Genomic DNA, 551,953 nt, shown 5'->3' with positions numbered 1-551,953 from the left:
GGTGTCGCCAGTAAGCAGTAGCTAGCTATTCCTGACCTGTTCTGTGATTGCTGCCTTCCCTGGAAACTGATTGCCCCTGACTCAGCCCAGCAGAACTTTTGAAGACAGAGATTTTAATGTTATTTACATTTTTATTTAAAACTATGAGACTTCTTTACTTGGCTGAAGTGATAGCTTTGACTTAATATATTTGTTTAAAAATGTTTATATATCACTTCCCTGACTGTAAAGAGCAGTCCAAAATCCTATATAAAGTAAAATTCATAACACAAACAATATACAGATATGAAAAATATATCATAGAACACAAAACCAGTAAAATGCATAAGATACAAACCATAAAACAGTGGATTACCAGAAAGGCAAACAAAAGTTAACAAGAGTTCATTGGCTTTGTCATCAATTGTTATGGGAACCAGCCACAGAGACCCACGGCCGGCTCCCTTCACTTACCGGCGCATCGCGACAGCTGGAAACGCCACAGGCACGCCCTCCTCTCCAGCTCTCCCACGCTGCCACCTCAACCCAACCAGGCTGCAGCCGGGATACCGTGCGCCGACCAGGCCGCAGTCAGGTCCCGCGCTGGCCTCCCAGCTAACCCCTGGGCTCCCGGGCGCACGCGCACCATGTGACCCCTTTTCAGGGTCACCCGTGGGAGGGTCCGGACTCCTCTTTCTAGGCCTCAGGCTATTTAAAGCAAGTCCTACTCCTGTTTGTTCCTGGAAGCTTCGCTACTTGTTCCTGAGTTCCTGTTCTGTCTGACGCCGCCTGCCAAGACCCTTGCCTGCCTGACCACGAGATACACCGCCTGCCAAGACCCTTGCCCGCCTGACCACGAGATACGCTGCCTGCCAAGACCCTTGCCCACCTGACCACGAGGTATGCTGCCTGCCAAGACTCTTGCCTGCCTGACCTCGACCAGTTTCCTGAGACCCCACATAAGTGCAGCTGGCCCCGGTACCCGAGGGCTCAACCTGAGGGCTGGTATTGGTGAAGCCCCAGTGGGGTCTCAGGCATCACCGGCCTCGCCAGCTGACGGTGGGCACCTGTGGGGCTCCTTCCCCACTGGTGGGACCAACTCCCTGTCGATCCAAGGATCCACGTTGCTAACAGATAGCCAAGGCCATGGATCCGGCAGAGGCTTCTGCTTTACAGGTGATTCCAGGACTTGCACAGAAAATCCTGGAACAGCAGAAAGTCCTGGAATCCTTGGCAGCATCTATGGAGCGCCTTAACGCTCGTCTGGACTCAGTGGTCTCCACCTCTGCGTAGGTGTGTCCTGCGCCTGGTTCCGCAGCAGCGGCCCCGGCACATCGCCCAGTAATCTTTTTATCAGCTCCACCTCGCTATGCTTTTCACCCGGACGCTGCCGAGGGGAGAAGACGACTTGGAGCGGTGCAGGGCCTGCGCGATCGGCGCCGGAGGCCCGCCGGGGTAAGGCCTACTTAATTTACACTTACCCACGACCGCCTCCGACCCCGACCACGAGGCAGCCCCTGCCTTCCTCCGGGAAGCGCTGTCATCGGCCGACCTTCCTCCGCCTCCGAGGGACACGCTGCCGACGCACAGCCAATCAGGGGACAACCCTGATTAACCCTCTAATTATAAATATAGCAGGCTCCCAGGCGCCGCACGCCGAGCGTCGCGCGCCGAAGGAGCATGCCAAAGGAGCCTGCTCCTTTGTGCGCTCCTTCGTGCACTCCCTTTGTGTACTCCCGTATGCTCCTCTGTCTTCAATGTTCCTCCCCTCAACAACTACCAGCCCCATTATATTCTTCCCAACACTCAACATATGAATCTCAGAAAAGTAATCATCCAACTCTCAAACAACCTAACAACCCCTACCACCATTCACTCCCCACTCAGCAACCAAGCAACAACCTTCTCACACAAAACTCACACAATGGCCTCAGCCCAATACATCCCCAAATTAAGCCATCGCCACAACAACCACCACACTCCTAAATCCACACCCACCACTAGACGCCTCACCAAAATTCACCCCAACCCTAACATACCCTATACCACAATCACACTCATTACTCTACTCCTCATTAATGCACAGTCAATCACCAAAAAAATCCCAATCATCCATGACATACTCACAGACGACCAACCAGACATATTCTGTATAACCGAATCTTGGCTGAAACATTCTGACACAGTCCTACTCAATCAACTGCCCAAAAACACATACAATATTTTCTCCATAACCAGAAACAAAAGAAAGGGAGGTGGCCTACTATTCCTAGCTCACAAAAAACTTAAATTCTCTTCCCACTCCCTAAACTTACCACCCCCTATCGAGACCAACCTATTCAAATCAAAACATCTCCAAATTCTCCTCCTATAGGCACCTCCTGGTTGCCTACAGCACAACCTTTCCCCCCTGATTGAATCCATCACAACCCACATAAACTTACAAGAACCAGCCATAATACTAGGAGACTTTAACCTCCATATCGACACCCACCCTCCATCTCCCACAAGCGAACTGCTCCTATCCACCATGTCTGCCATCGGATTCACCCAAATCATCAACTCACCCACTCAAAAATCAGGACACACCCTGGACTTAATATTCATAAACAACAAAATATCTGCTTTATGGAGCAATTGGTTCAGGAACCGACGAGAGAGGGAGCAATTTTAGATCTAATTCTCAGTGGAGCACAGGACTTGGTGAGAGAGGTAAAGGTGGTGGGGCCACTTGGCAATAGTGATCATAATATGATCAAATTTGATTTAATGACTGGAAAAGGAACAGTGTGCAAATCCAAGGCTCTCGTGCTAAACTTTCAAAAGGGAAACTTTGATAAAATGAGAAAAATTGTTAGAAAAAAACTGAAAGGAGCAGCTACAAAAGTAAAAAATGTCCAAGAGGCGTGGTCATTGTTAAAAAATACCATTCTAGAAGCACAGTCCAGATGTATTCCACACATTAAAAGAATTAGACCACTCTTCCACACTCAGGACTTCAGAACCATTCTACAAGCTATCATTTTTTCTAAGATCGATTACTGTAACTCTATCCTTCTGGGCCTACCTTCCTCCTATACTAGACCCCTCCAGATGTTACAAAACGCTGCGGCAAGATTACTGACAAACTCCAGGAGGAGGGACCATATATCTCCAATCCTAAAAGATCTCCACTGGTTGCCTGTTCACTTTAGAATCCTCTACAAATCTCTTTCCATAATATACAAAACCATCCATCAACACACCCCACTCGACTTACAAGTCCCATTCCAAATTTATAACTCCTCCAGACCAACAAGAGACACACTCAGAGGATCTCTTCAAGTGCCCCCAGCCAAAACTACCAAACACATTACCTTGAGAGATCGGGCCTTTTCAACAGCCGGCCCCCTTCTATGGAACTCCATCCCACCGGACCTTAGACAGGAGCCCAGCCTCCCAACCTTCAGGAAGAGACTTAAGACCTGGCTGTTTAAAAAAGCTTTCCCGGACACCGATTAATTCTATTCAGCCAGATTCTACCACTTCCACATGTAAAAATGTTATTACTAATGTAAATACCTATACCTAATGTTATTCTCTTTCTTTTCTTCTCTCCTCCCAGTTCTATTACCTTGTTATTTGTAACTGCTTCCTTCTACACAAATAGGTTATTGAATTGTTTACTGTACACCCCTGTTATATGTAAACCGGCATGATGTGTTTGCAACATGAATGCCGGTATATAAAAATTTTAAATAAATAATAATAATAATTAAGAAAGGTGGAAAGAAGGCAAAACGATTACCGGCATGGTTAAAAGGGGAGGTGAAAGAAGCTATTTTAGCCAAAAGATCTTCATTCAAAAATTGGAAGAAGGATCCAACAGAAGAAAATAGGATAAAGCATAAACATTGGCAAGTTAAATGTAAGACATTGATACGACAGGCTAAGAGAGAATTTGAAAAGAAGTTGGCTGTAGAGGCAAAAACTCACAGTAAAAACTTTTTTAAATATATCCGAAGCAGAAAGCCTGTGAGGGAGTCAGTTGGACCGTTAGATGATCGAGGGGTTAAAGGGGCACTTAGAGAAGATAAGGCCATCGCGGAAACATTAAATGATTTCTTTGCTTCGGTGTTTACTGAAGAGGATGTTGGGGAGGTACCCGTAATGGAGAAGGTTTTCATGGGTAATGATTCAGATGGACTGAATCAAATCACGGTGAACCTAGAAGATGTGGTAGGCCTGATTGACAAACTGAAGAGTAGTAAATCACCTGGACCGGATGGTATACACCCCAGAGTTCTGAAGGAACTAAAAAATGAAATTTCAGACCTATTAGTAAAAATTTGTAACTTATCATTAAAATCATCCATTGTACCTGAAGACTGGAGGATAGCAAATGTAACCCCAATATTTAAAAAGGGCTCCAGGGGCGATCCGGGAAACTACAGACCGGTTAGCCTGACTTCAGTGCCAGGAAAAATAGTGGAAAGTGTTCTAAACATCAAAATCACAGAACATATAGAAAGACATGGTTTAATGGAACAAAGTCAGCATGGCTTTACCCAGGGCAAGTCTTGCCTCACAAATCTGCTTCACTTTTTTGAAGGAGTTAATAAACATGTGGATAAAGGTGAACCGGTAGATAATAGTATACTTGGATTTTCAGAAAGCGTTTGACAAAGTTCCTCATGAGAGGCTTCTAGGAAAAGTAAAAAGTCATGGGATAGGTGGCGATGTCCTTTCGTGGATTGCAAACTGGCTAAAAGACAGGAAACAGAGAGTAGGATTAAATGGGCAATTTTCTCAGTGGAAGGGAGTGGACAGTGGAGTGCCTCAGGGATCTGTATTGGGACCCTTACTGTTCAATATATTTATAAATGATCTGGAAAGAAATACGACGAGTGAGATAATCAAATTTGCAGATGACACAAAATTGTGCAGAGTAGTTAAATCACAAGCAGATTGTGATAAATTGCAGGAAGACCTTGTGAGACTGGAAAATTGGGCATCCAAATGGCAGATGAAATTTAATGTGGATAAGTGCAAGGTGATGCATATAGGGAAAAATAACCCATGCTATAATTACACGATGTTGGGTTCCATATTAGGTGCTACAACCCAAGAAAGAGATCTAGGTGTCATAGTGGATAACACATTGAAATTGTCGGTTCAGTGTGCTGCGGCAGTCAAAAAAGCAAACAGAATGTTGGGAATTATTAGAAAAGGAATGATGAATAAAACGGAAAATGTCATAATGCCTCTGTATCGCTCCATGGTGAGACCGCACCTTGAATACTGTGTACAATTCTGGTCGCCGCATCTCAAAAAAGATATAATTGCGATGGAGAAGGTACAGAGAAGGGCTACCAAAATGATAAGGGGAATGGAACAACTCCCCTATGAGGAAAGACTAAAGAGGTTAGGACTTTTCAGCTTGGAAAGAGACAGCTGAGGGGGGATATGATAGAGGTGTTTTAAAATCATGAGAGGTCTAGAACGGGTAGATGTGAATCGGTTATTTACTCTTTCGGATAGTAGAAGGACTAGGGGACACTCCATGAAGTTAGCATGGGGCACATTTAAAACTAATCGGAGAAAGTTCTTTTTTACTCAACGCACAATTAAACTCTGGAATTTGTTGCCAGAGAATGTGGTTCGTGCAGTTAGTATAGCTGTGTTTAAAAAAAGGATTGGATAAGTTCTTGGAGGAGAAGTCCATTACCTGCTATTAAGTTCACTTACAGAATAGCCACTGCCATTAGCAATGGTTACATGGAATAGACTTAGTTTTGGGTACTTGCCAGGTTCTTATGGCCTGGATTGGCCACTGTTGGAAACAGGATGCTGGGCTTGATGGACCCTTGGTCTGACCCAGTATGGCATTTTCTTATGTTCTTATGTTCTTATGCAACTGAACCACCATCTACAACCCCCACCCCATGGTCTGACCACAGCCTCATCCAAGCCAAGCTTCAACTCCAATCAAACCCACTACAAACAAACAACCGAATCATCGAATTCACCAAACCATGCTCCAGTGAAGACATTGCCGAACTGTTACCTGAGGCACTAAAAACAATCAAGTTAAATGACGCCAACACAGCCACAAACTCCTGGATATCTATCAACGCAGACATAGCCAATACATTATGCCCCATGATAAAAAAGGAAATAAAACAATCCACAAAGCAAAGAGCACCATGGTACACCCCAGAACTGAAAACCTCAAAGCGAACACTGAGACAGACTGAGAAACAGTGGAGATGAACCCCCACCTCAAACCTGAAAGACAAATACAGAACACTACTACACAACTATACAACTGACCTTAACACAGCAAAGCGCAATTTCCACACTTCAAGAATTCACGATTACCAATTTAACCCAAGGACCCTCTTCGCCTATGTCAAAGACCTTACCAACCCCATCCAAAATGACAATACGCCAAACTCCAGCAACATCTCCAGTGAAAAACTAGCACAATTCTTCAAGGATAAAGTCAACAACATCATTGCCAAGATTCCCCAAACCCACAATGACTCAATTGACACCCCCCCTCCTATCCACTCATGGTCACAATTCACTCCCGTTGCTACCACAGAAATTGAACCTATCATCAGAAAAACCAACCCTGCATCCCACCCCTTAGACCCCATCCCCATCAAAACCCTAAAACTCATCAGAGAGATTATTGTCAAACCAATAACCTACATCATCAACTTATCCCTAGAACAAGGAACCTTCCCAGAAAAACTCAAAAACGCCATCATCAAACCAATCATCAAAAAACCTCAACTCGACAAATCCGACCCAGCAAACTACAGACCAGTCTCCAACCTCCCATTCCTTGCAAAAATCATCGAAAAAACAGTCAACAATCAACTCACAGACCACCTTGAAACCTATAATGTTCTTCAGCCTGCACAGCATGGTTTCAGAAAACTCTTCAGCACTGAAACCCTCCTCCTCTCCCTCACCGATACCATCCTCAAAGGCCGCGACAAAGGCAAATCGTTCCTCCTGATACTTCTTGATATATCAGCCGCCTTCGACACCATCAATCACAGAACACTCCTCACCAGACTTAAAGAAATTGGTCTCCAAGACACCACAATCAAGTGGTTCAAATCCTACCTCTCAAACAGATCTTACATCGTCAAGATGAACTCATCTGAATCCTCACAAGTGCCCCTCACTCATGGAGTCCCACAAGGTTCTTCCCTATCATCAACCCTCTTCAACATATACCTCATCCCACTATGCAAATACCTATCAGAGGCAAACCTCACCTACTTTGTCTATGCAGATGACATACAAATATTACTCCCCATAAACAACTCCATTCAACTCACTATGGAAAAATGGAACAAACTCAGCTCAAACTTATCCCACTTACTATCTCAATTATCACTATGTCTCAACCAAGCCAAAACAGAAATCATTCACATCCACGATGACCGTCCCCCCTATCCACCCATGTGCACCCCATCCGACCACCCAGGAAACTCAATCAACCCGGGAGTGCCACAAATCTCACTCACGCCGTCCACAAGAAACCTAGGCGTAACAATTGACAGCCAACTCAACTTTAAACGACACATCTCCAATACAATCAAAGATGGATTCTTCAAACTGCAGACACTAAAAAAACTCAAACCCCTTCTCCAAGAGCACGATTTCCGAACAGTCCTCCAATCAATTATCTTGTCAAGACTCGACTACTGCAACTCCCTCCTCCTCGGACTACCAGAAATACACATCAAACCCCTCCAAGTTCTACAGAACGCTGCCGCCAGAATCATCTCTAACAACAAAAAATCCCCTCACATCACACCCACGCTCAAAGAACTCCACTGGCTACCCATTACACAAAGAATCCAGAATAAAACCCTCACCCTCATGCACAAAAAAATAAACAACAACAAAATGGACTGGCTAAACAACGGAATACAACCTTACCCCACTCAAAGAACTCTCAGATCCACCAACACTGGACTCCTAGCCGTCCCCAATCTCAAAGCTGCACACCTCAACGTCACCCGCAAACGAGCCATAACAATAGCGGGCCCCACCTTATGGAACACCCTCCCCACCTGTCTCAGAAACGAACCTTCACTGCAAGTCTTCAAAAAACACCTCAAAACATGGCTATTTTTAAAAGCTTTCCCACCCGACACATAACCTGCCCAAATGCACCAACCACTCCATGCCCCCTCCACAAGCATCTCGCCCCACACCTTTCCCTCCCTACACAAGCATCTCACACCACCCTTTCCCTCCCTATCACTACCTTCCTCCCACACATCCCTTTCTCTCCCCTCCCCCCCTCTACACTCCCTGCTCTCCTTACCATAATTTATCCTCATCAACAAGCCATTTATGCACATAGAAACATAGAAATGACGGCAGAAGAAGACCAAACGGCCCATCCAGTCTGCCCAGCAAGCTTCACATTTTTTTCTCATACTTATCTGATTCTCTTAGCTCTTTAGTTCTATTTCCCTTCCACCCCCACCATTAATGTAGAGACCAGTGATGGAGCTGCAACCAAGTGAAATATCAAGCTTGATTAGTTATGGGTAGTAGGGGAAGTAGGGGAAGTAACCGCCGCAATAAGCAAGCTACACCCATGCTTATTTGTTTTACCCAGACTGTGTTATTCAGCCCTTATTGGTTGTTTTTCTTCTCCCCTGCCGTTGAAGCAGGGAGCTATGCTGGATATGCGTGTAGTATCAGTTTTTCTTCTCCCCTGCCGTTGAAGCAGAGAGCTATGCTGGATATGCGTGAAGTATCAGTTTTTCTTCTCCCCTGCGGTTGAAGCAGGATATGCATTGAAAGTGAAGTATCAGGCTTATTTGGTTTGGGGTAGTAACCGCCGTAACAAGCCAGCTACTCCCTGCTTTGTGAGTGCGAATCCTTTTTTCTTCTCCCCTGCCGTTGAAGCAGAGAGCTATGCTGGATATGCGTGAAGTATCAGTTTTTCTTCTCCCCTGCCGTTGAAGCAGAGAGCTATGCGTGAAGTATCAGTTTTTCTTCTCCCCTGCTGTTGAAGCAGGGAGCTATGCTGGATATGCGTGAAGTATCAGTTTTTCTTCTCCCCTGCCGTTGAAGCAGAGAGCTATGCTGGATATGCGTGAAGTATCCGTTTTTCTTCTCCCCTGTCGTTGAAGCAGAGAGCTATGCTGGATATGCGTGAAGTATCAGTTTTTCTTCTCCCCTGCCGTTGAAGCAGAGAGCTATGCTGGATATGCATTGAAAGTGAAGTATCAGGCTTATTTGGTTTGGGGTAGTAACCGCCGTAACAAGCCAGCTACTCCCCACTTTGTGAGTGCGAATCCTTTTTTCCACATTTCCTCTTGCTGTTGTAGCTTAGAGCGATGTTGGAGTCACAGTAACCATGTGTATGTTTATTGAATAAGGGTATTATCTCCAGGCAGTAGCCGTCATTCTGGCGAGCCACCCACTCTTTATTGAGGGCCTCTTGATTTTATGGATCCACAGTGTTTATCCCACGCCCCTTTGAAGTCCTTCACAGTTCTGGTCTTCACCACTTCCTTCGGAAGGGCATTCCAGGTATCCACCACCCTCTCCGTGAAGAAATACTTCCTGACATTGGTTCTGAATCTTCCTCCCTGGAGCTTCAAATCGTGACCCCTGGTTCTGCTGATTTTTTTTCTATGGAAAAGGTTTGTCGTTGTCATTGGATCATTAAAACCTTTCAAGTATCTGAAAGTCTGTATCATATCACCTCTGCTCCTCCTTTCCTCCAGGGTGTACATATTTAGATATGTTTATTTACATATAACATATGTCCATATTTACATATGTTATATACTATAGTCTAATGTTCCATGTACTCCTGTTAGTTCTGTTACAACTTGTTATATTTATTACCGTTATAATGTAAAATATTCTTGTTATATTTATTACCATGTTATAATGTAAAATATTCTTATATCTATTTAATACCATGTTATAATGTAAAATAGGGCTGTTATCACCCTATTCCTTTAGTTATCTGGAAACCGATGTGATATCTCAATCGAATGTCGGTATATAAAATAAATAAATAAATAAATAAATATGCGGGCGTTCCATAGCAGTGCTGTGAGTTCCTCAACCAGTGTAATATGCACTTCTGCCTGCAATCCGCCCTCTTTCTGCATGACCTGACTAACACGGCTTATATTCTGTCGCTGCTTGAAGGGAAAGCCCTGGCCTGGACATCTCCCTTATGGGAGCGCTCGGACTCCCTTCTGCTGAACCTCTCAGGGTTTCTGGAACATTACCAGGCCGTGTTTGAGAGCCCTCGTTGGCAGACCCAAGCCAGTACAGAACTTCTGCACATCCGGCAGGTCGGATGCCCTCTGATGGATTACACTCTGGAATTTCATACGTTGTCCCACAGCCCCACAGGTGCCCACAGCCCCACAGGTGCCCACCGTCGGCTGGCGAGGCCAGTGATGCCTGAGACCCCACTGGGGCTTCACCAATACCAGCCCTCAGGTTGAGCCCTCGGGTACCGGGGCCAGCTGCACTTACGTGGGGTCTCAGGAAACTGGTCGAGGTCAGGCAGGCAAGAGTCTTGGCAGTAGCGAAAGTGTTCTAAACATCAAAATCACAGAAAGTGTTCTAAACATCAAAATCACAGAACATATAGAAAGACATGGTTTAATGGAACAAAGTCAACATGGCTTTACCCAGGGCAAGTCTTGCCTTACAAATCTGCTTCACTTTTTTGAAGAAGTTAATAAACACGTGGATAAAGGTGAACCGGTAGATGAGTATACTTGGATTTTCAGATGGCGTTTGATAAAGTTCCTCATGAGAACTATACCATTGGTGACCAAGAACTCCTGACCGTTAAGCTTGCTTTTAAAGAATGGCACCAATGGCTGGAAGGGGCCCAGCATCATATAACGGTCTACACAGACCACAAAAATTTGGAACACCTGCAACAGGCTCAACGCCTTAATCCTCGCCAGGCCTGCTGGGCACTTTTCTTTACACGTTTTGATTTTGACCTGCGCTATCGCCCAGCATCCAAGAATCAATGCGCAGATGCGCTTTCCCGCTCACTCTATACTGAAGAACAGCCTGAACCTGCAAGACACATAATTTACCCAGCGCGGGTTATTGTTGCGGCGACGCAACCAGTCCCACCGGGAAAGACGGTGGTACCCCGCAGACTCGGAAACCGTGTCTTAACATGGGGGCATCCTGCTTAACATGGCGGCACCCGTTCTGCTGGGCACCCTGGATGTGCGAGAAATCTGGCTCGTCTACAGCAGTTCTATTGATGACCCAGTATACGCCAAGATGTCAACGCCTACGTGACTTCGTGTCCCACTTGTGCCCAACAGAAGTCCCCGACTGGCAAACCCTGGGGTTTGCTGCAACCTCTTCCAGCAGCCATTGAACCCTGGACACATCTGTCAATGGACTTTCTTGTAGACCTACCCCCTTCTGGCAGAAATACTGTCATCTGGATCACCGTAGACCGTTTCTCAAAAATGGCACACTTTGTCGCTCTGCCCAGTCTCCTGTCAGCTCCATGTCTAGCCCAACTGTTTGTACAGCACATTTTTTGACTCCATGGCCTCCCTCAGCACATCACTTCGGATCGTAGCCCTCAGTTTACTGCCAAATATTGGAAAAGTCTTTGCAAAAAGTTTCGTGTCACTCTTGATTTTACCTCGGCGTACCACTCACAAGCAAATGGCCAAGCGGAGCGGACCAATCGAACACTTAAACAATTCCTTCCAATGTACATTAACGCTCGCCAGGACAACTGGGCCGACTTGCTCCCTTGGGCCAAGTTCTCTCACAACTCACACCCCTGCACATCCACAGGAGCATCCCCGTTCCAGATTGTTTATGGCAAGCAGCCACTTCTTCCGTTGCCTTTGCCCTTATTGGTCCCTTCTCCTACGGCCCAGATGATGGCAAAGAAATTGAGAGAATTATGGATTCAAGTACGCAATATGCTCCAAAAGGCAGCCACCTCAGCCAAAAGCTTCACGGACCGCCATCGCCAACCTGCTCCCCAGTACCGTTCAAGACAGAAAGTTTGGCTCAGCACCCTCTTCCTCTGGCTGAGGGTTTCATCTATGCACCTTGCTATATTGGGCCATTCTCCATTCTCCGGCAACTAGGGCCTGTGATTTATCAACTCAGTTTCCCGTCCTCCCTCAGGATTCACAATGCCTTCCACACCTCTCTTCTGAAGCCTTTGGTACTGTCTTGGCCTTTCAGAAAGACCCCCAAAACCTCACAAGTTTCCGCCGAGGAAGAAACCATCTATCAGGTCTGGGAGATTCTCGACCTGCGGAACAAAGGTCATAGATGGGAGTATCTGCTCTCATGGGAAGGCTTTGGTCTGGAGGAGAACTCCTGGGAGCCTTCTGCCAATATCCTTGACAAAAAGTTAATTCAACAATTTTCCTCGAAGATGACGTCACCCACGACGGATATTTAAGGTCTCAGTTAGCAAGGGTTTCACTACCTAAGCTACTCTGCCTCCTCGGACTTACCAGAAGAACCCGCTCCTTGGGGGCCTCGCTCTCTCCTTTGTTTTTCAGGTGAAAGTCTGGAACCGGTACTTGCTCCTCGAGGGCCCTTGGTACTCGCCCCTCGAGGGCCCTTGTTTCCAGACTTGCTTCATATACTCTTCTGCCTGGAAGTCATCACTACCAACTATATCAGCTACATCAGTGAGTTACCATCGTTCTCTCTGAGCCTTCCCTGGAACCAGGTACTCGCTCCTCAAGGGCCTATACATTCCAGCGCCTGGGCTTTATTGGGATATTGTGTGAGTGTTACCATCTGCATACCCTGCCTACTCACTATATCTCAGTTTCTCTACAGCTCAGCCTCTGGGGATCACTGTTCCAGTATCTGAGGGACTACAGCCGAGCCGGGCTTTCCAGCTCACTACTGCTATCTCTGGTAGTTCAATATATTGTTTAATAAAAGAACTAGTGTGTGTCTGTCTCTAAACTCTTAGCCTGACCGGTGGTCCCTCTCGGGATCTTCCCCCGGGGGCATGGTCATCTGCCACCGGCCCAAGGATCCACCCACAACTATAATAGAGACTGCTAACTCCCTAGCAGATTCTGAACAGATTGCTAACTCCTATCTGATTGCTCCTCCCATCAGGCAGCAGATTCCGAACAGTGTGCTGCAGCAGTCAAAAAAGCAAATAGAATGTTAGGAATTATTAGGAAGGGAATGGTTAATAGAACGTAAAATGTCATAATGCCTCTATATCGCTCCATGGTGAGAACACCCCTTGAATACTGTGTACAATTCTGGTCGCCGCATCTCAAAAAAGATATAGTTGCGATGGAGAAGGTACAGAGAAGGGCAACCAAAATGATAAAGGGGATGGAACAGCTCCCCTATGAGGAAAGGCTGAAGAGGTTAGGGCTGTTCAGCTTGGAGAAGAGACGGCTGAGGGGGGATATGATAGAGGTCTTTAAGATCATGAGAGGTCTTGAATGAGTAGATGTGACTCGGTTATTTACACTTTCGAATAATAGAAGGACTAGGGGGCATTCCATGAAGTTAGCAAGTAACACGTTTAAGACTAATCGGAGAAAATTCTTTTTCACCCAACGCACAATAAAGCTCTGGAATTTGTTGCCAGAGAAGGTATTTAGTGCAGTTAGTGTAGCTGGGTTCAAAAAAGGTTTGGATAAGTTCTTGGAGGAGAAGTCCATTAATGGCTATTAATCAATTATACTTAGGGAATAGCCACTGCTATTAATTGCATCAGTAGCATGGGTTCTTCTTAGTGTTTGGGTAATTGCCAGGTTCTTGTGACCTGGTTTTTGGCCTCTGTTGGAAACAGGATGCTGGGCTTGATGGACCCTTGGTCTGTCCCAGCATGGCAATTTCTTATGTTCTTATGTTCCAAAAAAGTAGAGACTCCAGGACTATTCAAGCTATCTATTCCTCCCTCCTGAACTTGGAGCAATCTTTTTGAAGGCAAATAATATAACTTTGACAAAACAGGAATTTTTTCAATTTCAAAGGATAATATCTCCGTAGCATATTTGTTAAATAATTGGATAGCAGACATTAATCTCGATTGAGGAAAGTTCAATAACCTTAAATTAGACGACCTTAGTTCGTTCTCAAGAATTTCAATCTGATTATGTAGCATCAAATTATCTTTGATAAATGAAGTATTGATGGCATGCATAACATTAACTTTCGGGTTTAACCCTGCTACTGCTTGTTCTAGTTTTACAGATCTACTTTCTAAATCTTCAAATGTATTTCTTACTTGTACAGAAAAATCATGCACTTGTACTACAGACCTAGATAGTTTCTTATCAATCTTAGCAGTTAACTTCCATACATCTAATAAAGTTACATTTTCTGGTTCAATTTCATTTCCATCTTGCTCATTTATTTCTTCATCTACTAACATAGGGCACAGTACCAATTTATTATTAGCAGCTGCATTATCCCCTTCTTTGCGGCCGGAGCCACGGACTTGCCTTCCCCCTGCGGCCTGGAGGCCGCCCATCGAGTCTCCTCTTCCCACGCGGCCAGAGCTGCGGACTTTTCCTCCTCTCGCGGCCCGGAGGCCACCCACCTTGCCTTGTTTGCCGCGGCCGAAGCTGCGGACCTCTGCCTGCCACCTTCTATGCGGCACGGAGCCACTGCCGATGTCCTCTTCATCTTCGCGGCCGGAGGCCGCAAGCCCCGGCCTGGATTGGCGGCTGGAGCCACCCTCGGGGCCTCCTGTAGCGGCTGGAGCTGCTGCCATTATCTGGGCCTGCCTCCAGGCCCAGCCCTGCTTCCTCGGCGCTGACGTTGGTGCAGGACTGCTGTCCACGGTCCTGCACAGCCAGCTTCCTGCTTCTCCTAGGCGCGCGGCCGCGCCTCTCTTCTGAATTTAAAGGGCCCACGGCTGGATATGCCCTGGGCCCCACCTAGTGACTGTTTCCTGCTTCAGCCCTATAAAAGGGCTGTCTTTGCATTTCCTCATGGCCTTGCATCGGAGTTACATCAGTTCTGGAGGCTCCTGCCTGCCAGAGCTCCGTCAGGTCTTCTGTCTTCTTCGTGGAGCTCCTCGTCTCGTCTTGTTGTCTCATCATGCCATGTCTTCATTGCCTGAGGCCCCCGTCCAGGTGTCCTGGTGTCTCATCTCCTGATGTCTCACTTCCTGGTGTTCTAGCCCTCCTTGGTGTTCGTTCTTGCTCCGGAGCCTTCTGTTCTGCCGGCCGTGGATCTCCGGGTGACGGGTGGCCATCATGGGAGATACCGGCAGTGACTGGTGTCCTGTGCTCCTGAGCCGTCTTGTCCTGCCAGCTCTTGTGGAGCTCAGGATGACATCTGGCTCCGTCGTCAAAGTTCTGCCTCGGTTGGATTCTTCCCTGCGCTTGTCCCGCTCTCCTCGTGGTCCGTGACCAGCCTATTTGGGCTGTGTAGGGCGCATAGTGGGACAGGGTGGTCCGCAACTAGCCCATTGGGTCCGCCCGTGAAGGTGGGCTGACTAGGGCGCCCTGAGAGAAAGTGCCTTGGTCTACTCACCGAGCTTCTCGTCTCATCTGGACTTCATCAAGTCCCTCGTCTCATCTCTGATGCCGTTGCATCAGCCTTGGTGTCATGTCTTTAACAGCCTTGGTGTCATGTCTTCAACAACCCTGATGTCATGTCTTCAACAGCCCTGGTGTCATGTCTTCAACAGCCTTGGTGTCATGTCTTTGCTTCAACCCTCGTCTGTGATGCCGCCGCATCAACCTTGGTGTCATGTCTTCGTGTCAAGGCCTTCGTCTGCTCTCATCCTCAGGCCGGCCTGCTGCTCCATGTCAATCCAAGCGGCAGGTCCGAAAGGGCTCAGAACGGTCGGAGGACCGTTCTCCTACCAACATCATCATGTTGTTGGCGCTGGGAGCTTGCAGGCCCGGCAGAGGGTAAGACCGTGTCTCTGCCATCCTGGGACACGTTGCCAACTCTCCTTTTGGTCCTGGATCCATCTGGGGTCGGGCTGAGGCCCAAGGGCACACTAAAACACCTGTTAGGTAACAGAATGCAAGGCTTTCAGAGGCCGTTCCGACTGACACAACATATTCGATGGGGGGTGAAGGGCTGATGTGCACGGAGCAGGAGAGAGACCTTGGGGTGATAGTGTCTAACGATCTGAAGTCGGCGAAACAATGCGACAAGGTGATAGCTAAAGCCAGAAGAATGCCGGGCTGCATAGAGAGAGGAATAACGAGTAAGAAAAGGGATGTGATTTTCCCCTTGTACAGGTCCTTGGTGAGGCCTCACCTGGAGTACTGTGTTCAGTTCTGGAGACCATATCTCAGAAGGGACAGAGACAGGATGGAGGCGGTTCAGAGAAGGGCGACCAAAAAGGTGGAGGGTCTTCATCAAATGACTTATGAGGAGAGATTGAAGAATGAGGAGAGACTGAGGAATCTAAATATGTATACACTGGTTAAAAGGGGAGGGGAAAGAAGCTATTTTAGCCAAAAGATCTTCATTCAAAAATTGGAAGAAGGATCCAACAGAAGAAAGTAGGATAATGCATAAGCGTTGGCAAGTTAAATGTAAGACATTGATAAGACAGGCTAAGAGAGAATTTGAAAAGAAGTTGGCTGTAGAGGCAAAAACTCACAATAAAAACTTTTTAAATATATCCAAAGCAGAAAGCCTGTGAGGGAGACAGTTGGACCGTTAGATGATCGAGGGGTTAAAGGGGCACTTAGAGAAGATAAGCCCATCGCGGAAAGATTAAATGATTTCTTTGCTTCGGTGTTTACTAATGAGTATATTGGGGAGATACCCGTTCCGGAAAAGGTTTTCATTGGTAATGATTCAGATGGACTGAACCAAATCACAGTGAACCTAGAAGATGTGGTAGGCCTGATTGATAAACTAAGAGTAGGAAATCACCTGGACTGGATAGTATACACCCCAGAGTTCTAAAGGAACTAAAAAATGAAACTTCAGACCTATTAGTAAAAATTTGTAACCTATCATTAAAATCATCCATTATACCTGAAGACTGGAGGATAGCTAATGTAACCCCAATATTGAAAAGGGGCTCCAGGGGCGATCAGGGAAACTACAGACCAGTTAGCCTGTCTTCAGTGCCAGGAAAAATAGTGGAAAGTGTTCTAAGCATCAAAATCACAGAACATATAGAAAGACGTGGTTTAATGGAACAAAGTCAGCATGGCTTTACCCAGGGCAAGTCTTGCCTCACAAATCTGCTTCACTTTTTTGAAGGAGTTAATAAACATGTGGATAAAGGTGAACCGGTAGATGTAGTGTACTTGGATTTTCAGAAGGCGTTTGATAAAGTTCCTCATGAGAGGCTTCTAGGAAAAGTAAAAAGTCATGGTAAAGGTGGCGATGTCCTTTCGTGGATTACTGTTATGAACGCTGCTGCCCACGGGTTTCCCCGCGAGCAGACTCACCTTCCCACGCTGTTCTTCACCCAACGCGGCAGGACGCCACCGTCAGGCCTCCAACGCGGCTGGAGCCGCGGTCTGTCCTGCCACGTGGCCCGGAGGTTGCCCTGGATCCTCTTCTGCTCCGCGGTCAGAGCCGCAGCCTTCCTGCGGGGCTGGGACCGCCCCCGACGTCATCAGCTTCCTCGCGGCGGTAAGGTCGCATCCCCGGGCTCGAGTGGCGGCTGGAGCCGCTGCCTACGTCGGGCCTGCGTCTCAGGCCAGTCCTGCCTCTTCTGCACGTTGACGTCTGTGCAGGCCGCTGTCTGCGGTCCTGCACAGCTCTCCTGCTTTCTCTAGGTGTGCGGCCGCGCCTCTTCACTGAATTTAAAGGGCCAGGCACAGGAAGTGTGCTTGCCCCACCTTTGATGGGACTTCCTGCTTTAGCCCCATAAAGGGCTGCTCTGTCAGTCTGTTCCTTGTCTTGCATCAGCGGGACTTCTCTCTGGAGGTTCCTGCCTGCCAGAGCCTTGTAAGGTCTTCTGTTCTTCATGGAGCTCCTCGTCTCGTCTGCCTTCTACCACGTCTTCATGTCTTGGTGTTCCGCCTGAGGTCCCGGTCCATGTTTGATGTCTCGTCTTGATCTTCCACCTCCTGATGTGTCTTCCTTCCAGGATGTTCTTCCCTGTGTCTTCGTCTGGTGCTCCTGAGCCTTCCGTTCCTGCAGAACCGTGGTTCCCAGATGGTGTATGCCCGAGATTTGTACGGTCTGCAGGTGGGATTGGTCCCTGCGCTCCGGAGCCTCCGTTCCCACCAGCCTTAGAGGGAGCTTCAGGTGACACCGGCTTCGTCATTGGAGTCCCTCCTTGCCTGGGTCTTTCCTGCGCTGTCCCGTTTTCTTCGTGGTCCGTGACCAGCCTGCAAGGGCTGTGTAGGGCGCGCAGTGGGACAGGGTGGTCCGCGACTCAGTCCCGCGGGTGGGCTGAGTAGGGCGCCCTGAGAGACAGTGCCAATGTCCATGCCTTGTGTTTTGCCTGTTTGGATGTCAAGTTCCTCATCATGCACTTGATGCCGTCGCATCAGCCAAGTGTCTTCATCAAGGATGCCGTCGCATCAGCCAAGTGTCTTCATTAAGGATGCTGTCGCATCAACTAAGTGTTTTGTCAGCGATGCCATCGCATCGACCATAGTCCTGTCTTCGTGTCAAGGCCTCCATCTGCCCTCAACCTCAGGCCAGGCCTGCTGCTCCATGCTGTTCGCAGCAGGTTCTAAAGGGCTCGGAATGGTCGGAGGACCATTCAACTTCCAACATCCTTGGATGCTGGCCTTGGGAGCTTGCAGGCCTGGCAGAGGGTCAGCCCGTTAGCCATGCGAAGCCACAGTCAACCCTCAGCTCGGCCCTGAAGGTCGGAGCCTGGGCTGAGGCCCAAGGGCACACTAAAACACCCCTTTCTTGACAGAATGCAAGGCCTTTAGAGGCCGTCCTACACAACAGAATGTAACAGAATGCAAGGCCATGTGCCCTACGGTGGGTTCAGCGATGGATTTCGCCTTGTTCCTGAATCTTGTCTATATTCTTGGACTGTTATGGGACCGGAAAAGTTTTTTCAGGACTTTATGTTCGTGACCCGCTGGGGTGCCAGTTTTTGCCAATGTTACGACCTGCTGGAGGCGCCAGCTGTCTGGATTTCTTTTTGTATACGACCTGCAGGAGGTGCCTGCTCCAGACCTTTTTATCTTGTTGGCCAGTTTGGGGTTTTACGACCTGCAGGAGGCGCCTGCTTCCCCACTGGTGCTGCTGGTTTTTGTTTTGCCCGCCCTGGGTTCCCTCCCCCAGGTTTTCTTGGTGTTTCATGGTGCTTCATGTCTGGGTCTTGTTTGTTGCTTGTTGTGTCTTGTTCTTTGTTGGTTGCTTGTTTGTCTTGTTCTTTGTTTATTGTTTGTTTGGTTTCCTCTTGTTGTTTTCCGCTTGTGTGTTCCCTGTCCTCGTTCCCGCGTTCCGTTCCCTTGTTTTCCTTCCCTCGCTCTTCGCCCTTCGCTCCTTCGCTTTCCGCTCTCTCACTCTTTGCTCTTTCGCTTTTCAGCTCCCTTGCTCTCTGCTCCTTCGCTCTCTGCTCCCTTGCTCTCTGCTCCTTCGCTCTCTGTTCCCGTGCTCCCTGCTCCCTCTCTCTCTGTTCCCTTGCTCTCCGCTCCCTTGCTCCCTCTTTTGTGTTTTTTGTATTGTTGGTCACACGGTCACCGTTCGCTCGGTCGCTGCTCGCGCGGTCACCGTTCGCTCGGTCGCTGCTCGCGCGGTCACCGTTCGCTCGGTCGCTGCTCGCGCGGTCACCGTTCGCTCGGTCGCTGCTCGCGCGGTCACCGTTCGCTCGGTCGCTGCTCGCCCGGTCACCGTTCGCTCGGTCGCGACTCCCTCGGTCTCATGTTCGCTTGGTCCCGTGTTCCCTCTGTATTGTGTTCCCTCGGTTTCGTCTGCTCTTGGTCTCGTGCTCTTGGTCTCTCGTCGTGTCTCCTGTGTTTTTGTGGTTTCCTGTTGCTTGTTCTGTTCATGCTGTCCCCGGAGTTACCAGCTTCCATTTTTTTTTTTTGGACCCTCGAATTCCTCCATCCGGTATGGACTAATACCCTTATCCTCGAACTGTTGATAGGAGGTTTGAGGAGGGGGGCTTTTGAGGAGGGGGTACTGTTATGAACGCTGCTGCCCGCGGGTTTTCTCGCGAGCAGACTCACCTTCCCACGCTGTTCTTCACCTGACGCGGCAGGACGCCGCCATCGGGCCTCCAACGCAGCTGGAGCCGTGGTCTGTCCTGCCACATGGCCCGGAGGCCGCCCTGGATCATCTTTTGCTCCACGGTCGGAGCCGCGGCCTTCCTGCGGGGCTGGGACCGCCCCAACATCTTCAGCTTCTTTGCGGCGCTAAGGCCGCATCCCCGGGCTCGAGTGGCGGCTAGAGCCACCCCCGGGGCCTCCTGCAGCGGCTGGAGCCGTTGCCTACATCGGGCCTGTGTCTCAGGCAGGGCCTGCCTCTTCTGCGCGTTGACGTCAGTGCAGGCCACTGTCCATGGTCCTGCACAGCTCTCCTGCTTCCTCTAGGCGCGCGGCCGCGCCTCTTCACTGAATTTAAAGGGCCAGGCACAGAAAGTGTGCTTGCCCCACCTTTGATGGGACTTCCTGCTTTAGCCCCATAAAGGGCTGCTCCATCAGTCTGTTCCTTGCCTTATATCAGCGTGACTTCTCTCTGGAGGCTCCTGCCTGCCAGAGCCTTGTAAGGTCTTCTGTTCTTCATGGAGCTCCTCGTCTCGTCTGCCTTCTACCACGTCTTCATGTCTTGGTGTTCCGCCTGAGGTCCCGGTCCATGTTTGATGTCTCGTCTTGATCTTCCACCTCCTGATGTGTTTTCCTTCCAGGATGTTCTTCCCTGTGTCTTCGTCTGGTGCTCCCGAGCCTTCCGTTCCTGCAGAGCCGTGGTTCCCGGATGGTGTATGCCCGAGATTTGTGCGGTCTGCAGGTAGGATTGGTCCCTGCGCTCCGGAGCCTCCGTTCCCACCAGCCTTAGAGGGAGCTTCAGGTGACACCGGCTTCGTCATTGGAGTCCCTCCTTGCCTGGGTCTTTCCTGTGCTGACCCCTTCTCCTCATGGTCCGTGACCAGCCTGCAAGGGCTGTGTAGGGCGCGCAGTGGGACAGGGTGGTCCGCGACTCAGTCCCGCGGGTGGGCTGAGTAGGGCGCCCTGAGAGACAGTGCCAATGTCCATGCCTTGTGTTTTGCCTGTTTGGATGTCAAATTCCTCGTCATGCACGTGATGCCGTCGCATCAGCCAAGTGTCTTCGTCAAGGATGCCATCACATCAGTCAAGTATTTTCGTCAAGGATGCCGTCGCATCAACTAAGTGTTTTGTCAGCGATGCCGTCGCATCAACCATAGTCCTGTCTTCGTGTCAAGGCCTCCATCTGCCCTCAACCTCAGGCCAGGCCTGCTGCTCCATGCTGTTCGCAGCAGGTCCGAAAGGGCTCGGAATGGTCGGAGGACCATTCAACTTCCAACATCCTTGGATGTTGGCCTTGGGAGCTTGCAGGCCTGGCAGAGGGTCAGCCCGTTAGCCATGCGAAGCCACCATCAACCCTCGGCTCGGCCCTGAAGGTCGGGGCCTGAGGCCCAAGGGCACACTAACCCACCAGTAGTGAAACAGAATGCAAGGCCTTCGAGGCCCATTCCTGACAGAATGCAAGGCCTTTCGAGGCCATCCTACTGTAACAATTACAATCTGGCTAAAAGACAGGAAACAGAGAGTAGGATTAAATGGACAATTTTCTCAGTGGAAGGGAGTGGGCAGTGGAGTGCCTCAGGGATCTGTATTGGGACCCTTACTTTTCAATATATTTATAAATGATCTGGAAAGAAATTCGATGAGTGAGGTAATCAAATTTGCAGATGATACAAAATTGTTCAGAGTAGTTAAATCACAAGCAGATTGTGATAAATTGCAGGAAGACCTTGTGAGACTGGAAAATTAGGCATCGAAATGGCAGATGAAATTTAATGTGGATAAGTGCAAGGTGATGCATATAGGGAAAAATAACCCATGCTATAGTTACACAATGTTAGCTTCCACATTAGGTGCTACCACCCAGGAAAGAGATCTAGGCGTCATAGTGGATAACGCATTGAAATCGTTGGTTCAGTGTGCTGCGGCAGTCGAAAAAGCAAACAGAATGTTGGGAATTATTAGAAAGGGAATGGTGAATAAAATGGAAAATGTCATAATGCCTCTGTATCGCTCCATGGTGAGACCCCCACCTTGAATACTGTGTACAATTCTGGTCGCCGCATCTCAAAAAAGATATAATTGCGATGGAGAATGTTCAGAGAAGGGCGACCAAAATGATAAGGGGAATGGAACAGGAAAGACTAAAGAGGTTAGGACTTTTCAGCTTGGAGAAGAGACGGCTGAGGGGGGATATGATAGAGGTGTTTAAAATCATGAGAGGTCTAGAACGGGTAGATGTGAATCGGTTATTTAGTCTTTCAGATAATAGAAAGACTAGGGGGCACTCCATGAAGTTAGCATGTGGCACATTTAAAACTAATCGGAGATAGTTCTTCTTCACTCAACGCACAATTAAACTCTGGAATTTGTTGCCAGAGGACATGGTTAGTTCAGTTAGTATAGCTGTGTTTAAAAAAGGATTGGATAAGTTCTTGGAGGAGAAATCCATTACCTGCTATTAATTAAGTTGACTTAGAAAATACCCACTGCTATTACTAGCAACGATAACATGAAATAGACTTAGTTTTTGGGTACTTGCCAGGTTCTTATGGCCTGGATTGGCCACTGTTAGAAAATGGATGCTGGGCTTGATGGACCCTTGGTCTGACCCAGTATGGCATGTTCTTATGTTCTTATGAAAGGTTTTAATGATCCAAAGTCAATGACAAATATTTTCCATTGGAAAAAATCAGCAGAACCAGGGGTCATAATTTAAAACTCCAGGGAGGAAGACTTAGAACCAATGACAGGAAGTATTTCTTCACGGAGAGGCGCCTGCCTGGAGGTTGCTCCAGGACCCCCGCTGGACCACCAGGGACTTTTGGCAAGTCTGGGGGGGTACTCTATCCATCCATTGCTCCTACCATGTGACAGGGGCCGACCAATGGCACTGGTAGCCCCTGTGTCATAGTGAGGACTATCGGCGCCATTTTGAATACCGGCAGCCTGAGTGCAGGAGATTGCTCCAGGACCCCCGCTGGACCACCAGGAACTTTTGGCAAGTCTTGGGGAGTCAGGAGGGTGGGTGTTTATTCGTTAGTGATACGTTGTATTCGTGGGGGTTCGCCATATGTTTCATGACCCCCACGAATACAACAAATATGGCATATACGTTGCGGATTGCCAATACGTTGCAAACAAATGCAACTATCCTGAATCAGTCAAGCCTGATACTTTACTTTGAATACATATACAGCACAGCTCATGCGTCAGCTGCAGGGGGGAATGAAAAAAAGATGATTTATATTCAAACAACAACCAACAAGGATTAAATTGCACAGGCTGGGCAAACAAATAAGCGTGGGAGTAGCTTGCTTATTGCGGCGGTTACTACCCCTAACTAATTAGGCTTGATACATCACTTTGAATCAGCTCCAGCACTGCTCCCTACATCAATGGCGGGGGTGGAAGGAAATTAGAACCAAAAGGTTACCAATATGGTAACCTTTTGGTTACCTTATTGGTCAGAGTTACCTCAGTGGTCAGAGTAACAGATAAGTATAAGAAAAATAAGTATGAAAGCTTGCTGGGCAGACTGGTTGGGCCAATGGGTCTTCTTCTGCCGTCATTTCTATGTTTCTATGTTAAGTGGACTTTTGAAAACTGCTACACTATATGCCATTGAATTGTTAATAGGTTTTACCCATGTTAACTACAGTTAATGTGGATAAATGACTTTTGAAATTTGCTACAACAGTATGTTACATTCACATGCATAACTCCTTTGAAAATTCACCTGTAATTTTGGAATTTGTTCTAAAATGCTCCAGACATTTCAGATCTGGAAACATCAAAAGTGCTGAACAGATACTGAGACAGGGAAATTTATCTTACTATTATATTATACCTTGTTGTCTCCCCTGGGACTGCTGAAAGTAACTTGGCTCCTTCCCTAGAAACCTGAATCTTATTTGGGAGAAAACTGCACCCATTACTTTTGAATTTGTATCCTCCAAGCTTGCCCCATTGCATTCAGCAACTGCACTTTTTCTTTTATCCTGTTCTCACCTTTCTTTACTTCATTATCTCCATTCCCACATCGCCTCTGTTTCTCCTGTGTCCTGGGTGAGAAACAAGCAATCTTTCACCTCATCGAAAATGGCCAAAGCTACCTTCTAATCCTATTCGACCTATCAGCAGCCTTTGACACCTACAAAAAAACAGCCACCTACCTAAACAAAATAAAGCAACTACTAACCAACATGAAACTCATTCTAAACTTTGATAAGACTGAAATAATCATCCTGGATAGAACGCTCCTCAATTACCACCACTCAACCTAATGAACCAAAAAATGGCTATCTCTCCGGTCAATCATGCACGCAACCTTGGAGTCATAATTGACAAGGAACTTTCCTTCAAGAACCACATCACAACTAAAATCAAAGATGGATATCACAAACTTCTAACACTACATCAATTAAAACCTTTCCTCTCCCCCAACTACTCATCTTCTCCAACCTGGGCTACTGCAACTCCCTACTATTCAACTTACCCCTTAACACCATCTGGCCACTCCAAATCCTACAAAACACAACTGCAAGAATACTCACTGGATCAAAGAAACATGATCACATTACTCGTACACTTATATCACTTCAATGGCTCCCAATAAAATTTAGGATTGAATACAAAATACTGTCCATACTACACAAAATAATATACGAAAAATAAACAAACTGGCTAAGCTCATCCATAAAATTGCATTCTCCAAACAGAAACCTCAGATCATCAAATAAAGGCCTACTAAAGATTCCACCTGCTCGCTCTAAACAACACACCTCAATTCAAAAGAGAGAAATTTCACTAGGAAGCCCTAAACTCTGGAACACCCTCCCAACCGAACTCCGAACACAAGAAAATTTAAAAACTTTCAAAAAAGATCTAAAAACCTGGATGTTTACCAAAGCCTACCAACTCACCCAATGACTCTAAATCACCACTCCCCTCCCATTGACACTAAGCAAAATTGTGGAACCAATGAAAGAAAATAACATAACAATGAACCGAAACATGTATAATCTATCCTACGAAATAAGTTTATAAAATGATAATATCTATGTAAAATTATAATTCTATGTTAACAACCATTTGAATGAACCTTTTGAAAACTCTGTTAAACAACGAAACTTTGTAAACCATTGTGGTGACGAAACCAAACGACGGTATATAAAACTCGGCAAATAAATAAATAAATAAATCTAGCTCCCCGATGTGCTCCATTTTGGGTGCTGCTGCTGGTTATTCTAGTGGGGATTCATAGCCGAAAATTAATGTATGAGCATGTGTAGAACACACAGCTTCTGACATACAAACATTTTAGTATAAAGTAAAGTAGATTTCATTGTAGTGCTGTGCCCTGAGTGCCTCCTGTACCAGCACTCTGATCACACAGCAGTGGCACTTAGTGGTCAAATTTAGGACCCAGCATTGCATAAGAACATAAAACATAACAGGGATCTTTGTTTTCAGTTTTTATTGTGTTTTTCCTGGGAATTTATCAGTGTTTTTTGCAAGAACAAATATATTTATCCAAAAAAACTGAGTCTTTTTTTCCCACTGATTTCTCTCATTTTTGTCTTTGTTGTAATAAACACCAATAAATTACCAAGCAAAAAAAATTAAAACTGAAAATGAACATTCCTAGAAATACCATGCTGGGTCTGCCCAACATCCTGCCTCCGACAGTGACCAATCCAGGTTGAGCTGCAAGTACCTGGCAGCTCCCATAAAGTAGATCTAATTCCATTACTCACTCCCATGGATAGCAATAACTCTCTTTACGCTACCTGGCTAATAATGTGTTATGAACTTCTTCTCCAGACCTTTTTTAAATCCCGCTATGTTCGTTGCCTTGATCATATTCTCTAGCAACAGATACCACAGCTTGACTATGCGCTGAGTGAAAAAGTACTTCCTATAATTTGTTTTAAATCTGCTGGTTGTTAGTTTCATGGAGTGACCACTTGTTTTAGTATTATTTGAAAGGGTAACTGCCAAGCTTTTATTTACCAGTTCCACCCCACTCATGATGTTATAAACTTCTATCACAGCCACTCTCAGCTGTCTCTTTTCCAAGCTGAAGAGCCCTAACATGCATAGCCTCTCATCATAAGAGAAATGTTTCTTCCCCTTTATCATTTTTTCACCCTCCTCTGCACCTTTTCTAGTTCTGTTATGTCTTTTTTGAGATGCACACAATACTCAAGGTGCAGTGCCACTATGGCTCGATACAGAAACATTCTGATATTTTCCATTCCTTTTTGGATCATTCCTGTCATTGTATTTGCTTTTTTGATCCTAGCTAGACACTGAGCCAAGGATTTCAACAAATTGTCTACAAGGACTCTAAGAGGTAGATCTTAAATAAGTACGCCGGATTTTATAGGATATGCGCGTAGCCGCATATCCTATAAAATCCGGCGTACTTATTTAAGATCTCCCGGACGCCGGAGGGAGATGCGGCTACGCGCGCATCTCCCTCCGGTGTCCCTGGACCGGTTTAACACCGCAGATCCGCCATGTTGCCTGATGATGTAGGGCGCGCGCTCCGATTGATGTACCAGCAAGGGCGTGAACCTCGGGGGCGTCCCCCTGAGTTGACGTCATCCGCTTCCAATATAAAAGGTCTCAACATTTGCTAACAGATTGAGTTAGCAAGGACAAGAATACGGACTCGCTACGGATTTGTCCAAGCTACTCTGCCTCCTCGGACTTACCAGGGGTACCCGCTCCTCGGGGGCCTCACTCTCTTTTCTTTATTTCAGATTGCAGATAGGAACCGGTACTCGCTCCTCGAGGGCCCATGTTTCTGGACACTCTGAAGATTCTCTACAGCCTGGAAGCTATCGCAGATACAGACATTTGTGAGTTACCATTGCTCTCTCAGAGCTTTCCCTGGAACCAGGTACTTGCTCCTTGAGGAAGATCCATTATTGCATCACAACTTGAAGTGGGCTTTGGACGTTCCTTTACATCACCACTTCTCTTGAAGATCTTAATGACGTCCACAGCAGTTCTACTCCTGGCTGCTGATATTCATAGCGGTTGCTATGATCGCCATGGCTAGATGGCGCTCTACATCTTTACCGTCTTCACGGACTAATACTGAGAGATATCTGCTACGATTGGTTCACTCGGTGTTATCTTTTCTGCTAGGAGTTAGCAATCTGATATCTTTTCTGCTAGGAGTTAGCAGTCTGTCAGGGTTTGCTCCTCCCAAGGGGAGGTGTTAGCAATCCTGTTGAGCTTTGCTCCCCCAGAGGGGAGGAGCTAGCAGTCTGTTAGCAATTCTTCTAGAGTAGCAATCTGTTATAGGTTAGGACTGCGGAGTAGCAAGCTGTTGTAGGAGATGCTAGGATTAGCAATCTGTTGGCAAACTGTTATGGAGTTGCTCCCCAGATGGGTCAGCAACCTCTCTGTTCTTCCAGAGGAGAGGAGTTAGTATCTGTTATGGATCGCCGCACAGAGTGGCAACCTGATATACGAGAGTTCCCCTGAAGGGAGGTGTTGGCCATCTGTATGGTTCCTGCTAAGAAGTAGCAATTGGTTATGATACAGTTCCTGAGGAAGGAGATGTTAGCAACAGTTGAGGGTAGACTGCAAAGTAGCAGTTTGTTGTACTCAGCTCTTGAAGTGTGAGAGATGAGCACTCTAATGTAGAATGGTGAATCCTTGGGCCAATGGCAGATTACAGCGCCCTCAGGAGGATATCATGAGAGGGACCACCAACTAGGCTGGAGTATGGAGACAGACACAGATAGTTCTTTATTAGACAGGTAGTAGAACCACCAGAGGTGGCAGTAGTGAGCTGATGTGCCCGGCAGGGCTGAAGTCCCTCAGATCCTGGAACTGCTATCTCCGGGTTTGCTGAGCTGTAGAGAGAGACTCATAGATAGGGAGTAGACAGGGTATGCTGGATACATAACCAGAAGTAGATGATACATGTTGTGCTCCGCGGCCGTGGGAACCCACAGCCGCGGACCCCCTACCTCACTCGCGACAGCGACCCGCTGCGGGAATTCCGGGGAAGGACCCCGACGCTAGGCCCTCGCTCCGGCACGGGTTCCCCATGCTGATCGCCGCAGGAGGAGCCACCCCTGCTCCTTCCTCATGGCGTCCAGCAGCATTTCCCCCCTGAAGAAAATCCAAGATGGCCGCCACCATCTTTAGGCGCGAGGCCGCCCCCCTTCCTAGACTTAAGGGACCTGATCCCTTTAACCAGCTGCACCTGTGCCTAATCAGCCTGAGCAGGGGAAGTATAAAGGGAGGCTTCCTCTGCTCATTCCTCGACTTGGCAACGTCCTCCAACATGGTCTAGTCTGCTTGCTTCGGTGAGTTCCTTGAGATTGGATTCTGCGTCCTGTTTTATCTTGGTGTTCCTGGTTCCTGACTTCGAATTGGCTTACGGTGATTCTCTGGTTCCTGACTTCGGATTGGCTTATGGTAATTCTCTGGTTCCTGACTTTGGATTGGCAAGCGGTGATTCTCTGGTGCACGACTTCGGTCTGGTGAGTGACGACCTTCTGGCACTCGACCTAGGACTCCTTCAAGACCATCGTCTCCAAGGGCCCACCTAAGTCCCAGCGGCCCTGGTCCCTACTGGCTCCTCCCGGGGGGGACCGCAGGCTTCCAGGGTGAAGCTCCAGTCAACCCTTGCACCGACGCCTGACCTCTCAAAGGTCCACCTAAGTCCCAGCAGTCTGGGTCCCTACGGGCTCCTCCTGGGGGGATCACAGACTTCCAGACACAGACTTCCAGACTCAGCTCCTCTTCTCATCCCGTCTTCTGTCTCCACCACCGCCTCAGTCTCCAGTGCCAAGGGTTAGCTTGTCCCGTCTTCTGCTCTGCCTCGCCACCCGACAAGAGAACCTACGGATCCTCCGAAAGGTATACCATCCTCCCGTCGGCCAAGGGTTCACAAGCCTGAGCGTAACAATACACTCACATAGATTAATAAGAAGGCTCAGTAACTGGAGAGAGTTAGGCCCTCGAGGAACGAGTACTGGATCCCCTCTTAGCAATCTGAAAACAAGAGGAGAGAGCGGGGCCCCCAAGGAGCAGGTACCCCTGGTAAGTTTCAAGAGGCAGAGCAGCGGAGAATGAAGCAGGTCGAGATGATCCCCACAATCAATCCCTTGCTAACTCGTTTTGTAAGTATAAGCAAAGACCTTTTATGTTGGAAGCGGATGACGTCACTACGGGGGGACGCCCCCGAGGTTCGCGCCCTTGCTGGTACAAACTTCGGAGCGTGCACCCTACATCATCAGGAACATGGCGGATCCACAGCGTCAGGCCAGCCCGGGGACTCCGGGAAGAAACGGTGAGGAGACGCCGCGGCAGCAACTGTCCATCAGACCCGAAGGGAGTCGCCTCAGAGGTAGAGAGGGTGGAGCGAGGGCAAGAGCAGGCACGAATGCAACAGTACCCCCCTTCAAAGGGCGATCTCGTCGGTTACCAGTTTAGGTATCAAGGATGCGCAAGGTGGAACTGTAGAAGCATCTCTATCCAAGAAGTGGGTCTGAGGCTCCCAAATGATGAAATTGGGGCCGAAGCCTTTCCAAACAGAAGGCAATCCAACTCAACCTCTGTACGAACATCTAGAATCTCTAATTTTGAGTTCAACTTCGTAGTTTATACACGATGACAGATGGATGTTGAGATTTTTGCAGAGTGTAAGATGACATCAGCAGCAATGAGATGAGCTGCTGTGGACATCACTGAAGTTTCGGTGGAAGTGGTGATGTAGAAAAATGTCCAAAGTCCACTTCTGGGTAATTCTTCTGCAGAATGCTGGAAGAGAGATGATGGTAATACCAGCAAACGATCAGGCTGATGGATGGAGATATCTTCATCCTCGGAATCAACAGTGCTGTAACCTCCAGCACGACTTCCAAGTGAACCAAACGTAAGGCTGGTAACTTAGAGATATCTTCTTCTTCGGAATCAACAGTGCTGTAGTCCTTCAGCACGACTTCCGAGTAAACTGGTCATAGCAGATATCTCAAAATAGAAGTCCAAGAAGATAGTGAAGATGTAGAGTGCCATCTAGCTATGGCGAACATAGCAACCACTATGAATTAACAGCAGGTATTAGTAGAACTGCTGGGGATGTTGATAAGATCCTCAAAAGAAGTGGTGGTGTAAAGAATCATCCAAAGCCCACTTCAAGTTGTGATGCAATAATGGATCTTCCAATTTGCTGAATGGACTCCTCAGGTCTTCCACAAGACAACTGAGAATAAAGTTGCCTCCTGCCCCTGAGTCCTTCAGGTAAATTTATACTCTGGGCAAAGAATTCCAAATATCTCCTAATCGTTATACAATCATAATAAACACAAGGAGTATTCCACTTTTTTGATATTAATGTGCAAAACTTTATTAATTCTATCTAGACAAAATAAAATACTCACTATCCCATTCAAACACATTCACACACACCTAAAAGCATATTAAAAACATTTCCAGTACATCGTGATTGCAAAAATTTGCTTATTAATTATTAACAATCAGTTTTTCAAATACAACACTTTGTATCTCTTTAATTTACAATGGCTTCATTTCCATTGCTTCAAGACTATTATCTCGTATTTGCCATGATCATTGTTATATTCCAACTGAAGTTTGTCCGACAAAAGATCTTTGTTTCTCCACTCCAGGGGCTTCCCTCAGGGACTTATGTTCCACTTATACGATAATCAAATTTCCAATATAAATTATCAATATTCTCCTCTGGAATAAAAACATGAATATCCTTCAAACCTCTTTTACCCATATATCTAATACTCCCATCCCTCTAGATAGATACATACCTACATTCATCAATGGCGTTTATAACTGCTTTTTCCTCAATTTCATCATTACTTAAATTCCCGAAAAACGTTTTAAATCATGATTCATATACCGGGTATGTCAACACATACCTCCCTACAAAACAGCAAGCACAACATGCCACATAAGCTAAATATTCTTAGCAAATTACATAACATATTTCAGAAATACACAAGCCGCCACCATCTTCACTACTCACGTGAGTCGAACTGGCGTACACACAACGTAACGTCAATCACATGTTACAACGTGGTGACGAGACACTTAACCTCCCAAAGCATTATAAAGACACCAAACACTTATTCAATTAATCGCAAACTATTTATAAAAAGCTTGCCATTCGATAGGTCCGCCACCTGGTTGGTGCTCTCCCATTATGAGACCTTCTTCCTCCAAGGCAGCACCAGGGCTGCCAGTCTGAAGTTGGGACTGCACTACTATGTCCCTGAAGGTCTCATCTATATACCTCTCTGTCTCCCTCAGCTCCTCCAGGTCTGCCACTCTAGCCTCCAGAGATCGGACTCGTTCTCTGAGAACCAGGAGCTCTTTGCATCGCATGCACATGTACAACTTCTCACCGGTGGGTAAAAAATCATACATGTGACACTCTATGCAAAAGACTGGGAAGCCCCCCTCTTGCTGCTGGACTGCTGCCTTCATCTCAATTTTGATCAGTTCCTAGTTAAGTTTTAGGTTGCTATGGGAGTAGCAAGGACCTGCTCTCTAGGTGATGCATTGTCCTTTCGCACTGAGGATATCTCCCCAAGGCCTACTGCCCAGGAGGGAAGGGTTAGGTCGGCCGTCATAGTTGGTGATTCGATTATTAGGAATGTAGATAGCTGGGTGGCGGGTGGGCGTGAGGATCGCCTGGTAACATGCCTACCTGGTGCGAAGGTGGCGGACCTCACGCGTCACCTAGATAGGATTTTAGACAGTGCTGGGGAGGAGCTGGCTGTCGTGGTACACGTGGGCACCAACGACATAGGAAAATGTGGGAGGGAGGTTCTGGAAGCCAAATTTAGGCTCTTAGGTAGAAAAGATTAAATCCAGAACCTCCAGGGTAGCATTCTCTGAAATGCTCCCTGTTCCACGCGCAGGTCACCAGAGGCAGGCAGAGCTCCGGAGTCTCAATGCGTGGATGAGACGATGGTGCAAGGAAGAGGGATTCAGTTTTGTTAGGAACTGGGGAACCTTTTGGGGAAGGGGGAGTCTCTTCCGAAGGGATGGGCTCCACCTTAACCAGGGTGGAACCAGACTGCTGGCGCTAACCTTTAAAAAGGAGATAGAGCAGCTTTTAAACTAGAACAAAGGGGAAAGCCGACAGTCGCTCAGCAGCGCATGGTTCGGAGAGATGTATCTTTAAAGGATACTAATGATGCATTAGAATTAGGGCATCCCGACAGTGAGGTTCCAATAATTAGAAAAGTAGTCCAAGTGCCTGTAACTAAAAACTCACCTGAGCTAAAAAATTCTAACATATCCCTATCAATTAAAAAGCAGAATGAAAATACAAACAAAAAACAAACTTTGAAATGTTTGTATGCTAATGCCAGAAGTCTAAGAAGTAAGATGGGAGAATTAGAATGTATAGCAGTAAATGATGACATAGACTTAATTGGCATCTCAGAGACATGGTGGAAAGAGGATAACCAATGGGACAGTGCTATACCGGGGTACAAATTATATCGCAATGACAGAGAGGAGCAGTCGGGAGGAGGTGTGGCGCTTTATGTCCGGGATGGCATAGAGTGCAACAGGATAAACATCCTGCATGAGACTAAATACAAAATTGAATCTTTATGGGTAGAAATCCCTTGTGTATCAGGGAAGACTACAGTGATAGGGGTATACTACCGTCCACCTGGTCAAGATGGTGAGATGGACAGTGAAATGCTAAGAGAAATTAGGGAAGCTAACCAAATTGGTAGTGCAGTAATAATGGGAGACTTCAATTACCCCAATATAGACTGGGTAAATGTATCATCGGGTCACGCTAGAGAGATAACGTTCCTGGATGGAATAAATGATAGCTTTATGGAGCAATTGGTTCAGGAACCGACGAGAGAGGGAGCAATTTTAGATCTAATTCTCAGTGGAGCACAGGACTTGGTGAGAGAGGTAACGGTGGTGGGGCCGCTTGGCAATAGTGATCATAATATGATCAAATTTGATTTAATGACTGGAAAAGGAACAGTGTGCAAATCCAAGGCTCTCGTGCTAAACTTTCAAAAGGGAAACTTTGATAAAATGAGAAAAATTGTTAGAGAAAAACTGAAAGGAACAGCTACAAAAGTAAAAAATGTCCAAGAGGCGTGGTCATTGTTAAAAAATACCATTCTAGAAGCACAGTCCAGATGTATTCCACACATTAAGAAAGGTGGAAAGAAGGCAAAACGATTACCGGCATGGTTAAAAGGGGAGGTGAAAGAAGCTATTTTAGCCAAAAGATCTTCATCAAAAATTGGAAGAAGGATCCAACAGAAGAAAATAGGATAAAGCATAAACATTGGCAAGTTAAATGTAAGACATTGATAAGACAGGCTAAGAGAGAATTTGAAAAGAAGTTGGCTGTAGAGGCAAAAAACTCACAGTAAAAACTTTTTTAAATATATCCGAAGCAGAAAGCCTGTGAGGGAGTCAGTTGGGTCGTTAGATGATCGAGGGGTTAAAGGGGCACTTAGAGAAGACAAGGCCATCGCGGAAAGATTAAATGATTCTTTGCTTCGGTGTTTACTGAAGAGGATGTTGGGGAGGGTACCCATAATGGAGAAGGTTTTCATGGGTAATGATTCAGATGGACTGAATCAAATCACGGTGAACCTAGAAGATGTGGTAGACCTGATTGACAAACTGAAGAGTAGTAAATCACCTGGACCGGATGGTATACACCCCAGAGTTCTGAAGGAACTAAAAAATGAAATTCAGACCTATTAGTAAAAATTTGTAACTTATCATTAAAATCATCCATTGTACCTGAAGACTGGAGGATAGCAAATGTAACCCCAATATTTAAAAAGGGCTCCAGGGGCGATCCGGGAAACTACAGACCGGTTAGCCTGACTTCAGTGCCAGGAAAAATAGTGGAAAGTGTTCTAAACATCAAAATCACAGAACATATAGAAAGACATGGTTTAATGGAACAAAGTCAGCATGGCTTTACCCAGGGCAAGTCTTGCCTCACAAATCTGCTTCACTTTTTGAAGGAGTTAATAAACATGTGGATAAAGGTGAACCGGTAGATATAGTATACTTGGATTTTCAGAAGGCGTTTGACAAAGTTCCTCATGAGAGGCTTCTAGGAAAAGTAAAAAGTCATGGGATAGGTGGCGATGTCCTTTCGTGGATTGCAAACTGGCTAAAAGACAGGAAACAGAGAGTAGGATTAAATGGGCAATTTTCTCAGTGGAAGGAAGTGGACAGTGGAGTGCCTCAGGGATCTGTATTGGGACCCTTACTGTTCAATATATTTATAAATGATCTGGAAAGAAATACGACGAGTGAGATAATCAAATTTGCAAATGACACAAAATTGTTCAGATTAGTTAAATCACAAGCAGATTGTGATAAATTGCAGGAAGACATTGTGAGACTGGAAAATTGGGCATCCAAATGGCAGATGAAATTTAATGTGGATAAGTGCAAGGTGATGCATATAGGGAAAAATAACCCATGCTATAATTACACGATGTTGTGTTCCATTTTAGGTGCTACAACCCAAGAAAGAGATCTAGGTGTCATAGTGGATAACACATTGAAATTGTCGGTTCAGTGTGCTGCGGCAGTCAAAAAAGCAAACAGAATGTTGGGAATTATTAGAAAAGGAATGATGAATAAAACGGAAAATGTCATAATGCCTCTGTATCGCTCCATGGTGAGACCGCACCTTGAATACTGTGTACAATTCTGGTCGCCGCATCTCAAAAAAGATATAATTGCGATGGAGAAGGTACAGAGAAGAGCTACCAAAATGATAAGGGGAATGGAACAACTCCCCTATGAGGAAAGATTAAAGAGGTTAGGACTTTTCAGCTTGGAGAAGAGACGACTGAGGGGGGATATGATAGAGGTGTTTAAAATCATGAGAGGTCTAGAACGGGTAGATGTGAATCAGTTATTTACTCTTTCGGATAGTAGAAAGACTAGGGGACACTCCATGAAGTTAGCATGGGGCACATTTAAAACTAATCGGAGAAAGTTCTTTTTTACTCAACGCACAATTAAACTCTGGAATTGTTGCCAGAGAATGTGGTTCGTGCAGTTAGTATAGCTGTGTTTAAAAAAGGATTGGATAAGTTCTTGGAGGAGAAGTCCATTACCTGCTATTAAGTTCACTTAGAGAATAGCCACTGCCATTAGCAATGGTTACATGGAATAGACTTAGTTTTTGGGTACTTGCCAGGTTCTTATGGCCTGGATTGGCCACTGTTGGAAACAGGATGCTGGGCTTGATGGACCCTTGGTCTGACCCAGTATGGCATGTTCTTATGTTCTTAGGTCTATTTAATCCATAAGGGCTCATCGTTCTCCATTGAAAGATCAGACGCTGCTCTAATCTCCATAATTTTGCCGATATATCACCTCCATTAGGGGCATATAGACATTTAATCACAATGCATTTCAGATCATTCACAGAATGTTTTTGTTCAAGTTCCATCCAATGATTAACAAGTGGTGCATGTTCCACTTGAGCATTAATTCTACTCCTGTGTTCAATGATACGGACCCGAATCGTCCTAGATGTTTGGCCAATATAGATTAAATTACAAGGGCACACGATTAAGTATACCACTCCTTTAGAGTTACAAGAAAATAACCCTGGTAAACGGTAAGGCGTCTTTAACGATGGATGACAAAATTCCATACACTCAATCATATGGCAACAGACCGAACAAGTTCCACACCTAATTTGTCCAATTTGATTACCCTCCAATCTTTTTAATGAGTGATTTCTTAATTTCTCTTTTAAATTCTGACATTTTTTAACTGCAAAAACTGGTTTATCCGCAAAACCTGGAATAGATGATAATATATGTCAATGTCTGAGAACACTAGATTTAATTCCCGAAATTTTAGAGGAATGAGGGATCGTACAAACCATCCGTTCTAATTTCTCTCTACATTGGGGAATAAGCAGATTATCTCGATTTGCAAACCACGCTCTCTTATACGCCTTTTTAATAACCTTACTTTTATACCCTCTCTCAACAAATCTCTCAAATAACTGCCGAGATTGTATCTCAAATTCCATGTCTGATGTACACAATCTACGATATCGTAGAAATTGTCCAATAGGAATATTATTCCTTAACAATTTAGGATGGAAACTTTGGTAATGCAACAGTGTATTACGATCAGTCTTTTTCCTATAGACGGTAGTAACCAACCTTTGTTTATCAATGTAGACAGTCATATCAAGAAAAGTGACTACCGAAATACTCAGATTTACCGTGAATTTCAAATTAACGTCAGTTCAATTCAACATTGCCAAAAATATTTGTAATTCATTCATACTTCCCTGCCATACAAAAAAAAGGTCATCAATGTACCTTTTCCAGGTCACCACATTGGTAAACCCTCTAGAGCTGTAAACAAATTGTTCCTCAAAGGCTGCTACATACATGCATGCAACACTGGGAGATACTGGAGATCCCATCGGGATACCTTTAACCTGTAAATAATACCGGTAATTATATGTGAAAAAATTACTATTTAACACCATAGATGTAATGTATAATAAGAATTGTAACCTTCCCTCTGATAAATCCATCTCTCTTAGCTCACGTTCTACCATTTGCATGGCAGCCATCTGAGGGACGTTAGTATAAAGCGACACTATTTATTTATTTATTTATTTATTTATTTATTTAAAGTCTCTTATATACCGATGGCCGTTCGCACATCGCATCGGTTCACAATGAACAAAAACCTTTGGGCGGCGCCCTTACATATAACCAAGAAACAATACAAATAACCGGGGGAGAGGGGAATGCAAATTAATAGATCAATAAATAGAGGAGACAATAAAATAAACATACATACAACTATATACAATATACAATGCATCAGTAGTCATAAAAGCACAAGTCATAAATCGTTGGTCATAAGGCATTCTTAGTCGTAGAGCATACTTAGTCATAGGTCGCTGAATCGTAAAGGGGGTGAATTTATGAATTGGGCGCTGTCAAGGGGTAGGCTTGCTGGAACAGCCAGGTTTTTCAATTTTTTTTTAATTTGGGAGTGTAGGACTCCATGCGTAAGTCATGGGGGCAAGGAGTTCCATACAGTGGGGCCGGCGAGAGAGAAGGCTCTGCTTATGGTGGAGGATAGTTTGATAGAATTGATGGGTTGGGTGCATAGGGTTCCTTGCAGGGCAGGGCGGGTGGGTCTGTGGAGGGTGCGAGGGAGGAGGGGGGGGTTGATCCAATTGAGGTGGAGTTTAAACAGACTTTTGTGGATGAGGGAGAGTACTTTATAGAGTATTCTTGAGCGTATTGGGGAGCCAGTGTAATTCGATAAGGGTGGGGGTAATATGGTCTCTTTTTTAGAGTTTGCCATATCCGAGCGGCGGCGTTTTGTAATAGCTGTAACGGCTTGATGTGTGTTGTGGGGATGCCGAGGAGGAGTGAATTGCAGTAGTCTATTTTAGACAATATAATAGACTGGAGCACTGTACGGAAATCTGAGAAATGTAGCAGGGGTCTGAGTTTCTTTATCGTTTGCAGTTTAAAATAGCATTCCTTTATGATAGATTGATGAATGGTTTGAAAGTAAGATGATTATCAATAAGGACACCTAAATTGCGAATGGTTGCGTGGGGAAAGTGGTGGATGAGTATGTAGGGGGGGATGGCTGGGAGTGGTTGCTTATTGGAGATGATTACTAGTTCGGTTTTGTTGGGATTTAGTGCAAAGTGCATATCAGTGAGTAGTTGGTTGATGGGGAGAGAGAGTACGAAGGATTCCCAGTTTCTTAGAGCAGTCTGGAGGGAGTCAGAGAAGGGGAATATGATTTGCACATCGTCAGCATAAATGAAGTGCTTGATGTGGAGTTTGGTGAGGAGGGTGGTAAGGGGGTAACATGTAGATGTTAAAAGGGTGGAGGAGAGGGAAGAACCTTGGGGCACACCTTGTGGGAGGCTGATAGGGTCAGATTCGTTGTTATCCACTAAGACAGTATAAAGCGATTCTGGAGATACGGATTGTATCCAGGCCAGGGCGTTGCCAGTGATTCCAATACTCCTGAGGATGTTGAGGAGGATATCATGATTAACTGTGTCGAACGCAGCAGAGATGTCGAGCATGGCAATCAGATTAAGAGGAACCTGCGTCTGTTCCTCTGATGAGTGTGTCGTGGAGGGAGAGTAATAATGTTTCAGTACTTAATTGCTTCCTGAAACCATGTTGGGTGGATGGGAGAATATTGTTTTGTTCAAGGTGATCGGAAAAGGCGAGCATTCACTAATTTTTCTAGGACTTTGGCTAGGAGGGGTAAGTTGGAAACAGGTCTGTATTAGATAAGGTGGCGGGGTCAAGATTGGGTTTTTTAAGTAGGGGTTTTCACTACTGCTCGCTTGAGAAAATTGGGAACAGTGCCATGCTCGAGGGAGCGTTAAGAATGTTTGATAGTGGTTTGGCGATTACTTTAGGTATAGATAGAAGGAGTTTAGAAGGGATAGTTTCAGAAGGATGGGAAGAGGGTTTCATTTTTTTAGGATGTTTCTACTTCCAAGGAGGAAGAGGAGTCGAAAGAGGAGAGGGAGACTGCAGAGTTGAAAGTAGGAATAGAGAAATTGAAATTATTATGAGAGAATTGTGCTGTGATGGAGGCAACTTTATTTTCAAAGAAATGTGCTAAATCATTGCAGCGGGTTTTTAGAGGAAATAACTGGTTGTTGTGTGAGAGAGGGAGAGGTTAGGTCAGCAACCAAGGAGAAGAGGGCCTTAGGGTTATGTTGGAGGCCATGTATTTTTTGGCATAGTATTCACATTTGGTTTGCAGAATGGAATTTCTATATTCGTGCATGCGTTGGTAATAATTAGTTTTTGGTTTGCAGGGGATTGGTGTTTACGCCCAGGACCTTTCAGCAGCTCTAAGCTGAATTTTAAGGGTTCTTAGGGCAGTTGTGTACCAGGGTTTTCTGTTTGCTACAATATCTGCTGTCACTAGAATCCAATCCTTTTGAACACACGGCCAATTGTTCTGTCTAATGAAATCAGTTGAATCCTTCACATAAGAGCGTATCGGCAGTCACTTTGGGCTGTAACAACCGATCAATGAACTTTGCCAACGGTTCTAAAATTGTACCCATACCCGCAATGATTGGTCTACCGGGGAGGATTCACTAACGCTTTATGCACTTTAGGTAGAATATAAAAATATGCTACTTTAGGATGTGCCACATAAAGATAACGAAATTCTTTCCTAGTAATTATCTTATTTTTAACCATTACTGCCAAACGTTTTTGAATCTCCTGACAAACATGGATATAAGATGTTTCATCCGTCTCAATATTCATCTTCGGATGAATCTAATGAGGAGGTAAATATTCAGTCTCATAAAAATCAGAAGGGATCGCGACATGTAAAATTTTAAGATAATAATACAGGTGTGGTACGTGACCCTATCCAACAATAAGTAGTCCCTTCTTCATCATCAACTTCATCTTCGACTAGTTCTTATTTAGATCAACGATCCCGAGGGCACAAACAAATTCGGGAATCCAGATTCCAGAAAAACAAGTATGCAGGGTCAGGATACAATCTGAGAAAGTAATTAAGGTTGAGGAAACATCTAATGTATTTAATTTATCTTCAAAAAGATTAACTTCTGCGATGATTTCACTTTTGAATAAAGGGTTTTCATTTGTGCCGGTAACCCGTTATGATGCCTTTAATACTCGGGTAGAATTACAAAAGTTTTTCAGACGACTACATTTAAGAGAATTTTTTTGTGAGGATTCGAGACCGTGTGATTCTAATGAACTGTTTAAGGCATCGGATTGGGTTCTACCGGTAGCCCCTGGCCCCCTTTTACAGGCATTTCAAACTCTTGTGTTAAAAGATATGGATGGCATTGATCACACAAAAGAAAGTTTGAAGTATAATCTCACGAAGGAGGAATGGCAGGCGCTTGGTGCACTTCAGAGTGATCAGTCTATTCGAATTACCCCGCAGATAAAGGGGGAGGAATTGTTGTTATGAATGTGGTTGACTACGATAATGAGGTATTACGTCAGTTAAATGACACTCAATTTTATATTGAGACGGATGAAACATCTTATATCCATGTTTGTCAGGAGATTCAAAAACGTTTGACAGTAATGGTTAAAAATAAGATAATTACTAGGAAAGAATTTCGTTATCTTTATGTGGCACATCCTAAAGTAGCATATTTTTATATTCTACCTAAAGTGCATAAAGCGTTAGTCAATCCTCCCGGTAGACCAATCATTGCGGGTATGGGTACAATTTTAGAACCGTTGCAAAGTTCATTGATCGGTTGTTACAGCCCAAAGTGACTGCGATACGCTCTTACGTCGAAGGATTCAACTGATTGTCATTAGACAGTTAGAACAATTGCCGTGTGTTCAAAAGGATTGGATTCTAGTGACAGCAGATATTGTGTCGCTTTATACTAACGTCCCTCAGATGGCTGCCATGCAAATGGTAGAACGTGAGCTAAGAGAGATGGATTTATCAGAGGGAAGGGTTACATATTCTATTAAAAATTACATCTATGCGTGTTGAATAGTAATTTTTTCACATATAATTCCCGGTATGTATTATACAGGTTAAGGTATCCCGATGGGATCTCCAGTATCTCCCAGTGTTGGCTATGCATGTAATGCTAGCAGCCTTGAGGAACAATTTGTTTACAGCTCTAGAGGGTTTACCCAATGTGGTGACCTGGAAAAGGTACATTGATGACCTTTTTTTTGTATGGCAGGGAAGTATGAATGAATTACAAATATTTTTGGCAATGTTGAATTCAACTGACGTTAATTTGAAATTCACGGTAAATCTGAGTACTTCGGTAGTCACTTTTCTTGATATGACTGTCTACATGATAAACAAAGGTTGGTTACTACGTCTATAGGAAAAAGACTGATCGAATACACTGTTGCATTACCAAAGTTTCCATCCTAAATTGTTAAGGAATAATATTCCTATTGGACAATTTCTACGATATCGTAGATTGTGTACATCAGACGTGGAATTTGAGATATAATCTCTGCAGTTATTTGAGAGATTTGTTGAGAGAGGGTATAAAAGTAAGGTTATTAAAAAGGCGTATAAGAGAGCGCGGTTTGCAAATCGAGATAATCTGCTTATTCCCCAATGTAGAGAGAAATTAGAACGGATGGTTTGTACGATCCCTCATTCCTCTAAAATTTCGGGAATTAAATCTAGTGTTCTCAGACATTGACATATATTATCATCTATTCAGGTTTTGCGGATAAACCAGTTTTTGCAGTTAAAAAATGTCAGAATTTAAAAGAGAAATTAAGAAATCACTCGTTAAAAAGAATGGAGGGTAATCAAATTGGACAAATTAGATGTGGAACTTGTTCGGTCTGTTGCCATATGATTGAGTGTACGGAATTTTGTCATCCATCGTTAAAGACGCCTTACCGTTTACCATGGTTATTTTCTTGTAACTCTAAAAGAGTGGTATACTTAATCGTGTGCCCTTGTAATTTAATCTATATTGGCCAAACATCTAGGACGATTCGGGTCCGTATCATTGAACACAGGAGTAGAATTAATGCTCAAGTGGAACATGCACCACTTGTTAATCATTGGATGGAACAAAAACATTCTGTGAATGATCTGAAATGCATTGTGATTAAATGTCTATATGCCCCTAATGGAGGTCATATATCGGCAAAATTATGGAGATTAGAGCAGCATCTGATCTTTCAATGGAGAACGATGAGCCCTTATGGATTAAATGGACCTATCGAATGGCAAGCTTTTTATAAATAGTTTGCGATTAATTGAATAAGTGTTTGGTGTCTATAATGCTTTGGGAGGTTAAGTGTCTCATCACCACGTTGTAACATGTGATTGACGTTACGTTGCGTGTACGCCAGTTCGACTCACGTGAGTAGTGAAGATGGTGGCGGCTTGTGTATTTCTGAAATATGTTATGTAATTTGCTAAGAATATTTAGCTTATGTGGCATGTTGTGCTTGCTGTTTTGTAGGGAGGTATGTGTTGACATACCCGGTATATGAATCATGATTTAAAACGTTTTTCGGGAATTTAAGTAATGATGAAATTGAGGAAAAAGCAGTTATAAACGCCATTGATGAATGTAGGTATGTATCTATCTAGAGGGATGGGAGTATTAGATATATGGGTAAAGAGGGTACATTGAGGTTTGAAGGATATTCATGTTTTTATTCCAGAGGAGAATATTGATAATTTATAATGGAAATTTGATTATCGTATAAGTGGAACATAAGTCCCTGAGTCCTTCAGGGCAGAGGTTTGAACAGTCACTGGTTCAGGCAGGGATCACAAAAACTGAACGAGAGAGTGGAGGAGATATCGCTGTAGAGCCCAAGAACAGTCCTCCCGCGGGACTCAGGCTTGTCTGTTTCCCGGACAAATAGGGCAAGCAGAAACATCATGGCCTGGCTGACCACAGTACATGCACAGGCCGTTCTTCCTCCGAAATCTTCTCTCTTTAGAGGTCAAGTGACCATGGCCAGGTTCCTTCGGTTCTTTTTTCTCCACAGCAGGATGTGCTGGGCCCATTCGTAGTGCACCTCTGTGCCAACTCCCTCCGGGTCTGATGGACGGTTGCTGCCGTCTCCCTCCGGTGTCCCCAGACCGGCTCGACGCTACTACCCAGGAGGGAAGGATTAGGCCAGCCATCATAGTTGGTGATTCGATTATTAGAAATGTAGATAGCAGGGTAGCTGGTGGACGTGAGGACCGCCTGGTAACTTACCTGCCTGGTGCAAAGTTGGCAGACCTCACGCGTCACCTAGATAGGATTATAGACAGTGCTGGGGAGAAGCTGGCTGTCGTGGTACATGTGGGCACCAACGACATAGGAAAATGTGGGAGAGAGGTTCTGGAAGTCAAATTTAGGATTTTAGATAGGAAACTAAAATCCAGATCCTCCAGGGTGACATTCTCTGAAATGCTTCCTGTTCCACGTGCAGGTTCCCAGAGGCAAGCAGTTCTCCAGAGTTTCAATGCATGGATGAGAAGATGGTGTAGGGAAGAGGGATTCAGCTTTGTAAGGAACTGGGGAAACCTTCTGGGAAAGGGGAGACTTTTCCGAAAGGATGGGCTCCACCTTAACCAGAGTGGAACCAAGCTGCTGGCACTAACTTTCAAAAAGGAGATAGAGCAGCTTTTAAAGTAGAACAAGGGGGAAAGCCGACAGTCACTCAGCAGTGCATGGTTCAGAGAAATGTATCCTTGAAGGATACTAATGAAACAGGAGAGTTAGGGCATCCCAACAGAGAGGTTCCATTAAAAGCAAACATATGCCTATATGTAAAAAATCACCAAAGCTAATGATTTCCGAATTATCCCAAACAACTGAAAAGCAGGTTGTTAAAACAAACAAAAAACACACTTTGAAATGTCTGTATGCCAATGCCAGAAGTCTAAGAAGTAAGACAGGAGAGTTAGAGTGTATAGCAGCAAATGATGAGATTGACATAATTGGCATCACAGAAACTTGGTGGAAGGAGGATAACCAATGGGACAGTGCTATATCAGGGTACAAATTATATCGCAATGATAGGGAGGATCAACTTGGCAGGGGTGTGGCACTTTATGTCCGGGAGAGTATAGAGTCCAACAGGATAAAGATCATACAAGAGACTAAAGGCTCAGTAGAATCTATATGGGTAGAAATCCCATGTGTGTTGGGTAAGAGTATAGTGATAAGAGTATACTTCTGTCCACCTGGACAAAATGGTCAGACAGATGATGAAATGCTAAGAGAAATCAGGGAAGCAAACCAATTTGGCAGTGCAATATTAATGGGAGATTTAAATTACCCCAATATTGACTGGGTAAATGTAATATCAGGACTTGCTAGAGACATAAAGTTCCTCGATGTAATAAATAATTGCTTCATGGAGCAATTGGTTCAGGAACCAACAAGAGAGGGAGCTATTTTAGATTTAATTCTTAGTGGAACGCAGGATTTGGTGAGAGAGGTAACGGTGGTGGGGCCACTTGGCAACAGTGATCATAACATGATCAAATTTAAACTAATAACTGGAAGGGGGACAATAAGTAAATCTGCAGCTCTAACACTAAATTTTAAAAAGGGAAACTTTGATAAAATGAGGAAAATAGAAAAAAACTGAAAGGTGCAGCTGCAAAGGTTAAAAGTGTTCAACAGGCTTGGACATTGTTCAAAAATACAATCCTAGAGGCGCAGTCCATATGTATTACACGCATTAAGAAAGGTGGAAGGAAGGCAAAACGATTACCGTCATGGTTAAAAGTGAGGTGAAATAGGCTATTTTAGCCAAAAAAACATCCTTCAAAAATTGGAAGAAGGATCCATCTGTTGCAGTCTGGGAAGCTGCAGTTCGAGAGTGGACCCTTGAGCCGAACCACCCTGGGTAGAGTAGCTCGGGAGGCGGAGCCACAGACACAGATCTTCACCCGGGAACCAGGAACCCCCCAGGAGGAGCCCGTAGGGTCCCAGAACCTTGGGACTTGAGAGTACAGATAAGCTCTTCACCCGGGAACCGGAACCCCCCAGGAGGAGCCCGTAGGGTCCCAGTCCCTTGGGACTTATGCACAGTGTCAGTCTCTATAGAAAGGCCCGGGCAAGGAGTAGGCACAGAGTCCAGCAGCAAGAGCCAATAGGCCAGGGAGCACAGAGCAAGCGGGAGCAGGGTCAGAGTCAGTAATGTCTTGAATGGTAACTTGCAGGGTGCAATATCAGAGCTAGCAGTGAGTAGGCCTGAGCCTGGCAGGAAGTAGAAGGTAACAAGGCCCAAGACAGTCTGGCAGTAGAGAGAACAGTTCCAGCCCAGACCTGCGTAGGACGCTGTCCGGAGGACAGGAGCGCAGCAGCTGCGTCGGAGAAGCCGTGGACTGAGGCAGGCGGCAGGCAACAGCAGAGTCAGGAACGAGCAGAGGTCGGTGGCTGGCGGCAGGCAGAAGCAGAGTCAGGAACGAGCAGAGGTCGGTGGCTGGCGGCAGGCAGAAGCAGAGTCAGGAACGAGCAGAGGTCGGTGGCTGGCGGCAGGCAGAAGCAGAGTCAGGAACGAGCAGAGGTCGGTGGCTGGCGGCAGGCAGAATCAGGAACAAGCAGAGGTCGCTGGCTGAAGCAGTACAACGGAAGTGCAACTAAGAACTACACACTGTAGCGACCCTCATTGCAAGGCAATGAGAGGACTGAAGAACGCTGGTTATATCGGGCTTGGGGCGTGGCGTGGCCAGCTCAGGCGGGGTCAGGCTTCCGGTGAGCGTACGTCCATAACGCGCGTCCCCGCGTATGCGCGGGGCAGCAGCGAGACGGCCCAGCAATGGCGGACGCCCCGAATACTCAGCAGAGCCGCGGAGGCGGCGTTCCCGGCCTCGGAGGTGAGCCCTGATTACAGCCAGTAAGGGGAAAGCGGTGGAGACCGCAACAGTACCCCCCCCTTTACGGCCCCTCTTGAGAGGACCGGGTTTTTCAGGATGAGCTTGGTGAAATTGACGCAGGAGATCCTTATCCAAGATATTCCGGCTGGGCTCCCAGGTGTTATCCTCGTCACCACATCCTTCCCATGCCAACAAGTACTCCCATCGGCGATTATGAAATCGAATGTCCAGGACATCCCGTACCTGGTACGTTGGGTCCTCATCAATGGTGGTGGTAACAGGATCCGGAGGTGCAGGATGATACCGGGAAAGAACCACTGGTTTGAGTAAGGAGGCATGGAAGACGTTGTGTACCTTAAACGAAGAGGGTAACCGAAGTCGGTAAGATACCAGTCCTATTCGCTCAGCCACTCGAAAGGGACCGCAGAACTTCGGTGCGAATCGCCGTGAAGGTAGACGAAGGTGCAAGTTTCGGGTGCTGAGCCAGACTTTGTCTCCTGGCTGGAATGTAGGTGTAGGTCGACGATGGCGATCGGCTGACCGTTTTGCCCTGGCAGTGGCTTGTAGGATCTGTTTTCGTGTTGCGTGCCACAAGGTCTGGAGTTGCTGGGCTGTAACTTGAGCAGCAGGTGAGGCACTGGGAGCCGCTAGTGGAAGTGGTGGTCGTAGAGGTTTTCCATATACGAGATGGAATGGAGATTTGCCCGTGGCAGCATGAACCTGGTTGTTATAGGCGAATTCAGCCCAGGGTAGAAGCTCGGCCCAGTTATCCTGTCCCTCATTAATGAAGGCCCTTAGGTAGGCTTTAAGGGTCCGGTTCATTCTTTCAGTCTGTCCATTGCTTTGTGGATGGAATGCCGTAGAAAAGCTAAGCTTCACTTGAAAACACTTGCAGAGAGCTCTCCAGTAGCGAGCCACAAATTGCGAACCTCTGTCAGAAACAATGTCCTGTGGAAGGCCGTGGAGCCTGAACACATGTTGGGTGAACAGGAGGGCCAACTCTGGTGCAGTGGGAAGCTTGGGTAGAGGAACCATATGGACCATCTTGGAAAAATGGTCGACCGTGACCCATACAACCGTGTGTCCTTGAGAGGGAGGCAGGTCCACGATAAAGTCCGTGGCTATATGGGTCCACGGTTCGGTAGGAACCGGAAGCGGGTGTAACAGGCCAAAAGGAGAACCAGGATTGGGTTTCTGGCGAGCGCAGGTGGGGCAAGAAGCCACATAAGAGGCGACATCTCGCCGAATGGTAGGCCACCAGTAGTACCGGTTAATCAGTTCCAACGTCCTGTCACGTCCGGCATGTCCTCCAACCAAGGAATCATGGGCCCAACGTAGTGCCGTCAACCGGTCCCGGCGAGAGAGCGCCGTGCGGTCCTGCGAGACGGTAGTCAGAGCAGAGAGCCGAATCTTGGAGGGATCCAGTATGAACTGCGGAGAGTCAACCTCCTCTTCGGCACAGGTGGCCCTAGACAGGGCGTCAGCCCGGATATTCTTAGCAGCCGGACGATATTGCACAATGAAATCAAATCGACTGAAGAACAGGGCCCATCGTGCCTGACGGGGGTTCAGTCGTTGAGCCTGAGTCAGAAACTCCAGGTTTTTATGATTCGTGTAAACGGTGGTTGTATGTAAGGAGCCCTCGAGCCACTGCCTCCATTCTTCGAAGGCAAGCTTGATTGCCAGCAGCTCCTTATCCCCAATGGAATAATTGATCTCTGTGGGTGAGAACTTCCGGGAGTAATAAGAACACGGAACGAGTTGCCCAGAGTCGGAGTGCTGGCTGAGAACAGCTCCTACAGCGATGCTGGAAGCATCGACCTCCACGATGAATGGCCGCGCAGGAACTGGGTGGCGGAGACAGACCTCTGAGAGGAAGGCTTCCTTGAGATCAGAGAAGACAGCGATGGCGGTCTCAGGCCAATGCTTGACATCAGCCCCTTTCCGGGTCAAGGCGGTGAGAGGAGCCACACGGTGAGAATATCGAGGAATAAAATGTCTGTAAAAGTTCGCAAACCCCAGGAAGCGCTGGAGGGCTTTAAGACCTGAGGGTTGAGGCCATTTAGTAATGGCGGCTACCTTCTCCGGGTCCATGCGAAAACCGGTAGCAGATACAATATATCCCAAGAAGGGTAGAGAGTCCGCCTCAAACACACATTTCTCCAGCTTGGCATATAGGTGATTCTCCCGTAGAGCCTGAAGGACCTGACAGACATGTTGACGGTGGGAGTTCAAGTCCTTAGAGTAAATAAGGACGTTGTCCAAATAGACAATTACATGGGAGTGAAGCATCTCTCGGAGAACCTCGTTCATGAGGTGCTGGAAGACGGCGGGGGCATTACAAAGGCCAAAGGGCATTACGAGATATTCGTAATGCCCATCACGTGTGTTGAACGCCGTCTTCCATTTGTCTCCCGGTCGGATGCGTACAAGGTTATAAGCCCCTCTCAGGTCCAACTTGGTAAAGATGCGGGCACCTTGAAGACGGTCCAGTAGTTCAGGGATGAGTGGCAGCGGGTAGCAGTTCCGCTTAGTAATAGCGTTGAGACCGCGGTAGTCAATGCATGGTCGTAGTGACCCATCCTTCTTGCCCACAAAAAAGAATATTGCGCCTGCCGGGGAGCGGGACGGACGAATGAATCCTTTGGCTAAGTTCTCAGAGATGTATTGAGACATCGCTTTGGTCTCTGGGAGAGAGAGGGGATACACCCGGCCGCGAGGTGGCGTAGAGCCAGGAACCAGATCAATGGGACAGTCGAAGGGCCTATGTTCCGGAAGAATCTCTGCCATCTCTTTGGAAAAGACGTCCTGATATCCTTGATAAGCTTTGGGCAAAAGGTGTGTAGAGCAGAGATGCAGAGCGCTGGGAGGATGAGGAAGCTTCAAGCACCGGTCAAAACATGCAGGACCCCAACTAACCAGCTGGAAGTCATCCCATTTGATGACGGGTGAGTGTTGGCGAAGCCAGGGCAGTCCCAACACTAAGGGATGCACGGCTCTCTCCAGGACGAGTAGAGAAATCTCCTCAGTGTGAAATAGCCCCGTCTGCAGGGTTACGGGCTTCGTAGAGCAGGAGATATGTCCAGGCAACAAAGTCCCTCGTATCGAGGAGATGCGTAAGGGGGGATTCTTACGCTCGGTGGACAAACCCAATTGGTTCACCAGTTCTGCCACAATGAAGTTACCCTCGGCCCCAGAATCAATAAAGGCCCGAATCTGGACCTCCCCACCGGGGTACTTGAGGGTAACTGGCAGAGTGCAGAGAGGAGCGGATCCGGTAGCGCCTAGGTGTAGCTCCTCGGTATAACCTAGGCACGACCGTTTCCCGGACGCTCGGTGCAAAACGACAGGTAGTGTCCTTTACCACCGCAGTATAGGCAGAGGCCTAACGAGCGCCGACGGCTCCTCTCGTCTGGAGTAAGTGGTGACCTGCCCAGCTGCATGGGTTCGGAGGTTGATTTAACCGCAGGAGAAATCCTCTGCTGAGAAGGCCTGCAGGAGACACGTGACTGACTCCCGCTACTAGACCGAGTCTCTCTATCACGCTGTTGGAGCCGGCGGTCAACCTTGCCTGCAATATCCATTAGGTCATTTAACTCCTCAGGAATCTCTCGCCCCGCCAGTTCATCTTTAATCCGGCCAGCCAGGCCCTCAAGAAAAATCCCCTTTAAACAGTCATTTTGCCAATCCAGCTCCATAGCTAAGGTCCGGAAGTTGATGGTGTACTCGGCCACAGGGCGTGTGCCCTGTCGGAGATGCAGAAGCTCAGAGACTGCAGTAGACTGACGCGCGGGGTCGTCAAAAGCCAGGCGGAACTGGAGGAGGAATTCCTGGAGATTCTGTAGCAGAGGGTCTGAGCGTTCCCACAAAGGTGATGCCCATTCTAGGGCCTTGCCATCCAGTAGAGAAAAAATATATGCCACCTTACTTGCCTCTGTGGGAAACTGGTTGGGTAACAAGGTGAACCGTATTTGATATTGGTTCAGGAACCCATGGCAGGATTTACTGTCTCCCACATACCTGCTGGGAGCTGGCAACTGGGTATTGGGTGCGGCGCCAGATACAGAAGACCCTTGGCGAGTAGAAGCCTCTAGACGGGAGGCCAGTTGATCCACAGTGGCAGCAAGCGTGTCAATGCAGAGTTGCTGCTGTTGCAGGCAGTCAAGAACCTCCTCGGATACCACCTCAACCGTGGAACGACAGGAGGTAGACGGTGACCCTGAGTGTTCAATTAACCCCTGCATGGATTCTAAGACTAGGTCTACGTCCTGTATCTGTTGTCGCATGGAAAGGTGCATCTGCTGCGCCATCTCGGGTAAGGTTATGGTCATGGGTGGCTCCACCAAGTCCATGGCCTTGCAAACTGTTGCAGTCTGGGAAGCTGCAGTTCGAGAGTGGACCCTTGAGCCGAACCACCCTGGGTAGAGTAGCTCGGGAAGCGGAGCCACAGGCACAGATCTTCACCCGGGAACTAGGAACCCCCCAGGAGGAGCCCGTAGGATCATGGAGCCTTGGGACTTAGGAGACACACGTATGGATCTTCACCCGGGAACTGGGAACCCCCCAGGAGGAGCCCGTAGGGTCCCAGAACCTTGGGACTTATGCACAGTGTCAGTCTCTATAGAAAGGCCCGGGCAAGGAGTAGGCACAGAGTCCAGCAGCAAGGGCCAATAGGCCAGGGAGCACAGAGCAAGCGGGAGCAGGGTCAGAGTCAGTAATGTCTTGAATGGTAACTTGCAGGGTGCAATATGAGAGCCAGCAGCGAGTAGGCCTGAGCCTGGCAGGAAGTAGAAGGTAACAAGGCCCAAGACAGTCTGGCAGTAGAGAGAACAGTTCCAGCCCAGACCTGCGTAGGACACTGTCCGGAGGACAGGAGCGCAGCAGCTGCGTCGGAGAAGCCGTGGACTGCGGCAGGCAACAGCAGTCAGGAACAAGCAGAGGTCGGTAGCTGGCGGCAGGCAGAAGCAGAGTCAGGAACGAGCAGAGGTCGGTGGCTGGCGGCAGGCAGAAGCAGAGTCAGGAACGAGCAGAGGTCGCTGGCTGAAGCAGTACAACGGAAGTGCAACTAAGAACTACACACTGTAGCGACCCTCGTTGCAAGGCAATGAGAGGACTGAAGAACGCTGGTTATATCGGGCTTGGGGCGTGGCGTGGCCAGCTCAGGCGCGGTCAGGCTTCCGGTGAGCGTACGTCCATAACGCTGCTGCCCCCACGTGCGCGCGGGGCAGCAGCGAGACGGCCCAGCAATGGCGGACGCCCCGAATACTCAGCAGAGCCGCGGAGGCGGCGTTCCCGGCCTCGGAGGTGAGCCCTGATTACAGCCAGTAAGGTGAAAGCGGTGGAGACCGCAACACCATCTGAAGAAAATAGAATAAAACATAATCATTGTCAAGTTAAGTGTAAAACATTGATAAGACAGGCAAAGAGAAAATTTGAAATGAAGTTGGCCATAGAGGCAAAAACTCATAATAAAAACTTTTTAAAATATATCCGAAGCAAGAAACCTGTGAGGGAGTTGGTTGGACCGTTAGATGAACGTGGGATTAAAGGGGCTCTTAGGAAAGATAAGGTTATTGCAAAGAGACTAAGGGGGTCATTTTCCAAGGAGTTACCGCGCGCGATACGGCCTTAGCGCGTGCGATAAATTCGCAAACCGCGATAAAAGCAGTTATCGCGGCTCGCGAATGCAAATTCTCAATTAAGTATTCAGGGGGCGGAGTTAAGAACATAAGAAAATGTCATACTGGGTCAGACCAAGGGTCCATCAAGCCCAGCATCCTGTTTCCAACAGTGGCCAATCCAGGTCATAAGAACCTGGCAAGTACCCAAAAACTAAGTCTATTCCATGTAACCATTGCTAATGGCAGTGGCTATTCTCTAAGTGAACTTAATAGCAGGTAATGGACTTCTCCTCCAAGAACTTATCCAATCCTTTTTTGAACACAGCTATACTAACTGCACGAACCACATTCTCTGGCAACAAATTCCAGAGTTTAATTGTGCGTTGAGTAAAAAAGAACTTTCTCCGATTAGTTTTAAATGTGCCCCATGCTAACTTCATGGAGTGTCCCCTAGTCTTTCTACTATCCGAAAGAGTAAATAACCAATTCACATCGACCCGTTCTAGACCTCTCATGATTTTAAACACCTCTATCATATCCCCCCTCAGTCGTCTCTTCTCCAAGCTGAAAAGTCCTAACCTCTTTAGTCTTTCCTCATAGGGGAGTTGTTCCATTCCCCTTATCATTTTGGTAGCCCTTCTCTGTACCTTCTCCATCGCAATTATATCTTTTTTGAGATGCGGCGACCAGAATTGTACACAGTATTCAAGGTGCGGTCTCACCATGGAGCGATACAGAGGCATTATGACATTTTCCGTTTTATTCATCATTCCTTTTCTAATAATTCCCAACATTCTGTTTGCTTTTTTGACTGCCGCAGCACACTGAACCGACGATTTCAATGTGTTATCCACTATGACACCTAGATCTCTTTCTTGGGTTGTAGCACCTATTGTGGAACCCAACATTGTGTAATTATAGCATGGGTTATTTTTCCCTATATGCATCACCTTGCACTTATCCACATTAAATTTCATCTGCCATTTGGATGCCCAATTTTCCAGTCTCACAAGGTCTTCCTGCAATTTATCACAATCTGCTTATGATTTAACTACTCTGAACAATTTTGTGTCATCTGCAAATTTGATTATGTCACTCGTCGTATTTCTTTCCAGATCATTTATAAATATATTGAACAGTAAGGGTCCCAATACAGATCCCTGAGGCACTCCACTGGGGTAAATGTAAAGTAGGGAGTAGCTATCGCGTACCGCGAAAGGGCAGCAGTGTTAGCGCGGCTCCTAACGCGGCCAATAACTACACCTCTTTCAAATGCGATACACTGTTTTGCGGCGCATAGCGCGCACCGCGATAGTATCGCAGTGAACGAAAAATGTGGAAAACCAATCCCCACAGACCTACAAAGGTACAGCTGGCCAATAAAAAGGCCTGTTCTTAGTAGGTGTATATGGATGGAAAGTCTGCTGTATTTCCTGACTTCATTGGCAACCTATTTCATCACCATGTGCTTTACCGGAAAAAGCCAACACCCCAGAGACAGTACCTGATTGGACTAAAAGTAACGATCCCCATTGGTTACCGGATGTAGAAAACACACCCAGGATGCTTGTCAACACATTTCTATTGGACAATGAAAAAGTTTAAAAGTTTCTGACATAGAGCGCCGCATCTGAGAAGCAAGCTGAATACCAAGTTGTCACAGACCTGCGTCTCCAGGGAACAACGACTTCCTCTTTTCCTTGTTCCTCTTTTATATTGTCTTTGTCTTATCAATAAATTTGTCTTTTAGATTGCAAAGCTGCCTGAAGTTGTTTTCCTGAAGTCCCGCTAAAAACATTTGGTGGAGGATGCGGGCATCTCATCGCCAGCATCGAGGAAAGTGAGAGCACCGTCGACGATCGGAAGTGGTGACTCCCTAAGGCACTTCAGACAACCACGAAGAAGGCATTTAAAGAAGTGAAAGTAAGTCTTGCCCTCACAGATAAACTGTTCAGGAGTTTTTTTTATTCTTTCTATGACCTAGACTAGCCCTCAACGCGCACTACTGTCTGGCAGCACCTTGTACAGTAACCAATCAGTAAGCCCAAGCTGAATACTGCGACATACCACCTGGGGCTTTTGCCGGGAACACGTACCGGGACGGAGTAGGAACTAGTCAGGTGGACTCCGAAGCGCGGGAAAACGAACCGCGAGGAATAAGAAGCCTTCAGATCGAGTATTCTACGGGAAACATACGTGGAGCTGTCTGGAAAGGTAAGTAAACTTGTCTTATACAAGTGAGTCACAGGTTTTTCCGTTAGTGCACTAATAAGTTCGAAAACAGTTGGCGGATTTGATTGCCGCCTCTGGCCCGTTGTCCCCGGTTGTTTCGGCGGTGCCGCCCCGGAACCTGGTGTATTCCGGGCAAACGGAAAGGAGTAGATAGGCTGTAGTACCCTTGTCTGCAAAATATCGCTCCCCTCCCTGCTGTGAATACCTTCGTGTTTGAAGAAGTACAGCACACCGAAGCGTGGATTCGTCGAGCCCACATACCGAGCGGCATTTGAATCACGGTACGGTGAAAACTACAATTACGGTAAGGTTGGACCACTCTTTCTCATAAGAGAGTGGCTACACGAAATTCATTATTCTTAAAATTATTGTGTCGTAATTTGGTCTACAATATTAAGAGGTCCCGAGATGGTAGTAGAGGCTAGTGAGTCATGTCCCCTGAACAAAGTCATTGCTCTGCATAAACCCAATGAGCAGTTGATTCGTAAGTGCCATTCTAAGTGGATAGAGTGGGCAGAGAAGGATGCTTTCCTCGCATGGCCAGCAGGAGGCTCCTTTGACCCACCCACGCTCATGCAGCTAATAGCCTTTTTCGAAAACAGGTATAGCAAGTCCAGGGCAAAAGACAAAAAGAGGCTAGCGGATCATACACAAGTGTCCAGATGGTTCGCTATGACACGAGCATATTTAGAAGCCATTAATCGTGATAGAGAAGTGTCACCACCCCCATATGATTCACTATATGCTCGAGATTGTTTAGTGCATGGGGAAACAGTGACTGCGGTGGGTAATTTACATTCAGATCCTGCTGCACCTTCAGAAAGAGAAAGAGAACCCCAAATAAGCCCCACAGTTCACACAAGCACGCCCCTACTCAGTACAGTTGAGATTGAAGGAGACCTTTTTGAAGATGCTGTTCCTGTATTTGAGGAGTACAGCATGTGGCTAGTAAATCCAGTAGAAAGCCCAGTAATTGCAGAAAGTCCAGTAGAAAGCCCAGTAATAGATTTGCACAACTCAGCAGACACAGAATTAATCGCTGGAACGCCAGTAGATTCTGCACTGAGTACTGTCCCAGTACCAGAAAATCCATCACCTCCTCATCCACCATCTCCTCCCTCACCTCTTCCTTTGCCTCCTCCTTCACCTCCTCCCACACCACCACCTCCAGTATTGTCACCACCTCCTGAGATTTCTGAATTGTCACCAGCTCCTAAACCTCCTGACCTGTCACCCAATCCTTGTCTCCAATCTATGCCTATTTTGATTGCAAGTAGTGATGAGGATACGGAAAGTAGTGAGGAAACTGAACTAGTCACTGTAACTTCAGCTGCCGCTGGTCCCCCAGCAGCCAAAATTGCCAAATTAGATCGTTCATTTTTTTATGTCACTATTTGGGTTGATTCATTTCACGGATGGACACTTATTTATTTATTTATTTTATTTAACACTTTTTTATACCGACCTTCATAGTGATAACCATATCGGATCGGTTTACATAGAACAAGGATAACTGAAGCAATAAATAAAGTGAATAACAATAAAGGAGAATAAGGTAAAGTTACATTTAACAAGGAGTAGAAACTTGGAAGCTAAATATAGCTGGAAGAAAAAAGGCAGGAAGTATTGTAACATAATAATGATAAAGGATGTGGGTTAAAGCTTAAGGTGCTTTAACCTAAAAGTGCCAGAGTCCATCTTTTGAGTAGATAGCAATCCATTTGTCTGGGAGGGGATAAATTCGTCTCAGTGGGAATAAAGGTGACTAGAGATTGTCTGGAGGGTCAGCAAAGGCTTATTTATTTTATTTATTTAAAAACTTTTATATACCGGTATTAGTATGCATACATCATACCGGTTTACAATGTAACTTTAAAGGTAGAAATTACAATGAACAGGGAGGGCGAACAAGGAGGAGTATACAAAGAGCAGGAGGTGGAGGAATTAAAGCAATAAATAAAACTGCAACGGACTATTTACAGGAATATACAAGGCGTAGGCAAGATACTTGCAGAAGTCGGTGTACTTAATCAGGGTAGGCTTGTCGGAAGAGCCATGTTTTAAGTTTTTTTCTGAACTTGGCGTAACATGGCTCTAGCCTGAGAGTGGTAGGGAGGGCGTTCCATTGTTTAGGGCCTGCAATGGATAGTGCACGGTCCCTAGTAGAGGAGAGGTGGGCTTTTTTCAAAGGGGGAATGGAGAGGGTGCCTTTGTTGACAGTGCGAGTGGGTCGTTCAGTGCGTATAGGACGAAAGGGTTCATCCAACCAATTGGAATTGTGCGAGTGGATGGACTTGTGCACTATGGTTAGAATTTTGAAGAGAATTCGGGATGCGATGGGGAGCCAGTGGAGTTCTTTGAGTATTGGGGTAATGTGATCAGCTTTCCTTGAGTTGGTGATGACCCTGGCGATGGCATTCTGGAGCATTTGTAAGGGCTTGGTGGTGGAGGAGGGTAGGCCAAGGAAGAGGGCATTACAGTAGTCCAGCTTTGAGGAAAGGGTGGCTTGGACGACGGTGCGGAAGTCATGATAGTGGAGGAGGGGTCTGAGTTTCTTCAGGATGTGAAGCTTGAAGAAACCTTCTTTGAGGATGGAGTTGATCTGTTTTTTGAGATTGAGTTGTTGATCTATGATAACCCCAAGGTCTCTTACTGTGGGTTGGGGTGTTGTGACGTTGAAAGCTGGATCGTTGGAGATCGGTGGTTTGGGAGGGAGGTGAGGAGAGATAAGGAGCAGCTCTGTTTTAGAGGAGTTTAGAGCGAGGTGGATGTTGGTGAGGAAGTCATTGATGTTGGCAAGACATGTGTTCCAGAAGGCAAGGGCATCTGAGAGAGAGTTGTGAATGGGAATGACGATTTGAACGTCATCTGCATAGAGGTAGAATTTGAGGCCGAGGTCTGTGAGGAGCTGACATAGAGGTGTGAGATAAATATTGAAAAGGGTGGAGGAGAGGGAGGAGCCTTGTGGGACACCTTGAGACAAGGGATAGAGTGTGGAGTTGGCGTTTCCTATCTTGACGGAGAACTTTCTGTTAGATAAGTAGGATTTAAACCATAGTAGGGCTAGGCCTGAGATGCCTATTTCGGATAGCCGGTTGATGAGGAGGTTATGGTTGATGGTATCAAAGGCAGCTGAGATGTCGAGTAGGGCGAGGAGGTAACAGTTGCCTCGGTCCATGCCTATGAGTAAGTGGTCCGTGAGGGAGAGCAGGAGGGTTTCTGTATTGAGGTATTTACGGAAGCCGTATTGGGCTGGATGCAGAATGTTGTTGCTTTCTAGATATTCTGTAAGTTGGATGTTTACAATCTTTTCCATAATTTTGGATAGGAAGGGCAGGTTAGAGATAGGGCGGAAGTTAGCGGGGTCTTTAGGGTCTAGTGTTGGTTTTTTTAGGAGGGGCTTGACAATAGCTTGTTTAAGAGCATCTGGGACAGAGCCTGAAGAGAGGGAGGAGTTTATGATGTCTGCGATGGGTTTGGATGTAGTGTTTGGGATGGAGAGGAGGGATTTTGTGGGAATGGTGTCTGAAGGGTGGGAAGCTGGTTTGAGTTTTCTGAGAATAGATTCCACTTCTTTAGCGGAAGTCAGGTCAAGGGTTTGGAGGGTGGGTGAAGTGGGGGAAGGTTGGAGGGAGGGGGAAGGGGAAGGTTGGAGTGAGGGGGAAGGGGAGGTGGATGGAGAAGGGTGCTGAAATCTGCGGAGGATGTTGGTGATTTTTGTGAGGAAATACTGGGCGATTTCTTCGCTCTTAGTGGAGGCATCATTCTCAGGGATAGTGGGCTGAGAGGATTTGGTGAGGTTGGCAACATAATTGAAAAGGGCTTTCGGGTTGTACATGTATTGGTGGATCTTAGCTGAAAAGTAGTCTCTTTTTGTTTTGAGGGTGGTTATTCTATATTGGTGAAGGGTAGTTTTGAAACTTGAGGCGAGTTGGGGTGAGGGGGCTTTACGCCAGTTTCTCTCACGCTGCCTGAGGGTATTTTTTAGGGATCTTAGTTCAGTCGTGTACCAGGGTTGATGATTTTTTGTGGGTTGGGTAATGTTGCGTCTGGAGATGGGGCATAGTTTGTCAGCAATTTCAAGAGTCATGCTGAGCCAGGATTTGATGGCAGTCTCTGGACTGGAGCAGTCAAGGCTAGTGGATGTGTTGGAAATGGCAAGAGCCAGTTCATCTCCAGAGCAGGGTTTCCTGAAGGTGAAGGTGGTGTTGTTTGAGGGAGTGGGGGTAGTAGGGAAGTTAAGGGGGAGGAGGGCTTTTATGAGGAAGTGGTCGGACCAAGGTACAGGGGAGCAGGTGGGGGGGTGGGATGGTAGGAAGCAGTGGTTGATGAATATAAGGTCAAGGGAGTGACCAGCTTGGTGCGTGGGGGAGGCAACAATTTGTCTAAGGCCTAGAGCTTGGAGTGCAGTAAGGAATGCCTCACAAGAAGGGGTAAGGGGGGGTGGCATCGACATGGAGGTTGAAGTCTCCTAGTATGATGGAAGGGATTTCAATGTTTATGTTGGCAGATAAGAATTCAATTAAGGGGGAGGGGTCCCGTTCGATGGATCCAGGAGGGGCATAAATGAGACAAATTTGCAGTGAGGGGGGCTTTGAAGAGGCCAATTTCTAGCTTGGAGGGTGATGTGGTGTGGGAGAGTTTGAGATTAAGGTGTTTCTTGAAGGCTAGGAGGATGCCACCTCCTCTTTTCTTGGGTCTTGGAATAGATAGGAATTCGTAGGATTGTGTAGGTAGCTGGTTCAGGAGGACAATGTCTGTTTCTTTGAGCCAGGTTTCCGTGATGGCACAGATGTCTGGCTTGGTGTCAGTGAGGAGGTCATTTAGGATGGGGGTTTTTTTGGAGAGTGATTGGGCGTTGAACAGAATGATGGAGAGGGTAGTGAGTCCAAGGAATTGGTTGAGGGGGGTAGTGAGGAAAGGGAGGAGGGATTTGTAGGGGGGGGGTGGGACGGGGGGGATGGGAATGGGGGCGTCTGTTGTGGGGGAGGTGGATGCGGTTGATGTGTTGTGTGGTCATAGTGGGTGAGTAGGCAAAGGAGAAGGGAGGGAGAGGGGGTAGGTAAAAAGGAAACTGAGAGGATATAGGGTAGTACAAGGCGGGGATTAAGGTATCAAGGAGTTAAACTGAGAGAAGGACACAAAGCTGATTAGGTAGGGTAAGAGGTGTAAATAGTGTACCATGCAGGTCAGACAATGCAGGTTATACAGCTTAGATAACATGCACAAATAACAGAATAGAGCAATTTAAGGTGTCAGGGGGAGTAGTCCAGTGGCTGGGAGGCAGGCTCATGAGCACCTGTGAGAGGTGAGATAGGCACTTTGAGGAGGTGCCCACTCACTCGGAGGTCCTGGAGCTGGATGGGTCTTGGCTGAGAGGCTGGCAAGTGAGCAGCGATACCTCAGGGTCAACAGGGACTGCTGGGTGAGAAGGAGGTCCGTGTAGTACTTTAGGGTCTTCCAGGGTCCTTCAGGGCAGTCCGAAGGGGCTGCCCGAAGGGGCGCTCAAAGGGGCAGGCCCCTTTGTCGCGCTCCTTCGGCGCGTGACGCTAGGCGCGTGACGCTTGGCCTGGTTAGATTTTTAAGCCCACAAATGAGAGTCTGTCCTTTAGAGGGATCCATGACTGCAATTGAACTGAACACTGCTCGGAGCGCCGGAAGCTGTAACCATGCTTCCAAGTCCTCAAAGAAATTAGGATATATGACCTTGAGCCAGGTAGCTTCACTGCTGATATCGCAGTGGCATCATAAACGAAAACAGTGTCAGCGTGAGATAAATGATCTGGTAAGACAATACAATGGTCTGTTCCAAACCAGATTACACCAAGAAATGGCGCAAGCAGAACACACCTGGAAGGAGTGCCTTTCATGGGCCCTGATATTCCGTTACAGGAAACCTGCGTTTTTAGAGCGCATGTCCCCAGATAAAGTGAGTTCACACATATCAGAGAAGGTATCAGCGTATGTAGGACCTTATATTGCCACTCTAGTGAAGCTTGGACAGGACACAGTGTGAACTCAATATGAAATGCTGTTTTAAACAGGACCACATTTAGGATGACCTCCTTACTCTGAGCCTTATTTTTTATAGCTATTGCTTGCATTACTGCAGTATTCATTTTAGGACAAAGAAGCTAAGATAGAAATTTGCTTACATAGGATTTGTTTACATAAGACTAGTAAATCCTTGCCTGTCTTCCCGGTGTCTGTCATGTAAACCGGAGTGATATGTATATTATACAGGAACTTCCGGTATATAAAAACCAAAAATAAATAAATAAATGTTTCTGCAGACCTTGTCTGACTAATTACATGCTTCCCTATCTTCTGTAGTAGGGATAGCAGCCATACACTGGGCTCAGATGTATGGTCAGTTTTTAGCAGATTACAGAACTTTTATAACGCCACCACAGACGAGAATCGCCCTAAAAGTAATGGGCTTGTGGACAGATATAAAGGGTTGCTTAAGATTAGGCTTCCCATGTAATGTATTTACTGGTCTTATGTTTCAAGCTATCGTGATTTAGTTATGTTACCATTTGTGGTATATTTTTTAGTATAAGGATTTTTAGTATAAGTAAGTTAATTCTCAAACGGTACCGTATAGTTTTAAGAGTAAGTTCTTCCTTTCATCTTGTGTGAATGCATTTCTATTAAGGTGATCACCAAGCGCATGCGATATCTTCCTCTTACAACATATTCTTTCCTTTCTGATTTAAACTGTGCGTTGCAAATTTTCCTGTGGTAAAAGAGGGATCAAGGGGGGAACGGGATAGAACTCCCGCCACTATAAATCCCCTTTGCCCTCAACTTTACATGCTGAACTTTTATTGCATTAATAACTTCACATTTCTTTAATACTGAACTGAGGTTACTGACAAGGACATATACTAGTGTTAAAATTTAGAATCTGAGCTACTGAATTATGATTCTGAGAGGAGAATTATGAATTTGAAAGGACATTTTAGCTAAAGAGTTAAACTGTATCTTAACAGAAAAAAAAAAGGGAAGTAAGAGAAGTAGGTGTTGCAAAACAGCAGAGCACTGCTTATCTGTTCTGTCAGTGCTGGCTGTGCGGCGAACGGAAGAAAAAAAAAAGGAGAAAAAGTTACTTAGTTTAAACGTAGCATATTTAAGTTCTAATTATTTTAATTATTTGATATTTAATTATTTGATATTCGAGTTCTAATCATTCTAATTATTTGACATGACACATTGCATGTAAGCTGAGAACATTATTGATTGAATTTATTTAATATTATTGGTTGAAATTTACATGCACAATATTTGCTAATTTAATATTTCAGTTGTATGCTAGTATTTACTTTTCAGGTCTTCAGTTTTCCTGACTTCAAGGAACTTCAGTTTTATTTTCCTTTTTCTACCTTTTGGACAGAATTCTGAACTTTTATTTTTCCAACATTTTTCAAACACATTTTTGATTTTTGATCTACTTTTCTTTTTGATACATTTTTGATACGATTTTTGAGCTCAAATTATTTGTTATCTGTTGTCTGTCCAATGTTGAGAAGACAATAAATGTATATTTGAAGGATGGATGAATATGTGTCAGTCTAGTGTAACATATGTTTAATGTGATGTCTGAGATATTTGTTGTTTGTGATTTAGCTTACCACAGATGACTTTCCTTTAAATGCTTAATTTGATTTTATACTATTTTACCATATCAGGTATCTGAAACCATAACAGAAGCACATATCCCCATTAGGCCGTGATGAATGAAAAGTTGATACTCCTTACTGAAAGCTTGAAAACGACATTTATGGGACTTACTCCATTCTTCCCATCCCTTCTACGGAAGTTTCGCCCTATACACAGAATACATCCTTCACTCATCATTGAACTTTATTACTCTCGCTTGATTATATTTTGCCTTTGTGTTTGTTGTACTTTACCTTAATGCAGTTCTCATGATTGTGTGAATCATATTGCCCTGATCAGGTCAGATCCATTCCCAATTGTCAGTTCTTTACACAAAGATTAACTGTTATGCATTACACCACACTGTGCTTTGTCAAATGTCAATGATAATTGATTACCATACACATCTAGCCCATATGCCATGATTTGGATATCTACATACATTTACATACACCTACACGCTACACACTACTTACCTCAAAACACCAGAGTTTTGCTGCTATTCCCAGCTCTCTCATATCCATTATATGATTAATTGAGATGCTCACTTATCCCTAACTCCCATAGATAACTGGTTTAAATTACTATCTATTATATGACTTCATTATTGCTTTTCACGTTATATTCATCCCCAGTTATTATAACATCTGATTAATTGAGATGCTCACTTATCCCTAACTCCCATAGATAACTGGTTTAAATTACTATCTATTATATGACTTCATTATTGCTTTTCACGTTATATTCATCCCCAGTTATTATAACATCTGCGTGCCAGTGGCAGACCGGCGCAATGTGCTGCAGCGTAGTTTGTCAGTCCATCCTTCACACCGTACTTAGGCAGCTCATGTGAATAGGCTGCACAGACCAGCTATGCCCAAATTGAAGATGACATGCATAGCTAGTAATTCTAAAGGTTTAATGTAGTCCCAAATGTTTATACAGTTATTCTTGGTTACAAGTTAAAGATAGAATTATGATGTTCATTTGATTTCCCAATTATTAAACACCACACATTTTGCATTTGTAGATACCATTGCATTAGTTACAGACATCCATTCCAAAGGGATAATGGATGTTTCCTTCAAAATCCTATTCCTAATTTAGTTTAAAGCATTTGTTTATATTCTCATAACGTTCAAATGCATGGTAGGCTAAGACGTAATGCATTGTCTTTCTGTTGCGTTTTTGTCTAGCATGCATTTGCCTTTGTTTCCGCTGCTTTGGAAGCACTATTGCTTCTGCTATGCCTAAAATGCCAGGACTCAATATCATGGTTAATTCGTCATCTGAAGTACAAGCTCAAGTCACCGCAGTTCGACAACACCTTATGATGAACATGATTGAATCTCCTTCTGAATCTGATGTGTGAGATCTCTTAAAGGATAAGGTTGTATTTCCACAGAATTTGGTTTGATGGGAAACACAGTTTAAAGTGGCTTACATTTCTAAGTGAGTTTGCAATGATTGATTGTGAGAGTGAATGAAGTTTGTTATTTTAATGGCCTAGGACATCATCGGTGAAGACGACAGAAAGCCTCTCATTTACCAGCAGCAATGTTACCTCCTCAGGCTGTTATGCTTAACGATGACGGGTAAGCACCAGGTAGCCGATCATTAGGATTGTGTACCATGGGCAACCTAAGACAGTGGCATTAACCCTGAGTATCATGGTTGAAGCAATAATCAATCATTGAGAGGAATAATTGGAAATATAGGTCACTTATATACTGCTAATAGGAACACACTACAGAAACTTGGATCAACTGGAAAAAGGCCAGAACAATACCTGAATGAAGAGTGAATATGAAATTGAATGACAATAAAGCAAAATACAGAATGTGTGAATGCTTGAGAGATATGTGAGAAGAATGTTTCAGCAACATAAGGAATATGAAAGCCATTTTTAACAGTCTAAAAAGAGGGTAATACAAAAATAATGCTATGACCATTTCAACCCAGGAAATACAATCTCAGCCTTTCATTTGTGAATCGTTCTTCGAACGGTTCAAGGGGGGAATGTATATGGATGGAAAGTCTGCTGTATTTCCTGACTTCATTGGCAACCTATTTCATCACCATGTGCTTTTACCCGAAAAAGCCCAACACCCCAGAGACAGTACCTGATTGGGACTAAAAGTAACGATTCCCCATTGGTTACGGATGTAGAAAACACACCCAGGATGCTTGTCAACACATTTCTATTGGACAATGAAAAAGTTTAAAAGTTTCTGACATAGAGCTCCGCATCTGAGAAGCAAGCTGAATACCAAGTTGTCACAGACCTGCGTCTCCAGGGAACAACGACTTCCTCTTTTCCTTGTTCCTCTTTTATATTGTCTTTGTCTTTCTATCAATAAATTTGTCTTTTAGATTGCAAAGCTGCCTGAAGTTGTTTTCCTGAAGTCCCACTAAAAACATAGGTCTATCTTCACCATACCATCTACACATTCACAGTGTATGGGGCAGGTGCACTCCATGGCTGAGCAGGCCCGACGCAGACGCCGGGATGTCGGTCGACCTCGCCACTGGTACAGGCAGCGGATCTATCTTCCACGAACCTCATTGCTGGGTATGCCAGAGGATATTGTGATCACCAGATATCGCCTCAGCACTCGTGCCATCCTGGAAATATATGAAGACATACGAGGTGCCCTTGAGTCTCGAACCCAGAAGAGCTGTGCCGTCCCCGGCCTGACCAAACTCTTGGCCGCCCTGCACTTCACAGCGAAGTGGCTCCTTCCAATCCATCGGTAGCTGTTGTGGGGTGGGATGTCACAGAGCAACCTTTTCCCGGTGTCTGCACCAGGTTATTGAAGCTGTTATGGACCGCATGCCTCGCTAAATAGTCCCACACAACAGACAGGACCTGATGGACCTCAAGCGTGGGTTTTATGACATTGCCCGCTTTCCGAATGTAATCGGAGCTATTGACTGCACTCATGTGGCTATCGTTCCACCCCGTGAGACGGAGGCAGCCTACCGCAACAGGAAGCAGTTCCACTCCCTCAACGTGCAAGTGGTGTGTGATGCTGGAATGCGGATCCTCTCGGTGATGTCCAGCTTTCCGGGATCAGCGCACGATTCCTTCATACTCAGGCAATCAGCTCTGTTCCGCAAATTTGAAGGTGGCCTGTATGGCGATGGTTGGCTTGTAGGTAAGATAGACATTAACATACATCTAACATATTGGGAATGTGCATCTCTGTAATGCCACACAAATGTGATGTAGATGCCTGTCGGGATGGAGCCATATGTCCCCATCACAACAGACCTGAGTGACTCATTGTGTGACCTTAAGTGGTGGAATGGCTCATGCACCCAACCACTTGCTATTGGCTGCCAAGCAGGAGGTACACAGAAGCCCCTGTATGGCCTGTATGTGCCATGGCTTGTTCACCTCACTGCACTAGTGGACAGCCTACACATATTTGGCGTAGCCATGGCTACTGGCAGTGTCCCAGGTGAGTTTAGACCTGTCATGTAAGGGCAACTCACATCCACAGGTGTTTGTGAGGTCCTTACGTTCCTGAGACTGCGCATGCTCACTTCCTGACATTTGTGCCACAGTGAGGGGCAGCCTGTGTACACCATGTATGTTATTGGGTATGCATACCTACATAAAAGGTGCAGATGAGCAGATATGTCTGTACAGAATGACTGCAGTGCATGATGCATATGATCCGAACACAAGGATGTGATCTGTAAGGACAGTGATGTAACGCACCGACTGCATACACACTGCTGATATATACCTCACTGTCTAGGGGCCCTTCTTGTGCTATACCGCCTAACAGACACACACCAGCTGTGTGGCCAAGCAATCCGGAAGCCACACACATAGGGTGTGGGCCAACTGGAATGGGCTGCCTCGTGCCATCCAGTTCTACTGCATGTATTGAGCACATACACCCATGTGACACAAACATCATAATTTGTAATGGTTTGCCCTTCTCATTGCTACAGGAGACGCAGCCTATGGATGCAGGCCCTGGCTTATGACCCCAATCCTCCAGCCTGCCACGGCGCGACAGCTGGCCTATAATGCGACTTTAAGTGCTACACACTCAGTCATTGAACGTACCTTCGGCCTTTTGAAGAGCCGCTTCCGATGTTTGGACAAGAGTGGGGGAGCGTTACTGTATGCCCCACGCAAGGGTGCTAGGATAATCCTGCTTTGCTGTGTGTTCCATAATGTGGCTCTTCGGCATGGAATTCCTGTGGCTATAGATCCCGACCTCAGACCTGATCCCCCATGTGCACGTGCCCGACGGCATGAAAACACAGTCAGTGGCAGCCAGGTTCGCCAACACCTTATACAGACACACTTTTAAGGTTGGCATGGGACAGAACCATGGCCCAGTAGGGCAGTTTGCCCACTGATGGCGTAGGATATAGTGTCATGTGCAGACCCCCTTTTCAGTCTGCTACGTGCCTCACCTGCTACGTCTGTCCACCCAACAACTGTTTGGGGGTGGTGCCGTACCTCAGAGTGTATAGCCCATAATAGGGTGGCTAAGGGCTGGCTCCCGGCTCTGCGGAGGTGCTGTATGTGTGTTACGTATTTGGTGCCATTGGACTAAGCACTTGCTACATAATGACATCCCAGCAAGGATGACAGTACTGTACACACTTGTCCCCATGAGACACAACACACTCACACTCCTCCCCTGAATTGCTAACACCATTCAATAATTGTACCTGTAATGGCCTACACCTCTGTCAGTGCATAATGCCATCTCGGTAACATGCGTATCGGTGCGTCATTGATGGCCATTAGGAGTAATGAACCCTACCTATGTCACTCTAACCCTCTGTCCCAATCCTCAATATTCTAGTCATATGCATTTTGTGGCAACTCTAACGACCCTTCAGTAGACAAGTGGTATCAGTGAGGGCCTAGGCAGCAGAGCCTCAATACACAGCAGGGAACACATAGGATCCCTACAACCCCCTGACGCCTCATGAATGGGTGTGTGAGACGACAAGGCACATCTGGCGCTGACCACACTGATCTGAAGGTCCCTTATCACTGTAGCATACCACATCAACACACCTCTGGGGTCATTGCAGCTGTCTGAAAGGACAGGCAGCTATCTGGTTGCAGGCACATGGTTGTGGGGGATGTATGCTGCTACAAGGTATCGCAGTGACGGAAAGGAGACGCATGTAGTTCGCCCCCCACACAGCTATGGCAGTATGTAGGCCACTGTGCTGTCATGGGCCCACCAATACTGTGTATCTGCCTCCATAAAGGCATGTCGTACAGACATGAAGGATCTGTCACAGTGGCAGCTCCCATGGGTCGGTGGTTCAGTTTTACACACACCCTCCACTGGGCTCCCTGTCACTGACTATGCAGGTACATGTGTTCTGGCCTACATATCCATGCAGTACCACTTGAAACCTATGGCTGCTCACATCACGTCTCTGGCTGTGAAACCAGTGATGGGGGCTCAATGGGCAGCCGCGCATTGCTGCCATAACAGGGCAGTGTAGGCAGCAAAGGGTGCAGCCACCGTGTGTCTTGTGTAAGGAATGTCAATCCTAAGGTGCTCATGTGCACATTGTGTAATGTACATGTATATGGTCTGTGAATACTAGTACAGTATGGAACGCCCTGGCCATCATGTCCCCATCAACATTATGAACTGCTTAGTCACAGTACAACTACTGATGGAATAGCAGCAGTGCTCAGGGTTGGTGTCCACAGCACACCTGCTGTCCAAGGGGTACCACGCACCTGTGTCATGCATGATATGGCACACATAATGTGATGCAGTTAGTGATGAACTCAGTGTGCCTGACAAGCACGGTAAAAGCCACCTGGCCATGCATGCTCATGGCACGAGCACACACACAGGCTGTCAGACTCTTCTTGATATAGCTGTCCCCTGTTGGGACCCACAGCCACCATTTCATGCAGCCCGTACATACCCCTGTAATAACATGTCAGTTGTAAACATTGTCATCAGTGCTGTCTGCACTGAGCTGCTACATGGGGGTACCCACCCACATGTCACATATGTTTGGCAAGCAATGGTGACTGTTGGCAGCCACCCTCGCAGACAGGACAGCAGCAGCAGCACAGCTGATCGGCCAGGCTGGCAGAGGGAGGATGCAATGCATGTGAAATACTGCTCCATTGTGTGATCGATGGCCATTACTGAGGGTTCAGTCCTCACAAGAGGACTGACAGGTGGATGTGACAAGGGATGCAGTCCCCCTCAATCTGCTTGTCAAGTGCCCTTCCAATGTGTATAGGGTGCCGAAAGTAGCAGGCCGCAATGTTTGCAAACATGGAGAAGTGTGCAAAAATGCCAAGAGGCTCCCAGGACAGTAACAGAGTGCCTCTTCGGACATGGCCGCAATAGAGTGGGCAGCCCAAGCGCCCACAAAAGGGTCACAGCGGCACAAGGCTAGGATCTGGGTGTGGCTGTTACCATGTAAGCCACAGCAGTTGGTTCTATAGCTCAGAAGCCATTTTGTGGACTGTGGACGCACCGCCGACCAGCCATGTGTACCCCTACAGCATGCTCCTGGTGAGCAGACAAACAGTCAATGATGCTCGTGCAAACACAGCCCATCATAACCGTGTTGGCTCTACCAACGCCCTCATCATAGCAGCCTTACTGCTGAGTAGGATGAGTAACTAATGTCACTATTGACAGATGACCACACAGCAATCCAGTACAGGTCCGGACGTGCACATAAAGGAAGTAAATACCCACATGCAAACAGTCCATAGAGGGCAACCCTTTCGCTGAACCCGCATTACCCATGTGTCGCCCATATGGAGGTGGCAGACTACTAAAGGAGGCTGCCCTGGGTGAAATGTATGCATGAAGGGGGCCAGATATACGGCTAGGCAGGTGATGATGGTGATAGATGTACAGGTCATTCCCGTTTCCTAACATGAGTACTACCCCTGTGTGGCAAGTCACCTGGTTGTGGCATGGGAAGGATCAGTGATCAATGAGCGGGACCAATGAATGTGTGCTAGGTGTCCGAAACAGGCGAATAGACTTTCAGTACACAACCTATGCACACCATATTCCAGAGCTGTTTGGAACACCAGCACATGCATGGGTGTGAGGGATAATCCACTAGCTGACACACATTAGTGTCCTGCAACAGCCGTCTCCTTGCTTGCTACTTGCAGTGATGAGGATGACAGGGGTTCAGACAGGGTGAGGAACTAATGTCGGCCTCTATCATATGAGTGCACACATTTTTGGATCCTAATGTATGTAGGATTCACTGCACTGTCACCCTCATACGGTACAGTACAATGGTACGCTGGGCAGGAAGGTGAACAGGTGTGATGATGTCCGGTCTGCACTCTGACCACAACCCTATCTCCACCCAGTCTGCCCACAATACATGCATGCACATGCCACGCAACTAGTGTAAATGCCACGTGTCGGTGTGTGGGTGGCTACTGCACCAGCCCATAGCAGGATGGCATCTCAGTGTACAGGTGGTACCCAGCCTCTGCGTAACACACCCTCCCTCTGCACCAAACGCTCTCACGTTTGCCCCTCAACCATGATACCATGCAGAATTACACATAGAGCCGCCATGTACCGTACCTTATAAGGGTGCCCCCTTCTGGCAGCACGCCACCACGATGCACCCGGAGATGTCCTCCTCACAGATATATAGGGAGGGCCAACGTTGCCATGAGCTGATGCCATGCCCTGCTACAGTGTTGTGAAACCTCACACTTGGCCAAGCACATGTGCATCCTAACAATTGTGCTCCAAGCTGCCCCACAGTTCTGTGGTCCAGGAGTTCCACTAACTGGATGGACAGATATTACACAGGCTGAACGCTACATGCTGTATCCTCACACATGACTACCTGTCACTCATGAGGTGGAAAGTGGCCGGGAAGCACTATGTGCCTAAGGGTGCTGACAAATAGCATGGCAGTGTTCAGTGTTGCACCTGGCCTGTCAACCACTACATACACAGGCCACACCCTGGTGTGGACATGTAGGCAACACCTTACACCCTGTATGGCAATAGGTCGAGGGCTCAGAGCTTCCACATGTCCACCTGCAGGGGCAGCCCATCAGTCAGGGATTCACACCTCCATGGCTGCACAAACCGAGTCATACTTAATTACTGAATTTGGTGTGACACCCAGTGATACATATATTCTTTATATGTTACTGACCCTTACCAGAACCACTATCATTTAGATGCTGCAGAACCCCAATGGAGTCGCCTACCTACAGGTGTACTGTTCAGAGGTTTACAGGTAACCACTGTTGCTCACACATCATTGTCAGCAGAATATTAGTGTTGGCACATACTGTATGACCTGTGGCAATGCCTGACAGGCCATAGGTGAAGAGGACCCCTTTATCTCGCTGCCCAAGTATGTAGTCCGCAAGTGCTGGTGGACAGTGGTTTCTCCCTGTTACAGGGAGCAGAGCAGTGTGCAGGAATAGAGGGAATATGGGCCACACATGGGCCTACATTGGCCCTCCGAGTGACATAGATGCACCCATATCGCTACGTTGGGAAGGGTATACGTCCCAGTCCACATAATGTCCCTGAATAAAGGCTTACAGGTACAGGAGGTGGCAAGACAGAGTATGTAGACGTACAGGGATGAGGTGGGTATATTACGTGATGGTGACACGTCACACAGTATGTGGAAAAGGACATACACTGCTGATAATGATGTGAGACCTACATTGCTTACCTGTAACATTAGCAACTGCACACCTGTCAGGAGGAAAGTCCACAGGGTGTCTGTAGAATGTTACTGATAGTGGTTCTGTGAAGAGTTAGTAACGTATACCAAGTATCCATCAACACTGACAGATACCAGTCACTGGACTGTACTGGTATCCAAAGAACATGCGCCATCAACAATGACAGTTAACCGTGTACAGTAAGACATAAGAAAATGCCATACTGGGGTCAGACCAAGGGTCCATCAAGCCCAGCATCCTGTTTCCAACAGTGGCCAATCCAGGCCATAAGAACCTGGCAAGTACCCAAAAACTAAGTCTATTCCATGTAAACCATTGCTAATGGCAGTGGCTATTCTCTAAGTGAACTTAATAGCAGGTAATGGACTTTTCCTCCAAGAACCTATCCAATCCTTTTTAAACACACGCTATACTAACTGCACAAACCACATTCTCTGGCAACAAATTCCAGAGTTTAATTGTGCGTTGAGTAAAAAATAACTTTCTTCCGATTAGTTTTAAATGTGCCCCATGCTACTTCATGGAGTGCCCCCTAGTCTTTCTACTATCCGAAAGAGTAAATAAACGATTCACATCTACCCGTTCTAGACCTCTCATGATTTTAAAACACTCTATCATCCTATATCCCCCCTCAGTTCATCTCTTCTCCAAGCTGAAAAGTCCTAACCTCTTTAGTCTTTCCTCATAGGGGGAGTTGTTCCATTCCCCTTATCATTTTGGTAGCCCTTCTCTGTACCTTCTCATCGCAATTATATCTTTTTTGAGATGCGGCGACCAGAATTGTACACAGTATTCAAGGTGCGGTCCTCACCATGGGAGCGATACAGAGGCATTATGACATTTTCCGTTTTATTCAAACCATTCCTTTTCTAATAATTCCCAACATTTTGTTTGCTTTTTTGACTGCCGCAGCACACTGCACCGACGATTTCATCATGTGTTATCCACTATGACACCTAGATCTCTTTCTTGGGGTTGTAGCACCTAATATGGAACCCAACATTGTGTAATTATAGCATGGGTTATTTTTCCCTTTATGCATCACACCTTGCACTTATCCACATTAAATTTCATCTGCCATTTGGATGCCCAATTTTCCAATCTCACAATGTCTTCCTGCAATTTATCACAATCTGCTTGTGATTTAACTACTCTGAACAATTTTGTGTCATCTGCAAATTTGATTATCTCACTCGTCGTATTTCTTTCCAGATCATTTATAAATATATTGAACAGTAAGGGTCCCAATACAGATCCCTGAGGCACTCCACTGTCCACTCCCTTCCACTGAGAAAATTGCCCATTCAATCCTACTCTCTGTTTCCTGTCTTTTAGCCAGATTGCAATCCACGAAAGGACATCGCCACCTATCCCATGACTTTTTTACTTTTCCTAGAAGCCTCTCATGAGGAACTTGTCAAACGCCTTCTGAAAATCCAAGTATACTATATCTACTCCGGTTCACCTTTATCCACATGTTTATTAACTCCTTCAAAAAAGTGAGCAGATTTGTGAGGCAAGACTTGCCCTGGGTAAAGCCATGCTGACTTTGGTTCCATTAACCATGTCTTTCTATATGTTCTGTGATTTTGATGTTTAGAACACTTTCCACTATTTTTCCTGGCACTGAAGTCAGGCTAAACCGGTCTGTAGTTTCCCGGATCGCCCCTGGAGCCCTTTTAAATATTGGGGTTACATTTCCTATCCTCCAGTCTTCAGGTACAATGGATGATTTTAATGATAAGTTACAAATTTTTTACTAATAGGTCTGAAATTTCATTTTTTAGTTCCTTCAAGAACTCTGGGGGTGTATAACCATCCGGTCCAGGTGATTTACTACTCTTCAGTTGTCAATCAGGCCTACCACATCTTCTAGGTTCACCCGTGATTTGATTCAGTCCATCTGAATCATTACCCATGAAAAACCTTCTCCATTACGGGTACCATCCCCAACATCCTCTTCAGTAAACACCGAAGCAAAGAAATCATTTAATCTTTCCGCGATGGCCTTATCTTCTCTAAGTGCCCCTTTAACCCCTCGATCATCTAACGGTCCAACTGACTCCCTCACAGGCTTTCTGCTTCGGATATATTTAAAAAGTTTTTACTGTGAGTTGTTTGCCTCTACAGCCAACTTCTTTTCAAATTCTCTCTTAGCCTGTCTTATCAATGTCTTACATTTAATTTGCCAATGTTTATGCTTTAATCCTATTTTCTTCTGTTGGATCCTTCTTCCATTTTTGAATGAAGATCTTTTGGCTAAAATAGCTTCTTTCACCTCCCCTTTAAAACCATGCCGCGGTAATCGTTTTGGCCTTCTTTCCACCTTTCTTAATGTGTGGAATACATCTGGACTGTGCTTCTAGAATGGTATTTTTTAACAATGACCACGCCTCTTGGACATTTTTTACTTTTGTAGGCTGTTCCTTTCAGTTTTTCTCTAACAATTTTTCTCATTTTATCAAAGTTTCCCTTTTGAAAGTTTAGCACGAGAGCCTTGGATTTGCACACTGTTCCTTTTCCAGTCATTAAATCAAATTTGATCATATTATGATCACTATTGCCAAGCGGCCCACCACCGTTACCTCTCTCACCAAGTCCTGTGCTCCACTGAGAATTAGATCTAAAATTGCTCCCTCTCTCGTCGGTTCCTGAACCAATTGCTCCATAAAGCTATCATTTATTCCATCCAGGAACGTTATCTCTCTAGCGTGACCCGATGATACATTTACCCAGTCTATATTGGGGTAATTGAAGTCTCCCATTATTACTGCACTACCAATTTGGTTAGCTTCCCTAATTTCTCTTAGCATTTCACTGTCCATCTCACCATCTTGACCAGGTGGACGGTAGTATACCCCTATCACTGTAGTCTTCCCTGACACACAAGGGATTTCTACCCATAAAGATTCAATTTTGTATTTAGTCTCATGCAGGATGTTTATCCTGTTGGACTCTATGCCATCCCGGACATAAAGCGTCACACCTCCTCCCGACTGCTCCTCTCTATCATTGCGATATAATTTGTACCCCGGTATAGCACTGTCCCATTGGTTATCCTCTTTCCACCATGTCTCTGAGATGCCAATTAAGTCTATGTCATCATAGACTTAATTGGCTTGTATGTGTGTGTGGCGAGGTGAACTATTTTAAGACAGTGTAGGACTGTGACCCACACAGTGTTGGCTGTGAGACAGTGTTCACATGGTGGACGAGCCCCACATTCTAAAGGGTCCATGCACACCCCACAGCTGGGCGATGGCACCGGAGGCATGTGGATCACTACGGATGGTGACGCCTTCTTGCAAACCTTGCGCTCCTCAGACCCCCTATTTCCCATACGGGTGATTAACAGTGACTGCACACCAGCAGTCACCACATCTGTGTGCACAGGGACACCCGCTTAAACACACTTAAGGCCCTGTTAAGCAATGACCTACACCGCTTGCAACCCTGTAAACAGGTATGACAGATTTGCAATAATATTGTGCCCTCTCCGTACGACTACAGCCCACTTAGCTGGCTGCTGACAGTCTGTGCAACTCTTTTGATACACGGCATGCAGATAGCAACATTAAACCTTCCCATGGCTCACATTTCAGTGGCCCACAACCTTAATGCTAAGAGAGTAACTATAGGACGCCGTCCCTGGCACACAGCCATACTGCCATGGTGGGGAGGTACACTGTTATCTCAGTTTCACAGGGTACATGCTTAGCATGTACAGCTGGAAAGGGCTACACAGTATTGTATGCCAATGGTGCCTGGAAAGTAAGAGTGTGCATGCGCCACCACTATCATGGATGTTGGGCATGGCACGAGAGGTTGGCAACCTCTCGGTCAGTCACCCAGCAGTGGTGGAAGGCATTTTCCGTTTATCTGCACAGGTGAGAGACCAATCTAGGAAGCAAAGTCGGTTAGTACCTTAGCATCAGTTAGCCTCACATATGTGGTGTTTGTCATGCAGAGATGTCTACGATACTGAACCCAGGTAGGAAATACGTGTCTGGACTCCTCACCGCCAACAGTGCATGACATCAGCACTGCTGTAGCAAAAGACAGCTGCCCACCCCTTCCCCTTTCCACATAGATCAGGAGAGCTACCATATATCAGCACGCTCCCTTACTGTGCATTCCCTGTACTGAGGAACATTACCTCTTCTACTGTCAGGGGCATGTCAGGTACTCCCCTATGTTTTACACTGTAAGGTATGTGAAAGACAGGTGGAGATGTTGCTATACAGAACCTCAGGCAGGGGCCAGTTTGATAACTCAGCATTGGTGCAATGTGGGATATAGCATGCACGGAGTGTGTGTGTGTGTGGGGGGGGGGGGGGGGGCGGTACACCAAGGGCACCTTAGGAACATAACGAGGACACAAAAGGTGGCAGGTTAAACAGGATTTTTATTCCTGGCAACATTCTGCAGGTTATGGGCAATCATTAGGTCAGCAGTTACAGCGTACATTTCATGTTCCTAGGTATTCATTATCTGCAAGTACTAGATAGCTAATAGATCCAAAGTGGACCAATTCTGGACTACATCACTCCACCATCAGCAGTATATACACATATGCAGGCAGTGGGTGTTATCAGTACTGGCAAAGCATGATTACCTCGGAACGGAGAAACAGGAAGTGGCACCCCAATAGCTTGGATACTGCAATACATAGATTACCGCTGGTCAGTATGCAATGTGTAGACAGGCATAGGCCCCAGGCGGTCCATGTTGAAAGAGTGCACTGAAAGGGGACAGCCTGAGAGACCAGCCAGCAGAGTGAAAGTCCAGGCCCCAGGCGGTCCCATGTTGAAAGAGTGCACTGAAAGGGGACAGCCTGAGAGGCCAGCCAGCAGAGTGAAAGTCCAGGCCCCAGGCGGTCCATGTTGAAAGAGTGCACTGAAAGGGGACAGCCTGAGAGGCCAGCCAGCAGAGTGAAAGTCCAGGCCCCAGGCGGTCCATTTTGAAAGAGTGCACTGAAAGGGGACAGCCTGAGAGCCCAGCCAGCAGATTGAAAGGCCAGCCAGCAGACAAGGTATCCAGCGGTTCAGCATGTAGGCAGCAGGCAAAAACATGAAGGGTCTGGCTACAGCAGTGAAGGCCCAGGAACACACAGCAGCGGCATGGCAGCAGGAGGAGGCCCAGGAACACACAAGCCAAGTGCCATTTGGAGACATGTTGCACAGAACGCACCCCACAACCAGCATTAACATCCCTTCAGCAGACCGGTCATCCTACAGCAGACTGCCAGTTTCGCATCCCTTGAGAACAGACGGCGGCACACAGCACAGTGGCGCAGCAGATGGCGGTGAGCCAGGTGACCAGGTGGGTGGGAGGTGGCACCTCAGCAGCTTTGTATGGTGCTTCCTCTTCCATCTCGACGGCACTGCCCCTCTGTGGGGAGCAGCCAGCGGGACATCCTCTTCCATCTCGACGGCACTGCCCCTCTGTGGGGAGCAGCCAGCGGGACATCCTCTTCCATCTCGACGGCACTGCCCCTCTGTGGGGAGCAGCCAGCGGGACATCCTCTTCCATCTCGACGGCACTGCCCCTCTGTGGGATGGCCATCCCAGTAATGGGTGGGAGTAACAGCGCCATCCGGTTTGTGGGAACTGTTGGCCCCCTCAGGGTCCCTTGCCACGTTTTGATGGTCCGGTGGGAGGTGGGGGGTTCTTCGGGGGACGGCCCCTGCGGCCTCAGGATCCTGAGGGACTTGGCTGGGGTGTGGATGTAGTGGATGAGGAGGCCACCTGCTGGTCCTGCATCCGCTGGAGGATTTGCAGCAATATAGTATTGTGGGTCCCAATTGCTGCAGCTATGGTATTCCCTGCCTGTGTGGTGGCTGCAGTCTGGAGCTGGAGGTCACGGCTGAGCTGTCTGACCGCTCTCCTGAGAGCACGGTATTCCTTTCTTAGCTGTTCCTCGTGTCTGCTTGGCAGGGGTTCCCGGTATGGTTGTGGGGGTGGTGCTGCTGGAGGTGCTTGTGGTGCTGGGGGATGTGGGATTGGCATTGCTGCCACATCCAATGGTGCAGGGCTGCTTGGTGACATTACCGGTGTGGACATACTGGGTGGTGTTTCCTCAAACGTCAGGGGGTGCAGATGGGTGGGGGAGGGCCCCCACCCAAAATCCTCCAGGGTCTCGGTCAGGGTTAGGGGGCTACCTGTGGCTGCTCCGGTGGGCCGCACCTCTTCCTCCTCCTCTGAATCCGACCACTGTGTCGTCGCATCCATTTGAAAGGGCCTGGTCAGCATTGGTGGGCGGCGTGTCCCCGGTGGGTCTCTGCTGGTGCTTGGGCCCTCCCAGCTGGCAGCTGATGTCTGCTGCCTGGGACCAGAGTGCTCTGTAGAAGAAGGGGACAAGTAGAGAAACATCATCAGTACCACAGCGTTGGCTTGATTTGGAGTTACATTAAATATGGACACATAGGCTTTGACCAACATGACTTACATTATATGTAAGCACATAAGGAATAGCCCTACTGGGTCAGACCAAGGGTCCTTCAAGGCCAGCATCCTGCTTCCAACAGTGGCCAATTCAGGCCACAGGAACCTGGCATGTACCCAAAAACTAAGTCTATTCCATGTTACCATTGCTAATGGCAGTGGCTATTCTGTGGGTGACCTTAGTAGCAGGTAATGGACGTCTCCTCCAATCCTTATTTACACACAGCTATACTGACTGCACTAACCACATCCTCTGCCAACAAATCCCAGGGTTTAATTGGGCGTTGCTTAACATATGTCTTTCTCTGATTAGTTTTAACTGTACCCCCTGCTGACGGCCCATCCCCCCATCCCCCCTGGGCCCATCCCCCCTGGCCCTTCACCCATGCTAACGGCATGGGGGAAGGCCCAGGGGGATGGGCCCTGCAGGCCCAGGTATGCACTGCACATGTGGAACATTACAATGTGAACACTTCTCAGCATTGTTTGCACAGCTCAGACTGCCAGGTTCTGATTGGAGGGGGGGGGGGGGGGGGGGGGGAGGGGAAGCCGCACTTATCTGGAGAGCACATGGGGAACTGAAACAGAAACCAGGACTAAACTCTGTTTTTCACAGGGCAGGGGGGTACAGGCCCATTTACCATCTTCGAGGTGGGAGGTATCAAGGCGGGAATCCAGCCCTCGAAGACGTCCTGGTCCCAGCCGCTGCATGAGTCGCCGCTCCATCCTCGCTGAACCTGATGGGGCATGGTGACCTTCCTCCTGTGTCCCTCAGGTACTGATTCCTCTCAGCGATTTTCTGCTTCAGATGTGCCTTAACATCCCGGTACCGGTGGGCCACCTGATCCGCAGTCCTCGGTATGTCACTGTGCCGTGTGATGTCCCGAGCTATAGTGGCCCATATCTCTACCTTGGCTGCCTTAGTGGTCTTCACCGACAGGTTTCCAAACAAATGGGCATAATGCCGGAGGACGCCCTCTATGAGCTGGTCATTGTCCTCCTGGCTGAACCTGATGGCACGCTGCCTGACCCTGGCCTGGCTGCCTGGCTGGGGTGCCACTTCCGGAGGGGTTTCCTCCCTACCCTGTCTCTCGGACCCACCTGATTCCCCACTCCCTTCCTCCCCCCCCCCCCCCCCACCTGCCCCTGCACTTCCGGCTCCCTTTCCCTCTGCCCTGCCTGTCTAGCCCTACCAATTCCCACCATTCTCTCCCTGCCTCACCTTTCCCCCTCCCCCACCCTCCTATCACTTCCCTTCTGCCTATCTCCACCACTACCCCGGTCCCTGTCCCTGCTCCCTACATCCTCATACCCCTACCACTAGATCCCGCCTCTCCTCCCTCCCCCTCTCCCTCCCCTCCCCACCTCCCCACTCCCATCCCCCTACTCTCAACTCCCCTCTTCTGTCCTCTCCTACCACGCTCCATCCTCCACCGCACTCCTCCTCCTCCTCACCACCACCACACTCCTCCTCCTCCTCCTCCACACCACCAGCACCACCACATTCCTCCTCCCTCCTCCTCCTCCTCCTCCACACCACCACCACACTCCTCCTCCTCCTCCACACCAACCACCACCACCACACTCTCTCCTCCTCCTCCTCACACCACCACCACCCACCACACTCCTCCTCCTCCTCCTCCTCCTCCACACCACCAGCACCACCACACTCCTCCTCCTCCTCCACACAGATAGGGACAGACAAGTTACTAACACTCTTTCACTCCAACAAATATTACAAAGGACACAGGTAAAGGGAAACAGATGACAACAGGTAAACAAGACACCGCACTCAGTATTCGAATTAAATAGCACCTAACTCCAACTAAGTCCATCACCTACCTCTCTCCACAACTCCTTCCAAACCCTCAAAGGAGGAGGGGCAGGAAGTGGGCTCTTATACCTGACACATTATCGCGGGACGCGGTACTTGGTTTCACTTTGTTTCGCGTACCGCGAAAACGTCGCGTACCGCGATAATATTTTGGACTTTTGTTCGCGAATTGCGAAACTTGCTTCGCGAATCGTGAAACCGTTTCACAGTTAGCAAAAACTTCGCGAGCGGCGAAGTTTTCCCGATGCATGATAAAACAGTGATTTGCATGGGAACGCCCCCGTTTTTTACCGCAGGCGGTAACAATGCGTTACACTGCGATATTGGAAAATGAGGCCCTAAATGAATTCTTTGCTTTCGTGTTTACTAATGAGGATGTTGGGGAGATACCAGTTCCGGAGATGGTTTTCAGGGGTGATGAGTCAGACGAACTGAACGAAATCACTGTGAACCTGGAAGATGTAGTAGGCCAGATTGACAAACTAAAGAGTAGGTAAACACAAAAAATAGATGCCTGGATCTTTTTCCAATACTTTATTGATGCAGATTTAATAATCGAGAGGTGTAAGTGAGTAAGAATCACATTCTAATTAAAGATTAAATAGTAGTAATGTTTTTTAGTCTGTAATCAACTGTTACAGTTTGTTAAATAATATCCTGGTTTGCTATTAAGGATCGTTTTTTACTATTATATATAAGGCACAGTTTTTTCATTCATATTTATTAAACTACACTCTTTGATAGTTATGAGATGAAGCATTGTGCTTTAATAATTCTAGATATAATAGAGATTTTCCTCAAGCATAAATATGAGTACGAGCCATCTACTTAAAAATCAATTGCATAAATATTTTAGCCACAACAATATTTTAGCCACAGAAATTAAATCAATATATATGGAAATTATTACACCACATGCATATATTCAATTTAAATATGATGTGTAGATTTATCAATAATGGTTGATATTTTTTCTAGTTGATCTTGTACTGCTGGCATACTTTTTGATTGGATGAAACAGCTTACTGATTAAAAGAGTGGAGGTAAACTACAACTGGTTTTAAATATTTTTAAGTATGCCCTTTATGGATCTGTCACTTTTTATTTATTTTTTTATTTATCTAATTTAAAAAATGATTTTTCATTTCAGTATTGTGTTTTTATATGTTTTGATTTTAGATCTTTACAATGTTTATAAAGGATATTTATTTATTTATATAAAATTATTTTTAAATATTTATGAGATCTTAATAATAATATTTATTGATTTATGATTGTCTACTCTATTTGTAGCCCCTGAGGCAGTGGCTGTAAAGCTGCGAAACTCAGCCTGAGTCAGGCGATTTTATTTAACACATCTCTGCATCAATAAAGTATTGGAAAAGATCCAGGCATCTATTTTTTGTGTTTACCTGCCGGTATCATAGATCGCCTACCTCTGTGTTTTCTTAAAGAGTAGGAAATCACCTGGACCGGATGGTATGCATCCTAGTGTACTGAAGGAACTAAAAAATGAAATTTCTGATCTCTTAGTTAAAATTTGTAACCTATCATTAAAATCATCCATTGTACCTGAAGACTGGAGGGTGGCCAATGTAACCCCAGTATTTAAAAAAGGCTCCAGGGGCGATCCGGGTAACTATAGACCAGTGAGCCTAACTTCAATGCTGGGAAAAATAGTTGAAACTATTCTCAAGATCAGAATCGTAGAGCATATAGAAAGACATGATTTAATGGAACACAGTCAACACGGATTTACCCAAGGGAAGTCTTGCCTAACAAATCTTCATTTTTTTGAAGGGGTTAATAAACATGTGGATAAAGGTGAACCGGTAGATATAGTGTATAGTGTATTTGGATTTTCAGAAGGTGTTTGACAAAGTCCCTCATGAGAGGCTTCTACGAAAACTAAAAAGTCATTGGATAGGAGGCGATGTCCTTTTGTGGATTACAAACTGGTTAAAAGACAGGAAACAGAGAGTAGGATTAAATGGTCAATTTTCTCAGTGGAAAAGGGTAAACAGTGGAGTGCCTCAGGGATCTGTACTTGGACTGGTGCTTTTCAATATATATATAAATGATCTGGAAAGGAATACGACGAGTGAGGTTATCAAATTTGCGGATGATACAAAATTATTCAGAGTAGTTAAATCACAAGCAGACTGTGATACATTACAGGAGGACCTTGCAAGACTGGAAGATTGGGCATCCAAATGGCAGATAAAATTTAATGTGGACAAGTGCAAGGTGTTGCATTTAGGGAAAAATAACCCTTGCTGTAGTTACACGATGTTAGGTTCTATATTAGGAGCTACCACCCAGGAAAAAGATCTAGGCATCATAGTGGATAATACTTTAAAATCTTCAGCTCAGTGTGCTGCAGCAGTCAAAAAAGCAAACAGAATGTTAGGAATTATTAGGAAGGGAATGGTTAATAAAACGGAAAATGTCATAATGCCTCTATATCACTCCATGGTGAAACTGTGTACAATTCTGGTTGCCAATTCTCTAAAAAGATATAGTTGTGATGGAGAAGGTACAGAGAAGGGCAACCAAAATGATAAAGGGGATGGAACAGCTCCCCTATGAGGAAAGGCTGAAGAGGTTAGGGCTGTTCAGCTTGGAGAAGAGATGGCTGAGGGGGGATATGATAGAGGTCTTTAAGATCATGAGAGGGCTTGAACGAGTAGATGTGACTCGGTTATTTACACTTTCAAATAATAGAAGGACTAGGGGGCATTCCATGAAGTTAGCAAGTAGCACATTTAAGACTAATCGGAGAAAATTCTTTTTCACTCAATGCACAATAAAGCTCTGGAATTTTTTGCCAGAGGATGTTGTTAGTGCAGTTAGTGTAGCTGGGTTCAAAAAAGGTTTGAATAAGTTCTTGGAGAAGTCCATTAACGGCTATTAATCAAGTTTACTTAGGGAATAGCCACTGCTATTAATTGCATCAGTAGCATGGGATCTTCTTAGTGTTTGGATAATTGCCAGGTTCTTGTGGCCTGGATTGGCCTCTGTTGGAAACAGGATGCTGGGCTTGATGGACCCTTGGTCTGACCCAGCATGGCAATTTCTTATGTTCTTATGTTATCTGATGACGTAGGGCGCGCGCGTGCACATGCACTCCGATTGATGTACCAGCAAGGGCACGAACCTCGGGGGCGTCCCCCTGAGTTGACGTCATCCGCTTCCAATATAAAAGGTCTCAACATTCGCTAACAGATTGAGTTAGCAAAGACAAGAATACGGACTCGCTATGGATTTGTCCAAGCTACTCTGCCTCCTTGGACTTACCAGAGGTACCCGCTCCTCGGAGGCCTCGCTCTCTTTTCTTTATTTCAGATTGCAGATAGGAACCGGGACTCGCTCCTTGAGGACCCATGTTCCTGGACACTCTGAAGATTCTCTACTGCCTGGAAGCTATCGCAGATACAGACATTTGTGAGTTACCATTGCTCTCTCAGAGCTTACCCTGGAACCATGCACTCGCTCCTCGAGGGACTAACCCTTTCCAGCTACTGAGCTTCCTTAAGACCTTTTGTGAGATTTGTCATCTAGTTCTGGCTATGAACATAGCATACCCTGTTTACTCACTATCTATAGTTTCTCTACAGCTCAGCAACCCTGGGATCGCTGTTCCAGACCTGAGGGACTTCAGCCCTGTCGGGCATATCAGCTCACTACTGCCACCTCTGGTGGTTCTGCTAACCTGTCTAATAAAAGAACTATCTGTGTCTGTCTCCATACTCAAGCCTAGCCGGTGGTCCCTCTCAGGATATCCTCCTGGGGGCGTTGTCATCTGCCATCGGCCCAAGGATTCACCTATCTATTTTATTTATTTATTTATTTATTTATTTATTTATAGATTCTTATATACCGCGGTACGTAAAGTTATACATCACCTCGGTTTACAGTAAAACAATAAATTAGCAACAGGCTTTACATATAACAGGTTATACAGTAAGAAAAACATTTAACAGCTACAGGCTTTACATAAATAACGGGTTTCAAGGGTAAAATACTAACTTCATTAACTATAATAACCAATGTATATTCATTTTCAATAATTAAGCAGGAGCCATTAACTGTCTAAGGCAATGTCCAATGTCAAATGAAAGTCAAGAAACAGAAATTGCACAATGGAAGGGGGCAAAGCGGTACAGCGGGATTAGCAGAATGAGATAAACATAGGGAGGGAAGAAGAACATGGCGCAGGTAAGGAATTATACGGGAAAACTGAATTTCAGGTTAGTTATTGTAGTTATTGTAGTTATTGTTAGTTATTGTAGTTATTGAATTTCAGGTTAGTTATTGTAGTTAATGTAGTTATCTACATTCCTCTACAGCACTCCACTGGTAACAGATGTCTACTCCTTCCCCATCAGGAGTCTGAGCAACAGATTCATAACAGGTTGCTATTCCGCAGTCTTAAGCCTAACAGATTGTTATCTATTCCCTCTACAGGAGCTGAGCATATCAGATTGCTAACTGCCTACGGAGCATAACAGAATACTAACTCCTCCTGGAGTTCCATATCAGATTGCTAACTCCTCCTTCCACAGGAGCAGATTCATAACAAGATTGCTAACTCCTCCTCCTTCCAGCATCGGAAACTTAACACTCATGGCACTGGATGCCATTCCTACTTCTGATTGAGGTGAAAATCTAAGGGGCCGATGCAATATCACACATGTAAAATGTGCATCCAAACTAACACATGTGAAAATTTAGCCACTTTTGGACACTCCCACCACATATGCAAATAAGATCTGTCCAAGCCACATCCCCTCCAGCACTTCCGGCTCGCTAAAGTGGAAAATTGCAATTTTAGTGGGGGGAAGATGCCACCTATAGAAACATAGAAACATAGAAATGACGGCAGAAGAAGACCAAACGGCCCATCCAGTCTGCCCAGCAAGCTTCACATTTTTTTCTCATACTTATCTGTTTCTCTTAGCTCTTTGGTTCTATTTCTCTTCCACCCCCACCATGAATGTAGAGAGCAGTGATGGAGCTGCAACCAAGTGAAATATCAAGCTTGATTAGTTAGGGGTAGTAGGGGTAGTATATAAAAGTTTATAGCCTTGTTCAACAATAGCAGCTGAGATGGAGCTTTTCTGGATATTGGTATAATAGGCATGCTATTCACCATTCTCTATATGTCACTGAAGATCCCTTTCCCAGGCTTTTACATATGCGGGAGGAGTAGCTGGGTCTGTGAATAGCATGTTATATATTTTGGAGATCGCCTTTGTCACAAAGGGCCTCATTTTCCAAAGAGTTACCGCGTGCGATATGGCTGTACCGCCTGCGAAATCTTCGCGAACCGCGATAACAAGCATTTATCGCGGTTCGCGAATGTAAATATGGGATAATGTATTCAGGGGCGGAGTTGGGGGCGGGGCAAATGTAAAGTAGGGAGGACGTATCGCGTGGCGCGAAACCCGCGGCAGTGTTAGCGCGGCTCCTAACGCGGCCAATAACTACAACCCTTTCAAATGCGATACAGTCTATCGCGGCGCACAGCGCGCCCCGTGCTACAATCGCGTTGAGCGAAAATGTGCAAAACCAATCCCCACAGACCTACAAAGGTACAGCTGACCAATAAAAGGCCTGTTCTTAGTAGGTCTATCTGCTCCACACATTCACAGTGTATGGGGCAGGTGCACCCCATGGCTGACCAGGCCCAACGCAGACGCAGACGCCAGGACGTTGGTCACCGTCGCCGTCGTTACAGGCAGCGGATCTATCTGTCACGAACCTCATTGCTGGGTATGCCAGAGGATGTTGTCATCAGCAGATATCGCCTCAGCACTCGTGCCATCATGGAACTATATGAAGACATACGAGGTGCCCTTGAGTCCCGAACCCGAAGGAGCCGTGCCATCCCCGGCCTGACCAAACTCTTGGCCGCCCTGCACTTCACAGCAAGTGGCTCCTTCCAATCCATGGTAGCTGTTGTGGGTGGCATGTCACAGAGCACCTTTTCCCGGTGTCTGCACCAGGTCATTGCAGCTGTTATGGACCGCATGCCGTGCTACATAGCATTCCCGCGCAACAGACAGGACCTGATGGACCTCAAGCGTGGTTTCCATGCCCTCGCCCGCTTTCCAAATGTCATTGGAGCTATTGACTGCACTCATGTGGCCATCGTTCCACCCCGTGAGACGGAGGTAGCCTACCGCAACAGAAAGCAGTTCCACTCCCTCAACGTGCAAGTGGTGTGTGATGCTGGAATGCGGATCCTCTCGGTGATGTCCAGATTTCCGGGATCAGCGCACGATTCCTTCGTACTCAGGCAATCAGCTCTGTTTCGCAAATTCGAAGATGGCCTGTATGGCGATGGTTGGCTTGTAGGTAAGATCCACGTTAACATACATATAACATATTTGCAATGGTCATCTCTGTAATGGCACACAAAGGTGATGTAGACGCCTGTTGTGATGGAGTCACAGGTCCCCATCACAACAGACCTCAGTGGCACATTGTGTTAGCGAAAGTGGTGTAATAGCCACACACCAGCTGTGTGCCAAAGCAATCCTGACGCCACACACATAAGGTGTAGGGAAACTGGAATGTGCTGCCTCGTGCCATCCGGTTCGACTGCATGTATTGAGCACATACACCCATGGGACACAAACATCAGTATGTGTAATCTCTTCCCTATGTCATTGCTACAGGAGACGTAGCCTATGGATGCAGGCCGTGGCTTATGACCCCCATCCTCCAGCCTGCCACAGCACAACAGGCCTATAATCGGTCCTTAAATGCTACCCGCATGGTCATTGAACGTACCATCGGGCTTTTGAAGAGCCGCTTCCGATGTTTGGACAAGAGTGGGGGAGCGCTACTGTATGCCCCCCCCAAGGTTGCTCGAATAATCCTGCTTTGCTGTGTGTTCCATAATGTGGCTCTTCGCCATGGAATACCTGTGGCATTAGCTCCAGACCTCAGACCTGTGCACGTGCACGACGGCATGACACCACACAGGGGCAGCCAGGTTCGCCAACACCTTATACAGACACACTTTTAAGGTTGGCATGGGGCAGAACCCTGCCCCAGAAGGCCTGTTTGCCCACCGATGGGTTAGGAAATAGGTTAATGTGCAGAGGTCCTTTCAGTCTGCTACGTGCTTCACCTGCTACGTGTGTCCAGCCAACAAATGTTTGGGGTGCTGCCCTACCACAGAGGATGTAGGCCATAATAGGGTGGCGAAGCGCTGCCTCAAGCCTCTGCTGAGGTGCTGTATGTGTGATACCTATTCTGTGCCATTAGGCTAAGCACTTGCTACATACTCTGGGTTGCTGTGCAGTGCTTTTCTGCCATCCAAGGCATACCACACACCTGTGTCATTCCAGATATGGCACACATTATCTGATGGAGTTACTGATCAACACAGTGCACCTCAGAAGCAAGGAAGAGCTACCTGGCCATGCATGCTCCTGGAAGCAGCACACACACATGCTGTCAGACCCCTCATGATATAGATGTCCCCTGTTGGGACACACAGCCACCATTTAATGCAGGCCGGACATACTCCTGTCATGACATCTCACCTGAAGAAAGTGTCAGCAGTGCTGGCTGCACGGAGCTGTGGCATGGGGCTACCCAGCCACATTACGCATTTTTTGCTACAAAGGTGATGGCCTGACTGTTGGCATGTGATGGGGATGACAGCGGGTCAGGCAGGGTGACAAACTAATGGCTGGCTCTATCAGCTATCAAGACTCAAGACCTGGCTGTTCATGCAGGCTTTTCCATAACTCCAATATTATTTGACTCCTAACAGTCAACACACATCACCATCAATATCACTATTAGCTACCTCTTACAATGTAATTATATGTAATTATCTGGTTTTCCTTTTCCTTTTTTTCCTTCTTACTCCAAGTTCTATTTTCCCCTGTTACATGTTACTGCTTTTTCCGCACTATTGTTCAAGTTTAAGCTTATTTTGCACTCCTGTTTCATGTGAACCAGCATGATGGGACTATTGCCTTGAATGTTGGTATTTAAAAACTAAAATAAATAAATAAAATAAATAAATAAATCATCATACTGGAAGCATTTGTGGCTCATAAAGTATGTATGATACAGTGGCCTGTCCCCCTCAACTGTATGGTACAATGGTACACTGGGCAGGAAGGTGACCAATTGGGATGATGTTTGGTCTGCGCTCTGACCATAACCCTGCCTTCCCCCCAGTCTGGCCACAATATATGCAAACCCATCGCACCCAGCTTGTGTGAATGGCACAGGTTGGTGTGTTGCCACTATCTGACAATGATGGTGCTGCCCACTGCAGCACCCCATACCAGGATGGCATCTCGGGGTACAGGTGGTACCTAGGCTCTGCAGGACACACCCCCCTCACCACCATCCACTCTTGCTCTGCCCCTCAACCATGATAACCATGCAGATGTACACCTGGAGCCTACAGGTACTGTACCTTATGAGGGTGCACCCGTCTGGCAGCATGCGACCTGGCTGCATCCAGCGATGTCCTCCACAAGGGTATATAAGGAGGGCCAACGGTGCCATCAGCCCCTGCCATGGCTGGTCACAGTGTTCACATACCTCACACTTGGCCAAGCACATGTGCATCCTTAACAATTGTGCTAGCTGCTGCACCACAGTTGTGTGGTCCTGATTTCCACTAGCTGGGTATGCAGACATTAAACAGGCTGCACGGTACATGCTGTATCTTCTGACATGGCTACCTGTTCTTAATGAGGTGGAATGTGTCAGAGGAGCAAGATGTGCCTAAGGGTGTTGACAAATACCATTACAGTGTTCAGTGTTGCACTTGGCCTCTGCATAAGTACATACACAGGCCACACAGTGGCATGGACATGGAGGCAACACCGTACACCATGTATGGCAAGCGTTTGACAGGTGACAGCTTCCTGATGTCCACGTACAGTGGCAAACCATCATTCATGGATTGTGTCCTCCATGGGTGCACCAACAGAGTCCTTAGTAATGCCATGAGTACAGAAGTGTGTGACACCCAGTGATAAAGATCTTCATTATAATCTACTGAATTAGAACAGGACAACAATCATTCACATGCTGCAGAACCCCAGTGTACCTCCCTCCCTACAGGTGTGCTGGTCAGACGGTGACAGCTAACCAATGTTGCACACACATCATTATCAGCAGAACATTACTGTTTCCACATGCTGAATGACCTGTGGCACTGCCTGACAGGCCATATGTGTAGAAGACCCCTTTACCTTGCTTCCCAAGTATGTAGTGCACAGGAGCTGGTGCACAGTGGTGTTACCAGTACTGCTAACTGCACTGTGTGCAGGCATATAGGGAATAAGGGCCACACATGGACCTACATGTCCCTCGGCGTGACATAGATGCACCCATATTGGTACGTTGGGAGGGTAGGCGTCCCATCCACATGATGTCCCTCAAGAAAGGCTTGCAGGTACAGGAGCTTCACGACAGGGTTTGTAGCACAACGGGGGTGAGGTGGGTACATAACATGATGGTGACACAGGTCACACAGTCTGTGTAAAATGTCTGCTGAGAATGATGTGTGAGCAACATTGTTTACCTGTAACCGTCGCAACTGCACACCTGTAGGAAGGAAAGTCCACTGGGGTTCTGCAGCATGTGAATGATTGTTGTACTGTAGAGGGACAGTTATGTCTAACGAATATCTGTCACAACTGACCGATACCTGTGACTGCCCTGTACTGGTTGGCCAATCAACATGCCCTCTCACCAAGGACAGTCAACCTTGGTGAGTGGCTGGAATATGTGTGTGTAGCGACCTTACATATGTGAAGACACTGTAGGACTGTGGACCACACAGTGTGGGCCATCAGATGGTGGCCCATGTCCACCATCGGAACAGTTAATGGAGGATCCATGCACACCCCACAGCTAGGAGATGGCACCAGAGGGATGTGTGGCACTACGGATGGGGACCCCTTGTTGCGATCTCTGCACCTTTCAGACCCCCAAAATCCTACATGGGTGAGTAACAGTGACTGCACACCAGCAGTCACCACATCTGTGTGCACATGGACACCCGCTAAACACACTTAAGGCCTGTTGACCATGCCTTACACCGCTTGTACCCTGTACACAGGTATGACGATTTTGCATTAATATTGTCCCCTCTCCGTACAACTAACAGCCCACTTAGCTGGCTGCTGACAGTCTGTGCAACTGCTGTAATACACAGCATGCAGATAGCAACATTACCCTTCCCCTGCCACACTTGTCAGGGGCCCACAACCTTATTGCTAAAAGCGTGCCTATAGGATGGTGTTCCTGGCACACAACCATGCTGCCATGGTGGGGATGTAGAACGATATATGGGATTGCACAGGGTACATGCTTAGCATGTACAGCTGGAAAGGCCTACACAGTATTGTATGCCAATGGTGCCTGGAAATGAAGAGTGTCCATGCGCTACCACTATCATGGATGTCGTGCATGCCAACCTCTCGGTCAGTCACCCAGCAGTGGTGGAAGCAATCGTCCAGTTACCTGCACAGGTGAGAGACTATCTAGGAAGCAACGTCGGCTAGTACCTTAGCATCAGTTAGCCTTACTTACGTGGTGTGTGTCATGCCAAGATAGGTACAATACTGAACCCTGGTCAGATATCCATGTCTGTACTCGTCACCGACATCAGTGCATGACATGAGCAGTGCTATTGCAATACACAGCTGGCCACCCCTTCCCCTTTCCTCACAGATCAGGAGTGCTGGCATACATCAGCACACTCCATTACTGTGCATTCCCTGTACTGAGGAACAATACCTCTTCTACTGTCAGGGACATGTCTGGTACTGCCCTATGTTTAACTCTGTAAGGTATGTGAAAGACAGATGCACATGTAGCAATACTGAACCTCAGGCAGGGGCCAGTTTGAACACTCAGTATTGGTGCAATGTGGGATACAGCATGCAAGCTGTGGCGGGGGTACACCAACAGCACATTAGGAACATAACAAGGACACAATAGGTGGTAGGTTAAACAGGATATTTATTCCTGACAACATTCAGCAGGGTATAGTCAAGTATTATGTCAGCAGTAACAGCATACAATTGATGTTCCTAGGTATTCATTATCTGCAAGTACTAGATAGCTAATGGATCCAAAGTGATCCAATTCTGGACTACATCACTCCACCATCAGCAGTATATACACATATGCAGGCAGTGGGTGTTATCAGTACTGGCAAAGCATGATTACCTAGGAACGGAGAAACAGGAAGTGGCACCCCAATAGCTTGGATACTGTAATACATAGATTACCGCTGGTCAGTATACAATGAGTAGACAGGCATAGGCCCCAGGCAGTCCATGTTGAAAGAGTGCACTGAAAGAGGACAGCCTGAGAGGCCAGCCAGCAGAGTGAAAGTCCAGGCCCCAGGCAGTCCATGTTGAAAGAGTGCACTGAAAGAGGACAGCCTGAGAGGCCAGCCAGCAGAGTGAAAGTCCAGGCCCCAGGCAGTCCATGTTGAAAGAGTGCACTGAAAGAGGACAGCCTGAGAGGCCAGCCAGCAGAGTGAAAGTCCAGGCCCCAGGCAGTCCATGTTGAAAGAGTGCACTGAAAGAGGACAGCCTGAGAGGCCAGCCAGCAGAGTGAAAGTCCAGGCCCCAGGCAGTCCATGTTGAAAGAGTGCACTGAAAGAGGACAGCCTGAGAGGCCAGCCAGCAGAGTGAAGGTCCAGGCCCCAGGCAGTCCATGTTGAAAGAGTGCACTGAAAGAGGACAGCCTGAGAGGCCAGCCAGCGGACAAGGTACCCAGCGGTTCAGCATGTAGGCAGCAGGCAAAAACACGAAGGGTCTGGCTACAGCAGTGAAGGGTCAGGACCAGACAGCAGCAGCAGCAGGAGGCGGCCCAGGAGGACACAGCAGCAGCGGAGGCCCAGGATGACACAGCAGCAGCAGGAGGAGGCCCAGGAGGACACAGCAGCAGAAGGAGACCCAGGATGACACAGCAGCAGCAGGAGGAGGCCCAGGAGGACACAGCAGCAGCAGGAGGAGGCCCAGGAGGACACAGCAGCACATGGCTTTTGGAGACATGAGGCACAGATTGCACCACACAACCAGCATTAACAGGCCTTCAGCAGACCAGTCATCCTACAGCACACTGCCAGAATGTGCAGCCCTTGAAACAGAAGGTGGCAGACAGCAGAGTGGCGCAGCGGATGGCGGTGGCAGACAGTAGAGTGGCGCAGCGGATGGCGGTGAGCCAGGTGAGCAGGTGGGTGGGAGCAGCCAGCGGGACATCCTCTTCCATCTCGACGGCACTGCCCCTCTGTGGGAAGCAGCCAGCGGGACATCCTCTTCCATCTCGACGGCACTGCCCCTCTGTGGGGAGCAGCCAGCGGGATATCCTCTTCCATCTCGACGGCACTGCCCCTCTGTGGGGAGCAGCCAGCGGGACATCCTCTTTCATCTCGATGGCACTGCCCCTCTGTGGGAGCAGCCAGCGGGACATCCTCTTCCATCTCGACGGCACTGCCCCTCAGTGGGGTGTGCATCACAGTGTTGTTTGGGTGTACCTGGCCATACCCTGTTTATGGGGCATGTTGGTCCCCTCAGGGCCCCTTGCCACGTCCCGATGGTCCGCTGGGTGGTGGCAGTTTCTTTGGTGGACGGCCCCTGCGGCCTCGGGACACTGAGGGACTTGGCTGGGGTGTTGAGGTTGCCGATGACGAGGCCTGCGCGTCCGGCAGCCGCTGCAGAATCTGCAGCAGAATGGTGTTCTGCGTGGCTATCGCTCCTGCGATGCTGTTGCCTGCACTCGTGATGCTGTTGCCTGCACTCGTGATGCTGTTGGCTGCACTCGTGACTGCTGCACTCAGTACCTGGATGTCTCGCCTCTGCTGCCTCCATGCTCGCCTCAGGGCACGCATTTCCACCACTACCTGTTCCAAGCATCCATCAGGCACTGGTTCTGGCTGTGGTTGGACAGGTGGCGCTGCTGGCGGTTCCTCCGGTCCAGGGGGATGTCCGATGGGCATTGCTGGCCCAGCTCCCGCTGCAGAGCTGCATGGGGACATTACCGGTGTGGGTTGCATGGGCGGGGTAGCCAGTGAGCTCCCCGGGATGCCTGCCCGCAGAGGAGTGTGGGGGGGGGCCCACTCAAATTCATCAAAGGCCTGGGTCAGGGTATAGGGGCTGCCTGTGGGTGGCATTGAAGCCTGCACCTCCTCCTCCTTCGAGTCTGACCACTGTGTTTGTGCATCCATGTAGAATGGCCTGGTCATCATGGGTGGCCGCCTAAGCCCTGGTGGATCCCTGCTCGTGCCTGGGCCCTCCCAGCTGGCATCAGAGGGCTGCTGCCTGGGACCAGATGGCTCTGTGGGGAGATTGGGGAGAAAGAGGATATACTGCATCAGTAACACAGCTTTTCTGTTATATTACTGTTATGTCAAACAGGGCCAGCTAATGTTAAACCAACATGTCATTCTGCATAGACAGTACAGTTGGGTCCTTTGACATGTTCCTCATGGCATGGGTGGTGGGGCTGAGGACTGAGGCCAGGCCCTAACTGAGACAGTGAGCTGTTGGCAGCATGCCTTGCACCCTGCTGCCTGCCCCTTGCTGACTGGGGGAGGAGGGCCACTACTATTCTGCGGAGCACATGGGTAACAGAAACTGAAACCTGCACTAAACATTGTGTTACGACCTTTCACAGGATGGGGGGGGGGGGGGGGGGGGGCGCCCCCAGAGGGCAACTTACCATCTTCGAGGTGGGAAGTATCCAGGTGGGGATCCAATCCCTCAAAGACATCTGGTCCCAGACGCTGCATCAGTTGCCTCTCCATGCTGCTGAACCTGATGGGGCATGGGGACCTTCCTCCTGTGTCCCTCAGGTACTGGTTCCTGTCTGCGATCTTTGTCTTCAGCTAGGCCTTTATGTCTCGGTAGCGGTGGGCCACCTGCTCCCCGGTCCGACGGATGTCACTGTGCCTCTGTATGTCCCCAGCTATGCTGGACCAGATCTCTGCCTTCGCTGCCTTGGTGGTCTTCACAGACAGGTTTCCAAACAGGTGCGCATAGTGACGCAGGACTCCCTCGATCAGCATGTCATTGTCCTCTGTGCTGAACCGAATGGCACGCTGCCTGACCCTGGCCGCCTGGTTGGGGTGCCACTTCCGGAGGGGTCTCCTCCCTATGCTCTCTCTCCACCCCCCCAGGTTCCCCACTCCCTTCCTCCCCCCCCCACCTGACCCTGCACTTCCTGCTCCCTTCCCCTCTGCCCTGCCTGTCTAGCCCTACCTCTTCCCACCATTCTGTCCTGCCTCACCCCATCCCCCTCCCCCTCCCTCCTATCACTTCCCTCCTGCCTATCTCTCCCACTACCCCTGTCCCTGCTCCTACTCCTCATTCCCCTACCACTAGGTCCCGCTTCCTCCTCCTCCCTCCCCCTCTCCATCCCCCTCCCCCTCCTCTCAACACCCCTCTTCTCTCCTCTCCTACCGCTCCTCTCACGCTCCATCCTCCTCCTCCTCCTCCACCAACACCACACTCCTCCTCCTCCTCCACCAACACCACACTCCTCCTCCTCCTCCTCCACCAACACCACACTCCTCCTCCACCAACACCACACTCCTCCTCCTCCTCCACCAACACCACACTCCTCCTCCTCCTCCTCCTCCTCCACACAGATAGACAAACAGTAGACTGACACACTTGCACTCCAACACAGATTACAAAAGACACAGGTAAAGGGAAACAAATGACAACAATTACACACAACACCGCACTCAGTAATCAAAGATATCAACTCCTACCAAACTCCTCTACACCTCCAGCACCTACCTCTCTCCACAACTCCTTCCAAACCCTCAAAGGAGGAGGGGCAGGAAGTGGGCTTTTATACCAGACACATTATCGCGGGACACGGTACTTGGTTTCACTTTTCTTCGCGGCCCGCGAAACCTGCGCGTACCGCGATAATATTTTGGACTTTTCTTCGCGAACCGCAAAACTCTTTTCACCGCACGTGAAAACTTCGCGAGTGGCGAACTTTTCCCGATGCACGATACAACACCTATTTGCATGGGAACGCCCCCGTCTTTTATCGCAGGCGGTACCAATGCGGTACCACTGCGATATTGGAAAATGAGGCCCAAAGTGCGCTTTCTCACAGAACCCTTCAAACAACGTCTTGCCTTTGAGTAGATCTGATCTCACTTCCTTTCAGGATATAAATTGCCCCAATTGGAGATAAAAGTAAACATCTGTCCTGTCTAGATTAAACTCAATTGCATACTCCTCAAACTTTTTGAGATGAGTCCCATCCCAAACTTGCCCAAGGCATATGCACCTCTTCCCCTCCCACCGCCTTTCCCTTACTCTGGAGCAACTTGGGATGAAACTAGTATTGAGGAAGATAGGTGTGCTATAGAAATAGTTTCTCTGACCCACCAGGGTTTCCTTCCATTTGTCCCAAAGTCTCAGGGTAAGAGCTATTGGTGGAGGTACCATCCTTGGCAGTGTACGGCAATTCCTTGGCAGCCACACTAAAGGAGCCGGTGATTTCACCCCCAGCAGTGCTGCTTCCAACCCCACCCATCTTTTCTCTTGACCACTAAGATGCCAATTGATAACTGCTCTTAACTGTGCCCCTAGATAATATCTCCAAAGACCCCATTCCCCCTCTGTTTCTGGGGCGTAACATAACTATTCTGCTCACCCTAGGGGGACGTTTTTTCCAGATATAGTGAAACAATTTACACTGCCATTGGGAGAGCCTATCTTCTGGAATTGAAACGGGCAGGGTTTGGAACAGATAACTTAATCTGGGTAAAATGTTCATTTTCACAATAGAGATCTGCCCTAACCACGAAAAGGGCATCCGATCCCACACTTGTAAGTCCTTCTGTATCGACCCCCATATCTTCTCATACTTTAATTTGAATAAATCATCCAACTTATCCCCCATCGTCACATCTAAGTATTTCACCCTTGCAGTGACAATTTTAAAGGGGAATTTACTTCTAAGAGCAGTCATCTGGTCAAGTGTTAGAGTAATATTCATGAACTCAGATTTCTCCACATTTAGCTGATACCCAGAAATATTACCAAATTGTGTGAGCTCTACCATAAGAGACGGTAGAGAGTCGGCAGGATTTGCCACTGTGAACAGAGTGTTGTCCGCAGATATGGACAACTTGTACACCTCCTCCCCTATGCGTAAATCTTGGATTTCTTCATTTACCCGTAGTCTAATCGCCAGGGGCTCTAAATATAAAGGAATAACAGCGGTGAAAGGGGACACCCCTGTCTAGTGCCTCTGCAATTGAAAAGACTGGAGAGTACCCCCATTGACTTTGTACAAGTGCTTGGGTTAAAATATAATTTTCTGATTCATGTAATAAAATTCTCCCCTACTCCAAACCGCTTCAGCACTATAAACAGATACTCCCAATGCACAAGATCAAATGCTTTCTTAGCATCTATCATGAGAAGCCCCATGGGGATCTGAGATTCTCTGGCCCACCACAGCAGGTCCACTACTCTTCTCACATTATCAGCGGCTAATCTTCCTGGTATAAACCCCGTTTGATCCAGGTGTATCAGCCATCCAGCTAATCTGCTCAACCGTTTGGCCAAAATTTTGGCTAATATTTTTAGGTCTAAATTAAAGAGAGAAATGGGCCTATAAGACCCGCATAAGGTAGCATCTCTCCCAGGTTTGAGCAACACTGTGATTCCTGCTCTGTTAGCGTCTTGGGTAATATTACCTTCTGTAAGAAGCTCATTAAATGCCGTGGCCAACGGTGGGGCTACCACTGCAACTAGTTGTTTACAAAATCCAGCCGTGAAGCCATCTAATCCCAGTGATTTCCCCGACTTCAATTCCCCTATCGCTTGGACCACTTCCTCCATGGTTATAGTTTTGTTCAAACTTTCCAAACTACAGCCGTCAACCCTGGGAAAGCTAACCTCCTCTAAAACTATCACCATCATCTACAAGTCAATCCATCACTACACCTCCCTGGACCTTCATTATCCACTCAGCCTTCATATCTCTCAAAGACCAATCAGAGAAGTACACCGAGGATCCCTTCAGATACCGAACACAAAATCCACACGACACACAACAGCAAGAGACCGGGCTTTCTCAACAGCCGGACCCTCACTTTGGAACTCCATCCCCACTGATCTGCGACTAGAACCATGCCTACCAACTTTCCGCAAAAGATTGAAGACCTGGCTTTTCAAACAAGCCTTCCCGGACAACTTATAACCATCACCTGCTACTTTACAATGCCACTGCTACTTTACAATGCCACTGTAAATATTCATTAAGTTATTATTATTACGTTATTAAGTAATTATCCCTGTACAAATCTCTACGCCCCCCGTTCCTTTTTTTCTCTCTCCCAGTTATCTTACCCCTGTTTTCTGTAACTGCTTCCCCTTGCACAAGTTTAGTTCCACTGTTCTATGCACCCCTTGTTACTATGTAAACCAGCATGATGTGACTTGTTCATGAATGCCGGTATATAAAAAACCTAAATAAATAATAATAAATAAATAGGCATCAATATTAGCTTGGGTAATGTCTTGCCGAGTTTGGTATAATTCCTCATAAAATTGTGAGAATTGAGCTTGAATATGCTCATTAACCGTGACTATGTGACCTTGTCTGTCTCTGATTTTCAAAATCTGGTTTTGCATAGACCGGATCTTAAGTGACCGTGCAAGTAGCCAACTAGCTTTATTATCTCCCTTGAACTGTTCTTGGCGAAGTTTATCTAATTGAAAAATGATTGTCTTAGCGTCCAAGTCATGTAGCTTCCTTCATAACTCGTCTAATTTCCTCCCCAGACTCTGATTTAAGGTCTGTTTACGTCTAAGTTCCAGTTTCCCAATTTTAGATAGCAGGGCTTCCCTTCTCGATCCCTTTTCACGTAGGAGGCCTGAGCAATCAGGCGACCTCTAGCAACAGTTTTAAAGCACTCCCAGACTGTACCTTTTGTGACCTCGCCCGTATCATTTTCCACCAAATAATGACCCATCTCTTCTCACAGCTTCACACAAAATTAAGTGTCTTCTAAAATACTTTCATTCAATCTCCAAAGCCCCTTGGATCCAGAGGCGGACTCTATCCTAAACTTAACCCATACCGCTGCGTGGTCCGACCAAGTTATTGGCTCAATATCATTAAGTTGTACTCTGTTAACCAATGCCTTATCAACCAAAATAAAATCAATGCGAGAATAAGCGTGGTGCGCTTTGGAGAAAAACTTGTAATTCCTATCGTTGGGATGTAACAATGAGCCCACATTCTATCATTAAAGCCTTAAGACCTGCTCTATTAAATTTGGAAGCTACCCCTCCCCTTCCACTATGGTCCAGAAAGGGATACCGTGTTAAGTTAAAGTCATCCCCTATGATTATAGAGCCTTCTGCCCACTGTTGTAAAGTGCCTGAGAAGGCTTCCAGAAATTGCCCTTGTCCCTTGTTAGGGCAATAAACATTCCCCAGTGTATATAACTGGTTTCCCAACCTAAACTTAACTATAATGTATCTCCTGTTAACATTTCTAATAACAGATATCACATCCACCACCAAGGTTTTAGCAAACAGAATCCCCACCACACAATATTTATTCAACTTAGTGGCAGAAGCAAAGAATTTGGATGGAAATTGTTGTGACATCATTAAACATTCATGTCGTTTTCTAATATGGGTTTCTTGACATAATATTACATCCGCATGCATACTGGAAGCATCTGCCAACAATTTTTTCCGCTTGATATATGTATTGAGACCTTTCACATTCCACGAGACTATTTTTAGACTTGCTATCATTCAAAATTTACAAGTTGCTTCCAATTTGCCAGGTTTGGATTTCCTGCCACTCCATGCAAAATATCACCCCCCCACCTGTTACGTCCTTCACACTCTCTTATATACACCATTGGGTAGATTTTCAAAGGGGTACGCGCATAGGATATGCGCGTACCCCCCGAAAACCTACCCCAAACCCCCCTGCGTGCGCAAGCCCCGGGACGCGCGTAAGTCCCGGGGCTTGCATGGAGGGGCGTGTCGGGGGGCGTGCCCAGAGTGACACGGTGTTTTGGGGGCGTGTCGCGCATGACGCGACGTTTAGGGGGCTGTGCCATGGGCGTGGTTTCGGCCCGGGGGCGTGGCTGCAGCATCCAGACCAGCCCCCGGGACCGGAACATGGAGCGGGGCAGCCGGCCGGCGCGTGCAAAGTTACGCCTGCTTCTAGCAGGCGTAACTTTGCCGACAAAGGTAGGGGGGGTTTAGATAGGGCCGGGGGGGTGGGTTAGGTAGGGGAAGGGAAGGGAAGGTGCGGGGAGTGGAAGGAAAGTTCCCTCCGAGGCCGCTCCGATTTCGGAGCGGCCTCGGAGGGAACGGAGGCAGGCTGCGCGGCTCGGTGCGCGCAGGCTGCCGATTTTGGGCAGCCTTGCGCGCGCTGACCCCAGATTTTAATGGATACGCGTGTATCTATTAAAATCCCGCGTACTCTTGTTCGTGCCTGGTGCGCAAACAAAAGTACGCGCTCGCGCTAATTTATAAAATCCGGCCCCCATGTTATCAACCCATTGCATATGCAACTCTACCTTCCTTCCCCACCCCCTCCCTCCAGCCCCCCCCAGCCCCCCCACGTCCTCCCCCCAACTCTCATCGCCTATATGAAGAATGACCACTTCAATCGTCCCTCAACCTGATCTATTAAAGTCCTGCAACAACTGAAAAATACCTTAATTATACCACTTTCAAGAGATCTTTCCCTTGTAATATTTTCTAATCAACCTTAACAAATAAACATCAAGGGATTACCCATACTGTCCATGAACCACCAGATGTGAATTAAAGCCGAACCATAGGGACCTGGACTATATCAAGATCAACTGTTAGTGTCCTTAGAAGAAGCTGAGCCCCCAGAGTTCTGTCTCAGCCGTTTCCCTCCGGATTGTACTCTCTGCCAACGGTGGTATGCTCCCTTCTGTTCAAAGTTCACCGATGCTTGAGTACTATCTCTCCCAGGTGCTTCCAGACCTGCAGCAAGTAAACATGACTGAGCCTCTTCGACGGTCTTGACTCGGGAGGTGACTCCTCTGATGGTGAATGATAGCCCGAAGGGGAAGAGCCACTTATAGCAATAGTCTCCTTGGTGAAGTGTTGTCACAATATCTTTAAATTCATGCCTTTTTCGGATTGTATACATTGAAAGGTCTTGAAATACTTCAATATTATATCCCTGTCACACGATTTCTTTCCTTTTGCGAGCCTGTGCCATCACCCTCTCTTTCACATTATAGGAGTGAAAACACACCACGATATCCCGTGGCTGATTTCCACGCGGATTTGCCAAGGCAAAGTAATAAGCTCTGCTCTTCCTTCCGGGGGATAGTTGTTGTACAAAATAAGGTTACAAATATCTTTGATGACCACGTTGCAACCCGCATACGCTGCTTCCTCGGGCACCCCACGGAATCTCAAATTTCCCCGTCTCGACCGATTCTCTAAATCATCCATCCAGTCTCTCAAAGACTGTCATCTTGTAATTGTTGTCATCCTGTAATTGTTTCACCTCCCTTTGCAGCAACTCCTGGCCTTCCTCGATTTCACCTACGCATTGTTCTGCCGCTCCCACATGTCCTGCCAACACCTCATGGTCCCTTCTGAGATACATTACCATAGATTTAATTTCTTCCTTCAGCGAACACATGTCCGCTTTAAGGTCTCCGAACCAAGTTTGGAAGTCACAGCACGAGAGGGGAAGCTCTGTAGTGGCTGGTATTTGCGGCTGCATGTCCCCTCTCTCCTGCATCAGCGACCCCCCGTCGCCATCTTCTCCCTCTGCGAGCGGAGCCTCAGTAGGCCGTGGAGTGGCGATCTCGTATGAGAAATGTTTTAAATTGACCATTTTTTTCTCACCAACATCCTGAATGTTTACTGATGAAATCAGGCTATTTTTTCTCACAGCTGGTGGTCCGATGCAAATGCTGATCAGGATGCTAAAATCAGGTTCGGGAGCAAGTGTCCTCCTTTTTAATACGTTTTAATCATCACAAGGAGTAGATCTTAGTTTTGTGATGATACTAAGTAGGAGGAACCACAGAAAAGAAGTATTTTTTGGTTTTTAGTTGAGCCCTTGTTGCGTGGAAAGACTTTATGCCAGCACTGGGGCTGGAGTTAGATTTACCGTGTTAAAAAAGTGTGTTGGGTGCATGGTGATTTTTTTGTATCAGGGGTAATAGCTAATAGCCGCATTTACATATGATGAGCACTATTAGCTACGTGATGGTTTGGACGCATTAATCCCCTTTTGAATCAGATGTTAGTCCAAAACGCACGTCCAACCACTAGGCTGAGCGCACTTTATTGCATCGGCCTGTACAAGAGCAGGAGAAAACTGTTACCTGAAAAAAAAAAGAAAGAAAGAAAGCTGTACCCATCATAAAATAGCACTGTATGCCCCCTGGCAGGATTTTAATAGCTTAGTCAGGGCATGCTGAAGTGCTAATCTTTTTAAAGATATTTAATTGGATAAATCCCATTTGTTGTGTTCTAGTACATTGGCCTCTTAATGCTAATAATCTCAAATTATAGGTGAAGATGTGTGCTTTTTGTGATTTATCAGGTAATGCCTCCAGACACATAGCATGAAGTCTATGTTACGGCCTCGGTCGCCGCACTGGCGCCCGAGTCCTTACCTCGTCAGCCGGGTCCGGGGTCCTGCCGCGAACCGCGGGAGTCTGGCGCGGCCTGGCCGCATGGTGACGGCCCCTCCGCGTGGGAGACGCCGCCGAGCTCCGTGGTTGACTCCGCCCCCATAGGGGAACGCGCGCACGCGAGGGTCGGGCTTTTGATGGCCCAGCACCCGGATGTGCTGAACCGCCCCCTAGTTGACGTCAGTGCCAGCGGGGAATTTAAGTCGGCACCAGCCCTTCCTGATTTGCCTTGCAACGAGGTCACTCCTTGAGGTTTAGTTGCTGTTCCAGGTACTTCTGTTCCTGCTTGTCGGATTTGGCGTTCCTGTATCTGATTCCTGCTGCCTGCCTAGACCACGGACTGTATACTCGCTTCTGATTCCTGCTGCCTGCCTAGACCACGGACTGTATACTCGCTTCTGATTCCTGCTGCCTGCCTAGACCACGGACTGTACACTCGCTTCTGATTCCTGCTGCCAGTCCTGACCCGGTTTGTCCTCACTCCGCTTCTGCCTTAACCCTGTTCCTGTTCCGGCCCGGGAATTCTTCCACGCCAGCTTCTCTCCTAAGTCCCAGCGGTCCGGGTCCCTACGGGCTCCTCCTGGGGGGACCTCGGACTTCCAGGGCGAAGTCTCCTAAGCCCTAGCGACCCGGGCGTCAACAGCTCCTCTGGGGGCGCCTCGGGTTTCCAGGTGAAGATCTGCCTTCTGCTGGGCGTGTCTGCCTCCCGACCGCCTCATTCGACGGTCGGCTTAAGGATCCACTTCCCGATCATAACAGTTTGCAAGGCCATGGATCCGGCAGATCTCGCCGGCCTACAGGCCATTCCGGGGTTGGCCCAGCGTCTGGTTCAACAACAACATGTATTAGATTCCTTGGCTGCTACAGTGGAGCGCTTGGCTGCGCGCATGGATGCCGAGCCGCATGCACCGGTTCCCATGCCAGTACCCGCTCCAGTACCAGTGGTAACGCTCCAGTCGCCTACGCAGCTTCCGGCTCCATCTCGTTATTCCGGAGATTCTAAGGCATGCCGCGGTTTTTTAAACCAATGCTATGTGCGGTTTGCTCTGCTGCCCAATCAGTTTCCCACGGATGGCGCCAAGGTGGCGTATATCTTCTCGCTGCTAGATGGACGGGCTCTGAACTGGGCATCTCCCATGTGGGAGAAAAATGATCCGGCATTAAGTGACTTGAACCGGTTCGTGGAGGAGTTCAAGGCGGCTTTCGATGAGCCTGCACGTCAGACTACTGCGACCTCTGAGTTGCTCCAGCTTCGGCAGGGAGCACGGACTCTTGCAGATTACGCGCTGGAGTTCCGCACGCTCGCCCAGGAAGTAGGCTGGCAAGATGATGCCCTTCGAGGCGTGTTCTTGGAGGGGTTAGCAGCCCGAATTAAGGACGAGCTGGCAGCTCGTGACCTTCCGGAGGACCTCAACGCTCTCATTGAATTAGCAGGGCGCATTGACCGGCGCCTGCAGCAAAGAGCTAAGGAGGGGCGTCCTTTTCGTCGAATGGCCACGTCGGCTCCTGTGCCTTCAAAGTCGAATTCGGGGCCTCGTGGTATTAATGCTCCGGCCGTGACTTCAACAGAGGAGCCCATGCAACTGGGCAGGTCATCCTTGTCACCCGAAGAGAGGCAGCGACGTCGTGATTTGAGACTGTGTCTGTACTGTGGCGGTAAGGGTCACTTCCTCGCACAGTGTAAAGAACGGGCGGAAAACTCCCGCGCCTAGGTGTAAGAGAGGAGTGTTCCCTAGGCTGTCTCAACGCTGCTCCTCAATGTACTGTACCGGTAACTTTGAAATATCCCGGTGGTTCCTTTCAGACACAAGCCCTCGTCGACTCCGGGGCAGGAGGGAATTTTATTACCAAGGACCTGGTGCAACATTTAAGACTTTCCACACGGCGCAGGAGTCCCCCCTTAAGGGTTACTTCAATTCAGGGTACACCTCTGTCCGGTAGCATTTCCACGGTTACCACACCAGTTACTCTTCAAACGGGCTTGTTGCACACCGAGGAGATTTCATTTTGATTTTGGAAAAATCAGTACACCCGGTGGTTCTCGGATTACCCTGGCTTCAGCAACATTCCCCTGAGATTCGCTGGAAAGACTTTCAGATCACTCGGTGGAGTTCCGAGTGTTTCCGCTCATGCATCCAAGCTAAGCAGGGGCAACCGATTCCGCTGGCGCACATCGGTCCGTTACTACCAGCTCCGTATACCAGCGGTTCTCAACCTATGGGTTGCGACCCCGGCAGGGGTCGAACGCCCAAAACGCAGGGGTCGCGCGCTCCCGGTCTCTCCCGCTGCCGTTGCCGCCGGGCTGTCAGCACGTTCAAGCCCAGCGGGAACGGCAGCGGCGCTAGAAGAAGCCCTGCACCCGCGGCTGGGCCTTTTCTTCTTCCTGCGCCTGCCCCTCCCGTGACCCGGAACAGGAAGTGAATCGTGGTGCGCGGGAAGGAGAGAGAGCCGCGCCGCGCGAAAAAGTAGCAGCGGCGGCTGCAGCATCGGCCCCCGAGCAGTTGAAGCAGCCGGTAATGGAGAAAGGAGAGAGCAGCACGAGCCTCCCGCGGCCGATGGGATTCTTCTTTCTTGGCCAGTGGAGGCTGCTGCAGCTCCCATTTGTGCTCGGGGGAGAAGAGGAAGTGAGTGAGAGAAAGAGAGAGAAGCAGCCAGCCAGCCTGTGTGTGATTGACTGGTCAGAGAGCTGATGTGTGTGTGTATGTGAGAGACAATGAAAGTGATTGCTCAGGGAGATGACTGATGTGTATGTGAGAGTGTGAGACATCAGTCAGGGAGGTGACTGATGTGTGTGTGTGAGAGAGAGAAAAAGCATGGAAGGGAGAAGTCTGGGTATGTGAGAAAGCATGGGCGTAAGAAGCCTGGTGTTGTGGGGGTGAAAGAAAGCATGGGAGTGAGAAACCAGGGTGAGTGTGCATGCATGAGAGAGAGAGACTGCTTGGTAAGGTGATGGTGTGTGTGAGAGAAAAAGACTGGTGTGTGTGTGTGAATGAGAGAAAATGTGATTCAGGGAATGAGAAGCCTGTGCACGTGGAGAGTGAGCATGGAAATGAGAGAGACTGGTGTGTGTGTAACAGAGAGAAAGTGATTATGGGAATGAGAAGCCTGTGCATGTGGAGAGAACAAGCATGGGAGTGAGAGACTGGTGAGTGAGTGAGTGTGTGTGTGTGAGAGAGAGAGAGAGACAGAGAAAGTGATTATGAGAGTGAGAAGCCCATATATGTAAGTAGAACACGGGAGTGGGAAGCCTGTGTGTGTGTGTGTGTGTGTGTATGGCATGAGAGAAACTGTTCAGGAAGGTGACTGGTGTGTGTGTGTGTGAGAAAGTGATTATGAGAGTGAGAAGCCCGTATATGTAAGTAGAACACGGGAGTGGGAAGCCTGTGTGTGTGTGTGTGTGTGTGTGTGTATGGCATGAGAGAAACTGTTCAGGAAGGTGACTGGTGTGTGTGTGCCAAAGACTGTTTGGGAGATGATTGGTGTGTGAGAGACAGAAACTGGTCATGGGGGCATGACTGGTATGGTGTGTGTGTGTGAGAGACATGGGCACTAAGGAAGAGGACCATAAGTATAGAGCTTAGCTTCTACTGCTACTTCTGGTGAGTGCCACGGCCTGCAGGGAAGGGGAGTAGGAGAGCTGCTGGAGGGGGTAAGTAAAGGTGGCTTTTTAAGTTTATTTTTCTTGACTGCCATTTTAATTGTGTGATGTCTGCTTTTTTAAAATATTTTATTGGTGTTTGGGGAATGTTTAATAGTTTTTATGCGTTTTTAATTGTTGGATGTTCATAGCTGTTTTGAAACATTTATTCTGCTTATTAGTATAGTTTTACAATTTTTTTATTTTATTTATTTAAGTTTTTTTATATACCAACATTCAAGACAGTAGTCCCATCATGCTGGTTCACAAGAAACAGGGGTGCAATAAACTTTACAATTTGAACAATGGTGCAGAAAAGCAGTTACATGTAACAGGGAATCAATAACTAGGAGTAAGAAGGAAATGAAGATCAAATAATTATATATATATATATATATAATAACATTATAAGAGGTGGCTATTAATGCTAATACTAGCGAAGAATGTTGATTGGCTATTAATGCTATTACTAGCGAAGAATGTTGATTGGAGGAGGTTAAGTAATGTTGGAGTTAGGAAAGGCCTGCGTGAACAGCCACGTCTTGAGTCTTTTCTTGAATGTTGAGATGCTGGGTTCCATTCTAAGATCCGGGGGAATGGCGTTCCATAAAGTTGGACCAGCTGTGGAGAAGGCCCGATCTCTAAGCGTGATGTGTCTGGTAGTTTTGGCTGGAGGTACTTGAAGAGATCCTTTGTAAGCATCTCTTGTCGGTCTTGTTGAGTAGTGTAATCGGAGGGGGATATGGAGATCGATTGGGGCTAATTGATGGATGTTTTTGAAAATGGTGAGAATGGTCTTGTAGATTATTCTGAAGTGGATAGGCTTTCTGTGTGGGGATCTATAGCTGTGTGGGGATCTATAGCTGCTTGCTAGTTCTGTTTTCCTAATAAGAGGTGTATTGGTTTTTAGGACCTGATTTAATATTTGTAGTGTTGCCTTTTCATAGATAGGGTTGCTCCTGTTTGAGTGTATTCCATAATACAGGTGTAACTGTGTGCGGATTAGTTTATGTGCATTACTACAGATCCTGGGAGTATGTTAGGTCGGTTCTGTGTCTGTTACCGAGATGAGATATTTTGCTAGCATGTAAGCGTTTGTATCGGTCTTATTTGTTGTGTTTTCTCAGAGGACATGCATTGGTGGTAAACTGCTGTCTTTTCATAAGTAGGGCTATTGAGCCTGGAAATAGAAGGAGTTTGAGTTGCTGTTACTGAGATGTCACTAGAACCAGAATATCTTTTTTGTAGGGTGAGTTGTATGGGGAATGTCATAATTCTGCTTTACATCCATTATTGTGGGTCAGGGGGGTTCCTGTGGATACAAACTGTACTTTTACATCTAGCCCCGTGACGATCATGGGTCAGTGTGCCATGCATGTGAGAACCTATGGTGAGTTGAGTTACATTCACATTATAAATGTCATAATTAAATGATAAGTGTGCACTAAAATCCAACCCCATCCATAACCCCGCCCCCATATGACCAAAGCCCCGCCCTCACCCCACCCTCACGGGGCGAGGGCGGGGCGAGGGGTCACCGCAACATGAGGAACTGTATTGCGGGGTCACGGCATTAGAAAGGTTGAGAACCACTGCCGTATACTGACTTTGTAGATATCTTTTCCAAGGATATCTCAGCATCGCCCTTTTGATTGTGCGATAGAATTGCTTCCAGGGTCTACTCCCCCTCGTGGAAGAGTTTATCCTTTGTCTCAACCCGAGACCCGGGCTATGTCGGACTATATCACGGAGAACCTGGCTAAAGGGTTCATCCGGCCTTCAAAGTCTCCCGCAGGGGCGGGTTTCTTTTTCATCACAAAAAAGGACGGCTCCTTGAGGCCTTGTATTGATTACCGGGGCCTCAATGCTATCACCAAGAAAAATCGTTACCCGCTTCCGTTAATTCCGGAATTATTGGACAGACTCCAAGGAGCCCGAGTTTTCACTAAATTGGACCTCCGTGGCGCTTACAATTTGGTCCGTATCCGTCCCGGGGATGAATGGAAGACGGCTTTCAACACCCGGGACGGGCATTATGAATATTTAGTGATGCCGTTCGGACTGTGTAATGCCCCCGCCGTGTTCCAACACTTAATGAACGAGATTCTGCGGGAGCTACTGCACTCATGTGTTATTGTGTATCTGGATGACGTCCTCATTCACTTCCCAGATCTGACCTCCCACCGGCAACACGTTAGACAAGTGCTCCAGATCTTGCGGGATCATCATTTGTATGCAAAGTTTGAGAAATGTCTCTTTGAACAAGAGTCTTTGCCCTTTTTAGGGTATATTGTCTCAGCAACCGGCTTCCGTATGGATCCCAGCAAGGTGTCCGCCATCAGGAAATGGCCTTGTCCAGTGGGACTTAAAGCGCTACAGCGTTTCCTGGGGTTTGCGAACTTCTACAGACATTTCATTCCTCAATATTCACGATTGGTGGCACCGTTAACTGCCCTGACCAGGAAAGGGGCAGATCCTCGACTTTGGCCAAAAGAGGCTTGTCAAGCGTTTGAAGATTTAAAGGAAGCATTTCTCCAGGACACTTGTTTACGACATCCAGACCCAACTCGGCCTTTCTTTGTCAAGGTGGACGCATCTAATATAGCCGTAGGGGCGGTCCTGTCTCAAAGCTCTAGTTCCGGACATCTCCTACCCTGCTCCTACTTTTCTAAAAAGTTTACACCAGCTGAGGGCAATTACGGAATAGGAGATAAGGAGTTACTAGCGATTAAATTAGCACTGGAAGAGTGGAGACAGTGGCTGGAGGGGTCTCTTCATCCAGTAACCATTTATACAGATCATAAGAATCTGGAGTTCCTGAACCAAGCCCAACGACTTAACCCCAGACAAGCACGTTGGTCACTTTTCTTTAACCGGTTCAACTTCGTCTTAAAATATCGCCCAGCCTCGAAGAACGTCCGGGCGGATGCGCTGTCTCGTTACGAAGTATAGGAGGAGAAGGAAGATTTCCCTCAGCATATCATCGACCCTGCCAAGATCCAAGTAGCCAGTACCACAGTCTCCGCGCTAGGGCGAGTGGTGGTTTCCCGCAAAGATCGCACGAAGGTTCTAGCCTGGGCTCATGACTCACTCTCAGGGGGTCATGCCGGAAGAGAAAGGACACTCGATCTTCTAAACCGATACTACTGGTGGCCCCGAATACGACAGGATATACGTCTGTATGTAGATTCTTGTCCGGTCTGTGCCCGACAAAAGACTTCTAGTGGCCGACCATGGGGTCTTCTACAACCACTACCCATACCTGCTGAACCGTGGACCCACATCGCCACGGATTTTGTTGTGGACCTGCCACCATCGGAGGGCAATACGGTGATATGGGTCACCGTGGATCGCTTCTCTAAAATGATTCATTTGGTACCATTGCCCAAACTGCCTTCAGCTCCTGAACTAGCACTCCTATTTACTCAGCATATCTTCCGGGCCCATGGTCTTCCGCAAAGTATAGTATCTGATAGAGGGCCACAATTTACCGCCCGTTTCTGGCGTGCACTCTGCAAAAAGTTTGGGGTACAATTAAATTTGTCCACAGCCTTTCATCCTCAGAGTAATGGTCAAACTGAGCGCATGAACCGATCACTGAAAGCGTTTCTTCGAAGTTTCATCTCCGAGAAAGGGACTAATTGGGTTTCCCTTCTTCCTTGGGCAGAATTCGCCTATAACAACCATACCCATTCAGTCACAGGACAAACACCTTTTCAAATAGTATTTGGTCGCCATCCGAGACCTCCAGTACCTGTTCCCATTTCCGTTCCTTCACCAGCCGCACTAACAGTAGCGCATCAAATCCGTCATCTATGGAAGAGGATTTTGCACAGACTGTCCACTGCCGCGAAAAGAACTGCCGTGAAAAGAACTGCCGCGAAAAGAAGCTGGTTAAAATGCTTATAGTCGTTCTACAATTCCTCCCCTTTCATATCCAAGTTATTTTTCCATGTTTTTTGTAACTTTCTCACATCCAAAATATTGTTATAATATTTGTTAAGTTTCATACTATATTTGTTCTTGTATTGGGAAATGTTCTTTACTTTGTTACTCTCTGCCTTTACTCACATTGTTAATTGTAAACCGGGTTGATGTGATTCCTATCATGAAACTCGGTATAATAAAAATAATAAATAAATAAATAAATAAATAAATAAATAAATAACTCAACGAAACGCCAATCGCTACCGACATCCTGCGCCAGTCTTTTTACCGGGTACTAAGGTATGGTTGAGTACTAGGAATCTCCAGTTACCTAACCGGTCCCGCAAGTTGGCGCCTCGATACTGCGGTCCATTTCAAATAGCAGAACGAATAGGACTGGTATCCTATAGACTTCGCCTCCCATCTTCGCTCCGCATACATAATGTGTTCCACGTCTCCCTACTAAAACCTGTGGTGCTCTCACGGTTTCATCGACCTACTACTGATGCACTATCCTCTTCTTCGACTGGAGAACCCACGTATCAAGTACGGGAAGTACTGGACGTACGCTTCCACGCCCGTCGCTGGGAGTATCTTCTGGCTTGGGAGGGGTGCGGTCCCGAGGAGAATTCTTGGGAGCCAGCTCGGAACATCTTGGACAAGTCACTGCTAACTCAATTCCATCAAGACCATCCCAGGAAGCCAGGTCCTCGACGGAGGGGGCGTAAGGGAGGGGGTACTGTTACGGCCTCGGTTGCCGCACTGGCGCCCGAGTCCTTACCTCGTCAGCCGGGTCCGGGGTCCTGCCGCGAACCGCGGGAGTCTGGCGCGGCCTGGCCGCATGGTGACGGCCTCTCCGCGTGGGAGACACCGCCGAGCTCCGTGGTTGACTCCGCCCCCATAGGGGAACGCGCGCGCGCGAGGGTCAGGCTTTTGACGGCCCAGCACCCGGATGTGCTGAACCGCCCCCTAGTTGACGTCAGCGCCGGCGGGGAATTTAAGTCGGCACCAGCCCTTCCTGATTTGCCTTGCAACGAGGTCACTCCTTGAGGATTAGTTGCTGTTCCAGGTACTTCTGTTCCTGCTTGTCGGATTCGGCGTTCCTGTATCTGATTCCTGCTGCCTGCCTAGACCACGGACTGTATACTCGCTTCTGATTCCTGCTGCCTGCCTAGACCACGGACTGTATACTCGCTTCTGATTCCTGCTGCCTGCCTAGACCACGGACTGTACACTCGCTTCTGATTCCTGCTGCCAGTCCTGACCCGGTTTGTCCTCACTCCGCTTCTGCCTTAACCCTGTTCCTGTTCCGGCCCGGGAATTCTTCCACGCCAGCTTCTCTCCTAAGTCCCAGCGGTCCGGGTCCCTACGGGCTCCTCCTGGGGGGACCTCGGACTTCCAGAGCGAAGTCTCCTAAGCCCTAGCGACCCGGGCATCAACAGCTCCTCTGGGGGCGCCTCGGGTTTCCAGGTGAAGATCTGCCTTCTGCTGGGCGTGTCTGCCTCCCGACCGCCTCATTCGACGGTCAGCCTAAGGATCCACTTCCCGATCATAACAGTCTACGCCTGAAATCAAACCATTTTCATACTGTGTCTCTTCAATGGGACCAAGCATGCAAATAATTTTAAAAAATGATAGTAATAAGAATAAAAAAACATTTTCTCAAATACTAGTTATCAACCTTTCTCTTTACAGAACTGTAGCCATTCCCCTATATAACTACTGCCAAAAGCTCAGATTAAAAGAGGATAACTTTCAAACAAATGCGTGCAGCAGCATATATATATATTCATATATGGTTGTGCATAGTTTTACCATAGTATTTTATAATCTGCATGTAAGATATACATGTGTTTTATAAAATACGCGTATTTCTACTTCGCAGCATAGGTACACATATATGCTTAGGCACCAATACATGCAATGCATTGAAACCATGCACGTACTTTTCCTACCTATTTTTAAGAGATACACGTCAAGGAAATTACCAGTTTTACCAATAAATCCAATAGTTTTCCTAGTCCTCTCCCAGGTCATCGAGACCCTCCTGGTTCTTCGGCATCAACTCCTCCAGTTCATGCCGACCTTCAAGCAGTCAGGACTACACACTAAACACATTTAATATCACTTACACCAGATCATTAGGTGTAAAATTACCCAAGTAAGTTGGAAAATGTACACGTCTTTTAAAATAGCAAATTACATGTGTAATTGCTGGCACATCCTTGGAATGCCCCTAGACCTCCACTTTTTATATGGGTATGTGTGCATGGAAGTGAAAATACACGCTTAGTTTGGATTTTTATAAAACACTGAGTACACAAGTAGATGCTACTTATGTGCATATATGCTAATTTTTACACATGTAACGTTTTGAAAATTCACCTTAAAACTTGTAGCCGTTATTGTAAATAAAACCATGAAATCCCATTTATTCATGACAGCAATATCCAAACACTGCTTTCCCATTTTTTACATAACAGGATGTACAAGAAATAAGTAAAACACAATGTTACGGCTATGGCTGCAGTGCAACCGCCTCACCACCAGGGGTCCCTCTAGTGCTGGCTCTCCTGACAGGCCCAGTCCATCTCCCCTGTCCACTCTATGTTCTGGGCTGTCCCTTATAACCCTGGCTGACAGTTCCCTCGGTGCTTCGGCATCGAGCTCGCCTGGGCTCCCTGCTCTAGCCTTCCTTCCCTGCTTGCTGTGCGTTTGGTCCCAGGACCTTGCCTTGCGCGGCCTTCGGGCCTTATTCCTTGCCTTGCCTTGCGCGGCCTTATTCCTTGCCTTGCCTTGCGCGGCCTTCGGGCCTTATTCATTCCTTGCTTTGCCTTGCCTTGCGCGGCCTTCTACCTTGCCTTGCTCTGGGTGTACCTTTGGGCCTGCTACCTTGTACTGTGTGTGGCCTACGGGCCTTCTGTGTGTGTGTGGCCTACGGGCCTTCTGACCTGCCTTGCCCTGCTTACGGTGTGTGGCCTACGGGCCTTCTGTGTGTGTGTGGCCTACGGGCCTTCTGACCTGCCTTGCCCTGCTTACGGTGTGTGGCCTACAGGCCTTGTGTGTGTGTGTGGCCTACGGGCCTTCTGACCTGCCTTGCCCTGCTTACTGTGTGTGGCCTACGGGCCGTGTGTGTGTGGCCTACGGGCCTTCTGACCTGCCTTGCCCTGCTTACTGTGTGTGGCCTACGGGCCTTCTGTGTGTGTGTGGCCTACGGGCCTTCTGACCTGCCTTGCCCTGCTTACTGTGTGTGGCCTACGGGCCTTCTGTGTGTGTGTGGCCTACGGGCCTTCTGACCTGCCTTGCCCTGCTTACTGTGTGTGGCCTACGGGCCTTCTGTGTGTGTGGCCTAAGGGCTTTCTGACCTGCCTTGCCCTGACCCAGCCTGAACCCAGAGACCTCTATCTGCCGCCTGCCCTGACCCAGCCTGGACCCAGACACTGCTAATTGCCGCCTGCCCTGACCCAGCCTGGACCCAGACACTGCTACTTGCCGCCTGCCCTGACCCAGCCTGGACCCAGACACTGCTACTTGCCACCTGCCCTGACCCAGCCTGGACCCAGACACTGTTTCTAGCCATTCCTGTCTCTCTCCACCTGGAGCCACCCTTCTGGGTGGTGTTCACGACTCCTGACCGGAGCCCATTCGTAACACACAAATTATAGTCATCATTTGAGCAACAAATTCTCAGCATCTCATATTTTCATACATTTTCAATTTGTAACAAGACTACTATTTTTGTGAAAGTTCATTTCCATTTTGCAGTTCTTTGGTGTTATGCTCAGGCTTGTGGACCCTTGGCCAACGAGAGGATGGTATACCTTTCGGCGGGTCCGTAGGCTCTCTCGTCGGGTGGCGAGGCAGAACAGGAGGTGGGAGCAGCTGACCCTTGGCACCGGAGGCTGAGGCGAACACGGAGGCGATGAAGAGACGAGATGAGGCGCTGTGTCTTCACCACTGGTGGTCTGCGGTCCCCCCGGGAGGAGCCAGTAGGGACCCAACTGCTGGGACTTAGGTGGACCTAGGGAGGTCAGGGAAACAGTGCAAGGGCCAACTGGAGCTTCGCCCTGGAAGCCCGCGGTCCCCACAGGAGGAGCCCGTAGGGACCTGGGCCGCTGGGACTTAGGCGGGCCCTTGGAGACGGTAGTCTTGAAGAAGTCCTAGGTCGAGTGCCAGAGGGTCGTCGCTCACCAGTCCGAAGTTGTACGCCAGAGGATCACCACTTGCCAATCCGAAGTCAGGAACCAGAGAATCACCGTCAGCCAATCCGAAGTCAGGAACCTGAGAATCACCGTAAGCCAATCCGAAGTCAGGAACCAGGAAGACGAAGCAGGAACCAGAAGCCAAGCTCAAGGAACTCACCGAGGCACGCAGACTGGACAAAGCTCACAGGAAACGTTGCCAAGTCGAAAAATGAGCAGAGGAAGCCTCCTTAAATACTTCCTCTGCTCTGGATCATTGGAAGCAGGTGAGTATCATTAAAGGGATCAGGTCCCTTTAAATCCAGCAGAGGGCGTGGCCTCATGCCTAAAGATGGTGGCGGCCATCTTGGATTTCCGAGGAGGAGGAAAGCCAGCAGAGCACCGCGAGGGAGGAGCAGGGATGGCTCCCCAGCGGGTGGCCAGACTGCGGACCATCCCCGGGGTGATGGGCACCAGCCCCGGTGGAGGTAGGGGGCTGCGCCTGTGGCCGTCCACAGGCGCGGGACACAACATTTGGGCTGTATAGAACCAATTATTTAAAGTTCATATATCAAACATTTCCTAGAACATACTGTGCTTCCTAATAAGGCAAGTCCAAGAGACTTAGGAAAATGTTCTCTTCTTGTAATCTACCCTGTCCCCCTCCACCCCCAAACTGGGCATGAAAGAAGAAAACCATCCCAATATGTCCTTCTTTCCATATGGCAAACAAGAAACTGAAGAAAAACCTGTACGGGAAAAGTGGTGACATGTTCAGTTCATGTCCCAGGCAGAACATGCAGGATGCATGTTCCTGGGACAGTTAAGATGAACCCTCTCTGTTGAGATATTCAGTTCTCAGCTTTTCCAGTTCTTCTCTGTATTGAGAATGAGCCAAGCTCAAGTTCTGGTTTTCCTCTGTCAGTTCTTTGACTCTAGAGCAAGCAGAGCAGATCTCCTTTCCATATTCTCTTTTCTGCTTGCTCCACCTTGACAATCAGCTCCTGTCTGCGGATTTTAATAAGAAAATTATTTTATTTTCTAGATAATAGTTTCAATATTTATTATTATTGAGAAATTTAACAATATTTATGTTCTTAAATATTTTTTTTATTTTTTTTTTAATTGTTTATTTATCATTTTATAAATACAATACATTATAAATATTGCATTTAAAGAAACATCATGGTGGGGGGAAAATGAAGGGGGGGGGAGGGGGGTTAGGGGGGGGAAGGGGATTATCCACCGATAATTGTTCATACCTACCTGTGGTTCTGTCTGGTGAGGGTTAAGTAACCGCCCTCCTAGACTCTGTACATTTCGGCTGTTTGGTGAAACTTAATAAAAATCGTTTATACTAAAGAAACATCATGAAATGATAGTCACAAAAAATTTTTTTACAAAGAAAAAATTAAATAAATCTACTTATTCAAACAGACTTCATTCCATTGTATTATCAATCAATAGGAGAGATGCTAGGAATTTGTTCATGAAATAAAATGGGAGAAACAAAAACAATACTACATACAATCAGACACTCATGTGGCAAATCCTATTACTTTCCACTATTCCACTACTGGATAATGGGAGATGATGTAGGCAGTTTTCTCTGCTCTATAAAAACCTTTAATTGCTCAGGATTGAAAAAAATAAAAGATTCCTCCTGTTTAGAAACAAAACATTTACATGGAAAATGCAATCTGAAGGAAAATCCCATAGAGATTAGTTCCTGTCGGAAGGCTAAAAAAACCTTCCTTCTTTGCTGTGTTACCACAGCTAAGTCAGGAAAGATCTTAATTGGTTTCTCCAAAAAAAAAGAGGCTCGCCTTGGAGGTATTTAAATGTTTGTTCATATCTCCTTTATTCCACCTTTTCTCTATGGTATACATGTTTAGATTAAGTCTGTCTACATTAAGTCTGTCTACATACACTTTTCAACAAAGACTACTGATCATTTTTGTAACTACCCTCTGGACCATCCTGTTTATATCACATTTAAAATTGTGGTCTCCCAAACTGTAGATAGTATTCCAAATGAGATTTCACCAGGGGCAATATTGCCTCTTCTCTCTATGCACCCAAGATTCCTTCTGGCTTTTGCCTTATCCACTTGTTTAGCCACCTTGAGGTTATCAGATACGATCCCAAATCGAGTAAGACTGCTCAGTTTTAAGTTTCTCCAGCACAACTTTTCACTCTACCAATGAGACATCTAACATAGAAACATAGATTTGTCAGCAAAAGAAGACCAAATGGCCCATCCAAATGGCCCATCCAGTCTGCCTAGCAAGCTTCCACACTTATTTTTTTCTCATACTTATCTGTTACTCTTGACCCTTATTAGTAACATTTTGGTTCTAGTTACCTTCCACCTCCACCAATGATGTAGAGAGCAATGCTGGAGCTGCATCTAAGTAAAGCATAAAGCTTAAATGATTAGGGGTAGTAACCACCGCAATAAGCAAGCTACTCCCACGCTTATTTGTTTACCCAGCCTGTGCAATTCAGTCCTTGTTGATTGTTGTCTGAATATAAATCCTTTTTTCTTCATCCCCCCTGCCGTTGAAGCAGTGAGCTGCGCTGGATATGTATTCCAAGTGAAGTATCAGACTTAATTGATTCAGGGTAGTAACCGCTGTAACATGTAAGCTACATGCACGCTTATTTGTTTACCCAGACTATGCAATTCAGTCCTTGTTGGTTGTTGTCTGAATGTAAATCCTCTGTCTTCATCCCCCCCTGCCGTTGAAGCAGAGAGCTATGCTGGATATGCACTGAAAGTGAAGTATCAGGCTTAATTGATTCGGGGTAGTAACCGCCGCAACAAGCAAGGTACTCCCCCGCTTTTTTATGAATGCAAATCCTTTTTTCCACATTTCCACTTGCCGTTGAAGCATAGAGCAATGTTGGAGTAGCATTAACCATGTGCTGTCATTCCTGCAAGCCCCTCATGCCTCTTCTCTTTATTCACATCCTCTAGACTTTATGGATCCACAGTGTTTATCCCATGCCCTCTGTGGAAAAGTTTTCCAAAAATGCGCAATCGCAATTCTCGCAACATGCAAACATTGACCGACCATTAAGTTAACTTTCTTGCCTATATAATGCTTCCCCAAATCCCAAGCAAACATCATTGCGGAGACAAATCAAAGAAAAACCCATTAATGTCCCCACCAATCTCCTGCCAAATGATCCCATTCTACCACATATGAAGCTCCATACCCCCTCCAACATAATGTGCTGGAAGCAATGATACAAAGTGGGTATCGATAAGACCTATGAAGCTATTTAAACATTCATTCTGGACTTTAATTATACAAAAAAAAAGCTTTGCTATCACCCCCCCAAATATCAGGCCAATTCAGTATGGGGCGCTCAGGCTGAGCACACCGTTAGCCCCCGTTTGGACGCGCGTTTTCGGTGCATTATTAGGTTTAAGCTGGATAGGAGGTCATTAATTTCTTTGAAGCAGTTTTCCCACAGTTTTAGAATTTTATTGATGGATTCTTTGAGGGGGATCACAATCTGGACGTCGTCTGCATAAATAAAGTGTTTTAGGTTCAATTTGTTTAGAAGTTGGCAAAGCGGGAGAAGGTATAGATTGAAGAGTGTTGGTGAGAGAGAGGAACCCTGAGGAACTCCTTGTGAAGATGGGTATCTATGGGATTCTTTGTTAAGGATTTTGACTTTGAAACCTCTGTTCTCTAAAAAAAAGTCTTAAACCATGTCAGCGCTGATCCTGCAATACCGATGTTCGCCAGCTGATTTAGTAATATGGCGTGGTTTACAGTGTCGAAAGCTGCTGATAGATCTAATAGAATCAATAGGAAGGCCTGTCCTTTGTCAAGGCCCAAAGTAAGGTAGTCCGTAAGTGAGATGAGTAGGGATTCGGTATTTGAGGCTTTTCTGAAACCGAATTGAGTAGGGAATAGAATTTTGTTTTCTTCAATGTAAACTTTATAGAGGATCCTGTGTTTAATAGGAAGCCAATGAAGGTTGCGAAGGATTGGAGTGATATATTCTCTTTTGTTAGAGTTTGTGAATATTCTGGCGGCGGCGTTCTGTACCATCTGTAAGGGTTTGATAGTATTTGTGGGGAGACCGAGAAGGGAGTTGCAATAATCGAGCTTAGATAATATGATGGATTGGAGTACTAGCGGAAGTCAGTGAAGTAAAGGAGGGGTTTTAGCTTTCTGAGGACTTGCAGTTTGTAAAAGCAGTCCTTTGTGGTAGTGTTTATAAACTTTTTTAGGTTTAGATTGTTGTCTAGCCACGCTCCAAGATCTCTGACGTCAGGTGAGAACATGGTATTTGAGTTTATTGATTGAGAGGAGCTTGATGAGATGGTGAGGGGGTCATGGGAGATAATGAGCATTTCAGTTTTATTGGCATTCAGTACTAAGTTGAGGCTAGAGAGTAAGTCTTTAATTGGCTGAAGGCAATCATTCCAGTAGGTGATAGTTTTTTGAAGGGATTCTGTAATCGGGAGAAGGATTTGTATGTCATCCGCATAGAGGTAGTGGGTGAGCTTGAGGTTTGCGAGTAGGTGGCAGAGAGGGAGGAGGTAGATATTGAAGAGGGTGGGTGAAAGTGAAGATCCTTGAGGGACTCCTTGATCTGTAAGGACTGGATGAGATTCCTTGTTGTTTATCCTGACTTTATAGAATCTGTTGCTCAAGAAGGACTGAAACCAGCTGAGAGCTGAGCCTTTGATGCCTATATTGGCTAGTTGGTCTATGAGTATAGTGTGTTTTACCGTGTCAAAAGCTGCAGATAGATGTAGAAGAACAAGCAGGTAGGATTGTTTTTTCTCCAAGTTAACGAGGATGGTGTCCGTGAGTGATAGTAAGAGCGATTCGGTGTTTAGGAATTTACGGAAGCCGTACTGAGCTGGGGACAGAATGTTATGATCTTCAAGATATTCTGACAGTTGCTTGTTGACAATTTTCTCCATCAATTTGGCAATGAGAGGTAAGTTTGTGATTGGTCGAAAGTTAGCTGGGTCCGATGGAGAGGCGTTTGGTTTTTTTAGCAGCGGTTTGAGGATTGCCAATTTTCACTGGTTATGTACTAGGCCTTGAGCGAGAGATGTGTTAATAATATCAGAAATTGGTTTTGAGATGGTGTTAGGGATGGCGATGAGCAGATTTGTTGGTAATGGGTCTGATGGGTGGGAGGATGGTTTGAGTTTCTTGAGGATATTTTCTATCTCCAGTGAGGTGGTGGGCTCGAATGATTCGAGGCTAGCGTTTTGAGGCAGGGTTATGAGATGGTGTGTTGGGGGGAGGCTGTTGGTTGTGAGGGAATAGGTAAGGTTGGTGATTTTTGTCTTGAAATAATTGGCGAGTTCGTTGGCTTTGTTGAGTGCTTGGTGGTCTGGAATAGTGGGAGGAGATGGTTTGGTTAGTGAAGAGACGTAGGAGAAAAGTGCCTTTGAATCAAAAATGAAGTTGTGGATTTTTTTTGCATAGATGTCTTTCTTTGTTCTAAGGATGGCGTTCCTGTAAGTATTGAGAAGGGATTTGTAGATAGCATGTGACGAAGTGGTCGGATTTTTTCTCCAGCTTTGTTCTTTATTTCTTAGTGTTTGCTTGAGGGATTTAAGTTCACGGCTAAACCAAGGTGTTACCTTTGCCGCGCGGGTCTCAGCGCGCCAGCATGCGGGAGGGACCGCCCGGGCTCCGGGGAACAGCGGGGCCGACTCGGCAGCCTTAGCAGCGCGATCAGGCAGGGATCGGGGCGTTTCCCTCCGACGCACCAGCCAGCACCTCCGCGCATCGAGGGGAGCTAATTCTCGCGCGATTAGGGCCCTGGCCACGCCCCCCTGACGTCAGACGCCGGCACAGGCGATTCAGCGCGGGAAACTTGACTATTTAAGGGAGACTGGCTCCCTGAGTAACTGCTTCGGCCACTATTGTTCCTGGGAGCATCGCTGTCTTTCGGTTTGCTGTCTGACTGTCTCTGACCTGACTCGGATTACCTGCATTTGGTTCCTGATTGTTCGCTGCCTGCCCCGACCTTGGACTGCCTCTGGATTACTCTGCTTGCTGCCTGTCTACTCTGATTACCTGCATTTGGTACCTGATTGCTCGCTGCCTGCCCCGACCTTGGACTGCCTCTGGATTACTCTGCCTGCTGCCTGCCCCGACCTTGGACTGCCTCTGGATTACTCTGCCTGCTGCCTGCCTACTCGGATTACCTGCACTTGGTTCCTGATTGATCGCTGCCTGCCCCGACTCTGGACTACCTTCCGGTACCCACGCTCTTCCTCTGAGTCCCGACTTCTTCATTCCAAGGTAAGCGGTCTAAACTGTGGTTCCACTACTATCTGACTACCAGGCCTCACACAAGGTTTTCTATTGTCCAATATGGGTTGTATGGTTTTGGTTGAAGTTGGGCAATTTGATCCGCAATTTTATTGTTGAGATTAATCCATGAGGTGGTTGCTGTGGTTGCGTCTGTGAGGTCTAGTTGATTTAGTGCCTCAGATATCTTTTCACTGAGTAGGTCTAGTGAACATGGTTTCCTGAAATGGATGGTGGATTTGGTAGAGATTTGAGGTGGTGGATTGTTGATCTTAAGGGTTGTATAGATGACCCTGTGGTCTGACCAGGGAACTGGAGAGCAGGTGGGATTGGAGTAGATGGTACAGCTATCGTTAATGAAGATGAGGTCCAATGTATGGCCTTGTGAGTGGGGCTGTTGACAATTTGAGTGAAACCCAAGTGATTGAGTGAAGAGAGAACTGATACGCAGTTGATGGATTGTGGAGAAGCGTCCACATGCAGGTTAAAGTTTCCAAGGATTATTTGGGTTTGTCAGCGTTAATATGTTTGGCCTATGAGCTCAATCAAAGGAGAGGGGTCTGATTCTAAGGTTCCTGGTGGGGCGTAGATGAGGGCTAATTGAAGTTGTTCAGATTTGAAGAGGGAGAATTCTAGTTTGGTAGAGGTGTTAGTATGTTGCAAAGTTATGCCTAGTTCTTTTTTTGCTGCCAGGAGGAGCCCTCCACCTCTTTTTTTGGGTCTGGGGACTGAGAAGAAGTCGTAAGATTGTGTGGGAAGCTGGTTTGTTAGTACAGTATCAGTATGTTTTAACCATGTTTCTGTGATTGCACAGATGTCAGGGTTTACTTCTATAAGATAATCATTGAGGATGTGTGTTTTTTTGGAGAGCGACTGAACATTGAATAGGGTTAGGGTAAACAGAGAGAGACCTAGGATTTGTGTAATTGGCGATATCATTATTGGGATTAGCCTTTGTTGTCGTGCAATGTGATGATATGCAGGTTTAGTGTGCATTCTGGGTTTGTTCCAGATTGTGGGTATGGTGCAAAGGTGCATCTTTGTGGCGCAGTTGATGGGAAATATGTTGCGAGGGAGTAGAGATACTGCTGTAAGTGCTGGAGTGGCTGGATGAATGCTGGGTGCTGGAGTGGCTGGACTAGTGCTGGAGTGGCTGGACTAGTGCTGGAGTGGCTGACTAGTGCTGGAGTGGCTGGACGAATGCTGGAGTGGCTGGATGAATGCTGGATGCTGGAGTGCCTGGACCAGTGCTGGAGTGGTTGGATGAATGCTGGATGCTGGAGTGGCTGGATGAATGCTGGAGGAGTGCTGGAGTGGCTGGAGGAGTGCTGGAGTGGCTGGATGAATGCTGGATACTGGAGTGGCTGGACGAGTGCCGGAGTGGCTGGACGAGTGCCAGAGTGGCTGTACGAGTGCTGGAGTGGCTGTAGTGGCTGGACGAGTGCTGGAGTGGCTGGACGAGTGCTTGAGGAGAGCTGATGAGGAGCGCTTAGGTTAGGAGAGATTGGAATGACAAAAGGGGTTAGCGTGGGTGGCTTCTAGAACTATGCTCTGGTGCGCATGAAGTCGCACTCCTTCGTGCGCGTGACGCCTGGAGCCTTCTCAGCCCTTTAAAGGGCTCTAGGGAGCCGAAAATGATGTCGGGGTTTCCGGGAGTGGGAATGTTGGGAATGGTTTCCGGGGGTGGGAATGTTGGGAATTATTAGAAAGGGAATGGTGAATAAAACGGAAAATGTCATAATGCCTCTGTATCGCTCCATGGTGAGACCGCACCTTGAATACTGTGTACAATTCTGGTCGCCGCATCTCAAAAAAGATATAATTGCAATGGAGAAGGTACAGAGAAGGGCTACCAAAATGATAAGGGGAATGGAACAGCTCCCCTATGAGGAAAGACTAAAGAGGTTAGGACTTTTCAGCTTGGAGAAGAGACGGCTGAGGGGGGATATGATAGAGATGTTTAAAATCATGAGAGGTCTAGAACGGGTAGATGTGAATCGGTTGTTTACTCTTTCGGATAGTAGAAAGACTAGGGGGCACCCCATGAAGTTAGCATGGGGCACATTTAAAACTAATCAGAGAAAGTTCTTTTTTACTCACGCACAATTAAACTCTGGAATTTGTTGCCAGAGCATGTGGTTAGTGCAGTTAGTATAGCTGTGTTTAAAAAAGGATTGGATAAGTTCTTGGAGGAGAAGTCCATTACCTGCTATTAATTAAGTTGACTTAGAAAATAGCCACTGCTATTACTAGCAACGGTAACATGAAATAGACTTAGTTTTTGGGTACTTGCCAGGTTCTTATGGCCTGGATTGGCCACTGTTGGAAACAGGATGCTGGGCTTGATGGACCCTTGGTCTGACCCAGTATGGCATTTTCTTATGTTCTTAGGTGCGAGTCTCCGGTCGATGAAGAATGCCAAAGAGACAGAAGAAGAGACATAGTCAGACGTACCAGAGGTCAGGGTTGGCAGAAGGAAGTGGAATCTAGTTGGAAGCCAGAGGTCGGAGCAGGCAGCGAGAAGGCAAGATCCAAAGAACAGGCTGAGGGTCGAGGTGGGCAGCAGACAAGGCAAAGTCCAAGAAATTTACCAAAGTCAGAACCAGAGGTTCAGTTCAAGGAATCTGTAGAACAGGTGTGGGGAACACAGAGCCAAGGGCATGAATTTAGGGTCAGGAGCGAAGGACCAGGAGCACGGAGTCAGGAGCATGGATCCAGGAACCAGGAACATGAAGACAGGATGCAACCAGCTACTCTAACAGAGCGGGACCTATTGCTGAGGTGAGGAAGGAGCGGCAAGGCTGGGTTTAAATAGCCCCCAGCCAGATGTCATCAGCCGGGGCTGCGGGAAACATTCCTGCCGCTGGCCCTTTAAATCGGGAAGAGAGGCGCACTCGGAGGAGCGCCAACATGTGAGACAGTGTCAGCAGCATCAGCCGAGGAGGCAGTGGCTCCCTGCTGTGCGACCCACATACGGAGATGGTGGCGTGCTGGGCCGAGCCTGGATGGAGCGGGAGTGGGCCTCCTGCCGCAGAAGGTGAGGGAAGCCATGCCGTGGAGGTTTGCGGCTGGCAACCACAAGATAGATGCAGAGAATACAGGTGTTATGACCGCCGTCTGCAGCCGTCCGCGGCAGGCTCAACTCACATCATGTCATACCTGGCTCTCTACCTCCGATGCTCTTGCGGCGGTGGCCAGTCACCACCGCTGCATTCCTCCCGGTTCTCTGCACTCCATGTTTTGGCTGGGACGCCGCCGACCAGTGTTCCAATCCTGGGCCTCTCTAGGCGCGTGCTATCCGCCCTTCCTTTAAAGGGCCAATGGCGGGAACTCCAGGTTCGTCCCCGGCTGATGACATCATCGACCCGGAATATTTAAGCCTAACCTCTAGCCACCACTGACCAACTTGGCAACGAGTTCCTTGGTTCCTTGTGGTGCCATATTCTCTCCATGGACCAGTTGTTCCTGCTACAGTATCTCTGCGCTTCTCCTTCCGGGTTCCTGCCTCAGCGCTTCCTGCTCCGCGGGCCCTGGCTCAGCGCAACTCCATCTGGACTCTCTCTCAGCGCTTCCTGCTCCTCGGGGCCAGGCTCAGGGCTACTCCATCTGGACTCTCTCTCTCAGTGCATCTTCATCCGGACTCTCTCTCAGCGCATCTTCATCCGGACTCTCTCTCAGCGCTTCCCGCTCCGCAGGCCCTTGCTTAGGGCACCTTAACTGGACTCTCTCTCGGCGCTTCCCACTCCTCAGGGCCAGGCTCAGCGCTACTCTACTTGTGAGCCCCTACCGCAATGCCTGCTGCCTCTTGGGAAACCCCCCCCCCATGGCATTTCTCCTTGAGGACTTTGCTACAGTGCCTTTTCTCTTCAAGAGTTGGCTCAGCGCAGTACTCCACCAGACTGTGTCTCGGCGCTCTGTTCCTTGGGGTACCCCTCTGCACTGCTACTCTCCAGGCACCAGCTACAGCGGGTTCCCCACTCTAGCCCTTATCCAGCGTACTACAGTTCGTGTCTTTGCATCTGCACCTCCACTCCTCGAGGCCACTCCCATGTGGTCCTGCTCTACTCCCTTCAGAGCTGCAGTGGCCTTGCACTCCCTGAGTATCTTTCTCCTCCTCCCTCTGAGAGTGCTCCTATCTCGAACTGTGTCTAACATTTCTGTCACTCTCTGCACTCACTCGCCTACCCTCTCAAGGGACCAGCCACACAGGGGTGCTCCTAAGTCCTGCCGGCACCCAAGGGCTCAACCTGCAGGGAACGAGGATCGGCAGAGGTGAAGTTCCAGCTTGCCTCTGTTCCCGATCAGCCTTGCCTCCCGATGGTGGGGACCTGGGGGGCTCAACCCCTCAGGTAGCAACAACCCGGGGAGGGCCGACCCGCGGCTCGGGTTGGCCCTCCCCGTGCGGTCGGCGCCGGCCCATCGGGGCCAGGGGAGGTGGATCCAGGGGAGGTGGACCCGGGCCAAGCCTCCCGCGAGGCCCCCGAGGTGGCTCCTCCGAAAAAAGCAAGCGCCTTAGAAATAAGGCATTCAGAGCAACTTAAAAAGAAAAAATCAAAAAAGTCAGGAAGGGAGCCGCACAGCCCGTTCTAGACCATGAGAGGTCTAGAACGGTAGCCCTTCTCTGTACCTTCTCCATTGCAATTATATCTTTTTTGAGATGCGGCGACCAGAATTGTACACAGTATTCAAGGTGCGGTCTCACCATGGAGCGATACAGAGGCATTATGACATTTTCCGTTTTATTCACCATTCCCTTCCTAATTCCCAACATTCTGTTTGCTTTTTTGACTGCCGCAGCACAGTGAACCGACGATTTCAATGTGTTATCCACTATGACACCTAGATCTCGTTCTTGGGTTGTAGCACCTAATATGGAACCCAACATTGTGTAATTATAGCATGGGTTATTTTTCCCTATATGCATCACCTTGCACTTATCCACATTAAATTTAATCTGCCATTTTGATGCCCAATTTTCCAGTCTCACAAGGTCTTCCTGCAATTTATCACAATCTTAGGTATACACTGCTCCTAGCTTATTTCTAGCTTCTGGCTACTTTTTGGGTTTTTTTTGTTTTTTTTTTAAATACAAACACTCACTTTCTATTAAATACAAACACTCAGTTCTTAAAAGTCTGCAGAACACTCAGTTCGGCAGACTTTTAAAAATAAACACACTACCTACTGCTTACTAGCTGCCTTACTGACTATTTAAAAATACAGTCTAACTTGTTTATTCACTGCCTTACTGACTATTAAAAGCACAAACACACAAACAATCTTAATAATATTCCCAAATAGTTAATTTTGCCCCAATACTTTTAAAAAAGACAATGTCCCAAGCAAAAACTTACTGATTCCTTTCAGCCATCAGCAAGGTGATCCTCTCCTCTCAGGTATTTCCCTATCTCTACAGAACTTGCAATATAATTTTGTACCTGAAGCAAAGGAGAGTAAAGTGACTTGGAACCTAGGATCGTTTAACTTCAGCGTGGGTTACTTTTCCCCATGTGCATCACTTGTCCACATCTCTGGAAGGGAAAGCAAGATAATACAAGCACGAGCAGCAACAGTGGGATTTGAACCCTGGTTTCCTGGGAAATAGCCCACTGCTCGTCATCTGATCGAAAAAAGACCATCTCAGAAAAGTACTTCCAGACACAGTCCCAAAACATAAAGTGCATACAGCGTCAAAAAAAGGAAAAAATGAAGCCCTACACTGATTTTATCCAGTGCAACAACCATCAGTCGGTCCCACTCATAAAGGAAAGTTATACCTCATGAAGTAATTCAACAGCCAGAACAGAAACTATATTGTGCCAACATACTGCAGTTCCAAGGGAAAAGGACAAGAAATGAAACAGCTTGAAAGCAACTCTGATGCTCTACACATCTAAACTTCTGGGCTCTACCCGGTTCCCATATTTGATCAAGTGTCCGCAATGTTGTACAAAAGCATTCACCTCATCGAGGCTGGTAAAAAAAATCACCTCTTTACCGTTGTTCATAATTTGAAGCTTGCAGAGTAAACGATAGAATATATGAAGCCATGCTGCTGAAGCTGGCGCTTCACCTCCACAAAGCTCTAAAGACACTTCTGCACATGTTGAGAGAAATCCCGAATTCTCCAGAGGTGAGCTGCTTCCATGATCCTCTGCTTATCCCAAAAGTTATGAATGCATGCAATAATAGCCTAGGCTCTCCCATTTCCATCAAGCACAGGCACCAAGACCCTATCGGCCGGATTTTAAAAGGGTTACGCGCTTAACCCTTTTGAAAACACCCCTGCGCGTGCTGAGCCTATATTGCACAGGCTTCCGGCGTGCGCAAAGCCCTGGGGCTTTTTTGGGGCAAGCGTGTCGGGGGGCGTGACGCGGTCGGCACATCATCGGGGGCATGACGTGGTCGGTGCGTCATCCAGGGGCGGTGCCGCGGGTGTGGTTTCGGCCTGGGGGGCGTGGCCACGTCCTCCGGACCAGAACATGGTGCGTGGCAGCCGGCCCGGCGTAACTTGTGTGATAGAGGTGGTGGGGGTAGATAGGGCCAGGGGGGGGGATGGGTTAGATACGGCTATGCGCGTATCTTATAAAATCCGGCGTACTTTTGTTCGCGCCTGGTGCGTGAACAAAAGTACATGCGCGTGCTGTGTTTTAAAATGTACCCCTATGTGCACAATCCACCTTTATTTTGGCACCTTTTAATTCCAGCCCCAGGTGCTTTGGCAGCCATCTTGCCACAAACCCAGTCAGGTCCGCCCTTTCCACATTTTGGGAGACCAGAAAATTGTAATTAGTCCAGCAATTTCTGTTCTCCAGATCATTGTGCTTTTCCTCCAGATTCATCTGCCACTCTAATTTCTTAATTTTCTGTCCGTAAAAAGTAGAGCTTTCTACAGACATTTTTCCAGACTCCTAGTATGTTCTTCCAATTCCTTAAACGAGGAAACTAACTGGGCCACCTTCTCTACTACAATGTTCAGCTCTGAATCAATTTTCTTACAGGCCTATCCTGTAAAGTGCGGCTGCGTTTACCCTGCTCCTAAGCCGTTTTTAACTTCTTTTTCGGCCGCGTTAGCCCTTCCTGCGATCCCGAATCCCCTTTAACCTACTCCTACCGCGTCCTAAATTCCCTGGGCAACCCCTTCCGCCCGTGGCATGTATATTGCATGCAAACGAGCGAATTAGCGCGATATTGCATGCAAACGAGCGAATTAGCTATTCACCTGCAATCCCGTAACCCGCACCCCGACTATCGCTACCTTTCCCTGCCGTTTTGTTGCGCGTTTAACCTGGAAACTTACCGCCTACCCTGACCCAGGCGGTAGAGGCATGGGTAAGGGTAGGTGGAAAGCTTTCCCCCAGCCCCCGCTCGCCTGCCCCGGCCGCGATCATGGGTGCCGGTCTCCGTGGCAGCCCCAGTCCTCATCCCTGCTCCCGAAGCCAAAAAAAAAAAAAAGCGTAAAAAACATTGCAGCCCCCCTCCGATGTCCGGACGGGGGCTGCCACGGAGACTGCAACGGCAAAGCGACATTTCAGTGTCCCCCCTCCTCTCGGAGCAGGGCGCGAAAAGCCGCCTTGCTCCGAGAGGAGGGGGGACACTGACAGCGGCGAAGCAACGACGAAGAAAGCGGCGAAGCGACTTTTCAGTGTCCCCCCTCCTCTCGGAGCAGGGCGCGAAAAGCCGCCTTGCTCCGGGAGGAGGGGGGACACTGACAGCGGCGAAGCAACTTACTTTTCTGAAGCCATCATCAGGAACACATGCGATCGTAGCTCCTCCCGATGAAGACAAAGATGGCCGCCTGCACGGGGAAAGCGTGCAATTGGCCGCTCAAGACGTGATGTCGTGACGTCACGTCTTCAGCGGCCAATTGTACGCTTTCCCCGTGCAGGCGGCCATCTTGTGGGGAGGAGCTACGAGAGCCAGATCGTGTTCCTGCTGATGGCTGCAAAAAAGATAAGTTTTGCCGGCGTCCAAAAGCGACTTACTTTTGGGATCTTGACAGATCCCAAAAGTAAGTCGCTTTTGAAAAAAAACAAAATTTGCTCCCCTTTTTTTTTTTGCTTCGCCGCTGTCACCTCTTCTCCCCCCTCCCGGAGCAGGGCGCGAAAGCAGCCTTGCTCCGGGAGGAGGGAGAACAGACTGACAGCGGTCAGGTCGGGTCCGGGTTGGGGGTCCGGGCTGGGGGAAAGCTTCGCCGCTGTCATCTCTCTCCCCTCCTCCCGAAGCAGGCCTTGCTCCGGGAGGGGGGGAGAAGCGCTGTCGGGTCAGATCAGATGGAAAAGTAAGTTGCTTCGCCGCTGTCATCTCTCTCTCCACCTCCCGGAGCAAGGCCTGCTTAGGGAGGAGAGGAGAGAGATGACAGCGGCGAAGCAACTTATTTTTGCATCCGATCGGACCAGACTTCCTGGTATCTGTCATTTCAAATGACATTTGAAATGACAGATACCAGCGTAGCGTGAAGCCTTAGGCCCGCGCACCCAGGATCCTGTATAGGCGCTCTATCCAGTATCCTGGGTTGCGCGGGTCTAAGGCTTTTCGGACGCGGCTTACATTTACATATAATTAGGCTTCAGGATCGAGCGGTAGGTGAGCTGCACTGTGCGGGCGGTATCCGCGGGTGCCGTAGGCACTAACGCAGCTCTTCCTACCGCTCGGTACTGGATCACCCTGTTAGTAAGTTGTTCAGAAAATTTGTCTACGTATCTTTTGATAAGGTCGACTGACTCTAGAGGGTCACTGCGGCTGTTCCAAACATCTTCCTCAGAGACCAGATCCTCCTCAAAGCCTACAGGAGTGATTTTTTTTATTTATTCCACAATCTGGGACTTACAAACGTCATGTGTCCCACACTTTCTCTATTATTTGAAAGAGTAAATAACTGATTTTTATTTATCTGTTCTAATACGCTCATGATTTTATAGACCTCGATCACATCCATTAGCCATCTCTTCTCCAAGCTGGAGTCCTTCTTTTGCCTTTCCTCATAGGGATGCAGTTCCATTCCCTTTATCATTTTGGTTTCCCTTTCTTGTACTTTTTCAATTTCTGCTATATCTTTTTTGAGATGCATTCCTTTCCTAATAATTGTTAGTATTCTTTTTGCTTTCTTGGTCGTCACTGCACACTGAGCCTAGTATTTCAAAGCATTGTCCATGATGAGGCCCAGATCCTTTTCTTCGGTGGTAACTCTTAACGTGGAACCTAAAATCGTATAACTTAAGCGTGGGTTACTTTTCCCCCATGTGTATTGCTTGTACTTGTCCACATCTCTGGAAGGGAAAGCAAGAGAAGAGGGATAAAAGGAAAAGATCTACAAGCAAAGTCATGCGACAGCAAAAAAAAAAAAAGGGTACAAACTCCAAATCGCTTAACTTGCTGTTTGAAAAGAAAAGCTGTGCATATGCTCTGAAGCTCGTTGTTGTGGGCCGCTAGGCGCAGCCGTTGTATGCCCCGCCCTGTCGCCTGCAGCTGCACGTAGTGCGCATGCGCTTACGCTCACGCTCACGGTCGCGTAACGGAAGCGGTGAGGGAAGTTCTGTCCGGTCTTTGCCACGCGCCGGTGCTGTAGCGCTTCTACTGCCAGCCATGGCTCTACACGTGCCTAAGGCCCCGGGCTTTGCTCAGATGCTGAAGGACGGCGCCAAGGTGAGACTTCGCCAGCTAGGAAGTTTCTAGAAGAATCCGTGAGCATTCTCGCGGCTTTCAGACGCCGCTGTTATCGCAAGATCCCGAAAAGCGCACGGACGTAACCGGCTTGGTTTCACGCCCCCGGTCTTCTGCTTAGTGGCGGGGCGGGGGTTTCTCTGCGTTTTCTCCTATTTTTGAAGCTGTAAGGGGAATTTTGAAGCTGAAGCGGTGATTTTGCATTTTATTAAGGCAAAGTTGGGCCGCTTCGGGAGGGGGGCAGTCGCAGCTTACTGCTTTCCAGGCCAAGCTTGGGAAGTCCCGGGCCCTTTTCCTGCTTCCCCGCCCCTCGCTGGGGATTATAGAAATGAGGAGTAGTTGTAGAGGGGCTTTATGGTCTCTTTGTTTACTACACTCTCACTCAGCCGCTGTTTCAGTAACCCCCAAACTCGGTGCTTAGCAGCAGGATGAAGAGCAGTTTTCTCGCAACATCTACCAAATTCTGAGAGCAGTACCCGCTCGTCTGTTAAAGAGACCATGGGGCTCCTCCACAACAATTACTCATCTCTCTGGTACTGGGGGGGCAGGCACGATGTAATCAAGAAAAAGGTTAACTGCAATAAACCAGGTTAAATACTCCTTAATTTCATCTGAGCTACATCAGCCAGCGGGGAGCATTCATGGCATTAGATTACAGTAAGCTCCAGGCATGCAGTCGGCCCTTTGTTAGTTGATGTGCATCAGTGGGAGGGAGGAAATGATGGCTAGTTATCACCTGCAGTACGGTGAGAAAACGGCGTACTCTACATTTTCTCTACAAGGCTGTTAACCAAATGGAGGTCCGCACTAGGGGCCCGCTGGAGCAGCCAATGGCGCCAGCTCTTACGTTGTAGAATACTGTACTGCAAGATTTCTTCTGGTGTGTGGTTTGGGTATTTAATTGAAAGTTCATAAAACAGTAAAGCCATTTCAGTAGAAGAAGCCTTGCTTAAAAACACTGGGGATATGGGGCAGCCTATTATAACTTTCAGTAAGTATTTGCAGATCCTAGCCCGATCTGTATGATTGTTTCCGGTGCATGGGGTCGGGGCTGGAGATGAGACTTGATAAATGTATTTTAAAAGGACTTTGTAATTGTCATTATTCAAGGTAATTCTGATAGGTATTGAAGGAAAAAAGTGTTTACTAAAATGTGTTAAACACACAAGCTAATGGGTATGTTATAGCACCTTTAAGGCATTTTTCAATAAAGAGCATTAAGCTTTGAGAGCTAAAGATGAGTGTCTGAGAGTGTAGGATGTACTCTACCTCAGTGTTTCTCAACATATTGTATGCCATGGCACAGCTAGCTACTTAATTTAAATTATGTGGACCCACTGTAGGGATGATGGTTGGCAGTGGCAAGGCCCTCTTCGTTCGCATTTATTGAAGAGCAGAGATGGAGGAGTGGGAATACTTCTTCCCCTTCCTCCTTTTTTTCTGGTCTCATGGATTAGCCCTTCTCCAGCTGGTTCACATCATTTTAAAAGGTAGTTAAGGATATAGAATTTTTTAAATTGGCTATAAAAAAAAATAAAGTGCAGCCATTAGTTATTAGTCTTTAAAAAAAACACCCCAAAACCCACAAACAAGTCCCTCCTTCACTCTCCTTCCCTTCTCCCTTACAGGTTCCTGATTTGCACAGGGGAGTCCTGGATTTACCTCATTGCACATAGGAACTTAAAAAGTTCTGGTTTCCCAGAGCAGTGGTCCTCAATTTTTTTCCTAGCGTGACACACCTGAGAGACCATGTTCACATGTGACACATTCATGGCGGAAATTAAAAAAAAAAAAGTCCCGTATTTTTATTATTAAGCATGACACAAGGGAAAGACAAGTGCTTTATCTGAACAGAAATTGCATGAATAGTAAACAACCCATACCAAAACACCAATTTCCAGCACTCAAACAGTAACCACCTTACTTCAGAAAAGGCAACACTGAAAATATTACACCTGGCCTTAAGGCACCAATATAATATTAGGAAAACGGACCAAGCCAGGCTGCTATAGAGCCCTACACAAACTACAAGCCAGAAGAATACCTCACCTAACAAAGAGGGTCTGCATAACTAGAAACATGCAGACAAAAACTGAACTGGAAACCGCAACAAGCCAGAGAGACTGTGTGCAGTGTGTTAAAAAAAAAAAAAAAAAAAAAAGTAAAAAGAGAAACTTCACCAGTCTCAAACAAATCAAGATATATAAAATCAATAGTAGTAAAACCATACTAACAGAATAGATTTCCAAATAGCTGATGAATGGAATATCCAGTAATTAAAAACTAATATAAAATATTTCTAAATCGCAGATAAAGATCAACAATGAAAAATGATTTAAAAAAATGCTTTGTTCTGCATACCTGGGAACATTTGATATCCAGATGCCCTGAAATTGTTTTGAATTTGCAAGAGGGATGGTTTGCTTGCAACTTTCTCCTCTCACACACAGGCTCTGTTTCTCACACTGGCTTTCAATCACACGTATACACATGCTCTCTCTCACTTACATAGGCTCTCAATCATGCACACATATACATGCTTTTTCTCTCACTTATGTAGGTTCTTAATCACATACACACATGCTGTCTATCTTTTCACATTTCAAAATTTCAATCACACACTTACATACCCAGATCAGTCCAGACAAGTGGGTTTATTAATTCCTACCAGCAGATGGAGGCAGAGGTCAAAACCTTAGGCACTGCTACATATCCAAGAGTGCCATCTGCAGTCTCTCAGTATTTCTCTGCATCTAGCAGATGGTAGAGGTGCTTACCTGCAGTCTTGATTGATCTTCTGTTTGGAAGTTTTTCTGATCTCCAAGGTGTCAGGTTCCTGTTGAGGGCCATCCCTCGGGTTGAGCCGGGCAAACAGGGAAGTTGGATACCCCTGCCTGGTTTTAGCCTGCAACCCTGGGACCACTGAAAGCCAGGGGACTGGTTCCCTCAGTGGGGCCTGAAGTCTCCCCTCTGATCCTTGGGACTCGGAGGAGTATCCTCTTTGGGGCTCTTTTCCTATTTCCTTTGGTATTTGGCTGCTAGGAGCTCTTTAAAAAGAAAAAAAAAAAGCGGCTGCTCAGAACGTGTCTGAGCTTGTCAGCCTTCTCGGCGGGGGTCGGCCCGGGAGGAGTCTGGCTTTGGTGTGGGGTAGAAGTGGCTCTGCTGTGGTGGGAGAATGCCTCCAGGCAAGGGAAATTGCATCTCCTTTGCTCTCTTTAGCGCCGACCGCAAGTGCGTTTTCCCGCAGCGTCAGCGGGACCTTGTGCGGTGGTGCGCTCCTCTTTCCTCCTGCTTCAGCCATGTGGTGAGCCCCTCACCCCACAATTTCAGCACGCAGTGATCCTTTTACAGGCCCGATGACTGACAGGCCACTGGTGGAAGCCTGTCATGTCTGTGGAGTGTGATCTGCTTATCTCAATCCCATCTTCCTTTGCATGGAGTGTGCGGGGGGGGGAGAGGGGGCTTCTGCCAGACTTGCAAAATCATGGAGGTCCTTTAGTTGGCAGTGAAGGGGGGAGAACATAACATAAGAAAATGCCATACTGGGTCAGACCAAGGGTCCATCAAGCTCAGCATCCTGTTTCCAACAGTGGCCAATCCAGGCCATAAGAACCTGGCAAGTACCCAAAAACAAAGTCTATTCCATGTTACCATTGCTAATGGCAGTGGCTATTCTCCAAGTGAACTTAATAGCAGGTAATGGACTTCTCCTCCAAGAACTTATCCAATCCTTTTTTAAACACAGCTATACTAACTGTACTAACCACATCCTCTGGCAACAAATTCCAGAGTTTAATTGTGCGTTGAGTAAAAAAGAACTTTCTCCGATTAGTTTTAAATGTGCCCCATGCTAATTTCATGGAGTGCCCCCTAGTCTTTCTATTATGCGAAAGAGTACCGGTAAATAACCGATTCACATCTACCCGTTCTAGACCTCTCATGATTTTAAACATCTCTATCATATCCCCCCTTAGCCGTCTCTTCTTCAAGCTGAAAAGTCCTAACCTCTTTAGTCTTTCCTCATAGGGGAGCTGTTTCATTTTGGTAGCCCTTCTCTGTACCTTCTTCATCGCAATTATATCTTTTTTGAGATGCGGCGACCAGAATTGTACACAAGGTGCGGTCTCACCATGGAGCGATACAGAGGCATTGTGATATTTTCCGTTTTATTCACCATTCCCTTTCTAATAATTCCCAACATTCTGTTTGCTTTTTTGACTGCCGCAGCACACTGAACCGACGATTTCAATGTGTTATCCACTATGACACCTAGATCTCTTTCTTGGGTTGTAGCACCTAATATGGAACCCAACATTGTGTAATTATAGCATGGGTTATTTTTCCCTATATGCATCACCTTGCACTTATCCACATTAAATTTCATCTGCCATTTGGATGCCCAATTTTCCAGTCTCACAAGGTCTTCCTGCAATTTATCACAATCTGCTTGTGATTTAACTACTCTGAACAATTTTGTGTCATCTGCAAATTTGATTATCTCATTCGTCTTATTTCATTCCAGATCATTTATAAATATATTGAAAAGTAAGGGTCCCAATACAGATCCCTGAGGCACTCCACTGTCTACTCCCTTCCACTGAGAAAATTGTCCATTTAATCATACTCTTTGTTTCCTGACTTTAAGCCAGTTTGCAATCCACGAAAGGACATCGTCACCTATCCCATGACTTTTTACTTTTCCTAGAAGCCTCTCATGAGGAACTTTGTCAAACGCCTTCTGAAAATCCAAGTATACTATATCTACCGGTTCACCTTTATCCACATGTTTATTCATTCCTTCAAAAAAGTGAAGCAGATTTGAGAGGCAAGACTTGCCTTGGGTAAAGCCATGCTGACTTTGTTCCATTAAACCATGTCTTTCTATATGTTCTGTGATTTTGATGTTTAGAACACTTTCCACTATTTTTCCTGGCACTGAAGTCAGGCTAACCGGTCTGTAGTTTCCCGGATCGCCCCTGGAGCCCTTTTTAAATATTGGGGTTACATTTGCTATCCTTCAGTCTTCAGGTACAATGGATGATTTTAATGATAGGTTACAATTTTTTACTAATAGGTCTGAAATTTCATTTTTTAGTTCCATCAGAACTCTGGGGTGCATATCATCCGGTCCAGGTGATTTAAGAACATAAGAAATTGCCATGCTGGGTCAGACCAAGGGTCCATCAAGCCCAGCATCCTGTTTCCAACAGAGGCCAAAACCAGGCCACAAGAACCTGGCAATTACCCAAACACTAAGAAGAACCCATGCTACTGATGCAATTAATAGCAGTGGCTATTCCCTAAGTATAATTGATTAATAGCCATTAATGGACTTCTCCTCCAAGAACTTATCCAAACCTTTTCTGAACCCAGCTACACTAACTGCACTAACCACCTCCTCTGGCAACAAATTCCAGAGCTTTATTGTGCGTTGAGTGAAAAAGAATTTTCTCCGATTAGTCTTAAATGTGTTACTTGCTAACTTCATGGAATGCCCCCTAGTCCTTCTATTATTCAAAAGTGTAAATAACTGAGTCACATCTACTCGTTCAAGACCTCTCATGATCTTAAAGACCTCTATCATATCCCCCCTCAGCCGTCTCTTCTCCAAGCTGAACAGCCCTAACCTCTTCAGCCTTTCCTCATAGGGGAGCTGTTCCATCCCCTTTATCATTTTGGTTGCCCTTCTCTGTACTCCATCGCAACTATATCTTTTTTGAGATGCGGCGACCAGAATTGTACACAGTATTCAAGGTGCGGTCTCACCATGGAGCGATATAGAGGCATTATGACATTTTCCGTTCTATTAACCATTCCCTTCCTAATAATTCCTAACATTCTATTTGCTTTTTTGACTGCTGCAGCACACTGAGCCGACTATTTTAAAGTATTAACCACTATGATGCCTAGATCTTTTTCCTGGGTGGTAGCTCTTAATATGGAACCTAACATCGTGTAACTACAGCAAGGGCTATTTTTCCCTATATGCAACACCTTGCACTTGTCCACATTAAATTTCATCTGCCATTTGGATGCCCAATCTTCCAGTCTTGCAAGGTCCTCCTGTAATGTATCACAGTCTGCTTGTGATTTAACTACTCTGAATAATTTTATATCATCCGCAAATTTGATAACCTCACTCATCAGTTTATCAATCAGGTCTACCACATCTTCTAGGTTCACCGTGATTTGATTCAGTTCATCTGAATCATTACCCATGAAAACCTTCTCCATTACGGGTACCTCCCCAACATCCTCTTCAGTAAACACCGAAGGAAAGAAATCATTTAATCTTTCCGCGATGACCTTATCTTCTCTAAGTGCCCCTTTAACCCTTCGATCATCTAGAGGTCCAACTGACTCCCTCACAGGCCTTCTGCTTCGGATATATTTAAAAAAGTTTTTACTGTGAGTTTTTGCCTTTACAGCCAACTTCTTTTCAAATTCTCTCTTAGCCTGTCTTATCAATGTCTTACATTTAACTTGCTAACGTTTATGCTTTATCCTATTTTCTTCTGTTGGATCCTTCTTCCAGTTTTTGAATGAAGATCGTTTGACTAAAATAGCTTCTTTCACCTCCCCTTTTAACCATGCCGGTAATCGTTTTGCCTTCTTTCCACCTTTCTTAATGTGTGGAATACATCTGGACTGTGCTTCTAGAATGGTATTTTTTAACTCCTCTTGGACATTTTTTACTTTTGTAGCTTTTCCTTTCAGTTTTTTTCTAACAAATTTTCTCATTTTATCAAAGTTTCCTTTTGAAAGTTTAGCACGAGAGCCTTGGATTTGCACACTGTTCCTCTTCCAGTCATTAAATCAAATTTGATCATATTATGATCACTATTGCCAAGCGGCCCCACCACCGTTACCTCTCTCACCAAGTCCTGTGCTCCACTGAGAATTAGATCTAAAGTTGTTCCCTCTCTTGTTGGTTCCTGAACCAATTGCTCCATAAAGCTATCATTTATTCCATCCAGGAACGTTATCTGTCTAGCGTGTCCCGATGATACATTTACCCAGTCAATATTGAGGTAATTGAAGTCTCCCATTATTACTGCACTACCAATTTGGTTAGCTTCCCTAATTTCTCTTAGCAATTCACTGTCCGTCTCACCATCTTGACCAGGTGGACAGTAGTAGACTCCTATCCATATAGTCTTCCCCGACATACAAGGGATTTCTAGCCATAAAGATTCAATTTTATATTTAGTCTCATGCAGGATGTTTATCCTGTTGGACTGTATGCCATCCCGGACATAAAGCGCCACACCTCCTCCCTGGTGCTCCTCTCTGTCATTGCGATATAATTTGTACCCCGGAATAGCACTGTCCCATCTCTGAGATGCCAATTAAGTCTATGTCCTCATTCACTGCTATACATTCTAACTCTCCCATCTTACTTCTTAGACTTCTGGCATTAGCATACAAACATTTCAAAGTTTGTTTTTTGTTTGTATTTTCATTCTGCTTTTTAATTGATAGGGATAAGTTAGAATCTTTTTTAGCTTAGGTGAGTTTTTAGTTACAGGCACTTGGACTATTTTTCTAATTATTGGAGCCTCACTGTCGGGATGCCCTAATTCTAATGCATCATTAGTATCCTTTGAAGATACTGCTCTCCGAACCATGCGCTGCTGAGCGACTGTCTGCTTTCCCCTTTGTTGTAGTTTAAAAGCTGCTCTATCTCCTTTTTAAAGGTTAGCGCCAGCAGTCTGGTTCCACCCTGGTTAAGGTGGAGCCCATCCCTTCGGAAGAGTCTCCCCCCTTCCCCATAAGGTTCCCCAGTTCCTAACAAAACTGAATCCCTCTTCCTTGCACCATCGCCTCATCCACGCATTGAGACTCCGGAGCTCTGCCTGCCTCTGGTGACCTGTGCGAGGAACAAGGAGCATTTCAGAGAATGCTACCCTGGAGGTTCTGGATTTAAGCTTTCTACCTAAGAGCCTAAATTTGGCTTCCAGAACCTCCCTCCCACATTTTCCTATGTCGTTGATGCCCACTTGTACCACAACAGCCTGCTCCCTCCCCAGCACTGTCTAAAATCCTATCTATGTGACGCATGAGGTCCGCCACCTTCGCACCAGGTAGGCATGTTACCAGGTGATCCTCATGCCCACCAGCCACCCAGCTATCTACATTCCTAATAATCAAATCACCAACTATGACGGCCGACCTAACGCTTCCCTCCTGGGCAGTAGGCCTTGGGGAGATATCCTCAGTGCGAAAGGACAATACATAACCTGGAGAGCAGGTCCATGCTACAGGATCTTTTCCTGCTACACCTGGTTGATGCTCTCCCATCATGAGATCTTCCTCCAAGGCAGCACCAGGGCTGCCAGTCTGAAGTTGGGACTTGACTACTATGTCCTTGAAGATCTCATCTATATACCTCTTTGTCTGCCTCAGCTCCTCCATGTCTGCCACTCTAGCCTCCAGAGATCGGACTTGTTCTCTGAGAGCCAGGAGCTTTTTGCATCGCATGCACATATACAACTTCTCACTGGTGGGTAAAAAAATCATACATGTGACACTCTATGCAAAAGACTGGGAAGCCCCCCCTCTTGCTGCTGGACTGCTGCCTTCATCTCAATTTTGATCAGTTCCTAGTTAAGTTTTTTAGGTTGCTATGGGAGTAGGAATGTGTCTAACATCCTTTAAATGTATTAGTGAATTCACTATGTGTCTGGTAGTGGCCTACCGGGGTCTGATCGAATTCTCAAAGTTTTTGTTGAATTTTTTTTTTTTTTGTGAAAGTGGCACCTGCCTATAAATTAAGGGGTGAGCCAGGGGTGGGCCTTGGGCAGACGGCCCTTCCTCTGGAGAGGGGGACCTGGGTAAGGGGGTTCAACCCTGGGGCTCCAGGGATTCTCCCCATCTGTCACGATACAACAGTGTGCAGAGTCTGAGTTGTGGACTGAGGGGTTTTTCGGCCGAATTTGACATCCTGCTTTATGAGGCTTTCCTGGGAAGAGGTGTTTTAAGGACAGCCTGGCTGACCCCATGAAGAGGCCGAGGGGAACCCCGGCGAGGTCCACAACATCGCGGGAGCAGCCTCTGGGGGCCCACCCAGCAATCCTAGTTGCAGGTGCCAGGCATTCGGAAGATTTAGATGACCCTCAGACAGAGGGTGGCTTGTTTCCAGCAATGGATGTGGACCCGGATGACCCTAACGATGATCTAGGGGCCTTTGAGGGACACGAAGTGTAGGGTGACGATCCATGGGTGGTACTCCTGTTCAAGAGGGAGGAGTTGTGCCCTCTTATTCCCCAGGTGCTGGAGGAATTGGGGGATAAGCTATCCCTGGAGGACTCGGATAATGAGGGGGTTAATCCGGTGTTGGGTGGCCTGCGGAGACCTCAAAGCGCCTTTTCCCTTCCGAAGAAGATCCAGAAGTTGATCAGCAAGGAATGGGATTTCAGGGACTCCGGTTTGAAGGTGAGGAGATTGATGGTGAAGCTATATCCACTGCTACAGGATCGTTTAGATTCCCTTAAAACCCCGAAGGTGGATGCCGCTGTTTCCGCTGTCACCAGGAATACCACCATTCCGGTCGCCGGTATGGCTGCTTTGAAGGACTTCAGGATTGTAAACTAGAAGTACAGCTTAAGTTTAAAGGTACTGTGCTTCCAAATGGAGACGTGGCGGTCCAGGAATGGGAGTTTTTGGCCCCTCTGGATCTCACCGAAGTCTATCTGCACATCCCCATTCGGCAAGACCATCAGAAGTTTTTGTTTCAAGGTGCTGGGTCAGCATTTCCAGTTTTGGACCCTTCCCTTCGGCCTTGCCATGGCTCCTCGTACTTTCACAAAGGTGATGGTCATCTTCACAGCAGCCCTGAGGCGGGACGGGGTTCTGGTACACCCGTATCTAGATGAATGGCTCATCAGGGCGAAGTCGCTGGAGGAGTGATCGCGGTCGGTGCTCCATGTCCAGGTTCTTCTGGAGTTGCTGGGTTGGATCATCAATTTGCTAGAGAGTCACTTGATGCCTTCTCAGGTCTTGGAGTACTTGGGCACCCGATTCAACACACACAGGGAAGGGTATTTCTCACTGCCAACAGTGATCCAAGCTCAGGTAGCTCGGTTACTTCGCCTTCCTGTTCCCAAAGTCTGGGACTGTTTGCAGATTCTGGGGTGAATGGCTTCGCTGGAGCTGATTCCTTGGGCTTTTGCAGAAGGCATTGTTATCCTGCTGGAGTCTGCTCTTGGAACAGTATTTTCTTCCTCTGCCCCTCCCAAGGGAAGGTCCCAAAAAACAGAGGTAGGCGATCTATAATAGCCGTCAGGATAACAAAAAAAGAATAGATGCCTTGAACTTTTCCAAATATTTATTAGAGACGTGTTCTTTAAAAATGCCCAAAGAACACATCTCTACTTTAATAAATATTTGGAAAAGATCAAGGCATCTATTCTTTTTTTTTTTTTTGTTATCCTCCCAAGGGAAGCCAGGTCCAGTCTGACGTGGTGGGTGACACGGAACAATCTGGAGAAGGGAATGCCCCTCGAAGTCCCGGATTGGGTGGTGGTGACCACGGATGCCAGTCTCTGCTGAGGCGCTGTATGCCTGGGCAGGTCAGCGCAGGGTCTCTGGCTGGTCTTGGAGCAGTCGTGGTCCATCAACCGGTTGGAGAGACAAGCAGTTCGCAGAGCCTTTCAGGAGTTTCTTCCCTTGGTCTGCAGTCGGATGGTGAGTGTTTTCGAACAACTTGACGATTGTGGCCTACATCAACCACCGAGGTGGAACCGAGTCAGCTATTGTTGTGTGTGCCGAACTCCATCTCTATGGTATTGCTGTCTCTCACGTTGCAGGAGTGGACAACATCCAAGCGGACTATCTCAGCCAACAGCAGTTGGACCCCGGGGAGTGGGAACTGTCTCCGGAAGCCTGGAATCGCATCTGAGCGTGTTGGGAGACCCCCTCACTTGGACCTCATGGCATCGAGAACCAACGCCAAGACTGAGGGGTTCTTCACCCGCTGGCGGGAGACCGGGGTGGTGGGCCTCGATGCTCTAGTGTGCTCGTGGCCATCTGTAATCCTTCTTTATGTCTTTCCTCCTTGGCCACTCATAGTGCGGGTGCTCAGGTGGATAGAGGCTTATTCAGGTTCGGTAGTGCTGGAGTGACCATGACGTCCATGGTTCGCATATCTGGTTCATCTATCGGTGGATGAGCCTCTGCGTCTAGCTCACTTGCAGGGACTGCTGCGTCAGGGTCCCATATTTTTGGATCGGGTGGATCACTTCTGTCTCGTGGCCTGTCTTTTGAGCAGCGGCGATTGCGTCTGAAAGGATATTCATAACCGGTTATTGCTACCCTCCTTCAAGCTAGGCGACTAGCTACTTCCCTTGCCTGTTCCAGAGTATGGAAGGTTTTTGAGTCCTGGTGTGGGCAACAGGGTCTGGATCCACTTATGTTTTCCGTTCCGCACCTTTTTGCCTTTCTTGCAGCAGAGCTTGTGCAAAGGATTGGCTCATAGTTCACTTAGAGTGCAGGTTTCAGCCTTGGGTTGCCTCAGGGGGAACGTGCAGGGCAAGGCTTTGGCTTCCCATCCTGATGTGGTGCATTTTCTGAGGAGTGTTAAGCATCTCCATCCCCCTCTTCGGAACGTGTGTCCGGAATGGAATCTCAATTTGGTGTTGCAGGTTCTCTGCAAGGATCCTTTTGAACTGTTGGGTCGGGCATCTTTAAAGGTACTTACCTTGAAGACTGTTTTTTGGTGGCTATTTGCTCGGCTAGACGGATCTCGGAATTGCAAGCTCTTTCTTGCCATGATCCCTTTCTGCGAATCTAGCCCAACAAGGTTTCTTTGCGGACGATGCCTTCGTTCCTGCCTAAGGTGGTTTCCGCCTTTCATGTGACTCAGACGGTGGAGTTACCAGGATTTCCGGACTGGTCTCATGATCCCTCTATGGGTAGGAATCGCCATCTTTTAGATTTGCGGTGCGCTGTATTGCGTCATTTGAAGGTTACCAACTCTTTCCTTCGTTCAGATCATTTATTTCTGCTGTTCGGGGGTCCTAAAAGGGAGAGAAGGCATCTAAGGCTTCTTTAGCTTGCTGGTTGAAAGAGACTACTTCCTCCACCTATGTTTCCATGGGCCGCGCAGTGCCAGTGAGGCTTGAGGCTCATTCTACTCATGCTCAGACGGCGTCTTGGGCCGAGTGTCAACTGGTGTCTCCCCAGAAGATATTTATTTAAAGACTTTTTTTTTTTTTTATACCGGTATTAGTGGAGCATCATACCGGTTTACATTTCAACAGCAGAAAGAAATTACATGTTAACAGGGATTTACAACTGGGGAGGGGAGTTACACAAGTGTAGCGTGAAAAAGTAACTTAACAAGTGAACAAAGGAGACCTTGACAATAATGAACATGGGAGTCCTTAATATAAGGAAAGGATGGGATTGCGTCTGAGGGGGTTAAAAGTGCAATCATTATAAAGGGGTGAAGGGATGACGAATGGAGTGTTGGACCTATGCGGGGGCGTGATGTAGATAAGATGGGGGGCGGGGGGTTAGTCCAGATAAGCTCGCTTGAATAACCATGTTTTTAACTTCTTTTTGAATTTGAAGGTGCATGGTTCTAGACGTAGGTTTGAATGCAGGGAGTTCCAGAGTGTAGGGCCAGCAATTGAGTTGGCTTGTTCACGTGTGGAGGAGAGGTGGGCTATTTTGAGTGGGGGTACAAGGAGGGTGCCTTGGTAAGCAGTTCTGGAGGGTCGGGATGAGTGGTGGGTGTTAAAAGGAATGTCTAGCCATTTGGAATTGTGAGCGTGGATGGATTTGTGTACAATGGTCAAGGTTTTGTAGTGAATTCGGGAGGAGATGGGGAGCCAGTGTAGGTCTCTGAGGATAGGGGTGATATGGTCTGATTTACGGGTGTTGGAGATGATCCTAGCGACCGCGTTTTGTAATATTTGTAGTGGTTTTATCGTGGAGTAGGGAAGCCCTAGGAAGAATGCGTTACAATAGTCCAATTTGGAGGAGATAGTGGCTTGGAGCACTGTACGGAAGTCTTGCGTGTATAATAATGGTTTAAGTTCTTTTAGAACACTTATTTTGAAGAAGCCTTCTTTAAGTATGGAGTTAACATAGCTCTTCATGTTTAGTTGTTGATCAAGGAGAATTCCAAGGTCCCTTACAGAGGGTTGGGCTGTGGTAATGTTGAGACTGGTGTCATTAGACGGGGGGGGGGGGGGGGGGGTGAGTGGGGGGAGATAAGTAGGAGTTCGGTTTTGTTAGTATTGAGTGCTAGGTGGAGGGTGGTGAGTAGGGAGTTAATCGAAGCTAAGCAGTTTTCCCAGTGCTTCAGGGCATCGGAGATAATGTTGTGAATAGGTATGATGACCTGGACATCATCTGTGTAAAGATAAAAATTACGTTTGAGATCGGAGAGGAGATGGCAGACTGGGGTGAGGTAGATGTTAAAGAGGGTGGATGAAAGTGAAGAGCCTTGTGGGACTCCTTGTTGTAGAGGATGGGGGGCAGATATGGTGTTACCAATTTTAACCGAGAACTTTCTATTCGAGAGGTAGGATTTAAACCAAGCAAGGGCAAGGCCTGAGATGCCGATGCTTTCTAGACGGGCAAGGAGGTAATTATGGCAGATAGTGTTGAAAGCCGCCGAGATATCAAGGAGGGTGAGGAGATAGCTGTGGCCTTGGCCCATTCCGATAAGAAGGTGGTCGACATGGGCCAAGGCCACAGCTATCTCCTCGCCTGCCTTGATATGTGGGGCAGTGGTCTGGTCTTCGCTTCACACTGTCACCAAGCATTACTGTTTGGATGTGCATGCCCCAGAGGCGACTTCTTTTGGTGAGAGTGTACTGAGAGCGAGTCTTTTGTGTTCCCGCCCGGTATGGGGGGGGGGGGTGGGCTTTTATACATCCCACTTGCCTGGACTGATCTGGGAATGTTCAGGAAAGGAAAATTTGATTCTTACCTGCTAATTTTCGTTCCTGTAATACCACAGATCAGTCCAGAGGCCCACCCTTGGGATCTCTGCCGAAAGACTGCTTATTTTGCCGTTGGGCCTTTGGGCTCATACGAAGATGATTTCAAAGATCTGTTGAGATTAACGTGTTCTAGAGTTTCAATGTTTACTTTGGTTGGTGGCTATCCAGTTCAGGGGTACCCATCCCAGGGGCTTTGTTCGCCCTGTTGTTAAATTCTTGGCTTGGGTACAGGTCAATACTGAGGGGGACTGCAGGTGGCGCACTCGTATATGTAGCAGTGCCCAAAGGTTTGTCCTTTGCCTCCATCTGCTGGTAGGGATGAATAAACCCACTTGTCTGGACTGATCTGTAGTATTATAGGAACAAAAATAAGCAGGTCAGAACCAATTTTCCTTTCTCTCTCACATGCTCTCTCTTACTTATTCACACATGATCTCTCTCACTTATACAGGTTCTCAGTCATACACTTACATTCATGCTATCTCTCACACACAAAGGATCTCTTTCACACAGAGGTTTTCAATCACATACACATAAAGGCTTTCAATCACTCGCATACATGCTGTCACACAGACACACACACGATCTGAAACACACATACTTGTTCACTCACTCCCCCCCCCCCCCCAACTGAGCTAGTGACGGCAGCAGCCTCCTCCACTTCCAGCCCTAGCAGCCTCGAGAAAGGACTCCCATCCTCTGCGGAGGCTGATGTTGCTCCTCTTTGCTCTGCGCTGCTCTTCTTTGGGCTTTTGCTGCATTCACTAGCATGGTCTCTTCCCATGTGTGTGGCCGCTGCATGTCACTTCCTCTTCTGGACTGTGGGAATGGGAAGAAGAAGAGACTGTTGGTGCTGCCGACTCCAGCTTTCCTGGCGTGTTCTGCCCGGGTGGAGGAAGAGTTTCATTTTGCTGGGGCGGGGGCAGCAGCTGGGTCAGTAGGAGACCAGGGTCCGGGAAGTGTGGCGCAACACCTGCGTGTGCTTGGCGACCCACTGGTTGAGAGCCACTGTCCCGGAGCCTAAGGAAAGTAAGACAAGTCACTATGTCCAGTGGAGTAAATTCAGGACTGAATCAATCATGTTGGGCAAATCTGAATCCAGTTGCAAACAGTTTGTCATCCGTATTCTCTTAAAAAATGTGTTCCCTTGTTCCATCCTCAAGCCAGCAGAAAACACTCTGTAACCTACCCACCCCTCTCTTCCTAGAGGACCTTTCTTAGTTGGCCTGGTACTGAGATCAAACAGCAATGGAATGTTGATGAATGCACGCAGAGACTCTGGCCTGTACTCAGCTCTCGGACCCTGCCTCCAAGATAGAAACCATGAAAGGGGGAGGGGCAGCAGTACTGGGGAGCCTGAGAGTAGAACACAAACTGATTGTGTCTGCCACTGTTCCTTAAGATTCTACTACTTCCTCAGTGTTCCACATAAAAAGTAGTCAAAGGGGAGGAGTTATAGAGATGGTTAGGGGGGACTCTTCTAGGGGCTGGCTGGGAAGGAAGTAAAGAGAGGGAGCAATTCCTCCTCCCCTCAGTATGTCCCTCTTGTGGTCACAGTTGCTTCCTGGACTGCACAATTGTTGCTTGCTTGTGTAGGTTAGTGAATGGATGGTTGAGAACACTGCTACAGTATTTGGCACAAATACTATCTAGCAATTAGTACTCTAGAGACTCCATATCAGGCTACACCCTGGCCAAGAGCTTAGTCTTATTCATCTCTATTGATGTATAATCTATTTCTGAAATGGCATATTTGAAATACAAATAGGATTTCTGTTGGTTGATGTCATGAAAATCTGTAGTCATCCATTTCACTGCTTGAGTGATATGCGCATTTGATGATATTTAATTTCCTAGCGTGTAGCAGATGGACTCGGGACCAATGGGTATAGTGTACTCCTGCTAGCAGTTGGAGACGGATCATATTTCAATCTGATGTCAGCCCCTAGTACATATACTCCTGCAGGAAGTGCAGCTCTTCAGTATTTTCCGTCTCCAAAGCAGTTAGGGACTATCTGCATGCTTTCACAGCGTTAGAACCAAATTCAAAGAAAACAAAATTTTAAAGGAGAAACCTACCTGAAGACGAGCCCCGCTCTCCTGCGGTGATACCCTCGGGTCCCTCCCTAGTTGAGATTCCCGAGGTGATTTCCATGGTTCCTCGGAGGTAAGCCTCGGTCCGGCGGCTGAATCGCGGCGAGGACCTAGCCCCCCGATCCTCGGGCGCGGCCGAGAGGCAGCGGGTGCACCCTCGAGCACGGCGGTGAAGGTATTTGCCCTCTCCCCCCGCAGGCGGAGACCACTCGGGACGAAACCGGGAAGCGCCGAAGACAAGGTAAGGTAGAAATCTTCTGCTTGAATCCGGTCTCCGAGGATCGAGGAAGAGCACAGGCCACCGGCCGGGACCAGTGCTACCGGGTTGATCCGCCCTAGCAGGGCCAGGCCCCGGCTATTTCCAAGGGTCTACCCACGTGGAGACCCTCCGAGGGGGTCGCCATATTGCCCGCGTGCTCGCCGTCGCCATCTTGGCCCTATTGGCCGCGCCGTTCACCGTTAGGCCCGAGCGCACAAAACCAAGCTAGGCGCACAAAGCACTTGTGCGCATAGACTTACACGCACATAAAACCTTGGGCGAATAAGTTGCACATATAGAGCTGGGCGCACATATACGGCTTGACGCACAGCTGCGCACACAACTCACACGCTTATCTTAAGCGCACCGGAGCGCATAAGAGTTTATGCGCCGACAGCCATGGCACCACCAGAATCAGGGATAAAGGGGGCATTCCATGAAGTTAGCAAGTAGCACATTTAAGACTAATCGGAGAAAATTCTTTTTCACTCAACGCACAATAAAGCTCTGGAATTTGTTGCCAGAGGATGTGGTTAGTGCAGTTAGTGTAGCTGGGTTCAAAAAAGGTTTGGATAAGTTCTTGGAGGAGAAGTCCATTAATGGCTATTAATCAATTTTACTTAGGGAATAGCCACTGCTATTAATTGCATCAGTAGCATGGGATTTTCTTAGTGTTTGGGTAATTGCCCGGTTCTTGTGGCCTGGTTTTGGCCTCTGTTGGAAACAGGATGCTGGGCTTGATGGACCCTTGGTCTGACCCAGCATGGCAATTTATGTTCTTAATGCCTCTGCCCAGCATGCCACATCAGAGCCGCACAAAGTGAGGAGACCGCCCTATGCACACAGTGTGAGGAGGCCCTGGGAGATCCAGTTCAGGGCAGGTCCCACCCAGGGCCGAGTACTAGCTCCTCAGGGAGTACCCCAGACCTAACATCCCAGTGGGACCTCCCCACAGACGGGGACCCCCAGGGAACCAGCGCCCCTCAGCTTAGATCCAGCGTCGATCTCATGGGTGGAGTTCTTCAAGGGGATTCCCGCCTTTGTTCAAATGCAAACTGAACCTTTGACATCTCTGAAGAGGAAGCTGAGCCCCTAGAAGAGGGGGGAGCGCCACCGAACCATGAGACGCTACTTCACAAAGAGCGAGCTCCCGGACCTGGTCACCCAATGCCTGACAGAGCTCACTATCCCGGGCCCAGGTACTTCGGGGGAACCTAAACCGAACCCCCTACTGGAGGGTCTTCGTCAGACTTCTCGACATTTCCCTCTGTTACAAGCGGCACAACAGCTGATTGACCTGGAATGGAATGCCCCGGAGTCCACATTCAAAGGGGGACGAGCCTTGGCAGCCATGTACCCCCTGGACTCGGCGACCAAAGATCTTCTTGCATGCCCAAAAGTTGATGCCATGGTCTGCGCGGTCTCTAAGTGCACCACTATCCCAGTAGAGGGAGGAGCAGTGCTCAAGGATGCACACGACCGGCGTCTGGAATCCATCCTCAAACAGTCATTTGAAGTAGCTGCTATGTCTCTACAAATTGCGGCCTGCTGCACAGTGGTGACACATGCCTGCTTATCCCAAACCAGGATCAACACCCTGGGAGAAGACATGGAACCAGCAGTATCATTCCTTGCGGACGCTGCCTCCGACCTAGTGTGTACAGCGGCCAGAGGCGTGTCATCTGCAGTGGCGGCCAGAAGGCAACTCTGGCTCCGAAGCTGGTCGGCCGACGCATCTTCCAAAATGCGCGTCACAAGGATGCCCTTCAAAGGATCCCTCCTGTTTGGCAGCGAACTAGAGAAATTAGCCGACAAACGGGGCGAGTCCCAGTGCCGTGCCTGCCGGAGGATAGAACGAAGAGAAACCAGCGACTCTTCCCCAGGCCCTCCAGGGGCAGAAGTTCACAGCACTTCAATCCTTACAGGAACAACTATCAAGCGCCCCGCCCTACGAGCAGGAACCAGTCCTTTTGGAACAAGCACAACAAGAGGGATACCAGCTCGGGTACAGGCCCCAGCCGCACCCCACAATGAGATTCAGCCGACACGACCGAAGGGAAGAAGCCATAGGGGGCAGACTAGCCCTATTCTACCGCAGATGGCTCGAGATAACTTTGGACAAGTGGGTCCTAGCCATCATTCGGGAGGGGTACTACCTGGATTTTCTACGTACCCCTCCGGACAAGTTTGTGAGTCCCCCTGCCACGACCTCTTCAAGAGAGCGGCAGTGGAAGCTACATTGTCCAGAGTACAGGCCCTCGAGGCCATAACCCCAGTGCCTCCACAAGAAATAAATTCTGGGTATTATTCCATCTATTTTATCGTCCCCAAGAAAGAGGGAACATTCAGGCCCATCCTGGACCTCAAGTCGGTCAACCGCCACCTGAGGATTCCCCGCTTCCGCATGGAAACACTGCGATCCGTAATAAGGGCGATACAACCGGGAGAGTTTCTCACATCCCTGGATCTTTCTGAGGCCTTCCTACACATCCCAATTCACCAGGAACACCAGCGCTACCTACGCTTCAAAGTCCTGAACCGTCACTACCAGTTCCGGGTACTACCCTTCGGGTTAGCCGCAGCACCCCGGACGTTCGCCAAGGTAATAGTAGTGGTGGCGGCAACACTGAGGAAGGAAGGAATCCTCGTCCACCCTTACCTAGACGACTGGCTAATTAGGGCAAAGTCACCAGAGGAAAGCCACCAAGCAACCAGCAGAGTCATATCTCTACTGGAGAGCCTAGGATGGGTGGTCAACACAAACAAAAGTTTCCTACAACCCTCACAGTTGCTGGAATACCTAGGAGTCCGATTCGACACCAAGGAAGACAAGGTCAGCCTGACCCCCCCAAGGAGATTAAAACTGTGGAACCGGCTACAGACCTTGCTGAGCGATCCTCGTCCCACAGCATGGGATTATCTGCAAGTCCTCTGGCTGATGGCATCCACATTGGAAGTTGTGCCAGGGGCGCGAGCCCACATGAGGCCCCTACAGCACTCACTTCTATTACGGTGGAGTCCACAGTCCCAGAACTACACCGTATGTCTGTCGCTCCCGGGCAGATTTCGGAACCAGCTACGGTGGTGGCTGCAGGCCAACCACATGAGCCGAGGATCAAGACTATCCTCTCCAACCTGGACCCTACTCACCACAGATGCCAGTCTACGAGGATGGGGAGCACACTGCGAAGAGTTAACCGCCCAAGGGCAGTGGAACGCAGAAGAGGTGGGATGGAACATCAACCGCCTAGAAGCGCGGGCAGTCAGACTAGCCTGTCTGCAGTTCGCTCACAGACACAAAGCAGTCAGAGTAATGTCGGACAACTCCACAACAGTGGCCTACATCAACCGACGGGGGGAACCAGAAGCCAACAAGTGTCACTAGAAATAGACCCCCCTGATGGCATGGGTGGAAGCAAATCTCCAGGAGATCTCCGCCGTCCACATCGCTGGGAAAGACAACATCACGGCGGACTTCCTCAGCAGGGAAAGTCTAGACCCAGGAGAATGGAGGCTGTCTCCCGCAGCCTTCCAAATGATAGTGAATCGGTGGGAGACACCGGACATGGACCTTCTGGCAAACAGATCCAACGCCCAAGTGTCCAGATACTTCAGCCGCAGGCGGGAACCACAGTCCCAAGGGATCGATGCCCTGGTACAGAACTGGCCACCGGGGACCCTGCTATACGCCTTCCCGCCGTGGCCGCTATTGGGCGCAATCATTCACAAGATACAACTGCACAGGGGGCTAGTTCTTCTGGTGGCTGCAGATTGGCCAAGAAGATCCTGGTACGCAGACATGAGAAGACTACTGGCAGGGAACCCCCTACCCCTGCCTCCACACAGGGACCTGCTACAACAAGGTCCGATCCTCCACGAGGACCCAGATCAATTCTCTCTTATGGTCTGGCCCTTGAGAGGGCCCGCCTGAGAGAGAGCGGATACTCGGGGGCTGTAATCGACACCCTCCTCCGAGCACGCAAGTTCTCCACATTGTTAACGTACATAAGGATTTGGAGAGTATTTGAAGCCTGGTGCGAAGACCACAACGTCAAGCCAGGCTAATTTAAAGTTTCCGTGATCCTGGAATTCCTACAGAAGGGACTGTCCCTCAACTTCATCAAGGTACAGGTGGCCGCACTGTCATGCTACGGCTGCAAGAGCGAGGGCGACAGCATAGCCTCTCACCCGGACGTGTCACGCTTCCTAAAAGGAGTCAAACACATTCGTCCACCACTAAAGTGGCCGGTACCTCTGTGGAACCTCAATCTCGTCTTTGATTTCCTTGCGGGAACCGCCTTCAGACCCCCTCCGCCTGTTAACCTTAAAGACAGTGTTCTTGCTGGCAGTTTGCTCAGCCCGCCGCATTTCAGAACTACAAGCACTGTCCTGCCGTGAGCCATTCCTCAGGTTCACCCCGGGAACCATCAAACTAAGCACGGTTCCCTCAATATCGGCAGATTCCTATCCAGATACCTGGAAATGTCGAAACCCGTTCGAAAAACGGACCACCTTTTCGTCCTTCACAGCGGAAAGAGACAAGGGGAAGCGGCCTCGTGGGCAAGCATTGCCCGCTGGATCAAGGAAGTCATCAAGGCGGCCTATGTAGAAGATGGCAAGCCACCACCTCTACAGATCAAGGCCCATTCTACCAGAGCCCAGGCAGTATCCTGGGCAGAAACTAGAATGCTGTCGCCTGCCGAGATCTGCAGGGCAGCGGCATGGTCCTCCATCCATACTTTCTCCAGATTCTACCGCCTGGATGTTCAGGCTCGGGAGGACACGGCATTTGCAAGGACAATTCTAAGTGGGTCACGGGCAGCCTCCCACCCAGGTCGGGAGTAGCTTTTATACATCCCATTGGTCCTGAGTCCATCTGCTACACGCTAGGAAATGGAGAAATTACTTGATAATTTTGTTTTCCTTAGTGTAGACAGATGGACTCAGCATCCCACCCTTGGCTGCCGCTACGCATGGTCTTTCAAGTGATTCAAGGGTAAGCCACTTTTTCATTTAACTAGAGCATCCACCCTGCCAGGTGTCGACGCTTTCCAGTTGAGTACACTGGCGGTCTCCAGCTACAGTCAATCAACCAGTTCAAGTTAATCAAGTTTTAATGTTTAAGTTATGAAGTTATTCAAGTTACTCAAATTATTAAGTTAATCAGTCACACATATATCCACAATGCTTTTCGAGGAGAATACTGAAGAGCTGCACTTCCTGCAGGGGTATATGTACTAGGGGCTGACAGATTGAAATCTGATCTGTCTCAAACTGCTAGCAGGAGTACACTATACCCATTGGTCCTGAGTCCATCTGTCTACACTAAGGAAAACAAAATTATCAGGTAAGTAATTTCTCCATTTTAAACTATTTATTTTTCCTTCTGTAGCATTATTCTGGATTAGAAGAAGCAGTATTTCGGAATATTCAAGCTTGTAAGGAACTTGCCCAAACAACTCGAACAGCATATGGGCCAAATGGTGATTTTTCTCATTTTCTGTCTGTAATAATGTTTTTTGCGATATAAATATATAAGAAGTCCTTGAGAGTATAGAAATTGCATGCATCAGTAAGAATCTGTTCTAAACTGTTATAGATGAGATGATTTTGAAATTAGTATTCATAGGTTCTTAGTATTTAGCTTATTTTAAAAGTATAAATGATTAATACTTTTGCACATAAGTTTGTTGCTGCATTGTGTATCTGCACTGTTTTGAAATGAGTTAAGCAAGTCATAGTGGGCACCTTAAATGTTTTGGAATCTGTACAGCATAAAGCAAATGAGCAGAAGTAAATTGAAGTTGTCCACCAGTACTGGAATTGGGCATAAATTGCGCATGAATGTGCATGATGTTGCATGAAATAGAGATGTGGAACAACTTGCTTATATTGGGTTTTCAGCTCAGTCCAGCATCAGTACTTTAATCGTAGCACTCTCAGAAGGTGGGAAAGAAGAGGACGAGGAATCAAGGTTTCTAGTCCTGCCTGCTTTTCTGCTGCACATTAATGTTCTATTTTTATTTTAGGAATGAACAAAATGGTTATTAACCATTTGGAGAAGCTGTTTGTTACAAATGATGCAGCAACTATTTTAAGAGAGTTAGAAGTAAGTATTCTGTATGCAGTTGACACACTTAATTCTGTGTGTAAACAGGAGAACTGGTGATTTCCGTTGATAGCAGGCTGAATTAGCCATGCTTTCTGGGAGCATCGACGTGACCGGAGTAGGTGGAGTTTCTCTCTAGCAGCGACAGAGTTCTTAACTCTGTGCTTCTGCGCGGTCGCCTTCCCGCGCAAATCCACTTTTTTTCTCCTTAGTCTTTTTTTCCGTGAGCCGATAGCACGCAGGGTTTTGTTCTCACTCCTCGTCTCAAATTTTTCGTGATTTTTTTGCGGTGTTTTTTTTTTTTCAAAAACTTTTTCCATTTTTTCTGGTAGTGATGGCTCCTAAGCCAACCGGTTTCAAATACTGCCAGTGTGGCAAAATTATGTCCATAACGGATGGACATAATTATTGCTACATCTGCCTAGGCCCGGAGCATGACCAAGCCTCATGTAGAGACTGTGGTTGGATGTCTCCCCGGGCCCGAAGGCACTGAGCAGCAAGAATAGCGCGCCTCGGGTCACCATTGACGCGTTCTTCGCCGGGACCAGCCTCTGTCAGTGAAAGGTTATGGTAGCCTCGGACAACTCCTTACCACAACCTTTCACTGACATGGAGGAAAGACTTAGCCATTTACTCAGAACAGTTTATGAATCTTTCATGTCTACTTCACGATGTGCTGCCGCAGCCATCGCAGCACAAAGATTAGCTTGGTTACGAGCTAGCTCGATATGAGAAGATGTCCACGAGAAATTGGCTGATATCCCCTGCATGGGAGACAACCTTTTTGGCGATAAATTTGCCGAAACAGTTGCACAATTAAAAGAACAAAATTCGGCAGTGCTTTCATTAACAGCACCTACAGATTCTCACTCTTCCTACATGAAACTGTACCCTAATTTTAGGAGGCGTACATACCCAAGAACGTTTTTCAGACCTTTCCATCCTTATCGTCCTCAACACTATAATCAATCATGATACCAGCCTCAAACGCATCAGTCTCGTGGACGTTCTAGACAGCGTCTGCAGAAACAAGCCGCCGCAGCTCCCCAAAAGCAACCACCGGCTTTTTGAGCTATCCCGAGCTACCCCCACCACCATTCATAAGTCACCTACAACATTTCTATATCAATTGGATAGAAAAAACTACAGATCTCTGGGTTTTAGATATCATCAGAGAAGGTTATTGTCTAAATTTCATATCTCCTCCAGTAATTCCACATGTTCCCCCTTACAGGGGCAAGTCATCCCACACCTCTTTTCTTCAAGAAGAAATAGGGAACCTTCTACAACACTCCATTCAAAAACTTCCTCTCAAAACAAAATCAGGGATTTTATTCCCATTACTTTCTCATTCCAAAAAAATCAGGAGGCCTTCGTCCAATCTTGGATTTAAGGAACCTCAACAAATGTCTCCAAAGAGAAGTTCAAGATGACCTCTCTCAAGAGCATACTCCCCCCTTCTGCAACCCAACGACTGGCTATGTTCTATAGACCTGAAGGATGCTTATTCCCATATACCCATACACCCTTCTTCGTGGCAGTACCTTTGTTTCCAAGTGCTGAATGCACACTACCAATACAAGGTCCTGCCCTTTGGTCTTTCTTCAGCACCAAGAGTTTTCACGAAATGTTTAGCGGTGGTGGTGGCTCACCTCAAGAAATCATCGATCCAAATTTTTCCTTATCTAGACGATTGGCTGTTGATGGCATCGGATCCAGCCACTTTACATGCACACACACTGTACAAGCGATAACTTGTCTACACACATTAGGGTTCCTAATACATTAAGACAAGTCCAATCTACAGCCAACCCAGACACTACAATTCTTCGGAGCTCTCATCGACACAAAAACAGAGAGCGCTTACCTTCCAAAAGACAGAATTCAAAATCTCTCACCCCTAACTCACAGACTTCTCAATCAATCCCATGCCCCAGCATGTTGAGTCCTTCAATTGCTGGGTCACATGGCGGCGGCGATCCATGTAGTCCCATTCACAAGACTCCACATGCGTCATCTTCAGTGGGGTATAAAGACTCAAGGGTCACAGTTCCTGCAACCCCTCTCTACCAGAGTTCAAATCACTAAACAAATGTGCATGGATATACACTGGTGGATATCCCCCGCAAACCTAATGTCGGGAGCTCCCTTTCGATTGCCTCCACATCAACTAACCCTGACAATGGATGCATCCAGGAAAGGTTGGGGAGCCACCTATTAGACCTAAAGACTCAAGGTTGCTGGTCGCCTCGAGACAACGTACCAGATCAACCTCCTGGAGCTTCGAGCAATCTGGAAGGCACTTCAGACCTTTTCTCCACAGGTCTCTCATAAAAGCCTCATGATATACACAGACAACCAAGTCGCGATGTTCTACATAAAACAAGGAGGGTCCGGTTCATGGACACTGTGTCGAGAGTCCCTTCGCATACTTTTTTGGGCGAATAAGAACGGAATAACACTTCAGGCCACTTATCTACTCGTCCAGCAGCCAATCCAGCAGTCAGTCCAACCTCTCCATCTCTCGTCCAGCTACTACAACTAGCATCAAGCAGCTCCAACTTTCACAGCTGTATCTCTACACCCTCGCAACATATTTCCCATCAACTTCGCCACAAAGATGCACATTTGCTCCATACCTACAATCTGGTATAAACGCAGAAGGCACACACAACCTGTTTATCATCAAGTCGCACGACAACAAAGGCTAATACCAATAATGATATCGCCAATCACTCAACTCTTAGGTCTAACTCTATTTAACGCCCAGTCGCTCTCTAAAAAAACTCACATCCTCAATGATTATCTTATAGAAGTCAACCCTGACATCTGTGCTATCACAGAAACATGGTTAAAAAATACAGACATTGTACTAACAAACCAGCTTACCCACGCAATCCATACGACCTCTTCTCAGTCCCCAGACCCAAAAAAAGAGGTGGAGGGCTCCTTCTGGCAGGAAAAAAAGAACTAGGCTTAACTTTACAACAAACCAACACCTCCTCCAAACTAGAATTCTCACTCTTTAAATCGGATCAACTTCAATTAGCCCTCATCTATGCTCCTCCAGGAACCTTAGAATCAGACCCCTCGCCTTTGATTGAACTTATAGCCAAACACATTAACGCCGACAAACCCGCAATAATCCTAGGAGACTAATCTACACGTGGACGCTTCTCCACAATCCATCAACTGTGCAACAGTTCTCTCTTCACTCAGTCACCTGGGTTTCACTCAAATTGTCAACAGTCCCACCCACAAGGCAGGCCACACGTTGGACCTCATCTTCATTAACAATAACTTTACTATCCACTCCAAGCCCACCTGCTCTCCAGTTCCTTGGTCAGACCACCGGATCATCCACACGACCCTTAAGATAAAAAATCAACCACCTCAAATTCCCACTAAATCCACCATCCACTTCAGGAAACCAAGCCTTCCCGGACGCCAACATAGTCAACTAATCTCCAACTACACCTTGGTTATCCATTCTATTGTTTTACATATTTAAATTAATAACCTATCCTTTCTCTTCCTTCTCACCCAAGTTCTTATCACCCTGTTATATGTAACTGCCTTTTCAGCACCTTTGTTATAGTTATGTTTACTATGCACCCCTGTTTTATGTGAACCAGCATGATGTGACTGCTGTCTCGAATGCCGGTATATAAAAATTTGAAATAAATGAAATAAATAAATGTCCAGTAGACCTACTCAGCGAAAAGATATCCACAGCACTAAACCAACTAGACCTCACAGACGCAACCTCTTCATGGATCAATCTCACCAATAAAATTGCAGATCAAATCTGCCCAACATCAACATCAACCAAAACCATACAACCCGCACTGGACAACAGAAAACCCTGGTTTACCCCTGACCTTAAATCCCTCAAGCAAACATTAAGAAATAAAGAACAAAGCTGGAGAAAAAACCCAACCTCCTCATCACACACTATCTACAAATCCCTTCTCAACACATACAGGAACGCCATCCTTAAAACTAAGAGAGATTTATACGCAAAAAAATCCACAACTTCATCTTAGACTCAAAGGCACTTTTCTCCTACGTCTCTTCACTTACCAAACCATCTCCTCCCACTATCCCAGACCACCTAGCACTCAACAAAGCCAACGAACTCGCCAATTATTTTAAGACAAAAATCGCCAACCTCTCCTATTCCCTCACAACCAACAGCATCTCCCCAATTATCCACCTCATCACCCCACCTCAACAAAACGCTAGTCTCGAGTCATTTGAATCCACCTCTTCATTGGAGATAGAAAATACCCTCAAGAATCTCAAACCATCCTCCCACCCATCAGACCCATTACCAACAAAACTGCTCATAGCCATCCCGAACATCATTTCTAAACCAATTTCTGAAATTATTAATACATTGCTATCTCAAGGCTCAGTACCCAACCAGTTAAAATTGGCAATATTTATTTATTTATTTATTTATTTATTTGAGTTTTTTTCTATACCGGCATTCACGGAGTTCGTATCATGTCGGTTTACATAAAACAAGGGGTGATCAATAAATTATAAACGTACATAACTATAACATGAGTATACATTTACAAAATATAACAAATTATAACAAGTGCGCAGAAAAAGCAGTTCCAGTTAGAACCATCCTTGTTTTATTGTGAGTAGAAGAAGAGGATGATAGAAGTTTAACAAGAAGTTTAACAAGAAGTTTAACAATACTCAAACATCTGCTAAAAAAAAACCAAATGCCTCGCCATCGGACCCAGCTAACTTCCGCCCAATCGCAAACCTACCTCTCATTGCCAAAGTAATGGAAAAAATTGTCAATAAGCAACTGTCAGAATATCTGGAAAATAACATTCTATCCTCTGCTCAGTACGGCTTTCGCAAATCCCTAAACACAGAATCTCTCCTACTATCACTCACCGACACCATCCTCTTAAACCTTGAGAAAAAACAATCCTACTTGCTTGTTCTCTTAGATTTGTCCGCAGCTTTTGACACGGTAAAACACACAATTCTTTTAGACCAACTAGCCAACTTAGGCATCAAAGGCTCAGGTCTCAGTTGGTTTCAGTCCTTCCTGAGCAATAGATTCTACAAAGTCAGGATAAACAACAAGGAATCTCATCCCATCCTTACAGACCAAGGAGTCCCTCAAGGATCTTCTCTCTCACCCACCCTCTTCAATATCTACCTCCTCCCGCTCTGCCACCTACTCTCCAACCTTAAGCTTACCCATTACCTCTATGCGGACAACATACAAATCCTTATCCCCATCACAGAATCCCTTCAAAAAACTATCACCTATTGGAATGACTGCCTTCAGCCAATCAAAGACCTACTCGCTAGTCTCAACTTAGTTTTGAACGCTAATAAAACGGAAATGCTCATTATCTCCCAAAACCCCGCCATCATCTCATCTAGCACTACTCAATCAGCAAACTCAATTATCAATTTCTCTACAGAAGTCAGGGATCTAGGAGCTTGGCTAGACAACAATCTAAACCTAAAAAAGTTTATAAACACTACCTCAAAGGACTGCTTTTCCAAATTACAAGTCCTCAGAAAGCTAAAACCCCTCCTACATTTCAACGACTTCCGGCTAGTACTCCAATCTATCATACTATCTAAGCTAGATTATTGTAACTCCCTTCTACTAGGACTCCCCACAAATACTATCAAACCCTTACAGATGGTACAGAACGCTGCTGCCAGAATCCTCACAAACTCCAACAAAAGGGACCATATCACTCCAATCCTCCGTAACCTCCACTGGCTTCCTATCAAACAGAGGATTCTCTTCAAAGTCCTTACTACCGTTCACAAAGCGACTCACAAACCCACGCCCATCAAGTTAAGCACACAACTCCAACTCCATACATCTTCCAGACCCATCAGAAGTACGTACAAAGGCACACTATACGCCCCGCCTGCAAAAACCTTACTAAGGAAACGAGCACTATCCTCTGCAGGTCCCCACCAATGGAACGCACTCCCCCCCCAGACCTAAGACTTGAACCTAGTCATCATGAATTAAAAAAAAAAACTAAAAACCTGGCTCTTCCGCCAAGCCTTTCCTGAAACTTAACGCTGCCCAAATGCTCACATTCTCGTGTTCTATTTAGTCATGACTCACCCACGTTTACCCATCCCTTGCCCCCTATCAAGATATTGTACTTTTTCCACACAATGTTTACAGACACTTTATTGTTATATAATTGTTATATAATTTTTTATAATTTTATTGTTATATAATTTTATTTTATTTATACTTTTTTATACACTGCGCTTGGTTCTACCTATTACTTGTTACTATACGTTGATGCTTAGTTCAATCATTTCTTCTTTAACTATACTACTCTATCCCATGTTCAATTTTGTACTTTAGTTCAATTTGTACCTTAGTTCTATTGTTTCATGTAAAGCCCCTCCCTTTTGGGCAACTTACTGTTTGATGTAAACCGGAATGATTTGTATTCCCTACAAGAACCTCTGTATATAAAAAGCAAAAATAAATAAATACTGGGGCTGGACAATGTCTTAGCGGATCGACTCAGCAGAATTTTTCATCCACACGAATGGACATTAAATCGTAATGTGGCTCAGAATATTTTTCAGCAATGGGGCTACCCAGCCATCGATCTATTTGCAACTCAAAGTAATTGACAAACACGCCTCTCTTGCTCCGTTTACCCAAGCAATCTCCGTTACGCCCCAGACGCCTTCCTCATTCCATGGACTAACGGCTTGCTGTACGCCTATCCACCCATTCCACTCGTCTCCAAAATGATTCAGAAATGTATTCAGGACACAGCGGACTTGATCTTAATAGCTCCAGCTTGGCCAAGACAACCATGGTATGAGTATCTCAAGCGACTCTCCATATGCCCACCCATTCCCCTAGAATACCATCCACACCTGTTAACTCAGGAAGGGGGATCTCTTCTCCACCCAATGGACCAGTCCCTGCATCTGACAGCATGGAGGTTGAACAGCAAGTATGAAGCCATTTAGGCCTCTCCTCAAACTTGGAAGATATACTACTCGCATCTCTGAAACCCTTGACTAGACGTAACTATGTGGGAAAATGGCATCGCTATACCCAATGATGCCAACCAAGGCACCTAGATCCCTTTTCGTCTACTTCGTCCCAACTACTGGAATACTTGCACACGCTCTACCTCTCTGGTCTAGCGTACTCTTCAGTTCACGTACATATTAGCACTATCGCTGCATTTCACCACTATCACCAAGGTCTCCCAATTTCTAAACACCTGCTAATCTCTAGATTCATGCGGGGCATACTTCACCTACGGCCTCCACTTAAGCCGCCTGTACCATGGGATCTGAACATTGTACTCTAACAACTCATGGCTTCTCCCTTTGGACTCAAGCCAAGTGAAATACCTAACCTGGAAAACCGTTTTTCTGGTGGCTATCACATCAGCACGGAGAGTAAGTGAGCTACAGGCCTTAGTTCACTATTCTCCTTACTTGTGACTTTGTCATGATAAAATTCCACTCCGTACTCATCCATCCTTCCTTCCAAAGGTGGTTACAGCGTTCCATCTCAAACGATTACACTACCAATTTTCAAACCCAAACCTCACCTTTCTGATCGTGATAAACTCCTACATTCATTGGACTGTAAGAGAGCTTTAGCCTATACAAACAAAGAACTTTTTCCCTGTCAAGACTGTTGCAATTATTTCTTTCCTTCAGTCCAAACAACCCGGGGCAACCGGTTGCAAAACGAACTATTGCGAACTGGTTGAGCCAATGCATACAATTTTGTTACAACAAACGATCTATCACGCTTCCCAGCAAGCCTAAGGCCCACCAAATACAGGCCACTGCTACCTCTGTTGCCCATCTCAAGAAGGTTCCGCTACAAGACATCTGCAAAGTGGCAACTTGGTCTTCTCTGTATACCTACATGTCACATTACTGCATCGACAAGCAAGCTTCTTCCGATGCTACATTGGGCGCAGCAGTCTTGTCCACTTAGGACTGTCTACACTACTCATGGGTTGTTGTCCTAAACTTAAATTTGTACGGACACAACCCGGGAGCTGGGACTCCTAGAAAGCATGGCTAATTCAGCCTGCTATCAACGGGAAACAGCAAGTTTGCTTACCGTAAACTGTGTTTCTGTAGATAGCAGGATGAATTAGCCATGCGATCCCTCCCGCCTCCCTAGACAGTCCACTACTATTACTACCTTCTACCATATTGTTTTTTTTGCTACGCATCTGCTTGGTTACAAGAGACTGAGGAGAAAAAGTGGATTTGCGCGGGAAGACGACCGCGCAGATGCACAGAGTTAAAAACTCTGTTGCTGCTAGAGAGAAACTCCGGTTGTGTCGACGCTCCCAGAAAGTATGGCTAATTCATCCTATCTACGGAAAAACAGTTTACGGTAAGCAAACTTGCTCTTCTATTCAAATACTTTGAATGTGTGTGTTTATCGTGTAGCATGCCAAATGTTTTGTAGATAATTTCTACCATCTGTTATAGAGGGTTTTAAGGATGTCTTAACCCTTTTTTTTTTTTTTAATTTGGCCAGTTTGCAGGGTTATTCCTCTCACCCTGCTTCTGAACAGGGTATGTAATGGTAGCACAGGGTTTCTAGAAACTTTATATTACAAGAATAGTTTTAGAAATATGTCATTGGTAGAATAGCACAGGGATTGCTACTAGGAACTGTGCTGTTTAACACACATAAATACCGTATTTTTTGCTCCATAAGATGCACCTAGAATTAAAAGGGGGAAACTAAAAAAAAAAAAAAATGGTGTGCTAAACCAGCTCTGTTCCTGGGCATCTGTGCGTCTAATGGAGTAAATTAGGGGTATGTATACAATTTTTTTTGTCCCAGTTTCGTTTTCAGGTCTGGGGAGGGCCAGTTCGGTCCTCTCCCCGGATCAGAAAACTTTTTATCATTCTTTCGTTGAAAAAAATAAAAAAAACAAAACCCCACCCCAACCCTTCAAATTTAATTAACTACAACCACACCCCCCCCCCAAGACTTGTTAAAAGTCCCTGGTTGTCCAGCGGGGGTCCGGAGAGCAATCACCTGCTCTTGGGCCGTCGGCTGCGAGTAATCAAAATAGCACCGGTGGTCCTTTGCCCTTACTATATGTCGAGCTACCGGTGCCATGCCCTGTCACATAGTAAGGGCACCGGCATCGGTTGTCGAACCCGCTGACAGCCACGGGTTTGGAAAACGGACACCGGCAAAGTTGAGCATCCATTTACCAACCTGCGGGCAGATTTCTTTTTTAATTTTTGGGGCCTCAGACTTAATATCGCTATGATATTAATTCTGAGGGTGTCAAACATTTTTTTCTGCTTTTCTGTACAGTTGCCGGTGCTGTCTGACATTTTGAGAGTAAAATGTGCTGCTCGGCTGCACATTTTACTTTCCGTATTGTGGGTGACTAATAGGCTCATGAACATGCATTTGCATGTGATGAGTGCTATTAGTTTTGGGGGGGTTGGGCATGTGTTTTCCATACGCTATTACCCCTTACAGCATAAGGGGTAATAAGAGCGAGTCAAAAACAGGGGCTAATGGTGCGCTTGGCCGAGCGCACCGTTCTGTATCGGCCTGATTGTGAGGAATAGCAGAAGGACCTTGTGAGATTAGGAGACTGGACAGATTAAATTTAATATAGAAAAATGCAAAGTAATGCACACAGGGACAAATAATCTCAACTTCAGGCACACAGTGCGGGGATCTGTATTGGCAGTCACTATCCAAAAAAAGGGATTTGGAGTCCTTGTGGACAATACTTTGAAATCCTCTGCTCAGTGTGCCTGAGTGGGCTGAGAAAATTACCTGTAGATAGTAATTTAATGTGGACAAGTGCAAGGTGATGTATTTAGGGAAGAAAAATCCTTGCTTATAATTAAACAATGTAAGATTCCATATTAGGAGTTACCACCCAGGAAAGAGATTGTAGGCATCATAGTAGATTTTCTTAGTGTACAGACAGGTGAATCCAAAACCAGTGGGTTTATGCCCCTCTACCAGCAGATGGAGACGGAGCAAAGCTGACGTCAGTTTCCCTGTACGTACCCGGATCAGTCCAGACTCCTGGGTTTATGCATCCCTGCCAGCAGATGGAGACAGAGAAATTTTCACTGACACTGCTTCATAATCCCTGGTGCCACCCGCAGTTCCTCAGTATTTTTTTGTCTCCAGCAGATGGTGGTTGGTGCAAAAATCTGCAGTTTTGCAGTTTGGTGAGTTCTTTGTTTGTGGACCTTCCTCCCAGGGGTTTTTTGGGTCCTGGAGGATCCTTCCCTGTTTGGGCGAGGTGGACGAGCTGGAGGTCGGGGACCTTTCTGTATTCTCGCTGCGGCGTTCATGGGGTGTAAATCTGGTGGTCCAGAACCCTCCCCTTCATGAGGCTGCTTAGGCGGCGGCTGGTTCAGGGCAGCTGGTGCTCAGTTTGCCTCTTCTTTTAAAATTCTGGCTGTCTCTTGTTTCAGCTTACTCTCCTTTTTTTAAATTTGGCTAATCTTCAACTGGACAGCTGTTTTCCTTCCTTAGGGGAGATTTTGCCAGTTTTCATTAAAGCTTAAAAAGAAAAAGGAGCAGGGCTCTGGCTGACTACTCTTTTCCCTCTGGTCATTGTCAGTAGTGGAGGACTGGCTTCTTTCGCCTCTCCCTCTCGTTGCGGCGCTTTGGGCTCAGCGGGGGGGGGGGGGGGGGCTTTTCCTGCCGATTACACTATGGTTAGCAGCTCTGTGTGTGGTGCAGTGCCAGCGCATTTAAGCTGCTTGAGGCTGTGCGGTGTGCATATCGGGGGGAGAGGGACCATCTGAGCCCCCAGCAGCTGTGAAACTGAAGAAGCGGGGTGCTTCCGATGGCTGGTTCTGAGGAAAAGAGGATGGTGCCTGTTGGGCCTTTGGCCTCTGTTAGCGTGGGAATGGTGGCCATTTTGGGTGCTCATGTGGCACTGAGAGAGCTGATGGAGGAGGAGGGGGATTTTCCCCTGTGGCTTTTCCCAGTCCACCCGAGCTCTGTGGAGGGGTAGGGAGAGCAGATGAGACCTGGCTCAAATCTGCCTTTGGGTCCTCTAGTGCTGAGGCAAGGCAGTTTCCAAAGACTTCTTGCTCTTTCTTGGCTGATTTTGTCCTGCTGCTTCATGAAGCTTATTTGGCACAGCAGGCCAGGCTGGGGTCCCAGTCTCATCCTCCTGTGGGTTTGGGCTTTCCTTGTAGACCTGAGCAGTCCCATGGTAACAGGCCTTCCTTGGTGAAGCGTTTGCTGGGTCCTGTTCAGGCTGATGAGGACTTGAATAACTCGTTGAGTTGCAGGGGACCCCACGGCTCCGGGGGTGGCGGTGTTGCTGGACCCAGGTGCTGATCCGGATGCAGCTGAGGGATGATCCAGATGATATTCTGATTTTGAAGGGGGATGACCCCAAGGTGCTCCGCTTGTTCCAGAGGGGGAGGAGTTACACCCTTTGATCACTCAGATTCTAGAGGAGCTTGGGCTAAATGTCCCACAGGAGGAAGGAGAGGATCCGGTTCTGGATGAGCTTAGGGATCCCCCGAGAGCCTTTCCCTATCTTAAGTCTGTGAAAACGTTTGTGGATTGGGAGTGGAGAGCTCCCAATTTCGGCTTGAGAGTGGGAAGGGCGATGACAAAGCTTTATCCTTTGCCTGAACAGACATTGGATCTCTTTTCTCTTCCAAAATTGAATGCCGCAGTATCGGCGGTCACAAAGAAGACTATTATCTCTGTTGCTGGTTCCGCGGCTTTGAAGGGTGTTCAGAATCGGAAGCTTGAGATTAACCTCAAAAGGATCTTTGAGGTGTCTGCTCTGAGTCTGCGGGCAGCCATCTGCTCCAGCATCATGCAAAGAGTGTGCCTGCACTGGGTACAACAGTTTCAAGACGGGCAGGAGACGTCTGGTGCAGAGGTGGCTAAAGCTGAGCGCTTGGAGGCATCTGTTGCATGCATGGCAGATGCTTTGTATGATTTGGTGAGAACTTCATCTCGTATTATGGGATCCACTGTGTCAGCCAGGCGGTTTTTGTGACTGCGTAACTGGTCTGTGGATGTGTCGTCTAAGGCCCAGTTGGGTTTGTTGCCTTGTTTGGAGAGGATCTGGAACACTTATTTAAAAAAAATTTTTATACCGACATTCATTTGCATATCACATCGGTTAACATATAAGAACATGCCATGCTGGGTCAGACCAAGGGTCCATCAAGCCCAGCATCCTGTTTCCAATAGAGGCCAAACCAGGCCACAAGAACCTGGCAATTACCCAAACACTAAGAAGATCCCATGCTACTGATGCAATTAATAGCAGTGGCTATTCCCTAAGTAAACTTGATTAATAGCTGTTAATGGACTTCTCCAAGAACTTATCCAAACCTTTTTTGAACCCAGCTACACTAATTGCTCTAACCACATCCTCTGGCAACAAATTCTAGAGCTTTATTGTGCATTGAGTGAGAGAGAATTTTCTCCAATTAGACTTAAATGTGCTACTTGCTAACTTCATGGAATGCCCCCTAGTCCTTCTATTATTCGAAAGTGTAAATAACAGAGTCACATCTACTCGTTCAAGACCTCTCATGATCTTAAAGACCTCTATCATATCCCCCCTCAACCGTCTCTTCTCCATTATTAGAGGAATTTCATCTGCCCGTGCCTTTCAAGGGTTATGCGTGGGAGTCTCTCTGGGAGTCTCTCTTAGTGGCTGCTAACATCCAGTCTAGTTTGACCTTTTGACCTTTTGACCTTCAACTCTGCTCTGCTGCTCCTACTCACCAGCATGGCTGCTTCCTTAACACACAAGTTTTACCTTCATCTCTGCTCTTTTGCCTCTATTGATCAGCTACGCTCTTTCTGCCTTAACCACTACTTTTGACCTTCAACTCTGCTCTGCCGCTCCTACTCACCAGCATGGCTGCTTCCATAATATATAAATTTGAACCTTCCGCTATTCAACAGCATAGAAACTGCCTTGACCTAGTCCTTTAACTGCTGTCTCTTTCTTCATCTCAGTTCTTTCCTTTTATGGTAATCATCTGACAACTTTCACACTTAAATACCCTTACCCACAGCCTCATCCAATCACCACCACCCTGCTCACAGCTGGGTAATGGAGACTGATCCTGTGCAAAATGCTCCTTCATCAAGTTGTGAGCGTTTTTTGAAAGACAGCAAAGAAGGTTTAATTTGTGAAAAGTATAAAATATAATGTAATTCAGTGATAAAGTATTTGATTTTAAATTAAATGTATTCAAATTGTTGATATATCTTAATACCAGATGCATTACACCCCCATTTTTGTAAGGGCTTGTAGTTAAGGCTAATTGTATAGATACATTTCTTGGGTTATTTTAAATTTAGAGATTCAGAACTACAAATTATTCATAGTTTCATTCATTCCTGTTACATTTTTTATTTCAAATACTGACATATATTTTGGATTTTGATACCCAAAATATAGAATTCCTAGACTGTCTTTTGGTCTGGTTTCAAAGTGGAGATTATTCTCAAACTGTCTTTATAGATGTTACTTTTTGCAAATCACATTTAATTATTGCAATTATTTTTATTTTTTCTGTTTTTGTGCTTTTTCACTGATGACAGACGGGCAACAAAGAGCTAAAAATAATTTATTTTTGTATCTCATTTTTCCTTAAAATTGAGAATGTTTTTGAAAGAAAATGAGACTGGCTTTTGAAGGTGTTTTCTGAGAAAACAGACTAAAGGATAATTATACCATAGTAATAAAATCAGATTGTGTAGATAAACTCACTGTATTAATTATAATTACTACTCCAGTCTAATAAACTTTTAAAATAAGAATCATAAAATGTATACATGTGTACAAACAATACATACTGAAGAAAAAAACTAAGGGGTAGATTTTTAAAAAGAACATGCGTATGTCCATGTGCTCGCACTATTCGTCACGCGCACATGGACGCGCAATTTTATAACAGGCGCAAACATGAGCACGGGATTTTATAATCCACTCATGCATGTGCGGGCGGCGTGCGGGGGGGGGGGGGGGCTATTTTATAAGATTACGCGCGGCGATGCAATTGGGCCTCCCCGAATTCTCTCCCAGTCTGCTCCAATTAAGGAGCGAATTTAGAGGGAACTTCCTACCCTCCTATCCATACTCTCTCTCTCTCTTCCCCTCTCCTCCCCACCCCCTAAACCCTTTCTCCTACATTTCGTTATTTCTGTTTTGTTGCTTACTGCTCCATTGGAGCAGAAGCAACTTGCGCACACCGGCCAACTGCCGGCACGTACTTCCCCAGCACAGCTGCAAATGGCTACTGTATCGGCTGCCTGCCTTTTGCCTGCCCCAACCTTGACCTGGACCTCGACACCACTTTATTTAGAATTTTTATATACCGACATTCTTGAAAGAAGATATCAAATCAAAGCCACCATTAACAAAACCACCAAAGACTGTTTCTACCAACTACAAGTCCTGAAAAGAATTAGACCTCTTTTCCATGCCCAAGATTTCAGAACTATTCTACAAGCAATCATCTTTTCAAAATTAGACTATTGTAACACCATCCTACTCGGCCTTCCCGCTTCATACACCAAACCGCTTCAGATGGTGCAAAATGCAGCTGCACGAATTCTGACAAATACCAGGAGAAGGGACCACATAACCCCCATTCTAAAGAGCCTCCATTGGCTACCTATACACTTTAGAATAATATACAAGGCCATTCTTACCACATACAAAATCATCCACCAACTGGCTCCCATTGACATACAGATCCCTCTCCGACTACACAATTCGTCAAGACCGACAAGAGATGCATACAAAGGATCGCTACAGGTACCACCGTCCAAATCTACCAGACACTGCACACTAAGAGACCGGGCTTTCTCTACAGCCATTCCACCGTTATGGAACTCCATCCCCTCAAATCTCAGAACAGAACCATGCATCTCAACCTTCAAAAAAAGACTAAAGACCTGGATATTCATACAAGCTTTCCCAGACACCAACATGGTCAACTAATCTCCAACTACACCTTGATTAACCATATCTTGATTAACCATATCTTCTATCGTTTACCTGTGTGAATTAATCCTGTCCTTTCTCTTCCTTCTCAGCCAAGTTCTTATCACCCTGTTATATGTAACTGCCTTTTCAGCACCATTGTTATAGTTATGTTTACTATGCACCCCTGTTTTATGTGAACCAGCATGATGTGACTGCTGTCTCGAATGCCGGTATATAAAAATTTGAAATAAATAAATAAATAATGTCTGTTTCCATTGAAACTGAACAATCGCAAGCGGCGTTACATTGAAACAATCGTCAGATAACAGATAACATTATAAGTAGAACAAGTCTTATAAGTAGAAACAAACGCGGCAGTGATGTTACAATAAAACAAGTTGTCAGATAACAAATAACATTATAAATAGAACAAGTCTTTAAGAACAAAAACAAACCGATGGTGGATGTGAATGAGAACAGAAAGCAAATATAAATATAGATAGAGCATATAAATATGGAGCATCAAAGCAGTGATAATAGGCATTTCACAAATAAGGTAAGCTTGTTGTATGCCCTGATCTCGGCTTTCTACGTGACTTTGTCTGACTGCTCCTTATAGGACTCTCGCCTAAGCCCTGCCAGCCCCTGGAACCCAAGGACTCAACCTGTGGGGAACAGGGTTAGTATAGGTGAAGTCCTAGTCTTAGTCCTTGTAAGAGTGTGTCTACCAGCTGTCGGTGTGGAGATATAGAGAGTTCACCTATTAGGCTACGTCAACCATGCCAAAGCCAAGAGCTCACATCCGTATCACAAGGCAATAGAAATAAGGCTCCCAGTAGGGAATGGGGTCCCCTAATCAGCAATGGTTCCCCCTTCCCAAGATTAGAAAAATACCTGAGGTCAAAGATATTCTCCAAAGACTGAATCTCCCAGTTCTTTCGGTTTCAGGGACAGAGACCCCTATGAGGGTCTCTAAATGAAATCCTTAGACGTTCTCTACTCTGTACTGAGATGTTAACTAAATCTTTCTGGGTAAAAGGCCCAAAAATAAAAACTACATAATATGCCCATGTAAAAAACCTGCGATAGGAAAAAAAAGCGCCTAAATCTGCATTAAAGCCCTGATGCAGAAAAACCACGGAAAAAAACAGCATTAGAAATAACACTAATTTAAAAAATGCTACAGCATTCCTTATTGGCTGGTAAAAGTGACATGGGCCAAACTGTGATGTGATTGGTATTAAGAACATAAATAAATAATAATAGAATAATAAAAATGAATAGTTACCTGGGACTGGAGCAGGACAAGCAAAAGCAGAGTTCCAGGGGTAGCCAGAATTTTTTCTTTAAAGAAGTAGAGCTGTCATTGAGGTTATTTTTTGTGTAACAATTGCTGCACTTGTAGGGAGGAGTGTGGACAAGAGAGAGAGAGGGCTTTGAAAGCCCCAGGGCTGTTTAGACATGTCCCAGTGCTGTACGAGGCATGTCCCAGGGCTGTTTAGACATGTCCCAGTGCTGTTCGAGGCATGTTTGTTTTGTTTATTTGGTGCTCCGATGTCTGAGAATGTTGGCAAAGCTGGCAGGGTGATGTCTGCTTTAATGCAGATGAAAAGAGGGTGTTTCATATGTTTGTTTAGGTTAAACACCCTCTAGCAGGAGGGGGGGGATCTTGTCCTGCCTGAAGTAGGGCACTGTGTACAATTCTGGTCGCTGCATCTCAAAAAAGATATTATTGCGATGGAGAAGGTACAGAGAAGGGCTACCAAAATGATAAGGGGAATGGAACAACATCCCTACGAGGAAGGACTAAAGAGGTTAGGATTTTTCAGCTTGGAGAAGAGATGACTGAGGGGGGGATATGATAGAGGTGTTTAAAATCATGAGAGGTCTAGAACGGGTAGATGTGAATCGGTTATTTACTCTTTTGGATAGTAGAAAGACTAGGGGGCACTCCATGAAGTTAGCATGGGGCACATTTAAAACTAATCGGGGAAAGTTCTTTTTTACTCAACGCACAATTAAACTCTGGAATTTTGTTACCAGAGGATGTGGTTAGTGAAGTTAGTATAGCTGTGTTTAAAAAAGGATTGGATAAGTTCTTGGAGGAGAAGTCCATTACCTGCTATTAAGTTCACTTAGAGAATAGCCACTGCCATTAGCAATGGTAACATGGAATAGACTTAGTGTTTGGGTACTTGCCAGGTTCTTATGGCCTGGATTGGCCACTGTTGGAAACAGGATGCTGGGCTTGATGGACCCTTGGTCTGACCCAGTATGGCATTTTCTTATGTTCTTAAAACTTATGAAGTAAAAAAAAAAAAAGGAAAGAAGGCAGTGAAAATCCTCTTCAAACAAACAGTAGATTGAAGAATGCCATGTCCTGGTTTCAAATTTTGCTCTTGTGGTAAGATTATGTTGGCCACTGATGGCCACAAGTCCTGTTATTTGTGTCTGGGACCTTCCCACGACCAAATTAATTGTGTGGACTGCGGACGCATGTGCCCAGTATCAACAGGCAGCGAAAATACAGGACCTTCAATCCAAAACTTCAGGTTCCTAAGCACCTTCTAAGGCTTCAGTAAGGTCATCACCAGGACCAAATAGAAGAAAAAGATCTCCCTCATCGAGGAGAGCTTCCTCAGTTGAGCCCCCCAGGTCAGAACACCCACTGTTGCTTATCCGCGAAAAACCGGGGCACGGTACCTGGGGATGTGTCAGTGGGATCACAGACTGACTCGACGGCCATCAGTGGGATGCATCGGAACAGCTAAAAAAAACCCCGAAGCATCAACGCGCCGCAGGACATACGGCGCACCAATGCAGCAAAGGATGTTCGACACTTCGAAGCACCAAAACACATCTTGCGCATCGGTGCACGGATGCCTCTGCGTCGAAGCTGCATCGTTCGACACAACTATATCCTCTACGCATTATTATTCCTGTCTCAGCATCTCATATAATAGGTGCGTCGTCGACGCATATCGGCGCACAACCGACACAAATTATAAACAAACAGCGTAAGAAACACCATTCGGGCCATAAGAGGCGAAGAGAAGTATCTCCTCTTCCAAATTTACCTGCCTCAAGTGTCATCGGAGGAAAAACAAAAAGGATCTGCTTTCTCATCTGCTCCGCTCGGTTCCGGGTCTAACCGCCACGCTTGTTCTCTCCCCTGATACTTTGCTCCACCCACAAGGCGTCACCACAGAGAGCTTGGGGAGGCCATAAAGCGCAGGCCCCGGGTCCAGGCGTCGCGCGACTAAGGAGCATGCCCCTTCGTGGAGTTCCTGGTAAAGCACTCTTTCTATTGTAAACTGTTTTCTGTCTTCTATAAGAGAAGTGTGTTTTACCATTTCAAATATGGCTTTCAGCGGCAACCAGCACTCTCAATCAATCCCAGTCTGCATTAACCATGGAAAAAATCGGAGTCCATCTGAATCAGTTTTCTAAAAAGCGGACAGCTAATACTTCAAAAAAACATTATATATCATACTTTACTTAATATATCATGTAATGACAATCTTAAAATTTCAAATTGTTTTATTACATTTTTTAAAATTAATATCCTAGCTATAAGTAAAAAGACTCCCTTAATAACCGATTTATTGAATGATAGAAAACCTGATTTTTTTTCGCCATCACTGAAACTTGGCTGAAAGTTACTGATAATGTAATAGGGATGTGCAGCCAAAAAATTTTCGTTGCATTCGTGATACATATTCGGGGGTCATTTCCGTTGCATTCGGACGTATGGCGCCCCCGATACGTTGATATGTGAATTCGTTTTCCGGTTCCCATTAAAGTCAATGGGGGAAGGATTTCCAGCCTATTTTTGGCTGCAGAATTGGGGTTTTATTATCAATTTTGATGAAACTTCTGGGGAGCAATCATCACAACAACAAAAGAGCTCCAAGGTACTTAAGACTGTGGCATGAATAGCCTAAGGCACTGTAAAGGTGCAAAGGGGTACCAGAAGTGGCAAGAGTGTCAAAAACACACCACAGCTTCAATAGAGCACCGATAACAGATGCATGAACCTTCGAAAGCAGCATGACAGGCAAAGCGGTAAAACAAGTGGCATTGACATCCTACAGCACAATGAAGGGGGAACATAACAAGCAGAAAGACTAGCACCAACACACTGAGGAACCATAAGAACATGCCATACTGGGTCAGACCAAGGGTCCATCAAGCCCAGCATCCTGTTTCCAACAGTGGCCAATCCAGGCCATAAGAACCTGGCAAGTACCCAAAAACTAAGTCTATTCCATGTTACCATTGCTAATGGCAGTGGCTATTCTCTAAGTGAACTTAATAGCAGGTAATGGACTTCTCCTCCAAGAACTTATCCAATCCTTTTTTAAACACCGCTATACTAACTGCACTAACCACATCGTACTAACTGCACTAACCACATCACCATGATAGTGGCAATAACACCACAAGGAGTTGAGTGAGTCATCTGGTGATTGGCAGCAAGGCAGAGTGGCAGAAAGTTGATAGGGGCAAGACAGGCTGGCAGAGCCGAGGTAGTCAGTTCCCTGTGGTTTGATAAGGGAAAGACAAGGAGGCAAGACAAGACGAGGCTCAGCATGTGGTGGGACTGTCAACTGCATACTGTGTACCCAACCCGTCTTGAAACAGGGACCAGGGAGTCTTAACACGAGTGCTAGGACCTGAAACATGATGAACTATGTCTGGGTGGAGTGGAGCATTTGCCTGTGCCGATTTTGGTGGTAGTAGCAAATATTGAAACGAGCCCTGGGGAGAGTTCCCTTTCCTATGAGCAGGAAAGGGCTCCCTACAATGGATTCGCCCCTAGAGTGGGGTGTTTCCATTGGCGTCCAGTGAGCTCTCGCTGGTCTTTTAAAATCCGGTGGATGTAGCTGATATACAAACGAGAGTTTTCAAGGCCGAGACAGAGGAGGGTGAATGTGAACAGCGGTGCAACATGGGTCAGAGGGTAGAAACAGGCAGGCTACACCGGGGGAGAGTTCCCTTTCCTATGAGCAGGAAAGGGCTCCCTAGAATGGGTTTGCCCCTAAAGTGGGGGGTTTCCATTGGGGTCCAGTGGGCTCTTGCTGGTCTTTTAAAATCAGGCTGGCTGCACCCGGGATTCCCAGGGACTGTAGTGTGAGAATATCCTTGACAAAAGACAGGTAGGCCGGAAAGCAGAGTACAGCTTGGCATAGAAAGAGGTTGATTTCAAAATGGAAGAAATGACTGGAGGCAAAACACTAATAAAAAGGACTTCATCAAGTGAAGTAAAATCCCAAATGCCAGTTGTTGTTTTAGTAGAAACAGAGGCTTTGAAGAACTTTACTATTCCGAAGCTAAGAAGTACTAATAAAGTGTGCTTGGCACCTAGCAACACAGAAGAGAGTATATACAGATGAAGTATACTTTAGAAGAATCAAGATTTGATATGTGCTATCATCTGCACTCTTCCTGGCATTTTGGTGATATGAAACTTGAATATACATACGACAATCGTCAATGCCGAGGCGTAGGAGGTTACCATGTAAACAAACAGCGGTTCAACATGGGTCAGAGGGTAGATAGATACAGGCAGGCTACACCCGGGGAGAGTTCCCTTTCCTATGAGCAGAAAAGGTCTCCCTAGAATGGGTTCGCCCCTAAACAGTTCAATATGGGTGAACAGGTCCTAAGAGAGAGGCTGCAACACCGGGGAGAGTTCCCTTTCCCAAGAGCAGGAAAGGGCTTCCTTGGAATGGATTGGCCACTAGAGTGTATAATGGTATAAATTGTTCGGATTTAATCATTTGCAAACAGATCATGACTTCATAAGCAAGATGAAGGAAGTTCTCTTCTCTGCCCTGAAACTAAAGAAAACTCTTTGTTTTATTTAAGGATCAATGCTGAGAAGGCGTACTAGTTTTAATTGCCAGAGACTGAGGTTTCCCTTTGCAATGAGGGTTCAGCCATTAGGACTGGACATAAGGCCTGGACGGACAGGCAAAGCAGTCGAGGACAGAAGTCAATCCCACCTAGGGACATAAGGCCTGGACGGACAGGCAGAGCAATCGAGGTCAAACACTTGTAGGAACATAAGGCCTGGATGGACAGGCAGAGCAATCGAGGACAGAAGTCAATCCCACCTAGGGACATAAGGCCTGGACTGACAGGCACAGCAATCGAGGTCAAACACTTGTAGGAACATAAGGCCTGGAAGGTTGACGGTCAGGCACAGCGTTTGAGGTCAGGCCCTTGTAGGGATGTACGGACTGGGCAGTGGACGGTCAGGCACAGCGTTTGAGTTCAGGAACATGTGCTGCAGTGCTTATATTATCTGGAGCATAGGAGGCAGTTGGAGCTGCTGCAAGGCTTTGAATTGCTTTTATTCATCTTGCCATTCACAGGGAAAATTAGGAAACCCAAGCAAAAGCAGGTTTACATTCAAAAACACTAGCATTTCCATCAACTCTGGTGCCAGCCTTGAGCGGTGAGGGCTCATGATATCCCCTGTCATTGAAAAGACACGTTCACTGGGTACACTGATTGGTGGACATGACAGATATTGCTGAGCCACTTTGGCTAGGTGTGGCCAGACAGTGGACTTGTGTGCCCAATATGCCAGCGGATCTGTCTGCATGTTCTCTATCGACTCTGAGAGATACCGTGTCACTGACAGCTGTGCTGGTGTCTTCTTTGCTTGGGCGGGCTCAGAGTCACTCATGCCAGCTGCTTTCTCTCTCGCCTGTTGCACAATTGATGAATCTTTATGGGCAACATGCCTTTGGCATTCTGATGTGGAGGAGGAGGTACTATCTGTCGCTGACACAGTGCTGCTCCTGCTTGGGCTAGCAGCACAACTCTCTGAAGTGCCTGCTGTTTCCACCTCTGCTTCAAGCCTAATCTGTCTCCGCCTATGGTGCTCCTGTTCACGGACTTTTGCTAACAGCAGCTCCTTCGCAAATGACAGACAATTGGACTGTAGGGCGAGTTTCCCTTTCACACGGGGATCACAGACTGAGGCGAGCATGTATGTGCGGTCGTCTGTTAAAGGCCTTAGTCTGTCTTTCACCTGCTGCTGCAAAATGTCCAGACACTGCAGCACCTCAACTGTCATTCCCTCTTCCCGTTTAAAGGTCTCCAAATGTTCATCCAGGAGATGAACTATAGGGATGGTGTCAGCCAAGGTGGCACTTCTGGAACTCAGCTCCTCCGTGACATCCTTGAAGGGCTGCAGGATTTTTACCAGCTGACTCATGACTAACCAATCATGATGCCCTAGGGGATTCTGCACACCTATGTCCATTGTACCAGAAAGTTCATGAAGGGGTGTCTACAGCTCCAGTAACCTCTCCAGCATCATAAAGGTGGAATTCCACCTGGTGGCAATGTCTTGAATGAGACGCTTGTGAGGCATATCCAAATCAGACTGCTTTTGTCGGAGAACCTGCGCCGCCTTGACACTTCTGTGGAAGTGTGCTGCTATGAGTTTACTGAAGAGGATGTTGGGGAGGTACCCGTAATGGAGAAGGTTTTCATGGGTAATGATTCAGATGGACTGAATCAAATCACAGTGAACCTAGAAGATGTGGTAGGCCTGATTGACAAACTGAAGAGTAGTAAATCACCTGGACCGGATGGTATACACCCCAGAGTTCTGAAGGAACTAAAAAATGAAATTTCATACCTATTAGTAAAAATTTGTAACTTATCATTAAAATCATCCATTGTACCTGAAGACTGGAGGATAGCAAATGTAACACCAATATTTAAAAAGGGCTCCAGGGGCGATCCAGGAAACTACAGACCGGTTAGCCTGACTTCACTTTTTTGAAGGAGTTAATAAACATGTGGATAAAGGTGAACCGGTAGATATAGTATACTTGGATTTTCAGAAGGCGTTTGACAAAGTTCCTCATGAGAGGCTTCTAGGAAAAGTAAAAGTCATGGGATAGGTGGCAATGTCCTTTCATGGATTGCAATCTGGCTAAAAGACAGGAAACAGAGTAGGATTAAATGGGCAATTTTCTCAGTGGAAGGGAGTGGACAGTGGAGTGCCTCAGGGATCTGTATTGGGACCCTTACTTTTCAATATATTTATAAATGATCTGGAAAGAAATACGACGAGTGAGATAATCAAATTTGCAGATGACACAAAATTGTTCAGAGTAGTTAAATCACAAGCAGATTGTGATAAATTGCAGGAAGATCTTGTGAGACTAGAAAATTGGGCATCCAAATGGCAGATGAAATTTAATGTGGATAAGTGCAAGGTGATGCATATAGGGAAAAATAACCCGTGCTATAATTACACAATGTTGGGTTCCATATTAGGTGCTACAACCCAAGAAAGAGATTTAGGTGTCATAGTGGATAACACATTGAAATCGTCGGTCAGTGTTCTTATGGCCTGGATTGGCCACTGTTGGAAACAGGATGCTGGGCTTAATGGACCCTTGGTCTGACCCAGTATGGCATTTTCTTATGTTCTTATGTTCCTGCACTTCTGTATTAACCTATGCAGGTATTCATTCTCTTTGTCATTGGACTCCAAGCCTAGAGCTGACTTCACTACCAGGTGCAGAGTGTGTGCAAAACATCAGATGTTCTTAAAGCGCCCATCGGTTATTGCCTTAACTATGTTTGCACCATTGTCTGTGACAAAGAACCCTGCCTGGATTTTCCTGTCTCGCTGGTGTAGTTGCCAGCCCTCCAGCATCTGTCTGCATGCATGCTAGAATATTGGCTGCGGTATGGGCCTGGTCCGTCAGGTGGGTGTGCAGTAAAGCCCACCTCCACCCTGATACTTCTTCAGTAATAGAGCTGCTGCCTGTCCCTACCTCAGCCATGTCCCACCAGTGTGCTGTCAGAGGTAAGAGTGTGCAGCATTCATGGCGGTCCAGATATCGCAGGTGAAATGCACTCTTCCCTCTGCCTTAGCTAGCAGTGCTTGCATGCGACTGTGACACTGCTTGTACAGGCTGAGGATGACCTTTCTACTAAATGTGGTTCTGGAGGGGATTTTGTAATTTGGAAGTACGACCTTCAAAAAACGCTTGAAACCCACCTTCTCCACTAACTGCAAGGGCTGGTCATCAATGGCAATCATTTCCCCAATGGTCCTGGTTACAACTTTTGAGGCTACCTCCCTCCTACCCCGGGATAGCGTTACAGCACTCCACCCCATTTCCTCCATGGTGGATTGTCGCTTCTGTCACATGTCAGGGGGTTGCTGGCCTGCCACCTGACTACTAGAAGGGGATGAGCGCGTGGGCTGACTCTGTTGCTTTCCTACCACTGCATACTGGTTGGAAGGGGTCCCCCGACTGGTACTGCCACCATCCCCAGATGGCAGTAATCTTGTTGGGTGTTGCCTCTTCATATGATGGTTCATGTCAAAATTAGATAGATGTCCCATTTGCTTGCCTCTGCTAATATCCCTGGCACAGTAATTACACAGTATAACGCGGGTCTTCTGTCACTTTAAAGTGTGTCCAGATCGCAAATGTCTTTCGTGATCCTCCCCTCTCTAACACCTTGGGGGTGGATGCTGGCACTGGAGCTGAGGTAGTGGGTGCAATGCCAGGGGGGGGGGGCCTCAGTCACCCTCTGTGCCTGTGCTGACTGCTCTTCCTCCTCCTCCTTATCACTTTCATCTCTCCCCTGCTGCACATTTGTGGAGGCTAAGACAGGACTAACTGATCCTACCGAAGATTCGTCAGCTATTACTTCTTCCTTTTCAGATGAGAATCCCACACAAGAAGATTCTTCATCTGAATCAGAAGCAAACAGTGACTGCGCTACCTTGTCAATGCTAAGTGTTAAGTCGAGACTTCTGTCCCCCTGCTGCTTTTGGGTGTCTACATTTTGTCTGGCATGACTCTGCCTCCCCTTCCCTCACCTCCAAAACTACAGGGCCAGAAACAAGTGGTGGCGATGGTGATGCATCATGGCCAGATTTCGTTTTTTTCGGCATGGAACTGCCATCCCCTACAAAGAGTTTAGATTGTGACTGTTGCCTTTTTAGCTGTACTGGTGGTGTTGCACTAGTGTCTTTTGAGGTGCTTCCTCTGCCAGTCCCAATCACTCGACTACATCTCTCTTTCCCTGACATTATGGATTTAATGTCACTGAGTAGTAACACTGCCCACTGTCACGGTGCCTGGCTGTGCACTAATGTGTGTGGCGTACACACAGAAGCTGCTTGCTTGTAAGCACAAAAGAGGCAGACTCCCTGGGCACTTGACTGCACAGACCCACCCAATAGTTAGGTTCAGTCTGTTAAACTGCCCAGTGCACAGAGAGACTAAGTAATTTGAATTAAAAAAAAAAAAAAAATCAGTTTAAAAAAGCTGGAACTTTTTTCACTCCAGAAAAATGGATGAAATTGAAAATATATCTCTCCAAGTCAGCCCAACACCCTAAATGGTGGTCAGTGCTAGCTGACCTAGCACAGCTTCTCTTCTCAGTCAGAGATCACCAAAATAAACAGCTTGAAAGAAACAGGACTAGCTGGCCCTGGCACTGCAGCAAAACAAAGAATAATTAGCTTTTTCTTTACTTAACTAGCCTATCTCTCAGTGCAGCCTTCTCTTACACCCAGCCCACCTCCCCACAGCATTGCTGGCAATAAGTGCGTGGCTCCTAGTGCTGATGTTTATATAGTGCTGGCTCATCAGTAAAATCGACAAAGAGCACTGAATGACAGCGCAATTGGCTGCATTCAGTGCATGTCACAAAATGTCAGCGCGGATACGCTGCATTCCGGTATCCATGCCGACCTGTCCGATCCTTTCCTGTGAGCCACTGTGAATCACAGGAAAGGGTCAGACAGGTTGGCATGGATACCGGAATGTAGGGCATGGGCGCTGCCATTTTGTGAAAATCATAGGTAGCTAGTAGCTAATGGGGGCGAAGAAAAGCACGCACTGCGGGGCGCACCGAATTAAACGGATAAGTTAAATACGTAGGGAGTCAGCATTTACGATTAATTTTAAACATGGACAAAACAGAAATTGTTTTACTTGAACGAAAATGTCATTTTATCAATATCCCAGCTTTGACATTTAACGACAATATTAAAATACTCCCGTCATTTTTCACAAGGGATTTAGGTGTTATCATAGACTCGGAATTCTCTATGAAAAAACATATATGTTTTTTCATATATATGTTTCATAGACATAAACATATATGTTTATGTCTATGAAAAAACATATGTTTTTTTTACTACTATTATTATCATTATTCTATTATTACTAAGTTCAATGTTATTTATTGCCTTCTTGTTACCTATCTACTTGTTAATTGTAAACCGACATGATGCAATATTTTATTGCGAATGCCGGTATAGAAAAACTTAAAATAAATAAATATAGTTACAAAAAGATGGCTATTTTAAATTGTTAACCTTACAAAAGTTAAAACCTTTTCTTGAGCATCAAGACTTCAGGTCCGTCCTGCAAGCTTTGACCTTCACAAATATAGATTAATGCAATTCCTTGCTCCTTGGTTTACCTGCTTCTACCGTGTTTCCCCGATAGTAAGACACCCCTGATAGTAAGACGTAGTGGGAATTTTAGGGGGGTCGGCTAATGTAACACATCCCCCGAAAGTAAGACGTACCTGTCATTTAAAAAAAAAATTATTTTTAAATACCTGTCGGAGGGCCGCGTGGGTCCAGGCGGCTGGCGGCGGGAGCCGGGTGGTCGCGTGTTAAATCTAGGCCGCGGGCGGGTGGGCGCTTGTTCCAGGCGGCGGCGGCGGGTGGACGCGCGTTAGTTCGAGACGGGCGGCGGGTGGTCGCGTGTTAAATCTAGGCCGGGTCGCACAGGCGCGCATTCATTCACTGCCGGTGGGGGCTGCCTCGGCAGCCCCCACCGGCAGTGAATGAATGCGCGCACAGGCCCACAGCGCCTGTGCGCCCCCTGCGATTCGGCGCTGGGGGCTGCCGGTGGGGGCTGCCGGTGGGGGCTGCGGCAGTGAATGAATTCATTCATCCAGGCGGAGGAGCCGGCTGCTTTCGCCGCTGCCGGCTGCTTTCGGCGCTCAAGGCATGTGACTGCCTTGAGTGCCGAAAGCAGCCGGCAGCGGCAGCCGAAAGCAGCCGGCAGCGGCGAAAGCAGCCGGCTCCTCCGCCTGGATGAATGAATTCATTCACTGCCGCAGCCCCCACCGGCAGCCCCCAGCGCCGAATCGCAGGGGTCGCACAGGCGCTGTGGGCCTGTGCGACCCGGCCTAGATTTAACACGCGACCACCCGCCGCCCGCCGGCCGTCTCGAACTAACGCGCGTCCACCCGCCCCCCCCCCCCCCCCCCCCCCGCCGCCGCCTGGAACAAGCGCCCACCCGCCCTCGGCCTAGATTTAACACGCGACCACCCGGCTCCCGCCGCCAGCCGCCTGGACCCACGCGGCCCTCCGACAGGTATTTAAAAATAATTTTTTTTTGAACACTCAGGTTTTTTTTCCAATATAAGACATACCCTGAAAGTAAGACATAGTGGGACTTTTGGGGGTAAAAAGAAAGTAAGACGCTGTCTTATATTCGGGGAAACACGGTAGTATTCGGCCTCTTCAGGTCTTGCAAAATGCGGCCGCGCGAGTTCTGACAGGCCAACGAAAATGTGATCACATTACCCCTACCCTGATCACATTGCATTGGCTTCCAATTTACTATCGTATCCAATATAAAATCTGCTGTATAGTTCATAATGTTATATATGGAGAACAAACTGAATGGCTTAATACATCTAAGCGCCTCCATGTATTGCAGAGAGACCTGAGAACCGCCAATAAGGGTCTTTTATCAGTGCCTGCGATTAAATCAGCAAGACTCGGCCATGTAAGAGAAGGTGTTATATCTATTGCTGGAACAAAAGTCTGGAACTCACTACCAATGTACTTGAGACTACTAGCAGAAAAAAAGCAATTTAAAGCAGAATTGAAAACTTGGTTATTCAAGTGTGCCTTTGCAGAACATGAAACATCTTTACAGAGTATGAAACTTTAGATATAGGCTGCAAAACACCAGAATCTATTATGTGCTTAATGTTTATGAATTCTGTTTTTACTTTTATTTTATTTCTCTTAGTAACTATTACTATTTATATTTTTATGCAATTTGATATTTTGTTTCAGATTTAACCTTTTTATTTTATTTTTATCTTTTACTTTAACAGCTAATTTAATTTTCCTCTTATGTAGTTTTTAGCTGTTACTATTTTAACAAAACAATGTATTTTCTTGTGTGTTTTAATTTGTAAACCGTTGTGAAGGCATGTCTGATGTGACGGTATAGAAATGCTAATAAACTAAACTAGAATCGGATTCAGAGTTTTTGCCGCCTCATATCTCGCCCACGTTTCCTACTTCTCATAGAAACATAGAAATGACGGCAGAAGAAGACCAAATGGCCCATCAAGTCTGCCCAGCAAGCTACGCACTTTATCCATTTTTTTTCCCTTTTTCTCTCTCCCACCTGTTACTGTTGGCTTCCAGTACCCTCCAGCCCTAATTCCCCTCCACCCAATTTAGAGAGCAGCTTTGAATCTGCATCCAAGTGACATCCAGCTCAATTGGGGGTAGCAACCGCTGCAACAAGCAGGTCACCCCCTTGCCCCATACTCTTACCCACCCCTGTTTTTATTTTTTGTTTTATTTGGGTTTTTTTTTTTTGGAAATAGCAGCCCTCCATCCTTCCGCTCCGTGAAGGTGGAACACCAACTACTGGCCACTGGCATCCCGCTCCGTGAATGCCGCTGTGGCTACTGCCGCTCCGTGCAGTGTTTGAATGCCTCCACTTTATTCACGCCCTCTAGACTTGATGGATCCACAGTGTTTATCCCACGCCCCTTTGAAGTCGTTCACAGTTTTAGACTTCACCACTTCCTCCGGAAGGGCATTCCAGGCATCCACCACCCTTTCCGTGAAGAAATACTTCCTGACATTGGTTCTTAGTCTTCCTCCCTGGAGCCTCAGCTCGTGACCTCTGGTTCTGCTGATTTTTTTCTGACGGAAAAGGTTTGTCGATGTCTTTGGATCATTAAAGTTTTTCAAGTATCTGAAAGTCTGAATCATATCACCCCTGCTCCTCCTTTCCTCTAGGGAGTACATATTTAGATTCTTCAATCTCTCCTCGTATGTCATCCTATGAAGACCCTCCACCTTCCTGGTCGCCCTTCTCTGTACCGCTTCCATCTTGTCCTTGTCTCTTTGTAGATACGGTCTCCAGAACTGAACACAGTACTCCAGGTGTGGCCTCACCAAGGATCTGTACAAGGGGATAATCACTTCCCTTTTCTTACTCGATATTCCTCTCTCTATGCATCCCAGCATTCTTCTGGCTTTTGCTATCGCCTTGTCGCATTGTTTCGCAGACTTCATATCATTAGACACTATCACCCCAAGGTCTCTCTCCTGCTCCGTGCACATCAGCCTTTCCCCCCCCCATCGAATATAGTTCATTCGGATTTCCGCTCCCCATATGCATGACTTTGCACTTCTTGGCATTGAATCTCAGCTGCCATATCTTCGACCACTCTTCCAGTTTCCTTAAATCCCGTCTCATTCTCTCCACTCCTTCCGGCGTGTCCACTCTGTTGCAGATCTTAGTGTCGTCCGCAAAAAGACAAACCTTACCTTCTATCCCGTCCGCAATGTCGCTCACAAAGATATTGAACAGGACCGGTCCCAACACCGATCCTTGTGGTACACCACTTAAAACCTCTCTCTCTTCAGAGAAAGTTCCATTTACCATCACGCATTGTTTTCTGTCCGTCAACCAGTTTTCAATCCAGGTCACCAACTGAGCACTCACTCCTAAGCTTCTCGTTTTATTCACCAGTCTCCTGTGCGGAACCGTATCAAAAGCTTTGCTGAAATCCAAGTAGATGACATCGAACGCTCTTCCTTGATCCAATTCCTTGGTTACCCAGTCAAAAAAGTCAATCAAATTTGTCTGACAGGATCTTCCCCTGGTGAATCCATGCTGCCTCTGGTCCATCAATTCTCCGGACTGTAGATAGTTCACTATTCTCTCTTTCAACAGTGACTCCATTACTTTTCCCACCACCGAAGTGAGGCTAACCGGTCTGTAGTTACCAGCCTCCTCTCTGTTCCCACTCTTGTGAAGCGGGACCACCACCGCTCTTCTCCAATCACTCGGCACCACTCCCGTTTCTAGGGATCTATTGAACAGGTCGCACAGCGGTCCCGCTAGCACATCTCTGAGCTCCCTCAGTATCCTTGGATGAATCCCATCAGGCCCCATGGCTTTGTCCACTTTCAGATTCTTTAGCTCTTCCCATACATTATCTACTGTAAATGGATTTTCATCTGTTCCACTTCCCTCCAGTTTCTTGTTGTGTAGAGATGGTCCTTCTCCAGGGTGGTCTTTAGTGAACACAGAGCTGAAGTATTCGTTTAATATTTCTGCCATTTCTTCGTCTCTCTCCACACATTGATCATTTCCACCTTTCAATTTCACTATACCACTTTGGACTTTTCTCTTTTCGCTGATGTATCTGAAAAATGTTTTGTCACCATATTTTATCTCCTTGGCAATCCTCTCTTCCGCTTGACTTTTTGCCAACTTGATTAATTTCTTAGTCTCCCTCAGTTGAATCAGATATTCTTCTTTGTGCTCCTCCCTTCGGGATCTTTTATATTTCTTGTATGCTGTTCTTTTAGCTTTAATTTTGTCAGCCACCTCCTTTGAGAACCAGATAGGTTTCATTTTTCTTTTGCTTTTCTTTACATTTCTAACATATAGAGCAGTTGCCTTGGCGATTGCTCCTTTTAGATTGGTCCACTGCTGATCCACATCTCTCTCATTTTCCCATCCATTTAGTTCTTCCTCTAGGTACTTCCCCATTTCCTCAAAGTCTGTGTTTTTGAACTGTAAAACTCTGGTCTTTGTGCTTCTTTTCCATATTCTTTTAGTGATATTAAACCATACCGTTTGATGATCACTGTTGCTGAGGTTGGTGCCCACCTTGACATCAGAGACACTATCTCCATTATTGAGCACTAAGTCGAGTATAGTTCCTTCTCTTTTGGGTTCCAATACCATTTGTTTGAACAAAGATACTTGCATGGCATCCACTATTGCTCTACTGTTTTTAGATTCTGCAGATGGGATTTTCCAGTCTACATCTGGCATATTAAAGTCACCAACGATCACCACTTCCCCCTTCTTACCTATCTTATGGATGTCTTCAACCAGATCTCTGTCCAGCTCTTCCTTTTGGTTTGGAGGCCTGTAAACCACTCCAATATAAATGGATGCTCCATCATCTTTTTTAGGTCGACCCATAGTGCTTCTTCCTTGCCCCAACTTCCTTGCAGCTCAGATGCTTGGATATTATTTCTGACATAAAGAGCCACACCTTCCCCTTTTCTATCCACTCTGTCCTTCCTTAACAAGTTATAGCCTGGTATTGCCGTATCCCAATCAAGAGATTCTGTGAACCATGTCTCTGTGATAGCAACGATGTCCAGTTCTGCCTCTGTCATTAGGGCCTGCAGATCTGGGATTTTATTTCCCAAACTATGAGCATTTGTAGTCATAGCTTTCCAGGTACTCTCTTTAAAGTTATTGCTTTTCCTGTACTCCTTATGAGACTTTAGTTGAGATTTGTTATTCACTTTACTCTTTCCTTTTGCAGTTGTGCCATTGATGAGTTATCTATCTCAATTAGTTTTTTCTTTTTGTTATGGATCTTGAAATTCTGCATGCATTGGTATTTTCTCTTTTCTGGTAACACGTCAATGTTTTTCTCTAGAATTTCTTCAGTTAATATAGGGAGGGCTTTATGTTCTTGTTGCATTTGATACTGTGTGTGTCTCCTTGTTACAGGTCTAATTCTACCAGAGCCCACTGTGATCCTGGTTTTTAATGATTTACTTGATGACCTGATTGAGTGGGGGGGTATACTTGTTGGCTTCCCATCTGTCAAGAATGGGTGACTGTGGGACACATGTGTTATCCTACCTGAGTCTACTGTATTTCTTTTTCTTGACTCCTGGTTATTCTTTGGTGTTGGGGAATTATTTTCTGAGTAATGCAATGTGGGTGTAATTCTTGTAATTGAAGCTAATTGAGCTTTAACCTCACTCAGCTCCGTTTTCAAAGAAGGAGAGCTGTGCACAGATCGGGCAAGCTCCAAGTCTCCAGATGCTTTCCCTCAGAATAAAGGCTCTACAACAGTTGCATTGGATAGTTCTCATATTGGTAAAGTTTTGGATTGGTATTTCCTTAGCTGTTAACATACTAATTTATCTTGTTGCTAATGCTAATTTAGTCAGTCTATATTAGAAATCTAACCCCAGGGGTGGGTGGGTAGGGTGGGAGGGAATCTTCTTCTCCTATAATTTCCATCGGGGCATCAACCAACTCCAGGGAACGGTTCAGAAGAGGTAATCCCTTTGTCTCTACCACCAAGTACGGAACCAACACAGGTGCTGTCCACTTCGGACACTCAGGCCATGACCCAAATTACCAACATTCTGTCTCAATTTCTACAGTCACTAGAAAAATCAAATATTCAAACCCAACCTACTACCTTACCAACAGTTCCAGTGGTTCCTGTCACACCAGGTCCAGCACATAAGGTTCATCCAGTACCACATTCCATCCCCACTTAAATATGATACGGATACATCTGCAGACACTTCCACGGGTTATCCGTCTGACCCGGCAGAGATACCTCCTGAACCATCTTCACCCCCAGAAGACTTATCTTATGCTCAATTCTTAGAGAAGGTTGGAAAATTTCTAAATGTAGAAACCAGGAAATTGCCTGAACCACTCCAGGAAATGATGGACATACTGAAGATTTTTGATGCCCCCACAGAACCAATAGCCCTTCCACAGCATTCTGTTCTGACACAGCTGATAGAAAGATCCTGGGACACTCCATTGTCCATACTTCCAGGAAAATTGATATAAAATATAAGATGAAAGATTCTCTTTTCATACTTCTCAGCTTTCACATAACTCTGTCGTGTTGAGTTAGCAATGCAGAAGCCACGAAAATTCAATATTCATTTGAATACACCACCTCACAAAGATCATAAACTGTTGGATGAATTTGCAAAGAAATCCTTTAATTCAGCAATGTTAAATACGCAAATTCAGAATCATCAATTTTATATTACTCAGTACCTGTTTGACAATTTACAGGCACTTAAACCAAATCTCCAACAGAGTTTTCCAGGTATCGCTTTGCCTCCTCAATATCACAGCATGGAGGAAGGCTTAAGGCACTTGTTAAGAACAGTCTATGAAGGATTTGACATCTCATCCCAGAGGTTCAGCAAACGCTTTGGCTGCACGCCGTCTCGCATGGCTTCGATCTAACGCCATACGAGATGATGTCCATGACAAATTAGCGAATTTGCCATGTCATCCAGACAACCTTTTCAGAGATAAATTCACGGAACGGTATCAAAGCTTTAAGGAACAGAAGACGGCTGTCCTTTCCTTAACCACATCAGCCATCTACTTCAAGAAGGCAATACACTCCTACAGGGTCATTCCAAAGACCACCCTTTAAGTCTTATAAACCATTTTCATACTACTAACCTCAACCCTACCAACCTTCAAGGCAGCAGCCATACCAACCTGCAGCCTCTCGGCAAAGAACAAGGGCTTCTCGCCCGCCTGGACAACAGGCTGACCCTCAGCCCACGAAAACTTAAACCAGTTTTTAGAAATAATTCCGCCACCATCCCATCACCCCACGGTAGGAGGCAGATTATAGAACTTTCTTCCCACCTGGACTCATATCACATTGGACTAGTGGGTATTATCAATCATAGCCCACGGTTACCAACTTCATTTCTCATCCCTCCCAACCCTTCCACATTGGGTTCCGCAAAAACAAGTATCATCTCACCTCTACTGAAAGAAATTCAGAATCTTCTACAGAACAACTGCATTCAGAGATTATCTTCCCAACAATCCCGTCTGGGATTCTACTCCCAATATGTCCTAATTCCCAAGAAATCAGGAGGACTGTGTCTGATATTGGATCTTCATTCTCTGAACAAACATCTCTACAGGGAGAAATTCAAAATGACTTCTCTCAAATCCAACCTTCCCTTTCTTCAACCAAAGGATTGGATGTGCTCCCTGGACTTAAAGGATGCCTATGTTCACATTCCAATGCACCCCAGTTCTTGGTGCTACCTATGTTTCCAGGCGAACAATCAACATTACCAATACAAGGTTCTCCCATTCGGCCTCTTCTCTGCCCCCAGAGTATTCACCAAGTGTTTAGCGGTGGCGCACCTTCGTCGTCAAGGGGTGCAAACATTTCCTTATCTGGACGCTTGGCTCCTAGTAGCCTCCAATCAGACCCTGTTACGGGCCAATCTCCTACGAACTATTTCTTGCCTAGACAGTCTAGGCCTTCTCATAAATTACGAAAAATCACATCTGCAGCCCACTCAAACTTTACAATTCATAGGGGCAGTCATCGATACGATACAGGACAAGGCTTTCCTTCCCTATCCGAGAGCAGTGGTGCGCTCTCTCTACTCTGGCTACAGATCTCCTTCAGACTTCGATAACATTAGCTTGCCATATTCTAACTCTTCTCGGCCACATGGCAGCTTCCATATATGTAGTCCCTCATACACGACTCCACATGCGTCGCCTTCAATGGGGACTGAAAAACCAATGGAATCAGTTCCTCCATCCATTATCCACTCTCATTAGTATGAAAACAGATCTTCAGTGGTTGATTTATCCAACACTGCAGACAGGGGCGCCATTGAGACCATTACGACATCATCTAATACTCATCACAGATGCCTCCCCCAAGGGTTGGGGAGCTCATCTAGATCAATTAACAACTCAGGGTTTATGGTTGACATTTGAGAGGACTCAACACATCAACCTACTGGAGCTCAAAGCGGTCAGAAACGCCCTTCGAGCTTTCGAAGAATCTCTTCGAGGGAAGATAGTCATGATTCACACAGACAACCAAGTCACGATGTTTTACGTAAACTTTCCCCTCCCCTATTAGCTAAGCTCCCTCCCCATAGGCTTGTTCGCTCTAATAGTTCCTCTGTCCTGGTTCATAGTTATAATATCCAAGTTGTTCACATCCCCTGTTCATTGTAAGACATATGTTGTCATTGTTTATTATCTGTTGTAATGTAAACCGGAGTGATAGGTAACACTGTTTTCTGAACTTCGGTATAGAAAAGTTATAAATAATAATAATAATAAACAAGGAAGGCGGGTCCGGTTCTTGGAACCTCTGCAAGGAGACAGTACAGTTACTGGAATGGGCTCATCAAAGATCAATATCTTTTCAAGCAACTTATCTGCCTGGAATTCAGAACTCCAGGGCAGCAAACTCAGCAGGATATTTCATCTTCACGAATGGCAGTTGGACAGGTAAGTAGCTCACCACCTATTCACGATTTGGGGTCACCCCTCCATCGACCTTCTTGCAACAGAAAACAACGCACAGCTGTAAAACCTCTGTTCAGTATACCCCAGCTCGAAAAGAATTGCATCTGATGCCTTTCTCGTGAGTTGGTCTCATAATCTACTGTATGCATTTCCACCAATACCCCTCATCTCCCGCACCATACAAAGAAGCATAGAAGACTAGGCCGATTTGATCTTAATAGCACCAGCTCTTGGCCAAGACAACCATGGTACAGTTAGTTACCTAGTTCATCTATCGATATGCAACCCCATTCCCCTGGGAAACAGCCCTCAGCTTCTAACCCAGGACAACAGGTGTCTCCTACATCCTCTTCATTCCTCTCTACATCTCACAACCTGGAGGTTGAATGGATCGCACCTAAATATTTCTCCTGATCTTCAAGACATCTTAGTGTCCTTGAGAGAGCCTTCCACTCAATTCAATTACAAAAGAAAGTGGTTTCGCTGTGCTTCTTGGTGTTCAGCAACAGAAACAGATCCGTTCACTTGCCCACCTGCCCACCTGAACAACTTCTTTCATACCTCCATTTATTTATTATTTATTTATTTATTGCTTTTATATACCGACATTCGATCGAGATATCACATCGGTTTACATAAAAATGAAACAAATAAGGGAAATTCAGCTTATTTTACATTGTAACATGCTAACTGGTATAAATGAATCTGAGAAACATTTACATTATAATGTTATAACATTGCAACATGGGTAATAATATATAGGATACGATCTAATAGAGTCTTAGGGAGTATAATTTGGGAGGGGTTCTTGGGATATTTATTTATTTATTCAATCTTATATACCGGCTTTCAAGTTCATTTCAAGGCGGTTTACATTGATTGAAGTTGCAGTAGCAACCTTCAAACACATATATACTAAAAACAAAACATGGTACATGACTAAAATACATTAAAACCAAAAGCTAGCTGACTAAAAATATATTAAACTAAACCCTTTCAAATCCCAACAATTCTGCCACATCTTCCCAGGTACCCCCCTTCCCTCCACCCATCCATCTACCCTCCTCCCCTCCACCCACCCATCTCCCCTCCTTCCCTCTTAGACTCTCCTCTCCCTCCTCTCCCTTCTTTATAATGAAGGTCTGGCAACTTCCTCACTCCATCTAAGCGCTATTGCAGCTTAATCCATATCTTAATGGCAAACCCATTTCGTGTCACACTCTAGTATCCAGATTCATGAAAGGAGTACTACGTCTACGCCCTCCATTGCAAAAACCACCAGTACTATGGGACATTAACATAGTCATCGAACAGCTAATGCTTCCCCCCTTTTGAGCCATTACACTTGTCACCTTTGATACCTCTCATGGTACGTTCTCTTCCTGGTTGCTTTAACTTCCGCAAGAAGAGTAAGTGAACTGCAGGCACTAGTCCACTATCCACCTTATCTGCAATTTCATCATGACAAAGTGACTCTTCGCACTCACCCAAAATTCCTTCCAAAGGTTATTTCCAGTTTTCACATTAACCAGACCATAACCTTACCTATTTTTCATCCAAAACCTCATGCAAATGATAGAAAACTCCACATTTTGGACTGTAAATATGCCCTAGCCTACTACAAGCAGCGCACTACTTCACCTAATAGACCTTCACAACTTTTTCTATCTTTCAACCCGAACGCACAAGAACGTCTGGTGACTAAACGAACTCTTTCCACATGGATTTCAAACTGTATTCAATTTTACTACTAGCAACGGTCACAAACTTTCTTCCAATCCAAAAGCGTACCAAGTTCGTGCACTGGCAGCCTCGATGGCCCATCTCCATGAAGTTCCCATCATAGATATTTGCAAAGCTGCAACATGGTCATCCCTGCACACTTTCACATCTCATTACTGTTTGGAAGAACAAACTGTGAATGATGTAGTAATAGGTAGGACTATCCTACAGAAGAGCACAGATTCATCGCATATATAGCCTTCATAGGAAATGTCCGCCTAAAAACTTTGTATTGAGTTAATTACCAATTAAAATACATGACAGCTCAATACTTCAGCGGGGGACTCCCAGAAAGCATGGCTAATTCAGCTGCTTATCTACGTGAAAAGAGCAAGTTTGCTTACCGTAAACGGTGTTTTCCGTAGATAGCAGCTGAATTAGCCATGCTGACCCACCCGCTTCCCCAAACAGTTGCAGCAACACCTGCACTTGCTTTAATACTGACTGAGGAGCCTGAGGTGAATCAGAGAGGATATAAGAGGGAGCATCCGTCTAAAAGACCTTGCTATACTTAGAGCTCCGCCACCTAGATAGCAGCTGAATTAGCATGGCTAATTCAGCTGCTATCTAAGGAAAACACCGTTTACGGTAAGCAAACGTGCTCTATGTGGTCTTTCTGTACTTGGTGAAGGTCAGTTCTGGGTGTGTGATAGAGCTGAGGTATTTTATTAGCATGTAGGCATTTGTATCAATCTTATTTGTTGTGTTTTCTCAATATAACATGCATTCATAGTAAATTACTGTCTTTTCATAAGCAATATAAGAAATTGCCATGCTGGGTCAGACCAAGGGCCCATCAAGCCCAGCATCCTGTTTCCAACAGAGGCCAAACCAGGCCACAAGAACCTGGCAATTACCCAAACACTAAGAAGACCCCATGCTACTGATGCCAGTAATAGCAGAGGCCATTCCCTTAGTCAACTTGATTAATAGCAGTTTCCTAGCGTGTAGAAGATGTGGGTATAGTGTGCTCGTGCTAGCAGTTGGAGACGGATCTGACGTCAGCACGGGTACATATACCCCCACAGGAAGTGAAGCAATTCAGTAATTTCCGTCTCCAAAGCAGTTTGGAGAGCCTGCACACTCGCTGAGTGTGTTTTCCAATACTACTTTCTACTTCTACTTTCTATATCTACCTCTACTAGCCAGAGTGCGGACCCAGCTACGGTGGTGGTTGCAGTCCTCCCCCACGTGGATTCTGCTCACCACAGATGCCAGCCTGAGCGGATGGGGAGCATACTGCGAAGGACTCGCCGCCCAAGGGCGGTGGAACAGAGAAGAGTCGGGGTGGAACATCAACAGTCTAGAAGAACGGGCAGTCCGGTTAGCCTGCCTGCAATTTGCTCACAGACTGCGGAACAGGGCAGTCAGAGTGATGTCCGACAACGCCACCATGGTGGCATACATCAACCGTCAGGGCGGAACCAGGTGTCCCTAGAGATAGCCCCGCTGATGGCTTGGGCAGAGGCGAATCTCCAGGACATCTCCGCCGTGCACATTGCTGGAAGGGACAACACCGCGGCAGACTTCCTCAGCAGGGAAAGCCTAAATCCGGGAGAATGGCAGATGTCCCCCACAGCCTTCCAGATGATTGTGGATCATTGGGGGATTCCGGACATGGACCTACTAGTGGACAGGTCCAATGCTCAAGTACCCAGATACTTCAGCCGCAAGCGAGATCCGTTCTCACGGGATCGACGCCCTGGTTCAGCCATGGCCTCCAGGGACCCTGCTATACGCCTTTCCTCCGTGGCCCCTGCTGGGCGCCCTTATACACAAGATTCAGAAGCACAAGGGCCTAGTTCCTCTAGTGGCACCAGACTGGCCAAGAAGACCCTGGTACGCGGACATGAGAAGACTACTGGCAGGGGAGCCCCTTCCCCTGCCTCCTCTCAGGGGCCTGCTGCGTCAGGGTCCCATCCTCCACGAGGATCCGGCTCAATTCTCTCTTACGGTCTGGCCATTGAGAGGGCTAGACTGAAGAAAAGAGGTTACTCGGAGCCGGTGATAGATACACTCCTCCGAGCTCGCATGTTTTCCACATCCCTCACCTACGTAAGGATCTGGAGAGTATTTGAAGCCTGGTGCGACACTCATGGCACCAATCCACATGCGACCACAATCCCTATTGTTCTGGATTTCCTGCAGGATGGGCTTCAGAGAGGTCTCTCCCTAAGCTCCATCAAGGTTCAGGTGGCTGCGCTGTCTTGCTATGGTCCCAGGAGGGATGGCAAGACCATTGCCACGCACCCGGATGTTTCCCGCTTCCTGAAAGGAGTCAAGCACATTTGCCCGCCACTGAAGTGGCCAGTGCCCCTGTGGAACCTCAACATAGTTTTTTGGATTTCCTCGCGGGATCCACCTTCAGACCCCTTCGGGGCCTGTCTCTCCGTTCTCTAACTTTGAAGGTGGTGTTCTTGCTGGCTGTGTGTTCCGCACGCCGCATTTCGGAACTACAAGCGCTGTCCTGCCGTGATCCCTTTCTCAGAATCACTCCAGAGGCTATCCATCTTCGCACGGTTCCATCCTTCTTGCCTAAGGTAGTCTCACAATTTCACCTCAACCAAACCATATTCTTGCCAACCACGGCGGGTTTGAAGAAATCAGAAGAAGGGCGTTTGCTACGCCATCTCGACATCGGCAGATTGCTGCCCAGATACCTGGAAATGACAGAAGCAGTACGAAAGACGGACCATCTGTTCGTCCTTCACAGCGGGAAGAAACAAGGAGAAGCGGCCTCTCTGCCCTCAGTCGCCCGCTGGATTAAAGAAGTTATCAGAGCGGCCTACGTAGAGGCCGGGAAGTCACCACCTCTACAGGTCAAGGCTCATTCTACCAGAGCCCAAGCAGCATCTTGGGCAGAATCTAGGGTGCTGTCGCCCGCAGAAATATGTAAGGCGGCGTCATGGTCCTCCCTCCATACCTTTTCCAGATTTTACCGTCTGGATGTCCAGGCCAGGGAGGACACAGCATTTACGAGGGCAGTCCTACGCGGTCCTCAGGCAGCCTCCCGCCCAGTTCGGGAGTAGCTTTTGTACATCCCACTTGTTCTGAGTCCATCTGCTACACGCTAGGAAATGTTGAGATTAATTACACGATAATCTCCTTTTCCTTAGTGTATGCAGATGGACTCACCATCCCGCCCGGCTGCCAGTATACATGGGTTGCACCTATTCAAGGTAAGACATGTCATTTCTTACACGAGAGCGTCCCCTTTGCCAGGTGTCGACGCCTTCCGGTTGGAAACGGTGGCGGTCTCCAGCTCCTATCAATCGGTCAGGGGAATCCTGTTTCCCTAATTCATTGATCATCAGTACACATATATCCATAACAACTTTTGCAAGGAAGATTACTGAATTGCTTCACTTCCTGTGGGGGTATATGTACCCGTGCTGACGTCAGATCCGTCTCCAACTGCTAGCACGAGCACACTATACCCACTTGTTCTGAGTCCATCTGCATACACTAAGGAAAAGGAGATTATCAGGCAAGTAATCTCAACATTAATGGACTTCTCCAAGAACTTATCCAAACCTTTTTTAAACCCAGCTACACTAACTGACAACAAATTCCAGAGCTTTATTGTGCGTTGAGTGAAAAATAATTTTCTCTGATTAGTCTTAAATGTGCTACTTGCTAACTTCATGGAGTGCCCCCTAGTCCTCCTATTATCTGAAACTGTAAATAACCAATTCACATCTACTCGTTTAAGACCTCTCATGATTTTAAAGAACTCTATCCCCCTCCTCAGCCATCTCTTCTCCAAGCTGAACAGCCCTAACCTCTCACTCATCCTTGTCTCATAGGGGAGCTATTCCATCCCCTTTATTGTTTTGATCGCCCTTCTCCATCGCAACTATATCTTTTTTGAGATGCGGCGACCATAATTGTACAGAATATTCAAGGTGCGGTCTCACCATGGAACGATATAGAGGCATTATGACATTTTCCAGTTTGTTAACCATCCCTAGCGCCTCTTTTTTTGACAGGAGTGGCGGCTGTCAGCAATTTGACAGCTGACGCTCAATTTTGCCGGCGTCTGTTCGCAAAGCTTGCTCACACTTTATCATGAGGTTCGGCTTCTGCCTCCATCCCATACTCCATTGTATATAGTAACTTATTGTATATAATTATTTATCTTTCGTTCTCCCCTTCTTTTTTTCCTCCTCCCAGTTAAGGCAACCTTGTTATAATGTAACTTTTATGCTCCTTCTAAATATCTCTTGTTTGAATTGTTGGTTATAGTTCTGCTTAGTTCGATGTAAACAGAGTTGATTTGATTTGTATCAAGAAAGTCGATATATAAAAGCCATAAATAAATAAATAAATAAACCCGCAGACAGCAACAGGTTCGGAAACCAGATGCCGGCAAAATTGAGCATCTGGTTTTCGAGCCGCGGGCCGATTTTTACAATTTTTTTTTTTAATTATTTTTAACTTTTGGGACCTCCGAATTAATATCGCCATGATATTAAGTCTGAGGGTATACAGAAAAGCAGTTCCATGTATGGACCTACTGGCGACTGCATGCAATGTGAAAGTCCCTTGCTTCTTTAGGATTTTATTTAAAATTTAGGATTTTAGGTAGGAAACTGAAATCCAGAACCTCCAGGGTGGCATTCTCTGAAATGCTTCCTGTTCCACGTGCAGGTCCTCAGATGCAGGCAGAGCTCCAGAGTTTCAATGTGTGGATGAGACGATGGTGCAGGGAAGAGGAATTCAGCTTTGTAAGGAACTGGGGAAACCTTTGGGGAAAGGGGAGACTTTTCCGAAAGGATGGGCTCCACCTTAACCAGAGTGGAATCAAGCTGCTGGCACTAACTTTCAAAAAGGAGATAGAGCAGCTTTTAAACTAGAACAAGGGGGAAAGCAGACAGTCACTCAGCAGTGCATGGTTCGGAGAAATGTATCCTTGAAGGATAGTAATGAAACAGGAGAGTTAGGGTATCCCAACAGAGAGGTTCCATTAAAAGCAAACATAGTTCATATGCCTATTTGTAAAAAATCACCAAAGCTAATTATTTCCGAATAATCCCAAACAACTGAAAAGCAGGTTGTTAAAACAAGAAAAAACCACACTTTGAAATGTCTGTATGCCAATGCCAGAAGTCTAAGAAGTAAGATGGGAGAGTTAGTGTATAGTAGCAAATGATGAGATTGACATAATTGGCATCACAGAGACTTGGTGGAAGGAGGATAACCAATGGGACAGTGCTATATCAGGGTACAAATTATATCGCAATGATATGGAGGATCAACTTGGTGGGGGTGTGGCACTTTATGTCCAGGAGGGTATAGAGTCCAACAGGATAAAGATCATACAAGAGAGTAAATACTCAGTAGAATCTATGTGGGTAGAAATCCCATGTGTGTTGGGTAAGAGTATAGTGATAGGAGTATACTAGCGTCCACCTGGACAAAATGGTCAGACAGATGATGAAATGCTAAGAGAAATCAGGGAAGCAAACCAATTTGGCAGTGCAATAATAATGGGAGATTTCAATTACCCCAATATAGACTGGGTAAATGTAACATCAGGACTTGCTAGAGACATAAAGTTCCTGGATGTAATAAATGATTGCTTCATGGAGCAATTGGTTCAGGAACCAACAAGAGAGGGAGCTATTTTAGATTTAATTCTTAGTGGAACGCAAGATTTGGTGAGAGAAGTAATGGTGGTGGGGCCACTTGGCAACAGTGATCATAACATGATCAAATTTAAACTAATAACGATGGAGAAGGTACAGAGAAGGGCAACCAAAATGATAAAAAGGGAATGGAACAGCTCCCCTATGAGGAAAGACTAAAGAGGTTAGGGTTGTTCAGCTTGGAGAAGAGACGGCTGAGGGGGGATATGATAGAGGTGTTTAAAATCATGAGCGGTCTAGAACGGGTAGATGTGAATCGGTTATTTGCTCTTTCAGATAGTAGAAAGACTAGGGGGCACTCCATGAAGTTAGCATGGGGCACTTTTAAAACTAATCGGAGAAAGTTTTTTTACTCAACGCACAATTAAACTCTGGAATTTGTTGCCAGAGGATGTGGTTAGTGCAGTTAGTATAGCTGTGTTTAAAAAGGATTGGATAAGCTGTTGGAGGAGAAGTCCATTACCTGCTATTAAGGTCACTTAGAGAATAGCCACTGCCATTAGCAATGGTAACATGGAATAGACTTACTTTTTGGGTACTTGCCAGGTTCTTATGGCCTGGATTGGCCATCACAATTATATCTTTTTTGAGATGCGGCGACCAGAATTGTACACAGTATTCAAGGGCGGTCTAACCATGGAGCAATACAGAGGCATTATGACATTTTCCGTTTTATTCACCATTCCCTTTCTAATAATTCCCAACATTGTGTTTGCTTTTTTGACTGCCGCAGAATACTGAACCGACGATTTCAATGTGTTATCCACTATGACGCCTGGATCTCTTTCTTGGGTTGTAGCACCTAATATGGAAGCCAACATTGTGTAATTATGGGTTATTTTTCCCTATATGCATCACCTTGCACTTATCCACATTAAATTTCACCTGCCATTTGGATGCCCAATTTTCCAGTCTCACAAGGTCTTCCTGCAATTTATCACAGTCTGCTTGTAATTTAACTACTCTGAACAATTTTGTGTCATCTGCAAATTTGATTCTCATTCGTCTTATTTCTTTCCAGATCATTTATAAATATTGAAAAGTAAGGGTCCCAATACAGATCCCTGAGGCACTCCACTGTCTATGCCCTTCCACTAAGAAAATTGTCCATTTAATCATACTCTGTTTCCTGTCTTTAAGCCAGTTTGCAATCCACGAAAGGACATCGCTACCTATCCCATGACTTTTTATCTTTCCTAGAAACCTCTCATGAGGAACTTTGTCAAACGCCTTCTGAAAATCCAAGTATACTACATCTACCGGTTCACCTTTATCAACATGTTTATTAACTCCTTCAAAAAAGTGAAGCAGATTTGTGAGGCAAGACTTGCCCTGGGTAAAGCCATGCTGACTTTGTTCCATTAAACCATGTCTTTGTATATGTTCTGTGATTTTGATGTTTAGAACACTTTCCACTATTTTTCCTGGCACTGAAGTCAGGCTAACCGGTCTGTAGCTTCCCGGATCGCCCCGGAGCCCTTTTTAAATATTGGTGTTACATTTGCTGTCCTCCAGTCTTCAGGTACAATGGATGATTTTAATGATAAGTTACAAATTTTTACTAATAGGTCTAAATTTCATTTTTTAGTTCCTTCAGAACTCTGGGGTGTATACCATCCTGTCCAGGTGATTTACTACTCTTCAGTTTGTCAATCAGGCCTACCACATCTTCTAGGTTCACTGTGATTTGATTCAGTCCATCTGAATCATTACCCATGAAAACCTTCTCCATTACGGGTACCTCCCCAACATCCTCTTTAGTAAACACCGAAGGAAAGAAATCATTTAATCTTTCTGCGATGGCCTTATCTTCTCTAAGTGCCCCTTTAACCCCTTGATCATCTAATGGTCCAACTGACTCCCTCACAGGCTTTCTGCTTCGGATATATTTTAAAAAGTTTTTACTGTGAGTTTTTGCCTCTATAGCCAACTTCTTTTCAAATTCTCTCTTAGCCTGTCTTATCAATGTCTTACATTTAACTTGCCAACGTTTATGCTTTATCCTATTTTCTTCTGTTGGATCCTTCTTCCAATTTTTGAATGAAGATCTTTTGAATTCAGTGTTTTCCTTTTGGCTGAGTGCTGGAATGGTTATCTGTTTATCAAGTTTTGTTAGTTCACAGTTGGTTTTTGCAGGGAGTACTGGTAGGCTGATGTCACTGCAGGGGTATACAGTGATGTCAGCTTTGCTCAGTCTCCATCTGCTGGTAGATGTGCATAACCCACTGGTTTTGGATTCACTTGTCTCTACTAAAGAAAAGGAAATTATCAGGTAAGCAGTAATTTCTCTTTATATATTTTACATCAAAGCAGATGATTTGAAAGAAAGCTGAAAAGACTGTTTTATTCTTGAATCTCAGGTTCAGCATCCTGCTGCAAAAATGATTGTGATGGCTTCTCACATGCAAGAACAAGAAGTCGGTGATGGAACCAACTTTGTTCTGGTTTTTGCTGGAGCTCTTCTTGATCTGGCTGAAGAGCTTTTGCGAATGGGACTTTCAGTTTCGGAGGTTAGCAGTTCCTTTGCAGGGATGTTGGTATGGGTGGATGACATGGTGGACTGCCTTGGGCACCAGTGCTACATGCTACTGCTATAGTGACAGTACAATCTAACCATCTTGTACTGCTGCATCATCACAGGGGGACCCCTACCTGGTTTAGTATTCCAAAGGGTAGCCTTCACCTCAGCAGGCCAGAAGTTCGGGGCCGGGTGGGAAATGACCCTTCCAATACCTGAATCTGCTTGGGGTGCTACTTAGTACAGCAATGGCCCTGTTCCTTCAAAATTGTTTGCCAAACTATTTTGCATAAATAGTTTTCAGCCAGATTATTTAAACTAGCATTGCTGGGGTTCTTTGCGTCTCCTAGCAGTGTTCTTGCTATTGACATTTATTACTTCCTGTTTTTTCAGCCTTCATCTGGAACCAACCCACTCTTTTTAGTTATTTATAGACCACTCAAAGAATCTGCTGAGTTTTGTACAGTATAGCATAAACTATAAGCAATAAAAGTCTTCAATTTCTTGCTCTTTCTCTTAAGATGTACCAAGCTTAGAGGCAAAGCTATACAAACTGTTTCTGGTTTAACACTTACCACAACAATTTGGTTTGAAGTTGTATGGAAAAACATGATTTTGATGAAATGTATTTTATTGAAAAACATTGGGTAATTAATTCTTATGAACATTTTAGGTAATTGAAGGCTATGAAAAGGCTTGCAGACAAGCACTAGAGATCCTGCCCGATCTGGTGTGCTGTTCTGCAAAGAATCTTCGAGATGTTGAAGAAGTAGCATCTTTGCTTCAGACATCAGTAATGAGCAAACAATATGGCAGTGAGATATTTCTGTCCAAGCTTATTGCTGAGGCATGTGGTAAGTAAAGTTTGATTGATGAGGAAGACAAAGACACTATATTGTATCGCCTGATGACCTGGAACTCATTTCTTATTTTTGACTTATTTACTTGTGGGATTCCCATTCCAGAACATGCTCTCTCTGGTCACATCCTCTAATCAAATTTTGGTTGTATGTATTTTAAAATTTTTTTTAAGTTTATTACTTTATTTAAAGCTTTTCTATACCGACTTTCATGATACAGATCAAATCAAATCGGTTTACAGGGAACAGAAGCATTATAATGTTAACCATAACCAGAAGGAGCGGAAAGTTACAATAAAACAGGGGGATGTAACTGGGAGGTGATAAGCAGAGGGGGAAAGAAAAACTCAATAACTAATTAATTACAACTAAAGAGATGGCAGGTACTAGAGCCTACATCTGATCTGTGGCATGGCAAGATGCTGGCCTAGATTAGGGGAAAGCTTGTCTGAATAACCATGTCTTAAGTTTTAACTTAAAATGTTAATGTTATTTCTGATAGTTGTAGAATGAATATGATACAAGGAAATATTTGTAGTCTGCTGTCCAGAGAGAGGGAAGCTTGTGTGTCTCATTGTCCCTCTCTAACTTCTCTGTTCAATGTCCAATCCACATCAAATTGTTGGGGCATGATGGGGGCCCAAGAGGAGTTGCTTGGGTATTTTATTTTCCAGATCCACACATGTCCTGAAACTAGCATACAATTTTCTGGGCTGGCTTGCTGTGTATTTTTCAAATAACTTGAATATGGTATAAAAAATATTTGGGGAATAAAACTTCTTTACCTAGCGTGTAGCAGATGGACTCAGGACCAATAGGTATAGTGTGCTCCTGATAGTTGGAGACTGAGTCAGATTTCAATCTGACGTCAGCACCAGTACATATAGCCCTGCAGGAAGCTCTGCTCTTCAGTATTTCTCCGTCTCCATAGCAGGTCGGGACTCTCTATACACGCTTGCACAGCGTTAGAGTATTCAAACCAAAACAAATTTCAAACTAGAAGAAATCTTACCTCTACAGATGAGCGGTGATACCTAGGGGTCCCTCCCCAAGTTGAGATTTCCTGAGGTGGCTTCCGAGATCCCTCAGAGGTAGGATTCTGTCCGGCAGCCGGTTCCCGGCATGGACTTAGCCCCCGGCAACGGGAGCGGCTGAGAGGCAGCAGGTGCAACACAGAGCGTGGCGGTGAAGGAACTTTTCCCTCTCTCCCCGCAGCCAGAGACCACCTGGAACGAAACCCGGGAAACGCCGAGACAAGGTAAGGTAGAAAGCTTTCTAAAAGTCTCCGGTCTCCGAGGCTCAGAAAGCCGCGCAGATCGTCAGTCGGCGTCTGTGTTATCGGGTTGATCAGCCCCGTCTGGGCTAGACCCTGATCCGATACGAGGGTCCTCTTACATGGAGACCCTCCGAGGTCTCCATGTAAGACTTAGGAGGTGGTCGCCGACACCATTTCCCCTTGATCGCCATCCTGTCTGCCTAACCGAGCCGTGCGCACAGAGATGAGCCAGTGGCATAACTTGCCTGTGCGCACAGAGGCGCGTGCATCTTAGGCGCACCCGGAGCTCATAACTAAGCCTCCTGGCGCGCGCATTAAACGGGGCTTCCTGCGATCCTACGTGCCCAAACCATGGCACCACCAGCCAAGAAGTTCAAGGCACAAGCCCTCTGCCCAGCCTGCCACATAAGAGCTGCGCAGCACGAAGAGGCCAAGGCCCTGTGCCGACAGTGCGAGGAGGCTCTGGGAGATCCAGGTCAAGGCCCTCCCCAGCCAGTACAGGAATCCGGATCCACCGATAGTACACTGGACCTCTCCACCCCCAGCGTGAGCCTTCCTCAAATGGGGTTTCCTGGGACGCAGCATCTTTCAGTTTAGACCCAGGATTCTTTTCCTGGGTAAAATTCTTTAAAGGTCTACACGCTTTCTTCCACATGCAACCGGTGCCACCAATGACACAACCGCAGCCTCCCCCAGAGGACCCTAACCTCCCACGGCCCTCTAGGCCCCCCTGAGATGTACCTCTCCTGGCCAAAAGCCTCACCATAGGGGACACGGACACCTCAGATGAAGATCAAGAATCCCTGGAGTAAGGGGAAATCCTCCCAGGAACGGAACCTTACCGAACCATGAGGTGTGTTTTTTTTTTCTCCAAAAAGACGAGCTATCAGATCTCATGACTCACAGCTTGAAGGAGCTCGCCAACCCAGGCACTAGTGCCACAGGGGAACCAAAGACGAACCCTCTCCTAGAGGGACTCCGTCAGGCCTCCCACCATTTCCCTCTGCTGCAGGCCGAACAACAGCTGATCGACCTGGAAAGCAATGCTCCGGAGGCCAGTTTCAAAGGCGAACGGGCCCAGAAGCCCTCTACCCACTGGAACCCTCAGTCAAAGATCTCCTGGTTTTTCCCAAAGTGGTCTGTGCGGTCACAAAGCGCCCTACCATTCCAGTCGAGGGAGGAGCGGCACTCGAATCCCAGGACAGACGTCTGGAATCCATCCTTAAACAGTCATTCGACGTATCAGCTATGTCACTACAGATTGCTGCCTGTTGTGCTGTGGTGACACGCACCTGCATATCCATGACCAGGAACACCGCCATGCCCGTCGAAGCACTAGAACCAGTAGTATCCTTCCTCATGGATGCGACCTCTGACCTGGTACGCACCTCAGTCAGGGGCGTCTCATCCATAGTGGCAGCCAGAAGGTGACTCTGGCTCCGAGGTTGGTCAGCCGACGCGACTTCCAAGACGAAGCTCACAAGAATGCCCTTTAAAGGAGCCTCTCCGATTTCCGAAGAACAGAGGATCACAGCGTTTTAGACCCTACAAGTGTACATATCAAGTACCTCGCCCCGCAGGCAGGGGCCAGTCCTTTCTGAACAAACACAACAAGAGGGGAGCTGGCTCTGGCACAGGTCCCAGCCGCACCCACAATGAGATTCAGCCGACCCATCCACAGGAAGAAGCCATAGGGGGCAGGCTTGCCCTATTCTACCAAAGATGGGTTGAGATAAGTCAAGTGGGTCCTAACCATCATTCGAGAGGGATACTATCTGCACTTCCACAACATCCCTCCGGACAAGTTCGTGAAATCTCCTTGCCGCACACCCTCCAAGAGGACAGCAATGGAAACCACACTGGCCAAATTGCTCGCCCTAAAGGCCGTAACGCCGGTTCCAACGCAACAACAAAATACTGGGCACTATTCCATCTATTTTATCGTCCCCAAGAAAGAGGGACCTCAAGTCGGTCAACCGCTACCTGAGGGTGTACCACACTTCCGCATGGAAACCCTGTGCTTGGTCATAAAGGCGATACAGCCAGAGAATTCCTTACATCCCTGGACCTGTCAGAAGCATACCTGCATATCTCGGTCCATCACGAGCATCAGCGCTTCCTGTGTTTCACGATCCTGGATCACCACTACCAGTTCCGGGTGCTACCCTTCGGGCTAGCCACAGCCCCTCTGACGTTTACCAAAATCATGGTGGTGGTAGTGGCGACACTGAGGAAAGAGGGAATCCTCTTACATCCATATCTGGACGATTGGCTCATCAGGGCAAAATCTCCAGAGGAAAGTCATCAGGCAACCACCAGAGTCAAGGCTCTACTGGAGAGCCTCAGGTGGGTTGTTAACACAAGCAAGAGCTGTCTACAGCCCTCCCAATATCTAGAATACCTGGGAGTCCGGTTCGACACCAGACAAGACAAGGTTATTCTTCCTCCTACAAGGAGAAGAAAACTGACGAACAAATTGCAAAACCTGCTAACAAGTCTTCGCCCCAAAGTATGAGACTACCTCAAAGTCTCATGACATCTCATGTTCAAAGTCTCATGACATCAACCCTGGAAGTGGTCCCATGGGCAAGAGCGCACATTTTATTTATTTGCTTTTATATACAGACGTTCATTGGGGTACATCACATTGGTTTACATGTTAGCGTGGAGAAATAGTAGGACAAACGTATCCTAACAAATGAGCGTGGGAGATGCTTGCTTATTGCAGCAGTTACTACCCCTAACCAATTAAGCTAGATACTTCACTTAGATGCAGCTCCAGCACTGCTCTCTACATCAGTGGTAGGGGTGGAAGGTAACTAGAACCAAAAAGTTACTAATAAGGGCCAAGAGTAATAGATAAGTATGAGAAAAAAAAAGTGAAAGCTTGCTGGACAGACTGGGCCATTTGATCTTCTTTTGCCGTCATTTCTATGCTTCTATGCTTCTATGTTTCTATTATTTTTACATGGAACGGAGGCACATCAACAGTTAATACAATTACATTTAGGAATGGTGAACATTGAAAGAATTGATTCAAACAGCTCAACAGGGCAATATTTATAATTACAAAGGGGGGTGGGCATCCCTAGTTATTGTGAGGGTGGGGATGGGTGGGTGGGGGTTCGGCTTGAGAGCTGAAAGGCTTTTTGGGAATAGCCAGGTTTTAAGGTTTTTTTGTTTTTTTTTAAAAGACTGGGTGGAAGTCTCCAATCTGAGTTGTTCAGGGAGTGTGTTGCACAAAGAAGGGCCAGCTATTGATATGGCGCGTTCTCTGGTTGCGGTGAGGTGTGCTTGTTTGGCAGAGGGTATGTTTAGCAAGCCGGTATTTTTAGATCTGAGGTTTCTTTGGGTGTGATGGTGGTGGATGGCGTCTTTCAGCCATTCTGTGTTTTTATTGTGTATTGATTTGTGTAGTAGGATAAGGGCTTTGTATTGGATTCTGTGGGATATTGGGAGCCAGTGAAGGTCTTTGAGGATGGCTGTGATGGGGGCGGATCGACTGCTGTTTGTTAGGGATCTGGCTGCTGCATTTTGGAGCAGTTGCAGGGGTTTGAGGGTGGATGAAGGGAATCAGAGTAGAAGGGAGTTGCAGTAGTCCAGCTTGGAGAATAGGAGGGATTGAAGTACTGTCCTGTAGTCTTGCTTGAAGAGGAGGGTTTTGACTTTCTTGAGGACTTGTAGCTTGAAGTAGCCATCTTTTATTGTTGCAGTGATGTGTTTTTTTTTATGTTGAGCTCGGAGTCCAATGTAATGCCAAGATCTCTTACTTCGGTAAAGCATCGGCTGGGTGGTTGGGTGGGTGTGGGAGTTTGGATGTTCTTTGTGCGGTGTTTATGTATAGTATTTCAGTTTTTGAGTGATTGAGTGTGAGGGAACGCTGGGTGAGGAGGTTATTTATTTGGGCTGAGTCAGTTTCCCATTGCAGTAGGGTGCGTTGTAAGTTTTCTTTCATGGGGAGTAGTATCTGAATGTCATCTGCGTAGTCGAAGTAGTGGAGGTTTAGGCTGGAGAGGAGTTTGCAGAGGGGGGAGCATGTATATATTGAATAGGGTTGGAGGATAGGGAGGAGCCTTGTGGGATACCATGAGGGAGTGGGAAGGGTTTCGATTCGCTGTTTAGTCACACTTTATATGATCTGTTAGATAAGTAGGGTTTGAACCATTTAAGGGTTTTGTCGCCAAGTCCGATTTCTGTTAATTGTGACAGTAGAGAGTTGTGGTTGATGGTGTCTAATGCGGCAGAGATGTCCAGTAGTATTAGGAGGTAGGAGTGTCCGGCATCAAGTCCTTTCAGGGTGGTGTCTGTGAGGGATAGTAGGGTTTCAGTGCAGAGTGATTTCCTGAATCCGTGTTGAGTGGGGAAGAGGATTTTGTGTGTGTTTCGAGGTGTTCTGAAAGTTGGCGGTTAACAATTTTTTCTAAGATCTTCGAAATGAAGGAGAGGTTCGAGATGGGTCTGTAGTTTGCAGGGTTGGAAGGATTCAGTTGTGGATTTTTTAGAATGGGTTTTATCCCAGGACAAGCAGGATGCTAGTCCTCACATATGGGTGACGTCACTGACTTGAGTCCTAGTGCGGGAAAACTTTCTGTCAAAAGTTTCTAGAAACTTTTGACAGGCCCTGTGAGGCCACTGAGCATGCCCAGCATGCCATGATATTCTCTGCCACAGGGGTCTCTCTTCAGTCTTTGTTTTTCCGCGCTGCTATAGGCATTGCGGGACAGGAGCCGTTGCGAGTCTCTCACGACAATTTCTGACTGAAAAGTCACATAATTTTCTCTATATTCTCTCTCATTGGAGTCTCTTGGGGTTTTCCACCGGCTGGTGAGTACCTCGGTTCATATTTTGCTCTTTTTTCATCGGCCGTCGACTTAAAAATTTATTTATTTATTTATTTATTTAAAAGTCTTCTATACCGATGTTAGTCGAAACATCACCTCGGTTTACATGGAACAAAAGCAACGGAAATTACAAGTAACAGGGGAAGGGTAAGGGGTACAAAAAACCATTAGGAGAGCAGAGAAGCATAGGAACAAACAACAAGTGAACTATAATGTCATAAGAACAAGGTAACAGTCAAATTCAGGTCATGATCCATCACAAAAAAATGGCTACAGGCTTCAAAAAATGCCCTGTATGTAACAGAACAATGTCTATCACCGACCCACACTTAGTGTGTCATTTGTCTCGGTGAGAAGCATGATGTTAATACTTGTCCAAAATGCGCGGAGATGACTGCGAAGGGAAGGAAAGCGAGGCAAGAGAAAATGGAACATTTGTTCCACCTACAACTTATACCATCTCCCTCGACGTCATCGAAGTCGTCTCTGGCCTGAGCTACTAAGCGCGTCTTACTTTAAAAACCTCGCCCAGAAGGATCAGGAGATCATCCATCCTTCCCCACCATCGTCCACGGCATCGAAGTCTGCTGATCAACATAAAACGAAACATTGACGTCCAGTTCCATTCCCCAGGAGGAATAGACAGCGAAGCGGCCATGGAACCAAGAAACATCGGTTCCTTCAGTGCCTGGGCCTCTTCTGCCGCAACCTTCGATACCAGATCCTCCACAGGGCTTTGTGCAGGATCTGATACCTCAGCCTCCGCCATCGCTTACAACTGCTCTGGTTCCATCACTTGTAACGCCGGAATTGTCTGATCTCATCAGACAAGCAGTCATACAGGCTTTAAAAGATCAACAACCAATTCCAGCGGTTCCGCCGATGCACACAGCATCGATGCCGGTAAATAGGCCGATGCCGGTGTCTATATAAACACTGACGACAAGCATGGAATCGATGCCTGCACAGAGATTCATCACGGCATCGACATCCATCTATGCGCAAATACCATCAACCTCCTCTAGGCCGATCTCGATGCCAACACTGTTGACGTCTTTGACACCGTTATGGACACTTCTAACAACGCCTGCATGATGCAACTACCATCTGAAGATCCTGAATCCCATGATCTGGCATTTTTTCAGCATCTTTTACAGAGATATCAAGATGTCATCGACAAACTTCCACCAAAAACGCTGGAGGGAGTTTCTCCAATAATCCCCTCTGATGATCCACAGCCAGGCCCTTCAGGCCTTCATCACCCACCCAGGTCTCCCCCCAAGATCTCCATATAGAGACAATCCAGATGACTCCTGGGATGATCAGCAGACTGACACATCTTCTGAGGACTTCATGTCTGAGCCTTCACCTCCAGACCAGAGGAAAAAGTCCCCACCAGAAGATTTGTCTCTTTCCAACTTCATACAGGACATGGCAGACACCATTCCCTTTAAGCTGACTGCAGAACAAGATACAAGGCAACAAACTTTAGATGTCCTGCAGTTTGTTGACCCACCAAAGCAAGTATTGGCTATTCCAATACATGAAGTACTCTTGTATCTCCAGCACCGCATCTGGGAACACCCATGTTCTGTCTCAGTAGTAAACCAGCGTGTAGACACTACATATTTGGTACAGGCAGCTCAAGGATACCAAAAACCACAACCATCACATCAATCTGTGGTAGTGGAATCTGCTCAGAAAAAATCTAAGCATATCCGCCTACACTCATCAACCCCACCAGGTAAAGAGCACCGGTTTCTAGATTCTCTGGGAAGAAAGGTGTATAAAGGCACCATCCTAAATGCCAGAATCTCTTCTTATCAACTGTGTATGACACAGTATCAGAGAAATCTCTGGAAGCAGATGGAAGAATTTGTCACCTCTTTACCAAGCCAGTAAAGAAGCAGCACAGGCCATAGTCCATAAAGGCCTAGAAGCCGGGAAACATGAGGTGAGGGCGGCCTACAACAGTTTTGAGACTACTTCCAGGACAGCAGCTGCTGGAATCACCACTCGTAGATGGGCATGGCTCAAGGCCTCGGACCTCAGGCCTGAGGTCCAGGATAAACTTGTTGACTTGCCGTGTGTGGGGGACAACTTGTTTGGCGAAAAGGTCTAAGAGGCAGTACAACAGCTTAAGGACCATAAAGAGACCTTACGCCAGTTGTCACAGGTTCCACAAGAACCCTCTCGACAACCTCCTCGTCGACAACCTAGGAGAGAAACCAGACGCCCATACTACAGACCAAGGCGATACTACCCCCAAGCCTCTCGGGGTAGGTCAACCAGGCCACAACACCCTTCCCAAACGAGACAGCCAAGAACCACTCGCCCGCAACCTCCTCCACAGACAGGCCCTGTGGGGGTTTTTGGAATACAGGCCAGAGAACAAGTCCATCTCCTGAATCCTCGACCAGACCTGCCAGTAGGAGGAAGAGTATCCTATTTTCACACACATTGGCTAAGAATTACATCAGACCAATGGTTACTCTCCATAGTCTCTCGAGGTTACAAACTCAATTTCCTCTCAATTCCACCAGAATCTCCACCGAGCTTCTTTCCACAGCAAGAATCTCAACTAAATCATCTACAAACAGAATTAGCCATCCTTCTGAGAGCCAGGGCTGTACAGTTAGTGCCCCGGACTCAGCAGGGCAGAGGATTCTATTCCCGTTATTTCCTCATTCCAAAGAAAACAGGAGGCCTACGTCCTATCCTAGACCTCAGAAATCTCAACAAATTTCTGAAAAGAAAAGTTCAGGATGGTTTCTTTAGGCACCATGCTTCCACTTCTTCAAACAGGAGATTGGCTTTGTTCTCTGGATCTTCTAGATGCTTACACTCACAATCCAATATTCCCTCCTCATCGCAAGTACCTACGCTTCATGGTGGGCCATCAACATTTCCAGTACAGAGTTCTGCCATTCGGACTAGCCTCTGCTCCCAGAGTATTCACAAAATGCCTGGCAGTAATAGCAGGACACTTGCTCAAAGTGTCCATGTCTTTCCATATCTAGACGACTGGCTCATCAGAAGTCATTCTCAACAAGGAGCTCTCATTTCTCTGTCGAACAATTTCTGTACTTCACTCCATGGGTTTTCTCATCAACTATCAAAAATCCCACCTTACTCCATTTCACCTACTTCAATTTATAGTTGCAGACTTGAACACTATCCTATCAAGAGCCTTTCTACCCGAAGATCGGGCAAGGACACTTTCCCTCTTGGCAACCTCCATTTACTCACAGAAACAAGCGACAGCTCATCAATTTCTAACCTTACTAGGCCACATGGCCTCCACAGTTCATGTCACTCCTATGGCATGGCTTGCCATGAGGATTACACAATGGACTCTCAGATCACAATGGATCCAGCCATTCAACCGCTTCATTATCCAATTCAAGTGACCCACCAACTAAGATTATCTCTACTTTGGTGGGCAAACATGGACAACTTGCGCAAAGGCCTCCCTTTTCAGCAACCATTCCCACAGATCACTCTAACTACAGATGCATCCATCTTGGGTTGGGGAGCTCACATAGACAATCTCCAAACCCAGGGTACTTGGACAAAGCTCGAAGCAACTTTTTCAAATTTCCTAGAGCTTCGAGCTATACGTTATGCGCTGCATGCGTTAAAGGACTGCCTTTCACACAAGACTGTTCTGATCCAAACGGACAACACAGTAGCCATGTGGTACATCAACAAACAAGGAGGTACGGGCTCGTATCTCCTTTGTCAAGAAGCTGCTCAGATTTGGGCCTGGGTCCAACACACTCAGTTTCTCCGGGCCACTTATCTGGCAGACATACAAAATGTATTAGCGGATCGACTCAGTCGTCAATTCCACCCACACGAATGGTCCCTGGATCCCTCAGTAGCGACCAGGATTTTTCAATGTTGGAGTCAACCAACAATAGACCTCTTTGCGTCACACCTGAATCACAAAGTGGACAGCTTCTGTTCTCTACACAAACAGAAAAACCAGCCAGCCAAGGACACCTTTGCTCGCCCTTGGAACTCAGGCCTTCTATACGCGTATCCTACGATACCGCTCATAACCAAAACTCTAGTGAAGCTACAACAGGACAAGGAGTCCATGATACTCATAGCCCCATATTGGTCTTGACAAGTATGGTTTCCCACACTTCTAGACCTCTCGATAAGGGATCCCATTCGCCTGGGAGTAGCTCCCACTCTCATAACTCAGGATCAGGGTCGATTGCGCCACCCCAGCCTTCAGTCCCTATCCCTGACAGCATGGATGTTGAAAGCTTGATTTTGCAACCACTCAATCTTTCCACCAATGTATCTCAAGTGCTTCTTGCTTCAAGTAAACCTTCAACACGTAAGAACTATTCTTCGAAATGGAAAAGGTTTACTTTGTGGTGCAGGCAAGAGTATTGATCCTTTCTCCTGCTCCACAACATCTCTACTTGACTACTTCTGTCATCTTTCAGACTGGTCTCCAGACTTCATCTGTAAGGGTACATTTAAGTGCAATCTCAGCTTACCATAACAAGATGGGAGATGCACCAATTTCCACGCAACCTCTCGTCAGTAGATTTATGAGAGGTTTAACGCACCTAAAACCACCAATTCGGCCACCAGTCATAGAATGGGATCTGAATCTGGTTTTAATAAGGCTCATGCGTTCTCCTTTTGAACCCATAGATTCCTGTGATCTTAAATTTCTCACATGGAAAACTATCTTCCTCATAGCCATTATATCAGCTAGAAGGGTTAGTGAGTTACAAGCACTTGTCACGTACTCACCCTATACAAAATTCTTACATGACAGAGTGGTTCTCCATACACATCCAAAATTCCTTCCCAAAGTAGTTACGGAATTCCACTTGAACCAATCCATAGTTTTACCCACATTCTTTCCAAGGCCTCATTCCCATCAAGGAAGAAACAGCCTTACACACCTTGGACTGTAAGCATGCACTAGCATTTTATATAAACCGCACTGCAGTCCACAGGAAATCTACTCAATTATTTGTTTTTTACGATCCAAACAAACCAGGTAAAGCAGTGGGTAAACATACTCTATCCAACTGGTTAGCAGATTGTATACAGTTTTGCTATGAAAAAGCAGGCCTTCCTCTCCAAGGGTGAGTAAAGGCACATTCAGTAAGATGTCAACCTCAGTAAGATGTCACATTCAGTAAGATGTCAACCTCAGTAGCACACTATCGTTCAGTGCCAATCCTTGACATATGTAAAGCAGCAACATGGAGTTCTCTTCACACCTTTGCAGCTCATTACTGTTTGGACAAGCAGGGACAATCTGTCTTAAAGAACTTGTTTCCAGTTTAATCCCAACTCCTTCTACATCCAATCTGCTGTGATCTTTGGCTGACTCATTTTCAACAACAATACTTAACTGTTGCTTCACTACAAAATGACTCGGCCTCTAGCTTGCTAATCACCCATATGTGAGGACTAGCATCCTGCTTGTCCTGTGATAAAGCAAAATTGCTTACCTTGTAATAGGTGTTATCCCAGGACAGCAGGATGTAGTCCACACGAAACACACCCACCATCCCGTGGAGTTGGGTCAAATACCTTTTATTTTATTTTTGCTAATACTTATTGCTACATACGAGACTGAAGAGAGACCCCTGTGGCAGAGAATATCATGGCATGCTGGGCATGCTCAGTGGCCTCACAGGGCCAGTCAAAAGTTTCTGGAAACTTTGACAGAAAGTTTTCCCGCATTAGGGCTCAGTCAGACACGTCACCCATATGTGAGGACTACATCCTGCTGTCCTGGGATAATACCTATTACAAGGTAAGCAATTTTGCTTAATTACGGCGCAATCGAGGGTGTCAGGATAGAGGCCTTGGTTGAGGGATGTGTTTATGTTGGCTATTGGTTCAGCGATAACTTCAGGGATTAGCTTGATGGTTTTTACTGGGATGGGAATCGGGGGGGGGTGGGCTTCTGGGTTGATTTTTTTTTTTTTTTTTAATGATCTTTTCGACTTCTGTTGAGGTGATGAGGTCAAATGTGGTCCAGGTAGGAGATGGTGTGTTGTGAGGATTCGGCCTATCCGGGCTTGCTGGTGGGTTGGTTGGTATTAATTTTCATATTTTGTCCATGATGTATTGGGCGAGTTTCTCACATGCTTTCGTTGAGTCTTCCTTTGACAATGGGTTGAGGCTTGGTTGGGTTAGGTTGGAGACAAAGTTGAAAAGAGTTCTGGGGTTGTATTGGTGCTGGTGGATTTTCTTCGAGTAGTATTCTCTTTTGGCTTTGTTGGTGTCTGCTCTGTATATGTGAAGCAATGTTTTGTATCTGTCAAGATGGAGGGCAGTAGGATGTCTTCGCCATCTTTTCTCCGCTTGTCTGAGACGTAGTTTGGTGATTTTTTTTTAGTTCTGAGGTGTACCAGAGAGTTTTATGTGGGTTGTCCATATTGATCGTTTTTGAGATCTTCTGGCATTTGGATTTGGCTATTTCTGCGTTGATGGAGATCCATGAGTTGATGGCGGTGTTTGCATTGTTGAGGTTGAGGGAGGTTAGGGCATTGGAGAGTTTTTCTATCAGTTCTTCGCTGGGGCATGGTTTGTGGAATTTGATGTATTTTTTGGGTTGGTCAGTTTCGGCGTGGAAGGTTTTCAGACGAAGTGTGGTGTGGATTAGTTTGTGGTCTGATCAAGGAATGCTGTTTGTCGTAAGTGGTTTGATTGTGGATGTAGCTTTTTCATTGATGAATATGTGGTCCAGTGTGTGGCCTGATTTCTGGGTTGGTGAGTTGACAGTTTGTTTGAGACCCATTGCGGACATGGTGTCCAGGAGGAGGGTGCATGTTGGGGGGGGTGGGGGGGGGAGTGGCGTCGATGTGGAGGTTGAAATCTCCAAGGATGATTGCGTGTAGGTCTATGTTGATTTGGGATGCTGCGGTTTCAATAAAGTTGGATAAACTGTGATCTAGGCATTTTGGTGGGGAGTATAGTAACAGTATTTGGAGGTTTTTTGACTTGAATAGGCCTACTTCTAGGGGGGGGGGGGGTGTTGTGAGTTTGAGGTTTTTTTGGGCCAGGAGGAGTAGGCCGCCTCCTTTTTTTTTTGGTCTGGGTAGGAAGAAGATGTTATAGTTTGAGCGAGGGAGTTGATTTATTAGTGCTGTGTCAGATTTTTTGAGCCAGGATTCTGTGATGCATAGGAGATCTGGGAGGTTGTCTGTAAGGAGGTCATGTATGATGGGGATTGTTTTTTGATATGGATTGGGCATTTACTAGGAAGAGGGTTAATGTTGAGATGGTTGGTATGAGGGTGTCAGCAATTGTGGGAATTGCTGTGAGATGTCCATGTTGAGGGTGGTTGTGGCTTTTGAGTGGGGTGCAGTTGCATTTCGAGTGAGAGGGGTTGGAGTGGGTGTGCATGGTGTGGCCGGATCGGGTGAGGGTGTGTGGCGTTGCATTGGAGTCCACTGATGGCTCGGTGGGGGTGGTGTGGAGGTGCAAGGGGTCGGGTGTGGGAGAATCAAGGGCTGCTGGTATTGAAGGCTGCGCTCCCTACTGTCACGATGGAACCCGATGTCCCAGGACTACTCAGTTCGCCTCCAACTGCCAGAGGAGGCTATGGTGGCTACAAGAAGACTCTGAGCAAGGGAGTAAGGCTATCTCCACCGACCTGGACCTTGCTCACCACAGACACAAGTCTATGAGGGTGGGGAGCTGACGGCCCAGGAGCAATGGGACAAGGAAGAGTCTGGATGGAGCATCAACAGACTGGAAGCCTAGGCGGTCAGACTAGCCTGCAATATGGTTCGGTCATAGACTCCGAGGCAAATCTGTCAATCATGTCAGACAACACCATGACAGTTGCCTACATCAACCTCCAGGGAGGAACCAGAAGCCAACAGGTGTCCCTGGAAATAGACCCCCTAATGGCATGGGTGGAAGCAAACCTACAAGGGATCTCAGCCGCCCACATCGCAGGAAAAGACAACGTCACTGCGGACTACCTCAGCAGAGAAAGTCTAGACCCAGGGGAATGGTTGCTGTCGACCACAGCCTTCCAATCGATAGTAAACTGCTGGGGAACCCCAGCCATGGATCTCCTGGCAACCCAGTCCAACGTCCAAGTTCCCAACTTCTTCAGTTGCAGACGAGAACCACTATCCCAAGGGATCTATGCCCTTGTCCAGCCCTGGCCACAGGAAGACCTGCTATATGCCTCTTCCCCCCCCCCCCCCCCCCCGTGGCCACTACTGGGCGGGATCATCCATAAGAGAGAGCACCACGGGAGGCTAGTACTTCTAGGATGCTGTCACCCGCCGAGATCTGTCGGGCGGCGACATGGTCCTCTATTCACACCTCCTCCAGGTTCTACCGCCTGGATGTCCAGCCTCGAGAGGACACAGCCTTCGCAAGGGCAGTACTAAGTGGGCCACGGGCAGCCTCCCACCCAATTCGGGAGTAGCTTTTGTACATCCCATTGGTCCTGAGTCCATCTGCTACACGCTAGGAAATGGAAAAATTACTTACCCGATAATTTCATTTTCCTTATTGTAGACAGATGGACTCAGTATCCCTCCCACGGCTGCCACCAAACACGGAACCTCGGGTGACAATCCCCGAGAGCAAGACAAACACGGGTAAGCCACGCTTTCCGCTAATTAAGATACCCATAGCTACCGGGTGTCGGCGTTTCTCGGTTGAGTGCACTGGCGGTCTCCAGCTATAACCCGCATCAACCAGTTCAAGTTAATCACGTTAATCAAGTTATTCAAGTTAATCAAAGTATCCAAGTTAATCAAATTATCCAGACACACATTTATTTTATTTATTTAGGGTTTTTATATACCGGCATTCGAGAACGCAGTCCCATCATGCTGGTTCACATTAAAACAAGTGTGCATCGTAAACAAAACTAAAACAATGGTGCGGAAAAAGGCAGTTACAAATAACAGGGAGATTAGAACTTGGCAGAGAGAGAAGAGAAAGGACAGGTTTTTAATTCAAACATGTAACGATAGTGTAAAATAATATAAAATTCAAACAAGAAGGTTTGTCATGGTGTATGTGAAGGTAAGGATTGGCGTGGAAGGTAGATCAGTTTGAGTCCGGGAATGCTTGTGTGAATATCCACAATTGCTTTTCGAAGAGAATACTGAAGACCAGAGCTTCCTGCAGGGGTATATGCACTGGTGCTGACGTCAGACTGAAATCAGGAGCACTCTATACCCATTGCTCCTAAGTCCATCTGTCTACACTAAGGAAAATGGAAATATCAGGTAAGTAATTTCTCCATTCTCCTTCTTCCTGCAACCCACCGCGTTTTCGGGGCTAGAGGGATAGGGACGCCATGGTTCCCGTTGCCGCCAGGGCTGACGTCAATGCCATCGATGCTCATCTATTCCATCGATTCCCTCTGTGCCCTCATCCATGCTGTCCATGCCTCCCTCGATGCCGTCCATGCCCCTATTGATACTACGAAGCACCTAAACCCAATGCCCTCGACTAAACAAAACGCTCCATTCTTCGGGTTCTTAACCAAAGCCCATGTAATCCTTGAGCGCTAAACAGTGCCAGGAGCAGAGAAGGCACGGTGACAGTCTGTCACCAATCGCCATCCGAGACAGCGAGGGCATCTACCTCTGTGCTGGAGAATGACTGGGCCGAGCTCTGAGGGATACAGCCAGCACAGACGTCCACGTTTTGTGCTGGCACCTATTTCGTGTTGCCATCAATATCCATTGAGCCAGTTGCAAAGCGGGCCTGGCTACATGAATCCTGTGCTCCTCTGTACCCGAAGCACTGAGGCGTTCCCACCGACAACTATTCTGGGTACTAGCCACCACAAATTAATGTGGAAGCGCCAGTAATGCCTAGCCTGTCTTCTCTGTAGCTGTGCTACCATACCAGCTTACATAGTGGAGCCGGATGTTTACGTCCCTCAGGCTGTCCTCGATGCCTCCTGAAATCTACTAACAATGGAGTCGTCAATATTCGCACCACTGTGACACCGCCTCGTTGCGATACCTACCAACCACAGCCTGTCATCGTGGCCGACTTGTCCTTCTGCACCTTCACCTCGAAGGACGGTAAGTACTCTAATCCCGCTTCAGCGATAATCCCATCGAGACCTGGACTCTAAAACGGACCAGATGGTTTTGGAAGGTTCTAGGTAGTGTTATCTTCCAAGAACCATAATTGTCACATATTGCTATTATCAGCTGTGTTTGACATAACACCAAGGGAACCTGTCTGCCAACAACTTGGGATTTCTTCGAGACATCCTCCTGCTGCAACAGCAGCAGGACTCCGTACTCTTTAATACTCTGGCTTCTGGATCCTAATTACGGCACGAAGTCCCAGATACACTAGCTGATCTGCTAGACTCAAGATCCAGTAGACACTGCCTCAATTGCAAGCCCACCTAGAGACCTGTCAACAGCTCTACATTTCTTGCGCAGCAGAGAGATGTGGGAAGGAATTTTAACGCTCACACTCCCGCGTGAGACCAACTGATATCCAGATTATACCAGCTCCGCCAGGTGGGCAGGCTTCTGGTCTTTCAACCTGGCCCAGATATCAGAGCGGCCCAGATATCAGAACGTTACCCCAAGCCCTGAGAACCAGGGCTTGGGGTACCGTTCCCCGGACACAACAAGGTAGGGGGTTTTGATCCCGCTATTCATTCTTTCAACAGAAAGAGAACACTCTCCACCCATCCTGGACCTCAAAAATCTCAACAATTTCTTCAGAAGGGAACATAAGAACATAAGAAACTGCCATGCTGGGTCAGACCAAGGGTCCATCAAGCCCAGCATCCTGTTTCCAACAGAGGCCAAAACCAGGCCACAAGAACCTGGCAATTACCCAAACACTAAGAAGATCCCATGCTACTGATGCAATTAATAGCAGTGGCTATTCCCTAAGTATAATTGATTAATAGCCATTAATGGACTTCTCCAAGAACTTATCCAAACCTTTTTTGAACCCAGCTACACTAACTGCACTAACTACCTTCTCTGGCAACAAATTCCAGAGCTTTATTGTGCGTTGAGTGAAAAAGAATTTTCTCCGATTAGTCTTAAATGTGTTACTTGCTAACTTCATGGAATGCCCCCTAGTCCTTCTATTATTCGAAAGTGTAAATAACCGAGTCACATCTACTCGTTCAAGACCTCTCATGATCTTAAAGACCTCTATCATATCCCCCCTCAGCCGTCTCGTCTCCAAGCTGAACAGCCCTAACCTCTTCAGCCTTTCCTCATAGGGGAGCTGTTCCATCCCCTTTATCATTTTGGTTGCCCTTCTCTGTACCTTCTCCATCGCAACTATATCTTTTTTGAGATGCGGCGACCAGAATTGTACACAGTATTCAAGGTGCGGTCTCACCATGGAGCGATACAGAGGCATTATGACATTTTCCGTTCTATTAACCATTCCCTTCCTAATAATTCCTAACATTCTATTTGCTTTTTTGACTGCTGCAGCACACTGAGCCGACGATTTTAAAGTATTATCCACTATGATGCCTAGATCTTTTTCCTGGGTGGTAGCTCCTAATATGGAACCTAACATCGTGTAACTACAGCAAGGGTTATTTTTCCCTATGTGCAACACCTTGCACTTGCCCACATTAAATTTCATCTGCCATTTGGATGCCCAATCTTCCAGTCTTGCAAGGTCCTCCTGTAATGTATCACAGTCTGCCTGTGATTTAACTTCTCTGAATAATTTTGTATCATCCGCAAATTTGATAACCTCACTCGTCGTATTCCTTTCCAGATCATTTATATATATATATTGAAAAGCACCGGTCCCAATACAGATCCCTGAGGTACTCCACTGTTTACCCTTTTCCACTGAGAATATTGACCATTTAATCCTACTCTCTGTTTCCTGTCTTTTAACCAGTTTGTAATCCACGAAAGGACATCGCCTCATATCCCATGACTTTTTAGTTTTCGTAGAAGCCTCTCATGAGGGACTTTGTCAAACGCCTTCTGAAAATCCAAATACACTATTATTTATTTATTTATTTATTTATTTATTTATTTAGTGGTTTTTTATATACCGCGGCATGTTAATAACATCACCTCTGTTCACAATAAACAGTAAATAGCAACGGGCTTTACAGACAATATGAAATACAGTGACACATATCGTATATCGTTATAAACAGTAAAATAGCAACAGGCTTTACAGACAATGTAAAGTAATGAGAACATATATCATAAATAAATTAAGCACAAAATAAGAACAATTAACATTTAAACTATGGATTAGCAAGATCTAAGGTTAATGGCAGATTTAAATGAAAATAATTGTGGGGAAAGCGACCGATAAAGTTTAACAGCAGTATACAAGCAGTAGGCAGAGATAGATAAGCGAGTTAAATAAGGATCTTAGAAACATGGATAGGTACAAGGCGTTTCAGTGACGGTTGATTATTGGTAGAAAGCTTGTTCAAACAGCCAGTTCAAACACTACATCTACCGGTTCACCTTTATCCACATGTTTATTAACCCCTTCAAAAAAATGAAGCAGATTTGTGAGGCAAGACTTCCCTTGGGTAAATCCATGTTGACTGTGTCCCATTAAATCATGTCTTTCTATATGCTCTACAATTTTGATCTTGAGAATAGTTTCCACTATTTTTCCCGGCACTGAAGTCAGGCTCACTGCTCTATAATCCCCTCAGTGGTAACACGCTAGAGAACTATATAGATCTTCTCTAGAAATCACATGATCTTTGGCAGACTATTATCTTTGGCAGTCTATCATTAAAACCCAGCCTCTAGCCTATATTAGGCACCGCTCATGTTAATTATGTTATTACCCCCATATATCTTAATCCAAGTTAATTCGACCTGTTCATTGTAAGACATTTACTTGTCATTGTTGTTATTGTTTAAAATGTAAACCGAATTGATCAATAATTTTGTTATTGGAAAGTCGGTATAGAAAAATGCTAAATAAATAAATAAATAATTACCCGGATCGCCCTTGGAGCCTTTTTTAAATATTGGGGTTACATTGGCCACCCTCCAGTCTTCACCCAGCCATTAGATGACCCAGCCACCCTCGGTCATCTAATGGTCCAACCGACTCCCTCACAGGTTTCTTGCTTTGGATATATTTTAAAACGTTTTTATGAGTTTTTGCCTCTATGGCCAATTTCATTTCAAATTTTCTCTTCGCCTGTCTTATCAATGTTTTACATTTAGCTTGACAATGCTTATGTTTTATCCTATTTTCTTCAGATGGATCCTTCTTCCAATTTTTGAAGGATGTTTTTTTGGCTAAAAATAGCCTCTTTCACCTCACCTTTTAACCATGATGGTAATCGTTTTGCCTTCCTTCCACCTTTCTTAATGCGCAGAATACATATGGACTGCGCCTCTAGGATTGTATTTTTAAACAATGTCCATGCCTGTTGAACACTTTTAACCTTTGCAGCTGCACCTTTCAGTTTTTTTCTAACTATTTTCCTCATTTTATCAAAGTTTCCCTTTTTAAAATTTAGTGTTAGAGCTGCAGATTTACTTATTGTCCCCCTTCCAGTTGTTAGTTTAAATTTGATCATGTTATGATCACTGTTGCCAAGTGGCCCCACCACCGTTACTTCTCTCACCAAATCTTGCGTTCCACTAAGAATTAAATCTAAAATAGCTCCCTCTCTTGTTGGTTCCTGAACCAATTGCTCCATGAAGCAATCATTTATTACATCCAGGAACTTTATGTCTCTAGCAAGTCCTGATGTTACATTTACCCAGTCAATATTGGGGTAATTGAAATCTCCCATTATTATTGCACTGCCAAATTGGTTTGCTTCCCTGATTTCTCTTAGCATTTCATCATCTGTCTGACCATTTTGTCCAGGTGGATGCTAGTATACTCCTATCACTATACTCTTACCCAACACACATGGGATTTCTACCCATATAGATTCTACTGAGCATTTAGTCTCTTGTATGATCTTTATCCTGTTGGACTCTATACCCTCCCGGACATAAAGTGCCACACTCCCACCAAGTTGATCCTCCCTATCATTGTGATATAATTTGTACCCTGATATAGCACTGTCCCATTGGTTATCCTCCTTCCACCAAGTCTCTGTGATGCCAATTATGTTAATCGAATCATTTGCTGCTATACACTCTAACTCTCCCATCTTACTATTTAGACTTCTGGCATTGGCATGCAGACATTTCAAAGGTCAAACTGGTGTCTCCGGTCACCGTACTTCCCTTACTACACTAAGTGGGTTGCCTCTCTCCTCTAGTCTTTCTATGCGCTTCATAGTGAGTCAACACCAAATGTCTAGCAGTGACTGTTGTTTCTCTACGGAGCAAAACAGCATTCACTCTTTTCCTTGGATGGATGACTGCCTAATAGGAATCAATCCAAGCAAGGAGCTCTAAATTCTCCAAAACTCACTGTAAATCTTCCCAATTTAGCTAGGATTTCTGATCAACTTCTATAAATCCCATATGGAGTGGTTCTGGGCTCTACAGTCGCACTGGACTTCCTGCCCAACAACCATGCAGAGATCCTGTTAACCTCTTCACATCTCTGCGCCCATACAGCACAGCCTCAGCCTATCAGTTCTTCATTGCTGGGCCAGGGGTTTTTCACTATCCACGTCACTCATACGGCCAGACTAGCCATGAGTCAGATTCAGTGGATTTTCAAATGTCAGTGGCTCTAATCTGTTCAACTGCTTTCGTCCCTGAGCCATATTACTGATCCAGTACCAAATCCTCGGATGATCCTGGTCACGGTCACATTCACTTAGGGTTAAAGAGTTCAAATCCACATCTTCCCAACCCAAAATACGTCTATCCCGCTCCATAAAGAGTTTCACATCAACCTCCTGGAGCTTCGAGCCATGCGTGTTATGCCTTTTATGCCTTAAAATACTGCCTCTGACACAAACATTTGTGCATACAGACAGCATAGTGGCAATGTGGTATTCAACACACAAGCATGCACAACCTCTTAGCTGCTCTGCCAGGAGGCCACGCTGCTCTAGCCTTGGGCCCTTGCTTGCTCCATGCATTCCCGGGCCACTTACCTAACTGGCTTATTGAATGCATTAGCAGACCTTCTCCATAGATGTTTCCATCCTTTCGAATGGTCTCTGACTCCATGTGTAGCAAGCAAAATCTTCTAACGCTGAGGTCAACCATCCTTTGACCTCTGCATCCGAATCGAGCCGCACAGTGGACAGATTCTACTCCCTACACATGTATCAGAATGCGTTGCCATTGACACCTTTCCTCGCTCTGCAGTAAAGGCCTCTTATAGGTGCCTCTTATGATGCCACCCATAGCTAAAAACTCTAATGATGCTACAGCAGGACAGGCTTCCAATGGTTCTCATAACCTCATCCTAGCCTCAACAAATATGCTGCCCATACTTCTCAACCTCTCACTCCACTAACCAATTTGCCTGCCCACAGGCCAGTCTCATCACACAGACTCACTGATATTCTAAGTTACTTGTAGCTTCACGACAGCCTTCCACAGGTAAATCTTACCATTCCAAATGGGCAAATTTTCCCACATGGTGTGTACAAAAAGGTATTAGCCCCTTTTCAACACCACTCCATCTCTTAGGCTGTCTAGCATACCCCTCAGATTCTGGTCCCCAGACATCCTCCGTACAGGTATACCTCGGTTCCAATTCAGCATACCACCTCGGGAGTAGGGGATGCCCAATTAACGGCTCATCCCCTTAGGAGTCGGCTTACCATGGGTTCTCAACTGATTAAGCCTCCTCTATGTTCACTGGTTATGGAATGGGGCCTACATGTTGTGCTTACAAGACTCATACGTTCCCTGTTCGAGCCTTTGCATTCCTATAACTTTAACAGTCTTAACATGGGAAATTCTTTCCCTTGTAGCCATCACTTCTGCTAAAAGGGTCAGTGAGTCGCAAGCCCTTGTAGCATACTCACCCAACACTGGTTTCCTCCGTGACAGAGTGGTCCTCCGTATTCACCCTAATATTCTTCTTAAGGTAGACACAGCCTCTCACCTTACTCAGAATATACTCTGTTCACTTTTTTTCCCAAGGCCTCTCTCCCTCTCACAAGGGCGAGAGGGTTTCCACACCTTGGAGTGAAAGCGTGCACTTGCATTCTATGTAGACCGCACTGCACTCCATAGAACATACACCAAATCCTTTCCTTCTTTGACAAAGACAAGCTGCGAGTTCCAGTGGGCAAACAAACTCTCTCCAACTGACTGGTAGACTGTATTGAATTCTGCTTTGAGCCAGCAGGCCTTCCTTTCTAGGGGTGAATGCAGGCACATTCTGTAACGGCCATGACAACATCGGTACCACACTACCGTTCAGTACCAATTGCCGATATTTCCTAGGCTGCGACTTGTAGCTCTCTTCACACATTCGCAGCCCCCTACTGCTTAAATATGAAAGTCTGTCAAGACTCTGCATTTGACCAACCTGTCTTGAAAAACTTTCTTCCACTATAATCCCCAATTCCTTCCACAACCACCTGCTGTGATTTCAGGCTGCCTCATCATTGCCAATAGCACCCCACTTATTGTACCTGCGCATGAGTTGTCTGCTATTGGCCTGTTGTAATTCGAGTCAGTCTGTAGCTTGCTAATCACCCATATGTGAGGACTACCATCCTGCTTGTCCTGGGAGAAAGCAGAGTTTCTTACCTCACAAAACCCACCCGCCACCCTGCGGAATAGGGTCTGCATACATTTCTTATTTTATTTTTCGCTCACACTTTTTGCTACAAACGAGACTGAAGGGAGATGCCTGTGGACACAGAGATCATAGCAGGCTGAGCATGCTCAGTGCACTCAGTGTGCCAGTGTCAGTCAAAGCTTTCTAGAAACTACAGAAATATTTTCCGTGATAGGGCTCTGTCCCGTGACGTCATCCAAATGTGAGGACTACATCCTGCTGTCCTGGGAGAACACCTGTTACAGGTAAGCAACTCTGCTTTCTCCAATCTGTTCAATGTGCTACCTGCCAGTTTCATGGATTGCCCCCCAGTCCTACTATCTGAAAATGTAAACAACTGATTCACCAGACACAGTCCTCCCATAATTCCACAGATCTCCACCATGTCTGTGGATTGGTGTGAGAAGTAACAGAGATGGGGGCTGCTTGGCAACAGTAGTCATAGTGCAATCAAATTTGACTGAATGGCTGAAGGGAGGACATTAAGTAAAGCCAGCTCTAGCATTACATTTTCAAAAGGGAGAATTTGATAAAATGAGACATAACTTGCAAAAGGAGGATGCCACCACAGCAGTAAATAGACTCTCTATAGATTAATGCACATCGATTTATAACTTTTTTACTATTTTGGAAATTGGGATGCAGAGACCTTAGAATGTAAATGGGGAGCATATGTGAAAAGAGGCAAGTTTGTGTGGTAGTCAAAACAGTCACCTCTGTTTTCTGAGCTTTAAATTGGAGTCTGTTGTGGGATAGCCATTCCTGAACATATCCAGATCAGTCCAGACCAGTGGGTTAACCATCACTTCCAGCAAATGGAAGGGATGGATGTTGAGGCACTGCTACTTAACTGTGTGCCACCTGCAGGACCTCAGTATTTCTCTGACTCCAGCAGATGGTAGAGCTGCACCTGCAGGATTTTAGTTTTAAAAAAAAAAAAAAAAAAAAAAAAAGGAAAATGTGTTTGTTTTACAGTAGTTTTAGGTTCCTGAACATATCCAGATCAGTCCAGATCAGTGGGTTATGCATCCCTACCAGCAGATGGCGGCAGAGAGCAAACTTTGAGTTTGTGCTTATAATTGAGAATGCCACCTGCAGCCCCTCAGTATTTCTCTGCCGCCAGCAGATGGTAGAGGGTGCATACTTGCAGTCCTGATTGTTTGGGCATTCAAAGAATTTTTCTGCTCCTCAGGGTCGTTAGGCCTTGGTTTCTCAGACCATCCCTGGCTTAAGCCGGGCGAACGGGGGGATTGGATACCCCTGGCGGTGCTAGCTCACTACTTCCGAGGCCCCTGATAGCCAAGGGACTGGTTCCCTCTTTGGCTTCGAGGTCCCCTTCCTGTGACAGCTGCCTGCTCAGGAAAGTATTCCTTTAAGGCAGGGGTCAGGAACCTTTTTGGCTGAGAGAGCCATAAACGCCACATATTTTAAAATGTAATTCCATGAGAGCCATACAATATGTTTAAAACTAAATACAAGTAAATGTGTGCATTTTATGTAAGATCACACTTTTAAAGTACAATAAGTCTCTGAAAATATTACACCAGGCCTTAAGACACCAATACATCTCCTATTAGGAAAACGGACCAAGTCAGGCTGCTATAGAGTCCTACACAGAAACTACACGCCAGCAGAAAACCTCACCTGAATCACGTGCTGTCCCTCACCTAACATAGAATAAAGAGACCAAAACGCATAACAAGAAGCATGCAGACAAAAACTGAATTGGAAACTGCAACAAGCCAGAGTCTCTGTATGCAGTGTAACAAAGGAAAAAAGAAACATCACACATCCTTATAAAACAAATCAAGAAATATAAAATCATCAGCAGTAAACTGTACTAACAAAAAGAACATATTTCGAAACAGCTGATGAGTGGAATATCCAATAATTTAAAACTCATATAAAACATTTCCAGATACCAACAAAATATTTCAAAATAGCAGACACAAAGATCCAGTAATGAAAAATAATAAGGATACAAAAATTTTTTTGCTCTGCATACCTGGGAATGTTTGATATCCAGGTGTCCTGAGATTGTTCTGAATTAGCAGGAGGTGGGGTGGTTTGCTTGGAACTTTCTCCTCTCTCAGTCACATACCAGCGCTCTCTCTCACACTGGCTCTCAATGACACACCTATACACACATGCTCTCAGTCACTCACATATACAAATGTTTTTTCTCTCTCACTTATATAGGCTCTTAATTACACATTTACACACATGCTGTCTATCTTTTCACGCTTACACACACACAGGCTTTCAATCACATAAATACATGCTGTCTTTTCTCTCACACACAGACTCTCATTCACATGCTTACAAACATGTCCTCTCTTTCTCTCATTTACACACAGGCTCTCAATCACATACTCACATGCTCCCTCACCTAAATCAGCTCTCAATCACACACAGACACACATGGTCTCTCTCTCTCATTTAAACACAGGCTCTCAATCACATACTCACATGCTCCCTCACCTAAATCAGCTCTCAATCACACACAGACACACATGGTCTCTCTCTCTCATTTAAACACAGGCTCTCAATCACATACTCACATGCTCCCTCACCTAAATCAGCTCTCAATCACACAGACACACATGGTCTCTCTCTCTCATTTAAACACAGGCTCTCAATCACATACTCACATGCTCCATCACCTAAACCAGCTGTCAATCAGACACAGACACACATGATCTCTCTCTTACTTATACACACAGGCTCTTAATCATACATACACATGATCTCTCTCACACACAAAGGATCTCAATCATACACACATACTCTTTCAAACAAACAGGTTTTCAATTACAAACTTACACATACAGGGTCCCAATGGTAAACTTACATTCATGCTCTCTCTCTCACAGGCAGGATCTCAATCACAGACATACTCTCTTTCACATATACAGGCTCTCAATCATTCACATACATGCAATCTCTCACTCACACACAGGATCTCAAACACACATGCTTGCTCGCTCATTCACTCTCTCTCTCCCCCCCCCCCCCCCTGGGAACTCGCGGCGGCAGCAGCAGCAGCCACCTCCCAACGCTAACCTCCTTCATTTTCAGCCCTCGCGGAGGCGAAGGCGGAGTCCCATCGGCCGCGGTTGAAGATTTTCATTTTCCTCCGAGCCGCGCTGCAGTCACCGGCGTGCTCTCTTCTTCCCGCGGCCCGGAAGAGGAAGTGGAGAGCATCGGGTGCCTGCGCGGGAAGACCCGCGCAGGCACCCGATGACTCCAGCGCTGGCACCCGGCTGACACCCGATGACTCCCGCGCAGGCACCCGGATGACTCCAGTCGGCGTGCTCTCTTCTCCTCCCCCCCCCGCGGCCCGGAAGAGGAAGTGGTGAGCATCGGGTGCCTGCGCGGAAGAAGAGACCACGCTAGTGTGGTCTCTTCTTCCCGCGCAGGCACCCGATGCTCTCCACTTCCTCTTCCGGGCCGCGGGGGGGGGGGGGGGAGGAGAAGAGAGCACGCCGGTGCCGCTGACTCCAGCTGTCCTGCCGCGTTCCGCCCGGGCTGACAGCATTTTAAGCCCGGGCGGCGGAGGACCGGGGAGCAGCTGGGTCAGCGGGGAACCGCGAAGTATGGCGACACTTGTCTGCGAGCCAGATGCAGCCCTCAAAAGAGCCATATCTGGCTCGCGAGCCATGGGTTCCCGACCCCTGCTTTAAGGGGTTTTTCTTTGCCTTTCTTTATTAAAGTTTTGTTTTAAGTTTAAAAAAAAAAAGAATTTTGGTTTTCTTTTTTGCTCTACTTCTGAGCACAGTAGCTGTGCTGGTTAATCGGCCTGCCTGACAGGACTGCTGCTGGCCAGGTCGGGCTGGTAAGGTCCTGTGGGGAGGAGTGGGAGTCCCGCGTATATCAACCGGGGGGGCTGACCCTTACCCGGGAGGGAAGCAGAAGAGGTTGACGCAATTTACTGCATTGCGGTTCCTGGCATGCTTGCCATTTTTTTTTTTTTTTAATTCCTCTCAGCTCGTCTTGGCTTTCTCGCGGCAACAGTGATTTTAGTGTGCCTTTTTTTTTTTTTAGCGATTAGCCTTTTTTAGGACCCTGGACTTGAGTGGCCTTAAAAAAAAAAAATAAATAAAAATTTTTTTTTTCCTTTTGTTGCCACCAGAACGCCTCACACTCAACTCCTTGTCTGCACAGGTTATGCTCAGGGAGGAGAGGACTTATTGCCTAAGGGCAAATGGGATAAGAGATCTGCCCGTCCTCTGGACCCTGGCTTGGATATTAAAGTCCCCAGGGAGGGATAGCGGATTAAGGAGGCACTTCGTGGTCCGCCCCCTCTTTCTCCTGTGGGGCAGTAGCAGGGGCACGATATGGAGGAGGATAGTGATTCCGACTAGCAGTGATCCAGAGGGAGATTCTTCCCTGTCTAAGGGATTTTCTCCTTTATTTATCCTTCTTATGCACGAAGCCTTCCTGGCTAGGAAGAAGTTTCACAGGCAACCCAAGGATATTTCTACCAATCCCTCCAAAAGGTCCTGGGGTGCTCTGGTGGGCTCCTCTCAGGGTCTTGTTTATCCCAAGCGGCCCGGGGGGGGGGAGGTCTCTGTGGAAGGGAATCAGGAAGAGCCGGGGGTTTCTCATGATGGCGAGGGATCTTCCTCTCCAGGAGCAGATACGGAAGGGGATCTGGATGCGGATCATTTCCCAGATCCGGAGCAGCCCAAGGATGATCAACCTTTTTTGGAATCTATCCTGGAGGGTGATGACCCTCGGGTCGTTCGGCTTTTCAAAAAAGAAGAGCTATACCCGCTTATCCTACATGTTCTGGAGGAGCTGGGGGTCAAAGTGTCTCAGGAGGAGTCCGACAATGAAGGGGTGAATCCGGTCCTTGATGGCCTTCGAGGGCCTCCCAGTTCCTTCCCTATTCCGAAAAAATACAAAAACTCATTAGCCAGGAATGGGTCTTCCCGGACTCTGGCCTCAAGGTAGGGAGAACCTCCAGTTCTCACAAGACAAAGCAGGATGGTTGTCCTCACAAATGGGTGACATCGAGGATGGAGCCCAACCACGGAAAACTTCTGTCAAAGTTTCAGGAACTTTGACTGGCCCCTATTGGGCATGCCCAGCACAGCACTAACCCTGCAGCCAGCAGGGGTCTCCCTTCAGTCTTCTTTTTTCCGCGCAGCAGTAGCCACGCGGTGAAAGAGCTCTTAACCACGTTCCTGACAGGAATTTAGAATTTGTCATTCTGAAGAAAATTTGCCCCTCAGGGGTCTCCCTTCGGTAAATTTTTTCGTCCGCGGAACTCCGGTAAGTCTTTGCCGTTGCTTCATCGACTTCAGTCGACTTTGGCCCTTGAGGCCCGCTGGCAGTCGACAGTCCTGCGGCTAAATTTTTGGCCTTCAGCCATGGCGTCGGGGTTCCGTCTGTGCCCGGACTGTACCCGAACTATGTCAATCACAGACCCTCATAGAGTCTGTTTTTTTATGTCTAGGGAGTGAGCATGATGTTCTGACTTGCACCAAATGTGCCCTAATGACACCAAAAGGTCGCAAAGCCAGAATGGAGAAGATGGGGCTCCTCTTCCATGTTCGCACCCGAACGCCATCGATTGCATCGACGTCATCGGAACCGGCACCGTCGAAGTCTTACTACCATCGACAGCCCTCCGGTGACCGTCCGCCATCGACTTCTCGGCCATCGACTCCTGTCCCTTCCCCTGATCATCGAGGAGATAGGAAGGAGAAATATCGCCATCGACGTCATAAGTCTCGGCCCGTCGAGGAATCGACGTCATCGACCTCTGTACCGACCGAGCCTCCGCAGAAAAAGCCTCGATCAGAGTTGGCACCGTCCACTTCTGTTTCGCAGGCACCGAGGCAACCCTCACCCCTTCCGGGTTTGGGAGCCGCGATCCCACCGGTGACGGTGGTCCCTCCGGCTCAGCCTCAGCCTCCTCCTCCCGTCGAGCCGGGTCTTGTTACCCCTGGTCTCCAGGCAGAACTGGACCGGCTGGTCCAGGAGGCCATCGATAAGGCGATGCAACGGTTCCAGCCTCCATCGAGACCGGCACCGATTCCCTCTATGCCTACACCGGCACCGATATCGACACAGATTCCATCGAGGATTTTCTCGATGTCCCCGGTGACTCCAGCCAATATTTCGGAGCCTCAACCTGGGCCCTCAGGAGTTCAGCCCCCTAGAGGGCCTCCAGGTCATCAACCTGATTCCTATGATACTTGGGCTGATGATACCTCTACTGACACCGATGATTTGCCTTCACCACCCTCTCCTGCGGAGAGCAGAAAGCGTTCTCCCCCTGAGGACCTCTCTTTCATAAACTTTGTGAAGGAAATGTCAGAGTTGGTTCCTTTCCAACTTCAATCTGAACAGGATGATAGGCACCAAATGATGGAATTGCTCCAATTTTTGGATGCCCCGAAAGTCATCACCTCTATTCCCATTCATCAGGTTTTTCTAGACCTTCTTAAAAAGAATTGGGAATCTCCTGGCTCTGTGTCCCCAGTCAATAAAAAAGCTGATTCTACATATCTGGTACAATCAGCACCAGGTTTTCAAAAGCCTCAGTTAGATCATCATTCTGTGGTCGTCGAATCAGCTCAGAAAAAAGCTAAACGACTAAAACCACACTCTTCCATACCTCCTACTAAGGACAATAAATTCCTAGATAGTATAGGTAGGAAGGTTTACCATGGGGCTATGCTGATTTCCAGAATAGCTTCTTACCAACTTTATATGACTCAATATAACAGAGTCATTTTAAAGCAAATGCAAGAATACGCTGACGCCTTGCCAGAGCAGTTCCAGCCCCAGATTCAGTCCCTTTTAAATAAGGGGTTTGAAGCTGGAAAGCATGAAATCCGAACCGCCTATGACATCTTCGATGCTTCTACTAGAATTTCTGCTTCAGCCATTTCTGCTAGACGTTGGGCTTGGCTCAAATCATCTGACCTTCGCTCCAGAAGTTCAGGACAGGCTTTCGGATTTGCCCTGCTTAGGGGATAATCTGTTTGGTGAGCAAATTCAGCAACTTGTTGCTGAATTGAAGGATCATCATGAGACATTAAAACAGCTCTCATCTATTCCTCCTGACTTGCCTTCCAACAAACCGTCTAGGAAGGACTCCAAAAAGTCTTTCTTTAGGCCACGAAAGTATTATCCCCCATCTACCAAGCCTCGGCCTGCAACGGTCCTACCATAAGACTCAGCCTCGCCAGGCTCGTAAACAAAAACCTGCAGCAGCTCCACCTCCTGGCCCTGCGGCGGGTTTTTGACTTCCACTTAGAGAGCACATGCCAGACCCCTCTTCCAGCCATACCAGTAGGAGGTCCTGGCAAGCCCAAGAAGATCCTTTGTGCCTCACTCCCGATTTCGTGAGGTGCAAAGATTTCGTCCCGGGAAGGGAGCTTCCTCCTCTGGTCCTAAGCAGTCTTCAAACCGTCATTGCCCCTTTCGTGGACCCGGTGGCTAGTCCAGAGATTGCCCCAGTCGAGGAGCCACTATTGGCAAGTTGGCCCAATGAGATTAGGCTTGCCCCACTCCTCGGGTGTGGCGGTTGGGGCAGGTTGTCCTGGTTTTACGAGGGGTGGGTCAGAATCACCTCCGACCAGTGAGTTCTGGAGGTTATTCGTCGCGGCTATGCCTTAGAATTTTCTCGGCCACTGAAGGAGTCCTTTCTGGAATCACGCTGTTTCCCAAAGCAAGTGGGAGGCAGTTCAGGAAACGATTCAAAGACTGCTCTCATTGGAAGCCATTGTCCCGGTGCCCCCGAGCGAACAAGGTCGCGGACGCTACTCCATTTATTTTGTGGTCCCAAAGAAAGAGGGCACGTTCCATTCCATCCTAGACCTACAAAAGGTGAACTGGAGTTTACGCGTTCCCAAGTTTTGACTGGAGACCCTGCACACAGTAATTGCTGCAGTCTGCATAGGGGCGTTCCTGGCATCCTTGGATCTCATGGAGAAGTACTTACACATTCCCATTCGAGAGGATAATCAGATTCCTCAGGTGTTACGCGTGCTGGCCGCAGCAGACCCATGGCTTGGCCCCCTCACCTCTCAAGTAAATCCAGTGCCTGGTCCCTCTTCCCTGGCGGCGGTAGGCCGCCGGCTTGTCCTCTGGCTGCCCCCGGTGCCTCCAGTTCAGCTACAGACCCTGGTGTTCCAATTGGCCCACAAAGATATGCTGCCACTTGGCGCTGTGCCCCTCCCTAGGCGCACATGCATCACTCTGTCTTAAGTAGGGCTCTCGGCGGGAATTGAACCGCGGCCCCGGATGATGATGACAGCAGGGCTCCGGTACTTAAGCTGGGCTCTGCTTCCTAGCTTTGCCTTTGCAACAGGTCTCCTCGCTGGTCGAGTACTCGTTGCCTCCTGAGATTCTCCTTCGTTCCTGGTATCTGATCCTCGCTGACTCCTGTTCCCAGTTTCCACATTCCAGTTTGCTGTTCCTCAACTTCCCCTCGGATTGCCTTTTTGGATCTTGACCTCTGCTTTGCCTGACCACGTCGTTGACTCTCTCCAAGCCCGGACCTCTGCATTGCCTGACTACTCCGCTGCCTCTCTCCAGACCCGGACCTCTGCATTGCCTGACTACTCAGCTGCCTCGCTCCGCATTGCCTGACTACGCTCTTGACTTTCTCCTCGTCCAGGACCTCAGCCTTGCTTGCCACTGCTTCCAGATTGCCTCTGGCCCTGACTCTAGCTTGCCTTATGACGCCTCTTCAGACTATGTCCTTGACTTGTCCTATTCAGGCTTCGGCCCGTTCTTGCTCGGGTGCCTCCTGTCAGACTTTGCTCCTATTGGCACCCGGGTCTCTGGCACTCCGACTCGTTCAGTACAGACTGTTCCTCTCTTCAGTTGCTGCCTCTGGGCTGACCTCAATCCTTCCATCGATGGAAGCTGGACTTAGGTGGGCCTTCCAACATATGGAGGCCCACCTAAGTCCAGCTGGAACTGGCACCCAAGGGCTCAACCATCAGGGAACGAGGGCTGGTATTGGTGAAGCGCCAGCCGGCCTCCGTACATCAGCACTCTCCGCCTGCCGACTGTGGGGACCCGTAGGACCCTGCAGGTGGCACTCTCAGTTAAGTAGCAGTGTGGCCTGGTTTGGCCTCTGTTGGAAAAAGGATGCTAGGCTTGATGAAACCTTTGTCTGACCCAGCATGGCAATTTCTTATGTTCTTAAAGTTTTGTTCTCTGACTCCATCTGCTGGAAGGGATGAATAACCCACTGGTCTGGACTGGTATTACAGGAACAAATGTTAGCAGGTAAGAACCAGTTTTCCTTTACGTGGCAGAATTAATGCAGGATGATATTAAACTCACCGAGAAGGTGGTGAACTCACAGCTGTCGGACTACCTAGAGGAACACAAAATCTTATACCCCTCCCAGTATGGCTTCCGCAAGTCTTCCAGTACTGAAACCCTCCTCATTTCGTTAACAGACCACATCCTCATGGGCCTTGACAAAGGGAGCTCATTCCTGCTAGTTCTCTTAGACATCTCCGCGGCCTTTGACACCGTGAACCATAGCATCCTCCTCAATCGTCTCTCAGACATTGGTTTATCTGGACACGCCTTCCAATGGTTCAACTCATTCCTCAATAATAGAAGCTCCAAGATCACTATCAACAATAAAGAATCTCCTACCATTAAATCTACGCTAGGTGTTCCCAAAGGCTCTTCTCTATCACCCACCCTCTTTAATATCTATCTACTGCCCCTCTGCCAGCTCCTCACTAACCTTAACCTAATTCACTACTTATATGCTGACGATGTTCAGATCCTGATCCCTATAAAAGAATCACTTCCAAAGACCCTCACCTTCTGGGATAACTGCCTCAAGTCCATCAACCACCTACTCACAAGCCTTAACCTAGTCCTCAATGCATCCAAAACAGAAATTCTTCTCATTTCCTCTGACCATTCTACCAGCCATGATCTGACAACCTCTACTCCTCAGACCACTCAAGTTAGAGATTTAGGAGTCACCATTGATAACCATTTAAACCTAAAAAATCAATCAACAATATTACAAAGGATTGCTTCTTTAAGCTACAAGTAATGAAAAGACTCAAACCCCTCCTCCATCTCCAGGACTTCAGAACGGTACTTCAGTCAACAATATTCTCCAAAACAGACTACTGTAACTCTCTCCTCTTAGGACTCCCGACCTCTGCCACTAGACCACTACAGATGCTCCAGAACTCAGCAGCCAGGATATTAACCAACACTAACCGGAGAACTCACATCACCCCTATACTTAGAAACCTACACTGGCTACCTATTAAACACAGAATCTTGCACAAAGCACTCACCATTATCCACAAATCCATACACAACCAACCTCCGTTGGACCTTCAGTTCCCACTCAAACTATACACATCTGCAAGACCCATCAGAGCGGCACACAAAGGAACCCTTCAAGTTCCCCCAACCAAATCCGCTCGACTAACCTCTACGAAAGAACGGGCATTCTCCACAGCTGGCCCCATCATCTGGAACAACCTGCCGACTGATCTAAGAATAGAACCATGCCTGACTACCTTCCGAAAAAAACTCAAGACTTGGCTTTCGCCCAAGCCTTCCCTTAAGCCTAACATTGCTACAATTCTTCCATTTAGTCCAATAGACTAAATGCCCGACCCAGCGATTGTATATCCATTCGTGTTCATTCTCCAGTTTTTTCTGTCCTTTACTTCCTGGCTACCCTAGCCCCCAAGTTCATTCTCCCTGTTTTTTGTAACTGCGCCTCGGCCTTCTTGTTATATGGTTTTGTTAAGTTAACCCCTAAATTTGATGTAAACCGGCCTGATATGAAGCTTGTCATGAAGTTCGGTATAGAAAAATGTTAAATAAATAAAATAAATGTAGCAGCTCATGAGTGGTAAGAAACTTAAGAACTGGATGTTATAATTCATGCCACGGTAATTCCTGTGGGCTTTTAAACTAGAACAAAGGGGAAAGCCGACAGTCGCTCAGCAGCGCATGGTTCGGAGAGATGTATCTTTAAAGGATACTAATGATGCATTAGAATTAGGGCATCCCGACAGTGAGGTTCCAATAATTAGAAAAGTAGTCCAAGTGCCTGTAACTAAAAACTCACCTGAGCTAAAAAATTCTAACTTATCCCTATCAATTAAAAAGCAGAATAAAAATACAAACAAAAAACAAACTTTGAAATGTTTGTATGCTAATGCCAGAAGTCTAAGAAGTAAGATGGGAGAATTAGAATGTATAGCAGTAAATGATGACATAGACTTAATTGGCATCTCAGAGACATGGTGGAAAGAGGATAACCAATTGGACAGTGCTATACCGGGGTACAAATTATATCGCAATGACAGAGAGGAGCAGTCGGGAGGAGGTGTGGCGCTTTATGTCCGGGATGGCATAGAGTCCAACAGGATAAACATCCTGCATGAGACTAAATACAAAATTGAATCTTTATGGGTAGAAATCCCTTGTGTATCAGGGAAGACTACAGTGATAGGGGTATACTACCGTCCACCTGGTCAGGATGGTGAGATGGACAGTGAAATGCTAACAGAAATTAGGGAAGCTAACCAAATTGGTAGTGCTGTAATAATGGGAGACTTCAATTACCCCAATATAGACTGGGTAAATGTATCTTCGGGTCACGCTAGAGAGATAACGTTCCTGGATGGAATAAATGATAGCTTTATGGAGCAATTGGTTCAGGAACCGACGAGAGAGGGAGCAATTTTAGATCTAATTCTCAGTGGAGCACAGGACTTGGTGAGAGAGGTAACGGTGGTGGGGCCGCTTGGCAATAGTGATCATAATATGATCAAATTTGATTTAATGACTGGAAAAGGAACAGTGTGCAAATGCAAGGCTCTCGTGCTAAACTTTCAAAAGGGAAACTTTGATAAAATGAGAAAAATTGTTAGAAAAAAACTGAAAGCAGCTACAAAAGTAAAAAATGTCCAAGAGGCGTGGTCATTGTTAAAAAATACCATTCTAGAAGCACAGTCCAGATGTATTCCACACATTAAGAAAGGTGGAAAGAAGGCAAAACGATTACCGGCATGGTTAAAAGGGGAGGTGAAAGAAGCTATTTTAGCCAAAAGATCTTCATTCAAAAATTGGAAGAAGGATCCAACAGAAGAAAATAGGATAAAGCATAAACATTGGCAAGTTAAATGTAAGACATTGATAAGACAGGCTAAGAGAGAATTTGAAAAGAAGTTGGCTGTAGAGGCAAAAACTCACAGTAAAAACTTTTTTAAATATATCCGAAGCAGAAAGCCTGTGAGGGAGTCAGTTGGACCGTTAGATGATCGAGGGGTTAAAGGGGCACTTAGAGAAGATAAGGCCATCACAGAAAGATTAAATGATTTCTTTGCTTCGGTGTTTACTGAAGAGGATGTTGGGGAGGTACCCGTAATGGAGAAGGTTATCATGGGTAATGATTCAGATGGACTGAATCAAATCACGGTGAACCTAGAAGATGTGGTAGGTCTGATTGACAAACTGAAGAGTACTAAATCACCTGGACCGGATGGTATACACCCCAGAGTTCTGAAGGAACTAAAAAATGAAATTTCAGACCTATTAGTAAAAATTTGTAACTTATCATTAAAATCATCCATTGTACCTGAAGACTGGAGGATAGCAAATGTAACCCCAATATTTAAAAGGGCTCCAGGGGCGATCCGGGAACTACAGACCGGTTAGCCTGACTTCAGTGCCAGGAAAAATAGTGGAAAGTGTTCTAAACATCAAAATCACAGAACATATACAAAGACATGGTTTAATGGAACAAAGTCAGCATGGCTTTACCCAGGGCAAGTCTTGCCTAACAAATCTGCTTCACTTTTTTGAAGGAGTTAATAAACATGTGGATAAAGGTGAACCGGTAGATATAGTATACTTGGATTTTCAGAAGGCGTTTGACAAAGTTCCTCATGAGATGCTTCTAGGAAAAGTAAAAAGTCATGGGATAGGTGGCGATGTCCTTTCGTGGATTGCAAACTGGCTAAAAGACAGGAAACAGAGAGTAGGATTAAATGGGCAATTTTCTCAGTGGAAGGGAGTGGACAGTGGAGTGCCTCAGGGACCCTTACTGTTCAATATATTTATAAATGATCTGGAAAGAAATACGACGCGTGAGATAATCAAATTTGCAGATGACACAAAATTGTTCAGAGTAGTTAAATCACAAGCAGATTGTGATAAATTGCAGGAAGACCTTGTGAGACTGGAAAATTGGGCATCCAAATGGCAGATGAAATTTTAATGTGGATAAGTGCAAGGTGATGCATATAGGGAAAAATAACCCATGCTATAATTACACGATGTTGGGTTCCATATTAGGTGCTACAACCCAAGAAAGAGATCTAGGTGTCATAGTGGATAACACATTGAAATCGTCGGTTCAGTGTGCTGCGGCAGTCAAAAAAGCAAACAGAATGTCTGGGAATTATTAGAAAAGGAATGATGAATAAAACGGAAAATGTCATAATGCCTCTGTATCGCTCCATGGTGAGACCGCACCTTGAATACTGTGTACAATTCTGGTCGCCGCATCTCAAAAAAGATATAATTGCGATGGAGAAGGTACAGAGAAGGGCTACCAAAATAAGGGGAATGGAACAGCTCCCCTGTGAGGAAAGACTAAAGAGGTTAGGACTTTTCAGCTTGGAGAAGAGACAACTGAGGGGGGATATGATAGAGGTGTTTAAAATCATGAGAGGTCTAGAACGGGTAGATGTGAATCGGTTATTTACTCTTTCGGATAGTAGAAAGACTAGGGGACACTCCATGAAGTTAGCATGGGGCACATTTAAAACTAATCGGAGAAAGTTCTTTTTTACTCAACGCACAATTAAACTCTGGAATTTGTTGCCAGAGAATGTGGTTCGTGCAGTTAGTATAGCTGTGTTTAAAAAAGATTTGGATATGTTCTTGGAGGAGAAGTCCATTACCTGCTATTAAGTTCACTTAGAGAATAGCCACTGCCATTAGCAATGGTTACATGGAATCGACTTAGTTTTTGGGTACTTGCCAGGTTCTTATGGCCTGGATTGGCCACTGTTGGAAACAGGATGCTGGGCTTGATGGACCCTTGGTCTGACCCAGTATGGCATTTTCTTATGTTCTTATTTTCTCATACAGGTGTTATCGGTGGTCAAATTCATGAGTTAGAGTGGAATTCAACAAAACCTTGTACTAGCAGCTAAGAGCTAAATTATAATATTTTTAATAAACAATTGTTTTGTACATTTGAGCACATAAGCACAATTAACATAAGAACATGCCATGCTGGGTCAGACCAAGGGTCCATCAAGCCCAGCATCCTGTTTCCAACAGAGGACAAACCAGGCCACAAGAACCTGGCAATTACCCAAACACCAAGAAGATCCCGTCACTGATGCAATTAATAGCAGTGGCTATTCCCTAACAGGCCGATACAGTAAGGAGCAGTAGGAAGAGGTGCGTTAGTGCCGGGCGCACCTGCGTTTGCTGCACGCACAGTTCAGATCACCTACCGCTCGATACTGTATTTAAATAGCATGCAAATGCAAGCCGCGTCCGTGAAGCGTTAGGCCCGCGCAATCCATTTTACTGTATAGAGCGCTATACAGCGCCTATACAGTATCCTGGGTGCGCTGGTACCTGTCATTTCAAATGACGTTTGAAATGACAGGTACCAGGGGGGATTGCGAGTCCTCTCCCCCCCTTCCGAAGCAAGGCGCAGGGCGAAAATTAAAACAAAAGTGAATAAAGTGTAATAAAAGTAAACTTACTGCATGTGAATTTTCTTTGAACAGTCCTCTCTCTCTCCTCCTCCTCCTGAGGCATGCACCGCGGCTCCCCTGCCTCCCGGGGGCAGCCGGCGGCGAAAGCGGCTTCCAGCAGCCCCCGCCGGCGAAGGTGAATGAATGTACGCCTGTGCGTGCAATTTGGGCGTTCAAGGCAGTGCATTAGCGAACGCCGACGTCACACGCCGTGACGTCCAATGTCGTGACGTCACGCCTTGAGCGCCCAAATTTCACGCGCAGGCGTACACAGGCGTGCATTCATTCACCGCCGGCGGGGGCTGCTGGAAGCCGCTTTCGCCGCCGGCTCCCTCCGCTTGGATGAATGCACGCCCGCCAGCGCCTACGGGCGTGCATTCATTCACTCACCGCCGGCGGGCGTGCATTCATCCACCTTAGCCGGCGGGGGCTGCTGGAAGCCGCTTTCGCCGCCGGCTGCCCCTGGGAGGCAGGGGAGCCGCAGTGCGTGCCTTGGGAGGAGGGGAAAGAGGACTGTTCAAAGAAAATTCACATACAGTAGGTTTACTTTTATTACACTTTATTTACTTTTGTTTTAATGACATGTCGAGCCGATTTTCGCCTTGCTTCGGGAGGGGGGGATTTTGACCGGAGCCTGTCTATTTGTGTCACACCACACTAGCACCAGGGTAAGGGTCCCGGGGGGTGAGGGGGTCGTTTGCTCATGAAATTTCGTGTCTCTGACCTGACGCTCCACACTAACGCAGGGGAAGGGTAGGCGGTAAGTTAGCAGGTTAAACACGCGGCAAAACTGCAGGTTAAAAAGGCGATAGTCGGGGCGCACATTACTGTATGGGAGGGAATAGCTAATCAGAGCGTTTACATCTCATATACATGCTGCAGGCGGAAAGGGTTACCGGTTGATTTAAAGAAGCGGTAAGGATAAGTTAAAAGGGTTAGTGAATCGCGGGTTGGACTTACGCGGCCAAATTGTGAGTTAGAAGCGGGTTAGAAGCAGGGTAACCGTGCGCGCTTTACTGTATCGGTCTGTAAGTAAACTTAGATTAATATCAGTTAATGGACTTCTCCTCCAAGAACTTATCCAAACCTTTTTTGAACCCAGCTACACTAATTGCCCTAACCACATCCTCTGGCAACAAATTCCAGAGCTTAATTATGTCTTGAGTGAAAAAGAATTTTCTACAATTAGTCTTAAATGTGCTACTTGTTAACTTCATGGAATGCCCCCTAGTCCTTCTATTATTCGAAAGTGTAAATAAGCGATTCACATCTACTCGTTCAAGACCTCTATCATATCCCCTCTCAGCTGTCTCTTCTCCAAGCTGAACAGCCCTAACCTCTTCAGCCTTTCCTCATAGGGGAGCTATTGCATCCCCTTTATCATTTTGGTCGCCCTTCTCTGTACCTTCTCCATCGCAACTACATCTTTTTTGAGATGCTGCGACCAGAATTGTACACAGTATTCAAGGTGCAGTCTCACCATGGAACGATAGGCATTATGACATTTTCCATTTTGTTAACCATTCCCTTAACAATTTATTTATTTATTTTAATTTTTATAGACCGAAGTTCTTGTAAGAACTACAAATCACTCCGGTTTATATAAAATGATGAACTGCCCAAAAGAGAAAGGGGCTTTACATGGAACCATAGAACAGTTGGAACAATATAACCAATTCCTAACATTGTTAATGTAACAATTCCTAACATTGTTAGCTTTTTTGACTACTCTGCAGCACACTGAGCTGACTATTTCAAAGTATTATCCACTATGGTGCCTAGATCTTTTTCCTGGGTGTTAGCTCCTAATATGGAGCCCTATATACAACACCTTGCAGTTGTCCAGATTAAAATTAATCTGCCATTTGGATGCCCAATCTTCCAGTCTTGCAAGGTCCTCCTGCAATTTATTACAATCAGCTTGTGATTTAAGTACTCTGAATAATTTTGTATCTACAAATTTGATAACATCACTCATCGTATTCCTTTCAAGATCATTTATAAATATATATTTCCTAGCATGTAGCAGATGGACTCAGGACCAATGGGTATAGTGTACTCCTGATTACAGTTGGAGACGGATCAGATTTCAATCTGACGTCAACCCTAGTACATATATCCCTGCAGGAAGTGCAGCTCTTCAGTATTTTCCATCTCCATAGCAGTTAGGGACTCTATGCACGCTCGCACAGCGTTAGAGTAATTTTACCAAAGAAAACCAAAATAAGAAGAAATCTTACCTCTACAGATGAGCCCTGCTCTCCTGCGGTGGCACCCATTGGGTCCCTCCCCCAGTTGAGATTTCCCGAGGTGATTTTCCCCGATCCCTCGGAGGTAAGCCTCGGGCCGGCGGCCGACCCTCGGCAGGGACCTAGCCCCTGACATCGGGTGAGGCTAAGAGGCAGCAGGTGCAACTTCGAGTGCGGCGGTGAAGGTATTTTCCCTCCCCCCTCCCCCCCGCAGCTGGGAAGCGCCGAGACAAGGTAAGGTAGAAATCTATTAAAGTCTCCGAAGCTCGAGGAATCGCACAGGTCGCCAGCCGGCACCAGTGCCACCAGATTGATCTGCCCTAGCATGGCTAGACCCCGGTCAGATCCGAGGGTTCTCCCATTTGGAGACCCTCCGAGGTGGTCGCCATATTGTCCACGTGGTCGCCGTCACCATTTTGATCTGTTCCCCTGCCCTGTCCACCGTTCCGATTTGTGTGCACAAATACCTTGCGCGCACAGTGTTGAGCGCCCAAATACCATGCGCACAAGCGACGCGCATAGCCGCACGCTTACTGTGCCCGGCGCATAACTTCGATCTGTGCGCATAACAGCCACACATCTCCCTGAGCGCGCACCAAACCTAGGCGCACAACTTCGCACTGGAGCGCACAACTGTATCTTACGTGCACAAGCCATGGCACCACTGGAAAATAAACTCAAAGCTCAGGGCCTTTGCTCAGCATGCCACATTAGATCTGCACAGCATGAGGAGGCCACAGCCCTGTGTATACAGTGCAAAGAGGCCCTAGGGGATCCAACTCATGGCCCTCCCCAGCCGGTACCGGTTTCCAGCTTCTTGAGCAGTATGCCGGACCTAGCATTGCACAGCGGGACCCCCCCCCTCAAACGGGGCTCCCCAGGGACACGGCGCCCCTTAGTCTAGACCCAGCATCTATCTCTTGGGTAGAATTCTTGAAAGGTCTGCATACCTTTGTCCACATGCAACCGGGGCTTCCTATAATATGGTCACTGGCTCCACCAGAGGACCTCAACATTCCGGGACCCTCTTTGCCCAGGGAAGTGATCCCACCCCCCAGAAGCTCCACCTTTGGGGACACGGACAACTCGGATGAGGATTCAGAACCCCTGGAGGAAGGGGAACTCCCTCCGGGGACAGAGCCCCACCGAACCATGAGACGTTTCTTCACCAAGGGCGAGCTTCCAGATCTGGTCACACACAGCTTAAAAGAGCTTACTATCCCGGGCACAAGTGCCTCGGGGGAATCTAAGACGAACCCACTATCAGACCTCCCACCATTTCCCACTATTACAAGCCGTCCAGCAACTAATTGACCTGGAATGGGATGCCCCAGAAACTATGTTCAAAGGGGGCCAGGCTCTGGCAGCTATGTACCCCCTGGACCCAGCCGCCAAAGATGTCTTGGCATGTCCAAAAGTGGATGCCATGTTCTGCGTGGTCTGGAAGCGCATGACTATCCCAGTGGAGGGAGGAGCAGTGCTCAAGGATGTTGGGGAGGTACCTGTACTGGAGAAGGTTTTCATGGGTAATGATTCAGATTGGACTGAATCAAAATCACGGTGAACCTAGAAGATGGTGGTAGACCTGATTGACAAACTGAAGAGTAGTAAATCACCTGGATCGGATGGTATACACCCCCGAGTTCTGAAGGAACTAAAAAATGAAATTTCAGACCTATTAGTAAAAATTTGTAACCTATCATTAAAATCATCCATTATAACTGAAGACTGGAGGATAGCAAATGTAACCCCAATATTTAAAAAGGGCTCCAGGGGGCGATCCGGGAAACTACAGACGGTTAGGCCTGACTTCAGTGCTAGGAAAAATAGTGAAAAGTGTTCTAAGCATCAAAATCACAGAACGCGTGCCCGAACCTGCAAATAGGCGACCGGATTGGGGTGGGAGCCAGGGCCTGCGCAGCCGGCGCGAGAGCCCATCGGGGTAAGGCCTGTGATATTTGCTTACCCTTCCACCGACTGCTCCCCACCTGGCCATGAGGCTCGCCGCGAGACGACCCGATGTTCTCCGTCGACCTCACGCTCGCGCCTCTCCCCGAGGAACAAACAATAGGAGATAGGGAAGCTACGAACACCAATAGGGAGGCTACCTCAGGGCTTTAAAACCCCAGCACTTCCTCCCAGGCGCCGCGCGCCGAAGGAGCGCAACAAAGGGGCCTGCCTTTTTGTGTGCCCCTTAGTGCGCACCCGAACATAGAAGCTGCAACCACCCTCTCTACCACATCTGGAATCTTCTACACCAAAACTCAAGCTCTCCCAAAACAGCCCATCTCTAACATTCATCCAGCCACTCCAGCATCCACTCAGCCACTCCAGCGGGCTTTCCAGCCACTCCAGCATCCACTCAGCCGCTCCTGCAGTCTTCCAGCCGCTCCAGCATCCGCTCAACCACTCCACAGTCTTCCAGCCACTCCAGCATCCACTCAGCCACTCCAGCGGGCTTCCAGCCACTCCAGCTATCATCCCAATTACGGAACAGTACCGCTACGCTTCACCAATTCTACTACCCCTTAAAAGACCATATCCACATTCCTGCATATCCTCTCAGACCACAGGATAACTTCTGCTGGCAAATCCTGTCAAGTGAATACGATAATCCTATCGGGATGCTAGGATACTCATTCCCATATTATATCACAACACCTCCCTCAAGATAAAGCCTCCGTTGCGATACCAACTCATCTCCCGCAGAAATCTCACGCCGGTCATGATCTCCCCCCCTTACTCAACTCCTTGGGCTTACCCTATTCACCCTAATCACTATGCAATGCCCAATCTATCACCAAAAAAGCACCAAATTTACACGACTACTTGCTTGACGCCAAACCAGATAGCTGTTCCATCACAGAGACCTGGCTGAAAGCCCACGGACAGTCCTGATAAAATCAACTTCCTACCCAGATATATGATGTCTTCTCCATCCCTAGAACAAAAGAAGAAAGGGGGAAGCCTCCTGGCTGCAAAAAAAGCTCTTAACCTCACCCTACAACCAATCAACATAATACCAAAACTAGAGGTTGCCTTGTTCAAATCCAAATCCTCCTCACATACGCCCCACCTGGATTATTAGAACTAGATGCCTCCCCTATTGTGGAAATAATAGCAAAATACTTAAACCTGGATTCACCAGCCATCATCCTTGGGGACTTTAATCTACACATAGACGCCAAGCCTCGATCTTCCAACTGTAAAGCCTTCTTATCTGCCCTCTCTGACATGGGCCTCAAACCACTAATCAACCAACCCACACATAAAGCAGGCCATACCCTACATCTTATCTTCACAACACCAGCCTACTTCACTCTCACCCCCTCTCTGCCTCCCGGTCCCATGGTCAGACCATTATATGATCTCCTCCACTCTCAGATCAACGACAAGATCGGCTGCACCCCCTCAGCTTACCACCTTCCATTATAGGAAACCCTGCCCATCTGAAGCCCTCGGTAACTCTCTGATCAAAGAACTGTCTAACCTGGACCTTTCAAACCCCAATGCAGCCATCCTATCTTGGCAAAACATTACAGAAACTATAGCCAACAAATTATGCCCACTGTCGGGAAAAAAATATAAACCCCTCTCAAAAAAATAAGCAGCCTTGGTTCTCAAAGGAGCTCTGCGCACAAAAGCAAGGCTTGAGACAGAAAGAAAGAAAAGGAATGGAGGAAGAACCCCAACCCCAACCCTCACTCTCTAACCTTATACAAAGCCGCTCTCCACCAATACAGAACTGCAACTCTGCGAACAAAAAGAGATTTCTACGCCCACTGTATCCACGATAGATCTTCGATGCGAAGGCTCTTTTCTCGTATGTATCGGAACTCACCAAAACTGCTCCCCCTTCAATCCCTGACGACCTAGGTCAATCGAAAGCCAATGAGCTGGCCGTATTCTTCCAGAACAAAATCTCCAATACCCTGGCTAAATTACCTATATGCCCCAATATGCCGTCCCCGGATTCCCCCCCAACCCCCGAACCTAGCTGTAGGTTTGGAATCCTTCGATCCCACTTACGCATTAGAAGTGGAAAACGTGATAAAAATGAAACCCTCCACTCACCCCATAGACCAAATCCCTTCCAAACTGCTGATCCTCATACCAGAATCTTTCTCTAAACATCTAGCAGATATTATCAACTGTTCCCTTTCACAAGGAGTCTTCCCGGACACTCTCATATTGGCCAGCCTGAAACCCATACTCAAAAAATCGAATCTGGACCCGGATGATCCCAACAACTACCGCCCTATATCAAACCTGCCGTTTGTAGCCAAGATTATGGAGAAAATCATAAATAATCAACTTTCGAATTACCTGGAGGAACATAATATTCTACACCCGTCACAATATGGATTCCGAAAAGAACACAACACAGAAACTCTCCTCAACTCGCTCCTAGATCAGGTATACATTGGCATTGGGAAAGGGCAGTCCTTCCTCCTAGCACTTCTCGATATCTCGGCGGCTTTCAACACCGTAAATCATACTACCCTTATAAACCGGTTATCAGACATAGGAATTGCAAGACCCGCCCTTAGATGGTTCGACTCTTTTCTTAACAGAGCCTACAAGGTTAAAATCAATAACAGAGAATCCCTTCGCACTAACTCCCCATTTGGAGTACCCCAGGGCTCTTCATTATCGCCCACCCTGTTCAACATTTACCTTCTCCCTCTCTGCCATTTACTCTCAAAATTAAAACTGAAAGTTTTACATATATGCAGACGACGTTCAAATCTTAATCCCCATATATCAAATTCACTGGATTCCGCTCTCAAACTGTGGGATTCAACACTTGCAAACAGTCACACCTCCACCTCGCAAGCCTTAACCTGGTGCTTAACACTAACAAGACAGAACTTCTCATCATCCCAGAAGGCAGTCCCCTTTCATCAACAGCTGCAACACTAACACCCAAATCTCCCATGCAAGAGATCTTGGAGTCATAATAGATAGCCACCTGAGTCTAAGAAATTCGTAAACCACACTACGAAGGAATGCTTCTACAAGCTGCAAGTACTCAAAAAAAAAAAAAAACTCAAGCCGCTCCTTTTCCATAACGATTTCAGATCGGTCCTCCAAGCCATCCTGTTCTCCAAGGTCGATTACTGCAACTCCATCTTGCAAGGTCTTCCTGCTACTACAATAAAACCCCTCCAGCTGCTTCAAAACGCGGATGCGAGAATCTCTCCTATACTAAAAGATCTACATTGGCTCCCAGTAAACTTTAGGATTCTCCATAAATCACTTACAATTATTCACAAAAGCATACACCATCAGACCCCTCTTGACCTGCTACACCCTCTGACTTCACTCTACGACCAGACCCTTAAGGGAAGCTTACAAAGGATCCTTACACGTTCCTCCAATCAAAGCGGTGCCCCAATCAAACATCAGAGACCGGGCATTCTCAACAATAGGTCCCTCCATCTGGAACACCATGCCACCGGACTTTTAAGAAGAAACTCAAGACATGGCTTTTCTGTTGAGCCTTTCCCTGTTCCTAAGCCAATAGCTTGACTTAGAATTGTTCCCAACTCTACTGTGATTAAACAAACTCTAAGTACTCATATACGTTATAATGTGGTGGGCTCCTTTTGCCTCCCTCCCACACCATCTCCTGTAAAAGGTTAAAGAGGGAGAACAGCGATAATTATTTCCTATCCCCAGTTTTTGCGCCCCTGTTACAATGTAACTTTTGCTTCTTCAATCTGTCTCTTGTTGTTTGGTTATGGTTAACGCTTTGGTTCAATGTAAACAGAGTTGATTTGATTTTGTATAAGAAAGTTGGTATATAAAAGCCTTAAATAAATAAATAAAATAAACTTTCCTAGCGTGTAGCAGATGGACTCAAACAAGTGGGGTATAGTGTGCTCGTGCTAGCAGTTGGAGACGGATCTGACGTCAGCACGTGTACATATACCCCCGCAGGAAGTGCATCAATTCGGTAATTTCCATCTCCATAGCAGTTTGGAGCTACCTTGTTTCCCCGAAAATAAGACATCCCCTGGAAATAAGACCTAGTAGAGGTTTTGCTGAATTGCTAAATATAAGACCTCCCCCGAAAGTAAGACCTAGCAAAGTTTTTATTTGGGAGCATGCCCGTCGCACAGAACACCAGAGCATGCAGCTGTGATTTTTTTTTACCCTGCAGGATTCAGTTAGTTGTCATCACAAACCAGCATAACCAGACAACTATTCAGAATATAATAAATGTTCATTTTTATGTTTAATAATATATGTGAATTCTTCTTCATGGAAAAATAAGACATCCCCTGAAAATAAGGCCTAGTGCATCTTTGGTAGCAAAAATTAATATAAGACACTGTCTTATTTTCGGGGAAACACGGTACCTCACGCTCGCTGAGTGTTTTTCCAAATTCTAACGACTAAATTCATAGAAGACATCTACCTGAAGACGAGCTCCGCACTCCTGCGGTGATACCATTCGGTCCCTCCCCCAGTTGAGTTTCCCGAGGTGATTTCCGTGGTCCCTCGGAGGTAAGTGCCTCGGTCCAGTGGCTGACTCGCGGCAGGGACCTAGCCCCCCCGAGTGAGAAGGGCGCGGCTTGGCCCCCCCCGAGCGAGACTAGTTCGGGCGCGGCCTAGAGGCAGCCTCGGTCTCGGCGTGGACTTGGCCCCCGAGCGAGACGAGTTCGGGTGCGGCCTAGAGGCAGCGGGTGCACCTCCTCGAGCGCGGCGGTGAAGGTACTCACCCTCTCCCCCAGCAGCCGGAGACCGCCCGGGTTGCAGCCGGGAAGCGCCGAAGACAAGGGTAAGGCGTATATCTTTACTTGGTCTCCGAGGAACCGAGGAGCAGCAGAGTCTGCCTGTGTGGCAGCCCTTCAAGGAGGTCGTCATTTTGCCTGCCTGCTCGCCGTTGCCTTCTGCCTGGATCATCACGGCGCAAGGGGCGCCTGTGGTTACGTGCTCAAGCGCACATTGATAGGTGCCCGTTGCTGCGTGCCTGTTGATAGGCGCCCGTTCATAGGCGCTCGTTGTTAGGCGCCGCACGTTCTTAGGCGCATGCTGCTGAGCGCTGGTTGGCAGGCGCACACCTTTTGCGCACATTGCAAAGCGCAGACTCTAGCTGAGTTCACAGGCGAGATGGAGCGTAAGAGAGCCCATGCGTCAGCAGAGCCGGCACGTCCAGAATCGGGCATAAGCCTCTGTTCTGCATGCAACCTCAGAGCTACACAGAACGAGGATGCAGACTCCCTATGTGCCCAATGTGAAGAGGCCCTGGGAGTCCCGGGCCAGGGCCGGTCACAGCCCAGCGTACTCGCCGGTTCCTCAGGGAACACTCCGGACATCGCAGGCAGCGGTGAGCAGCCAGAGAACCCGAGAGGCCTGGTGCCCCTGAGGGCAGATCCTGCTTCACTCTCCTGGGTGGAATTATTCAAGGGGATTCATGCCTTTGTCACAATGCAGTCGGCTCCCCGACCGGGTCCATACGTACCGGATGACCCGGCCCCTGGACCATCACGGCCAAGGCACGGCCACTCTCCACCCGGAAGCCCCCCTTATGGGGATTCAGATTGCCCAGAGGAAGACGACGAGCCCCCCCCCCCGAGGAGGGAGAACTTCCCTCGGGGATTGAACCATATCGGACCATGAGGCGCTTCTTTCTCAAAGAGGATCTCCCAGGCCTGATCTCTCAATGCCTGTCGGAACTGGCTCTCCCTGGCCATGACGCCCCAGGGGAACCTAGAATGAGCCCCCTGTTAGAAGGCCTACGCCAAACGTCTCACCATTTTCCCCTCCTACAAGTAGCACAGCAGCTAATTGATCTGGAACGGGCTGCGCCGGAGGCCTCATTCAAAGGGGGTCGGGCCTTGGCTGGCATGTACCCCTTAGCTCCGGCAACTAAGGAAATGTTGGCATGCCCTCAGGTAGATGCCATAGCGCAATTATGAAGCGCACCCACCATTCCGGTGGAAGGGGGGGACGGCCCTCAAGGATACACATGGCCAGCACATGGACGCCATTCTGAAGCAAGCCTTTGAGGTGGCAGCCATGTCCCTATGAATTGCGACCTGCTGCACCGTGGTGAAGCGTTCCTGTTTATCACAGACTAGGAACTCTTCCCCGGGAGAGGAGATGGAATCCGCTCTCTCGTTCCTCACTGACGCAGCCTCCGACCTAGTCCATACGGCAGCCAAGGGAGTGTCATCCTCAGTGGCAGCCAGGAGGCAGCTCTGGCTACGCAACTGGTCGGCCGACGACTCCTCCAAGACACGTCTCACGAGAATGCCCTTTGAGGGATCCCTCCTGTTCAGCAGCGACCTCGAGAAACTGGCCAATAAATGGGGCGCCTCTCCATTACCACGTCTACCAGAGGCAGCGCCCTTTTCCTCGACCATCCAGAGGTAGAACCTCTCAGCGCTTCAACCCTTACAGGACGCGCTACCAAGCACCTCGTTCGCAGGCCAGGAACCAGTCCTTTCGGACTAAGCATAACAAGAGGGGAACCGGCTCGGGTTCAGGTCCCGGCCGTACCCCGCAATGACAATACGCCGACCCATCCGGGAGTAGCAGCCAATAGGGGGCAGGCTGACCCTCTTCTATCGCAGGTGGGTCGAGATTACCTCGGACCAGTGGGTCCTCGCCTTCATCCGAGAAGGGTACTACCTGGACTTTCTTCGGCTCCCGCCGGACAAGTTTGTGGAATCTCCTTGTTCACCCCTCAAGAGGATGGCACTAGAGGTTACCTTGCAGAGGCTCCTATCCCTAAAAGCCATGATCCCAGTGCCTGCAGGGGAGATAAATTCTGGGCATTATTCCATTTATTTCATAGTGCCCAAGAAGGAGGGCACTTTCAGGCCCGTCCTGGACCGACACCTACGGGTGCCCAGCTTTCGCATGGAAACTCTGCGATCTGTCAAAAATTCAGTACAGCCAGGGGAATTTCTCACATCCCTAGATCTGTCGGAAGCCTACTTGCATATCCCAATCCATCGGGATCACCAGCGCTACTTATGCTTCAAAGTCCTAAACCAACACTTCCAGTTTCGAGCGTTACCCTTCGGGTTAGCCACCGCGCCACAGACCTTTACCAAGGTCATAGTAGTAGTGGCGGCGGCCCTCAGGAGGGAAGGGATTCTCATCCATCCCTACCTGGACGATTGGCTGATCAGTGCAAAGTCACCGGAGGAGAGCTACCGGGCAACCAACAGTTATTACTCTTCTGGAAAGCCTAGGATGGGTAGTCAACTTGAGCAAGAGTTCCCTACAGCCGTCTCAGTCGCGGGAATACCTAGGAGTCCGATTCGACACCCAGGCAGACAGCCTGACCTCCAAGAGAAGATCAAAGCTCCGGAATAGTCTGTAGGCCCTGCTGAGCGCCACCCGGCCCACAGCTTGGGATTACCTACAGGTCCTCTGCCTTATGGCATCCACTCTGGAGGTGGTACCATGGGCGCAGGCTCATATGAGACCATTACAACGCGCCCTCCTATCTCGGTGGAGCCCGCGATCACAGGCTTACACCGTCCACCTACCTCTACCAGCCAGGGTGCGGAATCAGCTACGATGGTGGTTGCAGCAAAGCCACATGAGCCGGGGGTCCAGAATGTCTTCCCCAACCTGGACCCTGCTCACAACAGATGCCAGCCTGAACGGCTGGGGAGCACATTGCGAAGAACATCAACCGACTAGACGCACGGGCAGTCAGGCTAGCGTGCCTGCGATTTGCCCACAGACTTCGAAACAAAGCGGTCAGAGTGATGTCGGACAATGCCACCACGGTGGCATACATCAACCGACAGGGCGGAACCAGACGCCAACAGGTATCCCTAGAAATAGCCCCCCTGATGACTTGGGCGGAAGCGAATCTCCAGGACATCTCCGCCGTCCACATCGCCAGGAAGGACAACACCACGGCAGACTTCCTCAGCAGAGAAAGCCTAAGTCCGGGGGAATGGCAGCTGTCGCCCACCGCTTTCCAGATGATTGTGGATCAATGGGGGACTCTGGGCATGGACCTCCTAGCGGACAGGTCCAACGCTCAAGTACCCAGATACTTCAGCCGCAGGCGGGATCCTCTATCCCAGGGAATCGATGCCCTAGTACAGCCATGGCCCCAGGGGATCCTGCTGTATGCCTTTCCTCCATGGCCCCTGCTAGGCGCCATTATACACAAGATCAGCGGCACAGAGGCCTAGTTCTTCTAGTGGCCCCGGACTGGCCAAGAAGACCCTGGTACGCAGACATGAGAAGACTACTGGCAGGGAATCCACTACCACTGCCTCCACACAGGGACCTGCTGCGGCAAGGTCCCATCCTCCACGAGGATCCAGCTCAATTCTCTCTTACGGTCTGGCCATTGAGAGGGCTAGACTGAAGAAACGTGGATACTTGGGGCCGGTAATAGATACACTCCTCCGAGCACGCAAGTTCTCCACATCACTAACATTATATCAGGATCTGGAGAGTATTTGAAGCCTGGTGCGAATCTTCACGGCAACCAATCCACGTGCCGCTAAAATCCCGTCATCTGGATTTCCTGCAAGACGGACTTCAGAAGGGTCTGTCCCTCATTTCCATCAAGGTTCAAGTGGTAGCGCTATCCTGCTACGGTCGCCGGAGTGACGGCAAACAGTATCGCCACACACTCAGACGTTTCACGTTTACTGAAAGGAGTCAAACACATTCGCCCGCCCACTGAAGTGGCCAGTACCCCTGTGGACCCTCAACCTAGTTTTGGAATTCTAGCGGGACCCACCTTCAGAACCACTTTGAGGCCTTCCCTTCCGTTTGTTAACCTGAAGATGGTGTTCCTGCTGGCTGTATGCTCAGCACGCCGCATCTGAGCTACAAGCGCTGTCCTTGCGTGATCCGTTTCTCCGGAATCACTCCAGAGGCTATCCATCTTCGCACGGTTTCCTTCCTTCTTTACCCAAAGTAGTCTCACACTTCCTCCACCTCAACCAAAGCATATCCTAGCCTACCACGGACGGTTTGAAGAAGTCGGAAGAAGGTCGAATACTACGCCATCTCGACGTTGGCAAGCTACATACCAGATACCTGGAAATGTCAGAAGCAGTACGAAAGAGGGGACCACCTGTTCGTCCTTCACAGCGGGAAGAAGCAAGGGGAAGTGGCCTCACGGGCAACTATCGCTCGCTGGATCAAAGAAGTTATCAAGGCGGCCTATGTAGACGCGGGAAAACCACCACCTCTACGGGTCAGGCTCACTCTACCAGAGCGCAAGCGGCTTCTTGGGCAGAAACTAAGGATGCTGTTCGCTGCAGAGATCGTTAAAGCGGCGACGTGGTCCTCCCTCCTACCTACTCCAGATTTCTACCGTCTGGATGTCCAGGCCATGGAGGACACAGCATTCGCGGGGCAATCCTTGAACGGACCTCGGGCAGCCTTCCGCCCAGTCCGGAGTAGCTTTTGTAACATCCCACCTTGTTTGAGTCCATCTGCTACACGCTAGGAAATGTTGAGATTACTTACCTGATAATCTCGTTTTTCCTTAGTGTATGCAGATGACTCAGCATCCGCCCGCCGGCTGCCCAACATTCATGGGGATTTCACTGACTTACGGATAAGCCATATTTTCTTATAATTAGGGCATCCACCCTGCCGGGTGTCGACACCTTCCGGTTGAGAATCCTTGCGGTCTCCAGCTACTATCAATCGGTCAGGGTAATCCTGTTTATTTATTCGATCGGTCGGTTACACATATATCCATAAAGCTTTTGCAAGGAAGATTACTGAATTGATGCACTTCCTGCGGGGGTATATGTACACGTGCTGACTGACGTCAGATCCGTCTCCAACTGCTAGCATGAGCACACTATACCCCACTTGTTTTGAGTCCATCTGCATACACTAAGGAATAGGAGATTATCAGGTAATTAATCTCAACAATATAGAAAGACATGGTTTAATGAAACATAGTCGGCATGGCTTTACCCAAGGCAAGTCTTGCCTCACAAATCTGCTTCACTTTTTTGAAGGCGTTAATAAACATGTGGATAAAGGTAGATGTAGTATACTTGAATTTTCAGACGGCGTCTGACAAAGTTCCTCATGAGAGGCTTCTAGGAAAAGAAAAAAGTCATGGGATAGGTGGCGATGTCCTTTGGATTGCAAACTGGCTAAAAGACAGGAAACAGAGTAGGATTAAATGGACAATTTTCTCAGTGGAAGGGAGTGGGCAGTGGAGTGCCTCAGGGATCTGTATTGGGACCCTTACTTTTCAATATATTTATAAATGATCTGGAAAGAAATACGACGAGTGAGATAATCAAATTTGCAGATGACACAAAATTGTTCAGAGTAGTTAAATCACAAGCAGATTGTGATAAATTGCAGGAAGACCTTGTGAGACTGGAAAATTGGGCATCAAAATGGCAGGTGAAATTTAATGTGGATAAGTGCAGGTGATGCATATAGGGAAAAATAACCCATGCTATAATTACACAATGTTGGCTTCCATATTAGGTGCTACAACCCAAGAAAGAGATCTAGGTGTCATAGTGGATAACACATTGAATTTGTCGGTTCAGTGTGCTGCAGCAGTCAAAAAAAAGCAAACAGAATGATGGGAATTATTAGAAAGGGAATGGTGAATAAAACGTAAAATGTCATAATGCCTCTGTATCGCTCCATGGTGAGACTGCACCTTGAATACTGTGTACAATTCTGGTTGCCGCATCTCAAAAAAGATATAATTGCGATGGAGAAGGTACAGAGAAGGGCTACCAAAATGATAAGGAGAATGGAACAACTCCCCTATGAGGAAAGACTAAAGAGGTTAGGACTTTTCAGCTTGGAGAAGAGACGACTGAGGGGGGATATGATAGAGGTGTTTAAAATCATGAGAGGTCTAGAACGGGTAATGTGAATCGGTTATTTACTCTTTCGGATAGTAGAAAGACTAGGGGGCATTCCATGAAGTTAGCATGGGGCACATTTAAAACTAATCGGAGAAAGTTCTTTTTTACTCAACGCACAATTAAACTCTGGAATTTGCCAGAGGATGTGGTTAGTGCAGTTAATATAGCTGTGTTTAAAAAAGGATTGGATAAGTTCTTGCAGGAGAAGTCCATTACCTGCTATTAAGTTCACTTAGAGAATAGCCACTGTCATTAGCAATAGTTACATGGAATAGACTTAGTTTTTGGGTACTTGCCAGGTTCTTATGGCCTGGATTGGCCACTGTTGGAAACAGGATGCTGGGCTTGATGGACCCTTGGTCTGACCCAGTATGGCATTTTCTTAAGATAAATCTGGCTCCAAAACTGGTCGGCAAACGCAAACTCCAAACGAGACTCACAAGGATGCTTTTCAAGGGAACAGTCCTGTTCGGAAGCGAACTAGAGAAACTAGCCAACAAATGGGGGGAGTCCCCGCTGCCGTGGCTATTGGAGGACAGGAATAACAGAAACCAGCAATCCTTCCCCCAAACCTCCAGGGGCAGAGGATCACAGTGCTTCAACCCATATAGAAGCACATATCAAGCAGCCCGCCCCGCAGGTTGGAGCCAGTCCTTTCGGAATAAGGACAACAAAAGGGGAGCCAGCTCGGGCTCAGGCCCCAGCCGCACCCCACAATGAAAATCAGCCGACCCATCCAAAGGAAGAAGCCATAGGGGGCAGACTTGCCCTATTCTACCAAAGATGAACATAAGAACATAAGAAAATGCCATACTGGGTCCGACCAAGGGTCCATCAAGCCCAGCACCTTGTTTCCAACAGTGGCCATGGGTCGAGATAACTTCGGACAAGAGGGTCCTGTCATTCATTTGAGAGGGATATTACCTGGATTTCCACCACTTCCCCCCATCTCCCTGCCATGACCCTTCCAAGAGGATGGTGGTGGAAGCTATACTGACCAGATTGCTAGCCTTAGAGGCTATAAGTCCGGTGCCTCCACAACAAATAAATACTGGACATTATTCCATCTATTTTATCGTCCCCAAGAAAGAAGGAATGTTCAGACCCATCCTGAACTTCAAGGCGGTCAACCGTCACCTGAAGATTCCTCGCTTCCGCATGGAAACCCTACGCTCGGTAATAAGGGCGATACAACCGGGAGAGTTCCTTACCTCTCTGGATCTGTCGGTACCCTACCTACACATTCCGATCCATCAAGAGCATCAGCATTTTCTATGATTCTCGATCCTGTTCCGGGCACTACCTTTCGGGTTAGCCGCTGCACCCCGGACGTTCACCAAGATCATAGTGGTGGTGGAGCAACTTTGAGGAAGGAAGGAATCCGCGTGCACCCTTACCTAGACGATTGGCTGATCAGGGCGAAATCCCCAGAGGAAAGCCACCAGGAAACCAACAGAGTCTACTGGAGAGCCTCGGGTGGGTGGTCAACACAAACAAACAGCTGCCTGCAGCCCTCCCAATCTCTAGAATACTTGGGAGTCCAGTTCGACACCAAACAAGACAAGATCATCCTGACACAGACAAGAAGATCAAAACTGATGACCCAGTTGCGAACCCTGTTGAGCGAACTTCGCCCCACAGCATGGGATTATCTGCAAGGCCTCATGGCATCCACACTGGAAGTAGTCCCATGGGCATGAGCTCACATGAGACCCCTACAACGCTCACTACTATCATGATGGAATCCACTGTCCCAGAACTACACCGTACGTCTTCAGCTCCTGGGCAGAGTTCTGGCCCAACTATGATGGTGGCTACAAGAAGCCCATCGGAGCCGGGGAACGAGACTATCCTCACCAACCTGGATCCTACTCCCCATGGATGCCAGCCTACAAGGATGGGGAGCACTCTGCCAGGAGCTAACTGCCCAAGGGTAATGGAACGAAGAAGAGTCGGGATGGAACATCAATCGCCTAGAAGCTCGGGCAGTCAGACTAGCCTGCCTAAGGTTCGGTCACAGACTCCGAGACAAAGCGGTCAGAGTAATGTTGGACAATGCCACAACAGTGGCCTATATCAACCGTCAGGGAGGAACCAGAAGCCAACAGGTGTCTCTGGAAATAGATCTCCTAATGTCGTGGGCGAAGAGATCTCTGCCGTCCACATAAGAAATTGCCATGCTGGGTCAGACTAAGGGTCCATCAAGCCCAGCATCCTGTTTCCCAACAGAGGCCAAAACTAGGCCACAAGAACCTGGCAATTACCCAAACACTAAGAAGATCCCATGCTACTGATGCAATTAATAGCAGTGGCTTTTCCCTAAGTAAAATTGATTAATAGCTGTTAATGGACTTCTCCTCCAAGAACTTATCCAAACCTTTTTTGAAACAATCTACACTAACCTCACTAACCACATCCTCTGGCAACAAATTCCAGAGCTTTATTGTGTGCTGAGTGAAAAAGAATTTTCTCCAATTAGTCTTAAATGTACTACTTGCTAACTTCATGGAATGCCCCCTAGTCCTATTATTTGAAAGTGTAAATAAGTCACATCTACTCGTTCAAGACCTCTCATGATCTTAAAGACCTCTATCATATCCCCCCTCAGCCGTCTCTTCTCCAAGCTGAACAGCCCTAACCTCTTCAGCCTTTCCTCATAGGGGAGCTGTTCCATCCCCTTTATCATTTTAGATGCCCTTCTCTGTACCTTCTCCATCACAACTATATCTTTTTTGAGACGCAGCGACCAGAATTGTACACAGTATTCAAGGTGCGGTCTCAGCATGGAACTATACAGAGGCATTATGACATTTTCTGTTCTATTAACCATTCCCTTCCTAATAATTCCTAACATTCTATTTGCTTTTTTGACTGCTGCAGCACACTGAGCCGACGATTTTAAAGTATTATCCACTATGATGCCTAGATCCTTTTCCTGGGTGGTAGCTCCTAATATAGAACCTAACATCGTGTAACTACAGCAAGGGTTATTTTTCCCTATATGCAACACCTTGCACTTGTCCACATTAAATTTCATCTGCCATTTGGATGCCCAATCTTCCAGTCTTGCAAGGTCCTCCTGTAATGTATCACAGTCTGCTTGTGATTTAACTACTCTGAATAATTTTGTATCATCTGCAAATTTGATAACCTCACTCGTTGTATTCCTTTCCAGATCATATATATATATATATATATATATATATATATACATACACACACACACACACACCTGTCCAAGTGGCACTTCACTGTTTACCCTTTTCCACTGATAAAATTGACCATGTAATCGTACTCTGTTCCTGTCTTTTAACCAGTTTGTAATCACAAAAGGACATTGCCTCCTATCCCATGACGTTTTAGTTTTCGTAGAAGCCTCTCATGAGGGACTTTGTCAAACCCCTTCTGAAAAGCCAAATACACCACATCTACCGGTTCACCTTTATCCACATGTTTATTAACCCCTTCAAAAAAAAAAATGAAGCTGTTTTGTTAGGCAAGACTTCCCTTGGGTAAATCCATGTTGACTGTGTCCCATTAAATCATGTCTTTCTATATGCTCTACCATTTTGATCTTGAGAATAGTTTCCACTACTTTTCCCGGCACTGAAGTCAGGCTCACTGGTCTATAGTTACCCTGATCGCCCGTGGAGCCTTTTTTAAATATTGGAGTTACATTGGCCATCCTCCAGTCTTCAGGTACAATGGATGATTGATAGGTTACAAATTTTTTTTTTTTTTTTAATTCTTTATTTCTCATTTTCAATCATTACAAACATTTAAAACAGTTTGCGTTAGAAATACATGGCTTGGTTTACAACTTTGAAACTCAGACTCAAAATTCTAAGAAACTGCTATACACAATCTTCAGGTGAAAAACTCAATACCATTTGGTATTAAACATAATTGAGGGGGTGTTGCACGTTAGAAGGAAACAAAGGAGTATATCTCATAATTATGAATTCATAAGGGCATACCTCATAGTATTCTGCTATCATTCTATTCTCATGACTCGACATAGGGGATGAGGACAGGAATTTCCTCTGTTCGACAAATTCCTTTAATTGCTCAGGTATAAAGAAAATAAAAATATCATTCTGTTTCCTTAAAATACACTTGCAGGGAAATCGTAATGTAAAGGAATAACCTAATGTAATTGCCTCTTGACGTAAAGCCAAGAAGGCTTTTCTCCTTAATTGTGTAGAAAACGCCAAGTCTGGGAATATCTTAATTGGTTTTCCCATGTAGTTAACAGGATACTTTTGAAAGTAATTCTTCATTATTTGATTAATATCTTTAAGAGAAGAGAAATTAACCAACAGGGTTCCCCAGTCAATGATCTGAGCACTAGACTCTAGAAAATTGGTGAGGTCCCCTTGAAATATCAGGTCTGATCTATTGTTTGCATTTCTAGTTTTAGGCAAGAAATAACAGTTTACTACCATTAAGGATTCTCCAGAGGTAATGCCAAGACTATCAAGTAGAAATCTTTTCAGAGTGACTGAGGGTAATTCCCCAATCACTCTAGGAAAATTTAAAAATCTTAAATTATATCTTTTGGCACTATTCTCTAGGGATTCCAATCTTCTAGTAATTATTTCCCTATCTTAGCAAACAACTGCTTGAAATTCCTGATTTTTTCTTTGAGAATCTTCTAATCCTTTTATCCTGTCTGCTGACTCCTTAATTTGTTTCTGAATATGTAATTCATCTCGTTGATTCCCAGCTGTGAACGCATCTACTTTCCCTTCTAACCCCTTAATAGTTGACAACATTCCCGTCATCGTTTCCCACAATATGTCAAGTGTAACCACTGCTGGATGGGTGGGCAGTCCTGGATTTATAACATGGGTTGATTGATTAATATTCCCATCAGAGGGAATTGTTACCTCCAGGTCCCTTCTCCACTCCCTGGAGTAACTCCCATGTTAACAGGTGCTCTTCTCCAATAACCCCCACTGAAGCTCCCTCAGGGCTTATCTCCACCAGTCTTTGAGCAGGTGGTACGCCGATGTTCGGGCTTAGAGAAGCCTCATCTGCCGGCACAACTCGGTCCCTCCCTGACTGAGTGACACATCAGATTCCTTGGTTTGCACTTCTTTTAAAGCAGGTGAGAGCAAAATTCTGCTGATTTCCTGTTGTATCGGCGAAGGCAACGGGAGTGAGGGAAAACCCTCACATTCCCTTTCCGTTTGGGAGGCATAATGTAGTTGGAAAACTTGGAACAGGACAATCTACAGTTTTGCTCAGTCTGATGCCACCAAGTCGTAGTGCAAACAGATTGACTAGACCAGAGAGACTAGAAAAATCCAAAGAAATAACAGAAAAAAAAAACGTGGTACCTTCAATGGACTCCCATATGCTGTATTCTGCTGACTTCCTGATGAAGCCGGGCTAAGCCGTTACGCCGCGCGCCGGCTCTGCAGTGCGCCGCAGAGCGCCCCGCTTAAGTAGGGGCACTTCCGGGTTCCGCCTCCTGGGCCGTCCTTCGACGTCAGAACGTCGGTCTGCCAGCTGGAGAAAGCCGTTGAGGAAGGTCCTCTCACCCCCGGACTCAGACAGCTGGTGCAGGTATGATAGTCCGCGTCTCAGTCTCTGCGCCCTCCAGGTTACAAATTTTAACTAATAGATCAGAAATTTTATTTTTAGTTCCTTTAGTACCCTAGGATGCATACCATCCAGTCCAGGTGATTTGCTACTCTTTGGTTTGTCAATCTGGCCTACTACATCTTGCAGGTTCACAGTGATTTCGTTCAGTTTGTCTGACTCATCACCCCTGAAAACCATCTCCGGAACTGGTATCTCCCCAACATCCTCATTAGTAAACACGGAGGCAAAGAATTCATTTAGTCTTTCTGCGATGGCCTTATCTTCCCTAAGAGCCCCTTTAACCCCTCTGTCATCTAATGGTCCAACCGACTTCCTCACAGGTTTCTTGCTTTGGATATATAAAAAAAAAGATTTTATTATGAGTTTTGCCTCTATGGCCAACATCATTTCAAGTTCTCGTCTTCGCCTTTCTTATCAATGTTTTACACTTAACTTGACAATGCTTATGTTTTATCCTATTTTCTTCAGCTGGATCCTTCTTCCAATTTTTGAAGGATTTTTTTTGGCTAAAATAGGCTCTTTCACTTCACCTTTTAACCATGACGGTAATAGTTTTGCCTTCCTTCCACCTTTCTTAATGCGCAGAATACATATGGACTGCGCCTCTAGGATTCTATTTTAAACAATGTCCAAGCCTGTTGAACACTTAACGTTTGCAGCTGCACCTTTCAGTTTTTTTTCTATTTTCCTCATTTTATCAAAGTTTCCCTTTTTAAACTTTAGTGTTAGAGCTGCAGATTTACTTATTGTCCCCCTTCCAGTTATTAGTTTAAATTTGATCATGTTATGATCACTGTTGCCAAGTGGCCCCACCACCGTGGTGGGGCCACTTGGCAACTCACCAAATCTTGCGTTCAACTAAGAATTAAATCTAAAATAGCTCCCTCTTGTTGGTTCCTGAACCAATTGCTCCATGAAGCAATCATTTATTACATTCAGGAACTTTATGTCTCTAGCAAGTCCTGATGTTACATTTACCCAGGCAATATTGGTGTAATTGAAATCTCCCATTATTATTGCACTGCCAAATTGGTTTGCTTCCCAGATTTTTCTTAGCATTTCATCATCTGTCTGACCATTTTGTCCAGGTGGACAGTATTATACTCCTATCACTATACTCTTACCCAATACACATGGGATTTTTACCCATATTTATTTTATTTATTTATTTGAATTTCTTATATACCGGCATTCGCGATGGGAGTCGCATCATGCCGGTTTACAAATAACAGGGTGTGATAAAAGGATAAATACTTTAAAAAACTTAGAACATTAACATGTGATAGAAGAATAAAGTAGCAGTTACAATAAAACAGGGATAAAATGTAAACTTGGAATGTAGAGAAGGCGAGAGAAAGATTAACAATGAGATAAAAGATAATAACCAAGGTAAATAAAAAAAACCTGCCAATTTAAATGAGAAGAACATTACGGAGTAATGTTAGATTCTATATAGAATCTAGATTCTATATATCTATATAGAAACGTTAGATTCCATATAGATTCTACTGAGCATTTACTCGCTTGTATGATCTTTATCCTGTTGGACTCTATACCCTCCTGGACATAAAGTGCCACACCCCCACCAAGTTGATCCTCTCTATCATTGCGATATAATTTGTACCCTGATATAGCACTGTCCCATTGGTTATCCTCCTTCCACCAAGTCTCTGTGATGCCAATTATGTCAATCTCATCATTCACTGCTAAACACTGTAACTCTCCCATCTTACTTCTTAGACTTCTGGCATTGGCATACGGACATTTCAAAGTGTGGTTTTTGCTTGTTTTAACAACCTGCTTTTCAGTTGTTTGGGATAATTCGGAAATCATTAGCTTTGGTGATTTTTTACATATAGGCATATTTTATTTATTTATTTATTTAAGATTTTTATATACCGGCATTCGTGATGCAATCACATCATGCCGGTTTACATAGAACAAGGGGTGTACAATGAACAATTGAGTAACTTATTGGTGAGGAAGTAAGCAGTTACAAATAACAGGGGAAATAAAACTGGGAGAAGAGAAAAAAGGATAGGATAACATTAGATAACGATAAAGATATTTACATTAGCTCAACATTAGCTGTAGATATTTACATAAAGAAGGGGTAGGACTGGCTGTATGATGTATAGATTGATGGTATGAGAATTAGTTAGTGTCTGGGAATGCTTGTTTAAACAGCCAGGTCTTAAGTCTTTTTCTGAAGGTTGGGAGGCTAGGTTCTTGTCTGAGGTCCGGAGGGATGGAGTTCCATAAAGGGGGGCCGGCTGTTGAGAATGCCCGATCTCTTAAGGTGATGTGTCTGGTGGTTTTGGCAGTGGGTACTTGAAGAGATCCTCTGAGTGCATCTCGAGTTGGTCTGGAGGAGTTATAAATTTGGAGAGGGACTTGTAAGTCGAGTGGGATGTGTTGATGGATGGTTTTGTATATTATGGTAAGAGATTTGTAAAGGATTCTGAAATGAATTGGCAACCAATGGAGATCTTTGAGGATTGGAGTTATATGGTCCCTTCTCCTGGAGTTTGTCAGTAGTCGTGCAGTAGCATTCTGTATCATCTGAAGAGGTTTAGTGTAAGAGGAAGGGAGGCCCAGAAGGATAGAGTTACAGTAATTGATCTTAGAAAAAATGATGGCTTGTAGAATAGTTCTGAAATCCTGGAAATGGAAGAACAGTCTGATTCTTTTCAGTACCTGCAGTTTATGGAAACAATCTTTGGTGGTTCTGTTGATAAAAGCTTTGAGGTTCATCCGGTTGTCGATTAATACTCCTAGGTCTCTCACTTGTGTGGTAGTAAGGATAGCCGGTAGATTAGAGATGGAGTTGTTGTTGTCTGGGGAGATGAGCAGCAGTTCGGTTTTGGAGGAGTTTAAAACTAGGTTTAGGTTGGATAAGAGGCGTTTAATTTCAAGGAGGCAATTTTCCCAGTAATCCAATGTTTTCATATAAGACTCTTTAATGGGTATCACGATCTGGATATCGTCGGCGTAAAGGAAGTGTTTGAGGTTAAGGTTGGAGAGGAGTTGGCAGATTGGTAAGAGATAAATGTTGAAAAGCGTGGGCGACAGCGAGGAGCCCTGGGGGACACCTATGGATGAGTCCATTCGTGATGATTCTTTGTTCTGTATCTTAACCTTGAAGCCTCTGTTGGCGAGAAAAGATTTAAACCATGAGAGTGCAGAGCCTGAGATACCTATAGAAGCCAGCAAGGATGTGACAGTGGAGTGGTTGACCGTATCAAAGGCCGCTGATAAGTCAAGTAGAATTAGGAGGAATGATTGACCTTTGTCAAGGCCCATTACAATGAAATCTGACATGGCGATGAGTAGGGATTCTGTACTCAAAGATTTGCGAAATCCGTATTGTGAGGGGAATAGAATTTTATTGTCTTCAATGTAGTCGGAGAGTTGTGTGTTTACAACTTTTCTAGAATCTTAGCTATGAATGGGAGATTGGCGATAGGGCGGAAGTTATTGGGGTCTTAGGGTCCAAGTTGGGTTTTTAAGTAGAGGTTTGATGGAGGCCAGTTTAAGGACGTCGGGGTATGATCCTTGGGAGAGCGAGCAATTATGATGTCCGACAGTGTTTTGGCGATGGAGTCTGGTATAGCCAGTAGTAGTTTGGTGGGGATGGTATCCAGAGGGTGGGAAGAGGGTTTCATTCTCTTTAAAAGTGCTTGTATCTCTAAGGTAGAGATGGGTTCAAATGTTTCCAGACCATTGCTGTTGAGGGAGGGCTGCTGAAGGGTCGGGGGAGAAGTGAGATCAGGGGGGTTAGAGGGTAGTTGAGTTAGAAGGCTATTGACTTTGTTGTGGAAATGTAGAGCAAGTTCTTCCGCTTTCGATTGAGCTAGATCACTAGGAATCTCCTGAGGAATGATTTGTGTGAGATTGGAAACATAGGCGAAGAGGGCTTTTGCATCGAAGATCAGATGGTGAATCTTGGATGCATAAAAATGCATATGAACTGTTTGCTTTTTTTTTTTTTTTTATTTATGAATTTTCACAAATATAATGACAAACATTATACCATATCCATATTGTTATCTTAATTTAAACAAGAATTTCTTTTCTTACTTACATTGTTAAACAATATCTATCGTCATAAAAGTAATCCAGGAAACCATAAGTAATTGAGCGAAATTAACTACAAAGAATCTAAAGAAAAACTTAGGGGGATGAACTGTTTGCTTTTAATGGCACCTCTCTGTTGGGATGCCCTAACTCTCCTGTTTCATTAGTATCCTTCAAGGATACATTTCTCTGAACCATGCACTGCTGAGTGACTGTCGGCTTTCCCCCTTGTTCTAGTTTAAAAGCTGCTCTCCTTTTTGAAAGTTAGTGCCAGCAGCTTGGTTCCACTCTGGTTAAGGTGGAGCCCATCCTTTCAGAAAAGTCTCCCCTTTCCCCAGTTACTTACAAAGCTGAATCCCTCTTCCCTGCACCATCGTCTCATCCACTCATTGAAACTCTGGAGCTCTTCCTGCTTCTGGGGACCTGTACGTGGAACAGGAAGCATTTCAGAGAATGCCACCCTGGAGGTTCTGGATTTCAGCTTCCTACCTAAAATCCTAAATTTGGCTTCCTGAACCTCTCTCCCACATTTTCCTATGTTGTTGGTGCCCACATGTACCACGACAGCCGGCTCCTCCCCAGCACTGTCTATAATCCTATCTAGGTGACGCGTGAGGTCTGCCACCTTCGCACCAGGCAGGCAAGTTACCAGGCGGTCCTCATGTCCACCAGCCACCCTGCTATCTACATGTCTAATAATCGAATCACCAACTATGATGGCCGGCCTAACCCTTCCCTCCTGGGTAGTATCCCTGGGAGATTTGTCCTCAGTGTGAGAGGACAATACATCACCTGGAGAGCAGGTCCTTGCTACAGGATCACTTCCTGCTTAACCAGGGTGATGTTCTCCTACTGGGAGACCTTTCTGATCCAAGGCAGCACTGGGGCTGGCAGAATGGATTTGGGACTTTACTATTTATTTATTTATTTATTTATTTATTTAAGGTTTTTATATACCGGCAATCATGAAAACATATCTTGCTGGTTTACATAAAACAGGAGTGCAGTATATACATCATACTGGAACTGTGGTGACAGAAGGTGCAGTTACATTTAACAGGGATGGCAGAACTGGGAGAAGGAGGAAGAGAGAGGATAGAATAGTAACGGTTAAACAATATACAAATTAAATGCTATGTCCCTGAAGGTCTCGTCAATGTACCTCTCTGCCTCCCTCAGCTCCTCCAAGTCTGCTACTCTAGCCTCCAGAAATCAGACATGTTTCCTGAGAACCAGGTGCTCTTTGCACCGAGTGCACACATACAATCTCTGGCGGGTAAAAAATCATACATGTGACACTCAATGCAAAAGACTGGAAAGCCCTCCTCTTGCTGGACTGCTGCCTTCATCTTAGTCGCTGCGGACTACCTCAACAGAGAAAGTCTAGATCCAGGAGAATGGAGGCTGTCGACCACAGCATTCCAATTGATAGTAAACCGTTGGGGAACACCAACCATGGACCTCCTGGCAAACCGGGCCAATGCCCAAGTACCCAGTTTCTTCAGCCGCAGGCAGGAACCCCAGTCCCAGGGAATAGATACCCTGGTACAGTCCTGGTCACAGGAGACTCTTATACGCCTTCCCACCGTGGCCCCTATTGGGCACAATCATCCACAAGATATAACACCACAGGGTACCAGTACTTCTAGTGGCCCTGGACTGGCCAAGAAGCAGACTGCTGACAGGGAGCCCCCTTCCGCTACCTCCACACAGAGACCTGCTCCAACAGGGACCCATCCTCCACGAGGATTCAACTCTATTCTCTCTTATGGTCTGGCCATTGAGAGGACTTGCCTAAGGAAGAGCGGATACTCGGGGGCAATAATTGACACCCTACTCTGAGCACGCAAGTTCTCCACATCCCTAACATACATAAGGATTTGGAGAGTATTCGAAGCCAGGTGCGAGGACCGCAAAATCATACCACGCTCAGTCAAAATTCCTGCGATTTTTGGAAATCCTGCAGATCGGCCTACAGAAGGGATTGTCTCTCAACTCCATCAAGGTACAGGTGGCCGCATTGTAATGCTACGGAACCAAGAGCGAGAGCAGCAGCATAGCCTCTCACCCAGATGTTTCCTGCTTTCTGAAAGGAGTCAATCAGATCCGACCACCCCTGAAGTGGCTGATGCCTCTTTGGAACCTCAACCTGGTCCTAGATTTCCCTGCAGGAACCTCCTTCAGACCTCTCCGCAGCCTGTCTCTCCGACTATTAACACTGAAGACAGCCTTCCTGCTGGCAGTCTGTTCAGCCCGTCGTATATCCGAGCTACAAGCACTGTCCTGCCGAGAGCCGTTCCTCTGACTCACCCCGGGAACCATCCAGTTTGCGTACAGTTCCATCGTTTCTCCACAAAGTGGTGTCTCACTTCCATCTTAACCAAACCATCTCACTACCATCGCCAGATGAGCATAAGAATTCAGAAGAGGCTCAAAGTCTATGCCATCTCAACGTCTGCAGGCTCCTAGTCCGATACCTGGAAATGTTGGAATCCGTACGAAAGACGGACCAACTATTCGTCCTTCACAGCGGGAAGAAGAGCAAGGGAAGCGGCCTCAACGATCAATCATAGCCCGCTGGATCAAAGAAGTCATCAAGGCGGCCTACGTGGAAGCAGGCAAGGCACCGCCTTTACAGGTCAAGGCCCATTCTACTAGAGCCCAGGCAGTGTCCTGGGCGGAAACCAAGAGTCACCCACCGAGATCTGCAGGTCAGCGACATGGTCCTCCATCCACACCTTCTCCAGGTTTTACCACCTGGATGTGCAGGCTCGGGAGGACACAGCATTTGCAAGGGCAGTACTAAGTGGGTCATGGGCAGCCTCCCACCCGGTTCGGGAGTAGCTTTTATACATCCCATTGGTCCTGAGTCCATCTGCTACATGCTAGGAAATGGAGAAATTACTTACTTGATAATTTAGTTTTCCTTAGTGTGTAGACAGATGGACTCAGCATCTCACCCACGGCTGCCGTTACTCATGGAATTCTCGGGGGACATCCCCGGGAGTGAGTGATTAACAGGTAAGCCATGCTTTCCTTCATATAGGACACCCATCCTACCTGGTGTCGACGTTTCTCGGTTGAGGGCACTGGCTATAGCCAATTCAACCAGTTCAAATTAATCAAGTTATCCAAGTTATAAAGTTAATCAGGTTATTCAAATTATTCAGTCATGCATATATCCACAATGCTTTTCGAGGAGAATATTGAAGAGCTGCAGTTCCTGCAGGGGTATATGTACTAGGGCTGACGTGAGATTGAAATCTGATCAGTCTCCAACTGCTATCAGGAGTACACTATATACCCATTGGTCCTGAGTCCATCTGTTTACACTAAGGTTAACGAAATTATCAGGTAAGTAATTTCTCCATTGAAAAGCACTGGTCCAAGTACAGATCACTGAGACAGTCCACTGTTTACCCTTTCCACTGAGAAATTTGTCCATTTAATCCTACTCTTTTTCCTGTCTTTTAACCAGTTTGTAATCCACGAAAGGACATCACCACCTAGCCTAGTGGTTAAAGCAGTGGGCTATGAACCAGGAGACCAGGATTCAAGTCCCACTGTCGCTCCTTGCGACCTTGGGCAAGTCACTTTACCTTCCATTGCCTCAGGTACAAACTTAGGGGGTCATTTACAAAAGTGCTATATGGTGTTTTTGCATGCAAAAAATGCCTTTAACGCATGTGAAAGCACCATAACGCATGGTGTGATGCAAATGAGAGGATTTGTGGCCAATGCTCACAGTTTTGTGAAGCTCCTTTTTTTTAAGCTCCTGGAGAGCCAGCTGTTACCCAGGTAGAGAGTCCATCAAGCTGGGTTGAGAGAACATTGCACAAATCTCATCTTTGCGTGAATTTCCTCACTCCGAAGGTCATCAAATCTTCACAAGAGAACACTGTTCTGTTGTGTATCTCACTTTGAATGTCAAAGTGGCCCCTAACCCCTACACTAATACCTAAACCCACCTCGAGTTACTAGGTGAGCCTCCCATAGAGATATAAATACCTATCTAGTGTGAGGGAATTCTCTCTCGCGCTCTCTCTCTCTCGCACTCTCGTTGTAGGAAGGCCCTGATAGCTAGGTTGGCTCTCCAGGAGCTTAAAACTACAAAACATGGTCCGTATTAGCGCAAATTGCGATAAACTGCCTATTACCATACAACACCACCCCTTTTCCTATTGCATGTGATATTTAGTGGATTTTGATAAATCCAGGCCTTTAGATTGTAAACCCTCTGGGTATAGGGAAATACCTACAGTACCTGAATATAATCCACTTTGAAGCGCTGAAAAAATGCGAAAAGTGTACAATAAATAACTAAAAAGTCATTGGATATTTTTTTTTTCTTAGAAGCCTCTCATGAGGGACTTTGTCAAATGCCTTCTGAAAATCCAAATACGCTACATCTACCGGTTCGCCTTTATCCACATGTTTGTTAACCCCTTCAAAAAAAATGAAGCAGATTTGTAAGGCAAGACTTCCCTTGGGCAAATCCATGTTGACTGTGTTCCATTAAACCACATCTTTCTATATGCTCCCTGATTTTGATCTTTAGAATAGTTTCCACTATTTTTCCCGGCATTAAAGTCAGGCTCACTGGTCTCTAGTTTCCTTGATCGCCCCTGGAGCCCTTTTTAAATATTGGTGTTACATTGGCCACCCCCCAGTCTTCAGGTACAATAAATGATTTTAATGATAGGTTTCAAATTTTAACTAATAGATCTGAAATTTCATTTTTTAGTTCCTTCAGAACCCTAGGATGCATACCATCCGGTCCAGGTGATTTGTTACTCTTTAGTTTGTCAGTCTGGCCTACTATATCTTCTAGGGTCACAGTGAATTGGTTCAGTTCTTCTGAGTAATCACCCTTGAAAACTATCTCTGGAACTGGTATTTCCCCAATGCCCTCATTAGTAAACATAGAAGCAACAAATTCATTTACCGTATTTTTCGCTCCATAAGACGCACTTTTTTTTTTCCCCCAAAAGTGGGGGGGAAAATGTATGTGCGCCTTATGGAGCGAATATAAAAAAAAAACTAAAAATCTAACCAACCCCCCCCTCCTTTCTCCCCCACTACAACCCCCCACCCTCCTGCCCCCCCCAAGACCTGCCAAACGTCCCTGGTGGTCCAGGAGCGGTCTGGGAGCGATCTCCTGGGCTTGGGCCGTTGGCTGCCAGTAATCAAAATGGCACCGACGGCCCTTTGCCCTCACTATGTCACTGGGACCGACCGCTGCTATTGGTCGGTCTCAGTGACATGAGAGGGCAAAGGGCCGTGGTGCCATTTTGTTTACTGGCAGCCGACGGCCGAAGCCGAGGAGATCGCTCCTGGACCCCCCGCTGGACCACCAGGGACGTTTGGCAGGTCTTGGGGGGGGTCAGGAGGGTGGGGGTTGTTAATTAATTTAAAGGGTTGGGATGGGGTTTTTTTTGGGGGGGAGGGGTTCCCAGAGAAAGAAAAGTTTCTGATCTGGGGAGTGGACCGAAATGGCCCTCCCCAGACCCGAAAACAAAATGGGGAGAAAAAAAAAGCTATGCATTCCCCTAATTTGCTCCATAAGACGCCCAGATGTAGAGCCGTTTAGCACAATTTTTTTTTTTATTTATTTTCCCCCCTGAATCCTAGGTGCGTCTTATGGTCAGGTGCGTCTTATGGAGCAAAAAATACGGTAGTCTTTCTGCAATGGCCTTATGTTCCCAAAGAACCCTTTAACCCTTCTGTCATCTAACGGTCCATCTGACTGCCTTACAGTTTCTTGGCTTTGGATATATTTAAAGTTTTTATTATGAATTTTTGTGTCTACGGACAGCTTCATTTTAAATTTTCTGTTTGGCCTGTCTTATCAATGTTTTACATTTAACTTGACAATGCTTATGCTTTTTCCTATTTTCCTTCGGATGGATCCTTCTATCAATGTTTGAAGGATGGTTTTGTTTTTTTTTTTTAAATTAAAATAGCCTCTTTCACGTTCACCTTTAACCATGCTGGTAATCGTTTTGCCTTCTTTCCACCTTTCTTAATGCGTGGAATACATGTGGACTGGCGCATCTAGGATTGTATTTTTAAACAATGTCCATACCTGTTGAACAATTTTATCCTTTGCAGCTGCACCTTTCAGTTTTTTTCTATTTTCCCACATAAAATAAGAGATCGTTCTGATCACATAACAGTCTTAGATCTTTGTGATCTTGAGTTCTGGCATAGATGGTCCTACAAACATCTATAAAGTAACAAATTTTACCACTTGGGGATTTTTTATTTAATTTTATTTAAAGCTTTTATATACCGAAGTTCATTTGTTCATCCCACTGATTTTGTCAGTGATTGTAGTTTCTTGTGGGTAAGAAGGACAAGGGCTTTTACATTATATTATTCTTTAAATATGACAGATTGGACAAGAGGGCAGGTTATGTCCTTCAGAAGAAAAATTATTTTGATTTGCACTGTTTTCATCCCATGAAGGAAAAAGTTTGGTATGTTGCTTGAGTTAAGACTGATATGGTTGAAAAACATACTGCGAATTTGTGTACCTTGGTCAATTCCTTTTAATTCACCATATCAGCCTGGATGACACCTTCCACTGTTTTTCAGGGTTTGTAGCATTAGTGTGATCAGATGATTTGTTCATTGTATGGTGACTTTTCAGTTTTAAAAGTTCCTTGAGTAAAGAAGGCACTTAGGGGTTGATGCTAAAAAAAAAAAAAAAAAAAAAGTGCAAAGAAATTGCGTTCATTAGGAATGCTTGTGGTTTTAATGCTCGCACATTTTTCGCTGGCACCACGGATGCAATATTTAAATTAATCTGAAATTAAATCGCTCGAAAATCGCGCACATTGTTCAAAACGGAGCATCCATAGTGCCATTGTTGTTGTTGCATCAAACGTTCAAGATTGTATCACTCGTGCGATCAGTCTGCATATATCTGTCAAAAAGTTTGGCAACTGTAATACAATTGTTGAAGAACAAAAAAACAATTTTTAAACCAAAAAATGCATATTTGATATCTGCTTTGCTCCCTCATTGTGCCTGACACGTCAGCAAGCGCATCATAATCCTATCAGGAGCAAGGTATATCAATTGCTGCAACAAGGCAAACTTCCCCATTGTGTCCTGTTCGATTGGACCTGTACTTGAGCTTCATTGAGAGTCATTTCATCTTTTCATTTCCTTCATTTTGCAAAGGTAAGAACTGGTTGCTTTCTACTTGTATAAACACTTTTAATATTATATATATTTTTTTTGGCATATATTGTAAATGTATGTCCTTGAATACAGCGTTTGAGGATAGAGCGAGTTGAGGATCAATGTCCAAAAATGGAGCGTTGCAAAATCATTTATAATGGGCCTGCTAAGGGTATTGGAAACGTGTGTACAGTGGGGGCAAACATTTTCTTAAGATAAATGTTCCTGAAAGCCACTCGTGTAAAAATATTTTCATTTTTGTTGCTGTCCTATTCCTTTATGCTCGGCTAGCATTGTTATCTAACGGCCATAAAATTGCATTTCCTAGCGTGTAGCAGATGGACTCAAAACAAATGGGTATTGTGTGCTCGTGCTAGCAGTTGGAGACGGATCTGACGTCAGCACGGGTACATATACCCCCACAGGAAGTGTAGCAAATCAGTAATTTCCGTCTCCAAAGCAGTTTGGAGCTACCCCACGCTCGCTGAGCGTGTTTCCAAATTCTAATGACTAAATTCATAGACGAAACCTGTTGAAGACGAGCCCCGCACTCCTGTGGTGATACCAGGCGGTCACTCACCCAGTTGAGTTTCCCGAGCTGACTTCCGTGGTCCCTCGGAGGTAAGAGCCTCGGTCCGGTGGCTGGGTCGCGGCAGGGACCCAGCCCCCGAGTGAGAAGGGCTCGGGCGCAGCTTGGCCCCCCGAGCGAGACGAGTTCGGGCGCGGCCTTCCTTAAGTGCAGCGGTGAAGGTACTCACCCTCTCCCCCCGCAGCCGGAGACCACCCGGGTCGCAGCCGGGAAGCGCCGAAGACCAGGTAAGGCGTACATCTTTACTTGGTCTCCGAGGAAGTGTGGACTAACTGGGCCTGCCTACGAGGCAGCCCGCCTAGGAGGTCGCCATTTTGCCTGCCTACTCATCTTCTCCAATTAAGCGCACGTTGCTTGCTAAGCGCGCGCTACAGGCGCACGTTGTTAGCGCGCGCTACAGGCGCACGTTGTTAGCGCGCGCTACTAGGATACGCACACTTTATAAGACGCCTGTTCTAGGCGCATGCTGTTAAGCGCACGTGTTCGGTGCACATCGTTGGGCGACACCGCATTTCAGGCAAATGGAGCATAAGAGAGCCCATGCGTCCGCAGAGCCGGCACCTCCAGAATCAGGCATGAACGCTCTAAGCCTCTGTTCAGCATGCAACCTCAGAGCCACACAGAGCGAGGAAGCAGACTTCCTATGTGCCCAATGTGAGGAAGCCATGGGAGTTCCAGGACAAGACCGGTCCCAGCCCAGCGGTTCCTCAGGGACCGCACCGGACTTGGCAGGCCGCGGCGAGCAGCCAGGGAACCCGAGAGACCTGGTACCCCTGCGGCCAGATCCGGCTTTCGCTTTCCTGGGTGGAATTATTTAAGGGGATTCACGCCTTTGTCCAGATGCAGTCTGCTCCTCGTATGGGTCTTTCCGTCCCGGTTGATCCGGCCCCTGGACCCTCGAGACCTAGGCGAGGCCACTCGCCACCCGACACCCCCGATTATGGGGATTCGGATTGCTCCCAGGTAAGTGAGGACCCCCCCGAGGAGGGTGAACTACCCTCGGAGATAGAACCTTATCGGACCATGAGACGCTTCTTTTGGAAAGAAGATCTTCCAGGCCTGGTCTCTCAATGCTTATCGGAGCTGGCCATTCCGGGCCAGGACGCCCCAGGGGACCCTATAAAGAACCCCCTGCTAGAGGGCCTGCGCCAAACGGCTCACCACTTTCCCCTCCTACAAGCAGCACAGCAGCTAATCGAGCTGGAATGGAAGGCACCGGAGGCCTCATTCAAAGGGGGTCGGGCCTTGTCTGGCATATACCCTCTGGATCCGGCGTCCAAGGAGCTGCTGGCGTGCCCCAGGGTAGACGCCATAGTTAACGCAATTGTGAAGCGCACCACCATTCCGGTGGAGGGGGGAGCGGCCCTCAAGGATACGCATGACCGACGCATGGACACCATTCTGAAACAAGCTTTTGAGGGTAGCAGCCATGTCCCTTCGAATCGCGACTTGCTGCACCGTGGTGACGCGCTCCTGTTTATCACAGGCAAGGAACAACACCCCGGGAGAAGACATGGAATCAGCTCTCGCTTTTCTCACTGACGCAGCCTCCGATCTAGTCCGTACGGCAGCCAAGGGAGTGTCCTCCTCAGTGGCAGCCAAGGAGACAGCTTTGGCTATGCAATTGGGCGGCCGACTCGTCCTCCAAGACACGACTCACAAGAATGCCCTTTAAGGGTTCCCTACTGTTCGGCAGCGACCTCGAGAACTGGGCTACTAAATGGGGTGCCTCTCCATTACCCCGTATAGCAGAAGACAGGTCAAGGAGGGAGCCAGCGTTCTGTTTCTAGACCATTCAGAGGTAGAAACTCGCAGCGCTTCAACCCCTAGAGGACTCGCTATCAAGCACCTCGTTCTCAGGCCAGGAACCAGCCCTTTCGGACTAAGCACACCAAGAAGAGAACTGGCCCGGGTTCTGGCCCCGGCCTTAACCCACAATGACAATCAGCCGACCCATCCGAGGGTAGCAGGTGGGTCGAGATCACTTTGGACCAGTGCGTCCCTCGCCATCATCCGGGAAGGATATTACCTGGATTTTCTTCGGCTTCTACGGAACAAGTTTGTGGAATCTCCTTGCTCACCGATCAAGAAAGCGGCACTAGAAGTGACCTTACAGAGGCTCCTGACCCTAAGAGCCATAATCCCAGTACCTGCAGGAGAGATAAAGTCTGGGCATTATTCCTTTTATTTTCATAGTACCCAAGAAGGAGGGGCACTTTTTAGGCCCGTCCTGGACCTCAAGTCAGTCAATCGACACCTACGGGTCCCCAGCTCTCGCATGGAAACTCTGCGGTCTGTCAAGAATTCAGTACAGCCAGGGGAGTTTCTCACCTCCCTAGATCTGTCGGAAGCCTACTTGCATATTCCAATCCATCGGGATCACCAGCGCTATTTACGCTTCAAAGTCCTGAATCAGCACTTCCAGTTCCGAGCTTACCCTTCGGGTTAGCCACTGCGCCGCGGATCTTTACCAGGTCATAGTAGTAGTGGTGGCAGCACTCAGGAAGGAAGGAATTCTCGTCCATCCCTACCTGGACGATTGGCTGATCATGGCAGAGTCACCGGGCAACCAACAGAGTTATAGCTCTTCTGGAAAGCCTAGGATGGGTAGTCAACATAAAGAAGAGTTCCCTACAGCCATCCCAGTTGCTGGAATCCCTAGGGGTCCAATTCGACACCCAAGTCGACAAGGTCAAGCCTGACCTCCAAGAGACAGTCAAAACTCCGGAATCATCTGCAGGTCCTGCTGAGCGCCAGCCGGCCCACAGCTCGGGATTACCTACAAGTCCTCGGCCTCATGGCATCCACTCTGGAAGTGGTGCCTTGGGCGCGGGCTCATATGAGACGGTTGCAACGCGCCCTTCTATCTCGATGGAGTCCACGATCGCGGAACTACACCATACACCTACCTCTGCCGGCCAGAGTACGGAATCTGCTACGGTGGTGGTTACAGCCCGGCCACATAAGTCGGGGGTCAAGAATGTCCTCCCCGACCTGGATTCTGCTCACCACAGATGCCAGCCTGAACGGATGGGGAGCACACTGTGAGGAACTCACCGCCAGTGGGCGGTGGACCAGAGAAGAGTCAAGGTGGAACATCAACCGACTAGAGGCACGGGCAGTCAGGCTTGCGTGCCTGCGATTTGCCCACAGACTTCGCGACAGAGTGGTCAGAGTGATGTCAGACAACGCCACCACAGTGGCATACATCAATCGACAGGGCGGAACCAGAAGCCAACAAGTGTCCCTAGAAGTAACTCCCCTGATGATTTGGGCAGAAGCAAATCTTCAGGACATCACGCCGTCCACATTGCCGGGAAGGACAACACAACGGCAGACTTTCCTCAGCAGAGAAAGCCTAAACCCGGGGGAGTGGCAGCTGTCACCCACAGTTTTTCAGATAATTGTGGATCGATGGGGGACGCCAGCCATGGACCTATTAGCGGACAGGTCCAACGCTCAAGTTCCCAGATATTTCAGCCGCAGGCGGGATCCTCGAGCCCAGGGGATCCTGCTATACGCCTTTCCTCTGTGGCCCCTGCTGGGCGCCATTGTACACAGCATTCAGCGACACAGAGGCCTAGTTCTTCTAGTGGCCCCGGGCTGGCCAAGAAGACCCTGGTACGCAGACATGAGAAGACTACTGGCAGGGAATCCTCTACGCCTGCCTCCACACAGGGACCTGCTGCGGCAAGGTCCCATCCTCCACGAGGATCCAGCTCAATTCTCTCTTACGGTCTGGCCATTGAGAGGGCTAGATTGAAGAAAAGAGGATACTCTGAGCCGGTAATAGATACACTCCTCCGAGCACACAAGTTCTCCACATCACTGACATATATCAGGATCTGGAGAGTTTTTGAAGCCTGGTGCGTCTCACAGCACCAAATCACATGCCGCTAAGATTCCTCTCATTTTGGACTTCCTACAAGATGGACTTCAGAAGAGTCTGTCCCTCAGCTCCATCAAGGTACAGGTAGCAGCACTGTCTTGCTACGGTCCCAGGCGTGACGGCAACTCCATTGCCAAACACCCAGACGTTTCACGTTTCCTGAAAGGAGTCAAACACATTTGCCCGCCACTGAAGTGGCCAGTGCCCTTGTGGAACCTCAACCTAGTATTGGAATTTCTAGCGGGATCTGCCTTCAGGCCCCTTCGAGGCCTATCTCTTTCCGTTTGTTAACCTTGAAGATGGTGTTCTTGCTGGCCGTATGTTCAGCACGCCGCATCTCAGAGCTACAAGCACTGTCCTGCCGTGATCCATTTCTCAGAATCACTCCAGAGGCTATCCATCTTCGCACGGTTCCATCCTTTTTACCCAAGGTGGTTTCACACTTTCACCTCAACCAAACCATATCCTTGCCTACCACGGAGGTTTGAAAGAAATCGGAGAAGGTGAATACTACGTCATCTCGACAGTCGGCAGACTGCTATCCATATACCTGGAAATGTCAGAAGCAGTACGAAAGGACAGACCACTTGTTTGTCCTGCCACAGCGGGAAAGAAAAGCAAGGGGAAGCGGCCTCACGACCGACCATCGCCCGCTGGATTAAAGAAGTTATCAAGGCGGCCTACGTAGAGGCGGGTAGACCACCGCCTCTATAGGTCACGGCTCATTCTACCAGAGCACAATTGGCCTCTTGGGCTGAAGCTAAGCTGCTGTCGCCTGCAGAAATATGTAAAGCGGCGACGTGGTCCTCCCTCCATACCTTCTCCAGATTCTACCGTCTGGATGTCCAGGCCCGGGAGGACACAGCATTTGCGAGGGCAATCCTACACTGTCCTCGGGCAGCCTCCCGCCCAGTCCGGGAGTAGCTTTTGTACATCCCATTTGTTTTGAGTCCATCTGCATACACTAAGGAAAAGGAGATTATCAGGTAAGTAATCTCAACATTATAAATCGACATCTCATGCTTGAATGTTTATAATATCGGGAGGCAGCCACCCCCGGCACCGACATTCTTATCCACTTTTCGATCTTCTGTTAGCTTCTTAAAGGATGCTCAATCCGTGTATGCCAATGATTCTTTTGGCATTAAAACCCACTTTTTTTTCTTTTTTTTTTTAATTATTTTGGGGTAGCAATCTGGGAGGCTTTTCTCTCTGTCCATGCTCTCTGGGGGGCCTTTCTCTCTGTGTACCTGTCCGATCTGTTTTCTCATGTATCATTGCTGTTATTTAAATTGCCACTAACTGGAGTATAATACTTTTGTTTCCTGTCTCTGTTTCAGCAACGAGTAACTGACATGGAGAACAATGGCTGAAACGCTGGTGGTCAAGTGGGCAGACATCAGAATGGCAATGGAAGAAAACAAAGCTTGCAGGCGGGCCCCAGTGGTGTCCAACCTCCTCAGAAGCGTGTGTGTGATGTACGCTTCTCTGATGCTGAGAAGGAGCAGCTCTGCCACAGTGTCTGCGAAAACTACAGGGCGCTCTTCAAATCAAAGTGTTCACAGTCGACCAGAAAGCAAAACTGGGAGTGGATTGCTTGAGGTCAGTCTCCAGGGGGTGAAGACCAGGGATGTCAAGCAGATCCAGCACCATTGGCGTGACACCTGCAGGGAGGTGAAGGAGAAAGCTGCCAAAATTGCGGCTTCACGGAAACGGACAGGTGGTGGATCTGCTTGTAGTCTGCAATTGAATCTCCTGGAGGAGCTGGTCCTCTTCACACTTTGCTCATAGGCGCTTGAAGGAGTGACTGCACCTGAAGGCTGTGACTCAGGGTGACCAGAAGGTGCAATTTTTGAAAGACTACCATGTTTGTATGTGCTTGGGTGAGCGACCTAACTGACTGTTTTGTCCATTCCTGCAGCTGCTGTGTCAAATGGGAGAAGAAACAATATGGATGAGGGTATGGAAGGTGATTTAAGACTCTCCTTCCATACCTGAATTCATGATCCTCGATATCACTGATGAGAACCCTCCCACTGAGAACCAAGTGGTTGAGGAGATGCAGCACGAGCAACTTTGGACATTGACCCTGCAGGAGGACACTCCTCCTGAGGATGCCCCTGAAACACAGCCGGCAGAGAGACTACAGCAGCAACTGGGTGAGGTTGGCATGCCATCATCTGCCTGGATGAGCTTGTCAACAACATGGTGACCAACCTAATTGAACATCAGCAAGGCCACAACTCTGCTGTTGTGGAGGGGTGGACCAGAGTCCAATCAGTCCTCCAGCAGATGCAGCGGGAGAATTTAAAGTTCCAAAACACCGCACTGGAGGTAAGACTGGTTCTGGCCATGGAGGCCTTAAGCCAAGTCTTCACATCAGCGACACCACAGTGACAGTTTTATGTATTCTCAATAAATCAGTTCCCTGTTTTTCAAAGGCTGCAATGTGTCTCATTTTTCCAGTGTTTTCAAGATGTCTATATTTTACCTTCTTATGCTTTATTAGAGTATGATTAAGTGTTTCCCCAAAGGTGGGAACCCTGCTAATAAAAGCACAGGCAATAATGACACAACTTCAGATTTTCTTCCCTTTTCTCACCTCTTCCCCCAACCCCTAGACATCGCCACCTAGACACCCGTACCCCATGCCTGGTTATCTTCATCTACCCTCTCCCCATTTCCCACCTGATTGTGACATTACTCTTGTCATCCTCCTCTTCTCTAATCTCTTCCCACTCTATCATATTTTTGCCCTTGCACATTACAGGGACAGCACTGGAGGCTGGAGCTGGTCATAATACTGGAGAGGCAACAAGGCAAGCATCAAATGTCTAAATCTTAATTTCCTAGCGTGTAGCAGATGGACTCAGGACCAATGGGTATAGTGTACTCCTGATAGCAGTTGGAGATGGAGTCAGATTTCAATCTGACGTCAGCACTACATAGTATTTCTCCGTCTCCTTAGCAGTTTGGGACTATACACACGCTTGCACAGCGTTAGAAAATCCAAACAAGAAATAATCTTACCTTTACAGACGAGCCCAGCTCTCATGCGGTGATTCCTAAGGGTCCCTCCCCCAGTCGAATTCCTGAGGTGATTTACGAGATTCCTCAGAGGTAAGCCTCCGTCTGGTAGCTGGTTCCTGGCGTGGACTTAGCCCCCAGGAACGGGAATGGCTGAGAGGCAGCGGGTGCAAGACCGAGTACGGCGGTGAAGGTAAATTCCCTCCCCCACCCTCCACCCCCCCGCAGCCAGAGACCGCCCGGCTCCAGCCTGGGAAACATCGAGACAAGGTAAGGTAGAAAACTTTAAGTCTCCGGTCTCTGAGGTTCGGATAACTGTACAGATCGTCAGCTGGCATCTGTCCCATCGGGTTGATCAGCCCAGTTCGAGCTAGATCCCGATCCGGCTTGAGAGTCCTCCCACGTGGAGACCCTCCGGGGGGGGGGGGGGCTCGCCATCTTGCTCGCGTGGTCGCTGGTGCCATTTCCTCCCCTTGAACGCCGTACTGTCTGCCTAACTGAGCCGGGTGCATAGCATGCTTGTGCGCACAGCGAGGCGCGCGCGCACAGTGACACGCACATCTTCGTAAGTGCACGCGCGCACCCGGAGCGCATATCTAAGCCTCCTGGGGCGCGCATATAAACGCACAGACCGGGTTTGAATGCCCCAAATGCGCACAAACCATGGCACCACCTGCCAAGAAAACCAAATCACAAGCCCTCTGCCCAGCCTGCCACATAAGAGCTGTGCAGCATGAAGAGGCTACTGCCCTGTGCCTACAGTGCGAGACGGCTCTGGGAGAACCCCAGGGCAAGGTGTGTCCCCCCCCCCCCCCCAGCCAGTACAGGAATCTGGACCTCTCTAATCCCCAGCTTGGCCCCCCAAAAGGGGCCCTCGGGGAACGCCGCTGGGTTCAATATAGACCCAGGAACCTTTTCCTGAGTGGAATTCTTTAAAGGTCTGTAAACCTTCGTCCAGGCGCAATCTGTGCCACCGGTGCCACAGCCTCCACCGGAGGACCCAAACCTCGCAGGCCCTTCTCAGCCTCACAGAGACTTGTCTCCCCCGGACAAAAGCCTAACCTTAGGGGACACGGACACCTCGGAGGAAGACCAAGACTCCCTGGAGGAAGGGAAAATCCTTCCAGCAACAGAACCATACCGAACCATGATTTGTTTTTTCTTCAAATACGAACTACCAGACCTCATGTCCCTGAGCCTGAAGGAGCTGGCCATCCCAGGCACAAGCGCCACAGCGGAGCCAAAGATGAACCCTCTTCTGGTCGGGCTGTCAGGCCTCACGCCATTTCCCATTGCTGCAAGCCGGATAACAGCTGATCGACCTGGAATAGAATGCTCCGGAGGCCATTTTCAAGGGAGGACGGGCCCTAGAAGCCCTATATCCTCTGGAACACTCAGCCAACGAACTCCTGGTGTTTCCCAAAGTGGGACGTCATGGTCTGCGCTGTCACAAAGCGCACCACCATTCCAGTCGAAGGAGGAGCAGCACTCAAGGATGCCCAAGACAGACGTCAGGAATCCTCCAAGAGGACGGCAGTGGAAACCACACTGACCAAATTGCTTGCCTTAAAGGCTATAACGCCTTAAAGGCTACGCACCAACGAAATACTGGGCACTATTCCATCTATTTTATTGTCCCCAAGAAAGAGGGGACGTACTGGCCCATCCTGGACCTCAAGTCTGTCAACCGCTACCTGAGGGTACCACACTTCCGCATGGAAACCCTATGCTCGGTCATAAGGGCGGTACAGCCGGGAGAATTTCTGACCCTCTTGGATCTGTCAGAAGCCTATCTGCACATCCCGGTCCATCACGATCATCAGCGCTTCCTACGCTTCACGATCCTGGACCATCACTACCAGTACAGAGTGCTACACTTCGGGCTAGCTACAGCCCTGCGGACTTTCACCAAAATCATGGTTGTAGTGGTGGCGACACTGAGGAAAGAAGGAATCCTCATAAACCCATATCTGATCAGGGCAAAATCTCCAGAGGAAAGTCATCAGACAACCACCAGAGTCTAGAATCTACTGGAGAACCTCTGGGTTGTCAACGCAACCAAGAGCTGTCTGTAGCCCTCCCAATCTCTGGAATACCTGGGTGTCCTGTTCGACATCCAACAGGACAAGGTCATTCTTCCCCCTACAAGGAGAAGGAAATTGATAGACCAGTTGAGAAAACTGTTGAACGGCGCTCGCCCCATGGTATGGGACTACATCAAAGTCCTCTGACTCATGACATCAATCCTAGAAGTCGTACTGTGGGCAAGGGCCCACATGCGACCACTACAACGTTCCCTACTGTCACGATGGACCCCGATGTCCCAGGACTACACCGTTCGCCTCCAGTTGCCGGTGGAGGTACGGATACAGCTCCTAAGGTGGGTACAAGAAGACCATCTGAGCAAGGGAGTAAGGCTATCCCCACCGACCTGGGTCTTGCTCACCATGGATGCGAGCCTACGAGAGTGGGGAGTCCACTGTTAGGAACTGATGGTCCAGGGGCAATGGGACAAGGAAGAGTCTGGATGGAACATCAACCGACTGGAAGCCCGGGCAGTCAGACTAGTCTGCCTATAATTCAGTCAGAGTCCGAGTAGAAGCTGTCAGTCATGTCTGACAATGCCACAACAGTGGCCTACATCAACCGCCAGGGAGGAACCAGAAGCCAACAGGTGTCACAGGAAATAGATCCCCCTAATGACGTGGGTGGAAGCAAACCTGCAAGGGATCTCGGCTGCCCACATTGCGGGAAAAGACAACGTCACTGCGGATTACCTCAGCAGAGAAAGTCTAGACCCAGGGGAATGGAGGCTGTCAACCACAGCCTTCCAGTTGATAAGACCGCTGGGGAACCCCAGCCATGGATCTTCTGGCAACCCGGTCCAATGCCCAACTTCCCAACTTCTTCAGTCGCAGACGAGACCCTCAATCCCAGGGGATTGACGCCCTCGTCCAAACCTGGCCACAGGAAGATCTGCTGTACGCCTTTCCTCCTTGGCCACTACTGGGCGGGATCATCTGCAAGACAGAACACCATAGGGGGCTAGTACTCCTAGTGGCCCCGGTCTGGCCAAGAAGGCCGTGGTACGCGGACATGGGAAGACTTCTGGTGGGGACCCAACTCGATTCTCTCTTACGGTCTGGCCATTGAGCGGACTCGCCTGAAGAAGAGCAGATTCTCTAGGGCAGTAATTGAGACCTTGCTCCGAGCATGCAAGTTTTCCACATCTTTAACTTACATACGAATAGGGAGAATATTCGAAGCCTGGCATGAAGACCGTGACCACCTTCTGCGGACAGTCAAAATTCCCATGATCCTGGAATTCCTGCAGGATGGCCTGAAGAAGGGGTTGTCTCTCAACTCCATCAAGGTTCAACTGGCCGCGCTGGGCCTGTTTCAGAGCCAAAGTGGACGGCATCAGTCTATCTTCCCATCCAGACATCTCCCGCTTCCTGAGAGGGGTCAAGCAAATCCGACCACCACTAAAGTGGCCGGTACCCCTATGGAATCTCAATCTAGTACTAGACTTTCTAGCGGGAGCTTCATTCAGATCTACAAGCGGTTTGTCACTACGGCTCCTGACCTTGAAGACTACATACCTAGTGGCAATATGTTCAGCCCGTCGCATCTCTGAGCTTCAAGCACTATCCTGTCGGGAACCGTTCCTCACGTTCACACCAGGATCCATTCAGCTTCTCACGGTTCCCTCCTTCCGACCGAAGGTGGTCTCTCATTTCCATCTAAACCAAACCATCTCGCTGCCATCTCCAGATGAACATAAGGACTCGGAAGACTCACGCCTTCTTCACCATCATAGTCCGATACCTGGAAAGATCGGAATCTGTACGAAAGACGGACCCACCTGTTCATCCTTCACAGCGGGAAGAAACGGGGAATCGGCCTTGCGGGCAACCATAGCCTGCTGGATCAAAGAAGTTATCAAGGTGGTCTATGTAAAGGCAGGGAAGCCTCCACCTCTACAGATCAAGGCCCATTCTAAAAGGGCCCAGGCAGTGTCCGGGCAGAAACCAAGATGCTGTCACCCGCCCATTGGTCCTGAGTCCATCTGTCTACACTAAGGAAAACAAAATTATCAGGTAAGTAATTTCTCCATTATTATTGAGATATAAAAAAAATAAAACTATTTACAATATGTATATAGAAATGTACAGGAAACATAGAAACATAGAAATGACGGCAGAAGAAGACCAAATGGCCCATCTAGTCTGCCCAGCAAGCTTCACACATATTTTCTCTCATACTTATCTGTTTCTCTTAGCTCTTGGTTCTATTTCCCTTCCATCCCCACCTTTAATGTAGAGAGCAGTGATGGAGCTGCATCCAAGTGAAATATCTAGCTTGATTAGTTTGGGGTAGTAGCCGCCGCAATAAGCAAGCTGCACCCATGCTTATTTGTTTTACCCAGACTATGTTATTAGCCCTTATTGGTTGTTTTTTCTTCTCCCCTGCCGTTGAAGCAGGGAGCTATGCTGGATATGCGTGACGTATAAGTCTTCTCCCATGCCGTTGAAGCAGAGAGCCATGCTGGATGTGCATCGAAAGTGAAGTATCAGGCCCATTGGTTTGGGGTAGTAACCGCCGTAACAAGCCAGCTACTCCCCGCTTTGTGAGTGCGAACCCTCTTTTCTTCTCCCCTGCCGTTGAATCAGAGAACTATGCTGTATATGCATTGAAAGTGAAGTATCAGGCTTATTTGATTTGGGGTAGTAACCGCCGTAACAAGCCAGCTACTCCCCTCTTTGTGAGTGTGAATCCTTTTTTCCACATTTCCTCTTGCTGTTGAAGCTTAGAGCGATGTTGGAGTCAAGCCTGTGTATGTTTATTTAATAAGGGTATTGACTCCAGGCAGTAGCCATCATTCTGGCGAGTCACCCACTCTTCATTGGCAGCCTCTTGACTTTATGGATCCACAGTGTTTATCCCACGCCCCTTTGAAGTCCTTCACAGTTCTGGTCTTCACCACATCCTCCGGAAGGGCATTCCAGGCATCCACCACCCTCTCCGTGAAGAAATACTTCCTGACATTGGTTCTGAATCTTCCTCCCTGGAGCTTCAAATCGTGACCCCTGGTTCTGCTGATTTTTTTCCTTAGGAAAAGGTTTGTCGTTGTCTTTTGATCATTAACACCTTTCAAGTATCTGAAAGTCTGTATCATATCACCTCTGCTCCTCCTTTCCTCCAGGGTGTACATATTAAGATTCTTCAATCTCTCCTCGTACGTCATCCGATGAAGATCCTCCACCTTCCTGGTCGCCCTTCTCTGTACCGCCTCCATCTTGTCTTTGTCTTTTTGAAGGTACGGTCTCCAGAACTGAACACAGTACTCCAGGTGAGGCCTCACCAAGGACCTGTACAAGGGAATAATCACTTCCCTTTTCTTACTCGATATTCCTCTCTCTATGCAGCCCAGCATTCTTCTGGCTTTAGCTATCGCCTTGTCGCATTGTTTCGCCGACTTCAGATCATTAGACACCATCACCCCAAAGTCCCTCTCCTGCTCCGTGCACATCAGCCTTTCCCCCCCCATTAAATACAGTTCATTTGGATTTCCACTCCCCATATGCATGACTTTGCACTTCTTGGCATTGAATCTCAGCTGCCATATCTTCGACCACTCTTCCAGTTTCCTTAGATCCCGTCTCATTCTCTCCACTCCTTCCGGCGTGTCCACTCTGTTGCAGATCTTAGTGTCATCCGCAAAAAGACAAACCTTACCTTCTATCCCGTCCGCAATGTCGCTCACAAAGATATTGAACAGGACCGGTCCCAACACCGATCCTTGCGGTACACCACTTAAAACCGCTCTCTCTTCAGAGAAGGTTCCATTTACCATCACACATTGTCTTCTGTCCGTCAACCAATTTGCAATCCAGGTCACCACCTCGGCACTCACTCCCAAGCTTCTCGTTTTATTCACCAGTCTCCTGTGCGGAACCGTATCAAAAGCTTTGCTGAAATCCAAGTATATGATATCGAGCGCTCTTCCTCTATCCAATTCCTTGGTTACCCAGTCAAAAAAGTCAATCAGATTTGTCTGACAGGATCTTCCTCTGGTGAATCCATGCTGCCTCTGGTCCATCAATTCTCCGGACTGTAGATAGTTCACTATTCTCTCTTTCAACAGTGACTCCATTACTTTTCCCACCACTGAAGTGAGGCTAACCGGTCTGTAGTTACCAGCCTCCTCTCTGTTCCCACTCTTGTGAAGCGGGACCACCACTGCTCTTCTCCAATCACTCGGTACCACTCCCGTTTCTAGGGATCTATTGAACAGGTCGCACAGCGGTCCCGCCAGCACATCTCTGAGCTCCCTCAATATCCTTGGATGAATCCCATCAGGCCCCATGGCTTTGTCCACTTTCAGATTCTTTAGCTCTTCCCATACAGGGGATAGGGATAGAGGGCAGGGGTTTTTGAGGTGTCCCTGGGGGATGAGGATGTCCCTGGGGGATGAGGATGCGTGTCACTGGCGGGGCGGCGGGGGCCCATTTGGCCGGGACAGGGACAGGACCATCAGCGATCCAGCTCCTGCCATGGTTGACAGAAGCTCAATCATCTGCTGCTGGCCATGTACCAGCTTTGCCAAATTGGCCCCTACTTACACCAGAGCCCCCTTGCATTGTGTCCATCCTGCGGTCCAGCCGACCGAGCAGTGCTAGGATAGCATTCAGGCGTGCCTGGATTGAAGAAGGCCTTCCTTCCTCACCAGGCACATCCTTGGATGCTGCCTCTTGCTCCTGCTGTTCGTGGCTGCAGATGGAGCATCAATGGGGAGGGCTCCTCGTCGTCATTGATGACTACCTTCTCGTCCCTCCGGGAAATGAGCAGATGGGGGTGGGGGCCAGAAATTGGGTTGGGTTGGGGGTGGGCCTTCTTCCTCTTCCAAGGCCACTTCTTCCACCTCTTCTGCACTGGAACTTGAGGTGTCTGAAATAGGAAATAGCAAAAGATGGGGAAAAAGAAAGACGGAAGGAAAGATGTGTGGATTTAACACAACAGATATAAATAAACCTTATCTCCACTCACAACAATTGTAATGATGGAAAGCCAAGCAAATGGACAAGCGCGCGCATCAACTGCTATATTATCAATTTAGGTGTGCAATAATAGTCTGTAATTCCTAATATACTCACCATCCGGCTGCCCATGTCTGGCGCTGAGGGCCAGGAGTCACTTCTCCTCCTCCCACCGCAGACGCCTGGCCCTCTTTTTCAACCCAAAAAGCAAATCGGAAGCCGATCCAGTTGGCTGTGATACAGTAAAGACAATGAGAATCGGACGATCAGAAGAAGCCCTTTATTTCAATGCCCGACTCTGGCCGAGTTTCGCTCATAGAGCTGCCTCAGGGGCAACTAAAATTGAACAAATAAATATAAAACCTTAAAACAACACAATTAAATAATTCAAAACAATAAGGACATAAAATACATGTATAGATGTACGTACTTAAATCATAAAATAAAATACATGTATAGGTGTTCAGATAAAAATTAAAATAACACAATTAAATAATTAGAAATATAAAATACATGTATTAATGTGTGAATACAAACAAAAAGTGCTTGATACATGTATAGCTATATAAACTCATGGAATCCAAACAGATTAAAATTGCATTTGGACATCAACATGGTGTAGACAGAAAACAAAGAATGAATGATTCAATAGAACTGGAGAGGCTGACTTTCTATGAATGTAATTCTTAATCAGAGGATATAGTGGAGTCAATGTAATCATAGTTAGTGCTTACTTCAATTAGCAGGACTTAAAATATGCCTGCAGGGCTGCTGTCACACTGTCACAATGTCACAATATCATTAGTGTCTAAATAGAAACAACAACATATAGATTTTAAACAAACCATTCATTTGTTATATAATTTTATCTTATACTAGCAATGTTTAAAAATAATAAATGAAGTTCTTACTATTAATTAAAAAAATCATTCAAAACTATTGAGAATTGCACAGCCAGTAGTCTATAGCACATTAACCATAAGTTATCATCATAATATTAATTGTATAAAATATATAACTAGGACAAACCTTTTGCCAATTTACTTTTAAAAAAATACTTTTTTAAAAAAATATAAAAAGGTCATTCCAAATTAAAGGACAGTTTGTGCTGTTGCTTCTGTATCAAACGTAGGAAACACAGCCAAATACTTAACTGATTGCGCTTCAGAGAGATCACGTACCTGCAGAACACTCTGACATTCTTTCTGCTAGTGTCAAACAGAGACGCCGTCAAGCCCAGTACTTATAGTGATTCTCGCGTGATTTGCAAGGAATTCGCGCCAAAAAGAATTTCTTTCAGCTGTCAGCTGATATACTCTGGCAGTTCTCTCCGAGTGTTATCAGAGCAATGCTGATATACTCTGGCGGTTCTCTCTTAATGTTATCAAAGCAATTCACTCACCTCAATCAGAGAAGCAAACACTACTAAAACCACAACCTTTGTTTGTATATACCTCATTTAGCACAACTTCCTTAGAACTTCACATTCATGCTATAGTCCGTGATTCCTGACGGCAGGAATAAAAAATGCAAACATTACTATATACACAGTATTTAATGCTGGGCCTGTACTTCCCACCCGTCCTACAATTCAAGCTACCAGTGTAGGCTTCACCCATACGCAGGGTAGGAATAAAAAATGCAAACATTACTATATACACAGTATTTAATGCTGGGCCTGTACTTCCCACCCGTCCTACAATTCAAGCTACCAGTGTAGGCTTCACCCATACGCAGGGTAGGAATAAAAAATGCAAACATTACTATATACACTCAATAATGCAGGGCCTGAACCTCCCACTATCCCACAATTGAAGACCTCAGCCATACTTGCCTCTCTGGGGTAGGACGCTTGGGTGTTGAATCTCTCCCTGAGCGCCAGGAAGGCAGCATCTGGCCTCTTCTGATTGCACTGGCGCCCAGGGCGTAAAATAGGTGCCTCTCATCTGCCACAATGAGGCTGGCCAGCAGCTGAACATCACCGTCTGAGAAGTTAAGAAGCTGGCCTCTTCCACTTGGCATTGTTGTCTACAAAATGTATATTCTAGGCGTGGCCACGGGGGATGAACATCGTAAGACATGCGACCCCCTCGTGGACTTCTGTCTGCTGTGCCTTAAAGGCGCCAAATGGGTTTCCGAACAACCTGACATTGGCAGCCCAAGTCGGGTGCCTTTAAGGGACACCCCGGACTAAAACGTCCATTCCTGCGGCCCTTCGTGGATGTTGATGACTATGTTGTCCCTTAAAGGCGCCAATCGGGTTTTCGAACAACCTGATATCAGCGGCCCAAGTTGGACGCCTTTAAGCAACAACCCCCCCCCGGACTAGTCCATGTGGCCCCTTTTGAACATCGATGACTTTGGTGTCCCTTAAAAGGGTCTATTTGGGGACGGCCTTTCATGCAGCCTCTCGTGGACGTCTACAATGTCTGCATCCTTTCTAGGGGCTGGCCTTTGGCCATTTGCTGCTTAGAGGACGCCTCGGACGTAAACGTCCAAGTTCAGAACATCAGTAAGGATTAAAGGAATTACATTAAACCACAGAAACACTCAGCTGCAGAAACATTATTTATTAACTATTTATTTTTCCACTTATTTATTTGGCAGCTTTTCTATACCGTCATTTGGAGACACCATCACAACGGTTTACAAATTGCACAATAAAAATATAAGATAACAAAATAATTCATATTATTATAAGATAGTAAAAATTTAAATAAAATAAAATGAATAATAGCATCAAAAGATAAAACATAAAAATGTAACAAATATAAAGTCATTAAGAAAGCATAAAAGGAAATCAAAGACTAAAATCATAAATACTGAGAAAAATATCAACTATTTGCTCTTGGGATCACCTTCCATTTGTTTAAAAGCCTGTGTGTATAACCAAGTTTTCAGGTCCTTTTTAAAGTGCTTGTAGTCTTGGTGCAGTCTAATGTTTACTGGCATCGCATTCCAGATTTTTGGCGCTGCCCTATCCCTGACTTGTGTGAGATGTGCTGTTTTTATCGACGGAATTGGTAGTAAGCCTTTGTTTGCGGATTGAAGCGCCCTTTGAGGAGTGTGTAAACGAATTGTATAAAGAAGTCAGAAAAGCAAGATAACATTATAAAATAATTGAACATCCTTCAGAGCCTCTCAGACTCCAATTACAACCCCAGAAATATAAAACACAAAACAATGGAATTTTGGAAATATCTTAGACAGAGGAGAGGGGGTTATTTGTAAGACCTTTAAGAACTTTCATACGAAATACTTCTCGATGACCCTTCGGCAAACTTCTGAGCCTTGCATTGTGTTGTCCACTTCTGCAGCGGGTTGTACAGGTGATCTGGGGGCAAGTTTTCAGGGACCTCCACTTCCAGGCCAAAGCGCAAGGTGAGGTTATGTAGCATGCAGCAGGCCATTATAATGCATGTGACCTTTTCATGACTGTACTGGAGGGCACCACCTGACCGATCCAAACATCTGAATCGCCCTTTCAGCATGCCAAATGTCTTTTCGATGACAGACCTAGTGCTTGTATGTGCCTCGTTGTACTGTCTTTCCGCCACGGTGTGCGGGCCTGGAGAGGAGTCAGCAACCACTGACAAAACAAACTCCAGGAAACACATATCTACACAATAGTAACAAAATACTTTAGGATTAAGCAATTTACTTCTACTTGTGCATTACTCTGTGCCACTTGGTTCTCTATCAAGACTACAGTTACCTACTGTTACTTACTAAGCAACTAGTCATCACAGTGTTTCCCTTCAGGAAAATCAGTTCCAAATGAGGAATGAGCAAGGATGTAGGAATCGTGGCAGCTCCCCAGAAACCTCAAAACTACATTCAGGATCCGATGACTGGCATCACATAACACCTGCACATTCATCGAATGGAATGACTTCCGATTGCGGAATGCACTCTCCTGTTACGAGCTGGGAGTAAGTGCGATATGGATGCAGTCTATTGCTCCCAATACATTGGGCATCCCAGCTATGTCAAAGAATCAATACCGGATCTCCTGCAATTGCACTGGGTCCACTGGGAAATAAATATACTGTTGAATACATTTCATCATAGCCCTCGACTTGTCCAAAGTGCTGCGAGACTGAGGACTGTTTCATCCCACAAACCAGTCCGACTGTATTCTGGAAAACTTCCTGTCGCAAAAAAAAATGCAAGGCACACAGAAGTTTCACCAGCCCTGGGACAGCATGGTTGTGAGAGGCAGCTGGATCTATACCATTGCGCAGGTCCTGGTATAGGGTCTCAATTGCTCTAGAGCTGAGACTTTATCTTTGTGCCACTTCAGGCTCAGGTAATCCTAGGAGAGTTGTGCGTGGCCGGATAACATGCTGCCTCCAGGGTCTACGGATGGCTCCGGGCTGCACCTGGAAACATAACGTAGGGAACATAAGACATAGGTGTTTTCTAACAGACCAACCACATCAGCTTACAAAAGAACAGTTGTAAACAGACCTGGAACTAAAGGACTGTATTAGGATTATTAAAAGATGCAAAATTAATGAATGTTCAACTGTACACCATCTATGTAATAGACATCCAGCCCTAGGGTATCCTAATGGCCCAAAAATTGGACATGAATTCAACAGATTTGAATGAAAATTAAAAACTAAAGTTATTTCCTAACCTCTTCCTGCTCCGCGTGGTCTGCACGATCTTCTTCCAGTCTTCTGTTGTTGGTGGGGTTATTTGCTATTGCCCTTGTAGTTGTCCTAATTCTTGCTCGCAGGCGCAAGAAAAAGGTCAACACGAGGAGGAAATAAACAGTATCCATTACAGAAACAGAAAACACCATAAACTGGCAGCTATCAGCACAATAACGCCAGTGTAAAGCATGCACAAAATTTCAGCACGTGTTATTGCATCGGGCACAAATACATAATTGGCGTATTTAACTAAGATTTGCATGCCATTGCTGTTATGCCATATGCGCAGATTTTCCGATGCGTTGACGCGTAAAACCTGGTATTGCATTTGTTCCCGCTGCCCTCGAAAAATGTGCGTTCAATCACGTGTTCGCAACTGCACTAAGCTGAATGCCCCATATTGCATCGGCCCCTTAGAGATCCTGAGGGGAATGCTAGATCTCAAGAAATTGTGCTCTTGGTCTTAACCTAATAGGGGAGCTAAACCTGCTGTCCAGATTTGTGTGATGATATAATTGGAATTAATCAAAGTAAGCCAAAGTTTTCTAGTATTTAATCAATTTGTATTTGTTTTACAGTTTCTATTTTTCCCGAGTCGGGCCATTTCAATGTTGACAACATCAGAGTATGCAAAATTTTGGTAAGTTTTTCAATACCCCCACCTTTTCATTGTTTTTCCTGCTACCATAGCTTTATGCTTCTAAATGCTTTGTATCCTTCACATCCAATCTGTAATGCTTTGTGACATTGTTCAGAGAGGACCATATAGCTGCCTTACAGATATCTTCTGGAGATATCACCTAGTGCTCTGCCCATAAGGATGCCTGAGCCCTGGTAGAATGAGCCCAGAGACCCACCAGAACCAGTAATGCTCTGGCGATATAGAAGACTGCACTCACCTCCTTAATCCACCTTGCAGTGGATGCCTTGGAGACCACTTACACTTTGCGAGTGCCGTAAGTAAGAACGAGCAATATATCAGACTTAAGGGATCAATGACTTTTAAATACTGCAACAGAACTTTCCTAGCGAGTAGCCAGATGGACTCTGGACCAATGGGTTATGTGCTCCCCCTGCTAGCAGATGGAGACTGAGTCCGGTTTCAAAGCTGACATCACCCTAGATACACACCTCAGCCCTTCAGTATCTCTCCGTCTCCTAGCAGATGTGGACGTGCTTTCCCTATTGGGATTGCCGTACCCTTTAGAAGAAGAAATTCTGCTTTTAAATTGGAGAAAGATTGAGCCCCGCTCTCTTGCAGTAATATTAAAGGTTCCTGTCCCAGTTGAGAATTCCTGAGGTGATTTCTGAGATCTCTTAAAGGTAGAGAGTAGAGGATTCCTTCCGATTCAGACACATTGGAGGGGTTTCGGTAAGACTTCCTCAGGTCTCATTGCTTGGTGCACCATACAGACATTGTTCCTGATCACGTTGGGGTAAAGGGAAGTGGGCTTCTGAGCAGGTTGAGCGGCCGCCCCAGTGGGCTAGGCCCCACTTTAGGCTGACACACACACCGTGTGGTAGGTGGCGGTGCTATCTTGCACGTGTTTTTGTCAGTCTTCTATTGCCCACCATAGAGCGTCGGTATGCGCGGTGCATGTTGGCTCTGAGCATGTGCTGTGCGCGTTACATCGCATGCATATGTGCCCGTATGGGCATACGCTGCGCGCGTACAGTCTCGCGCATATGTATGTGCCCAACATAATGCGCATCCATATGCACACCTCTCTAGGTGCAGAATTTAGGTAAAGCCAGGTGCCCGAGCTGTTCGCATGCCTCGCCATGGCCCGCATAGGCACCTGAAATCTGTTCACACAAAATTTTAAGTGCGAGCCGGCTGAACACGCAGTTACCATCCCTAATGGTTCTGACAGCAAAGAAACACAGGCAGCACAGACAGATTGGCACTTGTCATATTATGGCTACACAGTCTGACCTTGATTCTTACTTATGTCATAAGAACATAAAAAGTTGCCATACTGGGTCAGACCAAGGGTCCATCAAGCCCAGCATCCTGTCTCCAACAGTGGCCAATCCAGGCCGTAAGAACCTGGCAAGTACCCAAAAACTAAGTCTATCCCATGTTACTATTGCTAGTAATAGCAGTGGCTATTTTCTAAGTCAACTTAATAGCAGGTAATGGACTTCAAGAACTTATCCAATCCTTTTATAAACCCAGCTACATTAACTGCACTAACTACATCCCCTGGCAACAAATTCCAGAGTTTAATTGTGCGTTGAGTGAAAAAGAACTTTCTTCGAATTAGTTTTAAATGTGCCACATGCTAACTTCATGGAGTGCCCCCTAGTCCTATTTTCCCGTAGATAAGCAGCATGAATTAGCCACTAGGTAGCGGTGCTCTCAAAGATCACCAAAGTCTTTTGTGAGGTGATCTCTCCTGTATCCTCCGTTCTTTCAAGTTTCCTCAGTACAATCTTTTCCGCGCAACAGAGAACACGCGGAGCTCTTCTCTCTGAGAAAATTGATTTTTTTTTGTTGTTGTTGAAAGCAATCACCTCAGGATTGGCAGAAAACTTCATCGTGCCTCGTCCACCAGGCTTTAAATTCTGCCACTGTGGAAAAATCTCACAGATGGACATCAGGTTTGTTGTATATGCCTAGGTCCAAACCATGACCAGGCTAATTGCTGGGACTGCGGACGCATGTCCCCAAGGGCCCAGAGGCAAAGAGGTGCCAGGATTGAGCATCTTAGGGCATCAGGTTCTTATGCCCCATCGGAGGCCTCTGCTAAATCCTCCCTGGGCCCCCATCAACAGTCAAAAGCCCCCTCCCACTGTAGGGTAGCTTCAGCAGACCCTCCTGGATCTGCGGATTTGGTGCCGAAAAAGGTCCGTATAAAATCTACACACGGCGGCACGGACGCGCCGACTGCATCAAAGCACAGGCGATAACGATGCACAAAAACATCGCCGCACAGATACCTCTAAGGACGACTGGCGCACTGACGCATCGACGCACAGGGCACTGGATTTCATTCCCATCGCTTCCACTGATGCACATCGCATCTACTACTCGATTGTCGCCACAGACGCAGCCTTCCAGGAAACCACTTCCCACCCATCCTACATCGACGCTGCCTATGCAGCCTGTTACCTGACCTTACAAAAAAAGCATACCTCAGATCACAAGAGACCCAGGGAGTCTTTTCCCTTGATAAATATTGAATCAGAAGAGGGTCCATCTTCCCCCACATCACTCTGCAGCTTCATCCTCATCCGAAGTCTTTTCGGGACTGTCCACCGCATACAGACGACGCACAGGTTCCAGCCTTCAGGACCCTCTCTATGAAAAGCTAGTTGATCTGAAGTTGGCGAAACAATGTGACAAGGCGATAGCTAAAGCCAGAAGAATGCTGGGCTGCATAGAGAGAGGGATTCGAGTAAGAAAAGGGAAGGTCCTTGGTGAGGCCTCACCTGGAGTACTGTGCTCAGTTCTGGAGACCGTATCTCCGAAGGGACAGTAACAGGATGGAGGCGGTCCAGAGAAGGGCAACCAAAAAGGTGGATGGTCTTCATCGAATGACTTATGAGGAGAGACTGAAGAATCTAAATACGTACACCCTGGAGGAAAGGAGGAGCAGGGGTAATAGGATTCAGACGTTCAGATACTTGAAAGGTTTTAATGATCCAAAGTCAATGACAAACCTTTTCCATTTGAAAAAAATCGGCCAAACCAGGGGTCACGATTTAAAACTCCAGTGAGGAAGACTCTGAACCAATGTCAGGAAGTATTTCTTCACTGAGAGGGTGGTGGATTACTAGAACGCCCTTCCGGAGGAAGTGGTGAAGACCAAAACTATGAAGGATTTCAAAGGGGTGTGGGATAAACACTGTGGATCCATAAAGCCTGGAGGATGGGAATGAAGAGAAGAGGTATGGGGGGGTGGCTTGCGGGAATGACGGCTACTAACTGGTGATTCCCTGTACGTACCCGTATCAGTCAATACTCCTGGGTTTTGCCTCCCCTCCAGCAGATGGAGACAGAGAAGTTTTGACAGGCTCTGCCTTATAACCTGAGGTGCCTCCCACAATCAGTCAGTATTTCTATGTCTCCAGCAGATGGTGGAGGTGCAAAACTCCACAGTCTGTATGGGTTACTTAGTTTGATTTATCAGGTAGTGTAGACAGGCATAGGTTTAAAAAAAAAAAAAAAAAAAGTGACAGGATTTTGGAGAAGGAATTAGGGTACTGTGTTGCAGACCCTTCCGCCTCCCAGGGGTTTGCCAGGTCCTGAGGGGACCATCCTCCCTGGTATCGGAGGCAGCTGCGGCTGGGGGTTGAGGACCCTATCGCCAATCTACAGCAGCACCTGGGGTGATACAGGGGAGCCCAGATCACTCACCCCAGGGGGGAACCCAGGACCCAAAGGAGGCAGGTTTAAAACAAACAAAAAAACTGTTTTTATCACAGAGGCTGAACCAGTGGACATAATTTAGTAATTTCACTCTCTTCTCTCGCTGCCGCGGGTTCCTTGTTTTCGCGCAGCTGTCTTTTTCTTTGAAGTTCCCTGCTTACTTGTTGCTGAGGTATGCCGAGACAGTCTGCTCTCCTGGGGCGGCCTCTGCTCGGGCTGTCTGCCTGGCGGCGAGGGGACTTCTGTGGCCGAGGGGGTATTTCTTCGCGTCATTTCTTCTACTCACGCGTTCGGGGACCTGCCGCCTGCATTTTTTCTCCCGTTCCTGCTTAGCATGGGAACGGGCGCTTTCTTGGGTCCTGGGGCTTCAGGGGCATGAATCGCGACGGGGGAGGAGATGCTCCCGTCCCCTCTTTCTCCACAGCGCCTGGCTCTGGCTAATAAAGCGCCTTTGGGGCAGACTGCTGCGGTGTGTCCTGGCCAGAGAGAGGACCCCGCAGACGATTCGGACTCCTCTTCCTCCTCCAATTTTATTTTATTACTACACAAATCCATTAAGGCTAGGAGGAATAGCAAAAAGAATGCTGCGGGCAAGGCTGCTGTGGGGGACATGCTTTCGAAGGCCAGAAAGCGTCCTAGAGCTGAGGAGACCGTGGGGGCCCCAAAATCCAAGCGTTCATTGCGGTCAGGGGCGTTGCAGGGCGATCAGGACACGTCTTCGGATGACACAGACATGGATGATCAGGACCCCCCATCCCAGCCCCCGAGGGGCGGTAGAGGGGGATGGGGACCCGCAGAAGGGGACTTGTCCGTGAGTCGCATGGTATCAAGGGAGACGATCCCAAGGTGGTCCATCTCTTCAGGAGAGAGGAACTTGGTCCGCTTATTCCCGCCATCTTGGGGGAAGTAGGGATCGAGGCTCCGCCAGAAGAGTCCAGCTTAGGATCCACTGATCCGGTGGTGTTGGGCCTGAGGGGTCCTCCTTCTCCTTTTCCCTTACATTTTTTGGCTACGGACCTCCTGTTTCGGGAGTGGGACACCCCAGATCTGGGATTAAAGGTCTCCAAAGCGATGGATAGATTCTATCCTTTACCAGAGGAGGCTTTGGATTTCCTTAGGGTTCCTAAAGCGGATGCCGTGGTGTCAGATGTCATAAAAAAGACCACTATCCCAGTTACAGGTTCCACGACCCTTAAAGATTTACAGGACCGGAAGTTGGAACTACAGCTCAAGAAGCTTTTTGAAGTGTCTGTTCTGGGAGTCCGAACAGCGATGTGCAGCAATTTTTCCTTGAAGGCCGGCGTTTGCTGGGTACAGCAGCTACAGGCCAATGAAGCACTATCGGAGGAGGAAGCTCTTCAGGCGGGTCGCCTTGAGGCTGTAATTGCTTACAGTGCTGATGCCCTTTATGATTTGTTGAGGATGTCGGCTAGATCCATGGTTTTTGCTGTTCCTGTGCATCGCCTGCTTTGGTTGAGAAACTGGTTGGTGGACGTTTCCTCCAAGGCCCAGTTAGGTTCTTTGGCTTTTAAGGGCAAGTTGCTGTTTGGCAAGGACCTGGAAGACATGATTCAATCCTTGGGGGAGAATAAAGTTCACAGGTTTCCGGAAGATAGACCCAGGACAAGGGGTTCTTTTTCTTCTCGGTCTCGTTACCGGGGGAGCCGGAGGTCTCGGGCTTCTCGGTCGGTTTCCTCCTTTAGGCAAAATCCTAACAGGCAACAGTCTTGGTCGCAGTCCTTTCGCGGGCAGCATTTCATTAGGCCTGGTGGAACCCAATCAGTACAGGGAGGCAAGCCTCAGCAATGTGCAGCCGGTCCAATCCTCTGTTCCGTTGATAGGAGTAGACCAAATTCAAATTGGACCAATGTGTCTTCTCGGTGATAAGACAAGATTACGCTTTAGATTTTGCACACCATCTCAGACCCCGGTTTATGGTCTCCCCATGCAGTTATGGGGAAAAGCGTAGGATGGTAAAAGGAATGCAGTGCCTTCTCGACCTCGGTGCAATTGTACCGGTTCCGCCAGTGGAAGGGCCGGTACTCCATTTACTCTGTGGTTCCAGAAAAAGAGGGGTTGTTCTGGCCCATTCTCGATTTAAAGCATGTCAGCAGATGCCTTTGGATCCCTAGATTCCACATGGAACCCTTATGGTCTGTCATTGCCTCGGTACGGACGGGGGAGTTTCTAGCGTCCCTAGATCTAATGGAAGCGTATTTACACATTGGAATTCGGACCGATCACCAGAAGTTCCTGAGGTTCTCCAGCCTCTGACATCATTATCAGTTCCAAGCTTTGCCTTTCGGCCTGGCTACTGCGCCCCGGACGTTCACCAAGATAATGGTAGTGGTGGCAGTGCAGCTATGGAGGGAAGGATTCTTAGTACATCTGTACTTGGACAATTGGCTGATTCGGGCAAAATTGGAAGAGAATTGCTGGGCGGCTGTCCACCGTGTGCCTCAATTGTTGAGAGAGCTAGGATGGGTGGTCAACTTTGCCAAGAGTAGTCTGATTCCCTCGGAGTCATTGGAGTACCTGGGGGCACTGTTCGACATGAAGCGGGGCAGAGTATTCCTCACGGCAGAACACATTGCCAAGCTTCAAGGTCAAGTTCAGGTCTTATTGTCCAAACAGACAATGTGGGATTACTTGCGGGTCCTAGGTTCCATGAGATCTGCTCTAGAATTGGTTCCGTGGGCCTTTGCTCATATGCGCCCCTTACAGTCAGCTTTGCTTTCTCGGTGGAACCCAGTATCCAGTTTCATCTGCCGCTGACCGATTCTACGAGGTCCAGCCTGGATTGGTGGCTTTGCTGAGACAACTTGAGCCATGGAACCCCCCTGGTAGTTCCCGAGTGGACGGTGGTTACCACGGATGCCTGCCTCTCCAGGTGGGGAGCTGTGTGCCTGAGGAAGCCTGTTCAGGGGCAATGGTCTCCGGAAGAATCTCTGTGGTCGATCAATCCTCTGGAGACCAGAGCCGGTACGCTTAGCGTTGCAATCCTTCCTTCCGCTCCTCCGCTGGAAGTCAGGATTGTATCAGACAATGCGACCACGGTGGCTTACATCAATCGCCAAAGAGGAACCAAGCGTCAGTCTGTAGCGGCAGAAGCGCGGCAGCTGATCGACTGGACGAAACACTACCTAGTCAGCATCGTGGTGTCACAACTAGCCGGTGTCGACAACGTACACGCGGATTTCCTCACAGTTTTGATCCAGGAGAACGGGAACTCGCTGATGTGGCTTTTTAGACCATCTGTGCCAGGTGGGGCACACCCAGCATGGATCTGATGGTGACGTTCAGGAATACCAAGGCCGCCCGCTTCTTCAGTTGCCGAAGAGAGATGGAGGCGGAGGGAGTCGATGCTCTAGTTCTTCCCTGGCCCTTAGATGTCCTGCTTTGTGTTTCCACCTTTGCCTCTGATAGGCAGAATACTCAGGTGAGTGGAACGACACCCGGCAGAGGTAATCCTTGTAGGACCCGAATGGCCGCAACGTCCGTGGTTTGCGGATCTGGTCAACCTGGTGTTGGAGGGTCCACTGCGGTTTCAGGAGATCCCGAACCTTATAAGAACATAACGTAAGAAATTGCCATGCTGGGTCAGACCAAGGGTCCATCAAGCCCAGCATCCTGTTTCCAACAGATGCCAACTAAGCCACAAGAACCTGGCGATTACCCAAACACTAAGAAGATCCCATGCCACTGATGCAATTAATATCAGTGGCTATTCCCTAAGTAAAATTGATTAATAGCCATTAATGGACTTCTCCAAGAAATTATCCAAACCTTTTTTGAACCCAGCTACACTAACTGCACTAACCACATCCTCTGGCGGCAAATTCCAGAGCTTTATTGTACGTTGAGTGAAAAAGAATTTTCTCCGATTAGTCTTAAATGTGTTACTTGCTAACTTCATGGAATGCCCCCTAGTCCTTCTATTATTCGAAAGTGTAAATAACCGAGTCACATCTACTCGTTGAAGACCTCTCAAGATCTTAAAGACCTCTATCATATCCCCCCCTTCAGCCGTCTCTTCTCCAAGCTGAACAGCCCTAACCTCTTCAGCCTTTCCTCATAAGGGAGCCGTTCCATCCCCTTAATCATTTTCGGGTCGATACAGTAAGGCCGCGTTAGAGTGCGGCAGTGCCGGGTGCACCCTCGTTTGCCCCACGCACTGTTCTGATCACATACCGCTTGATACTCTATTTAAATTGTTTGCAAATGCAAGCCGCGTCTGCAAAGCGTTAGGCGAAGCGTTAGGCCCGCGCAACCCATTTTACTGTATAGGCGCTTAATACAGTGCCTATACAGTATCCTGGGTGCGCTGGTACCTGTCATTTCAAATGTCATTTCAAATGACATTTGAAATGACAGGCACCAGGAAGTGGATCCCAACTTTAACCCATGAAAACCTAAAAACCGAAAATCCCTTCCTCCCGAAGCGGCTCGACATGTGCCAACTTACCTTTTGTGTCCCGCACCTTGAATTCTGGTCGCCGCATCTCAAAAAGGATATAATTGCGATGGAGAAGGTACAGAGAAGGGCTACCAAAATAAGGGGAATGGTACAGCTCCCCTATGAGGAAAGACTAAAGAGGTTAGGACTTTTCAGCTTGGAGAAGAGAAGCTGAGGTGGGATATGAAAGAGGTGTTTAAAATCATGAGAGGTCTAGATGTGAATTCGTTTTTTACTCTTTCGGATAATAGAAAGACTATGGGGCACTCCATGAAGTTAGCATATGGCACATTTAAAACTAATCAGAGAAAGATCTTTTTCACTCAACGCACAATTAAATTCTGAAATTTGTTGCCAGAAGATATGGATAGTGCAGTTAGTGTAGCTGTGTTTAAAAAAGGATTGGATGGGTTCTTGGAGGAGAAGTCCATTACCTGCTATTAATTAAGTTGACTTAGATAATAACCACCGCCATTACTAGCAATGGTAAAATGGAACAGACTTAGTTTTTGTCTACTTGCCAGGTTCTAATGGCCTGGATTGGCCACTGTTGGAAACAGAATGCTGGGCTTGATGGACCCTTGGTCTGACCCAGTATGGCATGTTCTTATGCTTTTTAGCCCCTTCCCTTCTCTGCCGCCCTATGGAGGGGGCAGCCGGCGGCGAAAACTGCTCGCAGCAGTCCCCCCCCCCCCCCCCCTGCGCAGATCCCGGTTCTCCTGGAGGAAAAATCCTCCCCCCCCCCTCGGGAAAACCCAGCTGGGTTTGAGAGGCGCGAGTACTGAGTAAATCCCCTTCCCCAGGGCAGTGCCCTCGACAGGGGCTGCAAGGTTGTGAGGGAAGCGAAGCGGGCTTTCATTGGCTGAGCGCCCGTCAATTTGGGCGCTCCAGCCATGAAAGTACGCTTCGCTACCTTGCAGCCCCTGTCAGGGGCACTGCCCTGGGGAAGGGGATTCACTCAGTACTCGCGTCTCTCAACCCCAGCTTGGTTCTCCGGGGGAAGATTTTTTCCTCCAGGGTACTGGAGGCGCTAGGACTCCGGTTCCTCCCAAAAGATGCTGCACATGGTCGCGAGGGAACGCTGCAAGCCACTTTCGCCGCCGGCTGCCCCTCCAAAGGACGGCAGAGAAGGGAAGGAGCTGAAAGCAACAAAAAGTAAGAAAACAACAAAAGTCGCTTTGGGAGGAGGGGATTTTAGGTTTTTAGAGTTTTCCTTTTGGGGGAAAGTTTGCCGTCTACCATTACCCCTGCCTCTAACGCAGGGGTAAGGGTAGGCGGTAAATTAGCAGGTTAAACGCGCGGCAAAACGGCAGGGTAAAATAGCGATAGTCGGGGCGCGTGTTACTGTATGGCTAATTCGATCGTTTACATTTAATATACATGCCGCGTGCGGAAGGGGTTACCCGGGGATTTAAAGAAGCGGTAAGGATGGGTTAAAGGGGATAGTGTATCGCAGGAAGGGCTAACGCGGCCGGAAAGTGAGTAGAAAGCGGGTGAGGAGCGGGGTAACCACGGCCCCACTTTACTGTATCGGCCTGTTTGGTTGCCCTTCTCTGTACCTTCTCCATTGCAACTATATCTTAAGAACATAAGAAAATGCCATACTGGGTCAGACCAAGGGTCCATCAAGCCCAGCATCCTGTTTCCAACAGTGGCCAATCCAGGCCATAAGAACCTGGCAAGTACCTTTTTTGAGATGCGGCGACCAGAATTGTAAACAGTATTCCAGGTGCGGTCTCACCATGGAGCAATATAGAGGCATTATAACATTTTCCCTTTTATTCACCATTCTCTTCCTAATAATTCCTAACATTCTGTTTGCTTTTTTGACTGCTGCAGCACATTGAGCCAATGATTTTAAAGTATTATCCACTATGATGCCTAGATCTTTTTCCTGGGTGGTAGCTCCTAATATGGAACCTAACATCGTGTAACTACAGCAAGGGTTTTTTTCCCCTATATGCAACACCTTGCACTTGTCCACATTAAATTTCATCTGCCATTTGGATGCCCAATCTTCCAGTCTTGCAAGGTCCTCCTGTAATGTATCACAATCCGCTTGTGATTTAACTACTCTGAATAATTTTGTATCATCCGCAAATTTGATAACCTCACTCGTCTTATTCCTTTCCAGATCATTTATATATATATATCGAAAAGCACCAGTCCAAGTACTGATCCCTGAGGCACTCCACTGTTTACCCTTTTCCACTGAGAAAATTGACCATTTAATCCTACTGTTTCCTGTCTTTTAACCAGTTTGTAATCCACGAAAGGACATTGCCTCCTATCCCAGGACCAGTGGGTATAGTGTACTCCTCATAGCAGTTGGAGACGGATCAGATTTCAATCTGACGTCAGCCCCTAGTACATATACCCTTGCAGGGGGTATATGTATTGGGGGCTGAAGTCCCTAGCTCTTCAGTATTTTCCGTCTCCATAGCAGTTAGGGACTATCTGCACACTCTCATAGCGTTAGAATAAAATTCAACGGAGAAAACCCAATTCGGAAGAAAACTTACCTCTGAAGACGAGCCCCACTCATCCTGCGGTGATACCCTCAGGTCCCCTCTCCCAGTTGAGAATTCCCGAGGTGATTTCCGTGGTCCCTCGGAGGCGAGCCTTGGTCCGGCGGCTGAATCGTGGCGACCTAGCCCCCGATCTCAGGCTTGGCTGAGAGGTAGCGGGTGCACCCTCGAGCGCGGCGGTGAAGGTATTTGCCCTCTCCCCCCCGCAGCCGGAGACCGCCCGGGACAAAACCGGGAAGCGCCGAAGACAAGGTAAAGTAGAATCTTCAGCATAGACTCCGGTCTCCGAGGTTCGAGGAGTGTCACAGGTCGCCGGCCGGACCTGTGCTGCTGGCTTGATCCCCCTAGCAGGGCCAGGCCCTGGTTAGTTTTCAAGGGTCCTCCCACGTGGAGACCCCCCGAGGTGGTCGCCATATTGCCCGCGTGGTCACCGTCGCCATATTGGCCCTATTTGCTGCTCTGTCCTCTGTCTCGATCCGGGCGCACAAGGCCGACTAGGCCACCAAAATACATGTGCGCATTAAAGTACATGCACAAGGCCGCGCGCATAAGTTATACGTGCCTCGCGCGCCGGCGGCCTAAGCACATATTTGCGACTTAGACGCACATCTACTTGCACAACCCGCACGCACATCTTAGACGCACCGGAGCGCAAAAAGAAGGGTTTACGTGCCTATAGCCATGGCATCACCGGAATGGGAGCTCAAGTTCCTCTGCCCAGCATGCCATATCAGGGCCTCACAAAGCGAAGAGGCCAATGCCCTGTGCGCCAGTGCGAGGAGGTCCTGGGAGAACCAGGCACAGGGCCAATCCCACTCAGGATAGAGTACTAGCTCCTCAGTGAGTACCCCGGACTAGCAAATTCTAGCGGGACACCCTTTCAGGCGGGGATCCCCAGGGACTCAATGCCCCTAGCTTTGACCTAGCGTCTGTCTCATGGTGGAATTCTTCAAAGGACTACACACCCCTCATCCACATGCAGACGGAGCCTCCGGCTAGACAGCCATAGTCTCCACCAGAAGACCCTTATGCCGCAGGGTCCTCTAGGCCTAGACAAATGTTTCCACCACCCAGAAACCCCATCTTTGGGGACACGGACAACTCTGAAGAGGAAACAGAGTACCTAGAGGAAGGGGAACTCCCCCCCGGGGACAGAACCTCACCGAACCATTAGACTGTTCTTCACCAAGGAAGAGCTGCCAGACCTGGTCACCCACATTCTGAAGGAGCTCACTATCCTGGACGCAGGCGCTTTGGGGGAGCCTAAGGCGAATTCCCTGTAGAGGGACTCCATCAAACCTCTTGCCATTTCCCTCTCTTCAAGCCGCCCAGCAGCTAATTGACCTGGAATGGAGTGTTCCAGAGTCCACATTCAAAGGGGGGCGAGCTATGACAGCCATGTACCCCCTGGACCCGTGGCCAAAGACACCTGACATGCCAAAAGTGGATGCCATGGTCTGCGCGATCTCGAAGCGCACTACTATCCCAGTGGAGGGAGGAGCAGCGCTCAAAAATGCTCAGGACCGGCATCTGGAATCCATCCTTAATCAGTCCTTTGACGTCGCCGCTGTGTCCCTACAAATAGCGGCCTGCTGCACCGTAGTGACGTCAGCTTTGAAATCTGACTCAGTCTCCCATCTGCTAGCAGAGGAGCACTTAACACACTGGTCCTGAGTCCATCTGTCTACACTAAGGAAAACAAAATTATCAGGTAAGTAATTTCTCCATTCCCTGTACGTACCCACATCAGTCTAGACTCCTGGTTTTGCCTCCCTCACAGCAGATGGAGTCAGAGAACATTTCTCAGGCATTGCCTTATAACCTGGTGTGCCACCTGCAATTCCTCAGTATTTCTCTGTTTCCAGCAGATAGCGGTAGTGCAAAACCTACAGTTGTGAACCCAAGGAAAAAAAGAAAAAGATATAGGAAGCTGGTTTTATCCTTCCAGGGGGGTTGGCAGGTCCTGGTGGGACCAATCCCCCCTTGGTAGAAGGTCAATTATGAGCAGGGGTTGGGAACCCCAAAAGTGCTCTGCTGGGTGCCGGGGGTGACAGCTGGTGGTCCAGCTCCCTCCCGCGAAGATCCTGAGTAGCCTCTGCCTCCTTCTTCAGGGAAGTATTTCTTTTTTAATAACATTAAAAAAAAAAAAAAACCATTTGTAGAGAGGAAGTAGAAGCGTTTGGCTTGTGAACAGGATTGCTTGGTAAAAGGTGGTGTTTGAAGGCGTGGAGTTTGCATTGCTTTTGAAGGCTTCTTTTTGCTTGCGGCTCACTGCGTCCATTCCTGCTACTTACTGGTGCCTGCTGTGTGTTTTTTTTGGCCCATACTATGACCTCCACAAGCGGCTGCTGGCTCTGCGGAGAGCAGCTTCCGTATGTTACTAAAGCAGACCGTTGTTCCCGCTGTATGCCTGGGGTGGGGGGGAGGGCTTTTCATGGGAGACCATGGCAACTCTATCGAAGCAGCTCAGCCCTGGTCGGATGCTGGCTGCACCAGAGGAGGCAGCCGATCCTTTCCCTCTCAGTGCAGGAACGGTGGCCATTTTGAAAACTTTTAAAACTGCTGCAGGGACATTGGCAGGTGGAGGGGATCTCTCTCCAGTGCTGTGCCTTGCTGATTTGAGTCCTGATGAGACCTGGGTGGCCTTGGGAGACCGGTTGGGGGAGGAGCCTTATCTCCTGGAAGGGAATTTGGAGGGCCCTGCTCACTTTTCCCCTGGTTTTTGCTGCTTTTGCATCAGGCATATTTGGTCAGCATGCACAAGAAGAGTTTCTGCCGGATGTATACAGTTTGAAGGGCCAACTAAGAAAGTGTCCAGGCGGCTGGGGACACCAGGGGCCACAAGAATCCAGAGAGTGCAGGGTCCATTGGTATGGAGTCTGACTAGGGGATGTCGGAGGGATGGTTCTCCTGGCGTCCCTCCTCCTAGAGGTAGTCCGAATCACAAGGAGGAGCCCGGGAAGATTCCTTTTGTGGAGGGGGATGATCCAAAGGTGGTGTACTTATTTCAGCGGGAAGAGCGGGTTCCTTTGATCCTGCATGTCTTAGCAGAGTTAGGAATTGTGGATCCGCAGGATGAGCTGAACCAGGACACGGTGGATCTGGTCATGGCGGGTTTGTGGGGTCTGGCTAGAACTTTTCCCCTTTCACAGCATGGTTAAACAGTTGATGGTCAGGAGTGGGATACTCCTGAGACAGGGCTCAAGGTCAGTAGAGCCATGAATAAACTTTTATCTCTTTCCTGAGGAAACTCTGGAGCTATTGAGGGTAGCTAAGGTGGATGCGTCTGTATCAGTGGTCACTAAAAAAAAAAAAAATAATAATCACCATACTTGTAGCGGTGGCTCTGAATGATCTTCAGAATAGGAAGCTCGAGGTGCACCTTAAGAAAATTTTTGAGGTCTCTGCTCTAGGCATCCGGGTGGTAGTGTGCAGCAGTTTTATGCTTCGGGCAAGCCTCAGATGGGTGCAACAGCTGCAGAGCGCCAGAAATCTCTCGTCCCAGGAGTCTGAGCAGGCAGAATGTTTGGAAGCAGTGGTGGCATATGGGACTGATGCCTTATATGATCAGATTTGCACTTCTTTCTGTGGTCTCGGCTAGGAGACAACTTGTGGTTGCGAAATTGGTCAGCGAATGTTTCTCAAAGCCTCAGCTGGGAGCACTCCCCTTCAAAGGCAAGCTACTTATTGGGGACGATTTGGAGCAGATGATAAAGTAGCTTGGAGATGACAAGATGCATAAGCTCCCTAAGGAGAAGCCGAAAGGGCTGAAAGGTTTTCTACCAGTTCGCTCTTGGTTTCGAGGCCAAAGATGCTTGCATCAGAGCAGAGCTCCTGTCGCCAATCACAGGCAGACCTCAGGGAGGTCGCAATCTTGGTCCCAATCATTTCGTGGATGCAGAGCAAACCATGATGGCTCCGGGTAGGGGCCTAGTGGAGCCAAATCCGTGCTATGAATGGTGGCCGGCCCACTCCTCAGTTCCTGTAATTGGGGATCGATTGACCCAGTTTTACGAGGAGTGGGTCAAGATCACATCGGACCAGTGGGTTCTAAGCTTCGGACCAGTGGGTTCTAAGCGTGGGTTCTAAGCGTGATAGGACAAGGCTACGCGTTAGAATTTGCTCGTCTGCTAAGTAACTTCTATGATATCTCCTTGCGTTTCCCTGGCAAAGAATATCATTGTCCAGCAGACTATTCAGAGGTTGAGGATGCTGGTAGCCATTGTTCCCATCCCTAGGTAAGTTTGGGGAATGGGGCGCTATTCCATGTATTTCGTAGTGCTGAAGAAGGAACTTTTCACTCAGTACTGGATTTGCAGAAAGTGAATGCAGCTGTCAGGGTCCCCCGCTTTTGGATGGAGACTCGGGTCTGTCATAGTGGCAGTGCGGAGTGGTGAGTTCTTGGCTTCGCTGGATTTAACAGAAGCATATCTTCACGTTGTGATCCGCCAAGATCATCAGAAGAACCTCAGATTCATGATCCTTGGGCAGCATTTTCAATTCTGCGCCCTTCTGTTCAGTCTAGCCACTGCTCCGGGAACTTTCACCAATGTCGTGGTGGTAGCAGAATCCCTCAGAAAGCAGGGGGTGTTGGTTCACCCATATCTGGATGATTGGCTCATTCGAGAGAAGTCTAAGGAATGCAAGCAGGCAATGGAGGTGGTTCTTTAACGCCCGAGATCCCTGGGCTGGGTTGTGAACCTAGTCAAGAGCCATCTTGCTCCTCATCAGGTCCTGGAGTTCTTAGGCGCTTGCATAGACACCTGTGTGGGCAAAGTCTTTCTGACAGAAGACCAGATTATAAAGCTGCAAGCACAAGTTCGGAACCTGTTGGCACCCAAGTGCCCAGAGTCTGGGATTACTTGCAGGTCCTTGGTTCCATGGTCTCGACTTTGGAGTTGGTCCTTTGGGCGTTTGCGCATATGAGACCTCTACAGAAAGCGTTGCTGTCCCACTGGGATCCGATGTCGGAATAGTTTCGTCTTCCACTACCATTTACAGAAGTTGCCAGATCCAGTCTTTGTTGGCTTGGCTGGAGTCATCTGGAACGGGGTGTGGACCTTGAAGTTCCTGAATGGTTATTAGTGACTTCTGATGCCAGTCTCTCCGGCTGGGGGGGCTGTGTCAGTACAAGGCTTATGGTTGGTAGAGGAAGCGACTTGATCCATCAATCAGAAACCAGAGTGGTGCGGTTAGCTCTAGAGAGTTTTCTTCCCCTGCTGCGCAATCGGGCAGTCAGTCCTTTCAAACAATGGCTTACATCAATGGTCAGAGGGGAACCAAAAGTCGACCAGTGTCTCAAGAAGCAGAGATACTGATGTTCTGGGTGGAGCAGCATTTAGCATTGTTAGCAGCTTCACACATTATGGGGTCCGACAATGCGGACTTTCTCAGCCATCAACATCTGGATCTCAAGGAATGGGAATTGTTGAGCGACATAATGGGCCTCATCTCTTGCAGATGGGGCAGGCCTCAGTTTAATCTGATGGCTACTCAGAGGAATGCCAAAGACTTGCGTTTTTACAGTCTCATAAGAAAGCACGGAGCAGAGGGAGGGTCGATGCCCTGGTGCTTTCTTGGCTGCACAATGTTCTGTTCTATGTCTTTCCTCCCTGGCCTCTAGTGGGCAAGGTAGTCAGGGGGATAGAGATTCACCTGGGAAGGGTGTTCCTGGTGGCTCTGGAGTGACCGCGGTGCCTTTAGTTTGCTGATCTGGTCAATCTAGCAGTAGACGGGCCCCTGAGACTCAGTCATCTACTAAATCTGCTACGTCAAGGCCCTATATTTTTCAATCAACGGATCGCTTTTGTCTAGTGGCTTGGCTTTTGAAAGGAAACAAGAAAGAGAGGCTATCCAGAGGATATTATTTCTACTCTGCTGCGGGCTCGCTTCGTTGGCACATGTCTTCGTTGGCGCATGTCTGGGTATGGAGAGTTTGAGTCTTGGTGTATGGAGCAGGGAGTTGATCCTTGCCGAGCGTCAGTGTCGGAGATTCTGATATTTTTGCAGAAAGGCCTTGTGAAAGGTTTGTCCTTTAGTTCCCCGAGGGTTCAGGAGTCTGCCTTGGACTGCTTGATGGAAAAAGATTCATGGTTTATCTTTGGCTGCACATACTGATGTGGTGTGTTTTCTAAGACGAGTGAAGCATTTATGCCCCCCTGTTAGTCAGGTGTGTCCTTCTTGGAGCCTTAACTTGGTCCTCAAGGGCATGTGTGAGGTGCCGTTTGAGCCTCTTAAGAGGGCTAGCATAAAGGATTTGACTTTGAAGGTGGTCTTTTTGGTTGCGATCTGTTCAGCTAGAAGGGTGTCTGAGCTTTAGGCTCTTTCATGCAGGGAGCCCTTTTTGCGAATTTTGGATTCTGGAATCTCTGAGGGACGGTCCTGCCATTTTTGCCGAAAATAGTTTAAGCTTTCCATTTTTCAGTCTGTGGAGCTTCCGGCTTTTATGAATCTAGAGATTGCGCCTCATGCAAAATAATTAAGATGATTGGATGTCAGAAAGGCCTTGTTGTGGTATTTGGAGGTCACTAACAGTTTCCGATAGTCGGATCATCTTTTTGTGCTATAGAGTGGTGCAAAAAAGAATCAAAAAGTGTCAAAGGTCACAATAGCATGTTGGTTGAAGGAGGCCATCGGTTCTGCATATATCTGTTGTAGCCGGCCTGTTCTAGAGGAGTTGAGAGCTCATTCTACCTGTTCTCTGGTGGCCGCCTGGGCTGAGTGCCAACTGGTTTTGCCACAGGAGATTTGCAGGGCGGCTACTTGGAAGTCATTGCATACCTTTGCCAGACACTACCGTTTGGACGTCTATGCCCGGACATAGACAATTTTGGCAGAAGCGTTCTTCGAGCGGGATTCTCACAGTCCCACCCCAGGTAGGAAAGCGTGGGTACATCCCAGGAGTCTGGACTGATCTGGGTACGTACAGGGAATGGAAAATTGGTTCTTACCTGCTAATTTTCGTTTCTGCAGTATCACAGATCAGACCAGAGTCCTGCCCGGTGGGTGAGAGAAGATTTTTTTTTCTGGAGAGTCCACTCTATCTGTATTTTTTTCTTTACTGAAGAAAGGTATAGGTTTCTCTATAATCCTTTTAATCTACCTTATAAATGGGCTCTGACCGACGGCCCGCAAATGCGCAGTAGAGAGCAGCTCTACCGCGCATGTGCGGGCCAGCACGTTGGTCAGAGCCGTGCGTGCCCGAAACAAAAAACATGGCGGTGGGGCCGCAGGAGCGGGAGGAGGAGCAGAGGCGCCGCGCGCGAGTGACACCCCCCTCCGAGATCTGCCGGCAGGAGAAGCAGCGCCGCCGCGTGTGAGTGACACCCCCCCCCCCGAGATCTGCCGGCAGGAGCGGGAGGAGAAGGTGGTGAGAGGGAAGGTGAGAGAGAGGGGAAGGGAGTGAGGGAGAGGGGAAGGGAGGTGAGGGAGAGGGGAAGGGAGGTGAGGGAGGGAGGGGAAGGGAGGTGAGGGAGGGAGGGGAAGGGAGGTGAGGGAGTGAAGGAGGAGGGAGAATGAGGGGGAGGGAGTGGGAAGGAAATGGACCGAGCCCGTTGTTACGGGCTTAACGGCTAGTTATATATAAAAAGGGTTTTCTAGATTTAATTGCACATTTCCCTATTCCCCTGCTAGGGATAGAGTTAATCAGTTTTTTGATCTTTTCTGCTTGGGTACTGATAAATACTGAGGAGTTGCGGGTGGCACACGGGGTAATAAGGCGGTGTCTGAGAAATTTTCTGTCTCCATCTGCTGGAAGGGAGGCAAAACAGGAGTCTGGACTGATCTGTGGTACTACAGGAACGAAAATTAGCAGGCAAGAACCAATTTTCCTTTCAGCTCCATAGTTCTAAATTATAGTAGCTAGGTGTGCCAAATACACATTAACAATGGAGCAAGGACTGACCCCTGTGGGATTCCCCAGTGTAATGGTCTACTGGTTAATAATTCTGATACCTTAAAAACCTGAGAAATATATTCTGATAGGACAATATTGAATTGTTGTAGAGCAGTACCTCGAGAACTGAATCAGAAGTCTGATCAGTGGAGTCAAAGGTGGCAGACAGGTCCAAAAAAATTCAAAGTATATCCCTTCCCCTTTTTGCCTCCATCCTGATTACACTGATTAGAGACAAAATAACTGATTCAGTACTGTGACCCTTTCGAAATAAGATTTCCTTAGATGGAAAGCATTACTGTTTGTTAAATGATCTTGAACTTGTTGATAGACCACTTTCATTTACTTTAGAGAGAGACTGGACAGTAATTAGATTGCACAAATATTATGCTGAAAACTGGAATTCACTATTATGGTTAAGCATAACAAGCCTAGCTCCTCCTCCTTAAGTAAGACTCTTAAGTAAGAGTCTGAATAAGATTTTCTGGAATTCTCCAGATTTTTCTTCTCCCTGCCACCCCACCAGAACTGCAGTTTTGCTATGTTCAGAGGTGAGAATGTAGAACAAAACACTCTAGTAAAGTACCTAAACTTTGTGCTGTTTGTTTTGTTTTTGTTTTTAATAGGGCTCTGGTATGTGTGCTTCTTCAGTATTGCATGGCATGGTTTTTAAGAGAGAGACCGAAGGAGATGTTACATCTGTTAGAGATGCCAGAATAGCCATATACTCTTGTCCTTTTGATGGCATGACAACAGAAACGAAGGTATATGGAATTTCTTCATGATGTCTATGAACTTAGTAATGATCAACGCTTGGATGCATATTATAACTGTGGAGATGGTTGTAAGCATAACTGTGGAGATGGTTGTAAGCATACATGAGTTTTGGTTATACACAAAAGGGAAATAATCTTATATTTCTCTTGCAACTATAAATCAATGTGTCTTCATATAGAGAGCTATTTGCAGGCCCAGTTTTCAAAAGGAAATTGCCAGTAGCTGTTGGTGCTGCAGGTAATTTCTTTCCCTTGCATGTTGTGCAGGTGCAAAGTAGGTGGGGTAATTGTGCGCTTCAGCCGGCCTGCTCTGACTCTGTCACTGGTGCCATCCCTTTTCTCTATGTAGAGGAAGGACAGTAATTTTCAAAGGGGAGTTTTCCATGGGTAAGAGCATAACATGCCATACTGGGTCAGACCAAGGGTCCATCAAGCCCAGCATCCTGTTTCCAACAGTGGCCAATCCAGGCCATAAGAACCTGGCAAGTACCCAAAAACTATGTCTATTCCATGCTACTGTTGCTAGTAATATCAGTGGCTATTTTCTAAGTCAACTCAATAGCAGGTAATGGACTTCTCCAAGAACGTATGCAATCCTTTTTTAAACACAGCAACACTAACTGCACTAACCACATCCTCTGGCAACAAATTCCAGAGTTTAATTGTGCCTTGAGTGAAAAAGAACTTTCTCTGATTGGTTTTAAATGTGCCACATGCTAACTTCAGGGAGTGCCCCTAATCTTTCTATTATCCGAAAGAGTATATAACTGATTCACATCTACCCATTCTAGACCTCTCATATTTTAAACACCGCTATCATATCCCCCCTCAGCCATCTCTTCTCCAAGCAGAAAAGTCCTAACCTCTTTAGTCTTTCCTCATAAGGGAGCTGTTCCATTCCCTTTTATCATTTTGGTCGCCCTTCTCTGTATCTTCTCCATCGCAACTTTCCCTGTACATACCGGATCAGTCCAGACTCCTGGGTTTATTCATCTGTGCCAGCAGGTGGGGACAGAGAAAGTTGACACTGCTTTATATACCCTGATGCTACCTGTAGTTCCTCAGTATTTCTCTGTCTCCAACAGTGATTGACTGATGCTTAAACCTGCAGTTTGGTCCAGTATTTTTCCTTTTTTTTTATTGGTAGTTTTTCTGTGGATTCTCATTTGAGCCTTCCTCCCAGGGGTCGGGGTTCCTTGTGAGGGACCTCTACCCTGTTAGGTTGAGGGGCTGGGGGTCGGTGACCCTTTTGTACGCCCACTCCCCAAGTCACCGTGAGGTGCACATCCGGTGGTCCGGATCCCTCCCTGTCACGTGTGGGCTCACTAAATTTTGTCTTCCTTACTTTCCTCTCCTGTTTTAATTATTGTGCTGAATTGAGCAGGACAGCTCTCTTTAGTTACAGGAGGAGGAAACTTTCAGTGAGGCTGCTTTTAGACAAGTAGTTTAAAAAAAAAAAGGGAGTTAGCAACAGGTAGGGACGACAGCTTGGGCCGGCCCCCCCCCCCCCCCCCAACACGTGGTTACGGCAGATTTTTCGGGGTCTTTGAGATTTTTCTCCTTTTTGTCTTTACATTTCCCTCGGGCCGTCAGCAGCGCGATGGTGAGTGGGGTGGCTTGTCGCGCGTGCGGGTCCATTCCAGCGCGGCTGAATCGCACAGTTGGGAGGGGCCCTCTGAGCTCCCGATGACGGCCAAACACTTGCAGATTTACACTGGCTCCCAATCGAACAGAGAATTCAATTTAAAGCACTATGCACAGTTCATAAGCTAATAAACGACGAAAACTCGGACTGGCTAAACACCGCATTACGACTACATATTCCCCAAAGAAATCTCAGATCAGCCAACAAAGCTCTACTATCCATACCCTCAGTCAAAACAGCAAAGTTGACCCAAGTTAGAGAGAGAGCACTATTTTGGCAGGACCATTATTATGGAACACATTACCACTAGAATTAAGACTAATGAAAGAAAACTCTTCAAAAAAGGCTTAAAAACATGGCTCTTCAAAAAAGCATTTCACAGTGAGGTAACGGAATAACACATACACAAAGCAGGAAATCACCAAGAAAAAGCAGTATTGCTTACTTTTGTTATTTTCTCACAATCTAAGTATTAAATTATAAAGACAGTTAATAGTAAATGGTAACCACACCCTTTCCCATTTAGAGTATATTATTGAACTATGTAACCGTATAATAATGGCACCCTTTGGATAAATTAGAAACCACATATTTGTGCCTAACTGTAAACCGTTGTGATGGTGCTCTACTATACGACTGTATAGAAAGGTTTTTAAATAAATAAATAAACGTAGAAGGGGGTGGTCCTACTCCTTCCCCTGCAGCTCCCAGCACTTCTTGTCCTGTGTGCCGTCCCGGCGCGGAAACCACGGTCATCTTGGATCCCCCGGCAGTCAGGCCTACTTTTCTAGAGCCTGGAGAGGATCTTCCTCCGGTTCTTTCCCCAGTGCTGTCAGGTCCTGTTGAGGGACAGGGGGTCCTGGGGGGGGGGCCTTGTTGGTACTGGCCGATAGTGGACGGGGTCCGGCACCCTTTTCACCTGAGTTTGTGCTTCTTATGCACAAGGCGTTTTTGGCGCAATATGAGGGATTTGGGCCTCCTGTAGGGGGCCAACACCCTCCGCCTTTACGCCTGGGGTCTCTCAGGATGGGGAGCTAAAAGGGCATGGCTCAGAACACACATGGAGCGTCACAGGGAGCCGCTGCGCCCGCTAGAGGGTTACGAGTGCCCATGGCGGTGCCGCAGGAAGATTTCGGCGGGGCAGTGACTACGCTGGCTGGTGCTCTTTCAGCGGACCTGGACGCGGTGGATACCAACCACAATGACTATAGCAGAGGGAGATGATCCCAAGACCCCACGATTGTTTCGCAGAGAAGAGCTAGCGCCGCTCATTCCTCAGGTTCTGGAGGAGCTGGGGCTTCAGTTTCCGCCGGAGGACGCTCGCAAGGACGGTGCGGATCCAGTTTTGCAGAGCACGCAGCGTCCATCCTCCGGGTTCCCGTACCATGAATCAGCTAAAATGGTGGAGCAGGAGTGGAGTACAACGGATGCGGATCTGAAAGTCGGTAGGGCTATGGCCAAGCTTTATGCTTTGCCGGAACAGACCCTGGAGTTGTTTGTCCTACCGAAAGTGGACGCTGTGGTCTCAGTCAAGAATATGGCGACCATTCCCGTTAAGGGAGTGACAGCTCTGAAGGATGTCCAGGATCGCAAGCTGGAAATTCATCTCAAAAGGATTTTTGAGGTTTCGGCTTTGTCTCTGCGCGGTGATTTGTTCTAGCCTCATGCAGAGAGCATGCTTATGCTGGGTACAGCGTTCCCAGGCGGAGCAGACATCTGGTGCTCAAGCAGCTCAGGCAGGCTGGTTGGAGGTGGTGATCGCGTTGTAGCCGATGCACTGTATGATGTGATACGGACGTCTTCCCGTATTATGGGGGCAGCGGTGTCCACAAGGCGCTTCCTCTGGCTTCGTAACTGGTCCGCAGATTTTTCCTCTCCCAGCTGGCGTCCTTACCATTCAAGGGTCGTCTCATCTTTGGAGAGGAATTGGATCAGATTGTGAAGCAATTAGCAGACACTAAGGTGCCTCGCTTGCCAGAGGAAGACCTCTGAGTAGGCAGACTTTTCCTACTCTGCTGCGTTTTCGGGACAATCGCCGGTTTTGCCAACCATGCCCCACGGCAGTGGCGCAGAGGTCCTTTTCGCCTAGAGGGCAGTCCTGGGGGCAGTCCTTTCGAGGAGGACGTAGACCCTTCAGGGCCTCCAGCAACACCGGTTCCTCCGGTCCCAAGTCAGCTCAGTGAAGGGAGGCCGGCAACTCCACTGTTCCTTTTATAGGAGGGTGACTGGCAGGATTTCACAGGGAGTGGACCAAGGTCACGCAGGATCAGTGGTTTCTCAGTGTGATAAGGGACGGTTATGCTTTAGAATTTGCTCGACCCATCCGCGACCTGTTTCTAATCTCCCCCTGTGGCTCGCTGCAGAAGCACAGAGCGGTTCGGGAGACTTTGCACAGGTTGCAGCTCTTAGGGGCTGTGGTCCCAGTACCTCCAGAGGAACTTCGAATGGGCCGTTATTCAGTTTACTTTGTGGTTCCGAAGAAGGACGGGGCTTTCCGCCCCATTTTCGATTTGAAATGAGTGAACGCAGCGTTGAAGGTCCCCCATTTTTGGATGGAAATGTTACGCTCTCTGATAGCGGCAGTACACACTCAGGAGTTCCTGGCTTCATTGGATCTGACGGAAGCATATCTTCACATTCCCATTTCCCGGCACCATCAACGCTACCTGAGGTTTATGGTTCTGGGGCAACACTTCAGTTCCAGGCACTGCTGTTTGGACTGGCCATGGCGCCGCAAATCTTTACCATGATCATGGTGGTTGTTGCGGCGTTGCAATGGCAGGGTATCCTCATACATCCTTATCTGGACAATTGGCTCGTTCGGGTGAAGTCGGAGGCCAGTTGCCATGCAGCAGTACAAGCGGTACTCAGGACCTTGCGGTCATTAGGCTGGGTGGTGAATTTGGCCAAAAGTCACCTGGTTCCATCCAGACTCTGGAGTATCTGGGAGCGTTTTTCGACACCAGCAAAGGCAGAGTTTTTCTGACGAATGAGAGAGTGCGCAAGCCTCAATCTCAAGTTCAGCGTTTGGTGCAGTTGCTTGTTCCCAGAGCTTGGGGATAGTATTATAGGTCCTCGGTTCCATGACTTCCACGTTGGAGCTGATACCATGGGCCTTTGCTCATATGCATCCCCTGCAAAGAGCGCTTCTGGCCCAGTGGAGCCCGGTGTCGGCGAAGTATCACCAACCTGTTCCTCTCCCTCTGGAAGCCAAGGACAGTCTGTCGTGGTGGCTACACATACCCCCACCTCCAGCGGGAGGTTTCCTTAGAAATTCCGGATTGGGTGATTCTCACCACTGATGCAAGTCTCTCAGGTTGGGGAGCAGTTTGTCAGTGTCAAGCGGCTCAGGGCACCTGGTCGACCGGAGAGGCCCCCTGGTCTATCAATCACTTGGAAGCCAGGGTGGTGCATTTGGCTTTGCTTGCTTTTCAGCCGTTTACTTCAGGGACGTTTGGTGCGAGTTCTCGCGGACAATGCGACAACAGTAGCCTACATAAACAGACAAGGTGGCACCAGGAGCCATGCAGATTCACTGGAAATTCAGGACTTGATCCTGTGCAAAGAACAGCATTTAGTTCAGATATCAGCGTCTCATATTGCTGGAGTCAAATGTACAAGCAGGTTATCTCAGCCGCACGCTCTTAAATCCGGGAGTTGTCTGACACGGCGATGCAACTCATTTGCGAGAAATGGGGCTGTCCTCAGGTCGATCTGATGGCGACGCGTCACAATGCAAAGGCTCCTTGGTTCTTCAGCAGACGCAGGGACTACGGCGCCGAGGGCGTAGATGATCTGGTCCTCCCCTGGCCTCGGGGAGTTCTGCTCTATGTATTCCCTTCTTGGCCTCTAGTGGGTAAGATCCGGCGGCAAATAGAGAGACATACAGGAGAGGTGGTACTAGTGGCCCCGGAGTGGCCACGCAGTCCTTGGTTCGTGGATCTGATAAACCTTGCGGTCGAGGGGCCGTTAAGATTTGTCATCTTCCAGGTCTACTACTTCAGGGTCCCGTATTTTCCGATCAAGCAGATCGCTTTTGTCTAGCGGTATGGCTTTTGAAAGGAAGCGTTGAAGGTCGAGAGGATACCCGTAACCGGTGATTACTACTCTCATTCAATCTCGTCGGAAATCCACCTCAGTGTCATACGTCCGAGTCTGGAAGGTCTTTGAGCCCTGGTGTGTGAAGCAGATTCAGACCTTGCACACTTCCGTGGCACACGTGTTGTCTTTCCTACCGGACGGTTTGGTCAAAGGCCTGTCTTTCAACTCCCTTAGGGTTCAGGTGGCGGCTCTGGCATCTTTGAGGGGAAACCGGGATGGTTACCATTTTTCCTCTCATCCTGACGTGGTCCGGTTTATTCAAGGTGTCAAAAATGTGCGTCCGCTGGTGAGGAGTGTGTGTCCTCCTTGGAATCTCAACCTGGTACTTCGAGGTTTGTGTGAAGCTCCTTTTGAACCTACCCGCAGGGCTACTCTTAAGCATGTCACTTTGAAAGGTGGTTTTCTTGATCGTCGTTTGCTCTGCAAGGAGAATCTGAGATGCAAGCCTTGTCTTGTCATGATCCCTTTCTCAAGATATCATAAGAACATAAGAAATTGCCATGCTGGGTCAGACCAAGGGTCCATCAAGCCCAGCATCCTGTTTCCAACAGATGCCAAAACCACTTCACAAGAACCTGGCAATTACCCAAACATTAAGAAGATCCCATGCTACTGATGCAATTAATAGCAGTTGCTATTCCCTAAGTATAATTGATTAATAGCCATTAATGGACTTCTCCTCCAAAACTTATCCAAACCTTTTTTGAACCCAGCTACACTAACTGCACTAACCACATCCTCTGGCAACAAATTCCAGAGCTTTATTGTGTGTTGAGTGAAAAAGAATTTTCTCCGATTGGTCTTAAATGTGCTACTTGCTAACTTCATGGAATGCCCCCTAGTCCTTCTATTATTCGAAAGTGAAAATAACCGAGTCACATCTACTCGTTCAAGACCTCTCATGATCTTAAAGACCTCTATCATATCCCCCCTCAGCCGTCTCTTCTCCAAGCTAAACAGCCCTAATCTCTTCAGCCTTTCCTCATAGGGAAGCTGTTCCATCCCCTTTATCATTTTGGTTGCCCTTCTCTGTACCTTCTCCATATCGGACGGAGGTATGTCTTTACAGACAGTTCCATCTTTTCTTCCAAAGGTGGTATCTTCCTTTCATGTTAATCAGTTGGTCGAGCTGCTGGCCTTTTCAGATTTGGCAGCTTCTGAGCCGAACGTTCGTAAACTTAGGCTTTTAGACGTCCGTTGAGCATTGCTTCGCTATCTTAAGGTCATGAATGGATTTTGATGATCTGACCATCTTTTTGTTTTGTGGAGCGGTCTGAAGAAGGGGCTTCAAGCTTCCAAAACCACCATTACCAGATGGATTAAGGAAGCTATTGGATCCGCTTATATTTTCAAAGGTAAGCCAGAAGCGGAGGGCTTGAGGACTCATTCCATTCGATCCCAGTCGTCCTCTTGGGCAGAGGCTCACTTGGTATCGCCACAAGAGATTTGTAGAGCAGTGACTTGAAAATCATTGCATACTTTTGCGAAGCATTATCGCTTGGATGTGGCAGATGGATAGTCTGTCTTTTGGTGAAAGCCTGCTACAAGCGGGACTCCCCAGACCCCACCCTGTTTAGGAAGCTTCAAGTATTTTGCCGCTGTTTGGGTGCCCCCTCCACCAATGGAGGACTCTGTGGGAGGAGGCAATACGATGGACAGTTCCCCTCTCCCCTTGTTACTGATGGGAGGGACATCCCTGGGGAAAGGATTGGAGAGTGCCATGCATGGTCTTATAGAAACATAGAAATGACGGCAGAAGAAGACCAAATGGCCCATCTAGTCTGCCCAGTAAGCTTTCACACTTTTTTTTTTCTCATACTATTGTTACTCTTAGCTTTTAGTAACCTTTTGGAATGGATTCATCCTCCTCAGTGGAGTTTTTCCAGGGGTTACAGGCCTTTCTGAAAGGGCATCCAGCAGAGGTGAAGCAGCCCAGTAGGAAATGGGCTCGTCGTAGGACATCCCACTTGGATTCCAAATAGGGCAAACGCCAATGGAGAGGCTGCCCCCTGGGGAAGTAGAGGAGGATCCATTGCCTGTCAGATGATTCCTTTGGAGACTTGGATTTTGCACCTCTGGAAGAGGGGGAAATTACAACGGAGTTAGAACCACATAGGACTCCACTTCTTTCACAAAGATGAGTTGCTAGATCTGTTGAGTCAGATCCTGAAAACATTGAGTAGATGGGGGTGATGCTACGTGATCACAAAAGAAAGATGCCATCTTGGTTATCTTTCTTTCCCTCTTGGAACCAATTGCTCTTGAGTGAAACACCCCAGAAGCAAACTTTAAAAGGGGGGGGTGCTCTTTGGTGGGCCTGTACCTTTTTGGATCCGAAGGCAAGGGAGCAATTGCGATTCCTGAAGGTTGATGCCTTGGTGTGAGCTGTTAACAAGCTAACTAACATCCTGGTCAAAAGGGGAACAGCTCTGAAGGATGCCCAGGATAGGAGGATTGAGGCCATTCTCAGGCAGACGTTTGAAGCCTTGGCAAGGAATTTGCAAATAGCTGCTTGCTGCTACTTGGTGGCTCAAGCAGGTTTGCATCTCTCTCAGGAGACTCAAGGAGTGGGAGCAGATAGCGAGCTGGTGTTGGAACTATAGGAGCTGCATTTCTAGCTGATGTGGGCTCTGATTTGGTGTGTAGAGCCACTAGAGATGTAGCTTCTGAAATAGCGGCAAGACAACTGTTATGGTTGCAGAGCTGGTTAGCAACTACTACTTGTAAGTCGAATTCGACAAGGTTACCCTTTAGGAGTTCTCTTGTTCGGGAGTGAGTTGGAGAAGATGGCGAATAGATGTGGTGAATCCATAATTCCGTGATTGCTGGAGGACAAGAAAGCAGCGGCACATTCTTTTGGGGTGAAAGCCTGCTCCAGGGATTACCACCTGTTTTGTTCTTACAGAGGACCAGCGACTCAAAGATCGCATCACTTTGTAATATCTCAGTCCTTTCAGCCTAAGAAGCCATACAAGGATGCGGGCTCCAGGCCTGGAGCATCTCTGTTTTCACAATGAAGGTGCGGGAGCCCACCTACAAGATCTGGAGATAGGTCTATCTTGTTATCAAGGGTGGGTCCAGATTATGATGGACCAGTGGGTCTCGGAGGCCTTCTTAGTGTTAGGTGGTTTATAAATGCAATAAATGTATAAGTCACTATGCTCTAGAATTTCTCTGGATGCTTTTATGGTGTCTCCCTGCAACTCTAGCGAAGAGAGTGGCAGTGGAGGCTATGTTTCAAGAGTGATGAGTCAGATGAAATGAACCAAATCACTGTGAACCTGGAAGATGTGGTAGGCCAAATTGACAAACTAAAGCAGTGGTTCTCAACCTTTTTTCTGTCGGGACACACCTGATAGATGGTTCTCATATGTGAGACACTTTGAACACACATGACAGTCACCAAGCTAACCCCATCCCACCCCCAACCCTCAGTAATGGGTATAAAGCAGAACTAGAACATTCCCCATACAACTCACCATACCAAAAAAGATATTCTGGTGTTATCTCAATAACAGCAACACAAAACTCCCTCTACTACCAGGCGCAGTAGCCCTACTTATAAAAAGACAGCAGTTCACCAACAATGCATGTCCAATTGAGAAAACAACAAATAAAATGAGGTATTTCCCGGTATGTACCAGGATCAGTCCAGACGGTGGGTTATGTCCCCCGTCCAGCAGATGGAGTCAGACAAAAAACTCGAGGAGGGGGAGGTCCTATATAACCTCCCTGCCCTTGCCTCAGTATCGTCTGACTCCAGCAGATGTGAGCAGGGGACGGTTTGTCCCCAGCACCTGAGTGTAGATTTTCTAAGCTAACTGGAGGGATCAAAAAAAAAAAAAAAAAAGAATTTAGAAGTTTGGAGGGAAGGAGCCACCCGCCTCCAGGGAGCAGGGTTCTTGCTGACAGGTCCGTTTCCTCAGCTTGTTTTCTTCCTCTCTCCCGCCCTCGTCTTTGCTGCCGGTTTGGGGGTCAGTCTTTGTTGTTTGTTTTTTTTGTTTTTTTTTTTTGTTTTTTTGCAGCTTGTTCTTGGTTCCCCCGGACCGCGCCGGATGCCTTGGGGTGCACGCTAGTGGTGCTAGCCACTCTCCCCCCCCCCCCCCCCCCCCCCCCCCGCTCGCTCCCGACCAGCGGCCCCGCGACGTTACATTTCCCGGGGCCGCCAGCTGCTGGGAGGTCTGTTTTCCCCGGCGGCTCTCTCCGGTCGGTGGGGGGGGGGGGGGGCGCGTAGATCTACGAGCGCGAGGACCGGCCCAGAGGGACACGAGGCTTGGAGCCGCGTCATTTCGCCGCATACCTCCCTCCCCCCCCCCCCCCCCGGCGCCTGGGGATGCCGAGAGCTCCTTGCTCCGCCTGTGGTCGGCAGGGGAGCCGGCTCTCGCGAGAGACTCTGCACCAGCTGTCTGCCGGCCGAAGATGGCAGCTCGCTCCTGGGGGATGTGCAGACGCCCTCGGGGAGGACTGCGTGGTGCGTAAACGGCAGGCCCCGTTCCCGTTGAGTGCGGAAACGGCGGCCATTTTGCTTTCAGAGGACGAGGCCGGCGGTTCGGAGCAGGACCCTGGGGACCCGGTCTCGGCGGCACCTCCAGCTTTTGGGCGGGCTTTGGAGCAGGGAGCCGCCTCGGCGGGGGGGACCCCGGGGGGCCCCATTCCGGGGCTACCCTTGTTTTCGCCCGAGTTTGTGGTGCTGATGCATCAGGCATTCCTGCAGAGCAGGAACCTCGCACCGACATTGCTAATGGGGGCCCCTTCCACCCAAGCTGGCACGCATGGGACCCTCCCTCGGGGAGCTACAGTCACAGGGCAATGCCCAGCCATCCTCGCTGATGCCCAGCCATCCTCACTGATGCCGTGTCCCTCCAGGGACCCCCCTGGGGCTTCGGAGGGCTTGGCCCTCCAGGGGGGAGACCCTTCCCTGGTGGGGATGATCCCACCCTGGCGTCTCATGTGGAGGAGGACGATCCGAGGGTCCTCCACATTTTTCAGGCGGCGGAGTTGGATGACCTTATCCCCTACATTTTACAGGAGATGGACATCGATTCCCAACCCCCCAAGCCCGTAAAAGCGGATCCCGGGACGAAGAAGGGGGACCCACTTTTGGCGGGGCTTAAGCCTTGCTCCAAGACTTTCCCAACACATCCCACCTTCTTGCAGTTAATCTCTCGAGAGTGGGATACGCCAGAGGCCACCCTCCGGGTCGGCAGGGCGATGGAGAAACTATACCGCCTCCCGGAGGACTTCCTCGAGCTGCTAAAGATACTGGCCATGGATTCCGCCGTATTGGCTGTCACAAGGAGTACCACGATCCCGGTCACCGGCGGCACGGTGTTAAGGGACCCCCAGGACAGAAAGCTGGAGGTATACCTCAAGAGAGTCTTCGAAGTCTCAGCGCTGGGGATGCGAGCGGCCATCTGTAGCTCCTTGGCACAGAGAGCGAACCTTCGTGGGGTGCAGCAGCTCCTTACCTCCCAGACCGTACCGCCCGCGGAGGCCCAGCAGGCGGATAGATTGGAGGCTGTGGTGGCATATGGGGCGGATGCCCTATATGACCTTCTCCGAGTTTTGTCACGCTCTATGGTAGCGGCGGTTTCGGCCCGTCGCCTCTTGTGGCTCCGTAATTGGTCGGCAGATGCCTCATCCAAAGCTCGCCTAGGGTCGCTTCCTTTTAAGGGCAAGTTCCTCTTCGGAGAAGACCTGGACCAAATCATCAAGTCCCTCAACGAGAATGTGGTACATAAACTCCCGGAGGACAGGCCTCGCTCCTCGAGGCCCTTTGGGCCATCCGCGAGGAATAGGTACTGGAACCAGCGCCGGGCGCGCACTGCGAGCCAGCAGCCTCCCCGGGCCCCATCCTCTCCGTTCGCATCACTGGAACCGGTCCTTTCGGGGGCGCAGGCTAGGCAGGGAGGGCCGGGGTTTGGGTCCCTCCTCGAAGACAACTCAATGACGCCAGGTGGGCCCACGATCCGACCCCACGGATAGGGGGCCGGATTCCTCTATTCTACAAGGAGTGGCTCCGTATCACGACGGATCAGTGGGTCCTGGATATTCTAAGACAGGCTACGTGTTGGATTTTGCCCGAGTGCCCAGGGACAGGTTCCTGTTTTCTCCTTGTAGCTCTCTCAAGAAAAGGGCCGTTTGCCGGACACTCGAGCGCCTTCAGGCGTTGGGGGCGATAGTTCCGGTTCCCGCCTCCGAACTAGGCTGAGGACATTATTCCATCTATTTCGTGGTGCCGAAGAAGGAGGGCGTTTTCCGACCCATTCTGGATCTTAAGACTGTAAGCAAGTCCCTCCGGGTACCGCGTTTTCGCCCGAGCCCTTCCCTTCGGCCTGGCGACAGCTCCACATGTGTTTACCAAGATCATGGTGGTGGTGGCAGCGGAACTTCGCAGGGAAGGAATCTTGGTCCACCCGTACCTGGACGACTGGCTCATTCGGGCGAAATCTCTGACCCAGGCCCTCCAGGCGGTGGAACGTGTAGTGCAATGCTTGCGGTCCCTGGGGTGGATAATCAACTTCGGCAAGAGCAACCTTACGCCATCCCAGTCGCTGGATTTTCTGGGCGCGCACTTCTACACAAAGGCGGGCAAGGTGTTCCTTCGGCCAGAGCGAGCCCAGGCGCTGCGGGAGCAGGTTCTTCATTTTGCATCACTCCCGGAACCCATGGCGTGGGATTACTTGCAAGTCCTGGGAACCATGGCTTCCACGATCGACCTGGTTCCGTGGGCCTTTGCTCATCTCCGTCCCCTCCAGTGGTCCCTGTTGTCCCAGTGGAATCCGGTCTCTCAGGACTTCCAGGCAGTGCTCCCGATCCCGGCGCACGGCTCGCCTCAGTCTCAGCTGGTGGCTGAGTCCTCACCACCTGGCACAGGGTGTGTCACTGGAGATGCCGAAGTGGATAGTGGTTACCACGGACGCCAGCCTGGCAGGCTTGGGGGGGCGGTTTGTGGATCCAGCTCCATACAAGGCCGTTGGACGGCGGCTCAGGCGCAGTGGCCCATCAACCGCTTGGAGACCAGAGCGGTCCGTTTTCCCTGAAGGGTTTCCTTCATCTGGTTCATCATTGGGAGGTCAGGATGCTCTCGTACAACACAACCACGGTATCCTACATCAATTGCGAGGGGGGTACGGGGAGCAGACACGTTGCATGGGAAGCAGGCAAGCTGATGCAGTGGGCGGAGTTCCACTTGCTCCGCCTGACGGCCTCACACATTGCAGGCGGGGACGACGTACAGGCAGACTTCCTCAGCCGTCAACGCCTCGACCCGGGAGAGTGGGAGCTCTCCAAGGAAGCAATGAGTCTGATCGTGAACCACTGGGGGACTCCTCACATGGATCTCATGGCCACAGCGGCAAATGCGAAGGCGCCCTGCTTCTTCAGCCAGAGAAGGGACCACGGCGCGGAAGGGGTCGATGCTCTGGTTCTCCCATGGCCCAGCCAGGTCCTCTTGTAAGTTTTCCCTCCATGGCCCCTAGTGGGAAAGGTGATTCGGAGGATCGAGTCTCATCACGGACCAGTAATTCTGGTGGCGCCGGAGTGGCCCATGCGCCCGTGGCTCGGAGACCTGCTCAACCTGGTGGTGGAAGGCCCGGTACATCTCGGGCATCTCCTACGCCTCCTTCGACAAGGTCCCATATTTTTCGAGGAGGCAGATCGCTTCTGTCTTGCGGCCTGGCTTTTGAGAGGCGTAAGTTGAGACGTCGAGGTTACCTGGAGCCGGCGATTTCGACCCTCTTGCGGGCTCGCAAGACGTCCACCTCCGTTACATATGTAAGGGTCTGGAAGGTTTTCGAGAATTGGTGCGATTCGTGGTCCATCCAACCGGCGCGCGCTTCGGTGGAGCAGATACTTTCGTTCCTTCAGGGCGGCCTGGACTTGGGGCTCGCGTATAACTCCATCAGGGTTCAGGTGGCGGCTTTGGGGGCCCTGCTCCACGACGGGAATGATGCGCTGCTCTCCTCTCATCCGGATATTATGCGATTTCTCAAGGGGGTGCGGCATTTGAAACTGCCGTCTCGGCCACCTTGTCCTTCCTGGAGTCTCAACCTGGTCCTCCGGGCCCTCGGGGGTCCTCCCTTCGAGCCCCTTCAAGAGGCCACCCTCAAGGACCTCACCTTCAAGACTATTTTTCTGGTAGCAATCAGCTCGGCGCGCCGCGTCTCTGAGCTCCAAGCATTATCGTGCCGGGAGCCATACTTACGCTTTACGGAGGAGGGGGTCTCTTTACGCACGGTGCCCTCCTTCTTACCTAAGGTAGTGTCGGCCTTTCATCTTGATCAGTCAGTCGAGCTACCTTCATTTTCCTCTTCCGACTCCAGAGATCTTCGCAAGCTCGATGTCCGACACTGATGCAATATCTGGCGACCACCAATGACTTTTGGCTCTCAGATCATTTGTTTGTCCTCTGGTCGGGTCCTAGGAAGGGTCGCATGGCTTCTAAGGCCACCATAGCACGTTTGCTGAAGGAAGCGATCGCTTCCGCTTATATTGGAGCTGGTCTGCTTCCTCCGTTGGGAGTCAAGGCGCACTCCCTCCGTTCGCAATTCACTTCCTGGGCGGAGAGTACGCCGGTCTCCCTGCAGGAGATCTGCAGGGCAGCCACTTGGAAGTCGCCCCACACTTCTTGAAGCACTACCGCCTGGATGTTCGGGCTCCATCCCGGGGTTCCTTTGGGGGAAAGTGTCATTCGAGCAGGGCTGTCTTCGGCCCACCCATAGGGGGAAGCTTTGGTACATCCCACCGTCTGGACTGATCCTGGTATGTACCGGGAAAAGAAAATTGTTCTTCCTTTACTTGGAGAATGATTGGATGATTGATCCCTCCGCCTCTTTTCCTATTAGCTTGGCTAGGCTAGTTACTGAGGCTGAGGTAAGGGCAGGGAGGTTATATAGGACCTCCCCCTCCTCGAGTGTTTGTCTGACTCCATCTGACTCCATCTGACTCCATCTCACTTCGGTGGTGGGAAAAGTAATGGAGTCACTGTTGAAAGAGAGAATAGTGAACTATCTACAGTCGGGAGAATTGCTGGACCAGAGGCAGCATGGATTCACCATTGGAAGATCCTGTCAGACAAATCTGATTGACTTTTTTGACTGGGTAACCAAGGAATTGGATCGAGGAAGAGCACTCGATGTCATCTACTTGGATTTCAGCAAAGCTTTTGACACTGTCCCGCACAGGAGACTGGTGAATAAAATGAAAAGCTTAGGAGTGAGTGCCGAGGTGGTGGCCTGGATTGCAAACTGGTTGACGGACAGAAGACAATGTGTGATGGTAAATGGAACTCTCTCTGAAGAGAGAGCGGTTTTAAGCGGTGTACCGCAGGGATCGGTGTTGGGACCGGTCCTTTTCAATATCTTTGTGAGCGACATTGCGGAAGGGATAGAAGGTAAGGTATGTCTTTTTGCGGATGACACTAAGATCTGCAACAGAGTGGACTCGCCGGAAGGAGTGGAGAGAATGAGACGGGATTTAAGGAAGATGGAAGAGTGGTCGAAGACATGGCAGCTGACATTCAATGCCAAGAAGTGCAAAGTCATGCATATGGGGAATGGAAATCCGAATGAACTGTATTCGATGGGGGGAGAAAGGCTGATGTGCACGGAGCAGGAGAGAGACCTTGGGGTGATGGTGTCTAATGATCTGAAGTCGGCGAAACAATGTGACAAGGCGATAGCTAAAGCCAGAAGAATGCTGGGCTGCATAGAGAGAGGAATATCGAGTAAGAAAAGGGAAGTGATTATCCCCTTGTACAGGTCCTTGGTGAGACCTCACCTGGAGTATTGTGTTCAGTTCTGGAGACCGTATCTCCGAAGAGACAGAGACAAGATGGAGGCGGTCCAGAGAAGGGTGACCAAAAAGGTGGAAGGTCTTCATCAAATGACTTATGAGGAGAGATTGAAGAATCTAAATATGTACACCCTGGAGGAAAGGAGGAGCAGAGGTGATATGATACAGACTTTCAGATACTTGAAAGGTTTTAATGATCCAAAGACAACGACAAACCTTTTCCATAGGAAAAAAATCAGCAGAACCAGGGGTCACGATTTGAAGCTCCAGGGAGGAAGATTCAGAACCAATGTCAGGAAGTATTTCTTCACGGAGAGGGTGGTGGATGCCTGGAATGCCCTTCCAGAGGAAGTGGTGAAGACCAGAACTGTGAAGGACTTCAAAGGGGCGTGGGATAAACACTGTGGATCCATAAAATCAAGAGGCCGTCAATAAAGAGTGGGTGGCTAGCCAGAATGACGGCTACTGCCTGGAGACAATACCCTTATTCAATAAACATACACATGGTTACTGTGACTCCAACATCGCTCTAAGCTACAACAGCAAGAGGAAATGTGGAAAAAAGGATTTGCACTCACAAAGTGGGGAGTAGCTGGCTTGTTACGGCGGTTACTACCCCAAACCAAATAAGCCTGATACTTCACTTTCAATGCATATCCAGCATAGCTCTCTGCTTCAACGGCAGGGGAGAAGAAAACCTGATACTTCACGCATATCCAGCATAGCTCCCTGCTTCAACAGCAGGGGAGAAGAAAAACTGATACTTCACGCATATCCAGCATAGCTCTCTGCTTCAACGGCAGGGGAGAAGAAAAACTGATACTTCACGCATATCCAGCATAGCTCTCTGCTTCAACAGCAGGGGAGAAGAAAAAAGGATTCGCACTCACAAAGCGGGGAGTAGCTGGCTTGTTACGGCGGTTACTACCCCAAACCAAATAAGCCTGATACTTCACTTTCAATGCATATCCTGCTTCAACGGCAGGGGAGAAGAAAAACTGATACTACAAGCATATCCAGCATAGCTCCCTGCTTCAACAGCAGGGGAGAAGAAAAACAACCAATAAGGGCTGAATAACACAGTCTGGGTAAAACAAATAAGCATGGGTGTAGCTTGCTTATTGCGGCGGTTACTTCCCCTACTACCCATAACTAATCAAGCTTGATATTTCACTTGGTTGCAGCTCCATCACTGCTCTCTACATTAATGGTGGGGGTGGAAGGGAAATAGAACCAAAGAGCTAAGAGAAACAGATAAGTATGAGAAAAAAATGTGAAGCTTGCTGGGCAGACTGGATGGGCCGTTTGGTCTTCTTCTGCCGTCATTTCTATGTTTCTATGTTTCTATGTTTCTATCTGCTGGACGGGGGACATAACCCACCGTCTGGACTGATCCATGGTACTACAGGAACGAAAATTAGCAGATGAGGAATAATTTTCTTTTTATGTGCCTACATGCAAGTTAAATATCTCACCTCTGTCATACACAAAAGATCGACCTTCACCAAAAAACACAAATTATAAATATGGAAACAAACTGGAATGAAAACTCCAAAAAAGCCACGTTGCATGCCTAGCAAACCTGGAGAAATGGAAACAGAATTATATCACCTAACAAAGTCCCAGGATCTGTAATAATGCACACAAACTAAACTGCACAAAGTGACACCTGCATTATGGCATGCACTTAACTGGAACAGCTCTACCTATAAAAAGGCAACACTACAAATATTAAACCAGGCCCCAAACACCAATACACCTCCCTTTAGGAAAACAGAAAAAGCCAAGCTGTTATAGATTCCCACACAGAAATAATTGTAAAACTACATTAAAAAAAAGTTTCAAAACAGCTGATGAACAGAACAATCATCTAACAATTAAACTCTTAAAAATTATTCTTCAAACACCAATAAAATATTTCAAAACAGCAGATACATCACATAATACCCAAAAATTAAAATGGCAGTCAATCAAGAAAAATGAACTTAAAAAGCCTCCTTTACTTACCCTCTCCAGCAGTTCTCCTACTCCTTTCCCTTGCAGGCCACCCCAGAAGCAGCAGTAGTTGCTGAAGCTGTCTTCACGGTCATCCTAATTAGAAGACACTGGTTGTGTCTCACACACAGACACACCAGTCACACCCTCAGGACCAGTTTTTGTGTCTCACACACCAATCATCTCCCCAACCAGTCTCTGTTTCTCTCTCACATACACACACACACACACACACACCAGTCATCAGTCTTTCTCACACATACACATGTCACCTCTCCGACCAGTCTGTCTCAATCACACAATGTTCTCTCTATCTCTCTTACAAACAAGCTCAATCACACACATGTCCTCTCTCTCAGCAACAGCTAACCAAAAAACATGCTCCATGTCTCTCTCGCACACACACAGGAGCACCGTGCCTCCCTGTCTCTCATACACACCACAAACACACACAAGCACCCTCCCTGCCTCACTCATATGCCACACACATACGAGCACCCTCCCTGCCTCACTCACATGCCACACACACACAGGAGCACCCTCCCTGCCTCTCTCACACACCACGCCCACCCCCCCACACACACAGGAGCACCCTCCCTGCCTCACACTCACACACAGGAGCACCCTCCCTGCCGCACGCCCCCCCCCCCACACACACAGGAGCACCCTCCCTGCCTCACACTCACGCCCCCCCCACACACACACAGGAGCACCCTCCCTGCCTCACACTCGCTCCCCCCCACACACACACAGGAGCACCCTCCCTGCCTCACACTCGCCCCTACACAAACACACAGGAGCACCCTCCCTGCCTCACACTCGCCCCTACACAAACACACAGGAGCACCCTCCCTGCCTCACACTCGCCCCCCCTCCACACACACAGGAGCACCCTCCCTGCCTCACACTCACCCCCCCCCCCCCACACACAGGAGCACCCTCCCTGCCTCACACTCACGCCCCCCCACACACACAGGAGCACCCTCCCTGCCTCACACTCACGCCCCCCCCCCCCCACACACACACACAGGAGCACCCTCCCTGCCGCGCGCGCACAACCACCACCCTCCCTCCCTGCCGCGCGCGCACAACCACCACTCACCCTCCCTGCTGCGCGCGCACACACACTTTCATTTTTCTCCTCCATAAGAGAATCCTTCATAGTGAAAAGTGGTACAAGCACAACAGACAGACTGAGTTTTGTCCGTATCCAGTGTTCTAGTCTAAGATTTTTCCTATGCCTCACACTAAAAGGAAGACCAAATTGCGGTCTTCCTCTAATATTTCCACTGTAGTGCCTGGACAAAGAACAGTCTGACTGGTTGGGATCCCCTCAAGTAATCCCCATGGTACAGACTGCTTTGGAGGAAGATTCAGAGCAAAATCTTCCTCCTATAGTCATGGAAACAACTTTGAGTCCTGGGGCACTGGGGTCTCCATCTCTACCCGGTAATGGAAGGGGTTTACACCTTCAGGAGTCCCGGAAACTGCCCAAGAGGTCTTTGAAAATCATGGAAAATCACAGGATGAAATTAAGGGAACCTCACACACTGAATTGGAATCACAAGTGTCTATAGAATTGGATCCTAGAGTTGCTGGAGGTTCTCAAATAAACCCCAGAGAAGCAAGTATATCTAAGGCCACAACATCAGAATTAGTTAGAACTGTAACATTAAAACCTAGTAATATAACTTTAGAATCACTATGGAATTATTTGGCAAAACTGAATGGCTCAATTGTTAATTTAACCGAAGAAGTAAGACAGGTTAAATTAATATTTAACCTGAAGGGTTAAAGGAGAATATAGGGAAGACCGATGATAAGAACATAAGAAAATGCCATACTGGGTCAGACCAAGGGTCCATCAAGCCCAGCATCCTGTTTCCAACAGTGGCCAATCCAGGCCATAAGAACCTGGCAAGTACCCAAAAACTAGGTCTATTCCATGTAACCATTGCTAATGGCAGTGGCTATTCTCTAAGTGAACTTAATAGCAGGTAATGGACTTCTCCTCCAAGAACTTATCCAAACCTTTTTTTTTTAAACACAGCTATACTAACTGCACGAACCACATTCTCTGGCAACAAATTCCAGAGTTTAATTGTGCGTTGAGTAAAAAAGAACTTTCTCCGATTAGTTTTAAATGTGCCCCATGCTAACTTCATGGAGTGTCCCCTAGTCCTTTTACTATCCGAAAGAGTAAATAACCGATTCACATCTACCCGTTCTAGACCTCTCATGATTTTAAACACCTCTATCATATCCCCCCTCAGTCGTCTCTTCTCCAAGCTGAAAAGTCCTAACCTCTTTAGTCTTTCCTCATAGGGGAGTTGTTCCATTCCCCTTATCATTTTGGTAGCCCTTCTCTGTACCTTCTCCATCGCAATTATATCTTTTTTGAGATGCGGCGACCAGAATTGTACACAGTATTCAAGGTGCGGTCTCACCATGGAGCGATACAGAGGCATTATGACATTTTCCGTTTTATTCATCATTCCTTTTCTAATAATTCCCAACATTCTGTTTGCTTTTTTGACTGCCGCAGCACACTGAACCGACGATTTCAATGTGTTATCCACTATGACACCTAGATCTCTTTCTTGGGTTGTAGCACCTATTGTGGAACCCAACATTGTGTAATTATAGCATGGGTTATTTTTCCCTATATGCATCACCTTGCACTTATCCACATTAAATTTCATCTGCCATTTGGATGCCCAATTTTCCAGTCTCACAAGGTCTTCCTGCAATTTATCACAATCTGCTTGTGATTTAACTACTCTGCACAATTTTGTGTCATCTGCAAATTTGATTATCTCACTCGTCGTATTTCTTTCCAGATCATTTATAAATATATTGAACAGTAAGGGTCCCAATACAGATCCCTGAGGCACTCCACTGTCCACTCCCTTCCACTGAGAAAATTGCCCATTTAATCCTACTCTCTGTTTCCTTTCTTTTAGCCAGTTTGCAATCCACGAAAGGACATCGCCACCTATCCCATGACTTTTTACTTTTCCTAGAAGCCTCTCATGAGGAACTTTGTCAAACGCCTTCTGAAAATCCAAGTATACTATATCTACCGGTTCACCTTTATCCACATGTTTATTAACTCCTTCAAAAAAGTGAAGCAGATTTGTGAGGCAAGACTTGCCCTGGGTAAAGCCATGCTGACTTTGTTCCATTAAACCATGTCTTTCTATATGTTCTGTGATTTTGATGTTTAGAACACTTTCCACTATTTTTCCTGGCACTGAAGTCAGGCTAACCGGTCTGTAGTTTCCCGGATCGCCCCTGGAGCCCTTTTTAAATATTGGGGTTACATTTGCTATCCTCCAGTCTTCAGGTACAATGGATGATTTTAATGATAAGTTACTAATTTTTACTAATAGGTCTGAAATTTCATTTTTTAGTTCCTTCAGAACTCTGGGGTGTATACCATCCGGTCCAGGTGATTTACTACTCTTCAGTTTGTCAATCAGGCCTACCACATCTTCTAGGTTCACCGTGATTTGATTCAGTCCATCTGAATCATTACCCATGAAAACCTTCTCCATTACGGGTACCTCCCCAACATCCTCTTCAGTAAACACCGAAGCAAAGAAATCATTTAATCTTTCCGCGATGGCCTTTAACCCCTCGATCATCTAACGGTCCAACTGACTCCCTCACAGGCTTTCTGCTTCGGATATATTTAAAAAAGTTTTTACTGTGAGTTTTTGCCTCTACAGCCAACTTCTTTTCAAATTCTCTCTTAGCCTGTCTTATCAATGTCTTACATTTAACTTGCCAATGTTTATGCTTTATCCTATTTTCTTCTGTTGGATCCTTCTTCCAATTTTTGAATGAAGATCTTTTGGCTAAAATAGCTTCTTTCACCTCCCCTTTTAACCATGCCGGTAATCGTTTTGCCTTCTTTCCACCTTTCTTAATGTGTGGAATACATCTGGACTGTGCTTCTAGAATGGTATTTTTTAACAATGACCACGCCTCTTGGACATTTTTTACTTTTGTAGCTGCTCCTTTCAGTTTTTTTCTAACAATTTTTCTCATTTTATCAAAGTTTCCCTTTTGAAAGTTTAGCACGAGAGCCTTGGATTTGCACACTGTTCCTTTTCCAGTCATTAAATCAAATTTGATCATATTGTGATCACTATTGCCAAGTGGCCCCACCACCGTTACCTCTCTCACCAAGTCCTGTGCTCCACTGAGAATTAGATCTAAAATTGCTCCCTCTCTCGTTGGTTCCTGAACCAATTGCTCCATAAAGCTATCATTTATTCCATCCAGGAACGTTATCTCTCTAGCGTGACCCGATGATACATTTACCCAGTCTATATTGGGGTAATTGTAGTCTCCCATTATTACTGCACTACCAATTTGGTTAGCTTCCCTAATTTCTCTTAGCATTTCACTGTCCATCTCACCATCTTGACCAGGTGGACGGTAGTATACCCCTATCACTGTAGACTTCCCTGATACACAAGGGATTTCTACCCATAAAGATTCAATTTTGTATTTAGTCTCATGCAGGATGTTTATCCTGTTGGACTCTATGCCATCCCGGACATAAAGCGCCACACCTCCTCCCGACTGCTCCTCTCTGTCATTGCGATATAATTTGTACCCCGGTATAGCACTGTCCCATTGGTTATCCTCTTTCCACCATGTCTCTGAGATGCCAATTAAGTCTGTCATCATTTACTGCTATACATTCTAATTCTCCCATCTTACTTCTTAGACTTTTGGCATTAGCATACAAACATTTCAAAGTTTGTTTTTTGATTGTATTTTTATTCTGCTTTTTAATTGATAGGGATAAGTTAGAATTTTTTAGCTCAGGTGAGTTTTTAGTTACAGGCACTTGGACTACTTTTCTAATTATTGGAACCTCACTGTCGGGATGCCCTAATTCTAATGCATCATTAGTATCCTTTAAAGATACATCTCTCCGAACCATGCGCTGCTGAGCGACTGTCGGCTTTCCCCTTTGTTCTAGTTTAAAAGCTGCTCTATCTCCTTTTTAAAGGTTAGCGCCAGCAGTCTGGTTCCACCCTGGTTAAGGTGGAGCCCATCCCTTCGGAAGAGACTCCCCCTTCCCCAAAAGGTTCCCCAGTTCCTAACAAAACTGAATCCCTCTTCCTTGCACCATCGTCTCATCCACGCATTGAGACTCCGGAGCTCTGCCTGCCTCTGGTGACCTGCGCGTGGAACAGGGAGCATTTCAGAGAATGCTACCCTGGAGGTTCTGGATTTAATCTTTCTACCTAAGAGCCTAAATTTGGCTTCCAGAACCTCCCTCCCACATTTTCCTATGTCGTTGGTGCCCACGTGTACCACGACAGCCGGCTCCTCCCCAGCACTGTCTAAAATCCTATCTAGGTGACGCGTGAGGTCCGCCACCTTCGCACCAGGTAGGCATGTTACCAGGCGATCCTCACGCCCACCCGCCACCCAGCTATCTACATTCCTAATAATCGAATCACCAACTATGACGGCCGACCTAACCCTTCCCTCCTGGGCAGTAGGCCTTGGGGAGATATCCTCAGTGCGAAAGGACAATGCATCACCTAGAGAGCAGGTCCTTGCTACAGGATCCTTTCCTGCTACATCTGGTTGGTGCTCTCCCATTATGAGACCTTCTTTCTCCAAGGCAGCACCAGGGCTGCCAGTCTGAAGTTGGGACTGGACTACTATGTCCCTGAAGGTCTCATCTATATACCTCTCTGTCTCCCTCAGCTCCTCCAGGTCTGCCACTCTAGCCTCCAGAGATCGGACTCGTTCTCTGAGAGCCAGGAGCTCTTTGCATCGCATGCACATGTACAACTTCTCACCGGTGGGTAAAAAATCATACATGTGACACTCGATGCAAAAGACTGGGAAGCCCCCCCTCTTGCTGCTGGACTGCTGCCTTCATCTCAATTTTGATCAGTTCCTAGTTAAGTTTTAGGTTGCTATGGGAGTAGGAATGTGTCTAAGGTCCTTTAAATGTATTAGTGAATTCACTATATGTCTGGTAGTGGCCTACTGGGGTCTGATCGAATTCTCAATAAAGTTTTTGTTGATGGGTTTTTTTTTTTTTTTTGTTTTTTTTTGTGCAAGTGGCACCTGCCTATAAATTAAGGGATGAGCTTGGGGTGGGAATTACAAACAGTCTAACTTTAGTTAGTCAGCCTGAGTGACTCACAGCTCCCTTGATTAACAAATGTTGTTCCCTATTCAAACCTAATCACACTACCTCAACACCTTTCCAAGGTGAGTAACTGAGCTGAACTATTCAACTTTTTTACTTTGGTATATACTGCTCCTAGCTTATTTCTAGCTTCTGGCTACTTTTTTGTGGGGGTTTTTTTTTGTTTTTCAATACAATGCACTCAGTTATTTATTAAATAAAACACTTAGCTCTTTAAAAGTCTGGAGGACACTTTAATAGTCAGGCAGACTTTTAAAAAATAAACACACTACCTACTGCTACCTTATTGACTGACTAAAAATACAAACAGTCTAACTTGTGTATTCACTGCCTACCTACTGCTACCTTATTGACTGACTATTTAAAAATGCAAACAGTCTAACTTGTTTTATTCACTGACTGACTATTAAAGGCACAAACACACAAACACACTAAATAATATTCCCAAATAGTTAACTTTGCCCCAATACTTTTAAAAAAGTCAATGTCAATGTCCCAAGCAAAAACTTACTGATTCCTTTCAGCCACCAGCAAGGTGATCCTCTCCTCTCAGTGTTTCCAGCAGAGAAAGCTCAGTGAGTTTGATAATTGTTTAGTTAACATAGAAAAAATTCAAGAATACCAGATTAAAAGTGAAATTGAAGTACAGAAAAGGATGGAAAATATGGAGAATTCTGTTAGAGCTTTAAACTTAAGAGTAACAAATTTTCCCATTTTAAAGCATATAGGTCCGATTGAATTATTTTAAAGCTTATGTAACACAGATCCTTAAAATACCTGATCAATGTCACCCAGTAATTGTCAGGGCCTTTTATGTTTGGGTTAAGAGAAAAGGGCAAGAAGAATTAGATCAAAAACAGATTATACAAACAGAGAAGGAAAAAAGTCTGATCAAGAGCAAGGTTTAGAGGCATCAATAAATGTTTCAGATTTGTTACAAAAATCTTAGGAGGATATAGAAATAGAGGCACTCTGTTAACTCAGTTTGCCTTCCTAACTGACAAGGATGATAATATGAAATTTTTTTTCAGCAACAGAGCTAAGACCTTTTACGGACAACGAATTTGGATTTTTCCTGATTTAATAAAAAATACACAGTTAAGCAGGAAAACATTTTAGCATTTAAGAAAGAGGTAATAGACAAAGGGAGTTTCTTTTTATTAAAATACCCATGCAGATGTGTAGTTAAATTTTGAGGAAAAGATTACTCTCTTATGGATCCTGAACAGTTGAAAAGCCTTTTTGGGAACTAGGATAATCGGTAGATAGTATAAGTTAGGGGTATCATTGTACCTTTCCTAAATGATTAATTATAATTTAGAAATTACTTGCTCATTTATCCAGCTATTTCAGGTAAAGAAGGATTCTCTTATTACCCCAGGACAAGCAGGATGCTAGTGTTCACATATGGGTGACATCACTGACGGAGCCCTATCCCGGAAAACTTTCTGTCAAAGTTTCTAGAAACTTTTGACTGGCATCCTGAGCCTACTGAGCATGCCCAGCATGCCATGATCCCTCGAGCCACAGGGATCCTTCAGTCTCGTTTTGTAGCAATGAGCGTTAATCAAAAATAAAATAATAAAACTTATCGGACCCAACTTCGTCTTCTTTTTTCCGCGAAGCTGTTAGCCTCGCGGTTATAGGAGTCCTGTGTGGTGAATTTTCACTACATAAAAAAGTTTTAAAAACTTTAAAGCGCCGTAGGGGTCTCCCTTTTTTCCACAGTCGGTAAGTCTTTAAATTTTTTCGGTTGGTTCCGTTACCGCTAACCCAGGGGTCGGGAACCCATGGCTCGCGAGCCAGATATGGCTCTTTTGAGGGCTGCATCTGGCTCGCAGACAAGTGTCTCCACACTTCGCGGTTCCCCGCTGACCCAGCTGCTCTCTGGTCCTCCGCCGCCCGGGCTTAAAATGCTGTCAGCCCGGGCGGAACGCGGCAGGACAGCTGGAGTCAGCGGCACCGGCGTGCTCTCTTCTCCTCCCCCCCCCCCCCCCGCGGCCCGGAAGAGGAAGTGGAGAGCATCGGGTGCCTGCGCGGGAAGAACAGGTCTCTTCTTCCCGCGCAGGCACCCGATGCTCTCCACTTCCTCTTCCGGGCCGCGGGGGGGGGGGGGGGGGGGGAGAAGAGAGCATGCCGGTGCCGCTGACTGGAGTCAGCGGCACGGCTGGAGTCAGCCGGCTGCCTGCGCTGGAGTCATCGGGTGCCTGCGCGGGAGTCTTCCCGCACAGGCACCCGATGCTCTCCACTTCCTCTTCCGGGCCGCTGAGTCAGCGGCACCGGCGTGCTCTCTTCTCCTCCCCCCCCCCCCCCCCCGCGGCCCGGAAGAGGAAGTGGAGAGCATCGAGTGCCTGAGCGGGAAGAAGAGGCCGATGGGAAGAAGACTGCAGCGCGGCTCGGAGGAAAATGAAGAGTTTCAACCGCGGCCGATGGGACTCCGCCTTCGACTCCGCGAGGGCTGAAAATGAAGGAGGTTAGCGTTGGGAGGAGGCTGCTGCTGCCGCGAGTTCCCGGGGTGGGGGAGAGAGATAGTGAATGAGCGAGCGAGCATGTGTGTTTGAGATCCTGTGTGTATGTGTGTGTGTGAGAGATTGCATGTATGTGAATGATTGAGAGCCTGTATATGTGAAAGAGAGCATGTCTGTGATTGAGAGCCTGCCTGTGAGAGAGAGAGCATGAATGTAAGTTTACCATTGGGAACCTGTATGTGTAAGTTTGTAATTGAAAACCTGTTTGTGTGAAAGAGTATGTGTGTATGATTGAGATCCTTTGTGTGTGAGAGAAATCATGTGTATGTATGATTAAGAGCCTGTGTGTATAAGTAAGAGAGATATCATGTGTGTCTGTGTGTGATTGACAGCTGGTTTAGGTGATGGAGCATGTGAGTATGTGATTGAGAGCCTGTGTTTAAATGAGAGAGAGAGAGACCATGTGTGTCTGTGTGTGATTGAGAGCTGATTTAGGTGAGGGAGCATGTGAGTATGTGATTGAGAGCCTGTGTGTAAATGAGAGAAAGAGAGGACATGTTTGTAAGCATGTGAATGAGAGTCTGTGTGTGAGAGAAAAAGACAGCATGTATTTGTGATTGAAAGCCTGTGTGTGTGTGTGTGTAAGCGTGAAAAGATAGACAGCATGTGTGTAAATGTGTAATTAAGAGCCTATATGAGAGAGAAAAAACATGTGTATATGTGAGTACTGAGAGCATGTGTGTATAGGTGTGTCATTGAGAGCCAGTGTGAGAGAGAGCGCTGGTATGTGACTGAGAAAGGAGAAAGTTCCAAGCAAACCACCCCGCCTCCTGCTAATTCAGAACAATCTCAGGACACCTGGATATCAAACGTTCCCAGGTATGCAGAGCAAAAAAATTTTTGTATCATTATTTTTCATTACTGGATCTTTGTGTCTGCTATTTTGAAATATTTTGTTGGTATCTGGAAATGTTTTATATGAGTTTTTAATTATTGGATATTCCACTCATCAGCTATTTCGAAATATGTTCTTTTTGTTAGTACAGTTTTACTGCTGATGATTTTATATTTCTTGATTTGTTTTATATTATTGTTATATATATATATATATATATAATATATTGTTTTATATTGTTATTGTTTAAAATGTAAACCGAATTGATCAATAATTTTGTTATTGGAAAGTCGGTATAGAAAAATGCTAAATAAATAAATAAATAAGGATGGGTGATGTTTCTTTTTTCCTTTGTTACACTGCATACAGAGACTCTGGCTTGTTGCAGTTTCCAATTCAGTTTTTTCTGCATGCTCCTTGTTATGCGTTTTGGTCTCTTTATTCTATGTTAGGTGAGGGACAGCACGTGCTTCAGGTGAGGTTTTCTGCTGGCGTGTTGTTTCTGTGTAGGACTCTATAGCAGCCTGACTTGGTCCGTTTTCCTAATAGGAGATGTATTGGTGTCTTAAGGCCTGGTGTAATATTTTCAGAGACTTATTGTACTTTAAAAGTGTGATCTTACATAAAATGCACACATTTACTTGTATTTAGTCTTAAACATATTGTATGGCTCTCATGGAATTACATTTTAAAATATGTGGCGTTTATGGCTCTCTCAGCCAAAAAGGTTCCTGACCCCTGCGCTAACCCATGTCAGAAGGTTGTCGACGGCTGTCCGGCCTTTGCTATGGGTTTCAAAAAGTGCCCGAATTGTTCCTGCACTATGTCCGTAACGGACCCACACATCGAGTGTGTACTTTGCCTCAGCGAGGAACATGACGTTTTCGACGTGCCCAAGATGCGCAGAGATGACGCCGAAAGGCAGAAGAACATTTATTCCATCTTCAACTAATGCCATCGACCTCAACTTCCACACAGTCATCTCTGGCTGGAGCGATTCGGAAGGTCGTCCTCAAAACAAAACGTAGACCGGATGAAGCAGGCGATCGGCCTTCACCGACCCCCTTCAAAATCATCGATAGTCTGCATCTGTCATCGAAACAGGCGTCGAACATCGGCAGAAACATAGTCATTTACACCGGAGGTCTCACGATCCTGAATTGGATCCGATAACCGGAGTTCCATAGACAAGTCTCGAATCCACTCCAAAGAAGCCTCGGAGAGAGGACTCTCAATGTTCACCAAAGCCTTCGACTCCTAGGCGATCCCCACTGATATCGGTGCCGGGAACCATACCTCCACAGGGCCCTGCGGAGGTACTGGTATCGCCTTCGCTGCCTCCCCCCATAGCTGCTCTGGTTTCACCAGCTATGAGGGCGGAACTGGACGGTTACATCCGCCAGGCAGTTCGAGACTCACTCTAGAGTTTCTGCAGCAGGAATAAGTGCAAGAAGATGGGCCTGGCTCAAGTGTTCAGACCTCAGACCAGAAGTACCTGATAGGTTAGCTGACTTACCCTGTGCTGGTGATAATCTTTTTGGGGAAAAGATTCAGGAAACAGTAGCGCAGCTCAAGGGAACACCATGAGACTCTCTGCCAACTCTCCTTAGTACCTTCTGATTACTCTTCCTCTTCCAAGAGATCTTTCAGAAGAGACTCCAAGAGGCCTGTGTATTAACAAAGGAGATACTACCCTCTAGCTTCCAGAGGTCGTCCCTCTAGGCCTTAACAAAAAGGCCAATCCAGAGAACCTCGGACCCAAAAGACACAGCCAGCCCCTCAGCCAGGCCCAGCGTCAAGCTTTTGACTCCTTCCTGGAGAGCAGTGCCCAGCCTCCTCTTCCTTCCGTACCCGTAGGAGGTTGATTGTGCCACTTCACCAGCATGTGGCACACAATCACGACAGATCAGTGGGTACTAGCTGTAGTGACTCAGGGTTACCACCTCAACTTCCTCACCGTTCCACCGGATTCCCCACCTCGGCTGACGTGGGGAATATCTGACCACTCTCACCTTCTCGATCAGGAGGTTTCCATCCTCCTCAAGTCCTGGGCAATAGAACCAGGACTCTATTACCGGTATTTTCTAATCCCAAAAAAGTCAGGTGGCATTCGCCCAATTCTGGACCTTCATGCCTTAAACAAATACCTACAAAGAGAGAAGTTCAAGATGGTGATCTTGGGTTCTCTACTTCCACTTCTGCAAAGGGGGAAGACTGGCTCTGCTCTCTAGACCTCCAGGACACTTACACGCACATCTCAATCACTTCGTCACATCGCAGATGCCTGCGGTTCCTAGTAGGCCCAAAGCACTTCCAGTATCGAGTGTTGCCATTCAGCCTTGTATCTGCCCCACGAGTCTTCATCAAATGTCTCGTCGTGGTAGCAACCTATCTCAGGACTCAGTGTCCACATCTACCCCTATCTCGACGATTGGTTGATCAGGGCTCCCACTCATCAAACTGCGCTGAAGACCCTACGTTTCATTTTGCATACCCTGATCTCCCTAGGGTTCCTCAAACTATCCAAAATACTGGCTGGTTCCATCCCAAACCATAGGGGCCGACTTGGACACTTTAAAAGCGAAAGCCTTCCTACCCCGGGATCGGGCTGTCACTCTCTCTTCTCTGGCCCATCAACTGCAGTCTCAACAACACTCAACTGCATGTCACTTTCTGATCTTATTGGGTCATGTCTGGGTCTGTGCATGTCTCTCCAATGACCCGTCTTGCCATGAGAGTAATGCAGTGGATTCAGTCTTCTCAGCCAATGTCCACCATTGTCCACATCACCAACCAGCTCTGCTTATCATTGGCTTGGTGGATAAACCAACCCAATCTTCTTCAAGGTCTTCCATTTCAGGTTGCAGAACTTCAAATAACCTTGACAACAGATGCCTCCAACCTCGGCTGGGGTGCACATGTTGCAAACCTGCAAACTCAGGGCATCTGGTCTCCAGAGGAAGCCAAACACCAGATAAATTTCCTAGAGCTTCGGCAATCAGATATGCTCTCAGGGTCTTTCAGGATTACCTCACCAACAAGGTCATCCTGATTCAGACAACCAGGTGGCCATGTGGTACATCAAACAAGGGGGAACGGGCTCCTACCTCCTGTTTCAGAAAGCTGCACAGATATGTGCGGAGGCTTTTTCCCACTTGATGTGCCTCAGGGCCACCTACTTGCCGGGAGTGGATAATGTGTTGGCAGACAAGCTGAGTTGCACTTTTTAACCGCACAATTGGTCCCTCAACCCCACAGTGGTGGACTCAGTATTCCAATGCTGGGGTTACCCTCACATAGACCTCTTTGCGTCAATCCACAACCGCAAAATAGGAAATTTCTGTTCTCTCACTTGCAGCCAAGAGACGCTTTCTTCCTCTCGTGGACCAGCGGTCTCCTTTATGCATACCCTCCACTTCCACTCATTTCGAAGACTCTCGTGAAGTTGCGAAAGGGCAGGGGATTGATGGTTCTGATAGCCCCTCACTGGCCACGCCAGGTGTGGTTTACAATACTTCAGGACCTATCAATTCACCGGCACATTCCTCTGGGGAAGAATCCGCTTCTGATCGCTCAGAACAATGGATGCCTACGTCACCCCAACCTCCAGGCCTAATCTCTGACTGCCTGGATGTTGAAAGGTTAATACTTCAGCTTTTTAACCTTTCAGAGCCGGTTTCCCGTGTACTGGTAGCTTCATGAAAGCCTTCCACAAGAAAGTCTTTTCGCTATAAATGGAACAGGTTTATGGTATGGTTTACTTCCATGTCCATCGACCTCCCCCCCCCCCCCCCCCCCCCCCCTTCACCTGTTCCCCAGGGAAATTTCTTGACTATCTCTGGCACCTGTCAGAGTCAGGCCTGAAAACTTCCTCTATCAGAGTGCACATAAGTGCGATGGCCGCCTTCCATAAAGGTGTCGGGGATGTCTCCAAATCGGTACAACCTCTGGTAACATGCTTTTTGAGGAGCTTACTGCACCTAAAACTTCCATTGCGCCCTACAGCCCCTTCTTGGGACGTTAACGTGGTTTTGGGGCGGCTCATGAAACCGCCGTTTGAGCCTCTCCAATCCTGTGATCTCCGCTGTCTCACCTGGAAGGTGATTTTTCTTCTGGCGATCACATCCGCTCACAGTTAGTGAGTTGCAGGCCTTAGTAATCTTTCCCGCCTTACACCAAACTTCTGCATGACAAGGTGAATGCGGAGTACTACCCTAAGTTTTTACCTAAGGTAGTATCGGAGTTTCATATTAATCAATCCATTATACTACCCACTTTCTTTCCCAGGCCCCATTCAAGTCCAGGAGAACAGGCTCTGCATACTCTCGACTGTAAACGTGCTCTAGCTTTCTACCTAGACCGTACAGCTGCCCACAGACCACTCAGTTTGTTTCTCTTTTGATACCATCAAATTGGGTAAACCTGTGTGAAAGTAGACCCTCTCCTCCTGGTTAGTGGACTGTATTTCCTTTTGCTATCAACCGGCAGGCATTCCGCTCCAAGACCGTGTCAAGGCACACACTATCAGGGCCATGGCGACCTCAGTAGCGCACCTCCGCTCGGTGCCACTTACTGACATTTGTAAAGCTGCTACCTGGAGCTCTCTCCATACCTTTGCAGCCCATTATTGCTTAGACAAGGCTGGCAGACAAGATTCCATCTTCTGCCAGTCTGTCCTACGCAACTTATTTGCTAATTAATGTACCAACGGCTTTCCACTGACTCTTCAGGGTTCAGGATGCCCTTTTAACCAAATTTCCATCCCAGTTCTTAAGAACATAAGAAATTGCTATGCTGGATCAGACCAAGGGTCCATTAAGCCCAGCATCCTGTTTCCAACAGAGGCCAAACCAGGCCACAAGAACCTGTTGCACGTCTTTGGGTGCATTGCTCAGGCATCCTTAGCTCGGTACTCACCCATTTGTGAGGACTACCATATTGCTTGTCCTGTGAGAAAGCAGAGTTGCTTACCTGTAACAGGTGTTCTCACAAGCCAGCAGGATGTTAGTCCTCATGAAACCCGCCTGCCACCCCGTGGTGTTGGGTTCATTACGTTTCTTATTTTTCGCATGTACTTTTACTATGACTAGACTGAAGGGGGACCCCTGCTGGATGCAGGGTTGGTGCTATGCTGGGCATGCCCAGTAGGTGCCAGTCAGTTCTAGAAACTTTGGCAAAAGTTTTCCGTGATTGGGCTCCATCCTGATGATGTCACCCATATGTGAGGACTAACATCCTGTTGTCCTGTGAGAACACCTGTTACATGTAAGCAACTCTGCTTTTCACTAGAGCTCAGGTGGTCTCGTGGGTGGAAATTTGGTTATTGTCTCCTATCAATATTGCCGAGCAGCAACATGGTCCTCCTCACATACTTTGCTTGGATGTAAAGGCTCAAGAGTAGCAGCCTTCATGTGTGCGGTGTTGAGGGGAGCACAGGCAGCCTCCCATCTGTTTTGGGAGTAGCTTTGGTACATCTCACCAGCATGGATCGGCCTGCCTGAATGCAGAGGAAGGTGAAACTACTTACCTGATAATTTCCTTTCCTCTAAGGAAGGCAGGCCAATCCACAATTTGCCCAGGGCTGTCTACTTTGTTTTGGTTTCAGTTCATCCCTTATTTGGAGATGATGCAGAGTGTTCCTGGTTATGAGTCATTTGAAGGACTGGTAAATGAAAAACCAGCCCCTAAGATCAGTTGATACATTTTTACTGGGCTCTGTGCTTCCAAGTTGGCTGGAAGTAATGAGTCATTGACTGTTAATAGTCATATTTCACGTTTGTCCACAGTTTGGCTTTTCTAGAGATGCTGTGAGGTTGGAGCTATATATACAAGAAAATTATTCCTTACCTGCTAATTTTCGTTCCTGTAGTACTACGGATCAGTCCAGACAGTGGGCTATTTATTTATTTATTTAAAATTTTTATATACAGACATTCATCCAGGATATCACATCGGTTTACAGTGTAACACAAACAAACGCCAGGCATGGCGCTTTACATTGAACAAATAAAACAAGTTAACAAATGAATAAATGATGGTGTGAATAACAAGGGGAAATTTGCGTTAAATAATCAACGAGGTTTGTAAATATATACATATGTACAAAAGGAAGACACTAAGAGATAAGCAATTTAGGAGTGCTAGGAGGAGAGGGGGGAGTGGCGAGCAGAGGGAAGGGAACGAGGTGAGGGGGGGAGAAAAAGGTAGGAGAAGGGCGAAGTGAGGGGATAGAGGGCCAGAAGAGGGGGGCAGAGGAGAGGAAGGGTGGGCAGTGGGTTATGTCCCCCTTCCAGCAGAGGGAGTAAGAGGAAAATTTGAAGGGTGCTCTCCCAGTCACAGGTGCGCCCTCTGCGTCCCTTCAGTATTAAGAATATCAAAGCCAGAAGAAAACGGAGGATGGATCATGGAAAATCAACAAGCAACTGGAAACATGTACAAAAAGTACGAAAACTTGAGTTTAACATCAAGAAAACAACCTGCAAACTGAACCATTAAACAGGTACAGACAGTCTGAAATCTCCTCATCAATCGAGCTGGAGGATAATCTCAAAAACCCATGAAAATCTGAGGGTGGGCATCTGGACTGATCCATGGTACTACAGGAACGAAAATTAGCAGGTAAGGAATAATTTTCTTTTCCCTGTACGTACCCGGATCAGTCCAGACAGTGGGATGTACCAAAGCTTCCCTACGTAGGGTGGGCCCCGGATAGCCCTGCTCGAATGACCTGAGTGCCAAACGAGCCAAAAACTGGAGGTTGGAGATTTAACCGATAATGACGAGCAAAAGTGTGCAACGACTTCCAGGTAGCAGCCCTGCATATTTCCTGTGGAGAGACCGCTTGGATTTATTTTATTTATTTATTTATTTATTTAAAACATTTTATATACTGGCATTCGTTGTGGACATCATGTCGCTTTACAGTCAACAAGTTAAGTTAGGAAAATTACATTTTAACAGGGATTTCCACCCAAGAGGCTGCTTGAGCCCGAAGGGAATGAGCCTTAATGCCCTCCGGAGGTTGCTTCCCGGCACCAATATATGCTGCAGAGATGGCTGATGCCAGCAAGCCGTAGTAGTTTTGGAAGCCGCATACCCCTTCCTGGGACTGCTCCAAAGGACAAAAAGGTGGTCCGATAGTCGGAAGTCATTAGTAACCTCCAAGTCGCGAAGAATAACTCGCTTGACATCAAGCCAATGAAGTTCCTTGGAATCTTCGTTAGGAAAGGATGGAAGCTCCACTGATTGGTTCAGATGAAAGGCTGAGACCACCTTCGGCAGAAAAAAGGGCACCGTACTCAAGGATACTCCCGAGTCCGAGAAGCGGAGGAAGGGCTCTCTGCACGATAGCACTTGGATCTCTGAGACTCTGCGGGCAGAATAGATAGACACCAAGAAAACTGTCTTGAGTTATTTATTTATTTGACACATTTATATACCGTTTTACCAATGCATGATTGAACAAAGCGGTTTACAATAATAAAAAATGTAAGATAATTTATTTTTTTATTTTATTTTACATAAAAATTTAAAAACCCTAATTAATTGAAACAGCATATAACTGTCTTTCTTCCCTAGAGTTAACTTTTGTTAAACGGATTCAAGGTTCCCAAATGCTTCCTTTAAAAAATGAGTTTTTAAAGCTTTTTTGAATTTCTTTCTATTGTTAAAGTTAAATCTTTGAGTGTAGCTCTGCGCAACGGCTCAAAGGGTGGGCCGCCCAAGATCCGAAGAACCAAATTTAGGCTCCAGGAGGGACATAAGTGGCGAACTGGTGGATGTAGGTGCTTCACTCCCCTTAAAAAACGAACTATGTCCGGATGCAAGGAAAGAGGAGCACCGTCCAGGCAACAGATGAGAGATCCAAGGGCGGCCACCTGAACCCTCAGGGAATTGTAAGCCAAACCTTTCTCAAGGCCTCGCTGTAGAAAGGAGAGGATCTGGACCACCGAAGCGTGACGTGGTGATATCTGGATGGAATCTCACCAGACCTCAAACTTTCCAGACCCGGACATAGGAAATAGTAGTGGACATCTTCCTGGCCCTCAGGAGCGTCAAGATAACCTGCTCCGGGTAGCCCTGTCTCTACAATCTGTGCCTCTCAAAAGCCAGGCCACAAGACAGAAGCGATCTGCCCGATCAAAAAATAGAGGACCCTGACGCAGGAGATTCTGCAGATGCCCCAGGCGAAGAGGGCCGTCCACCGTGAGGTTGACTAGGTCCGCGAACCATGGTCTTCGGGGCCACTCCGGTGCTACCAGGATTACTGGCCCCTGGTGAATTTCTATCTGTCTAAGCACCTTGCCCACCAAGGGCCATGTGGGAACACATAGAGCAGGAGATGTCGACCATGGGAGGACTAGGGCATCCACGCCTTCTGCACCGTTCTCCCTTCTGCGGCTGAAGAAGCGCGGAGCCTTCGCATTCCACTGAGTGGCCATCAGGTCCAGATGGGGGGACCCCCACCGTCTGTCGAGCAGTGCCATCACTTCGGCGGAGTGCTCCCACTCCCTGGGATTTATGTGCTGACGGCTTAAGAAGTCCGCCTGAACATTGTCGACCCCCTGCTATGTGGGAGGCCGCCAGCCGGGAGAGGTGGCGTTCCGTCCATGCTATTAACTTGTCCGTCTCCCGAGAGACATGCAAGCTCTTTGTTCCCCCTTGACTGTTGATGTATGCCATTGTCGTTGCATTGTCAGAGAAGATTCTTACTGCTCGGTGACGAACCAGAGGGATGAAATGCTTTAATGTGAGACGAACCGCTCTGGTCTCCAGACGGTTGATTGGCCATGTAGCCTGCACTGACTACCATCGCCCCTGAGCCGACTGCGATTGACACACCACTCCCCAGCCGGAGAGACTGGCATCCGTGGTGATGATAACCCACTGAGGGATCTCTAAGTCCACTCCCAGAAGCAAGTGGTTCAGACAGAGCCACCAGCTTAGGCTGTCCTTGGCAACCTCCGACAGGGGCAGGAGGGCTTGGAACTCTTGAGACACAGGCTTCCAGCGGGAGAGCAGTGGTCTCATATGTGCAAAGGCCCAAGGAACTAGATCTATAGTTGAAGCCATCGAGCCCAGGACCTGAAGATAATCCCATGTTGTGGGGACAGGGAGACAGCGGAATTGCTGTACCTGCGAGATAAGAGACTGAGCACAATTGTGACGGAGGAAGACCTTGCCCACGCTGGTATCGAAACGTGCTCCCAAAAAGTCGATCGTCTGTAAGGGCGAAAGGCTACTCTTGGCAAAGTTGACGATCCATCCTAGAGAGTGCAGAAGGTGCAAGACTCTGTGGACTGCCCGTTGACAAAGGTCCAGGGTCTTTGCTTGGATGAGCCAGTCGTCCAGATAGGGATGGACCAGAATCCCTTCTCTTCATAGGGCTGCCGCCACCACCACCATAACTTTGGTGAAAGTGCGGGGAGCAGTCGCCAGACCGAACGGTAAGGCCTGAAATTGAAAATGTTGTCCAAGTATCTTGAACTGAAGGAAACGTTGATGCTGCTTCAGAATAGGGATGTGAAGGTAAGCCTCCGTCAGATCCAAGGAGGCTAGGAATTCTCCGCGGTGAACCGCTGCTATTACAGATTGCAACGTTTCCATCCTGAAGTGTGGGATTTTGGAGGGCCTTGTTGACCATCTTGAGATCCAGGATTGGCCGGAAGGAGCCCTCCTTTTTGGGGACGACGAAGTAGATGGAATAATGGCCTGACCCTTGTTCCGATGGAGGCACCTGGAGGATGGCCCCTAGGTCCAGGAGTCGGTCTAGCATCTGTCGAACTATACATTGTTTCTGCAGCGTTCCACAGGGAGAAAAGAGATATGTCTCTTAAGGGGCGAATAAATTCTAAAATGTAGACATGCTGTAGAATATCCAGGACCCATTTGTCCGAAGTAATTTTGACCCACTCCTCGAAGAAGAGGGAAAGACGACCCCTATCCTGAGAGTTGAGGAATGAATCGGCAAGGCTTCGTTGGGCAGGCTTGGAGGGGGGGGGGGGGGCCCTTGGGAGAAGCCTTCTCTGGCTGGTCTGCGACCAGGACTGTGACCGTGAGGAAGGAAATCTTTGTGAAGATGGTCTAGACTGACTAAAGCGACGCTGCCCCCGCAATCGGCTTCTGGTAGAGTTGAAGGTCCGGGGTCACCCTTCTTAGTTACCGAAAGGGTAACTGGCGACTCCTGAGAAACGTCAATATCTAACTCCGCCAGAACATGGGGGATGAGGGGGTCCAACTCATCCTTTAGGAATAAACGCAGTACCCGTGGGTCTTTGCCTTCCACTTGCACATATTCATCCGGCATATCTTGGTCAGTATCTGGCGGAGGGCAGAGACCCTGAGGAGAAGGATCAGGCTGTGGAACCACTCTATAACCCGGAAGGAATCCTGAGAACTTCCAGCAGCATTGAGGGGATCTGAGATTCTGACAACTTTGGGAGGAGTAGGTCCAGGAGCTGGATGTTGCTGCTGCTGCTGCTCCAAACTGGCTAAGTAAGCCTTATGCAGAGATAAAATTAAATCTGCTGAGAAAAATGATGGTCCTGGGGAGGAAGCGTCAGGGAGGGCCCCTGAAGGAGTCTCCTGATCAGGGGGGTTCTCCGGAGTCAGAATATACATTTTCAGGGGGTTGCTGTGGAGCAGCCGGCACAGCAAACAAAATGGCTGCCGTTCCCGCTTTGGACGGGAGAGGAGCAGACTCCCCCCCCCCATCGAACCGCCGCGCTTGTGAACGTATTGAACGCCTCACTGGCCTCGAGGTACCCTCCCCACCAGGGAGGCATCTCAAACACAGGCCCTGGCGGGAGAGCCAGGTCCCCAGCTATCCACCCGCCGAACATCGCGAGGATCGCAGCATGGGGGAAGAAAAAGTAAACAAACTGTAGAAAATTTCCCCCGAAGGTTGTGAGGAGCGGGAAACAGCGAAAAACCTCTGCTCAGGTAAGAAACAACGACCCAGTAAATTTCCTCTGAAAGAATCCTATTATATTTTATTTATATAAACTTTTTTTTTTAAAGCAGAGGAATTCCGCTTCTCTGCAAGTGCTGCCCTGAGATAAACAGCTTCTCAAGGCAGCGGGTTGTTGTGGGGGGAAAGGTTGGACCACCAACATGCACCCCCTAGACAGCCAAAACTGAATCTGTGAAGTAAAAAATTACAGACACTTACCCCAAGTTTAAAAGAACATTAAACTATCCTGCTGCCGGTTCTGCCTGCAAGAAGATTTACTTAGAAAGCAAGGAGAAAGGTCTCTGAAACTTTCTCGGGTTATATATATAATTATTATTATTTTTTTTATATATATGATCCATCCAACAGAGAGAAACAAAAATTAGTGAAAGTAGAGATGGAAAGGGAAATTCAAACTCTCTAGAGATATTAGTAGGGAACCGCAGGTTCTGTGACTTTCCTCTGAGTCAGAGCAATACTGAAGGGACGCAGAGGGCGCACCTGTGACTGGGAGAGCGCCCTTCAAGTTTTCCTCTGACTCCCTCTCCTGGAAGGGAGACATAACCCACTGTCTGGACTGATCCGGGCACGTGCAGGGAACAGTGACATCAGTGAATCAATTTTCTTTGTCTCCATCTGCTGGTTGGAATGAATTAGCCTGCCTTCCTTAGAGGAAAGGAAATTATCAGGTAAAAAGTAATTTCACTTTACCCACAGACATGACAAAATATTTCTATAGTCTAAGATAAAGAGGATGTTAGCACACAGGTCTAGCTAATGCGCTGATCCTCACAGGATCACTTATATTTTTCGGCAGATTGAAAACTTTTATTGTCAGTGGTTGGATTGCCAAGATAGAATGACACTTTAAATGAACTGGCAGGCCAAATATATGAGAGAGATTAAGCAATGAAAGCACAAAACATTGTGTTCCAATTCTTTCCCAGCATATATAATGAGAAATAATTATTGTTGAGCTTATGAATTTTTGTTTCACACAGGGTACTATACTTATAAAGAATGCTGAAGAACTAATGAATTTCAGCAAAGGAGAAGAAAACCTGATGGAACTTCAAGTGAAGGCTGTTGCAGATGCTGGTGCAAATCTAGTTGTAACAGGAGGCAAAGTGGCAGATATGGCTCTTCATTATGCCAACAAATACAATCTCATGGTAGTCAGGTAATGCAATACTTTGAAATTTTATTTGGGGTTGCATCCCTGGTTACTTGGCTTACCAAGCCTGCAGGTGGGATGTCCACTGTGGAGAGGATTTTGGGAGTATGTACTTCCCCCTTACACACTCCATTTTTCCCCCCTCCTGTTACTCATGCCTCACTCACTCTCATTCCCTTTCTTGTCCATACCTCTTACTCATCCACTCCCATTTTGTCTCCTTGACTTGCTCTACCTACCACCTCTGGCTCATCTTCCTGCTGCTAGTGTGGCCTAGCAAACCCTACCAAGCTTTTCTGTTGCTGGGTTGCCTTGGAAACTCCACCAGCATTTGTACTTTTGCTACCACCATGGTACTAATACTATTGCCGCCTCATCCTGCTACTTGAAGATTCCTGTAGCAGCAGGCCATTCTGCCTCCTGTGCTGCTGTTGTGAGCGTCGCAATGCATGCAGTTATGCAGACATGCTGCTGTGCTCACCTGGAACTCAAAGTTTTATACTATAGAGAGATAAGAGCGACATAGAAGGGTTAGAAGGAAAAGGTTTGTCTTTTTGTGGATGGTGCTAAAATCGGCAACAGAGAAGACCTTCCTGAAGGAGTGTAGACAATGAAAAGTGATCTCAGAATGGATTGGCAGTTGGGATTCAGTGCTTAGAAGTGCAGAGTCATGCATCTGGGGTGCAAAAATCCAAAGAAGCTATATATAATGAAGGGGCGAGAGACTGTGCACGGATTGGGGAAAAACCCTTCGGGGTGATAGTGTCTGATCTGAAAGCAGCAAAGCAATGTGACGTGGTAGCTAAGGCCAGAAGAATGCTGGGCTTCATCGAAAGAGGTATAGCTAGCAAGAAAAAGGTGATGTGTTGCCCCTTTTACAGGTCATTGGTGAGGCCTCATCTGGAGTACTGTTCATTTCTGGAGTCCGTATCTTAAAAAGGATAGAGATGGAATCTAAGCAGTCCAAAGACAGGCAACAAAAATGGTTGAGGTCTGCATCAAAAGCCAGATGAGAAGACTGAAGGACCTAAATATACCCTAGAGGAGAGAAGGGACCGGGGGGGGGGAATGATACAGACATTTCAATACTTGGGTATAAATGAGGTGTGGAAATTGAGCCTTTTACAGTGGAAGGAAAGCTGTAGAATATGAAGCTCCAGGACTCGGGAAAGACATCAAGAAATATTTCATTTCCTAGCGTGTAGCAGATGGACTCAGAACAAGTGGGTATAGTGTGCTCGTGCTAACAGTTGGAGACAGATCTGACGTCAGCACGGGTACATATACCCCCACAGGAAGTGAAGCAACCCAGTAATTTCAGTCTCCAAAGCAGTTTGGAGCGCCTGCACGCTCGCTGAGCGTGTTTTCCAATACTACTTTCTACATTCTAACTTACTAAATTTCTACAGAAAACGAGCCCCGCACTCCTGCGGTGATACCCTCGGGTCCCTCCCCTAGTCGAGTTTCCCGGGGTGATTTCCGTGATCCCTCGGAGGTCTACGCCTCGGTCCGGTGGCCGAATCGCGGCAGGGATCTAGCCCCCGAGCGAGGGCTCTGGCCTGGCTGAGAGGCGCCTCGGTCCTGGCGTGGACTTAGCCCCGAGCGAGACGAGTTCGGCGGCTTAAGAGGCAGCGAGTACATTTCCTCAAGCACGGCGGTGAAGGTATTCCCCTCTCCCCCCGCAGCCGGAGACCGCCCGGGTTCCAGCCGGGAAGCGCCGAGGATCAGGTAAGGCGTACATCTCTTACTTTTTGGTCTCCGAGGTACGAGGATCGGCGGCGTTGCCTGCATGCGGCACGCCGTGGAGGTCGCCATTTTGTCTGCCTTGTTCAGGTATTGAGCGCCCATGATAAGCGCCTGTATATTATTGAGCGCATATTGCTGAACGCATATTGTTGAGCGCATATTGTATATTATTGAGTGTATATTGCTGACCGCATATTGTTGAGCGCATATTGTATATTAGTGAGCGCATATTGCTGACCGCGTATTATTGGGCGCATATTGTATATTGAGCGCATATTGTTGAGCGCATATTGTTATTGAGTGATATTATTGGCAACATAAGCGCCGGCGCCCTGCATTCGCAAGACGCGATGGAACATTTAAACGCCCCGGCGTCTCCTGTGGCGGCGCCTCCTGATTCCGGCGTGAAAGCTCTCGGCCTCTGCTCAGCATGCCAGCTTAGAGCCACGCAGAGCGAGGAGCCAGACTCCCTTTGTGCCCAATGTGAGGAGGCCATGCGAGCCTCGGGCCAGGACCAGTCTCAACCGAGGTTTACTGACAGTTCCCCAGGGGCCACCCCGGACTTAGCGGGCCGTCTCGAACAACCAGGAATCCCGGAGGACCTGGTACCCCGACGGCTAGAGACCGCTTCCATTTCCTGGGTGGATTTATTTAAGGGGATCCATGCCTTTGTACAGATGCAGTCAGCTTCCCGGCCAGGCCCTGCTGCTGCTCCAGCTGACCTTGCCCCTGGACCGTCTCGCCCTTATCGTGGGCACCCGCCTCCGGGTAGTCCGGCTCATGCGGACCCCGATGTCTCGGAGGAAGAGTCCGAGCCCCCCGAGGAGGGGGAACTTCCCTTGGGGATTGAGCCATATCGAACTATGCGACTGTTCTTTCCCAAGGAAGATCTCTCCGACCTGGTTTCTCAGTGCCTGACGGACTTGGCTATTCCAGGCCCCAGCACTATGGAGGCAGCTACGCAGAACCCTCTGCTGGAAGGTCTTCGTCTTACAGCCCGCCATTTTCCCTTCCTGCAAGCAGCACAACAACTGATAGATTTGGAGTGGACTGCGCCAGAGGCCTCATTCAAAGGGGGTCAGGCCCTGACGGGCATATACCCCCTGGACCCGGCGATCAAGGATATGCTGGCATGCCCTCAGGTGGATGCCTTGGTTAGCGCTGTGGTCAAGCGCACTACCATTCCAGTTGAGGGGGGGGCGGCCCTCAAGGAGCCTCATGACCGGCGACTGGACGCCATCCTGAAACAGACCTTTGAGGTGGCAGCTCTATCTTTGCGGATTGCAACCTGCTGCACGGTGGTGACGCGTTCCTGCTTGTCTCAGGTCAGGAACAATGCCCCTGCGGCGGACATGGAGTCTGCCCTCTCGTTCCTTACGGATGCCGCCTCCGACCTAGTCCGTACGACAGCCCAAGGGGGTCTCATCCTCAGCAGCCAGGAGGCAGCTCTGGATACGGAACTGGTCAGCCGATGCTCCTTCTAAGACACGCCTCACCAGAATGCCCTTTAAGGGTTCTCTCCTGTTCGGCAGCGACCTTGATAAACTGGCCAGCACATGGGGCGCCTCTCCAGTACCTCGACTGCCGGAAGACAGGTTCAAAAGGAACCAGCGCGCCTTTCCGAGGCCATCCAGAGGGAGAAGCTCCCAACGCTTCACTCCCTATAGGAGTCGCTACCAGGCACCTCGTCCTCAGGCCAGGAACCAGTCCTTTCGGACCAAGCAGCAGAAGAGGGAAGCCGGCTCGGGTTCAGGTCCCGGCCGCGCCTCCCAATGAGAATCAGCTGATCCATCCGGGGGACGGAGCCATAGGGGGCAGGTTAACCCTCTTCTACCCCAGATGGGTCGAGATTACGTCGGACCAGTGGGTCCTCCGATCATCCGAGAGGGTGATTATCTGGACTTCCATCACATACCTCCATTGGAAGCTACCCTGGCGAGGCTCCTGTCCTTGAAAGCCATAATCCCAGTACCTGCATGGGAAATGGATTCTGGGCACTATTCCATTTATTTCATGGTACCCAAGAAAGAGGGCACTTTTCGGCCCGTATTGGACCTCAAGTCAGTCAACCAATACTTGAGGGTCCCGAGGTTTCGCATGGAAACTCTGCGCTCAGTCAAGACCGCAGTACAGCCAGGGGAATTACTCATGGCCTTAGACTTGTCAGAAGCCTACCTGCATATCCCGATCCATCCGGATCATCAGCACTACCTACGCTTCAAGGTTCTGGGACGACACTTCCAATTCCGGGCTTTGCCCTTCGGGTTAGCCACGGCGCCGCGGACCTTCACCAAGGTGATCGTAGTGGTAGCAGCGGCGCTCCGGCGGGAAGGAATCCTTGTCCATCCCTACCTAGACGATTGGCTGATCAGGGCGAAATCACGAGAGGAGAGCCATCGGGCAACCAACAGAGTGATCGCCCTTCTGGAAAGCCTGGGATGGGTAGTCAACCTAAACAAGAGTTGCCTACAGCCTTCCCAATCACTGGAATACCTGGGAGTCCAGTTCGACACCCAGGCAGACAAAGTCAGCCTCACCACCAAGAGAAGGTTAAAACTCCAGACGTGTCTACGGTCCTTGATGGGAGCCAGTCGGCCCATAGTTTGGGATTATCTGCAGGTTCTCGGTCTCATGGCATCCACCCTGGAAGTGGTACCCTGGGCAAGAGCCCATATGAGACCACTACAACGCTCTCTCCTCTCTCAATGGAGCCCACGCTTCCGGAATTACTCCGTGCATCTACCTCTACCAGCCAGAGTGTGGTCCCAGCTACGGTGGTGGTTGCAGTCCAACCACACGAGCAGGGGGTCGAAGATGTCCTCCTGCACGTGGATTCTGCTCACCACAGATGCCAGCCTGAGCGGATGGGGAGCACACTGCGAAGAACTCACCGCCCAAGGGCGGTGGAACAGAGAAGAGTCTGGGTGGAACATCAACCGTCTAGAGGCACGGGCAGTCCGGTTAGCCTGCCTGCAATTTGCTCAAGACTGCGGAACAGGGCGGTCAGAGTGATGTCCGACAACGCCACCATGGTGGCATACATCAACCGTCGGGGCGGAACCAGAAGCAGACAGGTGTCCCTAGAGATAGCCCCGCTAATGGCTTGGGCAGAAGCGAATCTCCAGGACATCTCCGCAGTCCACATTGCCGGAACGGACAACACCGCGGCAGACTTCCTCAGCAGAGAAAGCCTAAATCCGGGAGAATGGCAGCTTTCCCCCACAGCCTTCCAGATGATTGTGGATCAGTGGGGGATTCCGGACATGGACCTACTAGCGGACAGGTCCAATGCTCAAGTACCCAGATACTTCAGCCGCAAGCGAGATCCGTTCTCTCACGGGATCGACGCCCTGGTTCAGCCATGGCCTCCAGGGACCCTGCTATACGCTTTTCCTCCGTGGCCCCTGCTGGTGCCCTTATACACAAGATTCAGAAGCACAAGGGCCTAGTTCTTCTAGTGGCACCAGACTGGCCAAGAAGACCCTGGTACGCGTACATGAGAAGACCCTGGTACGCGGACATGCTTCGCCAGGGTCCCATCCTCCACGAGGATCCGGCTCAATTCTCTCTTACGGTCTGGCCATTGAGAGGGTTAGACTGAAGAAAAGAGGTTACTCGGAGCCGTGATAGATACACTCCTCCGAGATCGCAAGTTTTCCACATCCCTCACCTACGTAAGGATCTGGAGAGTAATTGAAGCCTGGTGCGACACTCATGGCACCAATCCACATGCGACCACAATCCCTATTGTTTTGGATTTCCTGCAGGATGGGCTTCAGAAGGGTCTCTCCCTCAGCTCCATCAAGGTTCAGGTGGCTGCGTTGCCTTGCTACGGTCCCCGGAGGGATGGCAAGACCATTGCCACGCACCTAGATGTTTCCCGCTTCCTGAAAGGAGTCAAACACATTCGTCCGCCACTGAAGTGGCCAGTGCCTCTGTGGAACCTCAACATAGTTTTGGATTTCCTCGCGGGATCCACCTTCAGACCCCTCTGGGGCCTGTCTCTCCGTTCTCTAACTTTGAAGATGGTGTTCTTGCTGGCTGTGTGTTCAGCACGCCGCATTTCGGAACTACAAGCGCTGTCCTGCCTGGATCCCTTTCTCAGAATCACTCCAGAGGCTATCCATCTTCGCACGGTTCCATCCTTCTTGCCTAAGGTAGTCTCACAATTTCACATCGACCAAACCATATCCTTGCCAACCACGGCAGGGTTGAAGAAATCAGAAGAAGGGCGTTTGCTACACCATCTCGACATCGGCAGATTGCTGCCCAGATACCTGGAAATGACAGAAGCAGTACGAAAGACGGACCATCTGTTCATCCTTCACAGCGGGAAGAAGCAAGGAGAAGCGGCCTCTCGGCCCACCATCGCCCGCTGGATTAAAGAAGTTATCAGAGCGGCCTACGTAGAGGGCGGGAAGTCACCACCTCTACAGGTCAAGGCTCATTCTACCAGAGCCCAAGCAGCATCTTGGGCAGAATCTAGGATGCTGTCGCCCGCAGAAATATGTAAGGCGGCGACATGGTCCTCCCTCCATACCTTCTCCAGGTTTTATCGTCTGGATGTCCAGGCCAGGGAGGACACAGCATTTGCGAGGGCAGTCCTACGCGGTCGTCAGGCAGCCTCTCACCCAGTTCGAGAGTAGCTTTTGTACATCCCACTTGTTCGGAGTCCATCTGCATACACTAAGGAAAAGGAGATTATCAGGTAAGTAATCTCAACATTATGGAAAGGGTGGTGGATGCATGGAATGCCCTCCCGGTAGAAGTAGTTAAGTTGAGAACTGTAATGGAATTCAAGAGTTTGGGATAAACAGAGGATCCGTAGTGGCCAAAAGATGGAGGCAATCTTTGCACTCAGCCAGCTAAGGCCGAGCTCAGATAAGGTTTAAAAAAAAAAAAAATGCCGTTCCGACATTTGTTCCCACTCCCATGGGAGGTTAAGGGAATTGAGCAGCCCAAGTGGACTAGGTCCCGCAGTTAGGCTTTCTTTTCTGTGTGCTGCGTGGTAGGCCACAGTGGAATTTTTGAGCACTTTTTTTCTTCCAGTTCAGCTACCCTCTTCAGGAACTGTTGGTGCATGCAAGTGCATCTGGCTGTGAGTCAGAGTTGAGCGCTGTTTCTTTTGGGAACACCGCTTGTGCCCACAATCTGGGACATGGTTGTGCGCTTAAGTTTGGTGTTTGAAAGTGTGCCTAGTTTTGCGACACTTAGCCTTGGGTCGCCTAAATTTTGTGTGCATAAAAAATGTTGTGCCCCTAAATTCTGTAGCATGAATTCAGCTGGATGGACATCTTCAGTCGCCTGTTAAGCATTATGACGGACTAATGGTGCCTGTGGCTTAGAAACCTAAGTGCCTTTCATTGTATGTATCCAGATCAGTCCAGACTCCTGGGTTTTGCTGACACTGGCGTCTAACCTGGTGTGACACCTGCAGTCACTCAATATTTCTGTCTCCAGTAGATGGTGGCGGTGCAAAACCTGCAGTCTGAGGATTAGTTAAAAGAAAAAAAATATTCATATTGGGGTTTCTATTGGGAAGAAAATAACAAAAACTGATCTCAGGCAAATCATTTTCAGGAAAAAGCATAACTTCTCTAAAAAATCTTTGTAAAGTTTCCACAGGAACTTCACCTACTATACGAGGAAAATTCAACATTCTCAAATTTAATCGTTTCACATTGTTCTCAAATATCTCGATTCGCCTGGAAAGAAAATCCCTGTCTTTGACGACAGCTACCTGGAATTCTATATTTTTCTTCCCCATATCCTCTAAAGTTTTAACCCTATCTTCTGTAGCTTTTAATTTATTCTGTATCTCTATTACTTCCTGTTTGTTTTCCCTGGCATTATCATCCATTTTCTTCAAGGACATCGCTGCCATCATGTCCCACAAAGTCTCCAGTGTGACCACCGTGGGTCGTTCTAAAGTCTCTGGCAGTCTCATTCTATCTGCAGTTTGATCTTCTCCTCTTTGATCTGCTCCCCCCTCAGCACCTCCTCCACCAGTAGGTGGTGTGGTATCGGTAGAGTGAGACTGTTCCAGTATTACTTCAGGGGCTCTCCACTCTGGTGGTAATCCCAGATTTGGACTCAGTGAAGCCTCCTCCATGGATTCTGATCCACCTCCCTTAGGGCCAGAATCAGCGGTTTCTTTGGCTACTGGATTTAATGCAGGATTAACCATAAAACTTACGATTTCCTGCTGTGTTAAAGTCGGAAGTTGCAAAGAGGGATACACCCTTACCTTGCCCTTTCGTTTTGGAGGCATCTCACAAAAAATTTCAGTTGCAGGTTGTTCGTTTCTGGTGACAATGCAGTCTATTAGCCTCTGTGCGGTAGCTTCTTTTTATAGACAAATATTTACGTCTCAGCCTCTCGCACCCGAACAAAGCCGCGCGCCCCTTAGGAACGCGCGGCTTGGTGGTGAGCCGGCAGCAGTGGCGCGCCTAAGGACGCTGATCTTATAGCGTCCTCCAAGGGCTCCTCCCTCCGGTGCAACAGGGAGCAGAGAGGTCCAAAATTAGGAACAAGTAGCTCACCCGGGGCTGCTTCCAGTAAGTAATTTTCTTCCCAATAGAAACCACAATATGAATATAGAGAAGACTCCCTTTCAAGGGAATCTGACAAATTTTTTAGAGAGTACAAACAATCAGATTATAGATAGGGGTACCTTGTTGGTATCATTTATGAATCTTCTGCAGCTAAACAAAGTGATGAAAGTATATTTTACAAAGTATCCTATTTCATTTAATGATGGAGTGGTAAAAATTTTCCCTGATTTGTCCACACTCACACAATTGAAAAGGAAAAACTTTCTGACTTACCGCCAGGAAGTAATAGATATGGGATACTCATTTATACTTCGTTATCCATGTAAGTGTGTGATTAAAAAACTGCAAGATACATTCATCTTTTTTTCCCCTGATCACTTGAAAATGTTTATAGAACAAAGGAAACTGGCAGTAATGTCCCCCATACCCAGTGAATAAATTAAGTGAATGCAGGAATTACAATGCAGAATGTTTCTGTAAAGTTTGAGTTTAAAATCTCCCTATTAGGTAATAAGCCTGTGATGTTTTTCTAATTTTTTAGATGTTGAATCCAAATTGCAATTGATTATATCATAGTGGATGTTATATATCTGGAAAAGATTTCCTGTTAAATTATTAAGGAGTATGTATTTACTTTGTAACATTTTTTGAAAATCAATAAAATATATAAATAAAAAAAAAATAAAATAATACATTTAGGAAAAGTTTTAGGAGTGTGAAGAGTACCTCTCAGAAGGTTGGCAGGACCTGGTGGGGCTATCCCTTCTGGTCTTTGAGGTGGATGAGCAGGGGATTGGGATCCCTTGTTGGCTTGGTCCTCTTTGCTGTTGGGGGTGGACAACTGATGGTACCAGTTCCCTTCCTGCCCCCCCCCCCCCCCCAGGAGGACACCTGGTGCCTGCTGCTGAGCATTGGGAATGTGGTCTGTTAAATTTTCTCTTAGTTTTGATTTAAATAAATAAAAAGTAGTTTTCCTTTTTGTTGGTTTCTACAGGGCGCTCGGTTCACGTGGTGTGGTAAGGAACAGGCGGCGTGACAAGGCATTTTTTTGTTTTTATCTCTGTGTACTCTCAGCGGCGATGCAGGCGCGAGACGGGAGCCATGCCATACAGCAGCTGCTGTGCAGCGGTCAGGGAGGCGCGTGCGGCTCGCTCAGACTAGCCTTTGTTCCCACTGCCTCTCCAGGGAAGAGGGCAGCACAGGAATGCCGGGGAGGGATCACGCCACCACCAGTGCACACAGGAACAGTGGCCATTTTGAATTTGCTGGCAGTAGTGGCTGAAACTGCAGGGGGAGGAGAAGCCCTTCTCCCACCACTGTCCCCGGCTAGCAGGAGACCCACAGAGGCCCAGGGAGTGCATGAGCCTCTGTCTGGGGAGGATGAGGACCTCCTGGTGGAGGACCCTGAGGATCCTGCAAGTTTTTCTCTGGGTGGCAAGTCCTGAATCAACCCAAGTATTTGGAGGACAGAAGCAAGCCCTTGGGAGAGTAGTAGGTTGGGGAACCTCTGGCAGAGGATTCCTTGGAGCTGGGTTCTTCTCCAGACCGTCAAGGCTCGGATGAGGGTCAGGAACAAGCCCCAGTTGTGGGTGGGGATGATCCCAAGGTGCTTCGTCTTTTCCACAGGGAGGAGTTATGGCCTTTGATTCCATATGTTCTGAAAGAGCTCGTGATCAAGGAGCCACAAGAAGATTCTGTTCATGAACAGGTGAATTCTGTCATGGAGGGCTTCCGAGGTCTGGCGAAGGCCTTCCCTTTCCATAAGTTGGTAAAGAATTTTGTGTCCTCGGAGTGGGAGACTCCGGATACTGGTCTGAAATGGCTTTGTTGCGGCTGCCAAAGGTGGATGTCTCATGTTATGAAGAAGACAACTATTCCTGTGGCTGGTTCAGCTGTGCTGAAGGATATGCAAGACAGGAAATTGGAGGTCCATCTCAAAAAGATAATTGAGGTGTCTGCCTTGGGCATTCGGACTGCGGTGTGCAGTAGTTTTATGCTTCGATCTAGTCTACGCTGGGTTCAGCCGTTGCAGTCTGGTAAGATGCTGTCAGCATCAGAGGCCAGCAGGCTGCGCGGCTGGATGCGTTGTACGACCTCATCAGAACCTCTTCCAGGACTATGATGTGTGCGGTGTGGTCCAGGTGGCTCCTTTGGCTGTGGTACTGGTTGGCGGACTTTGGTCTGAATCAAGCTAGGAGCGTTACCTTTTAAGGGGAAAATGCTTTTTGGCAAGGACTTGGAGGAACTTGTGAAACTCACTGGGCAAGAACAAAGGATCTGGAGGACAAGCTGAAGAGTGTCAAAGGTTCCTTTTACATGTGTCCTCTCTTTAGAGGGAATTGGTGGTTTAGGTAGAACCGGGCTTTGGGAGGCAAGGCGCTGGGAGGCAGCAGTCCTGGTACCAGTTCTTTTGAGGCCAAAAACCAGCCAGCAATGGTTCCGGTCACATAGTATCTGGATCCAAGTTCATCCAATGAGGTGAGGCAAGTCCGCTCCTCGGGGCCGGTTATAGGGGGTCTGTTTACTCTTTTCTTCGAGGAGTGGATCAAGATTACGTCAGATGAGTGTGATAAAACAAGGCTATGCATTAGAGTTTGCTCACCCGCTAAAAGATTTGTTCATGGTGTCTTCTTGTGCATACACAAACAAAAGGGTGGTTCAGGAGACCGACCATCTACAGATGCTATAGGAGCCATCATTCCCGTCACTGTTGTGGCACGGGGAATGGGAAGGTACTCCATTTATTTTGTGGTTCCTAAGAAAGCAGGGACATTCCGCCTGATCCTGGATCTGAAAAATGTGAACGTGCCTCAAAAGTTCCTCGCTTTTGGATGGAGACTCTGTTCAGTGATTGTGGCGGTGCCCAAGGGGGAGTTTTTGGTGTCTTAGGACTTGACTAAAGCTTAATTGCACATGGCAATCTGGCTGGATATCAAAGGTTTTTGAGGTTCATGATTCTCAGGACACATTTTCAATTTTGTACCCTGCCATTTGGGTTGGCGGCAGCCCCGAGAACCTTTACCAAGGTGATGTGGTGGCAACTGCTCTCAGGAAGGAGGGCATCTTAGTTCACCCTTATATGGACCAAAGTCAGAGGTTCTGTGCAGTCGGGCGATGGCAGTGGTACTGCAGCGTTTATGGTCCCTGGGTTGGATTGTGAATCTGTCAGTCAGCTAGCCCTTTCTCTAGGTATTGGAGTTCCTGGGGACGCGTTTTGACCCCTATATCAGAGGAGTTTTTCTCACCACAGACTGGATTCATAAGCTGCAGAGGCAGGTTCACAGCTTGTTGAAGAATGTGGTTTCTTGAGTCTGGGATTACTTGCAAGCTCTTAGTTCCATGGCTTCCATGTTGGAATTGGTTCCATGGACATTTGCTCATATGAGACCTTTGCAGAGTCCATTGCTTTCCCTGTGGGACCCGTTATTAGAACAGTTTCAACTTCCATTGCCTCTTACAGAGGTAGCTAGTCAAATCTCTCACAGTGGCTTGGTTGGGACTACTTGAGTTGGGGTGTGCTCTTGGAAGTTCCGAACTGGACGGTAGTCACAGCGCCCCCCCTTTTGGAATGGGGACTGTGTGTCAGACACATTCAGCGAGGAACTGGTGGTCTCCGGAGGAGGAGTCTTGGTCTGTCAGTAGCTTAGAGACTAGGGTAATGCGCCTCATGTTGAGTACCTTTCTTCCTCTCTTACGTGGACGACCAGTGAGAATTTTATTGGACAATGCGACCACGGTGGCTTACATCAACTGGCATGGAGGTACCAAGAGTCGGGCGATGGCTCAGGAGGCCCAGGAGTTATTCGCTGGGTGGAAAAGAATCTGGAGTTGTTAGCAGCTTCCCATATAGCCAGGATAGACAGTGTTCAAGCGGACGTTCTCAGTTGTCAGCTGGATTCTGGGGAGTGGGAGCTGACTAAGGAAGCGATGTGGCTTATTCGTCGCAAGTCTGGCGTCCCCTGTTTAGACTTGATGGCAACTCAAGGCAATGCCAAAGCTCCGTGCTTTTTCAGTCGCAGGAGGGAACAGGGAGCAGAAGGAGTTGACGCCTTAGTACTCCCAAGGCTGATAGTTCTCCTGTATGTTTTTCCGCCGTGGCCGCTGGGGGGTAAGGTTCTAAGGTGAATAGAGATTCATCCGGGGGAAGTGATTCTAATGGAACTAGCGACCCTGGCGAGATTTGATCAAGCTTGCGATGGATGGGCTGCTGCAGCTCACTCACCTGCCCAGCCTCTTGTGTCAAGGTCCCATATTTTCAGATCAGGCGGCTCATAAGAACATGCCATACTGGGTCAGACCAAGGGTCCATCAAGCCCAGCATCCTGTTTCCAACAGTGGCCAATCCAGGCCATAAGAACCTGGCAAGTACCCAAAAACTATCTATTCCATGTTACCGTTGCTAGTAATAGCAGTGGCTATTTTCTAAGTCATTTCTGTCTTGCGGCTTGGCTTATGAGAGGACGCATCTAAGGGCCAAAGGGTATCCGAGGATGTCATTTCCTTTCTGTTGCAAACTAGAAAGACTTCAACATTCCTGGCATATGTGAGAGTATGGCGAGTCTTTTGAGGCGTGGTGTGTAGAGCAGGCTGTTGTGCACACTTTGGCCATTTTGCAGCAGGGATTGGTGAAAGGTTTGGCCTTTTACTTCCTCAGAGTCCAAGTGGCAACGTTGGTATGCCTTAGGGGCAAGGTCCAGGGAGTGGCCTTGCCTGCACATCCAGATGTGCAGGCAAGGCCACTCCCTGGACCTTGCCTGAATCATATCACCCCTGAATGTGCCTTGCCTGCGCACCCCTGAATGTGCCTTGCCTGCACATCTGGATGTGCAGGCAAGGCCACTCCCTGGACCTTGCCTGAATCATATCACCCCTGCTCCTCCTTTCCTCTAGGGTGTAAATATGTTCACCCTGGAGGAAAGGAGGAGAAGGGGTGATATGATTCAGACTTTCAGATACTTGAAAAACTTTAACGATCCAAAGACAACGACAAACCTTTTCCGTCGGAAAAAAATCAGCAGAACCAGAGGTCACGAGCTGAGGCTCCAAGGAAGAAGACTAAGATCCAATGTCAGGAAGTATTTCTTCATGAAGAGAGTGGTGGATGCCTGGAATGCCCTTCCGGAGGAAGTGGTGAAGTCCAAAACTGTGAAGCACTTCAAAGGGGCGTGGGATAAACACTGTGGATCCATCAGGTCTAGAGGATGCGTATAAAGAGCAGGCAGCAAAACACTGCACATAGCGGCAGTAGCCACAGAGGCATTCACGGAGCGGGATGCCAGTGGCCAGTGGTTGGTGTTCCACCTTCACGGAGCGGAAGGATGAAGGGCTGCCATCTCCCAATTAAAAAAAGAAAAAAAAACCCCAAAACAAAACAGGGATGGGTTCTTGGGCTATAGGTATTACCAATTATTAGGCTTATTCAATTACCAATTATTAGGCTTTTCAATATTTGATGATAGTTAATGTGACTTTCAAGGCATACTTCACTTTCAATGCATATCCAGCATAGCTCCCTGCTTCAACGGCAGGGGAGAAGAAAAACTAATACTTCATGCATATCCAGCATTGCTCTCTGCTTCAACGGCAGAGAGCTATGCTGCCGCTTACCCAACTAATCAAACTTAATATTTCACTTGGAAGCAGCTCCATCACTGCTCTCTACATTAATAGTGGGGGTGAAAGGGAAATAGAACCTAAGGTTACTAAGAGCCAAGAGAAACATAAGTATGAGAAAAAAGAAGTGTGAAGCTTGCTGGGCAGACTGGATGGACCGATTGGTCGTCTTCTGCCGTCATTTCTATGTTTCTATGTATGTGGTGCATTTTTCTCCAGGGGGGGCGAAGCATTTACGACCTCTGGTGCGGAAATTGTGCCTTAACTTGGTTCTCAGGAGTTTGTGCTGAACTCGTTTGAACCAATCCAAAGGGCACAACTATGAAGGATCTTTCCTTAAAGTCATTTTCTTGGTGGCAATAAGAGGAATTGGGAGCTACAGACTCTATCATGCAGGGATCCTTTTCTTAGGGTTACGAATGATGGGGTCTCTTTGCGTACAGTCCTTTCTAATTCTTCCAAAGGTGGTGGTATCCTTTCATTTGAATCAGTCTGTGGAATTACCAGCTTTTCAGACTTTGGATGCAAAGGCGCCTCTCATGAAAGAATTGAGGCTTTTGGATGTGAAGTGGGCATTGCTGCGGTATCTTATGGTCACTAATAGTTTTCGCCTGTTGGACCATTTTTTTGTGTTACGATGTGGTGCAAAGAAGGGGCATAAGCTTTCAAAGTCCACCATAGCAAGGTGGCTGAAGGAAGTGATAGGTTCGGTGTACTTATGTCAGGGTCGCACGGTTCCTGAGGGATTGAGAGCTCACTCTACTAAGTCGCAGGTGGCATCCTCGTCTGAATGTCAGCAATTGTCGCCGAAAGAAATGTGTAAGGTGACTACTTGGAAGGCATTGCACACTTTTGCCAGACATTGTTTGGATGTCATGGGCTTCGGTGAAAGTATGCGTCAAGTGGGACTCTCACAGTTTAAGGAAGCTTGGGTATATCCCAGGAGTCTGGTCTGATCTGGGTATTTTTTTTTTTTTGTCCTTGTATCTCCGGGAGTCCTTGTTAAGTCACAAGAACTAGCCTAATTAAAAAAAACAAACACTATATAAAAAGAAAAAATCATAAATTAAGAATGAAATAAGGACCTATGATTAGACATGATCCATAATGGTGAAAATTTCTAGTAACCTATGAGTTATGAAGGTCCTCCACATATTTTAAGAGGCACTCTTAGAGAAAAATTTTAAAAAAACCTTTTTTTTTTTGCAATGTATTTGTACACTTATATTTTGGTTTTGTTTGCTTTACTAAATGGACTATTTTTAGCTGATCTGGGTACGTACAGGGAAAGGAAAATTTTGGTTTTTACCGGCTAATTTTTGTACCTGTAGTACCATAGATAAGTCCAGAGTCCTGCCCAGTTGGGGTGAAAAAGATTTGAGAGTTCCGCTCAATCTTTTGTAAATAGACTGAATGGTACATCTTACTGCTTGTTCAGGGGGACATGTCATAGGGGGGATGTGTTTATGTTCAGTGGTATCTTGGCTTGGGTACAGGTTAATATTGAGTGACTGCAGGTGGCACACCAGCTTATATGCCAGTGTCTGCAAAACTTTCTCTGTCTTCATCCAGTGGAAGGGAGGCAAAACAGAGGAGTCTAGACTGATCTGTGGTGGTACAGGAACAAAAATTAGCAGATGATAAACAATTTTCCTTTCCTTCTGTGCTGTCTGTCATATTCAGGCATCTCAGCCTGGAGTGCCCTCTTACTTGTGCCAGTGCTGCTTAGAGGCTAAGGGAGAATTATCTTCTGATTTTACTAAGCCTGGTTCTTCCCAGCCTGATGATGGCCTAGATAAAGACATGTCAGGAGGGATGCCTGACCTTGGAACTCTCTTAACTGGTTCGTCAGCAGGGGACAGTGGATCAGTGGGCGCAGCACAGGTGCCTCCTGGTTTTGTCATGTATCCTTCTGCCTTTTCTTGGGTAGAAGTTTTTTTCAAGGATTGCAATCCTTTCTTCAGGCGCAGTCCTTGGCCTCATCCAGTCCTGTCAGGTCAGAATTGCAGGCAGTGACCTCTCACTCATCCGGTCCTACTGTTAAGCACCAAAGTTCGCCTAGATTGGCAGCAGGTCCTCCTGACATCCGGATGCCACTGATGATGAGGCTGATCCTGACTCTCTGGAAGATGGAGAAATTACTCTTGGCTCTGATTTCCCAGACATTAAAGATGCTGGGAGTACCTGGGGCAGATTCCATGTCTGAGCCAAATAATTTTTATAATTATTCTATGGTAAACCGCTTTGGTCAATTTTACATTGGTAAACCGGTATATAAATACGTTAAATAAATAAAAATCCCATTTTGGTTTCTTTGCATAAAGCCTCTTTTTTTTTTTCCCCTGTTATGGAAGCCATTGAAGAATTGATCTTGAATGGGTCGCCCTGGAGGCAAATTTCAAAGGGGATCAGTCCTTAGAAGGCCTGTACCTCCTAGATCCAGTGGTAAGAGAGCATCTGCGTTTTCCAAAAGTGGAGGCACTTATTTGTGCCATCTCTCAGCAGACTACTATCACCATGGAGGGAGTAACGGCCTTTAAGGATGTGCACGATAAGATGATTGAGGCCATTCTCAAGCAAGCATTTGAAGCAGTGGCAATGACCTTGCAGATAGCTTCTTGTTGTTCTGGTGGCTCGCTCTTGTTTACCTTTCTGTCAGGGCAGTTAACATATTTTGGTCTGCACCTTAGCCAGAAGGGTGGCTTCGGTGATAGCGGCCAGGCATCAGTTATAGCTGAGAAATTGATTGGCTTTTAAGGCTCGCTCTTTTGGAGTGAGTTGGAGAAACTGGCCAGTAAATGGGGCGAATCTGTGATTCCTTTAGCGTGAGGGGTCATACTAGGGGTTCCAAGCATTTTCGACCCACAGAGGAGCGACCTTTCAGAGGACTTGACTTTTCGGTAGGTCTCGGTCCTTTTGTTCTGGACACCCCAGGTGGGGCGTGGGTGGTGTAACCTCCAGAGCCTCCCAATGAAGTTTTGCCAACCCACCCCCAGGAACAGCAGATAAGGGGCCACTTCTCTTTTATCAAAGGTGGGTTGAAATTACATTGGATCAGCAGGTCCTGGAGGCGATAAGAGAAGGATATGTGCTGAAGTTCGCACTGTTCCTAGGGACATTGTTCATTGTAATCTCCGTGCCACTCCCCACAGAAGAAGCAAGAGTGGAGTGTACATTGTCAAGGCTCTTCAGCCTGAGGGCTGTGTTCCCGGTGCCCACATCTGAAGAAAATACGGGTAGATAGTCCTTTTATTTCATTGTGTCCCAAGAAAGAGGGCTCCTTTCATCCCATCCTGGATCTTAAAGGGGGTCAACAGTCATTTGCGAGTGACTCATTTTCGCATAGAAACTTTGCACTCTGACCTCCCTCAGACACATCCAGGGAGGTCAATCGGAATTTCTGACCTCCCTGGATGTGTCTGAGGAGTACCGTCATATTCCTATCCGATTGGAGCACCAGTGTTTTCTGTGTTTTGCGGTGTTGGGGTGCCATTATTAGTTTTGGGTGCTGTCTTTGGTCTGGCCACTGCTCCCAGAACTTTTTCCAAAGTTATGGTGGTGATGGCAGAGTTGAGAAGATGGGATCCTGGTACATCCATATTTGGATGACTGGCTGATTTGGGCCAAGTCTCTGGTGTCTCAGCAGAAAAAGGTTTATTAGCATTGCCGCCTTCCTCAGCACTCAGGCAGGCCAGTCCACACCAATGGGTTAGGCACTCTTTCCAGCGGATTGAGACAGTAAGACTGAAGTCGTTCCTTGGTCAGGCTCGGGGGTTGTTTTCAGCACTGGACAGCGCAGTTTTCTCCCCGCATTGGCAGGGGCTATTTTTAGGCCCGCTTGCACTGGCATGCTACCTCCCGCGCAGCAAAGTTTGTTGCTGCTGTGGTTTGAAACAGGCTCAATTTCGCCGCATTTTGCTGGGAATATCTCCGGGGGGGCGGGGGCTGGGACCTCCAGGGGGCAGCAGGAACACAGGGTTGCCTGGGCCGGTTCTGGAGTCCCTTGATCAGCGAGCCAATTCGCCTGGGTGTAGCTCCCACTCTCATAACTCAGGATCAGGGTTGGTTCGCCATCCCAACCTTCAATCCCTCTCCCTGACAGCATGGATGTTGAAAGCTTGATTTTACAACCACTCAATCTTTCATCCAATGAATCTCAAGTGCTTCTAGCTTCACGCAAATCTTCCACAAGAAAGAACTATTCTTCAAAATGGAAAAGGTTTACTTTGTGGTGTAGGCAAAAGAGTATTGATCCTTTCTCCTGCCCCACAACTTCTCTATTAGACTATTTGTCATCTTTCAGACTCTGGTCTTACATCTGTTAGGGTACATTTACGTGCAATCTCAGCTTACCATAACAAGCTGGGAGATGCACCTATATCCACGCAACCTCTCGTCACTAGGTTCATGAGAGGTTTAACTCACCTTAAACCACCAATTCGGCCACCAGTCACAGAATGGGACCTGAATCTGGTCTTAACAAGACTCATGCGTTCTCATGCGTTCTCCCTTTGAACCCATGAATTCCTGTGATCTTAAATTTCTCACATGGGAAAACTATCTTCCTCATAGCGATTACATCTGCTAGGAGGGTTAGTGAGTTACAAGCACTTGTCACGTACTCACCTTACACAAAATTCCTTCATGACAGAGTGGTTCTCCGAACACATCCAAAATTCCTCCCCAAGGTAGTTACGGAATTCCACTTGAACCAATCCATAGTTTTACCAACATTCTTTCCAAGGCCTCATTCCCATCAAGGAGAAAGAGCCTTACACACCTTGGACTGTAAATGTGCACTCGCTTTTTACTTAGACCGCACTGCAGTCCATAGGAAATCTACTCAAATGTTTGTTTCTTATGATCCAAACAAACCAGGTAAAGCAGTGCGTAAACATACTCTAACTGGTTAGCAGATTGCATACAGTTTTGCTATGAAAAAGGAGGCCTTCCTCTCCAAGGGCGAGTAAAGGCACATTCAGTAAGAGCAATGTCAGGGCTATACATGTCAGCTGGGTAGAAATTGGGAGGTTGAATCCCCACTTCCTCCGTCACTCTATACAGTCAAGCATATTATATTCCGTTTGAATCCTTAGTATTGCAGCTGTATGTCTGATCCGGAACATAGGGTAAATCTAGACTGAGAAAATGTTAATCACAAATATTTAAGCTTTTATAGACCATCGTATAAGTATGGACCATCACAATGGTTTATAATAAGGCACCCAGTAATTACAATAAATAAATATAAAAATTAACAGGCCGTTCTAAAACATCTAGTACAAGGTAAAATTTAAAAAAACAAGACCAATATCTTATATCATACCTATACTTAAAATCTATCATCTATAAAATAATACCATATATAGAATAAACATAAAAATATTAAAACTAAACTTTCTAAAAAGCAGAATTCTCACATAAGGGCTAGATGATCGGATTACTTTATTCCACAGCCATTCTTTATCACTCCTGTTCATTACAAAATGCTTGCTTAAACAGCCATGTTTTTAGCATTCCTTTGAATGATTTATAATTCTGTCGAGTTCTTAATTCTAATACTTGGTTACAAGCGGCAAGAATTTGTGAAGGCTCCAATCAGTTCTTGTTATGGTGTCCGGTATAGTCAAGGTTACTAAATATCCGACTCTTGAAAGACTATTTGTGATTAACATTTTCTCAGTCGAGATTTACCCTATGTTCTGAATCACTCATACAGCTGCAATATTAAGGATTCAAACGGAATATAATATGCTTGACTGTATAGAGTGACGGAGGAAGTGGGGATTCAACCTCCCAATTTCTACCCAGCTGACATGTATAGCCCCTAAGGCAGCTCTTCAGAAAAGAGAGAAACTCGGCCAGAGTCGGGCTCTAATCTTGTCAGAATAAAGTTTTCCATATACCGACCTTGTTTCTTCTGTTCGCTACACAGCCATCTTGGATCTGCTTCAGGTTTGCTTTTTGGGTCCAACACTACCTTTCTGGCCATTAGTTTGATTTGCAGTTCCATTGTTTTCAATGGGACTGTAGTGCTGAAATTCTTACATAATTTGTGCTCAAGTATATAACTTCTACTCTTTCCTCTATATGTGTGAAATTAACTGTACAAATGTTCTGACAAAATACTAATCTAGTTTGTCAAACTCATAGACAGGTTAACTACTTTACCTTCATGATTTTCAAATTTTATAAATAAGTCATGTGCATCTTGTGATTCACTGAGTAGCATTACTTTATTTGAATGCTCAGTTTTTGGTGTTTGTTTTCCCTCATTTATTGCCTCTCATGTAAATAATGTTATGTTCCTTTTAATTTCTCAGCTACTATCTTCTTCCTCCTTTACTTCCCCCCTCTCCCCCCCCCTTTTTTCTCAAACCTGCTCCATCTCCCACTCCCTTGTTTTTTGTAATTTCCTCCTTTCGCAAGTTTATTGTAAACCGGCGTGATGTGCTCGCACGAACACCGGTATATTAAAAAGCTGTTAAATAAATAAATAAATAGGTTGTTGACCTAAAAATATGAATTCTTATACTCAGACATACATTTTGTTCCAGGCAGTGTTACTCTTAAGAGCAGGGTTCTGATTATGAAATTGATATTTGTGAAGTATAATCTGATGGGCTTCAATTTTCTGTTACATCAGTTATAACTGATCTTGTTTTTTTTTTTTTTTAGGTTGAACTCAAAGTGGGATCTTAGAAGGTTGTGCAAAACAGTTGGTGGAACAGCCCTCCCTAGGATGGTGTGTAAAATTGCTTTTGTTTTAAGCTAACAATTAGCTTATTTTTATTTAAAAATGTTATGAATGCCATTTCTCAGATGTATATGAATGTTGAAAGCAGTGAAACCACCTCATTGGCAATTTAAAACATATTCATTATCATCCATTGTTGCAGCAAACCATATTAAACAAACTAATGATAATCATACTACCCCGTACAAGGATTTTCTGCTAAAAAAGCTCATAAAGCAGGCATACTCAGCTCACCAATCCATATTGTTCTTAAAGCAAATAAAAATTCTGGTTTCTGGGGGGAAGGCATGCTTTTTTGCTAATTTGATTTTTTCCATCCTTCTGTACCAGTCCAGACAAGTATATTATGGCTTTCTGCCAGAAGGCAGAGGCAACTATATTTTCAGTGTCATCACTCATGGTCCGTCCAGCTACTACATCAGTAATCAGCATAGCTCTCTGCTTCAATGGCAGAGGGAATGAATAAAAGATTTAATAAGCGTGGGAGTAGCTTGCTTATTGCAGCAGTTACTACCCCTAACCAGTTAAGCTAGATACTTCACTTAGATGCAGCTCCAGCACTGCTCTCTACATCAATGGCGGGGGAAGAAGGTAACTAGAACCAAAAAGTTACTAATAAGGGTCAAGAGTATCAGATAAGTATGAGAAAAAAAAAAAGTGTGAAAGCTTGCTGGACAGACTGGATGGGCCGTTGGGTCGTCTTCTGCCGTGTGTAGCTTGCTTGTTACGGCGGTTACTACCCCGAATCAAGCCTGATACTTCACTTGGAATACATATCCATCGCAGCTCATTGCTTCAACGGCAGGGGGGAATAAACATAGAAACATAGAAATGACGGCAGAAGAAGACCAAACGGCCCATCCAGTCTGCCCAGCAAGCTTCACATTTTTTTCTCATACTTATCTGTTTCTCTTAGCTCTTTGGTTCTATTTCTCTTCCACCCCCACCATTAATGTAGAGAGCAGTGATGGAGCTGCAACCAAGTGAAATATCAAGCTTGATTAGTTAGGGGTAGTAGGGGTAGTAACCGCCGCAATAAGCAAGCTACACCCATGTTTATTTGTTTTACCCAGACTGTGTTATTCAGCCCTTATTGGTTGTTTTTCTTCTCCCCTGCCGTTGAAGCAGGGAGCTATGCTGGATATGCGTGTATCATCAGTTTTTCTTCTCCCCTGCCGTTGAAGCAGAGAGCTATGCTGGATATGCGTGAAGTATCAGTTTTTCTTCTCCCCTGCGGTTGAAGCAGGATATGCATTGAAAGTGAAGTATCAGGCTTATTTGGTTTGGGGTAGTAACCGCCGTAACAAGCCAGCTACTCCCCGCTTTGTGAGTGCGAATCCTTTTTTCTTCTCCCCTGGCCGTTGAAGCAGAGAGCTATGCTGGATATGCGTGAAGTATCAGTTTTTTCTTCTCCCCTGCCGTTGAAGCAGAGAGCTATGCTGGATATGCGTGAAGTATCAGTTTTTCTTCTCCCCTGCTGTTGAAGCAGAGAGCTATGCGTGAAGTATCAATTTTTCTTCTCCCCTACCGTTGAAGCAGAGAGCTATGCGTGAAGTATCAATTTTTCTTCTCCCCTACCGTTGAAGCAGAGAGCTATGCTGGATATGCATTGAAAGTGAAGTATCAGGCTTATTTGGTTTGGGGTAGTAACCGCCGTAACAAGCCAGCTACTCCCCACTTTGTGAGTGCGAATCCTTTTTTCCACATTTCCTCTTGCTGTTGTAGCTTAGAGTGATGTTGGAGTCACAGTAACCATGTGTATGTTTATTGAATAAGGGTATTATCTCCAGGCAGTAGCCGTCATTCTGGCGAGCCACCCACTCTTTATTGACGGCCTCTTGATTTTATGGATCCACAGTGTTTATCCCACGCCCCTTTGAAGTCCTTCACAGTTCTGGTCTTCACCACTTCCTTCGGAAGGGCATTCCAGGCATCCACCACCCTCTCCGTGAAGAAATACTTCCTGACATTGGTTCTGAATCTTCCTCCCTGGAGCTTCAAATCGTGACCCCTGGTTCTGCTGATTTTTTTTCTATGGAAAAGGTTTGTCGTTGTCATTGGATCATTAAAACCTTTCAAGTATCTGAAAGTCTGTATCATATCACCTCTGCTCCTCCTTTCCTCCAGGGTGTACATATTTAGATTCTTCAATCTCTCCTCATAAGTCATTTGATGAAGACCTTCCACCTTTTTGGTCACCCTTCTCTGGACCGCCTCCATCTTGTCTCTGTCTCTTCGGAGATACGGTCTCCAGAACTGAACACAATACTCCAGGTGAGGTCTCACCAAGGACCTGTACAAGGGGATAATCACTTCCCTTTTCTTACTCGATATTCCTCTCTCTATGCAGCCCAGCATTCTTCTGGCTTTAGCTATCGCCTTGTCACATTGTTTCGCCGACTTCAGATCATTAGACACCATCACCCCAAGGTCTCTCTCCTGCTCCGTGCACATCAGCCTTTCTCCCCCCATCGAATACAGTTCATTCGGATTTCCACTCCCCATATGCATGACTTTGCACTTCTTGGCATTGAATGTCAGCTGCCATGTCTTCGACCACTCTTCCATCTTCCTTAAATCCCGTCTCATTCTCTCCACTCCTTCCGGCGTGTCCACTCTGTTGCAGATCTTAGTGTCATCCGCAAAAAGACATACCTTACCTTCTATCCCTTCCGCAATGTCGCTCACAAAGATATTGAAAAGGACCGGTCCCAACACCGATCCCTGCGGTACCCGCTTAAAACCGCTCTCTCTTCAGAGAGAGTTCCATTTACCATCACACATTGTCTTCTGTCCGTCAACCAGTTTGCAATCCAGGCCACCCCCTCGGCACTCACTCCTAAGCTTCTCATTTTATTCACCAGTCTCCTGTGCGGGACAGTGTCAAAAGCTTTGCTGAAATCCAAGTAGATGACATCGAGTGCTCTTCCTCGATCCAATTCCTTGGTTACCCAGTCAAAAAAGTCAATCAGATTTGTCTGACAGGATCTTCCAATGGTGAATCCATGCTGCCTCTGGTCCAGCAATTCTCCCGACTGTAGATAGTTCACTATTCTCTCTTTCAACAGTGACTCCATTACTTTTCCCACCACTGAAGTGAGGCTAACCGGTCTGTAGTTACCAGCCTCTTCTCTGTTCCCACTCTTGTGAAGCGGGACCACCACCGCTCTCCTCCAATCATTCGGCACCAGACAATAACCAACAAGGACTGATTGGCAAAGGCCGGGTAAACAAATAAGCATGGGAGTAGCTTGCTTATTGCAGCAGTTACTACCCCTAACCAGTTAAGCTAGATACTTCACTTAGATGCAGCTCCAGCACTGCTCTCTACATCAATGGCGGGGGAAGAAGGTAACTAGAACAAAAAAGTTACTAATAAGGGCCAAGAGTAACAGATAAGTATGAAAAAATAAGTGTGAAAGCTTTACTGGGCAAACTGGATAGACAGTTTGGTCTTTTCCTGCTGTCAGTTCTATGTTTCTATTTCTTGCTCTTCAGGCGCCACAATTATTGTTGAGGCATCTTTATAATAGCATCATCCATGGTGATTTGAGTAGGAAAATGAAGCTGAAAACCTGACACCCAGATTTCCAGTTAGTTGTCGTGGGGAAAATGTCAGTGTTGGAGTACAGCAGAGAGTGCTAACCCCTTCCAAAAAAAAATTCTATTTATTATCAGATAAAAATGACGTAAGCTATCTTAAAACTATTGAAGTCACCCCCTTGCTTTCAAGAAGATTAAATAGAATGGTTAAGGGTGTTGAAAGCAGCCAAGATATCAAGTGAAATAAAATGTTTCTCCTAGGAGGATGGTAGGTCCTCATGTGAGTGACATCATAAGATGGAGCCTGGCACGGAAAACGTTTTTCAAAGTTTCTAGAAACTTTGACTGGCACACAGAGCATGCCCAGCATGCCACTATCCGCAAGTCCACACGGGGTCCCTCTTCAGTCTTTTTTTTGTCTGTGAAGTGTTTGCCTCGTGCTACTAGAGCTCTGCTCTTTCATTCGTTTTTTTCATAGTCTGTTTTTTGGCGGTCTCTGCGCTGGGTCCTTCTTCCACTGGTAGGTGTCCTTCCTGCAGCATGGTAGGTTGAATTTTCCCGCTTGTTGCGGTCGATTCCCGGTGTGTTGCTTCTCGGTGGCCACTGGCCATCAACTGCTCGGTGGCTGTTTTTTATGGCAAGCGGTTTTTGACTATGCCCCCAGTGCCCGTGGACCATGTCTATCACCACCATCGGGGGTGTCGACACACACCAGGAGGCCGCAGGGAGCCTCTAAATTCGTTATCCCTCTACTCCTCCATTGGGCTCTCTCTCTCTCAGGGCCAGTGATAAGCCATCTCCGGTGTCCTCGCATTCCTTAACATTGGGATCTTTGCCTTACTTGGCGCCAGGGAAGGACCGGGCCAAGCACAGAGGGAAGTCCGTCAAGCATCGTCACCAGTCGCTGTACTTTTATGGCACTGGGTCAGGCGTGTCACTGGCGTTTGCTGTGCCAGAAGTGAAACAACTCCGTGGAGAGGAGGCCTCGGCCTCTTTCCTGTATGTACCCGGATCAGTCCAGACAGTGGGTTGAACCTCCTTTCCAGCAGGTGGAGACAGACTAAAACTTGAAGGATTCCCTATATCAGGACAGAGCCTATCCTCTACCCCTTCAGTATTCGTCTGTCTCCAGCAAGTGCAGCATCTCCCCTTCGGTTCTCTGCTGTAGGCTAGTCAGCCTCTTCTTCTTTCTTTTTCGGCTCAAGCAAGTAGTTCTTTTGATTCCTGCTTGTTTTAGAAACAAAGGAAAAAATCTATGAAGGAAATTTTGCCTTTTAGTGCTTTTACTGTTTTGGTGTGGGAGACGTTCGTCTCCCAGCTTTTGCCCCTTTTGCAGGAGGGGGTTCCCTGCATAGTCCTGAGTCCGTGGACACGTCCAGGTGTGGGGACCGACGCTCTCAGGGCCTCATTCCCCCTCTGGCTGCCGAGAGGGTTTTTAACCCACTGCTGCACTCAGTTAAAAAAAAAAAAAAAAGTTTAAAAGTTTCAAACTTTCAATAAGTTGCAGGTACTCACCTACCTCTAACTTATTTGCAGCAGTTGACCAGCTTTTTTATTTTTTTCTGGTCAGAGTAGGGCTAGAACCGGCAGCCAAAGAAGCAGAAGGCAGCAGGTTTCCCGCCTGCTCTCTCCTGCTGTACAGGCTGTCATTCAAGCTTTTTTTTTTCAGCTTTTTTTTCTTAAGCCGCAGCTTAGCTATGTCCCAGCTGGCAGCCTGCCTTTCTTGTGGGCTGCCCTCTTCGCGTTTTTTTCGCGGCAGGGCCTCTGCACTGCTTGCCTGCCGTATGGGGAAGGTCCCTCCTCGACAGGACAAGCAAATTTAGCCCAGGGCTCCACTCCTCCTGGCATGGCTAGGCCTTTCCCGGGTCGGCAGAGCCCGGGAACGGCCGCCATCTTGGATTTTTCATCTGGGCCGATTCAGTGCTCCCTGGGGCTGGGGGGCCCAGGAAGGGGGGTCCTGACCTTCCCTCGCCCCCCTCTCCCCCCCCCCCCCCCCCCCCGGCCAAATCCAGGGTTCCTTTTTCAGCGGATTTCGTCCTCCTCATGCACAAATCTTATTTACATAGAAACATAGAAATGACGGCAGAAGAAGACCAAACGGCCCATCCAGTCTGCCCAGCAAGCTTCACACATTTTTTTCTCTCATACTTATTTGTTTCTCTTAGCTCTTGGTTCTATTTCCCTTCCACCCCCACCATTGAAATATCTAGCTTGATTAGTTAGGGGTAGTAACCGCCGCAATAAGCAAGCTACACCCATGCTTATTTGTTTTACCCAGACTATGTTATACAGTCCTTATTGGTTGTTTTTCTTCTCCCCTGCTGTTGAAGCAGGGAGCTATGCTGGAAATGCGTGATGTATCAGTCTTCTCCCATGCCGTTGAAGCAGAGAGCCATGCTGGATATGCATCGAAAGTGAAGTATCAGACACATTTGGTTTGGGGTAGTAACCGCCGTAACAAGCCAGCTACTCCCCGCTTTGTGAGTGCGAACCCTTTTTTCTTCTCCCCTGCCATTGAAGCAGAGAACTATGCTGTATATGCATTGAAGGTGAAGCATCAGGCTTATTTGGTTTGGGGTAGTATCTGCCGTAACAAGCCAGCTACTTATTTGGTTTGGGGTAGTAACCGCCGTAACAAGCCAGCTACTCCCCTCTTTGTGAGTGTAAATCCATTTTTCCACATTTCCTCTTGCTGTTGAAGCTTAGAGCGATGTTGGAGTCACAGTAAGTATGTGTATGTTTATTGAATAAGGGTATTGTCTCCAGGCAGTAGCCGTCATTCTGGCGAGTCACCCACTCTTCATTGGCGGCCTCTTGACTTTATGGATCCACAGTGTTTATCCCACGCCCCTTTGAAGTCCTTCACAGTTCTGGTCTTCACCACATCCTCCGGAAGGGCATTCCAGGCGTCCACCACCCTCTCCGTGAAGAAATACTTCCTGACATTGGTTCTGAATCTTCCTCCCTGGAGCTTCAAATCGTGACCCCTGGTTGTGCTGATTTTTTTTCCTACGGAACAGGTTTGTCGTTGTCTTTGGATCATTAAACCTTTCAAGTATCTGAAAGTCTGTATCATATCACCTCTGCTCCTCCTTTCCTCCAGGGTGTACATATTTAGATTCTTCAATCTCTCCTCGTACGTCATGCGATGAAGATCCTCCACCTTCCTGGTCGCCCTTCTCTGTACCGCTTCCATCTTGTCTTTGTTCTTTTTGTAGATACGGTCTCCAGAACTGAACACAGTACTCCAGGTGAGGCCTCACCAAGGACCTGTACAAGGGAATAATCACTTCCCCTTTTCTTACTCGATATTCCTCTCTCTATGCAGCCCAGCATTCTTCTGGCTTTTGCTATCGCCTTGTCGCATTGTTTCGCAGACTTCATATCATTAGACACTATCACCCCAAGGTCCCTCTCCTGCTCCGTGCACATCAGCTTTCCCCCCCCCCCATCGAATACAGTTCATTCGGATTTCCACTCCCCATATGCATGACTTTGCACTTCTAGCTAGCCTGCATGAGCTGGACGAAAGCCTCCCCCTTGCCCCCCCTCCAAAAATCCCCTCGTTCAGCGCCGTTGAGCACTGGACCGGCTGTGGAGCCCCAGGGACCGGTGCGGGTGGTCCCGGGGGTGCCCCCCCCCCGGTGTCTCCCGTGTCCTCGGACCCCGCTGCTTCCTCGGATTAGGCGGATGCCCCGACCCTAGAGCCCTTTTTCGTAAGGAGGAATTAGAGCCCCTCCTCCCTTTTGTTTTGCAGGAGCTGGGTCTGGAGAGTCCCTCCGTGGATAATGTCATGGCCTCGCTCCCTAAGGATATGAACCCGGTTCTGGGAGGGCTCCGGCCTCGGCCTTTCCCTTCCACCCCGTGCTTAAGCTCCTTATCCTGCAGGAATGGGAGGCTCCTGAGGGTGCGCTTCAGGTGGGGCGTGCGATGGATAAGCTCTATCCCTTCCTGGAGGAGGGCTTGGAGCTGTTGCGATATCCATCGGTGGATTCTTATGTTTCTGCAGTGGCCAAGTACACCATGATTCCGGTGGAAGGTTCCACAGCCTTGAAGGATTCACAAGATCGTAAGCTGGAGGCTCACCTGAAGCGCATCTTCGATGTTCTGGCCCTTGAGGTCCGGGTGTCTTGCTGTAGCAGTCTCATGATGCGAGCGGGCCTCCAGTGGGTCCAACAGTTACTCTGCGCCCGGGAGCTTCCGCCAGGTGAGGCAGAATAAGCCGAACGTCTGGAGGCAGTAACCGCTTACGTATCGGACGCCCTCTACGATCTGGTCCGTGTCCAGGCGAACGCGATGGTTTCGGCAGTGGCGGCCTGGAGGCTCCTTTGGCTACGCCACTGGTTGGCTGATCAGTCCTCGAAGACCCGGCTGGGCATGCTGCCCTTCAAAGGTAAGATGCTCTTTGGTGAGGATCTCGAGAAGCTTATGGACTCCTTGGCTGACAACAAGGTCCATAAGCTCCCAGAGGACTGCCCTAAGTCTTCCCGATCCTTCGTGGCCTCTCGCTCTCGCTTCAGGGGCCAGCGTCGCTTCGATTCTTGGGGGCGGGGCGGTTCTGCAAGGGGGTCTTCTCGTGCGCAGTCCTGGTCGCAGTCCTTTCGTGGCAGACGGCCCTTTCGCGAGGGCCAGCCCTCGCGAAAGGGGCTGGCCCTTGCGTGGGCTTCATTGCGTGGCTAAACCTGCCACGCAATGAAGTTCAGCCGACCCATTCTTCGGTTCCTTACCTCGGCGGACGCCTCTCCCTGTTCTTCGAGGAATGGGTCAAGATCATGTTGGATCAGTGGGTCCTCAACATTATCAGAGACTGGTACGCTTTCGACCTCGTCAGGGAACTTCCAGATTTCTTTCTTTTCTCACCTTGCGGCCGGGCCAAGAGGGATGCGGTGGTCCAGACTCTCTCCAAGCTTCTGGATCTGGGAGCGGTGGTCCCAGTCCCGGAAAGAGAAATTGGCGCCGGCTAGTATTCTATTTACTTCACCGTGCCCAAAAAGGACGGGCCCAATATTGGACCTCAAGAGGGTCAATCGGGCTCTCAAGATCCCCCACTCCGCATGGAACCCCTGTGGGCGGTCATTGCGGTGGTCTGCCCCGGAGAGTTCCTTGCTTCCCTCGATCTCGCAGAAGCTTATTTTCATATTCCCATTCACCGCGACTATCAGAAGTATCTCAGATTCCACATTCTCAACCAGGACTTCAGTTTCGAGCTCTCCCCTTCGGCCTTGCGACCGCTCCTCGCACCTTCACGAAGGTCATGGTAGTAGTAGCGGCAGCCTTGCGCCGGGAGGGAATTCTCGTCCATCCCTATCTGGACGATTGGCTCATCAGGGCCAAGTCGGAGACCTCTTGCCAGCGGGCGGTGGATCGCGTCTTGGAGCTCCTTGCCTCTCTCGGGTGGATAGTGAACTTTTCCAAGAGCAAGCTTCAGCCTTCCCAGGAGTTGGAATTTCTGGGAGCCCACTTCGACACCCGAGTAGGCAAGGTTTTCTTACCTTGGGCGCGAGCCCTCAAGCTGATCGATCAGGTCCAGACTTTGATTGCCCTGCCTTCCCCGACAGCCTGGGATTATCTCCAAGTCCTGGGATCCATGGCTTCTACCATCGACCTTGTCCCCTGGGCGTTTGCTCATATGCGTCCGTTACAGAAAGCTTTGCTGTCCCGTTGGCAGCCAGTGTCGGAGCAGTTCCACATAGTCCTTCCATTCTTGGATTCTACTGCCGACGAATTACAGTGGTGGCTGTCTCTTCCTCATCTTCTGCAAGGGATGCCTCTTCAAGCTCCACAGTGGACGATAGCGACCACGGACGCCAGCCTGTTGGGCTGGGGTGCGGTCTGCCTTTCTCCGTCCACCCAGGGAACATGGTCGCAGACTCAGTCGCGCTGGCACATCAATTGAAACTTTGGCGGTCCGCCTGGCTCTTCAGGAGTTCCTTCCCCTGATCCGCGGCAAGGCGGTACGAGTCCTGTCCGACAACTCCACCACAGTCGCCTACATCAATCGCCAAGGCGGCACTCGCAGTCCCCTGGTAGCCTTAGAAGCCAGCCGTCTCCTCGCTTGGGCGGAGCGTCACCTACAGTGCCTTGTGGCCTCTCACATCGCCGGAAAAGACAATGTTCAAGCCGACTTCCTCAGCTGACAGTTGCTCGATCCGGAGAGTGGGAGCTCTCGGACGTGGCCATGGCTCTGATAGTGGACAGGTGGGGTCCTCCTCACCTCGACCTCATGGCGACTCTGCGCAATGCCAAGGCCAATCAGTTCTTCAACCGCTGGAGGGAGCATGGTGCAGAGGGCATAGATGCTCTGGCTCTACCTTGGCCAGTGGACGTCCTTCTGTACGTGTTTCCCCCATGGCCACTGATGGGGAAAGTTTCAGGAGACTCGAGCTCCACCGGGGACCGGTGATTCTCGTCGCTCCCGAGTGGCCGCGAAGGCCGTGGTTCGCGGATCTCATCAATCTAGCGGTGGACGGGCCCCTGCGCCTCGGTCATCTTCCTCGTCTCCTCCGGCAGGGGCCTGTATATTTCGACCAGGCCGATCGCTTCTGTCTTGCGGCCTGGCTTTTGAACGGCGTCGCCTGAGGCGCAAAGGTTATAGGGAGGAGGTCATCTTCACCCTGCTGCGAGCCCGGATGCAGTCGACTTCTCTGGCCTATGTGCGCATCTGGAAAGTTTTTGAGTCCGCGTGTATGGAGGTGGGTTTCCCTGCGCACTCGGCCTCGATTCCTTTGATTCTTTCTTTTCTTCAGAAGGGTCTCTCTAAGAACATAAGAACATAAGAAATTGCCATGCTGGGACAGACCAAGGGTCCATCAAGCCCAGCATCCTGTTTCCAACAGAGGCCAAAAACCAGGCCACAAGAACCTGGCAATTACCCAAACACTAAGAAGAACCCATGCTACTGATGCAATTAATAGCAGTGGCTATTCCCTAAGTATAATTGATTAATAGCCATTAATGGACTTCTCCAAGAACTTATCCAAACCTTTTTTAAACCCAGCTACACTAACTGCACTAACCACATCCTCTGGCAACAAGTTCTATTAACCATTCCCTTCCTAATAATTCCTAAGGGCCTCTCCTTCAGTTCTCTACGCGTTCAAGTCTCTGCGCTCGGCTCTCTCCTGGGTCGGGTGGACGGTCATGTCTTAGCAGCTCACCCTGACGTGATTAGTTTCCTGAGGGGTGTTAGATACCTCCGCCCCCCCCCTCTCGGGCCACGTGTCCGTCGTGGAGTTTCAACCTAGTCCTTTGTGCTCTCTGTGCGGCTCCCTTCGAGCCTCTTCGCCTCGCTATGCTCAAGGATCTTACTCTAAAGACTGTCTTTCTGGTCTCTATTTCCTGTGCTTGCCCTATTTCCGAGCTTCAGGCGCTGTCCTGTCAGGAGCCCTTCTTGTGTTTTTCGGATTCCGGGGTCTCTCTCAGGACTGTTCCTTCCTTCTTACCTAAGGTTGTCTCCGCTTTTCACGTCAACCAGTCGGTAGAACTCCCCGCGTTCTCTCTGGAGGAGGTCGCGGGTACGGCTGGTGGCGACCTCCGTCGGCTGGATGTCAAACGAATCTTGCTTCGTTATCTCCAGGTCACTAATGACTTCCGCGTATCGGACCATCTCTTCGTCCTTTGGAGCGGTCCCAACCGGGGTAAGCAGGCTTCTAAGACCACGAATGCGCGTTGGTTAAAAGAAGCCATTTCCTCGGCGTACCTTTGTCAAGGTCGTCCGCTTCCTGAGGGTCTGAAAGCCCATTCCCTGCGTTCTCAGGCTACTTCGTGGGCGGAGAGTCAGTTTGTCTCCCCGCAGGAGATTTGCAGGGCTGCCACTTGGACGTCTCTGCACACTTTTGCTCGGCCCTACCGTCTGGATGTACACGCTCCGGTGTTCGGTTCCTTTGGGCGGCAAGTGCTTCGAGCGGTACTGTCTCGGTCCCACCCAGTTTAGGGAAGCTTTGGTACATCCCACTGTCTGGACTGATTCGGGTATGTACAGGAAAGGAAAATTAGTTCTTACCTGTTAATTTTCGTTCCTGTATACCATGGATCAGTCCAGATGCCCTTCCCTCTCTGTCTGTCTTCTGTCCTCGCGAAGCTTGTTTTCTTGCAGGTCTGCAGATTTTCATATTTTTGTGCAAGATTACTGAGCAATTACACCGGAAGCCTTGGTCGTTTTCTTATACCAAGTTGATGCAAGAGCGTATAGGTATACCATGTTTTTCTACATTATTCTATATTTGCTCCGTTGAGCTTTACAGTTACTTGCTTGATCCTATTCTTGGGTTTGCAGCGCTCGGACGGGAGCAGGCAGGGAGAAACCCAGTCCCGGGAGGAACGGGGCATGAGCGAGTCTTCCTTGGAGGAGGACTTCCCTTCTCCGGGGGATGCTGGGCGGCGTCAAGAGCGCATGGGTAGGAAGAGGCAGGCCCCATTCCTGCTGAGCGCGGGAACGGCGGCCATTTTGCAGACTGCTCATCATGCCGGCCTGTCGGAGGATGTTGCTGAGGCCCCGCTTGCGGCAACGCTTCCCTTCCTCAACCCCGGGGCGGCGATGCAGCCGAATTTTCAAACCCGAAGTGGCTCTCCCTTGGGGATTCAGGCGTTCACACCAAAATTTATAGTCCTGATGCACAGGGCTTTTATTCACAGCAGGGACATGCCCCTGGGAGTGAGGACTCACCCTCCGGCCAAAGTAACCCGTGTGGCTGGACCCCTGGGGGGGGTTTGTTCCCCAGGGGGGCGTCCCACGGACCGGGGAAGGACTGGGGCCCTCGCAGGACGCCTCCTTGCCACCGGCGGTGCCTCGACCTTCGGGGGACGGGGATCCTCTCCTGGAGCCTGGCGGCGAGGACCCCTCCTTGGCGCAGCCCAGGTGGAGGGCGACGATCCCAGGGTGCTACGGATTTTCCAGGCGGGGGAGCTGGATGAACTCATTCCCCACATCCTTCAGGAAATGGACGTCGACCCGCCTCCAGATCCGGTGGAACCCGATCCTAAGGTCAGGAAAGGCGATCCCCTCCTGGCAGGCCTCCGTCCCCTGGCGAAGGCTTTTCCCATGCATCATTCTATGCTGCAGCTCATTTCCAGGGAGTGGGATACGCCGGAGGCCAACCTTAGGGTTGGTAGAGCCATGGAGAAGCTGTATCCACTCCCATCGGATTTTTTGGAGCTCCTCAGGGTGCCCGCAGTGGACTCCGCTGTGTCGGCGGTGACAAAGCATACTACGATTCCCGTCACTGGCGGGACGGCGTTAAAAGATGTGCAGGATAGAAAGCTAGAGGTGTACCTCAAACGGGTCTTCGAGGTTTCAGCGCTGGGATTACAGGCAGCGATCTGCAGCTCGCTGGCGCAGAGAGCCGGGGCTTCGGTGGATCCAACAGCTCCTCACTTCTCAGGCCTTGCCGGAGGCAGAGGCACAACAGGCGGACAGATTGGAGGCCGTGGTCGCCTACGGAGCAGACGCCATGTATGATCTCATAAGAGTCCAGGCCCTGTCTATGGTGGCGGCAGTGTCAAGATCGTCGTCTCCTCTGGCTTTTTGGAGAAGACCTGGACCATATCATCAAGTCCCTCAACGAAAACGCAGTACACAAGTTACCGGAGGATAGACCGCGGAACAGGTACCGAGCACAGCTCCGCCTTGACCTCCAAGGCAACAGACGCCTCAAACGCCATCCTCTCGCTCGCATTCCTGGAGCCGGTCCTTTCGAGGGCGCCGCTCAGGTAAGGACGGTCATGGTTCAGGGCCCCCTCAGAAGGCTGCCCAATGATGCCAGGAGGACCCACGGGTCAGTCCCCCGGCTGGGGGGTTGACTTGCTCTCTTCTACGAAGCGTGGGTCCAAATCACCTCAGCCCAATGGGTCCTGGATATTCTAAGGCATGGCTACGTGTTGGATTTTGTTCACGCCCCTCGGGACAGGTTCCTGTTCTCCCCCTGTGGATCCCTTCTCAAGTGCTCGGCCGTGAGGCAGACACTCGATCGCCTCCTGGCGTTGGGCGCGATCGTCCCGGTGCCGCCCGCCGACCTGGGTCGCGGCCAATATTCGGTTTACTTTGTGGTTCCCAAGAAGAAAGGTACTTTTCGGCCTATTCTGGATCTCAAGATCGTCAACAAGTCCCTCAGGGTTTCCTGTTTCCGGATGGAGACGCTGCGCTCGGTACTGGCGGCAGTACACCCGGGGGAATTCTTGACCTCTCTGGACCTGACGGAGGCGTACCTCCACATCCCAATCCATCAGGCTCACCAGCGATTCCTTTCTCTTCAAGATCCTGGGACAACACTTCCAGTTCCGGGCCCTGCCTTTTGGTCTGGCCACGGCTCCAAGAGTGTTTACGAAAGTCATGGTGGTAGTGGCAGTGGCTCTGCGAAGAGAGGGGATCCTGGTGCATCCTTACCTGGACGATTGGCTGATCCGCGCGAAATCCCAATTGCAGGGCTGTCGGGCGGTCGACAGGGTGGTGCAACTTCTCCAATCTCTAGGGTGGATTGTCAACTTCCAAAAGAGCAGGCTGCACCCTTCTCAGTCATTGGACTTCCTGGGAGCGCGCTTCGACACAAAAGCTGCCATGGTTTTTCTGCACCCGGACAGGGCACGGGCTCTTCGCGAGCAGATTCACAGCTTCCTTGCCCTCGAGTCTCCTATGGCGTGGGACTACCTGCAGGTGTTAGGAACCATGGCCTCCACGATCGACCTGGTACCGTGGGCCTTTGCCCACCTGCGGCCCCTTCAGAAGGCCCTGCTCTCCTGCTGGCAACCAGTTTCGCGGGACTACCAGGCGATACTGCCGATTCCAAGGGCAGCGGTCCACAGCCTCCGGTGGTGGCTGGACCCTCATTGACTAGCTCGAGGGGTGTCCTTGGAGGCCCCGGACTGGGTGATAGTCACCACGGATGCCAGTCTGACCGGCTGGGGAGCGGTCTGTCAGGCAAGCTCAGTACAGGGTCAATGGTCTGCGGAGGAGACGAGGTGGCCCATCAACCGGTTGGAGGCAAGAGCGTTTCGTCTAGCCCTGGAGGGTTTTTTCCGGTTAGCACTCGGACCGCCCAATGATGAACTATCGGACAACACGACCACGGTGGCTTACATCAATCGTCAGGGAGGCACGAGGAGTTGCCTCGTATCTTTGGAAATAGACCGCCTAATGGAGTGGGAGGAGCGCCACCTACAGCGCCTAGCGGCTTCCCACATTGCCGGCGTCGAAAATGTACAAGCAGACTTCCTCAGCCGACAACACTTGGACCCAGGAGAGTGGGAACTCTCGGGGGAAGCGATGGAGCTGATTTGGACCTCATGGCAACCGCCAAGAATGCAAAGGCCGTGCGCTTCTTCAGTCGCAGAAGGGAACACGGCGCAGAAGGGGTCGATGTGCTGGTCCTCCCGTGGCCGCGACAGTGTCTTCTGTATGTGTTCCCTCCGTGGCCGCTGGTGGGAAAGGTCATCAGACGGATAGAGGCTCACCAAGGGCCGGTAATTTTCGTGGCACCGGAATGGCCCCGGCGACCGTGGTTCGCGGACCTGCTCCATCTGGCGATAGAGGGCCCTCTTCGTCTAGGTCATCTGCCGCAGCTACTCCGCCAAGGTCCAATATTTTTCGAAGCGGCAGATCGCTTCTGTCTTGTAGCTTGGCTTTTGAGAGGCGCAAGCTGAGGCGCCGTGGGTATCCTGAGGCTGTCATATCCACTTTGTTGCAGGCACGTAAGCCATCCACCTCTATTACGTATGTTCGCGTGTGGAAGGTTTTTGAGGAATGGTGCGCCTCGCAGTCTATTCTGGCAACGCAGGCGTCGGTAGCTCAGACTCTCGCCTTTCTGCAGGCAGGTCTGGATTTAGGACTGGCCTATAACTCTCTTCGGGTTCAGGTGGCGGCTTTGGGGGCTCTCCTCCAGAGGAGGAGTGGGGTTCTTCTGTCGGCCCATCCAGATATTGTACGTTTCCTCCAAGGCGCGAGGCACCTGAAGCCCCCTATTCGGCCGCCATGTCCTTCGTGGAATTTGAACCTGGTGCTCCGGGTGCTTGTTGGCACACCCTTCGAGCCCTTGATTTCTGCTTCCATCAAGGACGTCACGCTCAAGACCATCTTCCTAGTGGCAATCGCCTCGGCACGACGGATCTCCGAGTTGCAGGCTCTATCCTGTCGCGAGCCATACCTTCGGTTCACCCCGGACGGGGTTCCTCTCCGTATGGTGCCGTCCTTCCTTCCTAAGGTGGTTTCGGTTTTCCATCTTAACCAGTCTGTGGAGCTACCGTCATCTGCATCCTCTGAGTCGGGGGACTTGCGCAGACTAGATGTACGACGTTTGTTGATGCGCTATCTAGAAGTCACGAATGAATTTAGACTGTCGGACCATTTGTTTGTCCTTTGGTCGGGGCCCAGGAAAGGGCACATGGCTTCTAAACAATCTATTGCTCGCTGGCTGAAGGGAGCGATCATGGCGGTGTACCTGGGAGCAGGTAAGTCTCCGCCTTTAGCGGTCAAGGCTCATTCCCTTGGGGCACAGGAGACTTCCTGGGCCGAGAGTTCTTCGGTCTCTCCGCAGGAAATCTGTAGGGCGGCCACCTGGAAGTCGCTCCATACTTTTGCAAGGCATTATCGCCTAGACGTCCGAGCGCCGTCGGACGGTCAGCTGGGAGACAGGGTCATAAGGGCAGGGCTGTCCACGGCCCACCCATAATGGGGAAGCTTTGGTACATCCCACCGTTTGGAATGATCCTTGTACGTACAGGGAAAAGAAAATTATTCCTTACCTGCTAATTTTCGTTCCTGTAGTACCATGGATCATTCCAGACACCCTCCCTAGCATTGGGGGTTTCTTTTGGTGGGACATCCCTGCTTACCTGTCTTGTTCTATTTATCACTCTGTCCTTGCTATTGTTCGGCTCTAAGAGTCTGCACGGTTGTGGTGCTGTTTGCAAGTTCACAGTTCAGTTTGTTTTTCTTACAAAACTTCTTGCTGTCAGTTGGACAGCGAGTCTTTATAACATGTTTTTTATACTTGATCCCTCTGGGTCTCTTCTCTTCTTGGCTTGGATAGTCTAGTTACTGAGAGTTGAGCCAGGGGAGGTGTGGTCATATAGGACCTCCCCTGAGAGTTTTTGTTCTGACTCCATCTGCTGGACGGGGGACATAACCCACCGTCTGGAATGATCCATGGTACTACAGGAACGAAAATTAGCAGGTAAGGAATAATTTTCTTTTGTTAGCTTTGACGGCCTGGATATTCAAAGGCTAGTCCTGCGATCATCTCCCAATTAAATAAATAATAAAAAAACCCAGGGATGGGATCCATCAGTTCTAGAGGACGCATATAAAGAGCAGGTAGTAAAACACTGCATGGAGCGGCAGTAGCCACAGAGGCATTAACGGAGCGGGATGCCAGTGGCCGGTGGTAGGTGTCCACCTTCACAGAGTAGAAGGATGAAGGGCATCCATCTCCCAATTAAAAAAAGAAAAGAAAAAAAGAAAAAAAAACAGGGATGGGTTCATGGGCTTATAGGTATTACCAATTATTAGGCTTTTCAATATTTGATGATAGTTAATGTGACTTTCAAGGCATTCTTCACTTTCGGTGCATGTCCGGCATGACTCCTTGCTTCAATGACAGGGGAAAAGAAAAACTGATACTTCACACATTTCCAGCATTGCCCTCTGCTTCATGGCAGAGAGCTATGCTGCCGCTTACCCAACTAATCAAACTTAATATTTCACTTGGAAGCAGCTCCAGCACTGCTCTCTACATTAATGGTGGGGGTGAAAAGGGAATTAGAACATAAGGTTACTAAGAGCCAAGAGAAACAGTTAAGTATGAGAACAAATGTGTGAAGCTTGCTGGGCAGACTGGATGGACCGGTTGGTCTTTTTCTGCCGTCATTTCTATGTTCTATGTTTCTATATAAGAAATTGCTTTACTGGGTCAGACCGAGGGTCCATCAAGCCCAGCATCCTGTTTCCAACAGTGGCCAATCCAGGCTACAAATACCTGGCAAGTCCCAAAAACTATGTCCCATGCTACTGATGCAAGTAATAGCAGTGGCTATTTTCTAAGTCATCTTGATTAATAGCAGGTAATAGATTTCTCTGCCAAGAACCTATCCAAACATTTTTTAAACCCAGCTACACTAACTGCAATAACCACATACTGAGGCAACAAATTCCAGAGTTTGTGCATTCAGTAAAAAAGAATTTTCTCTGATTAGTTTTAAATGTGCTACATGCCTTCTTCATGGAGTGCCCCCTAGTCCTGTTTGAAAGAGTAAATAACAGATTCACATTTACCTGATCTAGACCTCTCATGATTTTAAAGACCTCTATCATATCCCCCCTCAGCCATCTCTTCTCCAAGCTGAACAGACCTAACCTCTTTAGTCTTTCCTCATAGGGGAGCTGTTCCCTTTATCATTTTGGTCACCCTTCTCCATCGCAAATATCTTTTTTGAGATGCGACGACCAGAATTGTACACAGTATTCAAGGTGTGGTCTCACCATGGAGCAATAGAGGCATTTTGATATTTTCTGTTTTATTCGTCATTCCCTTCCTAATAATTTCTAACATTTTTTGCTTTTTGGGCTGCCGCAGCACACTGAGCCAATGATTTCAATGTATTATCCACTGATGCCTAGATCTCTTTCCTGGGTGATAGCTCCTAAAATGGAACCTAACATCGTGTAACTACAGCATGAGTTATTTTTCCCTATATGCATCACCTTGCACTTATCCACATTAAATTTCATCTGCATTTGGATGCCCAATTTTCCAGTCTCACAAGGTCCTCCTGCAATTTATCACAATCTCTTGTGATTTAACTACTCTGAATAATTTTGTATCATCTGCAAATTTGATTCTCATTCGTATTCCTTTTCAGATCATTTATAAATATATTGAAAAGCACGGGTCCTAGTTCAGATCCTTGAGGCACTCCACTGTTTACACTTGTCCACTGAGAAAATTGTCCATTTAATCCTGCTCTGTTTCTAACCAGTTTGTAATCCACGAAAGGACATCGCCACCTATGCCTTCTGAAAATCAAATCCACTGCATCTAGCTTTATCTACATGTTTAACGCCTTCAAAAAAAAGTGAAGCAGATTTGTAAGGCAAGACTTGCCTTGGGTAAAGCCATGCTGACGTTGTTCCATTAAAACATGTCTTTCTATATGTCCTGTGATTTTGAATTTTAGAATTCTTTCCACTATTTTTCCTGGCACTGAAGTCAGGCTAACTGGTCTGTAGTTTCCTTGATCGCCCCTGGAGCCCTTTTTAAATATTGGGGTTACATGGGGACAGACCTACCATTTGCGGTGAAGAAAGATCCTGCTTTGAGGGAGACAACGCCCTGCAAGTAAGTTTTGGGTTCCATCTAACTGAAAGTATCGCCGCACTTCTGCCTGATGCCGAGAAAAGCCCATAAAACCGGCTTGGCAGCAGCACGCAGTTGCCGCCGGTGTGCTGCCAAAGCCACGCGCGCAGCTTTGTTCTGGAAATCGGACAACTCCTTCTCAGACGGATATCTCGACTCATCCAAATAGATTCTGTCCTCACAAGGGGCATTAAGTTAAATGGTGATTTATTGCAACATAGTCTTATTTTTGGTCTAAGTTCTTGGAATCCTATTCTATCTTTCCTTATTGAAATGCCTCACAAGAGGGAAGGGCAAGGTGAGGATTTTCCCTTCTGAATCCTCTTTACCCTTAGACCAACGGGTCTAAGGGTAGAGAGGATTTTGCCGTATCCACTCCTCAGTCAACGTGGATAAGCCTCATTGGTGAAACGGGTAAAGGAGTACCCCTCTCACCCGGGGAAATTTCACTTACGCCGCCAGAGCCTAGGACACCACAGCTTTTCCCTGGGCTGGACTCTAAATCTTGGGGGACAGCAAATAATTTAGCGAGTTCCCCGGTTGAAGGAAGTTTGGAACCAATCCTTGTTGGAGAGCCTGGAAGTAGTACACAAGTTACATCTTTAACTAGTGCAGAGGCTGCAGGAGGAAATCAGATGTCTGAGTCCCAACAGGGAATACAACAACACTAGGAGTATAACTGCTTCAGTCTCCCCTCAGATTGTGATAAGATCAGCAGTAGTGACATTGGACTCCCTATGGGATATGACTGAGAGGTTAATGCAGGCTGTTCTGGAACAATCTCAGCGATTAGAAGTTGTTTCAACAAAATTAGATTTAGTAGCTGGTGACCATCAGAGAAATACTATCAGAACATTCTCTTAATAATCTATGGGTTCAGATATACAGAAGCTACAGTCAGTAATGCCTCGATAATTCGAGAACGTTTAAGTACCGTAAGGAGAATAGAAGCTTTAGAAAATTATTCATGACAGTTAAACCTGAGGGTTACAAATTTTCCTAAAATATTAGGTTCCCCTATATCTGTTACAATTAGGAAATATTTTATTGAAAATCTAAAAATTGCATTGGATAAAATACCAGTACTGAGTAAGAATATTTTGCTTCCTTTTCAAAAGAAACCGGGTACATCTATGGTTTCTAATAATGATTTACAATTGAATAATTTGACTGCCTTCTTCGAAGCCTCAACAGAAGAGGTTCTTGAGAGTGCAACTCTTTTGATTACTTTTCTTTCCTTTCAGGATCTTAACTTAATAATGAAACACTACTTCCAAAACTTCAACACTTTCTTCTATGATGGTCCAGTCAGGATCTATCATGATTTTGCAAAAGATAAACAAGACCGCCGCAAATCGTTCTTAAATTTGAAAAAATGAAGTTACGGATAGTGGAGCTTCATTCTTTTTGTGTTACCCCTGTAGGTGTGTCATAAAGAAGGGGAATAATACTTACGTTTTTTTCAACCCTGATCAGCTGAGTAATTTCCTAAAGAGCCAAAAGACCCCTCGGACTTGATAAAACATCTAGTCCAATAGGCTATTAGAAATAAATGGGAGTGTTATAATCACTATATTCTTTCCTTTTTATGTTTTAAGTTTAGGATCTCCTAATTTCTATACCCTCTTGGTTTAAAGAATTGTGTTTTCATGATTGAGATGGATAAATTTGTTATTATTTTTAAATTTCTTTGTATAAATTGCTTGGCAAAGATCTCTAATAACTTACTCTGCAAAGATGTATTGCTTTGTATTTAATTTGAAAATTAATAAATAATTAATTAAAATATTGGGGTTATATTAGTCACCCTGCAATTTTCAGGTACAATGGATGATTTTATGGTAGGTTACAAATTTTAATAATAGATCTGAAATTTCATTTTTTAGTTCCTTCACACACCAGGGGTGTGAAGGATCATCCCGGTCCAGGCAATTTACTACTCTTGGGGACACAGTCAACATGGATTTACCCAAGGGAAGTCTTGCCTAACAAATCTGCTTCATTTTTTTGAAGGGGTTAATAAACATGTGGATAAAGGTGAACTGGTAGATGTAGTGTATTTGGATTTTCAGAAGGCGTTTGACAAAGTCCCTCATGAGAGGCTTCTACGTAAACTAAAAAGTCATGGGATAGGAGGCAATGTCCTTTCGTGGATTACAAACTGGTTAAAAGACAGGAAACAGAGAGTAGGATTAAATGGTCAATATTCTCAGTGGAAAAGGGTAAACAGTGGAGTACCTCAGGGATCTGTATTGGGACCAGTGCTTTTCAATATATATATAAATGATCTGGAAAGGAATACGAGTGAGGTTATCAAATTTGCGGATGATACAAAATTATTCAGAGTAGTTAAATCATAGGCAGACTGTAATACATTACAGGAGGACCTTGCAAGACTGGAAGATTGGGCATCCAAATGGCAGATGGAATTTAATGTGGACAAGTGCAAGGTGTTGCACATAGGGAAAAATAACCCTTGCTGTAGTTACACGATGTTAGGTTCCATATTAGGAGCTACCACCCAGGAAAAAGATCTAGGCATCATAGTGGATAATACTTTAAAATCGTCGGCTCAGTGTGCTGCAGCAGTCAAAAAAGCAAATAGAATGTTAGGAATTATTAGGAAGGGAATGGGTAATAGAACGGAAAATGTCATAATGCCTCTGTATCGCTCCATGGTGAGACCGCACCTTGAATACTGTGTACAATTCTGGTAACAGCATCTCAAAAAAGATATAGTTGCGATGGAGAAGGTACAGAGAAGGGCAACCAAAATGATAAAAGGGATGGGACAGCTCCCCTATGAGGAAAGGCTGAAGAGGTTAGGGCTGTTCAGCTTGGAGAAGAGACGGCTGAGGGGGATATGATAGAGGTCTTTAAGATCATGAGAGGTCTTGAACGAGTAGATGTGACTCGGTTATTTACACTTTCGAATAGTAGAAGGACTAGGGGGCATTCCATGAAGTTAGCAAGTAACACATTTAAGACTAATTGGAGAAAATTATTTTTCACTCAACGCACAATAAAGCTCTAGAATTTGTTGCCAGAGAAGGTAGTTAGTGCCGTTAGTGTAGCTGGGTTCAAAAAAGTTTTGGATAAGTTCTTGGAGGAGAAGTCCATTAATGGCTATTAATCAATTATTTTATTTATTTATTTAAAATTTTTATATACCGACATTCATGATACAATCACATCATGCTGGTTTACATAAAACAGGGGTGTACAAAGAAAAATTGAGTAATCTATTAGTGTGGAGGAAGCAGTTACAAATAACAAGGTACTAGAACTGGGAGAAGAGAAGAAAGGGAGAGGATAACATTAGATATGGATATTTACATTAGTAATAACATTTTTACAAGGGGAAGTGGTTGAACTGGCTGAATAGGATTAATCGGTGTCCGGGAATGCTTAGGAATTATACTTAGGGAATAGCCACTGCTATTAATTGCATCAGTAGCATGGGTTCTTCTTAGTGTTTGGGTAATTGCCAGGTTCTTGTGGCCTGGTTTTTGGCCTCTGTTGGAAACAGGATGCTGGGCTTGATGGACCCTTGGTCTGTCCCAGCATGGCAATTTCTTATGTTCTTATGTTCAGTTTGTCAATCAGGCCTACCACATCTTCTAGGTTCACCGTGATTTGGTTCAGATCATCTGAATCATTACCCATGAAAACCTTCTCTGGAACGGGTATCTCCCCGACATCCACTTGAGTAAACACTGAAGCAAAGAAATTGTTTAATATTTCCGCGCTGGCCTTCTCTAAGTGCCCCTTTAACCCCTCAATCATCTAACAGTCCAGCTGACTCCCTCACAGGCTTTCTGCTTCGGATATATTAGAAAACGTTTTTACTGTGAATTTTTGCCTCTACGGCCAACTTCTTTTCGAATTCTCTTTGCCTATCAGTGTCTTACATTTAACTTGCCAATGGTTATGTGTTAACCTATTTTCTTCTATTGGATCCTTCTTCCAATTTTTGAATGAAGATCTTTTGGCTAAAATAGCCTCTTTCGCCTTTTAATCATACTGTTAATCGTTTTGCCTTCCTTCCACCTTTCTTAATTTGTGGAATATATCTGGACTGTGCTTCTAGGATTGTACACGTCTTCCCTTTGTAGCTGCTCCTTTCAGTTTTTTTTCTAACTATTTTTCTCATTTTATCAAAGACTAAAGAGGTTAGGACTTTTCAGCTTGGAGAAGAGACTGCTGAGGGGGGATATGATAGAGGTGGTTGAAATCATGAGAGGTCTAGAATGGGTAGATGTGAATCGGTTATTTACTCTTTTGGATAATAGAAAGACTAGGGGGCACTTCATGAAGTTAGCATGTGGCACATTTAAAACTAATCTGAGAGAGTTCTTTTTCACTCAGCGCACAATTAAACTCTGGAATTTCCTAGCGTGTAGCAGATGGACTCAGAACAAGTGGGTATAGTGTGCTCGTGCTAGCAGTTGGAGATGGATCTGACGTCAGCACGTGGTACATATACCCCTTCAGGAAGTGCAGCAACTCAGTAATTTCAGTCTCCAAAGCAGTTTGGAGCTACCTCACGCTTGCTGAGCGTTTTTTCCCAAATTCTAGCAACTAAATTCACAGAAGAATCCTACCTGAAGACGAGCCCCGCACTCCTGCGGTGATACCATTCGGTCCCTCCCCCAGTTGAGTTTCCCGAGGTGATTTCCATGGTCCCTCGGAGTTAAGAGCCTCGGTCTGGTGGCCGATTCGCGGCAGGGACCTGGCCCCCGAGTGAGAAGGGCTTGGGCGCGGCTTAGAGGCAGCCTCGGTCCCGGTGAGGACTTGGCCCCCGAGCGAGACGAGTTCGGGCGTGGCCTAGAGGCAGCAGGTGCACTTCCTCGAGTGCGGCGGTGACAGTAATCACCCTCTCCCCCCGCAGCCGGGAAACGCCGAAGACAAGGTAAGGCGTACATCTTTTGTTGGTCTCCGAGGAAGCGAGGATTAGCGGGGTCTGTCGACGCGGCAGCCAGCCAAGGAGGTCGCCATTTTGCCTGCCTGCTCGCCGTTGTCATCTACATTGCTAAGCATAAGCGTAGGTTCATAGGCGCATGTTCATAGGCGCACATTGCTAAGTGCATGTGCATAGGCGCACGTTGAGAGGCACACGATAGCTGAGCGCACGTTGATAGGCGCACGCTGATAAGCACCCGTTGGTAGGCGCACGCTGATAAGCACCCGTTGATAGCCGCCCGTTGATTGGCGTACGTTGCTAGGCGCATATTACAAGGCGCATACTTCGTCTGGGAGCGCATCGGCGCATAGCAATAACTGACGCGATGGAGCGCCGGAGAGCCCATACGTCCGCAGAGCCGGCACCTCCAACGATAGCTGAGCGCACGTTGATAGGCGCACGCTGATAAGCACCCATTGGTAGGCGCATGCTGATAAGCACCCGTTGATAGCCGCCCGTTGATTGGCGTACGTTGCTAGGCGCATATTACAAGGCGCATACTTCGTCTGGGAGCGCATCGGCGCATAGCGATAACTGACGCGATGGAGCGCCGGAGAGCCCATGCGTCCGCAGAGCCGGCACCTCCAGAATCAGGCATAAGAGCTCTAGGCCTCTGCTCAGCATGCCACCTCAGAGCCACACAGAGCGAGGAAGCAGACTCCCTATGTGCCCAATATGAGGAGGCCCCGGGAGTTTCAGGCCCGGGGCCGGTCCTCAGCCCAGTGTACTTGCCAGTTCCTCGGGGAACACCCCGGACCTAGTAGACCGCGGGGAGCAGCCAGGGGATCCTAGAGACCTGGTGCCCCTAAGGCTAGAACCTGCTTCGCTCTCCTGGGTGGAATTGTTCAAGGGGGATTCACGCCTTTGTCAAGATGCAGTCTGACCCCCGTACGGACCTGTACGTACCGGATGACCCTGCCCCTGGACCCTCCAGACCCAGGCGCGGCCACTCGCCACCCAGAAGCCCCACGTATGGGGATTCGGATTGCTCCGAGGAAGAAGGCGAGCCCCCCGAAGAAGGAGAACTTCCCTTGGGGATAGAGCCGTATCGAACCATGAGACGCTTCTTTCTTAAAGAGGATCTCCCAGACTTGGTCTCTCAGTGCCTGTCGGAGTTGGCTATCCCGGGCCAAGGCACCCCAGGGGAACCTAGAATGAACACCCCCTGTTGGAGGGCCTGTGCCACACTGCTCACCATTTTCCCCTCCTACAAGCAGCACATCAGCTAATCGATCTGGAATGGAATGCGCCGGAGGCCTCATTCAAAGGGGATCGGGCCTTGTCTGGCGTGTACCCCTTAGACCCGGCAACCAAGGAGCTGCTGGCGTGCCCCAAGGTAGACGCCATAGTTTGCACAATTGTGAAGCGCACCACCATTCCGATGGAGGGGGGGGGGGGGGGCGGCCCGGCCCTCAAGGATGCACATGACCGGCGCATGGACGCCATTCTGAAACAAGCCTTCGAGGTGGCAGCCATGTCCCTGAGAATTGCGACCTGCTGCACCGTGGTGACGCGTTCCTGTTTATCACAGGCTAGGAACAACACCCCGGGAGAAGAAATGGAATCGGCCCTCTCGTTCCTCACTGACGCTGCCTCCGACCTAGTCCATACGGCAGCCAAGGGAGTGTCATCCTCAGTGGCAAACAGGAGACAGCTCTGGCTACAAAATTGGTCGGCCGACTCCTCCTCCAAGACGCGCCTTACAAGAATGCCCTTCAAGGGATCCCTCCTGTTCGGCAGCGACCTCGAGAAGCTGGCTGATAAACGGGGCTACTCTCCATTACCCCGTCTACCAGAAGACAAGCCAAGGAGGAGCCAGCGCCCTTTTCCTAGGCCATCCAGAGGTAGAAGCTCTCAGCGCTTCAACCCTTACAGGGCTCGCTACCAAGCACCTCGTTCTCAGACCAGGAACCAGTCCTTTCGAGCCAAGCACTACAAGAGGAGAAACGGCTCGGGTTCAGGTCCCGGCCGCACCCCACAATGAGAATCAGCCGACCCATCTGGTGGAATAAGCCATAGGGGGCAGGCTAACCCTATTCTACCACAGATGGGTTGAGATCACTTCGGACCAGTGGGTCCTCGCCATCATCCGAGAAGGGTATTATCTGGACTTCCTGCGCCTCCCTCCGGACAAGTTTGTGGAATCTCCTTGTCCACCCCTCAAGAGGGCGGCACTGGAGGCTACCTTGCTGAGGCTCCTGGCCCTAAAAGGCATAATCCCAGTGCCTTCATGGGGGAGAAATTCTGGCCATTATTCCATTTATTTCATAGTACCCAAGAAAGAGGGTACTTTCAGGCCCGTCCTGGACCTCAAGTCAGTCAACCGACACCTAAGGGTCCCCAGCTTTCGCATGGAAACTCTGCGGTCAGTCAAAAGTGCAATACAACCAGGGGAGTTTCTAACATCCCTGGATCTGTCAGAGGCCTACCTGCATATCCCAATCCATCAGGATCACCAGTGCTACTTACGCTTCAAAGTCCTGAGCCAACACTTCCAGTTCCGAGCTTTACCCTTCGGGTTAGCCACCGCACCGCGGACCTTTACCAAGCTCATAGTAGTAGTGGCGGCGTCACTCAGGAAGGAAGGAATTCTCGTCCATCCCTACCTGGACGATTGGCTGATCAGGGCAAAGTCACCGGAGGAGAGCCACCAGGCAACCAACAGAGTTATATCTCTTCTGGAAAGCCTAGGATGGGTAGTCAACATGAACAAGAGTTTCCTACAGCCTTCTCAGTCGCTGGAATACCTAGGAGTCCGATTCGACACCCAGAGAGACAAGGTCAGCCTGACCTCCAAGAGGAGATCAAAGCTCTGGAATCATCTGCAGACCCTGCTGAGCGCACCCGGCCCACTGCTTGGGATTAACTACAGGTCCCCGGCCTCATGGCATTCACTCTGGAGGTGGTACCATGGGCGCGGGCTCATATGAGACCGTTATAACGCGCCCTCCTATCTCGGTGGAGCCCACGATCACAGAACTACACCGTCCACCTGCCTCTACCGGCCAGAGTGCGGATTCAGCTACGGTGGTGGTTGCAGCCCGGCCACACAAGCCGGGGGTCAAAAATGTCCTCCCCAACCTGGACCCTGCTCACTACAGATGCCAGCCTGAGCGGATGGGGAGCACACTGCGAAGATCTAACCGCCCAAGGGCGGTGGAACAAAGAAGAGTCGGGGTGGAACATCAACCGACTAGAAGCACAGGCAGTCAGGTTAGCATGCCTGCGATTTGCCCACAGGCTTCGCAACAGAGCGGTCAGATTGATGTCGGACAATGCCACCACGGTGGCATACATCAACCGACAGGGCGGAACCAGAAGCCGACAAGTATCCCTAGAAATAGCCCCCCTGATGGCTTGGGCAGAAGCAAATCTCCAGGACATTTCCGCCGTCCACATCGCTGGGAGGGACAACACCACGGCAGACTTCCTCAGCAGGGAAAGCCTAAATCCGGGGGAATGGCAGCTGTCGCCCACAGCTTTCCGGATGATCATGGATCAGTTGGGGACGCCGGGCATGGACCTATTAGCGGACAGGTCAAACGCTCAGGTACCTAGATATTTGTCGACGGCGAGATCCTCTGTCCCAGGGGATCGACACCCTGGTACAGCAATGGCCTCAGGGGATCCTGATATATGCTTTTCCTCCATGGCCCCTGCCTGGGCGCCATTATACACAAGATTCAGCGGCTCAGAGGCCTTGTTCTTCTAGTGGCCCGGACTGGCCAAGAAGACCCTGGTTCGCAGACATGAGAAGACTGCTGGCAGGGAATCCACTACCCCCTGCCCCCCACACAGGGACCTGCTGTGGCAAGGTCCCATCCTCCACGAGGATCCTCCAGCTCAATTCTCTCTTACGGTCCTGGCCATTGAGAGGCTAGACTGAAGAAAAGGGGATACTCAGGGCCGGTAATAGATACACTCCTCCGAGCACGCAAGTTCTCCACATCACTAACATATATAAGGATCTGGAGAGTATTTGAAGCCTGGTGCGACCCTCACAGCACCAATTCACATGCCGCTAAAATCCCTTTCATTTTGGATTTCCTGCAAGATGGACTTCAGAAGGGTCTGTCCCTCAATTCAATCAAGGTTCAGGTGGCAGCGCTATCCTGCTACGGTCCCCGGAGTGACGGCAACAGCATTGCCACACACCCAGATGTTTCACGTTTCCTGAAAGGAGTCAAACACATTCGCCCTCCACTGAAGTGGCCAGTGCCCCTGTGGAACCTCAACCTAGTTTTGGAATTTCTAGCGGGACCCGCCTTCAGACCTTTTCAAGGCCTGTCCCTCCGTTTGTTAACCTTGAAGATGGTGTTCCTGCTGGCCGTATGCTCAGCACGCCGCATCTCAGAGCTACAAGCGCTGTCCTGCCGTGATCCGTTTCTCAGAATCACTCCAGAGGCTATCCATCTTCGCACGGTTCCTTCCTTCTTACCCAAAGTGGTCTCACACTTCCACCTCAACCAAACCATATCCTTGCCTACCACGGAAGGTTTGAAGAAGTCGGAAGAAGGTCGAATACTGCGCCATCTCGACATCGGCAGGCTGCTGTCCAGATACCTGTAAATGTCAGAAGCAGTACGAAAGACGGACCACCTGTTCGTCCTTCACAGCGGGAAGAAGCAAAGGGAAGCGGCCTCACGGGCAACCATTGCCCGCTGGATCAAAGAAGTTATCAAGGCAGCCTACGTAGAGGCAGGAAAACTGCCACCTCTACGGGTCAAGGCTCACTCTACCAGAGCGCAGGCAGCCTCCTGGGCAGAAACTAGGATGCTGTCGCCTGCAGAGATATGTAAAGCGGCAACGTGGTCTTCCCTCCATACCTTTCTCCTGATTCTATCGTCTGGACGTCCAGGCCAGGAAGGACACAGCATTTGCGAGGGCAATCCTAAACGGACCTCGGGCAGCCTCCCACCCAGTCCGGGAGTAGCTTTTGTACATCCCACTTGTTCTGAGTCCATCTGCTACACGCTAGGAAATGTAGAGATTACTTGCCTGATAATCTCGTTTTCCTTAGTGTATGCAGATGGACTCAGCATTCCGCCCGGCTGCCGGTATACATGGGGATTCACCAACTCAGGGTAAGCCATGTTTTCTTATATAGGGCATCCACCCTGCCGGGTATCGACGCCTTCCGGTTGAGGACACTGGTGGTCTCCAGCTACTTTCAATTGGTCAGGTTAATCATATTCATTTAATCAATCGGTCAGTCACACATATATCCATACAGCTTTTGCAAGGAAGATTACTGAGTTGCTGCACTTCCTGCAGGGGTATATGTACCCCGTGCTGACGTCAGATCCGTCTCCAACTGCTAGCACGAGCACACTATATCCACTTGTTCTGAGTCCTTCTGCATACACTAAGGAAAAGGAGATTATCAGGTAAGTAATCTCTACATTTGTTGCCAGAGGATGTGGTTAGTGCAGTTAGTATAGTTGTGTTGAAAAAAGGATTGGATAAGTTCTTGGAGGAGAAGTCCATTACCTGCTATTAATTAAGTTGACTTAGATAATAACCACTGCTATTACTAGCAACGGTAACATGGAATAGACTTAGTTTTTGGGTACTTGCCAGGTTCTTATGGCCTGGATTGGCCACTGTTGGAAACAGGATGCTGGGCTTGATGGACCCTTGGTCTGACCCAGTATGACATGTTCTTATGTTTCCCTTTTGAATGTTTAGCGCTAGAGCCCTGGATTTACTTCCTGTCCCCCTTCCAGTTATTAATTAAAATTTGATCATATGATCACTACTGCCAAGCTGCCCCACCACCTTTACTTCTCTCGCCAAATCCTGTGCTCCACTGAGAATTAGATCTAAAATTGTCTCTCGTCTGTTCCAGAACCAATTGCTCCACAAAACCGTCATTTATTCCATCCAGGAAATTTAACTCTCTAGCATGTTCTGATGTTACATTTACCCAGTCAATATTGGGGTAACTGAAATCTCCCATTATTACTGCACTACCAATTTTGTTAGCTTCCCTAATTTCTCTTTGCATTTCACTGTCCGTCTCACCATCTTGGCCGGGTGGACGGTAGTATACTTCTATCACTATATTCTTCCACAACACACAAGGGATTTCTACCCATAAAGATTCGATTGTGCATTTAGTCTTACAGGTTCTTTATCCTTTTGGACTCTATGCCATCCCGGACATAAAGTGCCACCCCGCCTCCAGATGCTCCTCTGTCATTGCGATATAATTTGTACCCCGGTATAGCACTGTCCCATTGGTTATCCACCACGTCTCTGATAAGCCAATTAAGTCTGTCTCACTGCTATACATTCTAATTCTCCCATCTTACTTCTTAGACTTCTGGCATTAGCATACAAACATTTCAAAGTGTTTATTTGTTTTTTCATTCTGCTTTTTAATTGATATGGATACATTGGATAAAGGTGATGGAACAGCTCCCCTGTGAGGAAAGGCTAAAGAGGTTAGGGCTGTTCAACTTGGAAAAGAGAAGTCTGAGGGGGGGATATGAAAACTTTAAAATCATGAGAGGTCTAGAATGGTTAAATGTGAATCTGCTTACTGTTTCGGATAATAGAAGGACTAGGGGGTACAAAGTAGCACATTTAAAACTAATTGGAGAACATTCTTTCACTCAAAGCACAATTTCCTGGCATGTAGCAGATGGACTCAGGACCAATGGGTATAGTGTACTCCTGATAGCAGTTGGAGACAGATCAGATTTCAATCTGACGTCTGCCCTAGTACATATACCCCTGCAGGAAGTGCAGCTCTTCAGTATTTTCCGTCTCCGTAGCAGTTCAGTGAGAGGAGAGGATCACCTTGCTGGTGTCTGAAAGGAATCAGTAAGTTTTTGCTTGGGACATTGTCTTTTTTAAAAGTATTGGGGCAAAGTTAACTATTTGGGAATATTATTTAGTGTGTTTGTGCCTTTAATAGTCAGGCAGTGAATAAATAAGTTAGACTGTTTGTATTTTTAAATAGTCAGTCAATAAGGTAGCAGTAGGTAGTGTTTATTTTTAAAAGTCTGCAGAACTGAGTGTTCTCCAGACTTTTAAAGAACTGAGTGTTTGTACTGAAAAAAAATAAACAACCCAAAAAGTAGCCAGAAGCTAGAAATAAGCTAGGAGCAGTGTATACCTAAGTAAAAAAGTTGAATAGTTCAGCTCAGTTACTCACCTTGGAAAGGTGTTGAGGTAGTGTGATTTGGTTTGAATAGGGACCAACATTTGTTAATCAAGAGAGCAGTGAGTCACTCTGGCTGACTAACTGAAGTTAGACTGTTTGTATTTCCCAACCCTCCCACCCCTCACCCACCCACCCCTAGCTCATCCCTTAATGTATAGGCAGGTGCCACTTTCACAAAAAAAAAAAAAATCAACAAAAACTTTATTGAGAATTCGATCAGACCCCAGTAGGCCACTACCAGACACATAGTAAATTCACTAATACATTTAAAGGACGTTAGACACATTCCTACTCCCATAGCAACCTAAAACTTAACTAGGAATGGATCAAAATTGAGATGAAGGCAGCAGTCCAGTAGCAAGAGGGGGGCTTCCCAGTCTTTTGCATCGAGTGTCACATGTATGATTTTTTTACCCACCGGTGAGAAGTTGTACATGTGCATGCGATGCAAAGAGCTCCTGGCTCTCAGAACGAGTCCGATCTCTGGAAGCTAGAGTGGCAGACCTGGAGGAGCTGAGGCAGACAGAGAGAGAGGTATATAGATGAGACCTTCAGGGACATAGTAGTCAAGTCCCAACTTCAGACTGGCAGCCCTGGTGCTGCCTTGGAGGAAGAAGATCTCATGATGGGAGAGCACCAACCAGGTGCAGCAGGAAAGGATCCTGTAGCAAGGACCTGCTCTCCAGGTGATGCATTGTCCTTTCGCACTGAGGATATCTCCCCAAGGCCTACTGCCCAGGAGGGAAGGGTTAGGTCGGCCGTCATAGTTGGTGATTCGATTATTAGGAATGTAGATAGCTGGGTGGCTGGTGGGCGTGTGGATCGCCTGGTAACATGCCTACCTGGTGAAAAGGTGGCGGACCTCACGCGTCACCTAGATAGGATTTTAGACAGTGCTGGGGAGGAGCCGGCTGTCGTTCTACATGTGGGCACTAAGGACATAAGAAAATGTGGGAGGGAGGTTCTGGAAGCCAAATTTAGGCTCTTAGGTAGAAAGCTTAAATCCAGGGTAGCATTCTCTGAAATGCTCCCTGTTCCACGCGCAGGTCACCAGAGGCAGGCAGAGCTCCAGAGTCTCAATGCGTGGATGAGACGATGGTGCAAGGAAGAGGGATTCAGTTTTGTTAGGAACTGGGGAACCTTTTGGGGAAAGGGGAGTCTCTTCCCAAGGGATGGGCTCCACCTTAACCAGGGTGGAACCAGACTGCTGGCACTAAACTTTGAAAAGGAGATAGAGCAGCTTTTAAACTAGAACAAAGGGGAAAGCCGACAGTCGCTCAGCAGCGCATGGTTCGAAGAGAGGTATCTTCAAAGGATACTAATGATGCATTAGAATTAGGGCATCCCGACAGTGAGGTTCCAATAATTAGAAAAATAGTCCAAGTGTCTGTAACTAAAAACTCACCTGAGCTAAAAAATTCTAACGTATACCTATCAATTAAAAAGCAGAATGAAAATACAAACAGAAAACAAACTTTGAAATGTTTGTATGCTAATGCCAGAAGTCTAAGAAGTAAGATGGGAGAATTAGAATGTATAGCAGTGAATGATGACATAGACTTAATTGGCATCTCAGAGACATGGTGGAAAGAGGATATCCAATGGGACAGTGCTATACCGGGGTATAAATTATATCGCAATGACAGAGAGCAGCACTTGGGAGGAGGTGTGGTGCTTTATGTCCGGGATGGCATAGAGTCCAACAGGATGAACATACTGCATGAGACTAAATACAAAATTGAATCTTTATGGGTAGAAATCCCTTGTATGTCGGGGAAGACTATAGTGATAGGGGTATACTACCGTCCACCTGGTCAAGATAGTGAGACGGACAGTGAAATGCTAAGAGAAATTAGGGAAGCTAACAAAATTGGTAGTGCAGTAATAATGGGAGATTTCAGTTACCCCAATATTGACTGGGTAAATGTATCATCGGGACACACTAGAGAGATAACGGTCCTGGATGGAATAAATGATAGCTTTATGGAGCAATTGGTTCAGGAACAGACAAGAGAGGGAGCAATTTTAGATCTAATTCTCAGTGGAGCACAGGACTTGGTGAGAGAGGTAACGGTGGTGGGGCCGCTTGGCAATAGTGATCATAATATGATCAAATTTGATTTAATGACTGGAAGAGGAACAGTGTGCAAATCCAAGGCTCTCTTGCTAAACTTTCAAAAGGGAAACTTTGATAAAATGAGAAAAATTGTTAGAAAAAAACTGAAAGGAGCAGCTACAAAAGTAAAAAAATGTCCAAGAGGTATGGTCATTGTTAAAAAAAAAAAAAACAAAAAAAAAACCCATTCTAGAAGCACAGTCCAGATGTATTCCACACATTAAGAAAGGTGGAAAGAAGGTAAAACGATTACCGGCATGGTTAAAAGGGGAGGTGAAAGAAGCTATTTTAGCCAAAAGATTTTCATTCAAAAATTGGAAGAAGGATCCAACAGAAGAAAATAGGATAAAGCATAAACGTTGGCAAGTTAAATGAGAGATTGATAAAACAGGCTAAGAGAGAATTTGAAAAGAAGTTGGCTGTAGAAGCAATAACTCACAGTAAAAACTTTTAAAAATATATCCGAAGCAGAAAGCCTGTGAGGGAGTCAGTTGGACCGTTAGATGATCAAGGGGTTATAGGGGCACTTAGAGAAGATAAGGTCATCGTGGAAAGATTAAATGATTTCTTTGCTTCGGTGTTTACTGAAGAGGATTATTATTATTATTATTTAACAATTTTATATACCGACCTTCATAGTAGATTACCATATCGGATCGGTTTACAGTTTAACAGAGGGAAAAAACTAGAGTAACAAATTCACGTAAACGAAAGATAACCAAAGCAGGAATAAGTCAAAGTTACAATCAACAGGGGGCGGGAACTTGGAAGCTTGCAACAAGCTGGAAAGAAGAAAAGGCCAGTAAAGTAATTTTACCGTAGAGTACAAGTTACAAACTTAAGAACGGTGCTTTAATCTGAAGTCTAAGAGTCCATTTATTTTTTTTTTTCTTTGAGAAACGGAAGTGACAGGCTGGGTAAGAAAGAAGGCCAGCTAGTGATTGTCTGGTGGTTCAGGGAAGGCTTGGAGAAAGAGCCAGGTTTTAAGTCTTTTCCTGAAAGTTAATAGGCATGGCTCCAGTCTGAGGTTTGATGGGATACTGTTCCAGATGGAAGGGCCTGCTGTTGAAAAGGCTCTGTCTTTGGTCGTAGCGAGGCGTGTAGCTTTAGTGGGTGGAACATTAAGAGTGCCTTTGTAAATGTCTCTAGTTGGTCTGTTAGAGGAGTAAAGTTTGAAAGGTATTTCTAGGTCAAGTTGAAGTTGATGATGGATGGTTTTATGGATTAAGGTGATTGATTTGTATAGAATTCTGTAATTTACTGGTAACCAGTGTACGTTCCTGAGAATTGGTGATATGTGTTCGTAGCGGCTGGTACTGGTCAACAATCTTGCTGCCGCATTTTGAATCATCTGAAGAGGTTTGGTAGTGGATTTGGGGAGTCCTAGTAGAAGGGCGCTGCAGTAGTCTATTTTGGCGAACAGTAGCGCTTGGAGGACTGTCCTGAAGTCGTGGAAGAATAAGAGAGGTTTAAGTCGTTTTAAGACCTGTAATCTGTAAAAGCAATCTTTCGTTGTTGAATTGACCATTTTCCTTAGGTTTAGTCGATTGTCTAGAATCACCCCAAGATCTCTAACCTGCTTACATGTGATGTGGGGGTTGAGAGGTGTTGGTTGGTGGATATTGATATCATTTGAGGAGATGAGGAGAAGCTCTGTCTTAGAAGCGTTGAGGACCAAGTTTAAGCTGTTGAGTAGGTTGGTGATGGATAAAAGGCAGTTATTCCAATGGGAGAGCGCTTTTGAGAGTGATTCTGTTATGGGGATTAGAATCTGTACGTCGTCTGCGTACTGATAATGAGTTAGATTGAGATCTGTTAACAATTGGCTGAGGGGGAGGAGGTATATGTTAAAGAGGGTTGGGGATAACGAAGATCCTTGTGGTACGCCCAGATTAGATTTTGTTAGAGGTGACTCTTTATTATTGATTTTGACTTTGTAAGTCCTATTGCTGAGGAAGGACTTGAACCAGTTGTACGCAGAACCAGAGATGCCAATATCTGCTAGGCGATCCAACAAGATGGAGTGATTGACGGTGTCGAAAGCCGCCGAGATGTCTAATAAGACCAGTAAGAAGGAGTGACCTTTATCTAACCCTATAATAATATGGTCTGTTAGTGAGATGAGGAGGGTTTCAGTATTGCGTGATTTACGGAAACCATATTGCGAAGGGTGTAAGATCTTGTGGTCTTCCAGATAGTCAGAAAGCTGTGTGTTTACCAGTTTCTCCGTTAGTTTAGCGACGAATGGGAGGTTAGAGATGGGTCTGAAATGTTGGGGATGTACCCGTAATGGAGAAGGTTTTCATGGGTAATGATTCAGATGGACTGAATCAAATCACGGTGAACCTAGAAGATGTGGTAAACCTGATTGACAAACTGAAGAGTAGTAAATCACCTGGACCGGATGGTATACAGCCCAGAGTTTTGAAGGAACTAATAAATGAAATTTCAGACCTATTAGTAAAAATTTGTAACCTATCATTAAAATCATCCATTGTACCTGAAGACTGGAGGATAGCAAATGTAGCCCCAATATTCCGGGAAACTACAGACCGGTTAGCTTGACTTCAGTGCCAGGAAAAATAGTGGAAAGTGTTCTAAACATTAAAATCACAGAACATATAGAAAGACATGGTTTAATGGAACAAAGTCAGCATGGCTTTACCCAGGGCAAGTCTTGCCTCACAAATCTGCTTCACTTTTTTGAAGGCGTTAATAAACATGTGGATAAAGGTGAACCGGTAGATGTAGTATACTTGGATTTTCAGAAGGCGTTTGACAAAGTTCCTCATGAGAGGCTTGTTGGAAAAGTAAAAAGTCATGGGATAGGTGGGGATGTCCTTTCGTGGATTGCAAACTGGCTAAAAGACAGGAAACAGAGAGTAGGATTAAATGGACAATTTTCTCACTGGAAGGGAGTGGACAGTGGAGTGCCTCAGGGATCTGTATTGGGACCGTTACTTTTCAATATATTTATAAATGATCTGGAAAGAAATACGAGTGAGAGAATCAAATTTGCAGATGACACAAAATTGTTCAGAGTAATTAAATCACAAGCAGATTGTTATAAATTGCAGGAAGACCTTGTGAGACTGGAAAATTGGGCATCCAAATGGCAGATGAAATTTAATGTGGATAAGTGCAAGTGTTGCATATAGGGAAAAATAACCCATGCTATTATTACACAATGTTGGTGTTGGGCTCCGGAAGTGGATCCTTGGGCCGACCGCCTGGGAGGCGGACGGGAGGCAGACTACTGAGCCGACGACGAGTCTTCACCTGGAAACCCGAGACTCCCCCAGAGGAGCTGTTGGAGACCGGGTCGCTAGGACTTAGGTGGCTTCGCCCTGGAAGCCCGAGGTCCCCCCAGGAGGAGCCCGTAGGGACCCGGACCGCTGGGACTTAGGTGAGCGGCAATCAGAAGGGAAAACCAGGGCCAGACCGGAGTCTGAGCAGGCAGCAGGAGGTGGAGTCGAAGAGACGGACCAGGATCAAGGCAGGCGACTGAAGACGGAATCGGTGAGATGGACCAGGATCAAGGCAGGCAGGAACACTGGAACAGGAGGGCAGGAACAAGGAGGCAGGAACGCTTTAAAAACTGGAACAGGCAGACAGGAACACTGCGGCAACTAGCAAGCTCAAGAGCGACCACGTTGCAAGGCAAAGCAGGAAGGGCTGGAGCCGGTTTAAATCCCCCGCCGACGTCTGACGTCAGCCAAGGGGCGGTTCAGCACATCCGGGTGCTGGACCTTCAAAAGACCGGCCCTCGCGCGCACGTTCCCCTGCAGGGGGAGGAGTCTTCGGCGTCTCCCTCGTGGAGACGCCGCTGCCATGCGGCTTGAGAGGCCCAGGACCCCGCGACTCGTGGCGCAGCGAGAGCCCGGAGGGCAGGTAAGGACCCGGTCGCTAGGCTAGCGACTGGGATCGCAACAGTTGGGTTCCATATTAGGTGCTACTACCCAAGAAAGAGATCTAGGTATCATGGTGGATAAAACATTTGAAATCATCTGTTCAGTGTGCTGCGGCATTCAAAAAAGCAAACAGAATGTTGGGAATTATTAGAAAGGGAATGGTGAATAAAACGGAAAATGTCATAATGCCTCTGTATCGCTCCATGGTGAGACCGCACCCTGAATACTGTGTACAATTTTGGTCGCCACATCTCAAAAAAGATATAATTGCGATGGAGAAGGTACAGAGAGAGGCTACCAAAATAAGGGGAATGGAACAGCTCCCCTATGAGGAAAGACTAAAGAGGTTAGGACTTTTCAGCTTGGAGAAGAGACGACTGAGGGGGGATATGGTAGAGATGTTTAAAATCATGAGGGGTCTAGAACGGGTAGATGTGAATCGGTTATTTACTCTTTTGGATAGTAGAAAGACTAGGGGGCACTCCATGAAGTTAGCATGGGGCACGTTTAAAACTAATCGGAGAAAGTTCTTTTTTACTCAGCGCACAATTAAACTCTGGAATTTGTTGCCAGAGGATGTGGTTAGTGCAGTTAGTATAGCTGTGTTTAAAAAAGGATTGGATAAGTTCTTGGAGGAGAAGTCCATTACCTGCTATTAAGTTCACTTAGAGAATAGCCACTGCCATTAGCAATGGTAACATGAAATAGACTTAGTTTTTGGGTTTGCCAGGTTCTTATGGCCTGGATTGGCCACTGTTGGAAACAGGATGCTGGGCTTGATGGACCCTTGGTCTGACCCAGTATGGCATTTTCTTATGTTCTTATGCACGCCAGCACAGCGTTAAGAGTATTTTAGCAAAGAAAACCTAAACAAGAAATCTTACCTCTACAGCGAGCTCTGCTCTCCTGCATTGACAGGAAGCCCAGTAAGAAGAGGTTTCCTTTTTGGGCTCGTTTTTAGGATTAAAGTCTGTTTCGATCCGGCAAGCCCTAGTCTGTTTCCGTTTCAAAACAGGGTCATGGGCGCCAACAGTCCTTTTGTGTGGAGAATGCAGGTCGGGCAGAGACAACGTCAGGCAGGGCTGGAAGCTGAAATTCAGCCCAATGGAGCCAGTGGCCCCCTCCCTTCCGTAGAAGCTGTAGGAGACAGATTGTCCAGCTTCTAAGAAGAGTGGGAAAAGATTACCTCAGACAGTTGGGTGCTGGAGGTGATACGAGAGGGCTACGCTCTAGATTTTTTGTGCCTGCTTCGGGAGGCCTTTGCGGAGTTCCACGTGTCTATTGCGCCAGATGGGAGGCAGAGTTGGGGACGCTGCAAAGGCTGCTTGCCCTAAAGGCCATTGTTCCCGTCCCTCTGGAAGAGTAGGGTCAGGGAAGGTATTCCATTTACTTTGTGGTGCCGAAAAAGGAGGGCTCCTTTCGGCTCATTCTAGGTTTTCAGAAGGTGAATCTGTTCCTTCGGATTCTTCGTTTTCGCATGAAGACGCTGTGTACCCTGATGGCAGTGGTCCACAAAGGAGAATTTCTTGCCTCCCTAGACCTGACAGAAGCGTACTTGCACATCCCCATTCGACAGGAACATCAGAAGTTTCTTCGCTTCAAAGGGTTGGGTCAACATTTTCAGTTCAGAGCTTTCCTGTTCGGCTTGGCAGTGGTAGCTGCAGCTCTTTGCCAGGAGGGAATTTTGGTCCACCCATATCTGGACGATTGGTTGGTTCGAGCGAAGTCCATGGAGGAATGCGAGAAGTCCATCCGAAGAGTGATGTCCACCTTAGTCTCTCGGTTGGGTTATCTATTTGCACAGGAGTCAGTTGGAGCCGACTCAGTTGCTGGTTTACTTAGGAGCTAACTTCGACACTCAGCGAGGCAGGGTTTTCCTGGCAGTGGACAGAGTGTTGAAGTTGCAATCTGAAGTCAAACATTTTCTTCATCTGGATGTGCTCAAAATGTGTGATTATTTACAGGTCCCGGGGTCCATTGCATCCACGTTGGACTTGGTCCCTTGGGTGTTCGCACACATGAGACCACTGCAACATGTGCTGTTGTTTAGGTGGAGTCCCTGCTCTGAGGAGTTTCATCTTCCCTTGCCTCTGCTTCGGGAGTCCAGGTCCAGTCTCTCGTGGTGGCTGTCTCGTCCTAGTTTAGAGAAGGGGATGGATCTGGAGCCTCTGGACTGGGTGCTGGTCTCCATAGACACAAGCCTCTGTGGCTGGGGAGCAATGTGCTTGGTCCAGTCAGCACAAGGTCTGTAGCGACTGGGGGAGAGGTTGTGGTCCATCAATCACCTTGAGATGGCGGTCCCAATCGGTAGGGGCAGTAAAAAGAGTCATGCAGTGGAGTTGGAGGCCCGAAGATTATTTGCCTGGGCAGAATGTCATCTTGAAGGCCTAGCCACATCATACGTAGCGGGACTAGACAACGTGCCGGCGGACCCTCAGCAGGCAGCAATTGGATCCTGAGGAGTGGGAGTTGTCCCCAGAGGCATGGAGCCACATCTGTGCGAGGGAGGGGCACCCCCCCCAATTTGATCTTATGGCGACTCGGCTCAACTCCCAAGACAGATTCTTCAGTCTCCCAAAGGAACTCTGGGCCTCAAGGCTCTGGTGTGCCCTTGGCCGATGGGAATTCTTCTATACATCTTTCCTCCTTGGCCTCTCATAGGTCGGGTCATCAAGCGCATAGAATCACATCCCGGGACCGTGGTTCTAGTGTTACCCAAGTGGCCATGGAGACTGTGGTTCGCAAATCTGGTGCAACTTCTAGCGCTGAGGTCAACCGACCTTGCCCTCTGCGTCCGAATCAAACCATACGGGGGACAGATTCTACTCCCTACACATGTATCGGAATGTGTTCCCATGGACGCCTTTGCTCAGTCTGCAACAAAGGCCTCTTATATGTGTCTCTTTCGACGCCTCTCATAGCCAAAACTCTCATTATGCTACAACAGGACGGGGCTCACTGTTTCTCAGACCCACATCCTGACCGTGACAAGTATGCTTTCCCATACTTCTCAACCTATCACTCCAGTAACCAATTCGCCTGCTCACAGGTCAGTTTCATATCACACACTCACTGATGTTCTCAGGTTCTGGTAGCGTCACAACAGCCTTCCACACGTAAATCATCATTCGAAATGGCATGATTTACCACATGGCACATATACACCACTCCTTTTCTCTTACGCTTTCTAATATACCTTCGGATTCTGGTCCCCAGACATCCTCTGCATGGGTACACCTCAGTTCCAGTTTGGTGTGCCTCTTGGGAGTGGGGATGCCTAACGGTTCAACCCCTTCTGAGTCGGCTTACCATGGGTTATCCACTTTTTAAGCCGCTTCTATATTCACTGGTTATAGAATGGGGCCTACATTTAGTGCTTACAAGACTCATACGTTCCCTGTTCAAGCCTTTGCATTCCTATAACTTTAACGGTCTGACATGGGAACTTCTTTCCCTCGTAGCTATCACTTCTGCTAACAGGGTCAGTGAGTTGCACACCCTTGTATACTCACTCGACCCTGCGTTCCTCTGTGACCGAGTGGTCCTACGTACTCACCATCTTCTTAAGGTAGACGCAGCTTCTCCCCTTACTCAGAATATACTCTGCCCACTTTTTCCCCCAATGCCTCTCTCTCACTAGGGCGAGAGGTTTTTCCACTCCTTGGCCTGTAAGAGTGCACTTGCATTCTATCTAGACTGCATTACACTCCATAGGAATTACACCTAACTCTTTCCTTCTTTGACAAAAGACAAGCTGCAAGTTCAAGTGGGCAAACAGACTCTCTCCAACTGACTAGCAGACTGTGTCAAATTCTGCTATGATGCACCAGGCCTTCCTCTCTGGGTGAGTGCAGGCACATGGCCATGGCAACATCAGTACCACACTATCGTTTAGTACCAATTGCCGACATCTGCTAGGCTGTGACTTGTAGCTATCTTCACGCATTCGCAGCCGCCTACTTATCAATGAAAGTCTGTCAAGACTCTGCCTTTGGCCAACCTCTCTTGAAAAGCTTTCTTCCACTATAATCCCCAACTCCTTCCACAACCACCTGCTGCAATGTCAGGCTGCCTCATCATTGCCAATAGCACCCCAATTATTGTGCCTCTGCACGAGTTGTCTGCTATTGGCCTGTTGTAATGTGAGTCAGCCTGTAGCTTGATGATCACCCATATGTGAGGACTGCCATCCTTCTTGTCCTGGGAGAAAGCAGAGTTGCTTACCTGTAACAGGTGTTCTCCCAGGACAGCAGGATGTAGTCCTCACGGAACCCACCCACCCACCACCCCGCGGAGTTGGGTCCACTAACATTTATTTATTTTAGTTTTCGCTCGCGGTTTTTGCTACAAACGAGACTGAAGGGAGACCCCTGTAGAGACAGGGATAATGGCATGCTGGGCATGCTCAGTGCACTCAGTGTGCCAGTCAATGTTTTCTAGAAACTTTGACAGAAGGTTTTCTGTGATAGGGCTCCGTCCAGTGATGTCACCCAGGACATCAGCTATTACAGGTAAGCAATTTTGCTTTCTCTTCAATGGTCTAAAGAAAGGGGACAGAGCCTGTAAGGCTACCATATCTCATTGGTTTAGGGAGGCCATTTGTTCAGCTTACATTTGTAAGGGATGACAAATTCCTGTCTGTTTGTGGGCGCATTCCACTAGGGCGCAGGCTGCTTCCTGGGCTGAGTGTCAACTTCTGTCTCAACAGGAGATTTGTAGGACAGCAGTGTGATCCTCAATTCATACCTTAACCAGACATTATTGTCTGGATGTCAGAGTGCAAGATGAGCTGTCCTTTGGGGAGAGTGTCCTGCATGCGGGTCTTTCGGGGGCCTGCCCGGTTTAGGGGTACTTGGGTATATCCCACTGGTCTGGGCTGATCTGGGTATGTTCAGGAAAGGAAAATTGGTTCTTACCTGCTAATTTTCGTTCCTGTAATACCACAGATCAGTCCAGAGGCCGAAAGACTGATTTTTCTGCCAAGTTTTGCTGCTTAGTACAGAATTTCTGTTTAATAAAGAATTTTTCTCTTAGAGGGCAGTTATGGGATTCACTTCCTTGTCTTGTTTGGTTCTTGACGAACAAGGTTTATAGTTCAGGGTATATCCACCCTTTAGTTCCCCATGTGTGTGTGTGAAGGAGTTTCTAAAGTATCTTGGGTTGGGTACAGGTCAATACTGAGGTCCTGCAGGTGATGCTCTCAGTTAAGAAGCAGTGCTTCAAAGTTTTGTTCTCTGACTCCATCTGCTGGAAGGGATGAATAACCTCCTGGTCTGGACTGAACTGTGGTATAACAGTAACAAAAATTAGCAGGTAAGAACCAATTTTCCTTTCATTCATTGAGAAAATAGAAGGGAGCAGTCCCTTCCCAAAAGGAAGTAGGATAAGAGAAGGCCTTTGTAGACATTCTAAAAAGTTAATTATAAAATTTACAACTCATTTGCTGTTTTGATGATTGTTCAGTTGATTAGCTTTGGCAAAGGTATATTGACAAGTTTTCCTGCTGGCAAGGAGCGTAGCTCACTAGTCTGGACTGGTATGGCAGGATTCAAGAAAAGAAAATGATCAGGGTAAGAATTTTAATCTCTCATTCACTTCCTTCCCAGACTGCACCTACACCAGAAGAAATGGGTCATTGTGACAGTGTGTTTTTGTCAGAGGTTGGCGATACACAAGTAGTTGTCTTCAAACATGGTAAGTTTTCTAGAGCATATAGAACAGAATACAAGTCCACACCGTAAAATAACGTTTTTTGGTTTGTTTTTTTTTAAGAACTTCATGATAATTTCATTATATTTCAGAGTGGTTTTCCTCTTCATCTGGGCAAGCCAGTCCACACCAGTGGGTTGTGCACTCCAACCAGTTAGGTGGAGATGGAGAACGACTTGCTGATGTCCCTCTCATAGAGCTCAACCATAGACAGCCACACAGTATTTCTCATTCTCCAGCAGGTGGTGAATATGCATCCTTGTTTGTGGACTTCAGCCTCCCAGGATTGAACAGGCTGTTCTGACATCCTGTGGTGATAGCTTTTGCTCCTTCCTTCAGTTGAGTAAACGAAAATATAGGATTGGCGTGAGGTGAAGGCTGGTGCTCTAGTCCTCCTGACAGAGGGAGAGTTCCTGTAGGGGAGAATACCAGTAGAGTAAGGGAGCCTTGGGCTCAGCCCTGTTAATTGTTTTTCCTCTCCTTCTGTCACATCATGTCCTCTGCCTTGCCTGCTTCCTACCCTGGTTTCTATGTTGTTTGGCTGCAGATTTCAGCATGATGAATTTAAAAAAAAAAAAAAAAGAGAGAGAGAACCAGCGCTGGCAAAGGCAGCAGCAGCGATCGCGCAATGAGGAGGGGCAGGATTGAGAGGCAGTGTCGGGCCGGAGTGATAGTTGTAGAGCCTGTCAGAGTTCCGGGCAGTCCAGGAACCACATGACAGGTGCCATTTTGAGCTGCACACTGATACCGAAGCGCATAGAGTGGAGAGATGGCATTAAGAGAGCAGTGTGGGAAAAAGTTGTGCTTTGCTTTGCCAGTTATATGCGGGTAATTAGTTCCAGGAGATCACTGCATTTACAGAAGTGTGTGGAGGCTCAAGATGTCTCTGCAGGGGAATTTGTCCCTGCGAGGACAACAGGAGATCTCAGTTCACAGGAGGGAAGAGTGGCCACAGCTCCTCTTGAGTGGGGCTTGTAAGGAGTCTTCCCCGCCACCTCTCTAGCCAATTCCAAGGAGAGGGAGCTTGAATGGGGCTTTTTCTTTTCAGGCAGTGGAATTTTTTAAAAGCCTATAGGCTTTTTGTAAGGGGCAAAAAGAGTTTATTTATTTAAGGCTTTTATATACTGACTTTCTTGATACAGATCAAATCAACTCGGTTTACATCGAACTAAGCAGAACTATAACCAACAATTCAACAAGAGTCATTTAGAAAAGTTACATTATAACAGGGTTGCCTTAACAGGGAGGAGGAAAAAAAAGAGGGGGGAGAACGAAAGATAAATAATTTTATACAATAAGTTACTATATACAATGGAGTATGATAAAATGTGAGCAAGCTTAGCATTTTGAGTATTTACATAAAAGATATGATGGTTCTAAATCAGATTGTAGAACTAGTATCTGGGAAGGCTCGGCAGAATAGCCATCTTTAGTTTCTTTTTGAAAGTTAGTAGACAGGTTTCCTGCCTGAGGTCCGGAGGCATGGCGTTCCAGATGGAAGGTCCTGTGATAGAGAATGTCCTGTCTCTGATGTTTGAGTGGTGAACTATTTTGATAGGGGGAACGTGTAAGGATCCCTTGTAGGCATCTCTTAAGGGTCTGGTCTTCGAGTGCAATTTAAGAGGGTGTGAAAGATCTAATGGAGTTTGATGGTGAATGTTTTTATGGATAATTGTTAGTGATTTATGAAGGATCCTGAAATTTACTGGGAGCCAGTGAAGATCTTTAAGTATGGGGGAGATATGCGCTCTGCGATTAGTATTTGTTAAAATTCTCGCTGCTGCATTTTGGAGCAACTGGAGAGATTTTATAGTAGAAGTCGGTAGACCTTGCAGGATGGAATTGCAGTAGTCTATCTTGGAGAAAAGAATGGCTTGAAGGACAGATCTGAAATCATAATGGAATAGAAGCGGTTTGAGTTTTTTGAGTACTTGTAGCTTGTAGAAGCACTCCCTTGTTTGTCTTATAAACTGCTTTAAGTTTACATGACTATCTAGTGTAACTCCAAGATCTCGGGCATGGGATATTTGTATGTTAGAATGTAGTTGGTTATGAAAGTGACTGCCTTCAGGGGTGATTAGCAGTAGTTCAGTCTTGGAAGTATTGAGCACCAAGTTAATGCTTGAGAGGTGGTGGTTGATCGTTTGTAGATGAGAGTTCCATAATTTGAGTGTAGAGTCCAGTGATTTTGATATGGGGATTAAAATTTGTACATCGTCGGCATATATATAGAACTTAAGATTTAGATTTGAGAGGACATGGCAGAGAGGGAGTATATAGATGTTAAACAGGGTGGGTGATAAGGAGGAGCCCTGAGGAACTCCGAATGGGGCATTAGTATGAGAGGATTCCTTGTTATTGATTTTAACCTTATATCCTCTATTGGTAAGGAAGGAGTCGAACCATTTGAGAGCTGATCCTGCAATCCCTATATCTGATAGCCGGTTTAATAGGGTATTGTGATTTACAGTATCGAAAGCTGCGGAGATGTCAAGGAGGGCCAGAAGGAATGATTGACCTTTGTCGAAACCGATGTAAATTTGATCAAGGAGGGAGATGAGGAGGGTTTCAGTATTGTGTTCTTTACGGAAACCGTATTGAGTTCCAGGTGGAATCTCAGGAATACCTGCATCAGCGGTCTCCTTCCTCTTGATTGCAAAAGCAGTTAAAGGAGTCTTTGTCCCGCTGCTGCCCCCCGCCCAGACGGGTAAAGCAGAGAAGGGGACAGTGTGCTGGGGAAGAAGGTGAGGGGGCAGATCCTTTGGGAGACTCCTGGGAAGAGTTGGGATCCTCAATGGGGGATCCTGATGTGGCATTTTTGGAGGGAGGAGGTTATTCCCCCAGATGCAGAGCTGCATAGGACAATGCTTCAGCTCTTTCACAGGGATGAGATGTTGGGTTTGATTTTACAGACCTTCAAGGCCCTGGGGTATGAGGACTCCTTGCCTGCTGTGGCTCAGGATCCGAAAAAGAATCCTGTGATGGTTAGTTTGTGAAAGGAATCCTGGATTTTTTCCTCTACACGAGGGTTTTTACAGATGTTTGAGTAATCAGAGGTCCTGCTCATTTGCCAGGTCTCATTCCTTTCAAGCAAAGAATCCAGATAAAGATAGTGCCTCTGGCGAGGGGCTCCAGAGCTCCTCGCTTCTCCCAGTGAAGTTTTAGGGGTCCATGGATTTGGTTATTTTATGTTTATATTATGTATGTGATCGAATTAAACCATTTTGATCAATTTTTAATTGACAAGGCAGTATATAAACAATTTTAAATAAATAAATAGGTGGTCACGTCTCAGTTTTTTCGGAGGTGGACCCATATCACTCTTGGAAGGGGTGCACGGCGGGTACGCCTTGGAACTTATCCGTCCTCTGACGATTTTATGGTTTCCCCTTACCATTCTGCAGAAAAGCGGGCAGTGGTTCAGGCCACATTGCAGAGGCTACTTGCTCTAAAGGTAGTGGTTCCCTTCCAAAGGATCATGGCGTTAGAGGGGATAGTTCCTTCTCTAGACTTTTTGGAAGCATACCTACGCATTCCAATTCGCAAATAGCATCAACGTTATTTGTGCTTTGCGGTTTTAGCCACTATTACCGGTTTCAGGTGTTGCTTTTCGGCTTGGCCATGGTGCCCAGGACCTTCTCGAAGATGATGGTGGTGGTGGTGGCAGTCTGCAAGGAGGGAATTCTAGTCCATCCAAATTTAGACTGGCTATTCCCTGTACGTACCAGGATCAGTCCAGACAGTGGGTTATCTCCCCCTTCCAGCAGATGGGAGTTAGTTAGAACTTTGAAGGATGCTTCCTTTTAAGGTAGTGCACCCTCTACCAATCCTCCGTATTCTCTTGACTCCAGCAGATGACAGTGGTGGCTTTCGTTCCCCACTGAGATGACTAGAAAGCTATTTTAGGAATTTTCTCTATTTTCCTCAGCTTTCCTTTCTTTTGGATGGATCAAGTCTAATTAAAAAAAAAAATCTTTGAATTTTGAATTTTCTGAGGGAATTAATTTGAGAGCTTTCCTGTAGCGTCCGCTCCTGTTTTAGTGGGAGCATTCTATTGCTTGCAGGCAGTACTATATGCAGCTCTCCCCACCCCTCCCATCTCTGTTGTCGGGATAAGTTTGTTTTTATTTCCTTTTGACAGGTTATTTCCTCTCTCCGGGGTGCAAGTCTGTGGTGCCGACCTCTCCCCCTGTGGCTGCTATCCGACCCGCTGCCCCTGAGACGCCGTTTTCCTCGGGGCAGCTGGCACAGAGGCGCGTTATTCCTCTGTGGGTCGCTGAGGGATAGAGAGAGCAGGACTGAAGCAGAGGCTATTACCCGCTTCTTACAGCCACGAACCTGATGAGCGTGAGGAAGAACAGGCTGAAGCGGAGGTTTTTCCCGTTTCCCGCGGCTTTAAACCAGGTGGTTCCCTCGCGGCTCTGGGGTTCCCCATGCCTCATTCGTCCAGGTGCTGCGCTTGTGGAGAGCCCGAGTCGAGGCTCTCCCGCGAGGTGATTTGCACAGCTTGCCTCCCTGGTGGGGAGGGACCCTCTCAACCGCCGGGTCGCTCTGGTTCTTGTCTTCTGGCGCGCCTCGACGCTCTGGGGCCGATCCCGCTGACTGCGGGAATGGCAGCCATTTTGTCTCCAGACTTGGCTGCTCTGGCGCTAACAGGAGAAGAGCAGGATGTTCCTTTTTCATCTCAGCCGCCGGTTTTGACACCCGTTCCACCTCTGGAGCACCTTTCCTCCATCAGGGGATCTTCCCACTCTTCCTCCATCGGGGCCACCTCCGTTTTCCACGGATTTTGTTCTCCTTCACAATGCTTACCTGGCCAGAATGTGCCAGCACCAGGAATTTTTGGCGGGACCTCCTCCTCCTAAGGTACCCAGAATGGCTAATTCCATTGAGGTCTTGGGAAATGCCCAGACCATGGAGAGTGCCCAAGGGTCAGCGGTCCTGGGACCAGGGGTACCTACGACCACCTCAAGCGCTACGAGGATCTGTTTGGTACATCTCTCTGCGGGGGGGGGAGGGTGTCTGTTCTTCAGGAGGACCCGGATCCGGATGAACCTTCAACTACGGCTCAGTTGGAAGGGGATGATCCTAGAGTCCTGTGGATCTTCCAGAGGGATGAGCTGGACACCCTCATTCCACATATCCTACAGGAATTGGACATTGAAGCCCCTCAGGACCCGCCTGAGCCTAATCCTGGCTGGTCTATGTCCGCCGTGTAGGTCCTTTCCTTCCCATCCCACGTTCCTTCAACTGTTATCCAGGGAATGGGATTCTCTGGAGACCTCCCTCAAGGTCGGCAGAGCCATGGATAAGCTATATCCTCTCCCGGATGATTTCCTGGAGTTTCCCAAAGTAGGTTCTACAGTCTCAGCAGTGACTAAAAGAACTTGCGAGATCTTCAAGATCGAAAGCTGGAAGTTTATCTTAAGAGAGTTTTTGAGGTGTCCGCCCTGGGGGTCCGGGCGGCCGTTTGTAGTTCCTTCGCTCAGCGTGCAGGTCTCCGCTGGCTTCAACAGCTGCTCAGCTCCCAGGAGTTGCCTCCTGAGGAAGCACTTCAGGCAGACCACCTGGAGGCCATCATAGCATATGGAGCAGACGCTCTATATGACATTCTGAGAGTATTGGCCAGATCTATGGTTTCTGCAGTCTCTGCTAGACACCTCCTCTGGCTTCGCAACTGGTAGGCGGATTCTTCTTCCAAGTCGCAGCTGGGATCCCTACCCTTCAAGGGCAAGCTACTATTTGGGGAGGATCTGGACCAGATTATCAAGTCCCTCGGAGAGAATAAGGTACACAAACTGCCAGAGGATCGCCCTCGTTCTTCTAGGTCTTTTAATTCCACTAGAAGCCGATTCAGGAATAAACATCGTTTCTGCCGGGCAAGGACTGCAGCTCCTAGTCAGCCGTCCTCTTGTTCTCAATCCTGGACTCAGTCTTTTCGTGCCCGAAGACCGCCCTGCTCTGGTCTGGCCCAGGGGACGTCCTCCCAAGTCTTCACAATGAAGCTATGCTGGCCCACTCCCCGATCCCCAGGATAGGGGGACGTCACTCCCTTTTCTACGAGGAGTGGGTCAACATCACTTCAGATCAGCAGGTCCTGGATGTTCTAAGAGACAGCTATGCATTAGAATTTGCTCAGTCACTAAGAGACAGGTTCCTCTTCTCTCCATGTGGCCCAGTCCAGAAACAACTCATCATCCGGCAGACACTCGACAGGCTTCTGGCTCTCAGAGCGATTCGTCCGGTCCCATCCCCCTGGAAGTAGGCCGGGGACATTATTCGGTATACTTCGTAGTCCCCAAGAAGGGAAGGTTTCTTCTGCCCGATCTTGGATCTCAAGATGGTCAACAGGGCCCTCAAGATTCCCCACTTTCGGATGGAAACCTTGCTCTCTGTGATAGCGGCAGTACATTCCGGGGAATTTTTGGCCTCCCTGAATCTGATGAAAGCTTATCTACACATTCCCATCCTCCAACCGCACCAGTGTTTTCTGCGATTCAAGATTCTGGGACAGCATTTCCAGTTCCGGGCTCTACCCTTTGGTCTTGCGACCGCTCTTCGAACCTTCACGAAGGTGATGATAGTAGTAGCTGCCGCTCTCCGGAGAGAGCTGCCACTCTCCGGAGAGAGTCTTGGTGCACCCATACCTGGATGACTGGCTCATTCGGGCAAAGTCCTCAGCCCAGTGCCACCGGGCGGTCGACAAGGTGTTCACGCTTCTTCACTCCCTCGGTTGGGTGATCAACTTCACCAAGAGCAGCCTTTCTCCATCTCAGTCTCTGGACTTCCTGGGGCGCATTTCGACAAAGCGCTGGGCAAGGTGTCTCTGCCCCCGGAAAGGGCTCATACACTCATAGCTCAGATACAGCGATTCATCGGTCTCTCGCTTCCAACGGCGTGGGATTACCTCCAGGTCCTGGGATCCATGGCTTCCACCATGGATCCCAGGACCATGGTGGAAGCCATGGATCTGGTCCACTGGGCGTTTGCACATATGCGTCCCTTACAGCGCGCCTTGCTCTCCCGCTGGAAGCCGGTGTCTCGAGACTTCCAAGCCATCTTTCCTCTCCCGCAGGGAGCCAAGGACAGTCTCTCGTGGTGGTTCAACCTGTCTCATCTTCTCCAGGGTGTTCCTTTGGACATCCCGAAGTGGGTAATCGTCATGACGGACGCCAGTCTCTCTGACTGGGGGAGCGATGTGTCAGATGAGTTCGGCACAAGGGAAGTGGACGCCATCCCAAGCAACTTGGCCGATCAATCGCTTGGAGACCAGAGCAGTGCATCTGGCATTGAAACGCTTCCTACCTCTCGTCCATTGCGCAGTTCGAATACTCTCAGACAGTGTGACCATTGTGGCCTACATCAATCACCAAGGGGGCACTAGGAGCTGGCATGTCTCTCGGGAGACAGACAGGTTGATGGCGTGGGCAGAGACTCATCTCTTCCGCCTAGCGGCTTCCCACATCGCAGGCGTAGGCACCGTTCAAGCCGAGTTTCTCAGTCGTCAACATCTAGATCCTGGAGAGTGGGAACTCTGAGGAGGCAGTGAATCTCCTGTTCCACAGATGGGGGACCCCCTATCTGGATCTAATGGCAACCTCCTGGTATGCCAAGGCAGCTCGGTTCTATAGTCGCAGAAGAGTATGGCGCAGAGGGAGTGGATGCCTTAGTCCTCCCCTTGCCCCGTCACGTTCTCCTCTGTGTTTCCCCCTGACCTCTGGTGGGCACAGTGCTCCGGAGAATCCCACCAGGGTCCGGTAATGCTGGTGGCGCAGGAATGGCCCCGTCGTCCATGGTTTGCAGACTTGATCAACCTCGCAGTGGACGGACCTCTTCGTCTAGGTCACCTTCCACGCTTGCTGCATCAGGGTCCGGTATCTTTTGCCCAGGCTGATCACTTCTGTCTTGCGGCCTGGCTTTTCAGAGGCGCCGGCTGAGACGGCGTGGATACCCAGAGGCCGTTATCTCGACCCTCCTCAAGGCTAGAAAGACGTCTACCTCCATCTCCTATATCAGGGTATGGAAAGTTTTTTGAGAACTGGTGTGCCTCCATACCTGTGTCGCCACGGACCGCCTCGGTGGCTCAGATCCTATCTTTTTTTCAACAGGGACTGGACAAGGGTCTGGCCTACAACTCGCTGAGAGTGTAAGTCTTTGCCCTAGGCTCTCTACTTCATCAACGAGAGGGAACGTCCCTCTCCTCTCACCCGGATATCATCCGATTCCTCAGGGGGGGTGAAGCAAGTGAAACCCCCGGTCCACGCTCTTTATCCTTCGTGGACTCTCAATCTCGTTCTCCGAATCTTGGTTGGTCCACCCTTTGAACCCATGCGTTCCGCAACCCTCAAGGATATCACTCTCAAGACTGTTTTCCTGGTAGCTATCTGTTCTGCCCGCAGAATCTCGGAGCTTCAAGCACTCTCGTGCAGAGAGCCCTAACTTTGTTTTATGGATTCAGGAGTTTCCTTGCGTACTGTGCCTGCTTTTCTGCCCAAGGCGGTTTCCGAGATCCACTTGAATCAGATGGTAGAGCTTCCTTCCTTCTCAGCGGATGCATCGGCGCATCTACACAAGCTAGATGTCAAGCGTATTCTCATTTGCTATCTGGAAGTCACTAATGATTTTCGCTTGTCAGACCATCTTTTTGTTCTCTGGCATGGTCCGAGGAAGGGGGCCAAGGCGTCGAACTACCATTGCTTGCTGGCTGAAGGAGACTATCTCAGTGGCCTACATTGGAGCGGGTCGACAACCTCCGGCGGGTGTCAAGGCCCATTCTCTTCAAGCTCAGGCTGCTTCCTGGGCGGAGATGCAATCGGTCTCGTTCCAGGAGATTTGTCGAGCGGCAACTTGGAAATCGTTACATACCTTTGCTCGTCATTATCGTCTACACATACAGTCGCCTACTTTTGGCTCCTTTGGCTCTAGGGTCATTCAAGCAGGGCTTTCCAGGCCCCACCCTACGACTAAACGACTAAATTCATAGAAGACATCTCCTAAAGACGAGCCCCGCACTCCTGCGGTAATACCAGTCGGTCCCTCCCCCAGTTGAGATTCCCGAGGTGATTTCCGTGGTCCCTCGGAGGTAAGTACCTCGGTTCGGTGGCCGAATCGCGGCAGGGACCTAGCCCCCGAGTGAGAAGGGCTCGGGTGTGGCTTGGCCCCCGAGTGAGACGAGTTCGGGCGCGGCCTAGAGGCAGCGGGTGCACCTCCTCGAGCGAGGCAGTGAAGGTACTCACCCTCTCCCCCCGCAGCCGGAGTCTGCCCGGGTTGCAGCCGGGAAGCACCGAAGACAAGGTAAGGCGTATATCTTTACTGTTGGTCTCCGAGGAACCGAGGAGTGGCAGAGTTTGCCTCTGGGGCGGCCCGTCACCTTCTACCTGGAGCGTCACGCCTATTGCTATGCGCACGGCGATAGGCGCCCGTTGCTACGCGCACGGCGATAGGCGCCCCTTGCTAGGCGCCTGTTCATAGGCGCACCTTGTTAGGCGCCCGTTCATAGGCGCACCTTGTTAGGCGCCCGTTCATAGGCGCGCAGACTCTAGCTGAGCTCACAGGCGAGATGGAGCGTAAGAGAGCCCAGGCTTCAGCAGAGCCGGCACCTCCAGAATCGGGAATAAGCCTCTGCTCTGCATGCAACCTCAGAGCCACACAGAACGAGGATGCAGACTCCCTATGTGCCCAATGTGAAGAGGCCCTGGGATTCCCGGGCCAGGGCCGGTCATAGCCCAGCGTTCTTGCCGGTTCCTCAGGGAACACTCCGGAGCCAGCAGGCAGCAGGGAACAGCCAGTGAACCAGAGAGGCCTGGTGCCCCTGCGGCCAGATCCGGCTTCGATCTCCTGGGTGGAATTATTCATGGGGATTCATGCCTTTGTCACGATGCAGTCGGCTCCCCGACCGAGTCCGTACGTTCTGGATGACCCGGCCCCTGGACCCTCGCGACCTGGGTCCACTTATGGGGATTCAGATTGCCCGGAGGAAGACGATGAGCCCCCCGAGGAGGGAGAGCTTCACTCGGGGATTGAACCATATCGGACCATGAGGCACTTCTTTCTCAGAGGATCTTCCACTGATCTCTCAATGCCTGTCGGAACTGGCTCTTCTGGGCCATGACGCCCCAGGGGAACCTAGAGTGAACCCCCTGTTGGAGAGCCTGCGCCAAACTTCTCACCATTTTCCCCTCCTACAAGCAGCACAGCAGCTAATCGATCTGGAATGGGCTGCGCCGGAGGCCTCATTCAAAGGGGGTCGGGCCTTGGCTGGCATGTACCCCTTAGCCCCGGCGACTAAGGAAATGTTGGCGTGCCCTCAGACGCCATAGTTAGCGCAATTGTGAAGCGCACCACCATTCCGGTGGAAAGGGGGACGGCCCTCAAGGATACACATGACCGGCGCCTGGACGCCATCCTGAAGCAAGCCTTTGAGGTGGCAGCCATGTCCCTACGAATTGCGACCTGCCCACCGTGGTGATACGTTCCTGTTTATCACAGGCTAGGAACAACACCCCGGGAGAAGAGATGGAATCAGCTCTCTCGTTCCTCACTGACGCAGCCTCCGACCTAGTCCGTACGAAGCCAAGGGAGTGTCGTCCTCAGTGGCAGTCAGGAGGCAGTTCTGGCTACGTAACTGGTCGGCCGACTCCTCTTCCAAGACTCGTCTCACAAGAATGCCCTTTGAGGGATCCCTCCTGTTCGGCAGCGACCTCGAGAAACTGGCCAATAAATGGGGCGCCTCTCCGCTACCCCGTCTACCAGAAGACAGGCCAAGGAGGAGGCAGCGCCTGCTTCCTAGACCATCCAGAGGTAGAACCTCTCAGCGCTTCAACCCTTACAGGACTCGATACCAAGCACCTCGTTCGCAGGCCAGGAACCAGTCCTTTCGGACTAAGCACAACAAGAGGGGAACTGGCTTGGGGTCTGGTCCCGGCCGTGCCCCGCAATGACAATCAGCCGACCCATCCGGGGGTAGCAGCCATAGGGGGCAGGCTGACCCTCTTATACCGCAGGTGGGTCGAGATTACCTCGGACCAGTGGGTCCTCGCCATCATCCGAGAGGGGTACTACCTGGACTTTCTTCGGCTCCCGCCGGACAAGTTTGTGGAATCTCCTTGTTCACCCCTCAAGAGGATAGCACTAGAGGTTACCTTACAGAGGCTCCTATCCTTCAAAGCCATAATCCCAGTGCCTGCGGGGGAGATGAATTCTGGGCATTATTCCATTTATTTCATACTGCCCAAGAAGTAGGGCACTTTCAGGCCCGTCCTGGACCTCAAGTCAGTCAACCGCCACCTACGGGTGCCCAGCTTTCGCATGGAAACTCTGCGATCTGTCAAGAATTCAGTACAGCCAGGGGAATTTCTCACATCCCTAGATCTGTCAGAAGCCTACCTGCATATCCCAATCCATCGGGATCACCAGCGCTACTTATGCTTCAAAGTCCTGAACCAACACTTCCAGTTTCGGGCGTTACCCTTCGGGTTAGCCACCGCGCCGCGGACCTTTACCAAGGTCATAGTAGTAGTGGCGGTGGCCCTCAGGAAGGATGGGATTCTCGTCCATCCCTACCTGGACGATTGGCTGATCAGGGCAAAGTCACCGGAAGAGAGCCACCGGGCAACCAGCAGAGTTATTGCTCTTCTAGAGAGCCTAGGATGGGTAGTAAACTTGAGCAAGAGTTCCCTTCAGCCGTCTCAGTCGCGGGAATACCTAGGAGTCCTATTCGACACCCAGGCAGACATAGTCAGCCTGACCTCCAAGAGAAGAGCGAAGCTCCAGAATCGTCTGCAGGCCCTGCTGAGCGCCACCCGGCCCACAGCTTGGGATTACCTGCAATTCCTCGGCCTTATGGCATCCACTCTGGAGGTGATACCATGGGCGCAGGCGCATATGAGACCGTTACAACGCGCCCTCCTATCCCGGTGGAGCCCGCGATCACAGACTTACACTGTACACCTACCTCTACCAGCCAGGGTGCGGAATCAACTACGATGGTGGTTGCAGCAGAGCCACATGAGCCGGGGGTCCAGAATGTCCTCCCCAACCTGGACCCTGCTCACAACAGATGCCAGCCTGAACGGCTGGGGAGCACATTGCGAAGAACTCACCGCCCAAGGGCGGTGGAACAGAGAAGAGTCAGGGTGGAACATCAGCAGACTAGAGGCACGGGCAGTCAGGCTAGCGTGCCTGCGATTTGCCCACAAACTTCGACACAGAGCAGTTAGAGTGATGTCGGACAACGCCACCACGGTGGCCTACATCAACCGACAGGGCGGAACCAGAAGCCAACAGGTATCCCTAGAAATAGCCCCCCTGATGACTTGGGCAGAAGCAAATCTCCAGGACATCTCCGCCGTCCACATCGCCGGGAAGGACAACACCACGGCGAACTTCCTCAGCAGAGAAAGCCTAAATCCAGGGGACTGGCAGCTATTGCCCACAGCGTTCCAGATGATTGTGAATCGCTGGGGGACCCGGGGCATGGACCTACTAGCGGACAGGTCCAACGCTCAAGTACCCAGATATTTCAGCCGTAGGCGGGATCCTCTATCCCAGGGGATCGATGCCCTGGTACAGCCATGGCCCCAGGGGATCCTGCTATATGCCTTTCCTCCATGGCCCCTGCTGGGCGCCATTATACACAAGATTCAGCGGCACAGAGGCCTAGTTCTTCTAGTGGCCCCGGACTGGCTAAGAAGACCCTGGTACGCAGACATGAGAAGATTACTGGCAGGGACTCCACTACCCCTGCCTCCACACAAGTACCTGCTGCGGCAAGGTCGCATCCTCCACGAGGATCCAGCTCGATTCTCTCTTACGGTCTGGCCATTGAAAGGGCTAGACTGAAGACACGAGGATACTCAGGGCCGGTAATAGATACACTCCTCAGAGCACGCAAGTTCTCCACATCCCTAACATATATAAGGATCTGGAGAATATTTGAAACCTGGTGCGAAACTCATGGCACCAATCCACATGCCGCTAAGATTCCTATCATTTTGGATTTCCTGCAAGATGGGCTTCAGAAGGGTCTGTCCCTCAATTCCATCAAGGTTCAAGTGGCAGCGCTTTCCTGCTACGGTCCCCGGAGTGACGGCAACAGCATCGCCACACACCCAGACATTTCACGTTTCCAGAAAGGAGTCAAATACATTCGCCCACCACTGAAGTGGCCAGTACCCCTGTGGAACCTCAACCTAGTTTTGGACTTTCTGGCGGGACACGCCTTCCGACCACTTCGAGGCCTGTCCCTCCATTTGTTAACCTCGAAGATGGTGTTCCTGCTGGCTGTATGCTCAGCATGCCGCATCTCAGAGCTACAAGCACTGTCTTGCCGTGATCTGTTTCTCCGAATCACTCCAGAGGCTATCCATCTTCGCACGGTTCCTTCCTTCTTACCCAAAGTAGTCTCACACTTCCACCTCAACCAAACCATATCCTTACCTACCACGGAAGGTTTGAAGAAGTCAGAGGAAGGTCGAATTCTACGCCATCTCGACATCGGCAGGCTGCTGTCCAGATACCTGGAAGTGTCCGATGCAGTACGAAAGACGGACCACCTGTTCGTCCTTCACAGCGGGAAGAAGCAAGGGGAAGCGGTCTCACGGGCAACCATTGCCCGCTGGATCAAAGAAGTTATCAAGGCAGCCTACGTAGATGCGTGAAAACCGCCACCTCTACAGGTCAAGGCTCACTCTACCAGAGCGCAAGCGGCCTCTTGGGCAGAAACTAGGATGCTGTCGCCTGCAGAGATCTGTAAAGCGGCGACGTGGTCCTCCCTCCATACCTTCTCCAGATTCTACCGTCTGGATGTCCAGGCCAGGGAGGACACAGCATTCGCAAGGGCAATCCTGAACGGACCTCGGGCAGCCTCCCGCCCAGTCCGGGAGTAGCTTTTGTACATCCCACTTGTTTTGAGTCCATCTGCTACACGCTAGGAAATGTAGAGATTACTTACCTGATAATCTCATTTTCCTTAGTGTATGCAGATGGACTCAGCATCCCGCCCGTCTGCCAGCATACATGAGGATTCACCGACTCACGGTAAGCCATGTTTTCTTATGATAGGGCATCCACCTGCCAGGTGTCGACGCCTTCCGGTTGAGAATCCTGGCTGTCTCCAGCTACTATCAATCGGTCAGGGTAATCCTGTTCATTAATCGATCGGTCAGTTACACATATATCCATACAGCTTTTGCAAGGAAGATTACTGAGTTGCTGCACTTCCTGCGGGGGTATATGTACACGTGCTGACGTCAGATCCGTCTCCAACTGCTAGCACGAGCACACTATACCCACTTGTTTTGAGTCCATCTGCATACACTAAGGAAAAGGAGATTATCAGGTAAGTAATCTCAACATTACCTCCTAATTTTCGTTCCTGTAGTACCAGATGCCCTCCCTGACTGTTTTATTGGGTTTGGGATTGCCTCTCTGCTCAAATTGTTCTTCAGTGCCTTTTTTTCCTTTGGCTGGTTAATGGTTCATTCTGCAAGTTTGTTGTTTGACACTGTTTTGTGCCTTTTGCAGACTTATTTGTTACTGAATTCTATTCTATTGTTCTTGATCCATCCTTTGCTTTGATATACTCCATTCTGAGGATTAGTAGAGGGTGCACTACCTTATAAGGAAGCATCCTTCAAAGTTCTAATTGACTCCATCTGCTGGAAGGGGGAGATAACCCACTGTCTGGACTGATCCTTGGTACTACAGGAACGAAAATTAGCAGGTAAGGAATAATTTTCTTATTCTAGCAAAGTCTGATGCAGAGAGTCAGGTGGTATCGAGCAGGGTGGTTCAGTTGCTGCAGCACCTGGAAATTTGGCCAAGAGCGATCTGCAGCCTTCTCAGGTCCTTGAATTATCTGGATGTCTGGTTTGATATAGCTCAGGGCAAGGTGTATCTTCCAGAGTCCCGCATTCTTCCAGAGTCCTGCCATAAAACTTTCAAACAAAACCTCAAAACCTGGTTGTTTGAACAAGCTTTCACTCAATGATCATTGGCTAATCTGAAATGCAGTTTTTCATGTTATATTATTCACCAGCTCGCTGTTCATCCGCACTCCCCATGTTTGTTTCAACCTGCTAATTTCTCTGTTCTCCATATAGTTGGGATAGTTGTTTACTGGGATATTGGGATAGTTGTTTACTAGAAATCAAACACCTCCTTACCAGCTTAAACCTAGTCCTTAATGCGTCGAAAACGGAATATCTCCTTATAGCACCTGAAAACAACATCACGCTCTCAAAGCCACCTACCCTCCTACAAACCACCCATGTAAGAGATCTAGGAGCCATCCTAGATAACCGTCTTAACCTCAAACCATTCATAAACCGTACTACAAAAGACTGCTTCCACAAATTACATATTCTGAAAAGAATAAAGCCACTTTTCCACACGCAAGATTTTAGATCAATCCTGCAAGCAATAATCTTCTCCAAACTAGATTATTGCAATTCTCTACTACTAGGCCTCCCAGCTTCTTACACCAAGCCTTTACAAATGGTACAGAACACAGCAGCTAGAATACTTACAAACTCCAGGAAAATCGACCATATCTCCCCCATCCTCAAAGACCTTCATTGGTTACCGATCCACTTCAGAATTATGTACAAAACCATCATGATTATCTACAAGAACATCCATCAACACACTCAACTTGACTTACAAATCCCTTTTAAAAAATACACAGCCGCCAGACCCATCAGGGAACATTACAAAGAATCACTTCAGGTACCTCATGCCAAAACTTACCAACATAAATCCTACAGTTCAAGAGCTCTTTCATCAGCAGGTCCAATCCTCTGGAACTCCATCCCACCGGACTTAAGACAAGAACCATGCGCCCCAACTTTTAGGAAGAGACTAAAAACGTGGCTTTTTAAAAAAGCGTTCCCAGAACTGGATTAAATTCCCCACCCATCAGCACAAACACAAAGTTAGTGAACTGTAATAAACCCACTAACTTCATACGCAGTCACAGCATCTTATTATTATAATTCACAACAGCATCATATTTGATCATTTTTGCTACTCATCTATATTTTTATACTATACATATTTATTAATTGATACAGTTGGCTAAAATGTTAATATTCTTCCTTCAATTTCCTCCCCCTTTCAGATCCTAGTTATTTTTCCCTGTTTTTTGTAACTTTCTCACATCCTAAATATTGTTATTATATCTGTTAAGTTTCATTCTATATGTGACGTTGAATTGGGAAATGTTTTACTATGTTACTCTCTGCCTTTACTCACATTGTTAATTGTAAACCGGGTTGATGTGATTCCATCATGAAACTCGGTATAATAAAAATAATAAATAAATAAATAAATAAATATACTCCTTCTCTCCCTTTGTGCAATATCTGTGATCTGACATTAACTTGACATTGGATTAGGCCTTTAACAGGTTAATGGCATATTTTCTTTCCTGCTTCGTTGTTGAAATAGAATATGCATTGGTTTTTATAGTTAAAGGAGTTATACTATGTACTCCTGAAACCTGTTATTTTATGTAAAGCCTATGGCTGTTACTTGTTTACTTCCTGTATAACCTGTTGTTTACCTGTTGTTTACTTACTGTATAACCTGTTGTATGTAAAGCCTGTTGCTAATTTATTGTTTTCTGTAAACCGAGGTCATGTATATCTATACGTACCGTGGTATATAAAAATTCTCTAAATAAATAAATTCAGAAGATTAGGGGACAGATCAGAGCCTTGAGATCAGCGGTCTCTCCAGTATTGGATCTACAGATGCTGGGATCAATGGCTGCAACGATAGTTGATTCCTTGAGCATGTGCACACATGTCTTCTGCAGAGGTCCCATCTGACCCGCTGGAATCCTTGGTCTCAGGAATACAATGTGCCGTTGACCTTGCCGCCTGAAGTGATGACAGTTGTTCTGGTGGTTAGGCCTGGGACCATCTGGAGAAAGGAATGGAGTTGGAGACTCCTGATTGGTTGGTGGTCACTACACATGTGAGTCTACAGGGTTGGGGAGATCCCTGTCAGCTAGTAGCACAGGGGCAGTGGGCTCCTGAAGAGGTGTTTTAGTCCATCTATCGGCTGGAAGCCCGAGCAATTTGGCTAGCTTTTTCTGTAGTTTGGGGCCCGGTTGGAAGGAAAAGCGGTGAAAGTAATGTCGGACAATGCAACAGTGGCCTACATAAATCATCAAGGGGGGGACTCAAAGTTGGTTAGTCTCTCAGGAAATGGATTTCCTCCTTCCGTGGGTGGAACAGCATTTGCTAGCATTGTCAGCTTCCCATATAGCAGGGGTCAGTAACATGCGTGCAGACATATCTGTTGTCACAAGTTGGATCCAGGAGAATGGAAATTGGTTCCTGAAGTGTTTGACTCATTGTGGAATGATGGGGTTGGCCCTTTCTGGATCTGATGGCGAGTCACAAGAATGTGAAAGTGGATTGCTTTTACAGTCTGAGTGGATGTGTTGGTTCAGTCTTGGCCACAGGGTATGTTGCTTTATACGTTTACGCTGTGGCCCATGATCAGTCGGTTAATATAGAAGATCGCATGGCATTCAGGCTTGGTGCTCCTGGTGGCCCCTGATTGGCCGCGCAGAGGATTTGTAGCAACTTTCTCTGCTTGGGAGCCCTCTGTGGCAGGGTCCAGTATTTCACAACAGTTCAGATTGGTTTTGTCTTACGGTTTGGTCCTTCAGAGGGCTCGACTGTTGAACCCGGGGGTATTTGGGTCCAGTGGTGGAAACGTTTTTGCAAATGCGGAAATTTTCCACCTTTTTGTCCCATATCCCGTGTCTTCCCATTTCAGTGTCTATTCCTTTGTTCTTGGAGTTTACAGGAGGGTCTGTATAAAGGTTTGGCCTTTAACACGCTCAAGGGTACAGGTGGCTGCCATAGTGTGTTATCGGAGGCGCATACAAGGGAGGCCCCTTTCTTCACATCCAGATGTGTCTAGATTTCTGAGGGGTATGAAGCACCTTAGACCACCCTTGCGTTTCCCAGTGCCTTTGTGGGATTTGAATCTGGTTTTCTCCTTTTTGGCAGGTCTGATCTTTCCTCTGCAGGGTATTTCCTTGCGGTTGTTGACCTAAAGACTGTGTTTCTGGTCGTTGTTTGTTCGGCAAGGTGGATTTTGGAGTTACAAGCCTTGTCATGTAGAGAACCCTTTTTGGTCATTATGCTTGATAGGGTACAGTTAAGGATGGTACTTGCCTTTCTTCCAAAGGTGATTCGGATTTTTATTTGATTCAGATTTGATTCAATTGGCGGTTTCTAGATATTTGGATGGGCAGGAATTCAGGAAATTGCGGCTGTTGGATGTGCAGCGGCCATTTATTTGCGTTATCTGGAGGTCACCAATGTCTTCCATAAAATGGATCTGCCCTTTCTCCTTCACAGAGGAGTGAAGGGGAGAGGCTGTCTCTCATGCCACAGTGGCTTGATGGATTAAAGAAGAGGTGACTAGCCTATATGGATGCCAGGAAACTTCTTCTGAAGCAGATAAGAGCTCATTCGACCTGGGCGCAGGTGATTTCCTGGGCGGAATTACATTTGTTTTCTCAGGTGGAGATTTGTAGAGCGGCGACAGTCTTCCTTGCATATATATGCCAGATACTATCTGTTAGATTTGCTGCCATGGGAAGATTCGGCCTTTGCTAGGACAGTGCTGCTTGGGCCCGTGGCAGCCTCCCACCCTTTTGGGGAGTAGTTTTGGTACATCCCACTGGTGTGGACTGGCTTGCCTAGATGAAGAAGAAAGTGAAATTACTTTTTACCTGATAGCTTCCTTTCCTCGAAGTAGGGCAATCCAGTCCACCATCCCACCCTGGGCTGCCTTGAGGCAGTTGACTTCCTTCTTTGTGTGAGATTCTTATTAAGGAATGTATTGTATGTTGAGGATCTCTGATGGACTTGCATAGTACCTGGTAAGTGAGTTTTGTTCTACAATATTCGTTTTACAGTTGTTCTTTGAGATTATTGTTGGCAGAGCTGAGTCCAGTGTTTCCATTGTTCAAAAATTATTTTTTAAAGAATTGAAATATATTTATTTAAAAATTTCTTGTATATTGCCTATACAATTGTAGTGAATCTAAGTGGTTTACAGAGAGTATCTACATAAAATAAAAACAAAAGTAACATTTCCTGGTGTGTAGCCAGATGGACTCAGAACGAATGGGTATAGTATGCTCGTCCTAGCAGTTGGAGACGGATCTCACATCAGCACGGGTGTATATATACCCCCACAGGAAGCGCAGCAACTTAGTAATTTCCGTCTCCAAAGCAGTTTGGAGAGCCTGCACGCTTGCTGAGCGTTGTTTTCCAAATCTACTTTCTACTTACTAAAACTTCTACAGCATCGAGCCCCGCACTCCTGCGCTGACACCCTAAGGTCCCTCCCCCAGTAGAGTTTCCCCGGAGTGATTTCCGTGATCCCCCGGAGGTTTAAGTCCTCGGTCCGGTGGCCGAATCGCGGCAGGGACACAGCCCCCGGGCGAGGTTCGGGTGAGGCTTATGAGGCGCCTCTGTCCCGCCGTGGACGAGGCAGCGGGTGCATATCCTCAAACGCGGCGGTGAAGGTATTTCCCCTCTCCCCCCGCAGCCGGAGACCGCCCGGGTTTCAGCCGGGAAGCGCCGAGGATCAGGTAAGGTGTACGGCTTTTACTTCTGGTCTCCGAGGAATCGAGGAGGATCGGCGGCGTGGCACGCCGTGGAGGGTGCCATTTTGTGCCTTGTTCAGGTATTGAGCGCCCGAGATAGGCGCAGATCTATGACTACGCGCATATTCTATTCCTCATTGTGCGTATATTGCTACCCGCTTATTACTAAGCGCATGTGAATACCATTGAGCGTGTATTGCTAACCGCTTATTGCTGAGAGCATATTGAATGACATTGAGCGTGTATTGCTAACCGCTTATTGCTGAGAGCATATTGAATGACATTGAGCGTGTATTGCTAACCGCTTATTGCTGAGAGCATATGGAAATAACATTGAGCGTGTATTGCTAACCGCTTATTGCTGAGAGCATATTGAATAACATTGAGCGTGTATTGCTAACTACTTATTGCTGAGAGCATATTGTATACAATTGAGCGTGTTTTCCGGACCGCGTATTGCTGAGCGCATATGGCATATCATTGAGCGTATATTGTTAGCCGCATGTGGCGGAGCGCCTGTTGTATTAAGCGTATATAGCTGCCGCATATTATTCTTGTGCGCCTGTTGTATTAAGCGCATATTATTAAGCGCCTGTTGTGTTAAGCGCATATTGCGCCGCATATTATTCAATGGAACAGAACGCCTCAGCATTCTTCAGCGGGGGCGCATCCGGCCTCGGGCATTAAAGCCCTTGGCCTCTGCTCTGCATGCCAGCTTCGAGCCACGCACATGAAGAGCCAGACTCCCTATGTGCCCAATGTGAGGAGGCCGTGGGACCCTCGGGCCAGGACCAGTCTCAGCCACGATTTGCTGATAGTTCCCAGGGGCTACCCCGGATTTAGCGGTCAGTCTCGACAATCGGGAATCCCGGGGGATCTTGTTTTACCCCGGCGATTAGAGGCTGCTTCAATTTCCTGGGTGGATCTCTTTAAGGGGATTCATGGCCTTTGTACAGATGCAAACGCGGTCCCGTCCAGGCCCTGCGGTTCCTGTTGTTCCTGCTGTTTCTGGCGTCCCTGTGGTGCCTGCGGCTGCTGCTGCGGTGGCAGCTCCAGCGGATCCGTTCCTGGATCTTCCACGCCCTTATTGCGAGCGGGACCTCCCGCCGCTGGACAGTCCAGATCAGTCAGGACAGGAGGTTTCACCGGACGAGTCGAACTCCCGGACGAGGGGGACCTTCCCCCCGGGATTGAGCCATATAGAACCATGAGGCGGTTCTTCCCTAAGGAGGATCTCTCGGACCTGGTGTCTCAGTGACTGGCGGAGTGGATATTACAGGGTCCCAGCGCTACGGTGCCCTCTGCGCAGAACCCCTGCTGGAAGGTCTTCGTCCTACAGCCCGCCATTTTCCATTCTTGCAAGCAGCACAGCAATTGATAGATTTAGAATGGGCTGCGCCGGCGGCCGCATTCAAAGGGGGTCGGGCCCTGACGGGCATGTACACACTGGCGCCGGCTATCCAGGAGCTGCTGGCGTGCCCTCAGGCGGACGCCTTGATTAGCGCTGTTGTCAAGCGCACTACCATTCCAGTTGAAGGGGGGGCGGCCCTCAAGGAGCCTCATGACCGGCGACTGGACACCATTCTGAAACAGACTTTTGAGGTGGCAGCTTTATCTTTGCTGTACAGTGGTGACGCGTGCCTGTTTGTCACAGGTCAGGAACAACGCTCCAGCAGCAGACATGGGGTCTGCTCTCTCGTTCCTCACGGATGCTGCATCAGACCTAGTCCGAACAACAGCCAAGGGGATCTCATTCTCTGTGGCTGCCAGGAGGCAGCTCTGGATTCGGAAATGGTCAGCCGATGCGCCTTCAAAGACACGCCTCACCAGATTGCCCTTTAAGGGATCTTTCCTGTTTGGCAGCGACCTTGATAAACTGGCCAGCACATGGGGCGCTTCTCCAGTACCTCGACTGCCGGAAGATCGGGTCAGAAGGAACCAGTGCGCCTTTCCAAGGACCTCCAGGGGTAGAAGCTCTCAGCGCTTCATTCCCTACAGGAGTCGCTACCAGGCACCTCGCCCTCAGGCCAGGAACCAGTCCTTTCGGACCAAGCAGCGCAAGAGGGGAGCAGGCCCAGGCTCCGGTCCCGGCCGCGCCTCGCAATGAGAGTCCGCGATCCATCTGGGGGACGGAGCCATAGGGGGCAGGTTAACCCTCTTCTACCCCAGATGGGTCGAGATTACGTCGGACCAGTGGGTCCTCGCCATCATCCGAGAGGGGTATTATCTGGACTTTCATCATCTCCCTCCGGACAAGTTTTGTGGAATCTTCCTGTCCCACACACAAGAAGGCAGCATTGATGGAAGCTACCCTGGCGAGGCTCCTGTCCTCTGAAAGCCATCATCCCAGTACCTGCCTGGGAAGTTGAATTTGGACACTATTCCATTTATTCATGGTACCCAAGAAAGGGGGGCACCTTTCGGCCCGTACTGGACCACAGTCAGTCAATCGATACTTAAGGGTCCCGAGGTTTCGCATGGAAACTCTGCGTTCCGTCAAGACCGCAGTACAGCCAGGAGAATTCCTCACGGCATCAGCGTGTCAGAAGCCTACCTGCATATCCCGATCCATCCGGATCATCAGCGCTACCTACGCTTCAAGGTTCTAGGACACCACTTCTCCAGTTTTGGGCTCTGCCCTTCGGGCTGGCCACGTCACCGCGGACCTTCACCAAGGTGGTCGTAGTGGTAGCAGCGGCACTCAGGCGGGAAGGAATTCTGGCCATCCCTACCTGGACGACTGGCTGATCAGGGCGAAATCTCGAGAGGAGAAGCTATCGGACAACCGACAGAGTGATCACCCTTCTGGAAAGCTTGGGCTGGGTAATCAACCTCAGGCAAGAGTGCCTACAGCCTTCCCAGTCATTGGAATACCTGGAGTACAGTTCGACAACCGGCAGACACAGTCAGTCTCACTGCCAAGAGAAAGTTGAACTTCAGCAGCGATCCAGTATTTGATGGGAGCCAGTCTGCCCATAGCTTGGGATTATCTGCAGGTTCTCGGTCTCATGGCATCCACCCTGGAAGTGGTACCTTGGGAAGGGCCCATATGAGACCTTTACAACACTCCCTGCTCTCTGCTGGAGCCCCCGTCTACGGAACTATTCCACGCACCTTCCTCTGCCAGCCAGAGTACGGACCCAGTTACGGTGTGGTTGACAGTCCAACCACATGAGCAGGGGGTCGAAGATGTCCTCCACCACGTGGACGCTGCTCACCACAGATGCCAGCCTGAGCGGCTGGGGTGCACACTGCGAAGGACTTACCGCACAAGGGCGGTGGAACAGAGAAGAGTCAGCGTTGGAACATCAACTGTCTAGAGGCCCGGGCAAGTCCGATTGGCATGCCTTCGATTTGCTCACCGACTGAAGAACAGAGCAGTCAGAGTGATGTCCCGACAACGCCACCACGGGTGGCCATACATCAACCGGTCAGGGCGGAACCAGAAGCCGTTCAAGTATCTCTGGAGGATCGCTCCACTGATGGCTTGGGCAGAGGCGAATCTTCAGGACATCTCCGCCGTCCACATTGCCGGGAAGGACAACACCACTGCAGACTTCCTCAGCAGAGAGAGCCTAAATTCCGGGAGAGTGGCAGCTGTCACCCACAGCCTTCCAGATGATTGTGGATCACTGGGGGATTCCGGACATGGATTTACTGGCGGACAAGTCCAATGCTCAAGTACCCAGATACTTCAGCCGCAAGCGCGACCCGTTCTCACACGGAATCGATGCCCTGGTTCAGCCATGGCCTCCAGGGACACTGCTATACGTCTTTCCTCCGTGGCCTCTGCTGGGCGCCATCATCCACAAGATTCAGAAACACCAGGGCCTAGTTCTTCTAGTGGCACCAGACTGGCCAAGAAGACCCTGGTACGCGGACATGAGAAGACTACTGGCAGTGGAGCCTCTTCCCCTGCCTCCTCTCCGGGACCTTCTACATGAAGGTCCCATCCTTCACGAGGATCCAGTTCAATTCTCTCTTACGGTCTGGCCATTGAGAGGGCTAGACTGAGGAAAAGAGGTTACTCGGAGCCCGTGATAGATACACTCCTCCGAGCTCGCAAGTTTTCCACATCCCTCACCTACATAAGGATCTGGAGAGTATTTGAAGCATGGTGCGACACTCATGGCACCAATCCACATGCGACCACAATCCCTATTGTGTTGGATTTCCTGCGAGATGGACTTCAGAAGGGTCTCTCCCTCAGCTCCATCAAGGTTCAGGTGGCTACGCTGTCTTGCTACGGTCCCAGGAGGGATGGCAAGACCATTGCCAAGCACCCAGTTGTTTCTCGTTTCCTGAAAGGAGTCAAGCATATTCATCCGCCACTGAAGTGGCCTGTGCCCTTATGGAACCTCAACCTTGTTTTGGATTTCCTCGCGGGATCCACCTTCAGACCCCTTCGGGGCCTGTCTCTCCGTTCTCTAACCTTGAAGATGGTGTTCTTGCTGGCGGCGTGCTCAGCACGCCGCATCTCAGAGCTACAAGCACTGTCCTGCCGTGATCCCTTTCTGAGAATCACTCCTGAGGCTATCCATCTTCGGACGGTTCCCTCCTTTCTACCTAAAGTGGTTTCACAGTTTCATCTTAACCAAACCATATCCTTGCCTACCACGGCGGGTTTGAAGAAATCTGAAGAAGGGCGTTTATTACGCCATCTCGACATAGGCAGATTGCTGCCCAGATATCTGGAAATGACACAAGAAGTTCGACGGATGGACCATCTGTTTGTCCTGCACAGCGGGAAACGACAAGGGGAAGCGGCCTCTCAGCCCATCATCGCCTGCTGGATTAAAGAAGTTATCAGAGCAGCTTACGTAGAGGCTGGGAAGTCTCCGCCTCTACAGGTCAAGGCTCATTCTACCAGAGCACAAGCGGCATCTTGGGCAGAATCCAGGATGCTGTCGCCTGCAGAAATCTGTAAAGCGGCGACGTGGTCCTCCCTCCATACCTTTTCCAGGTTCTACCGTCTGGATGTCCAGGCCAGGGAGGACTCAGCATTTGCGAGGGCGGTACTACATGGTCCTCAGGCAGCCTCCCGCCCAGACTGGGAGTAAAGCTTTTGTACATCCCATTCGTTCTGAGTCCATTTGGCTACACGCCAGGAAATGTTGAGATTACTTACCTGATAATCTCCTTTTCCTTAGTGTAGACAGATGGACTCAGCATCCCACCCAGCTGCCTGTGCACATGGGTTTCACCGATTCAAGGTAAGCCATGTCATCTGTTTCCATAAGAGCGTACACTCTACCAGGTGTTAACGCCTTCCGGTTGGGAATGCTGGCGGTCTCCAGCTATTATCAATCGGTCAGGGGAATCCTGTTTCACTTTTCACTGAGTGTCAGTACACACATCCATAACAGCTTTTGCAAGGAAGATTACTAAGTTGCTACGCTTCCTGTGGGGGTATATATACACCCGTGCTGACGTCAGATCCGTCTCCAACTGCTAGCACGAGCATACTATACCCATTCGTTCTGAGTCCATCTGTCTACACTAAGGAAAAGGAGATTATCAGGTAAGTAATCTCAACAATACAGCATAAATGAACAAAAATTCAGTGTCAGAATAGTTAAGATAAAAGATGATAAAATAAATAGAGAAAAATTTTATTTAAGAACCTTCAAGTTTGCCATATGCCATAGAGAAGAGATGAGTTTTAAGAGCCTTTTTGAAATTTTTGTAACTTTGGATGAGACTAATCTGGTCTGGAAGGGAGTTCCATAATATTGGACCAGCAATTGAAAAGGCATGCCTGCGAATATTCTCACAGGTCAAGCAGGATGGTAGTCCTCACATATGGGTGATATCACAGGATGGAGCCCAATCACAGAACACTTTTGTCAAAGTTTCTAGAACTTTGACTGGCACCTACTGGGCATGCCCAGGATAGCACTATCCCTGCAACCAGCGGGGGGTCCCCCTTCAGTCTTCTTTTTTTCCGTGCAGCAGTAGCCATGCGGTTTAAGGAGCTCCACAGAGATTCCTGGCAGGAATTTTCCTCATGGAATTACTATACAACTTTCTACCCCACAGGGGTCCCCCGCTTTCATTTTTACATCCGCGGTGGTCCGGTAAGTTTTTATTTTTTGTTTTTTTTTTACCTGATTCCGGTCGATTCCCGTCGAGTTTGGCCTTCACGCACCGCGGCTAAATTTGTTCACAGGGCATGGCATCGGGGTTTCGTCGATGCCCGGACTGCACCCGCACAATGTCCATTACTGACCCTCACCAGGTATGTGTAATGTGTCTGGGTAGTGAGCATGATGTCCTTACTTGCACCAAATGTGCCCTTATGACACCTAAAGGTCGCAAGGCTAGAATGGAGAAAATGGAACTTCTCTTTCGGTCAAAAACCCCGGCGCCGTCCATAGCATAGACGTCGTCTGAACAGACACAGTCTACGTCACACCATCATCGAGCACCGGCTGGTGTCCAACCAGCATCGACAACACCATGGCCATCGACACCCTCTGTTCCCCCTCATGAAAAGGACAGAGGTGACAATCAAGAAAAGCATCGGCATCGAGATCGCAGGTCTCAGACTGTCGACACAGGCAAGGCCTCGACATCGTCATCATCTGAACTGCCATCGAAGAAAAAGCCTGTCCAGAAAAGGCACCGTACCTATCTGGTTCAGGGTCACCGAGGCAACCTTGACCGGGACCGGTGATGGGAGCCGCGATTCCTCCTCCAACGGGTGGTCCCTCTGGCTACGCCGCCGCCTCCGGCATCGGGGCTCCAGGAGGCCATCGGCAAAGCGATGCAAGGCTTCAAGGTTCCATCGCCGATACCAGTACCGATGCCTGAACTGGTAGCCGATCCCAATCCAGTAGTGCTAGCACCATTACTCACGAGAATGGAAGTGCTGATCGCTGCTTTTCCTCCGAGGGATCTGACAACTCCAATGGACCCGGTGCCGCCTTCTCAGATTCCTTTCATCGGCAGACGAAGGAGAAACACCGTTCCTTCTGCCATCGGGAGTGCTTCTGATGCTTAGATCATCGGTTTCACTGATTGCATCTTTGTTCCATCTGTACCACCATCCTGTCCATCGATGCCTTCGGTGCCTCGCCCGGGACCTTCAGGTATACCAATTTTTCGTTCCTCCAAAGACATTGTGGGTGCTGGAGATGATCCCTACAATACCTGGACTGATGATTCATCCCAGGATACCGATGACTTGCCATCGCCACCCTCTCCTGCTGAAAGCCAGAGGACTTGTCCTTCATTAATTTGTGAAGGAAATGGCTGAAGTGGTTCCTTTTCAACTTCAGACAGAACAAGATGATAGACATCAGATGATGGAGCTTCTTCAATTTTTAGATGCTCCTAAAGAACTAACATCTCTTCCCATCCATAATGTCCTCCTGGATTTTCTCAAAAGAAATTGGAAACATCTTGGTTCTGTGGCACCAGTCAGTCGGAAAGCTGACACTACATACCTAGTCCAGTCAACTCCTGGTTTCCAGAAGTCCCAATTGGACCACCATTCAGTGGTTGTTGAGTCAGCCCAAAAGAGAACCCGAAGATCCAAGCCTCATTCTTCCTATCCTCCAGGAAAGGAACAAAAATTCCTGGATGCTATAGGTCGTCACATCTTTCAAGGGGCTATGCTTATATCCCACATCGCCTCTTATCAACTTTATATGACCCAGTACAACAGGGTCCTCTTTAAACAAATACAGGACTTTACTGAGTCCCTACCTCAACAGTCTGAAGACCAATTGCACGCCCTAGCTCAAAAGGGTTTAGAAGCAGGCAAGCATGAGATAAGATCTGCCTATGACGTTTTTGACACCGCTTCCAGGGTTTCAGCAACAGCCATTTCTGCAAGGCGATGGGCCTGGCTAAAGTCGTCCAACCTACGGCCTGAGGTCCAGGATAGACTATCTGATTTGCTTTGCACTGGAGATAATCTTTTTGGTGAGCAAATACAAAAGACAGTGGCACAGCTGAAGGATCACCATAAGACTCTTCGCCAACTCTCCTTACTACCTTCTGAATATCCTGCTAAGCAAACATTCAGAAAGGAGCCCAAGAAATCCTTTTACTGCCAAAGGAAATGTTATCCTCCTCCATCCAATGGTCGCTCTACTAAGCCTTATCAGAAAGGCCAGTCCAGGCAACCTCACAGGCAAAAACCGCAAACAATTCCTCAACCAGGTCCAGCATCTGGTTTTTAACTTTTTCCTAGAGAGCAAAATTCAGACTCCACTAAAGCATGTACCAATGGGAGGCCGATTGTGCCACTTCAGCCACATCTGGCACTCAGTCACCACAAACCAGTGGGTGCTCACCATAATAACTCAAGGTTATCATCTCAACTTTCTTGCCGTTCCACCGGACTCCCCACCTCGACTGACATGGGGAACATCAGACCATTCACCGCTCCTGGAACAGAGGAGATTTCCCCCCCTCCAGTCCAGAGCGATAGAACCAGTGCCCTACTCCCAACAGGGCCTTGGACTCTACTCTCGGTATTTTCTAATCCCAAAAACGTCAGGTGGCGTATGCCCAATACTAGATCTTCGGGCCTTAAGTTCCTCCAAAGAGAAAAGTTCAAGATGGTGACCTTGGGTTTCCTCCTCCCCCTTCTACAAAGGGGAGACTGGCTCTGCTCTCTAGACCTCCAGGACGCTTACACACACATTGCAATAACTCCGTCTCATCGCAGATTTCTGCAATTTCTCATACGCCCAAAGCACTACCAATATCGAGTACTATCATTCGGCCTAGCCTCTGCTCCACAGTCTTCACCACGTGCTTCGTTGTAGTAGCGTGTTCCTCAGAACTAAGGTGTCAACGTCTACCCTCTATCTCAATGATTGGTGATCAGAGCCTCCCACACAGCAAGCTCTTTTGACGTCCCTACGTCTCACCTTGCACACCCTGATCTCTTGGGGTTTCTTATCAATTATCCAAAGTCCATCTTGGTCCCATCGCAAGCCCTGTCATTTATAGGAGCAGACTTGGACACCCTCAAGGCAAAGGCATTTCTTCCTCGAGAACGAGCTCTCATCTCCTCTCTCGCCCATCAGCTGCAGTCTCGACAGCGCTCCACTGCATGTCACGTTCTGGTCTTGCTAGGACACATGGCGTTCCTCAGTACATGTCACTCCCATGGCTTGTCTCGCCATGAGGATCCTACAGTGGACTATAAGGTCACAGTGGATTCAGTCATCTCAACCACTATCAGCTGTTGTCCACATAACCAACCCACTTAGTCTATCTCTGGCTTGGGATGGAATCAGGCCAATATACCTTCAAGACCTGCATTTTCAAGCTCCACGACCCTCAAATAACCCTTACAAAAATGCCTCCACATTCCGTTGGGGAGCACACGTTGCCAATTTACAAACTCAAGGGTCTTGGTCTCCAGAGGAAGCCAAACACTGGATCAATTTCTGGAGCTACGAGCAATCAGATATGCTCTGAGTATTTCAGGATCGCCTCTCCAACCAGGTCATCCTGATTCAAACAGACACACAGGTGGCCATGTGGTACATTAACAAACAAGGAGGAGCAGGCTCCCGCCTCCCATGTCAGGAGGCTGCACATATATGGGTTGAGGCCCACTCGATGTACTTCAGGGGTCACTTACTTGCCGGGAGTGGACAATGTGTTGGCAGACAAGCTGAGTCGCACCTTTCGACCACACGAGTGGTCTCTCAACCCCACAGTATCGGTCTCGATATTCCAACATTGGGGTTACCCTCACATAGACCTCTTTGCGTCACCTCAAAACCGCAAAGTAGAGAACTATTGCTTTCTCACTCGCAGCCAACACTCACAGCCCAGAGATGCGTTCTCCCTCTCATGGGCCACCGGTCTCCTCTATGCATTCCCTCCACTTCCACTTTTCTCGTAGACTCTCGTGAAGCTACATCAGGACAGGGGAAGCAAGATCCTGATAGCACCTCACTGGCCACGTCAAGTGTGGTTTCCGATTCTTCAGGACCTCTCCATTCGCAGGCACTTTCCCCTGGGGAAGGACCTGCTTCTGATCACGCAGAACAACGGGTGCCCACGCTACCCCAATCTTCAGGCCTTATCCCTGACGGCCTGGATGTTGAAAGGTTAATCCTGCAGCCTCTCAACGTTTCGGAGCCAGTTTCCCGTGTACTGATTGCTTCAAAGAAGCCTTCCACAAGAAAATCTTATCTTTACAAATGGAACAGGTTTAAGTCATGGTGTTCTTCTCAGTCCCTTGATCCCTTTACCTGTTCCACCACGAAGTTTCTAGACTATCTCTGGCACTTGTCAGAATCAGGTCTAAAAACTTCCTCCATCGGAATGCATGTCAGTGCAGTGGCTGCCTTCCATAAAGGTATCAGGGACGTTCCTATTTCGGTACAACCCCTCATAACACGTTTTCTGACAGGCTTGCTTCACCTTATAGTAATGAAATGAAACATATAGAAACATAGAAATGACAGCAGAAGAAGACCAAACGGCCCATCAAGTCTGCCCATCAAGCTTTCGCACTTTTTTTTTTCTCACATATTTATCTGTTTCTCTTGGCTCTTAGTAACCTTTTTTATTCTATTTCCCTTCCACCCCCACCATTAATGTAGAGAGCAGTGTTGGAACTGCATCTAAGTGAAATAGCTTAATTAGGGGTATTAACCACCGCAGTAAGCAAGCTACACCCATGCTTATCTGTTTATCCAGACTATGTAATTCAGTCCTTATTGGTTGTTGCCTGAATATAGATCCACCTTTCTTCATTCCCCCCTGCCGTTGAAGCAGAGAGCTATGCTGGATATGCATGAAGTGTCAGACTTTCTCCCCTGCCATTGAAGCAGAGCGCTATGCTGGATATGTTCCTAGCATTGTTCCTAGTAGTAAACCCTATGTACTCGAGTAAAACAAGTAACTGTCATATTTGTATATTTGTATACCATGTTGCACATCTTTGCGTTCACTCCTTAATTTTAGTTTGTCAGGCTCTTTGTTACTGAGCATCTTACTTCTTTTCTATCGGTTGTCCGCCTCCCCCTCCCCTGTTCTTTGTATTTTCCACTTTTTTGTTACAGTGTAAACTGATATGATGTGTATTTTAATGTCTGTATGGAAAAGTTGTTAAATAAATTGAAAGTGAAGTATCAGGCTTATTTGGTTTGGGGTAGTAACCGCCGTAACAAGCAAGCTACTCCCCGCTTTTTTGTGAATGCAAATCCTTTTTTCAACATTTCTCATTGCCGCTGAAGCTTAGAGCAATGTTGGAGTCGCATTAACCGTGTGTATGTTTATTGAATAAGCGTATTATCACCAGGTAGTAGCCATCGTTCCCGTGAGCCACCCCACTCTTCATTCACATCCTTTAGACTTTATGGATTCACAGTGTTTATCCCACGCCTCTTTGAAGTCCTTTACAGTTTTGGTCTTCACCACTTCCTTCAGAAGGTCATTCCAGGCATCCACCACCCTCTCCGTGAAGAAATACTTCCTGACATTGGTTCTGAGTCTTCCTCCCTGGAGTTTTAAATCGTAACCCCTGGTTCTGCTGATTTTTTTTCCAACGGAAAAGGTTTGTCGTTATCTTTGGATCATTAAAACCTTTCAAGTATCTGAACGTCTGTATCATATCACCTCGGCTCCTCCTTTCCTCCAGGGTATACATATTTAGATTCTTCAATCTCTCCTCGTAAGTCATTCGATGAAGACCATCCACCTTTTTGGTCTCCCTTCTCTGGACCGCCTCCATCCTGTCTCTGTCTCTTCGTAGGTACGGTCTCCAGAACTGAGCACAGTACTCCAGGTGAGGGCTCACCAAGGACCTGTTCAAGAGGATCATCACTTCCCTTTTCTTACTCGATATTCCTCTCTCTATGCAGCCCACCATTCTTCTGGCTTTAGCTATCGCCTTGTCACATTGTTTCGCCGACTTCAGATCATTAGACACTATCACCCCAAGGTCTCTCTCCTGCTCTGTGCACATCAGCCCTTCACTCCCCATCGAATACAGTTCTTCCGGATTTCCACACCCCATATACATGACTCTGCACTTCTTGGCATTGAATCTCAGCTGCCATATCTTCGAATACTCTTCCAGCTTCTTTAAATCCCATCTCATTCTCTCCACTCCTTCCAGCGTGTCCACTCTGTTGCAGATCTTAGTGTCATCCGCAAACAGACAAACCTTACCTCCTATCCCATCCGCTATGTCGCTCACATAGATATTGAACAGGACCAGTCCCAACACCGATCCTTTCGGCACTCCGCTTAACACTGCTCTCTCTTCAGAGTAATTTCCATTTATCATCACACATTGTCTTCTGTCCGTCAACCAGTTTGCAATCCAGGCCACCACCTCGGCACTCACTCCTAAGCTTCTCATTTTATTCACCAGCCTCCTGTGCGGGACCGTATCAAAAGCCTTGCTGAAATCCAAGTAGATGACGTCGAGCGCTCTTCTTTGATCCAACTCCCTAGTCACCCAGTTGAAAAAGTCAATCAGATTTGTCTGACAGGATCTTCCCCTGGTGAATCCATGCTGCCTCTGGTCCAGAAATTCTCCCGACTGTAGATAGTTCACTATTCTCTCTTTCAGCAGCGTCTCCATCATTTTTCCCACTACCGAGGTGAGGCTAACCGGCCTATAGTTACCAGCCTCCTCTTTGCTCCCGCTCTTGTGAAGCGGGACCACCACCGCTCTTCTCCAATCACTCGGCACCACTTCTGTTTCTAGGGATCTATTGAACAGATCACACAGCGGTCCCGCCAGCACGTCTCTGAGCTCTCTGAGTCCTGGGATGAACCTATTCGGGCCCCATGGCTTTGTCTACTTTCGGTTTCCCCAGCTCTTCCCACACATTCTCCACTGTAAACGGAGTTACATCTACTCCAATCCCCTCCAGTTTGTTGCTAACTAGCGATGGTCCTTCTCCTGGGTCCTCTTTAGTGAACACCGAACTGAAGTGTTTGTTTAATATTTCTGCCATTTCTTCGTCTCTCTCTACACATTGATCCTTTTCACCTTTCAATTTCACTATATACCACTTTGAACTTTTCTCCTTTCTCTGATGTATCTGAAAAATGTTTTGTCACCTCTCTATCTCTTTGGCAATCCTTTCTTCCGCTTGACTTTTTGATGTCTTGATTGCTTTCTTCGTCTCTGTTGTACCATATATTCTTCTTTGTGCTCCTCCCTTTGGGATCCTTTATATTTCTTGAATGCTGTTCTTTTAGCTTTTATTTTGTCAGCTACCTCCTTTGAGAGCAAGATAGGATTCATTTTCATTTTGCTTGTCTTTACTTTTCTGACATAGATTAGTTGCCTTGATTGCTCCTTTTAGATTGGTCCTCTGTTGATCCACATCTTTCTCGTTCTCCCAACCTTTTAGTTCTTCCTCCAGGTACTTCCCCATTTCATCAAAGTCCTTGTTTTAGAACTGCAAAACCCGGGTCTACGTGCTTCTTCTACGTATCCTGTGTCATATGAAACCATACTATTTGATCACTGGTGCTGAAGTGGGCGCCCACCTGGACATCAGAGACATTATCTCCATTTGTGAGCACTAAATCGAGTATAGCTCCCTCTTTTGTGGGTTCCATTACCATTTGTTTGAACAAAGCCCCTTCCAGGGCATCCACTATTTCTCTAATATTGTTAGATTCTGCAGAAGGGATTCTCCAGTCTACATCCGGCAGATTAAAGTCCTCAATGATCACCACTTCTCCTCTCTTTCCCATCTTTTGGATGTCTTCAATCAGATCTCTGTCATGCTCTTCCTTTTGGTTTGGAGGCCTGGAAACCACTCCAATATAAATGGATGCCTCATCTTTTTTTAGTTCGGCCCATAGTGCTTCTTCATTGCCCCATCTTCCTTGCAGCTTAGATGCTTGGATATTGTTTCTGACATAAAGAGCCACACCTCCCCCTTTCCTATCCATTCTGTCCTTCCTTAACAAGCTATAGCCTGGTATTGCTGTATCCCAATCATGAGATTCCGTGAACCACGTCTCTGTGATAGCAACAACGTCCAAGTCCGCCGCCTCCATTAAGGCTTGCAGATCTGGGATTTTATTGTCCAAACTACAAGCATTTGTGGTCATAGCTTTCCAGCTTTTCTCATTAAGGTTACTGCTTTTCCTGGACTCCTTTTGAGACTTTAGTTAAGTTTTGTTATTCACTTCACTCTTTCCCTTTGCAATTGGCTACTGATGAGTCATCCATCACAATGAGCTTTTTCCTTTGGTTACTGATCTGGAATTTCTGTATGCATTGGGTTTCTTCTCTCTTTTCAGGTAACACTTCAATCTTTTTCTCAAGAACATCTTCAGTGTTTAATATAGAGAAGGCTTTTTGTACTTGTTGCACTTGATACAGTGTTTGTCTCCACATCACAGGTCTAATTCTACCAGAGCCCACTGTAATCCTTGTTTTTACTGAATTCCTTAATGTCCTGTGTGAGTGTGTGGGGGGGGGGGGGGGTATACTTGTGGGCTGCCCAGCTGTCAAGAACCGGTGTCTGTGGGTCACATGTTTTATCCTACCTGAGCCCACTGTATCTCTTTTTTCTTGACTCCTGGTTTTTCTGTGGTAATGGGGAATTAATTCCTGAGTAATGTAATGTGGGTGAAATTCTCTTTATTGAAGCTAATTCAGCTTCAACTTCAGCCAGCTTCTTTTTCAAGGAAGAGAGTTCTGCACAAATGGGGCAAGCTCTAAGTTTCCAGATGCTTTCCCTCAGAATAAAGGCTCCACAATAATCACATTGGATAGTCCTCATTTTGGTAAATTTGATTAACACCTAAGGAAATACCAATTTAATAATTTATCTTGTTGCCAATTATGAAGTTAGGCAGGCTACGTCAAGCCTCCACTGCGTCCTCCAGGCCCCTTCTTGGGACCTCAATCTGGTTTTGGGTCGGCTCATAAAACCACCTTTCAAGCCTCTCCAATCCTGTCATCTTCGCTTTCTCACATGGAAAGTGTTATTCCTGTTGGCAATAACATCTGCTCGCAGAGTTAGTGAGTTACAGGCCCTAGTTACCTATCCGCCTTACACTAAACGTCTGCAGGACCGGGCGGTACTCCACACTCACCCTAAGTTCTTGCCTAAGGTAGTATAGGAGTTTCACATTAATCCAATCCATCATACTACCCACCTTCTTTCCCACGCCCCATTCCAATCCAGGGGAGCAGGCTCTGCGTACCCTCGACTGTAAACAGGCTCTAGCATTCTACCTGGACCATACAGCTGCCCACAGGCAAAGTACTCAATTGTTTGTTTCCTTTGCTTCCATCAGATTGGGTCAACCTGTGGATAAGCAGACTCTCTCCACCTGGCAAGCGGACTGCATTTCTTTTTGCTATCAGCAAGCAGGCATTCCACTTCAGGACCGTGTTAAAGCACACTCGGTCAGGGCCATGGCAACTTCTGTAGCGCACCTTCGCTCGGTGCCGCTTCCTGATATTTGTAGGGCTGCTACCTGGAGTTCTCTCCATAACTTTACAGCACATTGTCTAGACAAGGCTGGAAGAAAAGATTCCATCTTTGGCCAATCTGTCTTGCGCAACCTTTTTGCAACTTGATGTACCAACACCCTTCCGCCTGCCTGTTAGGGTTCAGGATGCCCTCTACCAAATTCCACCCCAGTTGTTGTGCCTGTTGCATGTCTTTGGGTACATTTGGTGCATATTCGGACATCCTCAGCTCGCTACTCACCTATATGTGAGGACTACCATCCTGCTTGACCTATGAGAAAGCAAAATGTTGCTTAACTGTAACAGGTGTTCACAGGTCAGCAGGATGTTAGGCCTCACGAAAACCGCCCACCACCCCGCGGTGTTGGGTTCGTTACGTTTTCTTATTTTTATTTTTGGCACTTAGTTTAGCTTTCAAACAAGACTGAAGGGTGCAGGGTCAGTGCATTGCTGGGCATGCCCAGTAGGTGCCAAAGTTCTAGAAACTTTGACAAAAGTGTTCCGTGATTGGGCTCCATCCTGTGATGTCACCCATATGTGAAGACTAACATCCTGCTGACCTGTGAGAACACCTGCTACGGGTAAGCAACATTTTGCTGTCTCGCTGTTTTTATTGTTGGGACCTCTAACATGCATTTGTCCATGGATCTTAGTTGACAAGGTGGCCGATACAGTCTTAAATGGGACATAACCGGTGGTTATGAGGTTGTAGATTGTATGAATAATAGATAGTACCTTGAAATGGATGCGATAGTGAATAGGAAGCCAATGGAGGGATCAAAGGACCAGGGTAATGTGCTCTCTGTCAGGTCGATACAGTAAAGTGTGCTCCGTCGGAGCGCACTGTCACCCTGCTCTGGACGCGTGTTTTCCCTTACCCCTTATTCAGTAAGGGGAGGAAAACACGCGGCCCACCCGCGGCACCTAATAGGGCCCTCAACATGCAAATGCATGTTGAGGGCCCTATTAGGTATGCCCGAGCGATCCAGTAAGTAAAATGTGCAGCCAAGCCGCACATTTTACTCTAAGAAATTAGCGCCGCCCAAAGGTTGGCGCTAATTTCTTCCGGCGCCAGGGAAGTGCACAGAAAAGCAGTAAAAACTGCTTTTCTGTGCACCCTCCGACTTAATATCATAGCGATATTAAGTCGGAGGTCCCCAAAAGTAAAAAAAAGTAAAAAAAAAAAATAATAATAATAATAATAAATTTTGAATTCGGCCCGCGGCTGTCGGGCCGAAAACCGGACGCTCAATTTTGCCGGCGTCCGGTTTCCGAGCCCGTGGCTGTCAGCGGGCTCGAGAACCGACACCGGCAAAATTGAGCGTCGGCTGTCAAACCCGCTGACAGCTGCCGCTCCAGGCCAAAAGGAGGCGCTAGGGACGCGCTAGTGTCCCTAGCGCCTCCTTTTCCTCGTTTGCACCGCGTCGCCTCATTTAAATACTGGATCGCTCGCACCGGCGAGGGGCCGGTGCGCGCGCCGGGAGAGCGGGCGTTCGTCCGCTCTCCCACGGACTTTACTGGATCGGGCTGTGTATGGGGTATTGGAAATTAAACAAGTGGCAGAGTTTTGAATGAGTTGAAGCTGGTAAATGGTGGTTGCTGGAAGACCTAAGTATAAAGGGGGTTGCAATAATCTAAACCTGATAGAATAAGCGCTTGCACAACTAAGCAAAAATAAGATGGAAAAAGAAAAGGCTTTAGTTTTTTGAATAGTTGTAATTTGAAATTAGATTTTTTAACTAATGCGGAAATGTTAGAAGTCATAGATAATCTGGAGTCTAATAGTACTTCTAGATTTCGGGCACAGTTTGTAATCGGAATAGTATGGCCATAAAAGATAAAGTTTGCTGGTGGGCAGCGAGTTGACTCAGGAATAGTGGATAGAAATAGTTCTGTTTTTTCTATGTTCAATTTTAGACTATTATGAGAGAGCCAGGTATTTATGGTCTTTAAATATAGCTGTATCAGTGATAAGGTTTTCGTCCAGGAGCCAACATATAGGGAATGATAAACTGGATATTGTCTGTGTAAGTTTTTTAAATTCTAGGTTAAGACCAGCAAGAAGGGGGGAGTAGATAAATATTGAAGAGAATGGCTTAGAGTGAAGAAACTTGAGGGACACCTGTGTGTGTGAAATACCAATCAGAATTAGTTACCATATGTGATTTTTTTTTTTAGGGCGATTGGCAAGAAATGATTTAAACCATTGTAGTATGGAGAATAGTATGTCGTGATTTAGTGTGTCGAATGCTGCAGAGATATCTAGGAAGACTATTATATAGTCAGTATTGGAGTCAAATCCTCTAAAGATAGCCAACAGAAGATGGGAGCAAGGATTCTAAAGCCATGCTGATGCAGGTGTAGTAGGTTATTATCAGTAATGTACTCAGAGTACAACAGACTCAATTATTTTTGCTAGTGATGGTAGTGAGGCAATAGGGTGGTAATTGGTAATGTCCAGTGGGTCGACATTTTTCTTTTTTGGTATGGGTAGTATGGAGGTTTGTTTCAATGTGTCTGGGAAGGTGCCAGAGGAGAGTGATAAGTTGACTGTCTGATAGATGGGGGGAAACTTGTTCTTGGATGTCTTTTAGTATGGTTCCTGGACATGGATTAAAAGGACTATTTGAGGGTTTGGATTTAGATAAAATCTGAGCAATTGTATCAGGTTCAGTAGGGCTAAAATCAGAGAGAGAGCAAATAGCAGGTGGAAGTTTAAGAAGGGGGATTGGCAGGGTTGCTAATTCGGATGAAATCTTTTCAATTTTTTTCTTTGAAGTGGTGGGCGATCTTAGTACAGAAATCTGGGGAGGAGAGAGTAAAAGCATCTTGACGTATGGTAGTAATTGATTTTACTATACTAAATAAGGTGTGAGGGTTACCATTTGAGGCTTGAATCTGTAAGGCTTTAGAAGTTTTTCTTGGCGTGGTCAATTTCTTTGTTATATTTTTGCAGGTAGATATAGTAGGCCTGTTTGCATTCAGGAATAGGGTTTTTCCACCAACGACATTCTAAGTTTCTCAATTTAATGGAAGAATGTTCTATTTTGAATAGTGATTATTGAAGGATGTAATAAGGTTTAGGTGGTTTAGTGTCTACACTTGGCTTTTGAAGAAAAATACTTGCTGCCTGATGTCTATATGAGAGGGACTTCAGCGAGTCATTCTCCGTTGCCACCTGCTGGTTGGAATGCACAAAACCACTGGTGTAGACTGGCTTGCTCTACATCAAGGCAAGGAAATTATCAGGTAAGAAGTAATTTCACCTTTTAATCTTTCAGAGAAGGAAGACTCTATCATTTCCACTATAGTAGTCCGTGGATCTACCGATAACCTCATGGATGATGTTGAAAGGGCAGTGGATGATGGTGTTAATACATTTAAAGTTCTCACAAGAGTGAGTATAATTTCAGTAATTTTATAGACATGCACATTTTGCAAGATCTGAGTGAATAGAAGTCTGTAGTGAAAAAAGCAAGATGAGTACTGTCAAACCCTCCCCCCCCCCCCCCCCCAAATATTAAAGAAATTGGCTGTACAAACAGCAGCTGCCAGAATTGCTGCAAACAAGAAAGCAATACTGATTGGTTGTGCCTGCACATGAACAGATTGTACATTAAGAATGAGGTGCTGGGTGATAACATATACAAAGTGCTTAACTTCCAGATAATAAACATTTTTCCTGGATCATGGAAACCAGATCAGGATAATTTTTTTCTTTAATAATTTTCACTTTTCTAGCGTGTAGCAGATGGACTCAGGACCAATGGGTATAGTGTACTCCTGATAGCAGTTGGAGACGGATCAGATCTCACAGCGTTAGAACAAATTCAACGGAGAAAACCCAAATTCGGAAGAAAACCTACTTGGAAGACGAGCCCCGCTCTCCTGCGGTGATATCCTCGGGTCCCTCCCCCAGTTGAGAATTCCCGAGGTGATTTCCGTGGTCCCTCCGAGGTAAGCCTCGGTCCGGCGGCCGATTCGCAGCGAGGACCTAGCCCCCCCCCCCGATCTTGGGCGCGGCTGAGAGGCAGCGGGTGCAACCTCGAACGCTGTGGTGAAGGTATTTGCCCTCTCCTCCTGCAGCTGGAGACCGCCCGGAATGAAAACGGACAGTGCCGAAGACAAGGTAAGGTAGAAATCTTCAGCATAGACTCTGGTCTCCAAGGTTTGAGGAGTCGCACAGGTCGCTGGCCGGGACCAGTGCCGCCGGGTTGATCCACCCTACCAGGGCCAGGCCTCGGCTAGTTCAAAGGGTCTTCCCATGTGGAGACCCTCCAAGGTGATCACCATTTTGCCCACGTGGTCGCCGTCGCCATCTTGGCCCTATTCGCCGCCCTGTCCGCCATCTTGATCCGGGCGCACAAGGCTAGCTAGGCGCATAAAGTACTTGTGCGCATAAGATATATGTGCATCGCGTGCCTACCAGGCTGAGCGCATACCTGCGACTTGGGCGCACAACTACGCACACAACCCGCACGCACATCTTAGACTCGGAGCGCATAAGCGTTTAAGCGCCTATAGCCATGGCACCACCGGAAACGGAGATCAAGGCTCAAGGCCTCTGCCCAGTATGCCATATCAGAGCAGCACAAAGTGAAGATGCCAATGCCCTGTGTGCTCAGTGCGAAGAGGCCCTGGGAGATCCAGTCCAGGGCCAATGCCACCAAGGGCCAAGATCTAGCTCCTCAGTGAGTACCCCGGACCTAGCAAATCCCAGTAGGACACCCCCTCAGACCGGGACCCCCAGGGACTCAACACCCCTTAGCTTGGACCCAGCGTCTATCTCATGGGTGGAATTCTTCAAAGGGCTACACACCTTTGTCCACATGCAGACTGAGTCTCTGGCAAAACAGCCACAGCCCCACCTATGGGGACACTGACAACTCTGAAGAGGAAACAGAGCCCCTAGAAGAGAGGGAACTCCCCCGGGACAGAGCCTCACCGAACCATGAGGCGCTTCTTCACCAAGGACGAGCTCCCTGACCTGGCACCCACAGCCTGAAGGAGCTCGCTATCCCGGGCGCAAGTGCTTCGGGGGAGCCTAAGACTAATCCCCTGCTAGAGGGCTTCTGCCAGACCTCCCGCCATTTCTCTGTTACAAGCCGTCCAGCGGCTGATCGACTTGGAATGGAGTGCTCCAGAGTCCACATTCAAAGGGGGATGAGCTATGGCAGCCATGTACCCCCTGGACCCAGCGGTCAAAGACCTTCTGACATGCCCAAAAGTGAATGCATGGTCTGCGTGGTCTCGAAGCACACTACTATCCCAGTGGAGAGAGGAGCAGTGCTCAAAGATGCTCATGACCGGCGTCTGGAATCCATCCTTAAACAGTCCTTTGATGTCGCCGCTATGTCCCTACAAATAGCGGCCTGCTGCACCGTAGTGACACATGCCTGCCTCTCTCAGACCAGGAGCAACACACCTGGGGAAGCCATGAAACCAGCAGTATCATTCCTTGCGGACACTACTTCCGATCTGGTGCGCACAGCGGCCAGAGGAGTGTCATCAGCTGTGGCTGCCAGAAGACAACTCTGGCTCCGAAGCTGGTCGGCCGACGCATCCTCCAAAACACATCTCACAAGGATGCCCTTCAAGGGATCCCTCCTGTTCGGCAGCGAACTAGAGAAACTGGCCAACAAATGGGGTGAGTCCCCATTGCCGCGCCTACTGGAGGACAGGAATAAGAGAAACCAGCGACCCTTGCCCCGGTCCTCCAGGGGCAGAGGCTCACAGCGCTTCAATCCATACAAAGCAACTATCAAGCGCCCCGCCCTAAGGGCAGGAACCAGTCCTTTCGGAACAAGCACAACAAGAGAGGAACCAGCTCAGTTCCAGGCCCCAGCTGCACCCCACAATGAGATTCAGCCGACCCGTCCAAGGGAAGAAGCCATAGGGGGCAGACTAAACCCTATTCTACCACAGATGGGTCGAGATAACTTCGGACAAGTGGGTCCTAGCCATTATTCAAGAGGGGTACTACCTGGATTTCCTACGAACCCCTCCAGACAAGTTTGTGGAATCCCCCTGCCACAACCCCTCCAAGAGGGTGGCAGTGGAAGCTACACTGACCAGACTACTGGCCCTCGAGGCCATAACCCCAGTGCTGCCACAAGAAATAAATACTGGGCATTATTCCATTTATTTTATCGTCCCCAAGAAAGAGGGGACGTTCAGGCCCATCCTGGACCTCAAGTCGGTCAACCGCCACCTGAGGATTCCCCACTTCCGCATGGAAACCCTACGCTCAGTAATAAGGGCGATACAACCGGGAGAGTTTCTCACATCCCTGGATCTTTCAGAGGCCTACCTACACATCCCAATTCATCAGAAACACCAAAGTTCCTACGCTTCAAAATCCTGGACCGTCACTACCAGTTCCGGGCACTACCCTTCGGGTTAGCCACATGACCCCGAACGTTCACCAAGATCAATAGTGGTGGTGGTGGCGACGGCAACACTGAGGAAGGAAGGAATCCTCGTACACCCTTACCTAGATGATTGCCTGATCAGGGCGAAATCCCCAGAGGAAAGCAACAACAGAGTCAAAACTCTACTGGAGAGCCTAGGATGGGTGGTCAACACAAACAAAAGTTGTCTGCAGCCCTCACAGTCTCTAGAATATCTAGGAGTCCGATTCAACACCAAAGAAGACAAGGTCAGCCTGACTCCCACGAGGAGATCAAAACTGAGGAACCGGTTACAAATCCTGCTGAACGAACCCTGCCCCACAGCATGGGATTACCTGCAAGTCCTCGGGCTGATGGCATCCACACTGGAAGTAGTGCCATGGGCACGAGCTCACATGAGACCCCTACAGCGCTTGCTTCTATCGCGATGGAATCCACTGTCTCAGAACTACGCCGTACGTCTACCACTCCTGGGCAGAGTCCAGACCCAGCTACGATGGTGGCTGCAGGCCAGCCACCTGAGCCAGGGAACAAGACTAGCTTCACCAACCTGGACCCTGCTCACCTCAGACGCCAGCCTATGAGGATGAGGAGCACACTGCGAGGAGCTAACCGCCCAAGGGCAGTAGAACGCAGAAGAGTCGGGATGGAACATCAACCGTCTAGAAGCGCGGGCAGTCAGACTAGCCTGCCTATGGTTCGTTCTCAGACTTCGAGACAAAGCGGTCAGAGTAATGTTGGACAACGCCACGACAGTGGCCTACATCAACCACCAGGGGGGAGCCAGAAGGCAACAGGTGTCTCTGGAAATAGACCCCCTAATGTCATGGGCGGAAGTAAATCTCCAGGAGTTCTCGGCCGTCCACATCACTGGGAAAGACAACATCATGGCGGACTACCTCAGCAGAGAAAGTCTAGACCCAGGAGAATGGATGCTGTCGACCGCAGCATTCCAAATGATAGTGAACTGGTGGGGAACACCATACATGGACCTTCTGGCAAACTGGTCCAACGCCGAAGTACCCAGGTACTTCAGCCACAGGCAGGAACCTCAGTCCCAGGAGATCGATGCCCTGGTACAGACATGGCCACAGGGGACTCTTTTATACGCCTTCCCGCCGTGGCCCCTATTGGGCGCAATCATTCACAAGATACAGCTACACAGGGGACTAGTACTTCTGGTGGCCCTGGACTGGCCAAGAAGACCATGGTACGCAGACATGAGAAGACTACTGGCAGGGATCTCCCTGCCACTGCCTCCACACAGAGACCTGCTTCAACAAGGACCGATCCTCCATGAGGATCCAGCTCAATTCTCTCTTACGGCCTGGCCATTGAGAGGGCTCGCCTGAGAGAGCGGATAATCGGGGGCTGTATTCGACACCCTACTCCGAGCACACAAGTTCTCCACATCTTTAACGTACATAAGGATTTGGAGAGTATTCGAAGCCTGGTGCGAAAACCACGACATCATGCCACGCTCATTTGAAGTTCCCGTGATCCTGGAATTCCTGCAGAACGGGCTACTGAAGGGTCTGTCCCTCAGCTCCATCAAGGTACAGGTGGCCGCATTGTCGTGCTACGGCCCCAGAGCAAGGGCGACAGCATAGCTTCTCACCCGGACGTTTCACGCTTCCTGAAAGGAGTCAAACACATCCGCCCACCATTAAAGTGGCCAGTACCTCTTTGGAATCTCAACCTGGTCCTGGATTTTCTAGCAGGAACCTCGTTCAGACCCCTCCGAGGTCTGTCCCTCCGCTGTTAATGCTAAGACAGCATTCTGCTGGCAGTTTGTTCAGCCCGCCACATTTCAGAACTACAAGCACTGTCCTGCTGTGAGCCGTTCCTCAGGCTCACCCCGGGAATCATCCAGCTACGCACGGTCCCTTTGTTCCTTCCCAAAGTGGTGTCACACTTCCATCTTAACCAAACCATCTCGCTACCATCGCCAGATGAGTCCAAGAATTCGGAAGAAGCTCGTAGTCTACGCCACCTCAACATCGGCAGACTCCTATCCAGATACCTGGAAATGTCGGAACCTGTATGAAAAACGGACCACCACAGCGGGAAGAGACAAGGGGAAGCGGCCTCGCCGGCTACCATAGCCTGCTGGATCAAGGAAGACATCAAGGTGGCCTGCGTAGAAGCTGGCAAGCCACCACCTCTACAGATCAAGGCCCATTCTACTAGAGCCCAGGCAGTGCCTTGGGCAGAAACCAGAATGCTGTCACCTGCCGAGATTTGCAGGGCGGCGACATGGTCCTCCATCCACAGCTTCTCCAGATTCTACCGCCTGGATGTCCAGGCTCGGGAGGACACGGCATTTGCAAGGGCAGTACTAAGTGGGTCACGGGCAGCTCCCCACCCGGTTTGTGAGTAACTTTTATATATCCCATTGGTCCTGAGTCCATCTGCTACACGCTAGGAAATGGAGAAATTACTTACCTGATAATTTCGATTTCCTTAGTGTAGACAGATGCACTCAGCATCCCACCCTTGGCTGCCGTCACTTATGGAATTTCTAATGATACAAGGGTAAACCATGCTTTCCTTCGCTTTGGACACCCTACCAGGTGTTGACGCTTTCCGGTTGAGTGCACTGGCGGTCTCCAGCTATAGCCAATTCAACCAGATCAAGTTAATCAAGTTATAAAATTTAACCAAGTTTAGTCAGTCATACACATATCCACAATGCTTTTCGAGGAGAATACTGAAGAGCTGCACTTCCTGCAGGGGTATATGTACTAGGGGCTGACGTCAGATTGAAATCTGATCCGTCTCCAACTGCTATCAGGAGTACACTATACCCATTGGTCCTGAGTCCATCTGTCTACACTAAGGAAAACAAAATTATAAGGTAAGTAATTTCTCCAATAATGGATTTTTGACACTAAAGTTTTCTATTTTCAGTTAGAAAAGCAGAAACTAAGCTGGTATATTTCTTAATGAATTCAGGTTACAAAAGTTTGTGTCTCTATGCAGGATAAGCGTCTTATTCCTGGAGCTGGAGCAGCAGAGATTGAACTGGCGAAACGAATTACATCTTATGGGGAGGTAAAACTTGTTTAAATTTTAATTTTAAGAAAAGTACCTTCACAGAAGATTCTTTTCTATTTGTTGGTTTGAGGACAGGATGCTAGTTTCCATTTCTAGATATAGTACTGGAGCCAAAATGATGCATTGATTGCTTGGGGTAACAACACTTTCATTATCTGTCTCTATTGATGCTAAAGTGCAAGTTACTGACTGAATTGATTTGTGTACTGATTTATTTATTTTATTTATGCAATTTTTATATACCGTTACCCGGAACGCAAGGTTCCATCTTTACGGTTTACAATCAATTAAGAACAGAAAAATACAATAAAGATCAATTAAAAATAATAAAATAGTAAAATTATTAAAAAACATAAAATTAGCATTAAAAAAGATAAGACTATAAAAGAACTATCAATTAAAAAACTGCGGACTTAAATATCAATCTGGGTGTTAGTTCCGTAAGCTTGTAAAAAGCACCATGTTTTTAAGTCTTTCTTAAACTTCTTTAGATTGACCTGCAGTCTTAGTTCTAATGGCAAACTGTTCCAGAGTTTCGGACCCGCAACAGAAATGGTCCTTTCTCTTACTTCACTCAAATGTACCGATCTGACAGTATATATTGTTAATAGTCCTTTATTAGTTGATCTTAAGTCCCGTTGAGGTACATGTCGTTTAATAGTCTCATTCAGCCAGTCCGTTTTTTCACCGTATATGATCTTGTGAATCATACAGAGGGTTTTGTGTTTAATTCTGTATTCCAGTGGTAGCCAGTGTAATGATTTCAAGACTGGCGTAATATGGTCATATTTTTTAGTATTGGTCAATATCCTGGCTGCTACATTCTGATTATCTGAAGGGGACGTATCGTAGATTTTGGGAGTCCCAACATTTTAGAATTGCAGTAATCAAGCCCTGAAAACACCAGCATTTGTAGAACATGCCTAAAATTGTATGTAGATAGCAAAGGTTTCAAACGTTTTAAAAGCCTAAATTTATTAAAACCATCTTTTACATTTTTAGAGATATGAGCTTTAAAATTTAACTCATAATCCATAATCAGACCAAGATTTCTTGTATTATCAGTCAAATTAAAACTAGTTTGGTCATCCAAAGTAATAATCTTTTTTTCTTGACTAAAACTTTTTCTATCTAAAATCATAAAAACGGATTTTTCAAAATTTAAAACCAATTTCATTTGCACAAGAAGTTGACTGATGATTTTTAAATACATATTTACCATTTTAAAAGTCGCATCGATATTACTTTCTATTGGGAATAATAACTGAATATCATCAGCGTAAATATAATAAATCAGACCTAAACCTGTTAGCAAATGAGAGAGGAAACAAATACACATTTCCTGGCGTGTAGCCAGATGGACTCAGAACCAATGGGATAGTATCCGCGTGCTAGCAGTTGGAGACGGATCTGACGTCAGCACGGGGTATATAGCCCCACAGGAAGCGCAGCGATTCAGTAATTTCCTTCTCCAAAGCAGTTTGGAGTGCCTACACGCTGGTTCAGCGTGCTTTCCAAGCCTACTTTAATTTTCTCTTTTTCTCATTCTAGATTCTACTTTTCTTCTCTACAAACGACTATCGAGCCCCGCGCTCCTCAGGGGACGTTTCTGTCACTCCCCCCAGTTGAGCTTCCCGGGGCGCTTACCGTAGCCCCCCGGAGGGAAAGTCCTCGGTCCGGCCGAACCGCGGCAGGGACACAGCCTCCCGGGGGAGACTCTGGTGTGGCTCCGAGGCCCTCGGTCCCGGCGTGGACGAGGTAGCGGGTGCATTTCCTCCAATCGCGGCGGTGAAAGGTACCGGCCCTTTCCCCCCGCAGCCGGAGACCGCCTGTGTTCCAGCCTAGAAGCGCCGAAGATCGGGTAAGGCGTACATCTCTTCGCCCAGGTCTCCGAAGTCTCGGGGATCGGCGGCGTGGCAAGCCGTGGAGGACGCCATTTTGTGGCCCTATTCAGGTATTCCGCGCCCGTAATGGGCGCGGCTTTCTTCCTCCTTGTGCGTATATTGTATTGTTTTCGCATATTGGCTGCCACTGTGAGTATATGCCGCATATTATTGAAAGCCTATTGAATACCATTAAGCGTATATTGCTCTCTGCTTAGTGCTGTGTGCCTATTGCTATTTGTGCGCCTGTTGTATTACGCGCCTATTGCTGCCGCATATTCTTACTATTGTGCGCCTGTTGTATTGAACGCCTACTGCTGCCGCATATACTTACTATTGTGCGCCTGTTGTATTAAGCACCTTTTCCTGCTGCATATTATTACTATTGTGCGCTTGTTGTATTGAGCGCCTATTGCTGCCTCATATTATTATTATTGTGCGCCTGTTCTATATATTGATTTATTTTTTATGTAAACTATTCATTGTTTTAGATTTTTATTTTTATTATATATTTTTGTAATTTTGAGCTTTTATAATTTGATAATCTTTATGTTCTTTTAAATTTAAATCTTTATTACATTTGTTTTTTATTTAGTTATGTAAACCGTTTTGATTAAACACTGTTTGTAAAGACGGTATACAAACACTTTTAAATAAAATAAATAAATAAAATTACGCGCCTCTTGCTGCCGCATATTATTATTATTGTGCGCCTGTTGTATTAAGCGCCTATTGCTGCCGCATATTACCGCTATTGTGCGCCTGCTGTATTAAGCGCCTATTGCTGCTGCATATTACCGCTATTGTGTGCCTGCTGTATTAAGCACCTATTGCTGCCGCATATTATTGCGCGCTTGTTCTATTTGGTATGGATCAGCACGCAGCCGCATCCTCAGCGGCGCAGCCGCTTGTCTCAGGCATTTCAGCCCTTGGCCTCTGTTCTGCATGCCACCTTAGAGCCACACGCAGTACTGAGCCAGACTCACTATGTGCCCAATGTGAAGGTGGCAGGGGGACCCTCCGGCCAGGACCAGTCTCAGCCGCAGTTTCTTGACAGTTCCCCTGGGGCTATCCCGGATTTGGGGGGCAGTCTTGACCATTCGGGAATCCCGGGGGATCTTGTACCCCGGCGATTAGAGGCTGCTTCCATTTCCTGGGTGGATCTCTTTAAGGGGATTCATGCCTTAGTCCAGATGCAGACGGCTTCCCATCCTGGCCCTACTGTCCCTGCTGCTCCGGTGGTTCCTGCTGTTGCTGCGGTTCCTGCGCTGGCTGCATCTGCGGCGCCTGCTGCGGCCGCTGCAACGGTGGCAGCGCTTAGGGATCCTGTGCCTGGACCCTCACAGCCTTATCGGGAGCGGGACCTCCCGCCACTGGACAGTCCAGATCAATCTGACCAGGAGGTTTCGCCGGACGAGTCTGACCTCCCAGATGAGGGGGACCTCCCCCCGGGGATTGAGCCATATAGAACCATGAGGCGGTTCTTCCCTAAGGAGGACCTCTCGGACCTCGTGACTCAGTGTCTGGCGGAGTTGGATATCACTGGTCCCAGTGCTTCGGTACCTTCTGCGCAGAACCCCCTGCTGGAAGGTCTTTGTCCTACAGCTCGCCATTTTCCTTTCTTGCAGGCAGCTCAGCAACTCATAGATTTGGAATGGGCGGCGCCCTTCAAAGGGGGCCGGGCCCTGAAAGGCATGTACCCGTTGGCACCGGCTCTCCAGGACCTGCTGGCATGTCCTCAGGTGGACGCCTTAATTAGCGCTGTGGTCAAGCGCACTACTATTCCAGTGGAAGGGGGGACGGCCCTCAGGGAGCCCCATGACAGACGAATGGACACCATTCTGAAACAAACTTTTGAGGTGGCAGCTCTTTCTTTGCGGATTGCGGCCTGCTGCACTGTGGTGACACGTGCCTGCTTGTCTCAGGTCAGGAACAACGCTCCAGCGGCTGACATGGAGTCCGGTTTTTCCTTCCTCACCGATGCTGCATCGGATTTGGTTCGCACTACAGCTAAGGGGATTTCATCCTCCGTAGCCACCAGGAGGCAGCTCTGGATCCGGCCATGGTCAGCTGATGCACCTTCGAAGTCTCGTCTCACCAGGTTACCCTTTCAGGGCTCGTTTCTGTTTGGCAGTGACCTTGATAAGCTAGCCACTACCTGGGGTGCCTCTCCTGTGCCTAGACTTCCGGAAGATCGATCCAGGAGGGGACAGCGCTCCTTTCCACGGCCTTACAGGGGCAGGAGTTCCCAGCGCTTTGTTCCGTATAGAGGGCGCTATCAGGCGACTCGTCCTCCGGCCAGGAATCAGTCCTTTCGGACCAAGCAGCGCAAGCGTGGGGCTGGCCCGGGCTCGGGCCCCGGTCGCGCCCCGCAATGAGAATTTGCCGATTCATCTGGGGAACGAAGCCATAGGGGGCAGGTTGACCCTCTTCTACCCCAGATGGGTCGAGATTACGTCGGACCAGTGGGTCCTCGCCGTTATCCGGGAAGGATATCTGGATTTTCATCTTCTTCCTCCGGACAAGTTTGTGGAATCTTCATGTCCCCGGCACAAGAAGGCAGCGTTAGAAGCTACCCTGGCGAGGCTCCTGTCCTTGAACGCCATCCTCCCAGTACCTGCCTGGGAAGTGAATTCTGGACACTATTCCATTTATTTCATGGTACCCAAGAAAGGGGGCACTTTTCGGCCTGTGCTGGACCTCAAGTCAGTCAATCGCTACTTACGGGTACCGAGGTTTCGCATGGAAACTCTGCGCTCCGTCAAAGCCGCTGTCCAGCCTGGAGAATTCCTCACGGCATTATTTATTTATTTATTTATTTCGGATTTTTATATACCGACATTCTCAATACAAGTATCGAATCAGGTCGGTTTACATAGAACAATAACTGTCGCAATAAAGGCGTTACATTAAACAGCGTTTCTTAACATATATTTTCTTAACATATCACATATAAATATAACTATAAATACAACTTAAATATAAGTATAAATACAACTTAACTTAAATATAAATACAACTTGAATATTACATAAACAATAATAATAATGATGATAATAACTCGTCAACAGGACGAAGATCAATATCAGGAATGTTTAAAGCGTGAATAAATATCTTGAATAATTGGAGGGATAGTCTAAATTGTGATGTGAGGGTACATATACCTTGTTGAAATGCAAAATCCGAGTTATGCATGAATTAAAGAAGACTGATGAATCAGAGAAGTAGTCTTAAACAGGTGAGTTGTTCAGGCATTAGACCTGTCAGAAGCATATCTTCATATTCCGATCCATCCGGATCATCAGCGCTTCAAGGTTCTGGGCCGCCACTTCCAGTTTCGGGCTCTACCCTTCGGGTTGGCCACGTCCCCACGGACATTCACCAAAGTGGTAGTAGTGGTGGCAGCGGCACTCAGGCGGGAAGGGATTCTGGTCCATCCCTACCTAGACGACTGGCTGATCAGGGCGAAATCTCGAGAGGAGAGCCTGCGGACAACCGACAGAGTGATCGCCCTTCTGGAAAGCTTGGGCTGGGTAATCAACCTCAGCAAGAGCTGCCTACTGCCTTCCCAGTCAATAGAGTATCTGGGAGTGCAGTTCGACACTCGGGCGAACATGGTCAGTCTTACGACCAAGAGACAGTTGAAACTTCGACAACGTATCCAGTATCTGATGAGAGCCAGTCGGCCCATAGCCTGGGATTATCTGCAGGTTCTGGGTCTCATGGCATCCACCCTGGAAGTGGTGCCTTGGGCGTGGGCCCATATGAGACCTCTACAGCATTCCCTGCTCTCTCGCTGGAGCCCCCGTCGACGGGACTATTCCACGCACCTTCCTCTACCGGCCAGAGTTCGGACCCAGCTGCGGTGGTGGTTGCAGTCCAACCACCTGAGCAGGGGGTCGAAGATGTCCTCGCCCACGTGGACCTTGCTCACTACGGATGCCAGCCTGAGCGGCTGGGGAGCACATTGCGAAGAACTCACCGCGCAAGGGCGATGGAACAAGGAGGAGTCAACGTGGAACATCAATCGCCTGGAGGCCCGGGCAGTCCGCTTGGCATGCCTTCGATTTGCTCACAGACTACGGCATAGAGCTGTCAGTGGTGTCTGACAACGCCACCACGGTGGCCTACATCAACCGGCAGGGCGGAACCAGAAGCCGACAAGTATCTCTGGAGATCGCCCCACATGCCACCACCATACCTATTGTGTTGGATTTTCTGCAGGATGGGCTTCAGAAGGGTCTCTCCCTCGGCTCCATCAAAGTTCAGGTAGCGGCACTGTCTTGCTATGGTCCCAGGAGGGATGGCAAGACCATCGCCAAGCACCCAGATGTCTCTCGTTTCCTGCTGGGTGTCAAGCATATTCGTCCGCCACTAAAGTGGCCTGTGCCCTTATGGAATCTTAATCTTGTTTTGGATTTCCTGGCGGGATCCACCTTCCGACCCCTTCGGGGCTTGTCTCTCCGGTCTCTCACCTTGAAGTTGGTGTTCTTGCTGGCGGTGTGTTCCGCACGCCGCATCTCGGAGCTACAAGCACTGTCCTGCCGTCATCCCTTTCTACGAATCACTCCGGAGGCTATCCATCTTCGGACGGTTCCCTCCTTTCTCCCTAAAGTGGTTTCACAGTTTCATCTTAACCAAACTATATCCTTGCCTACCACGGTAGGTTTGAAGAAATCTGAAGAAGGCCGTTTATTACGCCATCTCGACATCGGCAGATTGCTGCCCCGGTATCTGGACGTGACACAAGACCTGCGAAAGACGGACCACCTGTTCGTCCTACACAGCGGGAAGAAGCAAGGTGAAGCGGCCTCTCGGCCCACCATTGCCCGCTGGATTAAAGAAGTTGTCAGAGCAGCCTACGTGGAGGCTGGGAAGGCTCCGCCTCTACAGGTTAAGTCTCATTCTACCAGAGCGCAAGCAGCATCTTGGGCTGAATCTAGGACGCTGTCGCCGACAGAAATCTTTAAAGCAGCGACGTGGTCCTCCCTTCATACCTTTTCCAGGTTCTACCGTCTGGATGTCCAGGCCAGGGAGGACTCGGCTTTTGCAAGGGCGGTACTACATGGTCCTCAGGCAGCCTCCCGCCCCGGCGGGGAGTAAAGCTTTTGTACATCCCATTGGTTCTGAGTCCATCTGGCTACACGCCAGGAAATGTTGAGATTACTTACCTGGTAATCTTCTTTTCCTTAGTGTAGACAGATGGACTCAGCATCCCGCCCAGCTGCCTGTGTACATGAGTTTTCACCGGTTCCCGGTGAGCCAGGGCATTTGTTTACCTAAGAGCGTACACTCCAGCAGTATCTGCGCTTTCCGGTTGTGAATGCTGGCGGTCTCCAGCCACTGTCAATCGGTCAGGGGAATCCTGTTTTCACTTTTCACTGAGCGTCAGTACACACATCCATATAACCGCTTTTGCAAGGAAGATTACTGAATCGCTGCGCTTCCTGTGGGGCTATATACCCCGTGCTGACGTCAGATCCGTCTCCAACTGCTAGCACGTGGATACTATCCCATTGGTTCTGAGTCCATCTGTCTACACTAAGGAAAAGAAGATTACCAGGTAAGTAATCTCAACATTAAATAAGGTAGCGGACAGGGCAGAGCCTTGTGGGACTCCAGTAGTTAATCCTATCTTTTCTGACATAGTCTTTAATCCTAATAGTATATGTTCTATTTTCACCTTAAACCATTTTAAAGTGGTGTCTTCTAAACCTATATCATAAAGTCTCTGAAGGAGGATATTATGATCGACCGTGTCGAACGCTGCCGAGAGATCCAACAATACAAGTACATAACTTTGACCTCTGTCAAAGCCTCTAAGAACCAAATCTGTCAGAGATAATAATGTTTCCGTGCTAAATAGTTTACGAAAACCATGCTGAGTGTTATATAAAATCTCATTATTTTCAAGATGTTCACTTAGTTGCTTATTTACTACCTTCTCGATTAATTTCGCTAGAAAGGATAAATTAGAGACTGGTCTGTAATTGTTTAAAACAGCAGAGGGGTCTAATTCTGATTTTTTTTTTTCATTTAAACTGATTGTGGGAATAAAGAGACAGTAGGAAAATGAAAGTCTTTATAAATCAAATCAAACTAAATGAATACTAAAAGCCTGCCCAAGAATGGGGAAATACTGTGAAGTGTAGAAAGAGAGATGTGTGGTGGTAGAGTGCAGGTGGAGCTCAGATATTCTGTGTGGTAGTAGAGAGGGGATTGGTCAATTCAGATAGGGGGCAGAGCTCAGTTTTCATGTAGTGGTAGAGTGGTTGGACAATACAGAAGGGACAGTGCTGATGAGTACAAAGAGGGAGAGGGGCAGAGCTGAATTTGCATACCAGCTATGCAGGGTCATTTTGCTTCTTGATCCCAATTTGAAAGTAATTTTCAACTTATATTGAAATTAAAGATCCCTGAAAAAAAAAGTTGTTTTGATTGTAACTCTGAAAGTTTTACCAACTCTTAGTTTTCAAATATTTACAATGGTATTTGGAGTAGAATCCTTGTTATTTGCCCTGCTAGAACAGGCAGAACCACATTTCAGAACCACCTGGATCAGTCCAGACTCATGGGATTATACCTCCCTTCCAGCAGATGGAGACAGTTTCTCTAGCATTTAACCCAGAGTGCCACCTGCAGTCCCTCTGTTTTTCTGTGTCTCCAGCAGATGGTAGAGGTGCAGTCCATGCAAACTCGGGGGGATAGATGATTTTCAAATTCGCTGTTTTATCCTCCCAGGAGGTTGCTAGGCCCTGGTGGGGCTATCCCTTCTGGTGTTGGAGTACGAAAAGGGGGTTGGGGACCCTGGTTTGCCTCGTTCTTTCTCTGCCCAGGGGGGCATATAGCTGGTGAGATATTTGCATATAATGGAGGCAATGCATGTAAATCCATCTCATGCATATTTATTGTGGATATCCTGGAAACCTGGCCTGCTTGTAGCTCTTGCGGACAGGGTTGAGTATCCTTGCAGCAGAGGCAATTTGTACCCTATTCTTAGGATGCTGAGGACCCACAAGTCTGAAGTTCCCTCCTGGATTTGCCTCCCTTCCAGCAGATGGAGACAGAGAAAGATTTGCTGACACTGCCACATAACCTGGTTTGCCACCTGCAGTCCCTCAATATTTCTCTGTCTCAGCAGATAATAGAGGTGCAAAACCTGTAGTCTGTAAATTAGGCAAAAAAATATATATATATAAATATATATATGTAAGAAAAATAGAGAGGAAAAAGAAAAGAAGATGATTTCCTCCTGGAAGGTTGGCAGGTCCTGTTGGGTCCATCCCTTCTGGTCCTGAGGTGGGAACAGCAGGGGGTTGGGGACCCTTATTTGGCTTGGTCCTTTTGCCGCCGGAAGTAGATAACTGGTTGGGCCAGTTCTCTCACCCCCAGGAGGACATCCGGAGACTGCTGCCCATCTTCAAAGGAAGTGTCCTTAAACTTTTAAAGCTTAAAAAAAGGTTTCTTATTTTTTCTTGTTGCTTGCTTGGGGGGGGGGGGGGGGGGGGCACGCAGATCGCAGGTTCTTGCTCTTTTTCCTCCGGCATCCTCTGAGTGGCTGTTATGGTGCGTGATCAAGCCAACAGGAACTTGGCTGCGTGGCAACCAGTGCTCCACCTGCGGTGATGCATGTGCCTGTCCCAAAGTGGTGTTTGTTCCCGCTGCCTCTCCGAGGGAGAGAGAAGCTCGGGAATGCTCGAAAAAGGGTTGGAGAAGCATTGTGAGACAGCAGGGCTTGCGGGTGATGCCAGTGTGCGAATGGTGGCCATTTTGGCATCCCTCTGAGGCTGCGGGGGGGAGGAATCTCCCTCCACGGCTGTCCCTGGCCGATTGGAGTCCCACCGAAAACTAGGGGGCCCGGGAGCCTCTGTCGGGCAAGATGAGGATGACCTGGGGCAGAATCCTGATGATCCTGCAGTTTTTTCTTTGGATTTTGTTCTTTTGATGCATAAGGCGTATCTCACCAGGAAGGCTGCGGGTCGGCGTTTTTCCAGGGAAGAGGGTTTGCAGGGTCTGCCGCCTAGGAAGAGGTCCAAAATTTCATGGACTATTGTTGGGACCAGGATTCGGCGAGTCCTGGGTAAGCCTGCATATTCAGATGCTGCGGACGAGGCCTCAGGATTCGGAGGACGGGGAGTCTCGAGGACCCTCAGGAGGTGGATTCTTTGAAAGGGTGGGGTCAAGCAACATAAGAACATAAACTGCCATGCTGGGTCAGACCACGGGTCCATCAAGCCCAGCATTCTGGGCTTGATGGACCACAAGAACCTGGCAATTACCCAAACACTAAGAAGATCCCATGCTACTGATGCAATTAATAGCAGTGGCTATTCCCTAAGTAAACTTGATTAATAGCCGTTAATGGACTTCTCCAAGAACTTATCCAAACCTTTTTTGAACCCAGCTACACTAATTGCACTAACCACATCCTCTGGCAACAAATTCCAGAGCTTTATTTTGCGTTGAGTGAAAAAGAATTTTCTCAGATTAGTCTTAAATGTGCTACTTGCTAACTTCATGGAATGCCCCCTAGTCCTTCTATTATTCGAAAGTGTAAATAACCGATTCACATCTACTCGTTCAAGACCTCTCATGATCTTAAAGACCTCTATCATATCCCCCCTCAGCCGTCTCTTCTCCAAGCTGAACAGCCCTAACCTCTTCAGCCTTTCCTCATAGGAAAGCTGTTCCATCCCCTTTATCATTTTGGTTGCCCTTCTTTGTACCTTCTCCATCGCAACAATATCTTTTTTGAGATGCGGCGACCAGAATTGTACACAGTATTCAAGGTGTGGTCTCACCATGGAGCGATATAGAGGCATTATGACATTTTCCGTTCTATTAACCATTCCCTTCCTAATAATTCCTAACATTGTATTTGCTTTTTTGACGACTGCAGCACACTGAGCCGACGATTTTAAAGTATTATCCACTATGACGCCTAGATCTTTTTCCTGGGTGGTAGCTCCTAATATGGAACCTAACATCATGTAACTACAGCAATGGTTATTTTTCCCTATATGCAACACCTTGCACTTGTCCACATTAAATTTCATCTGCCATTTGGATGCCCAGTCTTCGTCTTGCAAGGTCCTCCTGTAATGTATCACAGGCTGCTGAATAATTTTGTATCATCTGCAAATTTGATAACCTCACTCATCTTATTCCTTTCCAGATCATTCATATATATATATATATATATATATATATATATATATATATATATATATATATATATATATATATAGAAAAGCACCGGTCCAAGTACAGATCCCTGAGGCACTCCACTGTTTACCCTTTTCCACTGAGAAAATTGACCATTTAATCCTACTCTGTTTCCTGTCTTTTAACCAGCTTGTAATCCACGAAAGGACATCGCCTCCTGTCCCATGACTACTTAGTTTTCATAGAAGCCTCTCATGAGGGACTTTGTCAAACGCCTTCTGAAAATCCAAATACACTACATCTACCGGTTCATCTTTATCCACATGTTCATTAACCCCTTCAAAAAAATGAAGCAGATTTGTTAGGCAAGACTTCCCTTGGGTAAATCCATGTTGACTATGTTCCATTAAATCATGTCTTTCTATATGCTCTACGATTTTGATCTTGAGAATAGTTTCCACTATTTTTCCCGGCACTGAAGTCAGGTTCACTGGTCTATAGTTACCCAGATCGCCCCTGGAGCCTTTTTTAAATATTGGGGTTACTTTGGCCACCTTCCAGTCTTCAGGTACAATGGATGATTTTAATGATAGGTTAGAAATTTTAACTAATAGATCAGAAATTTCATTTTTTAGTTCCTTCAGAACCCTAGGATGCATACCATCCGGTCCAGGTGATTTGCTACTCTTTAGTTTGTCAATCTGGCCTACTACATCTTCCAGGTTCACAGTGATTTTGTTCAGTCCATCTGACTCATCACCCCTGAAAACCATCTCCGGAACTGGTATCTCCCCAACACCCTCATTAGTAAACACGGAGGCAAAAAATTCATTTAGTCTTTCTGCAATGGCCTTATCTTCCCTAAGAGCCCCTTTAACCCCTCGGTCATCTAATGGTCCAACAGACTCCCTCACAGGTTTCTTGCTTTGGTTATATTTTAAAAAGTTTTTATTATGAGTTTTTGCCTCTATGGCCCCAACTGTTGAAGGGGACAATCTGCAGGTGGTTCATCTTTTCCACAGGGAAGAACTGTGGCACCTAGTTCTCTGTGTCCTTAAGGAGCTGGGAATTGATTCCTGAGAATAATCTGTTCAGGAAAAGGTGGACCCTGACATGGATGACTTAAAAGGTCCAACGAAAGCCTTCTCTTTCCATAAATCGGTTGAAGAAGTTAGTGGTCAGGGAGTGGGATACTCCAGAGACTGGTTTGAAGGTTGTAGAGCAATGGATGAATTATATCCATTACCAGAGGACATGCTTAAATTGTTGATTCTGCCAAAGGTGGATGCAGGACTGAAAGTTAAAAGTTCATCTCAAAAAGTTCTTTGAGGTGTTTGCTCTGGGCATTGGTGCTGCGGTTTGCAGCAGTTTTATGCTTCATGCTAGTTTGCACTGGGTACAGCAGCTGCAGGCTGACAAAGCAATGTCAGCATTGGAGGCAAAAAGAGGCTGAGCGGTTGGAAGCCATGGTGGTCTATGGAGCAGAAGTTATATGACCTCATCAGAACATCCTCCGGGACTATGATGTCAGCAGTCTTGGTCCAGGCTGCTTATTTGGTTAAGGAACTGGTCGGTGGATGTTTGGTCTGAATCTGTTAGGGACGTTACCTTTTAAAGGGAAACTGCTTTTTGGAGAGGACGTAAGAGGAGATCGTAAAGCATTTGGGAGAGAATAAAGGGCATAGGTTGCCGGAGGTTAAGCCAAAGGGCGGAAAAGTGTCCTTTCCTACACGGCCCTGCTTTAGGGTGAATGTGTTTTCGGCAGAATTAGGGCTTCAGGAGGAGCCCAGAGACAAGGCACTGGGAGGCAGCAGTTTTGGAACCAGTCCTTTTGAGGCCGAAAGCCGAACAGATATGGTTTCAGTTGTGGCATCTGGATCCAAGTTAGCCCAGTGAATCGAGGGCAGTCCACTCCTCGGTGCTGGTCATAGGGGGTCAGGTGACTCTTACTATGAGACGTGAGCTAGGGTCACGATGGACCAATGGGTCCGAAGTGTGATAAAACAAGGTTACACTTTAAAATTTGCGCTTTTGTAAATAAAATGTGGGTGGTACAAGAAACCATCTACCGCTTACAGATGTTGAAAGCATTGTTCCCGTCCCCATAGAGGAACAGGGAGGTGTTACATTTATTTTGTGGTCCCAAAGAAGAAAGGGACCTTTTCCCACAGATAAGCAGGCTGAATTAGCCATGCTGCCTGGGAAACGTCCTTCAATCCTCTAGGTGGCAAGAGCCTATGTGTGTCCTCTCCCATGTGGCTGAAAAAACAGCAAGGGAGGCTGCCAAACAAAGCTGTGAGGGCAACAGTACAGAATCAGCAGCCAAATGTCCCAATAAGAAATCTTTATTGAATGGAGACAAAATCTTGCAAACAAGCCCGACTCGGGCCGAGTTTCGCCCTCTTTCAGTGGGGTTGCGTCAGGGGCTCAAATTTATCGTTTCGTTGTGGCTGAGTTTTCAAATTCCAAATACATATATTTATTTTATTTATTTATTTAGTGTTTTTCTATACCGGCATTCGCGAAAGGTATCACATGCCGGTTTACAATTAACAAAGGGGTGTAAGAAGAGTAAACAATAACAGGTGCATAACAAAAAAAAACCTTTCAGTTAAAATAAACATTGCAGTTACAGTAAAACAGGGAAAAATACATAACTGGGAGCAGTGAAAAGTCGATAGGAAATTAACAGATATGAAATTAACAATTTTAATGTATTTAGAAAGTATTTGAATATCTCAATGATGATATTTATCATGATGAGGTAAGGTCGGAGTCGGTTAGCGGTGAGTTAAAGGTTCAGTTGGGGTCTGGGAAGGCTCTCTTAAATAACCACGTTTTGAGTCTTTTCCTGATATATGCATCAAATAATTTGCTGTTAGATGCGTTATGGAACTCAGACCTAAAACTGCAAGACGTTCTTTCTCCATGTGGCTCCCAGCTTGCCTCAGTCTTGTTCTTCCGTGTTGCAGGCTACACGCGGAGCTCCTACACTGTTGCCATTTTTTGGCTACAACTTTGATTACACTGCTGCAAAACAGCAAAGTGATAATGCTGAGGTCGCCTGGCTTTAAGTTTTGCCAGTGTGGCAAGGTGATGTCTGTAATAGATGGCCATGTACGCTGTTACATTTGCTTGGGCCAGACCTCGACCCATCCAGCTGCAGGGACTGCAGCCGCATGTCCCCAAGAGCACACAGATAGCGAAGATAGAGAAGCTGAAGGAGGTAGCGTCAGGATCCTGCATTCCAGAACCATCTTGAGGATCCACTCAGTCCTCTCTAGGCCCCAGCCAGGAAACCCTGAGATTAAGGTAAAAAAGGGCCTCCTCAGGCAACCTAAGGGCCCTGCAGAAGCATGTCCATACAGACTCAATGCAGGGAGTACTAGAAGATCCGCATCTTCCATGACACAGGCAAGTCTCTGTCGACGCACCCGCCCGATGCACGACACCACGCCAATGCTCATGTGTCAATGCATAAGAAACACGACGCAGGATCGAGGCATCGGAGAGTGTCTGTTGACGCATCGACACAGGGATCCATCCCGAAGCACTGTGTGTTGGCGAAGAATGCATTGAAGCAGGGGAGACACATAGACCATCGGATCCCACGTACCTCTCCAGTGGATAAGGACGTCACCTACAGCCCAGTCGTCAGCCTTGCTTGGGGCCCCTGTTCCAGATCTGGATCTCATATTTTCAGACATGGAATAGACGTCAGTCCATGGGACAACTGGATCTTCCCGTTCATTCAAGGTCTTCTCCGACCTGTCTTCAGCGTCGAGGCGCAAACAAGAAGGGTCACATCTTCAAGAACCCTTGGAAAAAAGACACAAGCGGGCCCCCATGTAAAACGACTGCCCATTCGACCTAGAGGCCCAGACTCTGATATTCTACTGGTGGCATTGCCTCCCACAGGGCCTCCAAGGGAACCCTCCCCTAGACCACAGGGAACCCTGGCCTCCCAGGCAATGACATAAATCTTGCAAATGCTGACACAGTTTTTGTGTCGGAACACCACGGCAGGGAGAGCGTTCTCCCCGCAGAACTCCACCTCTGCTGAGTGAGGGCGTTGACCGGCCGGTACTAAGGCCCCCCCTCAAGATGCACCGCAGGAAGCTTCTTTATAGGAGTCATCTTCTACATCTCCTGGCTCTTTGACAGGTTATCCTTCCGACCCCCATGGAACATAAGAAAATGCCATACTGGGTCAGACCAAAGGAGGCATATGCCCACACTCCCATCCACTGTACCTGTTCGCAGTACCTCTGCTTTCAGGTCAACAAACACCATTTCCAGTACAAAGTTACTCCTATTTGGACTTTTCATCGTCCCCAAGAGTCTTTACCAAGTGCCTAGCAGTGATGATTGCCTATCTCAGGAAACAGGGAATACAGCTGTTCCCTTATCTCAATGACTGGCTGCTAGTTGTCCCAGACCCATCCTCCCTGCAATGCAGCCTACAAATCACCATCCAATGTCTGAAAGAATTGGGCTTGCTTATCAACTATGAAAAGTCCAACCTACAGCAAACCCAAACCCTTCAATTTATTGGGCCAGTAATCGACATGAAAGTAGGCAAGGTGTCCCTGCCGGAATCCAGGGTGCATAGTTTAGTTTATAGTTTTAGATTTTTTATACCGCCGTATTGGCATTAGCCTTCACAGCGGTTTACAATATAGAAATTAAAGATAATACATGCTCTGCGGACCCTGGCTACACAACTGCTGGCGGCCACATGCACCCCAGCCTGACAAGTATTGACTGTCCTGGGACACATGGCGGCATCAGTCTACGTGGTGCTACACGCGCGTCTACATATGCGTCAAATACAGTGGGGCCTGAAAACACAGTGGACACATCTGCACCCTCTGTCACAAGTCAAGGTCACCACGAGCATGAAGAGGGATCTCCAATGGTGGCTGCACCCTATGACACTGTTCAGGGGAATGCCCTTTTGACAGCCGGCTCAAGAGATCATCCTGAAAAAACTCAATATCTGATCCAAGATGGCGCCTTAGCGAGACGAACAGGAGCATCTCTTTTCACTTACTCTTTTCCTCTATGCCAGGGGTAGGGAAACTATGGCTCGCGAGCCAGATGTGGCTCTTTTGATGGCTGCATCTGGCTCGCAGACAAAACTTTAATAAAAAAGTAAAAATCTTAACAAAACCCCCCACCCTCCTGACGACCCCCAAGACCTTCAAAATTAATTTACTACAAACCCCCCCCAAGACCTGCCAAAAGCCCCTGGAGGTCCAGCAGGGGTCCAGGAGTGGTCCGGGAGCGATCTCCTGGACTTGGGCTGTCGGCTGCCAGTAGTCAAAATGGCGCCGACGGCCCTTTGCCCTCACTATGTCACTGGGGTCGACCAATGGCAGCGGTAGCCCCTGTGACATAGTAATGGCAAAGGGTCGTCGGCTGCCAGTAATCAAAATGGTGTCGACGGCCCTTTGCCCTCACTATGTCACAGGGGCTACCGCCGCCATTGGTCGACCCCAGTGACATAGTGAGGGCAAAGGACCGTCGGCGCCATTTTGACTACTGGCAGCCGACAGCCCAAGTCCAGGAGATCGCTCCTGGACCACCAGGGACTTTTGGCAGGTCTTTGGGGGGGGGGGGGTCAGGAGGGTGGGGGATTGTAGTAAATTAATTTTGGAGGTCTTGCGGGGGTGTCAGGAGGGTGGGGGGTTTTGTTAGATTTTTACTTTATTAAAGATTTGTCTGCTAGCCCTGGACCCCTGCTGGACCACCAGGGACTTTTGGCAGGTCTTGGGGGGGGGGGGGGGGCACCAGGAGAGTAGGGGGTTGTAGTAAATTAATTTGGTAGGTCTTGTATGTCTCTCACAGAATGACATTTTAAAATATGTGGCGTTCATGGCTCTCTCAGCGAAAAAGGTTCCTGACCCCTGCTCTATGCAATGCCGCACTCGGCCTGCAAGCGAAGGGCAAGAGAGCGATTGGCCTCGGAAGCTCTCTCCCCTTCCATTGGTGGGACCTATGCATGTCCATGTTTGTCGGGGAGCTGCTATTCCGGGAGGAAGCTCGCAGGCCGGTGTTCCGGGGGGGGGGGGGGGGAGAGGAGAAGAACCCGACCCCCATGCCTGAGTTGCTGACATCCTTATTCCCGGAGGGAGAGGTCTTCACCCGTTAACCCCACTGAAAGACGCTCCCACCAGCCGCAACATGACTCAGAGCTGCTAGGGATGAGTACCCTTAGTGAGTCTCAGTTGGAGCCCGAGACACTGGAGGGGAGGCGCCTCAGCCCAATGAGAGAGCCTCGGGGAAGCGGGAGAGGTTTCTGCTGGAGCTGCCTCGCAGCAGGCCGTTGAGAGCTCAGCTAATCATATATCTTTTCAAATAATAGAGCTGGTAAAACCTCAGTCATTTAGTCTGGAGTCAATTTGGGATGCAATGCATATTCTGAATTGAAATATTTCAGTTCAAGTAAATTCTAGTATTAATACAGTTAAAGATTTGAATATTCGCCTAAAGACTGTTGAGAAAGAAGCTGGAGAACATAAAGTGATGTTGGAATCCCTTAAAATTAATTTTGAGGAAAATCAATTCATTCAGTTTAAATTAGAGAACATGGAGAATCAAATGTGTGTGAAAAATCTACGATGCATTAACTTCCCAAAAGTTCCATTTGTTTCACCTAAAGACATTTGGAGGAGGTATCTATTAGAAATATTTAAAAAAATTCCAGAGGCTACGCTTCCAATAATTTCCAATACATATTACATTCCTCTATTGAAGAAGAGTTCACTGGAGAGTAATAACATGCAAGTTTTACAACCTACTGAAATACCTAAATGGATATCTCAGCTGTTTTGGAACAGTCAGATGAAAATTTGGCAACGTCTTCAACTCTTGTCACTTTCTTGCTTGAGACTGACAGGGAATGGAAATTTAAAAAATATTTTGCACATTGAACAGAGCTTTTTTTGAACCATAAAGTTCAAATATTCCCTGATCTCTCAAGACAAACCCAGAGGAGAAGATGTCCGTTTTTGTTATTAAAGCCCAAAGTGCTTGAATTAGGATGGTTATTTGTATTAAAAATTTCCATGTAAATGTTTAAGCATCAAGGGGCTTCTTATTTGTTCTTTCAACCTTCTCAATTAATAACTTTCCTTTCTAATAAAGCAGGAGTCCAGTTTAGCTCTTCTCCAGTTAATGAGCTCCTTAAAAGCAGCAACTTGACATCTCATGATATGCTGACCTATTAATGCTAATTCTTCTTATAATAGTATGATTTCTTCATGGATAGTGTAAACCTTGGATCATTCATTGTAGGCTTGTTAGATATGTGGTATTTGATTTGTGTATTTCTTTAATTTCTCCTATTTTTTGTTCTTGCTGTAATACATGTATTGCCTTTCAAGTGAATGCTTATTGTAATAGCATAAAAAAAAAAGAGATCATCACCTCGAGCAAAGGCTGGGGTGCCTACATAGATCAGCTTCAAACCCAAAGCCGATGGTCGGACTGGGAGAGAACTCAGCAAATAAACCTGTTAGAACTGCGAGTGATTAGGTACTCCTTGCACACGTTCAGGGATGCCCTACAGGGAAAGGCAGTCAGTCATGGTCCTCACAGATATCCAGGTGGCGATGTTTTACCGGGGGTCCTGTTCATGGAGGCTCTGCCAAGAAGCCGTACGCATCTGGGAATGGGCGGAAGGGGAGTCCATCACACTCCAAGTGACTTTTCTCACAGGACAAGCAGGATGGTAGTCCTCACATATGGGTGACATCACAGGATGGAGCCCTGTACGGAAAACTTTTCTGTCAAAGTTTCCACAAAGCTTTGACTGACACACTGAGCATGCTCAGCCTGCAATTATCCCTGTGACCACAGGTGTTTTCCTCAGTCTTCTTTTTTCTGCTCTGCAGTAAGCATAGCGGTTAGGAGCTCTGTGAGAAATTCTAACACTTTTTTACTTCACAAACACTATTTCCCCTGCATGGGTCTCCCTTCGTGTACGTTTATTCGTCACTCGGTGAGTACTATGCCCTGTTTTTTCGGTCGGTTCCTGTCTCCTCCCTGGCTTTCCAACAGACTGCAGCCTTCCCTCTCCCTATGTTTCAGTTAGCCACACATAGCCTGCGAGTGTCCCTCTGTGACACTCTGCCTGGTTATTAGCGCTAGTGGGACAGGGACATCCTGTCCCACTAGCTGCGCAACTCGAAGTGGCCTCTGCCATATGCCTGCAGTGTGAAGAGACTTGGGGGGAACCGAAGCAAGGCCCCCCTCAGCCAGTAGAGGAATGCGGCTCCACCATTGATAGTACCCCGGACCTCTGTATCTCCGACTCAGCCCCTCCTCAGATGGGCACCTCAGGGAACTCCACTGGATTTAATATGGACCCAGGGACCTTTTCCTGGGTGGAATTCTTCAAAGGGCTGCAAATCTTTGTCCAGGCGCAATCGGTACCGCCTGCGACATAGCCACAGTCTCCACCAGAAGGGCAAGGCCTTCCAAGCCCCTCTCTGATCCCCCGAGACGTACCCCATCCGGACAAAAGCCTCCCCTTAGTGGACACAGACACCTCGGGGGAAGAGTCTGACTCCCTGGAGGAAGGGGAAATCCCTCTAGGGATTGAACCATACCGAACCATGATGTGATTCTTCTCCAAAGACAAGTTACCAGATCTCATGTTTCTGAGCCTGAAGACGCTGGCCATTCCTGGCGCAAGTACCACAGCAGAGCCAAAGATGAACCCAGTTTTGGTCAGTCTCAGTCAGGCCTCATGCTATTTCCCAATGCTGCAGACCATACAACAACTGATTGACCTGGAATGGAATGCACTGGAGGCCAGCTTCAAAGGAGGATGGGCCTAGAAGCCCTATACCCCCTGGAACCCATGGCCAAATAACTCGTAGGGTTCCCGAACGTGGGAACCATGGTCTGCGCTATCTCAAAGTGCACTACCATCCCAGTCTGAGGAGCTGCACTCAAGGATGCCCAGGACAGACGTCAGGAATCCATCTTTAAACAGTCATTTGATGTGACAGCAATGACCCTGGAGATCTCTTCCTGCTGTGCCGTTGTGACACGTGCCTGCTTGCTTCTCTCCAGGGATGCAACCACTTCCGCTGAAACATTAGAACCGGCAATATCTTTCCTCACGGATGCAACCTCTGACCTGAAGGACCGGAAGGCTCATCTGCATACTGCTCCCAGCATCCCCCGGGAGAGGAGTCCAGAGGTCACCGCAAGTGATCCAGGGATTGACTTCCACAGCCCAGCTTCCAGAGGCCCCGCACGGTTTGCAGTAGAGGAGGACTGAAAGCGCGTGCCATTAGGCGCGCAAATCTCAAACCCTTCCATTAACTGAGTGAAGATTAATTTAACCGTGGTCTAAGAGGATTGATAAGTATAGTTTTCAGAAATTTTTGGGCTTATAAAAGTTTGGTGAAAGGTGAAATTAAGGGATATATTCTTTAGAGTTTGTGTGTGTCTGAGGTAAAAAGCAAGCCAGAGATAGTTAATTCTAGTGTCTGTCTTTCCCACCCACTCAACCCTTGATTTTTAGGCACAAGACACTTTCTCATTAAAAATCAATCAGGGTCTTATCTAAAACATAATATTGTACCAGCCCTTATTGAAAGTTTAATCATCCCCTTGTAGGACACTAGCTGATTAATTACTAAATTCACGTGTAAATTTAAAGTACTCTCATTCCAACTCCCTTAGTTTCCTAAACTTAACTAGGAACTCAATAAAACTAAGATGAAGGCAGCAGTCCAGAAGCAAGAGGGGGGCTTTCAAGTCTTTTGAATTGAGTGTCACATGCATGATTTTTTTTTACCCGCCGGTGAGAGATTGTATGTGTGCACTCTGTGCAAAGAGCTCCTGGCTCTCAGGGAACAAGTCCGATCTCTGGAGGCTAGAGTAGCAGACTTGGAGGAGCTGAGGGAGACAGAGAGGTACATTGACGAGACCTTCAGGGACATAGTAGCCAAGTCCCAAATCCATTCTGGCAGCCCCAGTGCTGCCTTGGATCAGAAAGGTCTCCCAATAGGAGAACATCACCCTGGTGTAGCAGGAAGTGATCCTGTAGCAAGGACCTGCTCTCCAGGTGATGTATTGTCCTCTCGCACTGAGGACAAATCTCCCAGGGCTACTGCCCAGGAGGGAAGGGTTAGGCCGGCCATCATAGTTGGTGATTTGATTATTAGAAATGTAGATAGCAGGGTGGCTGGTGGTCGTGAAGACCGCCTGGTAACTTGCCTGCCTGGTGCGACGGTGGCAGACCTCACGCGTCACCTAGATAGGATTATAGACAGTGCTGGGGAGGAGCCAGTTGTCGTGGTACATGTGGCACCAACGACAAAGGAAAATGTGGGAGAGAGGTTCTGGAAGCCAAATTTAGGATTTTAGATAGGAAGCTGAAATCCAGAACCTCCAGGGTGGCATTCTCTGAAATGCTTCCTGTTCCATGTGCAGGTCCCGAGAGGCAGGCAGAGCTCCAGAGTTTCAATGCGTGGATGAGACGATGGTGCAGGGAAGAGGGATTCAGCTTTGTAAGGAACTGGGGAAACTTTTGGGGAAAGGGGAGACTTTTCCGAAAGGATGGGCTCCACCTTAACCAGAGTGGAACCAAGCTGCTGGCACTAACTTTCAAAAAGGAGATAGAGCAGCTTTTAAACTAAAACAAGGGGGAAAGCCGACAGTCACTCAGCAGTGCATGGTTCGGAGAAATGTATCCTTGAAGGATACTAATGAAACAGAGTTAGGGCATACCAACAGAGAGGTTCCATTAAATGCAAACATAGTTCATAAGCCTATATGTAAAAAATCACCAAAGCTAATGATTTCTGAATTATCCCAAACAACTGAAAAGCAGGTTGTTAAAACAAGCAAAAACCACACTTTGAAATGTCTGTATGCCAATGCCAGAAGTCTAAGAATTAAGATGGGAGAGTTACAGTGTATAGCAGCAAATGATGAGATTGACATAATTGGCATCACAGAGACTTGGTGGAAGGAGGATAACCAATGGGACAGTGCTACATCAGGGTACAAATTATATCGCAATGATAGGGAGGATCAACTTGGTGGGGGTGTGGCACTTTATGTCCGGGAGGGTATAGAGTCCAACAGGATAAAGATCATACAAGAGACTAAATGCTCAGTAGAATCTATATGGGTAGAAATCCCGTGTGTTGGGTAAGAGTATAGTGATAGGAGTATACTACCGTCCACCTGGACAAAATAGTCAGACACATGATGAAATGCTAAGAGAAATCAGGGAAGCAAACCAATTTGGCAGTGCAATAATAATGGGAGATTTCAATTACCCAAATATTGACTGGGTTAATGTAACATCAGGACTTGCTAGAGACATAAAGTTCCTGGATGTAATAAATGATTGCTTCATGGAGCAATTGGTTCAGGAACCAACAAGAGAGGGAGCTATTTTAGATTTAATTCTTAGTGGAACGCAAGATTTGGTGAGAGAGGTAACAGTGGTGGGGCCACTTGGAACAGTTATCATAACATGATCAAATTTAAACTAATAACTGGTAGGGGGACAATAAATAAATCTGCAGCTCTAACACTAAATTTTAAAAAGGGAAACTTTGATAAAATGAGGAAAATAGTTAGAAAAAAACTGAAAGGTGCAGTTACAAAGGTTAAAAGTGTTCAACAGGCATGGACACTGTTTAAAAATACAATCCTAGAGGCGCAGTCCATATGTATTCCGCGCATTAAGAAAGGTGGAAGGAAGGCAAAACGATTACCGTCGTGGTTAAAAGGTGAGGTGAAAGAGGCTATTTTAGCCAAAAAAAATCCTTCAAAAATTGGAAGAAGGATCTATCTGAAGAAAATAGGATAAAACATAAGCATTGTCAAGTTAAGTGTAAAACGTTGATAAGACAGGCGAAGAGAGAATTTGAAATGAAATTGGCCATAGAGGCAAAAACTCATAATAAAAACTTTTTAAAATATTTCCAAAGCAAGAAACCTGTGAGGGAGTCGGTTGGACCATTAAATGACCGAGGGGTTAAAGGGGCTCTTAGGGAAAATAAGGCCATTGCAGAAAGACTAAATGAATTCTTTGCCTCCGTGTTTACTAATGAGGATGTTGGGGGGCGATACCAGTTCCGGAGATGGTTTTCAGGGGTGATGAGTCAGACGAACTGAACGAAATCACTGTGAACCTGGAAGATGTAGTAGGCCAGATTGACAAAGTAAAGAGTAGCAAATCACCTGGACCGGATGCTGTGCATCCTAGGGTTCTGAAGGAACTAAAAAAATGAAATTTCTGATCCATTAGTTAAAATCATCCATTGTACCTGAAGACTGGAGGGTGGCCAATGTAACCCCAATATTTAAAAAAGGCTCCAGGGGCGATCTGGGTAACTATAGACCAGTGAGCCTGACTTCAGTGCCAGGAAAAATAGTGGAAACTATTCTCAAGATCAAAATCGTAGAGCATATAGAAAGACATGATTTAATGGAACATAGTCAACATGGATTTACCCAAGGGAAGTCTTGCCTAACAAATCTGCTTCATTTTTTTGAAGGGGTTAATAAACATGTGGATAAAGGTGAACCGGTAGATGTAGTCCATAAAAAGCCTCCTCTCTAGCCTGAACCTGGTTCTAAACGCATCCAAGACGGAAATCCTTCTTATCTCCCCTGAACGCTCGACCAACACAGACATTACAGCTCTGGACCCACAGATCTCTCAAACCAGAGATTTAGGAATTATACTAGACAATCATCTAAATCTAAAGAAATCAATTAATAATATCACCAAGGATTGTTTCTATAAGCTTCAAGTTTTAAAAAGAATCAAACCCCTTTTCCACTTTCAGGACTTCAGAACCATCCTTCAATCCACGTTATTTTCAAAAACAGACTACTGCAATGCCTTACTCCTGGGGCTCCCCATTTCAGCCACAAAACCTATACAAATGCTCCAGAATGCAGCAGCGAGAATCCTAACCAACACCAACCGCCGTGCTCACATTACCCCCATCCTTCGAAACCTGCATTGGCTGCCAATAAAATATAGAATTATATTTAAAGCTCTCACAATAATCCACAGATCTATTCACCAACAGCTCACACTAGACCTTCAGAACCCTCTCAAACACCACTCGTCCGAAAGACCCATCAGAGAAGCTTATAAAGGAACCCTTCAAGTCCCACCTTCAAAATACACCTGTCTAAAAACCACCAAAGAACGTTCCTTCTCCACAGCAGGCCCGGTCCTCTGGAACAGACTTCCGACCGACCTAAGACTGGAACCTTGCCTTCATACCTTTCAAAGACAACTGAAGACGTGGCTTTTCCTCCAAGCCTTCCCCTAGTCAAAATGCCACTTCGAACTCAGCCTAAGGAATGAGATAATTACCAATCTCATAACCAGTTATTTATTATTTATTTGTTGCTTATTTCCGCCTTACCTTTCTTCCTGGCTACTCTAGCCCCCAAGTTCAATGCCCCTGTTTTATGTAACTTTGCTTGATTCAGCCTTCTTGTTCTTGGTTACACTTGTTTTTCCCCCAAGTTCCATGTAAACCGGCCTGATGTGAATTTCTATTCGTGAAGTCCGGTATAGAAATATATATTAAATAAATAAATAATAAAGTACAATCTATTATGAAAACAACTAAGATCAACTTAGAACACAGCTTGGAAAATATAACTGAAGCAATATAAACATAACATTATTGCTGTAAGACAAGGGTGGTTGTTTTTCTTCTTGATTTTAGCTCTCTAGGAAAGCTTGACGGAAAAGCCAAGTCTTGAGTTTCGCTTTAAAAGTAGTATGGCACGGCTCAAGGCGGAGGTCCGGTGGTAGGGATGCCATCCACTTTGGCTTTAGAGCCAAAGTGGATGGCATCAGTCTTACAAATCCAACCACCATTAAAGTGGCCGGTGCCCCTATGGAATCTCAGTCTAGTACTAGATTTCCTAGCAGGAGATTCCTTCAGACCTACTCGCGGTCTGTCACTACGGCTCATGACCTTGAAGACTGCATTCCTAGTGGCAATATGTTCAGCCCATCGCATCTCTGAGCTTCAAGCCCTATCCTATCGAGAACCATTCCTCAGGTTCACACCGGGATCCATACACCTAGGCACCTTTCTTCCGAAGGTGGTTTCTCAATTTCATCTAAACGAAACCATATCACTACCATCTTCAGACTAACATAAGGACTCGGAAGACTTACGCCGTCTTCGCCACCTAAACATCGGCAGACTCCTAGTCCGATACCTGGAAAGATTGGAATCCATATGAATGACGGACCACCTATTCGTCCTTCACAGCGGGACGAAGCAAGGGAAGCGGCCTCGTGGGCAACCATAGCCCGCTGGATCAAAGTAGTAATCAAGGCGATCTATGTAGAGGCAGGGAATCCTCCACCTCTACAAGTCAAGACCCGTTCTACAAGGGCCCAGCCAGTTTCCTGGGCAGAAACCAAGATGCTGTCACCCTCCGAGATCTGTTGGCCGCGACATGGTCCTCCATACATACCTTCTCAAGGTTCTACCGCCTGGATGTCCAGGTCTGGGAGGACACATCATTTGCAAGGGCAGTACTAAGTGGGCCACGGACAGCCTCCCACCCGTTTCAGGAGTAGCCTTTTTACATCCCATTGGTCCTGAGTCCCTCTGCTACACGCTAGGAAATGGAGAAATTACTTACCTGATCATTTTGTTTTCCTTAGTGTAGACAGATGGACTCCGCATCCCGCCCACAGCTGCCCCAAAATCCGGAAACCTCTGACAATCCCTGAGAGCAAGACAAGCACGGGTAAGCCAGGTATTACCCCTAGTTCAAGACACCCATAGTTGCCGGGTGTCGGCGTTTTTCGGTTGAATGCACTGGCAGTCTCCAATTTGAAAATCAGTTGGTCCAGTCCTAGTTAATCAAGTTAGCCAAGTTAATCAAGTTTTTAAAACACACACATATCTAGAATTGCTTTTCGAGGAGAATACTGAAGAGTTAAGCTTCCTGCATGGGTATATGTAGGCTGACGTCAGATTGAAATCTGACTCAGTCTCCCATCTGCTATCAGGAGTACACTATACCCATTGGTCTTGAGTCCATCTGTCTACACTAAGGAAAACGAAATTATCAGGTAAGTAATTTCTCCAATTGACATACCTAAACTTACCAGTACCACCAGTACTCTGGTGGAGTACTTCCAGGAAGTACTCCACCAGAAAAGATTATCATGCCAAGTGGATCAGATACTCAGTGGTGTGGAGAGCACGGAGTAGATCTTTTCTCCTGCCCTCCAGAACGCCTGCTGAAGTATCTCCACTCCTTATACCAGGCGGGACTGCAACAGCATCTGTCATGGCGCTATCGCAGTTACCACTTCATGATGGCTTCCCGTTATCATACCACCCACTCGTCTCCAGATTCATGAAGGGAATTCTATGGTTGTGCCCACTGGTTCAGAAGCCACCAGTTCATGGGATCTCAACCTAGTTCTAGAGCAGTTGATGCTTCCGCCCTTTGAACCTCTGGTTAGCAGTGGCAAGAGGTATCTCTCCTTAGTCCTCTTCCTGGTCGCCCTCACCTCAGCAAGGAGGGTCAGATAGCTGCAAGTGTTGGTCTACTTTTCACCATACGTGAAAAGTAGACCAACACGATAAGGTGACATTAAGAACTCATCCTTTCTTCCTCCCCATGGTAATATCAGTATTCCACCCTAACCAGACAATCACCTTACCAACCTTCCTAAAGCTGCACAAATTTGAAAAGGAAAGACGGCTTCACACGGATTGCAAATGTGCCTTAGCTTACTACAAATGACGCACACATTCGGAGTCCAGAACCTCCCAACTTTTGTCTCCTTCAACTTGAACGCCCCTGGATTCCCTGTCTCCAAGAGAACCCTATCGTCTTGGATCTCCCAATGCATCCTGTTCTATTACATCAGAAAAGCGGAAACCTTATCTACCTCACCAAAGGCCCACCAAGTCAGAGCAATGGCGGTGTCAATCGCTCACCTAAGCGAGGTGTCTATCCAGGACATATGCAAAGCCGCTATGTGGTCGTTGCTGCCTACTTTAACTTTGCACTACTGCCTTTGCAGCTGCAGACGTGGTGGTGGGTTGAACCAATCTTCAGGCAGGAACAACTAAAGAGACTGCTCGCAACGGAGTACCAGGTTGAGCGCACCTCCTACAAGAACTGGAATGGAAGGCGTACCACCTTCAGAAACCATGTGGCGCTCAACCTTCCAGCTGGGGACTCCAAGACAGCATGGCTAATTCAGCCTGCTTATCTGCAGGAAAAAAGCAAGTTTGCTTACGGTAAATGGTGTGTTCCATAGATAGGGTGCTAACCAGCCCGCCTCCCTGGACAGTCTCCTAACCGTGCACTGCAAGCTGGGAACCGTGTGGGAGAGGGGACACACAGGCTCTGCTCTGTGGTTTTAGGAGCTCCGCCACCTAGAGGACCGGAGGAAGTTCCCAGGCAGCATAGCTAATTCACCCTGCTATCTACAGAAAACACAGTTAGCAGTAAGCACGCTTGCTTTTCCATCCAATTTTGGATTTAAAAAAAAAAAGTGGTTTTCAAAGTTCCTTGGCATTGCAGCGGTGCGCAAATGAGTTCCTGGCCTCTCTAGATTTGACAAAGCGTACTTAGACATAATGATTCGGTTGGATCAACAGCGATTCCTGAGGTTCAAGATTCTCTGGTCACATTTTCAATTTTGCGCCTTTCCATTCAGTTTGGCGACTGCTTCAAGGGCCTTCACCAAGGTGATGTCGTGGCAGCAGCTCTCAGGAAGAGTGCTTCTAGTTCACCCATATCTGGATGATTGGCTTATTTGAGCAAAGTGAGAGGTTCTTTGCAGAGAAATAGTGGCGTTGGTACTGCAGCGGTTAAGATCCTTGGGTGGGATAGTGAATCTGTCAGTCGTCTTTCCTCTACTCGGGTGTCGGAGTTCCTGGAGGCATGTTTCGACACCAGGATCAGGAAAGTGTTTCTCACCAGGGAACGCATTTGCAGACTGCAGAGGTAGGTTCGCAGCTTGTTGGAGAGAGTGGTTCCCAGAGTGTGAGATTACCTGCAGGTTCTCTGTTCCATGGCTTCCACATTGGAATTGGTTCCTTTTGGTGTTTGCTCATATGAGGCCTCTGCAGAGAATGTTTCTTTCCCGGTGGAATCCGTTGTCAGAACAGTTTCATCTGACACTGCCTCTTACGGAGATAGCCAGGCCCAGTGTCTCATGGTGACTTGGTCGGGACCACTTAGGTGAGGGTGTAGACTTGGAGGTCCCGAATTGGGTAGTAGTCACCACCAATGCCATTCTCTCTGGATGGGGAGCTGTATGCTATAATCAGTATGTGCAGGGCTGGTGGTCGGCGGAAGAGGTGTTGTGGTCTGTCAATCACTTAGAGATGAGCAGAGCGGTTCGCGTTGCGTGCCTTTCTACTTCTTATGTGTGTGGCTGGTAAGGATTTTGTCAGACGGTGTGACAACGGTGGCTTACATCAACCAACAAGGTGGTACCAAGAATTGGGTGGTGACTCAGGAGGCCCAGGAGTTAAATCGCTGGGCAGAGCAATGTCTGGAATTATTGGCAGCTTCTCCCATCGCAAATGGGGCATGCCCCATATGGATTTGATGGCAACTCAAAGGAGTGCCAAGGCTCCATGCTTCTTCAGCTGCAGAAGAGAATGTGGAGTGGAAGGGGTCGATGCCTTAGTGCTCCCATGGCTGCATGGGGTTCTCCTGTACGTATTTCCGCCATGGCTGCTGGTGGGCAGAGTGTTGTGGTGAATAGAGATTGTAGTGGCACTAGAGTGGCCTCGGCAGTCATGGTTTGCGGATTTGATCAATCTAGTGGTGGACGGGCCGCTACGTCTCGCCCATGTTCCAAACCACCTGCATCAAGACTGCTTGCTTCTGTTTTGCGGCTTGGCTTTTGAAAGAAAGTGTTTAAATGGAAAGGGTATCCGGAGGATGTAATTTCTACTCTGCTGCAAGCTAGGAAGACTTCAGTTAGCCTGTGTGAGAGTATAGAAAGGTTTTGAGACTTGGTGCACAGAGCATGGAGGTTGAACCTACTTGAGTGTCTGTAGCGCACATTTTGACTTTCTTGCAATGAGGGTTGGTTAAGGGTTTGGCCTTTAACTCAGAGTCCAGGTGGTGATGTTGGGCTGTCTTATAGGAAAGGTGCAGGGAGCAGCCCTAGCTGCACATCCAGATGTGGTGCATTTTCTCTGGGGGGCGAAGCATATGTGGACTCTGGTGCGGAAGTTGTGTCCTCCCCTGGAGCCTTAACTTGATCATCAAGGGGATGTGTGCGGCTCCATTTGAGTCACTTAGAAGGGCACCTATAGAAGATCATACCTTTTGAAGGTTGTTTTTTGGTGGCAATTTGTTACGCTAGAAGGCTTTTGGAACTTGTCACGTAGGGATCCTTTTCTGAGGATTCTGGAGTGTCTTTGCATATGGTTCCTTCCTTTCTTCCGAAGGTGGTATCGTCATTTCACTTGTCAATTGGTAGAGCTTCCGGTCTTCATAAATATGGCTGTGGTGGCGCCTCATGCGAGACAGTTGAGTCTCTTGAATGTGTAAAGCAAGCCTTGTTATGGTATCTCAAGCCCTTCGACTATCAGATCATCTTTTTGTGCTATGGAGTGGTGCAAAAAAAGGGACATAAGTTGTTGAAAGAAGTGATAGGTTCGGCGTATATCTGTCAGGGCCATCCTATCCCTGAGGATTTGAAGGCTCATTCTACTCAACCCCAGATGGCATCTTGGGCCAAATGTCAAGTATTGCCACAATATTTGTAGGGCAGCTACTTGGAAGTTGTTGCACACATTCACCAGACATTGTTTAGATGTCCCGGCTCCGGAGCACATGGGCTTTGGTGAAAGTGTACTTCGAGCGGGTCTCTCACATTCCACCCTGTTTATGGAAGCTTGGGTATATCCCAGGAGTCTGGACTGATCTGGGTTCGTACAAGTAAAAGAAAATGGGCTCTTACCTGCTAGTTTTCGTTCCTGTAGTACCACAGATCAGTCCAGAGTCCCGCCCCATTGATGTGGGGAGAATTGGAGAGTCCCCTTGATCTGTTATTGCAATTAGTCTGAAGAATGGCACAGGTTTTGTTTAATTCCTTATGTGGTTAAGTTTGGAAAGGTTTGTTCCCATTATAAAATTCGACTTCCTACTACTCGTTCAGGGGGAGGTGTTTGGTGTGCTCATTTCTATCTTGGCTTGTGTACAGGTCAAAACTTGGTGTGCCATCTGCAGTCCCTTAGTAATGTGGCATTGTCAGCAAAACTTTCTCAGTCTCCATTTGCTGGAATGGAGGCAAAACCCAGGAGTCTGGAGTGATCTGTGGTACTACAGGATTGAAAATTAGCAGGTAAGAACCAGTTTTCCTTTACAGTGGCCCAACAATTAATGTAAAACCTCAGCCTGCCTCTGATGGGAAGATCTCTGGTACAGGGATGTAGACTATGCTAATAGGGTGATCTGGTAAAAAAAAAAAAAAACCATCCTAGGTGCTGTCCGTGGCTTAGGAGCTCACTGCTGCCTTGGATGGGCACGTGGGACCTGCTGAGTTTGGGATTGAGGAGGTGAAGGATAGCGCTTCAACTGGAAAAAGCATCCTCTTTGGCTTTCCATCCTCTGAAACCACCCAGTGCAGGGGGAGTGTCTGGAGTGGCAATGGACAGTTGCTGACGCATCGCATGATGTTCACTTATGTGCCACTGCTTCTTTTACCCTGTTTTCAAAGAAATTCTCTCCAGTATAGGGCACATCTGAGTCTTTTGGAGGTTTGAGGCCCACAGCTAGTCAAGTCTACAGGTACCAATCTGCATGGCAGACATGCTCGATGAGGTTTTGAAAGCAAAGGTCAAGCAGACCATTGATTTCTGCACTCCACTATTTTCCATTTATGACTGGAAGTATCCTGCTTTTAAGGAAGCTGCCAGGAAGCGTCTTCAATAATTCCCACAAATATTGGTCCATAAAGAGCTGGTAGGAGGCTATGTGGAAGCATAGCTTTCTGAAACTCCTTACCCTGTGCCCCCCCACAAGGAGTGCCCAGAATTTTAGACTTCAGGAGCACAGAGGAATGGATACTAGTCCTCTTGGCTCTCTTGAAAGTAGATTAGACCACCACAGATTGGTGTGGTAGCTGCCTCTCTCCAAATCTAGGAACCTTCTGAATGAGATATCATATCCACTGCCTTGTTTATGGGAGCCACAGAGAGGGGATTTTACCACATCTTTCTGTAGCTCCTGAATGACTTTATGAACTGAAATTGCCACAACGTCCAAAAGAGACTTCAAGAACTGGAAGATTTTCAGCATCTTAATTCTCATCTCATCCTCTTTCAACAAAGTAAAGGAAATGGCCTCCACCCTTCTTCTAATGAAACCAATGAAGGAGATTCCCTCAGGAGGGACTTCCTTCTCTCTGGGGGAGAAGATGGGTCTTGGGGGAGACCAGTGATCCTTCATCTTCATAGACATCTTTGGATCTCTAGCTCTACCCCAAGAGAACTGATCCCAACTGATAGTCTGGTGCTCGTCTTGCAGACAAGGCCTCAAGGAGGGGTATGCTGATCTGCTTAAGCTTGGAACCTGAGGAACTGCAGCATCTTGGAAGCTTCCTCCCCTGATGGCTGTGGAGATCACCCTTGGCCATTCAGCCTCAACCCTGATTCTCCTCTGGGAAATGGCATTTGTGCAAAGGTAGTTGGAGGGACTCTACTAAGGCATGTGTCCATCCCAGTGCCAGAGCACAGAGGCCTCACAGTTCCTTGTCTTGGCCTGCTAGATCTTTTTGTCCAAATCCTCAATGCTGATGCCACACTGACTAGGGAGACAGAAGGGATGGCAATGTCTTCCTGAGAACTGAGAAGTAAATAGATATCTGACACCTGGAACCTTGGAGATTGATGCAGTTCCTGGGTCATCAGTGAGGATGAGCTTTCCTCTCCAAGGGACCAATTTTAGGCATTGTTAACTACTCCCAGACTGTCCCTACCCTCTGGCATTAATGGAAACAGATGCCAGTTCTTCTTTTTTATTTGATACTAGTTATACAGGAAATTAGCAAACTCTATCCAAATTACACAGACAAGGCAATATGTGGCATATATCCCTTTTCCACGCCCCTCCCCCACCATACATGTTTAGCTTTTTTAAATACAAAATTCGACTGCAATTCTCATTTTTCACCACACAGACGAACTGAATGAAATCACTGTGAACCTGGAAGATGTAATAGGCCAGATTGACAAACTAAAGAGTAGCAAATTACCTGGACCCGATGGTATGCATTCTAGGGTACTGAAGGAACTAAAAAATGAAATTTCTGATCTATTAGTTAAAATTTGTAACCTGTCATTAAAATCATCCATTGTACCTGAAGACTGGAGGGTGGCCAATGTAACCCCAATATTTAAAAAAGGCTCCAGTGTAGATCCGGGTAACTATAGATCAGCGAGCCTGACTTGAGTGCCGAGAATAGTGGAAACTATTCTCAAGATCAAAATCGTAGAGCATATAGAAAGACATGGTTTAATGGAAATCAGTCAACATGGATTTACCCAAAGGAAGTCTTGCCCAACAAATCTGCTTCATTTTTTTTGAAGGGGGTTAATAAACTTGTGGTAAAAGGTGAACCGGTAGATGTAGTGTATTTGGATTTTCAGAAGGCGTTTGACAAAGTCCCTCATGAGAGGCTTCTAAGAAAACTAAAAAGTCATGGGATAGGAGATGATGTCCTTTCGTGGATTTATAAACTGGTTAAAAGACAGGAAACAGAGTAGGATTAAATGGTCAATTTTCTCAGTGGAAAAGTGTAAACAGTGGAGTGCTTCAGGGATCTGTACTTGGACCGGTGCTTTTCAATATATATATAAATGATCTGGAAAGGAATAAGACGAGTGAGGTTATCAAATTTGTTGATGATGCAAAATTATTCAGAGTAGTTTAAATCACAAGCGGATTGTGATACATTACAGGAGGACCAAATGGCAGGTGAAATTTAATGTGGACAAGGTGTTGCATATAGGGAAAAATAACCCTTGCTGTAGTTACACGATGTTAGGTTCCATATTAGGAGCTACCACCCATAAGAACATAAGAAAATGCCATACTGGGTCAGACCAAGGGTCCATCAAGCCCAGCATCCTGTTTCCAACAGTGGCCAATCCAGGCCATAAGAACCTGGCAAGTACCCAAAAACTAAGTCTATTCCATGTTACCATTGGAAAAAGATCTAGGCATCATAGAGGTTAATACTTTAAAATCGTCGGCTCAGTGTGCTGCAGCAGTCAAAACAGCAAGCAATGTTAGGAATTATTAGGAAGGGAATTTGTTAATAAAACGGAAAATGTCATAATGCCTCTATATTGCTCCATGGTGAGACCACACCTTGAATACTGTGTACAATTCTGGTCGCCGCATCTCAAAAAAAATATAGTTGCGATGGAGAAGGTACAGAGAAGGACAACAAAAATGATAAAGGGGATGGAACAGCTCCCATAAGAGGAAAGGCTGTAGAGGTTAGGGCTGTTCAGCTTGGAGAAGAGATGGCTGAGGGGGGATATGATAGAGGTCTTTAAGATCACGAGAGGTATTGAATGAGTAGATGTGAATCGATTATTTACACTTTTCAATAATAGAAGGACTAGGGGGCATTCCATGAAGTTAGCAAGTAACACATTTAAGACTAATCAGAGAAAATTCTTTCACTCGACGCACAAAGCTCTGGAATTTGTTGCCAGAGGATGTGGTTAGTGTAGCTGGGTTCAAAAAAAGTTTGGATAAGTTCTTGGAGGAGAAGTCCATTAACAGCTATTAATCAAGTGTAGTTAGGGATTTGCCACTGCTATTAATTGCATGAGTAGCATGGGATCTTCTTAGTGTTTGGGTAATTGCCAGGTTCTTGTGGCCTGGTTTGGCCTCTGTTGGAAACAGGATGCTGGGCTTGATGGATCCTTGGTCTGACCCAGCATGGCAATTTCTTATGTTCTGTATAAGAAAACCATGTTATGGATATAAGATCCAAAAGTATAGAAAGATCTTGTAAAGTATTGGTAACAAATTTATCCCAGGACAAGCAGGATGCTAGTCCTCACATATGGGTGACATCGATAATACTATACGGAAAAAGCTTCTGTCAAAGTTTCTATAAATTTTTGACTGGCACAGTGTGCCCACTGAGCATGCTCAGCATGCTATGATATTCTCAGCCACAGGGGTCTCCCTTCAGTCTTCTTTTTTCCACGGAGCCGTTAGCCTCGCGGTTAATTTGGAGTCCTTTGTGGTAAATTTACCATACCTCATAAAAAGCTTAGAAAAAATGTCTTTCCACATGGGTCTCCCTTAAAATTCCATCGCGGTAAGTTTTTTTCTTTTTGCCGTCAGTTCTGTTCCGTCTTTTTTAGCCTAGTCGTCGACGGCTGTCCGACTAACCATGGCTATGGGCTTCAAAAAATGCCCTAATTGTTGCAGAACTATGTCCATCACAGACCCACACTTAGAGTGTGTGCTCTGTCTCCGCGGAGACCACGATGCCCAGTCTTGTCAAAAGTGCGCCGAGATGACACCAAAAGGATGACGACTCCGGATGGAGAAAATGGAGCAACTATTTCGCTTTCAGTTGCTCCCTTCAAAATCGTCTACACAATCGTCTCCGGCGGGAACGGTTTGTAAAGTAGTCCTTAAAAAAACGAGTTCCAGATGAAGCGGGAGATAGATCCTTATCGTGCCCCTCAGCTTCTTCGATGAAATCGACATCAAGCATCGAAAAAGGTAAAGAGAAGCATCGACATTGTCATCGAAGGCCTCACGGTTCCGGCATCGATCCGGTAACCGGTCAACCATTGAAGGATTTCGGATCTCCATCTAAGAAACCTCGGATGGAAGAGGTTTCTGAGGCCTTCGACTCCACGGTGATCCCCTCCGATACCGGTGTTGGGAACTGTTCCTACCCAGGGCTCTGCGGAGGAATCACCATCGTTGCCTCCCCCCATAGCTCTGGTTTCACCAGCTATGCCGGCGGAACTGGACGGATATATCTGCCAGGCAGTCAGGAATGCGCTCCTCGACGCCATACCAGGACCGGCTCAAACTTAGAGGCCAGCGCCATAGACATCGCCACCGATGGCTCCAATTCTTCCATCGACGCCGATACAGACGCCATTCCCGGCTCCATCGGAGATTCCTTCGATGCCGTTACCAATACCATCGCTGGGCACGTCACAGATGCCACTGGTACCGATTATGGTGCCAATATCGGTTCCACCAGCGATTCCTCCGAGGCCGGCACCTGATTTGTCCATTTTGGCACCTATTCTAGCAAAATTGGATGCTTTGATGCTCTTCCTCCAAAACCTCAGGAAGCACCGTTGCCACCGAGGACACCAGTTGTTCCTCCAGAATTACCGATGCCTGATCCCATTCCTGGCCCGTCGGGGATTCCACGTCCGATTCCCTCAAAATCTCCACTTTTTCCATCGATGCCTAAGACTCATTCATCGATGCCTTCAAAAACCAAAACTCATACACCTGACACATAGACAGATACAGATACCGATATCTCCACAGACAAAGAAGTCCTCTCGGAGCCTTCTCCCCCGGAGGAACATAGAAAATCCCCTCCAGAGGATCTTTCTTTTTCTAATTTCATAAAGGAAATCTCGGATACCATTCCGTTCCAGCTGCAGTCAGAAGAAGATGTCAGACAAAAAACACTAGAAGTGTTAGTTTGTGGACCCACCGAAGGAGGTCTTAGCCATAGCAGTCCACGAAGTTCTTCAGGAACCTGATGTAAAGACTATGGGAACATCCTGGATCAATTCCTCCTGTTAACAAAAGGACTGACGCAACATACCTGGTTCAACACATCCCAGGTTTCCAGAGGGCTCAACTGCCTCATCAATCAGTGGTAGTTGAGTCGACACAAAAGAAGGCCAAGAGATTAAAGACACATTCTTCAATTCCACCAGGAAGGGATAACAGATTCCTAGATAATCTAGGAAAGAAAATGTTTCAAAGCTCTATGCTGGTCTCCAGGATTGCTGCCTACCAGCTATTCATGACACAATACCAGCGCAATTTATGGAAACAAATGCAGGAGATCACTCATTCACTCCCTGACCAGTTTCAAAAACCTTTTTCCAACATAATTCACAAAGGTTTAGAAGCTGGTAAACACTAGGTTCATGCAGCGTACGATAGTTTTGAAACAGCATCTCGACTATCGGCAACGGGTTTTAGTGCGCAAAGATGGGCATGGCTCAAGGCCTCAGATTTGAGGCCTGAGATACAAGAGAAACTAGCTGATCTCCCTTGTCTCGGAGACAACCTCTTTGGGGATAAGGTGAAGGAAGCAGTTTCCTTGTTAAAGGAACATTCAGAAACTCTAAAACAGCTATGTTCGATACCTCAAGAGTCTCAACCATCATCCAGAAGAATCCCAAGAAAGGATTCCAAACGCCCATATTATAGACAAAGGCGTTACTATCCACCTCCTACACGTGGATGCTCGTCTAGGCCGCCTCAAAGATCACAGCCTAGGCAGCCAAGAACAGCCAGACCTCAACCCCCTCCTCAAACAGGATCTACTTCGGGGTTTTGAGACTCTACCAGAGAACAGCAGCCTCTCCTCCAATCCAATCCCAAGCTTACCGGTAGGAGGTTGGATTGCTTTCTTTCAACAAAATTGGAAACCCATTACCACAGACCAATGGGTACTCTCCATCACAACTCAAGGTACCACTTGGACTTTCTCACTGTACCAAGCGACACTCCACCCACTTTGTCTTGGACAGTAAACAATCAGTCCACACTCTTACAAACAGAATTATCCACACTTCTGAGAGCCAGGGCCGTAGAACCAGTTCCCCGACCTCAACAAAATGCTCCTTGGTACACCCCCGAACTGAAAACATCCAAACGAACGCTGAGACAAACCGAAAAACAATGGAGACGAACACCTACACCAAACCTGAAAGACAAATATAGAACACTTCTACACAAATATACAGCTGACCTCAACATAGCAAAGCGCAATTTCTACACATCCAGAATTCATGAATACCAATTCAACCCGAGGACCCTCTTCTCATACGTCAAAGAACTCACCAACCCAATCCAGAATGACACAACGCCAAACTCCAACAACATCTCCAGTGACAAACTAGCTCAATTCTTCAAGGACAAAGTCGACAACATCATTGCCAAGATTCCCCAATCCCACAACGACTCAACAAACATCCCTCCACCCATCCACATTTGGACCCAATTCACTCCTGTTGCATCTACAGAAATTGAACCCTTCATCAAAAAAACCAAACCAGCATCCCACCCCGTAGACTCCATCCCCATCAAAACACTAAAACTCATCAAAGAGATTATTGCCAAACCTATAACCCAAATCATCAACCTATCCCTCGAACAAGGAATCTTCCCAGACAAACTCAAAAACGCCATCATCAAACCAATCATCAAAAAACCGCAACTCGACAAATCTGATCCTGCAAACTACAGACCAGTCTCCAACCTCCCATTCCTAGCAAAAATCATCGAGAAAACTGTCAACAATCAACTCACAGACCACCTCGACGCCCACAATTTTCTCCATCCAACACAGCACGGCTTCAGAAAATTCTACAGCACAGAAACTCTCCTCCTCTCCCTCACCGACACCATCCTCAGAGGCCGAGACAGTGGCAAGACATTCCTACTGATCCTCCTCGATATATCAGCCGCATTTGACACCATCAACCACAGAATTCTCCTCACCAGACTTAAAGAGATCGGTCTGCAAGACACTACACTCAACTGGTTCAAATCATACCTCTCTAACAGATCCTTCATTGTCAAGACAAACTCTTCTGAATCCTCCCAAGTACCCCTCACCCATGGCGTCCCTCAAGGTTCTTCACTATCCTCGACCCTCTTCAACATCTACCTCCTCCCACTATGCAAATACCTCTCTGATGCCAACCTCACCTACTTCGTTTATGCAGACGACATTCAAATTCTACTCCCCATCACCAAATCCATTGAACTCACCATGGAAAGATGGAACAAACTCAGTTCAAATTTATCTCAACTGCTATCACAACTATCACTCTGCCTCAACCAAGCCAAAACAGAAATCATTCACATCCAGGACGACCGTCCCTCTTCCCCCCTCGAGAGCACCCCCTCAAACAACCCAGGAAGCGCAAACAACACTGGGATGCCAAACTTATCAAGAACCTCACTCACACCATCCACAAAAAACCTAGGAGTAACCATCGACAGCCAACTCAACTTTAAACGACACATCTCCAATATAATCAAAGATGGATTTTTCAAACTTCAAACACTTAAAAAACTCAAACCTCTCCTCCAACCGCATGATTTCCGAACAGTACTGCAATCAATTATTTTCTCAAAACTCGACTACTGCAACTCCCTCCTCCTTGGACTTCCTGAAATCCACATCAAGCCCCTCCAAGTACTACAAAACGCCGCTGCCAGAATTATCACCAATCACAGAAAATCCTCCCACATCACACCTACTCTCAAAGACCTCCACTGGCTGCCCATCACACAAAGAATCCAGTATAAAACCCTCACCCTTCTTCACAAAAAAATAAACAACAACAGAATGGTCTGGCTAAACAACACCATCCAACCATATATCACACAAAGAAATCTCAGATCCTCCAACTCAGGTCTCCTCTCCATCCCAACTCTTAAAAATGCTCACCTCAATACAACACGCAAACGAGCCATTACAATAGCTGGCCCTACCCTGTGGAACTCCCTCCCCCCTCAGCTCAGAAACGAACCCTCACCGCAAGTCTTTAAAAAACAGCTCAAAACATGGCTGTTCTTGAAAGCATTCCCTCCTGAACCCCAACATCCCAAAATAAACGCTCTTGAAAGCCTTACCACATAACTTCTACCCTGCACCAACTCATAACCCCTCCTCCCCCTCTCTATCCTCCCTTTTTCCCTGTCCCCCACCCTACTCGTAACCAAGTCATATTGTACATAGGCTATATGCCACATCTATATACCCACATTTAATATTTAATTTTAATTTTATCCATATGTTACAATGTTCCTTATATTAATTGTTTAATCAACTGTTATCTTGTTACAATGTAAAAATAGGGCAGTTCCGGCTCTATTCAACCTGTTATCTGGAAACCGATGTGATATCTCGATCGAATGTCGGTATACAAAATAAATAAATAAATAAACAAATAAACAGGGCAGAGGATTCTATTCCCGTTATTTCCTCATTCCAAAGAAAACAGGAGGCCTACGTCCCATCCTAGACCTCAGAAATCTCAACAAATTCTTAAAAAGGGAGAAATTCAAGATGGTATCATTAGGCACAATGTTACCTCTACTTCAAAAAGGAAATTGGCTTTGTTCTCACGATCTTCAAGACGCTTACGCTCACATTCCCATATTCCCTCCTCATCACTAGTATCTAAGATTCCTAGTAGGAACTCAACATTTCCAGTACAGGGTGCTTCCATTCGGCCTTGCCTCAGCACCCCCGCATATTCATAAAGTGTCTAGTAGTGGCAGTGGCCCACTTACACAAGCAAGGAGTGCGCGTGTTTCCTTATCTCGACGATTGGCTCATCAAGAGCCAAACGAAAGAAGGAGCTCTCAACTCTCTCAAGCTCATAATCAATCTCCTCCATTCCTTGGGATTTCTCATCAACTGCCAGAAATCCCACTTCATACCATCTCACCTGTTACAATTCATCGGAGCAGAATTAAACACTATTACAGCAAAAGCTTTTCTTCTACGAGACCGGACACGCACACTCGTTTCCTTAGCAAATGCCCTACATGCTCAGTCACAAGTAACGGCTCATCAGTGCCTTATTCTTCTCGGTCATATGGCCTCTATGGTTCACGTCACTCCCATGGCCCGATTAACTATGAGGCTCATGCAATGGTCTCTCAAAGCACAATGGATACAAGCCATTCAGCCACTTTCTTCTCCAATTTAAATAACTCAGCAACTACGTTCCTCACTCCTCTGGTGGACAACCATGGACAATTTGTTCAAAGGCCTGCCTTTCCAGCAACCGGTTGTGCAAATGATGCATCCACCTTGGGCTGGGGAGCACACATTGGTCATCTGCAAACTCAAGGTACTTGGAGACACCTCGAAGCTACATTTCAGATAAACTTCCTAGAGCTTCGAGCTATACGTTATGCGCTGCATGCGTTCAAGGACTGCCTGTCACACAAGACTGTTTTAATCCAAACGGACAACACAGTAGCCATGTGGTACATCAACAAACAGGGAGGTACGGGCTCGTATCTCCTTTGTCAAGAAGCTGCACAGATTTGGGACTGGGCCCTAGCACACTCAATGTTTCTCCGGGCCACTTATCTGGCAGGCATTCACAATGTAGTGGCGGATCGCCTCAACCGTCATTTCCAGCCTCACTAATGGTCTCCGGATCCAGAAGTGGCGACCAAAATATTTCAACGTTGGAACCAACCAACAATAGACCTCTTTGCATCACAATTGAATTCCAAAGTGAACAATTACTGTTCCCTGTTCAAGCAGACAAACCATTTACCCAGGGACGCCTTTGCTCGCCACTGGAACTCAGGCCTTCTATATGCGTATCCCCCGATACCGCTCATAACCAAAACTTTGGTGAAGCTACGACAAGACAAGGGGTCCATGATACTCATAGCCCCGTATTGGCCTCGACAAGTTTGGTTTCCCATACTTCTAGATCTCTCAATCAAAGAACCAATTCGCCTAGGGATAGCTCCCACTCTCATAACTCAGGATCAGGGCTGGCTACGTCATCCCAATCTGCAATCCCTATCTCTGACAGCATGGATGTTGAAAGCTTGATCCTGCAACCCTTCAATCTTTCAGCTGAGATATTCCAAGTGCTTGTAGCTTCACGTAAACCCTTCACCCGGATGAATTATTCTTCCAAATGGAAACGATTCACCTTGTGGTGCAAACAAAACAATACTGTTCCTTTCACTTGCTCCACATCTTCTCTTCTAAACTATTTATACCATCTTTCAGAATCTGGTCTCCAGACTTCACTTTACTATTCTATTACATTAATAGGCTGAAATGTAAATATTGCTCTGTTCAATCTCTCCCCACTTCCAGTTCCAAGTTAATTTTCCCTGTTTTATTGTAACTTTCTCACATCCTTTATCTGATTCTCTGTATTTAAAGTTCAAGGTTCTTATTGAAAATATTGTTTTTTACGTTACGCTATGCTTTACACTCTTTGTTATTTGTAAACCGGGTTGATGTGATGCCTGTCATGAAACTCGGTATAACAAAAACAATAAATAAATAAATAAAATAAATCTGTACGGGTACACTTAAGTGCAATCTCTGCTTACCATAACAAGATGGGAGATGCACCAATCTCAACACAACCTCTCGTCAGTAGATTTATGAGAGGTTTAACTCAACTTAAGCCACCAATTCGGCCTCCTGTCACATAATGGGACCTGAATCTGGTCTTAGCAAGGCTTATGCATTCTCCTTTCGAACCCATAGATTCCTGTGATCTTAAATTTCTCACATGGAAGACTATCTTCCTCATAGCCATTACCTCGGCTAGAAGACTTAGTGAGTTACAAGCACTTGTCACGTATCCACCTTATACGAAGCTCCTACATGACAGAGTTGTTCTCCGTACACATCCAAAATTCCTTCCCAAAGTAGTTACAGAATTCCACTTGAACCAATCCATAGTTTTACCCACATTCTCACCAAGGGGAAAGGACCTTGCATACCTTGGACTGTAAACGTGCATTATCTTTTTACTTGAACCGCACTGCAGTCCACAGGAAATCCAGCCAACTTTTTGTTTCTTATGACCCAAATAAACCGGGTAAAGCAGTGGGTAAACATACTCTATCCAACTGGCTAGCAGATTGCATACAGTTTTGCTATGAAAAAGCAGGCCTTCCTCTCCAAGGGCGAGTAAAGGCACTCTCAGTAAGAGCAATGTCAACCTCAGTAGCACACTATCGTTCAGTGCCAATTCTTGACATATGTAAAGCAGCAACATGGAGTTCTCTTCACACCTTTGCAGCTCATTACTGTCTGGATAAAGAAGGACGACAAGATTCAGCCTATGGACAATCTGTCTTAAATTTGTTTTCGGTTTAATCCCAACTCCTTCTACATCCAATCTGCTGTGATCTTCGGCTGATTCATTTCAACAACAATACTTCACTGTTGCTTCATTTCAAAATGACTCAGCCTCTAGCTTGCTATTCACCCATATGTGAGGACTAGCATCCTGCTTGTCCTGGGATAAAGCAAAATTGCTTACCTTGTAATAGGTGTTATCCCAGGACAGCAGGATGTAGTCCTCACGAAACCCACCTGCCACCCTGCGGAGTTGGGTCCGTTACGTTTTCTTATTTTATTTTTGGCTAACGCTGATTGCTACAAAAGTGACTGAAGGGAGACCCCTGTGGCTGAGAATATCTTAGCATGCTCAGTGGGCACACTGTGCCAGTCAAAAGTTTATAGAAACTTTGACAGAATTTTTTTCCGTATAGGGCTCCATTATCGATGTCACCCATATGTGAGGACTACATCCTGCTGTCCTGGGATAACACCTATTACAAGGTAAGCAATTTTGCTTTTTTGTAGGACCATCAATGTTTAACAATGTATATTGAACAGTCAAGGTCCACTTTTATGTGATTTTTATATATAATTTGTAGAATGCATATAAAAAAGTTTCCCCCACAATTCATAAGCCATTGTTCATAAGTTAAAACAAGTGAAAAAAAACTGTGATATCATACCAATTTCTCAGTAAGTCAGGGTTTGCCACGTATTACCTTGTGTGTGTATTTTGGGTAGAGTTTAATTTCCTATGTAACTTTTTTTGGGGCACACTAAATGCCAATTGTACTGGCCGGATACTGTGAAATTTATTGAACAATATGGTTTGTGGTATTGTTAATAAAGTTTAGAAAAAAAATCTAAAATTCTTTGTGTCATGGGTCATAATTCAAAAATTTAATACGCAAACAAATTTTCCCAGTGCAATCAAAAACAAAGCGCAAAACCTAAAAAAGAACACTGGTCAAACTTGCAACACAAAAAAAGGCATGCTTGTCACAAACAAAAGCCTACAGAAATACTTGAACTAAATGATATAAATCCAAAAAAATCTTTAAAAAGATGGGAAAACCTCACAGCCCACACCAATCTTCTGTTGTTAATCTAAGGACTCAGTATGCCATCTTAGTTGACCTTTCTGAATATGCAGAGCCAGTAAGCTGTTGGCAATAGTCCAGTCTATTAAAAAGCACTCCAATACTGTACTTACCTGTAGACCAGCCAACCTGATCCACATTTCACAGGAGCTACTTCAGGGCAAATTGTCATGAGAGCATTCCCAAACCAATTAGAAGACTAGCAAAGTGAGCATTTGTATTTTGAATAGTACTTTTTTTTTCCCTTAAGTATTCCATGTTTGAGTAGTAGTGTTCTTTTTGGCTTTGCTTTTCCTTCATAATTCTAGGAGCCATGATTCAGGAGAAAACTAGTCTTGTAGTTACCTTTTTTTATAATGACCAACATAAAGGTCATTGAGTTTTTACAACCATACAGACCTCTTTATTCAGATGTATTTATACATTTGTCTATACTGCCTCTCCGTACCACCAATTGAAACATTTGAAGAATATCAGATTGTCTAAATGTTTAGGGTATTGTCTTGGTTTTTTTTTTCTAGTTTTTAGTTGAGGGCTATGTCATGTTGATTCATGATAAACAAAGCTTTTACTAGACTTTTAAAATGAGATCTGCATTCTTATCTTTTCAGTAGTATATGTGCATGAAGAAAGGTTCTTAGAAACTAGAAAGACAGACTTGTTAAATGAATTCATTTTGTTTGTAATTCATAAGTATTGTGTGTGAAATAGACCTGCCCTGGACTTGAACAATATGCAATCAAGAAATTTGCTGAAGCTTTTGAAGCTCTTCCCCGAGCACTGGCCGAGAACTCGGGAGTAAAGGCCAATGAAGTAATTGCTAAACTCTATGCTGTGCATCAAGAAGGCAACAAAAATATGGGATTTGACATAGAGGTAAGTTAAGTGCATTGAACTACATTTTTTGAGATCTAAATTGTACTGTTTGTAGTGTAAGGTGAGATTTAATCTTACCTGCTAATTTCCTTAGGTCCTGCCAGACCAGTCCGGACAAGTGGGTTATTCCCTACCAGTAGATGGAGGCAGAGAGCAACTGGTTTGCTGAATTCACCCTATACAGAGTCCCATGCTTACCTCATATTGCCAGTATTTCTGTAACAAGCTCATAACAAAAGGTCTTCATATCCCCAGTAATCAGGAGGCTTCACAGACACAGTAGTAATCCACCCCACCTAACAAAAAGCCCAACAAGATTCCTAAACTGCATGGTTAAACCTATATACACCAGTATCTTGAGAGAAACTGGGGCTGAACCTCAGCATCAGAAGGATGAAAAATAACAGCTCCAAAATAACTGGCAGTCTGGGAAAGTCCTTTACTGGTTTGGAAGGATGCAAGCAATGGAAATTAGCAGCTAAACTTAATTTCATCCTTCACATCATCCCACCAGACCAGTTCAGACAAATAAAATATATGAAAGCCCTTCCGACTGGGAAGGGATATTGTAAGACCTGCTCTCAGAGCACTGGAGCAAAGGTGGCATCCTTTTGAAGCAATGAATTCCAATTGATGATATTTGTGAGAACATGCACTGATGCCCAAATAGCCGCCCTACGAAACTAAGGGTGAAATTGGAATGAATTCTGCCTGATCAAATGAGTGCTCAGACCTCTGGGAGGAGTCAAATTTTTAAAGCGGAACATATGGCCACCTTGATTCTTCAATTAATCAAAGCTTCTCTCTTGGTTTGTACATTAAACAAGACAAGCAAGCAATTAGATTTCTTGATGGGATTTGTTACTTTCAAATAGATGGTTGCAGGGTGCTTCTGCTTTAACTAATGAAAGTCTTTGCCACCCTGCACTAAGCCCTTTTTCCTGAGGGGAGAAAGGTTGTCTGGTTAAGACGAATTTGCAGTACCACCTTTGACAAAAGGGAAGGTATGGTGGAGATCAACACCACTTCATCAGAAAATCTTAATAAAGGTTTTCAACAAGAGAGAGGGTGGAGCTCTGAAATCTGTCTGGCAGAATATATTGCTACAAAAAACTTTCTTTGAGGTTAAATCCTACAAGGGGCACCCTCTTGTGAGGCTCAAAAGAAGCACAAATTTAAGCTCTTTGAACCAAATTTAGATTTCCCAGAGGGAACCAATTACCTCATGGTGGGGGAGACTTTTGTTTCATCCCTTTAAAGCAGCGGTTCTCAACCGGTGTGTCGCCACACTTCCCGGTCCTCTGCTGATCCAGCTGCTCCCCCTACCTAAGCGAAATAGGTCCTCCGCCCGGGCTTAAAATGCTGATAGCCTAGGCAGAACACAAGACAGCTGGAGTCAGCGGCACCGGCATGCTGTCTTCTTCCCGCGCCCCGGAAGAGGAAGTGGTGATCAGCAAGTACGTGCGCGGGAAGAAGAGATCATGCGAGTACGCTCAGCTTCAGCCCGAAGAAAAGAAGAGAGGCGCGGTCTGAAGAATGTGCAGCATGGCTTGGAGTAAAACGAGGAATAACATCAATCCTCACAGCCGATGAGACTCCTTTCTCCACGGTGGCTGAAAATGAAGTAGGTTGCTGCTGCCTTTAGGGTTGGGAGGAGGCTTCTGCTACCACTAGTTTGGGGGAGGGGGAGAGAGTGAGTGAATGAGCAAGCATGTGTATTTGAGATCCTGTGTGTGCGTGAGTGAGATAGCATGTATGTGAATGAGAACCTGTGTGTGTGTGATTGACAGCCTGTGTGTGTGAGATATCATGAATGTAAGTTTGTGATTGAAAACCTGTTTGTGTGAAAAAGTATGTGTGATTGAGATCCTTTGTGTGTGAGAGAGATCATGTGTATGTATGATTAAGAGCCTGTGTGTATAAAATAAGCGAGTGGGCATGTGTGTCTGTGTCTGACTAAGAGCTGATTTAGGTGAGGGAGCATGTAAGTATGTGATTGAGAGCCTGTGAGAGAAAAAGACAACATGTATGTGTGTAATTGAAAGCCTGTGTGTATAAGTGTGAAAAGATAGACAGCATGTGTGTAAATGTGTAATTAAGAGCCTATATAAGAGAGAGAAAAGGCATGTGTATATGTGAGCGACTGAGAGCCAGAGAGAGAGGAGAAAGTTGCAAGCAAACCATCCCTCCCTTCTGCTAATTCAAAAAAATCACAGGGCACCTGGATATCAAATGTTCCCAGGTATGCAGAGTAAACATTTTTTTGTATCCTTATTTTTCATTACTGGGTCTTTGTGTCTGCTATTTTGAAATATTTTATTGGTATCTAGACATTTTTGATATGAGTTTTTAATTATTGGATATTCCATTCATCTGTTTTATTTATTTTATTTATTTATTTATAATTTTTATATGCCGAAATTCTTGTAGGGATACAAATCAATACGGTTTACATATAACAGGTATGCCAAAGGCTTAAGGAAAGCCAAGGTTTACATGAAACAGTTTAAACAGAACAATTCCATAGAACAATGAGGTAGTAACTCTCCTAGGGTTTAAAGAACAGACCCAGGGCTATGAATAAAAAGACTAAAACGAATGAGACATATAAATACAAATAAATTAAATTAATCCAAAATATATATGGAATGAGTACAACTACAGTTGTAACTATTATACATCGAAGGAAGCTGTTGCAAATATAAAACAGATTAGTTACAGATTAAGTGTTTAAATTATACAGTATTTAAATATACAATTATACAGAGAAGGAGGCTGTTTAAAGTTTGACAAATGAACAAGGTAGTGGAGGGAGACGCATGAGGCAGGGGGGTAAACATGATATCAAGATGAAGTAAAGTGAAATAATAGATGGCAATGGCGAGAAAACCTGCATAGAGAGGGAACATGATGTGTCTGGGAAAGCTAGGATAAAGAGCCTAGCAAAAGAGCTTAGCTGAAGAGCCTCCTTATGTTTCTGGGAAAGCTAGGCTAAAGAGCCAGGTTTTAAGCTTTTTTTTTGAAGACAGGATGGCTAGGTTCCAGACGAAGGTCTGGGGGGAGCGCATTCCAATGGTGGGGTCCAGCAGTAGCTAGGGCTCTCTTCCTTAATGATGATTTAGCAGGTGGGGCATAAAGTGTACCTTTGTATGCGCTTCTGATAGGTCTGGTGGAGGTGTGCAGTCGAAGTTGTGTCTTTAACTTGATGGGAGAGATGTTGTGAATTGTTTTATGAATGATGGTGAGGACTTTGAAAAGGATCCTGTATTTTATGGGGAGCCAGTGTAAGTTGCGGAGGATGGGAGTGATGTGTTCTCTTTTGTTAGAGCTAGTAAGGATTCTGGCTGCGGCATTTTGGACCATCTGTAAGGGTTTGATTGAATTGGAGGGGAGTCCGAGTAAAAGAGAGTTGCAATAGTCGATCTTTGTTAGGATAATGGATTGTAGAACTAGGCGGTAGTCGTTGAAGTAAAGGAGGGGTTTTAGCTTTTTTAAGACTTGCAGTTTGTAAAAGCAAATCTTTTGTGGTAGTGTTTATGAATTTTTTTAAGTTCAGTTGATTGTCCAGCCAGGCTCTTAGATTTCTGACATCTGGTGAGAGGTTGATGTTTAAACTTGTGGTTTGGGTGGTGTTTGCATGGTTGGTGGGAGAGTCATGGGAGATAACTAGCATCTCAGTTTTGTTGTCATTCAGCACTAGGTTGAGGCTGGAGAGGAGTTGTTTGATGGGTTGAAGGCAGTCATTCCAGTGTGACATTGTTTTTTGCAAGGACTCTGTGATTGGGATGAGGATCTGTATGTCATCCGCATAGAGGAAATGAATGAGATTGAGGTTTGAAAGAAGTTGGCAAAGAGGGAGGAGGTAGATGTTGAACAGAGTGGGTGAGAGAGAGGAGCCTTGAGGGACTCCCTGGTCTGAAAGGGCAGGGTGAGATTCTGTATTATTTATCCTTACTTTATAGATCCTGTTGCTCAGGAAGGATTTGAACCAGCTGAGTGCGGTGCCTTTGATGCCTATGTTAGCTAGTTGATCGATGAGTAAGGTATGCTTTACTGTGTCGAAAGCAGCAGATAAATCTAAAAGGACCAGTAGGGAGGATTGTTTTTTTTCCAGGTTTGAGAGGATGGTGTCCGTGAGTGAGAGAAGGAGGGATTCCGTGCTTAAAAATTTGCGAAAGCCGTACTGAGCTGGGGAGAGTATGTTGTGATCTTCGAGGAATTCTGTAAGTTGTTTGACCGGTTTTTCCATCAGTTTGGCGATCATGGGTAAGTTTGCGATAGGCCTGAAGTTAGCTGGGTCCTTTGGGGAGGCATTTGGTTTTTTTTAGTAGAGGTTTGAGGATTGCTAACTTTAACTGGTTAGGTACAGTACCTTGAGATAAACAGGTATTGATGATATCCGCTAGAGGTTTTGCGATGGTATTCGGAATGGCGATGAGCAAGTTTGTAGGTAGTGGGTCTGAGGGATGCGAGGCTGGTTTGATTTTCTTAAGGGTGTTTTCTATCTTGAGAGCAGAGGTGGGTTCGAAGGACTCTAGGCTGTTTTGAAATCTGTTTTCTAGGCTGTTTTGAAATAATCTGATTTGAAATCTGTTTTCTAGGCTGTTTTGAAATAATCTGCTCTTTTTATTAGTATGGTATTACTGCTATTTATTTTATATTTCTTGATTTGTTTTAGAAGGACTGGTGATGTTTCTTTTTTAACTTTGTTACACTGCATACAAAGACTCTGGCTTGTTGCAGTTTCCAATTCAGTTTTTGTCTGCATGCTTCTAATTATGCGTTTTGGTATCTTTATTCTTTGTTAGGTGAGGGTCAGCACATGTGATTCAGGTGAGGTTTTCTGCTGGCGTGTCGTTTCTGTGTAGGGCTCTATAGCAGCCTGGCTTTGGTTCATTTTCCTAATAGGAGGTTTATTGATGTCCTAAGGCCTGGTGTAATATTTTCAGTATTGCCTTTTCTTAGGTAAGGTGGTTACTGTTTAAGTGCTGGAAATTGGTGCTGATTTGGTGTGGGCTGTTTACTATTTATGCAATTTCTGTTCAGACAGTATGCGTATCTTTCCCTTGTGTCATTCTTAACAATAAAAACAATACTGGGCCTTTATTTTTTTATTTCCACTGTGAATTGTAATGAGCAGTGTCACACAGGTGAACGTGGTCTGTCAGGTGTCATGATGGGAAAAAGATTGAGAACCACTGCTTTAAAGAAATGCAGGCCATGAAGGTGCATTGCAGGTGATGTCCCTAGCAACTTACCTCTAAATATGTAATAGCTGCCATCTGAAGAGAATTAAGTATCAGCCCTTTTCCATACCTTCTTGCAAGAAGGTTAAAATTATAGCACCTCATGTCTTTCACGGCGCTATTGCTCTCTGCACAAACATTCAAATTCTACACACCCTCACATGTCAGTAAGATGGATATCTTGTGGACCAGTAGACGTGTCCAGGCTATTGGGGTAGTCCTGAGCTAGATGGCCAGGCTGTAAGATAGATCAGAGTTGGGCCCTTAAATGTTATTGAGCCCTATAGTTCTCCTTTTATTGCCATGAGGTTCACCATCTAAGGACATCTGGGCCAATCCGGTGTCTCCAGATTCCCAACTGCTGCTACTATCTGGACAGAGGAAAGTCATATAACAGACATTGTGGAGGCCATGGCTGTTAAGTCATCCAGACCTCAGAACCTTACACTCTTTGCTGCTGAAGAACCTGTTTACCTTGGCATTCTTCTGTCATCAGGTCCATAAAAGGTCTTTCCCCACCCAGTTACAATTAGGGTGAATGCCCCTTTTGCACGCTTCCTCTTTCCAAGATCCAAAGTGTGAAGACTGAACAAATCCACTTGAATTTTTTGTACTCTTGTAATATGAGCTGCTGACAGCACCCGTAAATGTCATTTCTGCCCAGCGAATGAGAAAGACCTACTTCCTTGGCTACTTATGAACTCCTAGTTCTGTCCTGATGAGCCACATATATCGCCGCTGTTGCATTGTCTGAAAAAACTTATACAGTTTGTCTTTGCACTAGCTGAATAAATTCCTGCAAGACCTTGCTTATGGCCCTGTTTCCATGAGATTGATAGACCAACTTGTCTTTAGGGATTGCCATGTCCTTTGTGCCACTTTATCTCCCAACATTGAACTCCCCAGTCAGAGACTGGCATCTGTCAGCACTGTACCCCATGCTAGGAGTGGCTTCTGGGTTCTTGGAGTTCAGCCAACAGACCTTGCTGTCCTTTGAGCTGGCTGTGGGAGCAGCATAGAATATGCCTGAGGCTTAAGAAATCAACAGGACAGAAGAGACTTCTGCAGTGGTCACATGTGTGCTCTGTCCAGGTCACCACATGCAGGGCTACTGCCACTGAGGCCAAAACTTTTTCAAGTAATTCCATACACAGGGGCTCATTTCCAACATTTATTTATTTATTTATTTATTTATTTATTTATTTAAATTTCTTATATACCGGCATTCGCGATGGGAGTCGCATCATGCCGGTTTACAAATAACAAGGTGTGACAACAGAATAAATACTTAATAACTTAAAAACATTAACAAGTGATATAAGAATAAGGTAGCAGTTACAATAAAACAGGGATAAAATGCAACTTGGAATGAAGAGAAGGCAAAAGAGAGATTAACACTGAGATAACAAAAGAATGACCAAGGTAAATAAAACCAAGGTAAATAAAACCTGCCTCATTAAAAAAAAAAAAAAGAGAGAACATTATTGAGTTGTCAAAGGTTGTTGATTACCCTGACGGGAGTTCTTAGTTGCTTGAGTTGAGAGTGGGTTCAGTTGGTGTCTGGAAAGGCTTTCAAGAATAGCCAGGTTTTAAGTCTTTTTCTGAAAGTGGGGAGGCAAGGTTCCTGTCTCAGTTCTGGTGGGATAGAATTCCACAAGGTAGGTCCTGCTGTAGAGAAAGCCCTGTCTCTGAGAGTCCTATGGTTAAAGGTTTTTGCAGGAGGCACCTGTAATGAGTCTCTGTAGGACTCTCTGATAGGTCTGATGGAGGTATGTTTTTTAAATGGGATTTGGAGGTTAAGCGGAGAGAGTTGATGGAATGCTTTGTAGATGGTAGTAATGGATTTATATAAGATTCTATAGTGCACTGGCAGCCAATGTAAGTCTTTGAGAATCGGAGATATGTGGTCTCTTCTTCTTGTGTTTGTCAAAATTCTGGCCGCCGTGTTCTGAACCATCTGAAGAGGTTTAGTATGAGAAGACGGGAGACCTAATAGAATAGAATTGCAATAATCTAACTTAGAGAAGATTATTGATTGCAAAACTGTTCTATAATCGTGGAAATGGAAAAGTGGTTTGATTCTTTTTAAGACGTGTAATTTATAAAAGCAGTCCTTCGTGGTTTGATTAATAAAAGATTTTAGATTTAGCCGATTGTCGATAATGGCTCCTAGGTCTCTTACATGTGAAGTTTGAAAGCCGGTTGGAGGATTTGAGGTGAGGTTACTGTTTTCAGGGGAAATTATGAGGACTTCGGTTTTAGCGGAATTTAAGATTAGATTTAGGCTGGAGAGGAGGTTGTCAATATTTTGAAGACAGTTTTCCCAGATTTTGATAGTTTTTGTAAGGGATTCTTTGATAGGGATGACAATCTGGATGTCATCTGCGTATAGAAAGTATTTGAGGTTCAGATTGGTTAATAGTTGACATAGGGGTAGGAGGTAAATGTTAAAGAGCGTGGGGGAGAGAGAGGAGCCCTGTGGAACACCTAGCGAAGAAGGGTAAAACTGTGATTCTTTGTTATGTATTTTGACTTTATATCCTCTGTTTCCCAAGAATGATTTGAACCAGGCAAGAGCAGAGCCTGTAATTCCGATGTTCGCTAGTTGATTTAGGAGAAGGGAGTGATTCACGGTGTCAAAGGCCGCCGATAGGTCGAGGAGTATCAGCAAGTAGGCGTGACCTTTATCGAGGCCCATGATGAGGTAATCTGTCAGAGATATGAGAAGTGATTCTGTACTTAAAGATTTTCGGAAGCCGTATTGAGTGGGGAATAATATGTTGTTGTCTTCGAGGTATTCTGATAATCTGGTGTTGACTAATTTTTCTGTAACCTTGGCTATAAAAGGAAGGTTGGATATTGGGCGGAAGTTGGATGGATCTTTAGGATTAAGGTTCGGTTTTTTTAATAGGGGTTTGATAGAAGCAACTTTCAGGTCGTCTGGATAAATTCCTTGGGCTAAGGAACAATTGATAATGTCAGTTAGGGTTTTGGAGATGGTATCTGGTATTAGCAGCAGTAGTTTGGGAGGGATCTGGTCAAATGGGTGGGATGATGGTTTCATTCTCTTCAATACTAACTGGGTCTCTGATATTGCAATGGGTTCGAAGGCTTGTATAGCAATGTCATTGCAGTGAGGCGGAATGTGCTGGGTGGAGCTAGGGTATTCGTTTTTAGTTGAGATTGCAGGTTGGAAATTTTGTTACTGAAGAAGATGGCCAGCTCCTCAGCTTTTTCGTGCGCTTGGTTGAGTGGGATGTCCGGAGAATTGGGTTGAGTTAAGTTCGAGACGTAAGTAAAGAGGGCTTTTGAATCGAAGATGAGGTGATGTATCTTGTGAGCGTAGTAGTCAGATCCCACATTTTGACTGAATCTTGAAGATTCTTTCAGCTCATACCCACTTGACCATTCTTTGTATCCACATTGTTGTGCTCACAGCCCAAATCAACGTGGGCACCTAGATGCTCCAGAAACTGAGCTTATTTGCTTTTTTTAAAATTTATCACCCAGCTCAGCAAGAGCTGTATTCCTCTGGCTGTGGAGGTCCAACTCTCCTCCCATGTCTTTGCTTGGATAAGCCAATACAGATAAGGATGCTCCAGAATATGCTCCTAGCACAAGGCTTCCATCACTACCACCACTTTCAAAAACAAGATCTGGAAGCTGTGGCCAGCTTGAAAGGCAGGGTCCTGAACTGGAAGTGATGTTATTTAAACATAAGCGGTAAAGGCCACTGGAGTCTGCAGTAACACGGTGCAGGCTGACTCTTGGCATACTTCCCATGATCCTAGGCATTAATCTCCCATTCACATTAAGAAAGGTGGAAGGAAGGCAAAACTATTACCGGCATGGTTAAAAGGTGAGGTGAAAGAAGCTATTTTAGCCAAAAGATCTTCATTCAAAAACTGGACGAAGGATCCAACAGAAGAAAATAGGGTAATGCATAAGGTTGGCAAGTTCAATGTAAGACATTGATAAAACAGGCTGAGAGAATTTGAAAAGAAGTTGGCTGTAGAGGCAAAAACTCACAGTAAAAACTTTTTAAAATATATCCGAAGCAGAAAGCCTGTGAGGGAGTCAGTTGAACTATTAGATGATCGAGGTGTCAAAGGGGCACTTAAAGGCCATTGCAGAAAGATTAAACGATTTCTTTGCTTCAGTGTTCACTGAAGAGGATGTTGGGGAGATACCCGTTCCAGAGAAGGTTTTCATGGGTAATGATTCAGATGGACTGAACAAAATCACGTTGAACCTAGAAGATGTGGTAGGCCTGATTGACAAACTTCTAGTAAATCACTTGGACCAGATGGTATACACACCAGGGTTCTGAAGGAACTCAAAAATGAAATTTTAGACCTATTAGGAAACATTTGTAAGCTGTCATTAAAATCATCCACTGTACCTGAAGACTGGCTAATGTAACCTCAATATTTAAAAAGGGCTCCAGGGGCGATCCGGGAAACTACAGACCAGTTAGCTTGACTTCAGTGCCAGGAAAAATAGTGGTAAGTGTTCTAAATATCAAAATCACAGAATATATAGAAAGACATGGTTTAATGGAAGAAAGTCAGCTTGGCTTTACCCAAGGCAAGTCTTGCCTCACAAATCTGCTTCACTTTTTTGAAGGAGTTAATAAACGTAGATAAAGGTGAACTGGTAAATATAGTGTATTTATTTGGATTTTCAGAAGGCGTTTGACAAAGTTCCTCTTGAGAGGCTTCTAGAAAAAGTAAAAAGTCATGGAATAGGTGGCGAGGTCCTTTCGTGAATTACAAACAGGCTAAAAGACAGGAAACAGAGAGTATAGGATTAAATGGACAATTTTCTCAGTGGAAAGGAGTAAGTAGGCAGTGGAGTGCCTCAGGGATCTCTATTGGGACCCATACTTTTCAATATGTTTATAAATGATCTGGAAAGGAATATGACGAGTGAGGTAATCAAATTTGCAGATGATACAAAATTATTCTGAGTAGTTTAGTCACAAACGGATTGTGATAAATTGCAAGACTGGAAAATTGGGCATCCAAATGGAGATGAAATTTAATGTGGATAAGTGCAAGGTGATGCATTAAGGGAAAAATAACCCATGCTATAGTTGCACAGTTAGGTTCCATATTAGGAGCTACCACCCAAGAAAGAGATCTAGAGGTCATTGAAATCGTCGGTTCAGTGTGCTGCGGCAGTCAAAAAAGCAAACAGAGTGCTGGGAATTATTAGAAAGGGAATGGTGAACAAAACAGAAAATGTCATAATGCCTCTTTAGCGCTCCATGGTGAGTCCGCACTTTGAATACTGTGTACAATTCTGGTCGTTGCATCTCAAAAAAGGTATAGTTGCGATGGAGAAGATACAGAGAATGGGTGACCAAAACGATTTATTTATGGCTTTTTTTTTTATACCGACACTCATGATACCAATCATATCGTATCAGTTTACAGTAAACAGTGGTGCAATAACATTAACATCAACGTGAACAATAGGCGAAGAGAGAAAAAGTGGATGAAAGTTACAATAAACAGGGGCACTTGAACTGGGAGGAGGAAAAGCCAGAGTTATGGCTAACATAGAAATAAATAATATTTAGTCTCAGAAAATAAATAATATCTAGACATATACTTAGGACTATAATAATCACTTGTACTCATGACTGAATATTATCAAATATATACATGATATCATATGCCATGGGCTGTGGAATATATGATTCCTGACATAAGGGGATGGAACAGCTCCCCTATGAGGAAAGACTAAAGAGTTAGGACTTTTCAGCTTGGAGAAGAGACGGCTGAGGGGGGATATGATAGAGGTGTTTAAAATCATGAGAGATCTAGAACGGGTAGATGTGAATCTGTTATTTACTCTTTCAGATAATAGAAGGACTAGGGAGCACTCCATGAAGTTAGCATGTGGCACGCTTAAAACTAATCGGAGAAATTTCTTTTTCACTCACCGCACAATTAAACTCTGGAATTTGTTGCAAGGGGATGTGGTTAGTGCAGTTAGTGTAGCTGTGTTTAAAAAAGGATTGGATAAGTTCTTGGAGTGACTTAGAAAATAGTCACTGCTATTACTAGCATCAGTAACATGGGCTAGACTTAGTTTTTGAGTACTTGCCAGGTTCTTATGGCCTGGATTGACCACTGTTGGAGACAGAATGCTGGGCTTGATGGGACCCTTGGCCTGACCCAGTATTGCATGTTCTTATGTTCTTACTGCCCTTACAAGAGGCATCAGGCAGACAGGTCTAAGATCCTCACCAGCCACAGCAAACAGATTCAGCAGACCTGACAACTAACTGGAAATTTTTTTCTTCAGCTTTATAAAATGTCCCACAACCAGCCAGTAGTCAGAGGGGTGGGGGCAGGGGGAAGAAAAGAATCACAGGAAAAGAGGAATAAGGAGTTCTGAGGACAAGCATGTTAGTAATCCTCACACATGGGTGACATCAGATGGAGCCTGTTGTCAAAGTTTCTAGTCACTTTGACTAAGTACACTTGTAACTATTTTAGTTTGATAAGGAATAATTCACAGACACAAATTGATATAAATTTTTAATACGCAGATTGGTAAAATTTGACTTGCTTTATCTTTTCTTTCCCAGCGTGTACCAGATGGACTCAGGACCAATGGTATAGTGTACTCCTGATAGCAGTTGAGAGACTGAGTCAGATTTCAATCTGACATAGCCTACATATACCAGTGCAGGAAGCTTAGCTCTCCAGTATTTCTCAGTCTCCTAAGCAGAAGGGACACTACACACACTTGCCCAGTGTTAGAAAATCCAAACCAAAGAGAGGTGTTGAGGTAGTGTGATTTGGTTAGAATAGGTACCAACATTTGTTAATCAAGAGAGCAGTGAGTCACTATGGCTGACTAACTGAAGTTAGACTGTTTGGATTTCCCAATCCTCCCACCCCTTGCCCACCCACCCCTAGCTCATCCTCTAATTTATAGGCAGGTACCACTTTCACAAAAAAAAAACAACAAAATCTTTAAGAGTTTGATCAGACCCCTGTAGGCCACTACCAGACATATAGCGAATTCACTAATACACTTAAAGGACGTTAATTAGACACATTTCTACTCCCATAGCAACCTAAAACGTAACTAGGACCTGATCAAAATTGAGTTGAAGGCAGCAGTCCAGCAGCAAGAGGGGGGCTTCCCAGTCTTTTGCATCGAGTGTCACATGTATGATTTTTTTACCCACCGGTGAGAAGTTGTACATGTGCTCTCAGAGAACGAGTCCGATCGCTGGAGGCTAGAGTAGCAGACCTGGAGGAGCTGAGGCAGGCAGAGAGGTATATAGATGAGACCTTCAGGGACATAGTAGCCAAGTCCCAACTTCAGACTGGCAGCCCTGGTGCTGCTTTGGAGGAAGAAGGTCTCATGATTGGAGAGCTTCAACCTGGTGTAGCAGGAAAGGATCCTGTAGCAAGGACCTGCTCTCCAGGTGATGCACTGTCCTTTCGCACTGAGGATATCTCCCCAAGGCCTACTGCCCAGGAGGGAAGGGTTAGGTCGGCCGTCATAGTTGGTGATTCAATTATTAGGAATGTAGACAACTGGGTGGCTGGTGGGCATGAGGATCGCCTGGTAACATGCCTACCTGGTGCGAAGGTGGCAGATCTCACGCGTCACCTAGATAGGATTTTAGACAGTGCTGGGGAGAAGCCGGCTGTTGTGGTACATGTGGGCACCAACGACATAGAAAAATGTGGGAGGGAGGTTCTGGAAGCCAAATTTAGGCTCTTAGGTAGAAAACTTAAATCCAGAACCTCCAGGGTAGCATTCTCTGAAAGGCTCCCTGTTCCACGTGCAGGTCACCAGAGGCAGGCAGAGCTCCGGAGTCTCAATGCGTGGATGAGACGATGGTGCAAGGAAGAGGGATTCAGTTTTGTTAGGAACTGGGGAACCTTTTGGGGAAGGGGGAGTCTCTTCCGAAGGGATGGGCTCCATTGTGGGCTCCATTGTGGAACCAGACTGTTGGCGCTAACCTTTAAAAAGGAGAGAGAGCAGCTTTTAAACTAGAACAAAGGGGAAAGCCGACAGTCACTCAGCAGTGCATGGTTCGGAGAGAGGTATCTTCAAAGGATACTAATGATGCATTAAAATTAGGGCATCCCGACAGTGAGGTTCCAATAATAAAAGTAGTCCAAGTGCCTGTAACTAAAAACTCACCTGAGCTAAAAAAATTCTACTTATCCCTATCAATTAAAAAGCAGAATGAAAATACAAACGAAAAACAAACTTCAAAATGTTTGTATGCTAATGCCAGAAGTCTAAGTAGTAAGATGGGAGAATTAGAATGTATAGCAGTGAATGATGACACAGACTTAATTGACATCTCAGAGACATGGTGGAAGGAGGACAACCAATGGGACAGTGCTATACCGGGGTACAAATTATATCACAGTGACAGAGAGGAGCACCCGGGAGGCGGTGTGGCACTTTATGTCCGGGATGGCATAGAGTCCAACAGGATAAACATCCTGCATGAGACTAAATGCACAATTGAATCTTTATGAGTAGAAATCCCTTGTGTGTCAGGGAAGACTATAGTGATAGGAGTATACTACCATCCACCTGGTCAAGATGGTGAGACGGACAGTGAAATGCTAAGAAAAATTAGGGAAGCTAACCAAATTGGTAGTGCGTTAATAATGGGAGACTTCAATTACCCCAATATTGACTGGGTAAATGTATCATCGGGACACACTAGAGAGAGAACATTCCTGGATCGAATAAATGATAGCATTATGGAGCAATTGGTTCAGGAACCGACGAGAGAGGGAGCAATTTTAGATCTAATTCTCAGTGGAGAACAGGATTTGGTGAGAGAGATAACAGTGGTGGGGCTGCTTGGCAATAGTGATCATAATATGATCAAATTTGAATTAATGACTGGAAGAGGAACAGTATGCAAATCCACAGCTCTCGTGCTAAACTTTCAAAAGGGAAACTTTGATAAAATGAGAAAAATTGTTAGAAAAAAAACTGAAAGGAGCAGCTACAAAAGTAAAAAGTGTGCAAGAGGCATAGTCATTGTTTAAAAATACCATTCTAGAAGCACAGTCCAGATGTATTCCACCCATTAAGAAAGGTGGAAAAAAGGCAAAACGATTACCGGCATGGTTAAAAGGGGAGGTGAAAGAAGCTATTTTAGCCAAAAGATCTTCATTCAAAAATTGGAAGAAGGATCCAACAGAAGAAAATAGGATAATGCATAACCGTTGGCAAGTTAAATGTAAGACATTGATAAGACAGGCTAAGAGAGAATTTGAAAAGATGTTGGCCGTAGAGGTAAAAACTTTTTAAAATATATCCAAAGCAGAAAGCCTGTGAGGGAGTCAGGTGATCGAGGGGTTAAAGGGGCACTTAGAGAAGATAAAGACCATGGTGGAAAGATTAAATGATTTCTTTGATCGGTGTTTAGTGAAGAGGATGTTGGGGAGGTACCCGTACTGGAGAAGGTTTTCATGAGTAATGATTCAGATGGACTGAATTAAATCATGGTGAACCTAGAAGATGTAGACCTGATTGACAAACTGAAGAGTAGTAAATCACCTGGACCGGATGGTATACACCCCAGAGTTCTGAAGGAACTAAAAAATGAAATTTCAGACCTATTAGTAAAAATTTGTAACCTATCATTAAAATCATCCATTGTACCTGAAGACTGGAGGATAGCAAATGTAACCCCAATATTTAAAAAGGGCTCCAGGGTCAATCTGGGAAACTACAAACCTGTTAGCCTGACTTCAGTGCCAGGAAAAATAGTGGAAAGTGTTCTAAACATCAAAATCACAGAACATATAGAAAGACATGTTTTAATGGAACAAAGTCAGCATGGCTTTACCCAAGGCAAGTCTTGCCTCACAAATCTACTTCACTTTTTTGAAGGAGTTAATAAACATGGATAAAGGTGAACCCGGTAGATGTAGTATACTTGGATTTTCAGAAGGCGTTTGACAAAGTTCCTCATGAGAGGTTTCTTGGAAAAGTAAAAAGTCATGGGATAGGTGGCGATGTCCTTTCGTGGATTGCAAACTGGCTAAAAGACTGGAAACAGAGTAGGATTAAATGGACAGTTTTCTCAGTGGAAAGGCGTGGACAGTGGAGTGCCTCAGGGATCTGTATTGGGACCCTTACTTTTCAATATATTTATAATGATCTGGAAAGAAATACGACGAGTGAGATAATCAAATTTGCAGATGATACAAAATTGTTCAGAGTAGTTAAATCACAAGCAGATTGTGATAAATTGCAGGAAGACCTTGTGAGACTGGAAAATTGGGCATTCAAATGGCAGATGAAATGTAATGTGGATAAGTGCAATTTATCACAATCTCAGATGTGAGATTTTTTACTATGGTAAGCAAGGCTCTAAGGTTGTTTGCGAATTTCTCTATTTTCATGCTATAATATTGTTTCTTTGCGTTGAGTATTTGTTTGTATTAGGCTAGTTGTTTCCTGTATTTAGTCAGGTTTTCAGTTTTATTTTTTTCCATTCTTTTTCTTTTTTTCTCTGTTTTTTTGACTACCTTCATCTTTTCGTTATGCCAGGGGTTTGTTTCTTTGGGTTCCCTGATGCTCATATATTTAATTGGGTTTATCTCATCTGCTAAGATTTTGGTTGTTTGCATCCATGCTGTGTTGCAGATTCGCAGTTGGTGCAATCTATTTCAGATAGTTTTTCTTCTAATTTGTCTTTCAGGGTGTCTGTTATAAGGTGGCCAAGTTGGGCATGGCGTTATGGACTGGGTCTGTATGATCGAATGTCTGATAAGTGTACCCAGGTGGAATGTTCTGTCAAACGAGCAGCAGTGTGGCTCAGCTCCGTAATGGTGAATGGACCGACGTAGATCGGATCCTTCCAGGTCTTGTGTGTATAATTCTTTCTCAGTACTTGATCACCTACGGAAAAAGAAGCACAAAACGTCCTTTTAGGGGCCTTCAATGATTTAGTCTGTATCAGATCTGCCGCCATTGCCATTAAGGGTTGCACTTTTCTCCAATACTCCACTTGGGTATCAGTTTGTTTTACTTTCATCGGATTCATAATCCGCCCTGTCTGTAATTGGAATGGAATAATTCCATGACTGGTACCTGGCGTGTTTCGTATAGTCATCAGGGCTAATTGTAGCACATCTAACCAGGTATATACTTTGGTTGTCTTGTTTTTATTTAATGCAGTGAGCAATATTCTGAGTTTTGTTTTCAATATCCCATTATATCGTTCATAATTTGGTTATTAAAATGTGTGCCGTTATCTGATACAATTTTGATTGGGCAGCCATGAGTAGGCAATATTCTATGCAAGAAGGTATCAATGACAACATGTGCTGTTTCTTTTGTACATGGGAAAGCTTCTATCCAATGTGAAAAGCTATCCACCCATACCAATACATACCGTTTTCCTTTAATTGCTTCAAGCATATCAGTGTAATCAATATGCCATTCCAAACCTGGTCCCTGGGGAATAGGCAAGCTGCCAGGACTCACAGCTGGGCCTCGACGAGCTATATGAGTAGAACAAACTAGACAGTTATGAATTATTTGTACAGCTAAAGCATATAGATTTTGGTTCCAATGATTACTTTGTACACCAGCTAATAAAGCAGTAGCAGACAGGTGCATGGTTGCATGCCATGCGCAGAAATATCGCAATACTTCTGACGTTGTCAAACATTTTTTACCATTAGGGTGCAGCCATTCTTTACCTATCTGGTAGCATCCAATTGATATCCATTTTTGTAATTCCTCACCACTGGGTTGCTCATGGACTTTATCCAATGGCATTGGATATGGTGTATGACTCAGTTCCGAACTGAACCGTGTTTGCATGGCCATTAAGTGCACGGTAAGGATTTCTGTAGCAGCTTTATCTGCTATATCATTTTCCTTCGCCTCAAAGCTCATGCTCCCTGTATGTGCTGGCATCCACACTATAGCAGTTTGAGAACCAACACCTTCTCTTTGTGATAACAAATTAAGTAATTGTTTGCCAATTATGAATGTGTTGTAAGGGTTGCCCTGCAGCAGTTATCATTCCCCTTCTTTTCCATTTCAATAATGATATTGTAAAGAACTAACTACATAAGAACTGTCAGTGTAAATTGTACAATCTTTATCATTGCCTGTGGATTTAAGGGGTGCTATCACAGCCAACAGTTTCAGCTTACCTGTGCTGTGACACCGTTTTGTGTATGATACTGTAATTTAGAAATTATATTTAAATCTGGTGTCACTTGCACTGCAGCAAATGCTGCCCTTTGATCCCTTTGAGCCCCGTCTGTAAACCAGATGAGACCCGCCTCAAGAGGGTCAAATTGTGTCAGCAAAAGTTCCGGAATATCTTTTCTTTCAATTTGCTGTTGCTCATTACTGGGGAAAAAACAGTCTAGTAATTTATTCTGAACTTTCGTAAGAGGTGCTGTTACAATATCCTGGCCATTCAATACTGCTTGATATTTACCAAATCTACTTGCTGTCAATGCTGCTTGACTAGTCGATAATAGATAATGTATGGAATGAACGTAGTGTAATATTAACGGGCTGTATGGCATGACAGCCCGCCATTTACCAACTGCTGCGACAATGGCTGTTAATAACTTTGGGATCTCAGATAGGGCCATTTCCACTGGGCTAAAAGAGCCAGAAAGAAATGCTACTGCTTGTTTCGGTGTAGCTTCCTGATTTACAAAGGCAGCCCATGTAGGTCCCATATCACGGACCCAAATATGTACTTTCAATCGAGGGTCTACTGTACCTAAAGGTTCAGCTTGTAGCAGTGTCTGTAATACTTCACGTATAATCATTTCGTCATTTTCAGTCAAAGTTACCTGCGCATACGAGCTGGTGCCAGCCGGTACCTGTAAGTGCCTCAGCAGAGGTAAAATGCGCGCAGAATATCCTGGTATCCATTGTCTACAGTAGTTAAATGTGCCCAACAAACCTCGTAATTGTTTTAAATTGTGGGGAAACTCTTGTTTCTGCAGTTCTAACAACAAATCTTTTGATATACGTTTAGTAGTTGAGGATATTATTTGGCCCAGGAAATTAACTTGAGTCTTAGCTAATACACATTTTCGCCGATTACACTTATAACCAGCTTCACTCAATGCTTGTAACAGTTTATATGTCCATTCCCAACATTCTGCTTTATTGTCAGCTGACAGCAATATATCATCCACGTATGTGAACAGGGATACAGATTCTGGCAATTTTCTCCTGAACTGTTCTAAATCCTTATTTAACTGTTTGAGAAAACAGTCGGGCTATCTGTAAACCCTTGGGGCATTCGAGCCCATCGATATGCCTTAGTGCCTAATACAAAAGACGTTAAATCACGAGAAGCCGTATGCAACGGAATTGCAAAGAATGCGTTAGATAAATCAATGACGGAATTAAATTTGTATATCGGCTGAGTTTGTAACAGCGTCAAAGGATTAGCACACACTGGATACTGTGGGATCACAATATCATTTAAAGCACGCAGGTCATGAACAATTCTGACATCATTTTCACCTTTAGGCACAGGGAACAAAGGAGTATTATAGGGTGACTGTGATTCCTCAATAATACCATGCTTTAATAGTTGTGCAATGTGTTTTAAAGTAGGTTTCATTAATTTGTCTTTCACTGGATAAGAACTTACATTTGGCCCCGGCTCAAATGGCATTGTCTTAATACGATAAGCCGGAGCTGACTTTGCTATACCATACGGAGCCTCGTCCGTGCTCCACAAATTTAAAGGTAATTGATCCCATTTCCACTCATTCGGGATTTCACTTTCCTCTCCACTTCCCATTGCTGTAACTAATGAAAGCAGGCTTTTAGATGCTGGAATTTTAAATGTTAATGTCAATCCGAATTGGGTCAGTAAATCTCGCCCTAATAAATTTACAGGACAATGCTCAGCAATTAAAAATTTAACAGCTGCCTCTCGTTTGCCTAATGTAGTTTCAACTACCACTGGGGTTAATTCAGTTAAATGTTTTTCACTAGGCTTTCCATCAAAGCCAATAGTTGTATTGGTTTCTAGGGATCTTTTTACAGCCTGTGGCTTCACGCAGATAACAGATGACGTGGCACCCGTATCAATTAAAAATTGCATTGGAATCTGTTGAGGACCTACTAACAATTGAATAAATGGTTCTGAGGTGTGTAAAAACACAGTATCTCCTTGAATAATTCCTTCATTCCCTACAATTTGTCAGTAATTACTTTGGTCCCACACAGGGAATTGTGAGGGCTGTTGGCCAGATTGCATCTGGTCTGGCGCCGGGGGCGGCGGCGGAGGTGGCAATGTCTGCACTGACTGTTGTGCGGTACCCTGAGCTCCTGGAAACCTACATTCGGTTGCATAATGACCAAAGGACTGACAGTTCCAGCACTGCACATGAGCTCGTCTATCAGGAGACGGTCTATTCATAGTCCCTCGTGCGAAACCTCTGCCACCCCCTCTTCCCCTTCTCATCCCCCTGCCACGGGGAATATATGAGGGATAACCCCCTCGATACGTTCCGGAAGGCATATCTTGCATAATATAACAATCCTGGATATTAGTGCCTTGTGGGCTGTCTCTGACCTGAGTTATCTGGGCCTTAGAATTTTTCTTCTCTAAATCTGCTATCTGTAATGTCAGTAGCTTATTGGACATTTTTAATTGCTCCTTATTAGAAGCTCCAATCATTTTTAAATGTACTGAGGAAAAATGTAAGAGCGTGGCCCTGACCTCCAGCCACGGTTTAGTTGATAATGCTACCACAGTACTCAAATTATTCTGCATATTAGTTGGTAAAGTAGCATAAAATAAATGCAGAAACACAGGGATATTTGGCTGTACATCCGCATCCTGTCCAGTCTGTGCCTTATACATATCCATACATTTCGTTAAATGTCTCGAGAAATCTTTGGATACATCCCATTTGAATGCCGTAATAGCAGTAAAGTCAATTGTTGTGGGATATAGGACATTTAAACCATTAGCTAAATCAATTCTGTCTTGCCCTTGGAAGGGAAGACCATCAGCAGTGTGTGTCATTAATCTGGGTCGGGCGCTTACAACTGCTAATTGTTGTAAACTAATCCCACAGGCTGCGCATAATGCTTTAAAATCCACGATTGCCAATTGTGTTCCAGCTGTGTTTGTATCAAGCGCCTCGAGCCACAACCGGGCTCCTTTATGTATACTGGGCAGTTTTTGAACAATTGCACTAACATCAGTAGGAGTATATGGTTTGTATGTAGCCACAGGCTGATTCTGAGCATCAGATCGTAAGAAAACCGGGAGCTGGCGACTTGCCCCCCTAGTGCCCGAACTGGGCTTTTTATGATAAGCTTTAAAATACTGTCGCCAAACTTTACAGCCCTCTATCATGTGGTCATAATCCTGCGTTTTCTCACAATGTAATTCTATCAATGCACACAGCTCTTCAAGTTCTCTCTCGGACTGGGGACCTTTCTCAGGGCAAGGAATCTCTTCCACCTCTGCGTCTATCAATGCTTTCACCACTTTGTCCCACCAAGGGACACCAAATGTTCTTCCTATTTTCTATTAACCTGCTATATATCCATTGCGTCACCACTCCTTCACCCTTACCGTCTGTGACTTCCTTACTCGGTAGTTCTACTGAACGAATCGCCTTACAATATTCATCATCAGCCGACGCTTCAGATAATTGTACTACCCCTTTAATGGCGAAATCATTTCCCGCCGGGAACACATCAGCTCCCCCACTTTCAAAGTGTCTAATCCGATGTTTTAACTCACGTATACTAGGATAAATGGTATTCTCTGCTGCCTCTTCGAGTGCTCCCCGCAACGGCCCATACCCCGCAGGGACTGGCATCTGGGGCTCAGGTGCAGCTTTTGGGTGTTTGGGTGGCTGTTTCTCCACAGTTGGCTTTTTAAATACAACACACGTAGTCACATATGGAGGAGGTTCCCCAATTATTGTCTGACCTCCTGGCTTATGGGCACTTTTAATCTCAGTAATAATTTTATTTCGTGCTTTTATTTCCACATCTGCATGGTAAAGATCTCCAGTAACAGAGAACAAATTCCACACATGTAAGTGTTTTTTCAGACTGTCCCTCTTTTTTCTATCGTTTAGAAATTTAAGTAATGGAGCTAACTGAGTTACTTCCAATGACCCTTCCCTCGGCCACGAGAGAAAGGAGTCTTTCAATGAATATTTCAGCCATTTTTCATTAATCTTATTTATCAAATCTTTATCGAATGGAAATAAATTAATAACATGTTGGACAGCCGTGCATGCATCAGCACTATCAACATATAAGGTATGTAGCGTGCTAGATTGTCCTATTTGTTCATCAGAAACCCGGTCTGCCATAATGGAATCCTGCCTACGTTTCCTACGCACTACTAACTGGATATAGTAACAAATGCAAAATAGACACAAAAAATATATACACGCTAATAGCAAACCACACAGTAAATACAAGAAAAGTATCACAGCAATCGTTTCTACAGTAGTTTCACCCTGGGAACCCACAAGAAACACAACAAATGCTGCAGCGTTAAAACCTATGGCGCCTTTTCTCAAAACGATCACCACAATTCACCCAGGACTCAGGCACTGCTGAGAACGTGAATCAAACTCTTAAGGTGCACCTTTTAGCAAGATCCACACAGGACTTTGCCTGTAATTGATAAATTGATTACTTGATTACTCCCGAGCCACGGCTGATCAGTCCGAGCCCTGGGGAATCACCAAAGAACGTGAATCCTCTACACTGCTCTAGAAACAATCAGAGTTGCTCCCACAAACATATGCGGAAACTGCCCGCATTCTCCACCAATTGTTTAAAATCCCATTTCAGAGGTAAAATTGTTTAAAAGAACAACCCTGATACTACTGGTAATTAATAATCTTTATTATAAATCATATACTATGCATACACAAAACAGATAAATACCCAGGAAGCGAAAAGTACACAGGAAGCAAAAATAATGTATACTTACATAATAAAAGAGAGCTCAGCGCTGGCTCTGCTACAGATACACAATCACTGCTGCTCCTGCTACATACCAGCTTTTCTTATATATGTTAAAAGTCAACTAAACATCTGATTTCAGCTTGCATGCTTCACACCTCTAAAATTGTTTTTTACGCTGTCTGCCTACAGGCAGCTGTTATTTGTCTCCCCTTATCTTATCTCCCCCTTGCATTCTTTCCCACAGACTATTTGCGTACCCTCTGCGATATCTCCTGCCCCATCCTGTTGAGTCTCTGGTGTCTGTGAATTCCTGCAAAAACAGTTTTATAGCTTTCTTCTTTGGCATCTGGCCTTCAAGGTCCCAGGTTTGTGTTCTGGGGCCTGCTGGTATTTTTCCATACCAGCAGTATGTTCAGCAATGGATGGCAAGGCCGGGGATTGAACCCGGTATAATCAACAGTGGGGGCAAATATTCATATTCAATCAATGGGTTCTTTTTTTTTTTTAGTCACTTATTCAGTATGTTTAATAGAGGATTCTGTTAGGAAGTGGTCTGACCATGGTATTGGTGTATATTCCGTTTTAATGTGTTCTAGGTGGCTGTGTTTGATAAATGATAAATCAAGAGAGTGTCCTGCTTTGTGTGTGGGCTTGTCAGTAGTAAGGGTGAATCCTAGTGCCATCATGAAATCTATCAGTGTTTGACAGTTGTTGGATGGGGGTGCGTATCCATGTGTAGGTTGAAGTCACCTAGTACAATTGTGGGTTTAGAGGTATTTAAGTGTGTTAGGAATTCAATTAGACGGGATAAGTTTAATTCTAATAGGGTAGGAGGGCAGTATATAAGACAAATTTGTATGGTGTTAGTTTCAAAAAGAGCAATTTCATGGTTTCTTGGTGTTGTCTGTATTAGTTTACATTTAAATCTTTTTTTCTATTATTAGGAGTAGTCCCCCGCCTCTTTTATTTATTCTTGGTATTGAAAAGATGTCATAATTTTTATGTGCTATTTGATTTTTAAGACTGTGTCTGATTTTTTTTTAACCATGATTCCGTAACAGCTATGAAGCTTGGTTTTATGTCATAATAGGTCTGTAATTATAGGGAATTTTTGGTGATTGATTGTGCATTTACTAGGAGGAAGGTTATCAATAATAAGTTATTAGTGAAGGCGTTGTTTGTTATTTTGGTCTTTTTTTTACTTGGTTTATTTGGTTCAGTCCATCTGAATCATTACCCATAAAAACCTTCTCCAGTAAGGGTACCTCCCTAACATCCTCTTCAGTAAACACCAAGGAAAGAAATCATTTAATCTTTCCACGATGGCCGTATCTTCTCTAAGTTCTGTTCTGTTACCACTTGGTACTATTTCTCTCCTTTACCTCAAACTCTAAGTTCCTACTAAGTTAGCCATGTTATTTATACCCAATCGTTGGATGTAATTGTATATTTGTTAATTGTTCAATCTGTTTGATGTAATTTTCTGTTCCTTGTTCTGTGTAAACCGAAGTGGTATGCACTAGTGCATGAACTCCGGTATATAAAAGCCTTTAAATAAATAAATAAATAAGTGCCCCTTTAACCCCTCAATCATGGGATAAACACTGTGGATCCATAAAGTCAAGAGGCCGCCAATGAAGAGTGGGTGACTCGCCAGAATGATGGCTACTGCCTGGAGACAATACCCTTATTCAATAAACATACACATGGTTACTGTGACTCCAACATCACTCTAAGCTTCAACAGCAAGAGGAAATGTGGAAAAAGGATTTGCACTCACAAAGACGGGAGTAGCTGGCTTGTTACGGCGGTTACTACCCCAAACCAAATATCCAAATTACTACCTCCACCTTCCTCTATTTCCTGATGCCTTTCAACTAGCTTGATCACTCCATTCTTTAACTTCACTTCAATGCATATCCAGCATAGTTCTCTGCTTCAACAGCAGGGGAAAAGAAAACTGTTACTTCACACATCCAGCAGAGCTCTCTGCTTAAACGGCAGGGGAGAAGGAAAAAGGATTCACACTCACAAAGCGGGGAGTAGCTGGCTTGTTACGGCGGTTTACTACCCCAAACCAAATGTGCCTGATACTTCACTTTCAATGCATATCCAGCATAGCTCTCTGCTTCAACGGCAGGGGAGAAGAAAAAAACTGATACCTCACGCATATCCAGCATCGCTCCCTGCTTCAACGGCAGGGGAGAAGATAAACAACCAATAAGGGCTGTATAACATAATCTGGGTAAAAACAAATAAGCATGGGTGTAGCTTGCTATTGCGGCGGTTACTACCCCTACTACCTCTACTACTCAAGCTAGATATTTCACTGGGATGCAGCTCCATCACCGCTCTCTACATTAATGGTGGGGGTGGAAGGGAATTAGAACCAAGAGCTAAGAGAAACAGATAAGTATGAGAGAAGAAATGAGGGAAACTTGCTGGGCAGACTGGATGGGCCATTTGGTCTTCTTCTGCCGTCATTTCTATGTTTCTATAATGGTCCAACTGACTCCCTCACAGGCTTTCTGCTTCGGATATATTTAAAAAAGTTTTTACTGTGAGTTTTTGCCTCTACCGCCAACTTCTTTTCAAATTCTCTCTTAGCCTGTCTTATCAATGTCTTACATTTAACTTTATTTTATTTATTTATTTAAAAACTCTTCTATGCCGTCGTTAAGTTAGATAATGATCACAACGGTTTACAGAAACGCACTATGAAGAAAATTCTAAGTGGTATAGATTACAAATTAAGCATGTGCCATCATAGTACAGTAACATATTTTAATACAGTCAACTTTGTGTTTGTTAAGCCTATATGTTGGTAAGGAAATTATGCGGTTCAAATCTAACATTAATATGCATTTTCCTAGCGTGTAGCAGATGGACTCAGAACAAGTGGGTATAGTGTGCTCGTGCTAGCAGTTGGAGACGGATCTGACGTCAGCACGGGGTACATATACCCCCGCAGGAAGTGCAGCAATTCTGTAATTTCCGTCTCCAAAGCAGTTTGGAGCTACCTCATGCTCGCTGAGCGTTTTTCCAAATTCTAACAACTAAATTCATAGAAGAATCCAACCTGAAGACGAGCCCCGCACTCCTGCGGTGATACCAATCTGTCCCTCCCCCATTTGAGTTTCCAGAGGTGATTTCCGTGGTCCCTCGGAGGTAAGCGCCTCGGTCCGGTGGCCGACTCGCGGCAGGGACCTAGCCCCCGAGTGTGAAGGGCTCGGGCGCGGCTTAGAGGCAGACTCTGTCCCAGCAAGGACTTTTTCCCCGAGTGAGACGAGTTCGGGTGTGGCCTAGAGGCAGCAGGTGCACTTCCTCGAGCGCGACGGTGACGGTATCACTCTCCTCCCCTCTCCCCCTGCAGCCGGAGACCGCCCAGGTCGCAGCCGGGAAGCGCCGAAGACAAGGTAAGGCGTACATCTTAACTTGTGGGACTCCGAGGAAGCGTGGATTATAGCGGGGTCTGCCTACGTGGCAGCCTGCCAAGGAGGTCGCCATTTTGCCTGCCTGCTCGCCGTCACTTTCTGCCTAGGCGCACGTTGATAAGCTGGTTCGTCGCCTCGCTTTAGCGCTCAGGCCAGACTGAGCGCACAGGCGACGAGCGCATATGTTGGGCGCCCGAAAATAATTGGGCACATATTTCATAGAGGCACACATTGAAGACACCTTGTTTCACGTCGAAAGGCACACGTCGAAAAGCGCCCGTTCCTAGGCGCACGTTCCTAGGCGCACGTTGATAAACGCCCGTTGCTCAGCGCACTTTGATCAGCGCACGTGGACAGGCGCACGTTAAGGGCAAATTAGTAGGCGCACATCTTTCGCGCATATTACAAGGCGCATACTCCGGCTAGGAGCACACCGCATAGAGATGAGACAAGATGGAGCTTAAGAGAGCCCATGCGTTGGCAGAGCCGGCACATCCAGAATCAGGCATAAGAGCTCTAGGCCTCTGCTCAGCATGCAACCTCAGAGCCACACAGAGCGAGGAAGCAGACTCCCTATGTGCCCAATGTGAGGAGGCCCTGGGAGTTCCAGGCCAGGGCCGGTCCCAGCCCAACCTACTTGCTAGTTCCTCAGGGAACACCCCGGACCTAGCAGGCCACGGTGAGCAGCCAGGGAACCCGAGAGACCTGGTGCCCCTAAGGCTAGAACCTGCTTCGCTCTCCTGGGTAGAATTATTCAAGGGGATTCATGCCTTTGTCCAGATGCAGTCTGATCCCCGAACGGACCCATACGTACCGGATGACCCGGCCCCGGGACCCTCAAGACCTAGGCATGATCACTCGCCACCCGGAAGCCCCACTTATGGGGATTTAGATTGCTCTGAGGAAGAAGGCGAGCCCCCCGAGGAGGGAGAACTTCCCTCGGGGATAGAACCGTATCGGACCATGAGACGCTTCTTTCTGAAGGAGGATCTCCCAGACCTGGTCTCTCAATGCCGGTCGGAGCTGGCCATCCCGGGCCAAGGCACCCCAGGGGAACCGAGAATAAACCCCTGTTGGAGGGCCTGCGCCAAACGGCTCACCATTTTCCCCTCCTACAAGCAGCACAGCAGCTAATCGATCTGGAATGGAATGCGCCGGAGGCCTCATTCAAAGGGGATAGGGCCTTGTCTGGCATGTACCCCCTGGACCCGGCAACCAAGGAGCTGCTGGCGTGCCCGAAGGTAGACGCCATAGTTAGCGCAATTGTGAAGCGCACCACCATTCCGGTGGAGAGGGGAGCGGCCCTCAAGGATGCACATGATCGGCGCATGGACGCCATTCTGAAACAAACCTGAGGTAGCAGCCATGTCCCTACGAATTGCGACCTGCTGCACCGTGGTGACGCATTCCTGTTTATCACAGGCTAGGAACAACACCCCGGGAGAAGAAATGGAATCAACTCTCTCGTTCCTCACTGACGCGCCCTCCGACGTAGTCCGTACGGCAGCCAAGGGAGTGTCATCCTCAGTGGCAGCCAGGAGACAGCTCTGGCTACGAAATTGGTCGGCCGACTCCTCCTCCAAGACGCGCCTTACAAGAATGCCCTTTAAGGGATCCCTCCTGTTCGGCAGCGACCTAGAGAAACTGGCTAATGGGGCGCCTCTCCATTACCCGTCTACCAGAAGACAGGTCAAGGAGGAGCCAGCGCCCTTTTCCTAGGCCATCCAGAGGTAGAAGCTATCAGCGCTTCAACCCTTACAGGGCTCGCTACAAGCACCTTGTTCTCAGACCAGGAACCAGTCCTTTCGGACCAAGCACAATAAGAGGAGAACCGGCTCGGGTTGGGGTCCCAGCCGCACCCCACAATGAGAATCAGCCGACCCATCTGGGTGTAGAAGCCATAGGGGACAGGCTGACCCTCTTCTACCGCAGGTGGGTCGAGATTACCTCGGACCAGTGGGTCCTCGCCATCATCCGAGAAGGGTATTACCTGGACTTTCTTCAGCTCCCTCCGGACAAGTTTGTGGAATCTCCTTGTTCACCCCTCAAGAGGGCGACACTGGAAGTGACCTTGCGGAGGCTCCTGTCCCTAAAAGCCATAATCCCAGTGCCTGCATGGGAGATGAATTCTGGGCATTATTCCATTTATTTCATAGTACCCAAGAAAGAGGGCACTTTCAGGCCCGTCCTGGACCTCCAGTCAGTCAACCGACACTTACGGGTCCCCAGCTTTCGCATGGAAATTCTGCAGTCAGTCAAGAGTGCAATACAGCCAGGGGAGTTTCTCACATCCCTAGATCTGTCAGAGGCCTACTTGCATATCCCAATCCATCGGGATCACCAGCACTACTTACGCTTCAAAGTCCTGAACCAACACTTCCAGTTCCGAGCTTTACCCATCTGGGTGGAGCATCAACCGACTAGAGGCACGGGCAGTCAGGCTAGCATGCCTGCGATTTGCCCACAGACTTCGAAACAGAGCAGTCAGAGTGATGTCAGACAACGCCACCACAGTGGCATACATCAACCGACAGGACGGAACCAGAAGCAGACACGTATCCCTAGAAATAGCCCCCCTGATGGCTTGGGCGGAAGCAAATCTCCAGGACATCTCCGCCGTCCACATCGCCGGGAAGGACAACACCACGGCAGACTTCCTCAGCAGAGAAAGCCTAAACCCGGGGGAATGGCAGCTGTCACCCACAGCTTTCCAGATGATTGTGGATCGGTGGGGGACTCCGGGCATGGACCTTCTAGCGGACAGGTCCAACGCTCAAGTACCCAGATACTTCAGCCGAAAGCGAGATCCGTTCTCCTCACGGGATCGACGCCCTGGTTCAGCCACGGCCTCCAGGGACCCTGCTATATACGCCGTTCCTCCGTGCCCCTGCTGGGCACCCTTATCCACAAGATTCAGAAAGCCACCGGGGCCTAGTTCTTCTAGTGGCTCCAGACTGGCCAAGAGACCCTGGTACGCGGACATGAGAAGACTGCTGGCAGGTGAGCCTCTTCCCTGCCTCCTCTCCGGGACCTTCTACGTCGAGGTCCCATCCTCCACGAGGATCTGGCTCAATTCTCTCTTACGGTCTGGCCATTGAGAGGGCTAGGCTGAAGAAAAGAGGTTACTCGGAGCCAGTAATAGATACACTCCTCTGAGCTCGTAAGTTTTCCACATCCCTCACCTACGTAAGGATCTGGAGAGTATTTGAAGTTTGGTGCGACACTCATGGCACCAATCCACATGCGACCACAATCCCTATTGTTTTGGATTTCCTGCAGGATGGGCTTCAGAAGGGTCTCTCCCTCAGCTCCATCAAGGTCCAGGTGGCTGCGCTGTCTTGCTACGGTCCCAGGAGGGACGGCAAGCCCATTGCCATGCACCCAGATGTTTCTCGCTTCCTGAAAGGAGTCAAGCATATTCATCCGCCACTGAAGTGGCCAGTGCCTCTGTGGAACCTCAACATAAGAACATAAGAAATTGCCATGCTGGGACAGACCAAGGGTCCATCAAGCCCAGCATCCTGTTTCCAACAGAGGCCAAAAACCAGGCCATAAGAACCTGGCAATTACCCAAACACTAAGAAGAACCCATGCTACTGATGCAATTAATAGCAGTGGCTATTCCCTAAGTATAATTGATTAATAGCCATTAATGGACTTCTCCTCCAAGAACTTATCCAAACCTTTTTTGAACCCAGCTACACTAACTGCACTAACCACATCCTCTGGCAACAAATTCCAGAGCTTTATTGTGCGTTGAGTGAAAAAGAATTTTCTCCGATTAGTCTTAAATGTGTTACTTGCTAACTTCATGGAATGCCCCCTAGTCCTTCTATTATTCGAAAGTGTAAATAACCGAGTCACATCTACTCGTTGAAGACCTCTCATGATCTTAAAGACCTCTATCATATCCCCCCTCAGCCGTCTCTTCTCCAAGCTGAACAGCCCTAACCTCTTCAGCCTTTCCTCATAGGGGAGCTGTTCCATCCCCTTTATCATTTGGTTGCCCTTCTCTGTACCTTCTCCATCGCAACTATATCTTTTTGAGATGCGGCGACCAGAATTGTACACAGTATTCAAGGTGCGGTCTCACCATGGAGCGATACAGAGGCATTATGACATTTCTGTTTTATTAACCATTCCCTTCCTAATAATTCCTAACATTCTGTTTGCTTTTTTGACTGCTGCAGCACACTGAGCCGACGATTTTAAAGTATTATCCACTATGATGCCTAGATCTTTTTCCTGGGTGGTAGCTCCTAACATGGAAACCTAACATCATGTAACTACAGCAAGGTTATTTTTCCCTATGTGCATCACCTTGCACTTGTCCACATTAAATTTCATCTGCCATTTGGATGCCCAATCTTCCAGTCTTGCAAGGTCCTCCTGTAATGTATCACAGTCTGCCTGTGATTTAACTACTCTGAATAATTTTGTATCATCCGCAAATTTGATAACCTCACTCGTTGTATTCCTTTCCAGATCATTTATATATATATTGAAAAGCACCGGTCCCAATACAGATCCCTGAGGTACTTCCACTGTTTACACCCTTTTCCACTGAGAATATTGACCATTTAATCCTACTCTCTGTTTCCTGTCTTTTAACCAGTTTGTAATCCACGAAAGGACATCGCCTCCTATCCCATGACTTTTTAGTTTTCGTAGAAGCCTCTCATTAATGAGAAGCCTCTCATTAATGGACTTCTCCTCCAAGAACTTATCCAAACATAGTTTTGGATTTCCTCGCGGGATCCACCTTCAGACCCCTTCGGGGCCTATCTCTCCGTTCTCTAACTTTGAAGATGGTGTTCTTGCTGGCCGTATGTTCAGCATGCCCTATCTCGGAGCTACAGGCGCTGTCCCGCCGTGACCCCTTTCTCAGGATCACTCCAGAGGCTATCCATCTTCGCACGGTTCCATCCTTCTTGCCTAAGGTAGTCTCACAATTTCACCTCAACCAAACCATATCCTTGCCAACCACGGCGGGTTTGAAGAAATCAGAAGAAGGGCGTTTATTACGCCATCTCGACATCGGCAGATTGCTGCCCAGATATCTGGAAATGACAGAAGCCCTACAAAAAATGGACCATCTGTTCGTCCTTCACAGCGGGAAAAGACAAGGAGAAGCGGCCTCTCGGCCCACCATCGCCCGCTGGATTAAAGAAGTTTTCAGAGCGGCCTACGTAGAGGCCGGGAAGTCACCTCCTCTACAAGTCAAGGCTCATTCTACCAGAGCGCAAGCAGCATCTTGGGCAGAGTCTAGGATGCTGTCGCCCGCAGAAATATGTAAAGCGGCGACATGGTCCTCCCTCCATACCTTCTCCAGGTTTTACCGTCTGGATGTCCAGGCCAGGGAGGACACGGCATTTGCGAGGGCAGTCCTACGCGGTCCTCAGGCAGCCTCCCGCCCAGTCCGGGAGTAAAGCTTTTGTACATCTCACTTGTTCTGAGTCCATCTGGCTACACGCTAGGAAATGGAGAGATTACTTACCTGATAATCTCGTTTTCCTTAGTGTAGACAGATGGACTCAGCATCTCGCCCGGCTGCTGGTATACATGGGTTTCACCGATTCAAGGTTAGCCATGTCCGTTTCTTACATAAAGAGCGTCCCCTTTGCCAGGTGTCGATGCCTTCCGGTTGGGAACGCTGGCGGTCTCCAGCTACTATCAATCGGTCAGGGGAATCCTGTTTCTCTATTTCATTGATCGTCAGTACACAAATATCCATAACAGCTTTTGCAAGGAAGATTACTGAAGTGCTTCACTTCCTGTGGGGGTATATGTACCCGTGCTGACGTCAGATCCGTCTCCAACTGCTAGCACGAGCACACTATACCCACTTGTTCTGAGTCCATCTGTCTACACTAAGGAAAACGAGATTATCAGGTAAGTAATCTCTCCATTTCTTAGCTCATGATGTGCTAAGTGGGCTGATTATGTATCGCTTAATCAAGCTCATGCTGCCCAGCCCTCCTTGTTCTGGTACACAGCAAAGGTGGTTCTCAGAGGCGATATCATTTCTTATATCTCTCATCGCCGAAAGGTTCTGGATAAACAGATTTTGTCGTTAAATTGACAACTACATAAGGCCTGAGTGCTATTGGCGACTACTGAGAGTAGGGAGGCTCGGGTAGACTATCGTTCACTTCAGACGGCCCTTAATTCTCTCCTACACCAACGGGCAAAAAAGTTACATATATTACCAGTTCCACTTATATCAATATAGTGATAAGATAGGACGGATGATGGCTAATTTAATCCGATCGGCCCGGTCCAGCCCTAAGGCTGTAGAATAGACTTGGTGGCCCGAGACACCAAGTCTATTCTACAGGGTTTTCGAACGTTCTACTCGAACCTGTATATATCCCGCAGTGGGAATGGGGAGGCAGGTGAACAATTTTGTTCCGGGCTGTCACTACCCCGTTTATCTCAGCTTCAACAGGAGAGGCTTAATCAACCTATCACGGAACAAGAGGTATACGTAGCGATTAAGCAGCTGCAAAGTTTCAAAGTGCCAGGACCAGATGGCTATACTGCAGAATTCTTTAAATTACTGGGTGATCTGATATCGAGTCCTTTGACCGCTGGATTTTCTGAATTGATATCTCTGGATACTTTTCCATCTCATGAGAATCTGGCCTTAATTTCACTTATACCAAAAGCAGGCAAGGATCCTCTTCTAACAGAGTTTTATCGTCCGATATCATTATTAAACCTAGACCACAAGCTTCTGGCTAAAATATTGGCAGATCGCCTAGCACCTATTTTGCCTACTCTCGTTGGTGATCATCAAGTTGGGTTTGTTGGACGACGCTATGCTCTGGCAAATATACGGCGGGTACTGACGGCCATGACTGTATGTCGTCAGATAGACATTCCTCATCTGGTTATCAGCTTCGACACCAAAAATGCCTTTAATAGGGTGGAGTGGCAGTATCTCTTTACCATTCTGGAACAACTGGGATTCTCGGGTTTCTTTCTCCAGGTGGTGCGCCTGCTATATACTGACCCCAATGCTCTCATATTGTTGAATGGCGCTAGATCAGAACCCTTTGCGGTGGAATGGGGAACCCGGCAAGGATGCCCACTGTCGCTCTTATTTATTTTGCAATTGGAGCCCCTCCTGCTAGCAATCCATCAATGTTGGGTGATATGGGGAGTTAGGTTTGGTTCCCGCATCTTTAAGGACGTGGCTTGCTGATGACTTATTGGTGTTTGTTACGGACCCTCAGGCTTCCTTGTCATCCCTACTACCTCTGATATGGTCCTTTGGTGTATTTTCAGGACTAAAGTTGAATGAATCAAAATCCTCAGTGATTGCATACCCGCCGGCTAGCTGGCCGGATGTTTTCCCTCTCTGCTGGGCTACTGGACATCTTCGTTATCTAGGGGTGTACATCCCAGTGGACCCGGATCAGGTATACCAGGCCAATGTTCCCAAATTATTACAGAGCACTGTCGACAGTCTGACCAACTGGCGCAACTTACCCATTTCCTTGAGTGGCAGAATAAATCTATTTAAAACGAACATATTACCTAAATGGCTTTATTTCCTTCAGAATGTACCAGTAATCTTGAAACGAGAGTACCTGCGCCGGCTCGATAGTGAGCTACGGCAGTTCTTTGGGGGGGGGGGGGGATCCCGAGTTCCTTTGTTCCTTTGTCCTGGTTGGAGACTAAATGGGGGAGGGGTGGGATGGGGGTGCCTGATATGGCCACCTATAATTTGGCTTGTAATCTGCGGATCACCAGAGATTGGTTGACGGATAAAGCAACCTATACTCCCTTATATTCTGAAAAGCATTGATGGCTCCATTAGCCCCCGGCGTATGTGCTTCAAGCCAACTCGGCTCGACTCCCATCTTTTCTTTTGCATACGCCACTTGTACGCCCGGCTCAGCTGGCGTGGCGACGAGTGACAAAATTATTCGAGGTCCCTGCTGGGTGTGTGTACTTTCTACCTGTCGGTGGGAATGCTGATTTCACACCAGGCATGCAATCCTCTGGTTTTCAGGCTTGGAAAACTAGGGGTGTGTCACAGGTCACTTGCTCAACTCAGATGGGGTGGTCCTTTCCTTTAAAGACTTCCAGATGACTTATGGCTTGGGGGTCACACACACATTCTCTTATCTACAAATTTGTCACTATATGCGGTCCATACCAGAGGCTTACAAAAATCCCTCGGTATTCCATTCCCTGGACCAGGTATTTCATTTTGAGAAGCTTGAGGCCCCGTCTTTGTCACTTTACTATACACAATTATGAAAGCGCTCGGAGGGGGATATGTGTGCAATACTGGAGTCCTGATGGAATAAAGATGGGGACTTTGTTGTCACTCAGACTATTCTCAAGGTGTGTTTTCTCCGCGTAGCCAGGCTCTCGATCAATATGAATTATCAGGAATTTCAGTTTAAATTTTTGAGTTGGGCGTATGTGTCCCCTCAGCATTTCGTCTCCCCATAGCACCTTCAGCGGGTTGCACTCGCTGTGCCCATGTCACGGGTACTTTGTCACATGTATTCTGGACTTGCCCGCCTATACAGCGTTTCTGGCGGAGTGTGGCAGACTATCTAGCTGACTTGCTGGATGTTGCCTTTCCTATTACCCCTTTATGGATGTTATTTGGTTGTATATCACCTATTCGGATCAGAGATCCTGGCTCGCGCATGCTCCTACGTAAAGCTTGTCTGGTGGCATTCATCCGAGGTACCGTCATTCTGGGCTTGGAGAAAAAGCCTACACACTATGATGTCCATGGAGAGTCTGGCGTCACGAAAGTCCCCACGCACCAGGAAGCGCTTTCTCATGGTGTGGCAGCCTTATATTCAAGCTCTCCCACATTGAATTCGTAGTCTCCTAGTCAATGATTGAGTGAAAGCTTTCTTTTGTTAGTTTACTGTGAAACTGGATTGGGAATTGTATTTGCCGTAAATACTATGTACCCTAAAGTTTTGGGGGGGGGGGGAGGGAAAGGGAGTAAATATGTGGGCTGCTATATGTTGGTGTTTATTCTGAGGAGGGTTCAGAACCCAGCCCGACTCAGTGTTGTATTACTTTGTTGTTGTTAAAAACCAATACAAACCATTTAAACATAAAAAGGTGATTATAGCCAATAACAATTCCAAGACAGCTGCAATAAACGCATCCATCTCTTGAGTACTCCCCTAAACCTTTTTTGGTGTTACTGATCAGATTCCATATTTTTGTACATTCCTCCCATTTCTTGTCTTTGTGAAGAAGTTGCTGTGTTAAGGTACATACTAAACATCTGTGTATTTTCTTGTTTTTCTTGTATGCAGGGAGAAGGTGCAGCTGTGAAGGATGTGTTGGAAAGCGGCATTTTAGATACATACCTTGGAAAATACTGGGGAATCAAGCTGGCTACAAATGCAGTAGTAACTGTGCTTAGAGTAGATCAGGTATGCAGGACAGCTTGAAAACAGGTCTGGTTTGAATGTAATTCTTGGCAACTGAGTCAAAAGTAGAGAATGACATAATGCTGCTTGTGGATGATTTAGTGCATGGATTTTTAATCTGGTTCTCTGGGCACACCTAGCCAGACTGGTTTTTGGTATATCCACATTAAATATGCATATGAGAGATCTGCTTATAATAGATTTGCATAAGTGCTTAAGTCACATGCCAATTTCTTACCCATATTCATTATGGGCATCCTGAAAAACAGCCTAGCTAGGGGAGTACTCAATGACAGAGTTGAAAACCTCTACTACAGTAGCATGATGTACACTTTAGAAATATATAAATAGCATAATTGTGTCCAGAGTGACTGATGTCTCTCTGAAGTGTTATGATGGAGCAGATTGCAGAAGGGAAGGATTAGAATGGGCCTAGGTGGAAAGAACTAGTTTACACCTAATTAGATAAAATTATAGTTCATATTTTATGAAGTAAAGGTTTGCTCCCACATTTATGCTTCTGGAGAAAACTAGTTTTAATAGGCTGAGATATCAAGATATCTTTTATTGGAGTAGGATAATTATCCACCTATCAGGGTTGCTAACGGTTCTTTAAAACAAAAACAAAGTGAAATGGATGTACCAGTAAACTTGGTTTGCTCTGCCCATAAACTGGTTGTGGCGTGCATGCCTTTTTCAGCTCTTGCTGTCGTGCACAGGCCAAAGCCAGAAATGAAGCATAGCTGAGCCCTTTGCTGCTAGATGGGGATTTCTCACAGGACAAGCAGTATGGTTGTCCTCACAAATGGGTGACATCGAGGATGGAGCCCAACCACAGAAAAACTTCTATCAAAGTTTCTGGAACTTTGACTGGCCCCTACTGGGCATGCCCAGCACGGCACCAACCCTGCAGCCAGCAGGGGTCCCCCTTCAGTCTTCTTTTTTCCGCGCAGCAGCTGCCACGCGGTGAAGGAGCTCTTACCACATTCCTGACAGGAAATTCTTCTCGAACTTCTTTGAAGTAAAATACGCCCCACAGGGGTCCCCCCTCTATCTACATTTCCCTGTATGTACCAGGATCAGTCCAGGACACCTGGGTTGTGACTCCGCACCAGTAGGTGGAGACAGAGCAAAACTTGTGGGCGGAGCCATATATAAGCCCCTGTGCCAGTCACAGCCCCCTCAGTCTTACTCTGTCTCCAGTAGGTGGTGCAGGTGCAGTCACAGCCTCTGCCTGCACTGATTTTGGTTGTTAGGTTTTTTCTTTTAAATTTGGTTTCTTTTAAAATTTGGGATTTTTAAGTGAGTGGAGTCCTGTCTGCCCTGCCTCCCAGGGGGGTTGCGAGGTTCTGAGGGGACCACCCCCCCCTGGTTGAGGCCGCTGCTAGGGTCGAGGACCCGACTTACCAGTAGCAGCGCTAGGGGTGACACCGGGGAGCCCGGTTCACTCACCCCTCTTGCAACAGGGCTCCAGGACCGTGGACAGCAACAAGTGGTAGGGAGAAAAAAAAAAAAAAAAAGGTTTTGATTTTTCTTTCTCTTGCCGGCTCTCTGCTACTTAGTGCTGCCGCTCCGGTTTCTCGGGGGGGAGGCGCCGGTCACAGGGAGGTAGTCGCGGTTCTATTTTTTTCCTATTTATTTTTTCTGTCAGTCGTTTTTGCCGCTTTTTTTCGCCGCCATGCCTCGCGGCTCTGCTTGCCGGGCCTGAGGCTCGGCGCGCGCACGTCTTTCAAGGGAAGGCCTCTGTGCCTCGTGTATCCCGGGCGAAGAAGGCTCGTTGGGGGCGTCTCGGGTGGCCCGTCCTCGGGCCGCGTGTTCGCCGCCGCGCGCCAGTGTTCTGCCTGACAAGCAGCAGGATCTTTTCCCGCTCAGCGCGGGAGCGGCGGCCATTTTGGCCACAGGCAGGGAAATTGCTCGGGAGCCGGCAGGGAACTCTGCCGTGCCTCCCGCGCTTTCCCCACAGTCAGACCTTGCCGGGGGGTGTCGCTCCGGAGGGGTCTCTGTCCCGGGAGGGCTCCGGATCCGATTCCTCTGAGTCGGGTTCTTTTTCTGAAGACTTTGCGCTTCTTCTACGCAAAGTACTTAAATGTAAGCGCAGCAGGCGTAGGCGTAAAGGAGCCCCTGAAGGGGGTCCTGGCAAGCACGCCCCGAACAAGTGGAAGACTAGGAAAGTTGATGGGTCCGCCCGACAGCCCCCACGGGGGAAGCGGCTTCCACGGGGAGTCCCACAGGAGTCGGAATCGGATTTTTCTTCTGTGACAGACACAGATTCCGCTGAAGAGCCTCTGAAAGGGGCCGAGGGGACGGCGGCGGACAGCTCCTCTCAGCCCGGAACGAGCAAGGGAGCTCAGGCCGTGGAAGGGGATGATCCCAAAGTGGTCCGCCTCTTCCGTAGAGAGGAGCTGACCCCTTTGATTCCGGCCATTCTTCAGGAACTAGGAATTGAAGCTCCGCCGGTGGTGGTCCGTCAGGAGGCCAATATGGATCCGGTTCTGCTAGGTCTCACTGGAACGGCAGTGGCTTTTCCTTTTCACTTTTCTTCGACCGATATTTTGTTTCGAGAATGGGATACACCGGAGCTGGGACTAAAGGTCAGTAAAGCCATGGATAAACTGTATCCACTCCCTGAAGATGCGCTGGAGCTGCTCAGAATTCCGAAAGTAGACTCAGCAGTCTCGGCGGTGACAAAGAGGTCTACCATCCCGGTCACGGGTGCGACGGCCCTCAAGGACATACAGGACAGGAAGCTGGAAGTACAGCTTAAGAAGATTTTTGAGGTGTCCGCCCTAGGGGTGCGTGCCGCCATCTGCACTAACTTCGCAATGTGGGCTAGCCTGCGCTGGGCCCAGGTACTTCAGGCGAATGCTGGTCTATCCCCGGAGGAGACGTCTCAGGCTGATCAGCTGGAGGCGGCAATAGCGTATGGAGCGGATGCTCTACATGATTTATTGCGGACCTCTGCCAGATCTATGGTGGCGGCGGTTTCGGCGCACCGCCTTTTGTGGTTACGGAACTGGGCAGCGGATGGCTCTTCTAAAGCTCACCTCGGAGCGCTGCCGTTCAAAGGTAAGCTGCTGTTTGGAAAGGAGTTGGATGACCTGATGATCTCCCTGGGAGAGAACAGGGCGTTTAAGCTGCCCGAGGATAGGTACAGAGCGCGGTCCTCGTTCTCCACCAGGTCACGGTTCCGCGGTTCCAGAAAATCACGTCCACCACGTTCCTCGGGTCCCTCGTACAGGTCTTCTTCTTCCCGGACCCCTCAGTGGCAGCAATCCTTTCGAGGAAAGCGATTTGGCAAACAGGGAGGAACCTCGGCCGCGGGAGGTCACAAGGGACCGCAATGAAATGCAGTCGGCCCAATCCTCGCCTCAGTCTCTGCACGAGATCCCAAATGTCGGGGCGCGGTTAACGTTGTTTTTCGAGGATTGGGCCAGGGTCACGTCGGACCAGTGGGTCCTAGACGTGATAAGACACGGTTACGCATTAGATTTTGTTCGAATTCCAGCGGACAAGTTCCTAGTCTCTCCTTGCAAAGCTCCGGACAAGAAGGCGGCAGTGCTAGACACCATCTGGCGCTTGGAAAGCTTGGGAGCTATCGTTCCGGTCCCGATCCATCAGTGCGGCGAAGGCCGTTACTCCATTTACTTCATAGTCCCAAAGAAAGACGGCACGTCAAGGCCGATCTTAGACCTCAAAGGCGTAAATAGATGCCTACGCGTTCCTCACTTCAAGATGGAGACGATTCGTTCGGTTATTGCTTCGGTAAAGCCGGGCGAATTCTTGGCTTCTCTGGACCTCACGGAGGCGTACCTGCACGTGGGAATTCGGCCGGAGTTCCAGAAATTCCTACGGTTCTGCATTCTGGGGCGGCATTTTCAGTTCCGGGCGCTACCGTTTGGTCTCGCGACCGCTCCTCGCACGTTCACAAAAGTGATGGTGGTAGTAGCGGCGCAACTATGCCGAGAAGGTCTCCTGGTTCATCCTTACCTGGACGATTGGTTGATTCACGCAAAATCCAAGCCTCTGTCAGCAAGCAGTGGCCAGAGTCCTCCAGGTGTTACAGTCTCTAGGCTGGGTGGTCAATTTCAGCAAGAGTCAACTGGTACAGACTCAGACCCTAGAATACCTCGGAGCTCTATTCGACACGAGGCACGGCAAAGTGATCCTGTCCCAGGAACGCAGGGACAAGCTACAGTCTCAGGTGCGGCGATTGCTCTCTCTTCACAGTCCTCGAGTTTGCGATTATCTGACGGTCCTGGGTTCGATGGCTTCAACACTAGCCCTGGTTCCCTGGGCGTTCGCTCATCTGCGGCCGTTGCAGTCGTCCTTACTATCCCGATGGCGGCCGGTCTCGGAGGAGTTTTTCCTGCCTCTTCCACTCGAGGGCCAAGCGAGATCCAGCCTCCACTGGTGGCTCGATTCCAAGCATCTATCCTGTGGAGTGTCCTTGCTGGTACCCAAATGGACGGTAGTGACCACGGATGCCAGTCTCTCCGGCTGGGGAGCAGTTTTCCTAGGAAGGTCGGTCCAGGGGCTATGGACAGCGTCTCAAACCCAGTGGTCTATCAACCGACTAGAGATCAGAGCAGTCCGTCTAGCTCTCCAAGCCTTTTCACCGTTACTAAGCGGAAAGGCGGCCCGGGTACTATCGGACAACGCAACCACCGTGGCCTACATTAATCGACAAGGAGGGACGCGGAGTCCACAGGTGGCTGTGGAGGCACGGCTCTTGATGACCTGGTCAGAACAAAATCTCAGCAACATAGCAGCCTCTCACATTGCCGGGGTCGACAATGTACAGGCAGATTTTCTAAGTCGTCATCACCTCGATCCCGGAGAGTGGGAGTTGGCGGACGAAGCTTTTCGGCTCATCTGCAGGACATGGGGAGTTCCCCACATGGATCTGATGGCCACATGGCACAACGCGAAGGCTCCACGATTCTTCAGTCGGCGTCGAGAACGGGGAGCAGAAGGCGTCGACGCGCTGGTATTTCCGTGGCCGACGGATGTACTTCTTTACGTGTTTCCCCCGTGGCCGATGATAGGCAAGATTCTTCGGCGCATAGAGTTGCACCCGTTCCATGTGATCATGGTAGCACCGGAATGGCCGCGTGGTCCGTGGTTCGCAGATCTCATCCAGTTGTCAGTGTCGTTACCCATTCGTCTCCAGGGGTTCGCGGGGCTACTACGTCAGGGCCCCGTCTGTTTGGAGGATGCGGATCACTTCTGTCTCGCGGCATGGCTTTTGAAAGGAATCGCCTGAAGAAAAAAGTTTACTCAGACGCGGTGGTAATTACTTTGCTGAGGTCCAGGAAACAGTCTACGTCTCTGGCTTACGTCCGGGTCTGGGCGGTTTTTGAGGATTGGTGTGTGCAGCGAGGGGTGGATCCCATTTCCGCTTCGGTCTCAGATATTCTAACGTTTCTTCAAGCCGGTCTGGCCAAAGGCTTGGCGTGCAGTTCGCTACGGGTCCAGGTGGCGGCTCTTGGTTGTTTGCGGGTAAGGTTCGGGGAACCTCCCTGGCTCTTCATCCGGATATTTCCCGTTTTCTTCGAGGGGCTAAACATCTCCGTCCTCCATTACGTTCCCCCTGTCCGTCTTGGAACCTTAACTGGGTTCTTTCCGCTCTAGCCTTGGCTCCTTTTGAGCCATTGAAGCGTACAACTATTAAGGACCTTACTTTGAAGACGGTGTTTTTGGTGGCGATTGCCTCGGCTCGGCGTGTCTCGGAATTGCAGGCGCTGTCCTGTAGAGAACCGTTCTTGCGGATTTCCGATTCCGGAGTATCCTTGCGGACGGTTCCTTCCTTCCTTCCTAAAGTGGTGTCGTCTTTTCACGTCAATCAGTCAGTGGAGTTACCGGCCTTCAGGGTCGGGGAGTCCACTGATCCCCAGTTCAGAGAACTGCGAAAGCTGGACGTGCGAAGGTCTCTTCTTCATTATTTGGAGGTTACTAATCCGTTCCGGGTAACCGACCATCTGTTCGTTTTGTTTTCAGGGCCAAAGAAAGGGGCCGCTGCGTCCCGCACAACCATTGCGCGTTGGCTTAAAGAGGCTATTGGCTCAGCGTACTTAGTAAAGGGTAAGCTGCTTCCGGTGGGTCTTCGGGCTCATTCGACTCGTTCCCAGGCCGCGTCCTGGGCGGAAGCTTCTCAGGTATCGCCTCAGGAGATTTGCAGGGCGGCTACCTGGAAGTCGATGCATACTTTTATCAGGCATTACCGGTTGGATGTCCGGTCTACCGATTCCGGAGGATTTGGAGAGAGGGTACTCCGAGCGGGCCTCTCTGCTTCCCACCCTCGGTAAGTTTTTGCTCTGGTACATCCCAGGTGTCCTGGACTGATCCTGGTACGTACAGGGAAAGGAAAATTAGTTTCTTACCTGATAATTTTCGTTCCTGTAGTACCAAGGATCAGTCCAGGATCCCGCCCGCAGGGCTTCGCTACAGTAACGGAGAGTCCGCTCATAATTTTTTTTTCTTAGTTCTACTGTTCGCTTGTTTAGCTCTCCCGGTTGGGGAGTCCGGTTCAAGTAGGAGTTTTGGTGTTATTTTCCAGTTAAAAGTGAATTTTTCTAGCCAGTTTTGTTACTTGGTTGCATTGCTACTTTGACATTACGTATGACTGAGGGGCTGTGACTGGCACAGGGGCTTATATATGGCTCCGCCCACAAGTTTTGCTCTGTCTCCACCTACTGGTGCGGAGTCACAACCCAGGTGTCCTGGACTGATCCTTGGTACTACAGGAACGAAAATTATCAGGTAAGAAACTAATTTTCCTTTAGTCCGCGGTGTTTCGGTGAGTTTTTTGCCGTTTTTCACCGGCTACCGTCGAGTTTAGCCTTTGCGGCCTGCTGGCCGTCGACGTCCCGCGGCTAAATGTTTGGTCAATGGCCATGGCGTCGGGGTTCCGTCGGTGCCCGGATTGTACGCGCACCATGTCTATCACAGACCCTCACAGAGTCTGTGTATTATATTTAGGAAGTGAGCATGATGTCCTGACTTGCACCAAATGTGCCCTTATGACACCAAAAGGTCGCAAAGCCAGAATGGAGAAGATGGGACTCCTTTTCCATGCTCACACTCCGCCGTCCATCGCATCGACGTCCTCGGAACTGGCACTGTCGAAGTCCATCCATCGTCGGCAACCTCCCGGTGACAGTCTGCCATCGACGTCTCCACGGCCATCGACCCCCGTCCCTTCCCCCGAGGATCGTGGGGATCGGAGGGAGAAGCATAGTCATCGACATCGCAAGTCTCGGACCATCGAGGAATCGAAGTCTTCGACCTTGGTACTGTCCGAGCCGCTGAAGAAGTCTCGATCAGAAGCGGCACCATCCACTTCTGTTTCTGAGACATTGAGGCAACCCTCACCCCATCGGGGTTTGGGAGCCGCGATTCTACCGGTGACGGTGGTCCCTCCGGCTCAGCCTCCCTCTTCCGCGGAGCCGGGTATTGTTACCCCAGGTCTCCGGGAAGAACTGGACCGGCTGGTCCAGGAGGCCATCGACAAGGCGATGCAATGGTTCCAGACTCCTTCGGCACCGACTCCGCCACCGAGAGTGGAACCAGTCACCGACCCGATTCCAGCAGCGCTGGCACTGCTGCTCGCCCGGATGGAAGCGCTCATGACTGCCCTTCCACCGGTGATACCTGGGATGCCAACTTCATCGGGTACAGAAACACCGTATCGAATTCCTCCGGGAGTAATTCCATTGGTGCCATGTCGTCCCTCGCCACCGATACATTCCTCCGGGGCGATACGTACATCAGCTCCATCGATGCCTTTGATGCCGGCACCAATGCCTCCAAGGGTATTTTCGATGCCCCCGGTGAATTCTTCGGGTTTCTCGGAGCCTCAACCGGGTTCTTCAGGTATCCAACCCCCTCGGGGTCCTACAGGTCAACAACCTGATCCTTATGACACCTGAGGTGATAATTCTTCCACGGATACCGATGATTTACCTTCACCACCCTCTCCTGCTGAAAGCAGAAAGCGTTCTCCTCCCGAGGACCTCTCTTTCACAAATTTTGTGAAGGAAATGTCAGAATTGGTCCCTTTTCAGCTTCAATCGGAGCAAGATGACAGGCACCAAATGATGGAATTACTCCAATTTTTGGATGCCCCAAAAGTCATCACTTCCATTCCAATTCATCAGGTTTTTCTGGACCTTCTAAAAAAGAATTGGGAAACTCCTGGATCTGTTGCTCCAGTAAACAAAAAAGCGGACTCTACTTACCTCGTACAGTCAGCACCTGGCTTTCAAAAACCTCAGCTAGACCACCACTCTGTTGTGGTGGAGTCAGCACAAAAGAAAGCTAAAAGAATGAAGCCATACTCATCCATACCTCCTACTAAGGAAAACAAGTTCCTAGATAGTATAGGCAGAAAAGTTTACCAAGGGGCCATGCTTATTTCTAAAATAGCTTCTTATCAGCTATACATGACCCAATATAACAGGGTCATTTTTAAGCAGATACAAGAATTTTCAGATACCTTACCAGAACAATTCCAGCAACAGCTCCAAACCCTCGTGCTTAAAGGGTTCGAAGCCGGAAAGCATGAGATACAAACATCTTATGACATCTTCGATGCTTCCACTAGACTGTCTGCTACAGCTATCTCGGCAAGGCGCTGGGCTTGGCTTAAGTCTTCTGACCTTCGCCCGGAGGTTCAGGACAGGCTCTCTAACCTGTCCTGTTTAGGGGATAATTTGTTTGGTGAGCAAATTCAACAAATAGTTGCTGAATTAAAAGATCATCATGAGATCCTTAAACAGCTCTCATCAATTCATTCTGACTTCCCTTCTAAACAACCATTTAAGAAGGAATCTAAAAAGTCATTCTTCCGTCCATGGAAGTATTATGCCCCACACACCAAGTCCAGGTCAACGAGGCCGTATCAAAAGCCTCAGCCTCGCCAACTTCGAAAGCAAAAGCCCACAACAGCTCCGCAACCAGGCCCTGCGTCGGGGTTTTGACTTTCAATTAGAGAGCAGATGCCTCATCCCTCTACCAAACATACCAGTAGGAGGTCGACTAAGCCACTTTACAGAAAAATGGCATCACATCACCACAGATCATTGGGTGCTAGCAATAATTGCACAGGGTTACCATCTAAACTTTCTAACTCTTCCTGCGGACTCTCCACCTCTACAAGCGTGGAGACTTACCGACCACTCTGTTCTTCTAGAGCAGGAAGTATCTCTTCTCCTCCAGTCCAACGCTATAGAACCCGTTCCTCTTTCCCAACAAGGTCTGGGGTTGTATTCCAGGTACTTTCTGATCCCGAAAAAGTCAGGAGGACTTCGACCAATCCTGGACTTGCGGCCCTCAACAAATACCTTCACAGAGAAAAGTTCAAGATGGTAACCCTGGGCTCGCTTCTCCTTCTGCTGCAAAGGGAGGACTGGCTCTGCTCTCTAGACCTCAAAGACGCTTATACCCACATTGCGATAAATCAGTCTCATCGCAAATACCTCCAATTTTTAGTAGGCCAAAACCACTATCAATACCGAGTGCTCCCATTTGGTCTATCATCTGCACCGCGAGTTTTCACCAAATGTCTCGTAGTGGTTGCAGCGTTCCTCAGGAAGGAAGGCGTCCATGTCTACCCCTACTTGGACGACTGGTTGATCAGGGCCCCAACCCAGCAAATCGCTCTGTCTTCCCTGACAATTCGAACTCTAATTTCTCTGGGATTTTTTGTCAACTACGAGAAATCCTACTTTCTCCCATCTCAAACCTTATCCTTCATTGGAGCAGACTTGGACACCTTACAGGCAAAAGCCTTCCTTCCTCATCATCGTGTCCAAACCCTTGTGTCCCTAGCTTGCCAGTTGCAGTCCCAACCCACAGCAACAGCTCGCCAATTCCTCATTCTGTTGGGACACATGGCTTCTTCAGTTTGTGACTCCAAAGGCCCGTCTAGCCATGAGAGTCATGCAGTGGACTCTGAAATCACAATGGATACAAGCCACACAGCCTCTATCGACCGTTGTTCGCATCACCCATGCACTCCGTCTGTCTCTTGCCTGGTGGACAAATCAATCCAATCTCCTCCAAGGCTTGCCCTTTCATCCACCAGATCCTCAAATAATTCTCACCACCGACGCTTCCAACGTCGGCTGGGGAGCCCATGTAAACAATTTACAAACTCAAGGATTCTGGTCTCTAGAGGAAGCCAAACACCAGATAAATTTCCTGGAGCTTCGGGCAATCCGATACGCTCTCCGGGCCTTTCAAGATTGCCTATGAAATCACATAATCTTGATTCAGACGGACAATCAGGTGGCCATGTGGTACATCAACAAGCAGGGAGGCACAGGCTCCTTCCTTCTCTGTCAGGAAACTGCGCAGATTTGGGCAGAAGCCCTCTCCCGTTCGATGTACCTCAGGGCCACCTACTTGCCGGGGGTAGAAAATGTCTTGGCAGACCGGCTGAGCCATGTCTTCCAACCACACGAGTGGTCACTCAATCCTTTGGTAGCGACCTCTCTTTTCCAGCAATGGGGTTATCCCCACATAGACCTCTTTGCGTCCCCTCAGAACCACAAAATGGCCAATTACTGCTCTCTCATTCGGACTCAGCACTCTCTGCCCAGGGATGCATTCTCCCTCCCGTGGTCAACCGGTCTGCTTTATGCATTCCCTCCACTTCCTCTTCTGTCGAAGACTCTTGTGAAGCTACGTCAGGACAAGGGAACCATGATCCTGATCGCATCTCACTGGCCACGCCAAGTGTGGTTCTCCATACTCCAGGATCTTTCCATCCGCAGGCACATTCCCTTGGGAAAGGACCCGCATCTGATCACTCAAAATGACTGATGCCTCCTCCATCCCAATCTCCAAGCCTTATCCCTGACGGCATGGATGTTGAACGGTTAGTCCTTCAACCACTTAACCTATGTGATTCAGTTTCTCATGTCCTCATCGCTTCACGAAAGTCTTCCACAAGAAAATCTTACTCCTATAAATGGAAAAGATACACATCATGGTGCACTTCTCAGTCCCTTGATCCTCTTTCCTGTCCAATTCCTAAATTTTTGGACTATCTTTGGCATTTGTCAGAATCAGGTCTAAAGACCTCTTCCATTAGAATGCATGTCAGTGCGGTAGCCGCCTTCCATAAAGGTATCGGGGGTGTCCCTATTTCAGTACAACCCCTTATAACACGCTTTCTTAAAGCGTGTTATAAGGGGTTGTACTGAAATAGGGACACCCCCGATACCATTTGAAGCCACCTTTATGCCCTCCGGCCCCATCTTGGGAGCTTAATCTGGTTCTTGGTCGCCTTATGAAACCACCCTTCGAACCTCTTCACTCCTGTGACCTTAAATATCTCACATGGAAAGTGATTTTCCTTTTGGCTATCACTTCAGCTCGCAGGGTTAGTGAGTTACAGGCCCTAGTTACCTACCTGCCTTACACTAAACTCCTGCAGGACCGGGCGGTACTCCGCACTCACCCTAAATTCTTACCTAAGGTAGTTTCGGAGTTTCATATTAATCAATCCATCATACTACCTATTTTCTTTCCCAGGCCCCACTCCAACTCCGGGGAACAGACTCTGCATACCCTCGACTGTAAACGTGCTCTAGCTTTCTATCTAGACCGTACCGTTGCCCATAGAAAGAGCACTCAATTATTCGTCTCTTTCCATCCTAACAAGTTAGGGCAACCTGTGGGTAAGCAGGCTCTTTCCTCCTGGTTGGCGGACTGCATATCTTTCTGCTATCAGCAAGCTGGCATTTCCTGGCGTGTAGCCAGATGGACTCAGTACAAATGGGGATAGTATCCGCGTGCTAGCAGTTGGAGACGGATCTGACGTCAGCACGGGGGCGTATATATCCCCACAGGAAGCGTAGCTATTCAGTAATTTCCGTCTCCAAAGCAGCTTGGAGTGCCTGCACGCTAGTTGAGCGTGCTTTCCAAGACTACTTTAATTTTTCTCTTTTCTTCTCATTCTAGATTCGTTTTTCCTGTCTCTTCGACTTAGAGCACCGCGCTCCTGCGGTAGATACCCACGGGTTCCTCCCCCAGCGAGCTCCCGGGGTGATTACGTGCTCCCCGGTGGGAAAGTCCTCGGTCCTGCCGAAGCGCGGCAGTGACACAGTCCCCGGATGCAGTCCGCGTGAGGTATACGAGGCCCTCGGTCCCGGCGTGGACGAGGTAGCGGGTGCATTTCCTCAAATTGCGGTGGTGAGGTGATCCCTTCCCCCGCAGCCGGAGACCGCCTGTGTTCCAGCTGGGACGTGCCGAACCTGGTACGGAGTACGTCTCTTCCTACGGGTCTCCGAAGCGCAGAGGATCGGCGGCGTGGCACGCCGTGGAGGACGCCCTCGTAGGGCCTGGCTCAGGTACTCCGCGCCCGTAATAGGCGCGGCTTTTTTCCTCCTTGACTTTGTTTCGGCATATTGCTGACCGCTTATTACTGAAAGCTTATTGAATGCCTATTAAGAGCATATTGCTGACCGCTTATTACTGAAAGCCTATTGACTGTCTATTACGAGCATATTGCTGGCCGCTTATTACTGACAGCTTCTTGAATGCCTATTACGAGCATATTGCTGACCGCTTATTGCTGAATGCGTATTGAATGCCTCTTGCATGCATATTGTTGCAGCCTCTTCTTATTGCGCGCCTATTGCTCTTAAGCGCCTATTGCTATTGAGAGCCTATTGCCATTGAGAGCCTATTGCCATTGAGAGCCTATTGCCATTGTGAGCCTATTGCCATTGTGAGCCTATTGCCATTGAGAGCCTATTGCTGCCGCATATTATTTGTGTGCACCTTTTGTTCAATGGATCAGAAAGCTGCGGAGTCTTCAGCAACGGCGCCCCCTGCTTCGGGCATTGCAGCCCTTGGCCTCTGCTCCGCATGCCACCTTAGGGCCACGCGCAGGGCTGAGCCAGATTCTTTGTGTGCCCAATGTGAGGGGGCCCTGCGACCCTCGGGCCAGGACCTGTCTCAACCACGATTTGTGGACAGTTCCCCAGGGGCTACCCCGGAGTTAGGGGGCAGTCTCGACCAATCCGGCGTCCCGGGGGAGCTTGTACCCCGGCGCTTAGAGGCTGCTTCCATTTCCTGGGTGGATCTTTTTAAGGGAATTCATGCTTTTGTTCAGATGCAAACGGCTGCCCATCCAGGCCCTACGGTTCCTGTAGTTCCTGCGGTGGCTGCGCCTGCGGCGGCTGCTCCGGTGGCAGCTCCTGTGGATCCTGTTCCTGGGCCTTCACAACCTTATCGCGAGCGGGACTTCCCACCGATGGATAGCCCAGATCAGTCAGACCAGGAGGTCTCGCAGGACGAGTCCGAACTCCCGGACGAGGGGGACCTCCCTCCAGGGACTGAGCCATATCGAACCATGAGGCGGTTCTTCCCTAAGGAGGATCTCTCCGACCTGGTGTCTCAGTGTCTGGCGGAATTGGATATTACAGGTCCCAGCGCTTCGATACCTTCTGCGCAGAACCCCCTACTGGAAGGTCTTCGTCCTACGGCCCGCCATTTTCCATTCTTACAGGCGGCGCAACAACTGATTGATTTAGAATGGGCGGCTCCAGCGGCTGACTTCAAAGGGGGTCGGGCTCTGACGAGCATGTACCCATTGGCGCCGGCTATCCAGGATCTGCTGGCGTGCCCTCAGGTGGACGCCTTGATTAGCGCGGTGGTCAAGCGCACTACCATTCCAGTTGAAGGGGGGACGGCCCTCAGGGAGCCGCATGATCGACGACTGGACGCCATTCTGCGTCAGGCCTTTGAGGTGGCGGCTTTATCTTTACGGATCGCCACCTGCTGCACGGTGGTGACGCGTGCCTGTTTGTCACAGGTTAGGAACAACGCTCCAGCGGCGGACATGGAATCTGCTCTTTCGTTCCTTACGGATGCGGCATCTGACCTGGTACGGACAACCGCTAAAGGGATTTCATCCTCCGTAGCGGCCAGGAGGCAGCTCTGGATCCGAAGATGGTCGGCTGATGCGCCTTCTAAAACCCGCCTCACCAGATTGCCCTTCAAGGGCTCCTTTCTATTTGGCAGCGACCTTGATAAACTGGCCAGTGCATGGGGCGCCTCTCCAGTGCCCAGATTGCCGGAAGATTGGTTCCGAAGGGGCCAGCGCGCCTTTCCAAGGCCCTCCAGGGGCAGGAGTTCCCAGCGTTTCGTTCCTTACAGGGGTCGTTACCAGGCACCACGTCCTCCAGCCGGGAATCAGTCCTTTCGGACCAAGCAGCGCAGGAGGGGAGCGGGCCCGGGTTCAGGTCCCGGCCGCGCCTCCCAATGAGAATCCGCCGATTCATCTGGGGGACGGAGCCATAGGGGGCAGGTTGACCCTCTTCTACCCCAGATGGGTCGAGATTACATCGGACCAGTGGGTTCTCGCCGTTATCCGGGAGGGATATTATCTGGACTTTCATCATTTATTTATTTAAAAGAATTTATATACCACTTTATAAAATTAGTTTTTTGTCAAAGTGGTTTACATTGGAGAAAAATAATAAAAAAGAAAAAGGTAATAAATAAAATTAAAAGTACATAAAATTACTTAATAGCTGGAACAAATTCCAGCTAGAAATAAACAAGTGTTTACTAAAGTAAATAAAAATAAAACTGTTGCCGTGGAACTTTACTAATAATATGGGAGGAAGGGAAGAAGGTAGAGAAGTGACAAAGTGAGTCCGAAGGCTAGGGAACAGATGGGAAACGAAAGGAAGGGGGGGGAAACGAACATAAGAACATAAGAACATAAGAAAATGCCATACTGGGTCAGACCAAGGGTCCATCAAGCCCAGCATCCTGTTTCCAACAGTGGCCAATCCAGGCCATAAGAACCTGGCAAGTACCCAAAAACTAAGTCTATTCCATGTAACCATTGCTAATGGCAGTGGCTATTCTCTAAGTGAACTTAATAGCAGGTAATGGACTTCTCCTCCAAGAACTTATCCAATCCTTTTTTAAACACAGCTATACTAACTGCACGAACCACATTCTCTGGCAACAAATTCCAGAGTTTAATTGTGCGTTGAGTAAAAAAGAACTTTCTCCGATTAGTTTTAAATGTGCCCCATGCTAACTTCATGGAGTGTCCCCTAGTCCTTCTACTATCCGAAAGAGTAAATAACCGATTCACATCTACCCGTTCTAGACCTCTCATGATTTTAAACACCTCTATCATATCCCCCCTCAGTCGTCTCTTCTCCAAGCTGAAAAGTCCTAACCTCTTTAGTCTTTCCTCATAGGGGAGTTGTTCCATTCCCCTTATCATTTTGGTAGCCCTTCTCTGTACCTTCTCCATCGCAATTATATCTTTTTTGAGATGTGGCGACCAGAATTGTACACAGTATTCAAGGTGCGGTCTCACCATGGAGTGATACAGAGGCATTATGACATTTTCCGTTTTATTCATCATTCCTTTTCTAATAATTCCCAACATTCTGTTTGCTTTTTTTTTTTTTTTTTTTTTTCATGAAAAATGAAATGAAAAATATGATGGTGGCTGTAAATGAAGTGGTGGAGAAGACTTTATGTTTGTTCTGGAGTAAGAGTTTTTAATGCTAATTGAAAAAGATGGGTTTTGAGTGATTTTTTTGAAATGGGAAGGATTTGAAATTAAACGAAGAGGATTGGGAAGGGAATTCCATAAAATGGGTCCAGCTACCGAGAAAGCTCGTTTTCGGGTGACTTCTAGCCTTGCTTCCCTCCGGACAAGTTTGTGGAATCTTCGTGTCCCGCACACAAGAAGACAGCATTGGAAGCTACCCTGGCAAGACTCATGTCCTTGAAAGCCATCATCCCAGTACCTGCCTGGGAAGTGAATTCTGGCCATTATTCCATCTATTTCATTGTACCCAAGAAAGGGGGTACCTTTCGGCCCGTCCTGGACCTCAAGTCAGTCAATCGCTACTTACGGGTCCCGCGGTTTCGCATGGAAACTGTACGCTCCATCAAGGCCGCAGTACAGCCAGGGGAATTCCTCACGGCATTAGACCTGTCAGAGGCATACCTGCATATCCCGATCCATCCGGATCATCAGCGCTACCTACGCTTCAAGGTTCTAGGCCGCCATTTCCAGTTTCGGGCCCTGCCCTTTGGGTTGGCGACATCGCCACGGACATTCACCAAGGTGGTGGTAGTAGTAGCGGCGGCGCTCAGGCGGGAAGGAATTCTGGTCCATCCCTACCTAGACGACTGGCTGATCAGGGCGAAGTCTCGAGAGGAGAGCCTTCGGACCCCCGACAGAGTGATAGCCCTTCTGGAAAGCCTGGGCTGGGTTATCAACCTCGGCAAGAGCTGCCTACAGCCTTCCCAGTCCCTGGAATACCTGGGAGTACAGTTCGACACCCGGGCAGACACGGTCAGTCTCACCGCCAAGAGGACGTTGAACCTTCAGCAGCATATCCGGTCTTTGATGGGAGCCAGTCGACCCACCGCCTGGGATTATCTGCAGGTTCTTGGTCTCATGGCATCCACCCTGGAAGTGGTGCCCTGGGCGAGGGCCCATATGAGGCCTCTCCAACACGCCCTGCTCTCTTGCTGGAGTCCCCATCTGCGGACCTACTCCGCGCACCTACCTCTACCTGCCCGAGTGCGCACCCAGTTACGGTGGTGGTTGCAGTCCAACCACATGAGCAGGGGTGAAGAAGAGGGGTTACTCGGAGCCCGTGATTGATACCCTCCTCCGAGCTCGCAAGTTTTCCACATCCCTCACTTACATCAGGATCTGGAGAGTATTTGAAGCCTGGTGCGACTCGCATGGCACCAATCCACATGCAACCACGATCTCTATTGTGTTGGATTTCCTGCAGGCTGGCCTTCAGAAGGGTCTCTCCCTCAGCTCCATCAAAGTTCAGGTGGCTGCGCTGTCTTGTTATGGTCCCAGGAGGGCTGGCAAGCCCATCGCTAAGCACCAGGATGTTTCTCGCTTCCTGCAGGGGGTCAAGCATATTCGTCCGCCACTGAAGTAGCCTGTGCCTTTGTGGAACCTCAACCTTGTTTTGGATTTCCTTGTGGGATCCACCTTTCGACCCCTTCGGGGCCTGTCTCTTCGTTCCCTCACTTTGAAGATGGTATTCTTGCTGGCTGTTTGTTCAGCCCGCCGCATCTCAGAGCTACAAGCATTGTCCTGCCGGGATCCATTTCTCAGGATCACTCCAGAGGCTATCCATCTTCGTACGGTTCCCTCCTTTCTACCTAAGGTGGTTTCACGGTTTCATCTTAATCAGACCATAACCTTGCCTACCACGGCGGGGCTGAGGAAATCTGAAGAAGGGCGTTTATTGCGCCATCTCGACATTGGCAGATTGCTGCCCAGATATTTGGAACTTACACAAGACCTATGAAAGACGGACCATCTGTTCGTCCTGCACAGCGGGAAGAAACAAGGTGAAGCGGCCTCTTGGCCCACCATCGCCCGCTGGATCAAGGAAGTTATCCGGGCAGCTTACGTAGAGGCTGGAAAAACCCCGCCTCTACATGTCAAGGCTCATTCTACCCGAGCTCAAGCGGCATCCTGGGCGGAATCCAGGATGCTATCGCCTGCGGAAATCTGTAAAGCGGCGACATGGTCCTCCCTCCATACCTTTTCCAGATTCTACCGCCTGGATGTCCAGGCCAGGGAGGACTCAGCATTTGCCAGGGCGGTGTTACATGGGCCTCAGGCAGCCTCCCGCCCAGGTGGGGAGTAAAGCTTTTGTACATCCCATTTGTACTGAGTCCATCTGGCTACACGCCAGGAAATGTTGGGATTACTACCTGATAATCCCCTTTTCCTTAGTGTAGACAGATGGACTCAGCATCCCGCCCAGCTGCCTGCGTACATGGGTATCACCGATTCCAGGTAAGCCATGTCATCTGTTTCCATGAGAGCGTACACTCTACCAGGTGTCCACGCCTTTCGGTTGGGAATGCTGGCGGTCTCCAGCTACTATCAATCGGTCAGGGGAATCCTGTTTCACTTTTTAACTGTGCGTCAGTACACTATAACAGCTTTTGCAAGGAAGATTACTGAATAGCTACGCTTCCTGTGGGGATATATACGCCCCCGTGCTGACGTCAGATCCGTCTCCAACTGCTAGCACGCGGATACTATCCCCATTTGTACTGAGTCCATCTGTCTACACTAAGGAAAAGGGGATTATCAGGTAGTAATCCCAACATTCCCTTTCAAGACCGTGTTAAGGCACACTCTGTGAGGGCCATGGCGACTTCAGTAGCTCACCTTCGATCGGTGCCGCTTCCTGACATCTGTAGGGCTGCTGCCTGGAGTTCTCTCCATACATTTGCAGCCCACTACTGTTTGGACAAAGCTGGAAGACAGGATTCCATCTTCGGCCAATCTGTCTTGCGTAACCTTTTTCCAACATGACGTACCAACACCCTTCCGCCTACCCGGTGGGGTGCGGATGTCCTCTACCAACTTTCACCCCAGTTGTTGTGCCTGTTGCACGCCGTTGGGTACTTTTGGTGCACGTTCGGACATCCTCAGCTCGGTACTCACCCATTTGTGAGGACAACCATCCTGCTTGTCCTGTGAGAAAGCAAATGTTGCTTACCTGATGTAACAGGTGTTCTCACAGGACAGCAGGATGTTAGTCCTCACGAAACCCGCCCGCCGCCCCGTGGTGTTGGGTTCGTTTTCTTATTTTATTTTTCGGCACTGCCTGTAGCTTTGAAACAAGACTGAAGTGGGACCCCTGCTGGCTGCAGGGTTGGTGCCGTGCTGGGCCTGCCTAGTAGGGGCCAGTCAAAGTTCCAGAAACTTTGACAGAAGTTTTTCCGTGGTTGGGCTCCATCCTCGATGTCACCCATTTGTGAGGACTAACATCCTGCTGTCCTGTGAGAACACCTGTTACATCAGATAAGCAACATTTGCTTTCTCTACTCTCAAACATAACCTATCTCAAAAACATTTTTACTCAGTCTTGACTGATAGGAAAAAGTTTCTTTATCCTGCTGGACCAGTCCAGCATGAGACAGAGGACCTCAACTTTTCTGTGGATGAATGCCAACTCTGCAGACTAGATAGACCATTTGGTCCTTTATTTTCTTTCATTTAAATTATTATGAAGGTGGCTCTTGAATCCTTGTACATATTCAGCTTGAGTCTAGCCAATAGATCTTTGTATTTTTCAGTGTAGGAAATACAGCTTTTCTGTACCTCAGTGTTGAAAAGTACAGAATTAAATAGAACTAATGTCCATCGCTCTGATTTACTGATATAATTAGCTGTGATATATTAAGTAAAATTATACTTACAGCATCTTATGATTATAGTGAAGGTATATGCATATGGGGCTCTAATAGTTCACTCAGTGATGTGGGATAAATTTACAGCAAAATGAATATTTTGCTATATGGTGTATAGATGTCTATAACTAAAACTCCAGGTTTCTTTAGTATTGTAGTATCAAGTTGTGGGGTTCCTGCTTCAGTAGTGCTAACACTGATTATATGTCGCCACCTTTACAGACACCAGAACAGATACTAGTGCTTAATTTCCTACCAGTACTTAGATGTTTACATTTTTTCAATAATTCTACTTATTTTTAACTGCTGATGAATTGACTTGCATGGTTTCATTGTATGAATACATAGTGCATTAGTACCACTGAGAACTTCTGATTGCAGCGCTAATGGTGCATTTATAAAACTGTGTGTAGGAAGCAAACATTTATGTAAAGCTTTGTCTGAAGTTAGTGCATGCTGCATGTCAGAACTTCTTCTGTGTCTGGATTTTGAATAATAATTTTAGTCCTTAATATTTTCTAGATCATCATGGCAAAACCAGCTGGTGGGCCCAAACCACCCACAGGAAAGAAAAACTGGGATGACGACCAAAATGATTGAACAGCTACACTCTACTTTTATACCAATGATCTGAGCAAATTGTCTTAATGTATGTTACGCAGGACTCCAGCAGGGGAAAAGTCTTTGCCCTTAAGTTAAGCTGCTCCTTATTACAGAATAAAGCACACTTGCTTAATATTGCAGTATAGGCTGGTGTTTTTTCAATACATTCACATCTAACAGTTCTTAGTTATGCTATTAAAAAACCTTGCAGAAGCCATCAAACCCTTGTACATTTTTCACATTCTGCTGTCTAAAAAAATATATATATACTTTCCTAGCGTGTAGCAGATGGACTCAGGACCAATGAGTATAGTGTACTCCTGATAACAGTTGGGAGACTGAGTCAGATTTCAATCTGACGTCAGCCTACATATACCAGTGCAGGAAGCTCTGCTCCCCAGTATTTCTGTCTCCTTAGCAGTTTGGGACACTACACACTGTTGCACAGCGTTAGAAAATCCAAACCAAAGAAAAAAAAATCTTACCTCTACAAGACTAGCCCTGCTCTCCTGCAGTGATACCTAAGGGTCCCTCCCCCATTCGAGAATTCCTGAGGTGATTTCCGAGATCCCTCAGAGGTAAGCCTCGGTCCGGTAGCCGGTTCCCAGCGTGGACTTAGCCCCCAGAGTGGCTGAAGCAGCAGGTGCAATACCGAGCGCAGCGGTGAAGGTATTTTCCCTCTCCCCCCGCAGCCGGAGACCAGGAAGCACCGAGACAAGGTAAGATAGAAAACTTTCTTAAAGTCTCCGGTCTCTGAGGCTCGGATAGCCACACAGATCGTCCT

At 47.3% G+C, this 551,953-nt stretch overlaps 1 protein-coding gene and 1 long non-coding RNA gene across 3 annotated transcripts; both read left to right on the top strand.

Moving 5' to 3' along the window:
- The first annotated feature begins 52,286 nt into the window (after positions 1–52,286).
- Positions 52,287–63,213, top strand: LOC115076762. The gene is made up of 3 exons (XR_003852861.1): positions 52,287–53,092; positions 53,186–53,383; positions 61,093–63,213. It is a non-coding gene; the product is annotated as an uncharacterized LOC115076762 (long non-coding RNA).
- A 64,108-nt stretch (positions 63,214–127,321) lies between these two features.
- Positions 127,322–551,309, top strand: CCT8 (chaperonin containing TCP1 subunit 8). Of its 2 annotated transcripts, XM_029578293.1 has the most exons (15): positions 127,323–127,475; positions 149,194–149,284; positions 149,831–149,910; positions 195,111–195,260; positions 195,942–196,122; positions 285,465–285,526; positions 304,766–304,903; positions 343,960–344,138; positions 364,724–364,790; positions 407,454–407,541; positions 445,916–446,031; positions 452,027–452,098; positions 496,093–496,257; positions 531,211–531,330; positions 551,089–551,309. In XM_029578293.1, exons 1-15 carry the CDS (start codon positions 127,416–127,418, stop codon positions 551,164–551,166), a joined length of 1,647 nt encoding a protein of 548 aa, XP_029434153.1. In that variant the 5' UTR covers positions 127,323–127,415; the 3' UTR covers positions 551,167–551,309. The 2 variants fall into 2 exon arrangements, with proteins under 2 accessions (XP_029434154.1, XP_029434153.1); XM_029578294.1 differs by lacking the exon at positions 496,093–496,257 and having other exon boundaries at positions 127,322–127,475.
- Positions 551,310–551,953: the final 644 nt, after the last annotated feature.

The sequence above is a fragment of the Rhinatrema bivittatum genome, chromosome 15, assembly GCF_901001135.1.
Source record: "Rhinatrema bivittatum chromosome 15, aRhiBiv1.1, whole genome shotgun sequence".
NCBI classification, from domain to species: Eukaryota; Metazoa; Chordata; class Amphibia; order Gymnophiona; family Rhinatrematidae; genus Rhinatrema; species Rhinatrema bivittatum.
This window is presented reverse-complemented; position numbering and strand designations above follow the sequence as displayed.

What these genes read in the sequence shown, in the direction of transcription:
- CCT8 (XM_029578293.1), top strand. Translation starts at nt 127,416, where the DNA reads ATGGCTCTACACGTGCCTAAGGCCCCGGGCTTTGCTCAGATGCTGAAG. An exon ending in TGCTGAAGGACGGCGCCAAG is followed by an intron (nt 127,476 to 149,193) that starts GTGAGACTTCGC and finishes TTCCTTCTGTAG; the next exon opens with CATTATTCTGGATTAGAAGA. An exon ending in TACAATCTCATGGTAGTCAG is followed by an intron (nt 344,139 to 364,723) that starts GTAATGCAATAC and finishes TTTTTTTTTTAG; the next exon opens with GTTGAACTCAAAGTGGGATC.